The sequence below is a fragment of the Canis lupus genome, chromosome 31, assembly GCF_048164855.1.
Source record: "Canis lupus baileyi chromosome 31, mCanLup2.hap1, whole genome shotgun sequence".
NCBI classification, from domain to species: Eukaryota; Metazoa; Chordata; class Mammalia; order Carnivora; family Canidae; genus Canis; species Canis lupus.
The window spans coordinates 14609180-15185895 of record NC_132868.1 but is presented as its reverse complement, the minus strand read 5'-3'; the positions used below and the strand labels follow the sequence as shown (position 1 = coordinate 15185895).

The following is a 576716-nucleotide window of genomic DNA, read 5'->3' as shown; positions in this document are numbered from 1 at the left end:
ATTTCTTTTTACTTTGTTTCCCACATCAGTCAGTATTCACCTTTGGGATTCTTGCCTTTGGTCAGGATCTTTGGGAGAAAACATGCTATCACACAAAGTTATACAATACCGACTCTGTTTTACTTGGTCTTGCAGGGGAGGAAGACCTTCTACTGCCCTGTGGCCCTTCATGCTGGACTTAGAATTAACTTGATATGTGACAGATTGACAGGAGAAAATCCAATTTAATAGCATGTGTACAGGGAACCCGCAGAGACAAGAGATCCCAAAAACATGAGGCCGCAGGAAGCTTATGGGAGCTAAGGGGAGCGTGAAGGTCTGAGGACATAAAGGGGAGAAAGCTCATTAGGCAAAATGGTAGAAAGAGATGTTTGGAAAAACAAGGTTGTCCTGTTATGCAGATAGGTTCCTTAAGTAGAGAGTCTCCATTAATAGCTCTCTTCCTGTTGCAGGCTCTGCTTTCCAACATAAATTTAGGCAGTTATGGGGGAGGCAGACAGCTTTTCCTGCATCTGCTGGGTTTTTATTACTTTTAACTCAAAATAATCTTTATGCCAAGTGGCACGTTTTGGGGTGTCTCACCCTGCACCACTTCAGTCTCATAAAAATAAGCTTTATTCTGAATTGAGGGAAATTAATTATCTTAGCCTTTAGACACAGCCTTTCATAAAATACACAATTGTGTATTTTATGGCTATCTTAAATTTATACAGTGCTTTTCTCTTGAAAATATCTATTCAATACTCATTTAACAAACACTTAAGTGTATAGTGTTCTAGAATATACCAAGTCCTGGGACACAATGATAAACAAAACAGTCCCTGCCGTAAAAGCTCAATCCTTGTATAGGATTTATGAAGCAACCTCGGAAAGTTGAGATGATCTTGGCAATTGAAGAAGAAAATTACTTCTGAAAGTATAAATGTCTCTATAGTGTAAGAAATAGAGGTAAATAACTTGACTTCTTTATTGCCAGCCAAGAGCTCACTCTCTTGAGATATTTAAAATTAAATATTTAAACTAATCATGTACAGAAGTATCATCTGAGTACAATGAAATATATGACATGCATATATGACTCAGACACCTTGTACTCTCTATTCTGTTTATGAAAATCGATGGAGAAAAGACTTTTCATCATATGAAATGTATAGAATGTCCCCAAACTCTGTTTTCTCTTTATACATTCTCTCTAACTTAGTTTGTCAGAAGAGGAATTTTATCCTACTTCAGAAAACACAATTCAATACTGTTACATGGTCGTTTCTGCCTTTGAACTGCACTGTCAATGACACTTCAAAAGAAACTAGATATGGAACCTGACACATACATTAAAATGTCAACATTAAATTATATCTCCATGGTTAAAAGGAAAAGCCTCACAGAATTTTTACCCACCCCTGATATCCTATTGGCCTGCTTCTCAGTGAGTTTCTCTTTGTCTAAAAACTACTTATGTGACAGAAACATGCCTCCTCTTTTTTAGGCAGATCTAGAGTTATAGCTCTCTTAAAAAAAAAAAAAAAACAAAAAACTATTTAGAAGCTTAGAAGCTATCCTCTGGCCCTAAGAAGCGAAGATAAAATCACTTTTATTCTCTGATCCTCCTCACAATGCTGTAAGGACTTGGTTTCCCTTTTGAGAAGTGGCTTAGTGATTAGAATGGAGTCAGAGTATATTTGTAGAAAGACAGATTAGTAGGCCAGGTCAGCACAATAATGGGATAGTGTTATAAATATCAAGGAACATAACTCTCCTGTCCTGGTGCTACTGAGTAACAAGTTAAGGAATCATTATCTGAATGTCTCTGGTATCAAGAGGCCATGCCTTTCAACATGCTTCAATGAAACAACTCACAGATATATCCTTCTATTTTTTAAACCATTTCCCTATTCTTATGCTTCTTTTTGTGTAGTACTGAAAAAACAATAGTTTTATAAGTCAGATAGATGTAGGTTTCTATCCTGATGCCACTTAATAACTATGTCAATTTGGGGATCCCTGGGTGGCGCAGCAGTTTAGCGTCTGCCTTTGGCCCAGGGCGCGATCCTGGAGACCCGGGATCGAGTCCCACGTCGGGCTCCCAGTGCATGGAGCCTGCTTCTCCCTCTGCCTGTGTCTCTGCCTCTCTCTCCCTCTCTCTGTGTGTGACTATCATAAATAAATAAAAATTTAAAAAAAATAACTGTCAATTTGGTCTGAAGCTCTTTAAAGTTCAGATTCCTCACCTGTGAAGAGAGGGAAATACTCCAAAGGAGGTGGGAAATAACTCTGCAATCCTTAAGTGTAGGCTGTGCATAGTGGTGGTTTCCCTTGTGGTGATTTCTTTTTCCATCCAAAGAGCACAGTGTAGAAAAGAGGAAAAACAAGAGACTTTGCAGTGGAAAAATCTGACACGTCCTCTCCCAAGGTTAACATCAACAATGATGAGCATGTTGATAACATATACCCTTGATATCATGTGATAAGGATGACACTTTTCCTCTGTGATCTTCCTCCCCAAAAAACCCATAAACCCCAGTGTAATTATGAGAAAAACATCAAAAAAAAAAAAAAAAAAAAAAAAACTAAACTGCAGGACATTCTACACAATGCCCCAACCAATACTAGTCAAGAAGGGGGAAGTGGCATTTATCTTGTTATGAAGATCAAAACATTTTTAGCTATGACATAGTGTTAGATAATTACATATTGTTCAAAACATACATTCCCACCCTGTTGACATTAGGTTTGGCCACATGATTTGTTTTGACAAATGAAATGTGAGCAGAGATGAAGTGTGTCCTTTTGTGCTTCTGTCCTGTGATTTTGTCATGCTATTTCCCCTCTGAAACCTCAATGAATGCCTTGTTATCAGTCAGCCCAATCCTAGGTAAAGACAATGAACTGCCCATTGGCATTTAACCAGTGATAGACATGTAGCATAAGAGAAAGGAATGTTATTGTATGCTACGGAGATGTTTTTGTCATTTTATGACAGCAAAACTAAGCTTAGGACCTAGCTCTAATCAGAGCTGAGGACCTAGTCCTAATCAAGTAATTAAATTTATAACTTTCTCCCTTGTTTCTCTTCCCTTCTCCTCTCTCCATGATTCTCTCCCCTCTCCTCCTCTTCTTCTACCAACCTCTCTTTCTCAGATTAGATTTGCTGATTTCTAAATTTCTTCTTCCTCTAATAACTGTCTTTAGATTTGAGCATTCCAACACCTCTTCTTAAATTTGCTCTTAGCTATTTCCATCTTTTTCATTTTTCCGGTATTTGCAGCCAGAAGCACCAGTGAATTACTGAGGTTCAGATAAAATCCCTCTGCTACTCATCTGCTTTGCTCTTTATTTTCCCCACATTTGTGTCCTGATGAAATCAGATTAAAATTAACATCCAGAAATCCTTTGGATGGAAAAAGAAACCACCACAAGGGATGAAGGTGGTTTTTAAAAAGGTTAGAAGTTGGTTATAAGCATGTAAGTCTCATACTTTATTTTTTTTCTTTTAGCAGCAGCTATCTCCTGAACCACTGCCCAGTTGCCAGCTGCAAGTCCTAGCTCCAAAGTAAGTCCAGCCAATTCTAAAATTCTAGTTGACTCATCCAACCTTCCTGTTCACTCAGGGCTTACTTTAAACACCCAAAATGACTTAAAATATAGATTCCCTCATCCTGAGATATCAGCACCTGGTATGTGATGCAAAGGGCAAATGGGCAGAAAGCACTCTTCTTAATCACGTCCAATTTTAGTATCAAATGCATGCAACTTTTATGAGAACATAATATCATTATATTTTTCCAACCTTCACAAAATAAAACTATGTATTCAACCATTTTTACAGGAAGTAAATGTCCACAGCACAAAGCCAGAAGAATCTCTGAAGGGCAATTATAGCAGACAATAAAAGGAGCCAGTGTTCTGAAGCCAGGCACAGTTCACATCAGCTTTGAGATTAATTTCATTGGTCCAGAGAGAGCATTACTGACTGCCATCAGGTAAACATACACACAGGGTTTTTTTTTTCAGTCCTGTAAAAAAGATTGAGGGGTTTGATCCTCCTCAATTTCAATCTGAAAATTCATAGCCCTCTAAAGTGTTCATTTACCTCTCTCATCTGAATAGGATATGTCTGCTCACATGGGTGCTTTGGGCATCTGGGAGCAAAAATGGAGGAGAAAGTCAGTCTGCAAGAGTAAGTTATTCAAGGGCAGCCCATATACTTCCTCCATGAAAAATCCTATTGGCATAGCTGTGCTGGGGGATTAAAGGAGACAATCACATAACAGTAGGATGTTATGGTGGGAGGGGAAAGAACATTACTGGATTTCAGGAAAATGCAAAATGTTCTAGAAAAGAAACTGGTATAGCATACATTTTTGTGGTATAAAGCTTTAGATGTAAAGTTGTGAAGGACAAAAAATTGCCCAGTTTTGCCATAATTGGCAACTAGACAAAATTTGTATAAATCTGCTTCCAAATCCTATTGAGATCTGATGGTAACTGGGATTCTACAGCTTCAAAAGAGCTTATTTTGGCAATTTGTAAAAATCTCTGCAGAATTTCCACTACTATTCCTTTCTTGGCTAAGCAAGAGGGGGAAAAAGGAAAGGGATAGATGGGACAATCCAAGTGGAAAACATAATTGCCTTACAAGTTTTGTTAGCAAACTGGTCGCTAATTTTTTGAGATCACTATGGAAACTTTTGGAAAATTTTTATTTTTCCCTGTTGCTTGCTCAGTCGGTTTTGTTTGTGTGTGTGTTTTTTAGATTACTATCTGCTTTAAATCTTATTCTTAAAGCTTCTTTATGGGAGCAAGAACAAATTTACTTAAAAGAAAAGAACAAATTTACTAAAACTTTATACCTTTTTCATGTACAAAGTTCATTATACTGTCTTGGTAATGGTTTTTAAAATACATTTTTGAATATGACTTACACCATCTCCTTGAAGGCAAAGCAGGAAAGTCATATATTAAATATTCTGATCACCACAAAGAGTTGCTAGGAAGAATAAATCAATAGAAACAATTAAAAGTGTGTCAAACATAATAAAAAGAACAATTACCAATCAAACAGATGGTTATCATCTTGACAGTTTGAGACAGAGGTTAAGCCCAGAAAGTACAGCATTTGAATTCATGAGAGAAAGGAATGCACTCTTAAAATATTAAAAGGTAGAATCCAATACTTTTCAGAATATATTGTCTTGTGTCTTGTTAGGACTTGACATAAAGCACTCATGAAGTCTAAATGAAATATAGTAAGTTGCTAATATTCTGTGTACTTGTGGCTACATCATTGTAGAAAATTGTTATTTTGAAACTTCAATATTCAAACATTAGCATATTACATAAAAATAAGGGGGGATGGACAGAGCACTAAGGTGAATTGCTAGGAATAAAATTCCCTGGACTGCTTCTAGCTTCGAAGTCTGGCTAAACAAAATCTTTGAATTGAAGGAGTATGAAAAAGGAACCTGAAATTTTAGGAGTATGGTGAATGCATTCTTCGTGGAAATGGGCACTAACTACTCACAGGTATAATTTATTTCCATGTGTACTGAGTCTAAATGATACAGGTATTTGGAGTTACTTGATAAGTAACATAATATGCTTATAATAAATAATAAATGCTAATATAAATACATAGAGAAAAATGTGTTCTGGATGTTTTATTCAACCATAGTATTAGTCATATCACAGGACTGACCTATAAATTGTTCAGATTTGTTTGTACATATCTTTGTTAGTAGTTTGCCTCAATGTTGAATACTCTTCCCCAAATCTCTCTAACACCCTCAAAAGAAAAAATTCATAACTTTTTATCCACTCTATAAGGATTCCTAAGAAGTACTTATTTTAACCTAAGTCAATTGTTCAATCACTTGTTTCATTGGAGTAGTGACTCCTTGGCTTTTCATTATAGGAGCTACCTTCTACCCATGCATGTGATCTTGTGTTCTCCTGATGGAATAAAAATTGGTGCATTTGTGCCTTTCCTAGTGTGCTCCCTCCTCCTGAAATGCCCATGGCTCTAAACACAGTAAATGTAATCCATACTTTAAAGCCTAGGTCAATGGCACCTTCTTCTTGAAGATTTTGCTGTCCAGAGTAGGCAGTCAATAATTAATGTTTATTTATATTATTAAAGTGTGTGGTTAAATATGTAAATCAACCAGGTTTTTTGTTTTGTTTTTTGTTTTTTTTTACAAAATTTATATCATATAGTTGCTTATTTCTAGCTGGTGGTATAGGATTTAAAACTAGCAGTGAATTTCAAAGATTTGAATTAAAAACTTCATACTATCTCTGCTACTAGTTAAAAAAAGAATTCTAAGATCTTATGTTCCAATGGTGGTTGCTTTTTGTTTTTTCTTTTTTTCTACAATAATGTGTTAGTTTCCTTTTTTCTTTCCTATTACTTTGTGCAGCAGGCTTGTCTTATCTTCTTGTGCATCTTATTTTATCATGATTACTATTTTCTAAGATTCATCACACAATAAGCTAATATGTGGATGTATTATCATATCTGAAAACATGTCATATGCACGAACTCTTCTTATAGTTTTTTGTTATAGCTCAGTTTTTTTAAATGGAAGTTATACATTTTTACTAAAGGAACTTTGGCTTTTAAGAGAGTTTTTTTTTAATTTAAGACAAGCACTTTAAATGTTTTTATTATCATTTTGATCATTACTACTACTTCTCATACAATTTTATTTTATGAATAAATTTCCCAAAATGGTGATTTTGGCTTCCCAGGGACCGTTTATGCTTACTTTAGGGTTTGTGTTAAGGTTGCCAAACAAGTAACTTCAGAATTAGCAAGGTATTAGTACATTAAATATGAAATGGGATTTTTAAAAAGTGTATATTAGTGGATGGCATTTGAATTCCTCTTAGGGAGACAAATGTTTTTGAAAAGGAGACTGCCTGTGGTGTGGAAGATGAGGACTGAGGCTTATACTATGAAAGGAAATATATGGAAGTATTAGCTAACTGTTCAGCTTGGAAAGTTATCACAAATTTGGGAGTTTCAATGAGGATAAGAAAAGTAAAAGAAGGATTTGTCACACAAGGCAAGTGCTCAAATTATACAGCCAAAGACAGGAGCCTGAAGACAGCTAGTTGATGAATAATTTCTTTTAGCTATTTAAGGAGTTTTAAGGGAGGGATTATCTAATATTCAGTTTTAAAATGTTTTCTATGCAACTTTGTGCTGTACCTGCCCTCTTCCATTGCCTTAAAACTTGAGAAGTCATCTACACAAATAATTGACATGATTTTGAAGAAATCAAGGAAAAGTCTTTGCCCTATCCTGTTTTGTGTAAGACAGAGCAAAAAGAATCATCATTGAGGGTGAGATAACAGTAAGACTCAGAGTTCGGCAAGAATAGAAAATGGGAACTGCTGATGTACATGAAAACACCAGTTAATAAACATCTCTCTGAAGGTGAGGTGGTTGGGAAAGAGTGTGGGTTTCCTTCTTCCTGAAGGGATAGAAGGGTTGAGTCGATTTTATGTTGATCTTTCAAAAAAGGAATTAATTTGATTGACATTTGGGATGCACCTATAAGTGATAAATACCAGGCCTATAAAAATTATTTTGGAAACTTTTATAGAAAGTGGCACTATCAATGCAAATGTTTTCTTTGTCATCTAGTTATTTCATATTTTGTATGTCCTCTGTAGGTATGTGTGCTCACACTGGGATGAGGAATGGAAGAGAATCCAAAAGCCATGGCTTGGGTTCAAATCATGATTTGTAAATACTGTGGTGAAACTAGTTCATGCCTGATGCTTCACTAACTGTGAGATGCTGGGAATGTATCTCAGTAGTGTCATGCTTCAGGTTTTGTTTTTGTTGTTGTTTGTAAAAAGTAAATAATAATCTTGAATAGTTTTGAGGATTAAATAAAGTAGCATGCAAAACATTAAGCACAGTGCCTGGAACCAAGTAAGCTACCATTACTTGTTGAATGCTACCATTATTTGTTTATTTGGCTTTAAAATTATTATTTAAAGAAGATTAATTTTAGTAAAATTATTCACATTTCTTTTGGTTCTTATCATTCCAGAAAGCATTGTCTGTAAATATTTGAGAAAGAGTTTTGGAACAGAATTTTAAAGCATTTAGGTTTTTCAGCCCATATCAATGTCAATCTCATGAATACTATAAATGTATACTAATGTATGAAGCCTAAAGGGAAATCTAGAGTGACCTTAGGGCATCAGATTCCCTCAAATCCTCCTGCCAATTGATTTGTCATCCTGGGACTGAGTTGGCCTGGGTTGGGACATAATCCTTCACAGATGTCCCATAAACTGAAAAAATCACTAAGAATCCATAGCAGCTGATGGTACAAGAGCCTAAGTTATAGTGTCACAGTCTGCATGTTGAATATATAATGCTGCCACTCTAAATTTACTTTGGAAAATTTTCTTTTATCATCAAGATTTAAGTATCAGAGTTTAGGACTTCCTCCATCTTCTTGAGTCTGGCTTATAAATCATAAACTAGAGATGATGAAAAAGATTTTTTTGTCATGGTAGAAGGCAACTCTTTCTTAAAATTGAGAAAATTGAATCCCAGCAATGTTAGTAACTTGCTCAAGTTCCATAGCAAGTCATGGGCTTCTTTCTAATGAAATAAAAGTAGAAGACTAATATGGTTACCAAGAATGACAGGTAATTAATTAGTTATATTAATTACCTGTGATATTGGGGCTCAAGTATAGCCTTACCTATACTTAGCGTAAGGTACCATGCACACTCTGTACCCACAGAAATTCAGAACTCATAGACTTCTGCAGAGCTCCAGACATATATTCAACCACTCATGGGTTCTCTCCATCTCCACCTTTAATGCCCCATAGGTATCCCCAATTTGCCATATCCAAGATTAAACAAACAACTCTGCTCCCCTCTCAAACACATGTAGTTGAGGGCTGGACATCTGTATTTTCAAAAATCTCCCTAGACAGTACCAATGTGCAACTAGGATGATGAACCACTAGACTAGAGAATACCCATCTCCTTAACACAGCACATAGATTCTGAAAATTCCAGGCCCACATCTCCAATCTGATCCTCTGCTACTCTGTGCCTGGCACTTTGTACTTTAGGATTATAATAGCTGCAGTTTATTGAACTTGATACATGCTTTCACCCTTTTGCACACTGTGTTCCTTCTCTCTTCCCAGATACCTAGCAAACCTTTCAAAACTCTGCTCAAGCAGTGTCTCCTGTGTAAGAATTTAACTGACCTCTTCAAGCGGAGTTCATGGTAATTCTGGTTCCACTTTACTGTGTATATTATTCTATTATTACATTTATAATAACTCACTTAAACGATTGGCTTCTTATTGGACTGTTTATAGACTTATTTATAAATATATATATATATATATATATATATATATTTTGGCATGATGGAAATGAAGTTTTTCCTGTCTACCACCATTTCTCATTTCTCCCATTTGGACTTAGTACAGATTTTCCTGATTTCATAAGACCATGTTTTCTCCTGTACATGAAGGGACCATGAACATGCTCAAGGCCATATCCTGCTTGTTACCTGTAACAGAATTCTAGGGATTGGCAGCCAAAGGAAATAAAGTCAGCAGCCTAAAGATTGATGACCACAGCCTGAAGTACTACTAATTGATCAATTAAACAACACATATTTATTATGTATCTGTTCTATGTTTGGCACTATAATGGACATCCTAGCATTACAACATGTAGTCTTTGCTTGAGATTGCTAACTCTCTAGATTGCCACCTTGACCCATATGAAAGACTCAAGATATATCAATTATATTTGCAACTTAACTGATAGAGAGTACTAACATTTACCTCCCAAACCTTAAAATAATAATAATAAGCAATATATTATATGATTTGTTTATAAGGGTGTTTTCCAGCCTTATAGCAGATGCCTACAATTCCTCCAGTAGAGTCTCATCTTATTAATGTAAAGGTCTGATCCTTGTTAAAATGCAAATAACCTCTGGAAGGAAAACATTGTTACTATTAATTATATATGCCTTCCTGTTAATGAAATACATAGTAGATTTTTTAGAAGACAAAGGATGAGAGCAAGAGAGAGTATAGAAAAAAAGGCGGGCAACCCCGGTGGCCCAGCGGTTTGGCGCCGCCTTCAGCCCAGGGTGTGATCCTGGAGTCCCGGGATGGAGTCCCGGGATGGAGTCCCGCGTCGGGCTCCCTACATGGAGCCTGCTTCTCGCTCCTCCTGTGTCTCTGCCTCTCTCTCTCTCTGTCTCTGTGTCTCTCATGAATAAATAAATAAAATCTTAAAAATGAAAAAGAAAAGAAAAGAAAAAAAGGCATGGCAAGCAGGCAAAAAGTTAGGTTGAGGGGAATCCTGGGTGGCTCAGAGGTTTAGCATGGCCTTGCCCAGGGTGTGATCCTGGAGACTAAAATTTGACTATTTCTAATAATTTTCAAAAATTTCTGTACTAATATTGAAAGTAAATATGTGCTAGAGTAGGCAAATCAAAAGGTTATTAGTGATAAAGCCACTATTTTGGAGACAACCAAATTATTCAATGATGGGAATAGTTCAATTTAATTATGATATTTGTAAGCATTGTACTTATTTGCAACCATTATGATATTCTAGGACAGTATATAATTTCTTAAGTTGTTATAGGATAGGAAATACACTCAGGATAAATAGTGAAGTAGAAAAATTCATATTATAAAATAACATATATTGGGGCACCCAGATGGCTCAGTCTAATTGTCTGACTCTTGGTTTCAGCTCAGATCATGGTCTTGGGGTCATGAGACTGAGCCCCACATCAGGCTCCGCACTTAGCAGGTAGTCTGATGGAAATTCCATCTTCTCCCTCTGCCCCCCACCCCTCACTTGCACTCTCTCTCTTTCTTTAAAATAAATCTTTAAAAATAAAATAGCATATAATATGTGATGCTAGATTTGTGAAAAAAAAAAAAATGTATACATTGACAGAAAAAAGATGTAACCCTGATGTTAATAGTTCAAACCTTTGCAAGAGTTGGAAGAAGAGACAATGAACATTAATTTTAAGGAGATAAAATTTTTTGTTTATCTGTGTTCTTTAATTTTGTTTTGAATTACAATTTTAAAACTTTTATGAGCTTTTTAAAGGAAGTATTACAGTTAGAAGTTATAAAATTCTAAGGCATTGTGTAAGATCACATTGAATTATTAATTTTAAGGGGATATAGGTGTGAATGTGCCAGTAAGTACACAACCAAGAGCCCCAGTGAGTATTATGCAAAGAGCAGAACTGTCAAATTTGGTCAAATGATTATTATGCAAGGTCCTTTATATGACAGAAACAAACTCATCTACATAAATTTTAATTTATTTTTACTTTATGTTTTAAAATTTTAATTTCAGTGTAGTTAACATACAGTGTTATATTAGTTTCAGGTGTACAATATAGTGATTCAACAATTCTGTACCTTACTCAGTGCTCATTATGATAAGTGTACTCTTAATCCCCTTCACCTATTTCGCCTATCCCAACCACCTTCCCTTTGGTAACCATCAGTTTGTTCTTTATAGTTACGAGTCTGTTTTTTGTTTGTCTCTCTTTTTCTTTGTTTGTTTCTTAAATTCCACGTATGAGTGAAATCATATGGTTTGTCTTTCTCTGACTTATTTCACTTAGCTTTATGCCCTCTAGATCCATCCATTTTGTTGCAAAAAGCAAGATTTCATCCTTTTTTATAGCTGAATAATATTCCATTGTGTGTATATGTTTCATTTTCTTTATCCATTCATCTATCAATGGACAGTGGAGCTGCTTTTATAATTAGGCTATTGTAAATAATGCTGCAATAAACATAGGGATGCATTCATCTATTTAAATTAGTGTTTTGTATTCTTTGAGTAAATAGTAGTTGAATTACTGGATCATATGGTAAACCCAAAACTAATAAAAGTAAGGAAATAATAAAGATTAGAGCAGAAACAAGTGAAATAGAAGCTAAAAATATAATAGATCAGGTCAATGAAACCAGGAGCGACTCAAGTAAACAAAGTCAGAAATGCAAGAGGAGAAATAACAGCTGACACCACAGTAATAAAAAGGTTTACAAGAGAATATTGTGAAAAATTGTATGCCAAAATTTTAGACAACCTAGAAGAAATGTATAAATTCCTAAAAACATGTAACCTCCCAAAACTAAATCAAGAAATAGAAAATCTGAACAAACCAATTATCAGCAATGAGATTAAATTAGTAATCAAAAATACCCCAACAAACAAAAGTCCATGACCAGATGACTTCACAGGTGAATTCTATCAAACATTTAAAAGAAGTATTAATAACTATTCTCAAACTATTCCCCAAAATAGAAGAGGAAGAAAAGCTTCTAAATTAATTCTATGCGCCCAGCATTACCCTAATTATAAAATGAGATAAAGAAACTATAACAAAAAAACTCCAGGCCAGTATCTCTCTCTGATGAACATAGAAGCAATCCTCAACAAAATATTAGCAAACTGAATTCAACGATACATTAAAAGCCATTCACACAATCAAGTGGGCTTTATTCCTGGATGGTTCATTATTCACAAATGAATCATGATACATCATATCAACAAGAGAAAGGATAAAAAACATAGGATTATTTCAATAGATGCAGAAAAAGTATTAGACAAAGTACAACATCTATTCATGATAAAAACCCTCAACAAAGCTGACTTAGAGGGAACATACCTCAACATAATAAAGACCATATAGGAAAATGACAGCTATCATCATTCTCAATGGTAAAACACTAAGAGCTTTTCCCCCTAAGATCAGGAAAAAGATAAGGATAAGGATGTCCACTCATCATTTTTAGTTGACATAGTACTGGAATTTATAGCCACAGCAGTCAGACCAAAAAAAAAAAAAAAAAAAAAGGAATAATAGGCATCCAAATTGGTAAGAAAGAAATAAAATGTTCACTATTTGCCAATGACATGATACTAGATATAAAAAACCCTAAAGACTCCGTCAAAAAAACGACTAGAACTGATAAACGAATTCAATAAGGTCACACAATACAAAATCAATATACAGAAATCTGTTGTGTTTCTATAACTAAAAATAAAGTAGCAGGAGGGAAATTAAGAAAACAATTCCATTTATAATTGCACCAAAAATAATAAAATAGTTAGGAATACATTTAGCCAAGGAGGTGAAAGACCTATACTCTGAAAACTAAAATACTGATGAAAACGATTTAAGATGACACAAATCTAAATGTAAAGATATTTCATGCTCATGGATTGGAAGAACAAATATATTAAAATGCCTCTAGTACCCAAAGCAATCTACAGATTTAATGCAATACTTATCAAAATACCAACAACATTTTTCATAGAACTAGAAAAAATAATCTTAAAATATGTATAGAACCACAAAAGACTCCAAATAGCCAAAGCAATTTTGAAAAAGAAGAAAAAACCTACAGGTATCACAATCCCAGGTATCAAGATATGCTGCAAAGCTGCAGCCATCAAAACAGTATGGTATTGACACAAAAAAAGACATATAGACCAATAGAACAGAATAGAGAGCCCAGAAATAAAGCTACACTTATATAGCCAATTAATCTTCAACAAAGGAGTCAAGAATATGCAATGGAAAAAAGACAAATGATGTTGGGAAAACTGGACAGCTACATGCAAAAGAATGAAACTGGATTACTTTCTCATATCATACACAATAATAAACTCAAAATGGATTAAGGTCTTAAATATGAAACCTGAAACCATAAAAATCCTAGAAGAGAGCATAGGCGGTAATTTCTCTGACATTGACCTTAGTAACATTTTGCTGGATATGTCTCCAGAGGCAAGGGAAACAAATTCAAAAATAAACTATCAGAACTACATCAAAATAAAGAGCTTCTGTGTAGCAAAGGAAACAACCAATAAAACTAAAGGACAACAGAGTAAATGGGAGAAAAATATTTACAAATGACATATCCAAAAAAGGATTAGTATCCAAAATATATAAAAAAATTTATACAACTCAAGACCAAAAAAACAAATAATCCAGTTTAAAAATGGGCAGAAGACATGAAGAGACATTTCTTCAAAGACACCTAGTTGGCCAACAGACACATGAAAAGATGCTCAACATCACTCATCACTAGGAAAACGCAAATCAAAACCACAGTGAGATACCACCTCACATCTGTTAGAATGGCTATTACCAAAAAGACATAAAATAATAAGTGTTGGCAAGGATGTGGAGAAAAGGGAACTCTCCTGCACTTTGGGTGGGAATGCATACTGGTGCAGCCACTGTAGAAAACGGTATGGTGGTTCCTCAAAAAAATAAATAATAGAATTAAAAATATTTAAAGTCAGACGAGATTTGCAAGATGAACAACTCCATTCATGGAAATAAACACTTGACCATTAAAGATACTAGTAAGAAATGATGGCAAGTGCCAAAATAGATGATCTACAAATATAAGGAAGATTCCACATGTAAGTGACACTGCATGTACCCTACATGTTTCCACTTCTAAGTCTGGGGAAATTAGCCATTCCAATGACATCATTCATAGAAACCATAAAAATTAAATATGAAATTCAAAAGAGATGATGTATTTATATGTCTGCCTGTACTTGTATTTGTTGCCCTCCCTTGAACTCTGAGGATCAGATTTTGGGAGGCTGTTCTATTTTTTCAATAATTAACTCAAGGGAGCAGTAAATCAGAGATTAAAATCTCCTCATATAATTCTTGAATTCTCATTTCTTTATTAAGCTTACAGAGTATCAATGGTATTATAACACAAAAAAGTCTAACTTTTCCATTAATTTCTAAAATACCTGCTGCAAGCAGAATCAAAATTAACAAAAGAAACAACTTAGAAATAATACAAAGATCTCTATGATGCATTAACACCAGGAGGAATTTAAATACTACATGCAAATAGCAAATGACATTTACAAAGCACATACCCTGTCTAATTCTTCTGTGAGCTAATATGGTAATTACAGATGGCATATTTTCCAGCAAAATCACCACTGAGAATACGGCAGCCAGGAATATTTCAGTCATGGGGGAAAAAGCCACAAAGAATTACTGAAACTATCACCTATCACCTACTCAGACATAAAATTCAGACTGTTTATTTGGTTAATACTGACTGACTGATCCTTTTTCTTCTTAGAATGAATGTGAGAGGTTGGGAATCCATGTAGAATAAATATCATATCTATGTATCTGTATATATATCTGTACACATATTTGTACATATGCACATAAGTATAATTTGGGCTCAGTATAACATATTGAGTAATCTGATGCTATGGAAAATTAAGACTACCAATTCTGAAGAATATCCAGTTTATAACCAAGGGGTGCACCTTATCTAGCAAAGGCATGCTCTAAAACAGTTTGGCTTACTACAACATTCCGCAGTGATGGAATCATCCTATCTGCACTGTCCAACATACTAGCCACTAGCCCCATGTGGCTATTGAGCAATTGAAATATCTTAGAAAAGAAAAGAGAGACAGAGAGAGAGAGAGAGAAAAGAAAAGAAAGAAAAGAAATGTGGTTAGTGTGACTGAAGAACTAATTTAATATATTTTCTTTAATTTTATGTAATTAAAATAGCCAGGTTTATCTGTTTACCACCATATTGGGCAGTACAGCTTTAAAGTAAGGAAGCTCAGGAGATGATGACATGGGAGATGACAAGGGAGAAAAACTCCATTTGCTTATCAACTGCTTGCATATGAACAAACTGAGCTTCTCTTCCCTTCTACAGAAGCCATCCACATGGATTGGTGACTGGAAAGATAATGATGGAAGACACACAGGCTATTTGAGATGTTTAGGATTATTTCTTGAATTTGAGTATTGTATCTTATTCATCTCACATATGCAGTAAATAGTGCAATTCCTAGAATAGAATAGATGGTCAATATTTAATTTTGATATTTTGATTCAGGTATATCTGTTTGTGAAAATTAGGGACAAATCCAAGCATCTGAATTCTACAAATATTAAACAAACAAAAAGCAGTTGATTGTGTTCTCTTGTCTGTGATTTGTGTTCGACTAAACTGTGGCTACTTGTACATACCTGATAAATACTACCATGTTGGAAATCAGACATTTACATTCTATGTAAAATACATAGAATGTCTTCATAAATATATCTTCACATACATAGATTTAATTTTTTTCCCACACCTGTATAAACAATGGCTACATGAAAAAAATCTCCATATTGTGTAAAACTCTGAATATACTATTATATTGTTTCGTTTATATTCTAGGTAAGATTCTAAGTGCCTATTTCACCTTATAACTTAGAATAAAAGCTTATCTCAGTTAAGTACCATGTTCCATTTTTAAGGAGAGCTGTATATTCTTTTGAAGGAATATGAACCTCTTGGTCTTGGTAGCCAAGAAGCTCTGACAGACAAAATAAAAGATAAGGCTCACTGTTGGAAGACCATTCAATGGCTTTCTGCATGTCTTTCAAGTGAGGCACTATTCTTTGTTCTGTTTTTTTGTTTTTGTTTTTTGTTTTTTTTAAGGATGTTTATATACCAAACAACCTTAAAAGTTAGAGAGAACACTTCCCTCTGGAGCAAAGTATAGGCAGACCCATTATAAAAGATTTGGGTTCTCTGAGTCCAGAGTTCTTGTCCTGTCATGCAACCCCTTTGTGCAGATATCGCCTGGTTTTCTTTGCACCATCCTGTGACAGCAGAGGCTCAGGGAATAGTGCAGGAAAATGTAGATACTCTGGCTACTGCTAATGCCATGAATAAGAGTCCTTTTTCTCTGATTGAGGAGTCTCATGAATTCTTCCAGCATACATGAAACTGGCAGGCTGATTGTTAGCTTGCAAGTAGGTTAAAACCTCAGACTCTTGACAGTTCTCGATACTCTTTTATGTTGCAGAAATCCTACCCTAGGTTTCTGATGTGATTCTCTGCTTCCCTAGATTACAAGACTCTTGAAAGTCATTTTATTTGCTTTATTTTATATGTCTTTTTAAAAACTTGCAAAGTCAAATATCTTCATCATTTCAGAATGATGATAAATTATATGGCTGCAACTTTCTACAGATTTTTTTTTAAATGTAATATGGTTCTTTTGTATAATAGGAGTGTACATAGGTCGTCTTTCCATCTGTATGTTTTTATGATGGTAAAATACCCATAATATAAATTTACCAGTAGGAACATATTTTAATCTTTAAAATTAAATGCAATAACTAAAAGAATGGAGAATTTAAGAGCAAAACAAGCTCTTAAGTAAGTTTCAAGGTCTTCATTAAAAGATGAGAGAGGGGAAATCCAAGACTCAAATCAGATGGGAAAGTTGGAGCATTATTATAGAAACCTTAGCTCATTGTTTCAAAAACTGAAGTGAGAATTAGTAGAAAGCAAAAAAGAGCAATTTCAGGGTAAGGTCAGTCATGGTAGCAAAACAGCAGTCAGGGTGCATCAAAGGACACAGTGAACAGAGCAAAAAGGCAGCCCACAGAATGAGAGAAAATATTTTCAAACCATACATTTGAAAAAGAATTAATATACTTAATATTGGACATAGAGAAATTGGAGCCCAGTGCATTATTGGTGGGAATGTAAAATGGTGTAATCACTATGGAAAACAGTATGGAGGTTCCTCAAAAAATTAAAAGCAGAATTACCATATGATCCACCAATTCCACTTCTGGGTATATACCCCAAAGAATTGAAAGCAGGATCTCAAAGAGATTATTTGCACATACATGTTTATAATAGCATTATTCACAATAGCTAAAAGGTAGAAGCTACCCAAGTGTCCTTTAAAGGATGAATGGATAAATAAAATGTGGCATATACATACAGTGGCATATTAGCCTTCAAAAAGGAAAGGAACTCTGACATATGATGCAACATGAATGAACTCTGAGGACAGTATGCTAACTGCAATAAGCCAGTCACAAAAAGAAATACTGTGGGATTCTACTTATATGAGGTATCTAGAGTAGGGAAGATCAGAGACAGAAAGTAGAATGGTAGCTTCCAGGGGTTGGGGGAAGGAAGTAAGAAGGAGTTGTTAATGGGTACACAGTTTCAGTTTTGCAAGATGAAAAGAGTTCTAAAAATTGGGGCCGTACAACAATGCAAATGTACTTAATACTGTAGAATAGTATACTTTAAAAATGATTAAGATGATAACTTTTATGTGATTAAAGTTTGAAAACACACATACACACAAGACGAAGAAGAATAGAATGTGGTCAGGTTTTCAAAGTGGAGTACAACTCAGGAGTTCATAACCCTGAGCCCCAAAGCTAATCTCCATATAGTCTTCAAGGCTTCTCTCAACCTACCTAATCACAGTGGCCTTAAGAAGAATACTTGTTTTTCCTCTTGCACAAAGGGTAGTCTTGAAGTCAATTAGACACATTTTGGAGGGGTCATAAACATTTTCGTATTAATAGTGTCTCAAAATAATGGAATTACCCCCTCTTTTTAAACTGTAAAATGATTTTTAGTTATACAGGTAATGGTATCATTTATCCCCTTGTCAAACATTAAAACATTATAGATTAGGTCAAAGAACCTTGATGACTGAGGTGGAAAATCTCGGGTGCCTATCCCAACATTTATCCTCCTTTTTTGCCTTAGTAATGAAACCCCTCATTTGACCTGGAGACATGGCCAGGTAAAATAGCAACAACATTGTCCAGCCTCTCTTTTAGCTAGAATCCACTACTTGACAAAATTCAGCCTGATAAAATGTAGATGAAAATGTTATACAACATTATCTGTGAATTGCCTTAAAGAATAACTGCTACATGTCTTGTGTTCCTTTTCCCCCTTCATTCCCCCATCATATTCCCTGGAATTTAGAAGTAATGACTGGCACTTGAATAGTTATTGTGGGCATAAGAATGAGGTCACACCCTAAGGATGACAAAAGAATGCTAAAAGTAGCCACTCTCCTTAACTTCATGTAATCTTCATACTTGTACTGCGATCACTGAAATTCCCTATTGTGAGAGAATAATTCACTATTAAGTAGATTTTTTGTCACATAATGTTAAAACTAACCCTGAAAAACTATCACCACTATTTGGATCCCCTCTTTGAGCTATCTCACTCTCATCTCAAGGTAAGACTGTCATCAATTTGGTGTGGATCCTTCTACACTTGTCCTGTAGATTTATGTGCACTCACAGAAAATATATAGTATTGGTTTTTGAGATTTTATGTTTTCTTGTCAAAATGTCATCACAGATTATATACTGTCTATACTGTTCTGCTACTCACAATTGATGTAATTTTAAGTTTTGTATATTCTGAAGCATATGCTTTCAAACATGAAAAGATGATATGCAGCCTGACTTCAGCTCAGAATGTTCCTTCAATGGACAACTGCCTTCATATACTGCCCAAGATATATGACTGCTAAAATAATAATAATAATAATAACAAAAACAACAACAATAACCATATAGATAAATGTCTGGAGAGCACGAAATGGCTTCTACTGATAAAGTGACTTTAGAAAGTTGGCCCTGTTACTTCTCTATCCTAGATTTGCTAGGTAACTTAAGATGTAACTTAAGATGATAACTTAAGGAGGAGTGTCTGATTTACTCTATATAAATGGAAATCAGGTTGGAAATGTAAAAAGTCTCCCATAGATCTTTTATTCTAGAAGTTTAAGTCAGAGGACTTTTCTGCTTCGAAGCAGCTATTTAAACAACAGAATTTTATATCAGTGTGGTTTTTCATAAGAAACTACAGCAGCAAATCTGCTGTGACATATACATCCATTTCCTGTGCACACTGAGAGGTGTGCCCTCCTAGCATTGTTGTAGTGGAGGCATTTCACCCAACATACTAATGCATTGCATTTGATTGGTAATTTTCAGACCATGACTAGAAATGCCTAATGAAGTCTATTTGGAGACAGATTAAAACTTATATTTTGTTTCCTACAATGTTATTCACTGGTATTTCTGCAGAATTCAAGAATAATAAAAACTCAGCACTAGGTTACCACAGGGCCAGGCACATGTAAGATACTTAGTAAATGTTCTTTGAATGAATGAAAGAATGATTTTTTTCACTGAAAGATTCATAAATAAAACAAACTAGTCTCTTAAAAGTAATTTTTCATTTCTGTAAATGAAGGTGTTTTCTTCCTTTCCCTTGTTTCGGAAGTAGAATGGTCATGGTTTCATGAGGAAAGGTGAGGTTAAATGACATTTACTTTATTCCTTTGGAGACTTTCTGTCATATTCAAGGAACATCAATAACTCCAATTCTGAGAATTATTCAACCCAGTCATCAATTCAAAAGGATTCTTTTTGTGCTAACAGAACCTCATTGGCAATTTGTGTTTTGTGTTGTAAGGAAATATAGAACTTCTCTGCTAATGAATGAAACTTTTCAACAATTTGCACGACACCCTGAAGCTCAAGCATGGGTAGATTACATAAAGTTGGCTGTGACAAGCCCAAACCTACTTCTTCAAGGTCTAGATCAGTTTTCATGTTTTCACTGGCGGGCTTCCCATACTGACCTCTCCCTGACTGTCCACTCTGCTCTCTTGATCAGGGGACAGATGCAGAATGCAGCATGTGGTCTTAGCAAGAATCCTTCCTATGGCCTTAGCCGTTTATTGTTTACAAAATACTTTCCCATGTCCCATCCTCCTCCTCACAACTACCAAACAGGAAGTTGAAGCATTCACAATGGAAGCTCTAATTCTACACTAGATAAGGCACTAAGTGCCTTTAGCCATCATCTCATTTATGTGGCTTTACTGTTTGAGAGAACCTTAATTTCATCACTTTGTAGATGTAACTTTGAATAATTTTTAAACTTCTCTTAGCTTCAATTTCCCAACCTATAAAATGGGAGAGTTGTTATATTACAGAGCTCAGACATGCCAGAAGAATAAAAGGAGGAGAGAGGGGCAAGATGGTGGAAGAGTAGGGTCCTCAACTCACCTGGTCCCACAAATTACCTAGATAACTTTCAAAACATCCTGAACACCTACAAATTCAACCTGAGATGTAAAGAGAGAACAGTCGGAACACCACAGAGAGAAATGTTTTCACTTCTAAGAAGGGAGAAAGTCGGAAAATAAATAAAAATAAAGTTGGGGAGGGGCACCGCGAGGAGCCAGGCTAAAGCGGGGTGGCAGGAATGTTCAGCCTTGGAGAAGCGGGAACTTTAAAAATCCGCTCTGGAGTTTTCCCGTAATGAAAAGTGCTCAGCAGAAAAATTGGGCTGAATCACAGGAGGGGCAGTGAAGCCTCCAGATTCCTGGAGTCACTACAATAGGAAGGATGCCCAAGGGAAAGTTCACCACTAACCGCGGGCTGTCTTGGTAAAGGGCTGGAGCGCTGCAGCCCCCAGGGCATTTGGGAGAAGGCAGTAGGTCAGGTGGGCGGCTCCTGATGAAGATGTCTAAGCTCTTGTTCCCTTTGGGAGCCACAGCCCCTAGGGAGCGGGTTCCAGTGGCACAGGGTCCTGGATCCCAGGGCACCCAAGCAGACAAAGTTGAGGATCCTTCATTCCCCTCAGGACAAGCAGAAGTGGGGAGGGCACAGGACAGAGAGAAGTCTCCTGCTGCTGGATGCCCCTGAAGCTGTGCAGATCAGCACACTCACACCACCCATGGAGCATCTAGGCCCGTGTGGACTTGCAGCTGCGGTAGTTACTCACAGGGAACTGACTCCACAGCTAGACAGCTGGCCGCCACCATTGTTGTTCTTCCTCTGTGTTTCACCTCCTGCCTGGGAAAGACAGGCTGCCAGGGAACAAAGGCCTCATGGGGCAAACAGCTCACATGCAGCCCAGCACAGGGTGGGGGGCATCTCCCCCAGGTACACACACCTGGAATCAGGACAGCAGTCCTGTCCCCCAGAAGACCACCTGGGAGAACAAGGGAAGAGCAAGTTCTTGACTAAGCAGCACTGGAAAGCTCCAGGACTGAGGGAAAATAGTATGTAGAACTAGAGTCCCCCTTCTTTTTTCCTTTTTCCATTATGACTCATTTTTATATCAGACTAAAAATTTCCAATATTTTTTCTCTTTCCCCACCTTAATTACAATATTTTACCAGCTCCTTATTTTTAAGTTTTTTTCCTTTTTGACTTTCATATTTCTACAATTACATGTCTTAGATTTATTTTTCACTTCTGGATTCCCTTCAACGTATTCAATTTAATTTTGGGAGATATACAAGATATGGGTTTTTGTTTTCTGTTTTTTTTTGTTTTGTTTTGTTTTGTTTCTGCTTTGTTTTGTTTTACAAAAGTGGAAGTTAATACCTTCTAAAATACGAACCACATACATCCAGAACCAAGTGGAATACCATGTTGGTTCATTCTGTAAGATTATGTTCTCTTTTTCTTCCCATTCTGTCCCCTCTTTTATATTGTTTATGTTTTTGTGGTCAGTGTTGGAGCTTTCTATAAGTATTGCTAGATTATATAAATTTGGGATTGAGCACCTTCTAACATACAGAAAAACACTCAGAACAAAGAGGATCACCCTCTAGGACCCCTCAGATAGACTACACTCTCTCTCCACTATCACTTCTTCACCACCACCATCCCCCAACCTCCCTTTTCTTTTTTTTCCTTTTTTCTCTTCTTCCTCTTTTCTTTACTATTTTCTTTTTTCTTTTTTCATTTTTCTTTGTGGTTTTTGACCTTTTATTTTTACTACTTTGTTTTAAAACTTGTTTTTCACTTTAGTGGTCCTTTTATTTTATTGTGTTCTGTTCTTCTTTTCATTTTCTCGTCTCTGACCTTTTCAGAATCATCTAGGGTGTATTTTACTTAGGTCGTGGTTGATATTTTTGACTCTATCCACTCATACGATTGCACTGCACTGGACAAAATGACTAGAAGGAAGAATTCACCACAAAAGAAAGAACCAGAAAGAATACTCTTTGCCAGAGTTACAGAATGTAGATTTAAATACAATGACAGAAAGTCAATTCAGAAGCACAATTATAAAGCTACTGGTGGCTCTTAAAAAAAGCATAAAGAACTCTAGAGATTTTGTTACTGCAGAACTGAGATCTAATCAGGCTGAAATTAAAAGTAGATTAAATGAGATGCAATCCAAACTGGATGTCCTAACTGCTGGGGTTAATGAGATGGAAGAGTCAGTGACATACAAGACAAGTTGACAGTAGGAATGAAGCTGAGGAAAAGAGAGAAAAACAACTAAAAGACCATGAGGAAAGGTTAAGGGAAATAAATGATAGCCTCAGAAGGAAAAATCTACGTATAATTGGGGTTCCAGAGAGCACCGAGAGGGCCAGAAGGCCAGAAAGCATATTTGAACAAATTATAGATGAGAACTTCCCTAATTTGGGGAGGGAAACAGGCATTCAGATCCAAGAGATAGAGAGGCTCACCCCCCAAAATCAATAAAAACTGTTCCACACCTCAACATTTAATAGTGAAACTTGCAAATTCCAAAGATAAAGAGAAAATCCTGAAAGCAGTGAGAGACAAGAGATCCCTAACTTATATGGGGAGAAATATCATATTAATAGCAGACCTCTCCATAGAGATCTGGCAGGCCAGAAAGGGCTGGCAGGATATATTCAGGGTCCTAAATGAAAAGAACATGCAGCCAAGAATACTATATCCAGCAAGGCTCTCATTCAGAATAGAAGGAGAGATAAAGAGCTTCCAAGATGGCAGAAACTAAAATAATATGTGACCACCAAACCAACTCTGCAAGAAATATTAAGGGGGACTCTGTAAAAGAAAGAGGAAACCCTGAGAAACAAACCACAAAAACAGGGACTGAATAGGTATTACAATGACACTAAATTCATATCTTTCAATAGTTACTCTGAACGTGAATGGGCTAAATGATCCCATCAAAAGACGCAGGGTATCAGACTGGATAAAAAATCAAGATCCATCAATTTGCTGTCCACAAGACCTCACTTTAGACCTAAGGACACCTACAGCCTGAAAATGAAAGGTTGGAGAACGATTTACCATTCAAGTGGTCCTCAAAAGAAATTTGGGGTAGCAATACTCATATCAGACAAATTAGAGTTTATCCCAAAGTCTGTAGTAAGAGATAAAGAGGGACACTATATCACACTTAAAGGGTCTATCCAACAGGAAGACCTAACAATCATGAGTATTTATGCCTCTAATGTGGGAGCTGTCAAGTATATCAATCAATTAATAACCAAAGTAAAGATATACTTAGATAATAGACTAATAGTAGGAGACTTCAACACAGCACTTTGTGCAAATGACAGCTCTTCTAAACACAGCATCACCAAACAAACTTGAGCTTTAAATGATACACTGGACCAGATGGATTTCACAGATATATACACAACTTTGCATCTGAACACAACTGAATACACATCTTCTCAAGTGCACATGGAACTTTCTCCAGAATAGACCACATTCTGGGTCACAAATCAGGTATCAACTGATACCAAAAGATTGCGATTGGCCCCTGCATATTTTCAGACCACAATTGAGTTCAAACTAGAACTCAATCACAAGACTAAATTTGGAAGAAACTCAAACACATGGAGATTAAAGAGCATCCTACTAAAAGATGAATGGGTCAACCAGAAAATTAGAGAAGAAATAAAAGATTCATGGAAACTCATGAAAATGAAGACATAACCATTCAAAACCTTTTGGGATATAGCAAAAGTCCTAAGAGGGAAAAATATCGCAATACAAGACTCCCTCAAGAAATTAGAAAAACTCTATTATACAAGCTAACCTTGCACCTAAAGGAATTGGAGAAAGAACAGCAAGTAAAACCTACACCAGGTAGAAGAGGGAAATAATAAAGATTCAAGCAGAACTCAATGAAATACAGACCTGAAGAACTGTAGAACAGATCAACAAAACCAGGAGTTCGTTCTTTGAAAGAATTAATAAGATAGATAAACCACTGGCCAGGCTTATTAAAAAGAAAAAAGACTCAAATTAACAAAATCACTAATGAAAGAGGAGAGATCACAAACAATACCAAGGAAATACAAACTATTTTAAAAACATATGAGCAGCTATATGCCAATAAATTAGGCCATCTAGAAGAAATGAAAGCATTTCTGGAAACCCATAAATTGCCGAAACTGGAACAGGAAGAAATAGAAAACTGGAACAGGCGAATAACCAGTGAGGAAATTGAAGCAGTCATCCAACACCTCCCAAGACACAAAAGTCCAGGGCCAGATGGCTTCCCAGGAGAGTTCTATCAAACGTTTAAAGAAGAAACAATACCTATTCTACTAAAGCTATTTCAAAGGATAGAAAGAGAGGGAATACTTCCAAACTCATTTTATGAGGCCAGCATTACCTTGATTCCAAAACCAGACAAGGACCCCACCAAAAAGGAGAATTATAGACCAATATCCCTGATGAACATGGATGTAAAAATTCTCACTGAGATACAAGCCAATAGGACCCAACAGTACATTAAGAAGATTATTCACCATGACCAAGTGGGATTTATCCCTGGGATTCAAGGTAGGTTCAACACTTGTAAAACAATCAACATGATAGATCACATCAACAAGAGAAAAAACAAGAACATATGACCCTCTCAATAGATGTAGAGAAAGCATCTGACAAAATATAGCATCCATTCCTGATCAAAACTCTTCAGAGTGTAGGGATAGAGGGAACATTCCTCAGCATCTTAAAAGCCATCTATGAAAAACCCATAGCAATTATCATTCTCAATGCAGAAACACTGGGAGCCTTTCCCCTAAGATCAGGAACAGGACAAGGATGTCCACTCTCACCCCTGTTAGTCAGCATAGTACTAGAAGTCCTAGCCTCGGCAGATAACAAAAAGAAATAAAAGGCATTCAAATTGGCAAAGAAGTCAAACTCTCCCTCTTCACAGATGACATAAAACTATATAGAAAACCCAAAAGACTCCAACTCAAGATTGCTAGAACTCATACAAAATCAATGCACAGAGGAAGGAGGGGCAAGATGGCGTAAGAGTAGGGTCCCCAAATCACCTGTCCCCACCAAATTACCTAGGTAACCTTCAAATCATCCTGAAAATCTACGAATTCGGCCTGAGATTTAAAGAGAGAACAGCTGGAATGCTACAGTGAGAAGAGTTCGGCTTCCATCAAGGTAGGAAGATGGGGAAAAAAGAATTAAAGAAACAAAAGGCATCCAAGGGGGAGGGGCCCCGCGAGGAGCTGGGCTAAGGCCGGGGCGAGTGTCCCCAGGACAGGAAAGCTCCGTCCTGGAGAAGCAGGAGCTGCACCAACCTTCCCGGGCGGAAAGGCCTCGCAGGGAGTTAGAGCAGGACCCCAGGAGGGCGGGGATGCCCTCAGGCTACCTGGGACAGTAACAGAGCAACTGCGTACCGGGGAGAGTGTGCCGAGCTCCCTAAAGGACTGCAGCGCACACGGCTGGACCCGGAGCAGATCGGAGGGGCTCGGGCGGCGGCTCCGCGGAGGGGGCTGTGGGCGGGAGCGCGAATCCAACAGCGCAGGCCCAGGAGCACAGGGCGCTGGGGACACAGCCCAGGATCCGGCCTCCCCCCGGGAAGGCAGAGGCCAGGAGGGCCCAGGACAGCAAGGACGCTCCGACCCGGAGCTGAGCAGATCAGCGGCCCCACCCTGGAGCCTCCAGGCCCTGCAGACGGAGAGCTCTGGGGTTACTGCGGGGGCTGAATCCAGGGCTCCAGAGCTGGCCGCTGCCACTGTGGTTGTTCCTCCTGGGGCCTCACGAGGTAAACAACCCCCACTGAGCCCTGCACCAGGCAGGGGGCTGAGCAGCTCCCCCAAGTGCTAACAGCTGAAAATCAGCACAACAGGCCCCTCCCCCAAAAGACCAGCTAGACAGACAAGTTCCGGGGGAAGTCAAGGGACTTAAAAGTATACAAAATCAGAAGATACTCCGCCGTGTTTATTTTTGTTTGTTTGTTTGTTTTGCTTTTTGATTTCTGTTTGCTTCCTCCATCCTTTTTTTCTCTTTCTTTCTTTTTCTTCTCTTTTTTCTTCTTTTTTTCTTCCTTTTTTCTTTTTTCTTTTTCTCTTTTCTTTCCTTCTTTCTCTCCTCTCTTTTTCTCCTTTTCCCAATACAACTTGTTTTTGGCGACTCCGCACTGAGCAAAATGACTAGAAGGAAAACCTCACCTCAAAAGAAAGAATCAGAAACAGTCCTCTCTCCCACAGAGTTACAAAATCTGGATTACAATTCAATGTCAGAAAGCCAATTCAGAAGCACTATTATACAGCTACTGGTGGCTCTAGAAAAAAGCATAAAGGACTCAAGAGACTTCATGACTGCAGAATGTAGAGCTAATCAGGCAGAAATTAAAAATCAATTGAATGAGATGCAATCCAAACTAGAAGTCCTAACGACGAGGGTTAACGAGGTGGAAGAACAAGTGAGTGACATAGAAGACAAGTTGATGGCAAAGAGAGAAACGGAGGAAAAAGAGACAAACAAAAGACCATGAGGATAGATTAAGGGAAATAAACGACAGCCTGAGGAAGAAAAACCTACGTTTAATTGGGGTTCCCGAGGGCGCCGAAAGGGCCAGAGGGCCAGAATATATATTTGAACAATCATAGCTGAAAACTTTCCCAATCTGGGAAGGGAAACAGGCATTCAGATCCAGGAAATAGAGAGATCCGCCCCTAAAATCAATAAAAACCGACATTTAATAGTGAAGCTTGCAAATTCCAAAGATAAAGAGAAGATCCTTAAAGCAGCAAGAGACAAGAAATCCCTGACTTTTATGGGGAGGAGTATTAGGGTAACAGCAGACCTCTCCACAGAGACCTGGCAGGCCAGAAAGGGCTGGCAGGATATATTCAGGGTCCTAAATGAGAAGAACATGCAACCAAGAATACTTTATCCAGCAAGGCTCTCATTCAGAATGGAAGGAGAGATGAAGATCTTCCAAGACAGGCAGGAACTGAAAGAATATGTGACCTCCAAACCAGCTCTGCAAGAAATTTTAAGGGGGACTCTTACAATTCCCCTTTAAGAAGAAGTTCAGTGGAACAATCCACAAAAACAAGGACTGAATAGGTATCATGATGACACTAAACTCATATCTGTCAATAGTAACTCTGAATGTGAACGGGCTTAATGACCCCATCAAAGGGCACAGGGTTTCAGACTGGATAAAAAATCAGTACCCATCTATTTGCTGTCTACAAGAGATTCATTTTAGACAGAAGGACACCTGCAGACTGAAAATAAAAGGTTGGACCACCATTTACCATTCGAAGGGTCCTCAAAAGAAAGCAGGGGTATCCAAAATTATATCAGATAAACTAAAATTTACCCCGAAGACTGTAGTGAGAGATGAAGAGGGACACTATCTCATACTTAAAGGATCTATCCAACAAGAGGACTTAACAATCCTCAATATATATGCCCCTAATGTGGGAACTGCCAAATATATAAACCAATTAATAACCAAAGTTATGACATGCTTAGATAATAATACACTTATACTTGGTGACTTCAATCTAGCACTTTCTACACTCGATAGGTCTTCTAAACACAACATCTCCAAAGAAACGAGAGTTTTAAATGATACACTGGGCCAGATGGATTTCACAGATATATACAGAACTTTACATCCAAACTCAACTGAATACACATTCTTCTCAAGTGCACATGGAACTTTCTCCAGAATAGACCACATACTGGGTCACAAATCGGGTCTGAACCGATACCAAAAGATTGGGATCGTCCCCTGCATATTCTCAGACCATTATGCCTTGAAATTAGAACTAAATCACAACAAGAAGTTTGGAAGGACTCCAAACACGTGGAGGTTAAGGACCATCCTGCTAAAAGATGAAAGGGTCAACCAGGAAATTAAGGAAGAATTAAAAAGATTCATGGAAACTAATGAGATTGAAGATACAACTGTTCAAAATCTTTGGGATGCAGCAAAAGCAGTCCTAAGGGGGAAATACATCGCAATACAAGCATCCATTCAAAAACTGGAAAGAACTCAAATACAAAAGCAAACCTTAAACATAAAGGAGCTAGAGAAAAAACAGCAAATAGCTCCTACACCCAGCAGAAGAGAGTCAATAAAGATTGGAGCAGAACTCAATGAAATAGAAACCAGAACTGTGGAACAGATCAACAAAACCAGGAGTTGGTTCTTTGAAAGAATTAATAAGATAGACAAACCATTAGCCAGCCTTATTAAAAAGAAGAGAGAGAAGACTCAAATTAATAAAATCATGAATGAGAAAGGAGAGATTACCACCAACACCAAGGAAATACAAACGATTTCAAAAACATATTATGAGCAGCTATACACCAATAAATTAGGCAAACTAGAACAAATGGGCGCATTCATGGAAAACCACAAAGTACCAATTCTGGAACAGGAATAACTAGAAAACCTGAACAGGCCAATAACCAGGGAGAAAATTGAAGCAGTCATCAAAAACCTCCCAAGACACAAAAGTCCAGGGCCAGATGGCTTCCCAGGGGAATTCTATCAAACGTTTAAAGAAGAAACCATACCTATTCTCCTAAAGCTGTTTGGAAAGATAGAAAGAGATGGAGTACTTCCAAATTCGTTCTATGAGGCCAGCATCACCTTAATTCCAAAACCAGACAAAGACCCCACCAAAAAGGAGAATTACAGACCAATATCCCTGATGAACATGGATGCAAAAATTCTCAACAAGATACTAGTCAATAGGATCCAACAATACATTAAGAAGATTATTCACCATGACCAATTAGGATTTATCCCCGGGACACAAGGCTGGTTCAACACTTGTAAAACAATCAATGTGATTCATCATATCAGCAAGAGAAAAACTAAGAACCATATGATCCTCTCATTAGATGCAGAGAAAGCATTTGACAAAATACAGCATCCATTCCTGATCAAAACTCTTCAGACTGTCGGGATATAGGGAACATTCCTCAACATCTTAAAAGCCATCTATGAAAAGCCCACAGCAAATATCATTCTCAATGGGGAAGCACTGGGAGCCTTTCCCCTAAGATCAGGAACAAGACAGGGATGTCCACTCTCACCACTGCTATTCAACATAGTACTGCAAGTCCTAGCCTCAGCAATCAGACAACAAAAAGACATTAAAGGCATTCAAATTGGCAAAGAAGAAGTGAAACTCTCCCTCTTCGCCAATGACATGATACTCTACATAGAAAATCCAAAAGTCTCCACCCCAGGATTGCTAGAACTCATACAGCAATTTGGTAGCGTGTCAGGATACAAAATCAATGCCCACAAATCAGTGGCATTTCTATACACTAACACTGAGACTGAAGAAAGAGAAATTAAGGAGTCAATCCCATTTACAATTGCACCCAAAAGCATAAGATACCTAGGAATAAACTTACCCAAAGAGGTAAGACTAAAAACTATAGAACACTTCTGAAAGAAATTGAGGAAGACACAAAGAGATGGAAAAATATTCCATGCTCATGGATTGGCAGAATTAATATTGTGAAAATGTCAATGTTACCCAGGGCAATGTACATGTTTAATGCAATCCCTATCAAAATACCATGGACTTTCTTCAGAGAGTTAGAACAAATTATTTTAAGATTTGTGTGGAATCAGAAAAGACCCCGAATAGCCAGGGGAATTTTAAAAAAGAAAACCATATCTGGGGGCATCACAATGCCAGGTTTCAGGTTGTACTACAAAGCTGTGGTCATCAAGACAGTGTGGTACTTGCACAAAAACAGACACATAGATCAATGGAACAGAATAGAGAACCCAGAAGTGGACCCTGAACTTTATGGTCAACTAATATTCGATAAAGGAGGAAAGACTATCCATTGGAAGAAAGACAGTCTCTTCAATAAATGGTGCTGGGAAAATTGGACATCCACATGCAGAAGAATGAAACTAGACCACTCTCTTTCACCAGACACAAAGATAAACTCAAAATGGATGAAAGATCTAAATGTGAGACAAGATTCCATCAAAATCCTAGAGGACAACACAGGCAACACCCTTTTTGAACTCGGCCACAGTAACTTCTTGCAAGATACATCCACGAAGGCAAAAGAAACAAAAGCAAAAATGAACTATTGGGACTTCATCAAGATAAGAAGCTTTTGCACAGCAAAGGATACAGTCAACAAAACTAAAAGACAACCTACAGAATGGGAGAAGATATTTGCAAATGACATATCAGATAGAGGGCTAGTTTCCAAGATTTATAAAGAACTTATTAAACTCAACACCAATGAAACAAACAATCCAGTGATGAAATGGGAAAAAGACATGAAGAGGAATCTCACAGAGGAAGACATAGACATGGCCTACACGCACATGAGAAAACGCTCTGCATCACTTGCCATCAGGGAAATACAAATCAAAACCACAATGAGATACCACCTCACACCAGTGAGAATGGGGAAAATTAACAAGGCAGGAAACCACAAATGTTGGAGAGCATGTGGAGAAAAAGGAACCCTCTTACACTGTTGGTGGGAATGTGAACAGGTGCAGCCACTCTGGAAAACTGTGTGGAGGTTCCTCAAAGAGTTAAAAATAGACCTATCCTATGACCCAGCAATAGCACTGTTGGGGATTTACCCCAAAGATACAGATGCAGTGAAACGCCGGGACACCTGCACCCCGATGTTTCTAGCAGCAATGTCCACAATAGCCAAACTGTGGAAGGAGCCCCTGTGGAAGGAGCCTCGTTGTCCATCCAAAGATGAATGGATAAAGAAGATGTGGTTTATGTATACAATGGAATATTACTCAGCCATTAGAAATGACAAATACCCACCATGTGCTTCAAGGTGGATGGAACTGGAGGGTATTATGCTGAGTGAAGTAAGTCAATCAGAGAAGGACAAACATTATATGTTGTGATTCATTTGGGGAATATAAATAATAGTGAAAGGGAATATAAGGGAAGGGAGAAGAAATGTGTGGGAAATATCAGAAAGGGAGACAGAACATAAAGACTCCTAACTCTGGGAAACGAACTAGGGGTGGTGGAAGGGGAGGAGGGCAGGGGGTGGGGATGAATGGGTGATGGGCACTGAGGGGGGCACTTGACGGGATGAGCACTGGGTGTTATTCTGTATGTTGGCAAATTGAACACCAATAAAAAATAAATTTATTATAAAAAAAGAAACTTTAGAATATTCTAAAAAAAATCAGTGCACAGAAATCAGTGGCATTTTTATGCACTAACAATGAGATTGAATAAATAGAAATTAAGGAATTAATCCCATTTACAATTGTACCCAAAATCATAAGATACCTAGAAATAAGCCAAAGAGGTAAAGGACCTACACCCTGAAAACTACAGAACACTTCAGAAAGAAATTAAGGAAGACACGAAGAGATGGAAAAATATTCCATGCTCATGGTTTAAAAGAATTAATATTATGAAAATGTCTATGCTCCCCAGGGCAATTTACACATTCAATGCAATCCCTATCAAAATACCATGGACTTTCCTCACAGAGTTGGAACAAATAATCTTAATATTTGTATGGAATCAAAAAAGACCCTGAATGGCCAGGGGAATATTGAGAATGAAAACCAATGCCAGGGGCAATGCAAGGCCAGATTGAAGCTGTATTACAAAGCTGTGATCGTCAAGACAGTGTGGTACTGGCACAAAAACAGACACATAAATCAATGGAACAGAGTAGAGAACCCAGAAATGGGCCCTAAATTCTATGGTCAACTAATATTTGACAAAGCAAGAAAGCATATTCACTGGACAAAGCACAGTCTGTTCAATAAATGGTGTTGGGAAAATTGGACAGCTATGGGCAGAATGAAACTTCTCTTACACCATACACAAAGATAAACTCAAAATGGTTGAAAGATCTAAATGTGAGACAAGAATCCATCAAAATCCTAGAGGAGAACACAGGCAACACCCTTTTTAAACTTGGCCACAGCAACTTCTTGCAAGATACATCTATGAAGGCAATGGAAACCACAGTAAAAATGAACTATTGGGACTTAATCAGGGTAAAATGCTTCTGCACAGCAAAAGAAACAGTTAACAAAGCTAAAAGACAACCTATAGAATGGGAGAAGATATTTGCAAATGACATATCAGATAAAGGGCTAGTATCCAAGATCTATAAAGAATGAACTTATTAAACTCAACACCCAAGAAACAAAAATTGCATCTGGACTTGCGTTGCCCCTGGCTTTGATTTTCATTTTCAATATTCTGTTCCATCAAGACATGAACAGAAATTTCACAGAGGAAGACATAGACATGGCCAACAAGTACATGAGAAAATGCTCTGCATCACTTGCCATCAGGGAAATACAAATCAAAACCACAATGAGATACCACCTCCCACCACTGAGATTGACGAAAATTAACAAGATTGGAAACAACAAATGTTGATGAGGAAGTGGAGGGGGAGGAACACTCTCGCACTGTTGGTGGGAATGCAAACCACTCTTGAAAGCATCCTGGAAGTTCCTCAAAGAGTTAAAAATAGAGCTACCCTACTACCCACCAATTGCACTACTGAATATTTACCCCAAAGATACAAATGTAGTGAAACTCTGGGACACCTGTACCCCAATGTTCACAGCAGCAGTGTCCACAACAACCAAACTGTGGAAGGAGCCTGGATGTCCTTCAACAAATGAATGGATAAAGAAGATGTGGTCTATGTATACAATGGAATAGTACTCAGCCATCAGAAAGGATGAATACCCACCATTTGCTTTGACATGGATGGAACTGGAGGGTATTATGCTGAGTGAAATAAGTCAATCAGAGAAGGACAATCACTATATGGTCGCTCGAATGGGGAATATAAGAAATAGTGAAAGAGATTATAAGAAAAAGGAGGGGAAATGAGTGGGAAAAATTAGAGAGGGAGATAAACCATGAGAGACTCCTAACTCTGGGAAACAAACAGTTGTGGAAGGGGAGGTAGGCAGGGTGTTGGGGTAACTGGGTGATGGGCACTGAGGAGGGTACTTGATGGGACGAGCACTGAATATTAAACTATATGTTGGCAAATCAAACAAAAACAAAAACAAACAAACAAAAACAAAATAAAAGTAGATAATCCATGTAAAGCAAATAGCACTATATCTGGCACATAGGAAGCTACCCACATGAAGGTTAATTATTATTTTAATGATTTCCACTGTATAGAAGAAAAACTGATGTTCAAACAGTTAATTACTTTGCCAGGATCACAGTTAGTAAGTGGTGGGGTCACAAGTCAAAGAAGTATCTGATTAAAACCAGATTCTAGTGAAACCCACCAATGTTGTTTCTCTGAGAATTAAAGTGGCACACGCTCATTGTCAGCCCTGCCCATGTGAATGCAATGAGTACGCAGCAGATTAAAAGCTGCCCAACACAGTCAGAGCTAGTGAAAAACCACGGAGCAGGAGGATCTTCACTTTTGCTTTGTTTACTGAAGGAATTTGGAAATGGTCTTCTGAAACTCTGCTTCTAGAAGATTAGAGAACATGGGGAGTTGCTTGATGGCTTGAACATTTTAATGACCTTATAGACTTGCAATTTCTTGAATCTAAGCCCAACCCTCTATCTCCTCCCTTCCACCATGTCATTTCTCTCTGGCCTCCTCCTGTCCTAGCATCTGGACAACCTGGAAATGCTCTGTTCTCTCAGGAATGTGGTACTAGAAGTAACTAACTCTCTGGTCAGCTATAGCTAGGACCTGCCAGGTTCATTTATGACTCTGAAAAAAGTGCAGCTCATCCTTGGGTGCTGTGTGTTAAACATTTCCAAGCACTCAAGCCCACATCTGTTTGTTGCCAAATGGGCACTCTTATCTACTCCATTCTACAGTTTCTAAGAGGATATAGGTACAGGAACACAAAGTAGATTCTTAATCATGAATTGGCCACATAATAGTTGGATTGGTGATCACCAGGTAAAAGCAGGAGGCACCAAGACCATGAGAATGAGTGTCCAGCACCTTGCAAGTCAGAGGCCTAAATCCTGATCAGGGAGGGAGTACCTTTACATTCTGCTCTTTTTGGGAAATGATCCTGTGTGTTGAGTTAAAAAAAAAAAACAAAACAACACCCTGTTTATCTAGTTATATATTTCTATACATATTTAATATATAATAACTATAGTTTACATATATATATATATATATATATATATATATATAATATGTTATTTTAAGAAATTTATTGTAAGGAATTGCCTTGTGTAACTATGAAAGCTGGTAAGTTCCAAGATCTGGAGCTGAAGAGCCAGGAGAGCTGATAATGTAGTTCTGTTTTTAAAGCCAGCTGGCTTGAGACCCAAGACGAATGGATATTTCAGTTTGAGTCCAAAGTCAGAAAGAAATGAATATCCCAGTTCAAAGTCAGTTAGGCAGGAATAATTCTTTTTTATTAACAGGAGAGTCAGCTTTTTTGTTCTATTCAGGCCTTCAACAGATTGGATGGAGTCCATCCCCACTGGGGAGTGCAATCTGCTTAACTCAATCCATCTAGTTAAATGTTATGCTCATCATGGGGCATGTGGATGGCTCAGTTGGTTAAATGTCTGCCTTTTGCTTAGGTCATGATTCCAGGTCTTGGGATGGAGACCTGAGTCCAGATCCTTGCTCAGTGAGCCTCTCTCTCCGCCTGCCACTCCCCCTGCTTGTGTGTGCTTTCTCTCTGTCAAATAAATAAAATATTTAAAAATAAATAAATGTTATGTTCATTCAAAACACCTGCACAGAAATCCTCATAATAATATTTGACCAAATACCTGGGCACTTTATGGCCCATTCAAGTTGACACATAAAATTAAGCATCGTATTTAAGATGGTTTGGGAAAAAATAGGTTGTTCTCATTTAGAATTGTTTGCCTTTTCTGTCTCTTTTCTCATGAATGACCTCAAGCCAAAGTGAGTTTCTTGGAGTGACTTGAGGTTATTCAAACTTCTCCACGGTCCAAGGTAGCCTCTTACTAGCCATGATAAAAAATGGAGACTCTGAGAGCTTAAGTAACTTTCCAAGATTACAAAGAATAGAACCGGCATTTAAACTCAGTTCTACCTGTCTGCAAACTTTCACTTTTTCCATTCTTCCTAGGAGGCACCTGCTTCCACTTCTCACTAGTTTTCCATATCCTGTTTAGTCTCCCAGTCAATACCTGCCTTTCAGCACTGCTCACTACCACTCAGAATTTTGTAAAATGTGGACTGCCTTTAGATTGTGAACTTACCTATAACTGAACTAGGGTTGCCTTTCTCTTGTTGGGACTTGATTTATGAATAGAAGCCTCTTCCTGACCATTACTCCTCTTCCAGCTAGTTCCCCTTCTCTATCACTCACTTACTTGATATTCTAGACTAAGGGAAATAAAAGCAGAATGACCAAGTAATAAGTTTAATTTTGAGTTCTGGAACAAACATTTCAAGACCCCTTTCATCCTCCTTCCTTTGTCTCTAGAAGCTCTTGGGGAGTCTAGGAAGAGTACTTCTTTCTCATAGCATTACCCAAAGTCCACCTAACATTTTTAATATCAGCTTTTCTCTGAAGGTCATAGATCTACTCATTGACTGGTAGCAGATTTCTTCTGGCTAGTTTAGGGGCTGGAGGCATTGAACTTAAACACTTAGGCTGTAGTTGGAATAATTAGAGAGAAGCCACAAGGCATGTTCCAGCTGCTGCAGTGCCAAGTGGAGGAAGGCTGGATGGAGACAGGCACCCTGTATTGGGATCAAGGGTTAGTCTGGGCTATTAGTGCCTCAGCTCTGGGGGTCCCAGAGTTATTGCAGCATGTAGAAGAGAAGGGACAAGTGTCCTCCTGGAGCAGCAAGTAGCACCTTACAAGAGACTTTCTTACTGTCTTTTATTTTACTTTTTAATCTTCTTGATATTTTATTTTGTAATGTTGGAAAAAATGAGTTGTTTTTAAGTTATTGTTTCATTCTTGGGCAAGAAAGGAATTCACTTCAATGAACCAAAATGACATTCTTGTGAATGGTTCAGTTTAGTAGCTAGAGGTATTTTGAGAATCCAGAAATGGATGGTTTAGTGAACAATGACAATTTTCAAGGATGTTGTTTTTCCAAAGGTCCAGTTTACATGTAGTTTCTACTGATTATATGAAACATTAAGAATACAAAAAAATCTCTTTGGGAGTGATAAATTCAGAGCAGACAGATGGGAGTAATATTTTCACCAAATTTTAAGCCTTCTTTCCTCACCCTTTATTTAAAATTTTTGTATTGTCTTTATATTCATAAACTATATGAGTTGAATGAATAAACATTTTCAACAATTTTGAAATCATTTTTAGATCTTCTTCCTTACCAATTCTTGATTCACATTCTTTATGTTTTTAACTTGTACTTATATTAATATTTGGTCTAAAATATAATATATCTTATAAAATGGATTTATATGTTGTTCTGTATTTGACTTATAATATGTTATTGTAAGCACATATTATTTCAACTAACTAGTTTTTCATAAGCTTTTACTACTCCAGAGTTTTGGCAAGTTATTTTGGATACCTGTACCTACTATTTATTAAGCAATGTTCAAAAACTATCTCCTATGTTATGAGAATACAGAGATAAATGGACTCTCCCTATCCTCAAAAAGCCATGATTTGAAAGCCAAGCTTTGAAATTTTTTCATACAAGAATTTCTCTAATCATGGCTTATCCAGTTAACATGCTTTGTTTTACCTATTTTAGCAATTATTTCACTCTGTTAATTGATGGAAATTTTTATATGAATATGCGCAAACCCTTCTTTACAGTATATTTCTTAGAATTGGTTCCTTAGCTCCATATTGTGGTAAGCAGCTATGGCCCTAAGTCCATATTTAGGGATTTCTCCTTTGAGCTGATGATTTCATTTTAGGTCAAGGACTCAGAATGTACCTTTGATGAAGTCAAGGTTCTAAATTCAGTTCCTTTGTGAGCCAATTATCTTCACCTGACTTGTGAAGACCTCATACCCTGATCTTTTGTGAATCTTTGTGAGTGTCCCACTGGTTGCATGGGAAGCAAGTGAAAGAGGTGAGAGTGTTGTCAAATCTACCTTTACTGGTGGAAAAACAAACCAAAGATCAGGTCCTATAGTCAGAGGAACCATTTTTATTTAACCATGAGGCCCTCTGCACAGTTTTAATAGCACATGGTCAATGTTTTCTGGATGAATAAATGAATTTGGCCTACAATCTGTGCTATGTTAAGGTTTAAGGGAGGCAGGAAGCCTGTCTGCATTAGAGGGAGAGAGGCCACCATGGGTGGAAATTACACAAGCGGTTGCTTCCAGTGTGGAGGTCAGGAAGCAAAGTAGATTGCTAACATCAGGGAATATAAGCACATCTCACTGCTCCCAACTCTGGGACACAGCACAGGAAAATTATAATAACAACCCTACAAGGCTTTTTCATTCTTAGCCTTTAGGAACTGTAAACATGTTCTCCTGCATCTAAAGCCTTAGACATATGACTGTCTCTGTAATTGCAAAACTGGAATCCTGGAGGGGCAGGTCTATAGAGAAATTCTACATCATATCTGCTCTCTGCTTTTCTCTTTCTTAACATATCTCACACTGTATTGTTTTATAATTGGTTTGTCTATTTTCCCTTTTAAATTTTAAGCTCTTTGAGGGCAACAGCCCAGTGATTCCAGTGTCTGACCTGGTAGGTGTCTGACTTAGTAGCTCTCAGTACATGTTTGTAGACTATATGGATGCTGAACAGGGATTTTGAGAAGGAAGATGTCAGCTGGTTGGAGGAAGGCAAAACTGGAAGGTCTCCATAGAGGTGGTGTTGATAGCTGGAAGGAGCTTCAAGGAAAGCCTAAGGAAAGATGACATCTGTAGTGAGGTGTGTGAGTGGCAAGAGCAGTGCTGAGGAGAGCTCTGACCAGAGTGCAGGGAAGTATAGGGCTCCTGCAGTTGCCTCTGGGTTGAAGTCAGCACTGAGGGGACTGAAAGCCTCAGGAAGCCAGAGTGGTGAGAGCCCAGGAACCAGCAGCAAGAGCAGCAATGCAGGTTAGAAGAGGCTAGGACCCACTAGAATTATCCCTACAAGAATGGATGGAATTCACATTGCCTAAATACTGAGAGGATCAATGTGTCAGTATTATTATACTCATTATAGAAATGAGATTGAAGCTCATAAACATACCTAAGCACAAACTAGGAAGTGGCAGGACTGAGCTTTAAACCCAGATTGTATGACTTCATGTTTAATGCTGCTTTCTTTACAACACACATGCTTAGGACAACCTACCTAAGCATCATTTGGACAAGAAGGTGGATATCTCTGTCTCTGGGCATGGGGCTTTGCATCTCAGCTTTGAAGAACCCGAATTCTGGGTGATAGAGGCCACACACTCTCAGTGACCAATGAGTAGTGGTTTCAGGGTTCCACATGGAGATTCATGTGTCAAAGAACATAGTCTCTGTCACCCACTGGCCAGTAGGGTTTAAGAAAAGAGTTACATTCATATAGAGACAAGAGTAGTTTTATTATATTCTAAATTGTCTATTAGTTTACATTGCACTGTTTTGTTAGCTTAAATTTGTCATTTAGTTGATATTTCCTTCTTAGGGTTATCAATTAAGACAAACTATTCAGCTAGAGGAGTTGAGATGGCAGAGGAGTAGGGGACCCTAAGTTTGTCTGGTCCCTGGAATTCAGTTAGATAGTTATCAAATCATTCTAGACGCCGGCAAAATCAATTGGATATTGGAGAAAAGAAATGCTAGAATTCTACAAATAGAAAAGTGACCCCTTTTTGGAAGGTAGGAAGTGTGGAGACTTAAATCTGGAGCAATATATCAGAGGATATGGCAGCAGGAAGGAGTGAGTTTTAGAAGGCAATCACAAAAATTACCTTTATTTGCTTATAAACAATTTTCTAATTAATTATAAATTAAGAAATATTTAATATTTATTTAAAATTTAAATTTAATAAATTAAATATTTTATTTACAAAATAAATATAAGCAGCTGAGGCCAAAATCAGAACTTTTAGAAGATTGCTACAGTGGGGGACATCTCTAGTATAAAGGTGCTCAGATAGTGAAGCGGCATGTTATCCCAGGTGCAACAGCATGGTTTCAGGATAGCCGGGGTCACAAGAACAGGGGTGCCTGAGTGCAGCAGAGTTCCAAGACAGTGGAGTGGAGAAGCCAACTGAAAATAGTGAGTCTAGGTGAGACTTCTTGCTCAATGTTGCCATAAACTGAAAACCACTGCCTGGTGACAGGACTGCTCTCTGGTCAGGGACCCAGGAAAAGGCAGAAACATGGCAAGACCTTCCTCCCTTCCCTGGGAGGAACAGCCTTCAGGGAGCAAAAGAGCATCAGATAGTGGAATCTGGAGCTGCTTAAACTGAGTCTGGTCCCCTGGCAAGGGAGACACATTTCCACAAGTGCAGGGGTACCTGGGAATCAGTGCAACAGGCCCCTCCCCCAGAAGACCAGCAGGAACAACTGGCTAGCACCAACTTTACAGATCATAGAGAACTGCAAACTTCAGCTCTTGGGGAAAACAGTATATATAGTATCTGTAGTTTTTTGTTTTTTGTTTTTTGTTTTATTCTTTGGTGTTTCAGTTTTATTCTTTTTTAGCTATTTTATTTTTTTCAATTTTTCATTCTTTTTTAAATTTATTTTTATGTATAAGTTATATATATTATTTTTGGTTCCCTTTCATTGTATTGTATCATGTTTTATATATATGAAAAGAAAAATAGGAAAGAAAGAAAAACATATATATAAGTATATATATAATCTAGGTTCTTTTAACAAATGGACTGAAATACACCTACAGGACCTGGTTTATTGTTTTATTCTGTTATTTCTTGTTTGATTTTTCTTATATTGTTTTGTTTTTTCTTCTGATTTGTTTTCTTCCTTTGTTTCCTGTTATTGTTGTTATTGTTGTCTTTTCTCTCTATTTCTTCTATTGTTTTCTGGACATAATAATGAGACAGAGAAAATCACCCCAAAAGAAAGAACAGGAGGTACTACTAACTGCCAGGGATTTAATTAATACAAATATAAGTAAGACATCTGAACTAGAATTTAAAACAATTATAAAAACACTTGAAAAAAAGCATAAGAGACATTAGAGAATCCCTTACTATAGAAATAAAAGAACTACTATTAGAATAAAATCTAATCAGGCTAAAATGAAAAATGCTCTTACTGAGATGCCGTCACAATTGGAGGCTCTAACAATGAGGATAAACAAGCCAGAAGAGAGAATCAGCGATATAGAAGACAAAATGATGGAAAATAAAGAAGCTGAGAAGAAGAAAGACAACTACTGTATCACAAAGTGAGACTTTGAGATCTCAGCAATTCCATAAAGTAAAATAATATCTGGGTAATAAGGTTCCCAGAAGATAAAGAGGGTAGGAAGAAGGAGGCAGAAAGTTTTTTTGAGAATTTCCCTAACCTGGGGCCGGAAACAGGCATTGAATTCCAGGAAGCACAGAGAACCCCCTTCAAAATCAGTAAAAGTAGATCAACACCTTGACATATAATAGTGAAGCCCTCACTATTATATGATTTCAGAGATAAAGAGAAAATCCTAAAAGCATCTGAGAACAAGAGGCCCTTAACCTATGAGGGTAGAAACATAAAACTGGCAGCAGACCTATCCACAGATACCTGACAGGCCAGAAAGGACTGACATGATATATTTAATGTGTTAAATAGGGAAAATATGCAGCCAAAATTACTTTATCCAGCAAGGCTATCATTCAGAATTGAAGGAGAGATAGAGTTTCTAAGACAAACAAAAACTAAAGGAATTTGTGAACACTAAACCAGCCCTGAAAGAAATATTAAAAGGGTCCCTTGAGTGAGGGGAGAGGCCAAAAAGTAACAAAGAGCAGAAAGGAACACAGACATTCTACAAGAACAGTAACTTTACAGGTATAAAATGGCAATAAATTCATATCTTTTAATATAATGATATGAATATAAATGGATTAAATGCTCTAATCAAAAGACATAGGGTATCAGATTGGATTAAAACAAAACAAAACAAAAACCAAGACCCATCAATATGCTGTCTATAAAAGAATCATTGTACTCCCAAAGAAACCTCCGGATTGAAAGTGAGGGGCTGTCATGCTAATGGACATCAAAAAAGAAAGCTGGAATAGCAATCCTATATCAGAAAAACTAGATTTTAAGCCAAATACTGTAATAAAAGTTGAAGAAGGACACTATACAATAATGAAAGGCTCTATCCAATAAGACCCAACAGCTGTAAATATGTATGTCCCTAACAAGGGAGCAGCCAAATATATAAACCAATTAATAACAAAATTAAAGAAACAAATTGGTAATAATACAATAATAGTAGGGGACTTTAACACACCACTCACAGCAATGGACAGATTATCGAAGCAGAAAATCAACAAGGAAACAAGGGCTTTGAATGACACATTGGACTAGATGCACTTCACAGATATATTCAGAGTGTTCCATCCTAAAGCAACAGAATACTCATTCTTCTTGAGTGCACATGGAACATTCTCCAGAATAGATCACATACTGGGTCACAAATCAGATCTCAACTGGTACCAAAAAATTGAAATTATACCATGCATATTTTCAGAACACAATGCTTTAAAACTTGAACTGAATCACAAGAGAAAATTTGGAAGGAACACAAATACTTGGCAGGAAAGAACATCCTACTAAAGAATGAATGGGTCAACCAGGAAATTAAAGAAGAATTTAAAAAATACGTGGAAGCAAATGAAAATGAAAACATGATAGCTCAGAACCTTTCAGATACAGCAAAAGTGATCCTAAGAGAGAAATATATAACAATACAGGCCTTTCTCAAGAAACAAGAAGAGTCTCAAATATGCAACATAACCTCACACTTAAAGGATCTGGGAAAGAACAAAAAATAAAGAGTAAATCCAGCAGGAGAAGAGAAATAATAAAGATTAGAGCAGAAATCAATGATACAGAAATTAAAAAAAAAAAACAGTAGAATAGATCAACAAACTTAAGAGGTGGTTCTTTGAAAGAATTAATTAGATCAATAAACCCATAGCAGATTCATCATAAAGAAAAAAGAAAGGACCCAAATAAATAAAATATTGAATGAAAAAGGAGAGATCACAACCAACACCAAAGTAATACAATTATGAGAACATATTATGGGCAGCTATATGCCAATGATTTAAGCGATCTAGAAGAAATGGACACATTACTAGAAACATATAAACTACCAAAACTGAAACAGGAGGAAATAGAAAACCTGAACAGATCCATAACAGGCAAAGAAATTGAAACAGTAATCAAAAATCTTCCAATAAATAAGAGTCCAGGGCCAGATGGCCTCCCAGTGGAATTCTACCAAACATTTAAAGAAGAATTAATATCAGTTCTTCTGAGGCTGTTTCAAAAAAATAGAAATGGAAGGAAAACTTCCAAACTCTTTATATGAGACCAACATTGATACAGAATCCAGACAAACACCCCACCAGAGAGGAGAATTACAGACCAGTATCCCTGATGAACATGGATACAAAAATTCTCACCAAGATACTAGCTAATAGGATCCAACAATACATTAAAATGATTATTCATCACCACCTCATGGGATTTATTCCTGGACTGCAAGTGTGGTTCAACATCTGTAAATCAATCAATGTTACACATCACATTAATAAAAGAAAGGACAAGAACCGTATGATCCTCCCAATAGATACAGAAAAAACATTTGATAAAATACAGCATTCTCTCTTGATAAAAACTCTCCACAGTGTAGGGATAGAAAGAGCATATTTCAATATCATAAAAGTCATCTAGGAAAAGCCCACAGCAAATATTATCCTTAACAGGGAAAATCTGAGCTTTTCCCCTGAGGTCAGGAACAAGACAGGGATGTTCACTCTCACCACTATTGTTTAAACATAGTACTGGAAGTCCTAGCCTCAGTGAACAGACAACAAAAAGAAAAGGCATCCAAATCAGCAAAGAAGAAGTCAAACTTTCACTCTTTGCAGATAACATGATACTCTATGTAGAAAACAAAACAAAACAAACAACAACAACAACAACAACAACAAAAACCCTCTACCCAAAAATTGCTAGAACTGATACAGGAACTCAGCAAAGTCGCAGAACATAAAATCAATGCACAAAAGGCAGTTACAAGTCTATACACTAACAGTGAGGCAAAAGAAAGAAAAATCAAGGAATTGATCCCATTTACAGTTGTACCAAAAACTATAAGATACCTAGGAATAAAATTAACCAAAGAGGTAAAGGATCTATACTCTGAAAACTATGGAGCACTTATGAAAGAAATTGAGGAAGACACAAAGAAATGGAAAAACATTCTGTGCTCATGGATTGGAAGGACAAATATTGTTAAAATGTCTATGCTACCTGGAGCAATCTACATATTCAATGCAATCCCTATGAAAATGCCATCACCATTTTTCATAGAGCTGGAACAAACAATCCTAAAATTTGTATGGAACCAGAAAAAGCCCAAAGAGCCAGAGGAATGTTGAAAAAGAAAACCAAAGCTAAAGGCATCAATGCCAGACTTCAAACTGTCTTACAAAGCTGTGATCATCAAGACAGTATTTTACTACCACAAAAACAGACCATAGATCAATGGAACAGAATAGAGAACCCAGAGATGGACCCTCAACTCTATAGTCAACTAATATTCAACCAAGTAGGAAAGAATATCTAATGGAAAAAAGACAGTCTCTCCTGACCACTTTCTTACACCATACACAAAAACAAATTCAAAATGGATGAAACACCTAAATGTGAGACAGGAATCCATCAAAATCCTAGAGAACATAGGCAGCAACCTCTTTCACCTTGTGCACAGCAGCTAGACATGTCTTCAAAGGCAAGAGAAACAAAAGCAAAAATGAACTATTGGGATTTCATTACGATTAAAAGGTTTGGCACAGCCAATGAAACAGTCAACAAAACTGAAAGGCAACCTACAGGATGGGAGAAGTTATTGGCAAATGTCTTATCAGATACAGGGCTGGTATTCAAAATCTATAAATTTATCAAACTTAACACCCAAGAAACAAATAATCCAGTCAAGAAACAGGCAGAAGACATGAACAGACATTTCTCCAAAGAAGGCATATAAATAGCTAACAAACACATGAAAAAATACTCAAAAATCACTGCAGCAGGGAAATACTAATAAAAAATTGAGATACTGCCTTATACTAGTAAGAATGGCTAAAATTAACAAGTCAGGAAACAACAGACGTTGGCGAGGATACAGAGAAAGGGGAACCCTCTTACTTACACTGTTGGTGGGAATACAAACTGGTGCAGCCACTCTGGAAAACAGTATGGAGGTTCCCCCAAAAATTAAATACAGAGTTACCTTACAACCCAGCAATTGCACTACTAGGTTTTTATCCAAAGGATACAAACATAGTGATCCAAAGGGACACCTGCACCCCAATGTTTATAGCAGAAGTGTCCACATAACCAAACTATGGAAAGAGCCCAGATGTCTATGGACAGATGAATGAGTAAAGAAGAAGTGATATCACTATATATATATATATATATATATATAATGATATATATGGTGATATATATATAATATATAGTGATATATATATATAATGGAATATTACCCAGCCATCAAAAAGAATGAAATCTTGCCATTTACAATGACCTGGATGGAGCTAGAGGGCATTATACTAAGCAAAATAAGTCAGTCCGAGAAAGACAAATGCCATATGATTCCACTCATGTAGAATTTAAGAAACAAAACAGATGAACACAAGGGAAGGGAAAGAAAAATAAAATAAGGTGGAAATTGAGAGAGATGCAAGCCATAACAGACCCTGAACTTTAGGATACAAACTAAAGTTAGCTAAAGGGGAGATGGTGGGGAGATGGTGGGGAGAAGGAATAATTAGGTGATGCACGTTAAGGAGGACCCGATGTAATGAGCACTGGGTATTATGTGCAACTGACGAATCACTGAATTCTACCTCTGAAACTAATTTAAAAAGGCTTAAACTATTCAATCTTCTATACTGATTAACAGCAGTTACAGATTTTTTCATTCAAGTATTATTTGCCCCTTTAGCAAAAACAAAAAAGAAAACATTATTGCTTAAAAAAAGAAATAGGCAACTCCCTTGTTCATTTCAAAATTTCCTGAGCACCCACTACTATACAGTGATTAGTTGCTTAGAGATAATACATTAGTCTATGTCTTCAAAGACCTTACATGTTTACATGTATAGCTAAATCAGAATTAAATGCCTGCTAAATAGAACTACAAATGATATGGTCACGGCAGCTCAGGTAAACAGTTTATCCTAACTGCCTCAAGAGTCAGGGTGTAATAATGACTCTCATTTTAATGGAAACAAACCCTAAAGGATGAGAGAGATTTCAACCTTGAGGGACCTGAGAAAAAGTTTCCATCATTGCCTTACTATAAGGTCTTTTGCTATTTTTTAGGATATACAGCTCAGTGTAAAAGAGTCAGCCTCTAATCAAGTTATGCATTCCTGGCTTTTGCTACTTACCTTGAACACGTCATTGATCTCTGTGTGCTTCAGTTTTCTCAGCCACAAAATGGGGATAATAATGGTTCCTACCTTTTTTTTAAAAAGTATTTTATTTATTTATTCATGAGAGACAGAGAGAGAGGCAGAGACACAGGCAGAGGGAGAAGCAGGCTCCCTGTGGGGAGCGTGATGCAGGACTCAGTCCCAGGACCCTGGGATCATGACCTCAGCCAAAGGCAGATGCTTAACCATGGAGGCACCCAGGCATCCCTGGTTCCTACCTTTTTAAGATTGTTATGAAGAACTAAATCTATCAATACATGTGAAAAGTGTTTGAAACATTGCCTGACACATAGTGTTATGTAAGCCTTAGCTACTGTTATTCTCAGTACTTAGTTTTCTTAAATTTAAAACAGAGGTAAAGATACTGGCCTCACTGATCTGTTGTTAAGATTTAATGAGGTAGTTTATATTAAGTACCTGGCACATAGTAAACATTAAACATGAGTTCCCTTCCTGCTTTCTTAAGAGAAAATTAATTTCCTCAGTTTAAAATAAACAATGCTATACACCAAAAAATGTTAGCTTAAGGGTTGCCTTTTTGAAAATTGGCACAGTAAAGCTTTAGAAATTTGTAAGCATACCAGTAGAAGTATTGGCTCAAGTTTTGCTGGGCAATGTATTATTTATGCCCAGGTTCCAAAGTTTATCAAGTTCCTAAAATTGACATGGCAATTTCCACTCAGTGAATCCTTTAAAGAGGCTTATTTATGTCATCATTTCAGAATAAAGCAACCCTATCAATATCTATAAAGCTTTGCAACACTCATTTCTTCCACCCACTCTAACGGCTTTAAAGTCTGTAAGCTTGTCAAGAAACTGTTGTTTTTCATTTCACTTTGGAACTTTCCAAGCTAATGAATGAGAAGGCCTTCATTAAAGGGCATTTATAATAACAGTAATAAAACACTCATACATTTGGAGATAAACCAGCTTTAAAAATGAGCTTTGGCTGTAAACCTATTCTTTCACATTACCACATGTTTTGAACGAGGGGGCCCCACAAAGGCATGCAAATGTTTGAGTGTGGGCAGTAGCATTTTTTATTATTTTCTTAACAGACTTTATTTTTTAGAGCAGTTTTAGTTTCACAGCAAATTAAGCAAAAGACAGATATTTCCCATATAACTTCCACCCTGACATGCATAGCCTTTGTCATTATTGACCTCTCCCACCATAGTGGTACATTTATTTCAACTAATGAACCTCCATTGACACATCAAGGTTACTCAAAGCCCATGATCTACATGAGGGTTAATTTTGGTGGTGTAAATTCCATGCATTTGGACACATTTATAATGACAAGTATCCACCATTATAATGGTGGATCAGTTCCACTGCTCTGAACCTTCTGTGCGCTGCTGATTCATGCCTCACCCTGGCCAACCTCTGATAACCACTGATCTTTTTACTATTTTTATAGCTTTACCTTTCCCAGAATATCATATAGTTGGAATCATACTGTATGTAGCCTTTTCAGACTGGCCTCTTTCACTTAATAATATACATTTAGGGTCTTCTGTGTCTTTTTGTTTTTTTTAAGATTTTATTTATTTATTCATGAGACAGAGAGAGAGAGAGAGAGAGGGAGAGGCAGAGACACAGACAGAGGGAGAAGCAGGCTCCATGCAGGGAGCCTGACGTGGGACTTGATCCTAGGTCTCTAAGATCACACCTGGGGCTGAAGGCAGCGCTAAACCACTGAGCCACCCGGGCTGCCCTTCCATGTCTTTTTATGGCGTGATAGATAATTTATTTTTAGCATGGAATAATATTCCATTGTTTAATGTACCACAGTTTATTTATCCATTTGCCTAATGAAAGACATCTTGGTTGCTTCCGAGTTTTAGCAATTATGGAAAAAAACCTGCTGCCATCATCTGAGTACAGGTTTTTGTGTGGACTTGTTTTTACCTACTTTGGGTAAATACCTAGGAACACAGTTGCTGACTCATATGATGAGTATGTTTAGTTCTGTAAGAAGCTACCAAACTGCCATCCCAAGTGGCTATCCCATTCTGATTTCCCACTAGCCATGCATGACAGAGTTCCTATTGTTCCACATCCCTGTCAGCATTTAGTGTCAGTGTTCCGGATTGGGGCCATTCTAATAGGTGTATAGCCATATCTCATTGCTACAATTTATATTTTCTTGATGACATATCATGTGGAAGATCTTTTCATATTCTTATTTTCCATATATCTTTTTTGGTGAGATGTTTGTTTAGTTCTTTGGCCCATATTTAATTTATTTATTGTTTATTTTATTTTTCAAAAAGATTTTATTTATTTTTTCATGAGAGGCAGAGAAAGACAGAGACACAGGCAGAAGGTGAAGCAGGCTCAATGCTAGAAGCCCGATGTGGGACTTGATCCCAGAACTCCAGGATCATGTCCTGAGCCAAAGGCAAACGCTCAACCACTGAGCCACTCAGGTGTTCCTGGCCTAGTTTTTAAACCAATATTTTTGTTTTCATATTTTTGAGTTTCAAGAATTCTTCATATATTTTAGATCATTGCCCTGTATCAGATGTCCTTACAAATATTTTCTCCCAGTGTATGTCTTTACTTTTCATTCTCTTGACAGAAACTTTTAATTTTAATGAAGTCCAAATTGTCAATTATTTCTTTTATAAATTGTGCCCTTGGTGTGGTCTCTAAAAGTCATTGCCAAACCCTTGGTCATCTACATTTTTGTATGTTATTTTCTAGGATTTTTACAATTTTATGTCTTAAATTTATTTCTATGTTCCATTTTGAGTTAATTTTTTGAAGGGTCTAAGGTCTGTATCTTGAGTAATTTTTTTTTCTGCATGTGGATGTCCAATTGTCCCAGCACCATCAAAACTATCTTTGCTCCATTGTGTTGCCTTTGCTCTTTTGTGAAAAATCAGTTGGCTGTATTTTTGTGTTCTATTTCTGAGTTCTCTGGCCTATTCTATTGATCTATTTTTTTATTCTTTCACCAATACCACATGCTTGATTACTGTTGCTTTGTAGTAAGTCTTAGAGTCATGCCCTCCTTAGTGCCTATCACTGTTACCCCATCCCCCCACCCACCACCCCTCCAGCAACCTTCAGTTTTTTTTCCTAGAGTTAAGGATCTCTCATGGTTTGTGTCCCTCTCTGATTTCTTCCTATTCTGTTTTCCTTCCATTCTCCTATAATCCTCTGCACTGTTTCTTATATTTATTTCACATATGAATGAAACCATATAATTCTTTTCTCTGACTTATTTTGCTCAGTATAATACTCTCTAGTTCCATCCACATCAATATAAATGGTAAGATTTCATTCTTTCTGAGGGCTGAGTAATATTCCATTGTATATATGTACCACCTCTGCTTTGTCTATTCATCTGTCAGTGGACATCTGGGCTCTTTCCATAGTTTGGCTATTGTGAACATTTCTGCTATAAACACTGGGGTGCAGGTGTCCCTTAAAATCACTATGCTTTTATCTTTTGGATAAATACATAGTAGTGCAATTGCTGGGTCATAGGTACCTCTATTTTTAACTTCTTGAGGAAGTTTTCCTTTCCACAATTACTTTCCACAATTACTCTACCAGCTTGCATTCCCACCAACAGTGTAAGAGGGTACCCTTTCTCCACATCCTTGCTAATGTCTGTTGTTTCCTGGCTCATTAAATTTCACCATTCTGACTGGTGTGAAGTGATATCTCATTATGGTTTTGATTTGTATTTCCCTGATGCCAAGTGACATTCAGCATTTGGTCATGTGTCTGGTTGCCTTTTGTATGTCCTCTTTGGAGAAATGTTTGTTCATGTCTTCTGTCCATTTTTTGACTGGATTATTTGTTTTTTTTGGGTTGTTGAGTTTAATAAGTTCTTTATAAATCTTTTGTAGAGGGATGCCTGGGTGATTCAGTGATTGAGCATCTGCCTTTGGTTCAGGGTGTGATCCCAGAGTCTTGGGACTGAGTCTCACATAGGGCTCCTAGCATGGAGCCTGTTTCTCTGCCTCTTTCTCTGTGTCTCTCATGAATAAATAAATAAAAACTTTTGAAAATCTTTTGTAGTTATTTTATCAAGTTGAGGAAGTTCTCTATTTCCAGTTTACTGAAGGTGTTTATCATGAATGGATATCGGATTTTGTCAAATGTTTTTTCTGAATCTATTGATATGATTATGTGATTTTTCTTTTTTAGTCTGTTGATGTGATATATTACATAAATTTTATTTTGAATGTTGAACTAGCCTTGCATATTTGGTATAAAACTCATTTGATTGTGATGCATAACTTTTTTCAAACATTATTGGATTGGATTTGCTAATATTTTGCTAGAAATTTTTGCATCTATGATTATGAGAGATATTGCTGTGTATTTTCTTTTCTTCTAATGTCTTTGTCTACTTTTGGAATTATGATAATTCTGCCCTCATAGAATGAGTTAGGGAGTATTACCGCTGCTTCCAACTAAGCAAGAAACTTCTAAAAGTGACTTAGAGAAATGTTGTGATTTCATCCTCAAATATTTGGTAGAAGTCACCAATGAACCTACTTGGTGCTTTCTGATTTGAAAAGTCATTAATTATTGATTCAATTTCTTTAATAGATATTGGCCTATTCATATTGTCTATTTCTTCTTGTGTCAGTTTTGGCAGATAATGTCTTTCAAGAAAGTGGTCTATTTATTTGAAGGTGTCCTTTTAATGTCCATAGGATCTGTAGTGATGTTCTTTCCTTCATTTCTGATTTTAGTAGTTTGTTTCCTTTCTCATTTTTTCTTAGTCTTACTAGATGCTTATCAATTTTATCAGTCTTTTCAATGAAACAGCTCTTGGTTTTATTGATTTTCCCTATTGACTTTCTGTTTTCAGTTTCATTGATTTCTGCTCTAATTTTATTTCTTCTGTTTGTTTTGGATTTAAATTTTCTTGTTCTTGTAGTTACCTAAAGTAGAAACTTAGATTATTAATTTTAGATCTTTTTTCTTTTCTAACGTATGCAATGTGTAATTTTCTGTCTAAGCACTACTTCCACTTTATCCCAAAAATTTTGAGAAGTTGTGTTTTTATTTTTATTTGTTCAAAATATTTAAAATTGTTTTTTTATATTTATCCCTTTGTCAGGTGTTATTTAGAAGTGTATTGTTTAACCACCAATTATTTTAGAGGTTTCCAGCTATCTTTCTGTCATTGATTTCTAGTTTAATTGTATTATGGTCTGAGAGCGAACATTGTATGATTCCTACTCTTTTAAATTTGTTAAAGTGTGTTTTATGGCACAGAATGTAGTCTCTTGGTGAATGTTACATGTCAACTTGAGAAGAATGTGTATTCCTATGTTGTTGGATAGTTTATAGAAGTCAGTGATATCCGGTTGATTGATAATGTTGAGTTCAATTATGTCCTTACTAACTTTCTGCCTATCTGTTTATTTCTAATAGAGAGGTGTTAAAAAGTCTCCAACTATATTGGTAATTCACCTATTTATGCTTACAGTTCTATCAGTTTTTACCTCATGTATTTTGATACTCTGTTGTTAATTATATACACTTTAAGGACTATATCTTATTGAAGAATGAACACCTTTTTTATTTTGTAATGTCCTTTGATAACCCGGATAGCTCTTTTTGGTCTGAAATCTGCTTTGTCTGAAATTTTTATGGCTACTCTTTCTTTCTTTTGATTAGTGTTAGCATAGTATACCTTTATCCATCCATTACTTTTAATCTATATGTGTCTTTATATTTAAAGTGAATTTCCTGTAAACAACATGTACTTGAGTATTGTTTTTTGGATCTCTTCCAACAATCCCTGTCTTTTAACTTGGTTTATTTGGACTATTGGTGTTCAAAGTGACTATTGATGTAAATTAATATCTACTATATTTGTTACTATTTTCTATTTTTTGTCCTTGTTCTTTGATCTTATTTTTTATCTTCATGTCATTTTTCTTCTATTTGTAGTTTTAATTGAGTATTTTGGGGGATTCTATTTTCTATCTTTTCTAAGTACATCAGTTATACTTCTTAACTTTGTTTAGTCATTGCCCTGGAGTTTGCAATACTCATATACATCTGATCTAAGTCCACTTTCAAATAATATTATGCCTCTTTACTGGTAGTGCTGGTACTTATGATGACAAAGTAATCCTAATTCCTCCTTCCTGTCCCTTGTCATTGCAGTCATTCATTTCATTTATACATAAGCATATTATATATATATATATATATATATATATAAAATCAAATACATTATTGACATTATTATTTTGAACAAACTGTTATATATTAGATCAATTAAGAAAAAGAAACATAAAAGTTTTTATTTTATACTTCTCTCTAAACAACTTCTTTTAACATTTCTTGTAAGACAGTTCTATTGGCAACAGATTCCCTCAGTTTTTGTTTGTCCAATAACATCTATCTCTCTCTCTCTCTTTTTTTTTTTTTTTTTTTGGAAGGATAATTTCACAGAGTATAGAATTCTAGGTTGGTGATTTTTTTTTAACCTCAACATTTTAAATATTTCTCTCCACTTTCTTTTTCCTTGCATTGTTTCTAAGAAGTCAGATGTAATACTAATGTCTTTCTTCTATAACTAAGGTGTTTCTCCCCCTGCCTGGCTTCTTTCAGGATGTTTTCTTAATCTTTGATCTTCTGCATTTTAGATATGATATGCCTAAGTGAAGTTTTATTTTGTTTTGTTTGCTTTGCATTTATCCTGCTTGGTGTTCTATGAGCTTCCTGGATCTGTGATTTGGTGTATGATATTTATTTGTCATTATAGTTTCAAGTTTTACTTCTATTCCTTTTTCTCTTTTTCCTCCTTCTGATATTCCCATTACACATGCTATGCCTTTTGTAGTTGTCCTACAGTTGTTGGATATTATATTCTGGCTTTTTTAGTCTTTTTGTTTGTTTTCTTTTCAATTTTGATGACTTCTATTGATATATACTCAAACTCAGAATCCTTTCCTCACTGATATCCAGTCTACTGATAAGCCCATCAAAAGCATTCTTCATTTCTGTTGCAGTGTTTGCAATCTCTAGAGTTTCTTTTTGATTCTGGCTTCAAATATCTATCTCTCCATTTATGTTGCCCATTTATTCTTGCATGTCCACTTTACCCATTAGAGTTCTTTTTTAAAGATTTATATATTTGTTTGTTTGTTTGTCTATTTACTTGAGAGAGAGAGAGAGAGAGAGAGAGACCACAGAGTGAGAGGGAGAAGCAGACTCCCCACTGAGCAGGAATTCTAATGTGGGGCTCAATTCTAGGACCCTAAGATCATGACCTGAGCTGAAGGCAGACATTTAACCAATTAAGATACCCAGGTGCCCCTCCATTAGAGTTCTTATTATATTAAATGTGGTTGTTTTAAACTCTCAGTCTGATAATTCCAATATGCTTTCTATATTTGAATCTAGTTCTAATGCTTGCTCTGTTCTTTCCAACATGTTTTGCCTTTTAGTGTACCTTGTAATTATGTCTTGCTCTCTAGACATGATATGCTGAGTAAAAGGGACTGCTCCAAATAGGCCTTTAGTAATGTGGTGGTAAGTTGTAGGGGAGGAACAGTGCTATGGCTAGGTCTCATTCTTTAGTGGACTGTTTCTGAACCATGAACTTCACAAGTGCTTCTGAGGTCTCCCTCCCCCTTAGATGGGGTAGTATGGATAAATAGGGCTGAAGGTGACTATTTCTCTTCTCAAAGGTCTGTAGGCTCTAATAAAACCTTAGCAGTTTAAGCTCTGGTTAAATAGTTTCTCTTGAGGGCTGACATTGTTAAGAAGAACAGAAAGCTCTGATGTATTTTTAAATGACTTCTTTCCCTTCCACTGCTGGTTAAGACTCCAGAGACAAAACTCATGAAAGTATGAAGTCTTCTCATCCCTCTATCTCCCATGATTAGATTTCTCTTGAGCATTTGACTCTCGGAGCCTCCAGCAATTCATCAATTATATTTCAGATTTTTCAGATTTTTCTCCTGGTACACGGTCCCACTGAAGTTTTTGCTTTGATAAGTTGGGATTCTATCTCCTTTTCTGTCTCTCTAGTTTGGGGCAGTGGTTTGCTCTGTGACCTTACCTTTCTTAAGGATTTAAGAAGATCTGTTGATTTTTCAGTTTATTTAGGCTTTCACTTGTTAGAATGGAGTGGCAATTTCTAAGTCCGTATGTGCCAGACCAGAAACCAGAAGTCAACAGTAGTACTTTAAATTCCAAATCTTTTCCAGCCATTTTTCTTATTCTGCATTTCAGGTTTTTTAAAGCAAGTCAACATTTTGCCCTTTGGAAGGGCAAATTAGTGGTTGAGTAGCATAGAAGAACCATAAACCATCAGAACTAGGAGTGACCTTAAAGATCATTTAGTAGAACTACATTTGAGATACTTAAAACTCTTTTATAACATTCCTGACAAGCTGACACCAATTGCTTGCACATACTAGTGTATAGAACTCACCATCACCTATAACCAGTCTCTTGAACAAGCACAGTTCATGGAATATAGTCAAATAATTAAGACATGCAGGTGGCTACTAGAAGCTGGAAAAGTTCAAGTAATGATTTCTCCCTCCAGAGTTTCTAGAAGGAAACTATTCTGTCAATACTTTGATTTTAGCTTTAATGAGTCTGATTTCAGACTTCTCACCTCCAGAATTCTAAAAGAATACATTTATGCTATTTTAAGCCACTAAGTTTGTGATTATTTTTTACAGCAGCAATAAGAAACTAATAGACCCTTCAAATAGTTGAGGAGCATTACAGCTTCTGGAGACCCTTGTTGAAGAAGTCATGTTGCTTCTGTTGAGGCTCCTGTTTAAAGATATTTAAGCAAAGAGGAGTGGCCCTTCCTGGTTCCCCAATATCATCCAACATAAATAAACATTCTAAAAATTGTTCCTTATTTTTTGTTTTTGTTGTTTCTGTCTCTCTCTCTCTCTTTTTTTTTTTTTTTTTTTTTTGATGTGGGTTTTCCCAAGTAAGGCCTACCAATTATATTTTATCAATATTTACTCTACTGGATTTTGGGGGCCTTCTCAAGCTCTAGGAAAATAAAAATAAAGGCAAACAAAAATACGATGACATCAGTACATGTTGATCCACTTCTGTAGCCAGCTCCAAAGTTCTTTTTAACTGAAACTTACTTCTTTTGTTCTAAGAAGTTCTGCAGGCTGCATTACTGCCTTCTGCTGAAGAGCTTTAAATAATCCCTGGCCCACACTATTTTTGGTATCCAGGACAATAGATTATTATAGGCAAAAGAGAAAATTCAGGGCAGTGCTCCAAAAATAGGCCTTCTCATTTTTGAAATGAATTATCTCCTACTTGGTCCCAGGGTATCTTGCAGAGACAAAAAAAAAAAAAAAAAAAAATTACCCAAGGGAGCAAAGCAAGGACCTTGATGGTATTTTGCAGTAGCAAGTTCGGGTTGATTCTATTTTGTTCATTCTTTAAGTTTGATCAATTTCCTGTGTTCATTTGCATAACTACATTTTACCACATTCCTCCAATAACTAGATACTCTGGCAATTTCATCTTAGCACTCTTAATATAGCTTTATTTTCTTAGCAAAGCACAGAATGCTAAGAAAATCTCAAGCAGCAGCATCTGTGCTCTCTGCCTTGCTATAGAAATTGTATTATTTGTGTTTTTAATAGATGTATGAATTTATATACATATTATTATATCATTTGCAAACAAAGATAAAGCAGCGATATAACAACTCCACAGTAAACCAGTGTTATGCTAAACACTTTTGTTGGTGTCTCTAATTATTCTATATATAGACAAATTACATTTCTTTCACTAATTTACCATCTCTCAGAAGAACAAAATCAATTGAATTCACATCAGCCTGCATTTATGGAGCACATACAGTACTACCAGATGACATGCTGGACACTGTTTACAAAAGTGGTATGCATCTGCTCCCTTTAAGGATCCCACAGACAGGAACACATTCCAAATGTGAGGATACTATAAGTACATAGGCAAAGATGACACAGATGAGGAAGCAATCACTTCTCTTTGGGAGAGGTAAGGAGAAACTACAGTGAAGAAGTAATACTTGATCTGGGCCCAAGATTTTTGTTTTGAAGACTGTTTTGTTTTGTTTTACAAGGCCTGGAATGCCTTGTAATGGGGAAGTATATTTCAAAAGTAGCTAACAAAAGGAACAAAAGCAGTAGACTACGCAAATGCTCAGGGTATTCAGGGGAAAGCATGTGGCTCAACAGGGACATAAGACACTGTCTACACAGCCCCTCAGGAATAAGTGCAAAACTAAGCTAGTCAGAGGGTGCAAGGGAGCTTCTAGTTCACAATTATCCACTTCCTTGGCTCAACTGCATAGATAGCAAACAGGCAAAAACATCGGCTCTTCATCTTCATCTCTTCATCAGTATTTCATCTTCAGTCCAGTTCTCTGTTTCCATGTACAGTGAGGTGGAAAGGAGAGATGCAATAGATAGAAGAAACAAAATTGGGCTGGAAATAAGAAAACCTAAATGTAAATCTAAGTTACTGCCTACTAGTGATTGGACTTTCTGCTTTGACCTTCCCTGAGTTTTGTAGCAATATCTGTAGAATGAAAATAACTATCCTGCCTGCCTTATCAGGTGATTGTGCCCATCAGTCATAAGGATGAGCTATCCATTCTGTAATCTCATTACATATTAGTTTCTTTGCATGCATCACCTCTAATTCTTAAAACAATCCTGTGAAGTGAGACTTATTAATCTCATTTTTCAAATGATGAAAGAGAAGTAAATAAGATTCTTTTCCATCTTTATTGAGACATAATTGAATATAACACTGTGTAAGTTTAAGGTGCACAATATGTTGATTAGATACATTTAGATTTTGCAAAAACAATTACCACCATAGTGTCAACTAATACCTCTGTCATGTCACATAACTACCATTTGTGTGTGTGTGGTAAGAGTATTTAAGATCTATTCTCTTAAATGCTCTGCATCACTTGCCATCAGGGAAATACAAATCAAAACCACAATGAGATACCACCTCACACCAATGAGAATGGGGAAAATTTAACAAGGCAGGAAACCACAAATGTTGGAGAGGATGCAGAGAAAAGGGAACCCTCTTACACTGTTGGTGGGAATGTGAACTGGTGCAGCCACTCTGGAAAACTGTGTGGAGGTTCCTCAAAGAGTTAAAAATAGACCTGCCCTACGACCCAGCAATTGCACTGTTGGGGATTTCCAAAGATACAGAAGCAGTGAAATGCCGGGACACTTGCACTCTGATGTTTCTAGCAACAATGTCCACAATAGCCAAACCGGAAGGAGCCTCGGTGTCCATCGAAAGATGAATGGATAAAGAAGATGTGGTTTATGTATACAATGGAATATTACTCAGCCATTAGAAATGACAAATACCCACCATTTGCTTCAACGTGGATGGAACTGGAGGGTATTATGCTGAGTGAAGTAAGTCAATCAGAGAAGGACAAACATTATATGTTGTGATTCATTTGGGGAATATAAATAATAGTGAAAGGGAATAGAAGGGAAGGGGGAAGAAGTGTGTGGGAAATATCAGAAAGGGAGACAGAACATAAAGACTCCTAACTCTGGGAAACGAACTAGGGGTGGTGGAAGGGGAGGAGGGCGGGGGGTGGGGGTGACTGGGTGACGGGCACTGAGGGGGTCACTTGACGGGATGAGCACTGGGTTTTATTCTGTATGTTGGCAAATTGAACACCAATAAAAAATAAATTTAATATTTAAAAAAAAGCAATGCTATAACAATATTATTGACTGTATTCCCTATGCTGTACTTTCCATCCCCATGACTTATTTGTTTTATAACTGAAAGTTTGCACCTCTCAATCCCCTTTACCTATTTTGCCCATCTCTCCCATTATCCTCTCCTCTAGCAACCACCAGTTTGTTCTCTTTAATTTTGAATATGTCCTGTTTTTGTTTGTTTTGTTTTTTAGATTCCATATATATAAGTCAAATCATATGGTATTTGTCTGTCTTTGTCTGACTTATTTACTTAGCATAATACCTCTAGGTCCACCCATGTTGTTGTAAATGGCAGGATTTCCTTCTCTTTTGTGGCTGAATAACATTCCATTCTTTATATACAACACATCTTGTGTATCCGTTCATTGACAGACATGTAGGTTGTTTCTATATCTTGGTTATTGTGAATAATGCTTCAGTGAACATGGGAAAGCAGATTATCTCCTCAATATCCTTTGGATATCATTTCCTTTAGTTGAATACCTTTTTTTTTTTTTTTTTTTAAGAGAAGCTGAGCTGTGTAATCACCTCCTTGGCCAGACTCAAGGCTGTGGCTGCCCCTGAACAACTCACACCTGGAAGCCACTGAGCATCGCTAGAGATGGAATGGCCACTTGAGTCAGAGGATGAGTTAGCATGGGAATGGGGAACTTGAGCATCTCTGACTCGGTCATCTGGCAGTCCTGCCCCCGGGTCCTGCTTTAGCTCTGAGAGGTTCCTGGCTGGTCCCCAAGGGCAAGGAACCAAAGGACGTGCCCTAGCTGTGGGGGGAAATGACCTGAGGCAGGGCAGCCATTCCCACATGGCCTATGTCGAGCTGCAGTACTGTCTGCACCAGGGTGTGGAATTTATGGGTCACCTTGTAGTTCTAGTTTTAATTTTTTGAGGAAACTCCATACTGTTTTCCATAGTGGCTCCACCAATTTACATTCCTACTGATAGTGCATAAGTGTTCCACTTTCTCTACATCCTTGCCAATACCAGTTATTTCTTGTCTTTTTGATAATAGCCACTTAACAGGTGTGAGGTGATATCTCATTGTGGTATGGATTTGCATTTCCCTAATGACTAGTGATATTGATCATCTTTTCATGTACCTGTTGGTCATTTGTATGTCTGTTTAGTTCCTCCTCCCGTTTTAAATTGGATTGTTTGAGTTTTTTATTGAGTTATGTGTTCCGTAGATATTATGAATATTGACTTTTTATCAGATATGTGACTTGCCTTCAGCTTTGTTATTTTTTTTTACTTTACTGAGGAATAAATATAACTGAAAAATATAACTATATGTGTTTAAAGCATACAGCATGATAATTTGATATACATTGTAGAATGATTGCCAAGATCCAGATAATTCATAAATCCATCACCTCATGGTTAACATAATTAACTCTTTTTGTGTATGTGGTAAGAATGCTGAAGATCGCTTTCAAGTGTACAATACTGTATTATTAACTATAGTCACTATGCTGTACATTAGATCCTCAGAACATAGTCTTAAAACTGAAGATTTATACCCTGTGACCTATATAACCTCATTTCCCCTCCCTCCACCCCCTGGAAACCAACATTATATTCTGTTTCTATGAAATTGGATTTTTAAAAAAAGATTTAACATATGCCAATCAAAATTGCAATGGAATTTTTCACAGATAGAAAAAAACTATCATAAAATTTGTATAAAACCACAGAAGACTCCAAATAGCCAAAGTAGTCCTTAGAAAGAACGACAAAGCTAGAGGCATCACACTATCTAGTTTCAAGCTTGGCCAAGGGCACTCGAGAAGAATGTGCATTCTACTGGTGTTTGAAGACGGTGTTCTGTAAATGTCTTTGTGATGGTCCAGAACGCTTCTTTGTTCTTAGTGGCTTCCAGTAGTTGAGGGATGCCAAGACACATCAATGTCCCAGAGGCTGAGATTGGTTAAACACTTAGATGCAAGCTGCTTGGAAGTTGACCCTTAGGCAGCAGCTGGGAAACTACTAGTTAGGCCTCTTCCATGTAGAAAATGGAAAGTGGGCATTTTTGCTCTAGGTTCAGGTATATAGCCATGGGGGAGAGGGTGTTTCTGGGCCTTTAAGAATTTTGCTATAGTTCTGTAGGACTGCTGAATGTAAGCCACACTGGCTGTCAGAACCAGGCAATCTTGAGGCCCATCCCTCAGATGGCAGTGATAAAAGCTGCTGTGCCAGACCTTTGTATAAACTCTTTCCAGAGAGAGGCTAGTGACTTGGATTAGGCAAGAGGAAAAGGGCAGAAAGGAATCTCCAAACTCTCTTGGTCCCCGGAGAGATTTCAAATTTTCTGTTAGTCCTAGACATATTTAAGTTGGAAGCCTGACCCTCAGGCAGCAGGTTTTGAGTATGCAAATAGATCTCTTTTTCTGAGAGACAAACATTTTTGCCTGTTCTCTTTGCACTGAGCCCTGGAGGGATAGCCAAGTAAGAAAAGCTTCTTTGGTGGAAGGGGAGGTGGGCGGGGGGTGGGGGTGACTGGGTGGCGGGCACTGAGGTGGGCACTTGATGGGATGAGCACTGGGTGTTATTCTGTATGTTGACAAGTTGAACACCAATAAAAAATAAATTTATTAAAAAAAAAGAAAAGCTTCTTTGGTAGATGGAACAAGAGGGTATTATGCTAAATGAAAAAAAAAGTCAGTCAGAGAAAGACAAATACCATATGATTTCACTCATATGTGGAATTTAAGAAACAAAACAGATGAACATAGCGGAAGGAGAAGGAAAAATAACATAATATGAAAAGAGAGGGAGGCAAACCATAAAAGACATTTAACTCTAGGAAACAAGCTGAGGGTTGCTGGAGGGATGGTAGGAGGGAGGATGGGGTAACTAGATGATGGACATTAAGGAGGGCACTTGAAGTAATGAGCACTGGGTGTTGTATGCAACAAATGAATCACTAAATTGTACTTCTGAAACTAATAAGACAGCATATGTTAATTAAATTGAATTTAAACAAAATAAATTTTTATAAGCATTTCTTGAAAAAAAGAAATGTTTTTTACAATCCGGTGGGATTCTTGAATGGAAGTCCCATTGGCAGTGGGAGCAAGGCAGTCTAGGGACCTTTTCCTGGAGAGGAAGCTGCAAAAGCTAGGAGGCAAATGTGTGTACAAGCTCCTTCCAGGGAGAAACTAATGACTTGAAGTGGCCCATTTTGATGTGAATATTTTCTCATTCGCTTGAAGTGTAGGAGTCACTCAAGTTTCTGAATTTCTTACAAAAGGAATTGCTCCAGGTATAGTTGTACATTTGGAGGAGGAGGAGAGTTCAGGAACCTCCTATCTTACCATCTTTGAAGACCACCTTGACTCACAAGCTCTGTGAGGACTTGCAGGTGCAATCTGAAACTGGACCCCAGACACAGATGGCAGAGAGAGACTGAAGAAAGAGTCAGGCTGCTCCAGATTCACAGGTGACAGGTTTAATAAGCAAGAGAACTTACATATGAGGTTTGTCTTGGGAGGCCACAAGGTGAGTAGATATCAGCACCCACCAACCAGATCGTATGCAGAGGCCTTACTTGGGTTCAGTCACATATATCATCCAGAGAATTAGAGCACCATATCACTATCTCAAGGCTGTGTCCTCAGGGCAGCATGTGGGATGAGAGAAGGCAAGCAGAACCAATATTTCAAGGACAGGTGAAGGAGTGAAGAGCCTTCAGTTGCCAGGGTTTAGTTCATGGGGCAGCCAACACTCACATCCAATCAATGTCCTTCCCCAATACACCTCAAGAAGTAAATGAGATTAAATAATTTTTCTCAAGGCCACACATCCTAGAAAGTGATGAGGTTGAATCTGAATTTACTCAGATTCATTCCAAAGTTGATACCTATTTCTTCTTACTGATTATCAAGTGTTTTGTGTTTTGTGGAGGGAAGCAGGCTCCAAAGGTAGATTTCGTGATGATTGCCTAATTGATTACTGAAATTGTTCAGAGATCCTGCAAACACATTGAGAGTTTAAAATTGTCACATGAAATTATCAATAGAAAACAAAACTGTAATGTAGCCCAAAGTATTTTGTCATACTCTATCTACTCTGGGCTATAACCTTTCATATGAACTTTTCCTTTCTGCTTTATTCTCACCACATGTTAAGTGTGATTGAATGTGAGGAATGTAATCTAGATTACCTGGTGGGAATCCATAACATTGCTGAGAGTTCAAACGAGTTTGATAGTAAGTGCATGGCAACCTCTAACAGTGAGTGACCCAGTAAGGAAGTCATTTCCTTTTCAATTTTCTTTCAATGTATTTGGACTATATGAAAGAGGATAGCTTATTTTCATGCTGTTTTTCTTTAATATTTATATCACACTTGATAGTTTCTTTTTTTTAATCAAAATAAGGTTTGATTCAGGCTCAAATCTTTTACTAAGAAACTTTATCTAGCTAATGTATTTTTTCGTATAAGATAGCTCTGTTTTTGTTTATTTTCACAGCATTTTCTATTAAAGGCATCTAATTGTAGTTTTCTACTTATGGCAGCGGCATGTCATTCCTTTTATAATAACATTATTTGAACAAAATCAAAGTGAGTCACTTAAAGAAAATATTACATGAATAGTAGCTCACATGGTATTCAGATATGGTGAGAATTATCCAAGTGGTTCATAAATGACTGAAGTTTGTGAAATTGTGGTCTATTTCAACCCCCTCAATTTATAAATAACAATCTAAAGTGAAAGGCTAGCCATGAACAAAAAAATTGAACCAAACACTTATCTTCAGTCTTTGTTGTTTCCATTATACCAACCTTCCTCCCTAAGTTCTGAAGATTTTTTCCTGTTTCCCATTCTTTTCTAATATTTTCTTTAATATTGGCCAACTATTTCTTGTATTGATATTCAGATGACATGTTTCTATTGTATTCAATTCACAATGTTGGCAGGTACATCTTAAGTGGTTTATCAAGAAGCTTTTCCATCACTTAAACACATAAAGGTCTACATCCAACTGAAATCCACATGTTCATAGCTGAAGATATTTTTATTTTATTAGTAAATGATGTAAAAGCTTACAATATTAATTTTGTATATTGGCAGTTTAAAACAGACCTGATCCTTGATTTTAAGAAATTAAACTAAGTTGGGAAGATTGATTTTCAAGAGTGGTGAGGGATGCCTGGATGGCTCAGCAGTTGAGTGTCTGCCTTGGGCTCAGAGTGTAATCCCAGGTCTGGGGATGAGTCCCATATTGGGCTCTTGCAGGAAGCATGGTTCTCCCTCTGTCTATGTCTCTGCCTCTCTCTATGTGTCTCTCACGAATAAATAAATCTTCAAAAAAAGAAAAAAGTGATGATAGCCTGATATAAATGCTGTTAACATAAATGCGGCTCAGTTCAATTATTGTTTATTAAATACCAACTATTTGCTAGTCACTGTGCTGAACATTGAAGATACAGATATATTTTATATCCTAATAGCTATAATTTACTAGGCACATTTAATTTATTATGCCATATATATTTTACAACAGTCCTCTGAGATAAAAGACTGTTATCTCTATTTTATAGATGGAGAAACAGAGGTTCACAGAGTTTAGGTAACTCATCCAGTAGCATATAGCTACTAAGTACTGGGATCAGAGTTTTAATCTGATAGAGGCTAATTCTCACATTCTTATGTTACACTATTTTACCTTAGAGCCCCAAATTCTAGTAGCTTATAATTTAGCAAGTAGTTTCTGCAGTAAAGAAGCTAACAAACTACTTGGAAGAAAAAAAACTTGAAATATAAAAGTGAAGAATAAAAATTTAGAATATTCCAAATGTCAGAGAATGTAATATCCATATACATAGCCAGTCAGTGTTTAAACTGCATTGAGGGTGAACACATTGGAAGAGTTCTCTTGCCTTAACTGGAAAGGAAGTCTAGGATTCAAAGAGGCAAAGATGATTTGGAAAGGTAGATAAATGGTAGATAGATGGAAATACGCAAAGGAATAGAAGCTTAGAAGAGAGAAGCCAGAGAATGGTAAACTATCTGATATAGTTAGAGCAGAGAGTATGCGTTTGATAAGCAGACAGAAAAGTGTAGAAAGATTGGCTAGGGCCAGGTCATGAAAAGCTTGCATGCCAGGCATTAGGCTTTATTCTAAAGGCAAAGGTTCCATTGAAGGGTCTTGAGCAGGAGAAATAAATGTGTAAGAATTGTGCTTTAAGAAAGTCATCTTTCAATAATGTAAAGGTTAAGTCAGGAGAGAGAGGACCTAGGAGGCTGTAGCCATGGATCTACAATAGCTTGATGATGATGAAGGCTTAGACTGAGTGGTAGCCATGCAACCAAAAGGATAGCTTTAACAGCTTAGTAACCACACAGAGACTGTACATCCAAGGTACCCTCCAGTTTCTGGATTTCTAGGTCTCCTCTTTAGAAAAACGCCATGATAAGGAGATTGAAATGGAGATGAATAGAATACAGCCTCACTGAGGCAAGGACACCAGAGTAAAGAAACTAAAAATATCTTAAGATGTATTTCTGGGCTAAGTGAGACACCAATGCAGGTGACACTAAAAGCACTTTAGGAAATTAGCAGCAAAGGCTGGTGAAAATCCTTGCAATTAGACAAACCCATATATATATATATGAACTACACTAAAAGGAATAGATATAAGGCAAACAATGATTGTTCTGTCATTTTCTGAAGGCCCTACTGAAATTAAGACTAAGGAAAAGCATTATTTCAGATCTTTGGAATTCTGTCCCAACAAGGTATAACCTGCAGTGTGTTTACTGCATATTCACATGGAAGTATTATATGATTTGAAATGATTGACTATTCTGACATGTAACTGCTGTGTAGAATTTTTAGTCATTTATATTTTGTTTGTCTTATTCTACGACTGTCCATTTATGAAGCATAATTAGAACCTAGTAAGCTATAAATAGGGCAGAGTTTACTTTCTGGCAAATTCTTTAATGTGACTGATTACCCTTGGCACAAAAACTGCAGTTTTGCATGAGCTTCTTAAATAAAAACTGCATAACGATCTTTCCATCTGTCGAAGTTGCATAATTAAAGGCATCGGCAGCGCATAGAATTAGCACTTTAGGTTTTGTTCATAGGTTTGGACAGCATCCATCATCATTTTGACAGATGGAATTGTTTTTTCTTTATTTCTCCATTTTTCTCTCGTTTCTATAGCTACATAAGTCCCTGTTGAGGGCCCTTTGGAAGATTAAGAAACATGGACCTGGGATAATTGACTGCAGGCAGGATTTGTTAGCTTGCTTTATTATTTACCAGCAGACGTAAGCTGAGACCATTAGAGAGGGGATCAATCTGCACTGTTATCCCCTTGACACAAGAGAAAGCTATTATAAGGGTACACAAGGATACCTGACATTCTTTAAGATGGAAAGAGGAAAAGGTTACTTCTTTGTTTCTTAGTGGCATTTTCTGAGCACTTGCTATATACTCCACTATTGGAGTTACTATAAGAATTACAGATGAGTCATCACTTTCACCTGCATAGTCTAGACCTCGTTTTCATTGTACAAGCTGTACCTGGGCAAGTTACTAATCCTTTCTGTGTCTGTTTCTTCATCTGTGAAATGGAATAAAAAATACCAGTCCCTTGGAACATTACTCAGCACTAAAAAGAAATGAGCTATCAAGCCATGGAAAGACATGGGGGAAACTGCAATGCATATTACTAAGTGAAAGAAGTCAATCTGAGAAGGCTACATACATACTGTATGATTCCAAATAATTCTGGAAAAGGCAAAACTAGAGACAACAAAAAGATCAGTGGATTCCTGGGGTTAGAGGGAGGGAGAAAAAAATAATAGCCAATATTACTGTTATAATGAGTGCCATGTCATAGGCACATTCCTCAACTGTTTTCTTATTTTAGATGAAGAAACTGAGACAAAGACAGCTAAAATTTTGCCCAAAGTCATACACTTAGTAACAGAAACCAAGATTGACTCTCTACTCAGAATAGTCTACCTAAATAAAAATAATGTGGCTAAGTAGTTGGCAGAGTGATTTACTTCTTGTCCAGACATAGGAGGATGTCCATAAGGAAAAGAGACTAGAAAATTAATAAATTCATTATTCAACTCAAGGTGAAAACACAGGCAATCCTCAAATCAGTAGAGGATTGTGTTCTAAAAATGTATTTGTAAATTAGCTGTTTGGCATTTTTTCATGAAATGATATGATGTCTGGGATTTGTTTCAAAATAATCAGGGTGTGGAGGATAAAATAATAATGGTCATGAGGTGATAATTGTTGAAGCTGGGTGATGGGTACATAAGAGTTTATAATACTATTCTCTCTATATTTGCATATGTTTTAAATTTTTCATAATAAAAAAGTTAAAAAGGAACTGATAAAAACCTAACAGTTTCATTATGGAGAAATACACAAACACATACATGGAAATTGATAGAATGGAACATTCTGCATAAAACTCCCAAGAACCTTTGTTGCATTGGCAAAAACTGACTTATACAATCTGTTTCAAATTGCAAGAATTCACTCAGATGACTATCATATTGTAATTGATTTGAGGAGTAAAATATTTTCTATAATTTCCCTTTTCATCACTAAGAATCCATAAATTTCTGGTAGATGCCACTATTAGACTGGGTTCTTCAGAGAAACAAAATAAACATTTTACTTATAAAATATTTATATAATATATAATATATAATAATACACAGATATGTAGATAGATACATATATACAGATATATACAAAGAAATTAATTACAAGGAATTGGCTTACACAGTGATGGAGGTTGAGAAGTCCAAGAATCATAGTTGGCAAGCTGGATTCTAGAGAGAGACAGTGGTGTCAATTCTAGTCCAAGTCCAAGTCTGAAGGCAGAAAACTGATGTTCCAGCTTGAAAAGAGGTAGTCAAAGACAGCAAATTTTCTCTTACTCTGTCTTTTCTTCTATCCAGGCCCTCAATGGATTGGATCATAGCCATCCACATTCTGGAGGGCCATCTGCTTTACTCATTCTACTAATTTAAATAATAATCTCAGCCACAAACAGCCTTACAGGCACACTGAGAATAATGTTTCAACCAAATATCTGGGCACCCCATGGCCTAGTCAAGTTGACACATAAAATTAATCATCACAGTGCTTAATAAATTAGAATACTTTCAGAGGTGAAAACAATAGGAAGAACCAGACAAACCAGCTACCCAATGAAACTCCAGATCCCTCAGTTAATCCATGATCACAAGGGATTTAATAGACCTGCTGATACCATGTTCATAGGCTCCATGTTAAAAACTCCTAAAGAGAAAGTTGTCTACTCACTTCACATCAGCTATATCGGAGATATCTCTATTGGTAGGTAGTTTTTGTTTTGCTTTTGTTTTAAAGATTTTATTTATTTATTCATGAGAGATACAGAGAGAGAGAGAGAGAGAGAGAGAGAGAGAGAGTCAGAGACACAGGCTGAGGAAAAAACAGGCTCCATGCAGGGAGCTGGAAGTGGGACTCAATTCTGGGTCTCCAGGATCACACTCTGGGCTGAAGGTGGTGCTAAACTGCTGAGCCACCAGGGCTGCCCAGTTTTCTTTACAATCACAACTGCTTCCTCTTTTTCCTCCTATCCTTCCTTTTCTTCCTTCCTTTCACCCTTCTTTTGATCCTTCCTTTCTTCCAGAAAAATTTATTGATCAAGAGCTGTGTATCAGGTATAGTGCTAGGTACTAGGAATATAGCAGTGAATTATAGACATGAATCGGTTTTACAATTTCTATGTAAAAGAGGTTTAGAAGTAAAAACTGATTGTAGTGAGGGCAGAAAACATGTTTTTGTTTTTGTTTTTGTTTGTGTTTTTAGAAAACCTGTTTTGAGACTTTTTTCACACTTGACTTAGCACTGATAAAATTCCAATGTTCCATGTCAAATAAATACAGGGAAATAATAGAGGGAGAATAACCACTTCCCCATCCTTTGATGCTACCACTAGTTTTATCCTTTACCCAAGATCTTAAAATCTATTAAGGAAGATAGACAATAAATGAATCAAGATATCATTGTCAATTGTGATAAATGCTATGAAAAAAATATAGTATGTTCAAAAGCTTAATTTAGATTGGGATTATTTTCCTTGGAGAAAGGGACATTTAAGCTGGGTCTTGAATGAGGCTATATTAGTTTTCTAGAGCTGCCACAATAAAATATCATAGACTGAGTGATTTAACCAATAAAAATTAATTTTCTCACAGCTCTGGATTCTAGAAGCCTATGATCAAGGTATCAGTAGATTTGGTTTCTCCTAAGGCCTTGCTCCTTGGCTTGCAAATGGCTGCCTCCTCGCTGTGTTGTCACATGGTCACTCTGTGATCTGTATCTTAACTTTCTCTTCTTAAAAGGACCCTAGTCATTGGATGGGCTCCTACCCATATGATTTCATTTTACCTTAACTACCTCTTTAAAGGCTCTGTTTCCAAATATAGTCACATTCTAGGTACTAGGAGTTAGGACTTCAAAATATGAGTTTTGGGAGGACACAATTCAGCCCATACCAGGGGCCATCCAGGAAAAAGGGGATGGAAATGGAACAGGAAAATATATTGTAGACTTGGTGATAAAGCATAAGGAAGCTCCCAACTTCTAACTGCTGATAATTTCTATTTTCTTTAGGATTTCTTAGGCAATGTAATCAGTAGAAAATGGCCATGACGGAAGGAGAGGGGGAGAGGTCAGAGAAGAAGAGAGAAGTTATGACCTGCTAGTTATTATGGATGGGTAATCAAGCTTATTAGAAGAACAGATTTCTGGACAGTGTCAAGGACACAGTTGAGGGAAATGAACAATGTAAGTCTGCCTGGGAATGTAGTTTTTCCCTGCCATCTACTTAGCTGCTTTGGTGAAGGCTCAGCAAAAATGAATGATGGGTTCTGTTAGGGTGGGGTTTTGTCAGGGAGATGTGATTGAAGAGGGACTAGTAGTGGTATTGGGCAACGGAATTCAAGCTAGATAATCATGGAGGTGAAGGAAGGTAAGGAATAATGGGTGTAAAGGAAGTAGAGAAATCAATGAGTTAGAAGTAGAAAATTATTTTAGTGATATCATATTTGCTAGGCTATTGGATACCTAGAAACACCTACTTTATTCACAGGCAATAAACTCTAATGGACCCTGGTGCCATCTCCATTATAGACCTGGACATATCTCCCCAGAAAGATGATGCCACTTCAAACCCCTTACTCCAGAGGCTGAAACGCATCCCCATTATTTTCCCAAATAGTATTTATAGGAAAATTTGAATCACTTTGCTATGTTGGTGGACACACCAATCACTCGTAGACCCAATTTCCTACCTCCACCCTCCTCTTTGTGCCCCATTGCCAATCAGATAAAATAGCAGCCAAAATCGCTCTGAAAGATGACCTTCAGTTACCATAGATTTGAGAAAGCAGAGGTTGGTGCTGAGAAACCTTGTTCATGCTAAGTACAACTATAGATCTAAATGTCAAATGCTAACAGAAATTCACCAAGATCTACTTTTTAAAAATGACAGAATTCATTATTTTCAGAATTTCTGTTACTCATTATGTAAAGTTTCTGGCTTCTCTCTGCATTATAAAGTAAACAGATGTAAATTTTATTTTGCACGAGTATGTCAAGTAATGCTTTGTGACCAAACCAAACAGACTTGATTTAATGACTATAGGGATGGGTCTGGTCCCAGTTGCATTAATTGGCAAAATATTTATGATCCACAGTATCATAATATATGTGCAAATGTAAGTGGGACATTAGGTGACCCAGATACCATGACAGTGCCTTGTCTGAGATCAGATTAATTCCTCTAGATCCCATTTTTAAATATTATTTGCTGCTGAGGACAACTAGACAGAAATTCCAGGGAAAGGGCATTAAATAAAAAGCTGGGAAAACCCCCTCAAGGCTGTGTGCATAAAATCAGCACTTAGTAGCTCACCTTCAGACAAATATAGCAAAAGAATATCAATTTGTGGCTTTCCTACTATGTGTCAGGTCCTTTTACATCTATTATTCTCTTAATCTTAACAACACTGCAAGGTAAATGTTTGCTCATTAGAAAACTAAGCTCAGCCAGGATAACTGACTTGCCCAAAGTCATATGTCCAATAAATAGTAAGCCATCATTCCATCTTAGGTTTGTCTGATTCTTAATTATCCTCCCCCCCTACCTTTACCTGCTCCCACTGTATACTTTGAGAATACCCCTTTCATTGCTTTCTGTCTGCCCTATGATGAATTGCATCTCCTTGGAGGCTGCTAATATTCCTCATATCTGTTTTCACCTGGATAAAAATTTTGGAAAGGGCAAGAGATACATGTGTTATACATGTTCAAAACTACCCACTTGGCCCCCCATTGTCTCCCAGTAGGTAATACTCAATTCATTTATTTTGCTAATGATGCCTCCACCAGTTCCATTGCAAAAGAAAAAAAGAAAAAGGACTCAAGGAACTGACAGATTCACTAATAATTCTGAATATTAATTTATTTGAGTCCCATTTATTTTATTATAACAATAAATCCAAAATATTTGACTCATTGTGATCATTTTTAAATATCTAACAGTGAATAAGATAATATACATTAAACTGGAGTGTTTGTAGGAAAAGTAGTGAACAAAATTTAGTGATAGAGTAGCTAACATACAACCTCTGCTGGGTCTTATAAGGCCTTCCTACTAAAAGTATGGCAGCCTTGGAAGCTCATGTAAAATTCAGAAGCTCAGATCCCACCCAACATCTGAAAGAGAATATGCAATTTAACAAGATTCCTACCTTATTTGTACATACATGAAAATTTAAGAAGTATTGTCACAATATATTTACTTTTAATAGCTAACAAACACATGAGTGTATGTGGAATCACTCTTGCTGGAGTACTTTTTGAAATAGTAAAAAAAGTAAGAGTTTAGGTGTTAGATTGGTGTCAACACTAGTTTTGTGACTTTGGGGAAGTTATTTAAATGTATTTAAGTCTGGGAGTCTTTATAAAGATAAGAAAAGATCAAATGGGGCAGAGTGACAATCAAGAAGAACACCAACACAAAAAGGCAACAGGAAGGAGAAATGGATTTTGATACAGGATCTGCTAGAATGAAGAATTGGAGAGCAAATTTTGAAGAATATTGTTTCACCTATTAGTGGAAATATATACCTATATAATTTTATTGACAATTAGGAACTGGGTGTTATAAATTTTGACTTTAGTTTTACTATGCTTATTACCTTTAAGCGGTATATATTTTGAATACATAGTCATATACTACAGGAAAGCAACAGAAATGGCAAAACAGAGGTGACTTAAGGTTAGACAATCAGTTTAATGGAAAAGTTCTTACAAGCAAAACAAAAAAAACTTACAAAAATACATCTGCATAATATATTTTTCACTATCACTCTTGTGATCAAATGAATTGAGGTTTTTTTTCTGTATACAAAGTCTGTAAGTTTTTAAAATCCAGTTTGCTAAGTTCTATTTATTTTTTAAGTAGGCTCCATAGCCTGTGTGGAGCCCAATTCAGGACTTGAACTCATGGCCCTGAGATCAAGACCTGAGCTGAAATCAAGATTCAGACACTTGACTGGCTGAGTCATCCAGGCACTCCTGGTTTGCTAAGTTCTACTGATTTTTAAAGAATTTTATCAGGGACATTATCTTTTTCAGGCAGAAAAATGGTTTAGTCAAAACATCTCTAATTTCTTTGATTTATTGATATGATTCTAAAAACGAGGAAATGAAGCAGAGGTTCATTTATTTCAACATTGATTAGATAGAACAAAAGGTAAAAAATGATATTGGAGACAGTGTTCAAAAATTTCCCAGACAGATAATTTTTTCAAAATTCCCTTGCCAAAATATAGATGCTGCTAGTGTTTCTTTGAATGAGAGCACTGTGGCAAATATTATCAAGACTGTTTATTTTAAATGAGAAATCAAAACTCATATTAATAAATTATAAAATACTCTTCACACTATATCTGACATTGTCTTTGTTCACCTTTTAATAAGAATATTTTGCACAAATGCATTGCCTAGAGTTCCAGGCGTAGATATATAGAGGACTTGACAATAGCATGAAAAAAAAAGCCTTACTGCTATTTGATGTTTATTAGGACAAAATACAATAATATGCTATGTTTTGATGAAGTCTAATTGGGTCAGCCTAGATATTGGCATGGGAATTGTTGTTTTTCTGACCAATGAAATGAAATCTAATATATTTCAGCAGACCTGTGACAGTCTTGTGCGCAAAAATTTAAAAATAAAATTCCAGCACACAACACTGGTACCTACACACATAAAGAAAAACAACAAAACACCTTTATGTAACTTAAGGCATTTTGAGATTTTTTAAATGCTGCATTCTAATTTTAGCAAATCATCATACTTTCTGTACTCCACCCCTCCAAAAAAAATCTAGAACAGAAAAGTGATTTGAATAAAAATGTTATATCAAAAACTGGAGAAATAAGGGCACAATTTGTAGCACATATTTCAAAGAAAGTAAGATTATAGAAACCTAAAACAATGCATAATTCATGACAAATCTTGGCATATTTGAAATATCCTTGAATATTAATTGGATACCCAGATAGAAGAAGTTTCTATAAATTCTGTCTTATGATGAACCTATGGAAAGCTTTTTATATTTGTATAATGATTCCAAAGTGTCTTTGTGGGGGCACCTGGGTGGCTCAGTTGGTTAAGCACCTTTGGGGGATATTCTAATATAAAATATGTGCTTCTGTTTATGGATTGAATTGTAAAGTTGGGAGTACCTCATAAAAAAGACTTCTGAATCACAGGCACATTTTTTTATCATTGAGAAAAGGGGAAAGGTTGTATCTCGATGATTGCAAAATTGTTTATACAAGACTTAAAATTGCCTTAACAACAAATGCCATCATTTATGATTCAATCATATTCACAACATAGATGCACTAGTCATATTGCCACACAAAATCTGTGGACCAAAAGTAATCTTGCTTAGAAGGCTACTCCAGTTTTCAAATGTCTATGTGCTCACTAAGTATTTTGAGATGGAATTGCACCATAGCCTATTAATACATCAAGTTTAAGCTCTACAGTCAAGTAGTAGTTAATGATCCAAATTATGCAAATGATGCACTGTAGCCAGAAAGTGCATTTGGCAACGGAAAAAAATTTCAGAAGGGCAGGTATCTGGAAATATAACTTGTGCAGTGATTGACCATATATCTTTTGGTAATTATATTACAGGTCTGTTAACATCTAGGTAGCATATGTTGAGAAATGATTTAGATAAACGTGATTGGCAAACACAGAAGATTTAGACAGTTGTGTTGGCTTAAAATTGTATTGTCTAAGGCAGAAAAATTACTACTAATGCTTATTAGATATTGATTTATTTTTCCCTTACAATAATGAAGAAACCTCTGTTATAACAAATTGTTCCAGGTATTTATATAAACCGAAGTAAATCAAATTCTCCCCAAAATAAAATTTCTTAATATGAAGACTGAGATCAAACAGTCATCCTCTACATCATCACAGACATTGCCACATTTTTTTGTGATCCTGGCCATATCAGTTTTCCAGGGCTACTAAGTACCACAAACTGGTGGTACTTATTACAATAAGAGTAATGTTTTCTTTCTCAGGCTAAAAGTATGAAATGAAGGTGTCAGCAGGACCATGATCTCTCTGAAGGCACTAGGGGAGAATTCTTCTTTGATTCTTTTAGCTTCTGGTGATTATGAATGCATCATTCCAATCTCTTTCTCTATCCTCATATGATCTCCTGTGTTTCTGAATTATATATTTTATAATTCAAAATTTAAAAATTATACATAGTTTATAATTTAGCAAAATTTGTTAATCTACATTGCTGTGATCAATCTTCAGAATATCCTGCACTATATGCCAAGTAAGTATAGTAGCTACTTTTTCTTTTTTGCAAGAGGAGACTGAGGCTTATAGACCTTAACTTGTCCAAATCTGCCCAACTGGTAAAAGCAAAGTTGGAACCAGACTGAGGTCAAAATATAAAATGCTGGATGGTATCCACTTACCATTTATAAATAATAACAAGAGGCATTACTGTATATTAGAGAATTTTACAGCTCATCATATAGAAATATGATTTAAAAATAAAGGGCAAGGGATCCCTGGGTGGCGCAGCGGTTTAGCGCCTGCCTTTAGCCCAGGGCGCGATCCTGGAGCTCAGGGATCGAATCCCACATAGGGCTCCTGGTGCATGGAGCCTGCTTCTCCCTCTGCCTATGTCTCCGCCTCTCTCTCTCTCAATGTGTGACTGTCATAAATAAATAAAAAATTTTTAAAATAAAATAAAAAAATAAAGGGCAAAAAAAATAAAAATTAAAAAATAAAGGGCAATAGCTCACAAACCAAAACGTGTTCATTTATTTTTATAAATTTATTTTATTTTTAATTATTCATGACACTCTAGCAAACATTCTGTGGTATATTTCCAAAAAACAGTAACACCTTAGTTGTGGCAAGAGGGTGTTATAGATTTTTCACTAAGGAAGAAAGTGAAGCTAGTTTTAATAGGAATTCATAGAATCATAGTTACATTGAATTTCAGTGTAAAAAATGATGAAAGGAATCTTAAGGCTCATCCCCTCTACAAGTATCTAGGAAGAAAATATTGGCAGTGAAGAATTTTTAAATGTGGGCATGGTGTAGTCATTCCCCTATAATTAATTTAGGTAATGATTGATATTTTATATACCATAAACTATAAAGAGTACTGAAAATATGCCAACTCTTAATGAACCATCATCTTATCTGATGAGGTAATAGGGATGGCAGTGGGTATAGTGAAACAGTGGATAAGTCCAGATTCTATCCCATAATTGTGTGTGGTGTGTTTCAGTCTTTCAGACTTGTTTTTGGCACACTCACTTATGAAAAATGCTTTAGCAGATACATGATTTTTAGCCCCCTACAAAAAAGCTGTTGCCAATGCTGAAACCAACATTAGGAAACATTCAAAACTGAAACCAAGGTGATAAAGACATGAACTCAATATCCCCCATAAGGCAGGTGACAGATGAAAGCATACATTCATGGAACAAGCCTCTGCCTTACACAGTAAAAATAATGTCATGTTACTGACTCAATCATACGGGTGGAATGGAGAAGGGACTAGAAAGAAACAAAATTCTGGGAATATAAGTTGCTGCTCATAGACAAGCAGAGAACAATCTGATTAATTTAAAGAAAAAAAGTTACATGTTTAAACGACAGTGGGTCTTTCAGCCATCTGCACGCACAAGTGGGAATATTTCTTCTCCCGATAATGAAGGATCTCAGTATGAACAAGTTAGCTACCTGGGGAATATGCATTTGTATCTTGTAACATGGATTCTTTTTCATTCTCTGAAAAACAACCAGAGAGTTGTTCTGTTATGAATAATTCATCATCTACTATAGTCTCTGAGGTCATTTTTGTCACTCATACAGACAGCCAATCATTTCCTCACATTGTGGTTGAGTGTCATTACCTGAATCCTCTCATTTCTCACTCCTGCTAAGGGCTTAAAGAAGATTTTATGCCCTCATTCCTCACATCTGCAAATCCCTTAGCATGACTTTTCTGTTGCTGTTTTCCTGTCCATAATCTATTTCCCCTTCTCTTAATAGCCTTGAGCATATCCCCTCAACTTTTTGCACCTTTCCCTTTCTCAGAGGAAGTTGTTCTAGGAGTGGGAAAATGAAGCAGACCTGGGTTAGCCAATCACAGCCCTCAGAGCTCCAAGAAAAAGTGATTCTTCATAGAAGGGGACATGGCTGAAGTCAGGCCAAAGAGAGCTGGCTCAGGGACCTTTGCTAGAATTTGGGGGAATGAAAAGCTTTCTTTCTACTGGTCTTCCTAACCCAGTAGGGTATTGCTTTGGCTGCCAGTGCCATTCTCATGCCTGAAAATAAGCCCAGCTAGAGAAAAGTAGAGGCAAGAGATGAAGAGAGAAATATTTCTGAAGTTAATGTTTAAGCACCTGGATTCAGCTGTGCCTGGAAACGACATCTACCCTGGACTTTTCAGTTATTTTAAATAATAAATTCCCTTCATGCTTAATACTAATTAAGTCTGGTTTAATACTGTTTTCAGTTAAAAGATTTCAAGTACTCAAGCATTTAGGACCCAACATAATTAGCCTCAAGTTCCATAACTCTTTGTTCCAAAACTACATACTGTCTCTTTTCTCCAAAACTACATATTATCTGTCATTTCCTTTCCTCAGCTCCTGGTCGTACTATGCTCTCCCTATCAAAATCATACTGATCTGGGTGGAAAAGGGGAGGTATTATTTAGAAAGATAATTTATTATAAAGATAGTTCATGTTTGTCCTAAAAATATCAATTAGAATATAGTGTATGAAGCAAAAAGTACAAGATATCTGCTCATCTCCCTCCTCACTTTATCCTACTTCAACTTACCCTTATTAGACATTTTAAGTTCAAATACAAACGTGTGTATATCTGTGTATGTTTGGTGTTGAATAAAGGATACAAATTTAAAAGCACAAAAATGGCAATTAAATACAGGAGGTATATCCACACCTACTAGTGTCATAATACTACAAAATTTTAAAAATAGACACAAGTTTCATACTAATTGTCTGATTGTATGATCCTGCCTTAAGAATCACCACAAAGCAGCCTCTTCCATAAACCCTGTTTCACCTTTTAGTGAGAATTGGTAACATTTTGGTTCTCCTCACATGCAATTATTTACTTGTTTATTTACTTAAGTGTGTTTCACACTACAGATAGCTGCCTACTCCTATTTTACTCTTCTCTGGATAGTAAACACTTTGAAGGCAAAGAATGAGTTTGATTCATCTTTGTATTCCCAGGACTTAGTTCAGTGGTTAATTTATATTTTTGGGTGAATTAATGAGTGAGTGGATGATAAATAAGTGATAAGAGATCTCTTTGATAAGTATTCTCTTAAGTTGAATTTTAAAAATGGCTCTGCAGACATTCTCCTGTATTTTAATTTAAGCACATTCTTTCAGAGTTCCTCTTATACTAGCAGAAACCAGACAAGTGATGAGCAGGGCTTTTAGTTCCCATTATTTTGGGAGAGCAAGCACACATCGGAGTTTATCTCACTTTTCACTACAGAACAATGACAAGAAGGGCAGGGGGAGCAGTCAGCTAAGATGCAAATACAATATCCCCTGGAATTCTTGATTTGGACTTCAGTTAGTTAACTAGATCTTTTAACCTGTGCCCTGTGGTGCTCTAACACTGATCCTGTGTCCCAGCTAGTAAAGAGTTCTTGACTTGTCCTGGCACTAAATTTCTTCAACAAGTCTGGTCAAAGTACCTTCTAAGTATCCTTGGGTCAATCTGTTAAAAAGTTTCCTCATAAGATAGTGAAAAAAACATATGCTGCCCCATTTTTTCCTTCACTTCCAAATTTTTGGAAAATGCTCTTGAACAAAAATAAGAAAAAAGGAAAGATATGGTGCTCTTATTGTGCAAATGGAGCTTCAGGACAAAGCCATCCTCCCCCATCCACCTATAACCAGATTGTTAACCCAGAAAACTCTTCAAATAGATAATCTGGAGCCATTACTGTTTAAATGAAAGAGATATGGAATTCTAGAGTCTATTTATTTAGTAAGTGGTCAATAATAGCCAAAAGAAAGAATAGTTGCCACTGTTATTTTATTATATATGAATAATCAGAATTTAGAGCTGTTTCTTCCATCTCTGCTTTACTTTAATGGTTAATTCTATTTTTAGGACCTGGCCCCTCTTAGGCTATTCAGTTTATTCTAGTTAGTCATCCTATGTTCTGAAATATCACATGGATGAACACAAAAGTAACTAGTTACTTTTCTTAAGTAGTTAGATTAGCACAGAAAGAATCACTGTCCCATTCATTTTGTCATTTGGCTGAGTCTTTAGGAAATACAATGGTAAAATCAGCACCAAATGGCTAAAATTGTATTGTGTGTTTGCCCAGAGGCAATCGTCTTCTCAGTTGGCCAACAAGATACTGCCATGCTGCTTCATTTTCTAACCATGTTTGTATGGCATTGGAGCTAGCTCCATAATATCTAGCAAAGCATGGTACAGACAGTATAGCATCTGGAATATTTTCTTGTTTACCTAATAAGAAAGGGTCATTAACTTTGGATTGGAAAGATTGAAAAAACTTTTGAAAAATTCTTAACGCATGGTTCTATGTTTAATTCAGGAGGACTGACTCAATGTGGACATGAAGAAATGTATTACGTAATAAGAAACAACTAAACTCTCTGAATTTAATTAGAGAATGTTGGCCATTCTTCTCTAACAATTTGTTTCAGGGCATTTAAAGTCATCAGCCCTTTACTTTTAGTCTGACTCTAATAATTTTATAGACCCTTTGTCTCTTATCAGTTTAGCTGAGTATACTTAATCACCATCTGAGGCTCTGATGTTGGTGTGTATGACCTTCAGTCCCATTCCTAATCAGGCATATAATTCAATGACCCCAAGATCTCCAGTTGCGGAGCTGAGCACTCAATTTGCTTGATGTTGATTTCACTCCAATAATAACAGTGTTTCCAGCACACATAGCAAAACCAGCAATTAAACCTCAACTTTGGTTGCCTACTTGATTCCCAACTTCCATAAGGATAAGAGAATTCTCCCTTGCTTCTCCGAATTTGAGTTTTCCTTCTCAACCGAGTCCTATTGTTAGCTAGTTCCCTCTCTACAAACAAACTTCATGGAATTCAAGTATTTTCCTGGGTTGGGAGTAATGTCTGTGCTAGACAACGGTGGTCATTCCTCACCTTCCTATAGTCAAAAAATACAAAATAAATAAACCCCAGAAACCCTTATAAAATCTTCCCTGCTTGTTTTCTGGACCTATTCTTATTTGCTACTTACTAGTGACCATCCTTTGCCTGCCAATAGATTCCCATGCTTGTTATTTTAACCAATGCTGAAATATCTCTGTGGTGGTGACTCACTGTCTCTGACATCCTTTTGTTCTCTTGCATGAGCTTTACTTAGACATTGATGATTTCCATAGGGTGAAGAAGAGTAATAGTAATTCTTTATATATAGTTTATGGTGTATAGAATCCTTAAATATGGGTTACCTAGGTAACATAAATGAATGATTCAAGCTAGATAAGGAGTTGAAAACCAAAGTGCTGTGCAACTCTAGGGATCATCATTTACTGAGAATCCATTCTCCTTGATTCATGCAGAGTGGTGGTCCTGATAGGGACTCATATGCCACACATGATTGTTGCCAATTCACTTTTTCAAGAAACTCAGGAATATTTTTTTAACTCACAGTTTTTTAAATGTTGGCAATTTGTTCACAATGTTTCTAATACTGTGCTGGCAGAAAATGTGTCAATCAGCAGCATTTGGCCCATACTCTAGCAGTGTGTGAGTCAGTCCCTGAATGGTCTCTAGAACTGAAGATTGCTGGAGAGAAGGCAAATTATATTCTTCAAATCCACTCCTTTTGTCATGTTGGCAAATTGTAAACATTTTGTAATATTTTCTGATAATCTTCCTTGCATAAGATCTTTCTGTCTTGTATTTTTATAATCATCAACATTTTTGTTCAGAGGAAAATTTTACATTTCAATCAGTCACTCAATGTAGGTAGTTACCTTTAAAATTGCTCTATTAGGTTTATGCAGTATCATATCAACTGTCAGTATAGTTTAGTTGCCATATTTTGACAAAAACTGTGTATATGGATGTATTGTGATAGAATCACTAATGAATTTTGACTGGTTGAATTTGTTTCAATCTTGCTTCCTTAAGTCTGACAGTCTTATACATTTGTAAGAGTATGGATTACATGAACACTTGTAGAGAGAAGTAATACTGTACACTTTTATTAATACATATTATGTAGCATGAAAATTTAAACTTTGGATCTGATTGTGTTTCTTAAGGTCTAGTTTAAGACTCATAGTCTAACACTATCTTTATACTTGGGGCCCTAAAGTATTTTTTGATTTTTCTGCCAAAGTACTCCTAAATGCCATGGGTCTGGGGATTCAGCCCATAACTCTTCACCTCAAGCTTATAATACCTTTGCCATTTCATGTTTTATCTATAAAAATAATGTGAATTTTGCTTCTTAATCCATAAGATAATCATGTACAATCAGATAACCATAGACAAAATAGATTTACTGACAATTTAGGAATAACAGAGCTTAGGTATGAGATTTTTCCTGGGGAAAAAAGGATGTTCTCCTCTCTGTTATACTGAAAAGATTGCTAGAGCATGAAGTAGGGAGCCAGATAGTAAATGAAATAAAACACTGTCTCCTTTCAGCACTCAGAACTCAAAGCTGTCCTTAGATAGGGACACCTAACATGAATTAGGAGATTTCTCCTGGGAGTCAGTGGTGACAGATGCTTAATACAGTTTTCTGGTCACTAAATATATCTCAATATGCAGAACTTTATGAGGGGAGTCAAACTGAATAAGGATTAAAAAAATTTCCTAAAGAACCAATGAGCCCTTTTTGGTTTTGAAGTTCAAAATTATTTTTAAAAAATCTTTGTTGGATTAGTATAGTCCCAACACAGATCTGCTGGTTGGGAAACCTACCAAAGGCACTGTTATCCAAGGATAAGTTACCACGAGGAGAAAGGAAGGTAATTTGGGCCTAGACATTTTTGAGAAAGGGTTGGTTTCAGCACTACATTTGACTGAAGCTTGAAAGCTGGTCCAGATTTATCTGCCAGGCATGGAGTCATGTTTTGGGGAGCAATGGTGACCTTAGAAGCATAAACTAAGTAGCAGTAACCTTAGGAGCCAAGTGTGGGACACCATGGCACACCCTGTGCCAGCAAGGGTGTCACTGTGCCTGGTAAAGTATTGTGAGGGGATCCCTGGGTGGCTCAGTGGTTTAGCGCCTGCCTTCAGTCCAGGGTGTGATCCTGGGGTCCCAGGATCGAGTCCCACATTGGGCTCCTTGCATGAAGCCTGCTTCTCCCTCTGCCTGTGTTTCTACCTCTCTCTCTGTGTGTCTCTCCTGAATAAATAAATAAAATCTTAAAAAAAAAATATCTGTGAGATTAGGGTTCCATAGCAAGATGTATGGCAGTGTCCAAACCAATGGTTGCTAGCAGATTAATTGGACTTTCTATTTGTTTGTTTGTTTGTTTGGCATCTTTAGAAGGATCTAATTCCTATGGACAGAGTAGGCCCTGGAGTTCTTAAATGAGTCAGAGGAAGGATGTACAATATAAAAAATAAATTTGAAAAACAGAGGAAGGATGTACAATATAAACAATAAACTTGAAAAACAGAAAGTGCGCTTATTTGTAAGGTGGATATGTATTTATGCTGTAAGTCAGTAAAGCAGATCACACCAGTTACTTGTGGAAGGCCTGTATAAACTCCAATTATGGGACACAAGCTGCCCATAAGCACATGCCAGTCTGGGACTGAGATGGAGCAGGCATGGATAGAAATCAAAGGTTTCTTTTACATAAGGCTAAAGGCCTTGGACTCTGTCAGAGAAGAACCTTGGAATGCTTGGAAGAATCAGTGTAGAAGAGAAGAGTAGTACACCTCTCCTGAATCCAGAGCAAGGGAGGCCATCCAGAGGAAACAAAGCATCTAGAGTGCCAGGTTGCAGAAGCAGTTGGTTCAGAGAGACAGAGAGCCCCTGCACTGAGCATCTGTGCTAAGGCTTGGCAACAGCAGCTGGACAGAGGTGGACAGGTTCTTAGAGATCCAACGTCCAGGGACATATTTGTGTTGTCCTCCATCCTCATGAAAGAATATCTGAGAGATCTGCATCAACTAGAAGGGTTGGAGCAGACACGACTCACCCTGTGAGTGTCAGTGAGCCCCCTCAGAATCCTTGAACATATCAAATGAACCAGTGGAACATCTTGATATAGTGGGGAGATGGAGATCTCAGAGTTGTCATACTCTAAGCTAATGAATATAGACAATGCAGTGATACATGCTTATTTAGTGTGAAATGTCTTTATCTAAAGAGTTTACTATTAAGGAACAGGAATTCAACTGAGTGATTTAAAAGCTCAAGTTGGCTTTCTTAAACAGTTCTGAGCTGAACATGATCCCACCCAGCAAATAGAAAGGAATTCTAAGGAGCTCTACAAAATGAAAGGTTTTTAAAGGCAGAGAGGGAATGGAGAGAAGGAAATTATTAGCAATGAATGCATTGTCTCAGGCAAGGTCACTCTCTTAAGGGGTATAGAAAGGGCCTATTTGTGGATTACTCACCTCCTACAATTGATCAGGCAATTTCAGTTTGGCTGATTAAAGGTCACATTTCTGGGGACTGAGATAGAAACTACAGTTAAGTATTAAGTCTTAGTTTGCTAACATGGGGCCTTAACATAAGTGACTCCATTTGGGGCCTATGGTATTCTTTTTTTAACAATTCCCCTCTTTTAATCAGACTCTCAGCTTAACTGAGAAATGTGATCTAAAGGTTTTAGTGCAACTCTCAGTGACTGTTCGGTAGTTCTCACAGCTTCTGTGAAGTTTTGTTGCTCCTTTGTGTGATATTAACAGGCCATGACTACAGGTTCATACCCTCTTCATTTCTTTTTTGATGTTCCAGTCTTAGGATGACCATTTACTTGGTGGTTAGCAGCCGTAGACATGCATTTAAAACTTTTGAGACAACATAGCATTCCAGGGAGAGTATTATGATTATTATAAGAAGGATAATTCACAATGTTCTGAGTACACTTCAGAGTCATGGTTCCCAACTTTGCCTGATGATTGATGGTGATAGATATAATGAAACTTCAAGTGGTTAGTAAGACCTTCATTAATGCTTGTCTGGTTTGTTCAGTGAAGTGGGTACCTCAATACTGGGAATTATGGAAGTTATATACCCCAAGTGGGGAACCATTTTTTAAAAGTTTCTTTGCACTGTTTGGGCATCAGCTTTGTGGGAGGGGCAGGCTTCAACCCATCTGGAAAACATACATACATATTGCCATACCAGGTGGCATTTGAATGAAAGCCAGCGGTAGTTATTCAGAGAGTCCTCAGGGAGGAGGTTTAGGGCCTTTGGGAACAAGAGTAGTTTCTCCAGGATTAGAGACCTGAGACAGGGCAGACATTGATGGTAAACTGTTTATCCATTTTTATGTGTTTCCTTACCACTATTTATTTATAATTTGAGTCACCTTAAATGTACCATGATAGGTGAAGGAATGTGAAAATCAAAAAATGGGGCTTGCCAGGAACAGGAAGAACTAAGTGACTATCTTGGCCTCATTTTGCTTCTCTGATTTTGGAATAGACTGTTGCCATGTTGCAAGGACATTGAGATAGCAAAAGTCTGGCAACAAGAGGTCTTTTTTTGTAGAAACAGAATGGATTTCATCCACATGTGCCACAACTTTTACAGGTTCTGTTGCTGTTGTCTTTACATGACAGTAAGCCAGGGTATTTCCCTGATACTAGGTTCAGTCTTTATAGTGTAAGCCTCAGTTTTGATGACAGAAGTTTCAGAAAATAAGAGAGTAGTAGTAAGAAGGTCATTTACTTGTCTATTGTGGATTAGGGTCTCAGTGGATTTAAGAAAACCCCTTTGTTTCCATAACATTCCAAAATTATGGATGGCCCCAAAAACATACCAGCTATCAGTACAAAATAGTATAATTTGCCCTTTTGATAACTGGCATGTTCTAATAAGGGCAAGGAACTATGCTCATTGTGCTGATTTAGGTTGTAGGAGATTTTCCTGCTCAAGGAGCTCATATTGGATGAGCTTGGAATCAGCCTGGAAATTCCCTTTTTCATTTTTACAGTGTGACCCATTAACAAACAAAATTAGATTAGGATTAGGCAAAATTATAAATCAGAATGTGGTGTCATGAAATGGGATGTCATGGGGCTCACCTTCATCACACAGGGGTGGTAATATGACAGGAATAAGAACATTGCATCGTTTAAGATGTAGATTATGTGATGAGAGCAGAAGGATCTCATAAGAAGTTAGTCTGCTTACAGAGAAATGTTGAGTAAATTCAGAATTAAGAAAACTTTGGACAGTGTGTGGAGTTTTCAAATAAATGTGAGTTTTTAAGGTTAGACCTGCTGAGGCTTTACAGCTGTGGCTATAGCCTTAAGGCAGGTCAGATATGCACAAGCAGCCAGATCTAGTTGTACACCATAATAGGCAACATGCTCATGTTTATTGCCGTGTCCTTGCATGAACATTCTCAGGGTTTTATTATCCTTTTCATGTACAAATAAGGTGAAGTGTTTTGAATAATTAGGTAGCCCTAGGGCAGGTAGCTTTTGTAGCTCTTGTTTTAGTCTTATAAAGGCCTGCTCATATTTATCTTCCCAAGGAAGAAACTTGGGGACTAAAATTTTAGTAAATTCACAAAAGTGGGGAAACAAATAGAGAAAAATTAGGAACCCATCGTCTGCACTAGCCTGTTACGTTTAGAAATCCATGAAGCTTTTACTTCATTGTGGGCCTAGGAGATTCCTGGATTAGTTTAATCCCTTTTGGAGATAGCTGGACTCCGTCCTCACTTAGATTATGACCTAGGTAGTGAACAGTGTCCAAAGATAATTATAATTCTTCTTCAGGTCTCTGGCCTTGGAGATGTTGTGGTTATAAGGCCATTAGTCTAGCGGTCCTTTGTGTATGATCTTGGTCCAAAGCCCTTACAAAATATTTGGCTATGGTCCCAACTTAAGTCAGGCTGGTGGCCTTTCATCCCATTTTCTGAATTTTTAATAACCCATTAATCTCAGGAGAGAATGCATTTATAGTAGGGCATTTAGAGCAGGAAGAATGATTCCAGAATGCTGCAGGAAGAGGACTTCCAAGTGAGCTTTAAAGTCAGCCAAAGAGTTATCCTTCATTTGTTTGCATATAGAATAATAGACTGATCCGCAGGGGCAGAAAAGACTCAAGTGGTTTGTAAAAAGACAGTTGCTATTTTGCAAACCCTTTCTGGTTGAGGGTCTTACTTATTTGGGGTTTTACTTGTTTTGCTACCTACATCCATTTTGGGGCCTCCCCAGGCCATACCAACTTGTGCACACAAGCTGATGAAGAGCCAACAGCCTGGGGTCATAGGCATTGATAATGACTGTAAATTCTTCAAGAAACTTTTGGGGGTTTTCTCTAGGCTTGGGAAATTCTTTAACTATAGTTCTATACTTGATCTTAGCCAGAAGGCTAAAAAGTGATAACTGTGGTTCTTAGTTTAGTCTTTTACTGAGGGGTGGAAGATACCTGAAGGGATTCATTGCAACCTTGCATAGTTTTATTTTAAAAGATAACTGTTTAGTAGTCTTCAGAGTAGAAAGGTGCAGATAAAGAGTTAGTAAAACATGAGTACTTAGGTAAAGAAGGATAGAGAGGAGCAGTAGGAGTCACGTCAGTCCTATTGTCTTTTGTTTTAGCTACCTCTTGTGTCTTTAATTTTTCATTAGCCTTCTGTAATGAGCCTTTTAATGAAGCCTTTTGGAAGTTTCTGCATACCAATTAAAATAGGTATCCCATTCTATTTGTTTAATTTGGGAACACTTACTTTCAAGTGCTCTTCTCAAATGAACAATTTTGTCTAATTGGAATATTCCCCATAATGGCTATTGTAATACTAGACTGTTTTCAGCAAAATTTGCCAATTTTATAGATATTCACAGCTTCCAAGATGATAGTTTTTAGACATAAATATGCAAGTGTGCTGGCAGGTAGTGTGGTTAACTTTTGAATTTAAGGATCCCATTAGCTTATATTTGGGTTTCTCAGAGCCAAGCTAAAACCTAAAGGGGATTTGCCTCTTGGTTGGGGATTGTACAACCAGTGTACCTTGTTGCATAGACATTTTCTTGAGGTTGGCAGGTAACCTGGTGTCGATCTAACACGTTCCATGACCAACTCATCCTAACATGGCAAACTTTGAGTTAGGTATGAGTGCTCTAATAGCTCTTAAGTGCTCAACTTGTGCCTATCAATTTTTGCAGCTCTTTGGCTTCTGAGATCCCCATTAGCAATAGTCTTTATTCACACAAAACAAGACAAACATGTGTACCTCAACATATCAGCAGTAACCAAAAGAAGTCACTGTGTACTGAAAGGCTGTGCATATCATATACAATCCCAGTGTGAACTAAACCAGCAAACTCCAGTAAATGGGGACTGTGGACTGGATCTGGGGAAAGGGATTCCAAACAACTGAGGCATTGTGGGTGGAACCAAATAGTAGGGACTTGGGTTCTAGCTGGAACTGTGTCAGCTCTAGCTCACCTACTAAGCTGTGGACTGGAAAGCCAATTAGATCAGGAGCTCAACACAGAGAAAATAAAACTTAAACTTACCAATGAAATTTTTAACAGGAAATTCCAGTTTGGCTGGTTAAAGGACACGTTTCTGGAGTAGTTGAAATGACAGGTTAGGTTTTTAAGTCTTGGTTTGCTTATATGAGAACCTTAACATAAGTGACTCCATTTTGTGCCTGTGATTTTCTTTTTAACACTAGTGAAATTGGCACTCCAGGAAGATACAGCCTGTAGTTTTAAGGAACCACTGTCATTTTGCTGTGAAACCTTAGGACCCAGATTGAAAAACATGCTTCAGTTACAAAGTTAATAGCCTGGATTTTAATTCCTTCTCTGTTCCCTAGCAGCTGCAGGGAATCTCATTTCTCTAAACTTTAATTTTCATCTATAAAATGGGAACCAAGACTGTTATCCTTTACATGCAATATGGCATATAAAGTTATGAGTGTAGTGACTATCAATATCATAACAAATAATTTTAGAATGTGAACTGCAATGGGTTATTTTTATCAACAGGTATAGCACATGACATGTATCAGAAATTTGAATCATTGAAATCTTGTACAATCAAAAAGTTATTCCCAGGGAACCTTTCTATAAAATCAGTTTGTGATAAAACATAAACAGCCTCTTTCTGGAAGCAGTTTGTGTTAGAGACAATCTGTAAAAATCATTGGCTACTGATCATTGCACAAGGTGAAGACTTGCTTTGACAGCTAGTCTCGTCCTAATGAGTGGGTAAGTGTATGAGAAATGCCATAGTGAGAATCTTCGTTCGTCTCTAGTGCTCTATCTCTTTCAGGCCAGAAGATGTTGTATGTCCTTGACTCTGCTCCTTCCTGTACTCTTACTTCTGAACTGTTAGTAAGGCTTTTCTTTTTTCTCTTTCCAAATGCCTCTCAGACCATCTACTGTCATTATTTCCTGCCTGGATCCCTCTCTTACCCTCTGGAGACACCCCCATGGCCACTTTATCCTCACTGTAAGATACGAAGCCAATTTTGCCATTGGACTACAGAGATTTAAACAGGCATAAGCCAAACAGTTTAATGTTTTATTCTCAGGTGAGTCTGCACTGATTCTAAATCCTAGAGGAATTGGAGGAACAAGCAGAAATTAAGGAACAAGCATGCAATAAAGGAAATAATATTGGACAAGACTTCCTCTCTCAAGCTCTCCAGGGCATAGAACCCAAACTCCAATGCCAGTCTCCATGACTGGGTCTCTACCCACTTGATAAGTTTTATTAAACTTAATTAAAAATAGAATAAAATAAAATGAAATCATGTCACTGTTGAGCAGTACGTTTATGCAATGTGTGCTATGCAAAGCACTTTACATACATTACTTCATTTAATTCTAACAACTCTAATGGACTAATTGTATTCTTACCCCTCTTGTAAGTTGGAAAAAAACTAAGACTAAATAAAATAGATGTCACTGGCCCAAAGTCTCACAACTACAAAAAGGCCAAGTCAGGATTTCAACCCATTAATTCAACAACAGAGCCCAACTCCAGGTGTTGCATCTTCTTCACTTAATTCCATTTTGAGTTTGTCCTCTCCTCACTTCATGTCCAGAACCCTGCAGACAGCCTGATAATTGAGGTCTTGGCTTTAGTTCTCTCCCCATTCTTAAGCTATGTGCCAACTGTCCCCAGAAATGCTATAATCTCTTGGCCTTCTGTGTGAGCACAGATCTATAAGGAAAGGGTTAAAATCAATACGGACACTTGAAGTTAACCTGTGCTTCATTCCTTTACAATCTTCAATATCAGACTTGGTTCAAGAGGACAGAGCTGCTACAATACTCAGATACATTTTATAGAGAATGGACAAGGAACAAGTGACAATTTTAAAAAATAATAAATCATTTCCCCCCATAAAATATATTCTTTATTAGAAGATCATCTTTAACACTTTGATTCTTTCAGCTTTTTCTTGTGCAATTAATTTATACAATTTTACCAGCTGAAAGCACGGGTAGGCAAAGCATGCTGATGGCAGATTTTCCGTGGAGATGACACAACAGAATCTGAGATCCACCACAGCAGAAGGTTCAGAACCAACAATCGGTATTGCATTTTCAAGCTTATAAAAAAACATACAGCCTCAAACAGTGAGCAAACTGTTCTGACCTTTTCCCCATGGCCCATTAAGGGTATAGTCTTATTTTTAGTAGACAGTCCCAAAAGAAGCTTTTGAATAGAAGTAACTAAAGAATAGTCCTAGAGGAATTTGTAACTTTTCCTTTAATTAAAAAAATAAACTTTAATATAACCACATCAACATTTTCTAAATTACAGAAGATAAAAATATCACTTATAATTCTACTCCCTAATACAACTACTCTGAAATATCTTTATGTATTTCTTTTCATCATTTCATTATCTTTTTCCTGGTTGAAATAATAATGTCCATAAAGATGCAAGCAAGCAATTCATAGAAGAAGAAATATAAATGGGCATTAAGTATGCTTCACTGGTAATCAGGAAAATTGAAATTAAAACAATGAGGCATTATTCATTGGCAAAAATTCAAAAGATTAAAAATATTTGCTTCTGGATACAGGCACTGCTATATTCCATTTGTTGGAGTATATATTGGAAAAAGGTCATGGGGGAGAAATTTGGCAGTATTTATTAAAATTCTATTTTTGAGATATCATCCTACAGAAATATTTACATACATGCATGAAAATATATGTTTAACAATGCTCATTGAATCATTGTTTGTGGAGTTAAAAAAACAGATACCATCTAAATTTGTATCAGGAGAAGAATTGTTAAATAAATTATGTTGATACTGGCAAAAATAGATGTTTAAAAATATGACAATGCTAATAGTAGCAGTGTCAGTTATGGAAAAGATTTCCAACACATATTATTCACTAATAAAATCATGTTGTATAACAATAGATTTAATATATTCTCATTATTAAAAAATGACACATGGTAATGTATAGAAAGTAAAACGGGAAATGCATGAAAGTACTAACAATGATTACATTTAGAAACGAGTAAGATTAGAGAAGGTCATAAAGAGGTATTTTTTTGTAGTTTCTTAAAAATTTTTCATGATAATATATATGCATTTGAAGATTTATAATGCAATTATATACCTGTATTTGTTGTGTAATTTTTTAAATGTTGGAATGAAGAAATTATAATATTTGTATAATTTTAGATATCATCATGTTCACTCAACATTATACTCAAACATTTTCTCTGCTTTTAAAAACTGTTATTGTAGAGATGCTGAGTGGCTCAGCGGTTGAGCATCTGCCTTCAGCTCAGGATGTGATCCTGGAGACATGGAATCGAATCCCAATCGGGCTCCCTGAATGGAGCCTGCTTCCCTCTCTGCCTACGTCTCTGCCTCTCTCTCTGTGTGTGTTTCTCATGAATAAATAAATAAAATCTTTAAAAAAAACTGTTATTTTAATAATGTAAAATATTCCATCCAGCAAATATGCTGCTTTATATAGTAATTCCCCTATTGCTGTACATTTACATTGTTATCAACTTTTTACTATAGATAATGTTGCAATATATATTTTTTCAGGTATAGAGTTTTTAATTTTCTTCATTTTGAAATACATTTCTATAGGTTAGAGGCTCAGGATGGGATTACTTGGTGGAAGGTTAAGAGTCCTATCCAATTAAAAATCCTCTTGAAACCAAAAGCAAGACCCTATTGCTCTTGACCCTACTGCCAAGATCTATTGCCAAAGAGTCTCCTCTACAAATAGCATATGTGCTGCCGAAGTAAGCACATGAAGTCTCCTTTACTAATAGCAAGGCTCTGTTTTATTCAGCCCTTTGTGCCTTTATATAAGTTATTTAATCTTAAATTATAAGTAATATTTCTATCATCTCAAATTTTGTGACTAAACCCAACTCCAACACAGTAAGGTGAAGCAATGTGGCAGGAAGGTGGCTTGTTTTTTATCATAACTTGCCAACATGAAGACTCAGACATCAGTAACTACTTGCTATTCCAGAAAGCATTCTCTGGTTAGTGAGGACAGTATTATAGAAAATCTTTTCCCAGAAGGCAATGAAGCTGCTCAACAAGAGCAGCCTTTTGAGGAAGAAAAACGTGATGAAGATTGAGTAGTCCCAGGAAGGCTGTGCTTTGTTTTTGGAACAAGGTGTATCTTGAATCATATGAATTCAATCTCGGTGAAAACCAACTACATTCATGCAGCCAAAGACAAACATTTTCATCTGTTGTTGTTTTTATTTTCCCCTGAGTACCCGATTATGCAGTTTTCTACACAGAGATCCACTTAGGAATTCTTTTGCTGCTATCACCATCCATTCTCTCTTTCTGGGCCCTGAGCTGCCTTCTAAGAACAATATGTAGTTCTTCCTTGACTCTTCCAGAGAAGACCCCAGGGAAATTTAAAGAAATGTCTTAATTAAATCACTAGCAAAATAATGCTAGTAGAATTAGAAAGGGTATAAACCCACAAATATATAATAATTAATTATATAAAAGTCACTTATAGAGGCCCTCATCAAAAAGTGAAATTTATTTTCCCTCCCCTTGATATTGAGAATGACCTTTGTGACTGCCTAGATGAATAAATGTGACAGAAGTGAAATTGCATTATATCCAGAGCTATGTCCTAAAAAGCAGTATGGCCTTCTCTACTCCCCATTCCCACCTACACTTAGAACTCAGCCATCACATTGTAAGGAAGCATATCACTTTGGAGATACGGGAACACCCACCATTTGTGGGTGTTCCAACCTATACTAAGACCCCAGTCTCCACTTAGGTCTTAGTTAATAGCTAGCATCAACTACCACAGATGTGAGCAAGCAAGCCTCCCCCTTGGTTGTCATCTGTGGGTGATGTTGCCTCCTCCCTCTCCCCAGGTAGGGGGCATTTGACAATTTTTGGTTGTTACAACTAGAGAGAGAGTACTATTGGCATCTAGTGGGTAGAGGACCAGAATACCACTAAACATTCTACAAATGCCACTCTCCTTCAACAAAGATATCCAACCTACAGTATTAATAATGCTAAAATAGAGATATCCTGCTTTAGAAGACTCCAGTCTTTGAGCCATGCCAGCTGATTCTAAGTGAAGCAGAGACAAGTTGTCCTTGCCAAACTCTGCCCAAATTGCACTTTCATGAGGTGATTTGTTTTGCAACAATGACTAATTGGAATACCATCAAATAAGTGGAAGAACTGAGTCTTGTCCTCAGGTCTTTGTGACTCTGAAACTCAGGCACCTTCCTCAGCTATTTAGAAGGGACACAGCAACAAAAAAAGAATAACAGGCAGCTTTACTCAAAGTGTGGCTGAGACTTGAGCACAGAAGGAAAGGAAAGATGACTATTACCAAGAAGAGAGCAAAGAAGTATTTCTCATTGGGTAACTCTTCTTCATGTTCCTAATCTCAAGCTCAACACTAACTACTCTCTTCCATTGAAAAATTGGGAAAGGACTCCCAGTTCTGCTTCGTAAGTTCCTCATGAACATGTTTTTGAGGGTTTGTTTCTGTCTGTTGACACCAAATACTCCTCCAGTAACTTCTAAGAGACTCTAAAGAGGCCCAATTTTCTCCTAGTACACTGAAAAGATTAAGCTCTTCACAACTGCATTTTCCCTAGAAAGAAATGATTGGTCAGAATCTTTTATCAAACTACATCACACTCTACTTTGTCCATAAAAATCCTTTAAATAATCAGCTGGTTTCCTTAGTACCTCATCACTTCAAAATGGGACAGCATCCCAGTAATTCCACTTCTACTATCTGTCTTGAGAAAACAATCTGAAATTTAGACAAAGATTTAGGAGCAAAACTATTCACTGCAAGATTATTTGCAAGAGTTAAAAGCTGGAGAAAAACATCTGTGAGGTCTGACAGGTAATAGTAACAAATTTGTTGTGTAAATCTACAGCAAAATATCATATAACTATAAGTGAATCATTCTATTGTGAACCCTGTTTCTAATCTTTTTTTTTTTTTAAGACTTATTTATTCTAGAGAGACACACAGAGAAAGGCAAAAACTTAGAGGGAGAAGCGGGCTCCTCGTGGGGGGCCCCAATGTGGGACTCCATCCCAGGACCCCAGGATCACACCCTGAGCTGAAGGCAGACGCTCAACCACTGAGTCACCCAGGGATCCCCCCTGCTTCTAATCTTACTTAGTATACCTTCCCTATGCAATTGTTCTACTCCATGGCTACTATGACCATTCCTGTTTCTCAAAACTAGATCTCACTTCCAAGTTCAAGCCCACATATTTAAGTTCCTACTGGACATTCTTCATTGATGGTGTTCAAAGCACATTCTCTCTCTACGAAATTTCCTATCTTACATTCTCTGTTGGACAGACTGACAACACCTCTACTTTCCTGCATTTTCCATATGCAGTTCATTCTAGACTCTTTCATTCTATTAAGTCTCTCCTAAATTTCTGTTGAGTTAGTTTCAACTTTCTAACTCAATTGCCACTATTCTACTCTAGACTTCCATCATCTCTTAACTTGAATTCCTACAGTAGCTTCTGAATGGATCCAGCCTCATCGCTGGCCATTCTACTTCTCCAAATCTCTGAATTTTGTGGTCAAACCAGTTATACAATTTGCAGTTTTGTGATAGGCTATGTGCATACTTTTGGACTTTGCACATGTACTCTTTATCTCTAACTAAATCACTCTCTCATTCCTAATCCCAATTGTTACTAACTTGGCTATGCCTGCTTTTCTCTCCTTTCAATTTCTAGAAACTGCCAAGCTCTCTTACTTCTGGATAGTCTCTCATATGCTGTGCCTTGTTCATGGAATTCCTTCTCAACATGGATGGACACATTAACCTAGTGTGGTAGCTATGAAAATTGCCTCAGTGGCTCAGTCAGTTGGGCATCTAAATCTTGGTTTCAGCTTGGGTCATGATCTCGGGGTTGTGGGATTGAGCCCATGCTCAGTTTAGAGTCTGCTTGGGACTCTCTCTCCCTCACCCTCTGCCCTTCCCACCCCTGAAATAAATAAATATTTTCTTTAAAAAAAAAAGTGCCTCTCAGATCTCCTAGTAGGGAAAACAGATTGAACTGGTAGCCACAGTTTCTTGGCTCTCAATCCAGGACTGCCTTCATACCAAGGCCACACTTTCCACATCTGTTTCAAGTCACTGATGGGCCCATTTCCTGGGAGATATGACATTCCTTAAGGACTCCCCATCAGCCTTGCCAAACTATCTCAGAATTGTTATATTGTCTGTGACATTTCTTCTTTCCCTGTCTCCTTTAAATAAATCAGACCTACATTGTTATCTGATGACTCTCCTAATGTCCTCAAAATTCTTTCCTGTTAATCTACATAGGCATTCCCTTAGTAAGTATATGTATAATGAATGATCCCATCTTGGTATCTAATTCTTAGAGGACTAAGGCAAGTTGTACTGAGATTGGCCAGGAAAACAGATGGAGATTTGGGGACTAGTTCACTCACTACCTGATGGACATAGAGGTCAACATCCTTTTGGAAGGGGCATTCATTTTCATGGACAATCCCTGGCAAAAAATAACAGCTCAATTGATAAATATTTCAGTAGTGGTAGCCTGGTCAAATGACTTGGTGGCAAAGAATGCTATTGTAACAATTCCCTGGCTTTGAGGAATTTTCCTGGGACATGGACCATATCATTCTGGGAAAGATGACAGGAAATATGGCAGACTCACTGCTAGGAGGTCCTTAGACATCAGGAAAAAGTGACAGCCAGTGTCCAGTGACACAGAAATAACTGAGTTGTTCTGGCAGGTGACAGAGAAAGGAATAAACAGGCTGAAGGAAGTGAGCATGTTGCAGTAGATATGTTGTAAAAGACCAGAAGACTAATAACAAACTAAAGAAGGGTACTGAAGACACCAATCATCAAGGTCATTAGAAATTTGCCACTGACAGGGGCAGCAGCATCACAGTGTTAACTGTGTTCTGCAGGAAAATGCTAATGGTAGAAAAAATAGTCACAGTTTTGGGCACTTTAATAGCCATAATGGTAATGGTTCCCCAAGGTGATAGTGGCCAGGTGACCACAAGTTGCCAATTATTATTAATGACCAGAAGAATCATAGATTGCTGGTAATCAGTGGACACTTTTAATCTGGAAACTTAAATTTTCAGTACTGGGACATTTTCTTTCATATATTATTTGATAATGTATTCCTTTCTATATTATCTGTTCTCTTTTTCTGAAACATTAATTCAATGGTTTTTCTTCCTAGATTGATCCTTGAAAAATCTTTTTTCTGTACTTCCATATATGTTTTATTGTGTTGCACTTTTTAAAACTTTTCCTTAACTTTATCTTCCAATGCTTTTATCGATTTTTTGTTTTTCTGCTTCTTATTTTTTAGTTTCTAAGTGTTCTTTCTTGTTCTGGTTGTTCTTTTTATATATTATTTCATTATTTCATGAATGCAATATCTTCTTTTATCCTTCTAAGGATACAAATTATGGGTAGAGGTGAACCTTTTTTTTTTTTTTTTGGTTTTTGTTCCCTCTGAAGGTTTTGTTTTCTGTTTGGTTTGGTCTATTTCCAGTTAGATGTTTTACTTAATTTTCCTGTAATCCTTAGTGTACCACGCATATTTAAGAGAAAGATTCCACAATATGGTCAGAGCTTTTCTAAGGGGAAGGAAGAGGAAAAAATAAGCTTTTCAATTGGTAAGCTTCGTTTTAGAGTGATCAGGGAGGAAGATAGCTTTTTAGATAGAAAAAGCCTAAATGTAACTAACATTGGGGCCCTTCTCAATTTCCCCAGAAAAGAATCCTCTTTTCTTCAGCCTGGGGTAGGTAAATGCCTGGTTATTGTTATGAAAAGGGTGTTGGAGAGGACCCATGATTCAGGATCAGACCTCCCTCGATCCTTCTGTTTTCAACCTTATGTTCCATCCACTGTGCCTGGACTTCATTTTATTTCATTCCTGTGCCACTCTCTGCAGGCACTTCAATTACAGCTTCCTTCCCTTGCTGAATTACTTTTTCTTCCTTCATTTGCTCTCTCTTTTCCAAAAATTTATCATGACTCATCTGCTTTTGTCTTCTTTCCTGATCCATTTATTTGTACTTGTAGTTCTATGCTTTTAAAAGATCCTTTTACTGATATTTTAGAAGGGTTTCTATAGGGAGAGAAGATAAATGCATCTGTTCAATCACACTCCCATCTTTTTCTTCCTGGTTTAAATGCTACTTTTATCATACACTAAAATTGGCATGTAATTGGCAATATTTTAAGGCATTCTAATCTATTCTGCTGTGCTATCTAATTATATAACAGTACCAGATTTCTAATTATCATGACTTTAAAATGTATTTTCATATCTGGCAGTATAATTCCTAATCATAATTCTTCTTTTTTAAAATTTCAAAAATTTTCTTGGCTCTTCTCACACTTTTTAGATTAACTTTAAAATCAAGTTGTAACAAATTTATAATTCAATTTGAGAAAATTGATTTTTTTTCTATTAGTGTCTCTACATTTAAGAACTTTGTATGAGTCCATTTATACAGTAAACTTTTATGTTTCTTTCATAATCAATACTGATAATTCCTAAATCTATTCTTAGATATTCAATGTTTGCATTTTATTTTGAAAAGAAACTTTTAAATTATATTTTCTAATGTATTTTTGCTGATACAAAAGAAGCTACTGATTTTTTTAAAAAATTCATTTCATAATTTGAAATTTTACAGGTTGCTACAGTTTTCTAATAGGTTTCTCCTGAGTCACTTAGGTTTTCTAGGTACATAGTCATATCATCTGGAAATAACAATAGTAGTTGTCTGACTTTTGAGAAGTATTTTTATTCATTTACCTGCATTATTACACTAGCTTCCATGTGAACTATATATACATAAATAATAAAAAGATCAAATGCCACTTTTATGACTTGGTAGCTATACAGCCACTTACTTGTTTCATTGCATTAGTTAATAGTGTGTTATTACAGTAATGTTGGCAATCTAACAATGACAGGATATCTCTCTAGAATTAATATTAATGGAAATGTGCTTAGAATGCCATCACTGTTAGTTTCTGCTTTAATCCTCTGGGTCCAGATTGCTTGGATTTGAATCAGTGGTGTGCTAGAGCCTGCTCAAACAGACTCATAAAAACAAATTGTGTACATCTCCTTCCAATTCCACTCACGGTGTTGATTTATTGGTAGCTTGAAATTGATCATGGTGGGAGTACTGCAGACACTACAGGTCAGGGACTTTTGGAGGGAGGGGTGGGGGAGCCGAGAGGAGAGCTGTTCCGTAAGCACTGCCAAATTATCAGCACACCACTAATTTGAATCTTTATTCGGTTGCTTACTAGGGAACTCTTTGCAAATTATCTATCTATATACCTCAATTTCCTCATCTGAGAGTGAGGAAAATACTAGCAACTCTCTCATAATTTGCTATGAAGAGTAAAGGGATTAAAACACCGTAAAGCATTTAAATAGTGTGAGATACTTTACAATCATTGTAATTTTTTTTCTAATTTATGTATTTTTTTGTATCCTTATTATGCCCTTCTTTCAGGTGTCCTTAGTTATGTTTTTCTAACTTGCATTGAATACTTATTTCATTTACTTTAATTCTTTCTTATTTAATAATAGTTTTAAAGACTATTGGGGATCCCTGTGTGGCTCAGCAGTTTAGTGCCTGCCTTTGGGGCAGGGTATGGTCCTGGAGTCCCAGGATGGAGTCCCACATCGGGCTCCTGGCATGGAGCCTGCTTCTCCCAATGCCTGTGTCTCTGCCTCTCTCTCTCTCTCTCCCCCTCTCTCTGTCTACCATGAATATATAAATAAAAAATCTTTAAAAAAAGACTTAATTTATCTCTGAATTCACTTTTTTTTTTCTTTATCCATCTTGATGGTAGACTTTATTATAAGAAACAACAATGGTTCTTCAGCAGATAAAGTTAGCAATTGTACTAGATCTGAATTCACTTTTATCACATTCTATATGTTATGTTTTTTCATTGTCATTTTATTTTATACAAACTTTGAGTTACAAATATTTTTCAGAGTAATATATGCACAGGGTTAAATAACAGAGTTCTGAAGGATCTATAAAGAAAATTAATCAACTTATGCCCTATTATCACCACTCAAAGGTCACTAACTAGGGATAGCAGTTTTAACCAATTTTGTTTTAATTCCTCTACTGATTATTTATCTCTAAGACCAATAAACTTCTATTTCAGGATTCATATAATTTAGATATTATCTACTGACTTCCTGTCTTAGTGGAAAAGGAGTTAACAAACTTCTGTCACTCTCTTTTCTCACCAGAATTATACCTTTGTTTTCAATGTCCACTTATAGGAACATTCTTAAAACACTACTTCTTTTCCCAATAACAATATACACAACTTTTAACTAATCTCTTTGTATTATAAGAACATTATCATTATCCCCCTTCTATTGCCTTTCCAAATCCCAAATGGTGTCAGCTTTACCTTAGCTTTTCCATTGTCATCTTTTATAATATTTTTATTCTCTTCTCTAATCTTTAATTTTCCCATGATCTGATTATAAGCTATTTATAAGATTCTAAAAATTGAAACTAATACATGGTAATGACATTCTAATGACTTGGTAAATTTTTCACCTAATTTTTAAAAAGATTTTATTTATTTATTTATGAGAGACACAGGCAGAGAGAGAAGAGGGCTCCATGTAGCGAGCCCTGACATGGAACTTGATCCAGGGTCTTTAGGATCACACCCTGGGCTGAAGGCAGTGCTAAGCCGCTGAGCCACCCGGGCTGCCCTATTCTTTTGAACAGTTTTGTCAGGTCACCTTTGACATTAAAGAATATTCTTGGGCCAAGTTCATATTTATTATTTTTGTTTACACTCTACCGAGTGACACAAGTCATGCCACAATTTAGATGCCTGCCTGTTTAGATTATGCCTTTCTTATATAGTTTTCTTTTGTTCGTTTTGCATTAACTGAATCTCTGCTTGCGTTTATCTGTGTGCTTTTATCATACAAAGTGTTCACAAGCTCTCCATCACAGTTTATGTTCCAAGTTGTTTTGTTCCCTGCCTCACCCCCACCAGAGCCCTTAGCCCTAATATCTCTCCAATTTGGATTCAGAGGCCACAGATAGAACTGCAATTCACTGCATTGTTCCCTGACCTCACGTTTTAGTTCATTCCCTTATTTTTTTTTAATTTTTATTTATTTATGATAGTCACAGAATGAGAGAGAGAGAGAGAGAGAGAGAGGCAGAGACGCAGGCAGAGGGAGAAGCAGGCTCCATGCACCGGGAGCCCGATGTGGGATTCGATCCCGGGTCTCCAGGATGGTGCCCTGGGCCAAAGGCAGGCGCCAAGCCGCTGCGCCACCCAGGGATCCCCATTCCCTTATTTCAACAGGATACATCCTCTTAAAAAATAAATCCTAAGAAAGACAATATTTGAGTCCTTGCATGTCATAAACTATTTTTATCCTATCCTCACACTTGATTGATAATATGACTAAGGAGAGTTTAGTATGAAAATTGCTTTTCCTCAGATACGTGAAGGCATTTGGTCCATGCATCTAGCATTTCTGAGAAATAGGACTCAGTTGGATTTTCATTCTTTTTTTATATATATAAGATGTTTTGTATTTATTTGACAGAGAGAGAGAACACAAGTAGGGGGAACAGCAGACAGAAGGAGAGGGAGGAGCAGACTCCCCACCAAGCAGGGAACCTGACCTGGGGCTCAGTCCTGGGACTCTGAAACCATGACCTGAGCCAAAGGCAGATGCTTAACAGACTAAACCACCCAGGTGCCCCAGGATTCTCATGCTTTTGTAGATTATTTTTTGTTCTCTTTGGAATTTTTAGGCACTTCTCTTTAATGCTTGATTTTCTAATACTTTACATGGATATGTCAAATTTGAATCTTTTATTCATTCATCTTGTCAACATCTGAATATTTTTCCTTCAGTTCTAGGAAATTATAATTTTATATTTATAATTTATTTATAATTTAATAACATTCTTTCCCAGCTCTTCTCTGTCATCTCTTTTTGGATTATCTAGTAATTATATATTGGACTCCTAGAACTGACCCTCTGTGTCTCTTGTCCTTTTCTATATATTTTCATGCTTGTCTTTTTATTATACATTCTGTTTAAGTTCTTTAACTTTATTTTTCAAATCTTACATTATTTTTTGAATGTAGTAATCATTTATTTAATTTTTGAGAGTTATCTTATTATTTGAATTTGCCTTTCCCATAGAAGACAGTTTTCATTTTATGCATGCATTATAATTATAAATTTTTCTGAAATCAATAATTGAAGTTTTCTTTTTGAAGTTCTTTTCTTTTTCCCTAATTTATTTCTGTTTTCTTTAGAGACAGTTTTTCCATTTTATTCTCATGGTTTTTCTATCATTCTACTGGCTTTCCTCAAATGTCTGGTGATCTTTGTGTTTTCATTTATATTTAATAACCTATAAATGTAATTTGGATTTTCTCATTGATACAAAAGTATTTGAATACTTTTCAGTTGAAAGAGTCCTTTCTGTTGGTGTTCTTTTTGTTTTGTCATATATAAACTCTTCTAACGAGGGGCACCTGGGTGGCTCAGTTGGTTAAGCGTAGGCCTTTGGCTCAGGTCATGATCCCTGAGTCCTGGGATTGAGCCCTGCATGGGGCTCTCTGCTCAGTGGGGAGCCTGCTTCTCCCTCTCCTCCTCACTCTTGCTTTCTCTCACTATCTCTATCTTTCTCTCTCAAATAAATAACAAATAAAATCTTTAAAAAAACTCTTCTAACTAAATTACTATGTTATTCTATTGAAATCAGGAGCTGTGACCTATGCAATTTTCAGTCTTGAAGATAAATTAGATGCAATTTGTGGCTTATGTGATCAATTTTTATAAATATTTCATGAATATTACACATACACATATGTATGAATATAGTTTTAATAATACCATATTCAAAATATTTCAATTTTATTTAATTTTTGTCACTTTGATCTGTCAGTGACTGAAAGGTTTCCACTAAATTCTCCCTCAACAACACTACTAACAATGTTTTTATTATCTATATATTCCATTTTTAATTGGTAAAATAATCATAATGAAAAATCAAAAGTAATATTTCAAAATCCATATACATACTATCCAGAGTGAACATAAAATATTTGTTATATTTGCTATTTCTTTAAAAAACAAAAATAATGTTTTATTTTGTTAGTTAACAGTAAATTAAATTTCATTTAAATGAAATAACATAACTAATATAAAGTTGAATTCCGTTTGATCCTCAGCCAAGCCCATTCTTCTTTCTCTTCAAAGATAACAAGAATTTGTTATATGTTCCTTCAATCTACATATCTACTTATGTACTACATAAATATGCAATATGCATAAATATCTATATAACATTTCTTTGTATTTTAAAAATTTATCTCATATTATACTTATGTTTCTGCAACTTTTTAAAAATTCAACATTATGTTTTAGAGACTGAGTTTATTCATCCATTTTTATTATTTTCAGTGATATTTTTCTTAGAATTGTCTTGCCAATTCTTGGGTTTCTCCATTTCTAGGTAAATTTCTGAATCAAATTTTTATTGTTGGAACTTCATGAAACTTAAAGATAAATAAGATGAAAATTGACATATTTGCAGGATTTAAAAATCCTACCTAGGATATGATACATTTCATTATTGATTTACAGTATTATAATTTAGGTGCACCACTTAGAAATATTACATACCTAGATTTTGTTTCTCTCAATTTCAAGAGTCTATATTTTAATTTATGAGTTAATTCTTTATGCATTTATTTAGATTGCATATACATTTGTGCTTGTTTCTACTGCACTCTTTTGTTTTCAATTTACTATATTTTTTTCTTTCCTCTATTTACTAAATAAATTTTATTAGTTCTTTTGTTCCCAAATAGTAGGGTGCCGTAAAATTACATCTGTAAATAGTTCCTTCAATAAATGTGTATAAATGGCACTTTCTTAGTTTTTGAAGAAATTCTGTCTTCACTCCTGAATACTTCTTTATCAGATAGGCATCTTCTGCACTTTGAAACTATTATTCCTTTGTCTTCAGCCATCTGCTGTTGTCTCCAAGAAACCCGCTTGTTATTGGTCTACTTGTTGCTCTTTGGTAGACTTTTTTTTTTTTTTTCTGGTTGCTGTTAAGATTTTCTTTATAGCTTTGATATTCTGCAGTTTCACCACAATCAGCTGATGTGGAAATTTGGGGGTTTTTTGTTTGTTTTCTGGGTTTTTAAAAAAATTGTAAATTGAGGTAGTATTGGCATATAACATTGTATTAGTTTTAGGTATACAACCTAATAATTCAATATATGTATATATTACAAAATGATCATCACAAGAATTTTAGTTAACATTTACCATCATATATAATTACCTTTTTTCTTATGATGAGAACTTTTGAGATTTATTCCCAAAGCATCCTTCAAATATACAATATAGTATTGTTAACTATAGTTACCATGCTGTACAGTACCATGAGGACCACTGTCTTATAACTGGATATTTGGACCTTGATCAACTTCACCCATGTTGTTACTCTTCCTCCATGTACTGCTGGTACTAACCGTGTCTCTTCAATATTAAGGATCAAACCTTTCTTTGACATTATTTCTGAATATTGCTTCTTCCTCATTTTCTCCTTTTACAATTCTCATTAGTATATGTAAAACCATTTAGTCTTATCCACCATGGCTTTTAACTATACTTTGGTATTATCTGTTTCCCATATTCTCTTCTCAATAAGTCACCTTTGTCTAATTTTGTGCATGATCTCCACAAACAGAAATCTTTAATTTTAATATAACCAATTAATCACTCTTAATTAAGGGCTTAAAAAAAACAGTGGCTTGGTCTGGTGAATTTTTTTAAGAATTACTTTCCTGCTTGTCTCTCCTATCATCTTCTATCAATATTTTAGCTGTATATTTTACATTTAGATTTTTAATTGATCCAGCCTTATCCTCCATGTATGATATTGAGATATGTTTTCTAATTCTTCTTTGATTTACTGTCTACATATTAGACCTATTTTAATAATTTATAGTTTCTAGAATTTATTCATCCAGCAAAACTAAATCTTTATACCCATTTAACAACATTTTCCTTTTCTTCTAGCCCCCAGTAACCACCATGTTATTTTCTGCTTCTGAGAGTTTGACTATTTTAGATATATCATGTAAGGGAAATCATGTAGTGTTTGTCCTTCTGAGACTGGTTTATTTCACCTAGCATAATGTTCTCTAGGTTCATCTATGTTGTCACAAATGGAAAGATTTCCTTCTTTTTAAAGTATGAATAATATTCCTCTGTGTGTGTGTGTGTGTGTGTGTGTGTGTGTGTGTATACCACATTTTCTTTATTTACTCATCTGTCAATGAACATTTGAGTTGTTTAATGTCTTGGCTATTGTGAATAGTGCTACTTTGACCATGGCGGGTGCAGATATCTTTTTAAGATCCCTATTTGAATTCTTTTGGATATATAGTCGGAAGTGAAATTCCTAGATCATTTGGCAGTTATATTAATATTTTTTTAAGAATTTTTATTTATCTATTCAGGAGAGGCACAGAGAGAGAGAGGCAGAAACACAGGCAGAGGGAGAAGCAGGCTCCATGCAGGAGTCAGGTGTTGGACTTGACCCCAGGTCTCCAGGATCACACCCTGGGCTGAAGGCAACACTAAACCACTGGGCCACCGGAGCTGCCGTATATTAAAATTTTTTAAAGGAATTTCCACACTGTTTTCCATAATGGCTGCACCATTTTATATTCCCACTAACAGTGCATGAGAATTCTAATTTTCCTGCATCCTCACCAAGACTTGTTATCTTTTTGTTTTTTGGTAATAGCCATCCTAAAAGGTATGAGATGATTATCTCATTACGATTTTGATATGCATTTTTGTTGATTAGTGATGTTATTTTTCATTAAAATAAAGGAAATAACTAGTTTTTTTCTTTCCTACAAACCATCAGTTGAGATTTTCAACTTGAATAGTATAAAGTCATATGTAATTTCTAGAATTTGAATTACCTTCTTACCTATTTTATATACACTTTGACTTATAATTTTTCTGTTTTCTTTCTTTTATTTTTTTAAATTATTTATTTATTCATGAGAGACAGAGAGAGAGAGAAGCAGAGACATAGGCAGAGGGAGAAGCAGGCTCCATGCAGGGAGCTCAGTGTGGGACTCGATCTCAGAACTCTGGGATCCTGCCCTGAGCCAAAGGCAGATGCTCAACCACTGAGCAACCCAGGTGTCCCTGTTTTCTTTCTTTTAAACTAGATTTGTGAGAGAAATTGTTTTTATTCTTCTCTTTTGTTTTTGCTTTCCAAAGGTTTGAGTCTTAAGTTGACTTGTCAGTTTGAGTCTATTTCAATTTCAAACTTTTTTATAACTATGATTTATAGTTCTGTTTTATAATTCCTTTATTTCTTGTTATATCATTTTTATTTGTTTATTTTATGCTGGCTTGGTTTTGATTTTATGTAACATATTGAGTAGAATATTTGGCTGAAAATTTATTTCTTTCTCTAACTGTAAAAGTATTTAGAGGTAGGGATTCATCCCTGAATAAAGTTTAGCTCTAATATTTTTAAATATTACCTTCTCATTTCCATTACTTTTAAATAGTCTTTGGCCTTTGAATAAGATGAACATTTGAGCAAATGTGTCTAGATTTTCCACTCCTGAAAGTTTCTACTAACAGACCTATAGATCATAAAATTTATGAAAAACAAATATAACTGATAGAAATCTAGGATGAAAAAGAATTATTTACTGGAAATTTCAAGAAATACTTTAGATAGTGTATCAGCAAATTAAAGTAAAAAAAGCTGACTCTAACACATGACTGGTCTGATAAGGTTTGTGATTCAAAGGTAAATTGAAAATCCTATGAGAAAAAATGTAACAACCTGCTAGATGTTGCCTTTCAATTCTTCTGCTGGAGGTGAATGTTTGAATTCATTATTGGAAGCTAGAGCTTTCTGGCTTTGGAATCAACACTTTGGTGGACCCTCAGATTAATATGGACCTCTTTTGGAAAGGAGATGTTGAGAAAATGAAAAGCTAACTTCTACATTTATGGTGTACACTAAAGTGTTCAGTCAGCTCAGGTGGTGGCTCCAGTGTAGAGGTGGTTGGGGATATATATTCATTTTTTTCTTCTTTCTGACCTTGAGATAGACATGGAGGCATAGATTTAGAGTAGTAGGGACAGTAGTAATGATTTCACAATGTATACATACATTCAATCATCACATTGTACACATTATATAATATTTTTGTCAATTGTATCTCAATAAAGCTGGGGAAAAAATAAAGATGAAATAAAGAGGCAAGGACATAATTGGAAGGATTTCTAACCTTGGGAGGTAAGCTGGCCCATCCTAAATGAGACGTAACAGAGGCTAAGGAGTCACAAAGTAAATAATAACAACTACTGTTTTTTAAAATATGCTAACCGATGTTCTAATTATTATCTCCTAAGTGCTACTGTAGCCAGTGATTCATAGAAATACTCAGATTTGCTACCATTTTGAATTTTTTGTTTAACTTATTTAACAAACATCATAAAGCACTTACTAAGTGTGAGGCACTGGGCTAAGCACTTTATAAACAATTCATATGCTTTTCATGATGGGAGTATTATTTTTCCAGCTTTAAAATTGAGAAAACAGACACAGCAAAATTAAGTAACTTGCCTAAGATCACAAACCAGTAAATGATAGAGACAAAATTTTAACCCAGTCTGGCTACAGAGGCTACACTTTTAAGCACTGCACTATGCTATATGTTAATTTTTTCACACAGTAACCTTTTTTGTTAAATACAAGAGTATTCATTGTACTTTTAGGATTTAAAAGAATGGAATGGGCATACACCTTGAGAAAAATATCAAGAGAAAGCTACACTGGCATGAACAAAACAACAGAGATGCCTAAGGACAAAATGGCAAGATAAATGGATTAGGAAGGCCAGAGTAGTGACCTATAAAGCACAAAGTGGTAAGTGATCATTGATATCAAGCTGTGAGAAATTCAAACACCAATAAATAGTAGTAAAGAATGCAATGAGGCTTCTAAGAGGCTTCTTAGAGTTATGTGGGTTGGCCTTGAACATTTTAGTTGCTAATTAAAGAACGAAGAAACATTTTTATTATATTTAGAATCACCTAAAAATCTTTTTAAAGGAAAAATAGAGAGAGATAACATCTGCAGAATCCTAAGGGGTAAATGACATGAATTAAAATTTATTCACTCCACTAGGCTATCATTGACAAATGAATATAAATGTAGGATAGTCTCAAAAAAAAAAATGTAGGATAGTCTCAAATACTCAGGGACTCATAAAACGTGTTTGAAAAATCCAAGACAATCCAGACATAATCCAGCTATCTTAAAGATGAATCAACAAGTTAACTCACAAAAGGTGGAGACACAGTAAGAAAGAGAAAACTGATAGGAAGTTCTGAATACTTAAACATACTTAAACATAGCCTTAAGTATGGCTACAAAACAATCATTACAATTCTTGTGTTTAAATTCTATAATATAAAAGTCATAATGTTTTCCATGTAATAGTATAGAATGAAATAAATATTTACGGATTAAAGAAATATGAAGAAAATGTCAATAAAAATGGGTTAAGGGAGGACTTAAGATGGGAAAATGGTGAGAGAGAGCTAATGTAAATGTGGGAATGTCTTTGACAGAAGAGTCCAACAAAAGATAAAATTTCATTTCTGAAGTTCATATATTGAAAAAATATACCTTAATCATGAAAGATACAAAAGCCATTTTAAGTGGAGGTTTCAGAAATGTAGATTGTATTTCTATTAAGGCAAATGTGTGCCAACTTTTAAAAATTGAGCATTGAAAAATTGATTCTAGAAGTCTTTTTAAAAATGCATTTATTTAAAGTCGTTTAAAAAAAAATAAAGTCGTTTAAAAATTTTTTAGAAAGGTATATCAAATACCCAGGAGACAGACTTATTTGAAGTGGGAAATATAATTTTATAGGTTTTTAAAAAAATTTTTTTGTTCTTGCATTATAAACTGAATTATAAAAAGGTGTTTGTAAGATCATTGTACATGGTTTGTAATACAAATAGTTTGAAATAACCTTCAAACTATTTGTGGCTAGGGCCAGGAGGTAAAATTAGTAGTTAGAATTGGAGGCTGGGGAAGAACTAGTGTATAGAACTAGGACTTGGTGTTAGATCTCAGAGATTAAATTCAGCATAAAGTGGAAGGAGTATCAAAGTGTTTCTAAGGTTTTTTTGTTTATAAAGTTGACTTATTTTTATACTTATATGTATCCTTACTACTGTTGGAAGATTTTTTTTTCAAAAAGATGTATGTGCCCTTCCATTTATTGCAGCATTATTTACAATAGTTAAGATATAGAAGCAAACTTAGTGTTCATCAATAGTTGAATGGATGGGGAAGATGTAGTATATATGTACATGATGTACTATTACTTAAGCATAAAGAAAAATAAGATCTTGCAATTTGTGAAGACATGGATGGACCTAAAGGGTATTATGCTAAATGAAATAAATCAGAGAAAGACAAATACCATATGACTTCACTCTTATATGGAATCTAAAAAACAAAACAAATGAATAAACAAACACAACACAGAAACAGACCCATAAATACATAGAAAAAAGTAATGGTTGCTAGTGGTGAGGAGGGTAGGGTGATGGGCAAAATGAAGGGCTGTGAGAGGTACAGGTTTCCAATATAAAATGATTGTCACAAGATTAAAAGGTACGGCATAAGGAATATAGTCAATGATATTGTAGTAGAATTGTATGGTGACAGATGGTAGCTACCCTTGAACATAGCATAATGCATAAACTTGTGAAATCACTGCTATACCTGACACTAATATAACATTGTGTGCCAACCATATATAATTAAAGAAAGAAGACATTTCTGCTCCTTTCTCTCTTCTTCTGGAAGCCCTATGACATGAATGTTAGTCCATCTGATGTTCTCTTAAGCCGTGTTCATTTTAAATTCTTTTTACTACTCTGAGGGGTTGAATTTCACTGCCTTATCTTCTAGTTCATTTATTCTTTCTTCTGCTCCATACAGTCTTCTGTTGAATCCATCTAGCACATTTTTCAGTGCAATTATTGTATTCTTCTCTGACTTCTGTTTAGTACTTTCTTATATTTTCACTTTGTTAAAGCCTCACTGTGTTCATCTACCCTTCTCTCCAGTTTTGTGAGCATTTTTATGGCCATTACTTTAAACTATCAGTTAAATTGCTCATATCCATTTTATTAAAGTTTTTCCCCCGCATAAGGCTTTATCTCATTCTTGTATTAGAAACATATTCTGGGGACACCTGGGTAACTCAGCAGTTGAGCATCTGCCTTTGGCTTAGGGCATGATCCCGGAGTCCCAGGATCGAGTCCCACATCAGGCACTCTGAATGCAGCCTGCTTCTCCCTCTGCCTGTGTCTCTGCCTCCCTCTCTCTCTCTCTGTCTCTCATGAATAAATAAATAAAATCTTTTAAAAAAAGAAAAAGAAACATATTCTGTTTCTTCAATTTGTTTAACTCTCTGTGTTGGTTTCTATACAGTAGATGTAACAACCACCTTTAGTTTGTGGGCTTCTATTATTTGATTGTCTTTCCTTTTCCTTAATTGGATTCTTATTCTCCTAGAGTTCATTATAAGTGGGGTTTTATTTTGTTTTTATATTCAAACCTTAACTCTACTTGAAAGCTGTGTTTATATGTTGTTTAATATTGGCATACACTTTTTCTTTCATATTGATAGTCATACCACCACCCAGTAAATTATCTACTTTTCACTGTTAACCAATATTTAACAAATATTGAGTTTCCATGTATGTCTGGAGGTGTTATTTGGTTCCTTTATCAATACTAGATATTATTTTGGGTTGATGCACTTTATACCATATTCAGATATCTGATAATTCAGATCTCACCTCATCTTTATTTTTCATACTTCTTTGTTTTTAGGAATTGTATTCTTCCACGTGATATCTAAGACTACTTTTGATGTTTATTATCAGCTAGACTCTGCTTTATATTTTCTCTCTAGAACCCAGGTTGATGAAGCAGCCACTATCTTGAATGTTGGCTTCTCTGATGTGCAGCAGGAGGAGGAGGAGAGAGAAAAATGTTCCCCCAGCCATAGGCCCCAAGAAGGGTGAGAGGGACCTCCCACTGCCTTCTTGTCCAAAAGATATTACTGGTTATAAATTTGAGGTTGAATTTTTTTCTTTCAGCACTTTTTTTTTTTAAGATTTTATTTATTTGAGAAAGAGAGAGAGAAGAGAAAGAGAAAGCAGACGCAGGGTGAAGAGGCAAAGGGAGATGGCGAGGGAGCCACTGAGAAGGGAGCCTAATGGGAAGCTCAATTCCAGCACCCTGAGATCATGACCTGAGCTGATGGCAGACTTTTAAACAACTAAACCACCCAGACACCCCTCTTTCAGCACTTTACATATATCATACCATTGTGTTCTAGCTTGCAGGGTTTTTTAAGAAAAGTCTGCTATAATTCTTATTTTCATTCTGCTGTGTGTAATATATTGCTCTCACCCTCCCTTTGGCTACTTTCAAGATTTTTCTCTTTATCCTTGGATTTAGAAGTTTGATTATTATATGCCTAGATATAGGCAGGTATGTGAGTTTTGTTCATTTTGTATTTGTCCAGTTTATGGCTCTCTGAATTAATGGATCTCTGGGTCTTTCATTATTTTTGGAAAATTCTTGACTTTTATCTCCTTTGATATTTCTCCTATAATCCATTATCTCTCTTTTCCTCCTGAAATTAAAATTACACACATTTGAGACATTTTGATATTGTCCCATATCTTTTGATGCTATGTGTTGTTTTTAAGAAATTTTTACTTTATAATTTTTATTAGCCTATCTTCCAAGTACACTGATTATTTCTTTGGCTTAGTTGAGTCTTCCTGTTAAAGGCCTTCCTCATCTCTTGATTGCATTTTTATTTCTAGCATGACCACTTCACTCTTATACTTTCTGTTTCTCTGCTGAAATTCCCATCTGTTCCTAAATGCTGCTTACTTTTTACCCTAGATCCTTTAATATATTAACATATTTTAAATTTTCTATCTAGTAATTCCAACTTTGGGTCATGTCTAAGTCTGATTTCATTGATTCACTTACATCTTGACACTAGTTTCTTTTTTACCTTGCTTTTTTTGTGTAATATGATTTTTTTTATATTGTGTAGGAAAGTAGCATCTAAAATAAGTAATATTTATGCCTCTTCTGCTACTAGATGATTACTGTAAGTGGCTCAGTAAATCTTACCAAGTGTTGGCTTAGGATGGGGTTTTTGCTGCTAATAACTTTAATTCATCACCAATTTAAAATTTTCTAGCATTACCTTGTATTTAGGTTGCAGGCTAGATATTGTTAGTTTTTCTTAATAATTCTGTCTACCCTTATTCTGACTTTTGCTCTGTACCTGTACTTTGGAGGGGTCTCTCTGCATGCTCCAGCTTTGTTCCCAATAGGGACAGCTGTTACTTTGTACTTGGTTCTTGCCTATTGGTGGTTAGTGAAAAGAGTGTTATTTTCTTGTCTTAGGCCTGTCTTAAGCAGGCCTTGGATCCCGGGGTTTCTGAGATGTGACTTCTCCAGTGGTCTCACCCCACCTCCTCCACTGAAGTCAAATTCTTCTTTCTACATTCAGGAGGTCTTGTGTGGGAATGAGGTTCCTGCTCTCTCCCCAACAAAATAACTAATGATTTAGGACCAGGGAAGTTTCTTACCACTTCTATCCAAGATCATGGGCTTTCTTTTTTTTAGCTTTTACCATTTTCCCAGCTGCAGCAAATCTTTATCTATGCCCTAGTGGCAGCAAGATTTGCTTCCCTTCCCTGAAAAGCTCAAGGCTTTTGTTCTCTAGGTACATAGGACCTAAACAGTTTGTGTCTTTCCCACAAGGGAAAGGGAGGGCATTCTTTCTCTTAGGTCTTCACCGCCAACAGAGGTATTCTTTGGTTCCTTACTCAATATTTTTCATAAGTATCCCCACAGAGACATATTAGAAGATCCTGTGAGTTGGTACAAATATCCCCTTGTATCTGTGATCTCCAGGAGTTTTATATTCTCACACAAGCCCACACTGGGTCATTAGCAATACGCTAAAAATCTTAGCTACGTTCTTCTTGCCTGCTTGAATGGTTCCTGGCATATCTTCCTCCTGTGCCCTGCCAAAGGAGAACCAGTGCCTCATTTCATTAGAGGCACCAGTTGTTCCTTAGGTTTCAGGCTGCTGGCTTGACCTAAAATGGTTTTCTAACCAGTTCAGAAGTTAGAATTTTATGGTTTATTTGTCTTTTCTTTGTGGTGGTTAATGTTGTTGTTGTTATTATTATAGTGGAAACAGTACTCTAGTTTTCTACGCCCAGGCAGAAGCAGAATATTTTCCTACTCTTCACTGTGGTTCTTTTGTTTTAATATTTTCTTGCTGTTGCCCTTATAATATCTTCCTTGATATTTGTACTATTTCCTTTCTTTTTTTAGTTTTATGTTTTAATAGATATCTTGTTTGATTCTTTTAGTGTACTTGTTCTTAATAGAGGTGTACTACCTTTAGGGAGGGAATTTTGAAAATTTGTTAAGATAGTTTTGTTTGTCCCAATGATTCAAAGGGACTAATGCTCTTTAATAGGTAGATAATATATACTCAATGCTAGATATCCTGCATCATGAAGGAAAGTTCCACATATTGAAGAATTTTCTCATGCCACACAATTTTAAACATCCCATTGGACATGTAAGTAAAAATAATAGCAATTTTAGAACCTATATTTATTTCATACAGAAACACAATTTTTTTAAATGTTTATTTATTTATGATAGTCACAGAGAGAGAAAGAGAGAGAGGCAGAGACACAGGCAGAGGGAGAAGCAGGCTCCATGCACGGGAAGCCCGATGTGGGATTCGATCCCGGGTCTCCAGGATAGCGCCCTGGGCCAAAGGCAGGCACCAAACCCCTGCGCCACCCAGGGATCCCAGAAACACAATTTTAAAAATAACTTGTAGTAAAATAATTACTGAATTTCATAGAATACAACTACTTTTTTTCGTACTTGATCAAAATTCTGGTCACTATTTTGGAAATAACTTCTCTAGCGGCAGTGTTGCTTATAAAGTTTAAGCTACCAATGCAACATACCTGTCAGTCTACCTTTCTAGCTTTGACACTCAGTTATTCTATGGAAAGTTATGGACATCTAACTACTTTATTTATGTCTTCTAGTATTGTCATTCATGAGCATTTGTATATTGGAATAATTATTTGTTTTGTAAGCAACTGAGATTGTGGGATTGTTTTATACACAATATAACCCAGCAAAGCTAACACATACAACTTAATTCCCTAGTGTAATTTGTTTCTTAGAGGAAAGTTGTGAGTCAAGTCTCTATTAGTCCTGTTCCACTTATATTCTAATAGTACACTGTTGTTCATTCCTCATTTCCAGAACTGCTATAGGTATAACTTTGGTTTTTTAGTATTGACTGGATTGTTCCCACAGGAATGTATAGGGTGGGATATCTTATGCTACCTTTCCCACTTAATACAGAAAGTTTCCACATTCAATGGTAATAGTTACCTTGTTTCACAGTAATTCAATCCCAAATTCCTCTGTAAAAAATTCAAGACAAAGAGAAGGAAGGTAATAGAAAACTTAAATTTCCATTTCCCATTAACATAGGAAGGATAGAGATGGAAACAGGAGATAAAGAAAGACCCCTGTAAAGACAAAATTGGTACTTTATGAGGCTTCCCTAGTTTATTCATCATAAACCCATTTTTTAAATGTAGCTTGTTACTGAAAATAAAGCCCCATTCAGAGAAGCTGAAAGAAATTCACACGCTCTGGGGAGCCAGATGGTCTTTTATTCATAAAACTCTATCACTTCAGGATATTATAAAAGTTTTAAATAAATGAAGGCCATAAAATATACTGAATTTCAACCTGAAAGAAGATATTTTTTAAATGTCATTACATTAACTACTGTGCATAAGAGTCTATGAATATGGATAAGTTCTTTTGACTTTAAGCTGCTAGAAAGAGAATATTCGTTGTTTTTCTTGTTTAGAGTATTTTTTTTTCTCTTCTCTTTAGTGGCAAGGCAAAGGACAGGTAACTGTAATAGGTCAACTACAATTATGAAATAAAAGAATAAAAGTGATGGGTGAATTATTATTTTTAGGTATTTAACATCTTTTAGACATTTGTGTATGACATTTGACATGGTAATGGAATTCGCAGACTGTCTTAAAAGAAAAAAAGTGAAGTGAAAACTATAAGTAAGAAAGTAGAGAATGAGGGGTGGGGGAAAGGGAGGAAGGAAGGAGAGAAAAGAGAGGGTAAGAAAGAAAGGAGGGATACCTGGGTGACTCAGTGGCTGAGCATCTGCTTTTTTTTTTTTTTTTTTTTTATTCATCAGAGAGAGAGAAAGAGAGAGAGAGAGGCAGAGACACAGGCAGAGGGAGAAACAGGATCCAGGCAGGAAGCCCGACGTGGGACTCCATCCCAGGTCTCCAGGATCACACCCTGGGCTGAAGGCGGCGCTAAACCACTGAGCCACCCGGGCTGCCCTGAGCATCTGCTTTTGGCTTGGGTTGTGATTCCAGGTCCTGGGATTGAGTCCCACCCACACCAGGATCTCTGAAGGGAGCCTGTTTCTCCCTCTGCGTATATCTCTGCCTCTGTGTGTGTGTGTGTGTGTGTGTGTGTCTCATGAATAAATAAATAAAATCTTTAAAAAAAAAAAGAAGGAAAGAAAAGGGGAGGAAAAAGAGGAAAGGAGGTGGAAGGAGTAGTCAAGAAAAGTAAATAAGAAAGCAGGGCAGTTATTTGCCAAACAAGCTTATCCAAAGTCTCATGATAATTCCCATTATAAAGAGGTTGCTCCACAATGACCATAATAACCAAACTATGGAAAGAGCCCAGATGTCCATTGACAGATGAATGGATAAAGAAGATGTGGTCTATATTTACAATGGAATATTACTCAGCCATCAGAATACTTACCATTTAAATTGACGTGGATAGACCTGGAAGGAATTATGCTGAGGGAATAAGTCAATCAGAGAAACAATTATCATATGGTTTCACTCATATCAAGAATATAAGAAACAGCACAGAGGATCATAGGGGAAGGGAGGTAAAACTGAATGGGAAGTCATCAGAGAGAGAAAAAAAACCATGAAATGCTCTTAACTACAAATACAAACTAAGGGAGGAGAGGTGGATAGGAGGTTGACGTAATGGACATGAAGGAGGACATGTGATGTGATGAGCACTGGGTGTTATAGGCAACTGTTAAATTATTGAACTCTTCATCTGAAACTAATGATGTACTATATGTTGGCTAATTGAACTTAAATTTAAAAAAATGGGACACCTGGGTGGCTCAGTGATCGAGTGTCTGCATTTAGCTCAGGATGTGAACCCAGGGTCCTGGGATTGAGTCCCACATCAGGGTCTCCATAGGGAGCCTGCTTCTCCCTCTGCCTTTGTCTCTGCTTCTCTCTGTCTCTCATGAATAAATAAAATCTTTAAAAAAGTAAAAATAAATTAAAAAATAGGTTGCTCCAAAAGTATCTGAATGTTATTTTATTAAATGTTACTGTTACTTTTATAAATAATGCTAGTGTAAAAGAGAAGTCAGAACTCTTATGTAGTGATTAAAATGGCTTAAATAGAAACAGTATAAATTGAAAATGTATGCTACAATGCGTGACAATCATAACGTACAATCATCATGTGATGAAATCTTGGCTCTGAGTACCTTGAATTTTAAATTTTAATATGTATATTCATAGTTATACATAAAAGTTTATTTTGAATTTAATCATTGGTAAATCATGTCTTTTGTATTTTATTCTGTGCAAAGACTCAATTCTTAACTCAAGGAATACTGGAGTGTTTTCAATTAGATTCAAAATATAAAGGCATGATGTAAAGGCCTTTGGATGGAGATTGTTTGGAAAAAATGACAATGTACCTTCTTAGGCCATTTTCTCTGTTTAACTTCTGTCCCTCCAGCATCAGTCTCCCTAGCCTTCTTGCTTTTCTACACTTTGAGATCCAACTATTGGTCAGCACAATATGGGGGAAAGATCCAACTATTGGTCAGCACAATATGGGGGAAAGATAATTTGTCTTTTTAGATCATAGCTCTTCAGCATGAGTATAAATGCACTCAAGGAACTGAGATTAAAAAACCACACTTTTAGAAGCCTTATCTCCACATGAGTCTGATAGAGATTGTGAGATCCTAGATCTTGAGCCTGAGCCTAATGCCATAATAGAATGAGACTTTTTTTGGGTCATGGGAAGGAGTTAGTGTATTTTGCATGTGGAGGAAACAAATAATTTATGACAATAGTGCAGACTGTGATAAAGATAAAGGTAAATTATTTGATATTCCTAACCATTGAGAGGCAGAAGGTTGGAGAGTACAGGGGTATCTTTAGCTACTTCCTTTGAATCTGGGCTGAACTGTGACTGCTTTGACCAATAGAATGTAGTGGAACTGATGCTATGTCACTTCCAGGAATAGCCTTTATGACACCTAAAACTTTCTTCTTCCTTTTTTGGGGATTCCTGGGCTACTCTGCAAGAGATCTGAGAACTCTGAAGGGACTGTGGTGTGAGGAAGTCCACACTAGCCATATGGACAGGCTGTGTCAAGAGTGAAAGAGAGATGCCTGGCCAACCCTCAGTAATTGAGTTCTTTGCTCCACAGAATCATGGTATATAATATTTTTAATTTGTTGATTAAAGCCATTAAATTTAGGGGTAGTTTGTTTTATAATAATAGATATTTGGTGAACCCTAGGTGAAAGCACCTTTTTTGCTTCTATGTTCTTCTGCCTTCTCCCTGCCTGGAATTTTGACACAAGACTTACAGATCTAAGAAAGCTTTGGAGATTATGAGACAAAAAAACAAGCGAATACAAGCCTACCTATTAAAGATAGAAAGAGTTGGGTCCTTGTTTACACCCTTGGGCCACCCATACCAGTCAGCTCTAGACTGGCTCTCCTGGAGACAAATAAAGTCCTATCTGCGTAAGCCAATGTTATTTTGATGTTCTGTTACTTGCCACTGAATATATTCAAAGTTGATACAACTATCAACAAATATCTGTTGATTGGTTGACTGAATCCCTTGTTTCCCAGCCTTATCTTTTCTAAAAGTTTACCTACAACAAGATAGTCTCTTTGGGATTTATGGTTCATACCTAATGAGCACACTTGGTGCTTCTCTCAGAGATGCTCAACTGTGGTCAGTCTCCACCCATTATGTTTTTTTCAGCCTTTGTTAGAAAAGTGGAAGGGTTTTATTGTTGTTGCTGCTGTTGTTGCTAAGCAACCCTGAATCTTCAGTCTTAAGTGTGCGACTCTAAGTGTTGGGATCATTCTACATTAAAATGCCTTCTATTTTTGCCTTAATTTTAAGTTAAAATGAGATCCCTCTGAATGAGGCAGTCATTTAGCAAGTCAGAAATTCCTGTTGCCCCTAATCTCTGGCTTTTAAGCTCTTCTATTCAGTATGTTTTTTCTCTGCAAAGTATGAAAAAGAAATCATAGAGAACAAAATAAAGACCCATGATCATTTCTCCTAATTTTCAGACACTGATGTCTGTGATAAAGTATTTAGGGAAAAAAATGGCAATCACATCAGTCATACCAGAGAACACCTCAGGACTGACTTACTAAAATATGTCCCCTTTCCTACATTCAAATCCTAGGTGGGGGATGTTAGCCGAAAGAACTGTAAAAAATGTTGTGGTTTCTTTTGCCTAAAATTTAATCTCTTGTGGCATGAAGGAAGAAGGGGTTTTGAAGTGTGAGGGCAGGTAGAGCTGGCCAAGGATAGTATCAAACTTCTGGCTTTGTTTTTTAGTAGGTTTTTAGTAGATTGTATAATCCTGAGAAAGTCCTTTCAAATTCAGTTTCATCTTCTTCAGTGTCCATGATCAGGTGTCAGCATACTTGTTGAGTTGAATGAGGTAGTATGTATATAAATATATATATTTGTATTTGTATGTATACAAACATATATATATATATATATGTAATAACTAGATGAGAGAGAGAGAGAGAGAGACTCTAGAACCTGGCACATAGAGAAGAAATGATAATTGCTGACTCTGCTATAAAAGGAAGTGATGGAATTAAAACTTAGCCCTCATGGTTGCACTTTTTAAAAATGAGTTTGAGGAATTATCATAAATGAATTATTTGGTGCTTTAAAAACCAGTGTTCTGCCTTTAAAAATAGGATAAGACAATTACAAACCAAAGAGAAATAATGCTAAAACACTAAGGTGCCTATATTTGCTTCAGTTTACATCTCAAGTCTTCTAAAAGGAAGTATTGGAAGAAGTAAAACTATCTCTTTGGAAATATTGTAACAGGCAAAAGCTAAGAGTTGCCAAAAGTGGAGTTGAAAATAAATTAACTAAGTGGTAAAATGAAATAAAGCAGCAAACCAAAAATTATGTATGGTATTTCAACAAATAAAACATAAAGAATATCTAGTGAATCCTGATGGCTAAAGCGATTTAGAAACCATTGTGACTTCTTCAGTTTCTCTATTATATAGTCTCTGAATATGTGTACTATTTTATGAAAAGTAGCACATTGAGACACCTGGATGGCTCAGCAAGTGACTGTCTGCCTTCAGCTCAGGGCAAGATCTCAGGGCCCGGGGATGGAGTCTCCCATCAGGCTCCCTTTGAGGACCCTGTTTCTCCCTCTCATATTTGTGTCTCTACCTCTCTCTCTGTGTCTCTCATGAATAAATAAATAAATAAATAAAGTCTTTAAAAAAATAAAAAAGAAAAGTAGCACATCCTCTTGAACTGTACTTTTCCATGGAGTAAAGTCAACTGTAAATCATATATTTAGTAATATACTGCAGGAGACCCTCTAATAAGACTTTTTGTTCTACAACTTAATATTTATTTGGACCTGTTCATCCATATGATAAGCTAAAGATTTTCTATTTAGTTCAGAGAAAATTCTACTTAGTTCACAGAAATTACCTTAACAAAGATAGCCTACTTCTGTTAAATGATCTCGTAAGACCTAATGATTTGCTTTAGAACCCAAGTCTACATCACAGATTCACAGTTGGAACATTTGCCTCTCATAATGACAAGTTCTGGTTATGTATGCCTTTTAGGAAAAGGAGACTTGAGGGGTGGAGAGAAGAGGAAATTTAATTTCTCATGTTTTCCAAGAGTAGAAAAATGAGCAACAAATAAGACACTTTCAAGATAATTATCTTTTTTCATTAAAGTGACTTTTTGAGAGATTATCTTTACAAATAACTGTTGGCAAAAAGCACAATAATATGCACATTTAGACATGAAGTGTATAAAATTCCTTTTGAAAGAAAGTTTTTTATATGAAAAGCCAGGGGGAAATGTACTTAAAATATGAGCGTTTACTGATTGATTCCTCCTTATTTTGCTGGGTTGAAAGGCTTTATGTAGTTACATTATTCAAATAAGTGATTTTTTTGTAATGGTATATCAGTTTAAATAAACAGGCTTCAAGAGAAGTCTTTTAGTGGAACAAGAACATCTTTGTGCCAGCGCCATTTGAAATCATTACAGTACACAATTACAGGAACTCAAAAATAACAAAACACCCTATAGCAACTCAATGAAAAAAACACCATAAAAATTAAACCACTACTTTTGGATACCTCATTTACATAACAGTTAAGGGAAAGAGAGCTAGCTTTTGCTCCTTTATAGAGATCTTCAAGCCTTCGAATGTCACTTAGAGAATAAAAAAGAAAATTTTAAAACAGAAAAAAGTAAACCCTTGTATTGAACAAATGTTCAGTCTGTTGTAGGTGAAGCTGAAAAATGAAACCATCCTCGATCTACCATTTAATGGCAGGTACAGTTTGCTCTTGCTTCGCCTGGGTAAGAGCAAGGGTAGCAAACAATTATTTACAGTTTTCTGTTTCCTGATCCTATCAAATCTCTAATTAAGAACAACAACAACAAAACAAATAATAAAGACTTCCTGGAGTGAAATTTTTCAAACCTTCAAACTATAGCTTAGCCTCAGCCTTTCCCATCTGCCAGGAATCTTTAAGGGTCAGCTATGGTGGGAGAGTGGAGATTTGGCCCCTGTCTCCTGAGCCACCCTTCGGCAATTGTCTTTCCGGGCCTGTGCTCCTTTCCAACTAAGCGTCAGCAACTCTTGCACCATGGATAACGGGCTGTTATCATGGGATGAACTGCTGTTATTGTCGCTCTAACTCAGTTTTAAAAAGTGTTTCAGGGCAGCGCCGGTGGCTCATCGGTTTAGCGCCGCCTTCAGCCCAGGGCCTGATCCTGGAGACCCAGGATCGAGTCCCACGTCGGGCTCCCTGCGTGGAGCCTGCTTCTCCCTCTGCCTGTGTCTGTGCCGCTCACTTGCTCTGTCTCTCTCATAAATAAATAAATAAATAAATAAATAAATAAATAAATAAATAAATCTTTTTCTTAAAAAAAGTGTTTCAAATGAGACTATGCCTAAGACTCACTCCCAATCAACTAACTCAGGATCTCTAGGGAGGGCTGTCAGCATGGCTAGGTTCTTAAAACTGCTCAGGTGTTTCCAGTGTGTACCCCGCATTGTTGAAGGACCACCTACAAGAACTCCATAGAGGGTTCACCAGAGTGTGCATGTGACAGGTGAATTTTGAAATTACAGGCCTGGTACAAGAATCCCAGATGTGCTTGGCACTTAGGATTTGGATTTAGGATTTGGTCCTTTTTGAAATCTGTTCACCAGTGCTTTGTGCAATATGTCCCTCTGCCCCCTTTATTCCATTTAATAGTACTGTTTTTCAGGGTGTAATTTTTGTCCAGAATAATCACTCAACAATGAAGACATACACACATGATCCTCATGGACAATAATTTTTTAAAAATAATACAGCTTGCATTCATATTCGAGAAGAGAGATGGTTTTCCTGAATTTGACAAAATCTGTGGAAGTTGTTCTACAAAAGGAGAGATCAGTATACATTATTATGCAGAGTTGCACAAATACCTTAAAAAAAAAAAAAAAAAAAAAGGAATGAGGCACATTGTAGAGTCCTGCCAAACAACAGAATCATCCTGATGGCAACTCTGAGTCACACACAAATAGAAGCTTTAAAAGTGAAGGGTTTTGTTTCATTCGGATGAGCCATACCCCCTCCAATCTCTGTAGGTAGTAAAAGAATGTTAACTATTTTAATTTCTTCTGTCCATAACCCTTCAGGACTAGAGGTGAACTGGATACTGCAATGCAAATTACATTCTTTCTTTCTTTCTTTCTTTCTTTCTTTCTTTCTTTCTTTCTTTCTTTCTTTCTTTCTTTCTTCTTTTTCACATTATTACTTTCTAATACAGATTATGGAAATCAATCTCAAATATCCACAAAATAGTAGAATACAAAGGGTGAAAAGAGGCAGCTTCTCACTATGTTCAGATCATAATCTGTTAGAGGCACCCTTTGCATTCATCAGGCCTTTGAGGAGGAAGTCAGCTACAGTACCTTTTGTTTGTTTGTTTGTTTGTTTGTTTTTTAAAGATTTTATTTATTTATTCATGAGAGACACACAGAGAGGCAGATAGGCAGCGGGAGAAGCAGGCTCCATGTGGGGAGCCTGATATGGGACTGGACCCCAGGACCCCCAGGATCATGACTTGAGCCAAAGGCAGACACTCAACCATTGAGTCACCCAGGTTCCCCAGCTGTAGTACCTTTAACAAAAGAATCCACATGATATAATGAAGTGGGCTAATTTGCATAAGGCTTTTGAAGAGTTCATTTACAGTAACTGGCTAAAATTAACACAACTCTCGAAAGTTCACCTATTGCTTAAATGAACAAGTAAGATTGCTCATAGCAATAAATTGTACAAGATTTGTGGCTCTTCCAAACCTCACAACTAAATGTTTCTTCTCTAACAGATTTTTTTTAACTATGTAGTTAAATAGTTGAATACACAGAACTACTTCTTCCTTTGACTATGGAGAAAATAGAAACTGTGATCATGATAACAAAAAACAAGATGAATAGAAATTATATAAAACATTTACCACAATTATCTAGTCTCTATCTCTTCATTCATTGTACTTTCATGGTTCCTAGAATGTTCATATTTGTTATCTTTCCCTTCTTTATCTTACTACAAAGGACAATAAACAGCACAGTTCTGGAGTTTCAAAGAGTTCTTTTTTGTCAAGATTATTTGCTCTAAGGGTTTCTCATCAAATGCCATTATGATCTATAAGTCATTTAATTTTAACTGAGACTAATTTCAGTTTTGAGGCTTATGATTTTGACTCCAAAACAGATTATTGAATAGCAGCTAAGTAAAACAATGTATATAGAGTGACTGATGGCAAACATGAAATATTCCTCAGGAGGAAATTTAAAAATGTCTCCTGGGCAAGTATCTTTTGGACAATTTTGGTATTATTTTATAACAAAATAAGCAAAACAAAGTTAAACAAAAGAAATTCTCAGAGCTTTCCTTTTTTTTTTCTTTTATTTTTTTTAATTTATTTTTTATTGGTGTTCAATTTACTAGCATACAGAATAACCCCCAGTGCCCGTCACCCATTCACTCCCACCCCCCGCCCTTCTCCCCTTCTACCACCCCTAGTTCGTTTCCCAGAGTTAGCAGTCTTTACGTTCTGTCTCCCTTTCTGATATTTCCCACACATTTCTTCTCCCTTCCCTTATATTCCCTTTCACTATTATTTATATTCCCCAAATGAATGAGAACATATAATATTTGTCCTTCTCCGACTGACTTACTTCACTCAGCATAATACCCTCCAGTTCCATCCACGTTGAAACAAATGGTGGGTATTTGTCATTTCTAATAGCTGAGTAATATTCCATTGTATACATAGACCACATCTTCTTTATCCATTCATCTTTCGATGGACACCGAGGCTCCTTCCACAGTTTGGCTATTGTGGACATTGCTGCTATAAACATCGGGGTGCAGGTGTCCCGGCGTTTCATTGCATCTGTATCTTTGGGGTAAATCCCCAACAGTGCAATTGCTGGGTCGTAGGCAGGTCTATTTTTAACTCTTTGAGGAACCTCCACACAGTTTTCCAGAGTGGCTGCACCAGTTCACATTCCCACCAACAGTGTAAAAGGGTTCCCTTTTCTCCGCATCCTCTCCAACATTTGTTGTTTCCTGCCTTGTTAATTTGCCCCATTCTCGCTGGTGTGAGGTGGTATCTCATTGTGGTTTTGATTTGTATTTCCCTGATGGCAAGTGATACAGAGCATTTTCTCATGTGCGTGTTGGCCATGTCTATGTCTTCCTCTGTGAGATTTCTGTTCATGTCTTTTGCCCATTTCATGATTGGATTGTTTGTTTCTTTGGTGTTGAGTTTAATAAGTTCTTTATAGATCTTGGAAACTAGCCCTTTATCTGATATGTCATTTGCAAATATCTTCTCCCATTCTGTAGGTTGTCTTTGAGTTTTGTTGACTGTATCCTTTGCTGTGCAAAAGCTTCTTATCTTGATGAAGTCCCAATAGTTCATTTTTGCTTTTGTTTCTTTTGCCTTCGTGGATGTATCTTGCAAGAAGTTACTATGGCCGAGTTCAAAAAGGGTGTTGCCTGTGTTCTTCTCTAGGATTTTGATGGAATCTTGTCTCACATTTAGATCTTTCATCCATTTTGAGTTTATCTTTGTGTATGGTGAAAGAGAGTGGTCTAGTTTCATTCTTCTGCATGTGGATGTCCAATTTTCCCAGCACCATTTATTGAAGAGACTGTCTTTCTTCCAATGGATAGTCTTTCCTCCTTTATCGAATATTAGTTGACCATAAAGTTCAGGGTCCACTTCTGGGTTCTCTATTCTGTTCCATTGATCTATGTGTCTGTTTTTGTGCCAGTGCCACACTGTCTTGATGACCACAGCTTTGTAGTACAACCTGAAATCTGGCATTGTGATGCCCCAAGATATGGTTTTCTTTTTTAAAATTCCCCTGGCTATTCGGGGTCTTTTCTGATTCCACACAAATCTTAAAATAATTTGTTCTAACTCTCTGAAGAAAGTCCATGGTATTTTGATAGGGATTGCATTAAACGTGTATATTGCCCTGGGTAACATTGACATTTTCACAATATTAATTCTGCCAATCCATGAGCATGGAATATTTTTCCATCTCTTTGTGTCCTCCTCAATTTCTTTCAGAAGTGTTCTATAGTTTTGAGGGTATAGATCCTTTACATCTTTGGTTAGGTTTATTCCTAGGTATCTTATTCTTTTGGGTGCAATTGTAAATGGGATTGACTCCTTAATTTCTCTTTCTTCAGCCTCATTGTTAGTATATAGAAATGCCACTGATTTCTGGGCATTGATTTTGTATCCTGCCACGCTACCAAATTGCTGTATGAGTTCTAGCAATCTTGGGGTGGAGACTTTTGGGTTTTCTATGTAGAGTATCATATCATCGGCGAAGAGGGAGAGTTTGACTTCTTCTTTGCCAATTTGAATGCCTTTAATGTCTTTTTGTTGTCTGATTGCTGAGGCTAGGACTTCCAGTACTATGTTGAACAGCAGTGGTGAGAGTGGACATCCCTGTCTTGTTCCTGATCTTAGGGGAAAGGCTCCCAGTGCTTCCCCATTGAGAATGATATTTGCTGTGGGCTTTTCATAGATGGCTTTTAAGATGTCGAGGAATGTTCCCTCTATCCCTACACTCTGAAGAGTTTTGATCAGGAATGGATGCTGTATTTTGTCAAATGCTTTCTCTACATCTAATGAGAGGATCACATGGTTCTTGGTTTTTCTCTTGCTGATATGATGAATCACATTGATTGTTTTACGGGTGTTGAACCAGCCTTGTGTCCCGGGGAAAAATCCTACTTGGTCATGGTGAATAATTATCTTAATGTACTGTTGGATCCTATTGGCTAGTATCTTGTTGAGAATTTTTGCATCCATGTTCATCAGGGATATCGGTCTGTAATTCTCCTTTTTGGTGGGGTCTTTGTCTGGTTTTGGAATTAAGGTGATGCTGGCCTCATAGAACGAATTTGGAAGTACTCCATCTCTTTCTATCTTTCCAAACAGCTTTAGGAGAATAGGTATGGTTTCTTCTTTAAACGTTTGATAAAATTCCCCTGGGTCTCAGAGCTTTCCATGTGGTTATGTGCACTATGAATCTTTGAGAGAAAAGGATAGTACACAGCCCTCCTCAACCTTACCTGATTAAAAATACCTATTTTTTTTTCTTAGAGAATCTTCCTTGATTAGTTTACTGAATAGCAAACATAAAGAAATCATGGATTATATTGCTGTTCAAATGTGGTCCAATGACCAGCAGAATGGACATGACCTTCCATATTAGAAAGGCTGAACTCAGGTACCACCCAGACCTACTGAACTAGCTAGCATCTGCAAGATTCCCAGGATGATGATACTTTGCATACCCAAGTTTGAGAACCCTTGAGTTAGAGGATCATTCTGGGTCCAGGCTGAAAAATACTGATGTTTAGTTAAGCATACTGCATAGTCATCTTTCTGCAATGTAAATAAAGGGGATCAGAATATGCCACCCTAAAATATACCACTTTAACATAAGATTATTTTTAGCTGAAAGCTAAAGAGTAGGGCATAGGGGATCCCCGTGTGGCTCAGTGGTTTAGTGCCTGCCTTTGGCCCAGAGTCCTGGGATCAAGTCCCATATCAGGCTCCCTGAATAGAGCCTGCTTCTCCCTCTGCCTGTCTCTCTCTCTCTCTCTCTCTCTGTGTGTGTCTCTCATGAATAAATAAAATCTTAAAAAAAAAAGAGTAAGGCATAAATTTTCCTTTGAAGAAAGTGTCCATCTCCCATACTAGATAGAGAAGAGACACTCTTTTATCATCTAAAATGAGGAGTTGACAGCAAGATGAGTTTGCATAAACAGACCTTACTAAAATAGCCCTTATTTTTCATTAGTTCCCCCATATATTTCTTAGTCATTTCCCCATAATTTATTGTCCCTTGATGCCCCAAACCCTATTGTTTTTGTTAAAAGGGAATATAACTATTTTTTACTATTTTTACCAACTATTATTTTTACTATTTTTAACTATTTGAGTTTTACTTCTCTGTGAACTCCTGTGCACATGAATATTAGCAAAAATTGTATGCTTTCTCTCCTATTAATCTGCCTATTGTTAGTTTAATTTGCATGCCCCCAGTTACTGTTGAACGTAAGAGAGTAGAAGAATTTTTCCTACCCAACATAAATAGGAATTGTTTTGCACAAACATATCCCAAGCACCCAAAACAGTATCTGTGGAACATCACAGGTATTCAAGAAATGTCTGTAGATGTAATGGCTTATTATTCTATCCACTTGATTAATTATGCATTATATGCTCCTCATAGTATTAATATTAATTAATATTAATGGAACATTATCTAGATTTGATGCCTCAAGGAGTTGGACATAGATTTAAGAAGATATGGTAGTCTTTCCAGGAGGCATCACTACAGAATAACTTTCAGCCTCCCAGAAAGACAAATTTATTGCATAATTAAATATTTTTTTTAAACCAGCTATGGGAAAATAATAAACATATACCTTATAGGTCATGAAAGTGAGATTTCCTGCAGTGTTTTGTCATTCTAATACCTAGAATGACTATATTTCAGCATCTTTTCTCCAAGTTCTTCAAGATCAATTTTTTTTTTTTTTTTTTTTTTTTTTACTCTATGAGGTTGTCTTTCTGAAATAATTTCTTTGGTGTATGACCTTCACTCTGGACCTTTTTTTTCCTCCCTTCTTTGATCCTCAGGATCGCATTCCTATAGATTGAAAGCCTTAAACTGCCACATAATTTCTAACACTAATGTGATTTGCAGTTAAGCTCCCGATCTCTATAAATTGAGACAATGTATTTAACTCCTATTAAAAGTAATTATGGAACAGATTTGAAGTGGAATTATAAAATATAGACACGTTTTCTGATTTGATAATGTGGAGCTTTCATATCTAAAAATACTATAAAAACATAATTCAGGATGAATGTGTAGTTAATGAAATCAAGGGCATCTTCATCTAATGACAAACGTATTACTGCTTATATAGAGTTTGAGACATAATGAAAAATCTCATTTCCTCTACTAAAACCACAAAGTAGGTCCCCTTATAATATTAATACAGTCTTAAACTTCCATAACAAATCCAATCCTTCACCTCTGGCCTTGCATTTTCTTCTTTTTCTGCCTCTTCTGGCTAATCCCTCCATACCACTGGACTGCTTGACATTCCTCAGCATTTCAATCCTGTGGACCTATGCTCAAGCTATTTCCTGGAATATTCTCCCCAGTCTTCTCTCTGCTCATTTCTCTGCCTATATTCCTATAAGTGAATTCACACAAAGTACAGACCCTTCAGAGCATAGCCCAACTAGTAGCTCTGCAAAGACTTCCCTAACTTCTTAGGCTGAACTCCACTGTACTGGATATTGTTTTCCTCACAGATAATATTATTCTATTTGAGAATATCTTGGCTCCATATCTCTCTACATATGCCCAATTAGGACTTGCTAGGATTATAATCTGCTCAGGGATGGATGTCATACTTTTTATCTGCAAATTCCTGGTACCTAGCATCACAGACTCATTCGTTCATCCAACAAGCATTCTAAAGAACTTTAAAAGAATGACAGACCAGTGAATAAATGAATAATTTGACCCAAAAAGTATGTAAACAATGCAACTCTTTCAAGCAAGTCATATCCAGATCCAATTTAGTATATGGTTCCTTTCTTCATTCAGTCTTCAAACACTTTACATAATACTGTTATTTTATAAGAATAACCACAATTTATCAAGCATCCACCATTAAGCAAGTACTATGTGAGATTCTTTGATACAGAGAGACAAGTATCTTTTTTGGAAGTACTTATGACCTTCTCAAATTAAAAAAAATAATTTCCTTGGCAGTTTGTCTTTCAAGAAATTGGTCCATTTTATCTAAATTGTTGAATTTATAGGCTTAAGTATTCCTACTTGAGCAGATGTTTGTGCATGTTCATGTTCTTAGCAGATTCATTCACAATTGTCAAAAGTGAAATAAGTTAGACACAAAAGGTCAAATACTATATGATTCCATTTTTATGAGGTAGCTAGTGTAGTCTAATAAAGACAGAAAATAGAATGATGGGGCTTGGAGGGTAGGGGAAATGGGGAATTATTATTTATTGGATATAGCGCTTCAGTTTGGAAAGAAGAAAGTGTTCTGGAAATTGATGCTGATGATTGCACAACATAAATATATTTAATGCCACTGAAATATATATGTAAAGAAGATAAAAATGGTAAATTTTATGTATATTTTATCGTAATAAAAATTCCTCATGGATTAAAGTAAAAATATAACAAACTAAAACAAAAATACTGGAAAAAATATGGAATATTTTTAAGTTTGAACCACAAAAGACACAATAAATAAAGTTAAAAGATTGTAGAAAGGAATAAGATACATTCTATATAAAGAATTCCTTCCAAACAATAAGAGAAAGTAAATAAACCAAATAGAAAATGGACAAATGATCTGAACAGACAATTCAGAGCATACATCTCAAAACAGAAGAACAGATATAAAACTAATTCCACATTGGTTAAGTATTAAACGCAACAAACTATAAAATTTAGCAGAAAATAAAGCACATTTTGGAAAAGCTTGCTACACAAGACTCCAAATACAGAAACTATGAAGGAAAACAAATAGGTTTAAATATCCCAAAATTTTAAACCCATTTAGAAAAGTAATGTAAAAATATGACAGATCAGTATAGAAATCATATAAAGAACACCTACCAATTAATTATAAAAGAAAACAAATAGAAGAAAGGCAAGAATTTGAAAACTTCACAGAGCAATAAAAATAACAAACATGAAAAGATAACTTTATAAATAATAAGGGAAATGCATTTTAAAATAATGGATAATGGATAATTTTTATCCATTATATTTGTAAAAATTTAAAAGAAATAATATTCAGAGTTGGCAAGTTCCTCAACAAGGTGCTGGAAATATAAATTGGTACAAAATTTTTGAAGGGCAATCATAAGTTTATCAACATTTAAAATTGGCATATCCTATGATCTAACAATTATTTATAAGAATTCATTGATATATATAAAAGATGCTTACTACATTACTATAATACATATTATACAATATGATTGTATAATAAACTATTGAAAATCAAACAACCATCAATACAGAAGTTCTTAAATAATCAGTTGTTAATACTATGGAATACCATGCAACAGTTAAAAATAATGAATTAAATATATATGTACTATCACAGAAATCTCATAGATCAGTTGGTTAGTAAGTAAAAAAATTGCAGAAAAACAACTATAGTATGATCCTACTCCTGTAATAAAAAATTACAATAAAATTACAGAAAAGCTATATTTGATTTGTTTCTGAGCAGTAATAAAAAGAGGCTTTTTTTCCAGATGTGATTTTTTTTCCAAGAATGTATTCAAATATTGTACACATATTTTATTTTTAGAATATATGGAATGCAAATGCTTGTATATTTTTAGAAGTAAAATTTTAAAAAGGAAAACAGAAGACTCAGAGGCTTTGAAATTCAGAGGTTCTAAAAGCTCATGCATTTCAGAATCAAGAAAGGCCTGAGTAAAGACTCCAGTAAAACCCTGTAGTGGAGGGTCTGGCCATAGTCTTTTCTCACCTCAAAATAGGAGATGCTTCCAGGGGTTTTGTGGACTTCTACTTCCTGTTCTTTTCTCTTTCTTTCCCTGGTTGTCCCCAGTGCACTGGTCAAGAATGAGATAGTCCTGGGAAGAGATTAATCCATAGCAATGAAAATCTCCCACAATTCCTCCTGATCCAAATTTTTGCCCAGTCTTCACCGAGCTCTAGTTATTTTGTGTTGGAGCCCAGTGGTTCTTAACATGGCAACCCCACTATTAGTAGCCATACCATACCATGAAGGAGAGCCCAGCAGCCTGAGACAGACATCCCTGTTTCTCACCATATAGAAAAAGCAAGTGGTCGTTAGTGCCTTCAAGGAGCCACTGAGTTGTATGTATACTTTTTTAAGGCTAATCATCTGTTTAGTAAGTTTTCCTGCCAATGCCTCTTTATCAGGAACAATAAAGGTGAGGTATCATTTAGTTAAGAAGGGTAGTTCTGTTTATCAGGAACAAGGAACTGTGGCTCAGAAACTGTGCAAAAGCATGTATATGCATTGCTTAAGCTAGCTCCCTAAGTTAGATATGAGATAGACACATATCTTCATTTTACAGGTGAGTAAACAGTAACTTAAAGATATTGAGTAATTGTCCATGTTCACTTGGTTAGTGAGTTGTAGAGTTAAGAATTAACCCCAGATTCAAACCCAATCAGTTCAATCCCTGACCCTGTAGACTTAACTACCCCCTAAGGCTTAATATGGGCTTGATAAGAAAACACCATTACTCCCCAAAATGCAACATATGGCTTACAACCTTTTAATGCAAGCTGTTTGCTTACTTCTGAGGATATTTTCATGACTAGTTACATGAAATAGCAGAATCGTGCCCAACAGTATGAGTGGACTTGACTGATTTCATTCTTTTTTATGTATATATTGGTTTTATTTATTTGAGAGAGAAAGAGAGTGCACATGAGTTGGGGGGAAGGCCAGAGGAAGAGAGGGGGGGAATCCTTAAGCAGACTCCTCACAGAGCCCAACTCAGAGTTCCATTCCAGGACCCTGCGATCATGACCTGAATCAAAATCAAGAGTCAGTCGCTTGACCGACTTGAGTCACCCAGGCACCCATTGACTGATTCCATTCTTAAAAAATCTGACAGCAAGACCACGTCATCTTTACCATTTTACAGGTAACACCAGCCAGCAACAGGTTTAATTAAAATCAACTCAGTGAATATCTATTCAGGATTCGTTATGCTGGAAAACTTCCCTCTCATATCCTTCAAGAGAATAAATTCTTCCCTAAGGAGACCTAGGAAAGCCTGTGTCAAGAAATGGGCTTCAAGGTTTATTCAGATTTTATTTATTCATGAGAGACACAGAGAGGGAGAGAGAGGCAGAGACACAGGCAGAGAGAGAAGCGGGCTCCATGCAGGGAGCCCGATGTGGGACTTGATCCCAGATCTGCAGGATCAGGCCCTGGGCAGAAGGCCGCATTAAACCACTGAGCCACCCGGGCTGCCCAGCCTCCTTTGCAGCTGTTCCAGGCTGGAGATCTGAGAGAAGCAAAGAAGTGCTTTCACTGAGGCCCAGTGCAAGAGAATTTACATCTGGTGCCCAGATATTTTCTCCCTATACCCCCAACCACAAAAAAAACAAGAATTTAATGAGAAGAAGAAGCTGTAATAAGTGAGAGAAGCCTCCAAATTTTAGTGACTTAATACTTTTACTTCAGAACCCATAAACAACTCCTACCATCTGGCCTCACTTTATTTTTTTATCACACCGGAGGGAATCTCAGCCTACTACAGGATTTTAAAAAAAAATTAAAAAACAGAATCAAATTCCTCCTTTCTCCCTAACCCTCACTTCCAGCACTAAGCACAGAGTTTTGCAAAGCAAATTTTTGCTATTATTCTTACAGAGAAAGAATTCTGGCATGGATGAAAAAGAACTCAAGAGTAAGACAAGCACAAAAGGTGTTTTGTTTCTTTCAAATCAGTGTAATTTATACAGCTGTGTATAAGAGCAAAGCTGTTTGAGAGAAGCAGATGTGAGTAGGGACTTTTGGGTTTTGGCACCATGTCTCTCAAAGCTGCTCTCTCTCTATACTTTAGTGTCTCTATTCAAACAACTAGGAAAAAATAAACAGAATAAAGAGAACCCTGAATAAAAAGAACTGGATTAATTAAACAATAAGGACAGTTACTCTGTATTCTTTTCAGAAGCTACTCACTCAACTTCTGGGACCCTGGGTGGCTCAGCGGTTAAGCGTCTGCCTTCCGCTTAGGGTTTGATCCAGGGGCCCTGGGATCGAGTCCTGCATCTGGCTTCCTGCATGGAGCCTGCTTCTCCCTCTGCCTATGTCTTTGCCCCTCTCCCTCTGTGTCTCTCATGAATAAATAAATAAAATCTTTTTTTAAAAAAAAAAGAAGCTACTTAACTTTAACAATATCTTTTAACATAAATGAGTAGTATACAAGTTATATGTTTAAAGAAAGCAAGTTGCCTCAAGTTTTATAAAGTTCATCTCTTTGTTCATGACTCTGACACAGATTGGAATTTTCAGACAGGGTCAACTCTTACCCAGAGATGAATTTGACACGTACTTTCATACTCTAGAGAAGAAGAAAAGCAGATGAAAGAGTTGAATGAATGAATAAATTAAAAATGTCTTTCCATCTTTATTGCTTATGTTCAAATTAAATGACATTTGACAATACAGTTTTAATTTGTGAGCCAAAGCTCATTTTGCTTTCTTCTATATTATCAATGTATCTTTTTATTTACCCCAAACCAATTCAACCATGTATCAAGAAAGTAGCCCTATTGATTCGCCAGCTCTCTATGCCTTAATATCTGTAAAGAGGGCCTACCTGGTATGGGAGCTTAAAAAATAGCTAGCACCCATTGAGTACTGTGTATGGGCCAGGCAGACAGACAGTAAAAAGCATTCTGTATATATTACTTCATTTAATCCCCACAATAGCCCAACTAAAGTTTTTATTATAATTGTTGTTATTATTTATTATTTACAAATGAGGAATCTGAGCTTCAAAAATGTTGAGTTTCCACAGCCACTCAGTGGCAGTGTCAGAGTTTGAGAGCCCAAGTCTGCTTTTGGAAACTGCTCTTAATTATCATATATTGTAATATATATATATTCAATATATATATATTCAATATGTTATATATATTGAAAGAGCATTGGCTTTGGAGATATCCAGACCTAGGGCCAAATCCCAGCTTAATCATTTACTAGTTGTGTGACATTAGGAAAATGGCTTCCCCACTCTGAGGCTCAAATTACTCAGCTGTAAATATAACAACAAAACATTTCAAAGGATTATTGAGAGGTTTAGAAACAATTTAACATACTCTCTGATTCATAAAGGATTCTAAATATACTGAGCTATTGTTTTAGTTGTTATTAATAATATTAAAGAGCCCAATAATAGTAAAGACCCCGTTCCATTCCAGTAGCTTGCTGACAATTTGGAACATATGATCCCAGGCTTCTCTCTCACTTCTATTCTTTAAAAGTCTGTGAATTTTTAAAGAACATTCTGATAATAAATAGGTCAAATTACCTTTCTACCTTTTCAAAAGAAAAAAATTCCATTGAGGACATTCCCTCTTTCATTCCTAAGGGCTATTATAAAAGCTGCCATATCAGCAGAGATTGTGTTATTCTAGAATGTTTTCTCCTAGAACTTTGTGGAATGCACTATTCTCTTAGAATTTCATTTCCCTTCCCTTTTGAGAGCACAAAGGCAATAGCATAGTGTCAGCCACTGCAGAGCTGCAGAATGTTTTTTTTTTAAATTTCTATTTCATACGTGAAAATTAAATTTAATTATTCCTCAACATGTCAAAGGCACTCATCAAGTTAGGCTGGTTTATGCTGAGCAGAAACTGTGAATAAGATTTAATTTGGAAACACTTGTTTCCGAAAATCTTCATGAACTCTGAGAAAGAATTACTATTTGTGGCAATACATTGGGGAACCTACTGTGCTGACTAAGAAATGCCATTTGAGGTGGAGAAGCTGTGAAATGCACTGCCCCTATTAATTCTACCACATAGTACATCTTTCACTGAAAAGCTATGCACTATAAAGCTTTGTCCCTAGGAACCAGCCCCCAGAAGTCATGATTGCATTAAAGGAGGCAGTAGGGACTTATGAAACATATCAACCTTATCAAATTTGATAGAATCCTTTCAAAAGAAAGAAAGATTGCTGACAGGCAAAAATGTGGTCATTGTGCATGTTTGAGCTGTTTTGAAAATGTTGCATACAATACTGGAAGAAATAGTCCCGCTGGAGAGGACTATTCACAGAGGAGGTACTCTTGGAACATAAAGCCAAGTGGCCAGTCAAGGAGCTCAGAAGGCAATGTGGTATCCTGGCGGTTATTACAGACTGTCCTATCCAACCTATTGTGGGTGGACTGAATGAAACAAACCTGTCCTGAAAATCTCCCTATAGGCAGAGCAGGACTGAAGACAGCTGGAGTGACTTCTTATAAGATCAGGCCAAATGAGGCTTATTTTATTGCTCCCTTATGTGTTCATGCAAGGAAATAATCTGTCATCCAGTCTTAAATCTTTTTTAAGGAAGATGCTATTGTAGAACTGATAATATAAAAAAGAATTTCCTGTGTAAATTTAAAAAAATAATAGTAAGTTTTTTGAGCCTAAGTAATTTAAATGGACCAAAAAAATTGAAACTGAGAAAAGAAAGAAAAGGCATATGGGAACAGGAAATATGCCAGTAGTTGAACTTACACAGACTTTGCTGTTGGGTGGCTTTGAATCTAATTCTTAGGTCTACTATTTACTATCTATCTTTGAGTAAGTTGATTATCCACTATAAGCTATAGTTTCCTCATCTGTAAAATGAGGAAATGGTATTGTTGGATGGTCATGAGAATTAAATAAGATAAAATATGTTAATTTCTCATAGATAAGAGGTCAATAAATGGCAGCTCTCATGTTTCTTGGTTTGGTTATTGCTCTGTTCAGAATGAATGGAAGCGGTGAGGAAGCAGTATATAGAAATGATTTTAATGAAGACAAATGTGATTCTGATGGGACAGGCAGGGCATGTCAGGGAGAAGAGAATTTGACATCAGTTTCAAACACAAAAAATTCCAGGTGCACATAGGACCAAAGAGCTGGAACACATATGTCTTTAGTCTTTGAGATGAAAGTTATCATCAGGGTTAGCTAAAGCAGATCCTTAATCAGTCAAATACTTTTAACAAGCAGAAGAACTACAATGCATTTATGCCATTCCCTAATACATATTTGAAAAACATGGAGGAATTGTACAGTAATCAGGGTTCTTCAGAAAAAAAGTCATGGAACCTGAGAAGTCCCATGATCAGACATCTGCAGTATAGACCCAAGAGGGCTCATGGTATAGTTTGAGTCTGAGTCTAAGATTCTGAAAACCAGGTGAATCAATGGTTCAAGTTCTAGTCCAAGTCTGAGATCTGAGAACTGGAGTGCCAATGGTGTAAATTCCAGTGTAAGTATGAAGACCTGTGAACCAGGAGCATCAGTGATCTGAAGGCAGGAGGAGACTGATGCCCTTCCCAACTCAGTCAAGTAGAGAGAAAATTTTCCCTTTCCTCCACAGTTTGTTTAGTCCTCAGTGGATTAAATGATGGCTGTCCACACTGGGGAGGGCAATCTACTTTACTCAGTATACCGATTCAAATGCTATTCTCTTCCAGAAACACCCTCACAGATATATGCAGAAATAATGTTTAACCAAGTATCTGGGCACCTGTGACTCAGTCAAGATGACACAAAAAATTAACATTTTCAGATTGTGTATAGAATCCAGGGGAGTTGTGGGCACCTGGGTGGCTCATTCTGTTAAGTATCTGACTCTTGATATCGGCCCAGGTCATGATCTCAGGGCCATGAGATCAAGCTTTGCAATGGGCTCCACACTCAGCATGAAATCTGCTTCAGATTCTTTCCCTCTCCTTCTGCCCCTCCTCCCCACGCTCACTTGCTCTCACACACACTCTCTCTCTTTCAAATAAAAATAAAAATAAATAATAAATAAATAAATAAATAAATAAATAAATTTTAGAGAAGAATCCAGGGGAATTATGACTGGTGACAAGGTTAGAGCAGTCCACATTTCATGAAAAGATCCCAGGAAAAGGGAATTTGACTTTTATAATATGGTTGTAGTAATAGGTACTAACAATAACATTTTTTTTATAGTTATGGAGAATCCTTCGTATAAGTTCACTTCTTCCCACAGGCAAAATTTCGTTAACATCCAATATCTTAGATATGCAGCCCTGTGAGGCAAGTAAGACCAATCATATTATCCTTAACTTACACATGAAGAAAAAGCTAGGAGAGGTAAGACGGTATGCACAAGCTCATCCAGCTTTAGGAAACACAAAACACAAAACAGAATAAAAGTCCATCTGACTCAGCCCAGCATACTCAACACCACACCACACTGCCTATTATTATTCCTAGATTTTTAAAATTAATAAATTCTAAAACAAAAAGTTCTTTTCCAATGACCTCCATCTATCATAAAACAAATTCTCAAATAACAATTTAAAAATATCCTGTTTATTCCAAAGGTTGCCTTTGGGCCATCAGTTACTTTGGTGCAATCCCACCAACAGCCCTCGATGCCTGTCTAATGAGAATAGAATTTCCCATAAACAATGTGCAAAAGTCTTGATACCTAAAGTAATTACATGCCATGTCAATCACTATCTTTTACTTCTTGCCACTGCTTCTCCCACTTCAATGCACAACTTTGCAGGGACAGAAAATAGTCAGCCATATTATTAGACTTTGAAAATAAAATTATAAAGTGCCAAAAGGAAGTGACAGGTTATGAATAGGTATCATTTATTCATATCTCAGTACAATATCTACAGACTCTAGGAATTCTGATAGCAATTTCTTAAGACCATTTATTGACAACAGCATTTAGATTTGTGGGGTTTGTGTTCCTGACTGCTGAAATGTAGCAGGGAGATTAAGAACAAATGGACACACACACACGTACACACACACAATTATAATTAGTTTTGGCATCTACCATATCCTCCCTATAAAGAAACAATAGCAGTTGATTACAAATACAGATATAGGTAGTAGCAAGGTTATTTTTGTTCAGAAAAGTTCATGCTGGTGAAATGACATTTAGTTAAAAATCTGGCTACTTTGTACTTTATATTTAGAAGATAAATGTTTCATATACATTTAATATTTACTATTTTAATTCATTTTCTATCTTCTACAGCTTTTAAGTTGGACCATTTTATCAACTTCAGTGAAAATAAAAAGCAAAAACAGTATTTACTTTTTTCTTTGTCTCTCCTTCTTGCTGTATCATCTTAGACAATAATGGTGCCAAAATTTTTCAGTATTATTACTTATTGACTTCTCTGCCTATCTATGTGCCTTCTTAAATGTTTATATAATTTCATACATATGTTACAGAGTCTAAATTCACATGGCAGACCTGATAGGGACTTTAGAGACTATCTGATTGAGCTTTGGCCCATGCCCCCTCATTTTATAAAGTAAACTAAGGCTCAAAGAGTCAAGTGACTTTCCCAAGATTACGTAGCTAGCCAGTCAGAATTGGCACAAGAATTTAGCTTTTAATCCAAGGATTTTTCCACTTTATTCATATAAATAAATGTAGATGTTAGTACTTTTCATTAATTAACATTTATCAATAAATACAAAAGGCCATGATTCTTTCCTCAATGTAAATTGGAAATGTTCCTCTTAGGTGTAATAACTTTTCCTGCATATTACCCAGCAATTGACCACTGATGTGATGTGCAAAGGCTGAATTTTACCCATATTTACAACACTTAGGCAATCTGGCTCTTCATTTTGAGGTGGTTTGGTGGGAACTGTATTACTAGGCTATTTGTCCTCTGGCTAGACCATAATTTGACCTTTTGCTTTGAAAATTATATAGGAAGAGTGATCATGCTCTTTACCCTCTCCCACATATCATGCAAGCAATCTGTAGATATAATCACAGACTTCCAAAGCCCTCTTTGATAGCCTAAACAATCTTGACCCCTGGAAGTGATACAACTTGTGTGGTAAAAAGGATGAACACAGGTCTCCATAAGAAAAACTAGGACAGTGACAGAAAAAGTTGCTGGCGAGTAGGGAGGGGAGGTGGGCCTCTCATGCTTTTAATGGGGCAGAAATGATGTGTCCATGTGTTATTCAATAATAATTCTTTTTACTTTGTGAGATATAGGATGAGTTTCTGATTTATTTTCACATATACATGTATATGTGTGTACGAATACATGTATATGTGTGTACATATACATGTATATGTGTGTACGAGTATAACAACAGTAAGCAAGCAGGATTCCTAAACAAAGAGGTTTTGTAGAGGTCTGTGGGTACTACTCCAAACCCTCCCTCATTGCAGATAGGCAGTCTTCCTTTTTGGAAGGGTATATGGCCTGGCAGTACTTTGTTTCAGAGCAATCAATCATGGCCTCAATCTGTCTATTCATCTTCTTGTGACAAGAAAAAAACCATGTAGGAGCTCTTAAGCCCCATGGAGAAGTTCTTTTTCATCAGTCTTCTATAGTAAAAAAGTAATAACACATGTCCATTTAGTGCTTGTACAAATTCAAGCTTACATTTTTCTTCTGATCAAACATAGTTCTGGTGTTGTTTACCATTCTTTTTCTCAAGGTTTTTCCCCTGTTCATGTTTTACTCAATTATTGCCTAATGGGCTCTAGGCACTTTTCTAGGCATATTAAGATGAAGAAATATTTTACCTGTCTTCAAGTAGCTCATTGTCTTTTAAGAGTGAGAGGTTGGTAAACAAATATTTGTCTTTATATTCCTAGTGTAAATAGTCCAAACCCCAAAAGGCCTACAGCTTCAGCCCCTTTCATGTTATTCTGTGTTATGTTTCCTGTCCGGTCCACTGAGGTGTTTATCTTGCTTGAAAGCAATTATGTCTTCTAACTGTTCTCTGAAGGAATAATCTATTATGATGTGTGTTTGGAGCAGTGCAAGGTTTCTCAGCTTAAATTTAAAACTCAAAGTGATTGGAATAAGAAGTCCTCAAATTTGCTATGGTCATAAGTACTTTATAAAATGTGGGATTAGCTGTTAATTGAAAATTAAAAACAAAACAAGCCTCTTGGTTCTAAAAATATTTTATGAAGAAAATTATTTTAAACTCTTTATTAAAATAATTTCATAAAATAATAGTGTAAGGAGTCCCTGGTGCCCATCACTCACTATAATTACAACCAGTTTGCTATCCTTGTTTCATCTTTTTTTTTTTTCCTTTTTTCTTCTTGTTTTTGTTTCTTTAGTGGAAAATACTAGAGCATTTTAAGGCAATCCACAGCATTATATCATTTCTCCCATAAAAACTTGATACCTTAATAGAAAGGTTTTTCTTTCTTTTTTTTTTAAGATTTATTTATTTGAGCGAGAAAGAGAGAGAGAGAACATGGAAGGGGAGGGGTAGAGAGAAAGAGTCTTAGACTCTGCACTAAGCGCCCCAGACCTGGGGTTAAATCTCATCACTCTGAGGTCACTACTTGAGCCAAAACCAAGTCAGACACCTAATGAATTGAACCACCCAGGTGCCCCTAGAAAGATTTTTCTTAAAATACACACATACGAAATAACATCAACACACCCAATACAATTAACAATCATTTCCTGATATCCTTCAATACCTTGTCTGTTTAATTTTCCCCAACTGTGTCAAATATTGTCTTTTTACACTTGATAGGACCACACCTTACAACTGGTAGATTGTTCTAAGTCTCTTTTAATGTGTATCCATATACTCTGCACCCCCTCCTCTTAATATCATTTAATATGGAAAAAAAACTGTGGAATTTATTATTTTTAATGTATTTTATTTTACTTTTGAGAGAGAGAGCTTCTATGGGAGTGAGAGTGGGGGAAGGGGCAGAGAGAGAGAGAGAGAATCTTAAGCAGGCTCCACACTGGGTGGAGTCCAACATGGGGCTTGATCTCAGGACTCTGAGACCATGATCTGAGCTGAAATCAAGAGTCAGGTGCCCAACAGACTGAGCCACCCAGACACCCCAAAACTGTAGAATTTCTTACATTCTGAATTTGGCTTATTGTATCTTTGCAGTGTAAATTAGCATACGCTATTCCGTCTCCCTTTTTTTCCCCCCCTTAAGACTAGTACTTATATCTGCAGGCTTAATTAGATCAAGTCCTTTTCCCAGGGATAGCATATAGGGGATGCTGTGTAGTTTCAATTGCTTTACAACATGTGGCACATAATATCTATTTGGTTTACATTTGGTAACATTAAGATTAATTACAGGGCTCAGGTGGTGTCTATTCAGATCCATTCATCATAATTTTCCATTAATCATTCACCTAATGGTCTCGACACTGTTGATTGTAACCTAGATTTGTTATTTCATTAGATATTACAAAATGGTTATTTTCTAATTCTGACATTTGTCTTGCATTTATTAGCTGTGATTCTTTTATTAAAGAATAATTTTCCTTCACCAGCCATTTGGTGCCCTGAAATACAGGAAAGATAGAATAAATGCTTGATCCTCTACCTTTAGTTATATATTTTCAGAATAATGAGTTTGTGCCCTATTTTGCTTTTCTCTTGGGTCTCTATCCAGTTTAAAGTATCACAATATTATTTTTCATTTTCATTTAGCAATTCTTTATCTTACATGATTCCTTTTCTGTGACCTCTTAGTCTGATTTCAAAAAGGTAAATTCTGTTAAGTCTTAAATCTTCTTGAGCCCATAAGTCATGAATTTCCTAAAAATTCTTATGCTTTGTATAAGTCAGTAAGGAAGAGAAGCCAAGGGACACTTGTGTGGTTCAGTGGTTGAGTGTCTGCCTTCGGCACAGGGAGTGATCCCACGATACTAGAGTCAAGTCCTGCATCAGGCTTCCCCCAAGGAGCTGCTTCTCCCTCTGCCTGTGTCTCTGCCTCTCTCTCTGTGTCTCTCATGAATAAATAAATTTTTTAAATAATTTTTTTAATCTTTTAAAAAAAGGAAAAGAAGTCATGCTAGTGTTTCCAATCAGTGGAAATGTAATCTAGGACATTGGTTATAAAAGTGATGGGAGGTCTAAAGAAATACAAAGGGGAAGATATTCATAACAGCAAGAGCTCCTACCCATGTAAGCTGAAGGACAAAAGGAAAGTGATGGTATGCAGTGTCCAAAATAATGTTATCCGTAAGGCCACTGGAGCACCTGCATCTGACATCGGATCCACTGCTATTACCACCACTGCGGGAAGCCTAGAACCCACTTTGCCACTTACACTGCAGTAACTCAGAAGACTGTTGTCACTGTTGCTGTTGGAACCAGAGTACTTTAGCAATATGCTGATGGGGATGATACAGCAATCCCTTCTGCCACTGCTGCTGGACTGAATTGTCTCAGAGGAACCACAAGTCTGCATTTACTCTGTGCAGCTGTCATTGCCAGAGGAGCTACCAAAATACTTAAATAGGAAGAGGAAACTTCCTCCTGCCTCTTAGTCTAGTCTCCTACTGTGCTTTGCATTGATACAACCTAATCAGAAGATCCACCCTGGCAAGGGCGTCTGTGAAATGTAGTCTTTGGTCTTCTATCTTCCTGCAATGTACAGCAAAGCATGACAGTGCAGAAATTAGGCTGATAGCAGATGGACAAATGACCACACAGGCTTCTTTTAGTAAATCCATTATTGCCGAGGGAGCCAGCTCCTCCAACCATTCACTAATACATGGTGCTACAGATTTTAAAAAAAAAGAAAAAAAAGAAAGAAAGAAAGAAAAGGTCCTTTGATTTTCCTTGCTTAGTTTTCCATAAATAAGAAATTTTATGTCTGTCCATTGTGATCTTATAGTTAAATGAGAGTTAAACTTAATTCAGAAATTACAGAGAAGGCTTTAGTTTCAAGGAAGTGGCATAAAATTTAAAAATATATGAGTATTGACAATAGACCAATTTTGAGATCAAACTATCTGGGCAACCAAAAGAAACCAAAGCCATGGCCTTTAGTGGTATTTTCAGATCTATAAAACATCATAGATAAGATCTGTAAGGAAAGACTTCCATCATACTGTATCTCTGCTAGGTGATAGTTTGTATCTGGATCCAGGCTGAGGCCTTTCCAGGTCATGAGTATACTCTTACTACAGCCGATCTGTAAACATGAGGGGAAGCCAAAGAGATACCCTCAAGTTTCTCATACTGTCTTTGTATCTAGATGCAGGTCATAAAACCTTTGTATCTTATATAAATGTGTCATGTGAGTGGGCTTAGCCGTTTCTACTTAGTTACCTGAAACAACACCATGGATCTCCCATCTGTTTCCCTTCATCTAATCAATGTTTTACCTTATAAACATTTTTTACCAAATGTCTGGTAAATAGATGATACTTAGCTTTGGTTTCCAAGGCTGCTAAAAAGTGTCCCCACTTGTATACTTTCTTTATTAGCTTTTTAAACAGGAATTTAAAAGGAGATGCTTGGGATCTGTATTTATAAAATAACCCTGCTGAAAAATATACCTGTCCTATAATTATTAATTCAGCACTTGTCCTTACATGCTTCATTAGTTATAAACAACTATAAAATTTATTTTAAATATTTCTAACTATATGATATATTAGTTTTTGTTTTAGAAATTTTATGTAATAAATTAATACAATAAATTTATTTAATAAATTTCATTTATTTATTGAGAAGGCAATATTTTCATATGGTTAAAAATACAAAATATACATACGGTAAATAGTGAAAAGCCTCCTTCTCATCTTTGTCCTTCAGCCATTCAGTTCCTTTTCCCAGATTTAGCTTTTGTGTATTTTCCCAAATATATTTTATGCATAATAGTATACCATATATCCTGTTTTAACAATATATATTGGAAATCACTTCATATCAGTACATAAATAAATGTTAATTCTCCAATACATAGGATATATTCCTAGACGTGGAATTATTGGATTAAAGGTTATACCTTTTATAATTCTAATGGGTGTATTGCCAAATCATCCTCCAAAGGACAATTTACACTCACATCATCAATGTATAAGAGTGTCTGTTTTCTCACATTCTCACCATCACAACGTGTTAAGCTTTTGATCTTTGCCAGGTGAAAAAACTGTCATATCAGCACAATAAGAGAAATTCTCTTACTATAAATGAAGATAAGAATTTCTGGGCTTTGTATTATGTTCCATTGATCTCTATCTATTCCTATGCCTCGTGATGTAAGTATAATTACTTTAGAATATATGTACTATCTGGTAAAACTATCTCTCCCTTGTTAATCTTATCTTTAGTGCATTAAAGTTTTCAGGATCTCAAGAGGTTTTGAAACTGCAGATCTAGGCCATCTTTTATATGTTATTTAACAGGAAAGGCATTGGATGAGTCACAGTCCATGCAAGCATGGAGTCAGTATCCAATGTCCAGGCTTTTTTTTTTTTTTTTTTTTTTTTTCTGGATGCAGAGAGAATCCCAATAAACTGGTGATTTAAGATGGTGACTTTTGTGATCATCGTAATTTAAGAAACTTGGAGAATGTAAAATAAGGGTTGCTATATAAATTTGTTCTCCATTCTGCCTCGAACTAAAGCAAGAAATGAAGGAATTACTATTTTGGAGAGTCAGGTAGAAAAGACTCTCCTCTAAAGAAGATCTAAAGAAAAATAGATCTAGCATTGGATCTAGAACAAGGCACCAAGATCTTGAATCAACACTACACTTATGAAAATGGAGCCAGAGTCAAGTTACCTACCTACTACATTTTATACCTATTTGGGTAATCTTCAATCATCTTTCCTAGTTTGAATATGTTCATGATTCAGCTTCAACTCTGATTTATTAAGTTGTTACTGTCTGCTCTGGAAGAAAAGCAATATAGAGACACTCTTAAAATCCTTATAAAATCCTAGGGTAAATTGCCTCAGTGAAAATCCTGTTCTGTTTCTTGCTAGCTGTGGAACTTAAGTAGGGTGCATTAACTCTGTGCAGTCCTCTTCTCTTACCCCATTATCCCTATCTGTAAGGTGTAAATAATAGTCCTGCTTCATAAGGTTGTCTTGAAAACTAAATGAGTTTATATGCTGGCACTTAGCACAGTGTATGTCCCAAATTAGACACTAAATAAAGCTACCATTAACTATAATGATGATCATCATATAATTTATTTTAACAGCTATGTGATGAAATTTATTTTTGTTTTCACTTTACAGAAACCAAGGTTTTATGTCTTTCCCAATTTCCATAGCTAGGCTGTTAACTAGAAGGGTGAGATTCAAACTCTGTTTTGAGTACATTCCAAAAAAAAAACAACTGTTTGTGGCTTTAAATCCTAAAATTATGTTTTCTAAATCTAATACTGACCAATGTAGAGATCTTCCAACTCTTCTTGTGCCTCTTCTATTGATTACTTCTCCAGGCAAAATTGATTGACTTCACTGTCCCAAAATCCTTTGTCACATTTAAAACTGACCTGTATTTCCTTCCCTCAGTACTTTATTATATGTCCTAAGTCACTCTCTCTAAACAATGAAACATAATACCACTAGTTATAATTGTATCCTAAAATATCTGGTCAATTTTGAGGCAAAGCCCTGAGGCTTTTCACTAAGGTCTTCAATATTCTTTTCTTTGTTCACACTCCTTAATAAAGTAATGAAAATGAAATTGCCTCTAGATTTTGGAGTTTTAACACCAGAAAGACTGTCTTTGTCAACCTTGTATTCCTTGCTATACCCACAACAAATAAATCTTCCCCTTTTATAGATGAGGATATTCAGCATCAAAAATGGCTAATTTGGGATCCCTGGGTGGCGCAGCGGTTTGGCACCTGCCTTTGGCCCGGGGCGCGATCCTGGAGACCCGGGATGGAATCCCACGTCGGGCTCCCGGTGCATGGAGCCTGCTTCTCCCTCTGCCTGTGTCTCTGCCTCTCTCTCTCTCTCTGTGTGACTATCATAAATAAATAAAAATTAAAAAAAAATAAAAAATAAAAAAAAATGGCTAATTTTTCTAAGCTCTTGTCTAAAGTGGTGTTGAGATAAGCCCTGTAAAGTGTACCCAGTGGAATTCACAATTTGGATTGTAGACCTAGAAAATGCTGGGCCACATGTAATGATGCTTTCTGAAATAGTTCAAAAAGCTGACGTAGTAGCTCAGTGCCATATTAAGCATAAGTAGATGATCTGGCCTCTGAGTTCCATGTGAAATGATAGATATAGGAGCATATGGTTAAATGATCAGTTTTCTTAGGGTTTATGTTTTAGGGTGTTTTGCAGTTCTCTCTCTCTCTCTCTTTCATCTTTTTATCAGTCCATGCCATCAAACTTCTGGGGAAAATAGGCTAAGACTAATTAGTTCCCACTGACTATTTCAACATCACAGGACACCACTGGAAGATTTATAAAATCTTAGAGGAAATAGAACAAAAGAAGTAAGAGATACAAACTCAACTCAAACTTGTCAGATAACTGGGAACTTACTGGCTCACATAATTAGAAGTCTACAACAGAGCAGAATAAGTATCAATATCTGGACTAGGTACCACTTTTCCAGTAAACCCAGCAAAAGTCTCAAGATTCACTCTATTGAACCAAGTTTATTCACATATCTATCCTTGAATCACTGGTCCCAAAGAAGGGAATATATAGTTTTGCCAGGTCTTGGAGTTGAAGTCACGTTTCTACCCTACCCCACTCCATGCCCAAAACTAAGTGAACAGAGAATAAAGAAGGGGTATTTTCTCTGGGGTAATGAAAGTGGCATTACCAGAAGAGGAAAGGGATGCCAGGCAAGCAAAAACATATGTTTACCACACATGATCAAAAATGTGATGAAGCCTATTCCATTATTTCATTCATTCATTCAAACTTTAAAAGAATAAGAAATATGAAGTCTGCCCTCAAGGAAATCATAGCCTTTTAAAATAATCCTATCAATACATTATTGTGATAGATTCCATTAAATGTACACAAAATAAGCAATAAAAATACATACTAGGTGAATCAATTATATTCACAGATGCCTTGGCTATGATTTTGTTATTAAATTTCACATTTATGTCCACCAGTAAAATGTTAGTACACATAAGTATAGAGAAAACTGAAAAAGACCTCACTCATAATTTCACTAAAGAGACTAGCCTTACGTTAAATGTGTCTAAATCTAATATGGAAGTAACAACTGAGGTAGTGTTTTTTCATGATCTGCCATTGCTTGATGCTTCTAGAAAAGAGTAAGCTGACAGCATCCACACAGAGGATTTATTAACTTCATACACTGCAATTTACTTTTTGATGTACAATGCCACAACCACTATTAAATTTTATATTATGGCAGGTATTTATTAGATAAGGAACTGCTCTCTTTAAAAAAATGTCTTTCACTTTTCCACCACTTGGATAATGCTGCAGTTTAATTGAAAATTAGTCTAGTCAATCTGCTGTAGGCTCCTGAGAAATAATTTGTGTGAATAACTACCACCAGGAGCATCCCCAAGGAAAAGCTTTCATCAGGGCTCAGAACACTTTCTGATGATTCTAGTAATTACCTTTCTTTGAGTTACTGGCTCACCAGTATGATTGTCATAAAGTGCTTTGCTGATTTTCTTTCATGCCTCTTGCTTTTATAGATCCCACAACAGAAGGAGAAAACTGGTGAGGACGTGAGTGTTTATTAAGTACTGCTTTGCATGCAGTGTTTATTGAAATGTTTATAAAACAAACCCAAAAAATATTCTAGAATATATTCAGAGATGGTCCCAATTCATGCTTCTATGTCTCCAAAACAATTTTCTGTTTTCCTGTGATATGATTGTAACACGTAATGATTCCAGGAAATAAGGGACGTCTGGATGGCTCAGCAATTGAGATTCTGCCTTTGGCCAAGGTATGATCCCAGGGTCCTGGATGGAGTCCCACATCAGGATCCTCCCAGGGAGCCTGCTTCTCCCTCTGCCTATGACTCTGCCTCTCTCTCTGTGTCCTGAATAAATGAATGAAAGAATGAATGAATGAATAAAAATCTTTTTAAAAAAAAAAGATTGCAGGAAACGTAACTATTGCCATGTGTCCTAAACATATCTTAGTAAAACAAATGTTATTTAGTTTAATTGCCCCTGGAAACAGAGCCAGAAATAAGAACCAGAGTTCCAGTAGTTTATTTAGGATCTAATCCTAAGAATCAGGAATGAAGGAATAGTGAGAGTGAAGTAAAGAAGAGAAAAAGTCAATGTAAGTATATTCCATCACTATTGGGAGCATTAGGATCTCAATTTTACTGGGATTGTGATACATATATAAAATACTTTCCAGATTTCTCCATCCAAAGAACAGGAAGCTGGGAGACTTACCCACTAGCTTCTGTTCAATACTATACTGAATAAAAGTGGGGAGAATGGGCATCCTTGTCTTATTCCTGATCCTAGAAGGAAAACTTTCAGCCTTACATCATGGAGTATGATGTTAGCTGTGGGTTTGTCATATATAGCCTTTATTAGGTTGAGTGATATTCCCACTAAAACCACTTTTTTGAGTTTTTATCATAAACAGATGTTGAATTTTGTCAAATGCTTTTTCTGCATCTATTGAATTGATCATATGATTTTACCCTTCAATTTGTTAATATGGTATATATCACATTGATTGATTTGCATAAGTTGAACCAACCTTGCATGCTTGGAATAAATCCTACTTGATCGTTGTGTATGATCTTTTAAATTTATTATTCAATTTGGTTTGCTTTATTTTGCTGAGAAATTTTGCATCTATGCTCATCAGGGATATTGGCGTATGATTTTTTTTTCTTGTGGCATCCTTCTCTGGTATGGATGTCAGAGTAATGCTGGCTTCATAAAATGAGTTTGAAATTCAGAGTTCTCTGTTCTTCTATTTTTTCCTCTGTTTTGAGAATTATTGGTATTAATTGTTCTTTTAGTGTTTGATAGAATTCACCTGTGAAGTAATCTGGTCCTAAACTTTTGTTTGTTGAGATATTTTTGATTATTGATTCTATCTCCTTACTGTTAATCTGTTCGAATTTTCTATTTTTTCATGATTCAGTCTGGTAGGTTGTATGTTTCTAGGAATTTATCCATTTTTCTAGATTGCCCATTTTGTTGACATATAATTATTCATACTAATCTTTTATGATCCTTTGTATTTCTGTATCAGTTTTAATATCTCTTCTTTCATTTCTTATCTATTGGAGTCCTCATTTTTCTTGTGTTGTTGTTGTTTTTAATCCATTCAGCCATGCTTCCAAATTGTCATGTAATTGGGATCACAGAGATGTAATTTCTCCAGACTGACTTCTCTCATTCAGTAATAAGCAATTGAGCTTGCTCTGTGATTCTTTGTAGCTTGATAGCTCATTTATTTTTATCATTAAATAAGATTCCATTATATATATATATACCACAAAGTACGTTTATTCATTCATTATTGAAGGACATCTTGGTTGTTTCTGGTTTGGGGCAATTATAAATAAAACTGCTAAAATATTTATGTACAGAGTTTTGGGTGCACATGTGTTTAACTTATTTCAGCAAATACCTACAAGTGCAATTGTTGGATCATATAGTAAACTTATGCTTTACCTTTGTATGAAACTGCCAAACTGTCTTCCTAAGTGCTATACCACTTTCCATCACCTCCAACAATGAATGAGAGCTCCTGTTGTTTCATATCCTTCCCAATATTTGGTGTTGTCATTGTTTTGGATTTGGAGGTGATATCCCGTTATTGTTTCAATTTAAAATTTACTGATCACATGTGATGTTGAGTAGCTTTTTGTATGCTTATTTATGTCTCCTCTCTTTTTTACTCTTGATTTGATTAACTGAGATTTATTATTTTGTTCATCTTTTCAAAGAAGGAACTTTTGATTTCTTTGATTTCTGGTTTTGGAATTCATTGACTTCTCACTTTTTTTTCCTTATCTACTTCCTTTCACTTAAACTGCTCTAGTTTCCTTGGGTGGAAACTTATTCATTATAGACCTTTTTTTCTTTTTTAGTATAATTATTCAATGCCATAAATTTCCCCGTAAGCATTGCTTTTGCTGTATTCTACAAATTTTAATAATTAGTTTAAAATATTTTTAAGGGGATCCCTTAAAATATGAGGGTGGCTCAGTGGCTGAGCACCTGCCTTCGGCCCAGGATGTGATCCTGGAGACCAGGGATCGAGTCCAGCATCGGGCTCCCTGCATGGAGCCTGCTTCTCCCTCTGCCTGTGTCTCTGCCTCTCTCTCTCTCTCTGTCTTTCATGAATAAAAAACACAAACACAAAAACAAAAACAAAAAACCCTTTAAAAAAATAAATGAACTGAACTGCAATAGTTCTAGGCTGATATAAACTCTTTAAAAAAAAAAGAAAAATATTTTTAAAATTTCTTTTGTGACTTCTTTCATCAACTTGTTATTTAGAAATTTATTGTTTACTCTTCCACTATTATGGGATTTTTCCACTATTTTTCTGTGCACCGTGCTCTGAGAGCATACTTTGACTCCTATTTTAAATACGTTAAGATGTGTTTTATCATCCAGAATGTAGTTTATCTTAGTGAATGTTTCTGTGTGAGTTTGAGAAGAATGTGTAGTCTGCTGATGTTGTATGAAGTCTTCTATATATGTCAATTTGATCTAATTGATTGATACTGTTTAGTTTAACTGTATTCTTACTGCTTTTCTGACTGAAAGATCTGTCAATTACTGAGAGAGAGGTGTTAAAATCTTTACAATAGTGAATTTGTCTATTTCTCTTTGCAGTTCTATTGTTTTTTACCTCATGTATTTTGATACTGTGTTGTTTGGTGCATGCATATACATTAAAGGCTTTGATATCTTCTTATAGATTTGACCCCTTTATTCATTATGCAATTCCCCTCTTTATCAGATAATTTTTCTATTCTGAGGTCTGCTTTGTCTGAAAATAACTATTCCAGCTTTCATTTATTAGTGTTAAATGGTATATATTTCTCCATTCCTTTACTTATTAATCCATCTACATATTTATATCTACAGTGAGCTTCTTGTAGTAAACAAATGGTTGAGTATTTTTAATCTGTTTTTAACAATTTCTGTCTTTAAGTTTTTAACAATTTCTACCTTTTAATTGGTATATTCACATTTTAAGTAATTATTGTTATAGTTGGATTAATATCTGTCATATTTGTAACTCTTTTCTATTCTTTTCACTCTTGTTTGTTTCTTGTTTTCCCCTCTTTGCCCTCTTCACTTTTATTTGAACATTTTAATTCCATTTTCTCTCCTCTTTTTAGCATGTCAATTATATTGTATTAAAAATTTTTAGAGGTTACCCTAGAGTTTGCAATATACATTTACAAGTAACCTAATTCTATTTTCAAGTAACGCTATACTACTTCACAGATAGTGCAGGTACCTTATAATAAGGTATTTCAAACTCTTCCCTCCTATCCCTTGTAACATTACTATCATTTATTTCAACCATCTGTATGCTATAATCACCCAAAACAGTTGCTATCATTGCTTTGAATAAATAATAATCTATTAGACTAAGAATCATAAAGGTGTATGTCAATTATACAACAACAATAAAAAAGAATTAGAAAAATAAAACATTTTGCTTCACTTATTTCTTCTGATATTTTTCCTTTCTTTATGTAGTTCTGAGTTTCTGACCTATATCATTTTGTTTTTCTCTGAAGAACTCTTAATAAATCTTGTAGGATAGGAGTAATGGTGAATCTTTCAGCTTTTGTTTGTCAGAGAAAGTCTTTTATTTCTCCTTCACATTTGAATGATGATTTCACTGATACAATTTTTAAAAATTTTATATTGCTATTTTTTAAAAAAACTTTAATATATCACTTTACTCCCATTTTCTTTGCATGGTTCTTGACTAGAAGTCTGTCATTCTTATATTTGTTCCATAGGTAAAATGTTATTTTTTCCCCCTCTGGCTTCTTTCAAGATTTTCTCTTTGCTTTTGGTTTCTGAAGTTTGAATATGATATGTATGGATGTAGTTATTTTCTGGTATTAATCTTATTTGATATTCCATGAGCTTCCTGGAATCTATGGTTTGGTATCTATCATTAATTTTTAAAAATGTATAGCCATTGTTATTTTAAACTTTTCTTCTATTCCTTTCTTTCCTCTCTTTGCCATATTCCCAGTATATCTAAATTACCCCTTTTCCAATTGTCCCATAGTTCTTGGATATTATGTTTCTTTTTTAAAAATTATTCTTTTCTCTTTGTATTTCAGTTTGGAATATTTCTACTGACATATCTTCAAGGTCACATATTCTTTCCTTGGCAGTGTCCAGTCTCTTAATGAGCCCATTAAAGGGATTTTTAAATTTTTTAATAATTTTTCTAGCATTTACTTTTGATTAATTCTAGAGTTTCCATCTCTTTGCTTACATTATTAATCTGTTCTTATATGTTACCTACTTCTTTTTTCCCTTGGAGTCTTTGTATATTAACTATAGTTATTTGAAATTCCCTACTTAATAATTTCAAAATCTGTGCCTTATCTGAGTCTGTTTCTGATGTTTGCTCTTCATTTCAGAATGTACTTTTCCTCATTTTTTAACACACCTGATAAATTTTTGGCAGAAGCTAGACATGCTATATTGGGTTATGGGTGCAAATAATTTGGCTTTTGGTGAGATTTTATGATAATCTGCCTCCTAGGAGATAGGCTGTATTTATTTGATGTTTGCTATAACTGTAGCTGCCATAGGCTTCAGTTTCCTCTAGTTATCATATGTTTGTTTTGTTTTTATTCTCCCTTGCCTTTACGTTTAAGTAAGGTCTTCTTAAATTGAGTCTATGTCTTCTGGTTCTCTTAGTTATAATCTACTGATATAATACTGGAGTCCTGTTGATGTGATAGTAAGGTTTTATATAGGAAACATTTTCTATAATCTTATGATGAAATCTCATTTTTCTAGTAGGCCTAAGTCCCTAGGCTTTGGTCATGCTTCTTTTTTTTTTTTTTTTTCTCTCCTTTCTCCTTTACCAGTAATAGGAAGGCTAGAGGGAGCTGGATGTGGCCAAGTACCCCATCTTTAGGTCAGATAAGACTCTGGTAATATAGTTTCCCTTAAAGGGTAGGCTTTTGTTATAGAGAAGCTCTGGGAATATTTCAACATGGTTACTTTTTCTTTCCCCCTCCTCTAAACACAGAAGGGATTTTTTCTCTCCTCTTCAAGGCAAGAATCTGGTGAGATTGCTGGAGGTAAAACCGATGAACATGTGGCGGGTGGGGGGGGTCTCTCTAATACTAGGCCCCTAGGAGTTGTTAACTTTCAAGCTAATCCATACCCAGTCTCCAGAAATTTATCAAAATTATCATGTGAGTGTTCCTACCCATCTGCCTCAGATAAACTGATTTCAGCTGTGATTCTCTGTATTCATCAGCCTTTTTCAGATTTGAGTGTGGCAATTTACTCTGTAACTTCAGTTCTTTGATGGATCTAAGAAAAGTGATTGCTTTTCAGCTTCTTCAGTGTTTTTCTTGTTGTGAGCATGGGAGTGACAACTTCCAAGCTCTTTACATGTCAGAGCTCAAAAAACATACTTTAACACCTTTATTGAATTATATTTCATATATTATAAAATTCACCTATTTCAACTGTACATGATTTTTAGCAATTTGACTGAGTGGTGCAACCATCACTGTAAGTCAGTTTTAAAGTATATTCATTTCCCAAGTTGGGGAATATACTCTTGATAACTCTAACCCCCTCATAGAAATCTTCCCACATGTCCAGACCTATGCTGATATTCTCCAAAGTTTTATTCTATCTGATAAAATACTATTTGCTGGAACTCTCCTTTCTCTCAGTTTTGTTTACTCTGATATTAAATTTGGAGTTAGACGATTCTCTGTTACCACTTACTATCTTTATCATCTTGGCAATTTACTTAAACTTTGGAGAATTTCCTGAGGAAAGACAGCAGATATTATTTATCCTGGTATTTGCTGCAACTAGCAAAATAGTGGGCACATAGGTGATGATCAATAAATATTTGTGAAGGTTTGAATCTGGAATTGTTTTGTTCATGAAATAGTGAAATTGGACAAGATTAGGAGGTGTGTTCATGGATCCATGTATACAGTTTTTAAGGATATAGGAATGTCCTGATACTGTATAAAAAATTGGGGGGAATAGCCTTCATGAGATTTTCAAAGGATTTAAGGCCCAAAGGAGTGAAGAGCAATGGATTACATAATATTCAGCTGAAACATTCTGTTGGTCAATATATACTGTATTTTTTGTTCCTGAGGATTTTTGTAACCCAGATATTATATAACTGAGAGCCTTTTGGCATTAGGCTCTAGTTATTAATAAGATTTCCTATAATACCACACACCTGAATTTGTACAAGCACTGGTAAAAGGTAGATTCTACATTCTAAGATGATAACACTAGTTTGCTTGAATCTAAAACTTGGTATCCCACTGCCTCTAGCACACCATAAATAGTGAAGTTGAAGGACTTAAGGGAAAATAAATGACAAGTTCTGCAAATCAGACTCTGGTTTAACTTATCCAAATAGCTGCATGTATGGAAGAGGTAAAAATGAGAGTTTCAGTTTGCCTAGTCAGACCCAAGAGTCAGGCTCCAGTTAGACCTGTTTATCAGTTCAAAGCAGGAAACAGAAAATAGAACAAAGGTTCATCTCTTAAAACACCACCATGAGTTAGGTGACAACTTTTCATTTCTTACAAGGCAAGCAGGTAATTTAGCAAAGAAGAGGGTGGACAGAAGAGGCAGGTCTGCTGTGGAGAGAAGCTGCTGAAAATTTCCCTCCTTCCTATCCTGGACATTGGAACTTACTTTGATTGATAGACTGTCGTTCATCACTCAAGCATGATTTTGCCTTGAACATAACTTGAATTTGATGAATGCTTTGTTGTTCCAATAAATGCTTTATCATTCTTGCCGTACATAACCTTTCCTCAGGCCAACTTCTGTAGCATTTCCACATCTCCTCACTCAGCCATGAAGTCATTGCTAACAGACTCTTGACAGATTGGATTTATGCTTAATCAAAAACTTTTACTCACTCATGCCAAATACATACACACACATATGTATGTATACATATATACAAAATTATATGCATATACACACACACACACATATATATATTACTATTGGGTAGTCAATAAATATTTATCAAATTAATGAACAAATGAATAAATAAATCATTGCTGGCTTAAAGCATTTAGCTTAATGGAGTGACTAACACTTCATCGTGCATTATATCTATTTACATCATTTTTCCTCCTTGCCCCAAACCACACATAGTAAGATACAGAGCAGTAGGAGCATAGGATAGGGACAGATATTTAGGGTTATAAGACATCAAGATCATAAGAAGAAATTTTCATTGCCTGAACCCTGAGATACCAGGAACCATAATGAAGTATTATCTCCTAGCTTGTGATGATAGTCTGGTAAAACAGATAGAGCATGATTATATTTTTTTTCAGAGAAGTTAAAATCAAATGAAAGTAACAAACTTGTCCAAAGTCATAAAGCCAGTAAGTGATAAAGCCAAGACATGAATCCAGTGCAAATTCCAGTTTGGCACACAGCTAGCCTTCATTTTATGCAGGGCCTATTCAGACTGAATCTAGGGCTTCATCCACAGAATTGTCCAAGTTGGTCCACAGAAATAAAGCAAAGGAGAGATGTTTTCTAGTTTCTGGCTGCATTGGAGGCTACCTCTGAGGACTGAGCTGAGATACAGTAGATACCAAAGACTTCTGACTCATGAATTTTATGCTAAAGAGTCTTGCAAATCACCTGGGAGTTTAGTCACACTAAGAAAACCACTTGGCTGCTGAACCCACAACTGCTCCTCATTTTCATTTGACATTCTTAATTAAGACTGATTTGCTAGTAGTTTGTAGGGGGTACGTTCTGAAATGAACTTAATCATAAATGGATAAGTCATTAGTACTCTAGGAGAGCTTTCTACCAATCTGTATGGCTGGTAGAAGGACCAGGATACAGAACAGAGTTGGTGGGAACTTCTTCCCCAGAAAAATGTTATTTTCCTTGATAAATCAGGATCAAAAGCCTTGGCCAATATTTACCAAACCACAAAGTCACTCGTGACATGTGTTTAAGATGTAAATCCCAGATAGCCCTCCCTAAAGATTCTAACTGCATAATTCTTTGATGTAGATCAGAGAAAATCTGTTTTTAAAAAAGCACTGCAGTTGATACTGATGTAGGTACTTGAGCTTCACTTGACAATAACAGGCCAAATCTATAAGAAGAGAAGTCAGTGTTCATCTAAATAACAGAAATTTGTAAATAATATAGAATTACATTCAACAGAGATCATATAGATATAATCATATTAATATTTGTAAACCTCTAAGGTTTCATGGGCCCACAAGTCATGAAACATGAAACAAAAGCAGTCAACTTTTTGCCTGGAAAACTGGGGGAAGAAACTAAGCTTTCCCTTTTGACAATAGTTCTACAACTTGACTTCCACAGTTCTTTACAATTCAATTAATAAAATACTTTTTTTTAAAGGCCATGACCACAATTTTGTTTTATTCCAATGGATAACCAAACTTGTTCACCAAGTTCACTAAAAGCATACATACTATTCTTTCAGTGGCAGCTAAAGAAATCAATACAAGATGTGTATGTAGTCAGGACTCCTCCTTCCCGGATACCAGCAGAGGTTACTTTTAAAGCCAGGTCTTCCCAGAGTTGGGTAAGCAACGAACAGGCTTTTTCCATGCCGCCAGCACACTGCGACATGAAGGAGAGCTGCATGTTTTAAGTCAGAGATGGACAAACTCTTTCTGTAAAGGGACAAACAGTCCGTGTTGCAAGGATTCAAGTCCGCTATTGGAGAACAAAAGCAGCCACAGAAACGACATGAACGAATGCACATGTCTGGGTTCTAATAAAACTTACTGGACACTGACATGTGAACTTCATGAAACTTTCACATGTCACAAATATTTTTCTTTTGACTTTATTAAAAAAACATAAACACCATTCTTTGCTCGCGCACTGTACAAAAAGTGGGTTTTTCTGGCCTATGGTCCATAGTTTGTCAACTCCATGTTGTAAAGCTCCTTTGAAGTTTCTCTTGCAAGCTCTGGGCAAGTGAGGTCTACAAATCTTGTTGAACTTTATGAACCTGTTAAGTCAGCTTCAGGTTTAATATGCCCATCAGTTTTGAAGAATCCCATGTTTAAATGTGTATGTTCCTGGTGACAAATCCTGGGTTAAGTCCCAGGTGTCAAGAATCTGAGAAGACTGGTTCTAGGATCTACTTAGGGTTTTAAGATCGTTTGAAACAAGATCAGCTTCCAACAAACCAGCTTCCCTGGGCAAAGGCTTCAGGTGTTCTTCTGTGACGCTAGAATCAAAACTCTCATGGTCCTAAAATCCTTCAGGAAGATTCTGAAAGCATAGATTGAAACTGGACAAGGTAAAGGTTGTGGCTGGTTCTGTTCTTTGGTGCTTTTTTCTGCACATGACCTGAAATGCCAACAGACTTGAGACATCTTTGTTTTCATATTGCAACTGCTCTCTCCATCCCAGAACACTTCTCCACAGCATTCTTTCAAGTCTTCAGGACTGGAAAGGCTGGGGGTGGAGTGGGGGAAGGACTAGTAATTCCGTAAGAGTAAGGTACAAAGGATCTGGAGTGTTTTCGTCCTTTCTTTTCAGCTTGGAATCCTTAAAAAGGGCTATGTTTTCTATGGTTGGGTCGTAGGAGTCAACAAATTGGCCTTCAACAACCTGAATCGTCAATGAGCATTTCCCCACAGACCGGTAGCCCAGGATCGCGATCTTCCAGGACTTGAACTGCGGCATCTTGGTGGCCTCCTCAGCCCCGGGCCAACCACATCAACCACGGCAGCGGCCGCACCATGGCATAAAGTACTTTTTTAGCATCTACTACATGCTGGTACCCAGATCTCTGCAGGAGAGAGAGAGAGAGAGAGAGAGAGAGAGAGAGAGAGAGAGAGAGAGAGAGAGAGAACTGGCTAATTAACTAGATAATTCATCACAAATTACTTTTGTGATAATTGTGGCAATTGTTTTTCAATTTTTTATTTGCAATGTACTCTTTTTATAAACCATATATATTATGGGGCCACCTACCTACAGGTATTCATAAACCCTATACCACTGCCAGAAGTGGTCTCTGAGGACTTCTTATAGGGCTTTAGATAGTATGAAACATACTATCAAGAAGGGAGAGAACAGGAAAACAACAAAGAGAAGTAATGAAAGTACACAATAAGTCAATAGAAATAAATCCAAATATATTAATGACATTAAATATAAGTAGACTAGTTTCTGCTTCTATCCAAGATGAAGTAAGAGAAGGAAAAGGTTTACTTTATTCACTTTAAACACTAGAAAATCAGAAAAAATACATGAAACTGTGGTTTTCAGGCATTGGACACAAGACTATGATCCCAAGAAGAGGAAAACATTCACTATTGCACCAGATTACTGTCTAGAGACAATTTTCATGCTGCATGTTTCACAAAGAAAGGGAAACCCAAACAGAGCCCTTTGGTCCTGCTGAGCAGGGGAGGCAGACATTGAAGTTTGGAGAGGCCAGAGTGGCTAAAATTTGTAGTAAAGAGAATTATAAATAAGAGAGCTAGAGAGAAGAGAGAGAGAGAGAGAGCTCCAGAGATCTGCTGAGTCTTTGGTTGAGTCTTGAAATGCATATATGTGAGAGGGAAAGAGAGTGTTTTAAGAGGATCCCTAAGATGCAGCAATTTGGCAGGATGTTAGAAAGAGTTGCAAAATTGTCATGGAATCCTACTTCTGAAAGATGCTATATACATCCACATGTCCACAGCTACACTTTTTATAGTGGAAAAACACTGAAAAATATGTCTAGATATTAGGTAATAGTTGTATAAGCTGTGTTGTATAAAATAGATGACAATCTGGGGTCTTTGAACCCAAAGAATCCATGAACTCTGTTGCTGTAAATTTTGAGGACAAATGTATTTTGGGGATATTCAGTGGTTCTCAATCCTATACATATTAGAATCATCTGGGGGGATTATTTTTTTTTAGTAACGATGATATGGCCCCACTCCTGATTAAGCAAATCTGAATTTCTAAGGATGTGATCATCTTTCTCAAGCCCCTGTGTTACTCTGGAGCACACTGAGGGATGAGACTCACCAGAACAGAAGCACCATCACTTAAATCAAACTCTCAAGGGTTTTTCATTTAAAATAAAATAATTACTTTTATAGATAAAAATAGTATGAAATCATTTAAAAAGGCTTATTACAAAGATTATGAACAACATGGTCAAATACTTATAATGTTGAAAAAAGTGCAATGCTAAATTGTATGTATACTGTGATTATTATAACTACCTGAAGCACACATATAAAAGTAGAAGTACTGAAAGAGGGCACCTGGGTGGTCCAGTTGGTTAAGTATGTGCCTTCGGCTCAGTCATGATCCCAGGGTCCTGGAACCGAGTCCCACATCAGGTTCCTTGCTCAGCAGGGAGTCTGCTTCTTCCTCTGGCTATGCCCCTCCCCCTGCTTTTGCTCTCTCTTTTTCTGTCAAATAAATAAATAAAATCTTTTTTAAGAAAGTATGACAAAAGATTGCCAAGTGTAGTTTTAGTAACTCACGAATATTTTCTTTCTTTATTTTCCAAATTTTTGGGTTAATATTAAGGGGGGGTGTCTTTGAAGGACACCCAGCAAATGGTGAGTAAGGAGACCCTAATGGATTGCCCTCTTGTGGAGCCCTACAGTATCCTTGACTTCCTGACATTCCCTTTCAGACTCAATATGCCACTGAGTCATTGAATGGTACTGTCTTGTTAATAAAACTAAAAATGAGATGGCCTAACTTAAGGGTTTCCCTATAGGATGTCTACTTCTAACCTCTGCTCTTTGCCATGACTTTTAGTCTTTCAGATTTTCCAAGTCAGAAGTTCCAGATTCAACATTTTTTTGGAATCACTATTATAGAATAGCTATTTTTCTTCCCTGAAGAGACCTAAATTAAAAGATGAACATTTGGGATCCTAAACTCTTTTCCCACAGAATGTGGAAAATCTCCTTGCGTGGAAGCTAGAAAATAGCTGATGCTAACCATAGAAAGGCACAAAGCATGCAACTTTTAACTACTGCAAGACTAATAGACTGATTATAACCTCTTTCCTGCTGGGCCCTAAGAACCTGCAGGCATTCTTTTTCAGAAGTTAGATAATAGCCCCTGTTGTTCCTTCTTTTAATTTCATAAAATAGCAAATCCCTATAGTCCCTAGTGATTTAGCCAAGAAAGCAATTATAGGAGATTGCTGGATCCAACTGCTTTTCCCCAATAGATTTGAAGATGAGAATGTGTATGTTCATTATTTCATTCTTCCAAAAAGTCAATCAAACTGCTTTGTAAGTCATTGCATACTTCCTGCAGGCTCCTTCCAGAATTCTGGTTGGGAAGCTTCTTAAAACAGCTAGTCCTATTATATTAGGTCTCCTTTGGTTGCAAATGGCAGAAACCCCTCCAACTACCTTATGGATAAACAAAAAAATGATGGTAGGCACTACTTAATAGCTTACATAACAAAAAAGTCTAGAAGCAAGTTAGATGCAAGATGTCATGAAACATCTCTTTCATTATCTCAGCTATACTTTCCTCTATGTTAACTTTATTCACCACAGGCTCCCTCTAAGTGAAGGCAGAGATGGCTGTTCCTACCTAACTCCAGGCTCATGTTGTGCTTGCATGTGAACAAAAGGAAAGAGGTCCTCTCTCTCCCAGCATCTGCATGGGGACTCTGTAAAAAGTCTGGCCCTACTTAGAGCACACACAGTCTGTATGTAGGGCAGCTTCAACAGATACCCCAATAATTGGCCAACCTAGATTAGATGCCTATTAATACAAATCAAGGATGTGTAGTTGATGGTCTCACCAGTGGAGGGAACACTTTATCTCCACCATAATGTATATCTAAAACAAGACTTATACGTTTAAAATTATCAAGAGCAAAGGAGAAAGAGAATTTTGGTTGAAAAAAATAATTTTAATAACTTGTCACTAACTGACAGAGATAATACAATCAAGAAAAAGACTTAGAAAAATATAAAGGGCATTAAAAACTGAGACTAAATAATCACATTATTGGCTTTCAATTCTCTTTATACTTTACATTCCTCTTTGAGTACCTATTTTATGATGGTTTGCAAAATCACCATGCCTTTAGAATTTTTTGTTTCTTCTCAAAGCATATATATTTATGATATACATATATTTATTAAACCAGCAACACAAACATAACACTAAATAAAAATAAAGAAAATATCTGTCCATAATCTTAACCTCACAAGGAAAACCCTTAATTCAAACGGAAACTTGTGCTTTATTCTTATTTCTCTTCAGTCTTTGTCAAGGCATATTATTATAGTCTAATAAAAATTTACATAGAATTTCACATTCCTGTTTTAAACGCAATGTATCACAAAGATTTCCATGTTGTTACATAACCTTTATAATCATAATTATAATGCCTGCATAATATTTATTGATTAAATATTCACTACTTCACTTAACCAGTTACTAATGCTAAATATGAAGTTATTTTTCATTTTTAAGATAAGTACATTGCAATACACATATTTCATTCATGAAGCTTTGTATTCTTTTTAAACTTTTTCCTTAAATTCCAAGAAATTGAATTGTTGCGTTAAAGTATGAACAAATTTGATGATGTGATTCTTGCTCCATATTGCTGTGCTGATTTTCAAAATGATTCTGATTTACTTGAAATATAGATATACCATTTTATGATAACTACACCAACATTGGATATTATAAAACTTTACCATAATCCCTGGCTCCCTAAACCAAAGTAATACTTCCTGATCCCCTTTGTCACTTTCTATCCCCATATTCTGCTTGACTTGATTTTATCCACTACCCTTTTCACTAGCATAGACGATATTTGCACTTTGATTTTAGCTCTCCTGTCATGCTGTCAATATAAACATATGCTTGATTAAGTCAGAATTTTACCTGTTTCGTTCATGCTGTATCACTATTATCTACAAGAGTCCATGGAACATAGTAGTATATCAATAATGTTTTCCCTGAACTTGTTTTTTCTTTATAGAAGTATAATATACCCAAGTAGAATGTGCAGATCATAAACGTACAGTTCAATGAGTTTTGATAAATGTAATCACCATGTAACCAATAGCCTACTAAGATCTAGAATATTTCCATTACCTTAGTTCTTAGTGCTTACTTCCGGTCATTACCCATTCCACATTGAAAACCACTGTTTTTATTTCTATCCCCATAGATCAGTTTTAACTCTCTTAAACTTTATATAATTGGAATTACACTGTATGCACTTCTCTACATTCACTCAATATGTTTTTGAAATGTATCCATATTTTTGTGTGCATCAGAAGTCCATTCTTTATTTGTTAAAGAGTTTTATTCTCTTGTACGAATAATTACAAATTTCTTTTGATGGACATTTTGGTGATCTTCAGTTTTTTGCACTAATGAATAAAGCTATAAACATTCTTGTACATATCTTTTGGTGTTAGGTAAAAAACATGTGAATGAAGTTATTAGGTAGATGTTTATTAAAAAGAACTACCAATCATCTTCCAAAGTGATTGTGCCATTTTATACTTCTACAAGTAATGTCAAGTGTTCTATTTGTCATAGAATATGACAAGTTTGCAATGATGCTACTAAGCATTTTAATTTTAGTTATTTTGGTGGTTATGTAGTGGTATCTCATTGTGGTCTTAATTTGCATTTCACCAATGACAGTTACATTTACATTCTTATTGTCCATTCAATATGTTCTTTTGTGAAGTGTCTTTTACATAGTTGTCCATTATTTTTAAAGGGTTGCCATCTTTATTGATTTTTTTAATATTATGGAGATTTGTTCTTTGTTGTACACATGTATTGCAAATATTTTCCTGCAACCTGTGCCTTACTTCATCTTCTTACTAATATCTCTTGATGAACAGAACTTTTAAATTTTGATGAAGACTAATTGATCAATTTTCTTTTGCCCTGCCTAAGAAATCTGCCTGTTGTTTTTGCCTTTTTTTTTTTTTTTAAGATTTTACTCATTTATTCATGAGAGAGACAGAGAGAGAGAGTGAGGCAGAGACACAGGCAGAGGGAGAAGCAGGCTCCACACAGGAAGCCTGATGTGGGACACAATCTGGGACTCCAGGATCACGCCCTGGGCCAAAGGCAGGCGCTAAACTGCTGAGCCACCCAGGCGTCCCAAAAATCTGTCTGTTGTAATACGGAAATATTCTTTCATGTTTTATTCCATAAGCTTTATACTTTAGCTGTCACAGATCTATGAGTCATCTCAGATTATTTTTATACATAGTTTGAGATAAGAATGGAGGCTTATTTTTCTTTCCATACTTTATTCCAGGATGTCTTACATTTTGGATCAGAAAATACCTTTTTGGGGGAAGCTGTTCTATTCATTGTATGATATCTAGCAGCATTCCTGGCCTCTACCAATTAAATACCAGTAGTGCCCCTACTCAATTGTGGCAATCAAAAATGTTTCCAGATATTACCAAATGTCTCCTACCCCCCTCCATCCACCAGGAGTTGGTGGGGCATGGCCTCAGGTTGAGAACCACTGATTAATATAATTATTCCTGGCACCTTTTTCAAAATTCAATTATTGTATACACGTGTTTTTTTTTCCTGGACTATTTGCTATTCATATGACCTACTTGTCCTAATTATCCTAGTACTGCAGTTTTTATTATTTTAAAATCAGGTAGCGTAAAGTGCTTCAACTCAATTCTTCCTTTTCAAGATTTTTTTTACATTTAACAAGATTGAATTCTGAAATCTTCCCCAAAAGTATTGTTCTAGTAGTTGTTTTATAGATTTCTTAGGATTTCCTACAAATGCAGTGATGTCATTGGCAACTAAAGATACATTTACTTCTTCCTTTCCGATCTCCATGACATTTACTTTTTTAAAATTTTTATTTAAATTCCAGTTAGTTAACATACAGTGTAATATTAGTTTCTGGTGTACAGTTTAATGATTCAACACTTCCACACAACACCTGGTGTTCATCCAACAAGTGCCCTCCTTAATCCTCACCACCTATTTAACCCATGCCCCTACTTACTTCTCTTCTGGTAACCATCAGTTTGTCCTCTATAATTAAAACTCAGTTTCTTGGTTTGCCTCTCTGTCTCTTTTTTTTCTCTATTTTCATTTGTTTTGTTTCTCAAATTCCACATGCAAGTGAATACAATATTCATCTTTCTCTGACTGACCTATTTACTTAGTCTAATACTCTCTAGCTCCATCCATGTCAGTGTAAATGGCAAAATTTCATCCTTTTTTATGGCTAAGTAATATTCTATTGTACATATACCATATCCAATGGCAAAACGACAGTCTCTTCAACAAATGGGGTTGGGAAACTTGGATAGCTACATGCAAAAGAATGAAACTGGACCACTCTTTTACACCATACACAAAAATAAATTCAAAACAGATCAAAGACTTAAATGTGAGACATGGGCACCAGTGTATTTCATTCTTTTCTGTAAATTCCAGTTCCAATATTATGTTATTTTTTTCAATCTGAAAAAAAAAAACTGTTAACATTTTTTTGTAGCACAAAACTTCTAGCCAAATATTCTTTCACTTTTTATGGTAGATAGTTTTCTGGTTAGCATTCTGTTGTAGTTGTTTAGTTACTTTGAAGATATCATGCTCTTGTTTTTGGCCTCCATTGTTTCTGGTAAGAAACGAGTCACCATTCTCATCATTGTTCCCATACATGCTTGTGTTCTTTTACTTTTAGCTGCAGAATTTTTTATCTTTGATTTACAGCAGTTTGACAATTATTACCTAGTATGGCTTTCTTTGTATTTATCTTACTTAGATTCACTGAACTTCCTGGATCCATAGGTTGAATTTTTTGACAAATTTAGGAAATTAGGGGCCATTATTTCTTAAAATATATTTTGCTCATTCTCCATCTCTTCTCCCATTGAGTCTCCTATAACAATATGTTAGATCACTTGATATTGTCCCGTGAGTTACTGGGTCTCTGTACATTTTTTACAATCTTTTTATTTTTTAATCTGCTTTGGTTTTGATAATTTCTATTGATTTATGCTTTGTTAGGATGAGTCTATTTGGGTTTTATTTCCAATCCAAGTGCATGGCACTTACTTACTCCAAAGTGTGTTTTTCTCCTAAAGTGTGCTCTAATGGATTTCCGCTATATTTTTTAGGTAGGCAGTAATTTCTCTCCAATTTGGATGGTTTGACCTCCATCTTCCAGCACTCTGTGGCCTCTCTTACATCAGTTTGCATCTCAACCCTTTGCACAAATTGTAGTGTACTGCTCCCTTGAGTTTTACCTTGAGGAGTCAAGAGCAGCCCTAATTCAAACACATGAGCAAAACCCACATATACACCCTAAACCCACCTCTCTGCCACACAACTTCCAGCTATTTATGCAGCCCTAATCTATGATCACTGTCTCATAAGAGGAAGACCTCTAGTTTCTATTTGGGTTCATTCATAAAAATGCCTTAGGGCAAAAAGTTGGAATTAACATAGAGCTCATCACATGTGTTTCTCTTCTCTCAAGAATCACTGTTCTGTATTGCTTGTTTATCTGTTCCTGAAAACAGTTACCTCATTAATTTTGCCCAGTTTATAGTTGTTTATGTCAAGAGGGTAAGTCCAAAATGAATTATCTTAGTCATGGCTGATATGAAAGTCTATTGCATCTTAGCCTTTTGGCTGAGACTAAGTGTGGTATCTGTTCTTATCAGTGCAGTGAAGTTTAAAAAATAAATGAATGAATGAATCTTGGCAGAAACAGGAACTTTTCAAAAAAAAAGTATTCTTTACATATCTTTATCCTCCTGGCAACCTCTTACACAAATTCTCTACCTATCATGTGTCCCTTTTACTAGAAAAAATGTGTTAGATTCAAATCCCCATTAACATATTGGGATATTTGCATTTTCAAAACTTATCCTTTTTTTTTTTTTTTTGAAAGAGAGAGCTAGAGCACACACATGGTGGGGAGGGGCAGAGGGCGAGGGGTAGAGAGAATTTTAGGTAGGCTTCATGTCCCAGTGTGGAGCCTGGCACAGGGCTCCATCTCATGACCCTGAGATCATGACCTGAGCCAAAATCAAGAGTTCGATGCTTAACTGACTGAGCCACCCAGGTGCCCCCCAAAACTTATCCTTTAAAGTAAAGCCTGAATAGAAAAACAATGAAGTCAGTGGAGCCAAGGAGGTTCTTTGTTTTTCTTTTCAGAGTAGGTTCTTTGAAATGATAATTTAAAAAATTGCTACACTATAGCTACATTGACTAAGATAAAAAAAAATCTATGTGGCCTAGCCTAATAATGAACTATTCCATTAGTAATTAATGATCTTTGCTTTATTCATGTCATCTGCATTACAACCTGAATTCCTTCAAAGGAATACTACTCCTGTTTCTATAAAAAACGTGCTGCTAAAATATATTACATATCACTAATACCTGGAAGTCTCTTCATGGTTAACAATGTGAAATATCATTCTTGATGTTCACAAAAAGTAGAAAAGCCTTAGAAAAATTTAAAAACCCAAATATTTGAACTTTCATGCAATTCCATTAGCTGATAAAAAAAATTAATGGACAAAGAACATTTCTTTTGATCCTTAAAATTGCCCCCTTTCAATTTTGCCATATACTTTGCCTACAGTAAATTCATTCCTGCTCAAATAAATACATATCACCTTGGCACTGCACTTAGTCAAATACATACTTACTGCCTTGATACTACACTTATAGCACAAAATAACAAGTCTATGCAGCTAACAATCTTTCTAATCTCATCACTTTTTTCTTCAGATCATGGAATTTTCATTTTGTACATAATTGTCCATGTTCCTTTCTCCTTATTCTTGCTCATAACTAATGGAGAGGATGGGAAAAGTGGCTAGAAATTAAACAATGCTTATGTTTCATGAGAACCTTGTCACCATGGATACCATGTGTTATGATGCCTCCTCAGTTTGCATCCACATACTGTATTCAAACAATCAGGAGAGAGAATGAGGAATTTGAAAGATTTTCCTTCTAGTTCTCTACATTTTACTAACTAGCTATGAGACCATAGGTAGTTTCATTTAATATCTTTGATGCCTTGGTTTCATCATCTGGAAATTGATGAGGTTAGACTAAAGGATTTTAGTATCTAATATTTACTGAGCATTTTCTATGTCCTGGTTATTATGCCAGGAATTTTATATGTTTTATGTTATTTAATCTTTACTATAATAACTCTATGAGACTATTTTTCAAGGTTTTCCAAAGAAAAACAACCAATAGAATATATATAGATATCACAAGAGGAGATTTAGTATGAGAATTTGTTCTTGTGATTATGGAGGCCAAGAAGTCCCATAATATACCATCTACAAGCTAGAAAAACAGGAAAGCTGGTGGCATAATTCAGTATGAGGCAAAAGGCCTGGGAACTGGGGAGGGAGAGTGGCTGCTAGTGTAAGTCCCAGAATTCACAGGCCCAAGAACCAGGAGTTCCAATGTCTAAGGGCAGGAGAATATGGATATCCCAAATCAATAATAGAATGAATTAGGCTTTTCTCCCCCTTCTTGTTCTATTCAGGCCTTCAGTGGATTGGATGATGCCCACTTGTATCAGAGAGGATAATCTGCTTTACTCATTCAATTGTTAATCTTATCCAGAAATACTTTCACAGGTATACTCAGAAATAATGAACAGTTATCTGAACATTCCTTAGTCTAGTCAAGTGACATATAAAGTTAACCATCACTGAGGAAGATATTATTATTATCATCTCATGACATCCTCGATTATTAAGTTTCAGCATCATTAAAGTTCTCTTCTCACTGGTAAAGAGTCAATATTAGACTTAAATCTATCTGACTCTTGGGCTCAGGCTAGTGACCACCATAATCTCAAGCAAAACATATTCCTAAACATTTTTCTTTAAAATTTTAAATTTAACATCCAGTTAGGGCAAAGCTTCCATGAAAACTAGAAAGTCTTATTGCTCCTCCTTCTGCTGAGCATAATTCAGGCTTATACTATGTTTGCACATCGTCTGTTAAAATCATTTCCCAAGCAGAAACTTTGTCTAACACAACATTCCGTCTAGAGGTTCACACATTGCTGGCACTCAGTAACTGTTCATAACAATATGAATGGCATCTGTTTAGTAAAAGGAACTTTGCCATTAATATTTCTTTGCTATTAGTTCAAATACATATTTAGCAATCCTAACTGTTGAAGATATTCTAATCTTAATATATTAAAGGTGATTTATATTAATATTAGCCCATGATAGCCCCAGTTTTGCATAATCTAGTTTTATATAGGCTGCACTCCTAGTAAATATACCTGGCCAAGATCTATTCCAGTGTATTCGTTCATTCATTCATTCATTCAGTCAGTCAGTCAGTCAGTCATTCAGTCAGTCTGTGACTGTTTAGTATTTAGTGAATATTTAGGCATATTATTTGTCATTTTGCTAAGTGCTAGACAAATAAAGATAATTTCAGCTTTAAGAATGTGTCATCGAATGCACTGGAGTTTGATATATGCAATTACAATTTGACATAATAAGTACTACTAATAAGTGGGGTTACTACTACTCCAGAGGGGGCATCTTAACTAGGATTAGGGACCAGAGAAGTCATCCTACACAAGGTAATAATATCCCCAGTGAAACTTGGAATGTTCTCATAAATTAGCCAGGTGAAGAGCAGATGGAAGAGGATTCCAGAAGGAAGAATTTTTTCAAAGAGCCAAAGATTAGGGAAAGAGAAAGACATTATTCTCAAAACTGAATATAGGTCAAAATGGTCCAAAAGGAAAGTGGTAAGAAATGAGATTGGAAGGCAGGCAGGTATCAGCCTTATAAGCCTTATAAGCCTACATAACCTTATCAGCCTTATTAGCTCCATGTTAAGCCAGAGTCTTTACCTGAAGGCACCTGAAAATATTTAAGTAGTGAAGTGAGATGATTAGATTTACATCTTGGAAAGGTCACTTTGCCTTGAAGGGAGCAAATTACAAGAGGCAAGGACGGACTGAAGGAGATCAACTGGGGGCCTTCTTAAAATGATGGTATCCTTAATTATAGTAAAGGCACTGGATGAATGGAAGTCAATTGAGATAAAATTGACAGGGCATGGTAAATCGTTGGGAAGAAATAGGAATCAAAGACATGCTTGTGTTTGGGGCCTGAAAAATTAGATGAATCGTAGTTCTATTCATTGGGATAGGGAACATGGAAGGAAAAGCTGCTTTGGAGTTCAGAAAAACTGATTTATTTCATTTTACTTGAATCCACAGAGATAGTGTTGTGGTGATGGTGGTGGTGATGGTGGTGGTTGTCTGGAATATTTTATGGGGCTATTTAAATTCTGATGTAGCCCTAATCTGTACCATGAAGTAGTACCTGTGAACCAGAGTAAATTCAGTTTTATCTTTCTCTATCAATTCAGTAAATTACTGGAAAGATTATTTAAAAATGGAGATTATTAATCCTGTACAGTATTGATTCTTGAAGAAGGTGATGGTAGAGCATATCTCATTGGCTGGACCAGAACCTGTGGGGAAAGTACTTTCCTGAACTAAATTGTACAGTAAAATTATACAATCTTATATGGTAGCCTGAACACATACACTACAATACTAGTTCTATGTGAAATTACTGAGCAAGAGACGCTGAAAGATTGCAAGCCAATCTCAGCTGATGCAGAATTTCTGAAAAAGCTGATATAGTATTTCTGAAAAAGGTAGCTGCTTCCTTCAAAATGAATACGAGGCCAGGTGATGTAGAAAGTTAAACTGAATGTCCCAAACCTATAGCTTTCATTGTCCACTGCTGTACAATTTCTCCAAAGGCTGGACCCATTCACTGAGTGAAACAACTGGAAAAGCTGTCCACCAAATTGCCTAAGAAAAACTAAGATCGTCCCCAAATTTGTCCCCAAATATTCTACACTCCTCAGCTGACTACATTTCTTACCTACTCTATTCAATTACTTTACCTCTTTAGCACCTGCAGACATCGATGTGTTTATGTTGGTGACTCACCATAGAAGGGCTCAATAATTTTAGCCTGGGTGTTTTTCAGGGAAGGTGTTAAAACCATAACCATAACATTGAACTATCTGATGAAATCCTTCAAAATAAATTAACTGCAGGTATCTTAATGAGTTGATGTAATGGAGGATATCTGCCAAGAAGGAAGGCTTTGGCTTGGAACCAATGATCTTAGTTCCATCCTTCTGATGATAATAGGTAATATGTCTGTTTGCCTCTTGTTTATTAAGGCCACTACTAATTTATGGCAATAAAATCATGCTCCCAATTTAAAAGAGAAATCTTATGTCTTTGAATTCTATAGTGGAGCAGCAAAAATGGTTTAAATTCATTAAGCTGAAAATTAAAAGAGAACAATGCAATGTCCAAGGGCATTCCTGTTTATGCTTTTCTGCCTTGTCATCCTTAAATGACTACTTTATCCTATTGAATTCTCAAGGTTGTATTATAAACAATGTGAAGAACACCTTTGTAATTGTCTCCCTAGATTAAATTTCTAAAAGTGGGATTATACCCTGGGTCGAGTAATTTATTCAATTTACAGTTTGATGCATAAACCAAATCACTTAAAGAAAGAACTATTCATGTAACTCCTATCAATAAAACATGAGAGTGAGTCTTTCCTTACACCTTCATTAATAATGGATTTTATCTATATTTTTAATCTTTACTAATCCAAAATCCAAAATATGTTTCATCATTTATTATTTTCACTTACTGATTATTAATGCAATTAAATATAGATTCATGTTTCTTGGCCACTTATATTTCTTCTATTAATCAATTTTGAATGACCATTGTCTATTTTATACCAGGGCTTTTGATTTTCTTTTCTCATTGTAGATCTGTTTTTCTCCTAATTTGCAAATTTTTAATGTTTGTAACATAAATATTTGTCTCATATTAACGCATTGCCTACTATTTTTCTCTCTTTTTGTCTAATATACTTTTGGCATATATATAATATAAATTTCTGCAACAAACTCTAAAGTTATTCAAACTTTTTCCTCTCAAATAAGTCTTTAGTATATTTTTACCCTCATTATCCTAGTATTAATATAGTTAACTAGATTATTTTGTTCCCTTTTAAAATGCCCACATAAAATATATTTCTTACATTTTGTTGTTGCTATTCCAAGGTGTGTTGCCAATTTCTGACCTGACTATAAGTCCTTGCACCCTACTCCTCTTCAGGTTTAATTTTAGTAGGTTTTTATGCAAGAATCAATGAGTAGTAAGCTTCTAGAACTTCCTGTGTTTGAAAACAATTATTTATTTCACCCTTACTTTGGAAGGATATTTTAATTAGGTATAGAATTCTAGCTTAACAGTTATTTTCCTAGCTCTTTGAAGATATTCTTCCTTTGTCTTCTGCCAGTTGTTACTTCTGAGAAATTGTTTTTTAAAAAGATTTTAATTATTTATTCATGAGAGACACAGAGAGAGGCAGAGACACAGGCAGAGGGAAAAATAGGCTCCCAAGTTGTGGAACTTGAACCTAGAACCCCGGGATCTTGACCTGAGCCAAAGGCAGACTCTCAAGTACTGAGCCACCGCCCCTTTAATGAGAATTTTACTGCTAATCTGCTTCTTTCTGGTTCTCTTGATCTTTAATTTTCCGAAGTTTCACCTTAATTTCCATGTTAAGTGTTTGGACAGTGTTATGGGTTGAAATGTATCCCCTAAGAAAGATATACTGAAGTCCTAACCCTAGTACCTCAAAATGTGACTTTATTTGGAAACAGGGTCCTCACATGGTTAATTAAGTTAGATTGAGGTCATTGGGATGGACCTTAATTAAATATGACTGGTGTCTTTATAAATAAGGGAAAATTTGGACATAGAGACAGACATACATGGAAGAGAGAGATACAAAGAGAATGCCATGTGAAAATCAGTGCTGAGTTTGAGGTGATATGTCTACAAGTCAAGGAAGACAAAAATTGCCAGCAAATCACCAGAAAATAAGAGAGAGGCAAGGAAAAAAATTCTTCCTCAGAGCCTTCAGAAAGAATCATGCTACTAACATCCTGATTTTGGACCTCTAGCCTCTGGAACTAATTTTAAGCCACTTAGTCTTTACCACTATGTAACAGTAGCCCTAGGAAACTAATATAGTGGATATTCTCAAATGAGGTTCATGTATTTCTTTTATTTAAGAATATTCTTAATTATTGTATCTTTGAATGTTTCTTTTCTACTATTCTTTCTATACTCCTTTCTGGATTATTATGAAATTTATATTGGAATAACTCAATTGATACTCCATATTTTTAAATTTTTCTATGAGTTTTAGTTGAATTCCTATGCTGTATTCCAATTTGCTAATTCTCCCTTTAAGTTTTTCTAATTTACAGTTTACCCAAATATTAACTTTCCTTATTTTATTCCAATATTTTCATTTCTCATTTTCAGGAATACCTGCAAGTTAAATAACCTAAAGTTAACCAGAAGGTAATTCACTCTTCCATTTTTAATTTATTGATTTTCTTAGTGTGTATGAATTTTTACTTTGAACTTTTGCATCCTGTGGGAATTTGTTTTTTCCTCTGTGCCCATACCTCCTTGCCTACCTGTTTTATAGTTGTCTTAAACTCCACTTTATCTTAGTGTCCTGATGATATAGTCAATGAGCAAGTGAGTAAATTGGCCCAAGTCCTAGCTTTGAATCTGTGTCTACTTACTTTTGTCTCTCAGTATGCACAATCTGTAATCCAGGAAATTGTTGGTCACAGATTTTTACAACTTCCTTTCATGGGTGATGAAGCTTTATTTAACATGGTCAATTTTAAAAGCAGTAAGCCTGGCCCTAGTCTCCTACTTTACATGGGCCACATTTAATCTCTGTACTCTATCTTAGCCTTGCTTAATTTTGTTCCAAATTTCAGTAGAAAAAATGGAGTAAACTTATATTAGTTTTGGTTTTTTTCTTGCATTTTCATAGGCATAGGTAAGTTTTTAGTTCAGCCATGTCTTTTTAATTTTCACTTTAGAGTTTATCATTGCTATATATTTAGGGTGGCATGTGAGGACTCAAACGAAATCACAAACCTATCTTGAAGAGAACCCCTGATTACTTTCTAACTTTAAACCTTTATGAGTCATCCTATTTAACTACTGCTAACCCTGTTTCCAGAGCCAAACTCTGTTGGCCTGGAACTCTGTTGGCCTTGAACTATTCCTAGGCTATAAACAAGTTAGATTTAAATAAGTTTTGACAAAATCAGGCTAAGATAGGCCCTATTTCTTTTTTTTCCAGGTTGATAAATACACGTATACCAGCACTAGATGCAATGTAAACAAAAAGATAGATAATGATTTTTCCTCAATCCTGAGTGCTGAACTGGGATTGTTTTCCTTCCATGATGCTGAGTCAAGGTTCTTGGTCCTTACCACCTCAGCATTATGGAAAAGAAATACAAAAAGAGACACATCCACTTGCAATGATCTTTTAACTCATTACACAAGGACACTCCCCACAGCAAGTTGAGGCAACATGTTCCTGTAGAATCTGACCAACTAAGAGCAATTCTTTGAACTGGAGTAAAAGAAATGATAAAGAGAAGCCTTAAACTCCTTCCTTGAAAACTACAATGTTCATTTTCCTCAAAACCTTTTATTGATGTTCCATATCCTCTGACTCTAATGAAGTTAGAAGTCTGAGACTATACTGACTTTTTCCTTTTGGTGAATGTCCTACTTTTCTCAGTCTGGCTGAAGAACTCTTTATTTATCATTGAACTACACTAAGATTCTATTCCTTATTTACCTGGTTATGGTTTATATATTCCCTTAGACTTTGAACAGAAAACCTAGTGTACAAGTCCACACCTTTTAACTAGTCATTCAGTTACAAGGGGCTGTATGAAGAGTAAGCTGGAGAACTGGTAGCCAAAATTCAAGTGGGCTGTATCTGCCTACTTCTTTGAAAATTTGAGGATTTTGCTCTGAGAGTTTTCCATAGTTTCTAAGGAAAGAGTACCTAGTGTTTAGCTGTTCCCCGGCTTTGGTCTCCCTCATCAATCTTTTATAGATTTCAGTAAGTAGCACAAATCTCCCATCACTACCACTACTACCACCACCAAGTATTACTTACAGACTCTCTTTAGGCTTAATCTCACCTTCAGTCATGCACCAGACTACTGTTAAAAAACCAACTAGGGAGGTTAAATGATAGCATAATGTGATTTTTCTATCAGACCTGCTCCTATCCTATTTTGTAGAGGAAGGATGAGTCTCAAATGAACCACTTCCTTTTTTTCCTCCCACGGTTCCCTTTCTTCACTTGAACTTCTTCACTCACTTACTGATCTAAACCTTAGTATCCTCATTTGTTTTTATCCAAATGTATAACAAGCTTATCAAATCTGGTGAGCTTGTAACATAATTTTGTGGTCATGTCTCTAGTTTCCTAAAATTTTATCTCTATTTTTGTATTCATTTCTATAAACTTTAGGCAAATGTATAAATTATGCAAATATGGCCTGACTTTACACTGTTTCCCAAATACCTATCAATACATTGGGTTTTAATTTAGCAATTTATAACAAAAAGTAGGAACTAGTAAGTAACCAGCTAAAGAACAGGAAAAGTATAAAGAGTGGTCAAAGACATGAAGAAAAGCTGCTACAAGTTTGATTTGGCTAAAACATAGATTATATCTAAGGGAGCCATGTTTGCTTCTTAAATTCTTATCAGAAAGTATCAGATAAGAATTATAAACAATAATACTATAATAAATGTTATTCATCCTTATATTATCATTGGACTATGCATTTGACAAAGTAAAACCCATTTTGTGGAATAAAAAAGAGCAAAGGAGTAAGATTCATAGGATATTGTTTTTTTTTCTTTATTTTTTTTTTAAACTAGAAACAACTTGTTCTGTGTCTTAGGCCCTTAACATCTCTGGGATTCCTTTATTGTAGTTCAAATTGGAGAGTGAAATTCTTCTCTTTAGGATTACTCCATGCTGCATTTATATATGCACAAATTGTAGAAAGATGACTTCTCTTTAGGTGAAGTTGCCTGCCTATGAAGATATGTTCAATCTCTGCGTAGCCACTGTCTTCAGAGTTTCAGTGTCCATGATATCACATTCAACAATCACAAGAAAATAATTGGAAAAACTTAATTGAACATATTCAAAACTCTTCAAGCAGAACCTAGAAGAAAAGATTTCAGAATTATACCCAGATAAAATGTTTATCTTTTTATAAATTTCTGTTTGAATGGATTTTGAAGCAAAACTGTATTTTATTTAAAAAATAGTCAAGTTAGTCATGATTAATATTGTTTTGGGAATAATTCATTATAACATAGTTTACATTCAAAAGCGCTTTCTGAAAAATCTTAACGACCCTTTCAAATTGTTTTCACCTACTTCTGAAGTAAAGGACATTTTACATAAGCACAAAGTTGAAAAGATTAAAATATAAACAACTGTGGTTATTAATAGGAAGTCAGGTGGCATTGATTAAAAGAAAACAGTAAAAATTCTCATTTGGAAGTAGTTTCACAATTATATCCTATGGATTAATTTAGTCTGGAAACTACCATATAAGAGTAATGCAAATTTAGCTGAGCTTTATAATTATGGACTATTTAAGGTGAAAAATTATCAGCCTAATTACATTATTCTATGCACAGAGCCTATGGTTAGATATTCTTGCATTTGAATTTCTCTGCCATCACATACCATTGCTATATACTTACTATCTTTCAAGCAGTGGAGTTTTTTTTTAATCTTTTTTTAATTTTTTTTTTATTTATTTATGATAGTCACAGAGAGAGAGAGAGAGAGAGAGAGGCAGAGACATAGGCAGAGGGAGAAGCAGGCTCCATGCACCAGGAGCCCGATGTGGGATTCGATCCCAGGTCTCCAGGATTGTGCCCTGGGCCAAAGGCAGGCGCCAAACCGCTGCGCCACCCAGGGATCCCCAAGCAGTGGAGTTTAAAAGAGGGAAATAGCCATATTATTTTACACTTTGCTCTATTTTTCAATGCCCTGTGTATAATGAATACTCAATAAGTATTGATCAATAATGTCTTATTGAACATTCAGATTAAAATGAATGTTTCATTGTTAATAATGTTTCTCTGAGCACAATGCAGTAACTAGGATCATCCTGACATAACTTCAAATGAATTATAAACTGGACAAGTTTGGGCAATTGGTTTACATTACCACTTATCATTTTCACTTATCATTTTTATATTCTGAAGTCTCCTTAGATGAGAATAGATCAGGCCTTTGAAGAGTTGTTATTTTCTTGGCTATCTCATAAGTCACTTATGCAATACAGAAGTGAAAATATTTTCAGGTTTTTAGATAATAACACTAACCAGACAAATGATTTTGAATAGCAGAGAGAATAAACTTCTTCCTATTTTGCCCTTTTTCTGTAAGACATTACCCTTTGTAATAGTGTGCACTGGTTAGTTCTCAAAATCAGTTGTGAATAAGAATAATCTAGGAATGTTGAAAAATATTCAGTTCCTGAATCTAACTCAAAGAAATTCTAATTAAATAGGAAATAATGATGGCTGCTGTGACCATTTCATAGCACTATGGGGTAGCATATATGAAAGATTTCTTTTTATTTTGAAATATTCTTCATGGAGCTTCAAGTATTATTACAATTATTAATACCCAAGAAACAATATAGGAAAAGATTCTCTTAAAAACATTTTTTCTAGGGATGCCTGGGTGGCTTAGCAGTTGAGCAGCTGCCTTAGGCTCAGAGCATGACCCCAGGGTCCTAGGATCGAGTCCTGCAGCAGGCTCCCTGTGAGAAGCCTGCTTCTCCCTCTGCCTGTGTCTCTGCTTCTCTCTATCTGTCTTTCATTAATAAATAAATAAAATCTTGAAGAAAAAAACACTTTTTTGGTATATGTTCATTATAAAGAAAATTTGGAAAATAATGGAAAGTATAAATTGGGATCTAAAATTTGCCTATATCCTATGGGGAAGTAACAACCATTAACTTTCTTCCCTCTTTGGAGCTTTTAAATTGTAGCATATAAGCACACACAATATTGCAATAATTATATGTATTTAAATAAGAAAATTTTCTGTGTAACTAGATTTCAGCTCCCAGATCAAGAAAGTGTAAGAATCCTCCCCATCTCATGTCCCCTTTCTCACAACCTTCCACCAAAGATAAATATCATTATCTCTGCTAATGCCCAAAACAAATTTTGTCTGCTTCTGATTTATATGTAACCTCTTCTTTCACTTATATAGACATTTTTGAAATTTATTCATACTATTCTGTATATTCATTTATTTTCATAACTTTGAATACACAGTTTGGGACAATTACAAATAGTCCATTATGAATATTTTTGTACATGTTTTGTGGCGAATATATATCTACATTGATGTTAAATATTTACTTAGGAATGGAATTGCTGGGTGATAAGGTGTGTATAGAATATGTATATGTTCAGTTTAGTAGACACCGCCGATTAGTTTTTCAAAGTAGTTGTACCAATTTACATTCTTACTAGCAGAGTATGAACTTTTAGTTGCTTTGGTATTTTCTTTCTTTTCATTTCAGCCATTTTGGTTGATGAAGTACTGTCATATTGTGGTTTTCATTTATATTTTCCTGATGATTAATTAAGTTGAGCTTGTGACTATCATTGACATTTTGGTATATTTCTTTTTAGTCTTTTCTTCTATGTGTCCATATATGTGCATATGATATTTTAAAATTGGGATTATATTACATATTTAACTATTACATAGTTGAATATAAAATTACATCATGAGAATTCTCCATGTCCATAAGTATCCTTCAGAAATATTATTTTTAGAATATTGTTCTGACCCATCTCATTAAAAATAACTAAATGACATTTATTTTTCTGTCTGGCTTATTTCACTTACTATAGTACCCTCTAGGTCCACTCATGTTATTGCAAATGGCAGAATTTTCTTCTTTTTTATGGCTCAATGATTTTTTTATTTTTATATACTACATCTTCTTTATCTTTCATTTGTGATGAACACTAAGGTTGTTTCCATGCCTTGGCTGTTGTAAATAATGCTTCAGTGAACATAGGGGTGCACATATTTCTTCAAATTAGTGTTTTTGTTTTCTTCAGATAAATATGGCGAAAATAAATATTTTAACCCAGAAGTGAAAATTCTGGATCATATGGTAGTTCTATTTTTAATGTTTTGAAGAACTTCCATACTTTTTTCTATAGTGACTGTACCAACTTCTATTCTTGCCAACAGTATGAGGGTTCCCTTTTTTCCACAGCCAATATAAAAATTTTATATGTATAATATGAAAAATAAACAAAATAACATAGAAACAGACTCATAGACACAGGAAATTAACTATTGGTTACCAAAGAGGAAAGTGTTTGGGAGGCAGGAAAATAGGTGACAGGGATTAAGAGGCACAAACTTAGTTATAAAATAAGTCACGAGGATGTAGAGTGCAGCATAAGGAACATAATTTGTATGGTGACAGACAGTAACTGGATTTATCATGGGGATCATATAAAAATGTCTAATCACTATGACTTACACCTGAAGCTAATAGGATATAGTATGTCAATTATACTTCAGTTAAAAAAATTAACTGATCCTTTAATATCTGGATAAAAATAGAGAAAACAAATATTCGAGAAAACAATAACTGAAGTTTAAACTGAATAAGCAATTTCACTAGGTTAGTTTCTAGGTCTCTCTTATTTAAGTCATGGACATTAAGTTGATTAAATTGTGATTATTTTACCACATGATGAGAAGCAATGGAGTGGATCTGTAGGAACAGTAGTGGTAAAGTCAAATCAGGATGATGACATATTCCCTAGCTATGTAATCAATGGGAATTATTGAATATGAAAACAGTTTGTGCTACGTAAGACAAAGCATCATGATAATTTAGGAACTATTATTATAATTTTTGCACAGCATCTTGTAAATATGAGGCTGTCAATAAATATTTGCTCAAAGTCAAAACTACAGGTGGCCACTCCACAAGTAAATGCTATTTTATGATGTTCTATAGTTGCAATTTCAAAATTCCAGGTTACATACAGATGCTATAGAGAAATTTAGTATTGATCATAAATTGCCCCATTAGAAGAGACAAAAGATTCCAAGAATTTTTTAGATAATTAGCTAGAAGTTATGCTTAACTTGTAAATATCCATCCAACAAATGGTAGTCCATTACTGTATATGCCACCGTAGAACTGATTTAGTGAACTTGTTCACTCTTATGCTAATATTCATGATGTTAATAATGATGATGATTTTGTATTATATAATCATTATCTTAATTGATCTCCATGATAACTCTGTTAGGCTGGTAGGTCTTGTCTGTCATTTTACAGATGAGGACCCTGAGGATATAGAGTCTAAGAGCGCTGGTCATCATCACATGACTAATAAATGGCAGTGAAGATATAAATCTAGGTCATCTGACTCCAATCTGTTTATATCTGGTTCCCTGCTCCATTTTCCTCAATAGCAGGAAGTTTGTTCAAAATATCTAGATATTTATTCCAGATCTCCATTTTACTTTGACTGTCTAAACCTAGTTTAGGACTGGTAAAACAAATCTGTTTAGAATTTATTTTCATAAAAAATGTTTTTCATAATAATAGCAATCAGAAGTTTCTTAATCCTGTACTATATAATAGGGGTACATGGGTGGCTCAGTTGGTTAAGTGACTGACTCTTGGTTTTGGCTCAGGTCATGATCTCAGGGTTGTGTCATCAAGCCCTGCGTGGGATTCTGTGCTCAGCTTGGGGTTCTCCTCCTCTCTCTCTCTCCCTCCCCTTCTGTTCCTTCTCCTGCTCACCTGCACACACCCTCTCTCTCTAAAATTAAAAATAAATACATAAATAAAAGACTGGACCACAGTATGAAATAACTCTTACTTACCTGTCAACTCTCAGCTCTGATAGGACTTTATTTATAAGGCCTTGCCACAGGATATTGCTACATATGATAAAAGATAAAATGCAAAATATTGCTTCTGAGTATATGGTTAATTCCTCCTTCCTCTTATGCTCTGAGGCCTTTCTTCTATGAATTCAATCTTTAGCTGTTCACTACTGTACCTGACATATTTTAGATGCTCAATATATATTTAATACACAAATAATTAGACCGTAAGAGCTACTTTGAGCAGTGTAATCCATTCCAGGATTGGACAAGAGATAGGCAGGCATACTGGAGAAAGAAGGCAGGAAATAAATAAACTTTGTTTTTGCTGAAGTTCTACCTCAGGCTAATGTTTGGCAAAGACACTCCCACAGGCTTCATATAAATCTTCTTGAACTCTGGTTACCTGTTTGCCATTTCCCACCCAAAGTAGGTTTGAACTACAAACATTAGTTTAGATCCCTGAGTACCAAAGACAATAGATAGGAAACAATTTTTTGGAGTTGGCACTGATGATGTTTGCCAGATTTAGCACACAAAAATGTGGGATATCCAATTAATTTGAATTTCAGATGAACAATGAATACATTTTAGTATAAACATGTCCCCTACTTAGATCCTGTATTTTATCTGGCAACTCTAAAACAGAGCCATCAATTGAGTTTGGTAATGGTAAGTATTTTACTAAATGTATTAATGTACCATTTTTCTCTAAGAAAGATTCATACCAGCTTAATGTAAAAAGCACAAGATATATTAGTAAATTAGAAATAGAAAACTAGGAATGAGTAAAATCTATAATTAATAAAATTAAGCTTTAAATTTCCCCCTAAACCTTCTGAAACAATTCAATGATTCATGATAAATCACATGTCTTGCAATTAAAAAGGTCATTTCTTAGAATGAAAAAATCATTATTATCATAAAGAAGAACTGTGGTATAATGGAGTGTATTTCTAGAACTGTGTTATAATAGATTGTTTGGATTCAAGTCCTTAAGTAAGTCTCCGAACCTCAGTTCAGAATTTATAAAATGAGATTAGCCCATTCTAGTCATCTAGCTATAGCTATGTAACAAATTACTGTATAACTTAGTGGCTTTGACAACCATTTTGTTATAGTTTGTGGTCCCTGGATCAGGAAATTCCATAGATCTTAGCTGGATAATCTGTGTGCTCAATGCAGCCCTGACTGAGATCATTCAGTAGTAATCCGCTTGGGTATAGGCTGTTCTGAGTATTCAAAATGCCTTCACTCACATATTTGTGCCTTAGTAGGATTATGTGGAAGGCCAGGCTCACCTAGGTCTACGGCTCAAGGTACGTACATTTGGTCACTCCAGTAAGAACAGTCTCAAAGTAGTAGCAGCTCAGGGCTCTTAGAAGAATTGTTCAAAGACCAAAAAAAAAAAAAAAAAAGGATATTGCCAATCTTTTAGGTCTGGGCCCAGAAATGGACACAGTGCTACTCTTTCATATTCAACCGGTTACAACAGTTACAGGACCAATCCAGATTCAAGAAGAGGAGACACAGACCCACCTTTCCATAGGAGGAATGTTTAAAAATTGTGGCGATCTTTAATCTGCCACTCTGACTCTTTACCAGTTCATGGGAAGATAGAATAAGATGATATATCCACAAGTACAAATAATATAAATGGTCTATTAGGATCTCGGGTACCAATCCTTTAAAAATCTCTTTTAACTATGGCTTCAACCTAATCCCTGCTACAGATAATTCCTTAAGTCAGGGAAAAGATATAAATGTTCTATGTAAATCAAATGCTTGGAACCCTCACAGGTACTCCTTTGAAAAACACAAGAACACTGGATGTTAAAAGCAGCTGATAAATTAGATAGTATCAGCTGTGTCTGAATGGTAAACCCCGCCGTCTTAGACCATTGGCCCAATAACAATCATCTTGGTTTACTCAGCCAGTGATTCACATGCCTAATTTATATTAATAATAGTTCCCAAGATTGGAAAGACACTCAATACTTTAGGAAGAGACAATACTATAATTTTTTTAAGTAGCTGGTTCATAAAAGAAAAGAAATTATTTTCTTTTTTAAAATTTAATGATTTTGTGTTTATTCATTAATAGAAGAAAACTTCCATTAAAACTTCACTTCACATAATGAGTTGTTAGCTTAAAGAATATGAACTCAGAATTGATTCTGTAACATGTTTCTTCCAGAATGCTGGGGATACAATTCCCAGCTCCATTCAACAATTAACACCAGAATTTGAGAACAACCAAAAGCTCCACCCATTTTCTTATTCCCCAAAATAGTTCTGCTGTTATCTTCATGGGTTATTAATCACTTTCTTGAGCTAAAGAGTGCTTTTGAGATGCCTTTGTTAAAATATGCATTTAAGCATTTTAGTCGCTAACATAGGACTTTAATGCTGGAGAGGACTCCAGTGTCTTCTATCCTTATCTATAGCCAAGGGAACACAAGTCCAGGGAGGTTAAATGATCTGCATTAGTTCATAGAGCTTTGAGTTATAGGGGCAGAACATGATATAACAAATTTATATCTATAAAATATTTGAAAGGCCACAAATCTGTTATGTTTATTTTATGCCATTTAATCCTCTTTTTTATTAAAGATTTTAAAATTTATTTGAAAGAGTGAGAGACAGCGTTTACTCAAGTGGAGTGGGTGCCAAAGAAAGTCTTTAATCAGACTCCCTACTGAGTGTGTAGCCCAGATGGGGCTCAATTCCATGACCCATGAGATTATGACCTGAGCCAAAAAAAGAGTTGGACACTCAATTGACTAAACCACCCAAACACCCATAAGGAAACTCTAAAAGTCAAAGCACCTGAAAACAGGTCAGGGGATCTTTCCACTACACATGTGTCCAACATCTGGGCCCTAAGAAAATAGGACATGGGACAGGTATATTTCACTTTGCAGGATTGGAAGTGGTAGAGGGTCCATAATCCAGACAGGCTGGTCTAGGAAGGCAGGCTGGATGGGTCATCGGAGTGAGAAAGAGGTAAGGAGTACAAACTGAAGCAAGAGATCCCAAAGGAAAACAGCTGTTGCCCAAATATTTTTAGGGGTTAATCTGAATAGCTTCTTTTTCCCTGAGTTCCTTTAATGGCATTAAAGGGCACCTGGCCTCATATGATCATATCTGAAGAAAAAGGACTTGCTGAATACAAGCTGCTTAGCCTTTTCTCCTTTTCTTTAATTGCTTTTGCTGAATTGTCAATAAATTCCCAAGTGTTTGAGCTAAGCAACGATGGAATAATTTCCATTTCTGCTTCTCTCAGCATGAAAGAAGGCAATCTCTTTCCAATCCAAGGAACTTGGTTAGCAAACATTAAGAAGCACCAGTTTCTCCGGTCCTTTTTACTTGTTTAAAAAGAAAAATCATAAAATATGATTTTTGTTTGTTTCTTTTGCAGCAGGAAGGATTTGCCCCCAAGCTTCTGAGATGTTATTTTCAGGCTTGTTCTGCCTGTCAATATCTGAAGAACACTTTAGAGCCATAAGATAGCTTTTGGGTGCATGAGGAGAAAATGAACATCAAAAAGTTCCTCAAGGGAGACACTGCTGCCACTATGGAACCTGAGAATATGGCTTACATCTTTTATTGATGTCAAAAGACCCTCAATTGTGGGTCTTTCATCAACAATTCCAGTAGTTGCATTTCTAATTAAAGATCCTGGAGCTATTTTGCAGTATCTGAATTTAGATGATGATGATGATGATGATGATGATGATGATTGATGATGATGCTGAAGATAGATAGATAGATGATAGATAGATAGATGATAGATAGTGATAAAGAGACAGAAAGACAGAGATGGGAGAAATAGAGACAGAGACAGAGAGAATAATTTAGATAAATATTAAAGTAGATAAATTCTATCAAGTGTTTTATGAAAATCCAATTATAAGACAGAATATCTGAGGGTAAATACTGGTTCTACTGTGATGAGAAGATAAGGAAATAATGGTCCCATTGACCCCAAATGTTTCTTGGTAATGGAAGACATAAAGTGACAAGATTGACATGGACAGTAACATTAACCTCAAGAGATATTATTGTACTAGAAATTTCAGATACTCTCAGGAAGGCTTTTTTCAAAATTAAAATATTTAATTGTTTTTATTATAAATTATTTTATAATTTTGTCTTCAAATGTGAGATAATTTAAAAAGTAGACCAAAAGAGCTCCCATCCATCTCCACATCTTCTGCACACCATCCCTGCAATACACACCCTCCCCATAAACCCAAGTCTAGAGGTATCTACGGTTAACAGTTTTAACATAGCCTTCTGGACTTGTATTTGCAGATAAACATTTTAAATTAATGTATTAATACTTTAAATAATGTTCTATAATAACACTCTTAATCACTAGTATATCATGACCATCTTTCCACTATAATACATAATAAAATTATCTCATATTTTGTAATGATTACACAAAAATTCATTTTCTGAAGTCCATTTTCACCAAGACCCTGCTAAATTTAGATGTTTTCCAAATGTTTTCTATTTGAACGACTGCTATAACAGATATCCTTGAATGTATATAATGATACATTTTAATGAATTTATCCTTAAATTCTTGTAATGAAATTTTGGGCCAAAATGTTTGCACATTTTGTGAGGTAATACATTTTATTAGATGGCCTTCCAGAAGATTGTAACATTGCTTGCTCCCACTAAGACCTGTGAACATTCCTGCAAAGATTTTTGTGCTTCCAATGCTTCTTTGCAAGAGATTGTCTCTTCCATTCAGGGACTATTGAGAAAGTGATGATTTCTCCAGAAGCCAAAGAATCAATGGATAAGACATCATGAGACTCTAAGACAAGGCTAAAATTCCAATAGTGGCTGGATGGCTTTCTTCAAATCTGGTGCCAGATAAGACATTTGTTTAAAAAGTTCATATTCCCATGTTTTATTGAAGGCTGTACAAGTCCCCCAGCAACTACTTTATGGGATGTATTTGAGTTTTCTTTTTTTTTTCCCTCCATACAGAATGCACTTATAATAGGTGAAGTACTGGGCAGGAAGTTGTGGTACATGGAGCTTTGCCACCAGGAGCATATGAACTATATAGTAGGGGAATTGATTTGTCAAGGCAAATCACACAGATCAGGCTAGACATTGCTATTTAAAGTCAGGCAAACACAACTGTTGCAGCTATTGGTTTTGTTATGTGGGCTATGAGGGGCAGAAATACTGGTTTGTATCAGCAAAAATCAAACTTGGATGAGACAATGAGAAGAACACACTCCAAAGCAAGCAGAGCAAGAGGTCAGGTGGAGAAAGTGCTTCACAGAGTAGTTCAGGCTTTGAGTACTGCTCCAGATAAATATAACTTAGACTTAGTTGAAGGCCCTCTGAATTGTAATCTATTCAACAAAGATATCAATATACACACATAATGCAAATACACATTATAGGTATACATATGTGTGTGTGTGTGTCTGTGTGTGTGTATCCGTGTGTCTGGGTATATATCTGTGTGTGTCTATACATATGTATATTTAAGGTTATAGCAGTAATCAGACAAAATCTTTGCCCTTATGGAACTAGTAGTTCAGTTAAAGGGGACTAAAGATTCTGATCACCAATTTCAATATGTGCGTGTGTGTCTGTTATGGGGAGATTTTCCCCCATGCTACCAACAATTTTTTAACACTAGCAGGGTGTCCTACCATTCAGTTAAATTCTGACACTATCTCCCGAGAGATAGCACCAGATTCCAAAGGTTAACAACTCAGTCCCACAAAACTGCCCTTTGCTTCAAGTGCCAATCACAAGTCCAAATTGTCACCCATCCCTCTGATCAACAGGTTATATATGAGAGGTTCCAACAACCCGTTTCTTGGATTTGATTCATTTGCTAGAATGACTCACAGAATGCAGAGAAAGGTTTTACTTACTAGATTAATAGTTTATTAGAAAAAGATATAACTAAGGCACAGCCAGGTGTAAGAAATACATAGGACAAGGTGTGGGAAAGGGAGACAGAGCTTCCTGGCTCTTTCCTAGGGTACTTTCCTCAAACCTCCACATGTTCATCAACCTGGAAGCTCTCTTAACCCTGTCCTTTGTTTTACCATGGAGGCTTCACTACATAGACATGATTAATTAAATCATTGGCCTTTGAAGTTTGGGTGATTAAACTCCACCACCTCCAGCCCCTCTTCTTTACCCTGAGTGGGGGTTCGGGAACAGGAGGTGTCTGAAAGTTCCAACATTTGTTATGATTTTTATAATAAATTATAAAATATTAAAATCCAGGTAAACAAGGCACCTGTAAGTACACTTGGGAAGTCTCTGAAAGAGGAATATAAGTACAAACAGGACTTCCTGCTAATCAAGTGATACAAAGAACCTCCACTGCTTGGTAAAGATGGGAAGTCCTGAAGGCTGGAGAACTTGGGGACAGTTGAGAAATGGTCTGGATCTCCATACCACACAGTTTTAATAGTACCTGTAAATATTTATGTTCCTTCCTTATAGAAAATACAATTTCAAGATATCCTTCCTCATGTTAAATGCCTAGAATTTATGTTTGTCAGCTAGAGATTCTGGCTCCTACCTTCTCACTCACAATGCCACAATGCCATACTGAGACACAGTATGAACTCAGATCCAAAAGAAAGAGAGGATTCTAACAAGTGCTTATTTATGAACTCTTTCCTAAGAACCCATGTCATAAACATAAGTTCTAATCATGATAAATCCATGCAAAAAAACCCCACTCTTCTCATACCCCTTATACAAATGTTGTTTAACTTCTTCTTCCACCTGAAGTCACTGGAAGTGGAATTCTGAGACCTTACTTATTTCTCTTCCTTTTTTACTTTACTGGAAAAGCTTCATGGCAAAAACTCATTTTACAAAATTCAGAGAATATGGAAATACATTGTAAAACTCAACATAAATTCACAGTATCACAGAGAAGACACTAACATTTCAGGGGCATTTAATTACAGTACAGAAATCAAAACTACACACCCCCACATACACGCATTTCTCATTATCTTCATTTTTCTGAGTATAATCTGCTTCTCAAAAACTGTGGGGTAGCAAATTTTTAATTAACAGAAGCCATATATCATTACTTTAAATTTTAAAAAAAGTTCTCAGCCCATCAAAACCTTCCACATAATTTCTCTAAATATCATTAAAATACTCTTAAACACAAATGTAACAACCCACCAAGAATTTCTGCATAATATACTGCCTATAAGACAACAATGGCCTAATTATTAAACTCTTAATGAACTCATTAGTAGGTATTTACATGCAGTCCACATAGAATCTATAATTAGCAAATACAAATTACATTTTTCTTTTATACCTCAGGAAATATGTAATGTAACATAATAAAATAATTAATTAGATAATAAAAATAACATTTAAATTGGACCTGAGCTTTTAGTGCCTCACAGAAGCTATCATTGGCAGTACTGAATGCCTAGACTGCAGGCGGAGAGAAGGAAAATGATAGTGATAACACATAGCCTATTTACACTCCTGTAGGGAGCAGGTGCAATGAGCCTGCAGCGCTCTGATCATCCTCTTGCCCAGACTCAAGGGCAGCTGAAGAGTCTTCTCTAAACAGTGTTTGTAAATTCCTTACAGTTTTGTTTTTAATTTAGGTAATGAGTTTGGATAGTGAATTGGTAGTCAGCTTTTGTTTACAAGTGATTTTTTTATAAGTGATTACAACGAATGTTCATATAGTGAAAGTCAGATAGCAAGGAATTATATGCATATATACATTTATGTATACATATATATGCATATGTGTACACAAACACACTCCACATTTATATATACACTCTGCTATATATGTATTATGACACATAACCACTTTTTTCACTAGTATTTACTAAAACATTTTCTATGCCATTAGTTTCCAAATCACTTTTTTTAAAAGACTTATTTATTTATTCATGAGAGACACAAAAAGAGAGAGAGAGACAGAGATACAGGCAGAAGGAGAATTGTATTTTCTATAAGGAGGTCCCGCAGGAGCCTGATGCGGGACTCAATCCATGATCCCAGGATCACCCCCACAGCCAAAGGCAGACGCCCAACCACTGAGCCACCCAGGCGTCCCAAATCACATTTTTTAATGATGAATAGTGTTCCATCATATCCAAATTAATAAATTACCATCTTCCTACTGTTGGCCATTTAAATTTTTTCTAATTTTCCATTATTATAAACAATGCTTCATTTATAAATCACTGTGTAAATTTGTGATTAATTTTAAATTCTTAGAAGTGGAAATATTAAGTCTCCAGTTACAAACATTTTTGGAGCTCTTGATCCATATCACCAAACCATTCTCCAGGAAAGTTATGCTAATGACAGAACTGTAATGCAATGTAAGAATGTTTCCATTTCAAACACTTCTCCAATACTGAGCATTTTCTTAAAAAACAAAACAAAACAAAACAAAAACTGCTTTGCCAATATAAGTGATAATAATGCTCCTGTACTTAAGTAACCATTTTTTATTACTATTTTTCTAACTTTTTTATTTGTTGATCATTTATATTTATTGACCATTTATACTTTTTTATTTTATAAATTTTTTATTCATGTTTTGCCCAGGCTCTTATTGGATTATTTACTTTTAAAATTTATTCATAAAAGTATTTGTACATTAAGCATAATGTTATCTTTTCAAAGTCTGAGAAATTCCAAAGCTCAAGCTATATTCTTATTTACCAAATTAAATCAACACCTTTAGGAGTACTTACTGGCATAAAATGAGCCTCATCAATTCATTACAGCACAGAATCTATGGAGTTTCCCATCTACCCTATATCCACCGCAAAAGCTTTTCTGCTTTACATTGGGGAGGGAGCCATATCTTCAAAGCTGGTCTGGGTTTCCCTAGGCCTGTCCTGATTTTCAAGAAGGTTCAATAAGTTGGTCAAGTAGTTCTTACACTCCTTTTCCTGAAGCAGTCAAGCCCTTTGATTTCAATCATTTGAGCTGGTCAGAGAGGGTTGGCCAGGGCTGAGACCTGGATCAGGTTAGTCCCTTAATTTGTCTAGGCCTCATTTTCTCCATCTGTAAAATCAAGTGCATGATACAAGTGATTATTAGCATCCCTTTCAACTCTACCTTTCTGTGGGTCTTAATTTATCTAATACTGCATGTGTCTGAAAACGACATCTCATTAGAGGATTTATGACTCCATTTCTTTTGAATGCCCAATTCTTTATTTTGTTAAATGGATAAAACTTATATTTTCTTTTCTCGATTAACATTGACATGTTTTTTGCATATTTACTCACTGAGAATTCATTGCATCAGATGTGGCTCAGTCAACTGAGTGTCTGACTCTTGGTTGCAGTTCAGGTGATGATCTCAGAGTTGTGAGATCAGGCCAGTGTCAGGCCCCTTACTCAGCAAGGAGTCCACTTGAGGATTCTCTCTCTCTCTCTCTCTCTCTCTCTCTCTCTCTCTCTGACCCTATCCCCCCTTGCATGTGCACACTCTATCCTAAAAAAAAAAAAAAATGATTGTATCACTTTGGAAAATTCAAGGCATATTATTAATGAAAAGATGAACATCTATTTATTCAACAAACATTTATTAAGCACTCACAGATTACAAGGCACTGTACTCTGTGAGTACAGTGAGGAAACTGCCGTGAGAAAACAACAATGGGTAAGAACAATCTCTATCTACAAGGACCCTATCGCCTGGTGAAAGAGGCAAATTTGTTATCAAATAATTATACTCTTGTAAAATAACACTGATGACATTCACATAAAACTAGTATGCAGTCACAAACAAGGAATGCGGGAGTAAAGGAAAACTTTACAGTAGAGCTGATACTTGAACAAAGGCCTGAAACAATATATGGATTCCCTAGTACATCAAGGAGAAGAAAGAAGCAAGAGAGCTACAAATGGAGGGAACAGCATGCATAGAGGTGTGGAAGTATAATCCAGTATGGTATATTCTGTGGACAGCAAAGAGCTGGATAAATCTGAATTATACCTAGGGACTTGTGGAAAAAGAAACTTAGATGGAAAAAATAGTGAAGAGCTTTACTTGTGCTAAAAATAATGTGGATTTTGTCTTCTTGTTAATGAAGAAAGTTGAAGGATTGTTTTAAAATTTACATTCAGGGTGCCTGGGTGTTTCAGTGGGTTAGTCAGTCTACCCTTTTTTAAAAGATTTTATTTATTTATTCATGAGAGACACAGAGAAAAGAAAGAGGCAGAGACACAGGCAGAGGGAGAAGCAGGCTCCATGCAGGGAGCCTGACATGGGGCTTTATCCTGGGTCTCCAGGATCAGGCCCTGGGCTGAAGGCAGCACTAAACCGCTGAGCCCCCGGGCTGCCCCAGCAGTCTACTCTTGATTTCAGCTCAGGTCATGATCTCAGGGTCGGGCTTTGCACTACGTATGGAGCCTGCTTAAAATTCTCTCCTTCTCCCTCTGCCCCTGCCCACTCCTGTGCTCTCTCCCTCTAAAAACATAAAATAATTTACATTTATTTTTATTTTTTTTATTTTAATTCCAGGATGCATACAGTGTTATATTAGTTTTAGGTGTACAATATAGTGATTCAACAATTCTATACATAACTCAGTGCTCATCAAGAGAAGTATACTCTTAATGCTCTTCATGTATTTCACCCACCTCATCTCTGGTCATTGTTTTTTCCCTATAGTGAAGAGTCTGGGTTTTGTTTTGTTTTTTAAAGATTTATTTATGTCTCTTAGAGGGAGTTGGTGGGCAAAAGGAGAGTGAGAGAGAATCTCAAGCCGACTTCACACTGAGCAGAGTTGAGGCTTGATATCAGGAGCCTGAGATCATGATCTGAGCTTGGACACAACCGACTGAGCCACCCTGGTGCCCCAAGAGTCTGTTTTTTGATCTGTGTCTTTTTTTTCCTTTGTCCATTTTTTTTTTCTTAAAATACACATGTGAGTGAAATCATATGGTATTTGTTTTTCTCTGACTGACTTATTTTGTTAACATTATACCATCTAGGTCCATCCACGTTGTTGCAAATGGCAAGATTTCATTCCTTTTTATGGGTAAATAATATTCTATTGTATAAATATACCACATTTCTTTATCCATTCATCTATTGAGACCCTTGAGCTGCTTCCATATTTTGGATATTGTAAATAATGTTGGAATAAACATAAAAGTGCATAGATCCTCTGTATTCTTTAGGTGAATACCAAGTAATTCAATTCCTGGATCATAGGGGTAATTCTAATTTCAAACTTTTTAAGGAAGCTTCATAGAATTTTCCACAGTGGCTGCACCAGTTTGCATTCCTACAAACAGTGCACAAGTGTTCCTTTCTCTCCATATCCTCACCAATACTTATCGTTTCTTGGTTTTTTTATTTTAGCCGTTCTGACAGGTGTAAAGTGATATCTCATTATGTTTTTGATTTTCATTTCACTGATGACAAGTGATGTTGAACATCTTTTCATGTCTGTTGACCATTTGTATGTTTTCTTTAGAAATATGTCTATTCATAGCTTCTGCCCATTTTTAATTGAATTATTTCTTATTTTTCGATGTTGAGTTGCATAATTTCTCTGTATATTTTATGTACTAACCATCTATCAGATATGTCATGGGCAAATATCTTTTACCATTCAGTATGCTGTCTCTTTGCTTTCTTGATTATTTCTTTTGTTGTGCAGAACCTGCTTATTTTGATCAAGTCCCAGTAATTTATTTTTGCTTTTGTTTCCCTTGCCTCAGGAAACATATCTAGAAAAATGTTGCTATGGTTGATGTCAGAGAAATTACTGCCTGTGCTCTCCTCTAGGATTTTTATGGTTTGAGGTCTCACATTTAGGTCCTTAATCCATTTTGAGTTTATCTTTGTGTAGGGTATAAGATAATGGTCCAGTTTCAATCTTTTCATGTAGCTGTCCAGCTTTCCCAATACCATTTGTTGAAGACTATCTTTTTCCCATTGGATATTCTTACCTGCTTTGATGAAGATGAATTGACCATGTAATTGTGATTTATTTCTGGACTTTCTGTTCTGTTCCATTGATCCATGTTTCTATTTTTGTGCCAGTACCATACTATTTTTATTACTACAGCTTTGTAGTAAACTTTGATCTTTGGAATTACGATACCTCCAGCTTTGTTTTTCTTTTTCAAAATTGCTTTGGCTATTCAAGGTCTTTTGTGTTTCCATACAAATTTAAGGGTTGTTTTCTCTAGTTCTGTTAAAAATCCTGTTAATATTTTGATACGGATTACATTAAACCTGTAGATTGCTTTGGATAGTAGGGACATTTTAACAATGTCTGTTCTTCCATTCCATTTGTTTGTGTCATCCTCAGTTTTCTCATCAGTGTTTTGTAGTTTTCACAATACAAATCTTTCACCTCCTTGGTTAAATATATTCCTGGGTTTTAAGATTATTTCTGATATAATTGTAAATGGGATTGCCTTCTTAATTTCTCTTTCAGCTGCTTCATTATTAGTATATAGAATGCAATAGATTTCTGTATATTTATTTTGTATCCTATGACCTTACTGAATTGATTTATCAGTTCTAGCAATTTTTTTTGGTGGAGTCTTCAGGGTTTTCTATATGTAGTATCATGTCATCTGCAAATAGTGAACATTTTACTTCTTCCTTATCAATTTTCTTTCTTTTTGTTGTCTGATTGCTATGGCTAGGGCTTCCAGTAGTATGTTGAATAAAAGTGGTAAGAGTGGACATCCTTGCCTTGTTCCTGACCTTAGAGGAAAAGCTCTCAGTGTTTCACCATTGGGTATGATGTTAGCTGTGGGATTTTCACATATGGCTTTTATTATGTTGAGATATGTTTACTCTAAACCTACTTTGTTAAAGGTTTTTATCATGAATGGATGTTGTACTTTGTCAAATGCTTTTTCTTCATCTATTGAAATGATTATATGGTTTTTATTCTTTCTTTTATTAATGTGGTGTATTATGTTGATTGATTCATGAATAATGAATCACCCTTGCATCCCAGGAATAAATCCCACTTGATCATGTTGAATGCTTTTTTTTTAATGTATTGTTGGATTAAGTTTGCTAATATTTTGTTAAGGATTTTCACACTTATGTTTTTCAGAGATATTGGCCTAGAATTCTTTTTTTGTAGTCTCTTTATCTGGTTTTGAAGTCAGGGTGATACTGGTCTCATTGAATGAATTTGGAAGCTTTTCATCATTTATATTTTGGAAAAATTTGAAAATAATAAGTATTGACTCTTCTTTAAATGTTTGGTAGAAATCACATGTGAAGCTGTCTAGTCCTGGAATTTTGTTTGTTGGAAGATTTTTTTTTAAAGATCTTATTTATTTGGAGAGAGAATCCACTCAAGCAGGAGGAGGGGTGGAGGGAGAAGGAGACAGAGAATCTCAACTAGACTCCACACCAAGCACTGAACCTGATGCAGGGCTCACTTTCCAGACCCTGAGATCATGACCTGAACCAAAATCAAGCGTCAGATGCTTAACCAGCTAAGCCACCCAGGTGCTCCTGCTGGAGCTTTGCGTTGTTTTCTGTTTGTTTGGTTGGTTGGTTGGTTGTTTTTTTTAAAGATTTTATTTTATTTATTCATGAGAGACACAGAGAAAGAGAGGCAGAGACACAGGCAGAGGGAGAAGCAGGCTCCATGCAGGGAGCCTGACCCGGGACTGGATCCCAGATCTCCAGGATCACACCCTGGGCTGAAGGTGGCGCTAAACTGCTGAGCCACCAGGGCTGCTCAAGAGCTTTTTGATTACAGATTCAATTCCATTGCTGATAATTGGTCTGTTCAAATTTTCTATTTCTTTTTGATTCAGTTTTGAACAGTTATATATTTATAGGAATTTATTCATTTCTTTTAGGTTGTCCAATTTGTTGGCATATAATTTTTCATAATATTTTCTTACAAGCCTTTGTATTTCTGTGGTTTCAGTTGTTACTTCTCCTCTTTCATTCTTTCATTTCTGATTTTGTTTATGTGAGCTCTCTCTCTCTCTCTGATAAGTCTGGCTTATCAATTTTGTTGATTTTTTCAAAGAACCAGTTCCTGGTTTCATTAATGTGATATATATATATATATATATGTTTTTATTTCACTTATTTCTGCTCAAATTTTTATAATTTCCTTTCTTCTACTAGTTTTGGGTTTTATTCTTCTAACTCTTTTAGGTGTAAGATAGGTTGTTCATTTGAGATTCTTCTTGCTCCATGAGGCAGGCCTGTATTGCTATTAACTTCCTTTTGAGAATAGCTTTTGCTGCATCCCAAAGATTTTAGACATTGTGTTTTCATTTTTATTTGTCTCCATGTATTTTTTATTTCCTCTTTGATTTCTTTGTTGACTTATTCATTGTTTAGTAGCATATTCTTTAACCTCCATGCATTTGTGCTCTTTCTGGATTTTTTTTTTCTTGTGGTCAACTTCTAGTTTCATAGCATTGTAGTCAGAAAAGATGCATGGTATGACTTCAATCTTTTTTAATTTGTTGAAACTTATTTTGTGGCCTAATATGTGGTGTATTTTGGAGACTATTCTATTTGCAGTTGAAATGAATGTGCATTCTATTTTAAGATAGAATGTTCTGAATTTATCTATTAATCAATATGGTCCAGTGTGTCATTCAAAGCCACTCTTTCCTTTTCATTTTCTGTTTGAATGATCTGTCCATTGATGTAAGTGGGGTGATAAAGTTCCTTACTTTTAGTTTATTACTATTAATTACTTCTTTTATGTTTGTTATTAGCTGCTTTAAGTTTTTGAGTGTTCTTAAGTTGGGTGCATGAATTTTTACAATTGTCATATCTTCTTATTGAATTGTTCTCTTTATTATTATATAGTGTCTTTTTTTTTGTCTCTTGTTACAGTCTTTGTTTTAAAGTCTATTTTGTCTGATACAACTATTACCAGTTAGCTTTCTTTCAAGTTCCATTTGCATAGTAAATACTTTTCCATCCCTTCACTTTCAATCTGCATGTATTGAATAGTTCTTTAGGACTGAAAATGAGTGTCTTGTAGGCAGCATATAGATAGGTCTTGTTTTTTTATCCATTCCATCACCCTATGGCTTTTGACTGCAGCATTTAATCCATTTTACATTCAAATTAATTATTGATAGATATATATTTATTTCCATTTGTTACTTATTTTTCTTGCTTTGTAATCTTTCTTTGTTCTTTTCTGTTCTTGACCTCTTCTTTCACAATTAGTTGGCTTTCATTAGTGATATATTTTCGAAGTGATATATTTTCTCTTTATTTTTTACATATCTGCCTCTGGTTTCTGATATTTGGTTACCATTAGTTTGTATATGACATCTTCTGCATATAGCAGTCTATATTATATTATGTTAATGATCTCTTAAGTTTGAACCCATTCTTTACTCCTCTCCCTCCCACAGTGCATGTTTTAGGTATATGATGTCATACATTACATCTTTTTATTTTGTGAGTCTTTTGACTGATTTTTACAGATATACTTATTTTCACTGCTTTTGTGCTGCCTAGTTTTCTTACTCTTATGGCTATTCCTTTCCACTCAGATTCCCCTTTAACATATCTTGTAAGTCTGGTTCACTAGTTATGAATTCCTTTAACTTTTATTTGTCTGGGAAACCCTTTATCAGTCCTTCTATTCCGAATGATAGCCTTGCTGGATAGAGTATTCTTGGCTGCATATTTTTTTCCTTTCAGCACTTTGAATACATAGTGGCACTCCCTTTTGGCCTGCAAGGCTTCTGCTAAAAAATCAGCTGATAACTTTATGGCATTTCCCTTGTATGTAACAGTTTTCTTTTCTCTTGCTGCTTTTAAAATTCTCTCTTGGTCACTACTTTTTACCATTTTAACTACTATGTAGCTTGGTGTGGATCTCTTTGGATTGGTTCTGTTGGGAGCTTTATATGCTTTCTGGATCTGGATATCTGTTTCCCTCCCCAAATTAGTGTGTTTCAACTCCATGCTGTTTCCTAGAGGTGGCTGTGTATTTAGGATGGGAGGTGGAGGAGGGAAATAGCACCTACCAGCTTTTTTTCCTTGAGGTGTCTCCTGAGATCTCTGTCCCTCTGGCACGTGCTCTAAGATCAGTAAATAATTCTCCCTCCCATATACCCCAGGCTTTTTCAAACTGCTGCTTCTATGCTGCCTCCTGTTGGGTTGTTTGTTGTGCTGTTAAGAGTGAGAACTCAGTTTCCTTTCACCCTCCTGTTTCTCCCAAAGCCAACCAAGCCTGATTTTTTTAATTCCAGGTTTTAAGTCTTACTGGTTATAAGAACCTACCGTATTCAGCCCCTCTGATTTTCAAAGCCAAATGATATGGAGATTGGTCTTACCCATTTGGGCTTCCTGGCATGAAGGCTTGTTTCTCGTCTCTCACTGCACCCTCTGCATCTCTCTCTTCTGTGAATAGTTCTGCAGTTCCATTTAGCTACAGACTGCATCTCTGCCCTTCCTACCCCTTTTGATGTAGTGTCTTCTCCACATTTAGCTGTGGAGCTTGTTCTGCCAGTCTTTGGGTTGTTTTCTGTGTTATTTACACTGATATGAGTATTTATCTAGTTGTATCCATGGACAAGGTGAACTTAGGGTCCTCCTACACTGCCATCTGCAATTTACATTTATTTTTAAATGTTGACTTTCATTATTTTATAGAGAATTATAATGAGGGAGAGGATGTGTAAAAATTTAGGAGCTCTTAGTCCAGAAGGTATATAATAAGAGTCTAAACTAAGGCACTCTAAGTATATAATATCCTAGTGATCCTAGTGATTCATTCCTTATGGAATTAAAAAATAGTCTCTGCCATCCTGTCACAAAATACCATAGGCTTTAATAAATACCAAGACTATTTTATTTTTAAAAAATTATAATTTTACAAGCATTTATCTGCAGGTATTATGTATCACATCAAAGTCTTATTTCTTCTTTCAAAATAGCCTTAAGATTTCATTTTCCCCCATAGAACTGTCTGTTGTAATAGTAGGTAAATGGGAATTGGGTAATCTAAGAAAGGAGAATTATGTGAACCAGGATTAGAACCATGGATTTCCCTTAGAAGTTATTCTACATTTCTTATAGATTATATCACCCCTCTACTCATGCTCACTCACTTGCTCTCTCAAATAAGTAAATAAAATCGCTTTAAAAAAAAAAGAATTTTGTATTATAAGGAATTCCCAGCATAGGGATGTGTTCAAGTGGAGGATCAATAAAGGTTTTATGAGGGTAATGGAATTTGAAACCAAACTTGAAAGAAGAATGAGCTTTCATTCCAAAGGAGTAAAGGAAAGAGTATGAGTATAACTTGGACTGTTTGGATGTTAATATAATATTATAGTTATTACAAAGTTAGGACATATACAGAACTGAAAAATGATAGGGACCAGTTTGTGGAAGATGATTGTATTAATAAGTATTCTTTTGGTTGCAAGTGACAGAAAATTCAACTTAACCAGAAAAGAGAATCTATTAACTGAAATAACTAAAATTGAGAAGTAAGCTAGCTTTAAGTATAGTTTATTTAGTGGCTCAAATTTTGTCCCCGGGAGCCTGACTAGACTTTCTCCTTGATGTTGATTTTCTTTCCAGTTTTAGAGTGCTAGATGCTGGCAGCTTCAAGCCTACATCATTAGTGCACCTGGTCTAGAAGAAGAATGAGTCTGCTCCCAAATAGTCCTGGAACCGAATTCATTTGCCCTGGTTGGCTGCCTTGGGTCATATGCCCATCCCTAACTGTGACTATGGGGATTAAATGCACTGTTGGCTCAGCCGGGGTCATATGTATGACCCCCAAAGCCTGGTGGTAAAATGTTTCCCACCACACAAATGGGCAAAAATGGGGAAGAAATGCTCCCTCAAAGAAAGACAGTGCTCCCTGACACTAGAAAAACTGGCTCTGAGTGGCAAACTATGTTCCATGACTATGAATAAAAAGCTAATGTTTATATATATTGGTAGCCAATAAGAAAGCACTAAGATTTTTGAACTGGGCAATAATATGATCAATGCTTGTCTTTATGAAATTGATCTGGCTGCAATGATTATGATTGCCTGGCATGGAGATGAGTGAAAGTGATAAAACTAGCTTTGAGATTGGTAACAGATTAAAAGAGTTTGTGCTAGGATGGTGGAGATAAGAATAGTAAGGAGGAGTCAAAAGCAAGAGACATTTCTATTTGCAAACATATTTTCACCAAGACTAAGAAAGTCTAGAAGGTACATTTAATATTAAAAGCAATATTGGATTGCTGAAAGAACATTGTCATAAAGAAAAAATATATATAAATTATTTTAGTGTAATTTCTTAAACTGGTTTAATAGGAGGCCTAACTCTGAAGCCTTCAGCTTGTTTATTCATTTAGAAGAACATTGCTGCCATCTTCTAGTCACCGGAGTCCATGTACTTTTCTTCAGTCATAATTCCCCTGACAACTAGGGTCTGCTGTGTGGGCTTCCAAAATTCTTTCTAGATCTAATGCCCTGAACTCCAGTTAATCCCATTCAGTGTGCCAAAGACACAAAAAGGGCAAGTGGGCAAACTTTAACAAAATGTTCCTCCGTCTGATTGAGCAATAAAAACCAATTAGTCATTTTAATTTGGGTCTACAGTTTTTTTACTTTTGTTCTCTCCTACACCATCTTTGAGCAGCAGGGTTTAAATTGTATGGATTATAAAAGAATGGTTGAATCACCACCAAAAGACTATTATTAATGATTTTTTTAAATCTACAACGTACTGACATCATCATTATTACTCAGCTTTTTAAAGAGATTTAATAAATCCTGAATTTTCAATAACCATTTAAAATGCAGGAGGATTCATTTGTTAATAAAATTTAACTTGATCAATACAAAATATATTTTGCCTCTGCTCAACTCTTTAGTTTAATTATAATAATTAAAACTGAAAGCAGTATTAGCACATTTCTTGCTGTAAGAAAACTGTGTTGTGACTTTACATCACATCCTCTGGCCACTCAAAATACAGTAAGATTATCTTATAAATAGAAGGGAATATGCATTGCGCTTTTCTCTTGGTACAGATGTTGCTCATGTGCTATCATTGCAAAAGGCAAGAGCTAGCTTTGCCACATATTTACATGAATAAATAAACCATCTAGGCAACAGTTGTTGCTCAAATTTGATGGTAATACAAAGCTCTTCAAGATCTTGTTAAAATGTGGATTCTAAAAATAAAAAAATAAAATAAATAAAATAAAAATAAAATAAAATGTGGATTCTGATTCAGTAAGTCATGGATGGGACCTGAGAGTCAGCATTTCTAATAAGCTCCCAGGACACTGATGCTGCTGGTCAGTAGACCACACTTTGATTATGAAGGGTCTTTACACTTAAAATGAGAAATATTTTCTGAAACCAATATCTGGTATTAAATCATGCCCATTTTAGGTTGCAAAACAACAATGTGAAAGGAATGAGCTATGGATTATCTTACTTTTCCTCAGATGCAATGTATGCCTTAATAATATGAATTATTTTGAGTTTACCTGGGCAATCATAATCCAGCCACTTATAAGTCAGACTGTTGCTGATGGTCATATTACTGCCAATGAATTGTGTACCTGTGTGCAGGTCTGGTTAGAAAAGATTCATTAATAGCCAGTCCTTGCACAGTGTATACAGAGACTTTTCTTTTGCTTCCCCTATAATAGAAGTAATTGTTTGAGTTTGACACATATTACCAATTCATCTTCAAAGTTGTTTTTCCCATGATTCCAATCCGTAATATGAAAACTAGAAAATACTGTGAAGGGTCAAATAAAGCATTTAGATGTTTGGCAGAGTTTTCCATTTTTATTCTAGTATCAGAGAAGCAGACACATAGCTCTTGCCACTTGCCTTTGTTCCAAAAGAACCACGCCTTTTCCAAACTACTGCATCTCTGATTTGTTTGCCTTATGCCAGTTTACCTTAATGATTTCCTGGGGAGAACAGAAATCACACAAAGAGATGCTTTCTCACCATTACTGAAGTTAGATAATAGAGAAAGTTATGCACATTTTCTCCTTTTAAGCTCTTTTAAAAACAACCTATTTGCAATTTTCAAAAGAGATTTCTACAAATATATTATGGTTCAGCCTTTTGTTATGTGTATCATAAAATCCTTAGGGTTCACCAGAATACAGTTCATACCTGTTTTATCCTATGGATTTTTCTACTCGTCTATCTATTTGCACATGAAAAGTTTCTTTTCGCAACAAAACACCATATTACTTGAGCTAAAATGCTAGATTTGGATGGCAGTTTTTGGTCTAGCCAAATGAGAAGTATAAATTGCTAGATGGTTCTGTGAATCAAAAGTATCTTAAGATACTGACATTTGAATTAATAGTCAGCCAAATGTGTTTTGCTCACAAAGCTTTTATTTATAGGCTTTGAAGGAAGTATTTGTGCTATAGAAAGGATTAAAGTTCAAAACTGAAGGGGAAATGTTTGACTAGAAGAGGTTAGATATAAACTTTTAAATAGGGGAAATGGGAAATTGTGGAATCTCTGTAAAGGTTTGTTTGTTTGTTTGTTTGTTTATGAAAAGTCTAGATAAATTTATCTTTCTAGGGTGGTCACATGTACTCCTGTCCAGAAGCTGGACTATGGGTTCAATGAAGATAGAGACCACACTTGTATTATTCAACAACGTATTTCAGCACTTGGCACAGCACTCCCATGCACTAAGTTCTTAATAAATAAAGATGAAGACAGGGGTGTCTTCACAGATGCACTTTCATTCCTGGGATTTTCTGAATGTAGGGAGCAACTAAATGAGTTACTTAAGTTTTAAAAATGATAAATTGAATTTTATCTTCAGCTCTAGATAGTGGCCATGCTGGTCCAAATGCTTTTATGGTTGATGGCTCCTTGAATCTGCCATTAGATAATGGTAAGCTTATTATGGATTGGAAAAGTTCGGCCCCACTGTTGCTTCATAGAATTCTAGCACTTTCAAATCAAACAGTAGAATTTCCCCCAAGATTTTCATACCAATATTCTAGCATTTCACAATAAACATTCCCCCTCTTTTAAATTTGTACAGCTTGACATCTCAGGAAATGATCACTCATCTTTTCTGGACTGGAAAAAAGTCTGTGTATATACTCATATATGGTGATTTATAATTTATAACTCCCTTTGCATGCATTCAGTCCTCAGCAGACCTGTGCAGTAGGCTGAGCAGATATTTGCCTTACTTCAAAACTGAGAAAATAGAAAATTAGTAGACTTGTTCAAAAGATCAGTGAGGTAGTAAGATGGAATTACCTCTTCTGCCTGCTGACTCCTATTCCAGTTCTCTGCCTTATAAAGGACAATAAAACAAAAATGGGTGGTACCTTACAGTTTTTCTATGAACATATCTCAGTTTTCAGGATAAAACAATGAATTTATTATGCAAGGTTTGGATGTGGAGAAGCTGAAATCTAAAGAGGGCAAAGGAAAATTTCCAAGGTTAACTACTGGTGAAATCTAATAGGAATCCATATCTCCTGCCTTTATAAGTCTTACTCATTTTGTGGTTGGTTGGTTGGATGGTCAGTCCATTGTTTTAGGACCACGGATGTACTGAATTAGATTAATCATTTCTTTGAGTCATTTCACCCTTTCCTTACCAGTCCATGCATAGTTCTGTTTTATTTAGTCATATAGCAATTTTTATAGAGTAATAATACATATCCTCAGATCACCAGCCAACCTAATAGCTAAGCCATTGACAATTAACCTTCATGTAAAATGCTTCCCCATCTCTTTCCCCGCCTCTCTTCACCCAAAATTACCAACATTCTGGATACTATATTCATTCTCCTACTGCTTTCCTTATTATATTGTTATATATGATATATATTTATGTTCCTAGGGAGCTGATATACTTTTTTAACTTTTTGAAATGTATATCATGCTATACGCACTATTGGGGGGGGGGAATTGTATCATGCTGTATATACCTTGGAGGGCATGTTGTAGTGAAATGGAGATCTTATTACCAACAAAGCTATGTAATCATATACATTTATGCCAGCACATGGTGTGTGTATATGTATACCCATTTATAATGTGAAGACTATGGAACTATCCAGTCTCTATTTTTTTTTTAAGATTTTATTTATTTATTCATGAAAGACACGGAGAGAGAGAGAAGCAGAGACACAGGCAGAGGGAGAAGCAGGCTCCATGCAGGGAGCCGGATGTGGGACTCGATCCCGGGACTCCAGGATCGCGCCCTGGGCCAAAGGCAGGCGCTAAACCGCTGCGCCACCCAGGGATCCCCCTATCCAGTCTCTTTACCTTGGGACATATCTAAATGCACTCTACCTATATATTCTATAGTAACGACCTATTCATTGAACAAATATTTTTAGAGGACCCACCCTGGGGCAGGAGGTACAATATTATTCTGATACATCCGTGCGAAATCAGATACACTCCTCTCCCCAAATATCCCTGGGCTCATGGGAATAACGTTGCCTATATAGAGACAGACAATAAATAAAATATGTAAAACATACAGGATGTTAGGTGATGTTAAGTGCCAGGGAGAAAAATCATGGAAGGCCTGGGGTTTGGGGATTTTAAATGCAATGCTCAGCAATGAATGGAGGGTGGGGTGAGTGGGGCGTCTTTGTTCACGGAATGGCACGGAGGTAACTTGTGAGAACTGAATCCGAAGTCAACTCTTCGGAAGCCCCCACGCTCAGCCTATTACGCCTGCAGGATGCCAGGCTCAGGCGGTACCGACGGCCCCCGGAGAGACCGAGCGTCTTCCTCCCACTTTCCTCGCCTCCGACCGTCCGCCGCCGGCACCTCCGTGGCGGTGGCGGCCGCGGCCGCACCTGCACGCCCTGCGCGACCACCTCCGCGGGCCCTTGGCCGCCGCGGGCGCGCCCCGCCTCCGGGCCGCTCCCGGGTCCGCCGGGGACGCGCGCGCGCGCCCGGCCCGCGGCCTCTCGGCAGGGACGCGGCCGGGAGGGCGGCGCGCGCCCGGCTCGGCGGCTGCGGCGGCGGCTGGTGTGGGCGCTCACGTCAGGGTTGGGAGGAGGAGGGGGTTAGCGACGAAGATAGTGAGGGAGGCATGAGGCAGCCCGTCGGGAAGCGAGAAAGAGTTGGGTGGAGAAGCAGTGAGTTGTAGAGGCGCCCGGCGGAGCAGGACCTGCGCCTCGGGTGAGCGTGGCCGCCGGGGCTCCTCGGCTCCTCCGCGCGCTCCCCCGTGTCCGCTTTCAGCACCGCGAGCGGAGAACAGTTCCCGGCAGCCCGCAGAGCGGCGGGGCTGCCCCGAGCCTCCCCGCCCCGGCCCTGGGGCACGCCTGACCACAGCGTGCACGCCGCCTGCTCGCCTCCGTTGGTGTGCAAGGACACACGGGGAAAGCATCCGGCGGCCTCAGGGAGCCCTGAAGAAGCCCAAGCAGAATGTACCAGGGACACATGCAGGTAAGACACTGCCTTCGAACTGGCAAGAAGTCCTGGGGGCTAATTTAAGAGCAAGGTGGTTCACTAAGTTACTGTGGTCAAGCGCTTGCCTTCGCACAATTCAACAAGTGAAGTGGTGCAACATGACCATGACATTTCTGTCCGGTGCCATGGCTACAACTAGACAGGTTTGTGAGGGTGGGAGAAGGGGGGCGGGGAGACCTCGGAACTTCCACGGGGAAAGTTTGTTTTCTGTGCATTCCCCGAGCCTGTTTCTTTAAACAAGATCAAGGGATCCAAACAGAGGAAACCTGGAGATGACTCTGTTTCCGTTGTAATCCTATTGATGCATCTCGGCATGTATGTCAGCTGAAGGGCAAACAATAATTGGAAAGACAAAGCTTTGCTTCAATCATCTGCAAAGGTTTCTTGACAGTTAGAATACTTTACTTATTTTGTATTATTTTCTAAAGCGATTTTTTTTTTTTAAATGGTCTGTGCTGTATTTTCCCTCTTCAGATAGTGGGACATTGTCACCTATCCCTAAAGTCACAGGATGACTTGGGAGGTTGAATTTCAAACATATGTCCAAGAGGCTCTAATGTTTTTCAGGGGAGGTGCTGCCCCTGGTTATTAATGCTCCTCTGAGCTAAGCCTCTGCTTCTCTCAGATGCGCTCTACTCTCCTGGGAAAAATTATTTTAACCTTGACTCCAGTTCTCATTCACATGGTTGGTTCTTCCTTATAAAAGCAGGTGTACGCTTTGGGGGAAAAAAACAAAATACTAACTCAGCTTCCTAAAGTGTGAACTGAGCTTTTTTTTTTTTTTTTTTTTTGCTGTTCCTAAATGCTGTAGTCATCAGGTTTGATGTTGGAGCTTCCTTTCCATCCCAAAGATGATCAAATATAGTCATCATATGTGGTGTCTTCACACTAGTGTGTAACGTGTGAATATTGACAATTTTGCTTCTATGTCATTGGAGCAATTGAAAATAGATAAATATGTTATTGCATTTACGACTTAGTATTACCAAATATTTATTTTCTAAATCTGTGAGGAAATTCTTTTAGACTATAATTTACTTTTATATAAAATGGTATTAATCAATTTCATAAGTTTTGTAAGATTTCTGAATCAGAAATAAGTACTATCAGAATTCCAAAAGCATTTCCCATATTACTGACACCATCCTGTTTTGAAAATTATTAATGGACCTCTATAACAGTTGATGGATAATAATTAGTCACTAAGGTATATTTCTAGATATATATAATAGATGTGGTCTGCATGTTTCTTATTAAAACTACATTAATTGGAAAGTTTAGCAACAAAGAAGTATTCAAACAATGACTGTTGGAAAAATTAACAAAGGATTATAACTAGAATTTTATGTTTCCATTTGCACCGAAGAATGATGCTTATGATTTTATATATTCTCTATTTATTGTCCCTAAACAGTTTCTTTACAGGCTTAAAATAGGAAGGTTTTACTGAATAGAGTCAATCTTCAGAATATTGCTCATTCACACAAAATTCATAATCAATTTACAAAAACTTTCTACATTATTTTTTTGTTTAAAATATGTTTTTGTGAATGAAGAATTAAAGCAACAATCTAATAAATTCAGGCACCCCAAAACAATTTTAACCTAATTTTCTGAATGTTTCAAGGAAGGATATTATTAAAACTTGATCATCTAGAATAATGTCTGAGGGTTTCATTTTATCGTGAGAGAATAAACAAAACTAAGATTCTGCATATACTTCCAACTTTAATGTTTTTTGCTTGTGCACTTCTATAACGGCAAATATGATGGCTTGCAGTAAAACTCACAAATCTTTGCTGCCAAGCTTAACTTGAAAATGTTACTAAGTAAAGACTGTGATCAATATGCTTGTCAACATTTCAGAGCACAATACTTTTTTTTTTCCTATTTACTATTGACCATTAATGTCAAACATAAAACTTCTAAGGCTTTAATAGTTCAGTAACTATAAAATGATATGATCATCTCAGTGGGATTTCCTCTCCCCCAGAAATAATGCCTGTTATAGCCTGATTTATAATATAGTTATTTGCTTGCATTTGAAAAGCCCAGTCTCTTTCCCAAAGAATAGAATTTAGCCTATAGACAAAATCTCCATTATGCTGATATGTTTAGATTAAATAAAGAATCCTTCCTTATCAGAGATAACATCGTCCTCCTGTGTGCACCTAACTGCAATCATGAAGGAGAAGATATATAGCCCAAACATTCCACAATATTTGTTATTAAAAATCTGAATACATATTTGGTAAAGTGGACCAGGGCCGAGCAGATTTGTTAACACTTCTGCCAACTTGAGAGTTCATTTGATACACTGGTGTTACTTGGCTGATACCTTAAAATGAGAGAGAAACAAGATATTTGCAGTCATTTGCTATGCCTTTTAATTCTTCTCTTTTCTGTATCCAAGAGATTCTAAAATAAAATGTTTTGTAAATCGGCAGTCTGGAGTGGGGAAGATGTTCACAAGAAGCCTTAAAAAATAGGCTAATTTAAACTCCTGTAGTGCCTTTGTTTTTACAACATAATGATTTTGTAAATAAAGTCTATTAAGCTAGACTTTACATCTAGCTAATTCATCAGTTTACCATAGAACCTGAATTCACTGTAGAAGCCACAGACTTTCTAAAACACACTCTGCTAGTTCATTTGAAAATTTGACATCCATTACATATAGAGCAGAGCAGAGCAGCCTAGATTTCTTGGTTTTGTAGTAAATGCCACAGGTATATTTCTTAGGAGCAGGGCCCCAGAGCTGTGCTGTTTTTCAACTGCCTCACTACTTATTTCCGAGGGGAATTTATCACCCAAGCAACTTAAGCAAAGGTTGTTTCTTTAGTGACTGTTTTAGATTTACTTTTTTTCTTCCCTTTTGACCAAGGGGGCCAATGGCGATTAAATATAGTTTAGATTCAGTTCACACCAAACTCTCTATTCCTATCAGATAACCCGTAGTCTTAATCCCTTTAATACCTCTGTATGCTCTGCACTGCAATGCTTGTTTGTACATGTGCATGTGAATTAACAATGCTAATTAGAGCAAAATAATTACGTGTCTCTGAATATTTCCTTAGCCAAATTTTTTTTTCCTGGGATAGTATAAATATAGAGCAATGTGATTTCAATTTTGAACTAAGATTTGTTTATTTTTAATGAAGCATCCTCAGTAATGCTTTTTGTTATAAAAGAAAGTTATTTCAGAAAGCAATCAAACAAAATATCTACTTGTATTTTTAACTGATCTCCGTTATGGGCATTCAAAATGAGACTTAAAATTTATTTAAGCTGGCTGAGGAAACATTCTACACTCTCTGGCTTCAAAAGATATTAACTTAAGAAAATGTAAGTGACAAAAATTGTGAGATTATTAACAGCTCTAAAAGTAGACATTTTATTTGTCTTCCCCCAAAGGCATTTTGTGTTTGTCTTTATTTATGACTTTACTTAGCTTTAAAAAAAAATCATCATGAAGGGAAGCAGCTTGAGTAACATGAATTATGTTAAAACATTAGATCTGGCCACTGGGAATTCATTTAGGTTCACTGGAAACAACGAATATAAGAAGCCAATCCAAGATAAGATTATAAAATGTTGTTTCAACATCTATAACAGCAGTTTGTCATAACTGAAGCCCTTAAACAAAACTTTAAAATAAGTAATATTTGTCATGGGTATTTCCACTTCTCTAAGAGATCCATTTTCTTCTTGATGCCACCATTTTCTATCCTGTGTCATTTCCTTTATCAACCTTTTGCTAACAAAGATACAATTAATACTAGGACACTACATACATACATACACACACACACACACACACACACACACACCTTGCAGTGGTATTTGCATTTTCAGGGGAGTGTCTTCAAAGATTAGTTTTGGTAGAGGAGATGTTTTAAGGAGAATGTGGTAATGCTGGCCTGAGGCTGGAGTTTGTTGTTTTGGTCAGGTGTAGCTGCTGTGTTCTCCACTACTCCCATTTCAAATGGCACCTGCCCCTCCTCCTCAAAGTCTTACTATGAATGATAATCAGCATTAATGCTCATTTACTGAATGAATTTATTTTCCGAAATGGTACTAACTAGAACCCTCCTGAAGGAAATTCATGTACAGTGGAGCTGGTGCTCAAAATTATGACACAAGCTCGAGCAAGATTTTGAAATGCCTTCTGATATATTTACAAGCAAATCATGCTTGATATGAGAGTAATACTGAGCTCCTAACACTTAAAAATTATAATACTTATGGTATAATATTGCAGAATATTTAATTAACCTGAAAATATCATTCCCCAGACATACAGGCCAATAGTTTATATAATATACTTACTGCAAGAAACACAACATGTTCCTCCTAGAATTTGTTTATGATCTATAAACATTCTTCCTAAACACACGTGTTTTAAAGAAAAAATTCCAGCATATGAATGTTTTGAGTATAAGATATTTTTAAAGTAAGGATTAAGAAAAGGTTAGAACAGAACTTGTTAATTTTAAAGTCCTGAATCTCTAGTATTACAACTGCCAACCTAGGAAACATTAAGATGTGATGTATAATGTAGTCAAAACATCTGGCAGTCTGCTTTTTTACACTTTTCATTGAGATCACATGTTGCCAACACAAGCATAAGCTAGAGCTGTTTAAAGGTTTTCTTTTTTTTAAGATTTTACTTATTTATTCATGAGAGACACAGGGGTGAGGGGGGCAGAGACACAGGCAGAGGGAGAAGCAGGCTCCATGCAGGGAGCCTGATGTGGGACTCGATTCTGGGTCTCCAGGATCAGGCCCTGGGCTGAAGGCGGCTCTAAACCACTGAGCCACCCAGCCTACCCTGTTTAAAGGTTTTATATTCTAGAATTAACTTCTTGATACTTATAGAATAGCTAGTATGCATTTCCTGCAGTAAAAGTAAAGGTCAGCCCCAGCCTAATGTTTCATTATTAAGAGACTTAAATCTAATCTGAGTGTTTGGACACATCTAGGGGAATTGAGGTTGCCAAGTTTCCGAATATGTATCACCTTTTTATAATTCAGAATCTATTTACTATATAGCACATAACCCATGCATCAGGGACCAAGACCACTAGAGCCCTATGAATTAGGGGTTACATTTCTCTTAATGACCTTCATCTCCATCTCACCCACTTCTACCCCTCCTCACCTATGCCATCACTTTATTAGGGAAACCAAATGGAAAACTTCTTTCTTCATTCCATTAATAAATATTTTTATATCTTATATATTAGCATATTACACAGAGTATTTACAGGAAGATAGTTTATTCTATTGGTTAAATATCCATATCACTGCTGATTGTTCAGAGCTAAGAGTATAATACAACACACTGCCAATGTTGTCTTATTATGTCCTTTTTGACTGATATTTATTAGTACCAATGTACTACTTATCCTATTAAAATTCTATTAGATAAATGACCATTATTATTCTTCATGTGAGATTTTACTAAACTGATCATTCCTATGTATATTTTTTAGACAATCACTGTTAGAAATTGCACAGATGACAAATAATGAGCTCATTTATGTAGGAAGAGGCTACTTATCCACCATTTCATGCAACAGAAACACAGAGAACCCTGCCAGCAGCTCTGAAATGGGGCCTGAGCCAGGTGGGAAAGTTTGCATTGACGGTACATACAGAACTCCCCCAAACTCCTGCTTATGCATTGATACCTTTAAAAAAAAAATCCAAAAACAAAACAAAACAGAAAAACCCTACAAGTGGGACTTGGTATAGTGAAAACTTTTTTTTTTCCAAATAGACTGCCAGATGGTGACCTATAAGCCATGAAGATTCCAAGAGACGATTGGTGTTGTGATGCCAGAAATTTATCCAGCAAGCCCAAAATTCCCATTCCCACACACCCTCTTAAAAATTATATAGCTTTTAAAGCAACTGGGATGATAGAATAATTCATACGAGTGATGATTGAAGGAACTGGGGATGTTTAGCTTGGAAAGTAAAGACTCAAAGACACCACAATGACTTTCTGTAAATGTTTGAAGGGTTACTATGGAGGAAGAGGCTACAATTGTTCTGTATATCCTTAAGGGTTAAAACTGGTGTGGCATCCGGGTGAGATAAAAATTTCCTCAAGGCAATAATAATAAAAAGACCCTGGAGACATTCGCCAGTTCCCACTGAGTAAGATGCCTATTTGGAGTTAGATATAAACCTAGAGGGAAGGGGGAGCTGAAGGTGGGCACAGTGTCCCTTGCACACACAGGCCTCTAGAGTTCCTAGACCATCATGCCTGTGAACAAAATCCAATACAAAGCACCATGAGATGGTACATGTGTTTGTGTATGTATGTCTGTCTGTCCTACCAAAAATGGTTGCAGTCAACTGAATGAAGTAAGGACCTAAAATAAGCAAAATTCATCATGTCCTAGGGGAATATTTCCTGGTTACCTAGAAGTAGAAAGAGCCATGCCAGTACCATCATGCAGAGTGATCAAAAATAGTGAAAGGTCAGAAAATCTGGAATCTCTTTAAGGAAATGAGAAACAGGAAAACATTTAAACATCATGAGAAGGTGAAGCTGATAGAATTGCAAAACATATTTTTACCTCTTTTCACATGAGTGTTAATTGTAACACAAATGCTTATACTGAATGGTATCCTTTGGTCATGTCAGGATGTAACATCTGATTGGGCAGGTGATTATGTGCACACGAAACACCTGGGAGCTTGTTAGAAAGGTAGAATCTCGGGTCCCACCCCAGACCTACTAAATCAGCAACTGGATTTCTCAAGATACCCAGAGATTTATGTGTACATTAACATTTGAGAAATAATGGTGTGAAAGCATCTACATGGGGAATAAGGCCTGATCTATTGCACTGAAACCCTAGCAAAAAGTTTGATTCTTGGGTGTCTCTGAGGTCACAGAGACATGATGATGTCCCTGACAGAGGGGCTGGTAAGAGCAGCTATCACACGTATGTTTGAATAAAGTTTCTTCCTTCTATCTGTACCATAACCTCCACCCATCTGGATGTAGTTTTTCTGTCTGGAGAAAACACAAAAAACCTATTATATCCCTCTTAAATAAACAAGTATTTAGAGAATTATCATGTCTTCATCTCATTAAATCTTTTCTTCTTCAAGATAAACAGCCCAGTTCCCTCAATTATTTTTCATAATGACATTTTTGATGTTTTAATGCCTCCGTGAAAGTATGGCCCTCTGAGCAAGACACACTGCTCAAGATGGGATCTGACCAATGTCAAGCACTGTGAGACTATTTATCTTTTAAGAAAGACATCTATTCAGACAGCCTAAGACTGCTTTAGCCTCTCTAGACTATAAATTGTTCTCTAAATTGCTCTGATGTTTCTTTTCTCTGAATAACTTGGGAGTTATCTCACAGTTGCTAAACTTTATAACAGAATAATCTTGGATCCAAATGTGCTCATTAGAATATTCTAGATTAACAGTTCCCTATGTCTCCAACAATTACACTAATGTTCAGTTTTGAGGCCATAGAATCCTGAGTTCGAAAGACTCTTGAAAGTGCTTTGTTCAACCATCTAATTTAACAGATGAGGAAATTAAAGTTCAGAAAAATAAGAGATTTGCTCAAAAAGTCCCACATAGGTTAGTTAGCAGAGCTAGCACTGGAACAAAACCTGCCTTACCTCGGGGTGCTATTTCTACTATACTATTATTCTTTATTTTGATATTTATTGCAAACAAAAATCTAAGTGAAAAGTAAGCATTATAATAAACTGCTAGATATTCCTAAATATCTAGGTGTTTGGCGTTTAGTCACAAAAAATGATATTTTACTGCTTTTCAATTTTATTTATTTATTTTTTTAAAGATTTTATTTATTTATTCATGATAGAGAAAGAGAGAGAGAGAGAAAGGCAGAGACACAGGCAGAGGGAGCAGCAGACTCCATGCCGGGAGCCCGACACAGGACTCGATCCTGGGATCGCGCCCTGGGCCAAAGGCAGGCCCTAAACCACTGGGCCACCCAGGGATCCCCCTGCTTTTCAATTTTAGAATAACTATTTGATTTTATATATTCAGTTTGGAAATCATTTGGCTGGCAGTGCAAGAAGGTCTGGTCTGTACGTGTGTTTTAAAAGTGGAATGAGGCACCATGAAAAGTTGTTTCATTTCTTTTCCTAAGAGCGTTCCCCACTGTCTCTCCTTGGACTGGCTAGATTGAGCATCTGAGTGAACCGGTTTGATAGGTTTTTGGAACTAGCTCCCCAAATATACAAGTAAATCAACTCCCAGGTTTCTTTGCTGTAAGCAATGGGAACCAACTCTGGCTTACTTAAGTAGAAAGGGGACTTATTAAATGTATATTTGGACAATTAATGAACATAAGAGGAATGATGAAAATAGAAAAATCACCATTATGCCATCATCATAGTAAAAATTGATTCAAGCAAAAATGATAAATGGATGCCAAATCTGAGGAAAGAGGCAGTTTGAGGAGAAACAGGGTATTTATAAAACATCAAAATATCAACCATCTTGGGCTGCCTGGGTGGCTCAGTTAGTTGAGCATCTGACTCTTGATTTGGGCTCAGGTCGTGATCTTGGGGTGGTGAGACTGAACCCCACATTGGGCCCTGCACTGAGCATGGAGCCTGCTTAGGATTCTCTCTCCCTCTCCCTCCGCTCCTCTCCCCCACCATGTGCTCTCTCTCTCAAAATAAATAAATAAAATATTGTAAAAAACATATATTAACCATCTAAATTATAAGAGAAAAAAATAATAACTTTTCAATGGAGAAATTGGACAACACCCTAATTAAGTCATCAAGATCAACATCACCAATATAGTAACCATCTGCATGCCCATCTCTGGATGTGATGTCCTGAGAAGGACACAGCATCACTCATGTAATATTACTGCTGAGAATGTACAATTTAAATCTAATCAGAAGAAAATCTCAGATAAACCCAAATGAGGGATAAAGTAAACAGATTATGTTTTTGAAAGTGTCAATGTCTTGAAAAACAAAGGAAAACTGAGATTTTACACAATAAGAGAAGACTTAACAGATAGGACAATGAAATGCAACATATGATCCTGGATTGGATCTTGGACTGAGAAAGAAAATTGTTGTAGAGCACACTGTTGGCATAATTAAAACTTGAATGTAGACTGGGAAACTAGATTAACATTAATGTTATGTTTCCTGAATTTGATAACTAAACTATGGCTATGTAAGAGAATACCCTTGTTTATAGGACATATATGATGCAGTATGAAGGGGAAAAGGGGCATAGTGATTCTCAAGTGATTTGGAATAATGAAAATAATGCTATGTATAATATAATTACATATATAGAGAGAAAATGAGTGAGCGTGAGAGGGAAGACAGAGAGAAACAGAGACAGAAAGAGAGAGAGGAAGGAAAATACATCAAAATGTTAAAAATTGGTAAACTTGAAAGGGCATTATGGGAGTCCATTGTTCTATACATGGAATTTTTCTGTAGGCTAGATATTTTTTTCAAAATTAAAAGTTTTTAACAATGTTTCTTTTTAAAAAAAGTACATTGGGGCACTCACAGATTTCTAGAAGTAGGCTTGAGATGGAGAGACCAGGTAACAGGTAGGGCACAGGCTCAGTCAAACCTCAAGCTAGGCTAGTGCAGACCGCACTGCTATCTTCACAGAAAAGAAACATGAGAGCTTGCACCCTTATACCCCAGACTTGAGCACTGGTTCAGCTGCTCACCACTGCTGCTGCTGCCATGGAAACCTCATGTTGGAGCTTCAGCTGCTCCCTTACCCACTGCCAGGATGAATTCTCCACCATGACTGCTTCTGCATGCCCCCAAATCCCAATTCAAAGTGGGGACAGGTGTGGCTGGTTGGTGGCGCTGAATCCCTCTATTTGCAAGAGAGTTTGGGAAGGTGCATATCAGCTTACCACCAAGATTCAAAAAATGAGCAGTTTTCCAACTTCAGAGTATAGATTTGGGAAAGTTTAAAAAAAAAAAAAAGCGGGGATCCCTGGGTGGCGCAGCGGTTTGGCGCCTGCCTTTGGCCCAGGGCGCGATCCTGGAGACCCGGGATCGAGTCCCACGTCGGGCTCCCGGTGCGTGGAGCCTGCTTCTCCCTCTGCCTGTGTCTCTGCCTCTCTCTCTCTCTGTGTGTGACTATCATAAATAAATAAAAAAAAAAAATTAAAAAAAAAATTAAAAAAAAAAAAAGCCAATGCCCACTATAACATGTTATAGATATTGCTTGAAAGTAAAATAGACACCTCTCTAGACTTGACTAAAGTCCAGTCTGCCTTCAGGGCAAATAGGTAAAAGAAAATAATTTTCTTTAAGCCTTCATTTGGTACAGCCTGCTATTACATGCAGGACTATAGGAGAATATAGTAAAGCTAGAGTATATTGGTTTATTAAATCATGCAGCAAAGAAGAGCAGAATGATCCCTCCATCATTCATCAATGTCCATCTACTACTCACTCTCATTCTTTTTGAAAAATTGGAAAGAGCTCTGAAGAATTTAGTAATTAATCAGGGAATTTAAATATATATCATGTACTTTAGTGATAAGAACTTTTTTCCTCCATATGCAGGAATTTAATGTGGAAAACTGGGCACATTGGTGTTTCATATTCATCCAAAGGATGATTATAATAAAAATGCCCTGTGCATTTGAGTCTTTTTCTTAAAGACTCTATTTACTTATTCATGAGACAAAGAGAGAGAGGCAGAGATACAGGTAGAGGGACAAGCAGGCTTCTCACAGGAAGCCTGATGTGGGACTCAATCCCAGGACCCTGGGATCACACCCTGAGCCAAAGGCAGCCACTAAGCCCACATCAGCCCACTGAGACCCGCAGGCATCCCTAAGTCTTTAATACTGATATGCTGTCTATTATGTCTTTAGGAAGATATATGTAAGACAAAAAGAAAGTGTTCTTAAGCTTGAGGCAAGATTAAATTAAAATAGAAGCTTCAAGACATAAAGGTCTTTGGAGTTCACATAGCATAACTTTGTCATTTCACACTGAGGAAACTGAGGACTAGGTCTTGATGGAATTAATTGCCACTCCTCAAAAGGAAGAGGCTGCAAAAACATACTGGTTAAGAGCTTGCACTCCAGGATCAGACAGACATTTGAACTTTTCAAATCCAGGCTTCCCTACATATAATCTATGTGATCTCACTCTAATAATGTACCCTCTCTAAACTTCACTTTCCTCACCTGTGACATGAGGACAATAAATGTGCTCGTGCTTTGTAATGACTTTGTAAGGATTAGCTCTTTTGTTTTTATGGAGCTGGCAAAGTGTTTTATATGCCATAGGCCGTAGCAATGCCTATTATAATTGGTTGTCTAAAGTGGTGACAGATGCTTGATTTTCTTATTCTCTCATGGCTCTGCATTTTTTTCATTTCCCCATTCCAAATTCTTGCCTTCTGTATGCTGAATATTTACTGATCCTTTAATCAGTAAATATTACTATAATATTTAATATTTACTGATCCAGTGAGTGCTGCTCTATGCCCCCACCAGCATTCTCCCATTTATCCCACACAATGCAGAATTAGGGATTTCCTCCTAAAAGTTTTGTTAGGACCTTAAGTACATCACTAATATCAATAATTAACATTTAGCTTTAATTACTCATTTCTGTCAATCTCTTCAACTAGTAAGTCTATTTGTGGCTGACTATATCCAATATGTCTTTGTATCCTTGGAGACTACTAGTGCTAGGTGTATATTATTAATGTAATATTTCCTGAATGAATGAATGAATGAATTGGTGAATGAATGAATGAATGGATGAGAATGAATGAATAAAATACTGAGAAGAGTCCCTTTGTCCTGAATAAGGACTTCAAATGCAATTGGGAGGGTCTCCCCGATTCTAAGACACAGAATCTTGTCTATTCCCATGATTTTCAGGAACGAATGCATATCAAGTAAAGTTTCCACATACTTGAAAGGGAATCAATTACAGGGAAACCTTATAAACCTTATAATTAGATTGCCACTGTAATTAACCAACACTCTGCTGTCAAAGCAGTCTAGGCAGTTTAATGGGTTCAAACTCTTTAAAGCCTGAGGACATTCTGAAGTTGCAGATTTAGAAATAAAATAGATTCTCCTAATGGCTTCTAAGTGTATCTCTAAGTGGCCAAGGTCATTTGGAATTAGAATCCATATCTCTAAGTTCTAGACACCTCTTCACCACCTCAGCTAGTTGTCAACAGTGATTTTGATCATAGTGCTGACACAAACACCCATGAGACATGCTGAGATGCAAACCATCATAGTTAAAATTGCCCTAGGAGTCCATCATTTGCTTACACCCAGTTGTAAGGGTTGCTTATACATCCAGAACTGACCTCCCCAGTTAGACAGACACACACACACACACACACACACACACACACACATTATTTCAAGGATCTAAGGCAGTAGATACACTCACAATAGCCATCCAAGGGACATATCCACTTTGTAAGCCTGTCAGAATATGGAGATCTACTTATGTCTCCTGCAGTTATTCTGATATGGGAGCCTGATAGATAGAGGAGTACCTTCCTATCAGGTACAGGGTAAAAAGATTCAAATATCACATGTCAAAGCTTTCTCCAAAGAGAGGAAATAACTATACCAGTGATATGTGCCACTTCTGATCAAATTATAAAGAGATCTTCTCTGGGGGGCCAAATACATGGACTCTCCTTTTCCCTGGAGGACACAATCTGACACTCAGGTACACAATTTAGCAAGTGAAGTTAGAAGGTTGGATTTCAGACCGGACTTGTGCCCCCTCACCCAGACATCCTTGTATAACCAATATGTACAACCATATATATGACTCTGAAGGGAATTTCCTCTACTAACATTCTAGTCTATCAATGTGTGTCTATGTGTATGAAGGTGTATGATGAAAGGTGAAGAAATGAGCTTTATTTTATCAAAGATAACTCAAACACAGATTGGATGTGAGTTTGCTAAAGCCTTATGGAAGATGTTTGGCTTAAAGGATTACTGGCTTTCCTTCCAGCTCTAGGATTCTATTTTTATCAGGTCCTTAATTAGTGATACAATACATCTCTGACTATTTGGTCAGGGCAGATTTCCCCAGTTCACTAATAACCATATCTTGGAAAATAAATTAAAAAGCTTTGCTAGCATCAAGATACTTCTTATTTCTTTTGATGTTGAAGATCAACCTCCCCTAATTCTTCAAGGGTTATGCTGCTTGGGACAATCTTACTATAACTCTTCCCCTATCCCTATTCTGCAAATGACAAGAGAGATTTTTCTACAAAGCTATCCCCAATATGGCAAATCTTGCAGCTATGAAAGAATACTGATTATCTCTGCTACAATGGTCATGGTTTTGTGAGAGTCTCATAAAAGTTAATCTTCAGAATACTTTAGTGAAGTTGGCAAAGGTTAAATATTTTATCTTCATCATACTGACAGAGAGAATACAGCTGACAGGGTTTGACTGCCTCACCCAAACTCCCGCATCAAATCAGTTGGCGGGGGGGGGGAGGAAATCTGGGTTTTCTTGGTTTTTTACATTATTGCTTGAGCCCACATAGCAAATTCAGGCCACATCTCCACATTAGTACCTCACCTACGGCAAACTGACTCAACTAACAGGAGACAAAAAGGATTTTGCAAGTTTTCTGGAACATTTCATGGCCTTGGAGAGTAGAAATCTCTGATGCATTCTTTCTATCATTTACACAGGACAGGTGCTAACTCTATAAAGCTTTATCAGTTCTTTGAACTCAGCATCTGGGTATATTAATTTAGTACCTTGAGAGTACCTTTGTGTGTGATGGGGTACACACTGTTGGTGGAATAAGGGCAGCTGTGAAACATCCATATTTTGTGCAGACAGCCTTCTTAGAATCAGAAATACCCAGCAGGCAAGAAAAATAGTGAGGCTGTTGGATTAACCAGAGCTCAGAAGCCCAGTGTAGAGTCACTATGTGTTGCATATGTAGAAGTAGATTCTTGGGTTGTATGTATAAACTCAACCAAAATATTCTCCCCCAAATCTGTTACCTACCTAAATATTTTACTTTTATGTTTTATTTTATACTTTGCTATTATAAAAAATTCAAAAATAGTATGGTGGTGAACCAAATGTTTTTTGTTTTACTCTAATGCTTTAGCCCCTATTAAACCCATTTTTTAAATACCTGACTTTAGTATTGAAAAATTAGCCACTGTTTATTTGAAGGAGTTCTCTTAATTTCCTCTGCTCTTAGAGACCCTTTTTTTCAGGGAAAGAGCAAATACCTACCTTGTTGAAAGAGAATTTCTGAATAGCAAGATCAAGATAAATTTGGAGGAAATATGCATAGATCTTACTAATCTCAATTGATATTAAAATATCTACTTAAAATGGAGTCATTGGTCCCTGATTTCTTAAAATTGATTTTGAACTTTCCATTACTTTAAGAGCAGAAGGTCAAAAATTAACATCATAAAAATCAGAATGTGATAGTATTGACCAATTAACTCGATGTAAAATTAAATGTACCAAAATAAAAGTCATGTTTTCTTTCATAGTTGACTTCAGGAATCAACTCCCAACACATTCATGTGATTATGTCCTGGTTTCAGAATCAATGATAAGAGAATTTAAATGTTCTGTGTTTTATCAAGGAAGCATTAACTAATGTTCTATTTTAAGAGTTAAAGTACAGTCTTCTGTACTTCCTAAGTCACTCCTACTCTGCCCTATCTCTCTATCCTCACAGCTACCATCTTATTTTTTTTTTAATTTTTATTTATTTATGATAGTCACAGAGAGAGAGAGAGAGGCAGAGACACAGGCAGAGGGAGAAGCAGGCTCCATGCCGGGAGCCCGAAGTGGGATTCAATCCCAGGTCTCCAGGATCGCGCCCTGGGCCAAAGGCAGGCGCTAAACCGCTGCGCCACCCAGGGATCCCCTCACAGCTACCAACTTAGATCACTTTATCACTTTTACCTAAAGAGTCACCGTGCAACCCATCAACTAGTCCTTTTGCTAGGGTCATATGTATCCTCCCACTGTCTTTGCTACAGCACTGATTTGATTGGATCACTCTTCTATTTAAAGTCCTTTTAAAGTGCGCCACCATCTCAAACAGTGTTTTTCCAAATGCAATCTTCTCTAGAACCGTTATCTACAATACTTATTTCAAATCCAGATTCCTGGCCCTGCTGCAGCCCTCCACAAAGTAAAGCCTGGAATTTTCACTTTAACACTCTGCAAGTGAATTTAGTGCATATTGAAGTGCAAAAACGCCGGCCTCCAGAATAAGATACAAATTGTAGGGCCTACTTTACAACTTTCCCATAAGCACTCGGGACCCTAGCCTTGCTAAATTTCGGTGCTTCCCCAACTACACCTGTGCTTCCATGTCTCTGGCCTTTTCTAATGATATTCTCTCTCACCAAAACACTCACCATCTCACTGGCTTAGTTAATCCCCCTTCATACTTCAGATCATACTCATACCCCCCTTCATACTCAGATCAAGGGTTATTTCCTACAATGAGTCTTCCCTGAGTTACCAGGGCTGGCATAGATACACTCCTCAGTGTTCTCCTATACCACGTTCCTGTGCAGACCACATCCCTGTGCAGCTTCTGTCTCACTTCTCCTCATCTCGTTCTCTGCTGAGTTCCCTTGGCTGTGTCTTCTTCATCTTTCCAACCTTGGTGTCTAGCACAGAGCGTTTTTATGGTGAGCAAGCAATGCCTGAATAATATATTGAGTTTGATTTAAAGTTCTGGAGATTCTCATAAACCATCAAAGACCAGTATAGACTGAACAACTTATGTGAGAACTTTGAAGATGGACATAAATTAAATTATGAAAATGGACAATAGTCATACATTATATTATTGTACTTTGCTCTATTGCACTTCATAGGTACTGTGTTGTTTACAAATTAAAGGTTTGTGGCAACCCTGCATTGACCAAGTCCATCAGCACCATTTTTCCAAGAGAATTTGTTCACTTCATGTCTCTGTGTTACATTTTGACAATTCTAACAATCTTTATTAGTATATTTGTCATGGTGATTTGTGATCAGTGATCTTTGGTGTTACTATTGTAATTGTTTGGGGGCACCACAAACCATGCTTATGTAAGACGGTGAACTTAATCAATAAATGTTATTTGTGTTCTGACTACTCCACCAACTGGCCATTCCCCTGTCTCTCTCCCTTTCCTTGTTCCTTTGTATTCCCCGAAAAACAGCAATATTGAAATTAGGCCAATTAGTCACCCTATGATGACCTTAAAGTGTTCAAGTAAAAGGAAGAGTCGTATGTCTCTCACTTTAATTCAAAAGCTAGAAATGATTAAACTTAGTAAGGCAGGTACGTCAAAAGCTGAGGTAGCAGTTAGCCAAGTTGTGAATGCAAAGAAAAAGTCTTTGGAGGGAAATTAAAAGTGCTACTCCAAGTGAACACATGAACGATAAGAAAGCAAAACAGCCTTTTTGCTGATATAGATCAAGTTTGAGTGGTCTGGTCTGTTTTGAAGATCAAAACAGCTATAATAGGATGCCTGGGTGGCTCAGCAGTTTAGCACCTGCCTTTGGCCCAGGGTGTGATCCTGAAGTCCTGGGATCGAGTCCCACATTGGGCTCCCTGCATGGAGCCTGCTTCTCTCTCTGCCTGTGTCTCTGCCTCTCTCTGTGTGTGTCTCTCATGAATAAATAAATAAAATCTTAAAAAACAAAACATCTATAACATTCCCTTAAGTCAAGGCCTAATTGAGAGCAAGGTCCTAACTCTTCTCAATTCCATGAAGGCTGAGAGAGGCAAAGAAGAAAATGTCAAAGTTATCAGAGATTGGTTTCTGAGGTTTAAGGAAAGAAGCCAAGTCCGTAACATAGAAATGCAAGATAAAACAGCAAGTACTGATGGAGAAGCTGCAGCAAGTTATCCATAAGATCTAGCTAGGATAATTAATGAGAGAGGCTTCACTAAAGAGTTAATTTTCATTGTAGATAAAATAGCCTTCTACTGGAAGAAGATGCTATCTAGGACTTTCATAGCTAGAGAGAAGTCAATGCCTGACCTCAAAGCTTCAAAAGACAGGCTGACTCTCTTATTAGGGGCCAGTACAGCTGGTGACTTTAAGTTGAAGCCAATGTTCATTGACCATTCCAGAATCCTATGGCCCTTTTGAATTATGATAAATCTACTCTGCCTCTGCTCTATAAATGGAACAACAAAGCCTGGATGACAGCATATTTGTTTACATCATAGCTTACTGAATATTTTAAGTCCACTATTGAGATCTACTACTCAGAAAAAAAGATTCTTTTCAAAATATTACTGCTCATTGAAACTGCTCCTAGTCACCCAAGAGCTCTGATGAAGATTTACTATGAAATTAATGTTATTTTTGTTTCTGCAAACACAACATCCATTCTGCAGCCCATGGGTCAAGGAGTACTATTGAAGGAGTACATTTCATAAGGCTCTAGCTACCATAGATAGTGATTCCTCTGATGGATCTGGGCAAAGTAAACTGAAAACCTTCTGGAAAAGATTCACCACTCTAGATACCTTTAAGAACATTTGTGATTCATGGGAAGAGCTCAAAATATCAACATTAACAGAGTTTGGAAGAAGTGGATTCCAACCCTCATGGATGACTTTGAGGGGTTCAGTGGAGGAAGTAACTACAGATGAAGTGGAAACAGCAAGAGAACTAGAATTAGAAGTGAAAGCTGAAGATGTGACTGAATTGCTACCATCTCATGATAAAACTAACAGATGATGAGTTGCTTCTTATGGATGAACAAAGAAAGAGGTTTCTTGAAATAGAAACTACCCCTGGTAAAGATGTTGTATAGACTGTTACAATGATAACAAAGGGTTTACATATACTTGGTTAATAAAGCAGCAGCAGGGTTTCAGAGAATTGACTCCTAATTTTGAAAGAAGTTTTACTGTAAAAATGCTGTTAAATAGCATTGCTTGCTACAGAGGAATTGTTCGCAAAAAAGTCAATTAATCCTGAGTAATGCATTCAGATTCCTGTCTGATAAATGAAAAATGATGGGGCATTTGTGAGAAACCAAGGAAAGAATATGAACCAGCAGGCAAAAAAATTGGATCCCAGGCCTCTTTTAACCTAACTACTATCAGATATGGGGAATACCTCTGATTCTCTGGGAGTTCCAGTTTTCTGATCCACAAAATAACTAAACAGAATCTTAATCTTTCCCTCAGTACTATAATTTTATTATTCTAAACCAAAATTTATTAAATTAGCATTTTGAGATATGCTGTAAAACAATTTCAATAAATTATAGGTAAATTTATCAAATATTTATGATATATATATGATCTTAGGGAGAAAAAGTATTGATCTAACTTACCATAGCATTAAACCAATATTATATTTACTTTTTTTCTACTTAGTTGTAATATTTTGTCATGTGGGTTTAAATTTTTCAGTTATTTATCAATTATTTATTATTAATTTATCAGTTAATTGCAAGTTTCACTTATTATATGAAATGATAATCATCTGTTATTTATCTCCATGAATTATATTATTATAGTATTGTAGGTGAAATGAATGTCGTAGCATTATTTGAGAAGATGACCTTCACATTTTTCTATGGTTTTCATAGACATGGGAAAAATTTTTGAGTGAGCCATTCAAGGTATAATATTTCCTACCTGTGTGACCTTGGACAAATTTCTTAATGTCTCCAAGCATCTCAAAATAGAAAATTGAAGCATGCAATAAGTCATACAAAAGCCTGATTGATTTCTGACTCTTGACAATAAGAACACAGATTTGTTGTCAAATTTTAATACTGGATTCTCTGCTTAAGACATACCCTTATATTATGGAGGTTGAAAAAGGGTTGCTCACAGTATTTAATTAATACAGAGTGTCTCATTAAAACAATACTAGCACTTCCCCTTTTTAAAAATTCTTCAATAAGATTATCATAATGGAAATAAACCCTCAAACTAATTAATGGAATAAGTTGGCTGTAGTAAGAAGTATTTCTATGTCCTTTCATTCCTCTGATTTCCTCAGTGAACCCCAAAGAAATGTAGATATGGGTATGCTGCTCATCTGCTACAGTGCAGATCTTTTATAAACTGTCTTTGGTATACCCATTTAGAGAGAATTTGAGAAGCAAGTATGATTATAAATAGAAATGGGAAACGAGACCCTAAAGCTATGTTTCTACCTTAAATCACTGAAATTGCCTTTTTGAAAATTTAAAATAAGATGACCTTGTAAGTCAAAAGTAGAGACCAGAAACTAAAACTCTAGCCAGAGCCAGGAGCAACCTTTTATAGGAAGCTAGCAAATGTAATATCTCAGGGCAGTGAACGCTTTTGATTAACATTGATTTTATTAGAGAACTAAAAAAAAAAAAAAAAAAAAAAAAAAGCTGATCAAATGGGAAGAATACTTACAATCACACAGAGAGTTCAAATTCTTGATTTTATTCCCAGCTATGATTATATATGGCTTTAAATAGCCTGTTTGAACCATTCCATTGCCCTATCCTTAGCTTGTTTAATGCTACCCTGCTTAGTAATGGAAAAGATTATTTGTCACTTCTTCTCTCTCACTTCCCACCCCTATACACACAATTAAAACAGACATTAATATATAGAACTAAAAGAAATGTTTTCTACATATTGACCATCTTTACATGAATGTAAAATGTAATTGGTTGCACTGATCTCTGTGGCTCCAAAATGCCTTTAATAGACCAGTCCAGAAATCCCAGCCTTCTGTTCTGGATCACGATGCAGCACTCCCAATAACTTGAACTAAATCTGCAAGAATCTCTGTGAGCCATCCCAGAGGCAGGGGGAGCCCTTTGAGAAGCATAGCAACTGGATGTCACCAAACAGGACAGGCAGGCATGGATGACAGGCTTGTTGGGAACTGTCTAAATGTTGCACCTCAAGCCTTCTGTGAATTGGTGTCTGCTTTTCAAGGCAGCAGTGAATAAGGTCTCCAGGCCAACAGAAGTTCTGCTCCTCCTCCTCCCTAAAAACAGACCAGAGAAAAGACATATTTGGAAATAAAATAACTGCACAGTCACAAATATTTGCATTGCTTTTAACCAGAACTTTTCACTAAAAAAGAAAAAAAATCATGTTCTGATTTATATCATAGTTTACGTCTATGATAGCACAGTCAAGTCAGAAGGACAAGTCATATCACTAACAGGTACAGATTGTTAGTTACTTGGCATTTCTGGCAACAGTCCTCCCAATGCTATATTCAGCCTTATTTCTTTTTCAGTATGCTTAAATGAGCTTTGCACTGGCTAAACTGGTTCCAGCCCATTCAATATAATAAGCTTAACTGGGATGCTTGGGTGGCTCAGTGGTTGAGCATTTGCCTTCTGCTCAGGGTGTGATCCTGGGATCCTGGATCGAGTCCCGCATGGGGCTCCTTGCATGGAGCTGCTTCTCCCTCTGCCTGTGTCTCTGCCTCTCTCTTTCTCTTTCTCTCTCTCTCTCTGTTTTCTCTCATAAATAAATAAATAAATAAATAAATAAATAAATAAATAATCTTTTTAAAATAAAATAATAAGGTTAACAGACCTACCAAATGATGGAAAAATTGAAAGTATAAAACCAGTCATAACAACAATTAATATGTATTTTTTATTCAAACAAGGTCTGTGATATATAGGTGCAAAATCAGAACAGTACCTTTGGAGGGAAAAGACATTCTCATGTAATATATATGTTCCATACAGCACCTGACACACAATACAACCATAATAAATATAAATCACTGAAATCCAATTTATTTTCTGGCTACACTCCCAGGAAAGCTTATCTGATTTCCAAACTGTGGGTGCTAAAATAAAATCTGAGAAACACAGAGCAGAATAAGAAATAGATCTCTTGTGCATATCTGATATCCACCCAATCTGAGTCCTCATTCTTCATCTTACTTCTTCCTTATTTTGAATAGTGATCCCCTTCTCTGTACCTAACTCATCTCAAAAAGGTGAATACCCAAGTCATGGTAATAAAAGTAAATGCCCATTCATCATTCATTTATTAACAAATATTTTTAAGCATCTTCTCTTTTTATAAAAACAAAGCTTTAGGGGCACCTGGGTGGTTCAGTCAGTTAAGCTTCTGCCTTTGGCTCAGGTCATGATCCCAGGATTTGGGGATCAAGGACCTTCCCCTCTCCTTCTCCCCCTCATTAGGCTCCCTGCTCAGCAGGAGTCTGCTTCTTCCTCTACCTCTGCCCCTCCCCACCTCATGCGCGTGCTCTCTCTCTCTCTCTCAAATAAATAAATCTTTTAAAAAGAAAAGAAAGATTTATGGTAAGCTCTCTCATTAGGGAATATACAATTTATCTGAAAAGACATGGAAAACTGAGATACTAAGATCTGATTTAAATGAAATAAGAAAACCAAGAATTTTCACAAGACAATATAATTAAATGTGAAGTATGCGAAAAATAACCATTTAAAAATATGGCTCAGTTGCACAAGACTTATAAAAGTAGTACACTCAGTTTGAGAGTAAATTAATAAACAATATATATAGTATATCGAATTAAGTATCAACAAAGTTCCCCCCATCATATAGAATTGTTTTTTTTTTTTTTAATTCCTCTATTGAAAATGGCAGCTTTTCACATAGTTCAAACTAACCACAGGTTCAAAATATATTTTAGGAATGTATAAAGGGAGAGAAACCTGTGAAGGCATCCTGGGGCTTGAATAGGTAATCCATATATTCTTTTTTTCAGCATTATTTCATATCCTAGATGTTATGTGAGGAAAAATATCCCTTTCCCAAAAGAGCAGAAAGAAAATCATGAAAGATATTTCTGTCTGGTGATAGGTAAACATTTAAGTTTGGTAAATGCCATTTCAAGCTATTCATAAATCAAAAATACAGTGGTATAGCGGTTCTCCTGATTTCTTTCATAATAAAAACTTAGACTCAAATCTGTAAACAGACATTTTTTTCCTTTTATTATGACACAGCAATTTAGCCACTAGAGAGAACCTTTTAATAGATTAACCCAGTATAAAATTTCAGTGTGAAAATACAGCTTCATATACAAGTATAACATGTTAATGAACATATTCACTCTTTACGATAAAAAATTTTAGTAGTAGTCTTTTAAGTTAAATATTTGACTTAATGAATCAGCAATGCTCTATTCTTCAGGATTCCCATTGATTTAAGTGTATTGATTAGCAAAGCAAGCAACCCAGACAATAAATGCAAAATTATTTACATTATAAAAATGTTCAGCTATTGATGCAAATAAGTCAGCTAAAGTATAAATAGCAACATTAAGAAAAATGCCATAAGACTACAAATAGTATTTACATTCTAAAAGTGATAGAAATTTATCAGCAATCTTTTGAGTTCTTGGAAGCTTACCATCATTTACCTTGAAGGTGAAGGTCAAGGCCAGGTGCTTACTAACAATACATCACTTCCAGAACTAGCCTGGATCTGGCTGGGCTGGTAGTATACATCTACTTCTTTCAAGAGAAAAACCAGCAAGAATTTTTTCTATCTTGTTCATCCTAGGACTGATAACCCAAGCAGATATATTCAAGGGCAAATTAAACAATGAAATTAAAGGTCCCTTGAAAGGTTGGTACCTTCAAGTCTCATCTATTTTAAATTAGAAATTCCTTAAACATAGCAGCAGGACTCTTAAACATTCACATATAGAGAGAAGTAAATATAGTTTTAAAAAATATTTCATAGCACTGAGCTGACATTTAGTTAATAGGATGTTAACTTAAACATTAGAGATAGCAGCAAGGATTTATAGGAAACTTTGAATGCTATTATCTAATAATAATCCATCAAAGTCATTCTTCTCCATGGTATGACCTGTCACATTTTCCTGGGGATAAGATTGAGATATCAATAAAATGAAGGATAGAATTAAGGACAAAAATATGGGATATTTCATGTTCCATTATTGGTGGCGGTGTTAACAGCATTTACCTCTTGCTTTGTATGGAAAGAAATGTTTTTTCCTCAATGTACTCATGCCCATTTGTTGTTGTCTAAGTCACTATTAGCCATTATTTTTCTATCTTTATAAATTTAAGCCCAAATACTTCCATTATATTTTTCTATAATTTCATGATTGATTATTCATTCCACGTTTACTCTTTTATTTATACATTATGCATTGATTGAGTGCCTACCATGTGTCAAGACAAAAGTCCAGACAATTCATTTCAGAACTCTCTCATCATTACCTCCCATTTTTCTAACTTGGGTCCTCTCTACAATTTTGTTTCCTCAGCTGTACAGTGAGGAGATTAACATACAGAATGGTCTGAGGGCCCCTCAAACTCTGAAATTCTGGTTCAATACCATAAGGCATCAGAGATATTGCTTTGTTTTGGTTTATAACAATATGGATTATGATCACTTTAAGAACATCTCCCTATGTGAGACAATTATGGATGCTTGCTTATATGGTGAATGACACTCCTTCTTCTGTTAAACTGAGAACTGATAGTACATAACATTACATTAGAATTTTAATTTAAAAAAAAAACTCCTACATTGGAGATAAGTTTTTGTAAATTATAATTAAATTCCAATAGCTCATTCTCTAACTTGACAGAGGTGGAATTTGGGCCCAGAAAATCTGTCTCCAGGGCACCCTGAGTGGCTCAGCAGTTTAGCGCCACCTTCCGTCCAGGACGTGATCCTGGAGACCCGGTATCAAGTCCCACGTCGGGCTCCCTGCATGGAGCCTGCTTCTCCCTCTGCCTGTGTCTCTGCCTCTCTCTCTATCTCTAATAAATAAATAAATAAAATCTTTAAAAAAAAGAAAATAAAAAAAGAAAATCTGTCTCCAGGGCTTACCCAATTGTGTACACTATTATTAAACAAGCATGTTTGAAGCACTCACCAGAGTAGTAGCAATATAGGATACAAAGATAAATGAGGTATAGTCCTGTCCTCAAGGGGTTTACAAAGCCATCTCATCTTTCAGCAAAGCATTTCTCCAAAGCTCTGATAAGAAGGAATACAGAGCCCTTTCTGCCTGGAATCCCTACAGCACTTCATTCATTCCTTTCTCACAACACTTGTACAAGTGGGTTGTTGTTATTTGCATTCACCTCTCATATCCCTTGCTTAAAAGAAATGTATCTTATTTGCAATAATACTCCATGTTGGTGCTGAAAAAAACAATTTTAAAATAATGGAAATAATACGCTGATGTTTATATGTGGCAAGCATCTTATGGTAAGTATAATGTAAGGATGAAATAAGAGCCTTTGGTTGGAAAAGTGGCAATTGCAAGATCAAAATCACCATAATAATCCTAGTTCAGATTTCAGGGTGATGGAGTTTTTTTTCTACCAGAAGAAAAAGAATCTAATGGAAAGATATTTGGCTTATTTTTTCAGTAAGTACTTTTAAAATAGAGAACACTTTTTATTATGCATTTTTAAGACTCTCTGTATGTGATTTAAGAGTTTAGCCAGGCTACTCTCTGTGTTTTATTTTGTGTGTGTGTATGTGCGTGTGTGTGTGTGTGTGTGTGTGTGTTTAACAAGTTCCCAGATGTAAATTTCTGACTTGCTTTCTGGAAGCTGTAACCTCTTAGCTTGTTTAAAATTTTAATTTTTTTAAAAATGTATTTATTCATGAGAAACACATGATCGAGGCAGGGACACTCTATCCCAGGACTATGGGATCATGACCTGAGCCAAAGGCAGGGACACAGGCAGAGGGAGAAGCAGGCTCCTCACAGAAAGCCCGATGTGGGACCTGATCCCAGGACTCCAGGATCATGCCCTGGGCCGAAGGCAGACGCTCAACCACTGAGGCACCCAGGTGTCCCTAAAGTTCTAATGAAAGTACCAGCTCTGAGTGCCTGTAATTTGGGAATGTCATGTCTCCTTTCTTGGCCTTTCCTTGGCACTCAAGTCATGTACATTGCACATTGTCCCTTAATTGAAGCACAGATTTCAGAAGGATGGTTCCTTTTTCAACTACCAGTTTCCTAAGAGAGACCTGCTGACATGTCACAGAAAACATAATACACATTTTATTAATTTTCGTGCTGCTCTCAGACTCTTCAAGGACACAAGCTGGGGTGCATCATGATATTTCCAATTCAACGGTGCTAAGATTTCTAATGTCATCAGTCCACACCAGCAGTTCAGGCAGGTCACGATGGAATATGATACACAGATGTGCTAAAGAAGTTCAAACAAAACTTAAAAGGCAATTACAAAATTAAGATTTGATTTTTGTAATCATAAAAGTCTTACATACTCATTGTAGAAAATGTGGATAATAAGGATAGAAATAAATGCAAAATCATCCACAATACAATAGTTATTAACTTTTTAGTCATTTATTCATTAATTTTTTAGTCATTTTACTCATTTTTTAGCCATTTTACTCATTTAGTCATTTTCCTGGACTATTCTTTCTATAAGTAGAGGTGAATATACTCAAGAAACCCTGAAATACCAATTATATTTTATACCTGGTATATGAATAATATACCAATATACAGATAACTTTTTATCTGGTATATGAATAATAATCATAATAGCCATATTGTATAGGATATACCACACATTCTACTAAATATGTAACATACATTATTGAACTTAATTCTCTCTGGAAATGAAGTTCTTTGTGGTTCCAAACCATGGGTTAGGATGCCAGTTAAAGTCAAGACAAATGGTCTCAGTTACAAGTGATCCAAAATTATGGAAACTAAGTATTTTAAAAAAGATTTTATTTATTTATTCATGAGAGACACAGACATAGGCAGAGGGAGAAGCAGGCTCCCTATGGGGAGCTCAATGTGGGACTCGATCCCAGGACTCTGGGATCATGACCTGAGCCAAAGGCAGACGCTCAACCACTGAGCCACCCAGGTACCCCAGAAAATAAACATTAAGATGATAAAGAAGATAAGACATGGATCTAAGAATTTCGTTGTAATAAAAGTAAGAATTTTAAATATAGTAAAACTTAACCTTATCTATTGTGATCCAAAAAAAAATATTTGAGTTACTGAGACCTAATCAGAAGGTGAGAAAAATTAAATACTGAGAATGTTAAACACACACCTGCATGCACACACATAGAAATTTCCACTAATATGTGCTGTGTTAACCTTTAACATTAGCATTTTAGCATTAAATTAGCATTTAAATTACTAAATGTGTTATAAGCAGTACAATGTTGTACATTTTCCTAATTAGAAACCAATCATTTATAGTTTTTTATTTGTGTAAAGTAATTCATGCATGTTTAATTATATAACAATAAATCCTAACTTATTCAAGAGAACAAAACTGATCATTTTTCCCCAAACGAAAACAATCTACAAAAAAAGTACTGCTATGAAAACTACAGAAAGTTCAACTGAGAACTGTTTGCAATCTCTTACTGAAGATTGCTGAATAATTAAAAAAATTGTTATTGTAACATAATTGTGAATATAATTCTATTCCTCTTAGCTCATGGAATGAATTCTTGATTTTTCAGTATAATTCTGAGATATATTTTAAAATTAACTGCATCCCAAAGAATAGTTTAATCATATAAAGTCAGGAAATATTTACTAAAATAAAAACATTTTAAAAAGATTATCATAGGTAATTTAATTTATTCTTCATATGTATATTATATATTTAATATACAAGAATTTATCATTTTCTTGCATTATATTTCATAAAATAAGGACTATTAACTTTTTTATTTCCTCCTTATTGTTGAAATCTTTTGTCTATTATGTTATACCCTTGCCTTATTAAAGTATTTTAAACATAAAATTAAACACAATTTCACCCTTTTTTTGTAGAGCCTGTACCAGTGTCAACATTTTATACACCAATTCAGCTTGTTGAATGCTATGAGCTTATAACCTTTCTAAGGAAGATACAGGGCTTAAATCACACTGACTTCCAGACAAACCTACCAGTTTGGGTTGTCACTTTCCTTTTGTATATTGACTTATCTATTTTAAATTAAATCTCTGTTAGTTTGTTGTGATAGAGATGGTGGGAAAGGGGGATCATTTGCCTCTTTCTCATAAAAAGATTATACAGAAATGTTCAATTGAATATTGTTTTATGCCTCTGTTCGAGCAGTTGTAAGTGGATCATAGTTGATAGATGCTAGCATTAAAATATGAATAAAGCAAAATATTTATCTGTTATCATAACATTTACAAATAGATTAATTTAGGAATCCCTTTTCTTCCATGCTCATCTTGGAGTAGTTTTTAAAAGTCTAGTTACAGACTGTATCACTACTCTGTGAGGAGCTATTTACCAAACCTGGAGCAAATGGGATTACCATGAAGGTGATGAACATAAAACCATTAAGGATTAAGTTATTTTAGGCTCCATTATTCCCTTTCACTCCATGTGAGATGATAAGAAGAGAAAATAGAATTAAGAGGGCAGGTTTGTATTATTTCTATAAGTATTCCAGCTGCCAAGTTAGATACTGAATTTTATGACTTCTTCTTAGGCAGTACTAAGAAGCCATACCCATCATTCTTGCCATCCAAAGTTCAGCGCCTGGTTGCTTTGTGCCTTTGAAAAACTCTTACTCTTTTCAGTCTTCTAGAGCTTAAAAAATAGCCCTTTTTTTTTTTAATAGCCCTTTAAATGTGTTTTGGTGCTATCTCTTTGAAAAGGATGAAAAGAGAAGAACGAAGAAAAGAATGAAAGAAAGACTGAGGGATCCCTCACTAAATTCAACCTTATCATTCAGTCAGGAAGAGTAGAAGACCATATTAGCAAACTATATTTCATTTGCATTCAAAACCTAACATTCAAAAAAAAAACCTAACATTCTACTTCCTTTAAATTTGCTTAGGCAAATTATCACACAGACCTACTCAATAGTGCTGTTTATAATTTTCTATAATGGCAAAATATGGGAGAAGGTCACATTATCAAAATGCTTGGCAACTTCTGAATTATTAAGTATCTTAGTGACCATAGTCACATCCATTTCCCCAGTCATCTTTTCAGGAGAGGATGCTACTGTTTTCTTACAATATAGCTTACACTGCCCTTTTTGGTAATTAGTGTAATTTGACTCATTTTAAGATAATGAAGCCACCTGCTCTGAATAGCTAAATCACCATTAATGCTGAAAAGCTTTTCTCTCATCAACAAAAAGATCTAAAGCAAGTCCTAATCCAACTTTTCTTTTGAAGCTTCATTTCCCAGAGGACTTTTAGAATCATCATGATTTGGATGTCAGTAATACACTATAATTGACAACTAACATTTTTTTTTAGGTGAAGATCACCAAGGAAATTTTTCAAGGTGTATTCATTTCATTAGCTCACAGAGTATTGATGGGAGGGAAAAGAAGATGCAGTCTTTTACAGTATCAGGCCCTGTGTGAGGAATTGTCATTTTTGTATCTCATTTAAATGGCACATTTTGCCCAAGACGACAGAAGCTAATCAGTGGAGAATCTTGTATTGAACACAGGTCTCCTATTGACCAGCACCTTTTCCACTAACCCCTTACCAATTATCTTTTATTATTTATGCCATTTCATATGGGAGATTAAAAATGAGAAATTTTTTAAATACTTCAATGAACTACACCAAATTAATAGCAGTTAATGCCACAAAATGTACAAGAAAAGTCAGTTGGCGATGGTGAAAAGAGAAAAGATAAAAAGAGAGGACATTATTCAAGTTTTTAAATGAAATGACAGTTTTATACAGATAAAAGTATAAGTAAGACCGGTCCTAAGTGAGGAAGAAGTTAGCTGAAGAATGTCAGTTTTACCCATATTTTCATTTCATTTGCCTTAAATGTAAGTAAAGTAGGAGAAACATTAGTTGTTGAGTCATTTGATAAGCCACACCTATAATTTATTTTGCCTCTTTAGACTAATTCTTGTCTTTTCTCAGTGGAAAATTCATATAGAAAGTCACCTAAAGTTTCTCAACATCAGCACTACTAACATTTGCGGCTGGATAATTCTTTGTTGTCAGGGGCCGCCTTGTGTATTCCAAGATGTTTAGCAGCATCCCTCTTGTCCACCCACTAGATGCCAGTAGCACCCTCCCAGTTCTCACCATCAAACATATCTCTAGGCTTTACCAAATGTATCCGGGGCAGGGGGCAAAAATCACTCCCTGTGGAGTACCACTGGAGTAAACAAATATTTATTGAGCACTTACTATGTAAGCCCAAGGCATACAGGAATGACCTAAACAAAGACTCTTACTACATTCTAGTGAGGGATACAGGACAAAAAGACTAAACTATATAATGCAGTGACAAGTGCTAAAAAGAAAAATAAGGCATAAAAAGTGATGTGGATGGCATTTAGATCAGCCTTCTTCAAGGAGGTGTCTTGAGCAGAGACCTGAAGTGAGATGTCAATATCTGGGGGGACATTGTTTCGGTTGGATAGAACAACAAATGTAGGGGCCCTGAGATAGGACCTATTTATAATGTCTAAGAATAGCAAAGGGCCAGTTGTTGCTACAGTCGAGTGAGTAATGTAAAAAGAGGTAAAGGGTAAAGTCAGAGAGGCAGTCAAGGGTCAGATCATACAAATTTCTAGATCAGCACTGCCCAGTAAAACTGGCCCCCACAATAGGAATATTCCATATATGGTATTACCCCAAACAGTAGCCACTGACCACATGTGGCCACCGAGCACTTAAAATAACTGAGGATGATAATAATTAATAATAATAATGATAAATTTTATTTAATTTTAATAGATCAAAGTGTACATGGACACATACGGTGAGCTACTGTATTGAACAGTGCAAGTCTACACCCTGAGGACTTCGGATTTTATTTTAAATATGACAGAAAACTACCAAAAGATTTTAAGCAGAGGAAAGACATGATCTCCTTAACTTTAAGAAGACAGTAAAAGTAATAGAATTCAATATATTTCTCTCCATTTTAGAAGATCAGATCTAAATCTAGTGAGAATTTCAACTAAATAACTGGTGCAGGGTCCTTGAGATCTTCTACTTCCCTGGTCCTCTTAATTGGCTTTCCTTGTTTGTTTTTTTGTTTTTTGTTTTGTTTTGTTTTAATTAGTGTTTGCTTGCTTGATTTTGTGAAACTGTTTCAAATCCTTTTTGGAGTAAGGATGAATACAATCTAAGTAAGTAAATGGAAAATAAATAGTAGAAGGTGGGCATAATTCCATTAATTAATGATTGCTTTAAAAATAAGCTATTGTGCTTTATGAGGATATATAACAAGCTACTACCAAGTATTGAAAGATACAAAAATAGTTACAGAATGTGATCTGGAAACAACCTCCTATATGTACACATTGTAGCTGCTCGTTATTTTTTTAGTAAATGAATCCATAGGGAAATGCTGTCTATCCACAGACTGTTTCATTTCTTATGACCAAAATATGGAGAAGGGACCCTAGTATCTAAAGGTCAAATTCTGATTAATGGAAAAAAATAATTTTTAAAACTGGGAATTTTCTTAGCCAATTAGAAATAGCAATGATAAGTAAAATTATCATTTACCCATCAACGCTGTGTTTATACACAATGAAATGAAGTTACATTCCTGCAATTATTTGATTAATCTGAAGTATGCAAACAAACTAATCAAAACATTCCATTCTAAAAATCAGCTTTTGAGCTAAGTAAAAAGCCAGAGAATGGAACCAAAAGTCTGGTCGTTAGTAAATGTGATTTGAGTGTTCATTCTCACTTTCTGTATTTTTCCCAGTGGTCCTCACTCCATCTTGCCCTAACTTTGGTACTTAAAAAAAAAAAAAAAAAAAAGGTATGTTTATCTTTCACAGGTTTAGGACACCCTTTTGACCTTGTATGTTTCTTTTTTTTTAAGATTTTATTTATTTATTCATAAGAGACAGAGAGAGGCAGAGACATAGGCAGAGGGAGAAGTAGGCTCCACGCAGGGAGCCCGATGTGGGACCCAATCCCAGGACCCTGGGATCGATGCACTGAGCCAAAGGTAGATGCTCAACCACTGAGCCACCCAGGCATCCCGACCTTGTATGTTTCTTTCCTACTGCAGGGGTTGGATTAATGTACCCTTGAAACAAAAATAATTAATAAATAAGGAAGGAAGTGGTGAAGAGAATATAAGACCTTGATATGAGTGGAAATTAGGTTACTGAAGTAATTAAAAATGTCATAGACTGCCATTAATGGAAGGATTAACAATTAAAGCAGAGAGGTTTTGTTAATTACTCAAGGTTGAAGCACAGAACAACCTGAGAGCAATGAATCCATTAATGAGTATCACTTCAAGAGAAAACTGGGTAGATTTGTGTGTCACTTGATTGAAGTTGTATTGAGTAAGTTTGAATTAATAACAATAGCAGGAAACTTCTCAAAGATAAACATGATTAAGATGGATGCCTGTATGCCTAGATATTGCATGTCTAATACATCACATTTGTAAAAATCTCAATTTTGAATAGATAAGAAAGGAAAGCATACCTGTGCTAAGAGCAAATTAAGACTCATCAATTCATTTACACTTATTTATTTTCAATTTTATTTTTCTGTTCTAAGAAGTAGTAGTTCAATGTATAATAATTTGTTAGAATTTCACCATTCTCAATGTATATTTTTAATATATAATTTCTCTTCCAATAAGAAAGATTATACCTCCTATTTTATATTGTGAAAAAAAGTTACTGTCTTATGCTTAAACATTAACATAATAAGAAAAATATGTTCAAGAGCTAAGTTTTATTTTATTTTAATGAAATTTTGCCATTTTCTTTTTTCTTTTTTTTAAAGATTTTATTTATTCATGAGAGACACACAGAAAGAAAGGCAGAGGGCAGGCTCCATGCAGGAAGCCCAACGTGGGACTTGATCCCAGGTCTCCAGGATCACGCCCTGGGCTGAAGGCGGTGCTAAACCGCTGAGCCACCCGGCCTGCCCTAAATTTTATTTTAAAAATATTTTTTAAAAGCTTTTGGCAGAGGCGCCTGGGTGGCTCCACTCGTTAAGCATCAGACTCTTCATTTTGGATCAGGTCATGATTTCAGTGCTAGGCATAGAGCCTGTTTAAGATTCTTGCTTTTTCTCCCCCTCTCTGCCCTTCTCTTCCTCTCTCCCTCTATTCCTCTCCAGAAAAAAAAAAAAAAAAAAAAAAAGCTTTTGGCAGATTTCATAGAGTTACTTTAATGTATTCTAGATCCTGCATTTACAAAAATGTTAAGCAAATTTTCACTAGTCAGATTTATATAAAATTCCTAAGTTTTAAGTAATTTTAGTCTGTATTTAACATTTCTTTTATTCAAATTCTCATAGAGTGATTCATATCAAGGTCAACTAGATATTCTGCTTTGTCAAAGTCAGTGATGTTCAAACTTGAGTTCATCTGGAGTGCTTTTGAAATCACAACTCCTGGGGCCCCATCCTAGGGATTTGTCTTCAGCAAATCTATCTATCTTGGGTAGAGCCTAGGAATGTCCTTTTTAACAAAAATCTGGGTGGTTCTAATGTAGCAAGATTTTGAACCTCTGCAAAAAATCAAATACATAGCTCAGTATCAAGTTTCCATTTTGTTTTGCTTGGTATGCATTTGGGGGCCATTATAGAACTGATAGCATTTTTATTCATATTGATATACCCAATATGAATGGGTTTTGAATGTTATTTCAATATTTTGCAAACCAAATAAAGTTCCCTTTAGCTTGACAAAAAAGTTTTATGTGCAGTTTGAGTCTCCTTTCTATCTTATTTCCAAATTTTACCAAAAGGTAACTATACAGCAAATATTCTTAATAACTAAAAAATGAATTTGGCTTGCCTATTATGAATATAAAACTGTGAAGATATAATCTAAAATACTTTTGCTAAATTTGGCCATCTATATTGCTAGCTATATCATCAAATTTGAGAACCGTAGAAATCTACTGGTAACATGTTCAGGATTTAATTTTCCAGCCAAGCTTTTTTATTCAGTTTAAAAGCAAAAAATAAATTATAGGATGACTTTTCTAAACTCTTAACTATTCAAATAACATGCTTTCAAATTGGAAAGACTATTTCAAATAGTACTCTCTCTTCATAACTTAAATTGCCAAAGAAGGGAAAAATATATAAGATTCTCTGTATAGATTAGTCAAGGGAGATATTTATGGGGATAAAAGCAGTGGTCAATAGTACTTACTAGAGCTTACCACACATGCCTCATTTTTAAATTCAAATCATATTTGCCTTTTGTTCTTAGAAACCTTTACGTTAAATTCACATTTCCTTATAAAATATGTAAGATTATCTTCCAAATAGAAAAACAGTTGTATCATAACTAAACTTAAATCAAAGATCTGAGGCCCCTGGAGCTTTTAGATATGAAAAGTTTTTCTTTTTATTAAAGTTTGTATTTTTATTAAACCTTTCAAATAATAAAGATGTGAAAAAATATTTTTCCAGTTTACATAAGTTTGGGCACTTTATTTAAATGATTAAAATATCAATATGTAAATTTGATCAAATAATTATACCTTGGTTCACTGCAGGTTGGTATTAAAATGTATGGGAGTTTAGGTTTGTTTTTTTAATTTGTTTTTATTTTTTGTTTTTACTGCACAGTCTGAGCCCACAGAAAGAAGTCCTTTAAGAAAGCCAGTATACTCCTTAATCAGTAACACATAAGCATGGGGTATAGTACAGATTGTTCTAATAATGGGTTAAGACACAGATGTTTTCTGTGTTTTGCATGGTAGAATAGAGTGAGCTCCTTTGGAGACAGTTTTCTGAATCAACTTGTTTACAGAGCTGCTAAGATTTCTGGCTTTATTTAGAAAAGTCTCAATAGGGTATTTGAAGCCAAGCCCCACAGTCTCACCTGAATTGTGTCAGTTTACATCGCTGTTAATAACTCAGAATAGATTAGATTTATATCACTCTTTTCTGTGTTTGAAAAGGGAAACTCTTTGGTCTCATCTATCATAGTTTCCTAGCTTGTGAAATGAATGAGAATTTATCTAAAAATAATATTTAGGATCCCCTCCAGATTTATAAGATAACTTCGATCTCTCTCGGACTTTCTGTATCACTATTGCAATTGTTACCTGATTTAGCAAGATTATAGACTAGTAAAATTTTTCTGGAAGGAAGAGTTTCATTATGTTTGCTGTTATTTGACTCTTCTCTTATAAAATACTTTGTTAGGTGGTCTCCCCACAATTCTAGGAGATCTGACTTTTCAGCAGTTGAAACTGAAGTAAATATATTTTCTGATGAAAAAATTAAGAATATGCACCAAAGAAGGATTATATTGATAGACAGATATAGTTTTGGAAAATTATTTGCAACACAGTTGACAAAGGGTTAGTAGCTACTCTGTGCAAAATGTTCTCACAAATTGCCAATAAACAGACCAACAACCCAATTAAAAAACTGGGGAAAGAATGTAAGTGGGACTTCTCTAGGGGAGAAATTCCAAATGGGCAACAAACCTGAAAAGATGTCCAAATGAACTGATAGAGAAATGCAATGAAAGATACCACTTTACATCCACCAATTCCAGGGGGGAAAATGTTAAAGCAATACCTATTTTAAAATTAAAAGCATGTATACTTCTTTATTCAGCAATCCCACTCCTAGGATTCTGTCCCACAAAACAAAAACAACCAGACTTAAGAAAAAATGCACAAGGATGCTAATTACAGCATTGCTCAGAATTGGGGGAGAAAGGAAACCAAGTGAATGCCCAATAAAAAAAAAGATTGAAAAAATCATGGGGCATCCATGCCTAGAATAACATGCAAACATTAAAAAGAATGAAATAGAGCTATGAAGGTTGATCTGGATAATTGTTTATGTAAGAGGAAAACAAGATACAAAAAAAAGGAGTATTTTATACTATTCATAAAACAATGACAATCCTGACTAATTGTATGTGTGTAATATATATATATATACACACACACATGATAGATGTATTTAGCTACAAATATGTATTTGACTATGACTGTGGTTAAAATAGAGAAAATACATATTACATTAATGGTTCATGAAACAAATAGAGTGATATGAATATATTGGGAAGCAGGAGTAGACAAGGTAAAAAACCAAAACAAAGACCAGACTGTAAAAATAATACATATGATTTGAACCCATTAAAGCATTTATGCCTGATTTTTAGCATTTATATATATAATATATAATATAAGCTTAAAATATTTAATTTAAAATGATTAAAACATTGTTTTGAAATAAAATTCACACATTATTGCTTGAAAGCATAATAAAAAATAAATGTAACTAATGTTATTTATCAATCATCATCCAAGGGTTGTACACATAGGTTTAGCTACAAGGACATGGTTTAAAGCCTTATTTTATGAACAAATGACAACAACAAAATTTAGTAAAAACCTGAAGGGTCCACCACTAGTGCTAAACTATGTAACACTGCCCAGCCATTGAAAATGATATTGTGGGGCACCCGGGTGGCTCAGTGGTTTAGCGTCACCTTTAGCCCAGGACCTGATTCTGGAGACCCCCGGATAGAGTCCCACATAGGGCTCCATGCATGGAGCCTGCTTCTCCCTCTGCCTGTGTCTCTGCCTCTCTCTCTCTCTCTCTCTCTCTCTCTCTCTGTGTCTCATAAATAAATAAATAAAATCTTAAAAAAAAAAAAGAAAATGAAATTGTGAAAATACACATATTTACAGGAAGGAAGCTCATTAATATATTAAATTAAAAAGCAAGTTACAAAATTATATATATATACTATGATTCTTTTTTATCACTTAAGTATCTATCAAAAACTAAATGGAAAAATGGACAAAATCAGAAATAATTGATAAGTTGGATTTCATTAAAATTAAGAACTTCTACTCCACAAAAGATAGTCAAGAGACTTAGAAGAAACAACAGATTAGGAGAAAATGTTTGCAAAACACATCTGATAAAGGTCTGTTATCCAAAGATACAAAGAACTCTGAAAAGTCAACAATAAGAAAACAATTTGACTGAAAAATGGACCCTAATATAGAAATTAAACAAATGAGTTTACATTTCAGCTTTAAAACTGACTAGCCGAGTGAGGTCATGGAAATGGACCTAGTACTTTTATATTTCAGTTTTCTCATTAATAAAGGATGTATAATAAAAGTCCAACGAGTTTGTTAAAATTCAATGAAATAATGTAACTAAAATACTGAGCAGAGTTTCTGGGACAAGGTAGGCACTCGGTAAATTATTGGTACTAACAATCAACAGTTTAGATATGATCATAATGTCACTATGACAGAACATGATGAGAAATAGAAACTAATGGAATAAAAAATAGTTTAATGTTATTTTAAAATGTAGGGAATCTACTGAAGTAAGATAGGGCCCAAGATCTTTTCTCTATTGAAAATGATCCATAATAGTATCTACATGATATTTCTAAATGCTGTTGCCAAAAAAACATTCTTTTATAAGCATAGACACATGGACTGCTGGAACTGGAAGACATTAGAAATAATCTCACCTCATCTGGTCATTTTATATAGAAGAAAGCTGAGGTTCAAGTGCATTAAGTACCTCGCACAAGGTCAAATGGTATGACTGGCAGTGACAACACTATGGGTGATGGGTTTTAAGGAGTGCACTTTTATGTAAGTGTTGAATCACTAAATTATATACCTGAAACTAATATCACACTGTATGTTAACTCACTGGACTTTAAATAAAAAGTTTTAAAAAACAACAAAGATATCTCTTAATGATATGCTGGACATATTTGTATCAGGTGTTAGTGACCATATAAGCAATTTTTGTTTCTCATTAACTTTGCTTTGTACATTTAGATCATAAAAGAAAAATCAAGATATCTTGATTTTTAGCAACAAAGCACTATCCAATGCACCTACGTATAATTTTTAACTTAATGAAGCCATACTTAATACTATAATTTAATAAATGTTCTCCATGTGAATGTTGGGAAATACATGGTAAGAAGTTGGTCAGAAAGTGGCAAAACAAAATGTAATATTTTGGATATTATAAAGTATTATAATATCCAAAAACAAAAACATACTCTTAACTTCAAGGGACCTCTATAATGATACATGAGTCATATTTTTATCATTTGAGTTGAAATGTACCTGTGAAAAACAGCTAAGTTTGGTTATTTTATGGCGATCTGTTAGGTGACCACTTTTATTTTTTACAAATAACATCATGGAATGATTCTATCTGGTTTACTGGAAAAGTCACTATTCCCCATAAATCATTTATATGATCTAAATTTTTTTAATTTTATACATTTAGCTCTATTCTACAAATGGCTAACAGATAGATGAAAAAAATGTGCAATATCACTCGACATTGGGGAAATACAAATCAAAACCACAGTGAGATACCATCTCACACCAGTCAGAATGGCTAAAGTTAACAAGCCAGGAAACAACAGATGTTGGCGAGGATGCAGAGAAAAGGAAACCCTTGTACACTGTTGGTAGGAATGCAAGCTGGTGTGGCCATTCTGGAAAAATGTGTGGAGGTTCCTCAAAAAGTTAAAAATAGAGCGACCCTACATCCAGCAATTGCAATACTGGGTATTTACCCGAAAGATACATATGTAATGAAACAATGGGACACCTGCACCCCAATGTTTATAGCAGCAATGTCCACAAGAGCCACACTGTGGAAAGAGCCCAGCCCAGATGTCCACTGACGGATGGATAAAGAAGAGGTGAGATACACACACACACACACACACACACACTAGGCTATTACTCAACCATCAAAAAAAAATGAGATCTTGCCATTTGCAATGACATGGATAAAACTAGAGAGTATTATGCTAAGTGAAATAAGTCAGAAAAAGACAATTATCATATGATCTCACTAATATGTGGAATTTACAAAACAAAACAGAGGATCATGGGGAAAAGAAGAAAAAATAAGACAAAATCAGAGAGGGAAACAAACCATAAGAGACTCTTAAGCATAGGAAACAAACTGAGGGTTGCTGGAGGGGAGGGGAGTGGGGGGATAGGGTAACTGGGTGATGGACGTTAAGGAGAACACATGATGTAATGAGCACTGGGTATTATATAAGACTGATGAATCATTCACCTCTATGTATGAAATTAATAATATATTATATGTTAATTAATTGAATTTAAATAAAAATTAAAAATAAAAAGTTTAATAAAAAAAGAAGAAATTCTATTCAAAGCAGCAAATTATTAGTATAGAATGTCCCATTTAAGGAGTTATCATGCCCTCCTATTAGATTGTGGTGATTATTTATGTACCTCTATAAAGTATCTACTTTTTCCATGATTTGCTAAGGAATACGTTCATGACGCCAGACCCAATATACTGAGTTTTTGTGCTAAGATAACTACCTAAAAATTGTGTTTATATGAAGATCCTTGAGTAATTATTCATAGCAAGATGCCATCTTGTTAGAATAGTGGCATAGTGGGAATTAAAAGTTCAAAGTATTTTAAATTTTTGTGATATGAGGGACACCTCGTTTGTAGACTGTATGATGGCTTGAGGAAAAATGGTAGCTGTGGTACCACTCTGCTTCCATTTAATATTTAAATTGGAAACAATATCTAGATAATCATGGCTACTTCAAATTCAGTTTGCCAGAGCCCAGTTGCTCAGATGTCTAGTAAGTGGTTCATTCACATAGTTTAAAATGAAGAAATCTGAAAATACTGCTTATCCCTCTGTGGACTAAGCTGGTCTAGGGTATATTGGTCTGTCCAAATATTCTGTGGTGTGTAATTAAGGCCAACTCTTTCACTCTATCATAATGTTTGGGGTTTTTTTAGGAAAGGAAAAAAGTCGAGGAAAACCCATTGGCCCTCAATGAAAACCACTAAGTTTTAAAATTAGCAAAGGCAAGTCTTTGAAAACTGGCCACAGTTCTTCAAATAGGAAAACATCTAAGAATCATTTTAGTCCCAAGAAATCTTGGCTGCCCCATACCTGAATCTTGAATCCATAAACTTGCCTATTCATTGTCCCAATGGTTTTTCCTGATGATATCTACCTCCCTGTGTGCTCTCTGGAATGTTTTCCTGACACACAATCAGGTTTTGTTTGGCAGTCTACCTAAGTTTCACCCCAATATTCTGTTCTGCCAATCTGATTTTGCTTTACCCCAATCATGCCTACAACGATGATTATACTTGACCACACCTTATGGAGCAACAGATGAGGGAAATCTTTAACTGCATAGCCCCAGATTTAGAAATTTATGTCAAAAAGGATTTCAGTGTTATCAGTTTGTACTTTGTTCGACTGCTGTAATACTGAGAGCATCTGTCTACAGACTCAGGCTAATGGGCCATGATCTCCCTTTTTCCCAGGGCTTCACCTCTCCACTGCACACATTAATAAATCTGCCCTATGTAATTCCAATTTTTTAATACAATAGACTCTTGGATTTCGTGGAGTCTACAGGCTGATCTAGATTGCCCTAAATTCAATCATTTATTACATTAGTCAGAAATGCAATTATTCTGAGTGTAAATCACTGCTTAGTTAGGGACACTGGCCTTACCTATGTAGTTTTCAACCTTTAACTGCACATTGGAATCACCTGAGGAGTTCACTTAAGTGATTACCTTTTTTAAGAAATACTGATACCCAAGCCAACTCTAGACCAAGTGTATCAGAATCTTTGGTAGTGGGATCTAGGCATTTGTGGTAGATTGAAACCCTGGCTCTTCCTTGGGGAAGCCACTTAATTTCTCTTTCTCTCAATTTTTTCATCTGTGCTATGGAGGTAATAAAGTTCTCATATGGTTATAGGGAGAACTAGATGTATATATGTATACATTCAACTCTTGTATATATATATATATATGTGTGTATATATATATATATTCAACACTTAGTATGGCTTGGCCCATCATAAATAATAAAAGTTATTATTATTATTTCAAAGGGTTATTATGAGAACAAAATTATTAAAAGAGTCCAATAAGTATTAAATAGATGAATAAAAAATTGTTAAAACTAATGTGCAAATGCAAAAGATTTGCAATATTTTATATTGCATGTGGTGTATAGGTCTGAATCGTACAGAAATTTAACATGTATTTTTAATTTTACATTGCTGCAATGTCAAGCACAACATATGTGCTTAATTTGAATTTTAAAATTTATTTGGTTGCACTTTAAAAGATTATAACCACCAGAAATAATTCTATAATGGTACTGAAAAATCTCTGGACAATACAGTGGAATGGGAAATTTTGGGAAATAGTTTTATCTAGACAGTAATATTGTGGAGGTTAGGGTACTGGCCTAATTCATTTCTGTGTCTCCTGAGTGTTGTACAGTGACTGGGACATACTAGGAACTTGATAAAAGAAAAAATTGGGAGGCGAGAGCAAAAGAGATAAACCTCTCTTAGTTGAATTTATGAACTCAGAGAAAATACAAAGGGGTATGTTCTTAAAGACATATATTATCTATTTTTTATTAATTTTGATTTTGAACACTTAACCTTTCTGTGTGATTCAATTGTTTCATCTTTAATATTAATATGAGCATAGAAATTAGTATAATTGTTCAACATTATTTTAAAAATTCAGATACTTTTAAAAAGTTTAAATTTTATAATAGTGGAGAAGAGAACAGAGAACTGGAAGGTGGGCTAGTTTAGATTAATTCCTTTGGTTTCATCTATACAACAGTACTACTTAAGCTGGGGTGGGGGGAATGCCAATCCTTATCAATCAAATAGTTAACTTTTAATATTCACTGAGTGCCTGCTCTGGGTCAGAAACTGTAGTCAGTGCTGGTTGGACAAATTTAGGTAAGTATGAGCTATGGCCCCTGGTCCATATAGTGGATAGAGCCAGGCAACAGTTCTGTTCCATGGCCTCAAATTTATCCGTACCACTGAGTTCTGCTGGTTTCCTTGGAGCCCTGTGCAAAAATAATGTCAGTGAATTCAGCCAATTCCAAGACCAATGCCAGAAAAAGCATTCCAAGTCCAACTTCCATTCTTCATGACATGACATGTCTTTTAAAGTTTTATTTTGAAAATGGTATTTATATGGATTTTTCAGTAAAGAATCTTCCAAAATAGCACAAAGAATATACATCCAAGTTTGTTACTATATAAACACCAACTTGACAAACCATGGCAGTTTTATTCCTCTTGCTGATATCTTCATTCAGGCTTGTTACCTGTGATTAGGCTCCTAAACACAATAATGTCTCCACTTTTCACTTCCTTCAGTGAATTCTATACGTTGTGGCCTGATTAGTTTTTCTGAGCAGGTATTTACACATACACATAAAGACAATTGAGCACCAACGTATTCCTTCTTGAAACACATATTTTCACATCCAGTTTCAACTACTTCTATTTATTTCTTTAGAATGGATACTTAAGCTTGTCACAGCCCTTTCCGTTGGTTGGGAAATATTGATTTTGACAGAAATGAAGGAACTGTGCATAGCAGCTTGTAGAAGGCATTAAATCCTCTTCCATATTTGAATTAATGTTATATTTTATAGGCTTAGCTTCTTTCTTTAATTAACAATTGTCCTTTCTTAATCACTATTACTAACTGACTTCCCAATAGTTTGTAAAGAAATCTTAGAATTAATATTAAAGATCATCTGGTACAAACCCCTACTTTGAAAATGGAAACACAGCTCAAGTTGAGATAGCCAGCCCTCTAGTTGAGAGCTGAGATAACCAGCCCTCTAGGGGAAAAAAAAGTGGTAAAAACAAGTCTAAGACCCAAATGTTGACATTTCTTCTCAAAGTACTTTTCAAATCCATCATCTGTAGTTGTTCTTTCTCTGTATCCTTAATATTTTGCACCATCCCTGAAACATACTATAAAAAATCCAGTTTGTGTTAAAAGTAGATTTAACAAAGAGATGAATTTGAAAAGAGTTAGCAATGAAGCCTCACTGCTGGGGTTCTGCTCCAGTTACTTGACAGCAGCACCTGAGTATGGTTTAGTCAGGTTTTTGTAAGGGAGGGGGGTTGGTCAAGCCAGAACTCTTCATGTTGCTTGGTTTTAGGTTCACAGGAAAGCTCACCGTCAAGGGGATGTTTTGATGTATCCATGAACTGCAGCTAAGCCATTCAGGGTCTTCTTAAAATAAAGCTCTGCTGGGTTTTCTCAGTACAGCCTTCTAAAAGTTGACACAGCAAGAATTGCTTCTCACCAGGTTCTATTTTTAAATCCCGGTCAAAAAAATATTTTTTTAACTTCAAGATTGAGTTTCTGAGACATCTTTGGTGAGTCTTACCATCTTGCTAGAAAGATTGCTTAGTGTTAATACACTGTCAACTCAACCTGTTAGAAGAGGGAAGGAAGGAAAGAAGGGAGGGAGAAAGGAAGAGGGCAAGAGGAAGAGGGGAGGGGAAGAGGAGGCAGAGGAAGAGGGGAAGAAGAAAGGAAGGAGGGAGAGAAAGATAACAGCTAGTAATAGCCAATATTTATTGAGTGTATTAAATGTGTCAAGCACTATTCTCAGCACTTTATATCTATTAATTAATTTTTTTCCCTCGATAACTCAAGGAGATAGGTTCTGTTATTATTCTCAAATGAGAAAACTTGGGCATAGAAAAGTTACATAACTTGCTCAAAGCTATTCAGCTAGTACATGGTAGAGCTGGCTTTAACCCAAGCAGTCTGACCTGAGAGACTGACCTCTTACCTCTTCACTATATGTCTTTGAGTTGGATGTTTGTCTAAAAAAAGCACTAAAGGGCTGTCGGCTTTCCTTAAATTTTTGCTTTTTCTACTTAATCAAACATGCATTTTTGCATTATTGTCATCCCAACTGTCAGTCACATGGAAATATGCTGGAGGCAAGGGGCTGAGCTGAAAAGAATCCAACCTTTTGGATTGGTCAGAAAAATCTTATGTTCTTATTGTGCTCTGCTACTTATAAGTTGTATGACTTTGGATATGACCCTGAAAAAAAAGAGTTCTGAGGCTTTAGGATTTTCCATTTCCTTATTTGAAAAGCAAGAAAAATATAAACAAACGCATGGTATTATGAGAATTAAATGAGATAACATATGTAAAATCTTCATTCTGATGAATAACAAACCATTCTCCCCGAGTAAATTTACTATAACAAATTGAAATTCTTAATGAGTCATTATCATTTTATTATTGTTGCATGAAGTCGTACTTATACAGAAAAAAAGATATGAGATAGTTCCTAGGAATGCCAGCTGTTATGATCATTGTTCTTATTTGGTATCAATATGGGCATGTACTATGCTGGATTCAATGTGCAAAGACAGATAAATTAATACATTAATATTTCTCTGCTAATGAACTGCTTTTTCCAGAATTTCTTACCTCCCTTAACTGCCAGAATCTGGCTCATCTTGTATGTCCATACCCAGCCAAATCTTACCAGCATTGACCCTGAACATCAGCTAGTTGAAGAGCTCTGCAGGAGCCACCAGGAAGTCTGACTCATGCTTTCATATTGTGGGACTTCTTTTTAACCCTTTAGTGCTGAATCTTCCAGCATCTGCAAGTAGGGCTCAGAAGTAGGTTGCCTTGTATACGATCAAAATGGGACTGAAGTGGGACAGAAAGGCCCCAGAGAGACACTAATCAAGATCTAGGTGGATCATCCAAATGGTACATCTTTCTGAAGGAGGTAGGTGGAGAGGGCCTCCAGGTCTGAAACCAATAGGACCAAAACTAGGAAAATAGAGAAAATGGGATTTAAAGCTGAGGTTGGATGATCTTGCCTGAATTCTCAAGGCTTATTATGTGGCTCCAGCAGCCTGAGATGGGGATAGGGAAGCAGCCATTGAAGGGGATGATGTTCAGCCACCACTCAATGCTGGTTTGGACCAGGCCTGGTAAACAGAAAAGGGATATACTGACCTCTGTGGTCACCTCTAAATTTGAATGCCAGGTTGAGGTATAGGTCAACAGCATATATAGAATAACTCCTGGTTTCTGATTTGGAAACTGTTCTGTTGTTGTTCAGGTGTTGCAATTGTTCTAGAGCTTTTTTGTATGTCGTTCATCTATTTCTGTCTTATTGACTGAGCCCCTTCATATCTGACTTAAGAGTTGGGTGAGACCCAAGCTATTCTGGCCTTGTGCAGAGTTATGCTGCTATGCTAAGTAGAAAAATAATAATAACAGGATCTAATATATACAAAGCACTATTCCACATGCTTTGGTTGGGAGAAATCAAGATCTTTGACCAAATTCAAAATATCCAGCCCTTGTTTCTATTTTACAAGAGATGAAATGCATAGCCCATGCTGATGATAACCAAAAGACTTTTTTCCATCCAAAGATGGAACATAGAAACATAGGTCAACAGACCTGAATTTGATTTTGTGTTCTAGCATTTTCTAGATAGATAAAGCACTTTTTGTCTCTTATTTTCCATTTCCTCAACTTTAAAAAGGAGAATAATACCTACCTTCATGGAATGACCAAAGAAAATTAAAGGCTACAAGCCATGTATAAGTATTTGTGATCCTAAAACCATAATCATTAAATATAATTCAGACATATACTAAGCAACACACATTGAAATTTGTCCTAAGACTAATTGGATAATTCCTGTTATGGAATTTTCCATCAGAATCGAAAAGAGATAAATTGGCTTTGTTTATCATTCAGAGAGAGAAATAAGATAAAAACTAATTTTCCAAGGGCAAAGTGCTCTACCACCTGAGAACAAATTTATAGTCTTTCTAATATAACACTGGTTTTCAAACTTTTGTCTCAGAGACCCTCTATAGTCTCAAAAAATAGTAAGGACCTCAAAGTTTTCACCTTGATTCATGCTAAGGTGCTAATGGTTTAGCCACTGCTGCTGTTGCACAATCAATACAAATATCCACCCAGCAAAAAGATAAATCATGGCTTAGTACTATTAGAAAATAGTTTTGACTTCACAGATGGCCTGAAGGAATCTTGGAAGCCACTGGGGTTCTATGGACAATACTTAATGTGCTATTTTCTCTTGTGTGAAATGCATTCTTTGTTATAATGGTTTCCAGGATTTCTTAAACTTTCTTAACAAAAACTGTTAATATGAGGTGGATTTGGATGTGTAAGGTAGATATGGGTTTGTATTAACATTCACAATAAACATATTGTTGCGTAAAAAGAGTAGTTTAGTATTTGTATGATAAAATGATAAAATGATAAAAATACATATGTATGTATATATGAACATATAGTTATACATACAATTATATATGTATATGTGTATAAACTTTTTGGGGGGAATGGCATCAACTAGAGAGATTAAGAGGAGTTAGCAGTAATGGCAGTAATTAATCTTTTTTTTTTTTTTTGCCAGAGAGCAAAAGTATTTCATTAAATACTGAGCACCAATGATGTGATAGGAATACTTCTGTACTTTAAAAATATTTTAAAGCATTTCTTATAAGAAGAAATTGCTTTTATAATTTTAAAAAGCTTTTTCCATTTGGGGCACCATACTATCCATTGAAATATAGCTGCTCCTTACTAACCTTTGCTGCTTCTTTCTTTAAAACTCCCGCATTCACCTACCTGGAATAGTCTTACAAGAGTGCAAGAGCTGTGGGGCTTTTTTTAAGAGTGCAGGAGTTTTTATTAAAGACTCTTTATTAAAGTCTGTATCTGCTTCCAAAGATGTATTTAAAGTAACTGAGCATCAGTCATTCTTCCATCTCTCAGTAATGTATTATCAACCTATTATTCACTTTGAGGCACTAATCCAAGATTGCAAGAGTCTTCAAAGGCACCTTACTTAGAGTGCTCTCAATCAAGTTGATATGAGTGAGCTTCGTGTTCTTCATCACTGAAATTTCTCTGCTTTGTGTTGTTTAAGAAGCCTTTCTTACTGTTTCTTTAAAATTTTGCAATGATCTCCATAATAGAAGCACCTAAGATTTGAGATTTGATTCCTGAAAGGAAAGAAAAGAAAAAATGCAAAGATTAAAATTGGAAGAAGACTCTCACTAGTCCTCTATACTCACTGGAATGCCATAGTCTTGTAGAGAGAAGTTCATTCTGTAGTTCTGAGGTTTGCTTGCAGGTTACTGAATATCTTCCATATTGTTCACATAACATGTAATTATTTTTCAGTAGTAAAACAAAAGAATGTTTCATTAAGGAGCAAGAATCCTCAAACTTAGAGCAAGAAAATAAATGTTGTGGTTGATTCTGCTTTACCTTACCTTACTCTAGCTTTCCCCTATAATAAAGTTTTATCCTCTGACAAGTTAAAAACAAGTGAAATGCAATGGAAGCAACTGTTTGGTTTTTTAAAACCAAGCTCTAAATATGTCATTTCAAAAATAAATAAATAAATAAATAAATAAATAAATAAATAAATAAATAAATAAGTCATTTCAATCCTTTCACAATTATATTAAGTTTGATGATATCCCAAACACACTTGATTAAGTATACATCTTTTCAATATTTTATTATTCCCTGGGCAGTTCAGTTCTTAGGTTTGCATCAAGATGTCAAAAATCACAATAGGTCCTTTTAGATGTTCTGCAGCACTGAACAATTTCACATTGTATTTTTTTTAACAGACTCTCTTTGTTTTTGTCCAATAACAAGAAACAAGAAGAAAAGTTTACATCTTGCTCTAGGACTTTGCAGAGTGCAAAAATACATATCCTTTGCTAAGTGTAAAATGTTTTTCTATCTCAAAGTATATTATATCTGTCTCTAGCTATCAGTTCATCTCTATGTCTCTCAAAAACTTTTTTTGTTTCGCTGAATTTTTCCTAAAATAACCTTTCAATATGACCAAGTTACAGGAGTGCCTAGAGTATAGGCCCATTTGCTGCTCATTTAATTCCTGACTACAGTAAATATGGACGCTTTTATTACCTACAGTAGCTAGTATTGAGGAAGTAATCTCATGACATAAAGTGTAACCAGGATGGACTTCCTAAAGTACAGATTTGATAATGTTACTCTCCTGCTTAAAACCCTGCAATGGCTGCACATTGCCCTTAACATAATGATGTGATTTTTAAGATTCTTCCTTCCTCTCCAGCCTCATCTGGCATCACTCCCTCAAGCCTCAAATCTCCGCTAGCCTCTTCTCAGATGTTAAAAGGCCCTGCCACCTCTTTGGTCTTGCCTCTTCTGTACTTCCCTCCTCATCACTCTTTTGCGTGCCTATTTCCCAAGCCCACCCATATAAACCAGCCCTCTGTTCCACTGGGATGGCTTCTACTCATCATTTGGATAACAGTGTTTTGTAAACTACAAAATACACAAAATGTTTAAGGCACGAGAATAAAATTAACAGACTTCATACTCATGCTACGGAAAAATAGAACCATAATCAAGAAGCTTCCTATATCCCTTATCTGATCACCAAATAAGAGAGTTTTTTTTTTAATAAGAGAGTTTTTATAATTATTCTTTTTTGAAGACCATTTCTTTCCTATCAGCTAATAAAGGCATATAGAATTTCCTATAAGAATCACCAGACTGCCAAGATATCATGTGTATTCAAATGCATTTGTGCTTATTTTTTCCAGTAATGGAAATAAAGTAATATAAAATTTGGTGAAAATGCCAGAAGTAATCAACTACCCATTACTTGTTTTGTAATAGTAACACAACTGTATTGACCAAATCTGGCATCCCTCATGCTAAAAGGATGACCATGCATCAATGTGAAGCAGCCATTGTTCTGAACTAATATAATTTTGCCTAAACAAACTCAAGTACCTGAAGGTCCAACATTGCCACATAATCTACTTTGCATCTTCCCAAATTAATTTTGCCTTCATGATCCAAATATATAATTTCTAGGCACTAAACCTCTTTTTACTTGAGCCAAAGATTCACAGAATATTTGAGTTCAGGTTTTTGGTCAAAATGCTTTATATAAATGAAATTTTTTAAACTTTGCCTTTAGTTATAAGCCATTGAATTTCCCCCCAATAAGTAGTAACACTTTCTGTATCAACCAAGGTGCTAGTTGTTGTTTGTCATAAAGTAGTGTATGCAATTGGCTATGTCCTCTAGACTCTGCTGTTTTAGTCTTTTCACTTTTCATGTCCAGTGGATAAACGAGCTGTGGCCCCAGATCTTTCTTGTCCCTATGACTTAGGAGAGCTCCCTCAACAAGTAGTTACCCAGAATCTTTTATTCATGAAGAAGATGGATAGGAGCCCCAGACATGCCCACCCTCTAGGGATTGCCATGTATTATTTGTAATGTTGTCATCAGTGAATTTGTAAGCCACTGGAGAAAAGAAATGACTTAAAGAAGCTATAGGGAGATTGATTGAGAAGTGATGAGAACTGCGGTGTGGATTTAAGTTTCCTAAGGTTATTAAGGCCATGTGGGGAAGCCCAGAGGTGAGAGTAATGGCTGTGCCTCCAGGAAATGTTGTCATTTTTAGGAACAGAAGGGATTTATTCTAAACTGTCATGTCTGTCATGTCTGTGTGTAGCTCCAGATGGGGAAAAAAAATCCTCAAAATTCATGTGAGCCATAACAGCTGGTTATAAGTCAATCAGTCACATAGATGTAGCTTAATGGTAAACAGTTTTAACTTTTTGCATTGATTATTATAGCCAAAGCACAAATATTGAGCTGACTCTTCATAGAAACAAAATTCCTCAAAAAAAAAAAAAAAAGAAACAAAATTCCATAAACAAATTTTTCTTGAGCATGTGTCAAAGTATCAAAACAATGTGCAAGTTTAGGGAATGTATGACAGTAGAGGCATAATATGGTTGGGGGGACAGAATGCTTATAGAAGCATCCAGGGTTTTTTATTTCCTTATTTTTATTAAAATTAAAAGTTTGCTATTTTCTTTAAGGCCATAAAATCATCATGCTCAGATCAGTTGTTATAAAAAGAAGTCAGTGGCAGGTGTATGCCAGGTGTGCTGACTACCAGTGAGAGAAAAGAAGCCACTGGAGGGTCCAGTGATGAGTACAGCTGTGTTTGAGATTGGCTAACCCGGTTCCATCCCCCTCTGCTAGGACCAACACACATAAAAATTGGAAATCATGTCAATGGAGATCAGAAGTGGAACATCGAGTAATAGTTTTAGTTTTAAATAATTTCCTTTTTTCTTGGCAAAGATATAGAATACATAGTTTACCCTTTTATTACTTTTTTGGGGGGGTGGAGAGAGGTGAAGGAGGTAAACTTTTTAAATGATGGTAGTGTTCACTTGCCATTCCAGGACCCAAATTAATCCAGTTCTCTCGAGTTCCTTACCTATTTTATACCGGCAACCACTCCAGTCCTGCTGTTTAAGTGATGACAAGTAAAAATGTCTACTGGGATTGCTTGTTAGTTTCACCTTGATTTGGAAATAGCACCAAGACTACATAATGCCAAGAAATCTTAAAACATGTCATTTTTCAATCATTGTCTTCAGTGGACAGAAAACAATTTTTATATGTCAGTCATTGCATACTACATACCACTACATATAACACCTTTAAAAGCCAAATCTAGAGAAAATGAAAAATTTTTTGTAGAGACAAGAATCTTCCAAATGAAAGAAACTGACTCAGAATTTTCCTGGGAAGGACATCATGTTTTGTTTGTTTTTTTCTTTGAATGTGGTTTTGTCTGGCTTGGGGACTGAGGGAGGGTTTAAGAAGAGTTTACTTATTGTCCTCAAAGTAATGTGGAACATTGCTGATTCTGCCATAACTGAAATTTCACGTTTAATTTTTGTTTTCTGCACAAGAGCAGAAATCTCAATAAGCCACCCAAGAACAGATGTACTCTTTCTGAGAATGCATTAGCCTTCCTAGCCCTGTTGAGGCTTGCTACTTTTGTTGCATGTTCCAGAGGTGAATACTCAGTATGTAGCCCAGAGTAAGAACTTGTTTGCAGGAAACACTGATGATCAAAGGATATGAAATTGAGGATGTGATGATTAATATCAACTGGAACTGCCTATCACACCATGGATTTGTTCCTTCAAAAAGCTGAGTTGTTTGATCACTTGCTTTTGACAGACTATAAAAACCCCAGCCCTTTGATCAGAAATCCTCCTCCTTAAACCTGGTGATAGGACCTATCACTAGAACTTCATGCCAGAAACACAGTTCACTGATTTGCTTTTCAAATGACACCAAAACTTTGCTGCAGGGGAACAACAAATCCTGAACTTTTAGTGTTCTTATTTTGGAAGCTTACTGAACCAGTGGTTTTGCTTTTCTGAGTTTTAAAAGTAAACTAAATTAAAGAAACCTTGGTGGAAAGACGGTATAGAAATGTGATAGCATGTACTATACTTTTAAAATGTATCACAGCAGATAGATGCCAAAAAGCAAGTGTAATAAAATGTTAGTGGTAGAATGTAGGTAGGAAGCATGCAGGTACTCTGTGAAATTCCTTTAGCCTTGCTCTATATTTGGAACTTTTCACAATAATATATTGCAAAGATATATAAAAGAAGGTACATATCTGATTTTGTATACTTAAGAATATGTGGTTGCACAATGATATAAAATAGACTAGCTCCAATGATTATTTATGTTGAATTCTCATCCTTGGAAAACTTTGAGAATAGAAAACAATTTTAAGAAGCTTTATAAACTCTTCGGGTTATTTTCTACAGACAATAAACCACACTAAAGGCAGGAAAGCCGGTAAGAAGGCACTTTGAGGCTATAGTGAAAGTATATTGTGTGTCACTGCCATCTTATTATCAACTAGTAAGTGACTAAAATGTCTAGTTTGCCAAGTAGATTTCACTTAAAATTTTAAAAATCACTAAATATTTGGACATACATATATAACTTAAAATATGGCCTAAAATGCATCAACATATTTGTTGTCCTTGTATTTCTTTTTTCGCCCAGCAATATACCTTTAGAACTGAGTTTGATTGTCATAGGCAATGTTTGCCCAAACCTGACCCAAAGCTAAAAATTGTATCCTATGGCTCTTTTATTTTACTATATGTATGTTTTACCCTACTGCAACACTGTTTTACCTTATGTGTTTCACCATACCAGGCTAGGGGTGGAGCAGGGGGACACAACTGTAAACCTCTTTTAAAAAGACAAAAATAGGGGTACCTGGGTGGCATAGTTGGTTAAGCTTCTGCCTTCAGCTTGGGTCATGATCCCAGGGTCCTGGGATGGAGCTCCATGTGGGGCTCCCTGCTGAGCGGGGAGCCTGCTTTCCCCTTTGCTGCTCCCCCTGCTTGTGCTCTCTCTGTCTCTCTCTCTCTCTCAAATAGATAAATAAAATATTTTAAAAAGGAAAAAAATAGTTCTTGAAAAATGCCAGACTTAACAAGCCCCTCTGCAAATGATTCTCTGTGATGATGACATTTTTCCTTCAGAAAGTTGATTTCATATATATATATATATAATGAAAGATCTAAAAATTATCCTTTTGATTGTGAAAGTCTGTCCTGGTTTATGTCCTAAGCAGAAGTAAACTCTTTTGACAGGCCTTTGGGAAGAAACATCTTCCTTCTCCCTCATTTCCTGTTTTCTCTTTTCATTGTTTCTTTGGCTCCCACAACAGTGGTGTTTGTGGCTATGCTGACACTGTGGATCTTTAAAGAACAGACGGGATATGGGACCCAAATGATGTCAAAGAATTGAAAAGCTTAATATTATAAAAGAGAGTCAAGAGGAAAGAGGCATATTAAATGCAATAAACAAAACATTCACTTCACCATAGTACCACACTAACCCCAAGGGACATAAGCAATAACTGTAGCATGAATCTCCATATTTTTTTTAAAAAAAACAAGCTTTTATCCCTCTAGAAACATAATAAAGGAAGGGTAAAGCCCTGACCCAGTCGTTTTACTGCAAAGTAGACTTTCAAAGTCTTTGGCAATTTTATGAATCTCTCAATCACACTTTGTTTACTTACTTTCTTATTATGAAAGAAATTCATTCTTATTTCAAAGAGTACTCCCAAGTATAAAGAGAACAGATAGATTATGCATAACTCCATTTCTCAGAGAAAAGGACTTTCAATATTTGGTATGTATCCTCACAGATTTTTCTTCTATAAATGTATATCATATCATTGTAAATTTCCAAAGAGAAGCATGCAGTTTTTCCCCAAAAGGCCTTTGTTCTCACTTTCTTGCCTCATGATTTCTAGCCCCTCATTTTCTGGCATCTACAGTTTTACTTTCTTCACTAGTCGCCTCTTGAACTATAAGTGTACTCAGTACCTTTATACAAGGGAGAGGGAAACTACAATTTTCCCAGTATTTCCCTCCTCTCATTTGTGTCATTCCATTCCCTCTTCCCTCCCACTATTTTTTTAAACTGTGGGAGAATCTTTAGCACACGATTTACTGTCTTGATATGTTTTTCCCTTTTTGTCTTTTCATTCAAGCTTGTGTAAGCAAAAATAAGTCCTTTCTCATCTCTTTGCTCCCTTACTACCAGTGTCGCCACTAAGTCATTCTGATTTTGGTTCCAGGAAGTCAGGTCCTTGATGGCTGCCAGGATGCCCAACACAAGGGAAGTGTGCAGGGTACACCCTTACTTGAACTTTCATCAGCATTTGACAATGTCTAGAGTTCTTTTGCCTTTGACTGCATCCTTCTGGTTCTCCTCTTACATGTCCAACCATTCCTATTTGGCCTCCTTCACTGGGTTCTTTTCTTTGGCCCATTCTTTAAACATAATTTTTCTCCAGGACTCTGGCCTTAGTCCTTATCTCTTCTGTTTTCTTTTTTAATGAGCTCATCCACTCTTGTGATTTTAGTTATCCCCAGAAATCCATACGACCTGCCCTTATCTCTCTTCTGAGCTATAGACCCATATACCCGAATGACCGACTGAATCTTTCCAATGATATCACAAACTCAGCACATACCTTTTCAGCACATCATCTCTTTTCCCAATCCTCCTCCCTCTCACTGAGCCCCTATTCAGTTTGTCGCAACACCATTTAATAGCTGTAATAGTGTAAATAACAGCTGAGACATTTTTTTAAATAATGCAAACTTGACCACTGAAAGAAGTAATATTTGCATTCATCTTGACATCTGTAGTCAATCACAAATTGCTCTGAGGGCTAATTCATACTATTACCTCTAAAGACAGATGGCTAGAGAATCTGGTAATTCAAAGTCCATTGGTGACTGTGAATACAATTACGGTAAATTGCAACCTGGTTGTAATTGTCTTAAAAGTGAAGAGAAAGGAAGGAGCTGTTGCTAGTGAATGTGGACCACTCTTTCAAGTTTGACAGTGAAGAGATAAGAGATTAAATGAATGCCTTTAGGGAAAAGGAGATGTGAGGAAGTAATCTTTTAGAAGAATGGAAACTGAGCAATTGGCAGGCTGTGGGAAGAAGGTGGTGGAGAAGGGATGGAAGACAGGGAAGATAGGAAGATAGGAATTGAACACTGACAACCACAAAAAAGAGAGTAGGGAGATCTTTGTTTCTTTTGTCTCTGTTATATATTTTTCATGTAACATTTGCTTTCCTAAATTCAGGTGTACTATTTATCATTAAATAAATAATAGTAAAAAAATATTTTAAAAATATTTGTATTGAATTTTTAAAGTTTTTATTTAAATTCCAGTTAATTAACATACAGTGTAATAATGTTAGTTTCAGGTGTACAATTTAGTGATTCAGCACGTCTGTACAACACCTGGTACTTATCACAGGTGCGCTCCTTAATCCTCATCATCTATTTAACCCATCCCCCTGCTATCCTTCCCCTCTGGTAACTGTCAGTTTGTTTTCTCTAGTTTTGTTTGCCTCTCTCTCTCTTTTTTCCCCCCATGCTCATTTGTTTTGTTTCTTAAATCCCACATATGAGTGAAATAATATGGTATTTGTCTTTCTCTGACTGACTTATTTTGCTTAGCAAATTTCTGTCTAGCTCCATCCACATGGTTGCAAATGGCAAGATTTCCTTCGTTTTATGGATGGATAATGTTCCACTACATATATATATATGTCCATATGTGTATATCTATATGTCTATATGTGTATATATATATACATACATAAATGTATATACATATATCACATCTGTTATCCATTCATCAGTTGATAGAAATTTGGTTTCTTTCCATAATTTAGCTATTCTTGATAATGCTACTATAAACATCAGGGTGCATGTATCCCTTTGAATCAGTATTTTTGTATCTTTTGGGTAAATACCCAGTAGTGTTATTGCTGGATCATAGGGTAGCTCTAATTTTAACTTTTTGAGGAACTCAATACTGTTTTCCACAGTGGTTATACCAGTTTGAATTTTTATATGTAATCTTTAACCTTTATATTTATTTGCATTATTATTCTGTTGTCAGGCAAAAATTGCAGTTGAAACTAATTCATGCAATTAACTAAATAATGTGTTTCTTAACCTTTTTAAAATCTCCTTCATCTATTCCACTCCTAAATATGAAGAATCCTTTTAATTTGACCCATATACAACTAGTGTCTTTCAGTTAAAACTCTTTTTAAGCTCCTATTCTAAAATGAACATAGGGAGCTTCATTTTTCAGGTCCCTATCCCATCAGATTTTGTTGTTCTGTCTTGTTTTGTTGTTACTTATTTGCAAAATTTTCTTACATAGTGCATTCTCAATCTGTGGTCATGTATTGTTTTTCCTATACAGCTTCTAAGTTTTATGGTTTACTTAATTCAAGTGAGTAAGCCCATCTCTCTGTTCTATTTTTGTGGAGGAGAGAATGAAGGGGTGGGAGGCAGGAAGGAAATAAGGTTAAGGAGAGATGGTGGAATGTCTGCAGAGAGGAAAGGTTACCGGTTAGACTCAATATTCTAAAGAAAACTATAGATCTGAATCAATGGTATTTTAAAAGCACTAAGAAATAACTAAATAGTTTTCTTTGCAGTTACTCAGAAAGGATTCAGAATGGTGTGGGGAAGATGGGAGATGCTGCATTTGGGGGTTGACATTGGACACTTCTGAGCTGAAAGCTTCTTGTAAAGAGTGAGGCATTTTTGGCAAATGACTGTTTTCTTTCTTTCTTTCCTCACATCTCCCACCTTCAAGTCCTCACCATTTTAACTCCGCTACACTGATGCTCTCTTCTCAGCTGCACATAGGTGAGCAGTGCCCAGAATCGACCCGCAGCAGACAGCTTGCTAAGGCTGAGGTGGAGAGGGCCCGACCTTACTGCCTCAGTTGAAATCCTCAGCTCCAGTGTGTGCCAGGGGAGGTGGGAGGGGCACAGGAAGTGACTACCCTCTGGCTTCTCCTCCCACAGAAGCCCTGCCTCCTTAACGCTTGGACAGTGAAGAGGTTAGCTTTCTTTCTCCTTCTGGTTCAGTCCTTTGCCTAAAGTGAAAGACCACGCAGAAGCTATGGAGTTGCTTTTTGTGCTTGACAAAAGTGCATAGATAGAAGACAGGGATTCCTGGCTGGGAGGAGGGAGGAGAGCTGAAGATCCCTGCCTGGGCTGGCTGATCTAAGCAGTCAAAGTGGGAAGCTGAGTGCTTGAAAGAGGATTATGCTCGCACTAGAAATAAGCAGTAAGTGAGCGAATAACCATTATGGTTTAGAAAAGGATTAATCCCCCTGGGGCTATGGGGTGAGCTAGAAAATATCGCTTAATTCTAGAGTAAAATTGTAAGGCTTCTGACTCTGTGTACAGTTGGGTGCTGCTTGGAGACTGGGGCTTAAATACAAAATCAGAGCTCTAAATGCCTCCTCCCACTCTTGGAAAATGCCAACTTCTACTTAGAGTTGTGGATATAATCTTCTTCCCTGACCTAGCCTCTTCCCATTAAAATATACTCCTAACTCAGATAAGGAGTTGGGATTAAATTGGAGAGGTGGGATTTGGTGGTGGTCGAATTGCAGTCTTGAATTATGTTTGGTGAATGCCGACATCGTTATATCATTTAGCAGTGATTTGCTCATCACAAGAAATTCTGGGGTGAGGCATTAAAAGGGAAAAATTGAGAGCTTTTATGATAAAGAGGCTGAATAGTCTATATGCGTAGGATGAAATATAAAAATGTATATAATTAATAATAGATGGAGTGTTTTAAAAAGCATTAACTAGAACAGTAGTTGGGGAACCTAGAAGTGCTAGGATAAAAATTAGTTAGAAAGGAAGAAATTTTAGTTTCAATGATTTTTTTGTGCTAGCCAAAAATTTCACAATGTTTACAAAGTCAAGACAATGATTCAGGGATACTTTGATTATTGTCATACATTATAAATACTCTTGCTGGGCAAGATCTGTGGTTCTTTGGTCAGCAAGTTCTGGCAATGAAACCACTGCCACTGGTGCAAAGAATTCTGGGATGTCTGACAGTGAAATGGATGGAAGGACCCACATTCCATCTCTACTTAATGTCCTTTTGTCCAGAAATCGGGTCATGCAAATGAGCTACTTGGTACGTATACAGATCAATATTCGGAAAGACATTTTTAAATGTTTTGTGTTAGGGGGTCTCTGGACAATATCTCATGGCAACCAGTAGACTAAGAGGATACAAAAACAAAGTAATAGGGAGGAAGTCAGCTTGATTGAAACCAACCCCATTCTTTTTGTTTTCCATCAATTGCGAAATGGAACCTCAAATGAGGAGAAGAAGAATAATGGATAGAAATACTGTGGCCATCTGTTCTATTCTAAGTGGCTAAATTCATTAATATATGAATGAGAATTCAGATTTTATTTGTGCATCCTAATACTTGAAGATTCAGAAATCTCTTTATTACAGGAAAAAAAACCCACAAAAATAGGAGGTATATTTCTTAGGAAGGAAGGGAAAGAAAACATAAGAATTGTGTCCCATAGGTTAAAGAAGATTTACATCATCTTTGCTGAAGGATATAGTTCTTCCCTTAATGAGATGGGGATCCTAATATGGCACAATAGATGCAAATAAATATTTTTAGTTCCCTTAATTCTGATTGATGGAATTAAAGCAAGCATTGTTTCTTGTTTTTTCTTTTTAAAATAATAACCTTGGATCATAGCTAACTATGTAGTGAATTTTATTTTCCCTTTCTTACTGGTCCTCTACAGAGGTACTATGATTTCTGAAATCATGAAGAAGGAATCTATCATTTCTGGTATTGCTATCAGCCAGTGTATTGGGAGAAAGAAAAAAAAAGACTCAGACGTATTATCTTTCTCCTATAGCACAACACTGAAATGGTTAAAATGATCTATGACCTTTTCTAACTTTACAACTTTTGCTGTGGGGAAGGTAGATGGAGATTGGTCATGGGGGAAAAAGACAAAATGCCAATAAAGTGCATTTTTAAAAAATGGTCTGTATTCTTTCAACTTTTCAAACTACCCAAGTTTGAAAATTATTTTACTCATCTTTTAAAAATTATTTGAGTTGGTTTTTCCAGTGTTAGTTTTCATCAGATTTATAAGCAAATGCTGAAAATCTGAAGACTCGTTATCTGAGTTGTATAATGCTTGTCTTATTCTTTAAGATATAAAAGATATTAAAATAAACATTTAATAGTTGATATCTTAAAGCAGACCATAATTACTAAATGCAATTTCAGTCCTTAAGAAAAATGGGCTCGGACTCTTAAGGGAATTGTATATCTATCTCAACATTTTAAAGAATGTGTTTTGAAATTACAAAATTGAAAAAGGCATAGCAATATTCAGAAAAGGATTAAAGGTATAATTTGAATGAGAGAGGCTAAGGAGAAATACTTGATGAGTTAATTATAAGCCTGCAGTTTAACAACAAAACATTTGCTGTTGTCCATGAGAGACTGACGTAAAGAATGATGTATTATGACTAGTGAACAAGGCTAAAACTTTTATCTTTAAAAATTATTAAGTGGGAGTTAACCTTATTAATGGAAAGAAACTAAATGATCATTTAAAATTATTCTTTCACAAGAAAAGTAAAGAAAAAGGATATGGAAAACTAAGCAGTGATGAAGACCTCGAAATAATTGTTGATCAAAAGCAGGTAAGTGAATGCTTACATACATTTTCTACTGTTGTACTGTAGATCTTTGACAACTGAAGCCCTTTGACTGTTCAGCCTGCCTTGGTGGCTGTATTAGCCTGTCAGGCAGAGGTCTGCATAACAAGATAGATTTTGAGAGCTGCTAAGCCTCTCTATATGATCCCTCTGATCCACCGACTTCTGCATGATGTCAACATGCATGTTCTGTGTGTAGGAACAATGAAAATAAAACAGAACAAGATAAGAGAACTTTTGGGAAATCACATGCCCTGGTAAAAACTGAATCAATACAACAATGATAATTTGGTTGGGGAAAAAAATGTAAACAAGAATCAGTATGTTATTTGGAAAGTGAGAAAGCTAACATTAGTGTAAAACAATGAGTATACTTTAAGGGGAAGGGAGTAAAAGACTAAAAAAACTGAGAAACTGAAAACATATATGCCCAATTTACTTTATCAGAATATCTGCAGTAAATGTAGACATTATTTTAAAAATATAAAAAGAAGAAGCTACTTAATGTTCTTCAATACTGCCTGTAATTTGAGAAGCATCTAGCTTGGATTTTATATGGGCCCATAAGGTGAAATGAAAACTGCTTAATAGACCATAAACAATGATATCAGGTAATGGAAAGTATCCAGCTAATGCCACTGAATTGGCATTGGCCCTTAACGTCTTTGTTAATTATCAAGGAGACAGGATAACTGCACATCTATTTAATGTGTAAGTGGCACTGATTCTGAAGATGATGTAAGCTCAGATGGAGACTGAGAAATAATTCAAAGGAGTCTGCGTAGATAAAGAGGTTAGAAAGAAAACAGTCAGCAAGTTACAGAAAGACAAGTTGAATTTAGACAATGTCCTAATCGTGCAGTTTGTTTTGCATCATGACAATTGCATTAAAGGAGCCATTGTGTATATTTCTGAAAAAACAAAAAATGACCATCAGAAGAGAGCAATCAGAAGTAGCTGAGTTGGAGACTTGCTTCCTAAGTCTGAATAACTGAGGTAACTGAAGTAGTCTTCTGGGGGGGAAAAACTCATCAAACAAAGCATCTCCCCAGAGGTGCAGAATGGGATGATCTTATAGTATTCTCTCAAACTGCCTTTGAATTCTTTTTTTCTTGCCTTATCTTCACTCTCCTGCTCCTGAGTAAATTGGTAAGTGAGGAATTTGGACCTGTATGCCAGATTAATTACTTGGGGCACATGATCTCCATCTCTCACAGAGCCTATACCTAGATCTACTGGCATTCTCAGTGAAGGACAGGACCCATCCGGTGAATGAACCTGTAAAATACAATTGAGTATATTATGGGAATACACATACCTATCCATTTATCTATTAAAATGAAAAGTAAAGATTTTTAAAATTTCTTCCTTAATCATGTAGACGTTAAATGTTTACTCTTTGTAGTACTTTCTTAGTATCATCCTACCCACAAGGGCTGCTTTTTTTCCCCCTAAAGCTTTTTGTTTGTTTGTTTGTTTGTTTTAACTAACTTTGGGGATTCAGAAAACCATAAAAGTATACATTGAGCTCTTTGGAATGAAAAGCCCAAAGGAGTCATTGTTTTTTTTTTTTTTTTCTTTCTCATGGTAGCTTTCACAGCATTTATGTTGTTGTCTTTAAATGCATCTTATTAACTGTTAAGAGAACCAACTTTCCTTCTGTTTCAGAAAATAATGCTTTTCTTACCTGGCTCAAAGGAGGGAGGATTTGACTTGCCCAGTCATCGTTTGCCTCTATAGTTAATTACGTTTCCCCAGTGCCACTGTACCAGTTGGCACCAGTTGGCAGTGACCCAGCTTTGCTGAGTCATTCATGTCAAAACACGTTTTAAAAGACAAGTCATTATGAATATGAGTTGGCTTTCATGTTTGCTGTTGGCAGTAAGACTAGTCCTTCCTTTGGGGGAAGGTTTACTTGGTGGTGATGTGAGCAAATCCTGGGTTGAAACAATGACAATGCTGATACCTCGAAGTAAGATGTTTAGAAAAACACACTAATTAGTCCTGATTATACTACAAAAAATTCTTTCTACACTTAAGAGATCATCATTCAAAGTGTATATGTTTTTGTTTAATATGGCTTCCTTTCATAGATATTACGTATTTGGGGAGGAATCTTTATGTTCAGTTTATTCTTTCTATATCTTTTTAGAAACATGGTAGATATGTTAGTCAATCTTCATATAATTGTAAATAGCTTTTTCAGTAAGTGCTGCCGAAAGAAAATCTAGAGAAGATAAATAAAATAGTTGGAGTGCTGTGCTGGTCAGAAGTCTACTAATCTCATTAAATCTGTCATTCAGAAGCTGTCACTCTACAAATGCTGTGCAAGCTATATGCTGTTTTATCAAGTCGTGTGATTTGTGAGACTTGTACTTCCACAGAAAATTCACAATTTTGCCTAGATAAGCAAATTAATAACAGAAGCTGCACAGAGTATGTGTATTTTGTTCTCCTTGGCCAGCTCCATTCAAGGGGGTAAAAAGTGATTTCCATGTTATTTCTACATGAGAAAAAGTGATTTTGGAAGTGTATAAGGTTTTATTCTTAAAAGGCAACATGCATTTCTATGCCAAATGTTATTGGCAAAATTTACTTGAAATTCATATGAAAATGTTCTAGAAAATTCATAGATTAATGCTAATGTCTTAAAGTAACAGGTGCCATGTATAATCACACATATACACACATATATATAGTCAGTTAAATATAGATGTATAACATTGACTTTTGAGTCCATATTTTCAACCAGAAATCCCTAGAGTTTTTAAACTTCAAGCATAGGAAAGCTACCAAAGGAAACATATTACATTAAAATCTTAATGCCTCTAAACTTCAGCCATTTGACATAAAACATATTTCATTGTTTATGTAATATGTTATATAATTATACAGTTATATATAATTATAATAAATATGTAATGAATAAATTATGTATTTGGCTTTATAGAATAAATATTAGAAATTTTAAAAATATATTTCAGATCATTTTTATTATTCACTAAAATTTTCTTTCCTGATTGGAGGAGGGTGGATATTGTTTAGGAATAGATTTCATGTACAAATTAACTTCCTTTTTTTAAAAAAGATTTATCTATCTATTCATGAGAGACACAGAGAGAGAGACAGAGACATAGGCAGAGGGAGAAGCAGGCTCCCCACAGGGACCCGATGTGGAACTCGATCCCAGATCCCGGGATCACGCCCCTGGTGGAAGGCAGACGCCCAATCGCTGAGCCACCCAGGCGTCCCTCAAATTAACTTCCTTTTGAAGTTACTAATATTTTAGGGATGAGAATGGGGCATTAGATGGTCAAATACCTTGAGTAAGGAATTAAAAACATAACCCACTTTAAATAATAAATTCATTCTATTCTGAATTATTATTTTTAATTAGAATAGAGTCAACTTAATTCAAGGTTTATGATATGCGGGACCAAGATGACTTTTCTTCTAAAATGTTTTCAAATTCCAAGTTAACTTAAGGTCTGTAACAAAGGGTTACATAAAATTATGAAATATTATAATTAAATGAAGTATGCAATCACAGGTTAACAGTATGTCATAGATCCAGTTGGTTATAGGACTCAGAGTTGCAGCTGTATATCTTTCAGTGCAGTAAGGTGGGCCAGTTGTCAAATGTCAAATGTCAGCCAGTTACAAAGGGAACAAGTGTACAGAGATTAGAGCAGTGATATTCAAATCCTAGCAGCCTCAGAATCCCCTGGAGGGCTTGTTAGAACATAGGTTTAGGGGCACAAAGGGGGGCTACTCCCAGAGTTTCCGACTTTGTAGGTCAGGGGTAGGGCCCAAGAATTTGCACTTCTAAGTCCTCAGTTCCCACTGCTGATCCCAGACTATACTTTGAGAACCACTGGGTCAACGGAAACAGTAGTTCTAAAGGGAAGTAGTTCTAAAGGGAAAAAAATATACATGACTTGTGATAAATTCGACATTCTTCAACTGAGCATTAGCTGGAAATCTAAAAACTAGAATACTAGAATTCATAGACATCCAACAAAATGATGCTGAAAACAAGAAAATCACAGCCATTTATACCCAGAGATGCCTTTTAAGACTCAAATTTGCAGTCGGACTAAATTCTATTCAATAGCCTTGTGATCTTAAATTGGTATGAGTTATTTCTTTTTGTAAAGTAATATTCTGCTCTTAACCATCTCCTAGAGTTTCTTGGAGAAGATAAAATCTGTAAAAGTGCTTTTTTTAAAAAAAAGATTTTATTTATTTATTCATGAGAGACAGAGAGAGAGAGAAGCAGAGGGAGAAGCAGGCTCCATGCAAGGAGTCCAATATGGGACTCGATCCCATGACTCCAGGATTATACTCTGGGCCGAAGGAGTGTGATCCTTCGCTAAACCACTGAGCCACCCAGGGATCCCCTAAAAGTGCTTTATAAACTATAAGTCATTATAGCATTTTAATTAGCTAGTCATAACCACTGTTTTAGTCTGCTTCACTCACCATATGTACTATCATAGGCTGGATGGCTTAAACAACAGACATTTCTTTTTTTTTTTTTTTTTTAACAACAGACATTTCTCACAATTCTGAAGATTGGGAAGTCCAAGATCAAAGCGCTGGTATGGCCAGTTTCTGGTGAAAACTTTCTTCTGGGCTTGTAGAGAGCCATCTCTCACTGTGTTCTCACATAGCAAGGAGAAAGCGCTTCAGAGTCTCTTCCTCTTATTAGGGCCCTACCCTTACTGGCTCATGTAACCTCTACCACCTTCTCTAGGCCCTGTCTCCAAATACAGTCACATTGGGGGTTAGGGCTTCAATATATGAATTTGTGGGGAACAGACACAAACATTCAGTTTATAATACCCCCACAGGTCCAATTTAGCACAGAGGAATATTGAGATCTAGAAAGGTGAATCAAGTTGCCCTGAGTCCTGGTTAGGTACAAAAAGAGCACTTGAAGCCAGCCTTCCCTCCTGAAGTTCAGTTCAAAACTCTTTTTATCACTCCGCATAGCTCCCTACAGTTTCCCATTACTGGTATTCTCATACATGGGTCTTAAGAAGCTGTTTTGCTCCAGTGTTAACCATATACTGGAAGTATCATAATTGGACAATATTTTTTTATCAAATCCCTACAGAGATAACACTTCTTAACTGTTTATTTCCCTCTTGGCCCCTATAGTTCTGTTAGGAGAGGAATGCTCTTCGAAGTAAATATATACAGAATTAGAGTTAAAAGGTTATTAACATCCAGTCACTCTTCCTTTCCCTACAAATCTTCCCCAGGGAGGAGGCATGAAAAGCACCATGGAGAGAAACAGCATATACCTTTCTTAGCCCAAAACCTTTCTGAGAGTGTCCTTTTAAATTTATAGAAGCCTGAGCAGAAATCAACAGAAACTAGAATTTCTGTGATTTTTTTCCCTAAGGAAAAAGAGGAAACAAAGTACAGCCACCTCCTTGTGTTTTTTTTTCTTTTCTTTTTTTAAAGATATTATTTATTTATTCATGAGAGACACAGAGAGAGAAACAGAGACATGAGCAGAGGGAGAAGCAGGCTCCCTGCAGAAAGCCTGATGCAAGGACTGGATCCCAGGACCCCGGGATTAAGCCCTGAGCCAAAGGTAGACACTCAATCACTGAGCCCTCCCCCCCACCCCCACCCCCAAGGCATCCCTTCTTGTGTTTTCAATAACACGGAAGCATTTCACTAGGATTGCTGTTCTATCCTACTGGTCATTGTGGGAATGAATCCTAAAGAGGAAAATACAGGTCATCATAAAATAAAAATGAAAGAATGAGAAAAATGAGTGGGAAAGGATACCCAATTTCCCTCTGTTATTAACAGATAGTGTGGTTATATCACTATCTAAGCAGCTGATATGAGTCTTGGACCCATAAATGGTAAAGGGATGGGAATGATATGTGTCACTGCCTTGTACTCAGCACCATCTGGCCAGTGCTTTCTTTGCCATATCAATATGGTGACTTAAATTTAAATATAATTCCGATCCTATTTACTTCTGAGGAGATTTATAAGTCATGAGACCCTGTCTCTTGGTGTCATGTGTAACTCCCTCCTGGCGTACCTTCTTGGGAATCAGTAGTGGTCACTAAGAACAGAAAGCCCTCTAGCATTGCAACAAAGAGACCATCTGGTCAACCTGTAGATTCTGAAGCAGGATCCTCCGAGACACTGAAAGGACAAAGCACATTTGCACTTGTGGTTGCCCTACTCCTCTCAGAGCAGACATAGGCTCATTAGCGTTTTCCTTTGGAGAGACTGATAGATGAGAAATGGCTCAGTGAAAATAAGACATATTTCTTTGTGATGAGAGGAACTGAAGCTATTCACATTTGCTATTTGACATCTGCAGTGTGTAGTAAACAAAGATTCACGACTGTAGTACAATCAGTGCCATCTTGTCTTCAAGACTATTTATCTTCATAAACCTCGTACGAGGAAGGGGAAGAGTGTTTCACTAGGTCAAATAGAAAAGTTACTGGAATAAAGGCATGATCACCCTGTGTTTCATTGCTAAATACTTCCCATTTTTGTCAAGAAATATAAAAATAGTTCTGAGTTACTGGTCATTTGGCAGAGATGGGGGAAGCAAAATAACCCAAAATATCTTTATCTTTTCCTTGCAAATTCACAACAGTGAGTTTACTTTTGTTTATTTATCTGCATGCATTTCAATCCAGTGTACCAGTTCCTCTCAACATCACCCCTGACTCTATGAAAAAAAGGGTAGACCAATTCTCTTAATTTCAGAGTCTTCTGACATGTTACTGAGATCTGAAAGTAGAAGGCCAGAAGATGTAGACAATCACTGTTTACAGCAAGATACAGAGACAAGCAAGAGAGGCCATCAGCCTAGTTTCTGGTCTCAGCTTTGCCACTTACAATGCGGAAGGCATTAGTGAGCAATTTACATTCTTCGAGTTGCCATTTCTTCATCTCAAAGGAAATAACACCATCTGGCTCAGATGTCTGTTGTGAAGTTCAAATGGGGATGCCCCTCTGGAGAACCCTGTGTCCAGCTCAGTCTCCTTTGGTCAGGACTGAGCCTAGCATGCAGGGCCACCACTGCCTTGTCTCATGTTCTTTCCACCAGCAGCTCATGCTTCCTGGATGCCCAGCTGTTGTTGCATCACAACGTTTTCACTTCGTTTATTCCTGCTGCTTTACTAGTATTCTGCATGCCTTCTGTAAGATGCTGTCAGGTACTCTAGTGCATTTTCAGTGGTGCTGGCTTCTCTGTCACTGCAAGGGTTGGACATGGGATATAACAAAGTCCTTACACAGTGGTAAGAGCAAGGTTTTCACAGTCAAGAATCTGAATTAAATCTGAATAAAAACAGGTATAGTCACATTATAGTTTTAGTATCTTGGGAAAATGAGCCAGTTCTCTGAACCTGATATTTCCTTCTTATTCTGAACTTTTGCCACCTTCTCTTGCCCCCTTTTCTTGCATCTCAGTGAGTAAACCAGTAAACAGCATTGGTGAAAAGCCAGCACCAGCTTCCTTCTTCTGGTCCATCTTCTCCAGGTTTCTAAACAGTTGTGAAACTCACAGGGGTTGGTTAAAAACCATAATCAAGAGAGAGACCATGAATTACCCCCTCAAATTAAACAAATATGTATGCATCACATATCGTTATTTTAAAGTATTAATGTCCATTTACGTGTGACATGAGATTAAAAAATGGACTTTCAGGTTGAAAAAATATAGATGTTAAGTTATTTCCAAATAACCCATTTCTTTTCTTTTGAATCTAATGGGGAAAACTGCTGGCAGCATGTTTAGTCAGTGAGAAAATAAATGCAAAATTGAAATGACATGAGCTGACATGCTGACTATAAAAATGATGTGATATATGAATATGGTAATATTTAAAAGCAGACTCAGACGTTTGGAATACAACTTGAAAAGAAAGCATTCAGCCTTTCACTGTGGGTGATTTGTTGTGCTTTTACTGGCTTGTTTCTGGTTTTGTTTTGGTTTTTTTGATGGTGTTCTTGTTGTTGTTTTGAGTATATTCATCTGACCAATATGAGAACTGTAGATATCAGTGCCGTTAGGAACTTTAGATAATTGAATCCTGTGGCTTTCAAACTGTGCTCTGTGGGACCTGTTCCAGACATTGTGAATTAGGGGGTGGGGGAGAGCTATCTATGATGAGGTGCCGCCCCTTAAAGAACAAGTCAGCCACTAGGTGTACAGACAGACTTTGTTCAATGAAAGGATGTTGCTGCTAAGAAATCTAATTTCACTGGTCTAGTGCCATCATAATAAGTTAAATGAGTTTCAGAGAAGGGAGGTAGCTTGACTCCTCCAGGTTAAACTATGTATATTAACCAGGTTAATTTATACATAAGAAATACTAGAAGTCAGGTCTGCAGCCTCTGGTCTTGGGTTCATTCCTCTATTCCTATAACTGCATTCCTAAATTAAGCTGCTTATCCTTTCTTCTATATTCCCTCCTGCTGATCAGCTAAATATATCAAGCAATCCAGAAAAATCACTTGAGGGAGGTGTGTATTTCAAGTACACAACTTAATCTATTAAATTTGTCTGATAGATTTTTGTGAAAGGATATTTATATGAGAAACTTCCTACTTCATGAAGAGGTTCTCACAACTCTGTAATAAGTTCCTACTAGTATATATCAGCATGCTGGTATTAAAGATTTTAAAAGTAGAATTCGTATCTCCTAAGACACTCCTAACAAGATTAGCAAAATGTCGGGGCATCTGGATGGCTCAGTGGTTGAGCATCTGCCTTTAGCTCAGGTGGTGATCCTGGGGCCCTGGGATCGAGTCCTATATCAGGTTCCCCGCATGGAGCCTGCTTCCCCCTCTGCCTATGTCTCTGCCTCTCTCTCTGTGTCTCTCATGAATAAATAAATAATTTTTTTTAAAAAATTAGCAAAATGAATCCTTCATGCTGAAGCAGTCAGTTTCTACAGCTCTTGTCAGGTCTTCTCCACTTGGATGAGTTTATCATCTCTCTCTCAGCAGGCTGTGAGACTGCTGACCATGTCCACGGTTCTACACTCAGCTCTGCAGTCCATCCGTTCTGAGATGTGCTGCCAGTGGTTTTGGCCTAACGAACCCTGCAGGTGAACTCACTGATTACAGGTTGGGTCAGCGGCTGTCTGTCACAAGGGCTTTGAAAACCCATTGTGGGTGGAAACACTTGTACTGAAAAGATTTATGTTACATATTCAAAATCTGATAAATAAAGGTAACCAAGGAACAGATAGACCATACAAAAACCTTTTTTTCTTATTTCAATAACTTAAAACAGCAGAAAGAGTGAAGAGCTAAACTTCTTCTCTTCCTCCTTCTGACTTTGGACCCAAATGCCTGTGCTTTGCCAAGGCTCCGACCTTGTCGTTGCTGTGGTTGTGCTTTCATTTCTCTCCATCCAGGCCTGGCTGTACCCTGTTGTTTCCTTTCTGCTTAACCCCCCTCTCTGATCCCCGCCTCTGGAATGTGTCTTTTATTCTGACACTGCATAGATAAGCTTTGACAGAAATGCAGTTCTTGCAAACCTGCTTTTTTTTTTTTTAATGCTCCACTGCTTCTTCTCTTTCTCCAAAACAACTCTGCAGTTCTGTCATTTCCATTTAAAGTCATTAATTTTTCACATGGTCCCCCCCCCAATCATAGTGAGTGCCACTTCCTTCCTATCTCGTGATCCAGAAAAAACACATGCATACACAAATGACCATTCAATACAATTGTTATTTATTCCTCACCATAGTAAATTTTTTTGGCCAAATGATCTCATTCTTGAATTATATGAATAAGTGACTTATAAAAGAAATGGTGAGAGAATGTACCATCTCGGCTTTGTGCTGGATGTTCTGAATAGAAAAAAACATTCATTCATCACTTTTTTCTAACGAAATTATCTCATTTGTATAATTTGTGAATAATTAATGAATTCTTATTGTAGAAAAACACTAAGCATGGAAATCGTTTTCTTCCACTCAAAGGTTGTCCAAGTATCACTTCCCTAGACTCTCAGCTTCTATATTTAAATTTTAAATGTGCCCCCAAAATTGATGCATTAGTTTTTGTGAACTATGGGGGTTGCTTTTGAAAAAAAATTACTGAGTGATGGTGCATCAGTAGATGGATTTTTTTAAATCAAGTTGTTTAGTATGGAATAATACAAATTGAAGCCCATGAACAGGCTTACTCTTCAGTTTTATGCTAACGATGGAAAACCTTGGAAACTCTGCCTTTATAAAAAAGGAAACAATGTATTTTTCACTAAATGAATGAGCAGTCTTATCCTTCCATCCAAACTCAACAGCATTTGATTTAAAATCATCTCCTTGTGGGTCTATGAACCACAGTAGCCATACAAGACCTGTCCCATAGACTCCAATGCTATTTGGCTTAGTCCAACCCACTGGTGGTCGGCACCCAAGACTGGGAAAAATAGATGCTTCTCACTGTCTCCCAAATAATTAATGCAAACCCTTCAGTTGAACTTCCAGGCCATGTGTGGCCCAGCCTCTCACTCCCCTGATATCCTCATTCAGTGCCACCCCCACTCCATGCTCCCTTCCTACTGAACACCCTGAAGTAATGTTCTTCCTCCTTTTTTGCCTTTGCCCTGTATATGTGTATATGTATCTATTCTGTATCACAAATCTTCTGATATATGCCACAGGAGTGAAAAGGTGTAGATTGGAGGCAAGGAGGTCTCCTCATAGTTCCAATTGAGGCTTTCCCCTTTTCAAATCCAAATGCTAAGAGAGGTGAGAGAGAAAGCACAAGTGTCTCTTGGCTCTGTAGACGACTTCTTAAGCCCTATAAATGTGGGGGGGAAATGAAAAGGGAAAAAAAGAAACGAAAAACAAAAGTAAAGCTTATTCCTGTAGAGAAGAGGGAGCAAATGGAGAAATGGAAAACCTCAATCTTTTGTTTATAGAAATTTGATATCCAAACAATTTTGCTATGTATTTTCTGGGGCTTTGTTATAGGGAGAAATGTTTAATCGTATTTACGACACTTATACCTTTTGTGGTTCTAAAAAATTGGGAGCTTGATTCCACCCCTCTTCCCCAAGTCTTTACCCCATGTGATATGCAGGGGAACTGAGCAGAATCAGCTCAGGGGATGTTGGCGACATTTCACTTTCAGTATTCGTGGGAGACAACTAAACAGGGAATCTTATGTTTAAAAATTGGTTCTAAGTTCAACTATATGAACAAAATTAAATTGCCTTTTATTTTTCTCTATTATGAGGTAATTTAATAAAACAACTTCTCGAAGAAGATACATGGGATGTTGCTTTACAATATATCTAAACTTTGGTGGAAATGATCTAACCTTTAAGTTCACTCATTTATTTTCCAGAAACCTTCTGGCAGCATATTTCTAGCTAGATGTTTGCCAGATGCTGGGACATGGAGGTGACATAAACATACCCCTGGCCCTTGAGAAGCCAGCAGTATAGTGCAGACCTTCTGTCAGTAGGCATTTATGGTGTCAGTGCTGTAGCAGAGCTGGGACCGAGTACTTCCAGGGAGTACTTGGGACTCTCAGGACTCTAAGATGTGCATTATTTCCACAGTCATGGTCCTGAAAGAGTTACAGAGTCTTCCTAGCATTCAGTATATTCCCAGGAGAGGAATTGGGATTTAGGAACAATGGCCAAAGATGTTTTCTGGAGCCCAGCGACTCAAAGAGAGGTTCACGGATGAGCAGCATCAGCATCACCTGGAGCTTGTTAAAAATGTATACTCTGAGTCCCAGACTGAATCAGCGTCTCTGCGAGTGGGACCCAGAAATCTGTTTTAACAAGCTTTCCAGGAGATTTCCATGCACACAATAGTTTGAGAAGCACTGTTTTGGATTATTCAGATTGTGGGGTCATGCAAGGATCAATTGCAATTTTAGTAAAGACATTAAATTTTCATTCCCTAGCCCTACAAAAGAAAGGGAGCTAAGATGAGTATCTTAAGTCCTTTAGTGAATGTCCCTAACATGTTAAATATTCCCTTCTAGCCTCATTTATTAAAGTGAACCTACACAGTAATTAATCCCAGGTTGACCCGTGTTGTCATGAAAAGGAAATATAAATGATGGAGACCAAGAGGTAGATCATAATAACCTAATCTTTGTCTTAAGTATTTCTAATCTTAGACCACTTTTGTTAAAAGATTAATAATAACAAACACTTATGTAGCATTAACTATGTACTACATACACCCTGTTGTAAATGCTTTGTATACATTAACTCATTTAATCCTTGCAACAACTCCATGATGTAGGTAACTGTTATCCTCACTTCAAAATGCACACTAAGGCATAGGGCGTTTTACACCGGTCCACTGCATTGCGCAACCTCAAGGAGATATGCTGTGTGTGGCATATGCAGCCCTAGGTCCAAGGAGTCCACAGTTAGGAGGTTATCTTTCCATTATGCTTCCTTGACTTAATAGGGAGACAATGGATAGATAGATGATAGATGATAGATAGATAGATGATAGATAGATAGATAGATAGATAGATAGATAGATAGATAGTTGATAGATTAGTAACAACACTATCTTGTCTGTGCTGGGAGAAGTAATGTAACATGGTAGAATGTGAAAAGACTTTCTGTTTGTAAAGGAAAGATGTATATGATAAAGAAAAGCATAAATAAATTAAGATGGGTAAATTGGAAAAGAAATATTCTCCCTTCAAAAAAAGCATTCTTGTGAATATATGTGTGTGTGCAAGTGAGAGAGACAAAGAGAAAGAGCATCTGCGAGTATATAGCCATAAACACACATACCCAAAAGCAAACTTATGAAAAGGGCCAGTGCCTAGTCCTAGAAGAACCCACCTCTGAGGCCACTGGGACACCGCCTTGTGCTGAGCACTAGGGCCCAGTGGCCACACGGTCTTGGAAAAGAACCAGTGAAAGGCACATATTGCATTCAGGTCGCTACATGTGTTTCAAGTCCTGCCATCTGAAGTGCTTCTCATGATAAGTTAAATCCTTGTTTTGTGTCTAGAAATACCTCTGTGCTCACCACATTTGAAAAATTCCATCCCTGGAACAAAACCAGAAAGTTCGTTACTTTAGCATTTGTCGAATGACTGTGTTTCGGGAGTAGATTGCTGTGCTCTGAAAATGTCACTCCGACACTGCCCTACGGGGGCTGCCCTTTCTCAGGCCGAAGGCCCTGCCGAACTGCTCGGTGGAGCTAGTGTATCCCAGGTTGCTGGCGGATCTCCATTTCTGTGCACGCCCATTTGGAAAAGTGGTCTGAGGATCAATACCCCACCACCTCTTTGGACTTTCACCGGAAACACCTCTGCCCCTCTGAGCTCCTTGTGACCCCTGCATCCTCCCAAAAGCAGGGTTCCAGCCTTCCTCCAGGAACCTATCTGAGTGCTGGAGGGCTGAGTCACCCATGGGACCTCTTCTCCTGCTTACTGTGCTTATCACGAGAATGCAAAACCCTCCTCGGAAACTTTGGACAAAATAGAAAGTATCACTCATGCTCCCAAGGACTCTCTCATTTTTGCATGGTCACAAGCATAATTTTCATTTTTTGCAGAGTTGCAGTCAGTATGCATTCTCTTTTATATTTGTTTCTTTATGTAACATTAAGCCACACTCACTTTTCCACGTTGATATTCAGCTTTTATAAGTGTCATTTTAGTGGCTGCCTTATATTGACTCAAGGTGATCCTTAGGCATTTTTTTTCCATGACTTTCCCTGCCTTGTGCAGTAATCATCCAGAGCATTCCTTTCTTCTTTCAGAATGCAGGTTATCAAAGAGGAAAGGCAGAGATTGCAAGAAAATCGTGTACATTACTATGATTAGACATTTACTGATTTACCATGAATTATGTATGATGTTTGTGGGAATTTGCAGTGTCAAATTACTGCACCTTTAAATCACTGGAGATGCCACCATGCATGTTGCACTGCTCTCATAAAACCACAGGTTTAAATCACGACTTACATGGCAGTTATATGGGATTCGGCTTCCTGAGGCTGACCACAGCCGAATCACAAACATGGATTTGCATAAATTTGGTTTGCATGAATTTTTAAGTTTGCTGAGAAGGGAAATTGACTAAATATTATTAGAGCCACAAATAACTTGGGATATAATTTACTTTGGTACCATATGGATTGAGGACACAGATGTAGGGGCCCACTAGGATATTTCTATGCCAAAAAAATATGTAGACTTAAAGACCCATGGTGAAGTCTAAGCAACTTATATGAAAGGGGTACCACTAACTGGGTTATAGAATTAAGCCTTATGACTTCTTATTGAAAGGCAATGATAAAAATAAATAATTATGAATGCACTTTAAAATATAGGTCTTTTTGTAAGCATTCTAAATTTAAAAATCTTCGCTAGGGTCCTAAGATGCAAAACTCTACAGATGCAAGGGGTGCAGGAAGTTATTGAGTCCATTAGCAGAGCTAAAATACAAGTGAGGATTCTAAGATTCAAGATCCTGGCTCTGCTGATGACTTTCTATTTGACCTTGAACAAATCTCTAAGTCTTTACTTCCCTATCAGCAAAGTGATAACATTCTCCTATCTCTCAAGAATTCTGGAAGAATTTCTTAAAGAAAACTTAAAAAATAATCATCTGAGCCACTCAAGAGGATTACTTCCTGTGAATAAATCCAAGGCGGTATCATCTATAAGGAAGCCACTCAGAAATGCCCTGGGGTTATGAATCGACCTGTGTTAAAGAGCAATTTAAAAATGAAATTCCCTGTAGAAAAATGAACACATCCATGATTATTACTTTTAGATCAGTAATGCTTGGCGAGAGAGGCAATGTGGCTGAATTTTATGAATTTACAAATGATAGAATTATATTGCATTTCCTTTTGAGTGATCTTTTGGTAATTTTCTCGCTAATCACAATGAGAGAAAAGGGGGTAAATTTTCATATTTATGTCTTTCAACTGTCTTGAAAAGATTTATGTTATAAATAGATAGTTCCAAGGAAATAACACTAATACTGATTTTTTTTTTTAATAAACAAATTTTTTTTTCCTGGAAAAGCAAAATTTATGCTAAGGCTTCTAAACTTTATTTAGTAGTCCAGAAATAATATAGTCAAAGTAAAAACAGCATATACTATCTGTCCCCTAGGACTAGGAAAGGATGATTTTTAAACCCTCAGCCTTCTTTAAAAAAAAAAAAATGAAAAGCATGTAGAATTCATTATAAATCTTTAGCAGAAAAGTCACTTTATGTCTCTCAAAACACAGAGAAACCAAATTAGCTTCAGCAAGGTGCCAGAGAAAGAGCTTCCTCTCACAAAGTAAGTTGGCATTAAGAACTGCCCTGTATAGCTTTGAAGGGAATTAGGCCATTTATCAATAAATCTGTCTTCAGAACAATCAGAATGATTATTTTAGGGTGCACTAGTACAATAGATCAGTAACCATGAGTGAGTTCTTAATTCTTTTCCTCATTCAGAAATCTACTTCTGACATCACAAATGAGGCCTGCAATCAGCTTCCACAGAACATCCAGCCTATCAGAATGAAGGGGAAAAATCCTAAGGAACATATATAAGTTTAAAATTCATAGTGGGGCCAGACCTAAGGACAGGGGAAAGAAGGGTACAGAGAAATTTAGGTAAATCAGTTTGTGCAGAGGTCATTTTAAACACATGTATAAGCATAGTAGATGACATTGTTGGAATTGATTGGATTACACTTTAGACCCCAACAGTCTAATTTAGTTACGTTATGCCAAGGGTGATGGAAAGGGTGAGAATAAAGGGAATTAACGTTGTCCAGCACCTACTATGTGCTAGACAACAACCTGACAGATATTTTTATTATTATGCCAGTTTTTCAGAATGGGAAAAGAAAATCCAAAGCTCAGAAGGATTGAGAAACCTGAAGAGTGACATAACTAGGAAAGCAGCAAAAATGGAATTGAAATAAACTCTGCCTCCAAAGCCCATGTTCTTCCTGCCAACTACCTTTTTATAAGCCATCAAAAAAATTAAGCAGTACCACACTTTGTTAAAGACACATTCCTCAATTATTATATATTACCTAGTACCGTTGGGAGTTTAAATAAAAGAGCCTTCAAAAAAAAAAAAAAAAAGTCCCAGAGAGCAAAGAGAAAGATGGGGCTGGGTCAGGGTCAAAGCAAAGCCCCCACCGGTCACCTGCTGGGGAATTGCCAGTCCCTTTCTAGAGATTCTTTGGAAGAAGTTGAGTGCTGGCTGAATAATGGAAGTAGGTAGGCAAAGGCTTCTCCTGAAACATAAGAAACAAATAAAAATGAAAAATGTAGAGTCCTGTTTCCTAGTTTGCACATAACTATGTCTATATTTCATTCATAATTGGCCCAAAGACAAATTGTACTAGAAAAAAAGGCTCATTTCACTAGGCTTTTCTTCATTCTGAGCATAAAATTTCTTTATTCATGGCAGATTTTTTCTTCACTAAATTTTAATTCCTGAGATTAGTTCTTAAAGATCTTAAATTAGTAAATCTATCCAAGGCAGATACAAAAGAACAAAAAGAAATCGCTTTGAAACTTAAAAGCAGCAAAAGTTTCCCAGTAGCAGGTGAAGTCACCCTTACATCCCTTCTGGGATATAGATAGAACTAAAGTTGGGAAACACAAGAGTTAAAATTTTTTGTGATTTTTACAGAAGACTAAAAGTAGACAAAAAGGCTTACCTAAACAAAATATTTCACCCTTGGAGATACTTTGAGTCTCTTGCCCACCTTTGGTTTCACTATTCATTAGTTGCCAAACATTTGCTTTCCCACTGTATTCATGTTGGTTGACCATGACTCCCCTTCCAGCTCTTCTACTTGCCTCATGATTTGCTGCATGTTGAACTTTTGAATTCTTCACAGGGAGCCCATCTTCCTTCCCTTTTGGTAGAATGGATTTCCTAACATCATTCCACCATTTCCATCCTGAGTCATGGTGAGAACCTCGTAGCTCACAGACTCTCCAACACCATGGATGGGTCATTTTTTTTCAAGGTCAATTCTTTTTATTTTTTACTTTTTTTTTTAATTCAAATTCAATTTGCCAACATAGTATAACACCCAGTGCTCATCCCATCAAGTGAAGATGGTTCATTTTGAGACATTCCTGACAGCACTATAGAAGTCAACTTAAAGACATTTATAAATGAGATAGCCTTTTGCATCTCAAAACAAAGCAAAATGGAATTTTTAAATGTTAACTAAGTCAAGAATTTTTATTAACAATGCAACCCTCCTTGATCACCCCAGCATACAAATACATTGGATAGCATCAACAGCAGAATCTTTAAGTAAAAATAACTGTGCACAGTTTAAGCCACTTTATTTCATTGCTTTTAATTTCACCACCACCACCATCAGCATCATCAGCATCACAAATTATTGAACACCCACTTGTGGCATAAACATCGTCCCTGCTCTTGGGAATTATATATTCTATGTATATTTACGAAATTCATGCCTAAACAAGGTGGATTTTAAAAGACATGTTTATTTCTCTCCATGTTAATAGAACTCTGGAGTAATGCTATTCAGGGCTGATATGGAAGTACCTCAAAGTCATAGGGATGCAGGCTTCTTCTAGCTCTCTTCTCCAATATAACTCATGTTCCAAAACGGCTGCTAAATCCCCAATCTATCATCTCTGAGTTCCAGAAAACAGGAATAAAAGAAAGGCAATGGAATATCTCCTTTTTCTACCCTCTTCCTTTTCTTTTATCCGCCTCTCTTTTAAGGAGACTTCCCAGAATTTCATAGAGTCCTTTTGCTTATATTTCTTTGCCCAGAACTTAGTCATATGGTCACATACCCTCTGGAGAGGGTAGCTCCTGGGGGATATAGAGTCACTTATCCCACATGGTAATATGTCTACCTAAAAAGCATGTTACTAAGGAAGAAAGATATCAGGGTAGAAAACTAGCAGTCTCCACCATTATTGCCATTCCAAAACTATCAAAAAATTCACCTCTCAAGTCAACGATAAGAAAAAACAAGCACAGCATCACACATTTTTCAGATTTGTGTCAGCAATTTTATCTTACAGAATCACAAAACTTGATATTGTGTAGTTAAGCGCGTGGGAGGAGCAGGAAGAAATTTTCAGGGAATATGCAAAGTATGTGTCGTAAGGGTCGTCAGCATTTAGCTGCACAAATGTGCAGAGACTCACTTATGCATATTCTAAACTAAGGAAAGGCCACCAGTAGTCGGATCCCGTGGATAATAATGTGGCACTAATAATGCTAGTGCCGTCTGATACTCTTGGCCGTTGGGCATCACACATGTGCCTCCAGCACACGTTTTGCTCTGAGCCACTTCTCATGTGTCTCCATTTGGGAAGCTCACCAATCCCATGTCGGCCTTTCCTCACTTATCACTCACCTCACTGGGAGTTCTTCTGTCTCCCCTGCACTAATATTTCATTTACTTTACCCCCTTGGGACATACGATGTCAGTGAGGAGCAGTTGCCATGATTTTTACTTTTGTTTCCTACATATTTTCATGCATATTTTTTCTTTTTATCTTTTTTAAGATTTTATTTTTTTATTCATGAGATACACAGAGAGAGGCAGAGACATAGGCAGAGGGAGAAACAGGCTCCCCGCAGGGAGCCCAGTGCAGAACTCAATCCCAGGACCCTGGGATCACACCCAGAGCTGAAGGCAGACACTCAACCACTGAGCCACCCAGGTGACCTTCATACATATTTTCAACGAGATTCTTGGTGACCCAACAGCCAAGTCCATTCTTTGCTCCTCAATTAGCCCATGGTGCTCACTGCCATTTGTATGTAACTTGGTCTTGGGGTGATGCTACTAGAACAAGTGACATCTGTGCGAAGATAAGAAGGAGGCCACCCTCATTGCCCAGCAGGTTTGACTGGGAGGTGTGCAGAGACCCCAGCAGCACAGGGCAGCAGAAAGGGAGTAAAAGCTGACCTGAGCATAGAGAAGCTGCCAGTGCGATGCCAAGTGTCACTAACGGAGAAAGTTTAAGTGGCAGTGGGATCTCAGGCCTTGCACTGTGCCTCAGTCACAGGTTCGCCATCTGGTGGGCTTGGTCCATTTACAGCCGACCTTCAGCAAAGGCTGATGGTGTGGGGAAGGAAGCTGTCCAGTGGGAGGTGGGGGGTCAGGGTCTCGGGCCAGATGAAGACAGAACCCCAGAGCAAGTGAAGGTGAACCCCAGTGGTACAAATTAGGCCAGCACTGCCAGGCCTCATGAGTCACTGTACCTCATTCAGCTTTGTGTTTCCAGCACCCAACACTCTCCTGCTCACAGGAGGTTTTTTTGTTTTGTTTTGTTTTTTTTCCCACAGGAGGTTTTTAATAAACGCTCATTGTTCCTCTAGACCCCTTGTCCCTGACCACAACCTGCTGGTGGCTCTACCTCCCAGTGGAATAAGGCCACCCATTCCTTCCACCTTGGAGAACTCAGTCGGTCTTGCCTTGCACAAGGAAGGTAGCATGCGATGGTGGGGTGAGTGCACAGATACAGCACTCACGTACTGTATCTGTGCTTAAGAGCAGGACATGATACTTCTTCCTATTGTAGACAGCAGTCCAACATTAATACAAGCCAATTTTATGTGCAGCTCTACCAGATGTGTTCTATAAAAGTAAACACTTCCCGGGCTCTAAATGCAAAAGATAGCAGTTGGTTGGCCTTTCATGTTTTAAAGAAGAGAAATAAGTTCTGGGAGTTCCATATTAGACAATACTGCATACTTCACTTAAAATCATGTTGACAGTATCAACATCAGTTAATACTGATGTGGGAAAAAATGCAACATGTTAAGCAAAACACAAAAGCAAGACAGCAATTTGGAGAGATGCAACTGTTAAAACATAATTAGCAAAAAAGACTCTAATGAAATATTCTAAAATATTAACTTTGATTATCTCTAGATGCTGGAATAAGTGATTTTTTAAACTCCTTATCTGTTCTTTTCAGTTCTGTATCTTGCAACTCATTCATTCTTCCAAGAGTAATTTTTAAAAATGAAATACTACAAAACTGACTAAAGGTAAAAAATATATATATTAAGAATAATGGGAAACACCTATACAATTAAACAGACCAGAAATAATTCCGTTCCAAACACCAGCTGCAGAGAGAGCCATGTGTCTCGTGTAAATAGATGCGACACAATGGAATTACAACTGGGATCTGCTTGCTATTGGTGTGGCCTTTACTTAAATATTATTAAAGTCTCTCCCATGAATGTAGATATACTGATTGCTGGTGTTTAAAACCAGCATCAGCAAAAATGGTCTGAAAAACTTCTTAGTTGACAGTTTATATAATCATGTTAAAAGCACATTTAACAATGAGCGTTAATAGCTTTAGCGGCTTCAGATTAATAAGTGAGTCCTGTGCTTCTGTCTCAGAGAGAACATCTGAGGTAGGCATTCCTTGTGTCTATCTGGTACATTGGCTTTTCCGCGGGGATGGGAGATTAAGGAGAAGCGAAGAAACACAGCCTGCATTTACCCAGTTTTCAAAGTGATAGTATCATCTATAATTTGCCAGGACTGAATGGGTCCTCCTGCGGAGAGGACGGTTCCCTGAGCCCTAATTCTCTCCCCGGCCCCACAGACCGAACTGTGTTTCTCCCGTGCTGCGTTCCTGTTTGTCTCCTCATTCATCTTCTCTGGTGAGATGACAACTCTGTCAGTACCCGTTTCCAAATTCTAATTTTCCCCTTTGTAATTTCTCACCTTGCTGACCACAGGCAAACAGGAGAGAGAAGCTGAGCTGTTTTTGGCAGATGCTTTAGATAAAGACCAAATACAAGCTAAAATCCTGCAGGAAGGAAGACAATTTGCTAAGGAAGGATTGCATCAGGAGTCTGGCTGCCACTTCTTTTGTGAGGTTTGATCACATAATAGCTTTAGGAGGTGTCTGTGCCTCAAATCCAATGACCGTGATGTGAAAATGTGGACTGCACCTCCAGCTCTCCTGTTTTGAAATAGAAGTCCATAAAATTTATAGTTACAAAAAGTCAAACACATTTTTATTTCTTCCCAGATGTTCATGCTTTCTAATTAAGAAGAAACATCCCATTAGTAACAATGTTCTAAATAATAGTCCTGAGTCCTCTTTTTACCATTCACTTTTCTCCTTTTCAAAATAACTTTTAATTATAATATGTAAAATATGGTTATTATTAACAATTTGGAAACTACAAAGAATACTATTTCCTTCATATCAGTGCTATCCTTATAGTGTTTCTGCTTTGCTTGGAGAATCAAGCTATTATAAACAGAGTAAGCCTTTCAAACATACCTGGGTTTTAACCAGAACTCTGCCACATTCTAGCTGTGGTTACAGACAATTTCTTAACCTCCTTAACACTCTTTTCTTTGGCTATAAATAAGGATAGTTATAGCTGACTCTTGTGGTTGGCCTGAGAATTCGAAATAAAGATACTTGGCACGTAGTAAATGGTCAATTAATGGCAACTATCATAATTATTACTACCTTTTAAGTTTAAGAGTTTAAATTTAAACTTTTTTATAGTATTTTTTAATGCTTCATAATTGCAATCCTGCTTCTGATAGAGGAATATGCCTAGTGTGTGGAACTGAGAAAGACCACAACCAATTTCTCAGATGAGTACACTTTCCCAATGCTTCCATAAGGGATTTGTCACATCCGCCCTGCTCATTAGTTTGTGAGAATCACTGTTCAAAAGAAAATTACCCAGGGAAGGGAGACCATGTCTGATATATTGTGAAATTCTGCACAGCCAGTAACTGTTCCATGCATGCCCACTGCTACTGACATTGGCCCTTGGAGTTATTAATCATACACGTCAGGTATTGCTCATTGATCCCCTCTTTCTGTCAGTGCAAAAATCCCTGCATATCGTACCTTTCTTTTATAGCATTTGGAGGTAGGATCAAGCAGGAAAGCTTGAACCCGCAAAACTGCCTCCACTCACTGAAGGCTTTCTGGTGCTGTAGCTGGGTGCTACAGCTGGGTGCTGTAACTGGGTGCTGTAGCTGGGTGCTATAGCCAGGTGCTGTAACCAGGTGCTGTAGCTGGGTGCTGGAACCGGGTGCTGGAACCAGGTGCTGTGGCTAGGTGCTGGAACCAGGTGCTGTAGCTGGGGGCTATTGTTGGGTGCTGTAACTGGGTGCAGTGTAACAGTGTAACCACTGAGGAAACTGATTCACAGAAGCTGGTCCCTTAACGTGTATCGTCCAGCCAGGAGGAGCCTGGATTCAAGTTCAGATCATTCACATTTCAAAGCCTTTCCTCTTTGCACTCACCAGAGGTCACCAGAATCAGAGAGTGAGGGTGGGAGAAGACCACAGGAAAGACTGAGACTGAATGTAAGCAAGTGGGGAGAGGGAAGGTCTGTGGCCAACCAGCGAATGAGCACCCCAATGAGAATGTTCAGATACAACGTTTTCAACATTGTAGGTTCACAAGACACATCTAAGTATACACTGAATTTGGCAACCTGTACGCCACAAGCTTTCAAGCTTTTTTTTTTTCTTTTCCAATTTTGGAAACTACCAAAGTCCTGCATTTCCACTCTGCAACCCCATAGGAGAGACAGGGAACATACTGGGTAGATCTTGAGTGGAATAGCTGGGATGAATGAGTGCACACAGAGGGAGGAGTGTTCTGCTCTGAACTGTTTAACAGCCTTCCCATCAGAGCTGCCCAGCAGAAGAACTGGCTGCTCTGGAGAACAGGGCATTGAGCTAAAGAAGTACCACAGCACTCCCAAGGATAGGTTTCTTCCCATGGATGGAAGGGACACTTCCCTTAAACATTTACTGAGCCTCCCAGTATGTGCTGTACACTGTGCTGGGAGCTGTCGAGATGCAGAACCCTCATGGAGGCTGCAATCCTAGCTAACCCACCAGCCTGCTAAGTGTATATACCCTATTTCTTTCACATGTATTGTAACCTTAAGAAGCAGGTGCTATTAAACCCCAATTAGAAGATTAGAATACTGAGACAGAGAGGTTGAGAAAGTTGTTCAAGGACACAAGATGGTAAGTGACAGAGAGAGGACTTTCACTGGGATTAAAAGTCTGTGTTCTCAATGACCGTGCCAAAAACCCTCTCCCTCAGTGGGGATACCAGCTTGGAATTCTGAGTCATCACTCAGGAAATCTGCCCCCACCCTGGTGTCCTGGTGCTCAAACTGCAGCTCATTTCACACTGTCTAAACCATATCAAGAAAAGCAACCTAAGAATCCCCATCCACCAGCCCCTTCCTAGTAACTGGAGATGTGATGCCAGGACTGCAGTTAACTTGGCTCCATCTAGTCAGATCACGAGTTGCAGATTATCTGAAATTTCTTGTTCTGCTATGTCTAAAGCAGACAGTAAGACAGGAGATCTTCTGAGTGCAAGCACAGCACAGTTTCTTTCATTTCAAATGTGACTTTGAGGTCAACATTACAACAAAATAGCAAAAAAATGAACATATCAAAAGATGATCTTGCTTGAAAAGGATACAGGAAACTTCAGAGATCTGAGTTTAAGTCTTGATGCTGCCATTTACTACTCTTGTAATCTTGCATTTCGCTTCATTTCACTGAGTCTCTGTTTCTTCATGGAAATGAGGCTGCAGATTGTTGTGGGGAAACACTTGGTATGTCATAGGTGCTCAATTAAATGTATGTGTTCCTTCCTTGGACAATGCTAGCAAAACTGCTTAAAGTACCTTAAAAGTGGGCATAAATTAAAATCTTATAGACTTACAAAAATTGGTTTACAAATTCAATATGGTAGAAAGGGTGATATGGTCATTTTAAGGAACATAATTAGTTTTGTAAAAAATGTTTATGGAAGGGCACCTGGGAGGCTCAGTTGGTTAAGTGTCTACCTTGGGCTCAAGTCATGATCCCGGGGGTCCTGGGATTGAGCCTGTGTCAGGCTGCCCGCTCAGCAGGGAGTCTGCTTCTCCTTCTCTCTCTGTTCCTCCCCCACCCCACCTTCACCCTCATCCCCACCCCCGCTTACTCTCTCTCTTTCAAATAAATAAATAAGATATCTTTATTAAAATGTTTATTGAGCTGGATGAAGAAAGGGAAAGGGAAACTGATATTTATTAAGCTCCTGGTTATACATGCCAGGCCATGCTAGACCTTTCCAGACAGTTCCTTATTTAATCCTCACAACAGCAATGTGTGAGAGGCAGTTTTAGCTTGATTTTCACAAATGATGAACCATAAGACTGAGAGGTTAAGAAAACTGCCTGAGTATCCAAGACTGGATTTGAACAGAAGTTCCGAGACGACTGCCTGAGCTCTTCTAGCAGGGACCAGAGTCTTGACTCCTGTTGAACAAAAGTTTCTTTTTAGGAGGCTGACTGAGTATAAACCTTTCATATTCCATGCATCTCTGAAGCCAGCAATCTCTGATTTAATAGCTGCTCTTCCAACAGAAACTCCTGTGGGCACATGTTTCAATAATTCCTTATGTGTTCTCTCTACTCTATAAGATTTAGAATAACTTCTGATGAAAGACATTGACACAATGGTCTGGTTTTTTGTTTGGAACAGTAGCCTGTGCATTCATAAATGGTTCTGATTATAACTTCAGTGGCTATAAGTTTACAAACTGTTTCCATCATTATAATGTCTTTGGAAAGATATATTCTTCTGGCAAGTTTTTGAAAGAGCCCCATGAAAATTAAGCATCTCTTGCTCCAAATATTTGAATTACCCAGCTCTACCAGGAAACTTTATTTGGTCCTGTTTCCTTCTGCTCTGCCCAGGGATTTTGAAGAGTTGACATAGAAAGGAAAAAGGAGATAGAGTGGAATTAGTAGAGTCAAGCATTGTGTTGAGAATTGTGACTGAGCCCTTCAAGAGACCTTTGTCTGACTTAGGCATCTAAGAATTCAAGTCTTGTTTTCCTTTCTCATATATAATGACAGCAGTGAGGCACAGATGTCACATGCTTTGCATGCACCACCTCATCTGTCTTTTTGTGATTCTTTATGTGGCAAAAGAAACTTTCCTCACAGAATTCAGATTGCATTCTTCCCAGAGAATTAGTTTCCAGTGAGCAGGAACTGAGTTTCCATATCTAAATGCTATAGCAAAGAATTTGACTAATTAAACATGAGTTTCTGTTCTCCTCACAATAATTTACTGCAGGCTAATTGTTACACATTTAAATACTTTGAATAAATGAATTAAAAGCCAGCTTTCATCTTTGTTCATCCAATATATTAGATGATTTCATTTTAGGAAATGAGGAAGTAGATGTAATTCATTTTGCATCAGATGAGCAATTCATTTACGCAAGGAAGAAGTATTGGTTTAAAGGTTGCTAAAAGATGGGATGATTTGTTTCCTCCCTGCCAAGGTGACCACTGGGCATATAGTGAGTGCTCATGCTGATAGTGAAGATAACCTAATATGAAGATATTGCTTTAAATCCAGGGCAACCTTTATGTACCATTAATAGAAAACTAAGCATGGTTCTAAAAGAAAATATAGTAAAAAAAAAAAAAAATCAACCCTTGTATAGTGCTTCAATTTTGCAAATGTGTTGGTATATATCATTTGATTATTGCACAACAACCCTGGATATCAGTATTATTAGTATCCCTACTTGCCCAATGAGAAAACCGAAGTTCAAATGACATTTGTGCATTGCTCAAAGAAGGACATACAACTTGTAAGTGGTAGAGTTAGAACTGGAACCCAGGCCGCCTGAGGCCAAAATATTATGCTCTTTCCACTGTATCTTCTATAATTAACATTAAGGGACAGAATGGGGAGAGAAGAAGAGGTCAGCCTGAAAGCTATGCCCCTTGGTTGTTTTAGGTCCATCACCAGAGGCAGCCTGGCTCTAGGGGCTAAGTGAGGTGTGGTATCTGGAAGGCTGAGAGGTGAGCCTTGTCCCTGCATATCATCTTCCATGTGTGCACTCTGAAGAAGGTAGGAACTTGGGAAAAGACCACCCATCTCATGGGTCTGGGTCTGGGCAGGGAGGGAGAACCTGGAGGTAGCTGAGGACCAGTAGATTCAAAAAGGAGGAGATTGCATTGCTCTCAAAGGGGCTTTGGGCACGCTAAGAGGGAGTGGTCAGAAACTCCAGCCTAAAAAAAAAAATAAAAAATAAAAAAATAAAAAATAAAAAAAAGAAACTCCAGCCTAGCCAGATGATCGCTCATGATCCTCAGAGTGCTGCTCTTGTTCTGGCCACTATAGCCACACCTCTCTCCCAAACAGCCCCAAGAAGTGTGCTGCATAGGGAGTGGCCTTCCTCAGATTCCACATACAAAGTGCTCTTAAACAGTCAAAAGATCAGAAGTATTGGCCACAGAAAGGAATGCTCAAAGGAAATATGTGGCCCTTGCTTGCTTGGAGTGATACAGAAAAGGCTGTCACAGTTATTTTCAGTCTGGCAGCCACTTCCTGGAAGGATTCCATGGAGTATTAGAAGTATTTATGGCAACAGTTTGTTGTAAAAAGGCAGAGCAAACCTTAGATGTGCATCCTCTTCTACCTATCAACCTTCTTTTTGAAATAACTGATTAATGATCTTGTTACTTTCATAGGGAGAGATGTCCCATTCCTACAGCTAGTGTAAATGATATCAAAAAAAATTGGGGTTTTGTTTCCTTTTTTTAGTTTTGTAGCTACCCTGCTTTCCCTCTTTCTTACTAGATTAATTAGTGTTGTGGCAAGCGCTTAAGTTTTGGCACTCGCAGACCAGGGTTCAAATCTCAGCTATGCTACTTACTATTGAGCCGATAACTTCTCTGATCATCAGTTACTTCATCTGTAATATGGGGGATATGCTACCAACCTGAGAGGATTGTTGCGAGAATTATGTGAGGATGGCATGTTAAGTGTTTGCCATGATGTTATATTCAGAGAAACAAGCCAGACACAAAAGGACAAATAGTATATGTTTCCATATATATGAAGAACCTAGAGTGGTCCAATTCATAGAGACAGAAAAACGGATGGTCGGTCACCAGAGGCTAAGGGAGTGAGCAATGGGGAGTTCGTATTTCATGGGAACAAACATTCAGTTTGGGAAGATGGAAAAGTTGCAGATGTGGATAATGCTGATGGTTGCAAAACAATGTGAATGTAATTAATGCCACTGAACTGTCACTTAAAAATGGCTACACAGAAAAAAAATGGCTACACGGGTATGTTTTGTGTTATGTATATTTTACCTTAATGAAATAAGTAATTTTTTTAATGTTTGCAACAGTACTTGCAAACAATGAGGTAATAAATGATACTTCTCATCTTCTATCCTACCATTTGCATACATCTATCATAGGCCAGGTTTCACACTGTATTTTAACCACTATGTCTGTTGCTACTGTTATACTTCAATTTCCCTGCATATAAAGGACCATTGACTATATCTTATTCATCTTTCCTGCCTCCACAGTGTCTGGCACATAGTAAACTCTCATTAAAGGATTTGGGGAAAGAGAGAAAGTTGCTAAATGCCCTTCCCTCCTATCTTTTACATCTTAAAACCACTAAACACAGTAGTGGGTCACTTATTTCTCCCTGGTGCTAGAAGATCATTATTTGGACTAAAATGATGAGCTCACACTACTGTACAAATGTATTAGATTCTTTAATCTTTAATAAATGAGGGAGAAATTTCTCTAAATTGGGTCTCTGTGGATTGAGTCCATGTTGTTCTTTAGGAGTTATATCTTGCTCTAAAAAATACAGGCAGAACAAAAATGGATCTTAAGTTTGCTGTTCCTTTAAAGGAAAATGAATACTAAATAGAGTTCATCTTACCTGCATGTAACTGGAGCCCCACATGGTCCAATCTATGTGCAGGGTCATTTCAAAGAAACAATGGTGGCTTCAGAGAATACGGTATGCAGATCATTACTGAAGTTTCCTGACAAGCACCAATGATTGAGGGGTCCCACAGCACTTCACAGAAGCCCCCCAAAAGGCTTCTGTGCATCTCTTTCCCTCCCATTAAACTTTCCCACTAGCAGGAGCTGCTAACATCAATCCCCCTCTTCTGTCTCTCTCTCTCCCTCCTGCCTTCTCTCCCTGCCTATCTCCTCCATACTTTGTTCTCATTTGTCTCTGCTCATCCGTGCCTAAAGTCTAGGCTCCTCAGACTTGACCATCCCCTCTATGGCAGTCCCTTGGAAACATTGTCAGGTCCCCTGCTCTCACTAGAACCCAGCATGGGCTCCATCCCCCTCCCTGGAATTTGGTGAATAATTTTAAAATTCTGCCCTTTGTGAAAAGCTGAAGAGTCCCAGTGCCAAGCATTTCTGGGCTGCACTGCTGGAGAACTAATTGGGCTATGATCATACCATTCTCATTTTCTTTTTTTATCCACCCTCATTTTATAGGATGATAAATTGATAATAAATTATATAAATTCATTTTTTCTCTGAGTAAGTGCTTTCCAGCTTTTTCAGCTGTGCGCCATCAGACCCCGCTATTCTCAGCTGCTCTCCAAGGAGACTCAGCTGGCCACAGACCTTCCTGTGCCCCAAAGCTATCTGGTCACTCAGCAGAGATCAGGGCAGCCCTGGCCTAGCTGTAATCTCTTCATGGCTCATGAGCATGTTAGTTGGGTTGCTGGACTCTGGGTGATGAAAAAGAGTTTAAGAACATGATGTGTCAACTCATTGGACCTCTCTGTGCTTGTATAAATGAAGGGCTTGAGTTGTATGTCCCAAGGTCTACTCCAGGCTTAAAAGTCTATGTGTCCATAGTTAACTCAGAAAGTTGTGTGCATTAGAACCTAATCCCCAGCCTTCACCTTCTTCAAATTTCCTTTGAAGTTGTCATTTCCCCAAACCTAAAAATTTTATTTACTTTCATCTGAATCCATGAGAATATCTTGCTTTAGTTTAAAGCTTCAAGGATGACCATCAATACAGATTACTGGGCCCTGCCCTCAGAGTTTTTGATTCTTTAGAGATTTTGCATTGCTAACAAATTCTCCAGTGATGTGAGTGCTTCTGGTCTAGGAACCACACTTTGAGAAACACTGCACTGAGAATTTCAGGAAGCCTTTACTGACAATTTTCACTAAGAGGTATTAATCCTGTTTTTCAGGCATGATCACTTCTGGTTTTGCTTTGTTCTTTTAAGAATATTTACCTCAAAGGATGCCTACTCAATCAAAAATTATTTTCCTAGAGCCTCCACCCTCATAAAAAGGAGGCCACATAGGGAACTTCATTTTAGGACAAAGAAACTGAGGTGTAATTCTTAGGTGCAGTGAATTTCTCAGAGGAACTCAAATGGTATCATGTCATGGAGCAGAATTCAAATAGCACAAAGCAACAATTTCCCTAGTTCATGAGCCATTCACTAGACCAGGCCATCCATTTAGGGCTCATGTCTTAGGATCTCCATGAATAAAACACTTCTGACAATTGCTGCGTCAGAACTTACTTGCTAATGCAATACATGACTGTACATTGAACTACAGAGGAGATTTAAGACCAGGGTCTAATGGCTTAGGATAGCCCAGCATTGGTCTCACAATCTGCAGGAAATAGCAGTTGCAGGTCCCAAAGCATTTACAAGATGCAGTGTGTGCTGCAAATGAGTTTCAGAAATGGAACAATGTCTCCTATAAATCTGAAATTCTAAGAAAGGAATTTGAGCTTTTAGCCTGCCCCTGTATGACTTCCTTGAGGCTTGTCTACACACTTTAAGTGGAGAAAGCTCCTTTCTGCACTTAAAGTATTTGCCTTTTCATTTTATTTTCCCCCTAAATCCTTATTTTCTGTAGATATGTTAATGAACCTTAAAATGCCAATCTCAATGGATGCAGTTTTATTAAACACACTGTTTCCTTTACCCACCAAAGTGTTAAATGATGGTTTAGAGGTTTGAATTTATCATGCTGATCTAATTATGCTAGACAGCTCTTGTTGAATCTCCAGAGTAACCGATTTGAAGGCCTTTTGTGCAGAGGCACAATTTTGAAGGGATTGACAGAGTAAGTATCTTCTAACTTCTCATCCATCCAAGTTAGGGATAAGCAGGGTACCTTCTCTAGCATCTATGCTCCCTGGCATCTAATGGGAAATAGGGTGCTCAGCTAGCCCACATTTTAATAGGTGAAAGGAGAGATTTCTTCCCTGAATGTCATGTGCAATTTCATCTCCATGAAGCTTTACTTAAGAGGGTTTATTGCCATTTTTTAAAAGATTTCATTTATTTATTCATGAGAGACACAGACATAGGCAGAGAGAGAAGCAGGCTTCCTGCAGGGAGCCCGATGTGAGACTCAATGCTGGGACCCTGGGATCATGACCTGAGCCAAAGGCAGACACTCAACCACTCACCCACTGAGCCACCCAAGCATCCTGGTTCATTGCCATTTTTATACTCACCTCTGCAGACTTTATCCAAAGACTTTTGCCTCTTCAGAATCAATCTTCGTGATGTTAAGTCTTCTGATACCATAATTATGTGGTAGTGGTGACAATAATAATGTTGAAGCTGGTAGAGGGATGGGAGGCAGTGATGGCAATGGTAGTGGTAGAGGTAGTGGGAGCAGTGGAAGTGTAGATGCAGGTGGAAGCGATACAAGTGGTAGAGGTAGTAGAGGTGGGGGTGGAGGAGATAGAGGAGGAGGAGGCAGTCAGGTGGAGGTGCTGGCAGAGACGGTGATGGAGGTGGTAGAGGTGTTGGTGCTGGTGCTATTGCTCTGTTTGGATATGGTCAAGGGGAACCAAGCAATCCTAGAACTGGTGGATCTCACTCTGGTTTTCAGATGAAGAAACTGAAGCCCAGAGAGGAGACAGCACTATCATTTCACACAAGAGAAGTCTTACCTTCTTCCCTCCTTCCTAGTTCAAATGCATGAAATCTGGCGGCTGTTGGATGGCCCTGAGAAATGATACTAACACCCTTGAACTGAGATTCCAAAATAAGCAGATCCTTAGACCCAGGAAGCAGAAACACTAAGGACTCCCTGCTTCTCCCAAGACAAAGAGCTAGCCTGATTTCCACCTCATCTGGTTATATCTGTCTATATTCACTGCAAAGACAACCCCAAAGCCTAGGCTCTGTGCAGCTGAGACTTGCAGCTAAAACTGGTGAACATATTGGGCTTTCCTGGAGAAAATAAAATTGAGGCGATTGTTAAAAGATGGTTACATAAAAGGAAGCCGGAGTTGAAAGATTCTAAGTGTGCTTGCAGGCAAAACTGAGGACTTAACAAATGCTATTTGACTTTTTTTTAAATAAGCATTCTCTTTTAGAATAGTTTTAGATTTACAAAAAACTACTAAGATACAAAAAGAGTCCCCATATACCCTGCATTCACTTTCCTCTATTTTTAACATCTTCGTTTCTATGGTACATTTGTCACAACTAATGAAACATTGGTTCTTTGGTACATTGCTATTAACTAGACTCCATATTTTATTTGGATTTTACTAGTGTTTCCCTAAAAATAAAACAACATGGGTTTTTTACTCTTGCAACATGGTAAACACCATCACACCAGTAGCTGGAAGATCCTGAGGGTAGCATCTACTTGTATGCATTTGCTTGTATTTCTTTTAGCACCTAGTATTTACTAGGGGCACAATAAGCATGTGTTGGCTGAACAATTACAATGACTATAATATCCCACTGCTTCCATTTTAATACACAATAATGCACACAGTCCGGTGATCGTTCCATATACCTGGAGTTTGAGTAACTAAGGAAATTCATGCTGTCATGCAAGCTGTCCAGTGTACTCAAAACTTTTATTTTCAGAAAGCCCAGCCCAAGGCATATCTCAGTGCTGAAGACAGTGCCTGTAGCCATGGGGTAAGGCTTTCGAGGCAATCTCAGAGACAGCACAAGAGAGAAAGGTTAATAGGTCAAGGATCCCATAAATCACTGCTCATCCTGATCCTGATCCTGGGTGACTAGACTCCAGAAAGGTACATGACACTCTGTCCCTTCTCCTGTCAAGGCACCTATACATAAATCTGCCCAGCCCTCTAGCAAAGGCCTCATTTTTTAGTAGTCAAACTTCCTTTGCAAATTGAAGGTTTTCCTCAAAGTTAACAGAGCAAAATGAGGTTACCTAGAAGGGACAAAAAGGGGAAATCATTAGATCCAAAGCCTAAATTAGAAACTAAAAGTAATTCCTTTTGACTCAATAATAGCTCACATTTCCTAAATGTTAAACACTGTACCAAGAGGTTTACTAACTCACTTTATCCTCAAGAACCCAAGATGTAGGTTCTCTTAACACAGACAAAAACATCCTCTCCTTCTTACTCCACGTGTTCAAATGGATAGATGAGTCCCATCTGAAGTGTATTAGCATCTTTCGTAACGAAAGATGAAATACCTTGCCAATGTGTACACCTTATTCCAAAACCCAGAAAATAATAGCAGTAGAAAAATATGAGCATTCACATACTATTTGGCCCAGCCTTACCACCCTCACCACCCAATTCCCATCCCTCCATCCCTCTCATTCTCTCATTCTCTCCCCCTCTCTCTCTCGTACATATACATGCACAGATGCACACACAGGTGCACATATGGTAGAAGATGAGCTACCACTATAGCTTTCAAAACAATTTGTTCTGTCTGTTTTAAACTTTAATAGGGGAAGATTCCATAGGTTAACTTTTTTAAAAAAAGATGATGTATTTCCTTTTATGAAAGTAATATATGGTCATGGTAGAAATACAAACAGGTTTAAAGAAAATAAAAATGACTGTAAGCATATCTCAAAGATAACCATTACTACTATTTTGTTGCAGTTCCTCCAAATCATTTTTCTGTGTATATATGGTTTACCTTAATTTGAAATCACACTGCATATATACCTTGATTCTGCTTTTTCTCACACATTATACATTATCATCTTCCTGTGTTATAAATTCTTCAAAATATCATTTTTTGAGGGACAGTAGTACATTTACTATTGTAATTTAGGGCTCATGTAAGTCTTTTTACTTCAATAGCACCCCCCCTCCCCAGGTCTCCTGCTTCCACACATACTACCCACACACACAATGCTTCTTAAAAAATAATTTTTGTATAATAAAATCAGAAAGGACTTTTAAGAAGCTTGATGTCTCTTCTGGGTTTGATTCACAGCCAGATTACTTCTGCCAAAATCTGGTACTTTGCTAATCGGAATGCTTTAAAATTGACATCTGACAATTTGTAATGTGGGGAACATACAAACATAATGACTCTTTAACTTAGAAGGTTGTACAATAAAATAATGTTTTTAAAAGTACATTAATTCAGTCAATACTAGTTTCTGAACCAAGTATCAGTTTTGCTCCCTTTTGTGTACTCAGCAAAAACCCACATAAGCACCGAAGTAAATGATTGATGGGATACAGATCAATATTAGATACGTAATACTATTTTTTAGTTAAATAATTTGTTATTTGTTCCATGTGTGTCAATGAGAATAGAGTGGAGACAATACAGACTTTGAAATCAGATGTAACTGAATCAAATTCCAGATCTACTATTCAGTAATTTCATTTTTACTAGGCAAGTTGTTTACCTCTGACATTGAGAGAACTCATCCACCAAATGAGCCCATCTCATTGTGTCATTGGTGCTAATGACAAATGAGACACTTTGTGTGAAGGTTCTCAACAGTGCATGATAGATAATGGAGGCTTCATAATTGCTCATTCTCACTGCCCTTCCTTCCCCCTAAATAGCCTGGCTTATCTAACAGACATTTAGCTTAATTGCGGTTCAGTACACACAACTTTTCTAATCTTCCTCATATATGTGTGTGTGCGTGTGTGTATGTCTATGTATATATAGATAGATAGATAGATAGATAGATGTGTATATATAGAGAGAGATCCTGCCATATACACTTGCACAGAAATGTGCTATATGTAAATGCAAATTTTACTCAATGCAAATACATATAGGATAACTTCCAGAGTAGCAGCTATTCATGTGCACACATCGTATGCCACCCGGCTCAATCTGGAGAGGGTTGGTGCAGACTGGATGTGAAAGCAAGCTGGCCAGGGCATCTGCTATGCTCATCAATTGCCAGGCTGGATTTGGCAGATCTATCTAGCTGGTCAGGGAGGATATTCCCTTCTTTTATGTCTCATTAGGTCCTTCTGAATACTGGAACAAACTTCCCAGATAGAGAAGTGCTCTTCCTCCATCAGGCATGTCCAAATAGGCCACAATTCAAACGCTCCAGTGTCAGAAAATATAGGGAACAGACTGCAATCTACAGCAATGCTACTCAAGGTTATCCATCAGCACCACCTGGAAGTTTGTTAGAAATGCAAATCCATGGGTTCCCTGCAGATTTACTGAATCAGAGTCTCTGGGGATAGGGCTCTTCAGGGACTCTGGTGCTCACAAAAGTTTAATATGAAGTAGAACTACATTCATTCAACGAATGTTTATTTCTAAGCATCTGCCACTCTCCTGCTCGCTCACTTGACACCAGAACACAGGCCTCCTTTCTGTACCTTGAAGTAGGAAGAAGAAAAGTAAAGACTTGAACATAATGAATTAGAAATGTTAAAACTCTACCAGTGTTTTATCAACATTTCTTATTCCAAATTTCAGGCTATTCTCCAATTTCAGTTAAAAACTCATTTGAAGTGCTTGCTTTTCAGTATAGACATTTCACTGGTGTTCAAATTAGTCTTCTAAAAAGAAGGGATTGTGCATTGCTCTACTGCCTCCAGTCACTTAATCGCGGACCAGCTCCCTAAAATGCCAGTGTTAGCAGCATTGGCTGGTGTGGTGGGTGACAGCTCCCACATGGAAGGCACATGTGCACATAGCAGTTATGCAGCAGATGGCCACAAGCATTTGCATGACCCGCTGTAGATTTCCTGGTAACAAGAGTCACTGGTTACATGAGCAGAGAGAGCACACATGGTCCAGAAAAACCATCACTGCTGGAAACAATGCAAGATATATGCGGATAAAAGTCTGGGGTCATGAATTGTGTCATCAAAAGTGTCAATATAAAACAAGGACATAAATGGAGCTTAAGTTAACTTTTATTTTTCCAATTTGGAATAAGAATTAAATCAAATTATATTTGAAACCCTATCACTCATGACTTTTGAAATGTCTTAAATGTCTTTACCTATCATAAAGCAGAATTTGGCAAAACCAGAACATATTCAACTCCATTTCATTGAGAATACAAAGATAGATCTTTTGTTTCTGGGTTTTTTTTTTCCTTCTGATTATAAAATTTATACTTGTTCATGTATAAAATTCATGGAAACATAAAGAGCAAATAAAAATAGCTGCTCAACTTCACCATCCTGAGGTAACCCCTTTCAAAGTATTGAAAATTATCCTTACACATGCCTCCCTGTAAACACACACACACAATTTTACATAAATATGGTCATAATTTACTTGAGATTTTGAACATAATTTTCCTCTCTTCCTTATTATGCCCTTGAGTTCTTTAGATCTTGGTAAATATAAGTATGATTTATATTTTTAACAACTACATAGAATCTTGTTTTATGGGTTAGCATAATGTATGTAACTAATCCCAATTCATAGACTTTGGCAATTTTCAGTTTTCTATAATTCTAAATGATATTGGGATAAACATTCTTGTATATGGACATCTTTGTACTTTTCAGATTATATCATTAGCATAAATAACTCAAAGAAAAATTACTGATAGAAGAGTCTTGGCTTAAAAATTTGATTCCATCAACAAACTGCCCTCCAAAAAGACTATGTTAATTTCCATCCCGTTGACAATGTATGAATTTTATTTCCCTATACTCCAGCCAAAAGAGTGTCAGTCTTTTTAATCTTTGCCAAACTGATAGACAAAAATTGACATCTCATTTTTATTTCTATTTCTTTCATTACAAGTGAAGTTAAAGAAAATCGAGTTTAAGATACATGTGAACTTAACTGAATATTTCAGAACCCCTCTGATTAGCTTTTGAGTTCATTGGACATGCTGTATCTAAGGAATTTTTCATTTATAAGCTTGGAAACAATACTTCTTTGAACTTCTTTGGGGGAAAAACACATAGCAAGTTTCTCTTAGAAGAAACAGATAAGATTGATTTAAATACATCAGAGCATACGGCTTCAGGCGTCTCGTCATTTTCTAAGATATTTTTAATCTTGAAAAAAGTATTTGGGGAAAAGTCATCCTTTTCAATGTGATTCTATCATTATAAATCATTGTCAGTCATGATTTCAAACCCAGACTGAAAAAAAAATTGAGAAGAAGTCTAGGTTCTCTTCTATGTTTACCATCAACCAGCTCAGTGACCTCAATAAAATTGACTTCACCTCTATAGGCCTCAGTTTCCTCCTCCAAAGAATGAAGGGGGTCAAACAGATGTCCCTTAATGTCTTTACAGCCTAAGATGTGGTAATGACCTACATTCTAAGGCAAGTAGCTTTGTCAGGCCCTTTATTGACAATTGCCCAATCCTAGCACTAATTTACTTCTACCCCTCTATAAGGAACATGACGGAAGATATTGAGGTTAAATCTTGATAAAATGCAAATGATCTATTTTTATTGTGGTAACATTAACCTAGATAATTCAGAGAAATACACCTTTTATTTTTGCATGGGAATGTGTGTGCATTTGTGTCGTGTGTGTGTGTGTGTGTGTGTGTGGTCAGTCATTCACTTCTCAAACATTCCTTGAACTTACACTGTAAGCTAATTCTAGACCACTAGAATGAACAAAACAAAAGAATTTCCTTCCTCAAGAAGCTGAGCATCTAGTGAGGAAGTGGACAGATAAGCAAGCAGGTATTGTCTGAAAGAAATTGTGAAGTTATGTTTAAATAATACCATTTCTTTCTCAAACATCACATTTTTATGAGATGGTAGATTTCCACAAGAACTCATCACTCTCTCTTGAAACCAAGGGCTGTTGCTAGATGCAAACATGTGCCTGTCCTTCATGTATACTTACAGAGTCTATATCAAAATTCTACTCTGAAATATTAGATTTAGCCCTTAGAAATTACCAATACTTATGGCTGCCTGGGTGGCACAGTCAGCTAAGCGTCTGCCTTCAGCTCAGGGTCCTTGGATGGAGCCCTTCTGGGGCTCTCTGCTCAGCAGGGAGCCTGCTTCTCCCTCTGCCCACTCCCACTCATGCTCTCTCTCTCTATCTCTCTATCTCGCTTTCTCTCAAACAAATAAATAAATTTGTTTAAAGATTTTATTTATTTATTCATGAGAGACACAGAGAGAGAGAGAAAGAAAGAGAAAGAAGCAGACTTCATGCAGGAAGCCCCATGTGGGATTCAATCCCAGGACTCCAGGATCATGCCCTGGGCCAAAGGCAGGTGCTAAATCGCTGAGCCACCTGAGGATCCCATAAATATATATTTTTAAATAGAAATTACCAATACTTAATAGCTTTCACCTCACACACAAACACACAAAAAAGGGCAATTTTATGAGGTTCAACTTAATATAAACTAGAATGTGAACTGAAAATAAATGCAAAATTCCTTATATTTAACTTGACCTTTAAAAAATAAATAAATAAATTTAGAATGAAGAATCAACCCTTGGATTGTCCCACATTTAGATTTAAGCATTTTGAGGATTTTTCCACCACAAAATTTTCATCCTTGATCCTTTCACAGAGCCAGAGCTGACTGATCTGCTGCCCCCTGCTGTCAAGTGGGGAAGCAACCTGATTTTAACTGTTTAGGAGACAAGAGCTATTAAAAAAAAAAAAAAAATTCAAAATTTCTTAACACGTCACTCAGGATTATCCCTCGTTTCAAATAATCCTTGCCACTGCTTTTCTCCATTATAAGATTATTAAGACTTGATGGGTTAAGTCATTATCATGTGATCCCTACTAGCATGACATAGTTCCCTTTGGGATATGACCTAGAGTCAGAAAAAAAGGTAGAATTACAGTTGGACTCAATAAGTCACCCTAATGACAGGGACAACTGCTTACAGATTTCAGTCATCAGGCTAAAGAGGCTGTAGTGAAAGGTAATAGAATAAAGGGGCTTCAAGCCTGGATCTTGGTGATTTTGCTGGAGTGAGTTTGCATTTAATTACCTTCCACAAAAACTGGGGTTTGTGCTCTGCTGGTTTTGTTCTCTGTGTGATGAACCTGAATGAGTGTATAAGCCAATTCCAGTCCTTTGCCCTCAAATCTTCTCTGTAACAGCGAAAGGGACTGCTGGGTTTTTATAAGAATCACTGAGCTTTAGATTTAACACAGAAAAAACTGTGTGTTCCTGGTGGTAACTGATGGTTGCTTGTGGGAAATGACGGAAGCGCTTAAATTCAATCCAGAATCAGCTGGAAAATTGAGCTTGTAACTCAGATACATAAGTGTGTAAATGCCATCCCTTCCCCACCCACCATTTGTTCTTGGTTGGTTTTGAGGGCAGCTCTGCACACTGTTTCTGAAGCCCGGGTCCAGAGGCTGTGTGTCCCTGTGAGGTCCTCACCCTGCCTCATTCTCCCATTTGCTGGAGACCCTTCCCTCTCCAGGGGACAGTGAGCCTTGGACAAACCAAGGGCCCAGAGGGAGGGGTTCGGGTGTTCCCAATTGGGCCACGGGCTGAAAGCTTTGAGAATGACTGTTCTGAATTATAGTTGTAGTTCAATTTGGCAAGTATTGGTGAACTTCTCCCCATAATTCAGTAGGCCTTGGTGATACAAGATCAAATAAGTCACATCTAAAGGCTCACAATCTAGTTCTCTGTAAATGCATGGAGGTTGGTTTTCCTCAGCTATTAGTAAAGTGAAGGAAATTGTTAGCTGACACTTTTCCCTTCCATCCAAACTGTCCACTGTTGTGCCAGCTGCATGAGCATTTGCTGCACTCTACATCGATTTCTCACAAGATGAAGACCAAAATCTTTAACTTAGCTCATAAAGTTTGGCCCAGAGCCACACAGACATTTTTTGCTGAAGGGCCAGTTTCATTTTGTTCTGTTTTCTAATGTCCATTCTGTTGTGGATCAACACTTTTATAAATGGGAGAAAGGCTAGTTACTCAGATAAATGAAACAAAAACAAAAAGTCATGCAAAATGCAAGCCCAGCTGTTTTATTAGTAGATTTAACACACATAAAAGTACTTCGTGAAATTTCTATGAAAATGTCTAATAGGGTGCTGTCAATTTCCATACTGGTCAGAAGGTTCATGGGTCTGCCCAGCCCTCTCTGACTAACACAGTGTGGCCCTTCCTCTCCCTGTCATTCTACGGGCAGCCACAATGACCTGCTTCCCCTTCTAAGAGGTCCCACTCTCCGAGCACTGGCAGGGCTGTCCCCTCTCCCCAGCCCCTCTGTGCCTAATTCACTAGAACCACCCTTCAGATCTCAAGTCACATGTCTCTGCCTATCCTAATATCCTCAACCTGGTAAAGGCCCATGTTCTGTGGGGACTCATTGTACCACACACCTCCCTTATCCCACTCTGCACCATTGGGAAAAATATGACTCCCCCACTAAGCTGTAGCTATCATCCGTCTTGTTCACCAGTGATCCTAATGCCTTGCACAATGGCTGGGACATGCTACATGTTCAATAAGTTCAATTAATAGATAATTAAAATATAACTTAAATTAATATCATTCAAATCCTCATTTTACAATAAGAAAACTGAACTACAGAGTTTGCCCCAAATTTCCAAAGATATGTACATTTATTTAATTGTATTATACAGATATAACTTAAAAACTAAATAGATCTGCCAACTTCTACACCACTGCTTTTTTATGACACTTACTAAAATGAGACATTACACAGACATTATGAAAGCTGTTTTGGATGATGGCATTTCTAGGAATTGAAGCTCAGCTTTCAATATTAACCCATTTCCAAAACTATCCAACTATGCACATAAAACCCACCTATTCATTCCACAGATACTTGCTGAACACCTGCCATGTGCACTACTCTAAGTGCTATCGATGTAGCAGCAAATGAGAAAGCACAGGCTCTGCTGAACAGAGTCTCAGTCTAGTGGGAGAGACAGCAGCAAACACTTAGAAAAATACCTATGATTGGTAATAAGTCCTATGAAGAGAACAAGTGTGAGATAAAAGATAAGGAATGATGGAGGCATTACTTTTTATGATGTGATTAGGGGGCCATGCTGAGGAGATGACACTTGAGTTGAGATCCAAACATGAAAGGGAGCCACAAAGGTGGAAGGCAAAAGGGACAGCAACCACAAAGCCACGGGGGCGGCGGGGGGGGGGGGGGGCGGGACCCAATCTAGTTCTGTTCCAGGACCAGAACCGGGCACAACCGGGCACAACCGGGCACAGTGAATGAGCAGGAAAAGGTCTACCTCGAGGTTTTAACAGTAAATGGGGTTCAGTTGTGGTTGACAGGGGCTCAAGGTGGTGTCGTGATCGGATTTGCCTTTTCAAAATATCACTCTGATTTTTAAGGAGAATGCTATGGAGAGTGGAGGGGAGGTGGTATCAGTGAGGAGCAGTCCAGATGAAAGATGAGAACAGGGTGCCATTGATGATGCTTTTGGGAAGAGGTCATAGTCAAGATTTATTCTTAAGATAGAGTTGAGACAACCTGCTGACGAATTGGATGTTGGTGATGAAAAAAAAGAGAAGATTCAGAATTATGGCTAGGTTTTTGACTTGAGCAATTGAGTGAGGACTAGTGCCCCAAACACACGTTAGAACACTTGAGAGGGGTCTTTGGAAGGCAGGGATTGGCTTGAAGTCAAGAGTAAAGTTGTGTGCTCAGTAAGTAATACACACACACAATACACCATAGAGAGAAAACAGGTTTCAGTATGAACCATCAGAAACCTCATGATGCTGACATTTTCTTCAGTAACTGCATCTGTGCTTATACTTCATGCTGTAATTTAATTATTCTGTAAGAAGATTGAGACAGAATTAGAATAATAAAAACAAGTAACTGAAAATATTAACACTCATAAATATTGGTATAGTTTTTTGTTTGTACTAATATCAAGATAATTTTTCTAAATTTACAGTGAGTTAGAATATTGCTCCTGGGAAATATGTGGCACTATGTTCAAGGATATTTATTATAGCAATGATCTGAACAGCAAAAAAAAAAACAAAGAAAAAGGAAATAATCTAAATAGTCATTAATAAGATACTGGATAAATAAACTAAGGTATACCCTAACAACTGAATATTATATAGATATAATAAAAATGAAGCAATTCTCTGTGTATTGGTATAGAAAAACCTTCAAGATGTAATAGGTGGTAAAAGCAAAGTACAGAATAATTGGTATAGCACATTACCTCTTGTCATTAAAAGGGTGGGAAAATGCAAATATGTGTAATATCTGTGTTTGCTCGTATAAGCATAAAGAAACTTTGCAAAAATACATAAGCGACTCCTCACAGTGGTTATGTACAGATGGAGCACTATGGATGGATGAAGTAGAGAAAGAAGGCATGGGGGTGGGAGGAAGATTATCCACTGGATACCTTTTTAATTCTTTTTCTTTTTGAGACATGTAACCTCTATCAAAAAAATTAAATCAACAAAAAAAAATATAATATCAGGCCGAGTTGGAATGGCCAGTATTATTATTGAAAACACACTGTTGACAATGAAAATTTTGTAAAGCCAGGCACTTCCTCTGGCCCCTGAGCGTCTTCCCCCAGGAAGGGAAAGATGAATTTTTAATGTGAACTCTTCCACCTACTGGACTTTCCAAGCCTACTCTCTCAGATTTGCACATAGCTTTCCACCCTGAGTTTTAAAAGAACCGGAATGTCTGGCCTCTGAGATGAAAGTGATAAGTAAGTCATTTTATTGTGCTTGCTTGAATGCTTTCTTCTTACTCTGCCAAGTTCAGTGCTTTACAGCCCTTCTTCTTTCATTCATTTATTCAACAAATATTGAGTGAGCACCTTTTGTGTGCTGTGTACTGCACTGAATCCTAAAATACAATGATTAATCTAATTTTTTATTGATTTTCTTAATATATTTAAACTATAAAGTTGCAAGGAAATACCATCCTCTATGAAGCTGCAGATATTTCCATGGTCCTAAGAGATTAAGTCACTGACCTGAAATCACACAGTACTTAACAAAAGCAGGATATGCATCTGCCAGTTGGGTCTCAGAAGCAAAATCCATTCGATTCCATTTCTTTTCTAGGTGATAATATGGATCAAATTTGATTGGGGGAAGGTAGGATAGTGTGTCTCTTTTCTTACAGTGCTTGTCTACTGTGGTAAGAGTATGAAATGCATTATTTATTTCAACTTGTGCTTATGTTTGAAAACATTCATTCATGCATTCATTCATTCCAAACATGTGGAGCCCATCCCAGGGGCTAGGCAGGATGGTAGGAGCTGAGGGAGGTATGAGGGTGACTCAGATTTAAGTCCTCTCTCAAGAAGGTATTCTAGTTGGTGAGTAACGGTATGCTCATACAAAACCCTAATACACAGCAGAAGCAATCAGTGCCTTAGGAGAATTTCAAAGAAAGGGTTCTTAAGAGATATCAGCTGAGTAGGCAAGGCAACAAGAAAGACCTCATCCCAGAGCTCCAGGCAGAAGTCACCCTGATATGGTCTGGGTCAAACTGACCCCAGATGAAACTGAAGCCTGTGAAAACCTCCTACTCTACTCCTACTCTTTACCAATGCTTCCAGTGGAGGATACCTCTTGATTATGCATCTGAGCTTGGAGTTTTTTCTGTGTCTTTGAAATACATTGAAAGCTCTGATGATAGTTTTGACATTCACTGCCTACTTGTCACCGGATTAGAAATAAATATAGCACACGTTGTCCTGTAGGTAAGCGAAATCAATAACCCATTAGTCCAATACCATAGATGAAAAACAGCTAAAACTCCATAAAAATAACTGCCAATGCTTCTTCAACGCTACACTTACCTTACTTTACAAGCATTGCTTCTTTTAATCCTCATATCAAACCTAAAAGTTTAGACACTAGTATTACTGTGTCTAACATTCCTACCAATATTTCTACTATGAAGAGATGAAGGCTTAAAGAGGTTGCTATCTATAGTCACACAGCAAAGATAGAGAGCTAGGAGTTGCATCCAGATCTGTCTGATTCCAAACCCATTATCTTAACCATTATGCTAGTGGTTTTCAAACTTCAGCATGCATCAGAATCACTCAGAGGGCTTGTTAAAACACAGTGTGATGCCTTCATCCTTAGAGTTTCTGATTCAGTGGGTTGAAAATAGGGCCCCAAAATTTCCATTTCTACCAAATTCCCAGGTGATGCTACTGATGCTCATGTATGTGGCACATGTTGAGAACACTGCAATCTGCTACACTTGTCCCAATGATAGTTTTCCTAGTGTTCTTTGGAGGAACTTGAACCCAATTGCATTGGATAAATGCTTATGCCAGTTGTCCCTTCATTGGGATAATCAAGAATTCACTTGAAGTCTTTGAATAGACTGACTCACAGAGAATGTAAAGCAAATAATCAATATATTAAATTTCCTAATTAAGTAATTCATTACCTATGAAATGAATATGAAATCCTTTTTCATTAAGGAAAAGGTTGGTGTTTCTGCATGAATTATGAAGATTTTTAAATTAGTCAAATAGCATTCTAATAACCAGCTTATAATAGTTTCAGTGAGTATTCTGTCCTTCAAACAGGGCTATGAGGGATCCCTGGGTGGCGCAGCGGTTTGGCGCCTGCCTTTGGCCCAGGGCGGGATCCTGGAGATCCAGGATCGAATCCCACGTCGGGCTCCCGGTGCATGGAGCCTGCTCCTCCCTCTGCCTGTGTCTCTGCCTCTCTCTCTCTCACTGTGTGCCTATCATGAATAAATAAAAATTAAAAAAAACAAAACAAAACAAAACAAACAGGGCTATGATAGGAGAAGTCAAAGCAGGGAAGCTCTCAACAAACACCACATGATTTTATTTATATGTGAAATTTAAGAAATAAAGCAAAAGAATATAGAAAAAAGAGACCAAAAACAGATTCTTAACTAGAGAGAACAAACTGGTGGGTACCAGAGGGGAACTAGATGGGAGGCCAGGGGAAATCAGTGAAGAAGATTAAGAGTGCACTTAGTGTGTTGAGCACTAAAGTAATGTATAGAATTGTCCAAGGTTATATTATACACTTGAAACTAATATAAGACTCTATGACAATTATACTGGAATTTAAAAATAAATTTAAGGGGTGCATCGGTGTCTCAGTCGGTTGAGCATCTGACTCTTGATTTCAGCTCAGGTCATGATCTCAGCACAGAATATTGAGTCCAGCATTGGGCTCAGACTCAGCGCGAGTCTGAGATTCTCTCTCTCTCTCTGTGTGTGTGTGTGTGTGTGTGTCCCTTCCCCTGCTCATTTTCCCCTTCTCTCTCAAATAAATAAATATATAAAATTCTTTTTAGAATAAAATAATTTTTTTAAAAAGGCAGGGAAGCTCTCCAATTCTAAAGGTGGTCCTGGGTAATCAAGAGAAGGAGATATTTTCCTGGCACATCTAAATAAAGAAAAATGTATTTGTCTTACATCTTGCCATTGCCTCTTCCCATGATACCCCGTGCTTCTCCTCGATAGCACTTATCACACTTGAAAATGTTTGTGTAATGTCACTCAGCACTTCCAAATTGTAAGAATCACATCTGTCTTGTTTACCAGTCTCTCCCCAGCTTGTCACAGTTCCTGGCAATATTTGTTGACTGGCTGACTTACTGCTTTCTAATCCATAATCTTACAGGCAACAAATAATAACCACAGCAGTTACAACCCTACCTAGCCATCTCCAGAGAGAACTTTATACAGAATATACTATAAATATTTGTATATTGTAGGGAGTAGAGGAAGAAGAATTATGTGAATGCTCCATAAAACAGAAACGATGTGCTTTTGTTTGCCCATTCCTGAGCCTTTTCCTGAAGCACTTCTCTGAGATGATTTCTTCCTGTTAAATGATTTCTGGGCTGGAATATAAAGAAAACACATTGCTTGTGGAAAGCTACAGTTTAATGAGGCAAAAATTAAAAACATCCTGTGAACTCAATCCAGCTGTGTGGATATCTCCTGCCAAAAGGTGTGGGAGTTAGAGCAATACAGGATGTGCATGAATGTGAATGAGAATGGATGTCTAGAGTCCCAGATGGATTGCAAGCTATATCAGGAGAAACCAGTGACTGTGTTCTCATTGTCATGCTCCAGATGACACAGTAGCAGTCCCTGCCCTTGTATACCAAGGGAGAGGATGTTGACGGAGTTATTTCTCTCAGATTCTTGGATCACATACGTCTCTCTTCACTCTCATTGTGATTGTGATGTTACATAGTGGGTTGCAAAGTACTAGAAGAATCAATCATAAAGACTGAGAAGATGGATATGAAAAACTTTGGAGGGACTCCAAGCAAATGATTAAACAGAATACATTTGTAGTTTAGTTCAAATATGAGTTGCCAGCACCAGAGAGATAAGCACCATCTGTGCAAACTGAGACCTTCAGTAAAAGTCTTCATCCTGCTAGTCTTTTAAGCTCATGTTCGAGTGACTTGATGATTTTTATTGGGTTATGCTCCAGTGTGATGCTATTGGCCAGTGTAGAATGACACAGTAAGAAACAGCTTAATAGAATTCATTCATTGGGGACACCTGGGTGGCTCAGTGGTTGAGCATCTGCCTTTGGCTCAGGTCATGATCCTGGGGAGTCCTGGGATCTAGTCCTGCATTGGGCTCCCTGCACGGAGCCTGCTTCTCCCTCTGCCTGTGTCTCTGCCTTTCTCTGTGTGTCTATCATGAATAAATAAATAAAACATTTGAAAATAAAAGAATGCATTCATTGTCATGTTTCCCTTAAAGATATTTTTTAGGACAGTATCATAATATTATCCAGTAACCTCTCTTAAGACAGAATTCCCCAGGAAGGAAGAAATTTCTTTTTAGAAGAGCTATGCATGTCTAGAGCAATTGATTTGTTTCCTGTCTTAAAGAAACTAGGAATAGTATAACTGATTAGGATTCAATGTTCCTAGTTAGCAATAAATATCTTAGGAAAATGGAACTCATGGTATCCATTTTAATACTAGACCTACTTTTGGCTTTATATTATGCTACTATTGTTTCTCCTTGAGTCTATACACGTCTATTATGTGTTTTCTTTCTCTATTTTATTATTTTTGAAAGCTAATAATCCATATATGTAACCAAGTGCAAATAAGTTCTTTCAAAAATACTTCTTGAGCATCTATTAAATATAAAGAATTCTCCTAGGTAATGAGGATTCTACAGAAAACAAAACTGATGTAGTTCCTATCTATACAGATGGAACTAACGTTTGTGAAAACATGAAAAGTTTATTGAGGCATGTCTAAAAAATAGATATACATTCTCTCAGTGATCTTGGGCAAATTAACCTCTTTGAGGCTATCTTCTTTTTATTAAGCTTGGGCGGAATAGAACTTTCATTTTTGTAGGGATTAAATTAGATCAAACATGTATTGTGTGCCTGTCATATAATAGGTTCTCCATTAATGCCTTTCCCTTTTCCATATTAAAACTATGATAGGTTTTATTTAAATGCTTCTGGTTTAACTAACTCTGCTTCAGAAAAATGAATGTTTCAGATTCTTTCTCAAAGCCAAGGGGAATGAATGGATGCTGAAACACAAGTTTCATTTTATTCAAGACCCAACCTAAGTCAAAATAAAGTTAAGAAGGTAAAGGGAGGCTTGAGTTTCCCTCTAAAAAAGAAAAGGATTAAGAAAGAAGACACCATCTGAAGGAGAAAGAGCTGGTTCTGATTAGGAGAGACGCCAGATAGACACTATAGAGCTTCCACCCAGATCAGAAGTTGAGGGCTCTCTCTTTCCTATCCATTATATTTTGCCTCCATGGAGTAAATTTGGAGAGCAGGGAACCCAGAGGCAGTTCCTTTTTTGTTTTTTCCCCCTTAAGGGCATTTTGTCAGGTCCTTCTCTAGGCAGCTAAGAAAGGTAAGTGTTTCTAACACTTTGCTATATTAAGGAAGTTACACTTAACTATTGTAAGGAAGTTATTTGTTGTTTGATTCTTTTTTCTTTTTTCATTTCAAAGATAGTTGGGTGAAAGCCCTGCTGAGCTTACCTTATCATTCATCATAGAAATGTGCACGGACGTCCCGTGAACCCATGCTCAAGGCACAGCCACTACTCAGCTACTCAGCCTATTCTGTTTCCAGACAAATTACTCAAAGGAAATAAGCGTTCTCCTAAATGCTGACCCTGTAACTTCCCACATATAAAAAGCATGGAGCCTAAGTTCCATCAAGAGTGACTTAAGGGTGCCTGTGAAAGATCCCCATAATCACTCACCAAAGCAGGACACCTATCTCCTAACAAGGAGCAGTTCTGTCTGGGACAGCTTTTCCCAAGCCTAAAAATTATTTCCATTTAGCTCGTCCTTTTGAAGTACCTAGAGGAAGGCAGCTTGCTCTAATCTCGAGATCTTCAGTTTCACAGTTAAACAAACCCAGATTATATCACACAACTTCTACTTTAACCCTCAGCATTATTAAAGGAAGTATTAGGACCTACTTTGCTGGAGTGTTTTAGGGATTCCATTTGATCTCTGACATAAAGAATTCGGCAGAGTGTCTTGTTACTTCCCTGACCTTGCCTTTCCTTTTGTGCTGGTAACTGGGGTGTACACAAAAGACAATCCAGGATTTATAGATGTGAAGCCACAAGCACACAGAATGAGATGGTACTTGATCTGTGGAATGTGCTTCCAAACCCACACTGGTCTTGAGCTGGCCTGAAATATAAAGTACATTACAGAATTCAAAAGGGCTTGAAGTCTCTGAAAAAAATTCTCGAATGTTTTCATTCCGTAGGATCCCTTTTCTTCTCTACTCTCTATAGATAAGTCTCATCAGTACATACAAATATACACCAATTGTCACAGTGCTTATATCATTTAAAAATGGTGGTATCTTTTGCTTTGTGCAAGAGAAGAGAGAGATAAGAGAGTAAGGAACAAGGAAGGAAGAAAAAGGAAACTAATGTCTATCAATTGCCCACAGTGTTCACTCCCTTTACTGAGACCTTTCACACAGTTCTGTAAAGTGGGTATAATTATTCCTATTTTCACAGATGAGAACAGAAAAATTCAGAAAGGCAACTTTACTGAAAGTTGCACCCTTATAAGTGGGAATGCTGGCATTTAAATGTAGACTTTATACCTCTCTGTCCAGAGGGAGGTAAAAAGGGAGTTCACTAATGATCCACTTCTATGGCGTTGAAAAAGCTGGTGCACTGTGGTGTCTTTGGGGCTTTTCACATGAAGGTATCCAGTGCAATACAGAAGAAAGAGTGTGCACTTGGGTGTTGACTATGCCTGTGCCCAAACCCTGGATCTCATCATACTCCAGCTGTGTAACATGTATATCCACACATAGCTACTTGCAATTGACTCCTTTTGTTCAAGAAGGACATAAAGTGCAATGGAAATTATGGAGTATCACTGAGCAGAATCCAGTGGTAGTTGGTAGGCATGGCTAAGAAAATGGGCAGACCCCTGTGGCAGACAGGCTTGACTTCTGATTGCAGCTCTAGTAGACAATGAAACATAGTCAAAACACAGATTCTGGGCTCTTGTCCCAGCTCTGATACTTATTAGCTCTTCCCACTGTCTCTCTGTCTCAGTTTCTTCACTTGCAAGAACTTATAATGAAAGTATGCACCCCAACGAGTTGTTGTGACGGTTAAAATACATACACAGTATTCAGCACCATACCTGGTACATTTTAGATGCTCAATAAGTGATTACTGCTCCTTACTACCACTGCTCTTACCAGGTACCTGTCTTTGGGCAAGTCATTCTCTCTGTTCTTCAAGTACTTCTATAAAATGAGGCAATAATCATATCCACTTCAAAGAAGTGTTTATGACAATTCACTTGGAAACTTTGTAGCTTGCTTAATACCATTTTGGTAGTTATTTTTATTAACTAGATGCTCCGATGTTCATTTCTTCTTTGGACCATGACACTCTTCAGTTAAGTTTATAGTTCTGAGTAATTTCCTCAGAGGTAGAAATTGCTGTGTTCATTGTTATATGTCAAGTAAAGAACTGTTTTATTCTTGGTGGATTCAAAATGAAGAGCACGTCTAATGCACACAGCCATCTTCTTTGGGGGTGACTCTATGGCACTCACCCTGTGCCCCCTTCATTCTCTTTTGTTCAGGAAATTGTTTAACTCCCAAAGTCAGAAAACGCTCCCTGCCTTCCACCAAACAGAACACATAGCCACTGTATCTCCACATAAAACATCACTGCAATTTTCAACTTTTTCCTGTAATCTTCCAAAATTGAGTGACTTCTCCACATGTCTCTCAGCATTAAGTTAATTTGTGTTAGTTTCAAAATCACTGAACATGAATGTACTGGTTCTTCCTTAAGACATCTTTGATTAAAGTAAAAATTTCTTCTCCTTTGTTTTATTTAACCTCTCTGCCAGCTAACTCTCCCTAAATCTTAGGGTTGAGATAAGATTGACTCAAAGTACTCTTACACTGTGAAATTCAGCAACTCTCCATCCCAGCACCATTTCACAAGATTTCTTCAAATTTGGAGGATACTGAATTCTCTGGCTCTGAGCTCCTGCTTCCATTTTATCAGAGTTGGATTTGTGGATTTTAAAAAACTCATTCAGCAAATATTTAAGCAATCACTCTGTATCAGTCACTATTCTGGGGTCTTCATAAATGGCACTGAGCAAAACATACAAAGTCACTCCTCTGTTTTCTCTCCTTCCACACCTTGTCATATGAATGTGGAATTTGGCTCTTCCTCAATTATAAGCCAAAAGGCTGTATCTCACAGAAGATGTTTGATTTCCAGCAGACATCACTGAGGTTTGGTGATGTAAGTGGAAGGGGAGGGAGGTTGAGTAAAGGGAAAATTTATTTTAATTATGCAGGGATTTTTTATAAGTTTATTTATTTTTTCTTTTAGCATTCTCTACACTCACAACCCCAAGATCAAGAGTCACATGCCCTTCCAACTAAGCCAGCCAGGCACTGCTAATTATGCAGTTTTTTAAGCCTTTTTTGGCTTAAAAAACTCTCCTTTCTCCCTCTTCCAAATTGCTACTAAATTTTAATCCAAAGTAAATGCGGTTTCCACCACCCCCACAAATGGCTTTGCAGAAAATATGAAAAGTTCATGGGTGAGCCATAAACTCATAGTAACCTTTACCTTGGCGACTAAAATAAGATCAAAAGGCTTTAAACTATCCCTCCTAAGAATTCCATTAAATTCCTAGCCAGGAGCCATTCCTAGTCCGCCTGGGATATTGATGGAATAGTTTGGGAAGGAGGGGCTTGAAAGAAACCTCAAGAAATCTTAGATAGGACTATATATCATCTATCCATCCATTCATGCCTTTATTCATTCAAGCTTTCACTCAACACACCTGTACTAACTAGACACTGCAACACAAAACAGAATATGAGACTCAGTGTCCAACTTCAAGGACATCACAGTCTAGACTTCAGCAAAGAAGAATGGTGATTGAGCTGGATATAGAAGAATACATGGAATTCAACAGGTAGAGATGAGGAGATGGGAATTCCAAATGAAGGAAACAGTTTCACCAGAAACTTATATCCATACATCCTTCACTAACACAGTGAGTGATGCAAAAGAGCTAGTGAATGAGGAACTGTAGGAGAAGGAGTGATGGAAGAGGACCCTGTAGACCTAATCAGAAATACAAGCAAAGAGCCCCTTCCCTCAAGAACGCCAGGCGGTTCTTAGTGTTGGATTGTCTTCTGTGGAAGTTTATGCCCAGAGGAAGACTGACATTCTAAAAGCCATGTTTGCACTTAATGAGACATCAACTTTCTGAAACTCAGGTTAATCAAAGGAAAGATCTAGTCTGTGTATTTTTCTGTAAACCCTTGCTCTTGCCTGTGTGTATAATATGGAGAGAAACCTTATATAAAAGATCCTAGAGTCCTGGGGCACGTGGGTGGTTCAGTTGGTTAAGCGTCTGCCTTTGGCTCAGGTCATGATCTCAGGGTACTAGGACTGAGCCCTGCATCAGGCTCCCTGCTCAGTGGGGAGCTTGCTTCTCCCTCTCCCTCCACCTGCTGCTCCCCTTGCTTGTCAGATAAATAAATAAAATCTTACAAAAAAAAAATCCCAGAGTCCTGAAGTACATAATAATTCCATTGTTCATTTGGAGAAGAGGGAAGAGATAAAAATATTAGTAAGGTGCCATATGATTTTGCAATAAAACTAAAAAGGTTCACAGAATTTAAACCGAAAACAGATGAGTAAAATTCTACGGCACTAATTAAGAAAGACCTAAATGGACAATAAGTTCCATAATGGATAAATTCAAGATAAATTATTATGAAAACTGGCACCACTTTCTTTTATTGTGACATAGTTTGTGACATAGTCTGTGTCATTATTGTAACTGAAATTGCTACAATATTAAAATACCCAAAGACAAGAAATACATTTCTATTTCCAATTAATTCTTCTCTAAGACAATGAGCATTTTTTTTAATGAGGGGGAAAATGCAAACAACTTCATTTTCACTTTGCAAAGAAAAGGTCAGAGTACCTCTAAAGCCTACTGAAATAATTGTTTTTTAAGTTGTTGGAAAGGTCAGGCAGAAAAAAATATTTCTGGAATTTATAAATCTTGCTGACATTAACAGAAAGTTCTACAACAGAGTACATTGTATTTTTCCTGAAATTTAAAGTGTCTTAAGACACATTTGCAATGAGGTCTTTACAAACATTTACTGTAGATGGAAATAACACTAGAAAATGAATCTCACTTTTTTATACTGTTGAATTAAATTGTCCATGATACAGGTATGGATATAGAAGCAAATATGAATAGATATACAATATAGATATTTAAGTGTGATAGAATATATATATATCTAAGAGCAACTAAGATCTGTGGTGAACTAAGGGGAAAAACAGGAAGTCAGGTTTTAAAATAAGTGATCTTCTTGATAGTAACATTTGAGGAAAGCGTGTTTAAGTACAAGAAACTAAAAAGAAGTCTCTGTTTTTAGTCTAGTGAAATGCCACAATGTTTCAATTAACCAGGACACTCAAGGCCGTTTGAGTGTCCTTCAATTAATTGAAATTTTTCAAGTCAAGATTGACTAAATGAAAAAAAAAAAAAAACTTTTTTAAAGTGGCAGTGTTTTTAAAATGTATTACAGCTTCTTTCTAGATCACTAAGTACAAAGCACTATAGTTAACTCTTTCTTTGAAGCATAGGGATAATACAGGCCTCAGGGCTATTACTTGGTGCATCTTTCCTGATTGAATAGTCAGTCCCCAGATTATCAGAGATGGGCTGACTAGAGAGTGACTGTGAGACATAACATGGATCTTCAGAATACTTCAAATGAGTTTATTTGCTTATACATTAATTTTTATTCTAAAAATGAAATTTCTTGGAAAAAATTGAGAAAGCTGGTTAATTAGATTTTTGTTTTACTGTACCTGAACAGATTAATTGGCTAGAAGGAAATAATGTGGTATTGTTAATGTGTGAAGGGAGAGTAATTATAAATTTTCAGACAAGTTGATTTTGATAGGTGTTAAAGACATTGGGACTGTTCTTCAAGTCAGTGTTTATAGGAATAGCTAAAGTAGAGAATCTAAGACTCTTATACTTTCTGGGAACCTTTTAAAAGCTTAATAAAATTTGTCATATGTTGAAATGGGAACAACTAGGATCTTCAAGTTAAAGAAATTAACTTTTTTCTGTATAAATAACACCAACCTACAGTTGGTATTAATTTCAGTCTGTCTAATGAACTATCTGTATCATGTAGTTGCTTTTATCTTTGAACCTAAAAGATCATAATGCATTATTTAGCAGGATGAAATGAGTTTAGGCCAAAGCTCTTTTAAATGTTAATTTAATCTATTTTGATATATATCTGAGAGTTTGAAGGAAGAAAATGTAGAGGATAGCAGAGAATCTATTTTTAGGAGATTTGGGAAACTTCATAGGCAATTTAAAATTAGCATTTTCAAATTTCTCTTCTGCCTATTTATAGTGATTTGGGACACAAATTATGGACATATTTCCAGTATAGGAGACACACACAATCTGCCTGAAGCCGAGTGTAAAAATGACCTAACACCTCCGTGAGCTAAATGGTCCACCAAACTATTCTAGTTCTACAGAATGAGAAACAAGATATGAAGATGATTTATAATTCATCAGACAAACCAGTGAATTAACTAGTAGAAATATATGCTTTTTTGGAACTGCTGGAAATGTTTCCATAATCTCAAGGTCCTCCATGTTGAACCCTCTTTAGACATTAAAACTTGACAGTCATCTTTGTTATTGATTATATAACTTTGGTTGAATACATTTCCTAATATGGCTCTCTATTCAACTCTAGAGCACATAAAACACTCAGTGAGTTAATTAGCAATATAATGGGACCTTGGAGTTTTGCAATTGCTGTTTGAATGGACCCGATCTAGACTTGCCTTGGATTTCTATTGTTAGGGGGAGTTCATTAACTTTTTCATTTCATTACAGTGTGGCATTATCCAATTACTCTCAAAATAACAAATGGTTCTTCAGGTACTATAGACACCCAGATACATATGGAAAATAATTTCCTTAACTAATGAGAATTGTGAGAGTCTACTGAATGCTCACTTATACATATAACCCCGTTTGATCATCCAAAAGAATCTGCAAAGTTAGTGAAGCAGTTATTAGTACCATTCTCACTTTCAAACTAGGGCAAATGAACTTCTGTGCTTTAGGTCACACAAAAATGGAAGGTGTTGTTTCTGGATCTCAATTCCTGGGTTCCCAACTTCAGGTCCCATGTCTGTCAACACAGATCCCAACTAACTAGTCTCAGTAACCATGTGTATAGAAAGCCATGTTGCTACACACTGTAGGGTTAGAGTATCCTTTGGCAACTTGGAGTTGATAAATAGGCAAATGGAGTAATACCTGGGAAAAGGTAGGAACTTGAACCATTTCCTTCCCTTTCTGGTTTATAAGTTGAAGGAGAACCTCCAATAAAGGTTATATTTACTATAGAGAGTGGGACATCAGTCTAGACACAATGCAGACATTGGCTTCAAAACCACTAGAATACTGACTAGCTGAATGGCCCACCTGGTTGTTCTCCTGGCCTAGACCCTCATGTTCATGGTTGTCAATACACGGTGGAGGAGAGAATTAAAAGGTGGTTTTTTTCTTTTTTTTAATAAGCTCTTAAATGGTAGTTTCAAGAGCAAATTTCATACATCTATTGACATTTATAACCATGTCCCACATTTGGAATTAATCAGGACTGTGATTTTAGCCAGAAAATTTGACAGAAGAGTAAAATGAACTGGTACATCACCTGCATAATAACAGAAATGTGAGTTACAGGTTTCTGGTGATTAGAAAGATGAAAACTGGCTTTATTTAAAATATTCAGGCACTCCAGGAATCCTCAGTCCTTTAAAGTCCGCTATGGATATCATCCCAAGCTGACATCTTCATCCAGAATAGTCTAGGCTATCTCTGACAGCCAGAGACAAGCTGTAAGTTCTTTTTTTTTTTTAATATTTTATTTATTTATTCATGAGAGACACAGAGAGGCAGAGACACAGGCAGAGGGAGAAGCAGGCTCCATGCAGGGAGCCTGATGTGGGACTCGATCCTGGAACTCCAGGATCACACCCTCGGCCAAAGGCAGGCGCTAAACCGCTGAACCACCCAGGGATCCTAAGCTGTAAATTCTGCCCCAAAATAGACTACAGATATATTATTAGCAAAAGCTTTTAAAAAACAAAAAACTACCTGTGATCCATGATTACTTCTTTTCAATTGTTCTATATTTATGTACATATCAATTATTTTAATTGGCATGCATATTAACTAATTGGAGTTTCTAAAATGTATATAATTTAATAAGTTTTTGGTTGGGAATAAATAAGTTCCTTGGAGCATTTAGAGTTTGAAATTAAAAAAAAAAAAATGGTTTCATCAGGAAATTCTTTTCAAGAAGCTCCAAACTATAATCTGAGCTCATGTGGCTAAAACCTCAATTCAGTTTGAGAAGGCACAGCTCCTGCTGGCACAGGCTGACCACTCCAGGCACATTCTTCATTTGAATTTCTTTTAAGCAATTTTCCCTGACAAATAGGTCATGGTCCCTGACAGGACACTGCCATAGTGGCCAATCGTGGCCACCTGGGTTCAGAATTTCGAGTTTTCAATATCTAGAAGTCCTTTTGATCAGATTAGAAGTAACAAAAGGAATTGGCTGAGAAGGGTTTATAATAACCTTGTTACGTACTGAATTGTCTTTGGGTATATCTATATAGTTTACTGAGGTATCAAAATAACACCACTTTGTGATCTTTCATAAGTACTTGTTTTAGTTACCCTCGTAGTTTACTAGGCCTTCCATAACAAGTACCACAGGCTGGGCGGTTTAAACAACACAAATTTATTTTCTCACAGTTCTAGGGACTAGAGGTCTGAGATGACAGTGTTGGCAGAGCTGGCTTCATCTGAAGCCTCTCTCCTTGTTTCTAGATGGCTATCTTCTGTCTATGTCTTCACATGGTCTTCCCTCTGTGTCCTAATCTCCTCTTTTTAAGAGAATACCATTCATATTAGATTAGAGTCCACCCTAATGCCTCATTTTAGCTTAATACCTCTAATAAAAACCTAAATAGAGAGATATTGAGATGGGCCTTCAGCATATGAATGGGGGGGAGGGGTGGCAGGATACAACTCAGTCCATAGCAGTCATTCATCCCAACTCTTTAGAAACTGGTTTCTTATTATCCACTGGTTGCTAGTTTCAGCTTCCCTGTTTTGCTTTCTGATCCTTGATTTCTGTGCCTTCTTAGCCATTTTTGGTTTAGGTCATCCCAACCCAGGTCTTGGCTTGGTGACTGCAGAGATTCAGACTTAATTTGCTTGTGGATAAGAACTTTTATCCCTACTGTGACTGTTCTCTGCCTCTGTTGCTATTATTAAAGTCTGTTTACTCTTTACCCATCATTTTTCAGCTGTTTGCCCCTATTATGTTCTCTGTGGCTTCTAAACTCAAATTCATTACAGTGTTTTTTATATTTGCTGAGAAACAACCCAAATGTCCATCAATAATAGAATAGGTAAATTGTGGTATATTCAGATGATGGAATGTGGCACAGTGGTGAGCATGTCATAACTACTTACTCCATGGATGAGTCACACAAACATAGTATTGCATCTTTTGCCACCTACCTCATAAGGACAATTAGGCCATGGAGTTCATGAGCTCAGTAATAATAGTCCATAGTTAATTGATATTTATTGAATACTAACCATGTAATGGACATCATGCAAGTGCTTTTATGAATACTTTTTTTTTAAGATTTTATTTATTTACTTGAGAGAAAGCAAGAGCAAGAAAGGGAGAGAAAGAGAGCACAGAGGAAGAGAGAGAAGCAGACTCCCTGCTGAGCAGAGAGCCCAATGTGGGGCTCCATCCCAGGACCCTGAGATCATGACCCGAGACAAGGGCAGACACTTAGCCGACTGAGCACCCAGATGCTCTTCTTTAATTCTCACAAATTTGTGAAGTAGGTAGTTTTTCTATCCTATTTTCAGAAAGTAAAAATGAAGGCTTAGAGAGAATAATTTATAAAAGAGAGCTGTAGGATTAAAACTCCTATCTTCTGACTCCAGTCCTGGTATCGGTCCCCACAAGCCTACTGGTTATCCCTCCTTCTCTTCCACTGACCCTGGAGGCTGCACTGGGTCCATTAGCTGTTAATTGCCTTGACCACAGCTGGCCACACACTCACCGGAGTTCACAACTCTGGGTTCTCTCCACATTTTTCCTAATTCTTGTCCACACAGTGAGAGAGACTCTTCATTCCCTTTCAGGAAAGGGGAATCCTTTGGGAGGAGCCAACCCACACATTGCCTATGACTCCCAGAGGGCTGTCTAGATAAGCAGAGCTGCCACAGTCAGATCCAGAATTATAGAGTAGGAACTCCCAAAGCCTCAGCTGCCCTCTTAGAGCTGTTTCAGGGAAGTCAGGCAGATGGAGTACCTCATCTGAGACTTTCTTGGCTAGAATTGACCTAGTTTCTATAATTTACTTTTCTTAAGTTACATCAACAAAACTGGGGCATTTGGTGACTGAGGCACAAGCTGGTAAAAACACTGCACCTGCCAGAAAACGAGGAAAGCCGCAAAGACAGCTGCTAATCCTCAAGCTCCAAGGCCACCATTCCTGTTCCTAAATTAGTAATAGAATATTCTGGAAACATTAATAAAGGGGATGAATTCCAGTTCACTAGCTAATAATCTTCCCCTAGAATGAGAACAGATGCAGTATAATAGTACCTTGGGACATCTGGATAAATTTGCTGTCTCAAATTCGATAATTTGGGAACGATATACTTATTATGTGGTCTTTCCATTTATTTTAAGAAGTTGGTGGGAAGTTGGGGGTACATCTAATCCCTGATAAGTAAGTTTCACAGAAACCATTTCATGGTCTTAACCACATAGTTACCTATAGGAATTCTTATCCATTGTCTTTAGTTTGGAAAATTTTCCAATCTTAGAAAATGTGGGAAAGACAGGAATGATAAAGAAACCAAATTGTTGTGCATGGTTCCTCCAAAGTTTCATTACTACCACCTTCAACATTCAACATTCTAAGATCTTGTATACTACACCGACTTGCCTACTTATATACACTTAGAAACCAGACCTCAAGACCTCACCTAATTCCTCCCAGAAAGAGGCCTGGTTTCAACTTCCCTACCCCTAAAGCACCACTGATTCAGACTAGTCTAAGCAACTCCCCATACTGGGGATGAACGCTTATCATAACACTTCACTTTCTTTTGAGTGTTGGGACATCCATTTGGGCAAGTAAGATTCAAGCCGCCGGAGTACTTGTATTTGGGGAGACATTTTCCGAAAAGAAAATAATAACAAAGTAATCTTTAGAACTTTGTGTTTCTAGTTGTTTTCCTTCTTTTTAAAAATAACCCCAGAAAAGTACCTCGTTTTGGCAAAACATCTGACATATTTAAAAGGAACTGAAAATAGCCATTGTAACGTTTAATTAAGATTACATTTTCGGAGAAGGACAAACATTATATGTTCTCATTCATTTGGGGAATATAAATAATAGTGAAAGGGAATATAAGGGAAGGGGGAAGAAATGTGTGGGAAATATCAGAAAGGGAGACAGAACGTAAAGACTGCTAACTCTGGGAAACGAACTAGGGGTGGTAGAAGGGGAGGAGGGCGGGGGGTGGGAGTGAATGGGTGACGGGCACTGGGGGTTATTCTGTATGTTAGTAAATTGAACACCAATAAAAAAAAAAAGATTACATTTTCATTTATGTATTCCACACAATCATTAAAAGCCTCTCAAATATAAATATATTACTTTAACAAATTTGGGATTTATCAGACAAAAAACCCACTTCATTCTACATTTACTTCATAATTATCAAATTTGTATTATTTATGTCTTCCTCAATATAAGGCTAAGCAAGTTCAAAAGAAAACATTTTTTTTAAAGCCAGACCACTGTAAGAAGCAAAAAGTTGCTTGTAGGTGCATAATAGAGAAGCTCAATATTGACATAAAATAGGTTCTAAGTAATTTAGAGCCACATCGATCAGAATAAATCTGACAGTAAACTTCACTAATTCATAACTACTTATAGATGAATGAGAACTGGGTGCGTTACCTTGACCATTTGTCAAGAAAGCTTGCTAAGCTCACAAGGTAAATAAGCCTCAGGGGCGCAGTGAGAGTGAGACGAGAGAATGTTTAACCTTCTCAACAGAGCAAACAAATGGCAAATTGTGGACAAATGGGTCTCATTAATTAAAAAGAAGTCTTATCTGTCCTTCAAAGCAAATTTTAAGCATCTTTACTTGGCAATACTTTATTAATGTTAATGAATTTTTATTTAGATGCTTGAAACTATGTATTTAAATATGTTTAAGATTTTTTATCTTATTTAGAATTCACTTCCTGCCAACATCAACCATATTATGTGATTTCAGTATCTTAAACAATTTGAAAAAGGTATCAAATACTTGTTTTTATTAAGCAAACTTGAGTGTCCACTGCTATACCTAATCATGCAAAATGGTTCAAAAGAAATAAGCATAATCTCTGCCACTCAAGGCAGTTTCATTGATGAGACACAATCAAAAAACATTCTGTTAAATAAGGATTCTAACCAGGTCCCTGGGAGGAGCTTAATTTTCATACACAACACAGGAATTTGGAGTACCAGGCAGTTCTGTTCCTTGCTTGAGGAACCGAAATTGGGGGAAAAATGGCCAGGAATACTTTGGAACCAGCTGGTGTGTCTGGTCATTGAAGGCTGGGTTTTTGTTTTTGTTTTTGTTTTTTAATAAAAGTAGACACGCAAGTTGACTCAGCTTCCTCAGAAGTACTCCTAGATGGTCAGGAACACACCCTGAGGTAGGAGAGAATGAAGTGTTTATTTAGCCTTGTTGTCTGGTGGAGAGATTACATTTTCAGTCACATCAATTTTACATGCCAATGTTTTCTGCCTCAGGCCTAAATGTTTCAGGTTTTCTAAGTGTGTTTCAAGAACTACTGAGATAAAAGCTACTGATTGGGCATCCAGTAAGATTCATAAGTACTGTTAGGGGAGACTCCCTGAATCCTAACAAAAATAGCGAGAACAGTAGCAGTAGCAAAGGGTGGGAACAATCAGGATGGAAGTGCTGTTGGGAGTGGCACAAGCAGCCACTGCCAAAAACCCAGAGATGAGAGAGAGCAGCTGCAGGAACAGGACTGCAGCCCTGGGGACGCCACACTGAATGTTGAGAACCACAACCCAGGATCAATGTAGATATTAGGTGCTGTGCGCACGGTACATAGGGCCCAAGATACTTTTAAGGACCCGTTTTAATCTCTCTTAAAAACAGAACCCCCGAAATGATTGTTATAATAACGAAACTATAATAATAAATCCAGTCTGCATTCTCTTTACCCTTATACCAGCACAGTCACAAGATACAATTTTTAACTTTTTTATGGAGAAAGGAGACCATGAAGCAAAAGTGCTAGGGCCTGTGAAAGTCATCGTATCTCCCTGCACCAACCACTCAGGCCAAAGGAAATGAATGTGCATGTGGTAAGCTGGGAATCCTGGTGGCTTTTGTGGGTAGAGGTTTAGAGTTAAAGACTGTGGAGATTGTTATCCATGACTTTCTCCCACCCATCCCACCCATCCCCCCCCCACCCACCCCAACCCCCCTGTCTCCCATCCCTCCCTCATGCAGAGTCTGGAAGTTGCCAGCTAACCCGTCACACACACCAGGGGTACAACAGTAGACGGTAGAATGAAAACTTCCTAGAGTTCCTAGGATAGATGAGTGGAGAAGAGTTCACCTGTCATCAAGGAAAAACAAGGCTGGGGAAGAAAAACAGAATAGTGAGGAAGAAGGATATGGAGGTTCAATTGGAAGCCCTCTTTTTAAATGCGCTGCGTCATTATTTTTAAAAAGAGAGGCAGTTTCTTCACCGCAACTTGACTTTCCTTGGTAAGGAATCAGAAATCACATTATTTCTACCTACAAACAGATCCCTGAACCAGTAGTGAATTCATCATGATTTGTGAAATTCCACATATGAATCTCTAGTTAAGAAGAGAGAATTCTGTGCATGCTTCCTAAATTGTATCTAAATCAGTACTTCCTTCTGTATGATTAGAATCAAGGACGAGGCCAGTATGCCCAGATTTAGTTCTATTAGTACCACTTTTAACATTTACAGAACATTCTGTTGGAGGAGGGGAATAGGGATGAGATGACTGTAACTGTGATCGAATCAGCATGATCTGGACCTTCCTCTATGCTGGAAGAAAGCTATAGGAACGCACAAAATGAGAAAGGACACAACATGGTAGGCAGGCATCCCCAGAGTTCAGAGGACACTGGGAAGCATTTCTCTCTGACATTCTCCCATGTTGGGAGTTTGAAGACAGCATGACACTTACCATGACATTTACCTTTCCAAGTAAAAGAAGGTTGTCCTGGCTCTGCACATGCGAGACGAGACAGCCATCAGAAATTAGCCTTTTTGTGGCCAGTTTCCTGCAGGTGCATATAAGTCCAGAGTCCAGAATTTATGGGATTTTTCAGCTACATGCAAAACTGAATATATTTCAATTTCAAACAATATTGCTAAAATAATATCAGTGGCAGGTATTTGCTCGCATATATGTATAGAAAGGAAATATATATAGTACATTCATACTTATAAAGTTGATGGTAGTTTGCCTATTCTTAAGACATTCATCCTTAAAAACTGTTTAATCTCCAATATTATAAATATGAAACATTGGGGAAATGCATGAAAATGTCAGGGTTGTTATTTTTATTTTTTATGCCTGTTTTTTCTCAATTTTTGGCAACAGCATGTTTTAATTTTTATAATTAGTGCTAGGGCCTGTGAAAGTCAAAAGGAAGTCTATTTTTTAAATTCATATGTTAAATAATTTGGGGTTAGCAGAGATGTGTAGTATTGCAGACTTTTACTTTTCCCCTAATTTGCTATTTTTCCATTTCTTCTTTTGAACATCTCTAATGAAAATACTCTGGATTATTGTCAATAGATTAAGAATAATAAAAATGATTTTTAAATTGCAATCTCCATAGTAGTAGTAGTAATAAAATTTGTAACTAGAAAATTACTTATGAATGGGCCATGTAACTGTGGAATTTCATGCACCCAAAATTAATCTCAGGAAAAATCCTAGTAAAGATGTCATTTTTTTTTAAGTTTTATTTATTTATTCATGAGAGACACAGAGAGAGGCAGAGATACAGGCAGGGGAAGAAGCAGGCTCCATGCAGGGAGCCCAATGTGGGACTTGATCCCAGGACCCCAAGGATCACGACCTGAGCCAAAGGCAGACCCTCAACCACTGACCCACCCAGGCGTCCCATAAAGATGTCATTTAATAGCAGAGTTAACATTTAATAAGGATTAGAGTGATGCTATGGCTTACAAACCTAATAAGACCTACAGAATAAAAAGACATATATATACACAAAATCTATAGGTTAGTGTTCCATGAGGATAAAAGAAACAAAAACATTTTGGTTGCAATATGCTCATGAGTGAAATTATGGTTGGTCAATTCTTCTTGACCATTGCACACTGAAGAAAATACCTGTCAAAAATGTTTACTTAGATCCAAACTCTGTGATTATACTGAGAAGTGGCTGCTTCTCAAAACTCAAGTGATGTAAACAACCTGCATTTATGGCCAGCAGTGAGAGGGCTATGGGAGAAGAGAAGCAGACTGGCTGGCAGGCTGCTCGGCCACATACTAGCTTCGAAGCCTTGGCTAAATCACACCATCTCTGAGCCTCACTATCTATCTAGCAAAGATCTTTTGTATCCCACAGAGCTTTCATGCGATCATATAAATAAAAATAGATAACACACCTAGCTGAGGGCCTAGCACATGCAGTGTCTCCAAGTAACTTAGTCTCCCTCCCTATGAGACCGGCCTGCAGCCAATACCTCCTCATCCAAAGACAGCTGGTAGCTTCACAGCCTGTGTATCCAGCCTGAGAAGATCCTGTGACTTTAGTTCTTTGTCCTCTGTTGTTTATATACTATATTAACAGAAAGAAGTGAGCCAACACTGGGCTTCCTTAATAAATGTTAATGTCACTAGCTATGCTATCTGCATTTCATTCATTTATGCCTGGTCTTATAATAGAAGTTTATAAAAAAGATTATTCTCAAGAACTATTATTTGTTAGAACGACTATCATTTTATGTATTTCACTGGTGGGGAAGCAAAATGATAAAAGAAACAAAGAAATATTGAAGAATTTCCTACAGCAAATCACCACGAAAAAGAGAAATTTCTCCATATGGTGATGTTTTCGAAACAAGTCAAAACCCTCTGAAGAAATTCAGTAAGGAAGTGGGAAAAGGTGATTTTGAAGTATTATTTGAAAAGAAATAGGCTGAAATAAATGACTGGAGGGTGTCCCAATGTGATAATCAACTTGCAAGATTTCTCTGTTCTTTTCTGTCGTTGCTAAGAATTACATAGAAGCATACAGGCTTAATGTAATCTAAATCCACTTATATGCTTGAGTGTGTATTTCATTATTGCTGTCTCCATGTTATTTTAGATAATAGATTAATACTGAGTTTTCAGCATGGTTATATTTAGAAAATTGAGTTTGAAGTCTGGATAATTATGCATATAGAGTTGTTACAATGCTTTAAGCCACTGACTTAAAAAAAAAAAAAACTTGTATAGGTGTGTTACTGTCATCCCTGCAGAGCTGCTGATAAGCAAAGTTGTACAGTTCCGTGAATTGCCAAATCAATTATCAGCCAGATTCTGAATTCTAGAAGTGTTACCCCCCAAGATAAATGGACAAGTCAGAAATAACACAGCTTGATTTTTAAAATACCAGGTGGAGGTGGCAATATGGCCGAAGGGAAATCTTGCTTTGATATATGAATGTATTCACTTGATTTGGCAGTGGTATTAGACACTCTATCTGGAACCATGGAGATGTCATTGTGGCAGACTTTCCCATTCTGTTCTCGGACTGTAGCACACTTGTAAAAACAGTGAGGCTCGTGGGGTAATAACTCAAAAGCCAAAAGGCTATAAGGAAAAAAAGTTGCTAGCAGGCACTAACATGGGTGTCATGACTCTTTTCAGGTAGTAGGTGTAACCTTGAAGAAAAAGTGGCACTGTCTTCAAAAAAGTGACCTGACCCTGGCTTTGGTGGGTTTTTCTGCAAGAAATAAAAAGCACCGCATGTGTTTATTATACACCCTTTCTAGCTGACCACTGCTTTGTTCTAGAGTTCAGCATGAAAGGACTAATTTTTTGTTTTGTTTTGTTTTTTGTTTTAGTGAAATGGCATGTCCGTTGCTAATTCTAGCTATAATAGTTGCACATGTGAAAAATATCTATATGTAGTTTATGATTGGTAGCATTTCAAATAAATGGTATATTGAAATATTGACCTGAAATTTTTTGAGATGCTTATCAATTGACATTTTTTTCTTAGCCCAAGAACAGATTCTGAATTATTATTATTATTATTTTAAAATTATACCTTGTAACATTAGATTTGTTCTTTTAAATATATTAGGAATTTAAATATAAGCATGCCACTTTATTTATTGCTATATTAGTAGAACTTCTTGGAGCATGGAAAGAATTCTTCACAAATGATTTTGCTCTTTTAAAAAAATAAGCTGCAAAGATATTTGTTAAACTATATTTAGTCTGTAAATGAGTGTAGCTTTTAAGGCTATATCACTTTATAGTATGTAATGTTTCATCCAAATAATCTTTATATTTTGAAAAAATGTTAAATAGCTTAATAGTGCCACAATACATATTTTCCCAGAATTCAGAATTGTACACATCTCTGTTTTAGGAAGTTCAAATTGCTTCATAAAGAAAAAACCTGGTATTGTTATGCACCCCAATTTGTTATGCAGTAAATCATTGTTTCTTATTTATTTTTCCAGAAGTCAGTTATTTTAAGAATTGTGGCCATATGTACTTTTCAGAATACATATGGAAATTACTGTGTTATATGGACTAAATAATATCTCAGTAGTTGATATTCCATCGTGAGATGACACATTATCGTTCAGTAATGCTAGTTCTGTTAAGTCAAAACAAACCAAAGAAACCTTCAGATTGTAAAGAGCTTCACACATTTTAAAATTTAGTTAACTACAGAGAAAGTGTTTCTTTGTTTTCATTAATAAAAGCTGCCACTCATTACATTTTAGAAAGGTAATGCCTGAGAAAATAGTTTTGCTTCCTAGAGGAAACCTACCTTCTAAATACTTAAAGCCCTGTGCAAGCGCAAGATCATAATGTAACTCCATCCTTTTTTGCTGCATGGAAACCATCAAGATTTATCAACCTCTGGAGTTAATATTGTCCCTAGCACTTAATTCCCTTCTAAATAACAAACCCCTATATGTCCATTTTTGTATCTTTGCCTATGACATCACTATATGCTTCATTTGTATCTTAAGTAGATTTACAATACAGATACTCATGTGTGATCTTAGTATAAATTATTTTTTCTAGGGAGGCTTTGCCCAGAGACCTGAGAAAATGGACGTTTTTGTTTTTAAAATGTTTAAAGATTATTTAATTTTTACATAGTATAAGATATTTCTAATTGGGTTGGGAAGATGATATTTTGTTTTGTTTTTTCCATTATGCCATATCTACTCACAAAAACTTAATAATCTGGTAAACTAAAAAGACAGAAAGCCAGCATACCCCTTCACAGTACAAAATTATGCTTGTCTGAGACAAAAAATGTGGAGATATATATTCAGTGCTTCAATTATTAATCATCCTTTATTTACATCTAAATTTATGGAATTTTCCAATTAAAAGACATTTCTAAAATTATATTAAAATTCTTTGGTCTCAAAAACATTGAGAGTTGAAATTTTTTTTCACCAAGGTCATACCATCTCCACAAAATACACAAGCTGGGTGAATTTCTGTGATGTTAGGCCACTGAAGAATTTTTAGAGATTTTATGACACTTTTACTGTTTTTATGCCCATTCCACTCAAAAATGACAGGCTCCAGGGACTACCCAGCAAAATCCCTCAGCGCAAGTCAGACACTGATCCTGATCCCTATCTCAGACTCCTCACTATCATTCAAAATACTTAAGGATGTTATAGGAACAATTAGTAAATGAATAGGCAATCCCTAGTGTTTTCAAATCGATACTATAAAAATTATGTTCATGTCATGTAAATTGCCTTAAAATATATGATACATATAAAATACTATGTTAAAATTAAATATAGCATGTCAGCTGTAAAGGTGAAAAAGTAGCTAACTAAAACTTCACAAATAATCTTTTTTCAGATTTTGTGTGTTTTCTCCTCAGCCAAAAGCCTCAAGATTCACTTGCAGCAGCCTACCTCTTCATTTATGTTGGATTGCTCTTTAAACATTAGAATATCTTGTAATAATAAATTAAAGATTTCTCCTGACACAAGTCATTGTTGATTTCACTGTTATAGGGAAAAGGCTCTAGGGCGGCAGATAAGGCTGTTGCCATGGTGATGAAGGAGATACCGAGGGAGGAGTCTGCTGAAGAAAAGCCCCTCCTTACTATGACATCACAGGTGGGCAGACCCATAGGGTTCCTGTAGGAAGCTGACATATGTTAATATATCAGACATTGTGATTTTTAACTAGAAAAAAAAACATTAACTTGAACCAATTTTTAAAAACACAGTTTCAATGAAACAATTATACAATATAAAATGAAAACCAAAATTGCTAAAAAAGTTAATTACATCATTTAGTTATTTGTGGATATTACTTTTCATTACTGAACTTTAGTTTTTTTTAAAAAATGTATATGCAAGTAAACCATGTTACTTCTTTTTAAAGGAAACTTGTTAACAACTTTGGGAAAGAATTAACAATTAAGCTAATGGTACATTTGAACAATAACAACCAAAAAAAAAAAAATCAAATTCCTGTGAATAAATACAAGTTCTATTGAATACATATGTCAGTTTACCAGTAGAATATCTAAATTTTCTTAAATGTTAAATATATTTATGTTGTGACTATATGCATACTACATATATGTCTATACATATTTATGTGGATAACTAATTTACAGGAATGAGCCAGAAGTCCCTGTCCCCATGCAGAAAATGGCATCTGTGACCCTTCTTATACTTAGTGACCTTGACAACAAAAATATCATCTCTATTATAAGCGCATGAGAGCCATTTTCAGCATTTATTATAACAAGTATAGAAAAAAGTTTGCATTTGTATGCAAAGACACGCTGAGACTGTGAATCCTGTATGTCCTCAGGGACTTTTGAAACACCCTGTAAAATCCACATAAATATGTATAATATCCTCATCACCACTCTGTGGAACTATCAGTTTTAAATTCTTAAATGAAAAATTTTTTACTTGCATTTATCTTACAATTTAGATTAAATTGTTATCTTAAACATTTCTTTTTCTCTGTAATGCAATAGTAAATGCAGTGATTCAGTTCCAATTATATGAACATGCCTAGAATTAGAAACATGTCCATTTACAGTCCTCATGAAAGACATTTATATCAAAAGCTAAATTATGGCAACTTATTTTTAGAACATCATCAGATCACATCCCCAGCTGCTGCCAACATGTGTGGTTTTATTTTACTCTAAACACTGTTGTAAGTAATGAAAATCATAACAACATACAACAATCAAAATTGAATAATAAAAAAGTTATCAAAGATTCCTAGGACTTTGGGATAAATTTTATATTGTGAGTTTTTTATCCATGAAAAAGAGATGCTTCTTCCCAATTACACATAGTACTAGTTAGAAAGAAATTTGCTTTATATTTATCAAGGTCTCTATTCTTTGCAGAGTAAAATTTACAGAGTAAAACATATGCAGTTTTACACTGATCTCCTGCCCTTTGTAGAATCCATGTCCAAAATAGCTCACAGTTCCTCAGGTAAATACTATGGAAAGTGAGAACTAGTTGGGAGTTCTTGGCTAATGACAGCCATATTCATCAGGAGATAACACCTATCCAGATTTGCAATTGGCACAGTGGTGCTATAACATATCATTCAGAACATCAAAGTCAGAACAGCCTCCAGTACCCAAAATTCTTTTCCATAAACCATGCAGTGCTATATGCTTTCCAGTAATCCCTTTCAAAGGTCCAAAATTTCCATCATTCTAAGCTTGAATTTAAAATTTAATGCAAAATAATATTATTTTTAATTTAGAAAAGAAATTGTGATTATTACCATTTTTTCATATTCAGAACATTTGTGTGTAGCAAGCTCCTTTAACCCCTGTCTAATGTTGCATTAACTGTTTTTGAGATACTAGTTACAATTTTACTGCATGAAGATTATGTAATGCTTTCTTTGATGCATCATATTCTTGTTGCATACTGGCTAGTTTATGAATCAGCAAACGGAATTCTGATTCATAAAATGTAATGCACCTGTTGTGTTGATAACTTTATGGAATTAATTCAGTGACAGCTGTGATACAATTATTTCTCAGTCAAATGCAGCTTTATTAGTTGACATACTTTTTCCACTATATACAAGTGGCTTCTTCCCTGCTATGCACCAGTGGCGTGCACAAGCCAAAAAGCAGCAGAATGATCTGAAAAAGTGAGTACTTTTCATAGCAACCATAGCATCCAATCTGTGTACCATACCACATTCCTACTTGTTATCCTGTGTGAGTGTACTAGTGTCTTGAAATATGTTTGTCCCAGCATCTCCTGTAAAGCCCCTTATGACATACTGCTCCTACTGAATACATTGACTCATCTTCATCACTGGTATGTCCATGCCAGCTGCACTCATTCATAGATTCCAGATATGTCCAAAGCTCATTGCTGTTCCCTCAATAATGTCCTTAAGACAATCATAACTGATTAAACACAAAATAAGTTCTTGAAACACTAACTTGCCCCCAACTTATTTAATAAATGTTCAGTCAGCAGGTTGTAAGTGTAGACTAGTTTATATTGAAGCATTGTTTGTATTATGTGATCATTACAATCACTTTTAAAGGGATTTAGCCAAGCATACTCCAGTGAAGTCATTTATAGTACAGTGAACAAAACAAACTACAACAGAAGAGTTGGCCAAGTGACCTGAACTTAGAAATTGCTGGGCCTCTGAAAGTTGCTTTCTGTTTAAATTAATTATTAATTCTGTATTAGCAAACAATATGTCAGACACTTCATAAAAGCTCAGGTTCATGCTGCCCTACACTAACACTTTTAAATCAAGTGGTATGTAAACAAGTGTGCATTGATGAAAGGTCTGAAGGAAAACTAGGATGTCCTCAAGTCTTTGAGGGAAAATGTTTCTCTAGGCCTGTGCTGTCCAATACAGGAGCCACTTGCCACACATGGCTATCGAGGGTTTTGTGGATCCCCACAATTGAGATATACTCAAAGTATAAAATACACACCCAATTTTGAAGATTTAGCCCCAAGGAAAGTAATAAACTATTGCATTAATAATGTTTATATTGATTACATGTTGAAATGATAGTTTTGGGATACATTACACAAAATAAAATACATTCTTAAAGTTATTTTTCAACTGTTTCTTTTCAATTTTTTATAAGTGGCTACTAAAATATTTTCAATTAACAGGTTCTCATGGTGTTTCTATCGCATGGCACTCCTCTAGACTGTAATAGTATAAGTTAATCCAATTTGAGGATAGAAGGAACAACTATGTGCCAAAAGATTACTTATATCATACAAAAAATTATTATTCTTTGTGAGAATGAAATTATGTTAGCAAATATTTTTTCTCATAAGGAACTATTAAAAGTTTCCATTTTAACTACATCCCCTGGTACTTTTTTTTAGAAAGATATATCCCACTCATTTTGAGCTATAGAGTACAATATCTCAAAACTATGTATTTTAGTCTTCTTGCTAGGGGAATTCTTTTTTTTTTTCCCACAAACTCAGCCTTTGTGTATCTATCCATACCCACTCCTTATTACCTGGATATTGATATTTTTTGTGTGTCTGATAAACATGAAAAGAATAATGCCCTTGATTGGAAAAACATTGTCAAGGCTACTAAATATACCAGCTTGAAACAATTGCTTTATGTTTCCCTGCCTGCATCAATGACAGTACTGCCCAGGCTGCAAACAGTAATATCAGTTCATTTTCCCATGAATAGATTCACATTTTTTAAGTCTAACTATTCTGTCAAGAAAATATTTATAGCCGGTTGACATTTAGATCAAGTCAAAGAGTTGAAAGTGATTATGTGGCTGTCTTTTACAAGAAGACTCCCTGGGACCCGTATGTAGGACGTGGGGTGGAGGGAGGGGGCAGAACAGAACTATTAGTACTATTACTAGCTCACAAGAAATTAATTCTGTCAGGTGTCAGAGTTACTACGACAAAACTCTCAAAGTTTGAATACTTAAAGGAGGCATGCTAGTTAGTTAGTTAATTAGTTAGTTGTCTCGTCTTTTCAATGGATTGAGTCAGTTAACTTCGTTTTGACAGCATCACTATTTTGATGGGCATCACACAATTTTCTAAACTTACATAAGATTAATAAAGCCATAAATAAGTAGTTCAATTACAAAATTATGAATGAAAACCTACTTAAAATGGCACATACTTTGAATCAACAATGTTATAAATAATAAAGGAATTTTCAAATGCATAAAATACATCTATTAAAATTATATTTATGTTTTTATATAGAAAAAGCAATCTTAATTTTTTCTATTATTTAAGTGAGGTAAGAGACCTGGTATATTATTACAAATTTTTTAAGCCAAAGTTCATCTCTGAAATACTGTCAACTGTTTTTAAGCTTACTAGCTTCAGTGTTTTAACTTTTAAAATTACTCTTTAAGTACTAAAATGTTTAAAAATAAACACAGAAAAAAAAAAGAAAAAAAAAAGAAAAGAAAATAAACACAGAATATTTTACTTTAAACTAAAATAACAGTTTGAGATCTTCAACTTTAAGTGCAAAAGAATGGGACAATGGATTATTAATTATCATTTACCGACCTTGTTTTCATCCTGGAAAATGCATTTTGGTTTGGAGTTAATTCTTAGTGATGGAAGTTATCACAAATCTTTAGCTCTGTATTTTTTCATGAAACACCTAAGCAATACATTGTTTCAAGTTAAATAAACTTAGATTTAAGTCACAAAACAAACTATATAAACATACACTGGAGTTAAGTAACAGGCAGTCTTTTTTTTTTTCAGGCAGTCTTCAAAAGCAAAATACTTTCATCTTAGTTAAATAGTCCCCTGTAGCTTAAATTATGTAATAATTTATTTTTTTAACACTACAATTAGAGAAATTCAAGTTGAACTAAGGCAAATGTATTTTTAGAGAATGTTTTAAAACAGATAAAAATTTCTTCAAATTGAATGTTATTATCTGGATTCTGCTCAATACTTAAGCACAGTATTAACATAAAATAAGAACCAATTTGGTCCTGTGGTGGCTAATATTAGCCACATTAACTGGCGGGTCTAAGTCATGTACATAAATTGAAGGCATTTGCCTGAATATTTTATTCACAACCTATGTTTACAAGGAAAGTGTAAAGGTTCAATAATCTGTTGAATTCTGGGTGACCAGGAAACTCCTTTATGCAAGTGCTCAACTGTCTCCTACTCCTGTGATTTTCTTTGATTTCCATGCCTACTGACCATGTAAGGGTTTTCCCTCAAAGTCTTCAAATTTGGATATCTGATTTAAAATCCCTGAGTGAGGTGGTAATGTTGTCCTGAAGTGTCACTGGCCTCCCATTTGCTTTGGCCCATTTCCTTCTTCCAAGAATGGTGTGGGGCAGGCCTATGCCCTTATTTTTCTCATGAGGCATTAGCCCTTTGCATTTTTGACCGTTTGGAAGAAGCCTTGCATTTGGAAATGAACCTTTAGGTAACTCTAGGTTTCCAAACTTTTAAATGTGAAGCTTAGGGAAAATGGACTTAGATGTGGTTTAAAGCCTGCCAGGAAATCGGTTAACATTTCTGAGAACCACCGCTTCCCTGTGAGTTGATCAAACTCAATACGAAATTGAGGATACTCATATAATCATTATTTTGTACATTCCACCATTCAGTTTGACTATAAATCAGTTAATATTTATTAAACTGTTGCTATGAGATCCAAAAGTTAATTGAATAAGATCCCTACCCTCAAAGAAGTCATAGTCTAGTAGGGGAAAAACAGGTGAAACTAAAGTATAAAACTGGGTAAACATGGGAACATGGAGATACTGTAAGAAGGCACTCACTGCCTACCCAGTGTTGAAGAAGGTTCCCAGACAATGTGCCAATAGAATGAGGTCCTGAAAGAGGAGTAAGAATCTGTCACCATTAGAAAGGTTTTGAAATGATTTAAATATTGAGAAGAGGAACAAAGGAGGATAAGAAATGAAAATTTGAAATGTAAACAAAGTGAGGAGACAAAGGCCCTAAAAACTAATGAAATGGGTCATGTTAACTCAGTTATGATAAACTAATTGATCCAAATTGCAATCACTCTAACTTAATTATTTTAAAAAGTTGAAATATTTGGACTCAACTTTTATTATTTTTATAACATCAATATACTCTGTACCCAAAGGATGAAATGAGGTAAGTTCATAATAAAGCATTTTCAAACTGAAGGAAGTAATTCTAAGAGAAAGTCAATATGTCATCCTACCACTGAATGAGAATAAATTGCATACAATTTGGAAGCAAAGCTGAGGGGAACTCTTTGGGGGATTCAGTTCAGTTTGCAACTTTCTTTTATTGACCTAAAAGATTTACTTATTCTCAAGTCACCATAGGACTTTTGTTTGAAAGTGAGGAAGGGGCCATGTGAAAAGCTATTCTTATCTATACAAATCCAAATAAAATGGGACTTAGTATGGCTAAAATAATGATTCCCCGATTCATCCAACTGAAGACACAGTTCAAAATTGGGCTGTTTGAGATAGATATTTTTATATCCTCTGCAAAGTCAATGTTTCTACAAAGTTTCTACAAAGTCACCGTTCCATTTGGTAGGCATTTATTGATCCCCTCTTATATGAAAACATTCTATTCGAAGTTGTGAAGGATATAAGTATGAGTAAGACATAGCCTCTGACCTCAGAGCTTCTAAGAAAAGATTTCATGATATTTTTTGTTTCATCTTACATATCTCCATCAAAACCAAAGAACTTTCAGTTCCCAAATTACCTTTCCATGGTATCTGAAGTCTGGCCCTTCATCTCCTTCACCTCAGAGACCTGCTACCATCCCTACTCCAACTCCAGCATTTCCCAACTGTCAAACCGTGCTCCACACTTTGAAAAACACGGATTCAGAAAGTATTTTGTTATTTCCTCTTTGATTTGTATCTATGTAAGAGAGCCACTGGAACGGCTCAGTTATGGGAATTGGGCAGACCTAACAACTCCATCAGTCTGGGTGTGACGTGTGCTCAGAAACTAGACAGTAGGTGTGGAAGAGACTCAAGCTTTACGAGGCAGAGGAAAAGCCATGCCTCAGTCCTGGGCTCCCGCGAATCTCTGAATAACCTTCTCTTTGGTATTTTTTTTCTTCCTGTGCTGAGAAAACCTGAGAATGCTACAGATGTTTTCTCCAGAAAATAAGTCTAAAATTTCATGAAGAGAGAGAGAGGCTCCCAAAAAATCCTTTTACCTTTGATAAACAGACCTGCCTAAAAGGACAAGGCCTTTTCCTTTGTTTTTCCATTTAGATGTCTATGTCGACAAAGGCCTTTCTAGAAATCTTTTATCAAATTCAGACTACATATTTTTAGCGTTTACAGCTGTATCTATAGAGATCTAACACCTTACTCTTCTAAAACTAGAGTTCATTTAGGCCCATTCCACACATCTACTCACAGAGCTGTGATATAGGAATAAATTACTAGTCCCTGTTTTTACAAGGTAATTTAATTATATCCAAAATGAAGAACCAAATAAAGAAGATAAACTTCATTTTTATTTTATGTGTCTCACAAAATACAACCTTACAAATATGTATTTAAAAATCTAGAGATTTTTAGGCACATCTTTTTCTTAGAACAAGTAGAAAATTAGATGGCTATGCCCATTTTAAGAAAGGCCAATATAAAAACTCCTTAAAAACTGACAGCGTTAATTTTGGGATTAACCACTTGCATGGTATATTTCTTCCCTTAACCATGGAAACAGAGCTTAAGAAAGTCTGTATTCTAAGAGATGCAAAATAACTGAAAGTAAATAATTGGCTGCTATTGATAATTAGAGACCAACTAAAAATCAAACTGAAAGACTTATGAAATTAGAGAACAATACAACTGAATTGATAGAAGTCTGTGTTTTTACATATAGATTTTCAGGAATATATCTACCGGATACCTATATAATTAACATAACTATTTTCCCCTCTCCCAAAATAATGCTTGTCGTGCACCACAAAAGCATCCCAATGAAATGTCAGGAAGGATATGTGCCCATTGATGACTTGAGCTTTTTAAGAAAAACAGAGGAGAACAATTATCCATACACATACAGCTCTGTGTGTGTACACTTTTCACATAATGCGGACCGCCCACCCTAACCAGAATGTGTCACCTCAAAGTCTGAGGCCACTATTCCAAGTCTCAGTAATGTTTGATCCACGCGAAGAGCAGGTGATTCGAGAGGTGTCATTTTCTACATGTTGAAATTTGGAGAATAGTTCTAAAATCGTTCTAGGAGAAAAAAAAAAGGCTTAAGCTTTCAAAACTGAAGTTGGCTGCAGCGAAAATATGTTGACAGTGCTAAAAGGCTCATTCCCCATCCCTTGGTATTTTTTTTCTTTCTTGCCCTTACCCATTTATTTATTTATTTATTTATTTGTTTGTTTGTTTATTGGTAGGCTTGCTATTCTCATTTTGTTGCAAGGCTGCATTGTAATTCATCCAATTCTGCAGTTTAACAAAGCCCTTTGATACCTGTGTTCGTTTTTCCTCAGCTGGTGAATGAGCAGCAAGAAAGCAGACCTCTCTTGAGTCCCTCCATCGATGACTTTCTCTGTGAAACCAAATCGGAGGCGATAGCAAGGCCAGTAACGTCCAACACAGCCGGTAATGCTTTCATTTTAACGGATCCTCAAGTAGAGCTAATGGTCACTACAGGGAAATGCGTATTTTCTTTCTGTAACACATCTTAAGTAGAGAGTAATGTTTGCAACCAAATGAAAGTTTAGGACATATACTATTCCACATAAACTAATAAATCACTTTGTATTCTAAAAGAAACTGCAATGTATTTGACCCAGCCAACTTTGCTGAACCTTAGCATACCACTATTAGCAATGCATCCTTCCTCTTTGCATCTTAAGTCACGACACAAGGAAATCTTTCTAACAAAAGCCTCTATTTCAGAGCGAGGTTTTTTTTTAAAGTTCTGGCTGGTAATATTTTGTATGACAAAAGTACAGTAAAATAAAATTGTAGCTAAGCCCTTCAAGTGGATTGAAATGACAAAATTAAAAGCCCTAGAGATTTGAAATGTTATAGAGCCAGTTTCATTTTTCTGCCATGGAAATCTGGTACTTGTTTCCTCTTACGACAACTTATGTGAACGTTCTTCTGGAATTGAATCTACCCAACCAGTGAACTGTCATCCGTATAGGCACATACATATAGGCACTACTAAATATTCATCCAATGAGTGGATGCAGGATGCTGCTGCTATGATTCACACCTCCCCTAGTCTCCTCTGCATTTTCCAGTTCTCACTGCTAAAACGAAGTCATTTAATCAGGGCTTACCCTGAGGGAGCTACGTAAGATCTGACACAAATGCTACTTTTCACCTTTTGTATCAGAGGCGGCCTTTCTGCATTGATTTTATTCAATCTGTGTTCACATTCAAAGGCATGTTGTTCAAATAAGGATGAAAAAAATGATGTTCAGAGTCAAAGAACAAAGACTATGTTGGATTGCAGGAGAAAGCTTATGGAGAAAGGAGCGAACAATTATGTACTGTCTTGTTCAGTTCATTCCATTTCCCCATCATCAGCTTGCTGTTGCCTGCTATATTTCATTATGCTTTTAAGTAAGGGAAGAAAATTGCAGGGGAAGGAAATTGTGATTTTTCTTAAATGCTAAAAATTACAACAGCAAAAGTAAGTAACACAAGATAGAGGCACTTAATGTAGGAGTGTAGTCTACAGTCTCTGGGGTCAAACTTGGCAATGTCAGACCCCAGCTGTGCCACTTAGAGGCTCTTGTCCTTGGGCAAGTTGCTTAACTAAGTCTGTTTCCTCATCTACAATAGTAACATCTATATCTCATAGGTTGCTTGGGAAGGTGAAAGAAGCAATCTATGTAAACCCTTACTTAGCATCATGTAAGCTCCAACAGATGTTACCATTACTGTTAGATATCAGGTTAGAAAAATAGTATACCCAATACTTTCTTTTTCAGATGCATTGACTTTCTATCACACCAAAGCAATCATTTTCTATATTCAGCTATCACTTTGAGGAATCAAGAAAATAAAATTGTATTTGGTACATTTAAGCAGGAAATTAAACTAGTTCAGATCCTACCAGATCAGATCTATCCTCCTTATCTTTGAAACTGGAGCCTACCCCTCGGAAACTGGAGAGCTACCCTCAGAAAAATACAAAGGAGACTTGTGTCTCTAATTTCAGGAAAATCCATGAGAATTCAAAGCACTGAGAAGTTCCCACTCTTCAAAAGAAAAAAAAAAAAGCTGCAAAGCATAGAATTCTCAAGTCTTGATTCCAGTACCTTCTCCCCTTTCCATCTTCCACTGAGGCTAAAACTGAGTCACTTGGGAAGGGCCCACCAGATACAGCAACATAACATTTGGTTTTCAAAAGCCACTTTTCATCTTGACTTTTCTAACATATGAAAAGAGACTTACAAAATATTGGAGGAAAAAAACTCAAAAGAATATGTAATTTCATATTATTGCAATCCTACAGTATTGCCTTTCTGTAGGCTTTCATGACAAATGCCACAAACTGAGTGGATTAAACAACAGAATTTTATTGTCTAACAATTCTGGGAGATGGAAGGCCAAAAATAAGGTGTCGGCTGGGCCCTCTTCTCTCTGAAGGTGCTCAGGAAGAAACTGTCCTAGGCCTCTCGCCTAGTTTCTGGTAGTTCCTTGGCTTGTGACAGCATGACTGCAATCTTCACATGACATTCTCCCTGTGTGCATGTCTTCCTGTGTTTGTGTCTGTCTCTGCATTTAAAGTTCTCATTTTTATAAGGACACATACCATATTGGATTAGGTGCCTCCTCCAATGTGACTCATCTTAACAAATTCTATTTCCAAATAAGTCACATTCCGTAGTACTGGGGGTAAAGACTCCAATATATAGCTTTTGGGGGGAAACACAGTTCATTCCGCAACACCCTCCAAAGCAGGTGTTCAAGAAAAATGGTATTTTGAGACTGTGAAGTTTTCTTTCCTTGTCCTCAGCACTCAGTGCGTCTGGTTCACACAGATTTTTATCCTGAAAGAAGACTATTGTTTGGTAGTGTTTTTTAATCTTAAAAGTGTATCTCAGGGCAGAGACTGTATATTTTTTAATACCTAAGAAATACACTTTTTTAAAGATTTTATATATTTATTCATGAGAGACACAGAGAGAGAATGAGGCAGAGACATAGGCAGAGGGAGAAGCAGGCTCCATGCAAGGAGCCCAATGTGAGACTTGATCCTGGGACTCGGGATCATGCCGTGAGCAGAAGGCAGACGCTCAACCACTGTGCCACCCAGGCATCCCAAGAAATACACTTTTCAAAAAATATTAAAGAACCCACTATTTAGCATCTCAATATGCAACATTTTTATATGTTTTTAAGCAAGAAAGATTTTAGCATACAAACACCTTAGAAGGAATTCTAAATCTGGTCTTGGAATTTTATAACTAAGATTTCGGGGCAAAAGATACAGTTATCATTTTCTGTCCAAATTTTTAATTAAAAAATAGTAATTTTAAATATAACATTGTCATTTTATAAAATAGTATGAAATTACAATTGAGAGAAATCAAGACAGTCATTGAAGTTTAAGTGTCTGTTACATCCCAGGTATTATGAATATCTTTACATTCACAGAATGTATATTAAACAATCTTGGAGTAAAATACAGAATAAAACCTGCTTCAAGTTTGTACCAAATCAATGAAGAAGAAATTTGAAGAATCTTGTGTTAAGAGAGGCATTTATACTTGGCATTTTCTTCTAATGAAAAAATAAAGCTAGTGTATCACCACCATCATAACATTCACTTAAATGTTTAAGGAGTATCCTTATTATATAAACTGCAAGGAATACAACATAGGTAATATTTATCTCTTCCAAATGGCATTCAGGTGATAGGGTTTTTTCCTCTACTAACCTTAAAAGAACATATCAATCCCCTGCCTTATAGAAGTTCTAAATTATAATCTTTTTCTTAAGTACTTAATATCTTTTTTATTTTCTACTTGTTTCTACTTTAGGATTAACTTTTTGTCATCCAATAGTGACAATATCAAGCTGATCAAATACAGATGTTTTTAGTTTCTTTGCCATTGACACCTTAATTATTTTTTAATTTATCTGCAATCTAGATGATAGCTAATTGCTTGGCCCTCTCAAACTGTATCCCTAGATGGTAGGTAGGCTAAGATCATTGCTAATATCCTTGATTTTAAAATGGCAAATAAATATATATTATCACAGGTGCCTGTATCAAACGCTTGGAATGTAACTAGACAAGGATGTTTTAAGATCATGATTACATTATAGGACAACTGAAATTTCCAATAATGACTTCTTAGTCTATAATCTCCCCCCAAAAATCTAACATATGTCAAAGTACAATAAAGATTCTTTCCTAAAGACCAAGAAAAAAAAAAAAAAACAAGAAAAACAGGAGGTCTTTGGTTTGCCTTGATAAATCTGCATGATCTAAAAGAATTTTATCCCTCAACTGAGCCATTAGGTGGAGAGTTATTATAGAAGAAACATTTTTCATGGTTTAAAAAATTTTTTTCACTCCTTAATATAGGACCTTTACACCTCTATAAGAGACCCATATATGGAAGGGAAAAGCTATCCTTAACAAAGTTCACACTCCTGTCACAGCCACTAATTAAGTATTTTAATTGCAAAATCAGTGTAATATTTGCAAAATACGTCTTTTTGAAGCCCAAGTAGTACTGGGGGTAAAGTACTGCGTCTTGAGAGAACTTAGAAATTTGGGAAGTAGCTTTAATTACATATTCCAATAAAATAACAAAAAATTCATTGAATTATGTAAATCCAATGTATCTATCTGGCATCACTGACAAAATCCTTCCTAAGGGACTTTGCTTTGTAGCCTTTATTATATTAAAGAATACCATGGTTCTAGAATGCCAGGGTAGCTTATGAAACAGAACAGAGATCCTATCAGCTCCTTGTGGCACATTCTGTGACTGCACAGTCAGGACTGTCCCCTGATCTGCCTCTCTGACCACATCATATAGATGTATTCCTTAAAAAAAAATTCACTAAAAATCTGAGGTTCATTATACTGTGGTGGTGTAAATAGCATTGTGCTTACCATCAAAGCATCAAATCAGAGCTTCATGATAGGTGCAATTTTTTTCTGTTTTAAGCAGCCTCACCTCCCACAGTCCAAGTAATCTAGCATTCATAAACATCTTCAGCGCCCCGTAGGAGCCTTCTAGTTCAATAGGTTATGATCCTCAATCAGGTGTCCTTGAGATAAATGGAAACAAATACTTAAAAGCATCTTACAGCCTCCATTTCAGGAAATTCTACCCAATGAACTTAGGTGATCAAAAAAAAAAAAAAATTCCGAGATTATCAGTTAATTTAAATTATGCCTTGGACTGCCAGATAACTGGGAGCTAAGCAAAAACTAACCAAACCCATATCAATGAAGTCAGCACATTGCCTCCAGGTTCAGATAAAGTCTGAGGAGGAGTGGTGACAAACACATGCTTAGGAGTGACAGAGCCTGTATTTGCATCCTTGCATGGACACTGACCTATGAACTGTGTTAGTTTCCTATTGCTGCTATAACAAATTACCACAAGTTAAGTGGCTTAAAATAACACAAATTTATTATCCTACAATTCTGGAAGTCAACAGTCATAAAAATCAAGGTGTCAGCAAACCCAATTCCTTCTGGAGGCTCTAAAGGAGAATTTGTCTCCCTGCCTTGTCCAGCTTCTGGAAGCACCTAGAATTCCTTGGCTTGTGGCCTCTTCCTCCATTTCCAAAGCCAGCAACATATTATCTTCAAGTCTGTCACTCTGTCTCTCTCTATCTTTCTCTGTCTCTCACAAACACACACACACATACACACACATTTTCACATCCATTATAAGAGGTGATTATCTTGATTTAAATACACAGATTCTGGAACCCAAGCTTTCATGTGTCTAAGAGAATCTTTAAAATTGGGTTAAGAAAATCAGCAGAGCAAATATCCCCTTCCATGCTAAGATATGCTCTCCTTGAAGTCCATATGGAACACTGAGGCCCTTTATTTCTAAGTCTTAACTGAAGTGCATATGTGTGCAACACACGCGTGCATGTGCGCGTGCATGCACACGTGCACACACACACACAAACACACACTTGCTAAAATGCAATTTGTCTTCCTCCAGAAAGTAAAAGGCTGCACCCATCCTTCTATGCTTTTGAAATTGTAATCCCCAGGGACTCTCTCAGCTTCAAAGCTTACCATTCACCCCAAGCCACCCTCTTCATCAACTGGGTAACAAATAGGGCTTTTTGTGTGTGCCAAGCATTTATTTCACAATTGCTGGGCAAAGAACAAAGGAACAGAGAGCTCAGAACCAACACAGGAAGTGCCCAGGCTAGTTTGGAGAGGGAAAGACTTGCAGAGCCAAGTTGGATATTGCAATTCACTCTTTTAGTAATTCATTTGTTCTGAATGGTGAGAAGCAGATATAGAATTAAATTAATATTCACCAGTTATTTTTCCATAACAAATGTACTTCGTATATATGAATAGACAAGTCCTGTATAATTTGCTTCTAAAAGAAGTATAGGAACAAGTAACTAATTCCTAATTGTTTGTACAATTAGTAAAAAGACATATATGGTGTTCCAGAGACTTACCATTTCCTTCCTTCTCTTACAAGGGAATTTTGGTGGGCCTAGAATCTCTGCCAACTTAACAGTGGCCTGGAAATTTCTGCTTAAACATTCAAAGAATATGAAATGTGTTGTTACATCTTAGCCTATTTTGGCTGCTTGCCATGCTTAAATGCAAGCCAGGCAGCTCAGCTCTCAAAGCCACTTCTTTCCCTCCCATTTGAGGTGCTTGCTGGCCTATCTCAGAGCATCTTAGCATAGGGAATTGGCTCCCATCTCCTCAGGAAGGCTCAGATGAGATAAGCTGATGCTTGCAGGCCATTTTCTGATAAATGTACCTCATAGCATCCTCTGTAGACCGATATCTTTGTCTCGGTCTGTTTTATTCCCAGCAGTGTTTCTCTTTTCTGTCAATGTACGGATGTGCTTCCTGCCCAAAATAGAAAAAAAGCAGGGAGACTAGGAGGGGTTCAACAAAAAAGAAAGAAAAGCATCACAAAGTGGCCACCAGAGAAGGGAAATCACAGTTACTGAATACCTATTGTATGCCTGGCACTTTACACATTCAGTATACAAATTAGATAAATTCATCTTGAGGCTTAATCTGCATTTTTCAGAGGACGAAACAAACTCAGCAAAGTCAAGAAACTTACTCGGAGCCACACAGCTAAGCAGCTAGAGCCTGGTCTTTCCACTTCACCATTAACATCCACCCCTGTGATTGAAATCAGGCAAAGGAGACTATTTAGAATACAGCTTGACACATAATCTTAAAGATCCTTTAGGGGTGGTTAGCTCATGAGGACAGTATGGTACTAGAGAAATCCAGGATGTGAAGTCCACTGAGCCGTGACTGTGCCTTGAGTGCAAGGGGGAAGCACGTCGAAGAGTGTTAAGATACCAGCAAAAATCCATTCCTTACCAAGAGGGTGATCCGAGAGGTCAAAGAGGAGAAGTGGCACATGCAGCCTCTGTTGTAGACGGTGCAAGAGAGGATTAACAGGATTTCTCTGTCACTTTGTTGGCGTTCCTACACTATCTGGGTGAAGAGATCCCAGGCCAGGAAGCCACCAGGCCAGTCCAGAAGCCTGCATTTCAGGTGTGTGAACCAGGGGAGTGGCAGGGCTGGAGGGGACCTCCCTTAACTGGAACTTTCCATTTCTCAAGATGAACTAGTCAAACCCTGGTGACTTGCATGGTAAGAGAAAGAAGGAGGAAGAATTACAAAACTTGCCTTTTTCATTCTTATTTGCCTACTTTGCATCTGAACAAATTATTATTTCTGCCTTCATTAGTGTATTTAATGCAATGTAATCAACCTGCTAGGAAGTGAAAGTGTAGCCATTTTATGGTTCGTTACATGGAAATTTAAATTTGCATATTAAGCAGCAAAGGCATTAACATGTGTATCTACTCATCAGCTATGGATTGTGAGATACTTCTCTAGTGTGAGCCCAAACAGCAAGCTGTTTTCTGATTGAACTGCTTAATTAAATAAGCAATGATTAACAACATTCCTTTATATCCTGTATACTTTAGTATACACAACGTTTGAAATTTAAAATACAAAGACATTAGAAACTTTTGCAAATCTTCCTCATAACTGTTTTGCAAACATGTCTCTGAATATGATACACTCTTCTCTGGGAAAACTGCACTGTAAAATACACTTCTCTATAAATAAGGCAAAGCAATAAAGTAAGTGGTACCTGAATTTAGATTGAATTTTATTATTTTAATTTTATTTAAACTTTCATCACTGGTGAGGCTGCTCTAAGTTCCATCTTGTGGGTTTGTACTGTGTCAAATAAAGGAGAACATGTAGCAAACTTCTCAGTCTAAATACAGGCCATCTTTATAAATCAATAGGGAGCTAGCTTGATTTGATACTTCTAACCTACACTACAACCACAAAATCCTTCTGCAGCCAACTAAAACCTATTTTTAAAAAATAATTTCAGAGCAGTGAGTGAGCTTATCTTAACCTTTTCTGTCTCTGATAGTACTGACCACAGGTTTGGATCTCCTTGACCTGAGTGAACCTGTCTCTCAAACCCAAACCAAAGCCAAGAAGTTGGAGGCCTCATCGAAAACTTCGTCCCTCAAGAAAAAGGCTGATGGATCTGATCTCATCAGTGCAGATGCTGAACAGAGAGGCCAGCCTGTCCGAGGCCCAGAGACATCATCCTTAGATTTAGGTAAGGTAATAGCATGTGTCTGCTGCTGCTGGCCCTTGCCTTAACACAAGGAAGTTCCACAAATGATATTAAGACCATGTGGCAAAGGAGTAGAAAAGATTGATTCCATGAAGGAATATGGGCAGCACACACTTCTTTTGTGCTTGAATTAAACAGTATTGGGGGGTGGGGGGAATCCCTGGATGGCTTAGCAGTTTAGCACCTGCTCTCGGCCCAGAGTGTGATCCTGGAGTCCCGGGATGGAGTCCCGCATCAGGCTCCCCTCATGGAGCCTGCTTCTCCCTCTGCCTGTGTCTCTGCCTCTCTCTCTCTCTTTGTGTCTCTCATGAATGAATAAATAAAATCTAAAAAAAAAAAAAAAGTATTTGGGGAGTTCAATTTTGCATAACTGATGTGGATTCATTCATTTATTTATTCAACCTGCATGTATTGAGTTCTTGATAGATGGCAGGTACCATATGAGACATTGGAATTACAAGTAAGAATGAGACATGAATCTTGCACTCTAGGAGCATTTAGTCTAGAGTGAGAGATAGCCAGTAGAGTGAGAGAGAACAGCTTTAACACAAGGTTTATGAATAGCCAGCCAGAACATGTAACATGCATGGGGATGTATCTGATATAATAACAACAGCTACCAATTATTGATGGCTTATCATGTCCAGGACTATGCTACATGATTTACATGCATTAGTCCATTAATTCACTGTAACTCAGAAATAAGAAAGGACCCATGTTTTCAAATTTAAATAACTTGAATCTTAAGTAACTAACATCTCAGTTAGTATGAGAAAAACCTGGAATTTGAACCTAGTTCTGATTAACTTCAAAACCCATACTTTTATCTACTATATATCTTCCTGAGAAAGGAGAGCTTAATTCCATCTCATGGAACTAGTCAAATTATAGTCTCCTTTCTCAGGAGAAAGAAAGTGACAGTTACTTCAGACAGCCAGGAATAACATGTCTCCTTTCCCCTGCCATGTCCCTCTCTGAGGCCTGTCTCTTTGGAGGAAAGCTTTAGGATTTTTCAGTTGTACTGATGGATAATGAAATTTACACACTTATATAAGGATATATTATTCAATGTACTACAACGTAACACAATAAACTATAAAATGAAGCTTTCATTTCTCTGCTTTTGAGAAAATGTCATATGAAGAAGTCATAAAAATAGTTTAAAAATTTTGGAGGACACTGACTACAAACCTATCTTTTTATAAATTAAAAACCTGGAGCTCAGAGCTGTTTAAGTGATTTACTTACAGTCACACACCTGTTAATGAGAACAAACCTAGCCAAGTTCTTAAGAATTAAAACACAGGGAGAAAATGGTTCTAGCACTCTCTTGACTTTCTCCATTGCTTCCCTTCTTTCTATTCCCATTATTCATTCCCTCAATTGATGAAAAATTAAGCCATTTTACAAAAGCTGTGAAAAGTGTTCCAGTTCCTTCCTATCTTCTTTTAACAGTGAGGTTCATCTCTTTTCATAGAATTTCTTTCTAGAAACATGCCAGACTGCCTCAAAGCCACCTCTTCAGCTGGAGGCAGACGGGATAGTACTCTACACATTCATTCTCATGGGATTCCATGGATTTATACACAGAACTCAGAATGCACATAGCTCTTGAAGTAAATTCAGATATAACAAACTCGATTGTTTAACTAAAACCAAATCAATTTCTCTTAATAGGTCTCATTTTTATTTAGCCGAACATGTTTTAACTAATTTTCATGCAATCTTAAAAAGTTGGTCTTGGGCTTAGGAGCATCAGTTGAGTGAAGTTCACTTGTATAAGACTTCTTAATCTTAAATTCTCTACTTCTCTCTGTACTTTGTGAAATCCACTGTCCCTCTTACCCCATTCCTATCTCCTTCATAGACATTCAAACACAACTGGAAAAATGGGATGATGTTAAGTTTCATGGAGATCGAAATAGCAAGGGGCATCCAATGGCAGAGAGAAAATCATGCTCATCTAGAACTGGATCAAAAGAACTCTTATGGTAAGATATTTTAACATCACAAAATAGCTAAAGGTGTATCAGCTGTATGGGTATTTCTCCTGTGTACTGAAATAGCTAATGAGTTCAGTCAATCCAAATATCTGGTGCCATGTTCAACCCTCGGTATCAGTGTTAATTGTTGTGGCTTCTAAAACTAAGTATCTCACCTAAATTATCAAAAATTCAGCCAAAAATGATTTTGGTAGGTTCATAATTCAGGATCCAATATTTGTTGATAATTTTTTGATTGTATAATTGAGTTGATCCATAAAAATAGGTTTATACATATATGTACATATGTGTGCATATTCAATATGTTACATAAAAGGTAGTTAAAGTAAATGTTTCTCAAACTGAGTGTTGTTGGAAGGGAAGATGGTAGAGGGATGGGGTAACTGGGTGATGGACATTAAGGAGGGCACGTGATATAATGAGTACTGGGGGTTATATAAGACTGATGAATCACTGACCTCTACCTCTGAAACCAATAATATATATTAATTAATTGAATTTAAATAAAATTAAATATATGTATAAACAATAAAAAAAGAAAAAAGTACCTGGTAACAGGTACCTTTCCTGACTATCTTAATCATCACTGTCAGATAATGTACTAATTAACAATAATCTGTGGGTGCCCATGAGAAAAATTGGCTACCTGAATTTTACCATGCTTTTAAAGCTTCCTAAAGGGCAGCATGCCTCAGTCTCCTGTTGCCCCTATTTATTATGACATTTCAAGTTCTATATAAAGATCAAATCACACTTGGGACACTTTGTGAGGTACTCCCCTCCCCAAAACACAATACTTTTAATAAAGCAAATCTGTTTGTAACAAAACTAGATGCATTTATTTACTGTTTGTACATAATTGAACAGAATTCTAAATCAATCGGAGACAATTACACCTAGCACACTGCAGCCACTTAAATTTCAAAAGTGGTCGTTATAATAAAATTATATAGAAAATATCTTTTTCATCGAAATTCTGATGAGAGCTTTGTTATCATGGCTCTCAGTGATCCAGATTAACTAGGTTTCTTCACTGGTTTTCTAGCTGAATTTGTTTCTTGATGTACATTGATCTCCTTTATTCAACCCCTATAGGTCCTCAGAGCACAGATCTCAACCAGAACTAAGTGGTGGGAAAAGCGCCCTGAACTCTGAGTCAGCTTCTGAGTTGGAATTAGTGCCTCCAGCACAGGTAACAACAACAACAACAACAACAAAAAAAAAAAAAAAGAAAGAAAGAAAAAAAGATTCTTTTATAAACCCACCTCTTTTTTTTTTCTTTTTCTTTTTAACTTAGAGAAAGATTGAGAGAAAGTGTGTAGGATGGGGGAGGTGTAGAGGGAGAGAGAGAATCCCAAGCAGGCTCCACACCCAATGTGGAGCCTAAATGGGGGCTCAGCCTCACAACCTCAAGATCATGACCTGAGCCAAAATTGAGTTGGATGCCCAACCAACTGAGCCACACAGGTTCCCCAAACCCACTTTTTTAAAAAGATTTTATTTATTTATTTATTTATTTATTTATGAGAGACAGAGAGAGAGAGAGAGAGAGAGAGAGAAAGGCAGAGACACAGGCAGAGGGAGAAGCAGGCTCCATACAGGGAGCCCGACGTGGGACTCGATCCTGGGTCTCCAGGATCAGGCCCTAGGCTGAAGGCGGCGCTAAACGGCTGAGCCACCCAGGCTGCCCCAAACCCACTTTTTCTACTAGATAATTTATATCATAAATATTTTATTTAAATTTTCACAAAAAGTTCAAAGTATTTTTTTCTATATTCTGTATTTCATATGTTTTCTCATTCAGTAATCTATCTCAATGCTTGAGATAACTGATGATAATATACATATATCATATGTATATATTGAATTATATGTATATTTGGCTGAACATGTCTTAATGAATTCACTATATATTTAGCACTTTTTCTTTTTTCTACCATTACCTTTCCATCATTTTGTTTGTTGGTTTTTTTTAAAGATTTTATTTATTTATTGATGAAAAACACACATAGAGAGAGAGAGAGAGAGAGAGAGGCAGAGACACAGGCAGAGGGAGAAGCAGGCTCTGTGCAGTGAACCTGATGTGGGAATCGATCCCGCGACTCCAGGATCACGCCCTGGACGGAAGGCAGGCACTAAACCACTGAGCCACCCAGGGATCCCTCCATCATTCTGCAATACAAAATCTCTTCTACTCCAGTATTAACAATATTTCTACAATAGAACACCAAGAAGAGGAACTTACATATTGAGCATTCATTCACATGTATGCCCCATGGACCCAAGTACTTACATATCAGGATCCTGACTGTCACATTAAAATAAATTTTATGTTGAGGAATAAATAATTATAGTATTAGAGTAATGATAATACTAAGAGCTACCATTTGTGAGAATTAGAGACTTTGTACTTTTCATATATGATGTCTAATACTCAAATAATCCTGTGAATTACTATTAGCCTCATTTTTTAAAAAGATTTCATTTATTTGAGAGGAAGAGAGAGAGCACAAGCAGGGAAAAGGGCAGAGGTAAAGCAGACTCCTGGCTGAGCAAGGAGCCTGATGCCAGGCTGGACCCCAGGATCCTGGGATCATGACCTGAGCCAAATGCAGATGCTTAACTGACTGAGCCATCCAGGCGCCCCTTATAGCCTCATTTTAAGAATCCTTTAAAGAGTCTCAGTATAGTCAAATTTTTCTTCTGGGGCACCCAGCTAATCACTGGTGGAACTATGGTATGTACCAGACCTGTCCATCCCATGATCCTCAACTCCAGTGTAATTTGTTTGTCTATAACTAATTATCTCCTTTGGGTAAGACTGCCAAGAAGGCCAAAGTCAGTCTCAATCTTTTTATTTGCTCAAACACTTTGTAAGGGTGTAGCCTTGATCTAAAATGACAAAGATCTCTTAAGAAATGTGTCCACATTTATGCAGTCTACAATCAAGTTGAAAATAAGTGAGATGAAGTGAGCAAGAGAAATTTTCTTTTTTTTTTTTTTTTGAGAAATTTTCTTGAGTATACTAGATCAGAAATTAAAACTAAGAGGAAATATTTTATCTGAGGTGAAGAGACAATTATGATAATAGCAAATATCACTGAATGCTATGATAGCCTTCTAATATATGTAAGCTCGTTTGATCCTGACAAATGGCTATGTGAGATAAGTTTATTTATTACCCTTATTTTATAGACAGGAAAGTAAGGCACAGTGAGATTAAGAAAATGGTCTATGCACCCAGAGCTAGTAAGTGGCATAAAGAAAGAGGACACAGCCAGATGGGAAATGCTGAGGAAACAGAAGACCTCTGGAAACCTTTCCAGGCCACTAAAAGAACTGCCCCCTCTCCCCATTTCTGACATTCGCTGGAGAGGGGTGGACATTACTGCTCCCAAGAATCTGCTGGAAAACAAGTCAGCTCACTTGCAGAACAAATAACCCTGGGAGGCTTAATGAATTGTAAATGTAGCATGAAAATGTATTTTCATCCTCTGTGTTCATTCTAAATGTATCTTTTTTAAAATTGATAATATTTATTAGAGAAACATTTCTTGTTAAGTGCATTAGAGATTTAGATTCAGCTAAAGTAATTGGTACTGTTTCATAACCTGGATCCTTGGAACAATTTAATATAGCAATAGAACATTTGTTTCTGCAGCAAGGGGAGATTTGGCGCAGGTGGGCTGTTCTACACAACGCTGGAGGGGCAGAGGATCAGCTGGGGTCCCTGGTTGCCATGGAGACCCACAATGCATTTATCTTATTATTCCAATGACTGCTACTCTCCTGCTGGTTGTCTGATTTCATCCCACCACATTGTCCTTCCACTTGCCCACTGGTGTGCCTTTAAGCAAGCACAATGTGCTTTGGAAAATTTGTGTGAGCTTCCCAATTTTGTCCTCCAAAACATAGTTTGAAATGCACTGTGACAGTTCTCGGTCTAGATAAAATGTGAATCCCTTAGAAAGTTACCAATTATTTGTAAAGAATTTATCTCTGAATTTGCTTTTTTAAAAATACTACATGTTGGGGCCCCTGAGTGTTTGGTTGGTTAAGCCTCTGACTCTTGGTTTTGGCTCAGGTTGTTATCTCAGGGTCATGGGATTGAGCCCCCTGTCCCACTCCACACTCAATGCAGAGTCTGCTTGAGATTCTTTAACCACCCCCCTCTGCTCCTCCCCATGCTCACACACTCTCTCTCTAAAATAAATAAATAAATATTTTTAAATGCATGTTTATCAATATTTGTCTAAACTAAGAAAATTCATAATCTCCTAATTGTAAATCCAGTTTACGGTTAAATTAAGACAATCTAATGAATTGGGGATTTAATCATCTAAAATACTAAATCATTCAAATGAAACAGGAAGAGAATAGACTAATTGTAATAAAATAAAGGTTTTTACTGCTAGAAGCATACTACCTTTAAATGTATGATTTCTCTAGGTGGATAAGATGATGAAGGTGGTTAAAATTTTTAACTTAAAACTGGCTTGCAAACTATTCAAGTAAACAATTTCAGCTTACCAAAACTTGTTACTGCTCCACTGTCACACAGATGGCTCATGGAAAAATCAAGGAAATGTCTTCTCTCTCTCGAGCCAACATAAACCATCTTAGGTTCAACAGACAAGGAGCTATATGCAAGCCTTTTTCAAATTCACATTTTTAAAAAAAATTTATATTTCAGGATCACAAAGAAAATGGAGAATTCCTATGTTAGCTTATATTCTTTTCAAGATCGAGAAAAGGAAAAATGTAGTCTAGTCCCTTTCAAATAGTGTTTTGAATACACTAATCAGACTGGCAAGAGATTATAATAAATTATATAATCTCTCTGTATTTAAGAATAAAGTTTCTTGACCCATACACAACTGAGTAATTAGTATTTCCTGGAGTTAATTGTTTAAAGTATTCATACAATCTGAAAAGTTAGAAAACATTTGAAGAGTTGAAGAACAACACAAGTGATGTAAAATTGGCATTTTCTAATTAATGGGTTGAGACAGTGGCTAGGCAAAAGAAAATTAATCCGACTTTTGCTGGAAAGTGATGGTTAAGTAGTTCTTTGCCAACTCTGGACACTGGAAAGATAGCTCCAAGACAGGTTCTTGCCAACCTAAGATGGACCTAATAAGAAGGTGCAAGAACCAGGCTCTCCAGTACTTAATCATAATCATGCTACTCTTTGATTTTGCTGACTTTGGCAAAGCAAGTGCTTAGTTCCATATTGTCATAATTCCATCAAGTTGGCAGTATCCCAAATCAGAACAATTGAAACTTTAAGATACAAGTGCAGATATGTATATTCAAATAATTCATATATTAGAAATTCTTACAATAATCTTGGGAATTAATATCCCCATCTTACATGAGAAATTCATCTTAGAGAGAAGTAGCAAAAGGGCAGAAGAGCCATTACTCAAATCACACCCATCAGCTTCTAAAGCCTTTGTTCTAACCACATACCACTTCGTATCAGCTTCATCAAGCTTATTCACCCGAGAGAACTCACAAACCATCTATTTCCCTTCTCATTGCAAACCCTGATTATTACTTACATTTCTAGGATTAGTATGAGCTAAGTGATTTTAAAGAATATTCATCACTTTCTTCCAGAAACTTTGTAATATAAATTAGGATTGTCGTCAGATCTGAGACCATACAGAATTTTGTGCCTCCCCTCCCCAATGCCTTCTGAACCTTCTTACTGTTCAAAATACTGACAGTTTGCATTCCATTCCATTTCAGTTCTGCAAATGTGATTGAGTGTCTACAATCCACAAGCCATAAGTGAGGCTCGGGAAAGGTTAGAAAGAAGAATTCAATTATAAGGAGTATCAAGACCTTTATGTCTATTAGAAACAATTAGACAGTACACTTTATAAACACAGTTTTGCTTGTTGGAAGACAGTACAGGAGCCACATCAACATCCCTTGTCCCCTCCTGACCTTACACAGTGAGCTACCAATGAGGAAAGAAGCAAGCAAAGATGGAAGGAAGGAGCAAAGAAAAGGCAGAAGGGCAAGAACAGTAGGAAGGCAAGAAGGAAAGAAATCTGAACGATCACTTTCAGCATAGTAGGAAATCTGCACATAGTAGGTACTCAACAAACACTTGCTGAAGTGGAAAAATAAGAGAATACTAACAAAAAGGAGAAAAAACAACACTTGTGAAATTTAACAATTTGAAAGTAGTGGCTATTTAATGGATAACTGAAAGGCAGATAATAATAAAAAATATAAAAATATGAAAATGACAAAATTTTATTCTTTTATCATTTTTAAAGGCAATTTCAAAAATAATTTTTGGTTATACATGATAATAGACTGTCCATCTTTTATCAAAATAAGCACTGATTTGCTTTGACATTCTACAACATAGAATTTTATAGTAGGATGGAGACGGGAACCATATGTTCCCACCTTGCACAAAGCTCTAGGAATTTGCTCTTTGACACATATGGTACAACTTTTTTTGTGTACCTTCAACAATAAGAAAAAAATCATGACCGTTCAATGAGGAATGAATTTATCTGTTCTATGTAAGAATCCAATCAATCTTCATTAACCACTAAACAAAAGTGCTCTAAATTTTCTAAAGATAATTTTTAAATGAATTTCTAAAGTCACACCTGATAAGCGCTAACTGGAAAGATGATGACAAAAGTCGACTTTTCTAGCACTTGCTGTGTACTGAGCATTTTGTGTGTATGTTTACATGCGTTATTGTAGCCGATTCTTATACAGTCTCTGTAAATTAATATACACTTTGCAGATAAGAATACTGGGGATTAAAGAGATTAAGCAATTTGTCCAAGGTCACCAGTTACTATGAAATCCAAACAGGATTTGGCCCCAGCAGTCTGACTCCAAAGATTATGCTTTTAATTATTATGTTACACTGTTACCCAAGGTCTGCTAGTTGTTATATTTTTCATTTCTACTGCTAAGCAGCTCCCTTTTCCCCATCAATCTCTTTTGAAAAGATACTGAGCTTTTTAAACAGGTGTTTGGGTGGGAAATCTCTAGCAGTAACATAAAGGCAGTTGTATAGGGGTTATGAATGGCTGACATAGAGGTTAGCCAACAGATTTATTGTGCTAGGACAACCACAGCCACAAACACAGTAATTTTCAAATCATAACTTGGATCACAATCATAATTTTGAACAAAGAGAATAAAACAATATTCTTAAAGAGTTATTTAATTCTTATCTTTTGCCTGGTGCTTACCATTCAGAACAATCAACAGCTGAGGGAACAAAATGCTTTCTTCTTTAGAGAATGTTAATACCTGAAAATCCAATTAGCTTAAACCAATTAAAATGGCTGTTTTTAAAGCCCAGGCACTTCCAGGAGGTGGCTGTACTGTGGAGCATTTTTCAAAATCATGTGATGTAACAAAGAGATGCCTACATCGGGGACATTTGTGAACTCCAGAGTTCCACTTGCATACACATAATGTCAGCATGTGAAGTTCTGATAGTGAGGTCCTTCCGTCAGCAGTATCAGCATCACCTGGGAACTTGTTAGAAATGCAGATTCTGGGCCCCCCACTCCCACACTTACAGCTGCTAAAGCAGAAACCCCGGTGGTAGTGGGGCCCAACAATCTGTTTGGATAAGACTTCCAAATGATTCTGATGCCGGCTCAAGCCCGAGAACTACTAATACAGCCACGGTGATAGCAAAACAGCCTCAACTCAAATTTATGGCTGTAATTGTCTTGTTTACCATTCCTCTAGTTACATATTAAGCAGTATTTGCAGTTTGCCAGTATTGCGTATAGATGTTCTCCTTTATTCCAGTCTTTGCTTATAATGAAATTAGATGCTGGAAAAAATAAATAAATAAACAAGTCATGGTTGAAAGGAAGGCTGCTCTTCACTATGTGTTACAGTCTGTACTTCATCCTCAATCCTAAACCAGCACATCTGATGCGCTACTAAATTGCTGAAAAGTTTCCAAGTCTTTTCAGTTGCATAATACTCTGGCCTTGGAAACTGCCTTTGTTTACATTCAGCGTTTTCCTATATTTTATAACATTTCTCTTAGTTTCCTTGGACAAAATAAATGGCTGTAAAGTGTGAGGTAGGCAACACTTGTCTTAGTAATAACTTCAGGCCTTTCTAGCAACGTGGGAAATAGCACTTACCTAAATAGTAATTTTACTACCAAAGTAAAAGTTCATTTGCATAGTAAGATTCTATTTGCACTTGCTATTTTAAGTGACAATGAGAGCATGAACTGTAAGTCTAGAACCCTGAGAGTGATTTTGCCTCTTTTTCCTGATATATGATGCCCTTTGCATCCTGTGATTCATAATCCATTTGGGTCATGAAACATTGATGAAGGGAAGCCGGTGACAGTAATGGAGTTCTGTTAGGTCAGGCTTCACAGGAGAGACAGATCATATTTCACTGGTGAAAAGTGCCTCTAATAAAAGGAGGTGACTTGGGACAAAAATATTAGTGCTTTCTCTCTCTTCTCATGCCATTCATGGGTCATTTATGACATTATTATACAAAAGCTCAGTTTATTTCTTACCATGTGTCCACATTTTAAAAATTTGTTTATTTTATTAATGAAGGAACCAGCAGGAAGACAAAAGAGCTAGTTCCAAAGTAAAGGAACAGAGGGCGCCTGGGTGGCTCAGTTGGTTAAATGTCTGCCTTTGGCTCAAGTCATGATCCCAAGGTCCTCAGATAGAGCCCACATCCAGCTTCCTGCTCGTCGGGGGGCCTGCTTCTCCCTCTCCCTCTGCCTGCCACTCCCCATGCTTGTGTTCTCTTTCCCAATCTGTGTCAAAAAAATAATTAAAATCTTTAAAAATAAAAAAATAAAGGAGCAGATTTATGGACGTGGTTGGGAAAGAAATGCCAAAATAAGTTTGCCAAATTTGATACAAGGTTGGTTAATTTCCACAAGACAATAAGATCATAACCCCTTTGGGGTAACCTCTCCACCAGGCTATAACATCCTAAAAACATCAGTTTTGTGAAAGGTTATAAATCATCTGCACCTTTTCTTTTTTAAAGATTTTATTATTTATTTATTTGTTTGTTTGTTTGTTTATGAGAGAGAGAGAAAGCGTGAGCAGGGAGGAGGGGCACAGGGAGAAGGAGACACAGACTTTCTGGTGAGCAGGATGGATAGTGGCCCCCAAGAAAGCTATGTCCATACCCTAATATCAGGAACCTGTCATAATCAATCTCGCTTATATTTTTAGAGCTCTCTTTCCCCAGCCCCATCCTATTTATCTGGGTTGAGAGAAAGTAGTAGCTTTCATGGGGCCCAGAGAATAAGAGAAGGTGCTTGTTCATGGTGGCCATTGAGCCTGGCCCACCTCAGAGTGAGGCAGTGATGCCTATGCAGGCCCGGACGGGTCCTTATTACCCTCTTCCTCTTCTCCTCTTCTGACCACAGACACGACTCCAGAGGCCTTACCCTTGTGCTGCTAACAAGCCTAGCTCTTTACTAGGCAGCCCACAAAGTCCCCCGGCAGCCATTCCTCATCCCCAGAACTAGGACAGTAGGGCTTTGCTAACACGGACCTCTGCTACTCCAAGCACAGGATAAAAAACAAGTCCCATCTCAATTCCCTAGAAACTCTCCTTAGCCTCTTGGATTGACTAGGAAACCTTGACTGAGAACACAGAGCTACCTTCTGGGAGTAGGGAAGTGAAATAGCTCTAATTAATCAATTCATATATTCCCCAATAGCATTTTTTCAACAAGTATTTATTGACTATGGAGCAGCTACTGTTTCGAGGAGATACTGGGGATACAGCAGTGAATACATCAAGGAAGAGAAAATATAAATTAATGTTTCAATAAATTAACCTTCCTTGTTCATTAATGCAAAATATAGTCTAAGATTATTATTTATGTTCAGAAGTGTTCATAGCAACTATTTCATTATTACTTTCAGCCCACAGTATTCTTGAGGGCTTCTTAGTTGACTCCTTCAACCATGCATGAAACTCTGAAAGAGAGCTTTTCTAGATTTTGCATCTTCCCAAAATGGTCAGTGAACCACAGCCTCTGATAAGAGGCAGTATAGTGCAGTGGTTATGACCATGGCCCAGAAGCATCAGCCCTACCACTTCATAGCTGTGTGATGTTCGGCGAGTTAATTAGCTCTCTGTGCCTCAATGTCACGGATTCAATAATAATACCTACTTCACAGGTTGTTGAAAAGACAAAGTGAATTATAGTATCTAAAGGACTTGAAGCAGCATCTGACATGTAATGAGCCCTGGTATTACTACTGTGTAATAATAAGGGGGGGGGAGGGTGGTTCCTCTTGAGGACCAGTGATGGTAGAGAAAAAATGAAAAGCAACTGTACTGTATAAGATGGTAAGTGCTTAGTGAAGGCCAAAGTTTTGCTCTAGAACAGTGGTTTTCAAACATGGATGCTTTTCAAAATCACCAAAAGAACCTTTCAAACATTTAATGGCCAGGTCCTACCCCCAGATTCTTTGGTCTAGGGTGGGACCCAGGCCTGTTCACATAATTCCCATAGAAGTAGAGGTTGAGCATCCCTGGAGGAGAGGAACCAGATACATGGATAAAAGTTGATAAAAGGGAGGAGGGAGGCTTGACTCCACGAACCTCCCTCCTCCTGATCCTCAAGCATCTACCTGCCTTATCAGTGCAATCCCTTATTCTGCAGTCTGTAGACATTCTTAGAGCACATACTACTTCTCAGGCCCTTGGCTAAGTACAAGCAGAACAAAAGTTAGAGACAAAATCCTACCTTCACGGATCACGTAGTGTAGCAGAAAGATAGACAAGAAAATAAGCAATCACATGGAGAAAAATCACAAATACCATGACTGCTCATGGAGAGAGGTCTGAACCAATTATAGTACATACTTACTGGGAAATCCCTGGGCAAGAATGAGGTGGATCCATAAATACTAAATGTGGAACTCTCCAAGATATATTGTTGAATGGAGAAAAGTAAGCTACAGAATAGCATACCATTTATGTTTCGAAAATTCTCGAAACACATTACTATCTCAGGTACATGAATATATATGCAACTGAAAAGGAGAAATTCTACAGGTATACCTCTTATTTTCCATGATTATTTTTTTCAAGAAGAATGTATTTCATTTTTGTGAGCTTAAAAATGAATAACAATTTTAAAATTCCAGCAGACTCTTTGTGGGGCCAGTCTTCTGGAATATATGCATTTAGCTAAGTTAAGATGTATATCATGTTGCCTGTTAATTGTGACAAACCAGTCGGCATTATCAAACATGATTTTATCTAAGTAACTAATATTTAGCTGTGCAATGTCCCAAGGAAACAGGACATGAGGGAAGGCAAAGGAAAGAGAACTCAAGCATGAGGATCTGCTGTGTATGTAAGGAGAGGGTCTAGCAGCCACCTTCCGTCTCTGCAGCTTGCAGTTTTAACTGAGGTGAACTGGAAGCTTGAATATCAGTTCCTAGGTCTAGGCTTCTAATGGAGAGTCTCCATCTTAGCTGCATATTAGAATCCCCTGGGAGACTTACTAAAATAGCAATGCCTGGAATCATGACTAATTAAAGTAAGATCCTTGGAAGGCTGGGCCTGGGCTTTGCTTTTAACATGATCAGAGCTGAGACTCACTCTTAAAAGAATCATGCGTACATGTTCACACAATTTTGGCACCATCCCAGTTTGGGCAACATCATGCTTGCGAAGTACTCCAAAAATAACATCCTTTGCAGATGCTTCTTAAACTCGAGGGAAATATGAGAAAAGGAAAAATATTTGTATTTTTTGTATTCAGTGATTCCAAAACTATAACACCATGTGTTTGGTTTATTTCAGGCTCGACTGACCAAAGAACAGCGCTGGGGAAGTGCATTACTTTCTAGAAACCATTCCTTGGAAGAAGAATTTGAAAGGGCAAAAGCAGCAGTGGAGGTAACTTTTTTTTTTTTTTATTGTTTTTCTGTTTCATGTTTCTGGAAGTGGAATTCAAAAACTGAAACTTCGGCAGGATACATATGAAATGAGTCTCACTTTATAGACATGAAATAACCATGATAATGATTGTTAGAATGAGATTTGTTACCAGAGAAATTTTGACTTGCCACCAGAGGTGATTAATAGATGTCAATTCCTAAACCAATTCTGTGATAGATTAGCAATCTATCTGGAGCCCTGGTCAGAAAGATCTGAGTCTCATCTGGGTTCTATGATGAACCCATGCTACACATTTGCTATGCCTCTGTGAGGTCAAGGTTCACATGCCTGAAACACAGAAGATCGTGCTGTTTCTGAAATACACATTTTCTTGAGTGGGATAAAAAGCATGGCTGAGATAGTCTAGCCAATGGATAGTTGAGCCATAAATTTTTACTGTTAAGGGGGTTCAAAACAATGACAATGTTGAGGGCAGCCTGGGTGGCTTAGTGGTTTAGCATGGCCTTCAGCCCAGGGCCTGATCCTGGAGACTCGGGACGGAGTCCTGCGTCAGGCTCCTTGCATGGAGCCTGCTTCCCTTCTGCCTGTGTCTCTGCCTCTCTCTCTGTGTCTCTCATGAATAAATAAGTAAAATCTTTTTAAAAAATGACAATGTTGATAGAGCAAATGAAGTACCTAATTTGCACATTAATTACCTTATTTAGCCTTCTAATAAGATTCCTTTCTGGTTGGAATCACAAAGAGTGCATCACAGACACCATCTATGATACTCCTCAAAGCTTTGTTAGATTGCTATTTAAGAGTGGAGTTTTTCACCAAACCCAAGTATGAACTTGTTAGGACCTCCATTTCTATTACTGGAAATTGAAAGTATTCCTGTGATATGGTTCATTTATGCGATTGTCTTGCCACTAGGATTTGGATAAAATTATTATACTATGAGCAGTCTTTCAGTAGCCCCATACTTAAAATGCAATTAAATCACACTTGCAGTTTCATATTAAAACGGTTCTTTATATTCTAGGAAATAATTCTGTCTTAATGTTATATCATCATTCAGCAATCCAGTAGGAGAACGACTTTATCTCATCACAGTACAATCCACCCAAATTTCTTCTTTTAATTTTATCCTTTTTTAGTTTAAAAAAAATTAATGCATTAGTGTTCTTGAATGTGATAAACTGATATATTTGATTGAGACCAGCTGAGTTCAACTTATTCAACTACATGGAGCCTGTAACTGAATTTATCTCAAATGTAGATTTTTCCAGACTTAAGAGCTAATTTAAATTCATCTTTCGAACTCCTACTATGCGTAGCACACTAAATTATCACTAAATAGAAAGTGATTTACTTGAGTAAGTAAAGACACTAGATTTCATCTGGTCCCAGAAACACAATGGGTTCAGTCTCAGAGGACGTAATTACTAAGTTAATGTATCAACAAGGAAGAAAATATTCACTTATCTATCTGTGTGTGTTTGTGTGTCTATACATATATTCACAAAACCATTTAATCTTAGTTTTGGTGGAAGCCTTAGAAGTCATCTATCCCAACCAGGCATATAAAATAAAATTTGTTTTCTTTTCAAACATACTTGGTAAATTATTTATTCAAACATATCCTGTTTCTACTTGAATATTTCAAATTAGTGGCAACTTCTTTTCAAGAAAACCTGCTTCCAATTTGGACAGTCCTAACTATTAAAAAGCTCTTCCCTGTGTTATGCTGAAATTGGCCTATGAGCAACTTCCAGTTTTCCTTAGTCTTGGCTTTGCTCTCTCTAGAACAAGGCAGAATTAGTTTAATCCCTTCTTTCCATGATTCCCACATGATCCCATGAAGCCTTGTCTTCTGCTGGCGTCTCGTTGTCTCTCCTGGGAATTGAGAGACTGATTTGTTATTCCAACTCATCACTAATAGCTAACTGACAACATACATTTCATTAACCAACATAGGCTTCAGTTTCCACACTTTTATGGTCCTTTCCCGCTTAGAATCCTTGGAGGCTGTAAGTTACTTCAAGTAGTCATTCATTCAACAAACAGCACTGGCTGGCTACGTGCACTGACTGCTGAACCAGGTACTTAGAGACAAAGAAATGAGCCAACCCCGACCAGCTGTCTCATAGCCTAGGCCAGAGAACCAGCTTGGAAAAATCACTTGCTCCATCTACTTTAGTTTCTTCACCTGTAAGATGAGGGCTTGGATTTCTAATATACTAAAATCCTATACATCTATGGCTTCAAGTGAAATGAATATTTAGTACAGAATTCTCAGCAAACCAGAAATCTGTAAACAAAATGGCTCCTCTGGAAGCCTGGAACTGAGAAGCTTCCTTAGGGAATGGAGGATGTTGCTGACCAGAAGGTATGAACAGATGTGGAGGAAAAAGAGGATAGAGGGGAGTATTTCACTAAGCTGATGGGAAATCAGACCTACAAAACTGAACATGTATGCAGACTCTTTACTTCCCAACATTGTTCTTATCCAAGGGTAAAGTCTAATTCACAGTAGAAGGTATGATGAAATGCATCCAAGAATACATGATATTGACCCAGCCACTTCTTACAATTTATAATCATAAAAGTTTACAATATTTTTTTTTAAATAGGGAGAATTTGGAAACAGCCTAATTGTCCCATAACAGAGAATTAGCTAAATTGTATCTCTTAGTAAAATGCTGTGTAACCATTAAAAACTACATTATGAAAAATATTTAAGAACATGTAAAAATGCCTGGTGATGACTGGAATAATAATGTATTTACTGATAGTTTTACAATATGTTCCCGACTTTGTAAAAATGATAATGGCATAGTACCTAACATGTTAAAAGTACATACAGTATGCAAGTCAGGAGCTTTATATGGATGATCTTATTTAATCCTCATAGTAGTCCTATGAAGAAGATAACACTACTATTCTCATTTTGCAGATGAGGAAACTGAGGGTTAGTTATGTGCCATTTTATAAACAATTAAGATCAATTGAAAAATGAGTAACACTCAGTTAGCAAGTTTCAAAGCCATGATTTTCACCCAGACTCCAAAGCCCGTGTTCTGAATCATTGCACTATGTAAGCATAAAGAAAATCTGTGCCCAAATGTTGATGGTGGTTCTATCAGGTACTGGCTTTGGAGTAGTCTTATTTCTTCCACCAGCTTATCTGTATTTTCCAAATGTTCCATCATAAACATGTATTATGTTGGTAATCAACCAAAAAGTGATGTTATAGACACTGTAGTGGGATATAGGATTCTTAAAAGAACTCAAAGTTCCTCATTCTTCATTTCAAAACAAGTAAAGAGTGGTGCTGCAGATTGGCCTCATTAGAGACGGTTCTCAACACTAGTGAGACCCAGATGAAAATCAGGCCTGGAGCATGGTGAGGTTTTCCAAAGTCTCTCTCTTATAGTTTTATATCATCTGATTCCAGTATCCCTTCTATTTCACATTTTATTCCATTTTTAAGTCCTATTTTTTGGTCATCGTCCTGCCTCTTGACCTGACACCTGGTCCCCCTTCCAGCTCCTTCTGTTCCTCAGACCCCCGTGAGCCCCAGGGGCCCTGAGATTCTCTCTCTTCTTCTCACACGACAACCTCGTTGCTCACCATCCCTGCTCTGTCTTCTGCAGGGACACACTTCCCCCAGATCTTCATGCAGCAGGTTCTTCTTGTCATCTAAATTTTAGCTTGAGTACCAATGCCTCAGGAAGCTGAACCTGACCACACAGCACCTAGGGTTTTTTCATCCTTATATTTATCACTAGGTCTTTTCTTGTTTGTTTTTGTCTGTTTGTTGCTTGTCTTTTTACTTTAAAGTGTAACCTCCATAAGAAAAGAGGCCTTGTCTCTTATTAACCACTGTACCTCAATACCTAGAACAATATCTGGTACCTAGTAAGTATTCAGTAAATATTTGTTGAATTAATGGATGCCTGGCTGATTATTAATCACCTAATGTGGACACACTTCCATCTGTTGCATAATATAAAGCACTATATCACCTCCTAATATAGTTTAGTATTTACATTTTCATGGTTGATGGAAACAGTTCTGTCTGTACCATCCAGATTTCTGCCCAGGACTCTGCTGAAATGTCCTCTGTGGTTGTCTTGGTCTCATCAATCAGTGAGATGTGTTTATAACAATGCAAGTAGCACCAACCAGTCCTTGCCACAGTAATATTGGGCATGTTTTGTATTTTACACGGTATGAACTAATTTTTACTTATACTACACAATACCTGACAATATACAATTCAACTAAGGTTTGAGCTAAAATACAGTCTCTTCTACTCTCTAGTAGACAGCTAATGCCACATGCACATTTATTGTATATCTTAAGTGACCTGGGAACCTGTTTATGTGCAAAAGCTTAAGTTGAACTGTTCGATCTACTGAGGCTTTGTAAGGGGGAGGCTTTACCTCTATATCTTATATTTTATTGAAAAATAACCAAAAATTTCATCCCTGCTCAAAGTATTGTAATTTTAGGACTAAAGAACCAAATATTCCCATTCTAGGCTTAAAAAGAAAATCTTCCCTGAACAAGAAGAGAGAGGAGCTTACTCTATGCTTCCTTTTGGATTTTCTTTCTAGCCAGCGTCCTAAACACTGTCAGCTACAGCGGTCCCTAGGAAGGATGCACAAGGAATCTCAGAAGTGAGAAGCAGGGAAGAAACCCTGGGAGTTCAATGAGGCCTGAAGCTGCCTCCCAGGAACAGAGGTCCCTAGAGAGAACTGTGTTGCATCTGTGGAGGAGAGACAAGGTCACATGGGCAGTCAGTACACCTGCAACCACACATGAAAAATACATCCTTATTACTGTTAGCAAGGAAAGACGGGCTAGCATCTGGTAATGTTGCATTTAGCTAGTTTGTCTGTCTACGTGCCTCAGCCTTCAAATTAACTGGATGTAGCAACAAATTCATCAGATATGGTTAAGCTCCTTTTATGGGGTGGGTGCTAGGAATAGAAAATTGAATCTAACAACCTCTGCCCTTAAAGAGCTAGAAGAATCACAGGTATATGCACACCACTCAGGGCATCATACAGGTATAGCTTATCATGTGATATAGTTACCATGGGTTTACACAGCCATCTCCGCACTAGACTTTGACCTCTTCACGTGCAGGACCCGGAACCATGCTGCATCCTTCTTTATGCTCTCAGCAACCTTTCAGAGAGTCTGAAAGGCCATGCAGAGCAAGGCCTCACAAATGTTTGCTGGATAAATAAATAAAGTAGTAATTAATTCCTTAAATGCATCTATTCCTCGAAGCATCTCGTCTTTAATGGTTGCTTAAGAAATATCACAAACTTACTGACTAACAGAAAATGAACTTGTGTCCCTGGAATCAAAGTCACATTTCCCTTGGCTTCAATACTATTATAATGCTTGTTGTGTGCATTTTAATCAATGTTTTCACAGCTCTACTTTTACCCTGAGGGAGTTCTTCTTCTGAACAAATTTTGAAAAAGAATAATGAAATATGTGAATGAGGAAAAATGAAGATGCATGAACAAAGGGAAGTACAGTGGTCAAAAGCAAGAAAAAGAATAGGAAGTATAACTTCAAATCCTTTTGGCTAATTGAGTCTATTAAATTGTACTAAAACTGTTAAACTCTAGAGCTCTGATTTCTCCCCACACCCCTATTCTCTTCCCATTGAGCCTCACTCGTGATATTGCTTATGGTAACTAAAATGTCCACAAATTCTTTGATATTCTCTTCAAAATATGGAGCTTAGTTCTCTTGAGTGTGGGCTGGGCTTAGTGATTCTCTTTCAATAAATAGAATAAAGTGGAGGGCACCTGGGGGGTACAGTCAGCTGAGCATCCAACTCTCGGTTTCAGCTCAGGTCATGATCTCAGAGTCGTGAAATCAAACCTTGATCTGGCTCCACACTCCAATCTGCTTAGGTTTCTCTCTCTCTCTCCCTCTGCCCCTTCTTCCTGTATACTCTCTCTCTTTCTCTCTCTCTCTCTAAAATAAATAAATAAATCTTTTTAAAAAATAAATAAATAGAATAAAGGGGATCCATGGTGTGTGACTTTAAAGATTAGTTCATAAAAGGTACTGTGGCCTCCTCCTTGCTCTCTCTCTTGCCTCACTTGCTCTGGAGGAAATCTGGCTGCCATGTCATGAGAACCTTTAGCATGTGAGAAACCAAGCATTCTACCAACAGCCAGAGAGACCCCAAGGCATCCTGTCAACAGCCACGTGTGTGAGCCGTCTTGTAAGTGAATCCCCCCAAGCCCCATTAAGCCCTAAAATGACTGAAGCCCCAGCCAGCAGCTTAATTCCAACATCAGGAGACACCCCAAGTAAGAATCACCCAGCTAAGCTACTCCCAAATTCCTGACCCTCAGAAACTGTATGACATAGTAAATGTTTGTTTTCTTTTTAAGTTGCTATGTGTTGGGGTAATTAGCTAAGCAGATAGATGATTATGGCATTGTTCTACTCCTCCAAGCCCCATAGCATAGAGAAAGGGTATTCATTCATTCCTCCTAGAATGTAGTCTTTCAAGCTACTCCCTCGCATTTCTACCAGTCCTCAATTTATCTTCTCAGATCCCCAAAGGAGTATAAACAAAGACCTTTTAATGACAATCCATGTTCCTTAGGGCATATTCATCCTTCTCCAAGGATCTGGCCAGGGTCTCGCCCTTTCTTCTTCATAGTGTATTAGACCTTCCTTTATGAGAGGCCCCATTTTTCCATTTCTATGTCCTATCACAAAGGACACAGCCCTCAAGGTAACTTCTCTTTAGGCTTCAGGCTAACTTTCCTTCCAGCAGTGCCTTCTCTGGGAAATCACAGGCAAATTAGTAATTACTTTTGAGAACGTGGATAGTTAAAGACTTTAATGCCAAATAGTATTCCTTATTCTAGAAGCATGTGTGACCTTCTTTATCTCTCTGCTGAGTTTAACTAGGAGATGCCACATTCAAAACAACTCTAGAGCTAAATCCAGTCCTAGTGATGTAAGCTAAAAAGTTCTTTCCGTAGAAATTTTGTTTTTACCTGAAATTATTCTGTGCGCATGTACCATAGATCTGATAGGCACCTCAGAAATAGTAAATGATTAAAGGAAATTGGAGACCATTCTTGAACTGTTTTTATTAATATAAGATTATGTAAAACACTCTGACTTGGGTGCTCTCATACCATGAGGGGTATCAGCCTCTAACACCCCCTCATATCTCCTTCTGCTTTGTATGACAATGTCACCTCTTTGAAATACATAGAGGAAGGCAGTCTGGGTGGCTCAGTGGTTTAGCGCCACCTTCAGCCCAGGGCCTGATCCTGGAGACCTGGGATGGAGTCCCACGTCAGGCTCCCTGCATGGAGCCTGCTTCTCCCTCTGCCTGTGTCTCTGCCTCTCTCTGTGTGTGTCTTTCATTAATAAATAAATAAAATATTTTTAAAAATGAAGTATATAGAGGAGATTAATGGATTCAACACTACTTAAATCATTCTGTCTTAAGCGAAAATCTTTTGAAAGTATCTGAAAGCATTGTTTGGGCAATACTGTTTGGGCAAAAATTGCCCAAAAATACTATTTGGGCAGTATTGAAGGAATCTTGAGAGTAACTGCCAGGATACAGATTTCCTAAAGCTTACAATGTCATGTTCACTAACAGGCTTCCCATGTCAAAATGTAGATAGGTTACATAAAGATTAGATGTGTTCTGCAAACTTGGGATACTGTGCATTGGGAAACTGGCAAAAGTTCCTTTTTTCTTATACTGATTCAATTTCCTTTCAATTTAAACAAATAAAAGTTGATTTCCAAAACAATTTGAAGCATAGATAAGAATTATTGTAGAGTGACTTGGTGATAAGAGAGTGAAACCCTCATGGGTGATATGGATAAAAGTATAAAGAGGTGCAAGACGGTCTTAAATTTATGGGTAAATGAGCTATTTAAAGGAAAAGGGTTATTTAGAGTCTGCCTCTAACTTTTTAAAGTCAGTGCTATGGATACTTACCATATTCTTTCAATGTCCCTTATATCCACTGTGTAAATACAAAACTAATAAAATCTTTGACTTGATGTATTCTAATAAAACCTCAGTTATCCACTGATTGATCTTCTAGACCATATTTGTAGACAAGCTGCAGGCCAGAAAGTAGCTTAAACAAATTCCCTGAACTTCAAATCAGAGAAATATAGGATCTGCATTCTGGACATGATCTCATCCACATTTGCTGAGCAAATCAGTTCAGAAGAAAGTGAACATGAAAAGATATAAACTCCATCTGAACCAGCCTTCAGCAGCCTTCTGTGCTCTGTGCACTAACAAGACCTGAACAATAATTTTATCCCTTCCTCTTCAAAGAAATTCTCTAAAGATTAATGGGACTGTAGTGAGAGTAATTTATTTTTATTTTATTATTTTTTTTTTTTTTTTAGTGAGAGTAATTTAAACTATTTGTTGGAAGGCTCTGTACCCAAGAATCATATGTTAAACTTACATGAAAAAGGTGGGGTAGCATAATAGTGTATGTGGGAAAAGTCTCAAATTGGACATGGGTCCTGGTTCTAACCATGCCAACATCTTACCATTAAGGCCTCAGCTTTCTCATCAGCAAATGAGAGGATTGAATTGATATTGAGTTTTATGTATTTGATCTATGAGATTAAGTGGAAAATGGATGAGCATTTTAATAATTGTGCATATATCTTAAAATATATTAGAAAAATATAACTAGAACTTCAAAGTGACGATTTCATGAACATACTTTAGGCAAGGCTAGAGTAGATTTTGCCTATTTAAGTACAAGAGCTGTATCAGTTACAAAATATATTAAGTAAACAATGGTAAAAGACAGAAATGACAAATTTCAGTTATGATCAAATGACTCAAGTTTAAGAAATACTAGGATTGGAATGCCTGAGTGGCCCAGCAGTTGAGCGTCTGCCTTCAGCTCAAGGTGTGATCCCAGGATCCGGGATCGAGTCCCACATCGGGCTCCCTGCATGGAGCCTGCTTCTCTGCCTGTGTTTCTGCCTTTCTCTCTCTCTGTATCTCTCATGAATAAATAAAAAAATCTTTAAAAAAAAAAACTAGGATTGATAATTGTGAGGTCCAGTACTAGGTAGGGTAACGCTAACAGCTGTAAAATATTCCCCAAAATACAATTGTTCAAACAAAATAATTTATTTCTTCTGTTAAAAATTGAAGTGCCATCCTAACAGGAAGATTTGTTGCATGCCATCATTCAGAGACCCAGGTTCCTTGCAACTTGTTTCTCCCCAGTTCCATAGAGTGTTATCCTCACCTGCATGGTCAAAGCCAAGTTGCAAGTGTGTTCTTGCTCCACCCTCCACCAGGGGAATGAGATTTGGAGGAGGCTCCAAAAAGCTCCAGCCCATATCTCATCCACTCACATCCCATTCGCAGGAGCTTAGTCAGACACATTACTTCACTACCACTACCCCTTCCTCAAACTGCAAGGGAGGCTAGGAAATGGCCACAGTGCTATCAGCACAGAAGACAGTTAGCAGTCTCTGCCACAGGTACATTCCAGTTCTGATATTTGTAGGAAAATTAGACTCTCCTTCTTCTCTCTCACTGTCTCTCTGCTTTTGTCTCTCTCTATTTATCTCCCTCCCGTCCTCCCTCCCTTTTTCTTCTGGATTTCTTTTACTTTTAGGAGCAGTCGTTAAATAACTTTCTAAGAACTTTATTACTATAAGAAGAATAATTCTATTTCTCTGGTTTATTCAAAACCCCATCTCTTGAATAAAAATGCTGCCCCATATAAGCCAATCATCGGTATTCTATAAAATGTCCTGTAATGTTGAATATTATTATTCCCAGTTGATTGAAAAGGAATGAAAATAATATCTGTAAGTTAAAGTCTTATTTTTGTCAAATAATGGAAATCAAAGATTAAAATAGTTCTAGTCTTTAGTTCTATATTTAAATCAGGAGAGCTATCTGCCCATTTTGGTTTTGAAAGACTTTTTATAAAATCAAATCAAAATACTGATTGATGAGATACATCTCTTTTCTGATGACACTTAAGCTGCGCATTGGTTTAATAAGTAGAACATCACACACAACCATACAGAATTCAGGGGAGAATCAGTGAACTCACTGTAAGCAAAGTGGTATCTTGAATTTCCTTTATTCATAAAGCATATGATATATCATATAATGCGGGATGCATAGTTGATGTTCAGTAAACAAATACTTCCTATTGATTAAGAAAGCAGTCCTTTGCCATGAAGATAGCCAGTTCTATCTCTTCTCTCTAAATGATCAATCATCAGTCTCTTAGATCTTGTCTTAGTCATGGTTCTCCAAAGAAACAGAATCAGCAGGGTATGTAAGGATAAAGAGAGAGAGTGATTTGTTATAAAGAATTGGCTTACATGGTTATTGAGGCTGAGAAGTCCCACAGTCTGCTACCTGTAAGCTGGAGACCCAGGAAATCTGGTGATGTAGTTCCAGTCCAAATCCAAAGACCTAGGGACCAGAAAAGCTAATGGTGTAAGTCCTGTCTGAGAACAGGAGAAGACCAATGTCCCAGCTCATTCAGACAAGCAAAGGGGAGAAATTTCCCCTTCCTCTGCCTTTTTGTTCTATTCAGCTCCTCGATGGATTAGATAATCCACATAAAAGACAGCCATCTGCCTTACTTAGTCTTCTAATTCAAAATGCTAATCTCATCTAGAACCACCCTCATAGACACACCCAGAAATAATGTTTAACCAAGTATTTTGGCACCCCAAGACCAAGTCAAGTTGACACATAAGACAGAGCATCACAGATCTTAATGATGGTCCCAGAGGTCTCCAGTCTTCTCTGGAACCTCCGTTACTGTCCTACGAGACATGTCACAGGCCATGTTAGAGTTTGTACCTCTAGCTGGATTTCAAAGGGCCCACTTCATCCCTCTGGAGAAGGATGCTAAGGAACTTGCCCAAGTACACAATGCTGGTTACTGGCAGGCAGAACTAGAACCCACGTTTACATATTCCCTTGGACCTATTGTTTTCCCTCCCCTTGAAGCTATTGAGAGAAGGAGGAAATTCTTAATTCAGATAGTAAACAATATTAAAAAATAATTGAACTTGAAATTTGTTTGGGGGATGTATTTTTTTCCTTACATCAGATTTCTTTTATTAATATGTTGACTTTAATTTATATGAAAACTACTTTTTATTCTTTGAAATCCATACCAGGCCCTGACAAGAGCAGCCACCCTTAACAGACGAAGGGGGCTGGAGGCATGGACACAGTGAGTAAAAGGCAAAGAGGTGTTAAAACATAGCTGGTATTAGAGGTGTTTACACATACATGAGCCACATCCAAATAATTAGAGATGAATTTGATTTCCTGTGAAATGCTGAAGTATATGATGAAATCTGTGAGTAAGAGGCTTACAGGGAACTCTTACTTACTTGGTATCCAAAGAGTAAAAAATGGATAAATAAATAATCCTAAGTCAAGCCCTGAATCAGAATTTTATGACTCTTAAACACTAGTTGCTTCCTATATCAAAAGCTTGGTTAGGGTGCCTGGATGGCTCAGTCAGTTAAGCGTCTGCCTTTGGTTCAGGTCATGATCCCAGGGTCCTGGGATGGAGCCCCACATTAGGCTCATTGCTCAGCATGGAGTCTACTTCTCCCTCTACCCCTCCCTCTGCTCATGCTTGTGCTCACTCTTTCTCAAATAAATAAATAAAATCTTTAAAAAAAAAATGCTTGGATAGTCATAGAAAAGGGATGAGTGGTCAAATATTCTGTTTCTGTGTTCTCCACAGTTCCAAAGTGGAAATGCAGACATAAACAATATAGACTGACTACTGGTTCTTTTTTTTTTTTTTTTTTTTTTTAAGATTTACTTATTCATTCAGAGAGAGCGAGAGAGAGGCAGAGACACAGGCAGAGAGAGAAGCAGGCTCCATGCAGGAAGCCCGATGTGAGACTCGATCCCGGGTCTCCAGGATCACACCCCAGGCTGCAGGCAGCGCTAAACCGCTGCACCACCGGGGCTGCCCCTGACTACTGGTTCTGACGATAGAAGGGAAATAGATAGCTCATTCAATCCTTAAACCTAAATGTGACAAAGGATTTCATTTTCACCAAGTAAGTAAAACCAATCTGAATATGTTTCCCCCAGTTAAACCTAGGTGTGTTTCTGTGATAGGAACAGGTTGCTTATTGAAGCCATTTATGCAGCCCCAAAAGTAAAGAACACACTTGAGAAGATAGGAAGTTAGCCACTTCCTTTTCAAAATCATTTCTTAAAACTCATTTGGTCTTCAAAGGGCAGTCTTCCTTTTTAAATCAACCATTTTTTAATACTAAAGCATTTATTCACTACCGATAGTGAACAGACATTAGATTGTGAGCATCAGATTTCAAAAATACTTCATACATTGGGTTTTAGATTTAACTGGCCAGATGACAATAATACAGTATGGTCTTCAAAATTAGAATTATACTTTTTATTTAAGAAGTTTGATCCACTAAATCACAGTGATTCTTTTGGTCAATAATAAGGATACACCCCATTCAAAATAATGTTTTTGCATCCTTCATGTTGTCTGGAATATACACAAACACATGCAAATGCACACACGCCACTATAAACTTAGGTGGAGTTCTGACTTATTCAGGCAAGGACCCCACACATAATGGAATTGAAGTGGCCACATAAGCAGAAACAGATGCAGCTTCTAAGCCTGGCTTCCTCTAGCCCCAGAGCCCCTTACATGGGGTGCAGCTGGCGGTGACACTAACTCCGCAAAGGCAGTCTTCTTACACTTGGGCTTTGCATCATTACTCAAGAAGTTCAGGTCTGTCCTGAACCCATTCGGTTCTCGCCCTAGATGCAGTGTCAGGAAAGATGGGGACCCATGCTGTGTGTCCATGAGGGAGGGGCAAAGATATGGCTCAGTATCCCCAAACACAATCTGTACCTCTAATCCTGGGCTTTCCAGTAAGCCTACTGTAATTCTCATAAACATAATCCTTTTACCAAAATTTAAAAGCATATATGAATTTTGAGAAAATAACAGAAGGAAATGCAAAGGTATCAATGGTGATCAATAATTTATCTCTGGATGGTAAGATTGAGAGATTCATTGGCAATTTAAATGTTTCTTCAAGTTATCTATCATGATAATGTGTTGATCTTATAAACAAAATAAGATTGTTCGTTTTTGTACCAGATCAGAGTCAAGAACATTTGGCTGTAATTCTCCTCTGCCACTGGCTGTCCTGGCAGGCTTGGAAAAGTCCCTTCTCCTCTCTGGGCCTCAATTGTTACTTTTTTAACATGAGACCATTACATTAGATCCACGGTACCCCAATTTGGCTGCCCTTTGGAACTACCTGGGAAGCTTCCAAAATTCCTGATGCCTGTGTTCCACCCCTAGAGACAGTGATTTCCTTGGCTCCAGCCCTGGCCTTCGCTTTTTGAAAAGATCCCCAGATGACTCCATGAAGACAAGTTTGGGAATCTCTGGATCCCAAGATTTCTAAGGCTTTCTCCTCCTAAGATGATCTCCAAGTCTCTGACTGTCCACTTTTGCCTAGGGCTATCCCTGAGTATTCGTTCCATTTTTAGCAATTGCTAAGGAAGAAAATTCCAAAACTTCCCTAGGTAACCCATTTTGACGTCTTGCAATAGTGTCAATCAGAATATATTTCCCTTGTGTCTAATCTAAATTCCTGCTATAGCAATTTAAGCCATGATGGGAAGAGAGAACATCTAGTTATGGTTGGATTTGTTGAACTTACATCACCAGCTTCGATCACTTGCACTGCTAACTAAATTCTCTCATTATCAAATCTTTATCTAATGAGCTCCTTGTCAAGGTTCTAATAGCAAGAGGAAAAGCAAGTTTATTTACTGCTATTTTCCCAGACCATATTTTCCAGTTTCTGCCAAAATCATTTCTAGATCTGTTTTGCTGTGACATTCTCATGACACTCTTGGTATATTTTCAATCTTTTAATGTTTTTTTTTAACCTGGGAATAGTAATTTCAAAGAGAATATACCAATAAGATTGAAGCATTTTTTTTTAAAAGATAGGCTGTCATCTTCCTCCATACCTACTGAATCTATATCTGTCTTTTCAGTTTTTTCTGACCTCTATCTCTCTTTTATCATCTTAATTGGCCACTGAATCATATAACTTATTATATCTTTACATTTTATTTTAGTATATTTTATTATTGGTTGAATATTCCTTTAATGTTATTTAGCCTTCTTTCCAGATTTTCTCTATCACTCCTCAGTGGTTTTCTCCCCCTTATTAGTGCTCATTGAAGTTAACACATTTCAACAAAACTAATTACAAGGGCTATGTCACTAGGCACATTCTGGGCAAATGCTCAAGGTTCAACGAAAATGGCTAAAAATACTGTGCCATTTACAAAATAATTCTGCCCCATGCTGAAAAAATATGGTTTAACACTCAGTTGTACCAGGATTCAAGAAGGATGAATGACACGAGCATGAGCCTTCTTTGTAAATTTTTTAAAAGTAGGTTCCTGTTTTAGCTCTTAACACTAGCTCCAAAGCTAACTTTGTTCTTTATATATTTATGACCATTCAATGTGAACCTCCCTTGCCTCTTGCTCTGCCCATTCATTTGCAAATGAAACTAGAAATAGTTCCCTGTCCTGGTTACAGAGTCCTGATGAAATCTGTACTGCGTGGAGGGGCTTGATTCCACATCAAGCTGTGTCACATCTGTGTTTTAGCAGCAGCAGGCAAGATGCAGCAGCTCTGAAAAGTTGACAGTGTGTAATATTGCCCCGTCGTTAAACATGAGATTGAGCAGCATTGCCATCCAGTGAATTTTTCTAATTCATTGGACTACTTCATGATTTTTACAGGATCTTTAAAGTATCTTCAAAAGAACAGGAGCATTTTACATAAATCCACTTAATAATGCTGAGTACTAAAGAACCTTTACGATAGGACTTTAACCACGCTATATGCTTTTTATCTCCTCTACACCAGTGATATCTAAATTGTTTTTGTGGTGAAATGGTGATGTTTCTAAAGCCTTGTCAAAGGAGGTTTCTCTCATATAAAATATAGCTGTGATATGTACAGAACAGAAGACGTCTGTTTCAGTAAAATAATCACAAGCTCTGAGCAGGCTGTGCCACCTTGTTCTGTGGATTTGATAAGCTAACCATAAACCTGCCTGTGGATACTGAGGGGAATACATAAGCAAGGGAGAGCAACTTAAAGTTACTTAGGAGGTTGAATTGATCCTAGCAAATCGAATCACACATTCATTTATTTGTTTAAAATACATGACTTTATTTATTTCTTTAAAAAGTGACTATTATTGTCAGACCCTATGTTAGGCACAGAGATATCAAAATGTGAGATACTATCCCTGCCCTCAATTTGCTCAAATATCTGGTAGAAGATAAAAATAGCTAAGAATCCTAAAGAACGTAATAAGTACTATAATACAAGTAAGCCACTGTCCTCTGAGGGTATACAGAAGGGAGACTTACCTTGCATGGCAGGAACAGAGGAGGTTTGCCAAAAGCAGGCAAACCACTCACAGTTGGAATAGGGAGTGGGAGCAGAGGGAAGAAAACATGCAATGCACAAAGACATGGATGAGTGTCTGGTGTACTGAAATCCTGCAGGTGTCTCTGGGTTTGCTTAGAACGTAAGTGGGATGGAGGAGTGACGGGAGATGAAATGAAGAGGCATGCAGAGGAGAGCCAGAGCCAGATCAATCATTCATGCTTTTCTTTAGCAGAGTTGTATGGAATGTGTTCTGTGTGTATAAAGCGATGCATTATACTAGCTAGATCCACTTTTCTCCTGGCTGACAAGGCCCTAAGTTCCCAGTCTCCTTTGCTGGCTTATCTACTTGTATCTTCCTTCTGAGAAGTACAGAGCCCAGGACACAGCCCTTGATCCTTCTCTCTTCTCCATCTACATTTTCTCGTTTGCCGTCTCTTTCTGTCCATGGATTGAAATACCACCTATAACCTGATGGCTCTCATCAGATTTTTTAGCCTTGACCTCTCGCCAGAGATACAAAATGGAATATCTAATTACCTACTGATACTACACTTGGGTTCCAGTATCTACTGTATACTTAACATGTCTTCATTTCCCATCCCAAACCAGTCCCTATCCCAGTGCAGAAATCGCACCACAATCTGTCCAGACAGAAATCCTGGAAACTGTTCTTCCTTTCCCTATCACCTCACAGCCAAGTCAGCAGGAGGTCTTGTTGAAGCAACCTCCAGACTAAAGGAATCACTTCTATTATCTCTCCTATTCAAATCTTCCTTTACAACAACAGCATCTCTGGCCCAAACTATGGTCACAGACTCCTCCTACCTTGTCTCCCAGCTTCTAGTCTTGCTCTCCTAGAGAACTCCATAGTCTCTACCCAGGGGGGTACATCTGACCCTCTTACTTCCCAGCATATTGGCGGTTAGAACCTGCCAAAATAAAATGAGATGCAAAGGCCCATGGACATGAATCAGCCCCTTCTATCATTCCCTCTCATCCCTCCTCCCCACACCATCGGACATTCCAGCCACAGTGACTTTTCTGTCCCTTCATCCCTCCAAACTCATTTCCATCCCCATATTCTCTGCCTACAATGCTTGTACCCAGACTGTTTACATCTTAGCTCATATGTTACCCCCTTTGAGAAGTCTAACTTCAGCATCTTTTCTAAGTCTTCCATATTGTCCTATGTAACCATTTCTCTAAATGCTAATAACTACCATAAATTATATTATTTATTTATTTATTTATGCTTTTTCTATTAGTATATCCCTTCACCAGACTGGAAGCTGCATGAGTAAAGACTTTGTCTTGTTTACTGTTGTATCTCCACTCCCTAGAATGGTGCACAGATACATAATCACAAACTATGATTGCATATGAAGGGAAAGTATAGCAATAATATGAGTTTATTATAGAATTCAACCTTCTATTTAATGCACCCAGAAAGTACTATTTATTGTCTTCAGTATAAGACATTAGCACAATAGCATAATTTGATAGTCTAGCATTCATTTGTTTATTTCTGCCCTATTTTCTTTAGGAAAACTTGATCAGTGGCAATGTTTATGACCTTGCAAAAGCTTGACTGAGGGCATATCTCACTTTTTAATGTAATTTTTAGATGATGAACACGGCCAGTATTGTTTGTCACCATTTGAAAAATAGGATGCTGAATTACAGTATATTCTAAGAAAAAAATTACTAAAGCCTAGGAACAATTAAGTCTTTATGATTAATTTATGTTGATTGCTTTTTAATTTATACCTGACTTTCTAAATGAATTTGAATAATCTTCTTGAAACTGGAATTTTTCCTGAGTCAAATATTTATGTTTCCTTACCTCAAGGCAAAAGGGAAAGGAAAATCAGTAGCATTACATCATAATATATCATCTACCAGAATGAATTCCCAACTCTTCTACCAGAAACAGTAGGTTTTCTCTTCTCAAAGGAGAAAGCCTCTTCTTCAACAAGATTATCAGATTTTAGATTTGCTGAATAGTTTAGAGGCTATGGTCTCCATAACAACCAATATTAACAGCCTGTGTTAGAAACTTTTTTTCTCCTTAAAAGCCTGTCATTAGCTACATCAGAACACTGAGGGAGGAAACTAACATTTTTAAAATATATATAAAGTATTTTCTTCTTAGTGAAAAGAATCGATGCATTAAATTATTTATTTTCCAAATCCTTTATTCTGAAATACCTTTATTTGCTGTTATCCTACCATGCTATTAAGCATCTATTATTTGTCAAACTTGTATTAAGTTTTGCACATATGCTATCTCACTTAATCTTCAAAATGATCCTGAGTTAAATAGTAACAATCAGTTGCAGATGAATAAATTACCCAAAAGCACACAATAATACATTAGCAAGTAGCAACAGTCAAGCTTCAAACTCAAGCCTTGAAGCACCAAGGACAGTGATTTTCTGTATAAAATGTTGCCTTCTTCAGAAATTTTAAGCAAAATTTCCCAAGTTTATTTTTTTTTTAATTTTCTTTAATTTTTATTTATGATAGTCACACACAGAGAGAGAGAGAGAGGCAGAGACATAGGCAGAGGGAGAAGCAGACTCCATGCACCAGGAGCCCGATGTGGGATTCAATCCCGGGTCTCCAGGATCGCGCCCCGGGCCAAAGGCAGGCGCTAAACCGCTGCGCCACCCAGGGATCCCAATTTCCCAAGTTTAATAACAGAACTGTAACTAGAATGTAAATACTTAATTTCCAGGGGAATTTACACACCTTATCAGAAGCAAATGAATTTATGGTTTCAAGAAAAGGGATTGTTAACACTTTTTCAAGAAAAGCTATAGCAAAGATCTCCATTATTCTTTAATACAGTTGAAGTTGGATTCATGTGTCTTAAAAAATATATCAATATGTAGAGGCAGCCCTGGTGCCAGCTTCCAAATTAAATTAAATTTAAGGGAAATTTAATTTTCTGAATTCTGAATTTTATTTCTCTGTTGTTAACCTGCCCTTAATTCTCCTGACTATTGTGGAAATAATCAAAGAAGCAAAACACAGGTAGAAAAAAAGTCATGGTCAGTACTAGACTGTAGAAATGAGTGCCACGAAAATGCCAGGAACTTTGAAGAATTTTTAAAAATATTTTAAATGTATTCTTGAAAGAAAACACATATTGTGTTTATTAACAATCTGAGTCTAAAAACTCGACTTTTCAGCAAACATTGGGCAAAGTAGAAGTGGAAAGGAGTAAAATCAGCAATACATCTCTCACCTTGAATAAAGAAATTAAATTAATATTTATTGTTGAATCAGTAGAGAAAAGATCAAAATTGTTTTTAATTGAATGATGACTACTAATATGGTAAAAATTAATGTAATACTTTTGAGGTGATAAAGGACAAAATGAGAAAAAAGCTTACCAATATGGCAGATGATGAGGGGAAAGAAGAAAAGTAGTCCTCTTATGTCAATTTGCACAATAAATGTAAATGAGCTAAATTCTTCTATTAGAAAATAAACTCTCACAGTCTCAAAAATAAAATATAATTGTTTTCAAAAGAAATACAAATAAAATTATACAAAAAAATTCATAATATGGAGATGGGCAAAGCTGTAGTAGACACATTACCAGATAAAGTAGAATACAAACCAAAAAAGATTAAAGGGAATATAAATGACAGATAATATTGATTAAAGGTAAATTTTATGTTGACAATATAATAGAAAATACAAAGTGTTAGAAGTACAGTGTAAGTTCTGCAATATGATAGAATAGATACCTTCTGGCACTTCTATAAATATTTACTGTCAACATACAAATACAAATATTAAATATTAAAATCATCTTTTTAGGAGGATCTCTGGGTGGCTCAGCAGTTTAGCGCCTGCCTTTGGCTCAGGGCATGATCCTGGGGTCCTGGGATCAAGTCCCACATAAGGATCCCCATATGGAGTATGCTTCTCCCTCTGCCTGTGTCTCTTCCTTTCTCTCTGTCTGTCTCTCTCATGAATGAATGAATGAATGAATAAATTAATTAATTAATTAATAAAATTGTCTTTTTAAATGTGAGTTAGCTTGAAAGAGAGCAAATCTTTAGAATTCAAAACTATGAGGTAAGAACACAAATTCAAAGTATAAACAAACACTAACACTAGCAGCTATCTTAAATTATCTGCTAATCCCTTTTACCTGAAGTTGTGGATTTTAAATCACATGGTTATAATAGACAAAATATTGAGCCCGAAAAAAGTGGAGAGTAATGTCTTTAAAAGAGGGCCACATTTCAATGAAGAGGGGGGAATGTGTACAAGTTATTAATAATAGATAAAGATGCATTAATAGACCAGAAACTTTGAACAATTCTACAAAAATATAGAGTAGTCAGGATAGTCTAAGAGAATTTGGAACAATGAGAATTCTTCATACAAGTCAGGCTATAATTCATACAACCTGCTTGTACTAAAAATATCAAGCCGAGAATTCAATTTAAAGCATACCCCCATGATAGTACCTACACTGCCTGCCAAACACACACACACACAATCACACACATGCATTCATAAACACACACATACATAAATACATACACACATATTCTCCCTAAAGGAACACTTCTTAAACCAAGCCTCAATATATCTTCACAGATGTATTCCAAAAATTTAGAAGTTCGAAATCAAATACCTCAAAACACTTAAGAAAGGAAATCATGAGTGAAAGTCAGCAGAAACAACAAACAGAAAGACCAGACCTCAAAGACTTGAGAAGTATCAGGCATAGAATATAAAAAAATGTTTAATATATTTAAATAAATAAAAGAGAGAATTGGAAGCAAGAGTAAAAGATAGGCAACCCAAAAAGTCCTATGTCCATTAAATAAATTGAATCATTAAAGGTCTTCCTATCAGCCTCTCTCTACCAGGACCACATATGTTGGGGGAAAAATGTTAGTTTCATTAGTTGTCTCTGTGGCAAAGAATTGTTTTAAAATGATAATACTCACTGCCAGGGCAGAATGCTTGTACAATATTTCTGAAAGGCAATTTCACAGTACGTATCAAAAGCTTCAAAATGTTTGTGCCTTTTGACTCAGCAATCCTTAATAATCCTAAATAATTGCTCATGTGCAATAAAGATGTATGCCCAAGGGTATTTGGTGCAAATTTTTACAATAGCAATAATAAGAGAAGGTAAAATGTATTAAGAGAAATCTACATTAATGGGATACTGCAGGACCATTAAAATGATGTGCTATGAATTTAATGACATATAAATATGTTCATAATAAAAGGCTACACAACCACATGTACAGTAACGTTTCTTTCACAAGTAAATAATAAAATAATTATAATTGCTAACACTTACTGAGCATGGTATTATGTTCCAGCTACTCTGTTAAGTATTTTATAAGTATTATGAAATCAACTCCTCACAAATATCCTTTGAGGGGTGCCTGGGTGGCTTAGTTGGTTAAGCATCCAACTCTTGATCTCCACTCAGGTCTTGTGAGTTCAGGGTTGTGAGTTCAAGCCCCACATTGGGCTCCATGTTGAGCATGGAGCCTACTTTAAAAAAACAAAACAAAACAAAACAAAAAATACTATCCTTTGAAGTAAATGCTTTAACTTCTTTTTGTAGATGAGTAAACCGGAACTCTGAGAAGGAAGTAACTGACCTGACACTCAGTTCATGAGCAATTGTTTTTATATGTAAATATATACAAGGAAAGCCCAAGACAAGTATACCAAAGTACTGCCAGTTTTTATATCTAAATAGTAAATTTAATACAATTATTTTTCTTTTAATTCATCCATTTTTTAATTGTCTATAAGGAAGATATTTTTTAATTTTTAAAGTATTTTATTAAAAAATATCAATTCAAATGTAAATATCTAAATGAAACAAAGGCCTTGTCCCCTCAAATTTTGAATGAGTTTAGGACATCTCTAAAAATATGTTCCTAACATTCACTTAAGTCTACTTTAAAAGATTTAGGTGAGCTCTAATTTAAATCTGTTTTAATCTTTCTATTCCTTGCCATCTGGACAGCTATCGGGCTCTGGAGAGTTCACCATATGAAAACAGAGCATGTTTATAGTTTATTGTCATTAAATACTTAGTTAAGGGATCCCTGGGTGGCACAGTGGTTTGGCGTCTGCCTTTGGCCCAGGGCACGATCCTGGAGACCCGGGATCGAATCCCACGTCGGGCTCCCAGTGCATTGAGCCTGCTTCTCCCTCTGCCTGTGTCTCTGCCTCTCTCTCTCTCTCTCTCTCTCTCTCTCTGTGACTATCATAAATAAATAAAAATTAAATAAATAAATAAATAAATAAATAAATACTTAGTTAAAATGTGAGACTACAATTGTCTCTGAAAACAACCTTTTAATTATTCAGATGTCATGACAGCATAGCTTAGATGTAACAATTGACCTTTACATTGCTCTTGAGTCAGCAGTGTCCTCAGATTCTAAATATCCTTTTAAAAAATAAATCACAAGCTCTGGCTCCAAGGGGTAATAAAAAAAGTTTCTAATGCAGTTTTGTCCTCATAGAACTTAAACAGAATTGTTTGTGCTTGGCTAGTTAAGAGCACCTATTATACTAACTGATAGATCGTGTCACATCTCTTTGGACATTTAAGTCATAGAAGACAAGTGTTTTTATAAAAAAAAATAATAACATCCCCTGATTCTAATGTAACTCCTCACAGTTTACAGAAAAATTTACCAAACATTTGGAAATTTAAAAAAAGGTTATTTGATACAGCTGAGTTAACATTCTTAGGGAGTGATGGTACCAGGACCAGAATTCACGTAGTCTTCTGGTCCAGTATAGTACCTTAAAAATTTCCTTCCAAGAGACTTGAACTACTTGAGGTCAAGAACTGTCTTTCTCAGATTCATAGTCTAGGAACATAATGCAAACATAGAGTCTAGGTTTTAATCTACGTTGAATTGATTTGAGCTACAGAACCTATTCTCTGCCTGTTTTCCTATAGATAGATTTTTCAGTCTTTTTAAGAACCAAAATTGCCCCCCAAAAAAGTATATTCTTGCATTCAACTTCTAAGAAATCTTTTCAAATGAGGCATAGTTCTCTGAACATGAACAATAAAAGGACACAGTCCATTGGACACCTACCCAGTTCTTTTTGGACTAACCTCATAGTAGCGTGAAAAAGCAGTTACTGGAATCAAGACTTATGTTTCAAATATCAGTTCTGTGTATGAGCCATTTTCCTTGGATGAGTTATTTAATTGCTGTGACACCAGCTTCATCATCATAAAAATGGAAATAATGCACACAAGCTCATTTGAGAAATTAGATGACATAGAATGCAAGAAACAGTACATCCTAGCAAGCTCAGAAATCATTCACCCACAAGTATTTGTTATGCACATATCACATATCAGGCATTAGGTCTCTTGGTTCTTGTTTCATTTAATGGCAGAACTTGACAGAGTTAAAGTAAAAGAAAATTTCATATTATCTTCTGCCCATTGAAAACCCATTTGTGGGCTAGTTTTATCCTAGCTTATGACTGAAATCATGGGTTGGTCCTTTGTATTCATTTCCTGTGGCTGTTGTAACAAAGTACCAAAAACTGGGTGGCTTAAAACAACAGAAATTTATCATCTCAGTTCTGGAGGCTAGAAGTCTGAAGTCAATCTGTTGCCAGGGCCATGGTCCTTCCAAAGCTTCTGGGGGGAAGGAATGGGGGGACCATTCCTTGCATCCTCCAGTTTCTGGTAGCCCTAGGCATTCCTTGGTTTGTGGTTGGCATAACTCTAGTCTCCGCCAGAGTCCTCACATGGCTGTCTTCCCTTCGTGTCTGGGTCTTCCTAGGGCCTTCTCCACCCTCTGTGCCCCCTGTGTCCAAGTTTCCTTCTTAAAAGGACACCAGTCACATTGAAATGCGACCCACCATAAGAACTTCATCTGAACTTGATTCCATCTGCAAAGACACTATCTTCAAATAAGAGCACAATCAAATAAGATACCAGAGGTTATGGTGTCACCATATCTTTGGGGAAAATAAAATTTAACCTGTACCTTTTCCAGTCACTCTAAGATAATAAGTCCTCCAGACACTTTCAGCCCTCAAAGCAGTATTATTTCCATAACAAAGATATGTATGAGATATGCAGTATAAGATATACAGTTCTCTAAAATAATTACACAATTCCTTCCATCTTCACAATTTAGAGCTTCTCACCTCCCCAAGCTAGGAGGCCTGATCCAGTAGGCCTGATCCTGTGAGGTTGGGAGGATATCAAGTAGACCTTCTGCCTTGTGGCTCCACTTCTACTCAGTCTGCTCACTAGTCACACCTTCGGAGCCCTCCAGGGTAGGACCAGAGCAGTGAGGCATAGGGGAAGGAACCCAGCCCTAGGTGACAGGTACAATCATAGCCTGGCATAAGCACTCCCTGTGCTCAAGGGGGTGTGCAAATGAGTATATTCTTTCATGCTGTGCTTTTTGTGGGTCTCTTGGAGATTCCTTCTGGAAATATCCAATTTCAGTTCCAGTGAGAAGGTCACTAATCTTCACCATTCTACAAAGTCCTCTTGAGTAGAGTTCAAGGTAACTCTAGGTTGGTTCACCCCTTGGTGGCTCAAACCTGGTCATGAGAAACACATCCTTGACCATTCACTGCCTAGAAATGCTCTCCTCTGCCCCCTTCAATGTTAACTCTTTAATAAGGGGTATGGGCAAAATGTTGGAAATATATATACATGTACACTATTATTTTTTTCTCATTTGTTTTTATTGAAGTTTGATTTGCCAACATATAGTATAACACCCAACGCTCATCCCATCAAGTGCCCTCCTCAGTGCGCATCACCCAGTCACCCATCCCCCTACCCACCTCCCCTTCTACTATCCTTTGTTTGTTTCCCAGAATTAAGAGTCTCATGGTTTGTCATCCTCTCTAATTTTTCCCACTCACTTCCCCTCCTTTTCCCTATAATCCCTTTCACTATTTCCTTTTTTTTTTTTTTAATTTTTTTTTTATTTATTTATGATAGTCACACACAGAGAGAGAGAGAGAGGCAGAGACACAGGCAGAGGGAGAAGCAGGCTCCATGCACCGGGAGCCCGATGTGGGATTCGATCCCAGGTCTCCAGGATCGCGCCCTGGGCCAAAGGCAGGCGCCAAACCGCTGCGCCACCCAGGGATCCCCCCTTTCACTATTTCCTATATTCCTCATATGAGTGAAACCATATGATGATTATCCTTCTCTGATTGACTTACTTCACTCAGCATAATACCCTCTAGTTCCAATCATGTTGAAGCAAATTCGTCCTATCTGATGGCTGAGTACTATTCCATTGTTTACATAGTCCACATCTTCCTTATCCATTCATCTGCCGAAGGACACCGAGGCTCCTTCCACAGTTTGGCTATAGTGGACATTGCTGCTGTGAACATTGGGGTGCAGGTGTCCCGGCGTTTCACTGCACTGTAACTTTGGGGTAAATCCCCAGCAGTGCAATTGCTGGGTCATAGGGGAGCTCTATTTTTAGCTATGTGAAGAACATCCACACAGTTTTCCAGAGTGGCTGCACCAGTTCACATTCCCACCAACAGTGCAAGAGGGTTCCCCTTTCTCCACATCCTCTCCAACATTTGTAGTTTCCTGTCTTGTTAATTTTCGCCATTCTCATGGTGTGAGGTGGCATCTCATTGTGGTTTTGATTTGTATCTCCCTGATGGCAAGAGACGTGGAGCATTTCCCCATGTGCTTGTTGCCCATGTGTATGTCTTCCTTGGAGAAATTTCTGATTTCTGTTCGTGTCTTCTGCCCATTTCATGATGGGATTTTTGTTTCTTGGCTGTTGCATTTAATAAGTTCTTTATAGATCTTGGATACTAGCCCTTTATCTGATATGTCATTTGCAAATATCTTCTCCCATTCTGTAGGTTGTCTTTTAGTTTTGCTGACTATTTCTTTTGCTGTGCAGAAACTTTTATCCTGATTAAGTGCCAATAGTTCATTTTTGCTGTTGTTTCCCTTGCCTTCATAGATATATCTTGCAAGAAGTTGCTGTGGCCAAGTTCAAAAAGGGTGTTGTCTGTGCTCTCCTCTAGGATTTTGATGGATTCTTGTCTCACATTTAGATCTTTCATCCATTTTGAGTGTATCTGTGTGTCTGCTGTAAGAGAATGGTCCAGTTTCATTTTTCTGCCCATAGCTGTCCAATTTTCCCAATACCATTTATTGAATAGACTGTGCTTTGTCCAGTGGATATTCTTTCCTGCTTTGTCAAAGATGAGTTCACCATAGATTTGAGGGCCCATTTCTGGATTCTCTATTCTGTTCCTTGATCTATGTCTGTTTTTGTGCCAGTACCACACTGTCTTGATAATCACAGCTTTCAATACAGCATTGTGATGCCCTAGGCTCTGGTTTTCTTTTTCAATATTCCCCTGGCTATTTGGGGTCTTTTCTGATTCCCACACAAACCTTAAGATGATTTGTTCCAACTCTCCAAAGAAAGTCCATGGTATTTTGATAGGGATTGCATTAAACATGTAAATTGCCATGGGTAGCATAGACATTTTTGTAATATTTATTCTTCCAATCCATGAGCATGGAATGTTTTTCCATCTCTATGTCTTCTTCAGTTTCTTTCAGAAGTATTCTGTAGCTTTTAGGGTATAGATCCTTTACCTTTTTGGTTAGGTTTATTCCTAGGTATCTTATGGTTTTGGGTGCAGTTGTAAATAGGATTGACTCCTTAATTTCTCTTTCTTCAGTCTCATTTTCAGGGTAGAGAAATGCCACAGATTTATGTGCATTCATTTTGTATCCTGCCACACAGCTGAATTGCTGTATGAGTTCTAGCATCTTGGGGTAGAGTCTTTTGGGTTTTCTATGAAGAGTATCATGTCATCTGCGAAGAAGGAGAGTTTGAATTCTTCTTTGCTAATTTGAATGCCTTTTATTTCTTTTTGTTGTCTAATTGCTGAGGCTAGGACTTCTAGCACTGTTCTGACTAACAGTGGTGAGAGTGGCCATCCCTGACGTGTTTCTGATCTTAGGGGAAAGGCTGTCAGTTTTTCTCAATTGAGAATGATATTCGCTGTGGGCTTTTCAAAAATGGCTTTCGCGATATTGAGGAATGCTCCCTCTATCCTGCACTTTGAGGAGTTTTGATCAGGAATGGATGCTGTATTTTGTCAGATACTTTCTCTGCATCTATTGAGAGGATCATACCGTTCTTGTTTTTCCTCTTGTTGATGTGATCTAACACGTTGTTTTATGAGTGCTGAACCAGCCTTGCATCCCTGGAATGAATCCCACTTGGTCATGGTGAATAATCTTCTTAATGCACTGTTGGATCCTATTGGCTAGTATCTTCGTGAGAATTTTTGCATTTGTGTTCATCAGGGATATTGGTCTATAATTCTCCTTTTTTGTGGGGTCCTTGTCTGGTTTTGGAATCAAGGTAATGCTGGCCTCATAGAACAAGTTTGGAAGTATTCTGTCCCTTTCTGTCCTTTGGAACAGCTTTAGTAGAATAGGTATTATTTCTTCTTAAAACGTCTGATAGAATTCCCCTGGGAAGCCCTCTGGCCCTCTGTCTTGGGAGGTGTTGGATGACTGCCTCAATTTCCTTGCTGGTTATTGGCCTGTTCAGGTTTCCTATTTCTTCCTGTTCCAGTTTTGTTAATTTGTGATTTTCCAGAAATGCATCCATTTCTTCTAGATTGCCTAATTTGTTGACATATAGATGCTGATAATACGTTTTTCAAATGGTTTGTACTTCCTTGGTATTGATTGTGATCTCTCCTCTTTCATTCATGATTTTAATAATTTGAGTCTTTTCTCTTTTCTTTTTAATAAGGCTGGCTAATGGTTTATGTATCTTATTAATTCTTTCAAAGAACCAACTCCTAGTTTTGTTGATCTGTTCTACAGTTCTTCTGGTCTCTATTTCATTAGTTCTGATTGAATCTTTATTATTTCTCTTCTTGTGCTTGGTGTAGATTTTACTTGCTGTTCTTTCTCCAATTCCTTTAGGTGTGAGGTTAGCTTTAGGTGATTTGAGTTTTTTCCTTTTTTTTTTTTTTTTTTGAGAGAGGCTTGTATTGCAATGTATTTCCCTCTCAGGACCATTTTTGCTGTATCTCAAAGATTTTGAATAGTTGTATCTTCATTTTCATTAGTTTCCATGAATCTTTTTAATTCTTCTCTAATTTCCTGGTTGACCCATTCATCTTTTAGCAGGATACACTTTAACCTCCACGTGTTTGAGATTCTTCCAAATTTCTTCTTGTGACTGAGTTCTAGTTTCAAAGCATTATGGTTTGAAAATATGCAAGGGACAATCCCAATCTTTTGGTATCAGTTGATACCTGATTTGTGACCCAGAATGTGGTCTATTCTGGAGAAAGTTCCATGTGCACTTGAGAAGAGAGAAGAGTGTGTATTCAGTTGCATTCAGATAGAGAGTTCTGTATATATATATGAAATCTATTTGGCCCAGTGTATCATTTAAGGCCCTTGTTTCTTTGGTGATGTTCTGCTTAGAAGATCTGTCATTTGCAGAAAATGCTGTGTTGAAGTCTCCTACTATTAGTGTATTATTATCTAAGCATGTCTTTATTTTAGTTATTAATTCATTGATATACTTGACAGCTCCCACATTAAGGGCATAAATATTCATGATTGTTAGGTCTTCTTGTTGGATAGACCCTTTAAGTATGACATACTGCCCCTCTTCATCTCTTACTACAGTCTTTGGGATAAACTGATTTATCTGATATGAGGATTGCAATCCCAGCTTTCTTTTGAGGACCATTTGAATGATAAATGGTTCTCCATCCCTTCATTTTCAGGCTGGAGGTGTTCTTGGGTCTAAAATGAGTCTCTTGTAGACAGCAAATCAATGAGTCTTGCTTTTTTATCCAATCTGCTGATACCCTGCATATTTTGATGGGATCATTTAGCCCATTCATGTTCAGAGTAACTGTTGAAAGATATGAATTCAGTGTCACATATTACCTATTTAGTCCCTGTTTCTGTGGCTTATTTCTTTGGGCTTCCTCTTTCTTTTACGGGGTCCCCCTTAATATTTCTTGCAGAACCAGTTCGATGGTCACATATTCTTTCAATTTCTGCCTATCCTGAAAGCTCTTTATTTCTTCTTCTATTCTGAATGACAGCCTTGCAGGATAAAGTATTCTTGGCTGCATGTTCTTCTCATATACAACCCTGTATATATCATGCCAGCCCTTTCTGGCCTGCCAGGTCTCTGTGGAGAGGTCTGCTGTTAATCTGATATTTTCCCCACATAAGTTAAGAATCTCTTGTCTCACGCTGCTTTAAGAATTTTCTCTTTATCTTTGAAATGTGCAAGTTTCATTATTGAGTATCGAGATGTTGAATGGATTTTATTGATTGAGGGTGGGGGGGGGGGGCTTCTATATCTCTTGGTTCTGAATGCCTGTTTCCTTCCCCAGATTTGGGAAGTTCTCAGCTATGATTTGTTCAAATATATTTATGGGTCTCTCCCTGTCTCAGCCTCTTCTGGAACCCCAATCACACATAAATTCTTCCTTCTCAGGCTATTATTTATTTCCCTAATCCTTTCCTCGTGGGCTCTTAATTGTTTTTCTCTTTTTTCCTCAGCTTCCTTCCTTACCATCAACTTGTCTTCTATGTCATTCACTCTCTCCTCCACCTCATTAATCTTAGCAGTTAGGACGTCCAGTTTGGATTGCATCTCATTTAATCTGTTTTTAATTTCAGCCTGATTAGATCTCAATTCTTCAGTAATGAAGTCTCTAGAGTCCCTTATGCTTTTTTCCAGAGCTACCAGTAGCTTTATAATTGTACTTCTGAATTGAATTTCTGACATCGTGTCAATCCAAATTCTGTAACTCTGTGGCAGACAGTATTGTTTCTGGTTCTTTTATGGTGAGTTCTTCCTTCTAGTCATTTTGTCCAGTGCAGAGTGGCTGTATGAGTGGTCTGAGTCAAAAATATCAACCATGACCTAAGTAAAATACACCTTAGATGATTCTGAAGAGGTCAGAGACCAGAAAATAAAAGAAAAAGAAGAACAGAACAAAATAAAAGGACCACTAAAGTGAAGGACAAATTTTAAAACAAAGTAGTAAAAATAAAAACCCAAATACCAAAAACAAAGAAGAAAAAGGAAAAAAAAAAAAAAGTAAATAAAAGAGAAAAAGAGAAAAGGGGGGGATGGTGGTGGTGAGGAAGTGGTAGTGGAGAGAGAATGTAGTCTACCTGAGGGGTCCTAAAGAGTGATCCTCTTGGTCCTGAGTATATTTTGTTCTGTATGTTAGAATGCTGAATCCCAAATTTGTATAATCCAGCAATACTCATAGAAAGCCCCAAAAATGACCACCAAAACATAAACAAGATAAAAGATGGGGGCAGAATGGGAACAAAGAGAGAATATAATCTCACAGAATGAGCCAGCCCGGTATTCCACTTGACTCTGGGTGTATGCTGCTCATGTTTTAAAAGGTATTAACTTCCATCATTGTAAAACAAAGTGAGGCAGAAAAAAACAAAAACCCATATCTTGTATATCTACCAAAATTAAATTGAATACATTGAAGGGAATCCAGAAGTGAAAAATAAATCTAAGACATGAAATTGTAGAAATATGAAAGTCAAAAAAGGAAAAAACTTAAAAATGAAGAGCTGGTAAAATATTGTATGTAGTTTAAGATGGGGAAAGAGAAAAAATATTGGGAATTTTTAGTGTGATATAAAAACGAATCGTAATGGAGAAAGGAAAAAAAAAGACCCTCTATATACTATTTTCCCTCAGTCCTGGAGCTTTCCAGAACTGCTTGGTCAAGAACTTGCTCTTCCCCTGCTCTTCCAGCTGTTCTTCTGGAGGAAGGGCCTGCTGCGCTGATTCTCAGGTGTGTGTGCCTGGGGGAGATTCTCCCCCCCCCCAGGTGCTGGGCTCAGTATGAGCTGTTTACCCCCTGAGGCCTTTGTTCCCTGGCGGCCCCGCCCCTCCCAGGCGTGAGGTGAAACAAGGAGGAAAAGCAACAATGGCAGCGCCAGCTCTCCAGCTCTGGAGTCAGCTCCCTGCAGTAACTAACCAGGCTCCCAGTCCACACTAGCCTAGATGCTCCTGGGGAAGCGCGGATGCACTGCTCTGCGCAGCTTGGGGGTATCCAGAGGCAGGAGAGTTCTCTCTGTCCTGTGCGTTCCCCACTTCTGCCTGTCCCAGGGAGAATGCAGGATCACTGGCTGTGTCCACTTGGGCGCCCTAGGATCTGGAGCCCTGTGCCACTGGACCCAAGCTCCCGGGGGCCGCTTCTTTTGAAGGGAACAGGGCACAGCCACCTCCGTCCAGAGCTGGCCCACCTAACCAACTGGCTTCTCCCAAATGCCCCAGAGGGCTGCGGCACTCCAGCCCTTTACCAAAATTGGCCCGGGGTTTGCAGTGAACTTCCCCTGGGTGTACCTCCTCTTATAAGTGACTCTGGGAATCTGGAGGCTTCACTGCCGCTCCTGTGATTCTGCCCGATTTCCTTCCTGAGCACTTTTCGGTCCAGGAAAACTCTGGCGCAAATTTTTAAAGTTCCCACTTCTCCAGGGCTGGGTTTTCCTGTCCCGGAGGCTCTCGCTGCTCAGCTTTAGCCCAGCTCCTTTCAGTGCCCCTCCCCCACTTTATTCTTTTTTATTTTTTTCCTCACCTTCCTACCTTGTTAGAAGTGAAAGCTTTTCTCTCCAGCTGCTCTCTCTTTACATCTCAGGTTGAATTCATAGGTGTTCAGGATATTCTGAAGGTTATCTAGGTAAGTTGGTGGGGCCAGGTGAGTTGAAGACCCTACTCTTACACCTTCTTGCCCCCTCCCCCCATGTATACCATTCTTTTAACAAATGCTATATATGTAGTCAGGCACCTATTGTTCATTCATTTTTTCTTTCATTTTTTCCTTTTTTTTTTTTTTTTTTGAAACTGCAGCTAACACTTAAACTGAAAGACTCCCATTATAACATTCCACTGTAGTTGTCTTCATTCTTGATAGAAGAGAAGCTGAGAGCAGGATCAATGACCTTGTATTTCTAAACAAAATGAACTTGGTTTGTCTCAGAAAATTAAGTGACAGGAGACAAGCAGAAGGGCTCTGTTCTGCTCTTTCCTCCTACCAAGATAATATTTGCCAAGCAACAACATTCATTGATCCTTAAAGCTAGGGATAGGTTAGAGCTGCAGAGTGAAGCAAGGGAAACAAGGCTGCATTAATGAAAAGGGTATAAGAGCAGGAATTAGGAGGTGTGGACCTGGGTCTGCTTTAGTTATTAACTATCTAGTGACCTTGGAAAATTCGCTTAGAAGGTCAAATAAGTTAATGCACTTGAAAGCTCTTAAAAAGTTATGCATATTCAAGAGATCCCTTGGTGGCTCAGCGATTTAACACCTGCCTTCAGCACAGGGTGTGATCCTGGAGTCCCGGGATCCAGTCCCACATCAGGCTCCCTACATGGAGCCTGCTTCTCCCTCTGCCTGTGTCTCTGCCTCTCTCTGCCTCTGTATCTCTCATTAATAAATAAAATATTTAAAATAAATAAAAGTTATGCATATTCAAGGTGACAATATTTTTGCTCTTGTAAGAAGCAGTGCAGTTTTGTCACTAAATCCTCTTACTTCTTCACTTGAAAAATCTCTGATTCATTCTTTTCCCTCTATTTTTGTTGCAATCACCCTGGTCTCAATGCAGATTATTGCAATAGCCTCCTAATTTATCTCTTTTCTGCCCCACTCTCACAATTCAGCCCCACAGGGAGGTGTTGGACTAGATGTTCCTAAGGCCTCTTCCTGACACAGTGCTCAAATTCTGAGACAATGAACAGGAAAAGAAAACATGGCTGTTCCATTCTCTACCCCACTCCCATCCTTAGCCTTGGCTAAAATTCAAATAAGACATTTGGCTTATCAGTTAAAGATAGATAAGTAGATTGGAAAGTGAGTGAGTAGGTATAAAAATATGAAATTGGAGGGGGAAGAGTCAGTTAAATGAATCAGGATTTTTCAGATACTTTATAGTTTCAGTAACTCCACAAACACTTCAAAGGTGGATGTATTCACTGTTACAGTGTGTGGCAGTGTATTTTATTCTCACTTGGCCTCAATCCATGGCAATGTGGCTTATTCCATGGATGTTTCTGTAGATAAAATAATCCATTATTGTTTATGTTCATGGGTTTGCTGCTGCCACACGCTCCACATTGGTCAACACTTCTTCCACTTAGTGATGCTCTTCCATTGGATTTTCTCTCCAGTGAGTTCTTCCTCCCCTGCCTGTTCATTTTTAATGTCTCCCAGAGTGCAATGCCTGATGGCTGCTCTCCCTCCTGACACACTCCAACCGGCTCAGCACATCTCTTCGTGCAATTCCAGGCACCACTGCGATCAGAGGATCCACAGCTCTGGCTATGATTTTCTTCTTGACACCAATGTGTGTAGCCAAGAGCCTACTCAACATCTGTGTTTGCACACCAAGAGCACTTCAGGCTGAACATATCCAGACCTAAGGCTTCCATCATGACCCTACTTCACCTTTTCTGTTATAGCTCTCGAATCCACTCATTTGTTACCACTTCTGCTGCCAGCACTCTATTCTGGGCACCATCATCTCTTATATAGACGATTCTAACAGCTTTGTAACTTGTCTTGCTGCCTCCAGCATGGATAGAAGGCCCTACTTATTCCATTTTTTTTTTTTCATTTCAGTCAGAGTAATCTTTTTAAATACAGATCTGAGTGATGAGTTTACCACTTATTCTTAGAATAAAGTCCAAACTCATTGACCTAGCCTGACAATGTCCTTCATGGTCTGGACCATTCTTGCCTCTATATCCTCAACTCCAACTCCCACCTTGATGTCTACACTGACATCATATTAAATCATTAGCTCCCAGAATAGGCCATGTAATCTTCCTCCTAGCCTCTGCACATGCTATTCCTCCTATCAGAAATGTTTTTTTCTTACCCCATTACCTAGCTAATTTCTGTTCACCCTTAGTCTCTAGTTGGCTTTCTCTGCTTCTAGGAAGATCCCTGAACTCCCAAGTCTAGGTTGGATTCCTCTCTTCTTTGCTCCAGAACACCTTTTCTTCCAAGACTGGATTGCATTAATCTGTGCCCCACCACACTGCACACTCTAGTGGCAGGATCAGCATCTGTCTTGTTTACTGCTATATCTGGTGACTGGAACACTGCCTGCTACATAGTAGGCTTGTTGATAATTTTGCTAAATGAATGTACTACATGTGTAAGTATATGGAGTAAATTATTTTGAGGAGATACTACCCTTCAAATTTTATGAAATACTTTAAGAGGTTCTGTATGAAAAAGAATCCATTTTATAAAGACATTATAAAAGCACTACTATCTTGTACATCTAAGTATTTCTTTTTAAAAGTATTGCATCCAGCCTTTCAAAATGTGTTTCCAATCATAACATAGCTACAAATACCAATACAGGTCTATGTCATTTGTTAGTCAGCACATTTTGCCAGTACAGCCTAATAATTGAAAATAGGGGAATCTCAATCCATCCATAGCCTCATTTCCATTTTTTGTTAGCTTCTCTAGAAAAGCATTCCAATGGGGGATTTTTTCCTAGGCCAGCAGAGTCTCTGGCCTGCCGTTATATTGGACTTCTCTTCTGTGTTTTGATACTGGGAATGAGGCAGCCACTGCCAAGAAGTTAGATTCAATGCTGAGTATTCTTGGCAGAGAAAATATTTCCCTAGTTCCATCCAAATTAATCCTCACAGGCCAATAAATCAATACACAAGGAGAATGTGTGAGGAGTTTGGCCATCTGGAATTTTTCTGAGGAATTGGCGGGCATAGCAGAAACTACCTAGATCCACAATAGCTGTGAACATCTGGATATTAGTTCAAGGTAGCATGAGCACATTCTCTTTCCCGTGTGATACCAGCACCGGATCCAGGGCAGGGGAGCTCCTGGTGGCTCTTCAGAATATTTGCCTGACCACTGAGTCAGCTAGTTTGATGCCAGTGTCAAAGAAAATAACTTCAACCATTTTCTTTCCCAATACTCTCAGATAACAAGCTGAATCTAGACCCTTCACACCTGGTCAATCATTGTAACAATCAGGTAGTCACAAGGAAAAAGGGAAAAAGTCAAAATATCAGTATAGTATGGTTAATATGATAATAGGGATTTTTTCAAATCTGACTTTACCAAAACAATTGATCCATTTTTTTCCCTTAAATATCCCAAAAAGGTGGGAAGAGGAAGATTTTCACCATGGAAGGCAGTGTCTTTATGGTTATTCAACAAAGCCAAAGCGAGTTAAATTCCTTATCATCAGGAAAAAACATTACAAAGGAACTGCTTCTAAACCAAAGCCCTAGTGGCCTTGCCCTGTAGCTAAGGAAAGGAGAGGAGGAAAGAACCTGTTTCCTTGCTCAAACATTCTACGGTTGCTTTAGTTGCCGCTATAAATGCTATAAATGCTATCCCCGGTAGAGCTCTATGTCCTGAGGCCATTCATCATTTCACTCAGTGCTCACAGCAGCCCTATCAGGTGACCATTATTCCCATTTGTTGGTTTGCAAACTGACCTCTGCACATGGAGGGCAAGGAGAGCCTGAAGAAAGAGGCAGAGCACTCCAGATTGGTAGGTGGCAGGTTTCATAAGAAAGGTAACTTAGTTACAGGGCTTGTCTTGGGCAGCAGATGAGTAGATCTCCACATTCACCTGCCAAATGTTAAATGTTTATCTAGAGACCTTAACTGGGTTCAGTGGCATAGTCAGTGCAGAAAGTTGCAATAAAACTTTCCTACCTAAAGGCTACATCCTTGAAAATGGTTCCCACTGTGGGAGCTGTAGGCAGAATGTACATGCCAAGGATAAGGGAAGGGATAAGGAGCCTTTAATTGCCTGGGGTCCAATTCAAGGGTTAAACAGTAGTCCCTTCCTCTTAATGACCTCTTCTAATGTTTTATCTCTCCTGATGGGCTTTCACAATCTCATGTGTCCCCCTCTTCTGCAATGTGCCTGAGTGCACAGCAAGGGATGTTACTAAACAAGGAGGTGGCTTGTTTGATGGTTGTCTGGCTGCATTGGAGGCACATACTCTAGCAACAATATAGGACATGTAAAAGAAAATAGATGAAGATGATTCCCAAAATAAGTAATTTTCTCCATCCAGAACCTAGTGATCTGAGCCCCTGATTTGCTAAGTCCCTAGAGTGGGGTTTGGATCACTCAGGGCATTCATTTGTGTTTTTATGTGATTTAATAAAGATGATACATACTAAACTCCTCAGGCATGAACACATTAACATTTTCTTTGGATAATAGCACAGGTGCCTCCCTGCAAAGCAGTGATATGCCCAAAGGTATCCTATTTTGGAGGACAGCTTTTCTCATTAGAGACATTTCAGTATTTATTAAAGATTGACTTTGCTGGCTATCATTTAAGTCTTCTTGGTTGAATTTAGTAAGAGCTTCTCTGTGTGGCATAACATCCTCTGGGCCAATGAAGGAAACAAAGAAAGCAACCAAGTGATTTTATCAGTGAAAAACAGAACCTACCCACCTAGCCTTGAAAAGAGGGAGGTTGGCAGCTTTAGGAATTTGATCCAGTTGTATATACCATACATGTTAGCCAAGGAAGCCAGCACTGTCAGGCATGAGGAGGTAGAATAAGGGTAGGATATCCTAGACCAGAAATCCCCAGTTTTTCCCCTCTTTCAATGATGCATGTTCCATTCTAGGTATAGTGCATTTCAACGGGTTCAGTTTATAGCAGGACTGTGGAATCCCAGTAGAGATTAAGTAGTTCCCCCTCAGTCGGGAGTGCAAAGTCACTTACCCATTCCAGTGGGATGTTCCAAATTCCAATAGATGATACCCTTCCCAGGCATGATGGGGCTTGGTGTTCTTGGCGCTACTGCACGTCGATTGATGGTGAAAGTCAGGAGAATGGTTGTTTCCCATGACTTTAATATCTTTAAAGCATTGATGTCTCAGCAAGGGGTCCCAGTTTGGCATACAGGGCAACAAGCCCTACTGGTTGATCATTCAAATCAATTCAAATTAAAGCCTGGAACAGTACTTTAGTCTATCCAGCCAAGATAGTTTTACCTGTAAGTAATTTAACCTATTGCTTTAATATTTTATTTTTCCTTTCCATTAACTCTACTGCTTGTGGGTTATAGGGGAAATAGAACCTCTGTTCAATGTCACATTCTTTTACCCAATCTTGCATATTATCACCTTTGAAATGTCACCCCTGTTCACTTTCTTTTCGACAAAGGTATCTCTACATGGTATTCAGCTTTCTAATTCCCTAATAGTGGCAGCCTGGTTTACACAGCGGTAGGAAAATGGGTTAGGCCATAGCAGTGTCCCCATAAACCAAGGCATATTTAGAATCTTCACTCTGAGGGAGGGAGTCAATATAATCAATTTGCCAATCTTTTGCAGGTTGGGAACTCCTATGGATGGCCCCAGATTTCTCTGGCAATTGTCTTGGGCATTATTTAGAACACACAAGATATGCTGTTACTGCATCAACCAAGTCAGGGTGTTTCAAGGGCAATATGTCATTCTCGGCAATATGTCATCCCACCTGGGCACTGTAATGGCCATTTTTTCTATGCATCCAATTTTTTCTATCTATTAAAGTGTCAGTCATGGGGCGCCTGAGTAATCCAGTCGGTTGAGCATCTGACTCTTGGTTTTGGCTCAGGTCATGATCTCAGGGTAGTGAGATCAAGCCCCGCATCTGGCTCATCACTCAGCACAGAGTCTGCTTAAAGATTCTCTCTTGGGATCCCTGGGTGGCACAGCGGTTTAGCGCCTGCCTTTGGCCCAGGGCGCGATCCTTGACACCCGGGATCGAATCCCAAGTCGGGCTCCCGGTGCATGGAGCCTGCTTCTCCCTCTGCCTGTGTCTCTGCCTCTCTCTCTCTCTCTCTCTCTCTCTGTGTGTGTGTGTGTGTGTGTGTGTGTGTGTGACTATCATAAATAAATAAAAATTAAAAAAAATATATTCTCTCTTTCTTCCCCTCTGCCCCATCCTACCCCCCTCAAATAAATAAATAAATCTTAAAATAAAAGAGAGAGAGAGAGAGAGAGAGAGAGTCAGTTGCCAGCACTTGTACCCAAGCTAGGGCATCAGCAACGTGATTGTCAGCGGGGATCAGTGCCCTGTGAGTTAAGACATTGATGACAGCGAGGACCGCCTCCGGCTCTTGCAGATGAACCCCAATGTCTTTCCATGTATCTTGACCATACAAGAGATTATTCGTGGTCTTCCAGGCTTTGGCTTCACATCATCTTAGGCTTGGGGTTAATCCCTTTAGAACAGTCCAACTGTCAGTGTAACAGGTTAACAGCCAGGGCACCTGTGTGAGCACCAGCCAGAATGCTTTGAGTTCAGCCCACTGGATACTGTGACTCATTCTTGCTTCTAGGCATTTGTATATTAGGTGTCAATGAAAATTTCCCCCATTCTCTCTCTACAGGCCACAGGGACCCTGTAGGAATAGGGGTGGAGTGTCTATAGGATCTACATACTCTACAAGGCCTAATAGCACCTGCATTTCTAGAGATAGTGGCTGGCAGACAAGGTGCTCCTCTGCTGCAACTAGGTATACCATTTAGTCAAAGTGGGAATTTGAGCCATGGCATTAAACATATTTAATTCACTGCTTAGTTAGAAGGGAAGCTCTTACCATGATATGCTGTTCCTTTGTGAGAGGATCTACCTGAAGGAGCACTGTGTACAGTGCTCAAGCTGTTGCTCTATGGAATACATCACATTTCGGTCTCTTCCAGAGCTGGGAAAAATTTTAGGAGTATTCTCTCTCCTTCTATTGTGTCCACCATAGTGCCCAACCCATACCTTCTGGAATCACAGACACATCTAATTTAAATGGGAGCCCTTGTGGGAAATGTCAAGAGCTTTAATCTGCTTTGCTAGTATTTCTGCCTTCTCAAAGGTGACTTGTTTTGATCCCAGGTGGTATAAAAGGCAGAGGTACTGTGCCAGATGGGAATAAAAGTTCTTCAAAACCCCAAAATCCCTACAAAGGTTTTCATCTCTCTCATGTTTTGGGGGGTTGGATAGGCTTGCATCTTGTCAATCACAGCTTTTGGGATAATATGTATCTTATCCAACCAAATAATTTCCAAATACTTTACAGCAGCACTGGGCTTTGAATTTTCTGGGTGTTTACTGCCTATCTTTCCCTCACAGATGTTCAAACAATGACTATAGTGTGTCCAGCAGCAGAGGCAAGTCTTCATATGTTAACATTATATCATCAGTGTAATGGGCCCATTGTATTGATGTGGGGAAGAACAGTAACAGGTCTTGGTGTACTATCTCATGACATATTGTGAAGTTTTGCACATAGCCTTAAGGAAGCACTTAAAAGGTTCATTATTATCTCTCTCAAATGAAGGCAAATTGATCTTAGTTACTAGAAACCTGTACTTGTCAGAGTCTTTTCCATGAATCTCTTTGAAGATGAAGCACTTTCGCAGGAACATTTTGCAAAAGCATCAGAGTAAAATAATAACTGTCTATAAATGACAAAAGACTTTTAAAATGGCCACAGTTGGGATCCCTGGGTGGCTCAGCGGTTTAGGGCCTGCCTTTGGCCCAGGGCGTGATCCTGGAGTCCCAGGATTGAGTCCCACGTCGGGCTCCTGGCATGGAGCTTGCTTCTCCCTCCTCCTGTGTCTGCCTCTCTCTCTCTCTCTCTCTCTCTCTCTCTTAAATAAATAAATAAATAAATAAATAAATCTTTAAAAAAATAAAATAAAATGGCCATAGTTAAAGATTTGAGGAGAGTTCATTATAATGCAATTGACGTGGAAATTTTTTTTTTAATTTTTATTTATTTATGATAGTCACACAGGGAGAGAGAGAGGCAGAGACATAGGCAGAGGGAGAAGCAGGCTCCATGCACCGGGAGCCTGACGTGGGATTCGATCCTGGGTCTCCAGGATCGCGCCCTGGGCCAAAGGCAGGCGCCAAACCGCTGTGCCACCCAGGGATCCCTGACGTGGAAATTTAGTTATTTCTGCGACATGCCTTTTATTATTTTTTTAAAGATTTTATTTATTTATTTGAGAGAATGAGAGCATAAGTGGGGTGAAGGGCAGAGGGAGAAGCAGACTCTCCACTGAGCAGGGAGCCAATGACATGGGGCTCAGTCCCGGGATCATGGCCCAAGCCAAAGGCAGACACTTAAGCAACTGAGCCACCTAGGTGCCCCTTTGACATATGTTTTAAAATTGTGACTGATAACATTATACCAGGACATATCAGATTTTTAGGAATTGCATGTAAATATACCCCAAGGAAAGTTTATCTGATAGTACATCCTTTTTAATTTAATTTAAGCCTAATTATTTTAATCTCCCTCTTTTATAAGAAGAGAGAACACGTCTTTTGAGATATTCTAGGGATCTGAAAAATCCCAGTTAGGACAAGGTCAAGCCCTCATTTAAAATTTGATTTTGGGGCAGCCCTGGTGGCACAGCGGTTTAGCGCCACCTGCAGCCCAGGGCGTGATCCGGGAGACCCTGGATCGAGTCCCACGTCAGGCTCTCTGCATGGAGCCTGCTTCTCCCTCTGCCTGTGTCTCTGCTACTCTCTCTCTCTCTCTCTCTGCATCTCTATGAATGAATAAATAAATAAAATCTTTAAAAAAAATAAAATAAAATTTGATTTTGGATAAGTAAATAAAAATAAAATATGATTTCGGTGAAGTTTGTCAAAAACATCAAGAGGTTTAAAATACTTGATTGAAAAGGTCACTGTGAAACAATACTTAATTATAAATTTAACCAAGGTTACAAAGACTTCAAAGACAAGTACAGAAAGTCATATAGTTGCAAAAGAACTAGCTCTTTTAATGGAGAAGTCTCCGTTTTTTGTGAGTAATCAAAGACCTGATAAAGACAATGCAAAGCACAGGAAACAGAATCCTTGCTTTCTAGGCAGATTACTTAAAAGGTAAAGAAAATTCAACGTGGATGGAACTGGAGGGTATTATGCTGAGTGAAGTAAGTCAGTCGGTGAAGGACAAACATTATATGTTCTCTTTCATTTGGGGAATATAAATAATAGTGAAAGGGAATATAAGGGAAGGGAGAAGAAATGTGTGGGAAATATCCGAAAGGGAGACAGAACGTAAAGACTGCTAACTCTGGGAAACGAACTAGGGGTGGTGGAAGGGGAGGAGGGCGGGGGGTGGGAGTGAATGGGTGACGGGCACTGGGGGCTATTCTGTATGTTAGTAAATTGAACACCAATAAAAAATAAATTTAAAAAAAAAAGATGTACACACCTTAAAAAAAAAAAAAGGTAAAGAAAACCCTTTCATAATCTCATCAAGAACAAACCAATAGTCCAAGAAAACTTTATCCTTTTAGCAGATGAAAGAAAATTAAGCTTCAGTTTTAGATAAGTACACTATTGATATTAAATATTACTTTCCTTTAAGCTAATTAAATAGAGCTCTTTTGCAAGTTAATTTTGGTTAATACCCTCCAGAGGAAGAAAAACATCGCATATGTAATATGTATCTATGGGCGTACATAACATACACAGAGATCCCATGGTTTTCATTCCAAAACTTTGCCATTAATCTAGTACAATGTTATATAATTCACTAGTTTATAAAACAGTTAAATCCAAATGTGTCTCTGGCAGACGGAACAAGTGAAGGTTACCCACTAACGTGGCTTTTTGTTAATATTTTTAGCAAAGACTTTTAAGATTTGTATGTGCCCTTTATTAGTAATCTTATGGAGGTTGTGGACAGGAGTTGGGGCAAGGAAGCCTCTACGGGCATCTGTCTCTCCTCCTCTTCCTTGCGTCTCAGGCAATTGTGGGCAGGGCTTTTGTGGCCTCCTGGGGTACTTATATTTCAAGGACAGAAAAGATTTGCAACTTTAGGGCACAGAGAAAGAATGCAAGTTTCTCCTAAGAGTTTTGGGGTATAGTTTTTTTATTATCAGAAATCTAAAGTAGTTAATATTTAAATTTTCCCTTTTTGTTAGGAATCAGACTGCTTGAGTCCTGTCAGTTGTCATTGTCAATCACAACATCCCCCTCTTTGCTCTTGGCTCTCTCCATGTTCCCAGGTACTCTACCTCTTAGCGTCCCAATAAGTCTTTGTCACAAGCTGTTAGATCTTAACCCAAGGCATCTTGCACCCTCCTAGCTTTGCAAAATTGACCATTACGTTCTCCAACTTATTACCCTGCTCTCCCACCTTCTCTGCCAGCCCCAGAGGTAGCAGAATAGTTGACAACTGCGGTCCTTCTGTGGCCTCAGTTCTTCCAATTTTCTAACTCGATCTTCAGCCTCTAGCTGGGCGTCAATGGCCAGCCGAGCTGCCCACATTAGAGACCAGCCCACTTTGGCAGCCACTAGTTTCCCTTCTTTGCCACAGTGTGCTGTGTGTAGTTTCTCAAATGCCTGGACCAAACCTGCTGGCATTTTCAGGGTGTCCTGAGATTCACATGGTGGTCCACAAGCATGTAACAGGTGGGCCACCTCTCCCCACACAGAGGTCAGTGGCTAACTCAGGATTTCTCCTATGAATACCTCATTCACAAGGCCCATTATTTTGGTCTCCTGGCTGTTCTCCAGTTGTTGATTCATAAACTGGGCCAATACACAGGGGAAAAGGAGAGACTTAACAAGGTGGCAGACCACTCCAGATTGGTGAGTGGCAGGTTTAGTAAGCAAGGAAACTTACATATGATGCTTATCTTATGTGGCTGTAAGATGAGAGCTCTACACCTGCCCACCAGAATCTTAAAAAGTTTATACAGAGGCCTTAACTTGGTGCAGTCACATATACCACCCAGATGGTCTTAACAACGCCTTCTTTTCTCAAGGCTGCTTCTTTAGAACAGCTTTCACTGTGGGAACAGTAGGCAGACCATACATTCAAAGGATGGGGGAGTAGGTGAGGAGCTTCTGATTACCCAGGTTTAGCTTGAGACCAACTGGCAGTCATTTCCTCTCAATTACCTCCTCCAACAACATCATTTTTATGTGGAGAAACCAGGACACAGAGAGATTTTTTAACTCATTCAAGGTCACACCAGAGTCAAGTGATAGGACTAGGATTCCTACCAAGACTAACTCCAAAACTTCTATTCTTAATCATTATTTCTTTTTTTTAAGACTGTCTGAGAGAGAGAACACAGGCAGGGAGGAGGGGCAAAGGAAGAGGGAGAAGCAGACCCCCTGCTGAACAGGGAGCCTGATGTGGGGCTCGATCCTGGGATCCTGGGATCATGTCCTGAACCAAAGGCAGATGCTTAACTGAGCCATCCAGGTGCCCCTCTTAATCACTATTTCTCATACTAAGGATGTTTACATTTTTTGCAGGCCCTGAACCAATCATAGAACTTAAAAGTTATTGGTCACCAGAAAAATAATTCCTTTATCAAAAGTTATCTGTTATTTGTTATGTTAAAAGCAACAACAATAAAGGAAATTAGAAAATTGGGGGAGAAAAGGCTCAGAGCTACCCAGAATTCCCATGACATTAATAAATGAACTGTTTTCATTTTTTAATGTTTCTTCCCATCTTTGTCCAATCTGCATACCTAATTATATGTAGTTTCAAAGCCATTTTAAATGACTAGTTAGCATCGACAAGATAAATTCATCAAATGAGTTGTCTTCTTAAAAGCCTACAAAAATTATTTTAATTCTTCCCTCCACATTCTGGGTTTCATTTCCTTTTCTTGAACAATAACAACAACAGATTCTTGAAGAATTCTGATTCACACAGCAGATGTGAGGATTAGAGAACCTGCTGGCTAATTGGAGATGAGTTTCACTGGAAACAATCACATGAAAACAAACCCAAGTGGTAGATTCTTGTCCCTGATAGCTTCTCAGGATACACAGAATTTATCCCACCATAGAGTTTTTGTGGAATTTCAGATGCCCTGAGTTCCTATATCAGCATTTTCCAGGCTGTGTTCTAGAGAACCTAAGGACAGATGCACAGTCAGAGTTTCAAGGTAGATCTATTTAAGGACTATTGTTTACACCTGCACTTAGAGACTTAAAATACACATTAGCATATGAAGATCTTGGGAAGTCTTGCAGTAAGGAACATGTTCATTTTTGTCCAGAAGTTGCAAACTAGTTACTTCCAAGAGCCAGGCAGGTAAAGATGACGATCTGGCAGTGGCTGTGATGAAGTGGAGACCACACGTATCCCCTGAGGGTTGCTGCTTCTAGTCACGTGGGCCTAATATTAACAGATTTTCCTGAGATACTGAAAATCTGGGTTTTGATGTAAAATTTTACATCCAGTTTGAGGGGACAAAAACGTGTCTCTTGTCTAGATCAGGCCCATGGACCACCAATCTGCTGCCTCTGCTTTAACCTAAAGTTTCTCAAGCTCATTTGAGCACAGAATTCTTTGTTTCTAAAATACTCTTTGGGAAAATGCTACCATATTTCATTATCCTAGTCTTCTTTTTGTGCTCCAATCTTCAAACCTAAAGTATGTTCCAGTTACTAGGATTATATAATAAATTACTCCAACACTTGTGGCTTAAAGAAATAATATTTATTTTGCTCAAAAAATATGTAATTTGAGTAGGGCTCAAAGAGGATGGGTCATCCGGGTCCCACCATGGGTCAGCATGGTTCTATGGCTCACATTAATGATAAGGGGTGGGCATCATCTGCAGGCATTCTCAGGGCACCTGGCTGGCTTAGTTGGCAGAGCATGCAACTCCTGATCTTAGGGTTATGTGTTCTAGCCTCACATTGGGTGTAGACATTGCCCAAAAATAAAATCTTTAGCAAACAAACAAAAGCAAAGGTATTCTCACTTTCATGTCCAATGGCCTATGCCAGTAGTCACCTGACACCTTAGCTGCAACATACAGCTAGAACACCTACATGTGGCCTCTTTGAGGCTGGACTTCCTTGCTAGATAGATAGCCATCTAGATAGCTGGAGTCCAGGAGTGAGTGTCCTGAGAGGAAGAGGGAGAGACAGGCAGAAAGTGTATCACTTTGTAGGATCTAGTCCCAAAAGTCAGAGCAGGTCATTTCCATTGCATTCTATTTGTCAAGGCAAGTGTTCAAAGACAGGCACGTGACTCCACCACTTAACAGAGTGTGGCAAGGTTCTGAAGAGGATGAGGGGCCAGAAATACTGCTTAAGCCATTTTGGAAGATGCAATCTGCCATAAAAGGAAAGAATGAAAAAGAAAAAAGGAAAGAATGAAATGTCTTGAATTCTGGCTCTTTTATTTACCAAAATTAGTATGACCTTAGCAAGTGATTTCATCTCTTTTTGCATCATTTGTTCACTCTATCCTGAATTACAGTTGTCTCAATTCTTATTTTATCATGGGACAGAGAGCTTCTTAAGAGTAATACCCACATCTAGGTGTTTGTTTTCCTGGCTGTTCTGTTTTTTGTTCTGTTCTTTAATATTGCTGTAATGGGAAGCACAAACACATAGTCTGGGTTTAGTAAATATTTCTAATTCCTTATTTTATTAAAGGTAGGAGGGAGTTTCTCAGTAACTTTTCACCACTCGTGGACATCGCTAAAGAAGAAATCCCCTCTGGAACTGAATCTCACTGCCTGTTTTTCATCATTGTTCTGTGTTTATCTCAGCCTATCAATAACCAATGTTGTGGCTGGACTGACCCTTGTGGTTCTTATTATGATTTCAAGATGCTCTCAGCAGTAACCACCAGGAAACTTTGAAAAAGAAAAAGTAAAAAAAAAAAAAATTAAAAAAAAAAAAAAAAAAAAAAAGAAAAAGTATATTACTTACAAGTCCTGGAAATTACATGGCACTCCTGAGGCCACACAGTGAGGTCATGGGTCGAGAGAAAAAGAGCAGGCCCGAGATTCTGCTTTTATTGGGGTTAAGGATGGGGGCCTAGGGTTTGAGGGCTCACTCTTTATTGGTGATTTTAAAACATAAATGTAGGGATCCCTGGGTGGCGCAATGGTTTAGCGCCTGCCTCTGGCCCAGGGCACGATCCTGGAGACCCGGGATCGAATCCCACATCGGGCTCCCAGTGCATGGAGCCTGCTTCTCCCTCTGCCTATGTCTCTGCCTCTCTCTCTCTCTCTCTCTCTCTGTGTGACTATCATAAATAAATAAAAATTTAAAAAAAACATAAATGTAGGAATTTAAAGCACAGGGAGAGAAAAAAAAAAAAAAAAAAACAAGCAGCCCACATGGTCACTTATTGAAATCAACCAAGATCTTTAAAACAAAGGAGCCTGGGGGAGGGGGTAGAGGTGGGGGGTGGGGTTGGAGGTGGGGGAACAGGCATGCATGCCCTGGTTTTTTATCTAGAGTGAATGGCCCAATGTGTTTATTCAAGATAGCCATCTTGGAAGTGGATCAATCAAAACTGAAGTCAGATACTTGCCTCACAAAAAGAAAGCCAACTGCGGGGCTCTCACTACAACTCTCCACAGGCCAGTCCCTTTATCACATGACTTGTTACCACGTGGATGTGAAGCAAAGCCCAAACTCCAGGGTCCTCCCATCTCCTTATGCCCACGGTAAAATAGTCCTACAGCCCTTGGTCACTAGCTGCCTAAGGAACAGTCAGGAGGCCTGCAAAACAGCTGCAAAACAAAGCCTCATTCCCAAAGCAGCAGCAAACCCAGATCTGGTCACCGAGCCCCCAGGTCCAGTGCACCTGGAAAGCAGCTCTTTGTTGTAAATACAGGGGTACTACTGGAGCTATAGCAGATAGAATCATGTGACCCTTTGGCTCCACAGAAGCATTCGTTTGCTAATGAATATGCTAAAAGTTCTTTTAAAAAATTACCCCTGCCCATTTGGACAAGATTTGCTCACTATGCATTCACACTCCATTCCTCTTTGCTGCTTGCCCTGGAAGGAAGAAAAGAACAGGAAAACATCTTAGATTCTGTTAAAAATGTCTCTTGGTTGTCTTCTGACATCCTGTTCAAGCCTTGTATTGTATTATTTCTAGCCTCCTGTGCTCTTTCCTCTCCTTCCCATCATTTCCAATTTTTTCTCCCCATGTTTTGCAGCCAACCTGCTACCACATTGTTTGGTGAAAGCCTCAGGCTATTGGCCCAGGTGCCTGCCAACTTGGGCAGTGATGGCCGATTTCATTAAACAAGGGAGCATGTCTAACCCAGAGGCAACCAGAAAATTTGTGTTGAGCACTAGTACCAATATCATTGTTTTTCTTCCAAACCACACAGTTTACAGGTCATATTATGGCATCCTCTCTCTAATCTGAAAAGACATTTTTTCATATATTTACAAATATAAAATTATGTTAACTGCCTATTCCTTCCTTCTTTTTTTTTTTGTATATTTTTTATTGGAGTTCGATTTGCCAACATATAGTGTAACACCCAATGCTCATCCCGTCAAGTGCCCCCCTCAGTGCCCATCACCCAGTCACCCCAGCCCCCCACCCACCTACCTTTCCACCACTCCTTATTCCTTTCCCAGAGTTAAGAGTCTCTCATGTTCTGTCTCCCTCTCTGATATTTTCCACTCATTTTCTCTCCTATCCCCTATAATCCCTTTCACCATTTTTTATATTCCCCATATGAAGGAAACCATATAATGTCCTTCTCCAATTGACTTACTTCACTCAACATAATACCCTCCAGTTCTATCCATGTTGAAGCAAATGGTGGATATTCATAGTTTCTAACAGCTAGGGAATATTCCATTGTATATATAGACCACATCTTCTTTATCCATTTATCTTTTGATGGACACTGAGGCTCCTTCCACAGTTTGGCTATTGTGGACATGGCTGCTATAAACATCGGGGTGCAGGTGTCCCAGCATTTCACTGCATCTGTATCTTTGGGGTAAATCCCCAGCAGTGCAATTGCTGGGTCGTAGGGCAGATATATTTTTAACTCTTTGAGGAACCTCCACACAGTTTTCCAGAGTGACTGCACCAGTTCACATTCCCATCAACAGTGCAAGAGGGTTCCCCTTTCTCCACATCCTCGCCAACATTTGTTGTATCCTAATTTGTTAATTTTCACCATTCTCACTGGTGGAGGTTGATTTGTATTTCCCTGATGGCAAGAGATGTGGAGCATTTTCTCATGTGCTTCTTGACCATGTGTACATCTTCCTCTGTGAAATTTCTGTTCATGTCTTTTGCCCATTTCATGACTGGATTGTTTGTTTCTTGGGTGTTGCATTTAATAAGTTCTTTATAGATCGTGGATACTAGCCCTTTATCTGATACATCATTTGCAAATATCTTCTCCCATTCTGTAGGTTGTCTTTTAGTTTTGATGACTGTTTCTTTTGCTGTGCAGAAGCTTTTTATACTGATTAAGTCCCAATAGTTCATTTTTGCTTTTGTTTCCCTTGCCTTCATAGATGTATCTTGCAAGAAGTTGCTGTGATTGAGTTCAAAAAGGGTGTTGCCTGTATTCTTCTCTAGGATTTTGATGGATTCTTGTCTCATATTTAGATATTTCATCCATTTTGAGTTTATCTTTCTGTATGGTGTAAGAGAATGGTCTAGTTTCAGTCTTTTGCACGTGGCTGTCCAATTCTCCCTGCACCATTTATTGAAGAGACTGTCCTTTTCCCAGTGGATATCTTTCCAGCTTTGTTGAGTATTAGTTGACCATAGACTTGAGGGCCCATTTCTGGATTATCTATTCTGTTCCATTGATCTATGTGTCTGTTTTTCTGCCAGTACCACCCTGTCTTGATGTCCACAGCTTTGTAGTACAACTTGAAATCTGGCATTGTGATGCCCCCGGCTATGGTTTTCTTTTTCGATATTCCCCTGGCTATTTGGGGTCTTTTCTGATTCCACACAAATATTAAGATGATTTGTTCCAACTCTCTGAAGAAAGTCCATGGTATTTTGATAGGGATTGCATTGAATGCATAAATTGCCCTCAGTAGCATAGACATTTTCATAATATTTATTCTTCTAATCCATGAGCATGGAATGTTTTTCCATCTCTGTCTTCTTCAGTTTCTTTCAGAAGTGTTCTATAGTTTTTAGGGTATAGACTCTTTATCTCTTTGGTTAGGTTTATTCCTAGGTATCTTATGCTTTTGGGTACAATTGTAAATGGGATTGACTCCTTAATTTCTTTTTCTTCAGTCTCATTTTCAGAGTAGAGAAATGCCACAGATTTCTGTGCATTCATTTTGTATCCTGCCACACAGCTGAATTGCTGTATGTGTTCTAGCATCTTGGGGTGGAGTCTTTTGGGTTTTCAATGTACAGTACCACATCATCTGCGAAGAGGGAGAGTTTTAATAATTCTTTGCCAATTTGAATGCCTTTTATTTCGTTTTGTTGTCTGATTGCTGAGGCTAGGACTTCTAGTACTATGTTGAATAACAGTGGTGAGAGTGGACATCCCTGTGCTGTTCCTCATCTTAGGGGAAAGGCTCTCAGTTTTTCCCCATTGAGAATGATATTTGCTGTGGGCTATTCATAGATGGCTTATAAGATGCTGAGGAATGTTCCCTCTATCCCTACACTCTGAAGAGTTTCGATATAGAATGGATGCTGTATTTTGTCAGATACTTTCTCTGCATCTATTGAGAGGATCATACGGTTCTTGTTTTTTCTCTTGTTGATGTGATCTATCACGTTGATTGTTTTATGAGTGCTGAACCAACCTGCACCCTGGGGATAAATCCCACTTGGTCATGGTGAATAATCTTCTTAATGTATTGTTGGATCCTATTGGCTGGTATCTTCATGAGAATTTTTCATTTGTGTTCATCAGGGATATTGGTCTATAATTCTTTTTTGTGGGGTCCTTGTCTGGTTTTGGAATCAAGGTAATTCTGGCCTCATAGAATGAGTTTGGAAGTATTCTGTCCCTTTCTATCTTTCGGAAGAGCTTTAGTAGAATAGATATTGTTTCTTCTTTAAAAATTTGATAGAATTCCCCTGGGAAGCCATCTGGCCCTGGACTTTTGTGTCTTAGGAGGTTATTGATGACTGCTTCAAATTTCTTGCTGGTTATTGGTCTGTTCAGGTTTCCTATTTCTTCCTGTTCCAGTTTTGGTAATTTGTGCTTTTCCAGAAATGCATCCATTTCTTCTAGATTGCCTAATTTGTTGACATATCGATGCTGATAATATGTTTTTCAAATGGTTTGTATTTCCTTGGTATTGGTTGTGATCTCTCCTCTTGCATTCATGATTTTATTAATTTGAATCCTTTCTCTTTTCTTTTTAATAAGGCTGGCTAATGGTTTATGTATCTTATTAATTCTTTCAAAGAACCAATTCCTGGTTTTGTTGATCTGTTCTACAGTTCTTCTGGTCTCTATTTCATTAGTTCTGATTGAATCTTTATTATTTCTCTTCTTCTGCTTGGTGTAGGTTTTACTTGCTGTTCTTTCTCCAATTCCCTTAGGTCCGAGGATAGCTTGTGATTTGAGTTTTTTCCATTTTTTTGAGGGAGGCTTATATTGCGATGTATTTCCCTCTTAGGACTGCTTTTGCTGTATCCCAAAGATTTTGAACGGTTCTCTCTTCATTTTTATTAGTTTCTATCAATTTTTTTAATTCTTCTCTAATTTCCTGGTTGACCCATTCATCTTTTAACAGGAGGCACTTTAACATCCACGTGTTTGAGTTTCTTCCAAATTTCTTCTTGTGATTGAGTTCTAGTTTCAAAGCAATGTGGTCTGAAAATATGCAGGGGACAATCCCAATCTTTTGGTATCAGTTGATACCTGATTTGTGACCCAGAATGTGGTCTATTCTGGAGAAAGTTACATGTGCACTTGAGAAGAATGTGTATTCAGTTGCATTCAGATGCAATGTTCTGTAAATATCTGTGAAATCCACCTGGTCCAGTGTGTCATTTAAAGCTCTTTAAGTGAGATGCCTAGGTGGCTCAGCAGTTGACTGCCTGCCTTCGGCCCAGGGCATGATCCTGGAGCCCTGGGATCAAGTCTCACATCAGGCTCCTTGTATGGAGCCTGCTTCTCCCCCTGCTTGTGTCTCTGCCTCTCTCTGTGTGTGTCCCTCATGAACAAATAAATAAAATCTTTAAAAATAAATAAATAAATAAATAAATAAATAAATAAATCTCTTTCCGTTTAACAGCTTTAAGTTTAAGTTTCTTTAGTGATGTTGTGCTTAGAATATCTGTCATTTGCAGAAAGTACTGTGTTGAAGTCTCCTACTATTAGTGTATTATTATCTAAGTATATCTTTACTTTGGTTATTAATTGATTGATATACTTGACAGCTCCCACATTAAGGGCATAAATATTCATGATTGTTAGGTCTTCTTGTTGGATAGACCCTTTAAGTAATACTGTCCCTCTTCATCTCTTACTACAGTCTTTGGGATAAACTTTGATTTATCTGATATGAGGATTGCAATCCCAGCTTTCTTTTGAGGACCATTTGAATGGTAAATGGTTCTCTACCCCTTCATTTTCAGGCTGGAGGTGTCCTTGGATGTAAAATGAGTCTCTTGTAGACAGCAAATGGATGGGTCTTGCTTTTTTATCCAGTCTGAAATCCTGCATCTTTTGATGGGATCATTTAGCCCATTCATGTTCAGAGTAACTATTGAAAGATATGAATTTAGTGTCATCATAATACCTATTCAGTCTGGATTTTTGTGGATTGTTTCTCTGGGCTTCCTCTTTCTTTTACAGGGTCCCCCTTAATATTTCTTGCAAAGCTGGATTGGTTGTCACATATTCTTTCAGTTTCTGCCTATCCTGGAAGCTCTTTATCTCTCCTTCTATTCTGAATGACAGCCTTACTGGATATAGTATTCTTGGCTGCATGTTCTTCTCATTTAGCACTCTGTATATATCATGCCAGCCCTTTCTGGCCTGCCAGGTCTTTGTGGAAAAGTCTTCTGTTAATCTAATATTTCTTCCCATATAAATTAGAGATCTCTTGTCTCTCACTGCTTTCAGGATTTTCTCTTTATCTTTGGAATTTGCAAGTTTCACTATTAAATGTTGAGGTGTGGAATGGTTTTAATTGATGGGGGGGGAGCCTCTCTATCTCTTGAATCTGAATGCCTGTTTCCCTCCCCAAATTAAGGAAGTTCTCAGCTATGATTTGTTCAAATAGATTCTGGCCCCCTGGCCCTGTCAGCATACTCTGGAACCCCAATTATATGTAGATTTTTCCTTCTGAGGCTATTATTTATTTCCCTTAACCTTTCCTTATGGTCTTTTAATTGTTTTACTCTTCTTTCCTCAGCTTCCTTCCTTGCCTTTGACTTATCTTCTATGTTGCTCACTCTTTCTCCCACCTCATTAGGTTAGGACCTCCAGTTTGGATTGCATCTCATTTAATTGATCTTTAATTTTGGCCTGATTAGATCTAAATTCTGCAGTCATGAAGTCTCTTCAATCTTTATGCTTTTTTCGAGAGCCACCAGGGGCTTTATAATTGTGCTTCTGAATTGGCTTTCTGACATTCAATTGTAATCCAAATTGTGTAACTCTGTGGGAGAGTGTACTGTTTCTGATTCTTTCTTTTGTGGTAACTTCTTCCTTCTAATCATTTTGCTCAGTGCAGAGTAGCTGTATGAGTGGGCTGAGTCCAGAATATCAACCACTACCTAAGTAAATTTCACCCTAGGTGATTCTGACAAGGTCAGAGTCCAGAAACTGAAAAGAAAGATCAGAACTAAGTAAAACAAAAGGACCACTAAAGTGAAAAATAAATTTTAAAACAAAGTAATAAAAAATAAAAGGCCAAGAATATTAAAGAAGAAGAAGAAAAGAGAAAAAAGAAAAAGTAAAGAGGAAAGAAAAAGAAAAAAAGGAGAAGAAAAAAGGGGGGGGCTGGGAAATGGTGGTGGTGACAAAGTTGTAATAAAGGGAGAATGTAGTCTACCTAAAAGGTCCTAGAGGGCGATCCTCTGGGTCCTGAGTGTATTAAGTTCTCTATGTTAGAAGATGCTCAGTCCCAAATTTATATAAACCAGAAACATTGTGGAGAGCCCCACCACTGACCACCAAAACATAAATGAGATAAAAGAGGGGGGCAGAATGGGAAGGAAGAGAGAATATAATCTCACAGAATGAACCAGCACGGTATACCACTTGGTTCTGGGTGCATGCTGGTCACGTTTTAGAAGGTATTAACTTCCACCATTGTAGAACAAAATGAGGCAGAGAAAACAAAAAACACAGAACAAAACAAAACAAACAAAAAAAAATCTTGTATATCTCCCAAAAATAAATTGAGTATGTTGAAGGGACTCTAGAAGTGGAAAATATATCTAAGACCTGTAATTGTAGAAGTATGAAAGTCAAAAAAGAAGAAACTTAAAAATGAAGAGGTGGTAAAATATTGTAGTTAAGGTGGGAAAAGAGAAAAAATATTGGAAATTTATAGTCTTATGTAAAAACAAGTTGTACTGGAAAAAGGAAAAAGAAAAAAAAACAAGGCAGGGTATCCTCTGGTAAGTCCCTCCACTTCCCCTGGAGCTCTCCAGCGCGGCTTGGTCAAGAATTTGCTCTTCCCCTGTCTTCCAGCTGGTCTTCTGAGGGAGGGGCTGTTGTGCTGACTCTCGGGTGTGTGCACCTGGGGGAGCTGCCCCGCCCTTGCCAGGTGCACGGCTCAGTGGGAGCTGTTGATCCTGTGAGGCCCCTGCTCCCTTGGCGCCCCGCTCCATCCCAGGCACGGGGTGACACAGGAACAACCCCACTGGCGGCGGCCAGCTCTCCAGCCCTGGAGTCAGCTCCCCGCGGAACTCCCGGCTCCCAGTCCGCAGGGGCCTGGATGCTCGGGGGGCGGGGGCGCCGATCTGCACAGCTCGGGGCCGCCCGGGCCTCCGCCTGTCCAGGGGGAGCGCAGGATCCCGGCTGTGTCCCCCGCGCCCTGGGCTCCGGGGCCTGCGCCACTGGGATCGCTCCCGGGCCGCAGCCCCCTCCCGCGGAGCCGCCGCCTGAGCCGCCCCCGAGCTGCTCCCGGGCCCCACCAGGCGCGCTCCAGCCCTTTACCCGCTCAGCCCCGGGTGTGGGCGCTCTCCCCCGGGCGCCCCTCCTCTGTTAGTGACCCCGGGACCCTGGGGGCTCCACCGCCCCCCCTGGGATCCTGCCCGAGTTCCCTGCCAGCGCCTTTCCCTCGGGGAAGAACCTGGTGCGGATTTTTCAAGTTCCCGCTTCTCCGGGGGGCGGGGGGGCTCTCCTGTCCCGAGGCTCCCGCCGCCCCCTTAGCCCGGCTCCTCGCGGGCCCCTCCCCCACTGGATGCTTTTTTATTTTATCTTTCCCGCCTTCCTATCTTGTTAGAGGTGAAAACCCTTCTCTGTAGCGATCCGGCTGTTCTCTCTTGACATCTCAGATCGGATCGAGGTCGCAGGTGTTCAGGATGGTTTGAACGTTACCTAGGTAGGTTGCGGGGGCCGGGTGAGCTGAGGACCCTGCTCCTCCGCCACCTTGCCCCGCCTCTCCAATTCCTTCATTCTTAATAGGACAAGTTTTAAGCACTTCACATACATTGTTTTCCTTCATCTGCACAACCACCCTACAAGACTTTTTACATTTTACAAATGAGGAAACCAAGTTCAAGAGGTGAGCTAAATGGCCAAAGGTCTTGTGACAGGGTATGTGGCCAGTATTGCAGCCCATTCTATCTGATGCCAAAGCCCATGCGTTTTCTTGTCTATACTGTTTAGACTGACAGAGGGGCATGTGTGACAAGCCCATTTCTTATCTCAGAGACTTTATAAATTTTGAGCTTTCCTGTTGACACAATAAATCAATTAATTAATAATGTTGCATTCTGATACTCAAAGTCATAAGAGACTATAGAATTCATCCAGTCAAACAATATGTGAATCATCTTTACAAGTGCTCCTCACATTGGTCATTCCACTTCTGTGGAAAGATCTCTAATGTTAGGGCACCTGGGTGGTTTAGTTGATTAGGCATCTGACTCTAGATTTCAGCTCAGGTTATGACCTCAGGGTTGTGAGATGGAGCCCCGCATCAGGCTCCATGTTGGGAAAACCATCCCTCTGAGGAAGAAACAGCCCATTACATTTTTAGCATTTGATAAAAATCTGTCCCCCAGGAGCTTCCAGTCACTCACCCTAGTTCTTCTGTCTGTAAGACAAGGCTAAGCCTGCTTACTCAGCTCCACCATCCTTCTGAGCCTTGCTTTACCAATGAATTGCTTCATAAACTGGGTTACTCTTGCCCATTCACTCTTGCCGGAATAAACTCCAGTTTGCCAATGACCATCACTATGTGGGACACCCAAGGATGTACCCAGAACTCAAACTAATTCTGACCAATTGAAATTCTATCCCATCCTCAAACAGGGTGGTAAGCATCTATTCTTACAGCCCCAGGTTGAATATGTTCTTTGGGCAGCCGCATGGAATCTTTGACTAATAGTAGCCTTTAGTCAATAAGAGATGTGAGTGAGGATGTTTCAGCCACACTTTGCTAGCCTAGGCTATTGGATCCCAGGGCAATAAGATCCCTCTTACTGATCTACACATAGTTTTACCTCAACAGAAATTGTTTGTCATGCCAAATATCTTATCCAAACTTGCACAGTGATTTTCATTCCTTGCCATGCAAGGGCTGCTCTCATTTCTTTTGCATGTAGAGAATGGATTGTTTATATTTTGATCCAGTGGCAGTCAATGGATATCTAAAGAAGCAAAAAGAAAGACTCCTCACAGGCACAATGGGCATATCATCTCACATCAAACAGTTCTTTCACAGCACAACCCTAGGATCCTTCTACTCAACAGTTATGCCTGACCACAAAATTGAAAGTATCTCTATTTTAACTCGAGGATAACCAAAATAGACTGGTGAATGGGAAGTAGCAATATGCTAGTCTTTCTTAAAATGCCCTGGTTCTAAATTAAATTGCTTATTTTTTTATTCTTTATATTTTAATTTAATTAGTAGTAATTGTGTCATGGTTCTTATAGAAATTTTTATTTTCTAGTTTTACAATCAAAAGTAAAGGGAAAATGCTTTAAAGTATAATTTTTAGAGATCAGCAAATAGGCTAGAAGCCCTCTTCCTGTCCCACTTATTCCGACCTTCTGAGTCAATCTGCATAGACAAAGAAACCTGAGCTATTGTGTAATCAATTCAGTCTTCTTACTTTACAAATGACAAAAAACAATGTACAAATGGGTTTAAATGACTTGTCCAAGTTTATAAGGAAAATAGAAGCTTCTAGCACACATCTTTCTTCTAACCACTGGTTCACAATATTAGTTCAAAGGAACTCAGAGAAATAAGAGATTCCTCTAGTGTAGGGTCTTTGGAGAAATTGAAATTGAGAAGAATTTGTGTTTTTTTAAGATTTTATTCATTTATTTAGAGAGAGTAAGAGAGAAAGCATGTGAAAGGAGCAGGGGGCAGAGGGAGAGGGAGTGAGAGAATTTCAAGCAGACTCTGCTGTGAGCACCAAGCCTGCCACAGGGCTCCATCTCACCACCCTGAGATCATAACCTGAGCTGAAATCAAGAGTCAGGCACTTAACGGACTGAGCCACTCAGGCACCTCAGAAGTACTTTTTAACCAAATCTTACTTTTTCACAAAAATAATATGTTAGCAATAGAAAACTTAGGAAATGCTGTAAAACACAAAGAAAGGTGATAGGACAATTACTCATAATCCCATCCTGTGAAGGTAATGCTACTGATACATTATTCTACAACATGTTTTTTTCCCAACATGTTTTTTGTTGTTTTCTATCACTATGATCACACTACCTATGAAGGAACAGTATAACTCAAGGCCTGCTCCATGTTGTAACAACTCTTCATAAATATCATTTTATGCTACATGATAGTCTTTTTTTTCCATAATCGTCTTAACTTTGCTCCAATTTTTGAATAATTAGGTAGCTGGGAAAGATTTAAATAAAGAGAGGAAAGGTATCTAGAAGAGGATATGTATTTACAGCAAATTACAACAGCAAGATACTCATTGACGTGTATTTGTGCTTTGAGGTTGTAAATGATCTTTCATTCTTTCTTTCGTGATACAGAAACACTAATAAGCACACTTATTGCTTATTGAACATCTTCCATGTGTTTCATGTAAATATATTTTCTTATTTAATCCTCATAATGACTAACCAAGATCATCATTGTATGTTCATTTTAAAGACAAGGAAAATGAGATCTAGAGGAGTCAAGGGTCTAGCAGAAGGTCAGTGATGGAGTCATATTTGTTCCCAGGCCCATCTGAGGAGAGAGCTGCTTTTCTTAACCACTCTAATACATACCCCAAGTTTCTCATGAAACTTACCATCAGGAAGCTATTTTAAAAATGAAAATGGATTGCCAATAGCTCATTTCTGGTGTAAGCAGAAAACTTATTCCCTGTAGAGTGTCCATAAACAATCCATAAAATCCCAGAACAGCTGAGAAAATCATCAATACATAAAATTCCCTCAGTCTTATCTACAGTGGTGAAAATTCAACTATGTTACAGGTTTCCTGAAAAATGATTAGAAATAGAAAAAAGAAGCAGTGTTAATTGCAGTTATGTGAATGAAGCCTGGATTCTGAGGCTGGATAAAAATTGATTGTGCTAAAAGTAGTCATCTGTAATTAAATGAATCTGTGCTGTGCACTTTAATTAGCAGAACTTATTCTAAGTGGTAACAGTAAGTCCTGGTGTATCTCATTAAATGAAAGCCTGGCAGCCTCACCTTCACGGAGGTCCTGTTGTCTACCACAGTCTTATTTCTGCATCCATGGCTCTAATCTGAAGCTGCAGGAAAAGTGATGCATCCTTTTGTAATCAAGATGTACACGTTATGAAATCATTCTTTCATTCAGAAGACTTGGGAAAATCAGTAAATGTTATAAAATTCACTTGTAGATTTATCTTAGTTTCTATGCAGACAAGTTGCACCTATGCCTTTGAAAAGCTATTCAAGAAGATGAGTCTCCAAAAATATTTTCCAAATTTTTTTCCAAATTCCTTAGTATCTAAATATTCAGGTTTCTGGTATTTAAAAAAGGATAGATATTTGTTCTTTTTTATTGTCATTTTGAACTTTAAAAAAAATTAGAACAGCAATGCATAGTCATAGAAAATTCGGAAAGTGCAGAGAAGTATAAAGAAGCAGAAAAAAAAATCGCCCATCATCCATTCAAAGACAGATTACTCTTAACACGGCAGCATATTTCCTTCTAGTTTTTCATTAAGCCATTGCTTTAGTATACCTGAGATCATTCTGTTTGCATAATGCGGTATTCTACTAAAAATTGCTAAAGAAGAAATTTGGAGTTTTACTCCTAACCTTAACCTGGATAAGTGGTAGCCATTCCATGTGCTTCTAGCATCTTAGACACAGTCAAGGTGCCTGCTGCTCTGACCCTTCGTCAAGGGGAGGCCTCTGCTGAAGGGACAGGACCCATCCCTGTGGGAGGAAGGAGTATTGTGGACATAATAAAGGAGAATTACAGGGCCAGACTGGGATTAATCACACTGGGCTGGCCCTTATTCTTTGAACATTTATATCCAGAAGAAATAAGCTTATAATTATCATTCAGAGTAACTTTGAAGAGTTCCCACCATAGAGTAATGACACGAGGGTCACGTAGAGGGTAAAGTAGAAGGTAAGGCTAGAAGGACTGAAAGGTCAAGGGAAGCCTTGATGGTATGTCAGCAAGTCACAGGACTTAGAATCATAGAAATTGAGATTTGCAGGTAAGAGTATGCATCTCAGTCCCAGATTCAGGTGTTTAAGCAACAATATCCCTTGTTTTCTTTAAAGAAAATTAAGTGGTTTGCAAGCACCTCTCTTACACTTAGTCTTGGACACCAATTATGTGGTGCCAGAAATCAAGGACAGAGTCTCCATTTTCTTGTCTGTCATGCTGATGGCTAACAGCCAACAAGCCCCAAATGGGTCCTTGAAATCCAGGTTCTGCCAATGTCCCTGCCATGTTGAAATCAGAGTTGAAGTCAGCCCCCAGTCATACCCTCTGTCACCCTCTTGGAAGTCAGGCCAATTCACAAGGAAAAACTTAAAAGCTCAGCCCCAGTCTCCCACTCATCTCAGAATCCACGACCCTTCTTCTCTTTCCCACCCCGGGGAAGTTCCCCTTCATCTCTTAGTTCTTTAAAATATTTCCCATTTTTCCTCACACCAGGACACCCAAAGTCCTCTCTTCGGGCTCAACAAAATAGAAGCCAACCAGGGACAGTTCTGGCAGAAAATTGCTGCCTCTGTCCTCCCCTGAAGTAAAGCAGAGCAAATGACCTGGTTTTGCTTTTGGAAAACATAAAGGAAAATTATAAGGAGAAAAACACAAAGTAATATTTTTCCAAAAAAAATCAGCCTGCCATAGACAAGACTTTGACTAAGAGGACTCAAGTTCACATCAAAAGCCAAGGTCCTTCATTCTTTAGCCCCAGGAGGCCCTTTTTGCCATAGGTGATAAGCATGGGCTTGGAAGCCACACTGGGGTTCTGATCCTATGCAATCCCAGCTTTGTGACCATAATCAATTTTCCCCCAGCACAGTGCCTGGCACAGAGTAGGGTCAACTAATGTTATTCTCCTTTGTCCATAGTCGGCTGCTTACCCAAGTCACTTGGCCATCCAGTCCCAAAGCCATTGCTCTAATTCCTCATATCCTGAGAGCAACTCTAAGACCATCCCTCCTAAAATGTGTGCCCAGTACCCACACTTGAAATGTTCAAGTAATGGATTTTTAGCTGAATTTGGTATACATGATCCTCGTCCTTCAGATGGTAACTATTTTCCCGCTGGAGAAAGTCCCAAATAATCCAATTCAACACTCTGACCACTAAGTACCCTCCAGGAGCTCTTCAACCATGAGTATCATTGGAGGTGGCCAGTTTGAACATTTTATTCCTCCTCAGAATTCATTTTGACCTCTGAGGAAAATTGTCTTTCTAGAAATAAAGCAGGTGACATAGCATGTTCTTAAATTCATCTCTCTTTATTTCTCCTGTCTACTAGTCAGATACAGAGTTTTGGGATAAGATGCAAGCAGAATGGGAAGAAATGGCCCGGAGGAACTGGATATCAGAGAATCAAGAAGCTCAGAACCAAGTTACAATCTCGGCTAGTGAGAAGGTGACTGATTCTGTTCTTATACATGCTGACCAGTTTTCTCAACCTCTTTGCATGGTATTTTTATAAAGTAGTCATTAACTATTTTGCAAAAAAATCAAGAATCAAACAGACAAACCGATCCCAGTCTGACCTAGAAGATATTCTGGTGGATGAAAACAATACAATTAGCCAATGTGCAAAGACAGCAAAGCTGGAATGAAATACTCTTAGTTTTATTAATTCTAATACAGTTTGGCAGCCAACAAGAACTTGCATCTTGACTGCTGGCAAATACTGACATTGAGAGTGTGTTGGAACAAGAACTGGCTAATCTCATAATACTTTTTGTCAGCCATTCACATGAGCCGTGTGAATGAGCTAACAGAAATGGTATCGGTCGATAGTGGAGTGAAGTAGGGGCTTAGATCTCTATTTCACAGGTGGTCCTTACACAGCTAACAAAGAAACTCAGTGGAAAAGATACCCTTCACACCCTTCACACCCTTCACACAGCAGGTCAAGTCCCAAGGGGATTCCTCAAAGATACTCCCCTGAAAGGAGCCCCAGCAAATGTGTGAGTTCAGTGAAGAACCAGCCAAATTACCCACAAAGTCCCAGTTGCCTTTGGGTTTAAGCTTTTAAAAACATTTGGCGGGAAAAAATTAATATAAATACATACATACATACATACATACATACATACACTTGGTGAAGAGGTGAGGAGCATTTAAAAAAATAAATTTAAATGACTTGAAAGAAAAAGATATGGAATTTCCTTACTCAAGGAAAAACCATATATACACAAATAAGTGTGTCTTATGGATTTTTTTTGTGGTAGAGGAAATCTCAATTAATAGCTCTGGATAGCTTCCATTTGTTCAATCCAAAATATTTACCCACCTAGCAATAGATACGATGATGAATAGTTTCCAATCTTAGGGAATTTTTAATCTACAGTCATTAAACTGTCTTCTCCTAGTATTCTCTGCCCCTCAGTAGGTTAGGTAATCTCATAAAATCGGAGCAACTATCTTATTAAAAATAACTCTTTTCCACAAAGAAATAAAAAATGAGCAAGAAAAAGAAAACATTGCTACAGATTGTCAGACTCTAGGCTATAAATCATGCCCCCGAGGCATGGGTGGACCCCTGAGCTCCTCACCCCTGGGACCCCATATATGTAACACCACTACATAAACTAGTTATACCCTGTGGCTTTGATAAGGGGGTTTGTCTTTCTCAGCAACAATAGAGAACGGAAGTCTCCATTTAATCTATTTTAAAACCTTAGTAGCACTCTTAACAGACTAGCTTATTTGTATCTATGAAATCAGAAGGGTATTGTGATCATCTATGCTAGTAAGGCTGCAACAAATAATTTCTCTCAGATATTTCCAATGAGGGTTTAACTTGGGACAAACTTCTCAAAAGCAATTCAGTTATACATATCAAGGGCCTCAAAATAGTTCATAGTCTTCAGTCTAATAAAGCTGTCTGGAAGCCTATCCCAAGGTAATCATATGCAGACAAAAATTTGCAATGAGGGTTTCACTGTAACTTTATTTATGATAACAAAAAAAATAAAAGTAACTTGAATGCCCAAAAGTAGGAGCTTGATTAAATATGTTTTGGCACGGGATCCCTGGGTGGCGCAGTGGTTTAGCGCCTGCCTTTGGCCCAGGGCGCGATCCTGGAGACCCGGGATCGAATCCCACGTCAGGCTCCCGGTGCATGGAGTCTGCTTCTCCCTCTGCCTGTGTCTCTGCCTCTCTCTCTTTCTCTGTGACTATCATAAATAAATAAAAATTAAAAAAAGAAAAATATGTTTTGGCACAATGTAAATAGTTTTAAAAACTAAAACTAAGTGGGGCTTAAGCTACAAAGCTGCATATATGCTATGAGCTTATTTGTTTAATTTATATATTCATAGAAAAATATTATTTGTACATTCTGTATAATTTCAGTTTTTTAAATAAAAGATCTATAACTTTAAGACATGCATTCTCAATGGGGCAAATATAGGCCCCTGGGGGCAAAAACTGGTCCAAGGAGCAAGAAGATAAAAAAATATCTTAGATAATAGAATGGTTTGTAGCTCTCCAAAGGGTCGCAGTATATATACATACAGATTATAGTATGTGGCATTTAACATTTCAAGGCAATTGGATGGTTGCACTTAGCAAAAATACATCCAAAACTTGGTATTTTTTAAATCTTGGGGGAAATGACTAAAACAAAAAAAGCAAAACAGTAATAGAAAACAACTCAAAAATATTAGCAGTGATATTTAAATTGTGGCATTATGGGTGACTATTTGCTTCTTTTTTATATTATTCAATAACAAAATACTATCCTCTAAAATTTATATAATGAAAATGTACTACATTCAAAGGAAGGACTAAAAACCAGTCATTTAAGTTAAATTATAAATAATTTAAATTAAAATTCAAAAAGAGCTCTGAATATAAGAATGAAGAGATTAACCAATGGATCTCATATTGCCCTTTTCCGTGTTGTAGGGATATTACTTTCACACTGAAAATCCCTTCAAGGACTGGCCTGGAGCATTTGAAGAAGGCTTGAAAAGACTGAAGGAAGGGGACCTGCCGGTCACCATCCTGTTCATGGAAGCAGCGATTCTTCAGGACCCAGGAGATGCAGAGGTATTATTTTCCCTTCATCCTGCTAAGCTCACCAAGTGGTGGCATGTGAATGAGGGACAGAGGACACCACAGAGCTCTACCAAATAAAGGCTCCCAAAGGAGTTAACCTGGCTTACTCTGCTGTGTGTTTATAAGTTACAAATAGGTATCTGTCCTCTAACCAAATGGCAGTATTTATAGTGTCCAAAAATAAGAGAGTGGGGTCAACCAAAATTGCCAACTGGGAGGCTCAGCAGTAGTTTTCAGGGGGCACGGCACAGTTTTGTCATGAGCCACAACATCTCTCACCCTTGGTTAACTCACTCAGCATTAACTGAGTACATACTGTGTCCCAAAAATTGTGCCAGGCACTGGCTTTGTATATGGAAGAGCTGGAAAAAGGAAACTTGGAAAGATACATTTGTGGTCTATCTGAAGAGACAAGCAAATAAATCAATGCCATGTAATAAATGCAATGTCAGAGTATGCACAGGATGCTAGGGGAGCAGAGAGCAAGGCTTCTGAACGGGCCTCCCTCTACAATTAAATCTGAAGCTGAGTTTTGAAGGAGGAGGGGGCTTAATTAAAGATAGCAGAAGGGTATTAAGAGGAAGTGGTTTGTGTGTGGGCAGTGGAGCATGAAACATCATTCCAGGGAAGAGAGGGGAGGAGATGATGACAGGAGAGGAAGAGGCAGGTAAGAGCCTAAACCTCAGGAAAGCCAAGGGAACCACTAGGGACTCTACTCAGCAGAGGGATACAATCAGATCTTCATGTTCTCTGAGGTGTGGAAGGTGATGGAGACAGAGGCCAGGAGACCACCCAAAGAGGCTTCCGCCATCTGACCTCAGTCCACTATATTTTCAAACCTGCGAAGGACTGTAATAAGATAGTGGCATGTGTGACGTCTTTTTTTAGTTTGGAGGTAATTTTCAGGAATTATGTTATAAAGAATATTCCTCATCAGGAATTTGCAGAAATTTTAGGGAAGGCTATATATGGTGCCAAGATAGCAATATAGAATAATGGTTAAGATTCCAGGCTGTGCTGTCCTAACCATGTGGGTTCAAATCTCTGCTCTACCACTCATGAGCCATGAGCCCTGTGACCTGGGACAGGTCATTTAAACCATCTCAGTTCCATTTCTTCATATGTAAAATGGAAATCACAATTATAATGACTAGCTCATTGGGTGTTATGAGGATTAAATTAGTTCATACAAATAATGTGCTTAGTTCAGTGCCTTGGTGCATCAATAATCCCTTCATTATTATTGTTGGGTGTACTTAAAGTTTGTATAGGAAGGATGTGTAAACTGATCACTAGGCTAAAGTTCTGATATCTTGTTAGTCAAAAGATTGACAGTGAAATGAGATTGAACTGAGAATTGGAACTGTGAACCAAAATATTGGAATTTTTAAGAAGATATACAAATTACTGTGGAAGAGAAAGTCATTTGTTATGTCAGATTCATAAATGAGAAGATTAGAGCACTGAGTAACTAATGGTTCCCAATCAAGGATCCAGGGTTTCTGAATCTTGGAGACCCCAAAATTCAGATAACAAACAATCTATGAACAGTGAAAATGACATCATGCTCAAAGGCTAGTGAGAAACTCTCAGACAGTGACTGTTTCATCAAGCTTAAGAAGCATTCTAAGATGGGGCACCTGGGTGGCTCAGTGGTTGAGCGTCTGCCTTGGACTCGGGTCATGATTTCAGGGTTCCGGGACCAAGTTCTGTATCAGGCTCCCCATTGGGAGCCTGCTTTTCCCTCTGCCTATGTCTCTGCCACTCTCTCTGTGTCTCTCATGAATTAAAAGAAGAAGAAGAAGAAGAAGAAGAAGAAGAAGAAGAAGAAGAAGAAGAAGAAGAAGAAGAAGAAGAAGAAGAAGAAGAAGAAGAAGAAGGAGAAGAAGCATTCTAAGATGTATGGAAAGTGAAACCAAAATAGGGGCTGCTGTGTGTACATTTAAAAGATTAAGAAGAATCACAGACTTGGGGGGGATAATCAGTATTTTTTATGGGTTTATGTGGCATCAGTAACAATAACTAAGGATGGGAAAAGTCAATATAATTTTTACATCTTCTGGATGACTCTATGTATCTTCATATAGTTTTGCTTTAAAATGTCTGTAGGCAGGAGAGTTATGTACTCCCCAAATTCTTTCAAATCCATAAGGATAAGTGTAGGCTATAAAATTATGTATGCATTATATTGCATTTTCTATGTGCTTTATACTTTTCATCAGTGATATTAGAGCAGTGAACACATTAGAGTGGAGGATTTTGTTTTATCTTCCCTATTTCCTAAATTATCTGTTAGCTCCTATAATAATAGTTAGACTTGCATTTATAAAAACTTATTTTATTTTGTACATCTTGAGATTCCTTACTTTATAAAGTCTAGACTCTTGAGCTACATTTTTGGGTTATTTTACATCCCTTTTCCCCATAAATGCCTAATTTTATATATTTATCTCTTGGTTTTATGACACCCAATATCATGAAATCTCAGATACTCAAATGTTTCCATGGGTCACAGGAGACTAAATGCTGAGAATCTGTCAATAATGGCAAAGGATCTTGACCCAGATGTCTGAAGAGCCTTTGATTAAAGAAATGCTTGTGATATTTTTCCCTTTTTCAAGACTCTCACATCTGAGACAGGTTATTCTGCATAGAGGGGTCTAAAGCACATGAGTGAATCTGCTTCCTCTTGCAATGTTGACCTCAGTTGTTTTTTGTAGGCATGGCAGTTCCTCGGGATAACCCAGGCAGAGAATGAAAATGAACAAGCTGCTATTGTCGCCCTCCAGAGGTAGATGAAGCTAAATGTAAAATCATGGGTGGGGTAGACACTTGTTAATGGCCTTCCTGTTTATCTTGTCTTTTGACCCTTAAGTACAAAGAATTTGGCCAGGAGAAGTGCTAAGATGCTACATATTACACTAAGCTGTAGGAAACAAGAATTTATGAACAAATAATATTCCTAAATCGCAGTGTTTTGTCAACCACAAATCAGTTGACCTTCATTGGCACAAAAGTGTTTATGTCAAAAGCGATCATAAAATAGACTTATTACATATATAGTCCCTCTTAACTTTCTAGCCTTCTGCACACTTGAAAGTTGTTTTCAGGAAAAACATACTCAAAATAATCTCTGTAATTTTAGGTCCATGTGTCTATAGAGAATCTCCTAAAATAGCTTCAGTGACCTGCAAGTGTAACTACTAAGCCCCTGACTAAAAGTCTAGACTACTTTGGGTGGATGTAGCATCACACTTTACTTGATTAGAACCCCCGTGTAAACCCTGGAAAAATCACCTCTACTGATTCGACTTCTCCTTTCCCTTTACAACATGTAATCCCTATATAATCTCTCCCTACAGCACCTATGTAGGTACAGTGTAGGGTTTGCTACACCAAATCTACTCCAGGGACTACCAGTTTCATTATCATCTGGGAGCTTGTCAGACCTGCCCAGCCTCAGGCCCACCACAGGCCAACTGTACTACATAATCTGCATTTTACCGGATCCCCAGATGATTCTCATGCCAGAGGCCAGTGGAATAGCATGAGGAGGAGGAGCTGTAACCTGTGCCTTCTATAAACCCACATCGGTAGTCTAGAAACACAGGAATTTATCTCTTCTTTATAAAACATTGTACAGCCTTTCATCTCTGAATATCCAAATTTACCTCAAGTCAGTTTGCTTTGTGGATCTGATATGTTTAATACATCAATAGCAGAGCTTCGCTAAAACAATGCTATCCTCTCCTCATGAAATAAACTTCTAGTAAATTTTGTGCAAGGATTAGCCACCTTTTTTATAGTTTTAAAGCCATATATTAAATTATCAGAACTAGCGCTCATCGAGATACGTTTTAACTTTCTTACCAACATACTTAGGTCCCAATTTTCACATAGATAAATATGGTATCGCCCAAAGATTTAACATAACTTAGCCATGCTTTTGCACCATTTAGTTAATAAAGACCTTTAATTTCCTAAAAAACTGTTAGACCCTGGCTCAGGAATAATCTGAAATTGGCTATTTATTTATTTACCTATTTATTTATGCCTTCTTGCAGGTGCTTAGAATTACAGCCCAACAACCTGAAAGCTTTGATGGCTTTGGCTGTGAGTTACACTAACACAGGCCATCAGCAGGATGCCTGTGAAGCTCTAAAGAATTGGATTAAGCAAAACCCAAAGTACAAATATCTTGTGAAGAGCAAGAAGGGATCTCCTGGCCTTACCCGGAGGATGTCCAAGTCTCCAGTTGATAGGTATCTTTCTAATTAAATTACAGTCGGCAGTAAACACCTATTTACACAGTCACCATAAGGGTAATGAACAAGCCTCACCAGTACCAATTCCAGTGTGGTTGTAGGACTGCTAGAAGAGCAATCTGATGGAAAAGATTGATGCTGGGACCAGAACCAACGAACAGACATGTGATCAAGATTGTGGGCACTCACAGATATCCAAGTACCATAATTTAAAGCAAAATGCCATGGACACATAATTAACCTAAAATAAATTATAAAATTTGCCAACCTCTAGAAAGCCTGAGAATTGGGTATGAGGAAAAACGGAAGTCCTTTCTTCTAGGGATTTTGTTTCTATCAGCAATAAATCATGACGTTAAATTCATCCTCACGGAGCCCTGAGGTTCTCCACATTGGCACTCACAGGGTCAATAGAACTCTCCTTGTGAAGACCTTCCTTAGCACAGTCTGTTTCTGTGTACAATGAAATAATTCATGAAAATCAGCAGGTATTTTTTTTTAATATGCAGTATGAATAGTCCTTCTCATTAAGCGAAGATCTCTTAAGCAAGATTTTTCCAGCCTGTAATGTTCTCTTGGAACAGAGGACATAATAACAAATAATATATGTTCAGACTATTTGGAATACACATCTCAATTTTTTTCCCTTGTAGCTCTGTTTTGGAAGGAGTTAAGGAATTATATCTGGAAGCTGCCCACCAAAATGGAGATATGATTGATCCAGACCTACAGACAGGTCTGGGGGTTCTGTTCCACCTGAGTGGAGAGTTTAATAGAGCAATAGACGCATTTAACGCTGCCTTAACGGTTCGGCCAGAGGTAAGTACACAACAAGAAACCCTAAGGTTCTTTGTTAAAAATAAGTTCTCACAGGCTACACTCTGCACATTTCTGCTGCATCTTATTTCCCTGCATCCAATGGTTTAAAGTGATCGGGACTAACAATATGCTACTGTGGCTGTTAATACTCAGGTACTTCAAATAGAAACATGAATTGCCTGACAGCATCCAACGTAGCTGCTCTTTGTTGAACTAATGTCATTTCACAAAGTCATTCATACCATTTTTTGAGTAATTCACCACCATCATGGTCCCTATCCGTGAGCCCTGGATAAATTTTAGCCAGCATCCTTCTTCTTGCAAGAAAGATGGGAGTACCCTGCCACTGTGGCTCGTGCCAGTTTTTAGCTCTGATTTTGTCATCAGGACTATTCCTTATGGAACCGTCTCGGGGCAACGTTGGCGAACGGAGACCGCAGTGAGGAAGCTGTGGAGGCCTACACACGAGCCCTGGAGATCCAGCCAGGCTTCATCCGATCCAGATACAACCTGGGAATCAGTTGCATCAATCTGGGTGCCTACAGGTATAGTAGGGTGGTAGGCTGAGGACCAGGAGCCACACTCTCAGGGCTCAGGTGGGATAAACAACCTGAAAGATTGTTTCCCCAGTGAAAATACCTCCTTTTATAGGAGTAGCCCTCCTCCTCTTATTAAGGGTACATTTGAACCTTTGCATCCGGAGGCCTGTTGAAGCAGGAACAATTTGCTTCAGTGTTTCTCAGTCTTTGCAGAGCAGCAAACACAAAGGCATCTTGTGAAATGCAGATTCCCAGGCCCCTCCCCCAGAGACTTCCATTCAGGCAGCCTGGGTTGGTGCAAGTATTAATGCCTCCAAGGGCAACTCTTTGAGAAACTTGAACAGTTCATTTCCCAGGTAAAGAAAAAGGGAACCTTGAGGGGTGGGGGCAGGAAGACTCAGCAAAATGACTTAAGAAGGTCTAGGGCCAGTTTTGGGCAAAGCACAACCAAAAATCCAGGTTGTTTCAAACTACTTTGCCAATAAGGTTAGTTAAAATATTTTAAAGAAAAAATTTTTTTCTTTAAAAAAATTTTAAATGGTGGGTTTATGGCTTAAAATGTCTTTCTTGTTCTCTTATCCCTCATCATCCAGTCTATAACCTATATCCTTTTTCCTCACCAACTGAATCCCTAAATGACCTTTATTTCTTTTGGGTAATGAACATATAAGTAAGGAGCACCTGGGTGGCTCAATTCATTCAGCATTTGTCTTCAGCTCAGGTAGTGATCTCAGGGTCCTGGGATCAAGCCCCCACATCAATCTCCCTGTTCAGGGAGGAGTCTACTTCTCCCCCACTGTGTGCACTCTCTATCTCACATAAATAAATAAAATCTTTTTTAAAAAAAGTAAGTATAGGTCATTTTTCTTTCTTTTTCTACTTTTCATGCTTTCTAAATAAATAGGTATTACTTTCACAATTGGAAGAAAGAAAACTGTTGGTTTTAAATCCCATAAAAAAACATAAACCCTTTCTCATTCTCAAAAAGAGCCAGGTTTTTAGAATCAGAAAAGCTTCAAATCACAGCTCTGCCATTTACTGGTTTTGTGACACTGGGCTCATAACTTTGAGCCTCAATTTCTTCAACATGCTTTAAAAAAAAGTAGTAAAATAATATTTAACCTACAGGATCCTTGTGCAGATTAAATGTAAATTGCCTAAGCATGGAGCCATAGTTGGTATTTGTTATTATGATTATGATCATTGCTGTCATCTTCAGTATCCTTATTATTATTATTCAGATAAGTCATCAGAGAGCTACATACCCGGGGTGCATCCTTTTGACATCCGAAGAACTACTGTTTTTGAATTGCATTTGGGGATTGTGCCATTGGCAAATATTGAGGTTTCAGAAGCTGATTGCTTCATTTATACTTAGAGAGTCTTAGAAAGAGCATTGTTCACTAGATTACTCCAGTCCTCTAAGAGGACCTTGCTCAGGTTAAAACCAGGAATAGCTGAGTGACTCCAGAGCAACTGGTTTGCTTTATTTTATGGACATTGTGAAGGGAGCCGCTGCAGAGACTCACTTTGCACCAGCCACCCAAAGGGCCACAGGGGAGCCTGTGCAGCCTCCTCACACATCAGCTGGCCAAGGCCTGACAATGTCTGCTTTGTATACTAAGTTCATTCCTGGTCTGGTCTGATTTTCCTAACCTGAATTTATCTTCATTAGTCATTTATTTTCTCTATTGTGTATGTATATTTTATGAGATACTGTAATTCCTATGTTTGGAAGAGGAGAGATGGAAATAAATATGTATATACATGGAAACATATTAAACACAATTAAAGGAGGCTTTTAGAAAGCTTCTAGATGAGTTTTTCTTACCTGTGACTTCTCATTACAGTGTATAAAGCAATACTTGAGAGGCCAATAAAATACTTTCTTGACATTCACAGGTGTAAGACTCACTAGGGCAACCATTTGCAAGAGGCCGTGAAGGTCTCTGTAGGTGGAAATGGGAAAATCTACTGAGGGAGAATGTTTAATCCTTAAACAGAAAGTCACCTGAACAGGAGCAAGTCAATTTTAGAGTTGCCAAATAAAATGTCCGGTTAAATTTTAATTTCAGATAAAGAGCAAATACATTTTTAGAATAAGTATTTCCCAAATATTGCATGGGACATGCTCATACTAAAAATAATTAACTGTTTATCTGATATTCAAATTCAACTGTGTATCTGTATTCTTACTTGGTAAATCTGGCAACCTTGAACAAATGACTACTTCAAAGTTTCAAAACATCTTGGCTAAGATTTTTTTTTAAGATTTTATTTCTTTATTCATGAAAGACAGAGAGAGAGAGAGAGAAAGAATGAGAGGCAGAGACACAGGCAAAGGGAGAAGCAGGCTCCATGCAGGGAGCCAGACATGGGACTCGATCCCAGGACTCCAGGATCACTCGGCTAAGATTTGTGGCTCTTTTATTTTCATCCAGATGTGGAAAATCTTGTTAAGTACTAAATATTTTGTATTTTTTTCCCCTGAGGAAAAAAGACTCTTGAATGAGATGTAATTCTGAAAATAAGTTTAACTCAAGGTTTAAGTGGATAGTTAGGAAATAATAACCCTCAACAGAGATGTGACTTGGAAAAAAGCCATGAGCTGGTCCATATACTCCCATAACCACCAGTCTTGGGACATCTCCCTTAAGAACTATAGATTGTCTGTGTACAGAGCTATAACCCTTTTGTCATTGCACATTTTCTATATAGAGTCAAAGGCAAGCCCTTTCCCAGTCCTGTATAATTGAAATAAGGAGAGTAAATTGTTAGTATGAAACCTGGGTGTGGCATAAGATGCTACTCCTCTGTCAGTAGGAGCTCCAGAGTAGGATTTAGGTAAAGAATCTTAACCTTTTGAAAAATGAGGGCCTCATGGGGCACCTGAGTGGTGCAGTCAGTTAAGCATCTGACTCTTGGTTTTGGCTAGGTGATGCTCTCAGGGTCCTAAGATGGAGCCTCGTGTAGGGCTCCATGCTCAGTATGGAGTCTGCTTAAGACTCTCTTTCCCTCTCTCTGCCCCTGCACACCTCTCACCTTGCTCTCTCAAATTAAGAAGTCTTTAAAAAATAAAAAATAAATTTTAAAAAAAGTGAGGACCTCTTTTTAATGAAAACACAGATCAAATCTCCTGTGATGGTAATTTTTTAGTATTAATATAAGGAGGGAAAGATACCATAAAATGAGGAATGATTTTACATGAATGCACTTTATTAATCAAGTCATACACGAAAAGCTTATTCATACACATATGTGTGAAACATTTGAAAACTATTCACACATATACATGTACAATCTTCTGAGCACCCAGAAAGGACTCTGTGTTCCCAAGTTGAAGAACAAGTTTAGACTATCTTCATGGGAAAACCTCATGCTAGCATGTTAGACTATTCTGTTTCTCTCCGTGTCCCTCAGAGACCATTGCCACGTGCTTGGGAGCTAGGAGCAGCCTGTGCACGTGCAGATTCCAAGATCTTCCTCCCCCAGAGTTCTCACAGGCCTAGGATGATGAGAGGAAATGGAGTCATTGTCATTTGAGCTGCCACCCTGTGACAAAGAAGCCACAAAGGGCCTCCAAAGTAAACTCCACATGTGCATCTGCTTATAAACCCTCTTCTCTTGCTCAATTACTAAACATCCAGAAGAGAGGACAATTAGAACCCTACTCCCTTCCATTAACCAGGTCATCATGCACAGTGCAACCATTTCCCAATTGCCCTTTATTTCCAGGCGGATCTAACAATACAGATGAACAAATACCTGGACGATGGGCATTGGACTCAGAAGTTCAGCTTCACTTTAAAGCTTCTTACCAGATACTTGATAATGACTACCTTGCAGGATTAAGTGGGATCAAATGTGGGAAAAGCTTTTAAGAAGAACGAAGCAGATGCAAATTAAAGCAGTATTATAACTCTTAGCAAAGAAAGACCAATTTGTCAGATATAGAACCCATACTTCCAGTGACAGGGGTCCTGAGAGGGCAGAGCCAGCGGGCACACATGACACACAAGCAAGAGAGCAGGTGTGGCCAGGAAGAGCCGGAAGACCTGTGGACAGCATCTGATTCAGCAAGTCACAGACTTTGTGTTCTCAGGACCCCTTTATGCTTTCAACAATTATTGAGGACCTCCACGGGCTTTTATGTGGGTTATGGCCATCAATATTTACCATACTAGATGTTAAATTGAGAAAAATTTAAAAGATTCATTTAAACATAATAATTAACTACATGTTAGCATTATCTATTCTATGAAAAATATTTATTTCCCCCCAAACAAAAATGTGCTTGGTGAAAAGAGTGGCATCGTTTTACAATTTTGCCGATTTTTTAAATATCTTGCTTAATAGAGACAGATTTTCATATCTGCCTCTGCATTCAATATATTGGGATTTCACACATCGTGCAATCACTGGAAAATTTCATTGTACATTAATGATAAAATCAAAGTAAGGTAAAAATAACATCTCAGGATTATTGGAGAAATAATTTTCACTTCACTGACCTCCAGAGTTCCCCAGACTATACTTGGAGAATTATTGATCTAACTTAGTAAGAGTTTTCACATAAATTGATCCAATTGCATCTCACACAACAAGGTTTTAAAATGACTTCTATTCTCCCTATTACACAGCTGGGGAAACTGAGTCTTGGAAGGATAAGATATTTGCCTCAGGCTAAATGATCAGGATTCAAGCCCAGATGCTCTGATAACAAATCAACTCAGTCCCACCCACCCCACTACCTCCCATATTTCTATCACTAATAGGAAAAGTTAAACCACTTTCTTTCTGAGTAGGGCCAGATGCTTCTTCTTCAACCCTAGTGATATAAATCACATTTGCAAATGGATTAAGTCTTTAAATTATCCCTAAAAGTGGAGAAAAGCAAATGCATTAATAGTTAGCAATGGCTTCACTATTACTCTTTCTGTCCCACATGACAGTCCTAAAATAAAATTTGCTTTCCTTTTTCTCTCTGGTTTCACTATACTGAACAATGATTTTTCACAAAAGAATAAGGAGAGAATAATCTGATGAACAACGTTCTGATTCTCTAAAACACCACAGAGAGGTGATTTAGGGTTTGGGACTAAGAGAAGTTAATCCATTTTTGTTTTAAGTTGCTAACTCTGAAATTTGTTTTAAGTTGCTAACTCTGGAAGTTGCATTTTAAATGTCTGTTTTTCTACCCTCTTAGAGAAGCGGTCAGCAATTTTCTCACTGCCCTCAGTTTGCAAAGGAAGAGCAGGAATCAACAGCAAGTCCCTCATCCTGCAATCTCTGGGAATATCTGGGCTGCCCTCAGAATCGCACTTTCTCTGATGGACCAACCGGAACTCTTCCAGGCGGCTAATCTCGGTGACCTGGATGTCCTCCTACGAGCCTTCAACTTGGATCCTTGAAGGAAAAGGAAAAAAAAATTAAAAATATAAATCCTTGTCTATGTAATTGTACTGAGAAAGGCAAAACTATTTTATTACGAATTCCAAAAAGGATAAACCAGATGTCCAAAAGGCCATGGTGATAGAACACAAGGGAATTCCTATGGACAATGCCCAGGCTCCGTTCAGATTCAAAAGCACAAAATGTTGTATATAGAGTCAAGGTTGGGCTCGAAAGAAGACCTGAGAGACACAAAGACAAACCAAGATAAAGTAACTGTGAGCTGCAAGCATATTCAAAACATGTCCTCTGGGGGTCTTGTCCCCACTTGCAGCTGATACACATCTAAGGAACTTGCTCATGGGACACCTGGAGAAAGCACTGCCTCTGATCAGGGAATTTGACTGTTTCTGAACTATCCCTGCAATTCCCCTTTTATGACATAGTCTGGGCCAAGGTGCATGCACATACATTAACTCCTGACTAAAGAGGCATTGCTTAAACCTGTTCCAATTTTAACTTTTACTGTAGCCCTTCGATTCCAGAGAGGGAGCTTTGCTGGCAAAAGCAGTTTTTTGCACTAGAAATTTTTGCTGTTCCCAATCAAAACTTTTCTGGGACTGTATATATGCACTTTAATATCTTATTTATGCCTTGCTGGAGTTTTGTTTTGTTGCTCCAATTTTTAACTTAGGGGTGAAAGATTTGAGAACTCAGCCTTGTTAGATCCGTGGACCAAATAAAAATTCATGAAAATAGTTTTTCATAGTGTAAAGTTTTGAAGGAGTTTTTCTCAAAGCAGGTATGACATAGAGTGTAGTAAATATGTCAAACACAGATCTTGCTCACATGCTTTCTGGGACTGTATAAACTTAAGCAAGAGAAAACGTACCGTCCCGTCATGCATTCTCTGCAGGGAAGAATTTTGATGATAACGTGATTTCTATAGATTTAACATTAACTTGCTTAAGTGTTATATTTTACTTGCTTTCTAACTGCCCTGCACACCAATATTCCCTTTAAACCATTAATATTTTAAATAGTATTTCGTAGAGTGATAAAGACATTTTTTCCTAAAAATTGTTTTCTTAGTTCCATAATAATCTGCTCTGCTCACTCTTTTGCATTCTAAGTGATAGAAGATCAATATTTTCTAGCTGAAACTCACTGAATGTTAGAGGTTTAATATGAAAGATGCATGCCCATTTGGCTCTCATTTTGAATATTTATCAAGTATCAGGAATTTTCTGTTGGTAGTGGTGTTTAATTGATTGCATTCTGCTCACTTCTTCAGGATGTGTCGTGCCTCTTGGGGATTAATTGGAATGACATCCTTTTTTAAGGAATTAGAAAAATTGTTTGCAAAATACTAATCAAAATATAATATCACCAATATCCAATTCTAGCAATTTGCCCTAGTAAGTCGTCCCATTCTTCTCTTTTCTCTTTCCTTCCTCCAGAATCTTCCCCAGAGCAATCTGATCCCAACTTTTTCTTCACATTCTCCGGTTAGTCATAGCTGGTAACTCTCATGATTATAGTTACCAAGCAAACAGCATTTGAGTCAAGACAGTTTAATTGACTGGGGAGTTAGCTTCTCCTGAGGGGGAAATGTGTGGTAGAAATCCTCTCCTCGGTTACCTTGGGAGTCCCATGGGTGGGAAGGGGCTCGAGGAAACACGAAACCACAGCCCTTGAGGTTTATGTACGTTACAAAGAGAGAGTTTATAAGGTTTATAAGGACAAAGAGTTGAGGGCCCAATAGTGTGCCAGGCTTTCAGCTTCATTGTCACAGCTCACTTGGGCAAAGGTGGGGCCCCCAACTGGACCACAGGAGGCAGAGGCATTAAGGCATTCACTGTTGGGCAGTAGTGACAACCCAGGCTTTGCTTACTTCCTTCCAGTCTTAGAAGCAAATAAAGCTCAATAATAGTTTCAAAACTATTCTTTAGAATTTCAGAATCCTAGAATTCAATCTAGGAAGGACTCTTGGGGCCAGCCTTCAAGTTAATGGCAGCTGCCTGCCCCAATAGCTTCCATTCTCTGCATGTTCCTCCTCCCAACTTCTGTGCATTTACTAGCTGGCCAGCTGATCTGCATCCATCATAGTCCAGTAGGAGCCTCTGAACACAGGATTCAAAGCAAACCTCACAGGTTTCTGTTTATGATGCTGTTCTAGACTTTCAACACTAACTGAATTTGCAATAATAACAAGCTGTTTTCTTAGCTTTGCTGGCATGAGTTAACAGTCTAAAGCCTGACAGCAGGGTAAATGCAGGAAACGTTGATTTAATTCGATTGTTGCTAAGTAGTGACAAGTTTTGCAGCCCCAGTTTTATATTGCTGTCAGAATACAATACTTTCAGAGGAGAGTAGACAATTTTCCATTCCCATCATAATTTGATAATTTCCAGAACATTCAGTAGGGCTTTCCCCAGTATGTCCAGTGTCCATCAGGACCAAGATTTTCATAGTCGGTTGCCTATCAGGAAGTGCAGAATTATTGTCCACGATGTTTTTCAACAATATTTTTAAATAAAATTAAGTAAAAACAGTTACTAAAAAACAAGGGAAAGTTTATAGAAATCAGAGCACCACCAAAGCTTAGTAAGATTACAGAACAGTCTTTATTATATACATTTTTAAAGTATATACACATTCTTTTAAGGCAGAACTGTTTTTTGGTGTTCTAACTCCAGTGGTATAAAATTGTCATTTAAATTACTTTTTCCATTTCAAAGAACAGGGTGTCCTTGGTTCCTTTCTGAGGCACCCTGGGAAGGCTTGGAGTTTTTCTTTCTTTCTTTTTCTTTTTCTTTTTCTTTTTCTTTTTCTCTTTCTCTTTCTCTTTCTCTTTCTTTCTTTCTTTCTTTCTTTCTTTCTTTCTTTTTTTTTGGGGGGGGATTACTGAGTAAGTAAGCAAGCCTAAGCTCTCTTAGAGGATGCTGTTTTACTAGAATGACCATCCAGTTGCTCAGATGGATCTTTCAAGAACTGATTTTACTAGCAGATTGGTTGAAAATGCAGAGAAAGCCCGGGATCATTGCTGAATTTCAAAATAAGTTATAGCTATGTCTCCTGGGCTATTTATTCTTGCTGCTGTACCTTAACAGTGGGAAGGAGGTGGAGGGCCAAAGAAAAGAAGAAGGAGTAAAGCACCCCCTTACTGGGCCAATCATATGGAGTCATCATTCCCTTTGCATTCTCTTAAGATCATTCCCCATGACTCCCTGCAAGGAAGGCAGATCTTGTCCACCAGGAAACTTTACCAGAAAACTAAGAGCTGTGCTTTCTCAGCCAATCTGCATTTCAACTAGAATGGCAAACTAGGGTTACTTAACTGGGCTGGAATGTTCAGGACACACTCACCTTCAGAGTTTTATGCCACTCTTCTTCTTTACTTTAGAGAAAACTATTACATTGAATCTTGGGTCCATGTCAAGATGCCCAAACTAGGCGTATCTTTCTAGAATATTCTTGCTATACAAGCGAGACTTGAACCCAACGATAGCTAGTCCCACATATAACAGGAGCTCCTAAACTCTGTCCCATAAACTTTATCCATGAGCCCTTTGGGAACAGAGAAAAATCAAAGATAGTCATTTTGTGCCCCTTCCTCATCTGCCCTTGAATTAGTTCCACAGGATGGGCCTGCACTTTCAGTTAGTTGTTGCTATTGTTTTATACCTTGAAATAATTCTAAAATCATTTTAGAATCAGGGTATTCTGAAGGCTTGATCCGTGTGCCATCTCTTTGAGGCCTCATATTTTAGAAATTACTGAACATGCATACATGATTTCAACCTTGTAAAATAATTTCACATACCTTCCCTCTCCAGGTTTTGCTGCACAGTTTCCCTGTCATCTCAGTATTTATAGAACTGGTTGAAATTAAACTGTTTTGAACTAAGAAGTAGACATATATATATATTTTTTTAAAGAGTGTTCATAGATGAACTCTGGCATAAGGTTTGTAAAAAGGCAATTTTTAAAAAATAAAACATATAACCTCAGGTACAAAATAATGCATGCATTAGTACTTGCAAATCTGCCTACTCAAATATTAACCAAAGCATGCAAGATAAACTTTACTGAATGTAAATTTACCCAGTGCATGATTAAGTCTCATAGGTTAGCTTGTTTTTTCCTTGTTTCTGAGCAAGGAAACATTTTCATGAACTTTGTGTTAAAGTTGACTATTTGCTTTCAATATCTTAACCCTCGAGATTGTTTTCATGCTATCACACTTAACTTTACAGATATTCCCACGTCTGGCTTATGCAGAGTTGCAGCCAGTGCCAAATGGATCTACCGAGAAATCCTGGTACTTAGACATCTAAACGATTTATAAAAACCAGTTGAGGCACAACAGATCCAAAACTCAAAGTCTATATGTCTGAATGCTACTAAACAAACTTGTGTTGATTGCCTCTGCACAGTTTTGGGTTCTAATTCTGAATAGTGCATTTCAAACATTTTCTAAAATTCAGGAATAAGTTAGAAATACTGACATTCTAAATAAGGTAGGGAGGTTGGGGTAATGCCAGGCACATGAAAACCATCATAAGGCAAAGGACAAGCGGACTTAATTTCCACAAATGTTACATCGTGAGTGTGTGGGGTGTCACACCATCGTCCTCCACATGGTATGATATAAGTAAGCTACTTGGGCCCACCTCCCTTAAGAAACTGGACTTGGTTGATCTGTCTAAAAACATGGAAATTCAGGGGTGATGAGGTGATTACATGGTCACTCAGAAGCAACTTGGAAGTCCTCTCACTCCTTTTTTCTGTAACCCTTGCTTTATGACAATATATGGCAAGAAGACCAGAATCGGATGGAGCAAAACTCAGTAAGACGAAGTGGGAGGAGGGGTGTCTTCTGTTAGTAACAGCTTTGTCACCATCTCATATACCCTCAAACACATACATATAAGCTCAAAGACAGAAATCTTCAAACACACAGCAAAGATTCTCGTGTGGAGTCATTAAGCAGTTAAGAGGAGAAAACCCAGAAAATTAAAGTGTGAGATTTAATAAACTCTCATGTAGTATTTTGCTTTGAATAAGGTTTCTGCTACCAGCAACCTCTGCAGAAATACCAAAATAATGCACTCTAGAGACAGGACCCCAATCCCAGAACTGTTTTCTCAGGACCTTCTCTACAGGAAAAAACCAACTTGCAATGGGAATGAGCAGAGTGTGGTAGCAAAACCCTTGCCAGGCTCATTGGGACACTTTTAGAAACCTGCACTCAAAAAACACTAAGATGAAAAAAAGAACAGCAAAAAGTTTGTTGCTCAACAATAAAATGTGTGTCTTTTTTATTATCTTTCAATTTCTTGGAGAGGGCAAATTGTATGACCAGAAAAAAAAAAAAATGGTAAGAGATTACAAACACACTCAACTGGGTAGTTTGGCATTTTCACTGAGACATAAAAATTTTGCATAGATACCATAAAAGAATTGTGCAATGTAAGAAATGTTCATGATTAAATATGTTGCCAGTAGCTAAAGGAAATAAAGCAAAGCTAAATTTTTACCGACATCCTTTCAATTTCTCCCATATCACCTCACTCAAACCCTCTTCAACTTTCATTGCCCAGGTTTGTTTACATTGGTTGAAAAGAAAAAAAACCTGATTAATTTAATAGACTTTTTACAAACTATAACAAGCATTTACTATTTAGAAAAGACGTTTCTATATATTTTGTATATCTATGAATATTACATATCTAGTCTAATCTAAAGATATTGAGATAAATTCTTCTGTGTTGCTTCTTTATGCTCAATAATGTTTAACATCTTGGGATTTCATTTTTAAGCTGAAATAGATTAACAAACAAAAAATTTAACCTTAAATGTTTACATTGAGTTTTTAAATTAAAACCAACCCAAATTAAGTGACCTATATATAGAAAATTAATGGCAATGGGGTGGGGGTATAAAAGTTATGGGCATCCTATGTGATAATGTAACTGTGTACTTAGTAAAATATTATGTATCATAGCACAACTCTGTTGGATATTAACACTTCATCTTAGTATTTCCCTGCATTGCTCTTTGAAATAAAACTCCTACCATAAAAATAACTTCTTATCATATTAATGTGTTTAATTTATTCCTTTGGCTTATATTTGCAAAGTACCAAGATTAAGGTAGTATTTTTATACTATTATTGGAAGCATGCCTTCCCTTTTTCACATTACTAAATTGTATTTATATTTGTGCAATTTTAAACTATGTTTTGAAATAAACTTTGTCTGTGGCTTCAAGGTCTTTTGAGAAATCTTTCAAAATGGGACTTGGGGATCGGAACTGCTTCAAGTCAAATATAATCCAATTTGTACTACTGGTTAAAAAAAAAAGCAAAAAACAAGTCTTTTATTGGATATCACCACATATGATTTTGCATGAGTTATCTGGAAATTAAGAATGCATTTTTAGATATAAAACTAAACTTTAAAACCTCCTTTGTTAATTTTTTAAGAGTAAAATATTATTTAACCTGAAATTGGATTTTGTGATTTTTTTTGGGAATAAAAGTATCAAAATATATTCCAGTTTTAGGATCTGGGGTTTTTTTCTTCTTCTTCTTTTTTTTTTTTTTTTCTTTTTTAATCGGTCAAATATTTGAGGTTCTACTAGGTGCAGGTACTGTTCTAATGCAGGACAGTGGTGAGTTAATCAAATTGGACTTGCCCTTGAAGAGCTTAGATTTCTGTGAGGGGTCAACAAATATTTTAACAAATAAGAATGTCGGGATCCCTGGGTGGCGCAGCGGTTTGGCGCCTGCCTTTGGCCCAGGGCGCGATCCTGGAGACCCGGGATCGAATCCCACGTCAGGCTCCCGGTGCATGGAGCCTGCTTCTCCCTCTGCCTATGTCTCTGCCTCTCTCTCTCTCTCTCTCTATCATAAATAAAAAAATAATAACAAATAAGAATGTCATGTGCCAAAAAGTGCTAAAAGAACAAGGCAAATAAAGTATTATGAGAGAGACTGGTGGCTCCTTTACCTATAGATGGTCAAGAAAAGATGGTTTCTTTAAGGTAACATTTGGGTTGAGCTCTGAACAAAAAGAAACCAATCAAGTGGAGTTGGGAACAAGCATTCTTAGCAGAGCTAACAGCTTAGCACAAGACACCAAGGTAGGAATGAGCTTGGTGTGTCTTCAAGGAGAAAGGAGTCCAGGGTGGCACAGGCCGTGAGCGAGGGAGATCTTAGGAGATGCCCTGGCAAAGCAGGAGATTGTTGGTGGCCTTCCTAGAGCACATGAAGGGTGGATTTGCCCACAGGCAGAGGAGGGATGCCACTGAGACAGAAGTTTCTGTTTCCAAAATGTTTATGAATGAAGGTCGTGGGCAGTTAGATGGGTGATGCAGGAAACAACAGGCTTGGATGAACACAGCTACACAGGGACAATGGGCACGCCTTCTCCCTCTCGGTGTAAGCCAGCACTGAACCTTGCTGGAAGTTCATTTTCTCCTCTGTAAAATCAAGCTGTACCTCTTTCTTTCTCATCTCACCAGTGTTCTACTCAGTGGTGAATTGTGGCTCCTCTCTCCACCCACTGCATAACTCAAACTTTTGTATGTCTCTTACCCCTTTTTAAATGAGTTCTATTAATTTCCTCAAATAGCTGCTTCATTCCATGTGTATATATAAAAGCAGCCCAAGGTTTGAAGTGTTCTTTACCTTTCTTTACAAGGCTCCTTTTTTTTTTTTTTTTTTTTTTTTTTTTTCTTTACAAGGCTCCTTACAGTAATGCCTTACCTATCCAGTTCTTTAGGGTTCACAAGGACTGATGCATTTTTTTTTTGGACTGATACATTTTTTTCCCTTACTTTTACCTCATAATAAATAACGCTGCCTGGTAATCATCTTAATAAAATCAGCACTTTGAGAAGTGATGGTTAATTTTAGTATTTTGCTCTATAGAACTAAACCATTTGATTCTCAGTAGGCCCCCTGTTTGGGCTTAGAAGGTGGCGACCAAGCAGTACAGCCTTCCAGCCCAAGTTTTTTGAGAGGGAAAAAGAAAGGAAGCTAACATCTACCGAAACCTACCATGTGCCAGATTCCTAGGCCATTGTAGAAACAATGCTATGCCACCTTAGCCCTAAGCAACACTCAGGTCCTCTGCTCTTCCCGTACTAATAATGTATCCAGTCCATATTAATGTCACTGCAAATGATAAACATGATAGCAAAAACTGTGCCAAATAAATAAATGTCTTACAGATTAAAAACTGACTAAAGATCACATCTACTACTAAAAACAGGAAAAAGTAGGCTTGAAAGAAATTACCAAAAAGAAAAAAAAAAAAAAGAAATTACCAGGATGATGGCTAAGAGTGCTCATAGCAAAATTTGCTATTGATTTAAAAAATGACAAAAGGACAAAATCTTGACAAAATTCAGATTTGCAAAATTTGACCTGGTAAAGGGGGACCCGGTGGAAATAACGGCTGTCAACAGGAATTTGCAATAGCAAAAGTTTCTGATGAGGACCAAAAGCTGATGACTCAGACTGTCCTCATAAAATCTACATAATTGATCCCAATTAAACTAATGTCATTAAAATAGAAAGGAAAATGTAAAAGCCTAGAGAGAGTTCAACTAGATAACTATTTCACACTGTCTCCTCTCTCCTCAAACCTCCAATCTCCCCAACCCCATGCTCCCTCCAAGCTGAGGATCTCACTTACTTCCCTGAGCAAATTCGAGCAGAGAGGAGAAAAGCCAGACTCTCAGCACTCCACCTCCTCATAGCCACGTCTCTCCCTGCCTCCTGGCCCCACAGACAGGCTCCCCAGCCCCTGTCTAAAGTCAGCTCCCACTGGGCACCAGATCCCATCACCTCTTCCTGCTCAAGGGCAGCGACAGTGATCCTTCCTGTCCTACATCCTCAGTCTTGTGCCTCCTATTTGACATGTTCTCATATTTGAAAACCTCTCTTGGGGTGTCTGGGTGGCTCCGTCGGTGATGCGTCGTCCTTCAGCTCAGGTCATAATCCCAGGGTCCGGGGATCGAGCCCCATGTACGGCTCCCAGCTCAGCAGGAGTCCGCTTCTCCCTCTCTCTTTCTCAATTGTGCTTTCTCTTTCTCTCAAATAAATAAATAAAATCTTTAAAAAAACAAACACACCTCTCTTGATCCCATCCCACTTTCCGTCAGCCACCACCACTTCTTCGGTTCGCTTTGTGGCAAAATTTTCCCAAAGATTTGTTTGCATTCATCTGCTATTCCTGTCCTCCCAAACTGTCCCCATGGAGATCACCCGTGGACTCCAAGCTGATCAATCTTGCGGTCAACTCATCTGACTTAACCTATCACAGTTGTCTGACAGTTAATAACTTGCCTCTTTATGACACTTTCTTCACTTGGCATCCACTTTCAAGCACTATTCTCTTTGCTTTCCCCACCTTGGTGTTCACTCCTCTGTCTCCTTTGCTGGTTCGTCTTGTCCTTGACTTCTTCTATTGAAAGACTCAGTCCCTGGACCAATTCTATTTCCTGTCCCCCTCCATTGGTGATTGCACTCAGTCCCTGGTTTTAATGCCATTTAGCTACTAACAACTCCCAATTTTATATCTTCAGTCCAGACTTCTCTCTCAAAATCCAGAGCTGTATATCCAGCTTCTCACTCAATATCAACCATGGAGGCCTAATAGGCATTTTAATCTCAACATATCACATGGATTTGTGATCGCCTTTTCCCATCACCAATCCCCAATCCCACCAAGCCTTCCCTATCTTTGTTGATTGCAACTACATTCTTCAGTTACTCAGACAAAAAACTCTGGGGTCTTCCTTAGCTACTCTCACTTCCTCACATGCCACATCCTGCCCATCAGGAAATCCTATTAGCTTCACTTTCACATGTATCCAGAATCTGACCATCCTTGCTGCCTCCACTGCTACCACCCTGTCCATGTGAGCCATCAACCTAGCCTACCTTGCTTACCACAGTAGCTCCTCTTCTTGCCCTCCTATCATCTCATCTAGGCAAAGTACAATCTTTGTAGAACTTTGGTCAGTTCAGATTATCACTCTGCTCAAGACCCTATAATGACTCCTGATAGCACTCTAGAATCAAGCCCTTCCAATGGCCTTCTGGCTCAGGCTAACTAGTCCCTCCCCAAATTCCTCTCCCACTACTCTCCCCTTCGATCCCTTCTTTAACCACACTGATCCCCTTGCTGCTTCTCTGACATAATGGATATGCTCCCCCAGCTTGGAGCCTCTGCCCCAGTGAGCCCCTCTGCCAAGCATATCTTTCCCCCAAATATCCATTTAGATGACTCCTCCACCTCCTTCAAGTCTTGGTTCAAATCTCACCTCCAAATGATGCCGTCAAAAAGTACCCCATTTAGTACCATAATCCGCACCTCCCACCCCTCTTCTGCTGTCCCTTTTTTCCATACCACGTAATATCTTTTAACATATTATATAAGCTACTTATTTCTTGTTTAGTGTCTGGCTATCCCTGCTAGAAAATAAACTCAACAAAGGCAATGAGTTATGTCTACTGATACATTCTAAAGTATCTATTGAATGGTGAACCATGCTACATAAACTAATAAGTTGGCTTAGTGAAATTATCTCTAGAAATGCTTTGGGGAAAAAAGTCATCGATGTTGGTATAATTGATTCTTTAACAAAAAAGAATTTTCTAGATTGAAACAAAGGGTCAAAACCTCCAAAGGTCAAAATGCTGTGGGTTAAAATAATGCTGTAAAATAACGTAGTAAAAATATCCTGTGCTACCAGACTGTCAGATGTTTTACATAACTCATCTTATGTTTTATCATGCCCACTGCACAGATGCCAAGACTATGTTTCAGTATATTAAGTGCTTACCAAAGTCACATAGGTAGTCTGGGCTGGAAAGTCAAGTCTCTATGTCTCTACTCTTGCCATGTTATCATTCTGCCTCCCACCCTCATCTCACCGAAAGACCTTTCCTGGTAAATTTTTAAATAATTGGTTGCATGAGGATAAAAGTAAGTCATTGTCTCCTATTAAATTTTTCCACTACAAATGGTTTGTCACTGACCACATTAGAAAAGCAGGACCTTAGGTTCAAACAGTGCATACACACATTGGTAAACTCTCCCAGGGGGCACAATGGGACATGGCAAGTGAATGTAAGAACTTTATAATTCTTTTTTTTAATATTTATTTATTTATTTATGATAGAGAGAGAGAGAGAGAGAGGCAGAGACACAGGCAGAGGGAGAAGCAGGCTCCATGCCAGGAGCCTGACGCGGGACTCGATCCCAGGACTCCAGGATCGCGCCCTGAGCCAAAGGCAGGTGCCAAACCACTGAGCCACCCAGGGATCCCCAGAACTTTATAATTCTTGAGTCATAAAAAATCTCCCAGCCCAATCATTTCCTTCTCCTCTTCTTACCAAAACATCATGGCACAATGCTGATGCTGGTTATTTTACTTGTATTTTTAAAAATATATAGGTTGATTCTTTTAAAATTTTTAAGTATCGAATAGAAATGTTTTAAGTAGTAATAAGCACACCCTAAGTGGTAGACAAAATAATGCCTCCTCCAGGATGTCCACACCCTAATCCCAGAACCTATGAATATGTAGCCTTACACGACAAAAAGGAACATCACAGATGTGACTAAAGATTATTCTGAAATGGGAAGATGATTCTGGACTTTCTGGAAGGGCCCAATGTAATCATAAGGGTTCTTATAAGAGGGAGCAGGAGAGCCAGTCAGAGAGTCAAGACAATGGAAGCAGACACTAAGTAATGCCCTTAGGAGCACAGGTTAGGAGGCCACAGGTCAAAGAATGAGAATAGCTTCTAGAAGCTGGAAAAAGCAAGGAATGGATTCCTTGCTGACACCTAGACTTGAACTCTGTAAGACCCATTTTCAGACTTCTCACCTAATAAATGAGCTCTTTTGAGCCACTACATTTATGGTCACTTGTTACAGCAGTAATAGGAAACTCATACACCCTACAAACATGCTGCCACAGACATGCTGAGATCCCTTGGTGCAACCAGCTCATTGAGTATGCTTGCACCTGCATTAGGGAAGCTACCAGCAAGTTGGGAGCCGCGGAACCACAGAAGGGTCCAAACTGACTCCACTATTAGACCCAACATCCAGTAGAGAAAGTCTACAAGACATCAGACTCTTCCCTGCTGCAGCCCCTTCCTTCTCCACAGAAGTAAACTCTTGCACCATTGCTGACATTCCACCATCGATGGGAACGAGGCAGCCTGAGTGCCCATGCAAAGAAATCCTAAAAAGAAATAAAATTAGTCACTGTCTCCAGTTACCTGTTCCACTGATGGATGAGAACCTGCAAAGGGCAGAATCAATTTACTTGGCATTTTGCAAAAGAAAAAAGAGCCATAAAGGGACCTCAGATTGTGAGAATAGCTTTTAATTTTAAAACAACTGAAGCAATAAATAAATCATCCATCTCTCTTTCCATCACAGGCAATCTCTCCCAAAACAGTTGAGATATTTTCACAACAACTGTGACTAGTGCAAAATAAAATAAATACAAACTCTTTCAGGAGCCAACATCAAAACCTGCTGGGTAGGTGGGCGCAGGCGACAGGCTCTGCCAAGGCCAGGAGGAGCGGCAAGATCTACACCGTATGTCAACACACCCAGCTCCAAACAGACCAAACAATACCTGGGGAGGGGAGACCACAAGAGAATGTTGCCTAAAGGGAAGCAAATATGCCCAGCACCCTCACGTAGCCAACATCCTTGGCACGTGGAAGATGCTTGAAAAATAAGTGCAAAGTTAGCAGCTTCTAAGCAAAGCCGAAGGAACAAGGTTTGGGGCTCGTTTGCTTTTGTTTTTTTACTTGGAGTCTTATACATATTGGTTTTTACACAGAAAAATCTTCTGCCTTCTGGGCATTCTGTGCCTCATAGTGCTCCTAACTCCAGTGAAAATATGTGTGCTGCTTCTGTCTACCTGGATGTTTGGAAGAATCACCTTCCACATGTGGCACCTCACTGCCTATGCCAAGCCATCTAGAATCCAGAGCAGCACTGTCCAATATGAGTTCAATGCAAGCCATAGGTCTACTGTTAAATTTTTTGGTGGAAAAAATAAATTAAAAAAATAAAAATAATTTTTTGGTGGACATATTAAAAAAGATAAAAAGAAGTGAAATTTTAATAATACCTTATTCATCTAAAACATCATTTCAGCATGGTAATCACTATAAAATAAAATATTGATCAAATATTTTACATTCCCCTTTTTTTGGTACCAAGTCTTCAAAAGCTGGTGTGTATTTTATGTGAACAGCACAATCTCGATTTGGACAAGCCAAATTTCAAGAGGTCACTAGCCACATGTGGCTATTGACAGCTGCACTAAATAGCACAAAGCTAGAGAATTTTAATACAAACTCTTTCAAGATGATTTACAGAGAAGGGAATCTTCATAGCACCAGGTAGGTGACCTTATACACCAACTTAAGAATAGAGAATCTTGTTCTGTAACCTAGGATTTCTGACCTAGGTAAACGGTGGAATCACACTTCATTCAATCCTATTCCCTCATCCTCCTAGTCACCTGCTACCTCCCCAAGACTATGTAGATGATGTGATTTAGCAACAGTGATGCCTACAAGAGGAAAAGACATCCTTTCTATGATAGACAACTTTCGCAGCACTGATTTAGATTACGAATTAACTGAATTAGAGCACGAAAATACTCTGCACATGTTACAGATTTAGTGGAAAGTGGTTCTGAGGTTTTTCATCTCAGGTGTTTCAGATAGATTTTTCATTTTTAAAGATGGAAACAAGGTATCTCCATGGACTGAGAAGTAGAGAGTTTCAAGAATGGAGGGGGAGAAAAGGGAGTAGTAAAATTACCAAAGAAAGTGGGCAGAGAGGTTGAGGTGGGGACACTAAAAATGATGCAGCTTATAAACTGGGGTGTATGAGCTGCAACAAACCAACACATTACAACTAACCTCTCTGGGATCCCTCACATCCCATATGTCTGGCCCCAGTAGTAAACACAGGAAAATAAAATAGAATCAAATGTCAGGGCAGGAAGGGACTTCTGAGCTTATCCAGCCTAACACACTCATTGTAAGGAAAAAGGCCCAGAGAGGTTAAGGGCCCGTGGCCTGGGGGTGGAGTCAGACCACAAACCGGGATGCACTCTGTCGGCACTGTGAGTGAGGCTCCAGCCAATTCAGGTCATGGGAATAAATGATGTTGGGAGTCACAGGCTCAAGCTACTTGTGGTAGGCTTCTTGTAGCCCAAAGAGAGCATGGGGAATGGCAGGCACATTCTCTTATAGTTGAAAGAAAACAGCCAAGTCAATTCAAATATTGAAGCAACACTGATGTAAAATGGCATTAAAATATGATTCTTCCCACAGTCCTCCTTGCATGCTTTTTTCCCTTAAAAAAAATTCCCAATCTGAACCAAACTGGATTTCTGATTAGTAATATGGGCATTTAGATCCATTGACAAAATAAAAACTTTGATACATTTTCCAAAGACATTTCATTGGGATTTTACACAAATGGATATCAAAAGATATTTACAGGAAAAAAAAAGTGCACTCTTTCACACGTACACCCACACACAATGAGAATTTCACAATTATACCACCACGCCTCACACAGAGGACTCCTAACAGGCTGATTTTGTTGACAAAATCCATACATTATTCCAGTTTTCAGTCACAAGTAATCTCGTCAATATATGTGTGTAAAATGAAGCAGTATGTTCCAGACTTTTATTCCAGGGAAACCTGCCTTGTATATATTAAGGTATACATATAAATACACTTTTAAGCAAGAAAGAAACCCATTATTTGCTCCAGTTTTTCCCCAACTCTCAATCTGAAATAAAGAGTAGCACATATATAAAACTTTGCCTTGTAGAAATAGCCCTTTGTTTTGTGAGGCAGGAAAAAAAGGCAGCCATAGTGTACTTTCTAACAATATGTTTAGGCATCGAAAGGGCTAGGTTTATTTTTCTACTTAACGAAAGTAAGTACTGTATAGCCTATAATCTTACACTGATTTTACACCATTTTGCAAAGTTTTATTACAAAATTTTTATTTTGTTCAAAATACACACGCTATCTTTGTCCACATTTCCATCCAAAGCCCCAGTAACCCCCCCACCCCCACCCTGGAAGAAGGCCTTTGCTTTGTAATAGCGTGGAAAACAAGTCATTTTTGATGTGTATTTGGAGTCATGATTCCATGACACTCAGCCCTAAGGAGACTGGATTTCGTAAGGCTGCTTAGCGTGGGGATTTCTATAGGAGTCAGGGTGCATGTGATGGTGTGGGGCTGCTTGAGGATATTGGAATCACCAATAAAAGATGACACTGGTGGGCACAACCAAGTCGAGAGGGAATTACTGCATCATGAGCTCCCCCCATACCAACTGCATTTGTTCCCAAACTGAAGAAAAACATCAGACGAGAAGAGGGAGCACACTCTCTACTAGGACCCACATGGCACCCCACCTGCTACTCTTTTCAAGGGTCATTGTATGAAATCTCACCATATCCTCAAAGCACAGCTGGCAGGAGAGAGTAGGTGTCATTGTGCAGATAAGGAAAGTGAGGCACAGGGAGGATGAGGGACCTGGCCAGCGAAGGACAGCACCCAAGTCTCTGGGCGCTGGGCCTCGGGGCTCAGTGTCCCTCACACACACGGTGTAGCTGAACTCCCATGAGAGAAGCCCTGACCATAACCAGAATCCTGACTATTCACAACTCACCATGTCGTAATCCACCGTCCATGTGGCATTTTACCCAGCTGGTTCTACTTTATTTTCCTACAGTTTCTAGAAAGATCCTTCCTACCAATCAAAGGCATGTTAAGCAAATTGCAATAGATTCTTCTTCATTTGATTGGACAATCTGAAATAGAAACGCCAGAGACCTTGGCATTCAGTACAGAGCTGCATGAAGATTATAAACCACTCTTGTTGCACTGTTTCACCTCGTTCGAAACTCTGATCTGATCCCAGGTTGCAAAAAGACAGAAATACCAAAATGGAAATGATGGTTCTTTCATAACGTCATAAAAAGTTTCTTTGCACCCGAAGCCCTTCGGGTGCCCAAGATCACACCGCTCGTCACAGCAAATAAGCAGCGAAGGCAAGTCAGGATGTGATTAGCCAAGAAAGGCCAGAGAGGAGACTTCAGCCCCAGGAAAATGTAGAAATGGAGTCAGGCAAAGACTGCAGGGACAAGAAACTTACAGACAAATTTGGGGCACTTAGTGTGACTCCAGGGAGTTGTTATATGTTATGGTAAAATTAGCTATTTGAACTAAAAATACACACTATGCCTTGGCGGGAAAGGCTGCTGAGAAACAGAATTCGTCTACCTTTGTTTGGCCAAGAACAATATTGTGCTGCCGTGGATATCTGGCGTTACACCGCAAAATGTCATAAACCCGGGTGAATTCTTGATAGCACTTATGGGGACGACTCAGCCCTTTTCATGCCTGAAAATCTAAGTGGGGAACCAATTTTTAAAACTGTTCCTGAGTTATAGTTTCTTTAAAATAGTTACTTGCTTTTCCCAGCTATGTTTAATACCAACTACTTTAACCTTTAAAAACCAGCCCGTTGCAGATTTCCTGGTTGACGATAACGGTCTCACCCTCACACATTCACACAATCACATTATGAATTTCAATATGATTAAATTAAAAATACCTTTCATTGCAGATGCTCTAATCTTCTATACATGGATAGGTCAGAAATTGTGTGTAATGAAAAAATTATGTCACAAAGCCCATCCCATTACTGATTTTCGATATGAAACAAAACTGGGCTGTTGGTTTATTGGGTGTGGGGTGAGGCCACACCACTGGCCCCTCAAAGCATAATAGAGGGCTGGTGGCACATTCTCATTTTTGGTGTGACAGTGGCAGATCCCCCACCAGCAATATAAATATTTTTTTAATCATCCTCTCCTTGAACATTTATAAAAAGAAAAACTATCTACAGTAGTGTATCATCACTAATAGAAATTTCTTCCCAGTTCTATTTCAGAAGGCGTCAAATGATGTTCTTTAAATAAACTATAAATACCCCATGTATTCCTTCATGTCTGGCTGTCCCAACTTCTGCTTTTTTTTTTTTTTTTTTTTTTTTTTTTGGCAAATTAAAAAGGCGTGTGGCTTCCTCTCGCCGACTGGCACATCTGAGGCTCAGCGTGGCACCCTGTGGTAAAAGTACATGTAGCCCAGGTCCTTGGGGGGCCTTTCTGAGGCACACACTCTATGGTCATTGTAGATCACCCACCTGAAAACAAAAGATGGAAAAATTCAATGGATTTCAGTCAGTCCCAGGAAACTTTGCAGAAGACAACTTACTGTACCATATTTAATCAAGATGTTGTAAGATAACCAAACTCAAGCCTACTGTATGAAAAGAGAGAATGCTGGTGAGAAATTGCAACGGCTTTTTTTTTCTCGAGGTCAATCAAAAGGCAGTTATGAAAGGAGTCTCCAAATATTTTAATCCCTTTCATCTCAAAATCCCTTGTGTAGAAATCCATAGATAGCCTCAAAAACTCAGTCAAAGAATCATGTACGATGGGTGTTTATTTCAGCTTGAGGTATAAAAAACTAGGTAAAAATAAGAAGTGAAGAGCCATGCAGAGAACTATCACACAACTATGAGAATGTCTTCAAAGAAGATTCGGCAAAGTGAGAAAATAATCACAATATAGTATGAAGTGGGGAAAAGGTTACAAAATTGTATGTGCTGTGTGCATACTTTCAGCTTTTAGAAAAGTTATAAATACATACGTACATTTATATGGATCACGTATGTGTATACAGACTTATGCCTTCTTCCAATGAAAATAATAAAAGAGAAATGTATCAAAATATAAACAATGATTATCTTTAGGCTTCCAAATGACATATTCTTTGTTATGTTGCTATATTTTACAAATTCCCTACCATAAACTGTATTGTCTTTGAAGTTATAATGAAGCTATTCTTAAGACAAGTATTTTGAAAAGAACATCATGCTTGGTAATAACAAGAATTCACTATAAATCAAGTGCCTGTGCTCAACTCTTTCATTCATCAAGTTAAGAAGACAATACTTAAAAGACATTTCAAAAAGGAGCACAACCGAGCCCCTGGTGGGACCTGGTGTCTCCTGCAGTGTGTGGCATGGTGTGAGAGGTCAATGTCCCACCAAGGGCAAGGTTCTAGGTTTCTTCAGCATCCTCTGGAGCACTGCCGAGCACTGCCCTCAAGCAAGAGACTGAGCCTCAGGCTGCTCAGAGGGGAGCTCACAGAAAAAAAACAAACCAGTGGGCTCTCTGGGGATCCAGCCCAAGGAGAAGGTCCAGAAGAGAGTGGCAGCCTTACATTCATAAATGTCTCATTCCCGGCTCAACACACACCTGGCCATTCTATTTACAAAGCTCAGAAGCCTACAGCAAGGCCATAATAAGGCAAAACACAGGATGTTTAGGGATGTCAGATAAAATACAGGCTACCCAATCAAATTTACATAGCAGGGAAGTAACAAATCATTTTTTAGTATAAATACATCGCACATAATATTTAAGGTAGGTTTATACTAAAAAGTTATTGTTTATGTGAAATTCAAATTTAACAGGGCACCTGGTTTCCTTGTTTTGTTGGTTAAGACTGGCAATACTATGGAGGTCCCAAACATACACACTCTGCTGCAGGATGTATCTTTATTTTGGGAAGCCGTTTTGGTACGATGGTTGAAAGTGGCTTTCAAGACCAGCTCTGACCCAGCTATGTCCAGGCTAATAAACGCATGCTAGTCAGCTTCTCTTCATCAGTGGCTTGATATGTAAAATGGCTTTAAAAGTATATCCCTACAAAACCACTGTGAGAACCAGTTGAGATAATATGTGCAACACCTCGCAGAGAGCCCAGCATACTGTAGGTGCTCAATAAAACACAGATATCATTGATCTTCTAAAAAAGACTCACCTTCCTTCCTTTTTAATATGACAAACGTAATGGCCACTCATTGTAGATGTTCCCATGTGACTGATGAACGCAAATAATTCATACACTATGAAAGAGGAAACAACTCTGTTACAAGGCAGCATTTCTAGAAACCAACAAGCCTTCTGATCAGAGGGTTGTTGTTTTTTTTTTTTTCCAAAGATTTTATTTATTTATTCATGAGAGACACAGAGAAAGAGGCAGAGACACAGGCAGAGGGAGAAGCAGGCTCTCTACAGGGAGCCCGATGTGGGACTCAATCCCAGGACCCGGGGATCATGCCCTGAGCCAAAGGCAGACGCTCAACCCCTGAGCAACTCAGGCATCCCCTGATCAGTTTAAAGGCAACAACAGTGCAACTCAGCAATTGTTTACATTGAAAGACAAAGTCTATTTTCCTTGCTAGGCTGAGAACACACACAACCACACACCCACCCATGGTGACACCAACTTCAACCTGCAAATTCATAGTAACGCAGGGCATAAACTATCAAAGTACAGCTGACAAGAAATTCATATCTGGAAGGGGATTAAAAATTGCACAGTTGAGTCTGGTGGTGAGTTCACGGGTCTAAAGGGCAGTCCTGGCCCTATCGCTTCTAAGCAGCATGAGGGAGGAGAAGCCATTGCCTCTCTCAGAGCCTGTTCCTTCACACAGATGAAAAATCCACCCACTTCACAGGGTTGTATAAAGCTTAAATGAGCAACTCAGACTAAAATACCATACAAATGTCCGGATTATGAGGAAGACCACAGATCACTGTTGTCTTTTATAGAAAGGGATAATGCTTCTGAATAGGCTTCTTGTGGTTTCTGACTTGTTCACAATAAACTCTATGGAACCAAAATTCAGACTTTGTTCTTTCTGAACATGGAAATACAGAGCCTTGGAGTGTAAGACCAATGTTGATGCTCTAACAAGTACCTCCTGCCATCTAGCAGAGTATTCCGTACCTACCCATCCTGAATGAATTCCAGCTCATGTTCCCCCAGCCAGGCTTAGATCTACAACAGAGTGAGTTCCACGGACGAGTACCAGTCCACTCTGCAAACCGTCACAGCCCACGTGAAAGAGATACAGAAATTGAGTGTTTACAAACTGTCATAATAATATGTCTGTGGAATCTAACAAGGAAAAATGGGGTTGCATATTCATTTTTCTAGTGCTCTATTTTTATTCTATTTTCCAAAGTAACTGTCTCTGGACAGAGCCTTTTCCCTCAACTCTCCCTTTCTTTCCTTCTCTCCTTTGCTGTTCACCCAGACTCCTCCACTTACTTGGCCACGAGTCCCCACCCTACTGCCCCTTCGCCATATCACACACTACTGATCACCTCCTCCTTCCTCAAATATGTGCCCCCAGCACATAACCATCTCTCGGTTGTCTGGCTGTCTCATTGGCTCCTCCTCATCTCCCTCACCTTGACACACTGGTGACCTGGAGCTCAGACCACAGACGTTCTTTTCTCCATCCTGACCTTTTTTCTCTCTTTGGATGATCTCATCCAGTCTCATGGTGTTAAGCTGAATTATTTTCTTAATTTCCTGAATGTTTATTGCTAATGCACATGAATACAACTGAGTTTTGTATACTGATCTTGTTTCTTACCATCTTTCTAAACCTATTTATTAGTTCTAATAGTTTCTAGTGGATTCCTTAGGATTTTCTATATACAAAATTATATCATCTGCAAAGAGACAAGTTCTACTTCCTCCTTGATAACCTGGTTGCTTTTTATTTCTTTTTCTTGCCTAATTGCCTTGGCTAGGATGTCCCATTACAATGCTAAATACAAACGACAAGAGTGGGGGGACCTGGATGGCTCAGTCATCTAAGCATCCAACTCTTGATTTTGGCTCAGGTCATGATCTCAGGGTCCTGGGATAGAGGTCCTCATGGGGCTCCATGCTCTGCAGGGAGTCTCCTTGAGATTCTCTCTCTCCCTCTGCCCCTCCCCCTCTGACCCCCCCCTCTTTTTTTTTAAGATTTTATTTATTTACTCATGAGAGACACAGAGAGAGAGAGGCAGAGACACAGGCAGAGGGAGAAGCAGGCTCCATGCAGGAAGCCTGATCCGGGACTCGATCCCAGGTCTCCAGGATCACACCCTGGGCTGAAGGCGCCGCTAAACTGCTGAGCCACCTGGGCTGCCCACCTATCTCTCTCAAAAAAAAAAAAAAAAAAAAAGTAATGGCAAGAGTGGACATCCCTGTCTTGTTCCTGATCTTTGGGGAAAAGCATTCAGTCTTTCACCATTCCACATGATATGAGCTGTGGGCTTTTCGCAGATGCTCCTCATCAGGTTAAGGAAGTTCCTTTTCTTTTCCAGTTTGTTTAGCATTCTTTCCCCAACCTTATCTATCTTGGTTAACAGTAATTCCATTCTTCCATTCAGGACAAAATCTTGACTTCTCACATATATCTTTCTTTTTATCTTTCTCGTAAATTTTTTTGAGTATAGTTGACACACAATGTTACATCAGTTTCAAGTTTGCTCATGCTCTTTACACACATCCAATCTATCTGCAAATCATGTCAACATTTCCTTCAAAATATATCCAGAATCAAACCACTTATTGCCAGCTCCACTAGTAATGCCTGATCCTAGTTACCATCATCACTTGTCTGAAATTCTACAACAGCCCCCTATCTGGGCTTCCTGCTTGCTTCCTTGCCCTCTACTATTCTCAGTATGGCTTTCACAGCGGCCTTTAAATGGAAGTCAGATTGTGGTTATTACTGTTCAAAACCCTCCCAGTATTATCTTGCATCTCAGAGTAAACTCTTCCTCTCACAAAGGCCTCTGAAGCCCAACTCCTCCCACATTCCCCCTCATTTCACCCCATCTACTCCTGCTCTCCCTCACTCCACCCCAGCTACTCCCTCTCCCCCTCACTCCACCCCAGCTACTCCCCCTCCCCCTCACTCCAACCCAGCTACTCCCTCCTTTCTCTCACTTCACCCAACTACTCCCCCGCCTCACTTCAACCGGCTACTCCCTCTCCCCTTCACTCCACCCCCAGCTATTCCCATGTTCCCCTAATCCTACCCCAGCAACTCCCCCCCATTCCACCCCAGCTACTCCTGCCTTCTGGCTGCTCCTCAAACACACCCAGCAGACTCTGGCCTTCAAGCCTCTACATTTAGTGTTCTCTCTCTGAAACTCTTCTTCGGGTATCACATGACTTACGCCTCACTTCATTGAAGTCATGGATGAAATATTATCCCTGAACCACTTTATAAAATAGCAACTCTCCCACTCCCACCCTCACTCCTAACCTCCTCCCCAACCTTGCTTTATTATTGTCTAAATAGCATGAAGTAACTCCTGCCATGTCCTTACTTACTTGTGCATTTATTGTCTATCTCCTTTTATCTCAGACTAAAATATATCTCCATAAGGACAGGAAATTGGTCTGTTATATTACTGAAATATTCCTAGCACAGAGAATGGTGGCTTATCATGCAACAGGCGCTTCCTAAGTATTTGTTAAGTATATAAATAAATGTGTGAATTAGAGAATAACTCTGTTCACTCCATTTCTTCACTTGTTTTCATATCATCTTATACTGTATATAATCTATAAACCACCTATGGTCAATTATGAATGACACAACCATTTTGCCTGACACTTAGTTTCTGAAATAGTGACCCAGGAATCCTACCCTGGTCTACCCTCCCTGTTGCCCTTCCCAGTAAACAAGGAAGAGAGTGGAGACCTTTTCATGTTTCTTGACCTTGGTTGGGTTTTAAAACTCTTTTGGAATACTTCTGTATCAAAGTCCAACTTTTCAGTTTGAGGTAGAGTATTGGTCTCCCCAAATGAAGCTGCTTTCTTAGAGTTTCCATGAAATAGAGGATATGATACCCAAACCAAAGCTTCCCCTTTCCCATGGAACTGTTCCCCAAAACAATGACTTAAATAATCAAACAGACTATTTAATGAACATTGTCCACTTTAAGCCCAGGTCATACAATGGAACACTGCTTGGATACCAACACAGCCAATGGGTGGACAAAACAAATAGAGAAAAGGACAGAACCATACATTCCATATACCCAAACATGTCATTAAGCCTCCAAAGACATTTCTCATCTCTTTGGTTAGAAAAAATTCAATGTATACTCAAAAATCATAAAAATGAATTAAAGAAAAAAGTTGGTATAAATCTTAGTTCTATAATTAAAATTAACCATGTTTATCAATATCAAGCAACCACCCCATGCATTATTCAAGACCTCCTGCTGGAACCAACAGCAAAAGAGAGCATCTCTCTCAACACATTTGCAAAAATTCAACAGGTAATAAACCTCAGTTAATATTTGCTTCCAAAGAGAAAGTGAAAGTGAATAAATCCAACAGGGAAGCTACTGCTGATTCTTCTCCAGAAACATCAGTGTGCACACTCCCTCAAAATATGCAGACCCCTCTTCATGTGGATAGAATAGGCAGTTTGAGGCAAGGCAAATCATTTTTTTCAAAGATTTTATTTATTTACTTTGAGAAAGAGAGAGCGTGTGAGGGGAGGGGCAAAGGGAAAGGGAGAGAAATCATTTTTTTCAAAGATTTTATTTACTTTGAGAGAGAGAGAGAGCATGTGAGGGAAGGGGCAGAGGGAAAAGGAGAGAAATCATTTTTTCAAAGATTTTATTGATTTACTTTGAGAGAGAGAAAGAGAGAGAGAGAGAGAAAGAGAGAGAGAGCATGAGGGGAAGGGCAAAGGGAAAGGGACAGAAAGGAGCCTGACGCAGGGTGGTGATTGCACAACCTCGCGATCATGACCTGAGCCAAAACCTAGAGTTGAATACTTAACCAAATGCACCACCAAGGGCCCCCCCTCCAAAATCATTTCTAAAATGCTGACTTGCAATAGAGAAACTTTTATAACACGTAGAAAAGCTTAACATTGCCTAAACCACCATGTCCATCCCTCTAGAAAGCCAGAATTAAATGATGTCTGAAACTAGCCCCTTTGCCCCTCACTTCCCCCTCCTAACAAAACTGGTCCTTTTTTGAACATAAGAAAATGTTTCCAACCTTTCTAATATGAAGAATCTTTTAATGTCAAAATTTTACCACCAGCACCCTTACCCCACAAAACAGTGATTGTGCTCTGATTTTATTCTTTGAGAAAGCATTGTCAGAAAACGAATGTGACACTTGGAAAACAGAAGAGGCAGGCAGCCTGCCCTTTCATGTCCTATGGAGAAATGGCCACCCAAGGACTGTCTCGGGTAGAGGCTGGCATACTGCAATGACTCATAAGCCAAATCCAGCCCGTAGCCTACTTTTGTACCACCCAGGAGAAAGGGGAGGAGGAGAGGTACAAAAATATGAGATGACATGACTATGGCCCACAAAGCCTGAAACATTTACAATCTGACCCTTTAGAGAAAAGGTTTGTTGGCCCCTGGTCTAGAGAGATGAAAGTTCATCTCAAGGCTGACTATTGATTAAAGGTCCCAGACTTAATCAAGTTACTAATTAACTTGTAGGTTTTTATTTGGTAAAGATACAAAAAATTTCTGTCCAGTGGAACATATAACCTTATGATCCTGAGACACTGATTTTATATTTAATTCAGCAATCAAGTTACCTTTAAATATCCTAGCTTCTCAGATGCTTTGAAGGTAATAACAACTAACTGGTTCCCTCGTGAATTAGCCAATCAAAGAAAATCTGTGATCTGTGCTCCATTTAAATGTACCCTGAGAATCATGATCTTACCTTTTTGAAAATTAGAGTTCAACAACACATAATGACCTAAAGCAACTCTAGATTCAGAAGTGCAGTTCAATTCATTTACATTTTATAAACCGTTGTAGCATCTATCTATATTTGCAAAGCAGCAATATCTCGTAAGGGTGGGATACAGTATTTAGTCGGTCTGCAGTGAGTGCAGAGAATACATAAACACCAAAAGACTCCTTGAAATGGCCACAAAGCCACCTCCTGGACCACCACAGCCTTCTGGTGAGAAGCCCAAACTGAGTTTTCCAACTGAATCTTCCTAATTCAATAATTTGTTCCATTACTCATCTCTACCCCCCTCTGAACAACAGAGAAAAAATGTCATTCCCAATTTACTGATATTTGATTCATGAACACCTTTTACCTGCAAACAATATCTACCGAACAATCTGATTTCCCTTGTCCCTGCTCTGAGAAAAGACCATGGGTGGGGGGGAGGGGGGGAGAACTGGGTAGATTTGGATTTGGAGCTGTTAGAAAACTTAAGAATTCCCCAAAAAGAGCAATAGGAGCATTGGGGTAAATCAGCAACAGCTTAAGGCAACTGACAAGAACAGAGTCTTCAAGGATCTACAAATGACCTCCTCAACCCTACACAGTTCAAAATTACCAAGCCCCCCTGACTTCTCTTTATGACACTGCCTAAAACTCCAAATACTAAACAATTCCCTACAAGCTTCATCGTTCTCAGTCATTCATACTTTAGTATAAATTAATGTATTTCAGAGTGGCTTCCTCTTAACTTCCAGTAACACCACAGGAATTACAAACAGATGCTGAAGTGGAATGAGCACTGGAGCCCAGCTGCATTAAGTGTGTTGTGCTTTCAAGTAGACCATTGGTGCTTAGCTGTCCTGTGTGGCTGCACCTCCTGCTCTGTGGATCCTATTCCCACTGCATTCCTCAGGGAGCCTGGCACTTTAGGAGCCTCACCATTATGTAAATGAAATGTCTCTCTGCTCCCCTTGCTGGAAAATCTCAGCTGCCATAGAAGCTGTCTAAGCCATTACGGTGATGCGGCTGAAGGAGCCACAGAAGATTTTGAGTAATCACAGCCTAATCACACTTTAATTGCATTGGCAATCAGTGAGTTTAAAAAGAGAGAGAGAAGGAAAGAAAGAGAAAGAAAGAAAGAAAGAAAGAAAGAAAGAAAGAAAGAAAGAAAGAAAGAAAGAAAGAAAGAAAGAAAGAAAGAAAGAAAGAAAAATTAAACGCTCATTAAGTGCCACATAGAAACAGAAATAATTTTGCAAACAGCAGAAGCCCAGATAGGTCAAACTGAAGGCCTGATTTTCCACTTTTTATAGTTTCTAAAAACTCAACAGAAAGTTAGGTGATAGCCCTAAAATGTGCAGAACACGATGATAAATAGAGCCTTCTGAAAAATAGACGCCCGCCTCCTTTCCAATTTAGAAATGAAGGAGGACATGAACAGGCTTCAAAATCAGACAGACCTGAATTTCCAGCTGCTTCTCCCACCACCCAGTCTCCTCACTTGTTGGGCCCTCATCTCCTCATATGAACACTTAACTGTAGGAGTGAAGGAAAGCTGTCCAGGAAGTGCCTAGTGCATAGCAGGCCTTCAATAAAGGACAGCCACTATTTCACCGAGGGTTATTAGCACTAGCTCTTCCCAGCAAACTAGATGACATTAAAATAAAAGAGTTTCACTCAATGACATTATTTCCTTATTCAAAAAAAAAAAAAATGCAGTACTGATATTTAGTCAACATATTCCCTAAAGGAAGAATTTGATACAAATGCTTCTTCAATCTTTGTCCTTATATAGTCACATTTTTTCCAATTCAAACTCCCACCTTGTCATTATTTTCAGCATTAACATGGTGTAGTGATGTCCCAGCAGCCACCATTTTCCTTCTAAAGGCCGGAGTAACCTAATCTGGCTCTTAGGGTGGTGGTTCTTTACGCTGAATTAGAACCAGTTGGAAGGGTTCGGTGGCTGGATGCCTGGGCGGCTCAGTGGGTTAAGTGTCTGCCTTCAACTCAGGTCATGATCTCAGGGTCCTGGGGTCAAGCCCCACTCGGGCTCCCTGCACAGTGGGGAGTCTGCTTCTCCCTCTGCAATTCTCCCTACTCGTATGTATGCTCATTCTTGCACACTCTCTCTCTCTCAAATAAATAAGCAAAGTCTTTAAAAATTTAAAAGAACCTCTTGGAGGGCCTGCTGACCTGCTGACCTCCAGATCACTGGGCCCACCCCCAGAGGCCTAGAGGGGGACCCAGCATTTCTAACCAGTTCATAGGTGATGCTGATTCTCCTGGTCCAGGACTACATTTGAACTAGTGTTTGAAGGGACCATGCTTCCCTTCTCAGCTTACAAGCTCCACCCTCAGGCTCCATGAGTGAGGCTAGGGACCAGGAGAGGGCTGGGCAGCCTAAGACTCTGATTCCCAGGACCTTCGCTAAGAACTCCAGGACAATACTCTGCTGGATTTTAACTTTGAGAGATATGTCGTAGGAGGCACTGGCAGCCACCTTGAGGCCATTAGGGAGAGCCTATCTGAGGCTGGAACCAACCCATGGAAGCAGAGCCAAGGGGAGTAACAAGATAAAAGGGTTTCCATCCCAGAATCAAGGGCACGCCTAGAGTCAGGTCTCCCTGGTGCTGTCCAGCTTTTATGATACCATACTTCCCTCTTGACTCAGAGAGGTTTGGCTCGGCTCTCCTGCCACTTACAGCAGAGCCCTGAAAATCCCAGAACCCTGGGATTGCTGGCTTTACTTAGCTTGTCTGTGTCTGTTCTGGCTCTCCATTTCGCTTCTAAAAAACTATTACCTAAACTTAAATTGTCTTCATACCCTCAAGTCAAATGTCTCCATCCAACTCACCAACCCAAAAAGAGGTCAAAAAGCAATGTTTTGGGAATGTAAACAATCTACCTACACAGAATACACATCTCCTGGAGTGAACTTATGAATTCAATGTAATTCTAATCAAACCCCTACAGAATGGCCAATTACAAAATCAGGAACTTTCTAAAATTCAGCAGTAATGATTTAGAAAATATAATGGGAAAAAATTGTATTCATTAGTAACACAGAAAATGTAATCCTGAGAAGAAACTAAACCAAAAATACACAGGAAGTTTATGAGGAAAACCATATGGCTTTGCAGGGGCGGGAGAAGGGAGAGATGGAGCAAAAAAAAGATAGCATGTTTCTGGCCAGAAAAACTCAATACTGTAGACTTACCAGTATTCCCAAGCTAATATGCAATATATGAAACTCTCACACGACTCAATAAAAAACAGATGAAAACCTCAATAAAAATGAGAAAATGGATCAAAGGAGATGAGGAAGTGATTAACACAAGAAAAAAACCAACCAGCCAATAAATTTATGAAAAATAAGAAGAGTGCTTAAGCCTGACAGCACTAGTGGAAGGACACAGGAGCAGGAGAGCCACCAAAGCTGTCTTTCTGGGGGCAATGTGATACTCTGCATTAAAACCTCAAAAACAGGAGCCTCTGGGTGGCTCAGTTGGTTAAGCATCTGCCTTCGGCTCAGGTCATGATCCCAGGTTTCTGGGATCCAGACCCATGTCAGGTTCCCTGCTCAACAGGGATTGTTTTTCCTTCTCCTCCCACTTTGTGCTCTCTCTCTCTCTCAAATAAATAAATAAAATATTTAAGAAAAAATTTCAAAAATAGGCAATTTTAACTTAAAAACTTCACTTCTAGAAATTTGCACTAAGGAAATAAGCAAATGAGAGCCCAAGAATATTCATTTCAGTGTATTTTTTTTATAAGATTTTATTTATTTATGAGAGACACAGAAAGAGAGAGAGGCAGAGACACACGCAAAGAGAGAAGCAGGCTCCGTGCAAGGAGTCTGACGTGGGACTCGATCCTGGGTCCTCAGGATCACCCACTGGGCTAAAGGCAGTGCTAAACCACTGAGCCACCCGGGCTGCCCCCATGCAGTGTCATTTTTATTTTTTTATTTTTATTAATTCAGTGTCATTTTTAATTGAGAAAAGAAACTTCAATGTTTAACAAACATTTATTACCTCAATAGGGATTGAAGGAGGCATTTGCTATACTTCTATAAAGGGAATTCATCCTTTAAGAAATTTATTATTTAAAAATAATTACTTGCTGCCAGGGCACCTGGGTGGCTCAGTAGGTTAAGTCTGACTTCAGCTCAGGTCATGATCTCAGGGTCCTGGGATCGAGCCTTCTCCCTCTACCCCACTCAGCAGAGAGCCTGCTTCTCCCTCTCCCTCTGTTCTTCCCCCCATTCATGCTCTCTCTCATCTAAATAAATAAAATCTTTAAAAATAATAATTGCTGTCATCTTCTGAATGTAAAAATAGCCCCATATCTGAAAGTCTTTCTGTAATCATCTTTTATTTAAATAACAATCACTTGGTCTAAATCAGGCATATAAATTATGGTAGCACTATACAATGAGGTATTATTAATATACATTCAGTGATCTAGGCATACACATATGTACATCCACAGTTAGGGGGAAGCAGGTCATAAAATAGCATTATAAAATAGCATGTATAGGGGCGCCTGAGTGGGCAGTTAGTTAAATGGCTGACTCTTGGTTTCAGCTCAGGTCATGATCTCAAGGTCGTGAGATCAAGCCCAGTCTCTGGCTCCACATTTAAAATGGAGTCTGAAAAAAAATAAAAATAAAAATAAAAATAAAAAAATAAATTAAAAAAATAAATAAATAAAATGGAGTCTGGTTAAGATTCTTTTTCCCTCTCCCTCTGCCCCTTCTGCTCATGCTCTCTCTCTCTCTCTCTCTCCTCTCTTTCTCTTTCTCTCTCTCTAAAATAAATAAACAAAATCTGGGGTACCTGGGTGCCTAAGTGGTAGAGGGTCTGCCTTTGACTCAGAGTGTGATCCCAGGATCCTGGGATCGAGTCCCACATCAGGCTCCCTGCAGAGAGCCTGCTTTTCCCTCTGCCTGTGTCTCTGCCTCTCTCTCTGTGTATCTCATGGATAAATAAGTAAAATCTCAAATAAATAAATAAATAAATAAATAAATAAATAAATAAATAAATAAAATCTTTTGAAAAATAGCATGTATGGAATAGAATGCTTCATTTTTTTAGAATGTTTCATTTTTAAAAAGAATGTTTCATTTTATAAATATTCATATTTATAGTCATTTTATATTTGTAGAGAAAGGCCTAAAGAATATACAGAAAACATTAACAGTGTTTATGACTGGGTTTTAGGGTTGGAAGTAATTTTTATTTTCTTCTTTTCATATATCTGAATTTTCTTAAGTGGCTGAAATTATTAAATACCCTTTTAATTATAAGAAAAACAAACAATATAAACAATATAAAAAAAGGTGACTGACATATGAGTTTAGGTGCTAATGCAACAAAGTACAAGAAATCACATTTTTCCTTTCCTGTGACTTATGCAATGTAACACCAAACAGTGCACTCCCAATTCCTCCATCTGGCACTTCATGGAGGCAGCAAAAAAATTATCCACGTGACCACTATGTCCTGATCCTCATCCATTCTTCATTCAATCATTCATTTTCTGATCACCTCCTATGGGCAAGGCACAGTGCTGGAAAGGCTACTTTAAAAACATCCATTCCTCTTAAAAATCAGATACAATGCATTTGGTGAGTTAGGGTGCATTTTGGGGTTTTTCATAATTAAAATTTTCACCTACCACTGCTTTTATTTTTTATTTTATTTTTTGTTTAATATTTTATTAATTTATTCATGAGAGAGAGAGAGAGAGAGAGGCAGAGACACAGGCAGAGGGAGAAGCAGGCTCCATGCAAGGAGCCCAACATGGGATTCGATCCCAGGACTCCAGGATCACACCCTGGGCCAAAGGCAGGCGCCAAGCCGCTGTGCCACCCAGGATCCCCCTACCACGGCTTTTAGATTCACTATATCCTATACTTGATGGCTCATAATGCCTTATTGTCTCCTCTTCACCTTCACTCTAAATTTGGGGGCAGTGAAGAGTAGGATCACAGAGTTTGGCCCATTGTGCCTTTAAATTAAAAGGTGCTTGAGGGATGCTTGAGTGGCTCAGCAGTTGAGCGCCTCCCTTCGGCTCAGGGCATGATTCTGGGGTCCCAGGATCGAGTCCCAGATCGGGCTCCCTGCAGGAAGCCAGCTTCTCCCTCTGCCTATGTCTCTGCCTCTCTCTCTCTGTCTCTCATGAATAAATAAAATCTTTTTAAAAATTTTTTAAATTTTTTTAAAAGATTTTTTAAATTTTTAATTGAAAATAAGAAAGCATCATCATGACATCCCATTCAAAGCATCATCATGACATCTTGAAAGCATCATCATGACATCCCATTCAAAGATGCAACTCAAAAACCAGCAGGGCCAGGAGTACTGGAAGATTACTCTGAGTTCAGTAAGCCCCAGGGGATGATGTGGCTGTTCCATATCATTAATGACCATTTTCAAGAGAGTGGCTGATCCTTCCAAGGTCCAACAGAAACCTAATGATCGGACTCTCCCTCTTTCTACAGCCAAATATCTTGGCAGCTTTACAATGGCTCCATCGTGTGGATTGTTTCTTCTGCGAGGAAGACTCACCATCCCCAAAGAAAAGCCCATTACAGAAAATCAAGGAAGCAGTGAACAGATAGACAATGTAGCACATAACATATCCTGCTCATGAATTACTGAATAACATCCACAACAGCTTTTAATATTTTAGGCAAGCCACCGATTACCAAAAAGTAATAACAAGACTGAATATGGAGTCCAACATGAGGATTGATCTCAAAACCCTGAGATCATAACCTAAGCCAAAATTAAGAGTTGGATGCTTAACTGACAACTGACTGAACCACCCAGGTGCCTCTGAATTTGATACTTCTAGTAACAGAAGAATAAACACTTTGTTATAGGGGCTTCAGGCACAGCCTCTGGAAGCAGACTACCTGGGTTAGAATTCTGATTCTATCCATCACTAGACAGGTCTGTGACCTTGACAAACTTAACTTTCTCTTCTACCTCAGTTTCTTCATCTATAAAATAGAGATAATAATGATATCAAAAATCCTAATGATAGGATTATTGTGAGGATTAAATGTGGCATAAATGGAAGTATTGTTAATGTTGGTATAATTATTACTAGCACGAGATAAGGAAGCACTATCTTTGAAGGTCCTGTGGAATGGAATCTGTGGTCATGTTCTGAATACTGGTAAGGATTTTAGTGTACAGTGATGAGAGAGAAGGGTATTTCACAATTAAGGATTAACCTGAGAAAGACCCCAGAAGTAGAAAGAAGGGGGTTAGTGCCCTGACAAGGCTGGTGGTGGCTACAGTCCCAGGCATTTGAGCTAAAAGTGGGGGGTACAGAAAAATAACACTGAGACAAGGCATGCTGGCATCTGCCTGGAGGAGGTGACGAATGCCAGGCTAACAAACGTAAACACTTACAGAAGGCAATGACAAGCCAAGAATCAAGGCATCGCAATGGTGAAGAACATGGGATTCTGGATTTGAATTTTGGCTGCAACTCTTAAGAGCTGTGTGACCTTGGGCAAAGTGCCTAATCTTTCTGTGCCTCTGTTTTCTCACATGTAGAATAGAAGTGTTAAAGATGCAATGAGAGTTCATATGCAAAGTTCTTAGAACCAGTGCCTGGTACACAGTGACACATACATGTTTGCTATTAAAAGATTGAGTACTGTGTGACTCTTGATCTTGGGTCATAAGTTCAAGTGTCACATTGGGTGTAGAGATTTCTAAAAAAGATAAATAAATAAACTAAAACAAAACAAAACAAAAGGTAGAATACTGGCTGATGGTGCTTCTTCCCGCCATCTTGATTGGCCCTTCAGAAAATTATCAGCAGTTGGTATGGGTAATGACAGGGTCAAGGATATAAGACTGCATTTCAATTGTTTAAAAAAAAAAAAAAACACCATAAAAGTAATGATTCTCTTTTGGACAAAAACTACATGGGCCATGAAAAAAAATTTATCTCAAAGGAATGACAAAGTGACAGCAAGCACTAAACATAAGCACACACACTTCTAGGCAACATGACTGAATTTATCCAAGACTTAATCAGATCACCATGGCCATGCAGAGTGGCAAATGTACCATTTATGAGAAGATGGGATCTGTGCTAACTTCTAGATGATGGCAAAGGTTTCAATATGACTGGTGGGAGGGAAGGGCACAAGCCAAATGTATGGTGACGACTGCTCAGACAATCCCTAAGGCAAGAACTTACTTCCAGATCCATCCTTGACTCTAGGTCCTTCAGGCTTGGCCTCAGAAATAATGTTTGCATTGGCGTTATTCTCCATCTCGATCACAAAGTCACTGTCCTCCTCAAACTCAGGGTGACTAAAGATCCAATCCAGTGCTCTTTCCAGGTTATTATTCTAATAAAATAAAACATTTTTATAATGTATGCAGTCCCAGGGCCTCATTATATCCTGACCATTTAAACCAAGATGTCAAGTAGAGAAGACAGGAGGCCTGAATTCATTAGTCCTAAGTGCCTCTGAGAAGCTCTGACCCTGCATATGAAATGTACATTCAGCTGGCATTCTCCAAGTCTCCCAACTGAGGTCTGTAATTGGATTCACTGGAAAACAGTTCTGAGCAGCAGACCAGCATTCCAAAGTCCGTATCAGCTTTAGCTCAGCATTTCTGGAGGTTGATGCTAATGATGGGGTACAGAGTCTGGCATTTGTTTAAGTACCTTTCTCAGCCACACTAACTGCACAAACTACATTCCCTATCAACTGTGTTTCCCACAGAGAACTATGCTGGGCATAAGGGGACCAATGTGAGTGCCATGTTAGTGCCTCCTCTCCCTAAACATTAGCAGAACTGTTGGATTGCCGCAGAGACCATATTAATGCCTTGGTTAATGATGACAATACTGGTTAGTTAGGGACATTATTTTAAACTCAAGAAATTAGGTTTAAAGAATTTATTTAGATATCATCAGAATCTCCAATAAACCAGTCAGTTGAGAAAAATAAGTAGGGCAAAGCAAGTACCCTGAATGAAACTAACTCTGGCTGAGATATTTCAAGCATTTTAAAGGGAAACAGATTGTTCTAGCCACACTCCATGAGTCAGCTGAGAGCTGCTATGACTTCAACAATGGACCCTAGCAGACAACTGGTAGGCCAAGATAGGTAAGCAGGAATTAGTAGCAGACACCTACTTAAAAATACATACGGTGTGGCAAGGAAGGGTGGGTTTAAAAAAAAAAAAAAAAAAAAAAAACAAGAAATTTCTTTCAATATTAAACAGATATCTGCACTGCAAGAGGAAGACTTCTATCAATGCTCTAGTTTTATGGTTCCTTCTCTCCTGATAATGTCAGGAAGTTCATGAATACCAGAAGAATCCTCTCTCCACAGACAGAAACAGAAGTGGAAAATTCAGTCTTCTCTATGAGGACTTTTGAGAGAGATTTCTCCAAGGTCTTAGTATCAGAAAAGCAAAATTTCTCCTAAAGAACTGTCTTATTGAACATGGAATCTCATACATCCCTCTCTGCTCCAAGGCACCAGGAAGCTTCAAGTCAAATCTCAGATCCCTGCTGATAGTAAACACTCAGATGATAGGGAGTTTCTTTCGATTTGGTCATCTTGCCCTAGCTGCATTATCTCCCTATTTTTTTTACTCCCATTTTTATACTGTATAACTTCCCCCAATCATTTATTTTAGCTCCTCATATAATATATGCAAATAAATCTCTGTGGGGCCATGGTGGGATACAGAGCGAGACAAACATGATTGGAAATGATCAAAGGACACTGGAAAGTCTCCACTGCTACTGACAGAAATACACACCACCTCCAGTAAAAGGAAGGTATTTTCACACAGTCTTTCATGCTTACCGTGGCTCGTAGCGCCTGAATAGCCTGATTTCGATGGAATCCCATGGAGGTAATAATAGCTACAATTTCCTCCGGAGGTTGATTATCCAATCCAGTAGCACCAAAAACAGAGGCTCCAGCAGAAGCTGCTCCTCCATAACCAGGCATGGTCAGTGGTTCAGCAAAATCTGGGAAAATAATTACACTCAGGCCTTTTTCTCTTTTTTAGTCTTGAAATAACACTGTGGAGCTAAGAAGCAAAAATACCTACAAAGTTATAATAATCAAGACAGTTGGTACTGGCATAGGATAAACTTATAGATCAACTGAATAGGATTCTGAGAGTCCAAAAATAAACCCATAGATTTATGGTCAATTGAGTTTTGACAAGGGCACCAAGACCATTCCAGTGGGAACAGGGCAGTCTTCTCAACAGATGGTGCTTGAACAACTGCATGTTCACATGCAAAAGAATTAAGCTGGACCCACACCTTACAGCATATTCAAAAATTAACACAAAACAGCTCCCTGACCTCAATGTGAGAGATCTTTGTTAGGCAATTTTTCTTGGATATGACACCCAGAGTACAAGTGACAAGAGAGAAAAACACAGATAAATTAGACTTCATCATAGTTAAAAACTTTTGTGCTTCAGAAAATGCACATCAAGAGTAAAAACACTCACAGAATGAGAGAACATATTTGCACATCATGTATCTGGTAAGGTACTTGTATCAGAATATAAAAAGAACCACTCAACAATAAAAAGACAAATTACCTTAAGATTTTATTTATTTATTCATGAGAGAGAGAAAGGGGGGTGCAGAGACACAGGCAGAGGGGGAAGCAGGCTCCATAAGGGAGCCTGATGCGGAACTCGATCCCAGGTCTCCAGGATCAGGCCCTCGGCTGAATGCGGTGCCAAACCGCTGAGCCACCCAGGCTGCCCAACAAAATGGGTTTTTAAGAGGGCGCCTGGGTGGCTCAGTTGGTTAAATGTCCAACTCTTGGTTTCCATTCGGGTCATAATCAGGGTTGCGAGAATGAGTCCTGTGTCGGGCTCCATGTTCAGCATGAAGTCTGCTTGGGATTCTCTCCCTTTCCCCCTCCCTCCCCTTCTGCCTTTCGACCCAATTCACATCGCTCTCTCTCAAATAAATAAGTAAAATCTTTAATTTAAAAAAATAGGCAAAAGATTTGAATAGATATTTCTCTAGAGATATATAAATTACCCCCAAACACATGGAAAGATGCTCTACATCATTAGTTATCAGGAAAATGCAAATGAAAACCACAATGAGAGAAGCCCGGGTAGCTCAGCAGTTTAGCGCCGCCTTCAGCCCAGGGTGTGATCCTGGAGACCCGGGATCGAGTCCCACGTCAGGCTCCCTGCATGGTGCCTGCTGCTTCTCCCTCTGCCTGTCTCTCTCTCTCTCTCTCTCTCTCTCTGTCGTTCTCTCTCATGAATAAATAAAATCTTAAAAAAAAAAAAACACAATGAGCTACCACTTTCACATCCACTGCAATGGCTATAATTAAAAACAGTAATAACAAGGCTTGGTGAGGATGTGGAGAAACTGGAACCCTCACACACTGTGGCAGAATGTAAAACGACATTGTCACTGTGGAAAACAATTTGGCAGTTCCTCAAAAAGGTAAATATGGAGTTACCATATGACACAGCAACTCCTCCACTCAAGAGAAATTAAAACACGTTCACACAAAAATTTGTACTCAAAATGTTTAGAACCGCATTATTTACAATTGCCAAAAAACAGAAACAACCCAAATGTCCACCAACAGATGAAAAGATAAATAGCTTATGTGTCCATACAGCAAAATATTCTTTTAGTGGTGACAGTTGTGCAATTCTCTGAATTTACTAAAAAGCACTGAAGTATACACTTCACATGGATGAATTATATGGTATGTGAATTATACCCAAATAAAGAATATGGACGCAAAAGCTAACTAAACCACCCACATTTTTTGTATTTCAAGTCCTTATTTCTTAGCTAGAAGTATAGGTGTCCCTCGATTTATTGTACTTTGTCTGATTACACTTTGCAGACACCATACTTTTTACAAATAGAAGGTTAGTGGCAACTCTGTGTCATGCAAGTCTATTGGTGCCATTTTTCCAAGAACATTTGCTAACTGCCTATGTGTCACATTTTGGTGAGTCTCACAATATTTCAAACTTTTTCATTATTATTATGTAATCTGTGATCAGTGATCTTTGATGTTACTATTGTAATTGTTTTGAGACACCACAAACTCACCCATATAAGACAGCAAACCTAACACACACATGTCGTGTGGGTTCTCACTGCTCCACGAACCAGCCATTTCCCTACTCTCTCCCTCTCCTTGGGTCTCACTAGTCCCTGAGACATAATATTGAAATTAGGCCGCTTAATAACCCTAAAATGGCCTCAAAGAGTTCAAGTGAAAGGAAGAGCCCCACATATCTCACTTTAATTCAAATGTTAGAAATAATTACTCTTAGAGAGGAAGGCATATTAAAAACTGAGATAAGCCAAAAGCTAGGCCACTTACACCAAACAGCCAAGTTGTAAAGGCAAAGGAAAAATTCTTGAAGGAAATTAAAAGTGTTCCTCCAATGAACACACCAATGATAAGAAAGCACAGCAGCTTTACTGCTGATTTGGAGAAAGACAGAAGACCAAATGAGCCACAACATTCCCTTGAACCAAAACTTAGTCTAGAGCAAAGCCCTCACTCTCTTCAATCTATGAGGGCTGGGACAGGTACGGAGGCTACAGCAGAAAAGTGTGAAGCTAGCAGAGGTTGTTTCATGAGGTTGAAGGAAAGAAGCCATCTACATAACATAAATGTACGAGGTGGAGCAGCAAGTTATCCATAAAACCTAGCTAATATAATTAAAGACAGTGGCTATGCTAAACAACAAACGGTCAGTATAGACAAAATAGCCTTCTTTTGGAAGATGTCGTCTAGCGCTTTCACAGCTAGAGAGGAGAAGTCAGTGCCTGGCCTCAAAGGATAAAAAGACAGGCTGACTGACTCTCTTATTAGGGGCCAATGCATCTGGTGACTTTAAGTTGAAGCCAATGCTTACTGACCATTCCAAAAATCCTAGGACCCTTAAGAATTATGCTAAATCTATTCTGCCTCTGCTCTATAAATGGAACAACAAGCCTAGATGACAGCACATCTGTTTATAACACAGTTTACTGAATGTCTGAAGCCACTGTTGAGACCTACCACTCAGAAAAAAAATTTCTTTCAAAATATTACTGCTCATTGACAGTGCACCTGGTGACCCAAGAGCTCTGACGGAGATGAACGAGATAGATGTTATTTTCATGCCTGCTACCACAACATCCATTGTGCAGCCCATCATTGGTCAAGGAGCCATTTCAACTTTCATGTCTTGCTATTTAAGAAATGCATCTGTAAGGCAATAGTGCCACATATAGTGATTCCTCCAATGGGTCTGTGTGTGTATGCACATGTGTGTTCTTCCATGTGTGAAGAGTCTATTTAACATGTAAAAATGCTTCCCTGCTGTCCCCAAGACATGTTGTACATTTCACCCACAGCCCCCCATCATAGCAATAACATTCCTGCTGTCAGGGGTGCTCAAGCCAGCCAGGCCCTGCCAGTGGGAAAGGAGGCCAAGCGGTGCCTGCCTATGAAATTTCAACTTTTCCTTTCATACATGTTTATTACACAAGTCTGCTGTCCGTCCCAGTCAGATCTGGGCTCGCTTACCTCGGCGTGCTCTCAAGTCCCCCTTCCAGCTGCCCGGGGCCCTTTGTATAAGGTGTCCTAATACTATTTTGTTTTGTTTTGTTTTGTTTTTTTAAATAAACAATGTTTTGTAGATTTCAGATGACTAGGCAGAGGCCTAGGGGACCCTAAGCTCTGGGCAGGGGTCTGGGGGTCCCGGATTTCACGGCCCAGGCTTGGGAGCGGAGGGGGGGGGGGGATCCAGAATTGGTTGTAAATACTTTGCATATTGTCTGATTAAACACAATCAGACCTCAAAAAAAAAAAAAAAAAAACTGGCAAAGTAAACTCAAAACCTTCCAGAAAGAACCCACCATTCTAGATGCCATTAAGAATTCCAGAAAGAACTTGCCATTCTAGATGCCATTAAGAACATTTGTGATGTATAGGAAGAGCTCAAGATATCAACATTAACAGCAGTTTGGAAGAAGTGGATTCCAACCCTCATGGGTGACTTGGAGGGGTTCAAAACACCAGTGGAGGAAGTCACTGCAGATGTGGTGGAAATAGCAAGAGAACTAGAAAGTGGAGCATGAAGGTGGGACTGAATTGCTGCCATCTCACGATAAAACTTTATCAGATGAGCAGTTGCTTCTGATGAATGAGCAAAGAAAGTGGTTCCTTGAAACAGAATCACTCCTGGTGAAGAAGCTATGAAGCTTATGGAAATGACAATAAAAGATTTAAAATACTACATAAATTTAGTTGATAAAATAGCAGCAGGGTTTGAGAGGATGGACTCCAATTTTGAAAGAAGTTCTACTGTGAGAGAAATGTCATCAAATAGCATCACATGCTACAGAGCAACCATTTGTGAAAGGAAGAGCCAACTGATGCAGCAAAAATAAAGTATTTTTCAATTAAGGTATCCATATCTTTAGGCATAATGCTATTTGTACACTTAATGAACTACAGTATAGTGTAAACATCACTTTTATATGCACCAGAAACCAAAAAATTCATTTGACTCAGTTTATCCTGATACTCACTTAACTGTGGTGGTCTGAAACTGAACCAGCAATATCTCTGACATATGCCTATATATCCCACATCTTTCCAGTGATCTTTGTGGCACTGAATTATATACTTTAAAAGAGCAAATTATATCTCAAGAAAGTGATTATTTAAAAAAAAAAAAAAGAGACTAAAGATGAACATTGTGACTTTGCTCCATAGGCAAAAAGTGAGCTAAGAAGCTAAATTATAAGCTAAAAGGTCATTTTCTGAGACCCATTCAGAGGACATGGAAGGACCAAGGCTTAGCATCACTGAAGATCCCATCAGACTCCAAAGCTATTCCCTCTAATGACCACTCACCTGGCTCTTCCATGTGAACAATGATCCAGTTGAAGGCCACTTCAGCTCCCATGTTTCCAGTAAAGTACACAGCCTTCCGACATGCTTCTAGAGGGAAACCCATCTCAGCCAGCTGCATCACTGATGACTCATCAATATCTGAGGCTACAGAGCACAACAGAATATTCTGGTGTCAAAACAAAAAGTCCCTTAAAACATAAACTCTCTTTCTCTTTGTCTTAGCTTCTCCTTACCCACTATTCACATGCTATCCAAAGAAAGTGCTATTTTGTTTGGTGTGTAAATGGTGGTTAAACTTCGTTTTCTTTTAATTCTTCCAAATATTAAGCTATTTGAATCTAAATATCTTTGACCTAAACAGGAACCATGGTAATTATCTGGACAATCCAAGCATTGAAAAACAATTCCTTAAGATTGTATGGAGAGGGCAGCCTGGGTGGCTCAGGGGTTTAGCATAGCGCCGCCTTCAGCCCAGGGCGTGATCCTGGAGACCCAGGATCAAGTCCCACGTCGGGCTCCCTGCATGAAGCCTGCTTCTCCCTCTGCCTGTGTCTCTGCCTCTCTCTCTCATGAGTAAATAAATAAAATCTTTCAAAAAAAAAAAAAAAGATCATATGGGGAGATTAGTGTATTCCCAGAACCATTTCAGCCTCACATATCATTCTCAAGACTTATCCTAAAGCAGCCTCTCCTATCACTGAAATCTGAAGAGAAAAGCATTATCTATACAGGCCTAAAAGCCGAGTCCTTAAATCTTACAGGAAGTTATACCAGGCCTTTCAGTATATCAGCAATCGAAGGAAGTAATCAGCTCTAGGAAATGGAGAACCCAAATGTTAAGTATAGGACAGAACATTCTGTAATGGTATACACTTAAGATATTAGAAAGGTAGCTTTATAAACCTAATGTAGGCTTTTGTTTTCATCTTTTCATAACGATATATAGATACTGGTAGAGATGTGTGTGTATGTGTGAGTGTATATTGTGTACGTATATGTGCATACATATAAGCACATACATATATATGTGTATACATAAACATAAAAACCTATAGGCATGTGTATATATATACATGTACATACGTGTGTGCTTACACACACACACACACACACACATACATGTGTGCCTACATAATGCTCTCAAATTACCCAACAACTGGAGGGGAACAGGAGCACAAAATATACCCCTTCTGTTTTCCATGTCCTGAGGTCTCTAATCTACTAAAACTTCTGCCAAAGATGGCAGTTAGTAGAACTGAGGAGTAGCAGGAGAACTGAGGATTAGAGATCTATTCTATAAAAATTATATTAAAAATGTATTTATCAGGGTACCTAGATAACTCAGTTAAGCAACTGACTCTTGAATTTCAGCTCAGGTCATGATCTCAGGGTTGTGAGACTGAGTCCCACACTGGGCTCTGCACTGGGCATGGAGCCTGCTTAAGATTCTCTCTCTCTCTCTCTCTCTCCCTTTGCCCCTCCCTCTCTCCCCTCCTGTCTGCGTGCTCTCTCTAAAAAATAAAAAATAAATATGTTCATAAAAGTTCTCTCTTACAAGGAAGATACACAGAACATCCTTTCGAGATTAAGTTTTAAGAAAGCAATGATTTAGTACAGCAGTGATTGAAAATGTAAATTCCATTTTTGTGAAAAATAAAGTGAGCTTTCTATTGAGAAGGATACATGCCAAGTGTTAACAATGGTTATAGATGACTGATGAAACCCTAAATGAACCTTAACGCTAACCCATAGTTTGTAAATATCTTTTTACTCTTCTAATAAAGAAAATCATTATTCTTTAAAAATCTGAGAAAGTGGGACGCCTAGGTGGCTCAGTGGTTGAGCATCTACCTTTGGTTCAGGTCATGATCCCGGGGTCCTGGGATTTAGTCCCACATCAGGCTCCCCACAGGAAGCCTGCTTCTCCCTCTACCTATGTCTCTACCTCTCTCCATGTGTCTCTCATGAATAAATAAATAAAATCTTTTTTTAAAAATCTGAGAAAGATAGGATGCAAATGTTAAACAATCTCAGATAATTTTATTTTCTCTTGTTGAGTACAGATAGTTGCTGATAAGACAGTAGCTTAGATCTAGGAGGAAATCAATGGCCAAACCATGAACACTGGAAACTGGTTGAATGCTCCCAGTCAGAGACGGACTCCTCTGGCACAGTCAGTTCCAACCACCCATCACCTCTCCTGGGGCAAAAGCCTTGCAGGCCAGCTCTCTACAGGATCGGGGCAGCTAGTAAACCTCTCACATTCCAGAAAATGTCAAGCAGCATGAAAAGCACAGTTGACTCCTAGTCCTGGTTCTGCTCCCAGCTCTTGGGTCTCTGAAGTTTCCTGAGTCTCAGCTTTATACTCTGTAAAAGGTTACCTGCCCTGCCCTTCTTACTGTGATAACCAAATGAGAATCTGATTTTGTATGAATAGTAAAGTTATATACTATTGACAGAATTTATGACATAATAAATGCAATATGACTTCTGGTAACCATTCCAAAGTATTAACAACCATTGTTATTATTATAATTAGATTATTCACAAGGCAATGGTTTTTCCAAGACCTTTCCTGACCCTGGGGGCTTCTTCTAGCAATGAACAAATCATAATCAACCAAGGAAAGGAAATGTGGAGGTCTAAAGCCACATGATCAATCATTTGCAATGTAAAACACATGCACTTCTAAATTAACAATAGTTTGTCTCTGGAAGGGTTTTGTAGAAAAAAAGATTCAGAGTATTTAATGTTAAATACTCCCCCTTCCTCCCAATTAATATCTAAATATTCACTATAAATAGTGTTCTAGAGTATCAACTCCTACAGGATTAAAGAACTAAAAGTCTATAAAATTAACACACAATCCAATGAAATTACTAACCTTGAGAGTATTAATTAATGCTACCATGTCCTGTCAGTCATGAGTCTTCACTACATATCCAGCAATAAGAAAGGAAAAAATGCCTGGCCACTGTGCCATCACTGCATAAAGAGCTCTACTCATGACCAGAGTGGAAAGAAATGGCATCATTAGTCCACCCTCATACATGAGGAGACTAAGACTCTGAGAAGTAAATTTTTCTAGCTTGCAGTCACAAATGGCAGGACCAAGTTTCCAATCTAGGGCTGGTTGGCTTTCATGCTGATGATCACTCTCCTGAACTCCAGAGCCACTTAATGATCATTTCACTGGCTTCCATTTGCTGCTAACTCAACTTGCAGACAAAGAATCATCCCACCCAAGAAAAGCTGCACACATACACATGCAGAGAACAACACCCCTTTACTGATCCCACAGACAAATAAATGTCAGACCAGTGATAATTATAGGATACTGAGAAAAACTTCAAAATATACATACGGTCTATCAGTTGGTTCATCAGACGATCTGGAAATTAATGGAGAGGGCAGAAAATAAGACCAAAGCATGGCAAAGAGTTTTAGAGAAAGAAAAAGAGTCCATGCAGGGCAATCCCTAATCCCTCGCCCTTAGGAATCCCACACTGTTGTCAACCCCTCTGCATCCCACCACACACACTGCCCAGCCTATACAACATGAAATCATTACAGCAGGGAGTGAAAATAAACAAGTTTCAGGCATTTCAACCAGATAAAACATTATGCTCTGGTTATCATCTTCGCGAAATAAATTTATCTCCCTGTATTTCTAAGAACTCTGTATAATTACAAACCAAAGATTCTGTTAAGAACATCAGAGAAAGCAGGAGCAGTGCTAATAAACTATCCTGTTCTTCTCTGATGCTCATACTGATCTCTGCTCTCTGACACCTTTAATGGACCACCCATACCGCATAACCCAGAGTGTCCCACTGATAGGTCCCTTCTTTACTCTCCATACTCTATAATTTAACATTTTACTTAGCATCAGAGAATAATGGAACATAGATGCCTATACTGAATCCTATCTTGCTATTCCTGGATTCACCTTAGCCTTCTTTTGAACCTGAACATGGTAATCAATAATATTCAATGCTCAACTGATAAAAAAAAAAAAAAAAAACCTTTGGAAGAGGGGCCCAGAGTGCTCTCTCACTATCAATTCATCTGATGAACTGATTAAAAAGGTGAACAATAAGTGACTCAGTGAGCAAACAAAGCCAGAATAAAACTGATTTCATTAATAACTGAGCTAAAAATGAAACCAAGATTTTTTGACACTGGCCTTGGATCCACAAAAGTGAAGCAATTATTTTCTGCACATCCTTTTCCCTTAAAAAGTTAAATGTTCTGAACAAAAAATTTAGCCTTCACAGGGCAAACTGCTCCCTTGCTATGAAGCAGTGACAAAGCTGGGGAGGTGAAATGTGGTCAAGATTTTTAAAACCAACACACACTATTGAATTTCCCCTTTTGGTTGTCCAGAGGTACTCCCAAGATGGTACAGCTCCTCAAGATTAAGAGCCTAATGAAAACACACTCCTCTTCCCTACAGGCCCATTTATCTGCAGGTGAAGGAGGGACAGGGAGGGGAAGCCAGAGGCAACATAATCTAAAACTTTTTGGAGATTTGCTGCCCTCTATTGGCAGTGATTTTTGCAAGTCTGTTTCAACTACTCATGATGGGTCTGTGCCTGGTCCCAGGTCTACTGTGAGATTACAGCTGCAGCCAGGACTCACTACTGGGTTACAACACAGGAAGATGGCCAAGGGACGACAGGGTGGTGGAAGAGAAGAGACTCTTCCATTGTGGGGTGGGGCAGGCAGAAGGGTAAGAGAACATCATCGGGCAGAAGATGGTACCTTTCGAGTCATCAGGAATGACTATAGGGGGGCTGATGTCCGGAAGTTCCTCCTCTCCTGGCTGTAACCCCCTGGCTCGGAGATGATTGATATCAAGTAGGTCTGGCATATCAATAGAAACATCTACAAAGTGAGAGAGATTACATTCACCGGACTCTCCAAAAATCCACAATAACCCCCTAAAATCAGCACCTCTAATTCTTATGTGCATGTCTCTAAGCAGAGTTAAGGGATCATTTTCAGTTCCCTGGAGTAGGCCCCTAGACCAGCAGTCTCACTGAAACGTTAGATTTAATGGAGAAGCAGGGGGAAAATACAGAGCCTTTCAAGCTGAATAAGCCAGAGGTAAGCCAAAGGTTGCAAGTTGGGAGCCCAAAGACCAATTGTAGCCCAGACATTTTCTGATGTTTTTAAAATGTTGGCAACAAATTCCATTTTTTAAATCAGAAGATTTAAAAATCCATATTCCAGACACCTGGGTGGCTCAGTGGTTGAGTATCTACCTTTGGTTCAGGTTGTGATCCCAGGGTCCTGGGATCAAGTGTTGCATCAGGCTCCCCACCGGGAGCCTGCTTCTCCCTCTGCCTATGTCTCTGACTCTGTGTGTCTCTCATGAATAAATAAATAATTTTTTTAATCCATATTCCCAGCTTGTTTTTAAATACAAATATTCTCATATGGTAACAACTGCCCTGGGGCTGATCTTCAGCTTCCACTCTAGACAATACATGCCCTCCAAGATTGTAGGGCACAGACCCCAATGCTCCAATTACCCCCATGACCCTGAACATCATATTTCCAATTCTGATTCTTCTACTAAAGAAATGTTTTTCTAAGCCATGTCTTTATCCAAAGTGGAAATACCCAATATAGATCATGATAGCAAGGCTACACATTTCTTATATCCAATGTACTCCTTTCATTTACATTATCTCCCTATCCGTATCAGGCAGCTGAGTTTTCAGCCCCTAGATTACACCTTTTTTCGGATCATGATGAGCACTATGATCATTCTAACCAAGGTAATAAAGAATGAAGTTTTAAAGAAATAAATTGAATCTCAAGTGTGTTAGTCTTGGGAAAACTTTTTTTAACTTCTCAGGTCAGCTATTATTATACTGACTTATTCAAATACAAAATTTATCAGTCTAGAGGCTGTTCAGGTTTAGTGTTATATTCAGATATGATAATAATGAAAAATGGGTCCAAATGTTAGTATGAGATAGGTCTCTCAGGCTAGCAAATAGAACTTGAAAACACTATCCCCAAAACCAGTTATGATGTTAGGTACATAAATCCTATCTTAAAACAACAACCCAAAGAAAAAGCTCAGTTAAAAAAAAATTCAATCTCAAAGGATAGCAAAAAACAAACATAATGTCTAACCAACAAAATCAACACAACTGTTACTCAACAGAAAAATTCAGGTTCATTAAAGCCAGCTTTGAGTCTCCTTTAAATTCAGCAAGTCTATGGAATCTGAATTTTTTTATCCTTTATGGAAATTCCAAGGACAGAAATATAAGAAAGCTGTTTCCAAAGCAGTTGAAAGCATTTAAAAGAAAGCAGTTTTCTCTCTCAGGTACTTCTCAGGTCCACAGAGGAAAGGTTGAGTGATGAGCATCTTGCCCAAAAATCATTCCACCAGGAAAATCACACATCTGCCTCACAATCGGTCATGGCCCTGCATCACATCACGGGGCAAACAAGTGCCCGGTCCACCGAGGGCTGGAATTTCCTGGGAAACCAGTCCTGCCGATTTCACATTCTTTTTACCTACCCTCTCCAGATGAGCTGATGAGTGCTCAATTAACTACTGTGAGGCCCGGGTTGTTGTTTTTTAAGTGCTCAGACACATAAAATCTTTAAAAGACTGGCAAACAGTCTGAGGAACTTGCTCAAGAAACAACAAAGGGTAAAACTGTACATCCTTCTGTGGCATGGAGGACAGCCTAATGACACCTTGTTGGATCCTGATGATGGAGAACTCTAATCTCTAAAAATGGTCAAGGGCCTTTAAAATTAGCAAGAAAAAAAAAAGCCCAATTAAGCCAAAATCAAATCTCTTTTTTGACAATGTAATGCCACTGACTGTATTTTATTAATAAAATTTGTATGATTTAAGTGACTGTCATTAGCCACACCTGCCTGCTTCGGAGGCCAAGGAGAGATAATAAAAAGAGCGTGTATCTGCAATTACCTGCACCCCCAAGTGTGGGCTTTGGCCAGCAGCACCAGCAGCATCAGTATCACCAGAGAGCTTGTTAGAAATAAAGAATCCCAGGCCCCATCCCAGACCTGCTGAATTAGCACCTTCATTCTGCCAAGATTCCAGGGAATTTGTATGCATGTTACAGTTTGGAAAGCACTGTTGGTTTGATAACGTGGGGATCTCATTTTCACTATTAGAATCTAGTCATTCCAGAATGCATTAGTAGAGGGGCAGGCAGCATGTGGTGATTTTTATTGCCAGTGCTTATCATGTACTCTGACTCAAAAGAGAAAGGTGGGGATGATGGGAAAAGAAGAAAATGGAACTATTTTTGACAGCCAACCACCTGGGCCCTTTCACATGCCATTTTTTCCCCAATGGCCAATTTGATGTTTTAAGCAAAAGCATGCAAAAGATACATACCAAATTTCTTGGGAACCCAGTCAAGACCAAAAGTGAACTTCTTTATCTGCACTACCAAGTATTCAGGGAATGAGGCAAAGCGGGACGTTCTGGGAAACACAAGGGGATTAAATCAATGAAACAAGGCAATACGAGTCTCGAATGTAGCTCATGAAGCATCAGAAGCTTTGTCTGAGGCATACCTGGCAGTTCCAGAGACTGCACTAAAGATAAAGGAACACACAAACAGACACAAGCCGACACATGCGCACCTGCTCCCAGTCATTCGTCCTGGCCTTTCCACAAGGAGAAAATGTTTAACAGAGGAGCCTAGTGTCTCTTGAGAATGAGAATTTGGAACATGCTGCAAAATCACACTTTCAGTCTGCTCTAGCATTTTGTATTTCTGAAAAGTACTTTTCAACCACAGTCACTTGTTTTTTCTAAAACCCTTGCAAGAATTTAAAACAGTTGACCCTTGGACAAAGCAGAGGTTAGGGATACTGACCCTCCCCCCACCCCAGGCAGTCGAAAATCCACATGTAACTTTCAACTCCCCAAGAACTTAACTACTCATAGTCCACCTCTTATCATAAATCCTTCCAATAATATAGTCAATTAACATATTTTAGCTCATATGTATTATATACTATGTTCTTACAATAAAATAAGCTAGCAGAAATACAGCACTGTACTGTAAAAAGCCCAATGGACTCACACAGTTCAAACCTGTGTTGTTCAAGGATCACCTGTGTGTGTGTCTATGTGTATATATATACATATTATATTTGCAGGAGTGTGCAAGCATGTGTGTGCTCTGTGGTTTATACATGTGGTTTTGAAAGCTCCCCAAGTAATCCTGATATACCCCTAAGCTCCCCTCCCACTGAGAATCACTATCTTATAGTACAAAGTTGGCATGAGGGGAGTCTGTTAGAACTTTGATAGAGGTTGACTTTCGGAAATGCCAAAGCCTCATTAAAATATTACTATATCAAAATCCACGGATCTACCATTTACTTCAACGTGGATGGAACTGGAGGGTATTATCCTGACTGAAATGAGTCAATCGGAGAAGGGCAATAATCACATGGTTTCACTCATATGGGGAATATAAGAAATAGTAAAAGGGATTATAAGGGAAAGGACAGGAACTGAGTGGGAAAAGTTAGAGACGGAGACAAACCATGAGAGACACCTAACTCTGGGAAACAAAGGATTGTGGAAGAGGAGGTGGGCGGAGGGATGGGGTGACTGAGTGACGGGCACTTGAGGAGGGAACGTGATGGGATGAGCACTGGGTGTTATATGTTGGCAAATTGAATTTAAATAAAATATTTTTAAAATAATTTAAAATAATTAATATAAAATATTTTAAAATAATAATAAATAAAATCCATGGCTATATAGATTATTATATATATATCATTTAAGATTCAAATTTATATAAATCTGAACCTTAAATTTTTAAATTAATACATACGGTCAATATCTTGAGTTTCCCTTCAAACTTTCAGGAATTGCCTGGATTTGGTACCTAGTACACCAAATTCATGCCCCACTTCCAGCTGATCCTGTCCACATTTATCATCTTGTTTATGACAAGCATTTGTATGTGAATGTCAATGTGGATAGTGCAGGTACATGTAAGAAAGAAAATAAGCTGTAGACAGATACTGTATGTATCTTTTAAAATAAAAGGTTCTAGAATCCCGTCCCCACAACCTTGATTTTTCAAATCTAAGTCATTGCCTTCTACTTAAAATGTATCAGCCCAGAATTCAGAAAGCAAAGCAAATACAAGTGCACTGCTGCCCCCTCGTGTAGAAGAGAAACCATAGTACAGGGACAGAGCACTATCCCAAAAAGGGGTCAAAAGATGTGGATGTGGGTCCAGGATGTGCTCCTTAATTCACTCCAAATGTGGACGAATCACTGAGCCTCCCTGAGGCTCTATTTTCACATCTACAAAACAGATTTATTAAAAATATCTACCTGCCAGGTCATGAAATGATGTGAAACCATTTGGCACACTAGAATATATACCATGTATATGGAGGGAATTAGCATGATTATTTTGTCATAAAAGAGCTAGAATCAAAAAAAAAAAAAAAAAAGAGCTAGAATCACCAGGTGCTACACGCTGACTTGGACTGTTGCCGACATGTTTTTTGCCCCAGGCAAGTCACTTAATCTCTCTCTATCTCAATTATCCATCACAAGGATGATAGAACCGTATAGGCAATAATGTGAGTTCTTTCAAAAATAGAAGTTTAACCATCCTAAAGAATTTATTTATTATTATCCTGGTTCATTCTCCAGAAATTATAATATTATCTCTAATTAGGTTTTCCTTCTGAGAATCAATAGTAAACATCATTCCTACTTAAATATAGCCAAGTCCCAATTTCACCAAAACCCAACAAACTCCTAGTATATTCAACTAATTTAAAAATGTCATCTCTCTGACCTCTTCCTCTTAACACATCAACTTAAAAGCTGGAAAATATATAACAGATCAGCCAAAAGTCATCAGTAAATCAGTGATTTCCAAAATGTGGTTCAGAAGCCCCAAGACTCTCACTCACAGTTGGTTTGTGGTCAGTATCTATGTGAGTAAATCAGTTGGTGATACCATTGATAAGAGGCAATGCAGGGAACTGGAGGCTAGGGTAGGGTCGGGGAAGAGTGGATAATCAACACATCCCTTTGTTATGGGTAACTACCAACATAAGAGTACCAGAAATCGGATTAGATGACACCCACATTATATTTGCCCTAGCTGGTAAACATGCTTTATTCATATTTGTAGCTGCTTTGGGTCTCAAATTGAATCACACAGGTAGTAACTGCTCAATATATATTTGTTCAAAATAATGTCAGAATTAATAATTTGCATTCATTAATTGCAAGTTTGGGACATCAAGTTTAGTGAAATCCCACAAAGTTGTAAATTATACAGCACTTACTCTTTCATTCCTAGAAATTAAAATTTTTCTTGGAGGAATGCCTGGGTGGCTCAGCAGCTGAGCGTTTGCCTTTGGCTCAGGTCATGATCCCAGAGTCCTGGGATCGAGTCCCACTTCGGGCTCCCCGTGGAGAGCCTGCTTCTCCCTCTGCCTGTGTCTCTGCCACTCTTTCTGTGTCTCTCATGAATATATAAAATCTTTTTTTTTAAGATTTATTTATTTATTTATTCATGAAAGACAGGGAAGGAGAGACAGGCAGAGACACAGGTGTCTCCCGGGTCTCCAGGATCACACCCCAGGCTGAAGGCGGCGCTAAACCGCTGAGCCACCAGGGCTCCCCAGAATATATAAAATCTTTAAAAAAAATTTTTTCTTGTAAAGTTATGTATTTAATAAAGACAATTAGAATGTAAGTCATTCAAAAACCAGGGAGACACACAGCAAATTTACCTCCAAAAACTGCTATGGTAACTAAATGAGCCAGGATACAAAGTGCTTAGAAGAGTGCCTAACAACACTATTGTGTTGTCTATTGACAGCCTATCATCATTATTTAAACCATATCAATTATTCACTAATTACAATTGACGCAAAAACACTACAAAAGCCTTAATAAGGAAAAAATGTAAGCTGTCCCTCTTCGTGAAATTAAGATTGCCCACTGTATTGAAAATCTGGCAACTAAAAAAATATAGTTCTATCCTTTCCCTTAAATATGTTGAAAATATGATAATCAACCACACGTCAAACTGTACAACCCAAGGCCAAAAAAAGGAAAGGAAAGATAAAAACAATGGTTGTGACAATTTCAGCATACACTTTGCTCGAGTCACTATACAAAGCACTTTGCATAGTTTAGCTCTCCTTACTCTTCATTCCCACCCTGTGAAGAAAGTACTACAATCATCCCAGTTTACAAATAAGGAAACAGTAGGGTCACTTGGCCAAGGTCACATATCAGTAAGTCCTACACTGGGGATTCAAACACTGCCTGTCTACCTAAAGCTTGTGCTCTGGAACCCCACACTGTGCTCTCCTCTTCATAAATGAAGGATTAGAGAAAGCAGAAACCTCTCCCCCACACAGTTAGGTTAGCACTGCCTACAACTAAATATTAATAGCATTTGAAGAGAAAACAATGTAAGCAAGCATCATTCCTCCATTACAGATGGAAGAAAGACATTGAGTGGTGACTCTGCCCTTGGGTAGAACATAAACTGGGGAGTGGAGACAGGAGAAGAATCCAGATCTCCTGACCAGTCATCCTCGAGTGAGAGTCTTCATTTCTGGAAAGTTAATGCCTCCCAACTCCATTTTAATGATGAGCCCTTTCCAAGTGATGAGAAGGCTCCTTCCTGCAGACCCAGAGTCACACCTTGCACTTGTAAGACATAAGGCTACTTTTCTGAAAAGGAGAAAAGGATGGCCAAGCAGATAGGTAAATGAAAAATACTCCGCAGCTTACACCTGATGCTGAGGACTTTCTAGGAGGCCCAGGTCTCCTAATCACTTCTATGTTCCAAGCAGAATTAGAATTAAAGTACAAAGAGAAAAGGATCAATGTTTGAAAACTCTTCCACCAATTAGCAATAATTAAAGTAGAAAAAAAAAATCATGCTGCATACCTTAAATGGACAGAATATTCTTTTTCTCAATATATATCAGCATATGTCAATATCTCAATGATGTCAATTCTATCTCAGTAAAGAAATGGAGTCTACCACTAAGATAGTGCATCGATGTCTAACTACCCAATGAGGTCTCCAGGTTGCAGTGAAGTGAATTTCACACAGTGAACGCACCAATTCACCAACACTTCTTTGCAAGGACACATACACACACACACACCACAGACCCTATAACTGAGCAATCCTAGGATGGAAACTTACTCCACAATGGATAATTGATAACTGAATGGACTATTACTACTCTCATTCAGATATGAACATTTTTAAAAATTATTTTAGGAAAATATGGCTTTTTTAAGCTTTTAAAATAAATTCTTTGTGTTTCCCATTTTTAACATATGAAGTAAATCATCTGAAACAAAGAGGAATCCCAAGCAATGGGTGCTGCAGAGAATAAGCAATTTAAGTTTCACTGCTACCTGAGGTGATAAAAAACATCTAGCAGTAGCTCTTCAGTCTTCACGCCCCTTTACATCAATTAGAACTCAATTTAGCTAGGACAGACGGCCAAAGAATATCGAAAAGGAGTAAAATTCTCAAAGCCAAACTTGCAAACCTCCCTTCATTTTATGGCACTGTGAGTACTCTTTTTCCAATTGTATGATGTGCATTGGCAAGGACTCAACTGTATAAAATCAATTAAGGTGTCAAGTGGAAAAAGAAAAAATTTTATGTACCTGACAATGAGGTGCACAGTGTGGAAACAACATCTTTCAAGTCCTGAGCAGCTCATCCAAACAAGCTCAGGAGCCCTATGTCCACTTTGAGATGCTCTGAGAGCCCTGGTCACCATGTTCAAAGCCAAATCTTTAATAATGGAATTAAAATCTATCATAGTCAGAGTTTAAATATTGACAACTGTCATAAGTATTTCTGTAATTTCTTCATTAATATCATTCTTGCCATGTAATGGTGGGAGTGGAAGGTTTTGGGGAGTTCTTGGCTACACTCCTTTGGCAAAAAAAAAAAAAAAAAAGGCAGATTCCTAATACAGGATAAATCCCAACCTTGCAGGAATCCCTGGGTGGCTCAGCAGTTTAGCACCTGCCTTTGGTCCAGGGCATGATCCTGGAGTCCCGGGATCAAGTCCCACATCAGGCTCCCTGCATGGAGCCTGCTTCTCCCTCTGCCTGTCTCTCTCTCTCTCTCTCTCTGTCTCTGTCTCTCACGAATAAATAAATAAATATTTTTTTAAAAAATCCCAACCTTGCTTGAAGAAAAAAAAAAAAAAAAGACATTCCCTCCCTGACTCACAATATAATATAGATTCTAAGCCTATTTTATTGGACAGGCCTCACAAGTAAGCTCTCTGACCATGAGGGTCGCATGAATCATAATCCAATCTCACTACACATGAGCAAGCGTGCACAGACTCATACAATACCCTGCCACCTCTCCCCTCCTCATCCCCACTTCTCAAGGGCCCCTCCTCATGCCACTATCACCACACAAGCACAAACACACAAGTGCATACACATGCGCACTTACTTCACACCCGCAGATTTTGCTTGTAGGGCGCTACTCCAGAAGTCATCTACATTTTCTGGTTCAGAAAAGGCCTGAAGGCAGGCACTAAACGGTATCTTGGCACGAACCAACTCGGGAAGGGGTCTTCTGTTTGCTTCTGCTTCCCTTCTCGTCAATTCATAGGCAATCAGTTCATCTGAGTAAAAGAGCAAATTGTATTCACTTGTACTCACTCTAGCTTCTTGAAGTGAAAAATACTCCCTTTGGCCAATCTTCCTGAAGGTATCTGGGCCAGGGCAGGATTACTTATTTGTTGCCCTTTATGGATCCAGAAAAGCCTACTGAAGGGCTGTTCTTGAGCCATTTTTAAAGTGGCACTGACAGGCTGCATAAGCCATTCATATTTTTTTGCCTGTTCCCCTTTGAGACTGATGGGAGGGATCTGTGAACTCCAGCCCAGATCAGAGGTCCTCCTGACCTCACATGTGATATAAGTGATGCAGAAACCTGGTCCTTCATTTGTCCAGAGGTCAAGGCTGGGATTACCCAAATGCCACCTTCCAATCACAAAGTCTTCACATCACAGAATCTCACACTGAATGGAGACCCAAGGGTCATCTCATTCTGATTAGAGGTCATGGAGAGTGTGGACCAAGGAGCTAAACTGTAGGGACCACAGTCCTCCACTCCACTCAGCACATGATTCTAACCAGCACTGCCCTGACAATGAGGTGACCCACAAGGTCAGGTAGCAGAGCTACCAGCCTAGAAGGCCTTTCTACACTATTCCTACTCAAACAATTAAATACCAAGGGAAAAAGGAAACAGCACATCATCAACTTCCCAGGAGTCAGTAGATCTGCTCTTGGAAATTGCCTATAAGTCAAAATTTTACATAGTTTTGAGTGGGTCTTTCTGGGAATTCCTTTTGTTTACCCCCCAAAAAAATCACTCCTGATTATCAGTTTTTAGGCACCCTTATGCCCTTCTGTGTCTTCTTAAGCACATCTGAAAATGGGTTTAAAATTCATTGTCCAGGGCAGCCCGATTGGCTCAGCAGTTTAGCGCCACCTTCAGCCCAGGGCATGGTCCTGGAGACCCAAGATCAAGCCCCACGTTGGGCTCCCTGAATGGAGCCTGCTTTTCCCTCTGTCTGTGTCTCTGCCTCTGTCTCTCTCTCTCTCTCTCTCTCTCTCTCTCTCATGAATAAATAAAATATTTTTTTTTTAAATTCATTGTCCAGTCCACAATCAGTTTATGATGTACTTAGATCTAGAATACCAGCATTAGGTGTTCCCAGCAATCAATTTCCAGAGACTAAATTATAAATATTTCTGAAAAAGAATAGTTGTCACTCACAAATTATAAACAGTGAGTTAGAGAGGATCACAGAACTGAGTGGAACCTCCTCAAGGCTGGGAAGAGAGAACAATTAAGCCTAATTCTAAACTGGAAACAAACTACAGACCCCTACCCTCATTTCTACCTTATAAAATGGGTAAGAATTTAGAAACTGATCAAAAGCTGCATGAGCTTATAGAAAATGGAAATCATTTCATCCCAAAAATGTCATAATCATCACTTTTCAATTAGCACAGCAAACTGACTCTCCCCCACAAAAAAAGAGGAAAGAAGGCCACCCAGTGAATTACTGACTTTTACAGAAATGACCAGTTCACAGGACACAAGAAATAGAGCAAACATTTTGCCTTTTTCTGCTTCATTTCTAAGAAATACCATTCTCCCATTCTCCCAGACAAACGGACTAAAGGAGTCTTTCCCAGAGACCCCAGCCTTACCGCAGCTCCTCTACATTCTTCCTGTTTCCAAAGTCCGAAGACCCTTCTAAGGGGCCTTTCCCTACAAGAGCCCTGCCCCACTGCATCTCCCACAGGAGGCGTCTTCAATTCTCAGATTACTTCAAGCAAGCTCTCCTAGATCGTCTCACCTCAAAAAATGCGATTCTGATCATTTCCCCCAGAATTTATGGCATAAATCGTTGAGCGCTAACATTAAAGAATTTTCCACATCTATAATTACAAATAATATTCCCCCAAACTAAGCTGACTCCAAATCAACCAGTTGGTCAAATTTATAGGCACTAAAATAGGTTCTATCCATAATCCCTCCAACAAAAACCCATGATGCCTCTGACTCTTCTCACATGGGGGCTGAGGTAAAGAGACGTGCCAACCAGACACCATCTGGGCTGGGTCTCCTCCTGACGTGACTTAGCAGTGACTAAACCACATTATCTCTGATTGCAGGGTTTGCACGGATGAGGAAGCACACGGCCAATTTCCCACTCTGGGACCATTACCCTTGTTGGTTGCTGCCTCCATGGCCACAGGTAACTGCATCAGGTAATCCACTCTCTCCGTGTAGCGGACTTTTCGAGTCTGACAGCACTGGATACGTTCTTCCACCAAAAACCGAAAAACATCACTTGGGTTTTCAGAGCCAATGCGGTTCCTCTGAAGGTTAGATTATATAAGGTTAGTAAAAGTATGAAATATTAAGCCGTGAATAAAAACCAGCATAGAAGAGAATATAAATCTGGTGTAAGGATTGGGCATTACTAAGCCTTCCCTGTGGGCATGGCGGTTCACCAGAGTCCTTTAATAACCAAACACTGCCATATATCCCAAAATGGGGGGACTGGTTAAACTATAGTTCATCATGTGAATGAACATTACACAGCTACTAACAGTCATCAAAGAGGAACTGACCTAGATGGAATCAGAAGAAAGGGGGTGGGAGAACCAACCTAAAGGACTGCCCTGGAAAAATGAAGGCGCATATGCTATGGTCATGTAAATGCATTAGTGTAAATTATATACAAATTTTAAAAAGAAATCACACTACATTCAAATATGTAATGATGTGGCAAAATGTTCACAACAGGATAAGTGGAAAACAATGCTTGGGACACCTGGGTGGCTCAGCGGTTTAGTGCCGCCTTCAGCCCAGGGCCTGATCCTGGAGACCCGGGATTGAGTCCTGCATCAGGCTCCCTGCATGGAGCCTGCTTCTCCCTCTGCCTGTGTCTCTCTGCCTCTCTCTGTTGTCTCTCATGAATAAATAAAATCTTAAAAAAAAAAAAAAGAAAAGAAAAGAAAACAATGCTTATAAAACAGCATGAAGAGAATAAATGCTCCCAGAAAGTGACTGGTGGGTCAGACACCAAAATGTCAGCACCGGTTGTCTGTAGGGGCTGTTACCACGAGTGATTCTCATTTTTTCCTTTGTGCCTTTTTATATTTTCCGCAAAGAACAGGTTTGTAATCAGAAAAAAAAAAAAAAAAAAGTAGTTGTTTTTTTAAGGGGGTAGGGGTGAGAGCCTTTCATCATGAATTCTCAGTACTTTTAAAAACCACACACTGGGACGCAGGGGTGGCTCAGCAGTTTAGCGCCTTCCTTTAAAGCTCAGGGTGTGATCCTGGAGACCCGGATCGAATCCCACGTCGGGCTCCCTGCATGGAGCCTGCTTCTCCCTCTGCCTGTGTCTCTGCCTCTCTCTCTCTCTCTCTCTCTCTCTCTCTGTGTCTCTCATTAATAAATAAATAATATCTTTAAAAAAATAAATAAAATAAAAATAAAAACCACACACTTAATGTGATTTGACTCTGCTGTGAGCAAAGCGTGACCATCTCTGCGTGGTGGCACAAGGACACCAAATACCACAGTGGACTCTTAAGGAGCTCTGTCACGGAGATCAAAAAAAAAAAAAAAAATTGAATGAAAGAACGGACAAACATTCCTTTAAGTACAAATTAAAAGGAGAACAGGGAGCTCCAGAAGCACCAGAAAACAGGGCATGAGGAGCAATTACGGCCAAACAGGCTGAGTGGAGAAAGCCCCAGTCGGCTGCTGCGGGAGCCGGGAGCCGGGAGCCGGGAGCCGGGAGCGTGAGCGACTCCGGAGAGGGGCTGGGGGGGGCATCCCGGCCCTGCCAAGGGGGCTGCGCGCCCTCCCTCCGACCCTTTGAGCAGTTCCGAACACTGGCGGACTCACCTCTACTAGATTCACCAGGTGCAAGAAAAATTCCTGGGCGTCCTGCTGTCTATTAGAGGAGAATTCGGGGTGGCTCTTGCTTACAAAGGCCTTGAACATGCGTGGAGAGATCCCATTTTGCTGAGGCTGAAATATAAAAAATAAAACCAACTCACAGCCCTTTCATACATACCAAGGGCATGAGGCGGCCAGCAGAGGAGGGGCTACCGGAAGGCCCGGTTCTCAGAGGAGACAGCTGAAGCTGAACAGTAAGAGCCAACACTCACTGAATGTGGCTACACTCGCACCCCACTAATGAGACTTGACAAACACCCTCACTTTCCAAGGAAAGGCATTCCTGGGGCCCATCCTCACAGGTGTGGCTCCATGGTGGCCAAACCGGTCGGTCAGAGCCCAGGTCAAGCAGGCTGGTGAGGTGGGAGAAGGAGTCCTTGGAGAGAAGTCAACGGCGAGGAGAGTCCTGTTGCACCCCCCTTCCCTCCCCATGAGAGATGGGGCAGGGGCGGGGGGGCGCACGCACACCTCATTTGGTTGTGCTTTGCTTCACTGTGGTTTGACCATGTGGTGTTTTTTCACCAACTGAAGTTTTGCGGCAGGCCTGCATCAAGCAAGTCTTTTGGTGCCATTTTCCCAATAGCACTTGTTCATTTTGTGTCTATGTGTCAAATTTTGGACATTCTTGAAATATTTCGAACTTCTTCATTATTATTGTATTTGTTATGGTGATCCGTGGTCAGTAATTAAAACTCCATGAAAGCTCAGATGATGGTTAGCATTTTTTAGCAAAAAGGTGTTTTTAATAAGGTACGTACACTGTTTTTTTTAGACATGATGCTATTACACACTTAATAGACCACAGTATACATCAGCAGCCACACATTTTGCAGAGTACATGAACTACTTTTACTTGCACTGGGAAACCAAAAAAATTCATCTGGCTCACTTGATTGCAACAGTCCCCTTACTGCGGTGGTCTAGAACCAAACCCCCTTACTGCGGTCTAGTTTTCTCCGAGGTATGCCTGTACTTGCAAGAACAGGAAATGACACCGCACGCCCCAGTAACCGCTGCAGAGGTGCTCAGGCGTGTGTGTCTGCCCTGGGCTGTTTCTGGATTAGAACACAGGTTGTTACCAGGAGCCTGCCCACCCCTCACCTGGAGACGCTGGAGGAGACTGGCAGCAGCTGCCAGGATGACAGAGTGGGAAGAACGGGTGGCAGGGACAACTCTGGAGGGCAAGGATATGTGAACTTCCCCGGGGACTGGAAGACCAGGTCAGGAAGAAACCAGGCTCCCTTCAGAAAGGACAGTGCATATGACGATCGAAGGTCAGCTGGCGGAAAAGACCTGAGGCAGGAGCCGAGGTAGGGGTTACAGATTAGCTGGACAGAGCATCAGGGAGAGATCCTAGTGGAGGTCCCTAAGGGGACAAGCAGGGAAGAGGGACATCTCTAAAGAACTGCTAATGTGCCCCTACATAAAGGCTAGTCATGGCAGCCAGGAGGGAGCCAAACACACTAGTTCAGTGAAAGGCTCTGCTTCTTGTCCAATGTCTCCATCCCACGGTCCTTGATTGACTCAGTGAGGCCAGAACCAGAGGGAGCAAGAGCAAAAACCTACCAGAGGATGCTGATGCTAACCCTTGTGTACCACTAGTTTCTGAGATTCTCAAGCCTGCTAGAAGAGAGAAGCTTTAAACTGTCTTTGATGTGAAGTGGACTTTCTTTTTTTTTTTATAAATTTATTTTTTATTGGTGTTCAATTTGCCAACATAGAGAATAACATCCAGTGCTCCTGTCAAGTGCCGAAGTGGACTTTTTCAATGCTGGTAATCTGTTGGAAATCTAGGCGATCTGCCTGAGATGCTCTGAAGAAGCAGAATGGGATGTGTCCATGTTGCCACTGAGGACAGAGATGGGCTCAAGGCAAAGCTGATTCCTGAGTCCCCTCCAAGTTCACTCATCTAATAATGGCCTACCTGTCACTTCATTTAAGACTCAACCATAACCCTGCAGAGAAGGTACTGCTGTTATCCTCGCTTTATAGCCAAGGGAACTGAGACGGGCAAAGACACGCCAGACAGGTCTTTCAACTCAAAGTGGTCATTAGCCAGGTGATCCTGCAGCTAATGCAAGAGCAGAACCAGAATGAACTCCAGGTTCTGATTCCAATTCCAGGCTCTCTGACACAAAGACAGAAGCGGCAGCTGTCGCACATAGTAGGTCTCAGTGAGACAAACCTCACCTTGCCAATCAAGTAGAACAAAGCAGTTCACATACTCTGCAAAATGTATGGCTGCTACCCACCCACTTCTTCTCAAAACCTCCACTTGCGGGCAGCCTGGGTGGCTCAGTGTTTTTGTGCTGCCTTCAGCCCAGGGTGTGATCCTGAAGCCCTGAGATCGAGTCCCACATCAGGCTCCCTGCATGGAGCCTGCTTCTCCCTCTACCTGTGTCTCTGCCTCTCTCTGCGTGTCTCTCATGAATAAATAAATAAAATCTTAAAAAAAAAAAAACCTCCACTTGCTTTGCAGGTGGAGGCCACAATTCCCCTCTGGAGTCCAGAGAACATGCTCCCTAGGCCACCACTGGGCACACGGCACAAAGTGCCTCCCACTTCCTTCAACTTTCGATCTGCTCTGACCTGTCTCTTCTGCAGGACTTGGCAGGTGAAGGCCATGTCTCACACTTTGAGATCTCCTGGACACCCAGGCCAATGCCGAGGGTCTAAAGACCACAGGAGATGTGCATGATCACATAGATCCAAAACCCTCATCCGTCTCCCTGCAGCCCAGGGGGCTCTACATCGGAAATCTCCCCAACACATATGTTTTAAGCCATGCTTCTTATAAAACTCAGGTGAATTTTCCTGTCTTGCTGAATATATATCTGGCTTTGTCATCCAGTTCTGACTAATCACCAACATCACCCAGAGCACTCCTGGGGATTCCACCCTCCAAGAGCTGATATACCATGGGCAAATGGCAGACAACACACGGATCTATCTCTAACAAATGCTGAGGGACCCTGCACCAGACCTAGAACAGTGCTAGCAGCTTTTAGAAGACAATTCCCCAAAGTGGCAGCATTTGGGCATCTGAGGACTTAGAAACCAAATGTAAATGATCAGCTTGCACACACGCATGGCTTCCGATGTGCTTCCAGTGCTAAGTAAAGACTGACTTATATCCAATAATTACTTTTCCTACCTGTACAGACACCTCCTGAAAACAATGTAACAACTGTAACTCTCTTTACTCACCCTGCTGATCCTATCTGCACTGTATCAGCCAACACAAACACTGAAAAATAATGCCTTATCTTTGCATAACAGCTAACATTTATTCATCCACTTAACAGAAATTTACTGATGTCAGTCACTGTTCTAGGAACTCAGGTGAATACTTACTAGGTTGCCAGGCATAGTTCTGAGTACCTTATACATGTATCCTGTTTAACTCACTTAACCTGATGATGATAACGATGATAATAATGATTTTCTCTACCTGATGGATAAGGAAACTGAGGCAAATCAGCTGTGTGATCCAGGGCCACAGCTACAAAAGTCAGTCATCTGCTGTCCCTGTCTTGCTGTCCGTCTCTGTGTCTGTCCCTCTCTTTATCCCATGTCTTATAACTGTTTTCACATACTAATTTTCATCTCTGATGGCCCTGAGTCCATCTTCCCAGTTGCTGAGAAAAGAAGACAGTAGTACCTCTTGGACTCTGAATAAGCCCACTTCAAAGCCACGCGCCTCTGGAGCCGACACTACAGGTCACTCCAGCAACTATTCTTCCACCCGTTGCAGTGCAGAGGCACTGCTTGGAATAAATCTTTTCACATTGTGCACTCCCTCCCTGCTGCTGATGGCATTTCTTCCTGCAAGAAAGAAAGGGCTTCAACTTGACGTGGCTGCCAGTCTGCATCAAAGCAGCTGCCTTGGGAAGTTCAACAAGTCAGTAAATTCAGAAAAGCTAGCTGCTGCTCTTTGCCACTGTGTGATCATATAACTGGGAGAAGTCTCCCTAAGGACTGTGGTGAAAACCCCAGAACCTCAGCCCTGCACCCAGACTGTGGTCCAGCCTCCTTCGCTATCCACCCCCATACTTCTTTCCTTTCTCGATCCATTTCATTTCCTTGTTTTCTCTCAACTGACCTTTCTTAATGCATTGTTCAATCCTCTGCAACTACAGCTTGAGGATTGTTGATCACTGGAAAGTTATTTGAAAAGGCTTCCTAAACAGAGAGATGCTAGCTCTCCCTCTCCACGTCACACTACAGACCAGCTCCTGAATTTCACAGCTGGGTGTGAGCGTTTTAGTTCAAACGAGACCACTCCACCGTTAATGCCTTGATCATCAGCTGGGCTGGCTGCCTGCACCCCTGCCCTAAGCCAGAGGGCAAGTCCCCCTAATTCCCACACTCGCCTAACAGTATGTTCCCTTCATATCAGGATAGTAAAAAGTCTTCCAGATCTAACTTCCAGCTTATTAGAAACACAAGCTGAACAAAGCAATAACCTGTAAAGCAATCCTAGGGCAAATGATTCAGCTCCTTCCACAAATCAATACCTTGCAGAAAGAAAAGTCAAAGTCATCTTTGACACCGCAGGGGAAAACTCAGACATGGGCTGGGTATTAGGTGATACTGAAGAACAGTTATTAATTTCATTGATGTGCTTCTAACACTTTAAACAACTTTTAACATGATATTTATGTTGAGGAAAAAAAGAAGGTATTCTAGTCACAGATGTATACTAACATTTACAGAAGGAGGATGCTTGGACTTTGTGTTAACATACTGCAGGGAAGAGAAGGGACAGGCAGAGAAGAGGATGGGAATGGGAAGGAAAAGTTGGGCTTAGGGAGGATTACTGAAACCAGACTGGCAATTGCTGAAGCTATGCAATGCTACTTGCATGCATACTTGCAAGTTTAAAAAAAAAAAAAAATTTATAAAGACCAGGCTCTGCATAAGGCAGTTACTTAAAAGAAACCAAAGGCCAAAATAAGAGCCAAAGAACTAAGTCAAAGAAACTATGTTTCCTAGTTGGCAATGGGTCGGTGACGTCATCCCAATGTCCCCTATGGGTTTGTCACCGCAGGACATGAGAGGGAGTAACCAGACTTGACCAAGAGTCGGACCTGCCTTCAGGAAGCACGCACTCTCACTGTGAGCTGGCTCTCACACTCCTGAAGCAATGGCTAGTCGCGACAACTAACTTTATTAAGAGGGAGCCCTGGGACTCTCCAAAATAGCAACCACCTAAGGAACCTGTCGTATTTATAGGATACTGTACTTACTTTCTCCATCAGCAACTGCAAAACAGATCAGCTAAAATTAGCAAGAGGACTACGGTGTTCAGAATCTTTCCCAAATGCTTACACAAGACTTTCTGTTGAACTCGGAACTAAGAAGGCAGCCAGACACTCTTCACTCACATTCCTCTGAGTGTAATCCTCTAATTAATACACACATAGAAAGAATGGGGCTTTGTATCACATTAGTGCAACACTAGCGCAGATATTTACATTGTAAAAACCCAGGAATAAAAAAAGATAAATGCATCTCAGCCTGTCCCTAATACACAGGTGTATGGCATCTGTTTTTTTAAACTTTTAACCTTAAACCATAAACTTCGGACCCGTAATTCCTAACCCAGATCCAAACCCCAAATCTCCAAAGCTAAGGGAACAGAGAGCATCCCCTAGCTATCTTTCATCTTTCAAAAGGTGGGTTAGAAATATTATATTTGACCCACCTAGGAAAACAGAGATTGTGAAAACAGTTCTCATGTTTGGGGGTTAAATTACACCACCTCAAAAGAGAACGCTGGTTATCTCGTGTTGATCAAAAACTGTGACCAGGGCAGCCCAAGTGGCTCAGTGGTTTAGCGCCGCCTTCAGCCCAGGATGTGATCCTGGAGACCTGGGATCGAGTCCTGCCTGGGGCTCCCTGCATGGAGCCTGCTTCTCCCTCTGCCTGTGTCTCTGCCTCTCTCTCTCTCTCTCTCTGTGTCTCTCATGAATAAATAAATAAAATCTTTAAAAAAAAAAAAAAAAACTGAAACCAGCATTTTTGTGTCAAGGATTTTTCAGAGGGGAAATCAAATGAATTGTCATTTAAGAAATGCAGTTTGGTTTAAATACAGAATTGTTTAAAACATGTTATCTTTGGAAGGAGAAATAAATTATTCAGCATTAAAATGTGTGAAAGCATGGTCTCAAATTGCATAAGATCAGGATTATATTTTTGAAGAAAGAAAAGTGTCCTTTTATAGTGAGAGGTTTTACCCACTACAGATGCAATTTAATTTTAAAAATCAATTCAACAAATTTATGTAGAAATGGCACTGCCCAAAACAAATACCACAAATCTTTTTATAGATGAAAATGTGCCTTACGCATGCATATTTAAAAATCAGATTTCACCTTGGTCGGTAGAAGACCAATTTAATACCAGGAAGCATGTCATCTAGAAATGACCCAAGATGCAAGACAGAGGCATGGAGCCACCTGGTGATTCTGCAAACGTTACAGGCCCCCTTTTGTCATCTGCCTACACTGTCCACACGCTCATGCACTGGGAAACATGAAGCAAATGCTAGAACCGTTAGGTAAGTAGGATGGTGTAGGGATCAAAAGCAGACTCATGGGACACCCTACCTGGTGTTCAATCCCAGCCCTGCCACTCTCTGGCTGTGCAACTTCAGGCAAGGTTTCTGTGCATTTGTGAGCACAGAGAAAGACCCTGGCCTTGCGTTAGCAATCCTAGTTATTAGCATTGCTGCTGGTGATAGCCCTGTAAAAAGTCACTCCTACCATAGGGCTGCTACTCCTCTCTTGCTCTCTCCCTTCCACCACACATTCCTCTTGTGATCTCTCCCCTTCTCTGGTTTAGCACACCTTCTTTCTTCTCTTAGGGCATTTCAGGCACATTACAAGTCCCAAATGCCAAAGGCCTGGAATAAGGCCATCTGGCCAAAGGGCTCCTGACCCCTGAGAGAAGAAAGAGTCTCACAAACTGGTTTCTCTGAAACCAATTGCCAAGTGAAAATCCTGATGCCTCAGAAAGTAATTCCCTCCACTGTCAAGGGGAATGAAGATTTGACCGTGAATTACTTGTCTATTAAAGAAACAGCTTAAAACTGACTCCTCCAGGGCCACGGAGAAAATCATATGGTCAATTCAAGCTCATTTTGAACATTAAAGGGATCCTATTGATGCCCAAACCAAAGACTCACTCACATCCCACTCAGCTAAATGGGTCTTCCCCACCACTCCCAAAGATGCACATTATACTACTCATCACATCCAGGATTCTTTCTCTAAGACCACTAGATCATGACACCACAGAGCAAGAAAGGATTTTACAAATCATCTAGATCAAAGGTCACACGCCCAAATACAACAGTGTAGCTGCCAAGTCATGAATCACAAAGGGACTAGAGCCAGATGGGAACTGTGTGTCCTGTTTGAAAGGAGGGCTGCCACTCAGCTCCAGCCATCTGCTATTACGGGCCTGGAATTGTCACAGGGTCTGACTGATTAAGAGAAGCTGGAAACTCTGAGATGCCTGGGTGGCTCAGTCGGTTAAGCGTCCAACTCTTAGTTTCAGCTCAGGTCATGATCCCAGGGCCATGAGTTCAAGCCCTGTGTCAGGCTCCACGCTGGGCATGGAGCCTGCATAAGATTCTTTCTGGCCCTCTCCCCCTGCTTATGCTTGTGCTCACTCTCTCTGTCGCTCTCTTAAAAAAAAAAAAAAAGGCAGCTAAAAATTCAGATGTTTATGTGTAGGCCAAGCAAAACACACCTACAGGCCAAATATGCCCCAAATGCTGCCAAATTACCCAGATTGAGCCAGACAAAGCAGGGGTTCCCACAGGCAGGCTTCAGCCCCCTGGAGATCACAGAGCTACTGCGTTAACAGTCACTAAACTCAATGGTGGGGAGGAGATGAGGGCTCCGAGCAGTCATTGTTCATAGAATGAATAAATAATGTACTTTGCTCATATAAGAACTACTTTTTTTAATGTAAAAGGACATTTTAATACTAACAAAACCAAACTTGATTTGCAAACATCACTAAATTGGTAATTTTTTATTCCATGTTTTCTCCAATGAGGAGATTCTAAAAACACAACAGGCATGTCATAGACACAGATTTTATTTACATCAGAGAGAGAACCTCTTCACACTTGGAACATTCACAACCACCACCTCGATGAATTCTGGCTTTGGACTACTGGGATTGGATGTTTATGTGACTTGCACAGAGTTTCACAGCTCCTCGCAGAGCAGGAAAGAAGCCAGAGTCCCTGAGTCCCAGTCCGCCTCCTTCTCCACCAAGGAAGATGGTCTCTGACTCGAAAGTGGTCCACAAAGTGCCATAGCATGGATGAAAACCCAGGATAAATGTGATGAAAACAAAATGTTGGACCACGTTGTTTTCATCAACACGTCTTCAAGGCTCCACAGGAGCTCAAGGTAGAAGAAGCCTGGACAACCCCTGTAGCCCAGCTCCACATCCAAACCATCCCTTCGACTACATCCCAGATGAGGGTGTTCCAGTCTCGATGGATAAGGAACTCGTTATCTTGCCACGTTGGGTAGCAATGCACCTTCCTGCCTCCACACCACTGTGATCTCCCAGCCTGGCCATTAGGAATCCACCCTCTTTAACCCCTACCTTCCCCCCATCTCCAAACATCACCTCTAAATGCTCCCTTCATACTCTCCCATCTCCCAGTTGCTCCACTTCCCCAATGAGCTGGCTTCCCTATGAATAAGAGTTTATTCACTTTCGCTTCTTGCTGTCAATCTAGTTAAGGTAGACTGACTTACAGTGGGAGCACAGAGGCCAACATATGAGAAACAGATCTGCCTACTAAGTCAAGACAGAGCACTGAGGTCAGAGCAGGTGGTGAGGAAAAGGGGTATGCACTCCATTCAGGCTGCCTAGTGCAGCTATGCAAGCTATGCACTGCAGAATTTCAAGGAGACCACTCAAAAAGACTAGGTTGTGAGCAGTGCCCCCTGGAGTTGTCCAACGGAGCTACCCAGGGAGGGGTGTGTAGCCCATTCTGCAGACACAAAGAAATGTAAGTCTGGCTTTTAGGAGACGGAATGCATCTTTCAGTTATTCTATCAAGGAATAGTGATTGAATAGCCAACTGAGTTTCTCATACCTGAGTGTATTTAAATTTTTTTTTTTTTTTTTTTTATGATAGTCACAGAGAGAGAGAGAGAGGCAGAGACACAGGCAGAGGGAGAAGCAGGCTCCATGCCCCGGGAGCCCGACGTGGGATTCGATCCCGGGTCTCCAGGATCGCGCCCTGGGCCAAAGGCAGGCGCCAAACCGCTGCGCCACCCAGGGATCCCTCATACCTGAGTGTATTGACAATCCTCCTAGCAGCTTACCAAACACAAGGACTGCCCACACCTCCGCAGAACTTCAGAATCCTCAGTTCTGGAGGTGGGAACGGGATGCAGAAGGGAATGGAATAGGAATGTGTGTGTGTGTGTTGTTTCTTAACAATCAGCTTCTTGAGAAATCGTAGCAAACAAAGTTGAGGTTTAGGAGAAGACAGATATTATAAGGGCCAAGATCATGTTACCAAGGAGAAAACGTTTAAATTTGTGTAAGGTTTATTGCTTCCATCTCAGCTGTATTTTACAAAGAACAGTGTTCTGAAAACTGTTAATGATGACTCTCACATATAATCCATAAAGCAACTGTCACTAGAAACACCAACCCTAGCTATTTCCTACCACAATTTCTCAAAAGCACAGATACCCTACACTCCAAAGTGAAATAGCTATTCTGACAACTGGCTATATCCATAGCCACCATTTGCCAAATCATAGGAAATACACATTCTAGCTGGTAAAGGTCCCTCCTACCTACATATCAGTGTGGCAAACACTGGGACACATACCTTATGTTCCTCCTTCATCACCTGTTCAATGAGTTCAGATTTCACTGGAGGTTTTGAATACTGGCCTGAAAGAAGGCCATGTCCTAACTTAGTCCTGGACAGGAGGGAGAAAGACAAACAAAAAGGTCATTGTTGTTTCCCCATAGAGACATTAACATCATCTATGAATGCTTTTAGGTGGAACATTTTATCTTGATTACTCAAAAATAACTTATTTGATTCTTCCTGATAACTGATGCCATTTCAAACTACCCTCAGTACTTTATAAAGAACTATTAATATATTTCTTCTTCTAAAAGTAACACCTGCTCTTTTTAGAACACTTCTAATACAGAAAACAAAAAAGAAAAGAGATGTACCTTTAATTCTGCAACCCAGCAATAACCATTATGAACATTTACTGGACATTTTCCTTAAAAATTTTTTACCTTTCAATCAGCACTTACATCTGTGTGTTGAAGTCCTGTGTTGGATCTAAAGGAGAGTAGTCAAATATTCTTGGAAGATTCCCTACGTACCTAGAAAATGAGAAAGGAGAGTCAAAACATAGGGACTGAAAGAACAGAAACAAAATAACCTGTCATCCTAGCGAAGACCTTGCCTTTCTGTCAAAGTGAAATCATCCACCTAAAGAAAACTTTTCCTGGGACACCTGGGTGGCTCAGTGGTTGAGCCTTCGTCTGCCTTTGGCTCAGGTCATGATCCCGCAGTCCCAGGATGGAGTCCCACATTGAGCTCCCCGAAGGGAGCCTGCCTCTCCCTCTGCCTATATCTCTGCCTCTCTCTCAGTCTCATGAATAAATTAATAAAATCTTTTTTAAAAAAAGAAAGAAAGAAAACTTTTCCTGAGATCCCACCTCTGCAGCCATATTCATGGGCTTCCCTAAAATGTTTGTGCTTCTATCTGTGGGTCTCAACTCTGGGTGCAGGTTAGAATCACCTCGAGTTTCTTGAAAAAAAAAAAACACCAAAGCTAGAGCCACCCCCAGATGCTCTGATGTCACTGCCTGAGACTAAAACCTGAAATCTGCAATCTTTTCAAAGTCCCCCAAGTGATTATAACATGTAGCCAGAATCAAGAACTTCCAGCTTATGCCATCACATCTGCCATCTCAAAACCAAACAGTAAGAGTAGGAATTATGCCAATGGTATCAAGATATATAATAATAGCAGTGACAACTACTGCTTCTTGAGGGCTCTCTGTATAATCTGCTTGGGTCTTCATTACAACCATATGAAGAAGGGATGGTTATGGTTACCCATTGGAGAGATAGAAATCAGGATGCTTCCAAAGCTACGCAAGGAAGAAGTGATGAAGCTCAGAGTACACCCAGGCAGCTTAGCTCCAAACCATGCTCTGAACCACTCTGTCCTGTCCCTGCTCCCATAAGCAAGCCCAAACCCCCTCCTTCTGACCAGTTTACCTGGACAAGCAGTGCCAACTTCCACCACCCTCTCTAATCTCAATGTACAATGGTGGAAGGAATGACAAAGGAATATTCCTTTCACTTCTTAAGTTCATTTCCTATTCCATACCCTCTGCTTTGTGCTGTCCACCTTTCCATCTTCAGGCTTTGACTCGCTGTGTGAAAAAGCTCTAGAAAAAAGAATCCAGAAGCATATCCCTTTCCTTGGCACTTCATGCACTCTGCTCTGCCCACTTCTTTGACCTCATTCCCATCCCTCTCCCCTAGTCCACAATACTCCGGCCAAATGCCCTTCTTTGCCAGGATATGCCCAGTTCACACCTGCTTCAAGGTCACGCCACCTGCTGTCTCTTTCCCAGAACATTCTCTCCACAGACCTTTGCCCCATCATCTCAGGTCTGTTTAAAAAGCACCTCCTCACCGCTCCTAATTCCCCATCACCTGACCCTGGCTGACTTTCTTCTTGGCATGTATTAACATTTGCAATTTCTTGATTATCTCCTTGTTTATTATCTCTCTAGAGATTATATACTAGAGTATAATCTCCATGAAGACAGATACACTATCTAAATCACTGCACCTCCAGCACTACAATTGCACTAGACACGCAAAAGACACTCAAAAAATATCTGTTGAATGAATACATTTATATCATGTAGTCCATCTAACCAATTTTCCATAACTGACTACCCATAAGCCAACAGAAAAGGCATAACTGCAATAAAGCCCTAGCAGAGAACCATGATACATTAGTAGTTAGCAATGACCTCTAATCAGACCCCTCAACTACTGGACACTTGTAGGCACCTGCTGTCTACAAACTCAGAATCTGTACCCCAGATTATGTACCTCTGTCAAAATTAAAAGAACCCACTTCTGGTACAGTCCCTTTCAAATGGCTTTTGGATGTGTCACTAGGGCAACAATTTCATCTAGAAATTTTCAATGGACCAAGAGCCAAAAAGACCAACCAAACTTTGTAACCAAAGCATCCACAGCCAGAGGTTGCACTGAGGAATTGTTTTGGGTTTTTTTTTAAAGAATCTATTTATTTATTTGACAGAGAGAGTGAGAGCTAGAGAGAGTGAGAGCTAGAGAGAGAGAGCAGAAACACACAGAGGAGGAGAGAGGAGACTCCCCACTGAGCAGGGAGCCTGATGCTAGCTAGATCCCAGAACCCTGAGATCATGATCTGAACTGAAGACAGACACTTAGACGCTTAACAGACTGAGCCACCCAGGCGCCCCTGGTCCCTGATTTTAAAAAAATATATTGAAGGAAAGTCCTTGCGGAGGTGTTGTATAATTATTATTTCTTTTCAAGTAGAATGGAGGGAACTTGTGCTCTTTGGTTACAAAATCCAACAACAGTTTCAGGGGGGGCAGGGACTGGGTGACGGGCACCAAGGTGGGCACTTGACGGGATGAGCACTGGGTGTTATTCTATATGCTGGCAAATTGAACACCACTAAAAAATAAATTTGTAAGTAAAAAAAAAAAAAACAGTTTCAGTTCCTTATAGTCGCTAAGTTTTGAAAATGCTTTCTGCCCTCCAAAGTTTGATGAACAGTCACCTTTCTGAATTTTTCTTCTCTCGTGAAAAACTATACCTCACATCTGTGTTTTGGATTTAAGATTCAAATCTCTCACCTCAATGTTGTTTCAAGAGTCTCAGAATCGCGTGTTACCGAATATTTAATATTCTAGTTTCTAAACATTTACTGTGTCTATTAGAACATGAGCAACCTACTCATCATACTTATCCTCAGTCTGTTTGTTCTTTTACTAAACATCACTTGATTGAGCGGGACTAACTCAGTGGAGTTGGGTCCAGGAGCAGTGTTTTCCATTTTGTAAGTAGAAAGAGTGACTCACGGAGAGATTAAATGACTTATGCACAACCAGAGTGTAATTCGGAAATGTCAGCCTGACTCCGTGATACTCTGTCTGCCACTAGAGCCTCGTTTACATTTCAGAATAATTCTGATGAGGATCAAATCTAAATAAACTAGTGTATAAATGAATGAGAGCTAAGATCGATGGTCAGATAGCAAAACTATACTTTTTTCTTTGAGAACCCTAGACTGCAAACTGAAGTTATAATACGTATTTTTAGAAGTATCTAGCATTACTTCTGCATTTTAATATAATTTTGTTGTAACAGAGGCTATTCCTCATAATTAGAAAAATAGAAACTACTAGTAAAATGGACTTTTCTGACATCAAAGATTTACCACCTTTAATTTTTCATTCTTCTCCATCAATCTTGCCTGAAACCATAATCCTTTTTGCTAATGTTTATCTTCCTCGTGAGGTTTTCTTATCTTGTCAGCTTTTGAAATACAATAAAGACTGGCTTGTAAGAGAGCTAATGAGTTCATCATGTTGGATATTAACAATTCCTCAGTGCAGGGGCGCCTGAGACGCTCAGTCCATTAAGCGTCTCAGCACCCACCTTCGGCTCAGGTCACTATCTCGGGGTCCTGGGATTGAGTCCTGCGTCAGGCTCCCTGCTTGGTAGGGGTCTGCTTCTCCCTCTCCCTCTCTCTCTGCCCCTCCTCCTGCTCTCTCCCCCACTCTCTTTATCTCAAATAAATACATAAAATCTTAAAAAAAAAAATCAGGGACCATGAGATCCATAATATGAAGTCACACTCTTCCCTAATCAAAAAATAATACAAGTATGAGACATGGACAAAAATTTTAAAAATAATGCAATGTGTGATGCATACCTTTGAAAAAGTTTTCCACCTCAAAGCTTCAAACCTGCTCTTCCTCTGTCCACACTCCCCTAGCATACCAGTCAAAGCATGTGTCGCTTCATGTACCCTTTCTTCAGAGAGACCCTCCCTGACCACCTCTTCCCTCCTTTCATTCATGGAGCTCACCATGTTTATAACCATGCCATTATTCTTCCGATTATTTATTCAGTCTGTTTCCTCAAATGGGGCCAGGCACCACGTCCTTTTGCTTACTGCTGAACCCCCCGCCCCAACCCAGCACATTGCTGAGCACAAAAGAACCCCATATTCCTCGGCTGGATGAGAAATGAAAACTAGACCAGAAAACAGCAAGAAGAGTAAGTCTTCAAATACCAAGAGAAAAGAAAAGGAGATCTGATATCTGATATACTTTTGCTTAACTACCATTAAAGCCATTAGCATTTCCACTCATCCTGGGTTTAAAAAAAAAATAAAATTGCCCTGTGCTGTTCCTAGCGTGCTATTGGCGCTTCCGTCTCAGTACATGTGTGTCCTCTCCCATATTTGAACCATGGTGGAAACTAGCGTGCCCTGGAATATGCTAGAGATAATTTCCTAAACTTTAGGCAGCAGTTGCCCATGAGTGCACCAGCCTTGGTCCCAGTGTGCACAGCTCCCCATTTTGGGCCCAGCCGAGGGAAGAGAGGGGTCACAGACACAGTGGCTCTGCCCTCCGTTGGGGAGAAAGAAGACAGCCTCCAACATGCACCGGTGCCTCCACGGCATCTGTAGTGAAGGGCCAGCTTTTTTGTTTATTTCAACTCTTATAGATGAACTCCTTTAAAATTTATAATGAAAGTAAATTATTAGAAAAATGAAACAGCACTGATAACGCATGACAATGTTGACTTGCTACAAAAATTTCTAAACGCTCACTCTCAGTTTCCATGCCCAGGAGTCCAAGGACCAGCACCAGTTCTGTGAGCCACATTTTGAGTAGCAAATAACGAAAAGCTTAAATCCTCGGAGAAACTCCACTCGCCAGGAGGGCAACACTGACCAAAGCGATCACTGAGTCTCTCCTAGCACATCTACAGGAAGGAATGTGGCAGGCTGGCTGCAGAGATTGATAATTAATATTTTCTTGGCATAGAGGGCAACTGATGGGCTAAAACCAGAAGCCATCACTAATATGACCAAGCCCCTGTGAGGCTCTCGGTTACAAAGCTCTCCTAATCTCACCTGATTCCCATCACACTTGACAAGTGTTCTCACCCAGCCTCAGTGCAAGAAGTCACACCATGAGGGTGCGGTGAAATGTCCTGCAGCTGATGAGGACGGGCTTCCCCAGCATGTGCTGGAGCAGATGAAGGGCAGCACTTCGCGCCCAGGCCACAGGAGGCCACTTACGCTCTCTGGAACTCTGGGATGCTGAAGATGGCCTGCATGACAGAACTCAGGTAGCAGCTGTTGCCCAGATTTTTGAGACCCGTGTATCCGGGGCCATACATGGGCTTCAGCTTCGTCCCCGTCTCCTGGATCACTTCCCACTCGCTGACCCGCGGCTTCATGTCATTGTCCCGAAGCCCGTTCTCTGTCTGGGACAAAGAGAAGGAAGCCAACTTTAATGGTCATTCTCACCCAAAGATCAAGTTCCAAGAATTATTTCTGACAGCCATAGATGTTTCTGCCCCTTTTTCTCCCGAAACAAAGCAAAAACAAAAAAAATACAAAAAAAAAAAAAAAAAAATCACCTAAAGAGACTGAGATGGTGATGCTGAACAAAATCCTAATGCCACACAGAACCTCACACTTAAAAATAGTTAACAATCATAGGGACGCCTGCGTGGCTCAGTGGTTGAGCATCTGCCTTTGGCTCAGGGCATGACCCCAGGGTCCAGGGATCCCCAGAGGGAGCCTGCTTCTCCCTCTGCCTGTGTCTCTGCCTCTCTCTGTGTGTCTCTCATGAATAAATAATAGAATCTTTAAAAATAAATAAAATAAAAAGTTACAACGGTAAATTTTATGTTTTGTATGTCCTTCCACAGGAAAACACACATACACACATTTAAAAGATTTAAAAATGAAAGGAGAATGAGGCTGAGAGGTAAGAGGATGGCAGCAAGAAAGACAAATAGGAATGGAAACAAAGAAGCTAGTAGAATAATTTCAAGGGAAAATACAATGCAGGGGCACCTGGGTGGCTCAGTGGTTAAGCATCTGCCTTCAGCCCAGGGCGTGATCCCGGGATCCTGGGATCAAGTCCCCACATTGGGCTCCCTGCAGGGGAGGGAGCTTATGTCTCTGCCTCTCTCTCTATGACTCTCATAAATTAATAAATAAAATCTTTAAAAAAGAAAAAATACAATCCAACACAGCAAACAGAACGGGAAGGCAGTTGCAGAGGGAAGTGAAGGAAAAATCACAGGCCCTGGAAGTGCCTTGAAATAGGAGGGAGGTTTACAGAAGCGCAAAGGACATACATTAAAGGGTGCCATGAGTGAGGTGAGGACGAGGAGACAGAAGGGAGGAGAGGCTGAGGAGAAGGAGATAGGCTGGGAGGGAAGGGCCCAAGCAGAGCATGCACACTGAAGCAGCTCCTCACAGGGACGGATGTTACATAGTCATGACACCGGCTTGAAAACACAATATTAAATCAAGCACAGCCTTTTCCCATCAACAATATGTTGGCTTATTCTTTCCACCCCCGAGCCCTGCTTCCCTTCCTGAAATTAATTAAAGTGATGTTGGTCACAGACCATTTTAAAGGTCATCTTCCCGTACCTTCTCGCTTCAGTGAACAAGGAGTGATTCATGCAACTCTCCATCAAAGGAGACAGAAATTTTACCAGTAAACTCAAACCGAAACAAATGGTACTCGACGAGGTGCCATTTTTATTATAGCATGAAAAAAAATTAAGCTGATAACCAAAAGAAAATGCTAATTAATTAAATTCAAGAAGTAAATGCAAACATGAAAACCTAAAACCATTAAAGTAGGATTCCTGTCACAGTAATTACATATTAAAGAGACCAAAGGGTTCCCTCCCCACCAGGTGGGAATAGAGACAAAGTGGACCTTCTTACCCCATGCATATGAAGCATATCAATTCCAAAATGCGCTAAGTGCTTGGCCAAATGAGGATCCAAAACGGGTTCCTCTTCTTGAAAAGAATAAACATCTACAGGGTGAAGAGAAAACAAAGAGTGAGATATTTAACCAAGTCACTCAATATTCAACATATATCTATTGAGCTCCCGCTACGCACTTGGGATACATCGATGAATAAAGCCAGTGGAAACCTCCTGTGAGTACACTCAAGGGGAGAAAAGACAGATGATAAATAACAAACATAGTAAATAGGTATGTTTTGTAATTATACCCATATATCAATTTCTTTTGACATTTCAGAAATTAATTTTTAAGATGGTTTTCTGAGGGGTGCCTGGGTGGCCAAGTTGGTTAAGTGTCTGCCTTCAGCCCAGGTCACGATCTTGGAGTCCTAGGATAGAGCCCCACTCAGGCTCCCTGCTCAGTGGGGAGTCCACCTCTCCCCCTACTCCTGCTCTTGCTTGTTCCTTCTCTCAAATAAATAAAATCTTTAAAAATAAATAGGTTTTCTGAGACAAAAAAAAAAAAGCAGTGTCTAAAGTTAAAATACTTGAAATTAGACAAGGGTAAATGCCTAACAATTGATTTTGCACCCAAAACCACACTGGCATAATAGTGCAGGAGGAGGGAAAGGTGAGGGAGGAGAGTGTGGTACCACCTGCTGTGGGGAGGCAGGGGGAGCCTGGGAGGGAACAGAGGTAACACAGGCCCTCAGGAGCAGCTCAATGGCTGCCCTGAGATGTTGGGTCCAAGACAAAACAAAAGTCTGCCTGCAGAATCCTCAACAGTCTCAGACCCACCAGCTCACCAGCTTCCACCTCCCACCTGCCGCTTCATCCCTTCTTCCCAACTTTGGTGTCCACACCCCACGGAGCTGGTGAGGGACTCAGTGAGGACTGTTCAGCACTTCCCAAGTGTGTCCACCTTGTAGCACACAGAGCAAATGAGGATGCATGTGGCACAGCACGGTAACTTGGGAAATTCCAGCCATCCCAGGCCCGGCCCACTCCTCCGAGGGCATCTTGGCCTTCAAGGCAAATCCCAAAAAAAACTACCCAAACCACCATCTTATGTGTCCTCACACAGAAGTGCAATGTGGGAGGGGGGCCAATATCTTTAGGCCCAGTCCTTTTTCCTCTACACCAGACTATTTCCTTAGCTCTTTCAGGAGACTCAGTGATTTGGTGAAGCACCATCCCATGCCCTTAACAAAAAGAGAGAGTTAAAAACCACAATTTAAAAAAAAATAATAATAAATAAAAAAATAAAAACCACAATTTCTTCACTCCTAAACTGGAAAAACAAAACCTATTAAAAGGAAAATAGATTCAAGATACCCTCCGAGGGGGGCTCAGTCAGTCGAGCATCCATTTCCACTCAGGTCATGATCTCGGGGTTATGAGACCAGGCCTCATGTCAGGCTCCACACTCGTCAGGCTCCACGCTCAATGTGGAAGCTACTTGAGATTCTCTCTCTGCCTCTCCTACACATGTCCTCTCTCTCTCTCTCTCTAAAATAAGTAAATAAATTTTTAAAAAGAAAAAAAAGATACTATTCTTTAGGACAGTAAAAGATAGACCATCCAAGGATGTTCCTCCCCTTGGGAACATCACCAGGAGAAAAAAAATACACACACACAAACTATAGTGACATTCTGACCCAAATACAGGTATGTGGAGACTCACTGCCATGAAAGAAAGTCACCCTTTCTATTATTAATTGACTAAATGTTTGGCTTTCTCTGCTATCCCTTGTCCTCTAGGGGCCCATTTTAACTTATAGACAGGCAGCCTTCATTTATATTCTTTCTTTAGTATATAATTCAGTGCTCTCAAAACAAAAGGCAAAATCCCCAGCCCAATCAAGAACCCCCCCAAAAAAATAAAAAGAAAAACTTCCCCAAAAGTTTAAAAGCTAGAAACACCAACAAAAATGAAACTTGAAACAAATACATAAACAGTATTTTTTAATCTATGGCAAGTGACAAGAAAACTGCCACTCAGATACTGGCTGAAGGTGAAAATGACATCCCCTCAGCACTTTAACTTTGGTTATTATTAACTAGTGAAATAATTTTGAAGACTTAAAAAACTTTAAGCCTGTAGTTATTCGAGCTTTATTAGAAAACAATAAAATTGCCAGAAATGGAACAGTTGTCATTGGCCTAGGATTTTGAAATAAGTGAAAAATCACACAGCACTCTAAAATTTTTCATTTGTTAGGCTCATGCCATACTGAGAAATTAATGTTTCCTACCTCCAGTCATTAACTGCTCCAAAGATGTGACATGATTTGGTTGGACACAAAGTTTTTTTACCCCAATGACAAAAATAGTTTAGTAAGTAACATACAAGACATCTAAAAATGAACTGTGATCCTCAAATTTGGCAATCATGAAGAATTTATAAATGACATGTAGTCATAGAAAAAATTATGAAGTGGATTCAGGAAAGATCACCCTAAGATGCTGCTGAGCACCATGGTGCAAGGGCCAGTGGGACAGGCAATTTCACAGTAGCTGTGGGCATCTCCAGAAGCTTCTCCTGAAACCACCAAGGTACTGAGACTTCTTTTTTTTTAAGATTTTATTTATTTATTTGAAAGAAAGGGAGCATGAGTGAGGGGAGGGGTAGAGGAAAGAGAAGCAGACTCCTCACTGAGCAGGGAGCCTGACTTGGGGCTTGATCCCAGGGTTCTGGGATCATGACCTGAGCTGAAGGCAGATACTGAACCAACCGAGCCACCCAGGAGCCCTAGTGTGATAACCTAGCTTCGCAACAGAAGAACAAAACACCCTCTCCTATCTCTGTCCCTCCTCACTCCCTTCCCACCCAGAATCTCATCCTTGCTTTGCCAAATCAACATCTCCTCCCACAGAGGAAAGCTCTTTTTATTTGTTTGTTTGTATGGTGATCTGTTTCCTGGTTTGTTTGTTGCTGTACTCATGGAGACCCAGAATGGAATTTGATATGGGACCCATTTTACTACCCATGACACCACAATGGCTTCGCCTAGGCAGTCCAGGCTTCTTGGAAGAACCAATTCTAAATTGTCACCTCAAGGTGAGTAGGACTTTCTCACCAAACAGGTATATCCTTATTGGGGAGAAGGAAGCCAGGAGGACCAGATCACATTACCATTAAATAGTTGAATTCACAACCTGCTTGGATTCCATGTTCACTAAGCAATATTCTAAATATAAGTTAGCTCCCCACAGGAAAGGAATGTACTGGTCAAGCCAACATAAACATCTCACATACAAGCAGTTGTGGTTCTCACAATAAACTAAAAAATAAACACTTTCTCTCTTGCAAATTGAATTAGCCTCAGTGAGCCTAACAAATATGGAAATGGGAAAATTGGCAGTGGTACCTTCACCAGAAGGTGGCCATCCAACCCTAGACAGAGGGTACCCAGCCCTCTGAGGCCTCCATATCCACGAGGTTCATCATCGGACATTAAGGAAAACTTCAGGCATGTTTTCATTAACGTATTTGGCTTTAAAATAAATGAGTCGCAGCTAGCAATCAATTAAACAGACTTAATAGAAATTAACATAAAATTGATGCATCCCATAAACTAAATGATAATTCACTGGAAATAATCATTTTGTTAAAACCAACTCTGCACAAGACAAGCAGTAATCAAACCCTGATCTTTCTTCAAAAAGTGAACATTATTTCAGGTGAATGAATTCAAGAACCCTCATCACAGGCTATCTGATCTACATTGCTGTTTGTTTTATGCCTTCTATGATAGAAACATGAGTATGGATTCAAATACTCTCAATTACATCAGGAAAACCCTGAAAAAAAAAACCAAGCACTTAACTATGGCAGATAATGAATTAATATTCTTACTAGCCACAGAGTTTTTTAAAACCAGTAAGGAACAACCTACACACGCCTACTAGAAAATCCATCTAAGAAATTCACAAAGAGAATTACAAATGACCAAAAATACTATGAAAAATGTTCAGCCTCACTAGTAAAGCAAATAAAAACAAGATATTAGATTAGCAAAGGTTTTTAAAAATGGCAAATACCCAAAGTTGTCAAAGATTTGCTGAAATGAGTATTGTCATATACTGCTAATGAGAATGTAAATTACTATGACTGTTTAAGAGAAATTCAGCAACAGAAAATTTAAAAGGTTCAATCCTTTGTTCATAAGAATTTATCCTAAATATATCATTAGACAAACGTCCAAAGATTTCCATATATACAAGGATACTCATCAGAATAGCAAAAAAAAAAAAAAATTGTGACAACTAACTAGAGAACACTGAAAGGACTTATGGAACTATCGAAGGATACTAAAGAATATTTAATGACATGGAATATACACATATTTAAATGTTAAATAGAGGAAAATAAGGAATAGAATTTTATATAGTGTGATTCCATTTTTGTAAAAATGTGGGGCAGGGGCAACATGGAGGCATTGTATAAGAACTAATCAAGGCCTGGGATGCCTGGGTGGCTCAGTGGTTGAGCATCTGCCTTCAGCTCAGGGCATGATCCCAGGTCCAGCGATCAAGTCCCACATTGGGCTCCCTGCATGGAGCCTGCTCCTCCCTCTGCCTGGGTCTCTCCTGAATAAATGAATAAAATCTTTAAGAAAAAAAAAGAATTGATCAAGGCTTAAAACAGAAAACAAAACTGAAAGGAAATACCCAAATTGTTAAAAGTGTCTGTCAAATGACAGTACTAGTGATTTTTATTTACTTCTTTAAATTTTTCTGTTTTCTAAATATGTTACACTGAATACCTGCTTTTTGTATAATCAAGGAACAAACATAAAATGTTTCTTCTTCAAGTTGAAAGGAAGAAACCTTAGATAAAAAAAACTCTAAATCATAGTTTAAAAATAAGTTTCATGCTAGAAAAAAGGCTTCTAGAAAATTAAAGATGTGTGGAGAACAGATTTAACCCTTGCCTTTATTATTAGCATACATTTAAATAGGATCTAATTATTTAAATGCTTACATATAGTTGGTTTATTTAACAAAAGTATTTGCACCTACCATATATAAGATTTTGTATGGAACCCAACAATAGGAAGACATAGCTCTGCCTTCAAACAACTGAAATTTTAGAACCTGGCCATGTATACAAATAATTGTAGTTTTAGGTTGTTCTGAGAACTGGACTTCTAATAACTGGTCTTATCAAAGCACTACAAAAAACAACATAGAAAGGAGACACATTGGAAGTGCCTGGATGGTGCAGTCAGTTAAGTGTCTGACTCTTGGTTTCAGCTCAGGTCGTGATCTCAGGGTCATGGGATCAAGCCCTGGGTGGGGCTCCACACTCAGCTTGGAATCTGGAATCTGCTTGGGATTCTCTCTCCTTCTCCCTCTGCCCTCCCCTCGACCCCTGTGTGCATGCTCTCTCTCTTCCTCAAGTACATAAATCTTAAAAAAGAAAGAAAAGAGACACATTCAAATTATTCTCCCCTCCCAATTTTACCCACTAGAATTCCTATATTACAAACCCTTCCTTTTGTAGCCTTATGATGGTTGCCCTATACAGCAGTGATTCAACGATAGCTAAGACCTGAAAGCAACTTGCTGCAACCCTCAATCCAGCTTCATGTCCTGAATTTCCTCTTCAGAATCTGGAACTCATAGGATTTACCCTGGCTTATGTAGAGGTATATCTACTAGGGGAGGGGAATGTTTGGCACCAGGATGCGGGATTTTTGCAGCTACTTGTCTCTAATGAGTTAAACATCAGTCCACTAACTTTGGAAGCAGGAAATTTATCCAAAATATAAATGAAGAGAATCTTTACATGACCCAACTGTCAACCCTCAATTATAAAACAAATGAAAAACAAAACCAGTTCAATGGAAAAAGTATAGTAGACAAGAAGTGTACCATATATAGTGAAAACATCCTAGGCAATTAATTCTGAAGCAGGCTAATTCAGTCATGGAAGAAGACACAAATGTCTTTGCATTTCTCCTAAAAAATCATCTGACCTTAAAGTAAAGAAGAAATCAAGGCTAAGACTTGGAAAAATGAAGAAGACTGTTCTAGGTGTTGGTCGAGATCTACATTTAGTACATGTTTTCAATGACGCTTAGATGATGGATTCTTGTGGCCATTGCTCAGCATTTATGTTTCTTATTATGGATCCTGATATTATTTCCCTTTTCCATCACAAAATGATAGATAGAATTCACTGTACAAACATGGCCAAAAACCAACACCTGAAAGCATACAGTGTGAGAACATAAAGAAAGAGAACCACTTCTGAAGCTGATAGTACAAGTAGGAAACAAGAGGTTGACACAGGGACTCTGACACACAGCATCCTTCAAGATCCCTCTCCTTAATGAATCCCTGCATTTCTGAAATGATACCCCTGTAATGAATTCTACAGCTTCACTCTACTCTTCTAATAGTGGATTTGATTATCCCTGTTCACTCCCCAAGTCCTGGTTCCTACTCCTGTCCTCTTAGCTAAGAGATACACAGAAAGACAGTAACAGTCAACACTAGCAACTAACTTTTACTCAGGCCTTACTGCATGCACTGGGCTAAATGCTTTATGCACATCAACAAACCTATGAGGGAGCTACTGCGATCATCCTCAAGAGGAAGAACCTGAGAAGGATTTGAAGACTTGCCAGTGAGAGATAGAGTCAGGATTCTATGCTGCACTGTGTCCAGAGCCCACATCCTCCAACCCAGGAATGAAGGCACTGGTTCAACCAATTAAGGGGAGCCACTGCAAGTTCCCAAAGTTGGTAAAGGCATACTCACCTGCCCCATCAGGAGTGATGGTTCCCAGTTTCACAGCTAGAGGGTAGCCCATGTCTCTGTAATGCTCCAGTGCGTGGCCGTTGCCTCCAGAGCTGTCAAAGAACCATTTCCCGCACAGCACAGAGCCATCGGTCAGATTCAACCAGAGGTTTTCCCGCAGGTCACACCTGGCACACTTCCAACCACTGAAAAGTTATAGAAGAGCAGTTAGGATCGCTGGAACGTGAGGCACAGCTAGAAAATTAACATTCAAGAAAACAGAGTGTCTCCAGCTGCTGGGGGGCAGGGAGGGATCGAGGAGGGGGGCTGAGGGCGCGAGGAGGGGGTGTCACAGATAATGGTCAGCGGAACAACAGAAACCAGTGCTTCCTCCCCCCTCTTCCCCTTCAGAAGATTAATGTCACCCCTCCCAGAGCAGCAGGACCAGTCAGTACCCTGCCTGCCTCTGCTATGGTTCTTTTACTTTAGAAAACAGACACAGAACCTGAGGTTACGAGGGGAGGTCGTTTCCTTAAAATTCCTACGCGAAGGACAGTGGAGTTCATATAAGTCTAAAACATTAAGGATCCCATGTGCATAAACATGCAAAGTTCTAAAGATTTTATTTATTTGAGAGGGAGAGACAGAAATTAAACAAAATCCTACTATGCAGCAAATCTGAATTAAGCAGAATGTCAACTTTACTGAAGGTTAAATGTCAGGTTTGTGCCAAGTATCTTACAGAAGTTTGATCATCTAATTCTGTTAAACACCATTCAAAATCAGTATCCCCATCCCCACTGTCAAAGGGAGAAATTGAGAAATAGCCTGCCTTCCCCTAGAATAGGAATGCAGTATAGGCAGGTTTCAACAAGACCAGACACCTGCCTAATCCATCTGCTCTTTCCCTCAAGCACCTGCCTCTGTCAACACAACAGACTTAACAGGAGATGCTAATGTAGCCCAAAGAGCATTCCAGCCAAAAAGTTGACAACCAAAGACTGTTGGGTTCTCCTGGAAGCAGACTCTGAAACAAAGATCTGAATGTAAATGGCTTGTCTGGGAGGTGATCCTAGGAAGCACTGCAGAGAAATAAAACTGGAAAGGGCAAGAAGCCAGTCCAGGTATGTCAACAAACAGATGACCACCATGGGCAAGTGGGGCTCAGTCCAGGTGGGGAACTCCAGGAAACAGCCCTCTCAAAGGGTAAGGGTCCAGGGTGTGTATCCATCCACTCCACAGTCACTGGTTGAGGGCTGTTCCAGGAGGACAGAAGGGAGCATGAACTCTGTGGCATTTCTAACTGTCCCATGCACAGTCCTACCTGGCCTCATCAGGCAGAAAAAGCCCTCAAGCAAAGAGCTGCAGGTGCTAGCCACTGAGAGCTAGGGGTAGGGATGAGCTCAGGGGTCTGCACTGGCCAACTTCAGCCTCTACAAAGGTACAGATAATTTTAGAAAGAATTTTGAGCTTAGTTTTGATCAGAGGCATCCAGTAAAAATATATATAACTGCTAATTCAGAGAAGAGATAGAAAGGTAAATATTCCTTTGGCCAGTTTTTTTTAAAGATTTTATTTATTTATTCATAAAGACACACACAGAGAGAGAGAGAGAGAGGCAGAGACACAGGCAGAGGGAGAAGCAGGCTCCACGCAGAGCCCAACGTGGGACTCCATCCCGGGTCTCCAGGATCACACCCCGGGCTGCAGGCGGCGCCAAACCGCTGCGCCACCAGGGCTGCCCTCCTTTGGCCAGTTTGAAGGGGTAAAGTTCCATTTCACTATCTAACACTCACCTTGGAGGAATCCTGACTCCGTTGTCCAATTGGGTAAGGTTATTGGCGTATTTGGATACTGGCAATTCATTTTCCCATGTGTCTGGGTCCTGCTTTCTATATGGAGATTTTGAACTGAGAACCGCATCACAAGCAATTGTTACCTGTAAGACAAGCCCCAATGTCATACGTAAATCTGTTTGAGAGAATAGCAAGTTCTAGAAAACAAATGTAAACTTTATTAATAAATACAACCTAATCCAAGAAAATTCAGACAGCAGTTACCATAAGAGCAAGATCCTAGTTAGCTGATTCCAGCAATTTCTCCATGAATCTAGCTAGGTTTTGTCCCTAACCTAGAGTGTGCAGTATTGACAATGATACAAGATAGCAAGGAACACAATCTAGTTTGTAAATCCAAGCACAGAAGTCAGATTTAACAATTTCTTAGCAAGCAGAGTTAAAAGTATACGGCAAACAATTTATAAGAGTGAAATTAGCTACAGGAATGCCTAGGATTAACCCAAGTGGTGTGTTTTCCTCCTAACAAATAAATACCCAGATATCCAATATCCTCAACTCATCACACAATGGCATGTGGTCAAAGGCATTTGAATGGAATGCAAACAGCATGGCTCCATTTCTTAATCTGGTGCAAATGTGACCCTGGATGGGGACATGTCTAGGTGTCTCTGTGCCAGATCAGTCTACATCATGAACAAATCTGTGATGTCCAGCTTGCGGCCAACTGACCACAGAGGAAGGGGGTGCAAATTCTCTGTTTTCTCCCAAACCTGATTAATCCGGGACATATGCCTACCACCACATTTGCTATTTGCTTAATGCTATAATAACTATTTCTGTCTTTAAAAACAGAGCCTGGTGTGAATGTAAAATGGCGCAGCCACTTTGGCAAACAGCTTGGCAGTTCCACATATGGTTAAACAGAGTCACCATATAGCCTAGCAATTAGACTCGTAGGTATATATCCCAGAAAAATAAAAATATGTGCCCCTGCAAAAACTTATACACATATGTTCACAGAAGCATATTTATAATAGCCAAAAAGCAGAAACAACCCAATTGGCCATTAATGACAAGTAGATAAATAAAATGTCATATGTCCACACAATGGAATGTTATTCAGTAGTAAAAAGAATGAAGTCCTGATACATGCTACAACATGAGTGAATCTTGAAAAGACATACTAATTTTTAAAAGCAGTCACCAAAAAAACTATGTATAATGTATTACTCCATTTGTATGAAATGTTCAGAATAGGCAAATCCATGGAGACAGAGTAAATTAGTGATTGCCAGGGGCTGGGAGGGATGACGGGTGGGGGGCTGATGAAAACATTCCACATGGAGACAGTAGCAATGGATGCCCAACTCCAAATATAACAAAAGCCACAGAATGGTTTTTAAAAGTTTTTACACCAACATGTCCCCACATTAGTAACATCTTGCACAATTAGCTGAACACTGTGCAGAGTATTTTCCCCTGGGTCGCCCTAAAACTCATCAAGAGACCATGAAGGAAGCTCCCTCAGCTGCTATTTCACTCCCACTCAACCCATGAGCAATTCCTCTAACTCCTACATCCAAAATCTATTTGGAATCTTCCTCTTCTCAACTTCACTCACACTCATCTTGGTCCCGGCCACTAAAACACCTCACCCAGACGGCCACACAGCAGCCTCCTCACCGGTTCCTCTCTCCCACTCCTGCCCCCTCCTCCACACAGCAGCCACACTGGTCTGCTGCGAATATCAGATTGTCTCCTGCAGCAGCCTGAAACTCTCCCAGGTACTCCCGACTGATGACACTGAGCAAGGCACAGTCAAGAAGAAAGAAGAGGTCTCTGCCCCCTGAAAGCTTATACTCCATTACATGTCAGGCATCCATAAGTATACTTAAACCTTTTAAAAGAGATATTCCCATTCATCTCTCACCACAAGCACTTGTACAGAATTACCCATTTCTTTCAATTATCAAAGTCAGGGGCACCTGGGTGGCTCAGTTAATCATCTGCCTTCGGTTCAGGTCATGATCCCAGTGTCCTGGGATCTGAGCTCTGCGCAGCAGAGAACCTGCTTCTCCCTCTTCCTCTGCCCCTCTCCCCTACTCCTGTTCTCACTCACTCTGCGGTCTCTCTCAAATAAATAAATCTTTTAAAAAAATTATCAAAACTCATCTCCCACTTCCTTCCAGGAATGCCCTAGAAACTAGTGTTGAGGTCACCACAAACCCCTTCCTGATCCTACAGGTTTGGGCTGCCTTAACACTTCCATGCTGCCTTAGCTCTTTTGGCTACACATCCTAATCTTTTTAATCTGGCCTGTTATTACAAGCTCCTTGTTGCTTCAATGACTATCTCAATCCATTCCCTGTCCTCCTCTGGATCCTTCTCCACAATGCACAATAATGCTGACCAAGCTTTGAACATAATATTCTCTCTTTAATTTGAATATACTTGTTGGTGACACTCAACAAAACTTCCTCAAACTTCTGGGCCACTATAAAACACTAATCTAGTGTTTTCAGCGTATCACCTGAAATCATTTAGCAGCCCTTCATATGGACCATAGCTGAAGAGCAGGATCTATTACCCTATAATTATGCCATGAATTCTCTTTCCCCAGATTTGTTATCTAGAATGAAGGAAAAAACTTGGTAATAGTCCTGGCTCCATCGCAGGTCTCCTAGGCCTCAAATTCAGTAGTGTTCTGGAACTGACTCAAACTGGCTCACAGAACTGATTCTTAAATTTTAAGAAATTCTGCAAGATGGTTGTTAAATACACCCATTACTGAAAATTAAATTATAAAAACTTACAATCAAGTAAAATATATTTTTTAAAAGTAACAAATATTCAAAACTCTTCACTTTTCATTCTACACTCATACACTTTCTGTATGCTCTTAAGGTTATTTATATTTACATCATGTGACATGGAAACTCTATATAATGGTGTGCTACTGCACATTCTCTTTTCAACACTGCTTTCGGAGACATCACACTAATCTGAAATCAGCCAGGGTGCAAATATTACGCCATGGAAATCATCAAACACTACAGAGCAGGTTTTTTCCCCCAGGGAGCTCATTGCTAAATATTTACAAGCACACCACTGCTTGAGTTCCTGATGTCTAAAAAGAGGCACTGGATTTCAGGTTATCAGATCCCTACTGAGTTCCAAATGCTATTATCTCTGTGAATTCCATATCACTGAGAGGTGGTTTAGCTTCCTGGTACAATCCACGGACTTCCTATCTGAAACAGAATTTTATCTGTGCTGAGAAGCTCAAAAGATGAAGGAAGAGTCATCTGGTTGGATAATTTTCAGCTCAATAATTCTTGCTACTTAAAAGCTTAAAGAGAGTCTGCCTTCAGCTCAGCTCATGACCCCAGGGTCCTGGGATTGAGCCCCACATGGGGCTCCCTGCTCAGTGGGGAGTCTGCTTCTCCCTCTACCCCTGCTCATGCTCTCTCTCTCTCACTTGCCCATGCTCTGTCAAATAAATAAATAAATAAATATCTTTAAAAGCTTAAAAACAGAATATCAAACACAAAAATGTACCAGAAGAATGAAAAGAAAAGACAGGAACTAGCACCTATTATATAAATAAGTCCTATTATATAAATCAATCCTATTAGATACCATCAGATAAGACCAGGCTTTTCTTTCAATCTCTCCACCCCAACTTCCAAATAATTCTCCCTCTCCTGGGGATCCCTGGGTGGCGCAGCAGTTTGGCGCCTGCTTTTGGCCCGGGGCGCAATCCTGGAGACCCGGGATCGAATCCCACATCGGGCTCCCGGTGCATGGAGCCTGCTTCTCCCTCTGCCTGTGTCTCTGCCTCTCTCTCTCTCTCTCTCTCTGTCTATCATAAATAAATAAAAAAATTTTTTTTAAAAAGTTTAAAAAAAATTCTCCCTCTCCTTTTTAAAAAATTTTCATATATTTCTTAATTCTAAAAGACTCTATTAAAAATTATAACATATATTGAGGGATTCAGATTTCTACGACACTTCACTTTAAGTAAAAGTATTCACACTTTGAATTATATTCTGAGTATGGGAATAATTAAAAAACACTTAAGGCCTCTTTCATGAACTCTTTCACATAAAGACTTTTTCCTTCCTAAGTGAGAGAAAAATCATTTCTCATGACATTTATTCACAATGTGCTTCTTTATTTCTGTTCTGACAGCAGATGAAAGAGCTATGTTAAACAGGGCAGGCAGTAAGAACTCTCAGGATCCTGGAGATACAAGCTTTAGTATATAATTTCAGGTAATGGGACAAGGTGAGACCATTTTGCCACTCATATATTTTATCCTTGGTAACAGCCACATGAGTCAACACAGGGAACTGGAGAAACGAGAGGTAATTTAATTCTCTATGCACTGCTAAACACTGTGCACTTAGCGCTAAAAAGGATATGTCACATATAATAATTAGAGGAAAGAGCTACAGTAGCTAAATACACAACATTTTCATTTCTATGGTCTTATATTTAGGTATAAAGTAGGTCAGGGGCAAAAGAGGTTGAATGGTAGAAACCTGGCCTCTAATGACATGGGAACCCCAAGCACAAACACGGCCCCCCCTCCTGGCAGAAGCAAGTGAGCAGGTGGCTGTAGATACAAAGTCACACAATGTCCTGAAGATTCCCAGCCCGAACACCTGGCTTTTGTGCTGGTGAAGTGCGAGAAGGGAAGGAAAGAACTAGCATGCCTGAACTCCACTGACCCTGACCCCCAGCCTCCAGTGGCCAGGCTCTGAGAAGTCTGAGTGTGCAGAGAGTGGAAAAGAGGAAAAAGAAGGGAAGAGAACAAAAGAGAGAAGGATGGGGTGGGGAGATAATACGAGAAAGGAAGAATGAACACGAGGAATGGTTGGGTCCTCATCGGAGCTCCGCACCCCTTTACAGGATCAAAGTAAAACAGAAGCTGGCCTACTCACATGGCCACTGCCGCCCCCAGCTTTCTGTTGTTCAGAAAGGTGAAAGTTGCTCCATAAAAAAACAAGGGAAGAGAAGAGGAAAAAAGAAAAATTCACCACTAAATCTAAATGTTAAAACCTAGAAAGTAGTCTTAGTCTTCCTGAGGAACAAAACTTTCAAGGAGTCTCACGTTACCACGGAGCTCCCGTAGACTTGTGATTTGTAAACATTTGGTTATTTTTATAATCATGTTGCTGTTGTTTTGGCAGAGAAATCCTTATTTTTCCCAAATGAAATCTCACATGGAAGTCTAACATACAGAAGAGATAAAAATATAGCCACTCCTCTGATTAGAAGACACCCCTTTCAGGGCGCCTTGCTGGCTCAGTCAGTTAAGTGTCTGCCTTTGTTCGGGTCATGATCCAGGGTCCTGGGATTGAGGCCCATGTCGGGTTCCCTGCTCACCAGGGAGTCTGCTTCTCCCTCTCCCTCTACCACTCCTCCTGCTTGTGCTCTCTCTCTGTCAAATAAATAAAATAAAATCTTAAAAAAAAAAAAAAAAAAAAAGGAAAAGGAAGACACCCCACCCCGTCCAACAGCCCCTGTACATCTCAGGGGCACAGTGTTAAAATCTAAGCAACAGATTGTGAATTACAAGTGGCAAGAAGCCAGCCCACCATGAGAGAGGCCAACCCACCATGGGGGAGGCCAGTCCACCACAGGGATGTGGGGAAGGCCAGCCCAATAGGGAGCGACCAGCCCAATGTTTATATGCTTACAGGCCCACACAGCAATGGAAATCACAGGCAGCAGAGAGTATCGGGCCCAACACTACTAACACCTCACCCTGAAAGACTCTTTCACAGAGAAGAAGCAATCTGCTCATGTTCATGCTCATTCTTCTCCTCTTCTCTCATTCAACCTGCTTTCCCCACCCCCGAGTACACACACACACCGCACACGCACACACACCTGACACAGAGAGTCACGCGCATCTAGCTAGCAGCCGTGCACACTCACTGACCAGGGCTGGTAACTCCTCAATATTTGGTAGTGCTATTTCATAGTGGTCTGGGAATATAACAAGTTTGGCTTCGTCTTCATATTCATAATCGTCGCTATTTAAATCGTCATCAGTATCTAGATCTGAGGAAAAAACAAAAACAAAGAACAAGAAGTGAAGACAGAACATTCTCCACTGAGGCAGCACTCACTGGGAAAGCCAGAAATCCACAGGACTGACAAACCAAGAGCATGACATTTACGATTCCCTCCTCTGATGACCATCCGTCTGCCCCAAAACAGGAGTAAAGGGCCTACCATCTTTCCTAAGTTACAAACACTTATTAATAAGTGACGGATGAATAAAGACAGTCCTACCATACAGCTTTATGATTAAAATAGATACGGGTGGGACACCTGGATGGCTCAGCGATTAAGCGTCTGCCTTCAGCCCAGGACGTGATCCTGGAGACCCGGGATCGAGTCCCACATCAGGCTCCCTGCATGGAGCCTGCTTCTCCCTCTGCTTCTGCCTGTGTCTCTGCCTCTCTGTGTGTGTCTCTCCTGAATAAATAAATAAATAAAATCTAAAAAATAAAAAAATAAAAGGATGAGAAATATTTTAAAAAATAAATAAAATAGATACAGGTGCTAGATATTCAATTCTTAAATATTTTTAAAGGAGTAAAATCGTTAATTATGACTTGTTGGGTACCTGGCTCCTGATTGCGTAAGAATGGATTGGAATGTTCTTCACAACACTGTCATATGGAAGAAAGTAAAGGGTTTTCCAAATAGATAAACCAAGGTTCAAATTCCAGTTCCAAAATTTAACGTAACTTTGAGCAAGTTACAAAGTCTCTAATTCTTAGTTTCCTCATTTGTGAAATGGAGAAAACAGATCTTATCTCACAAAGCTTATACGAAAAATAAAATAAGAAATTATAGACAAGAGACCTGGCACATAATAGGTAGTCAATAAATGATAGCTATTATTTAAAAATAAAATTACAATTTCCCTCTCTCTGTCTCTCCCTCTCTCCTCTACCCCTTCTAGGAATTATTAAGATATTGCATCACAAACCAGAGGGGAAAACCCCATAATATAAGCAGTCCCGTTGTCCACAGGATGTACAGAATTTTTAGTAAGAAACTTGGGCTCCTCTAGCCTATTATGTATCAAGTCATCACCTGTTTGCTTGGCTAACCTCTGGTGAAGGTTTAGTGAAGGCTCAAGGAAATGTCTTGTCACAATATTCACATGGACACTTCAGCCCTACATTTGCATGGATGCCAGGATCCCAGATCAGGTTTGTCTATTTAGATGTTTGAAACTATGGTGACAGGAGCTATTGAGCCATATTCCACTCACATCACACATAAACAGGTACACAAACATGAGCCTGTAGACAGAAAAAAAGTGACTTTCGTAAATGAAGCAAACACCTGAGAACCAAAGGATCTAGGTTCTCTTAATCACCTGGTTGTTTGCCTCTAATCAAAAAGCATATCTTTTTGTGTACAGCTCTGCTCCTTAATTCTCAAAAGGAGGCAGTCTTAAGTGGAAAATGAGATACAGGGAAAACACGATCTTGACAATTTAATAAAAGATTCCAAACAGTAAGGGTCAGAAATGCCAAAATGAAGAAATTGCCAACGTTATTAGGTAGCCATAGAGGTCAGTTTGACAAAAAGCAATGTTAAAAATGCTTCTAAGAGTTTAGGGAGTTGTTAAAGGTGTTATTTGCTAGATGGGATGCTGCCCAATTCATGAATCATGTAATAAAAGCAACTAGATCTTCAAATTTTTTAAAAAGTAACAAAAGGCATTTATTTGAAGGAAATGATTCAAATAAATACATTCTATATGTTCAAAATGTGAATGCCCCAATATCTATAATAATAAAAATTAGGACCTAACTGTTCAATGAGAATGGTGTTCAACCCAATAATATTATTTAAATGATATTTATTTAGGCTATGTAGAAACAGGGAAATATTTATGCTATGTCAATGCTGAAAATACATAATCCATCTCCACTGTAAAAACGACTTTGTAAAAGTTTTATGCTCATAGACAAGAAACAGAAGGAAATCTGAACAAATGAAAACAGTGAGTGGGTGAGCTTTTTCTATTCTTAAATCTTTATTACATCTTTTGTAACAATTTTAAGGAACCAAAGTACAACTCTTTTGTTTTTATATATAGATTTGGCTCATATAACGTTATTACCTAAGCGTCTCTTGTCCACAGAAAACACATTCACTTAATACTAAGTCAGATCTTACCTGGCCAAACACAATGATAAACTAAGTCTAAAAAAATCCTGCTCTGTCATTTACTAACTATGTAATCCTGGGCAAGTTCTTTCCAAGTTCACTTTCCTCAGGAGTAAACCATGAATAATGTTATTTACCCCCACAAGATTATTGAGAGGATTAAACAAGGTAAGGTTTTAAGGCATCTAGGATAGGACCTGGCAGGTCTTAGGGGCTGCACAGATAGCAACCCCCATCATCACCATCACCACTTTCTCTACACATCTGACAACCGAATCGAAAGTGCTTTCCCCTCCCTGTGGCTCATCCCAAAGACGAAGACCATGATATCACGTGGAGATCCTCCTCTGTGAACATATGAATTTCAGAGGCTTCTAGAGAGGAAACTGTCAGAGCAGGGAATGGGTCTTATTCACCTTGGATATGTCCAGCCCCTGCACAGTACCCAGCACACACCACGCACTCAGTAAATGTCTGTGAAAGATTTCAGGAAGTTAAAAACCCCAATATGCTAAGGACAACAGCAAAGCAGGAGCACCACAAGGATACCTGTGGGTTTGCGGTTTTTTAAATTGGTTAACAGATATGTGCTTAAAAATAAGCAAAGTACTGTCATGCAAAAAAAGCTGAACTTTATTGGGCTTCTTTACACTTCGTCTATTGTCATTTTTATTTTTATTTTTAATTCGATGGGATATAAGGGGACCATGATCTTTCCCAAACATCTTTATCCAAATTAAGGAAAAATCAGCAGAAGTAACCTACACCCTAGTTTTAAAGGACAAATTTAGGGTTTCTCCTATATGACCTCACAATCTTAGGTAAAAATCTACAAGTTCCAAATTTCCCTAGAGTCTTACCACCCCAAAAATATCTAGTTGAGGAACCTGCAGAGAAATTATGCCCTACGGACCAGTAGGTCTAGGATCTCCAACCAATCCAGCAGCTACTTTCCACTATGGCTATTAACTGGCAATACCTGAATGGACTCTTTTTCTAAATTAAAAAAAAGGTTTTAAAATATCTCTTCCCAATTCTACTTCAATGGTCCTCTCAGATCCCTGGGAGAAGTGGCTGGGACCACAGCCATTTCCGAGAAGTGACTTACCTAAGCAGCACTATGGAAGAAAAAGACCCCTAAATCAAACCAGGACTCTGACACCCAGCTCAGAGGTGTCCCGGCCTGACCAGACTGACTAATCTGTGGGCTAGAGGTGAGAGGTCTCACTGATCCAGTGCTGCAAAATCTGACCAACCATTCACCATCACAAGAAGGTATGGGGGAAACCTTGAACGCAGACCCTGTTCTGGGGCCTACTTCAGAAGGAAGTGGCAAAATGGAGTTTACTAGAACCTTTTGGCCATTATAGATAACAGCTGGATTATCTGAGGGAGTTCCCTAATAGGCCCATTCCTAGAAATTTCTACAAATGTTCTGTTTTAAACCCGTTTCTCATCAAGTATGAATATGAGGTCTAAAACCAAAAAAGTGGAAAGTTAAGCTCTCTGAGGTTTGGTGGTGGTTTTTTGACGTCTCAGACTTCAGACACAAAGAACTTGACTCCTTTACTCCTATTCTGAAAGCTGATGGGAAGGAGGAGAAATCAATAAAAATGTAAATATTTAAAATTGTTTGAATGACATACCAAAGATACGTACTAAATACATTAGCAGTTATTTACACATCTATATGCATTTGTAGCTTGACTATAAAAAATATGTAAGATTAGGCCGGAACTACATCATGAGTCCTGGGGTATTTTTTGAAGATCCTGGACTCCCTTATATCCCCCCTTCTCTCCTTCTATCTCATAAAATGGTAAGTTTGTATCAGCTGAGTCCAAAAATTCACAGTCTCCCCTATTGTTATAAGTTATCTTTTAAAAGACAATCTAACAGTGTCCCTCTCTAGCTTAAAAACATTGACACAGAGCTACCTACTTTCTCCGTACACAGCGGCCCTAAGCCAAAAGAAATCCCCTATAGCTCCATTTATTTAGTAGTTGGGTCCAAACAACTTAAAAAGTATTTATGTTCTAAAGACTTAGTAACTGGGCAGCCCCAGTGTCACAGCGGTTTAGCGCCGCCTGCAGCCTAGGGCGTGATCCTGGAGACCCTGGATCAAGTCCCACGTCGGGCTCTCTGCATGGTGCCTGCTTCTCCCTCTGCCTATGTCTCTGCCTCTCTCTCTCTCTCTCTCTCTCTCTGTGTCTCTATGAATAAATAAATAAATAATCTTTAAAAAAAATAAAGATTTAGTAACCATCCGAGAAAATAATATACATAAATGGAAAGACAGAAATGTTCTATTTCACTCTGAAATAACCACAGTCCCTTGTTAATGGGATATGTACCCTTGTTGGACACTGCGCAACTTCTCTTTGAATCACATGGAACACTTCCACCCTCATTTCCTGTCCCACATTTACTTTCACATGGTACTTGCCTTTTATCATAGAAACCACAAAAAAAAAAAAAAAAGTTGCACAAAGAGGTGAAGTCACTGAAAGGAATACAGGATACTTCGATAGTAAAACTATACCAGTTAAATAGTTCATGCAATGTTCAAGCATCACTGCTGTTCCCTTGAAGTGTTAAAATATCTGTGGTGCACCTGTGAGTTCACTGTGGCACTCCACTGTGCCTCAGAGCACAGTTTGGAATCTAAGTGTTAATGGTCCCCAACTGCCTACAGGAAAAAAGTCTAAAAGCATGATATATATCTATACTAAGAATATATAAGATATATAAGAATGTGCAAATAGAAGATACTATTTGTCCCTAGGGAGAATAACCAAGTAAGCTAGGAGGCAGAGAAGCAAGAAAGACTTACTGTTCATTATCGAGCCCTTTATAACTTTTCAATTTCAAGCTTTATCCAAAAAAACATTGTTCTAAAAATGTTTTTAAATCCTAAATATAAAAAGTCTAAAACTTAAGTGGTTCAAAAATTAATAATTGTTATTGTTGATTTAAACACACACACACACACACACACACCAGCAAAAACTAGAGCTGAGTGAAGGATCCTTAACTGTGACTTCCCCTGAATGGACAACAAGGTAATTGGGACGAGTGACTTCAATGCTAAGGGGCAAGATGGTGCTCAGGAGACTTGGATAAGCCATTTTGCACCAGCTAATGGTCCCAGTTTCTCTTATAAAATCAACACTGGAGGCCATAATGGAATGATTCAATGAGTTCAATGTCACTGTTGAGCCAGTGAAAAAGGAACTGGTCACAAAGTCATGAAGCAACTGGGGAAAAAGAAGATTCTGTCCAGGAGAAATCATTAATCAGCTGCATCTACTTTGTGAGGAGAACTGGGGCATCATGAGGACATTTCAATAGCGTGAAGAAGTGCTTTCTAGTCAAAGAAACAAAAAGACTGCAAGAGAGTTCCGAGTTGTCTTCCTCTCCCAGAAGAGACAACCCCAATGTCCCTCTTGGGAAGGAGTGTGTGCAGAGGCGACTAGCTCCCATTCTCCCCTTCTTCCTCAAACAGACTCTATGAAACCAGTTAATAAACTTTATGTACTTTATGTACAGCACATGGTATGGCCACATGATCAAGTTCTGACAGGGGAGATGTAACCTAAATTGCTGCTTAGAGATCTCTGAGAAGGCCGCTAAATAAGGAAGCTGATGACTCACAGGGAGACTACATTTTTTTTCCCTTCCCCCTTCATCTTTCCTGCTTTCTGGAATGAGGATGTAATGGCAGGATTTCCAGAAGCCATTATGGACCATGAAATGACCATGGGATTAGAATCATAAGGCAGGATGGAGGGTGAAGCAGAAATACAGGAAGAGTCTAGATCCTGATGAACATGAGGCCATCACATAAGCCTGAATTTGCTGCTTCCCAATATCCTCTACATGAGAGAGAAATAATACCTTATTTAAGGTCACCAATATTTTAAATTTTCTGTTATATAAACCAGATTGAAGCCTATATGGTCTTTTACTTGAAATTAATGCACAGGCCACGTCAGCTTGAAGACCGCTATGATCAGTATGACAAGAGAAAAGTGACTGCTGTCAGGGACATGACACATCATATCAAGGGAGCTGTAAATCTGGGCTTGCAAAACCAAATTCTTACAGGGAGGAGGTAGGCAACATAAATTTGTGAAGCATCTGGGTAACAAACAATAGAGAGAAACAGGGCCTGGGGCAAGCACCAAAGTGCCAATGGAGTTTAAACTTAAATTTTTTAAAAGACTGGTGGAGACCAGATAGAATATATTTGCTGGACTGTGAGTTTTAGGTATATTCTGTGGTTTTCTAAGATATGGAACTTTGAATGAGCACATTCTACAGCAGCCTGTAGAAATGGACCTGCTGAAATGAAACAGTAGGTTAACATTCCCAAGAAAAAATGGACGAGGTATGAATCACAAAACTTCAGTGCTTACTTTTGGATTAATTCTTAAAATAATTACCTTATCATATCCTCTACCACTGAAATGATTACTAGAGAAGTCAAACTGCAAAGTCTCTCAAGCACAAGACACAAAGGTAAGGGATATAGGAGGTCAGCTGACTTCTCTATTCAACCAAAGAAAATAATGAAAAATAATACCAGTAATTCAAAATGTTTAATTATTCCCACCTTCAAAAATGCCATGTTGATGTCATTTAGTTCAGAAGTCATATCATCTCTTAGCAGAAAGTAGCCCAAGGCTAAGAACCAAAGCAGCAGGGGCACCTAGGTGGCTCAGCGGTTGAGCACCTGCCTTCCACTCAGGGCGTGATCCCAGGATTCCAGGATCGAGTCCCACATTGGGCTCCCTGTGGGAGCCTGCTTCTCCCTCTACCTATGTCTCTGCCTCTCTCTCTGTGTCTCTCATAATAAGTAAAATCTTTAAAAAAAAAAAAAAAAAACAGCAGAATATACCGAATCATTTTAGCTTTGGGGCCCTTTCTGAGATGGTTTGGGTTTAGTTGGTTGATTTGAGTTGTGATTCAAAGACCTCAGAGAGGTGGCAAAAACTGGCCAAGGTGGAAAAACCAACTATGGATAAGCCTCATAAAGAAAACCACAATTGTGAGCAGCCCGGGTAGCTCAGCGGTTTAGCACCGCCTTCAGTCCAGGGCGTGATCCTGGAGACCCAGGATCGAGTCCTGGGTCAGGCTCTTTGCATGGAGTCTGCTTCTCTCTCTGTCTCTCATAAATAAATAAATAAATAAATAAATAAATAAATAAATAAATAAATATCTAAAAAGAAAAAGAAAACCACAATTGAAAAGCAGGACAAAGGACAGCAAGCACGAGGCCTGTGTAGAATAATGGAGAATCAGAACAGGAAGGACACTCAGCTTCATGACTGTTTCCAATGCCTTTACTTTTCAAATAATTAATGTCTTTTCATTACAACAGTAACAACGTTTGTTATAGAAAACATGGAAACACATAAAGCAAAAAGAAGAAAATAAAAATCACCTCAATCCCACCACTAGGAAAGAGCTACTATTAACAATCTGGAATATATTTTGCCAGTGTCTTTGGAAGTCTCAGTTATATATGTATACGTGTGTGTATATACCCACCCATGTATATACACACATACATACGTATACGTACATACACACATGTGTATTATGTGTACAGATTTTTTTACCAAAATGAAAACATAACATGTAAATGATTTTGAAATTTCTTTCAAACAATAATCCTAGGCATTTAGGGATATAATCTTGCTTGGTCAAAAATTATCAAGCCACTTTATCTCCTAGCAAAAGCCTATCAGAAGCTTAATATGAAAAATGAGCATGATTACATGATACAGAAACTGGTACTCATTTGCATGAACAAAACTGGCTCTTCTGAATGAGGGAGAAGAAAATTACTGCTAGGCACACACCAAAGTAATCATTGCTACAGTCAAGATCCACTGACAGATGATACAATTAGTGTATAAAACTTCGAGAAGAAATAAGATATTAGCATAGTCTCAAAGTATTACTCGCAAAGTATTTATTATACCATATCTTCACCAGCAGACACCAGTAGACACCACCTTAACAAGAGATCAAGATTATAGCACCAATATGAAGACATCTCAGTGTCACATGCCCTCCAGTATCATGCACTGAGGAGAGCACATCACCTCTATGGTGTTCTTGCCAAAAATGCATTATCTCAGACTTAGAAGGAAACATCAGACAAATCTGAATTGAGGAACATTCTACAGAATAACCAGCCAGTACTCTTCAAAAGTGTCACAATTAAAGATCAAAAAAAAAAAAAAAAAAGCCTGAGGAACCATCAAAGATTAGACAGGATTAAGAAAACGTGACAACTAAATACAACATGGGATCCTAAAAAAAGGACATTAGTGGGAAAAAAATGGCAAACTCTGAACGAAGTCTGTAGTTGGGCTAATATTTAAGAAAGAAAAAATGTCTCTACTTTCAAGTCAGTGAAAAAAGAACCAAAACAATCATAATTACTCTCCAGTCACTGTAAGTATAATTGCTGCAAAACACTAAACCCAACTCTAAGGTGCCAGAAGCATCCTTCTCCACTAGGTAAACACAAAATGGAGGAAGATCATCACAAGCTAAATGGGTTCCTCTTAAAATTATATTGTACAATAAATATAACTGATTATCCCAAATCAAGCATGCACATGCACACACACACAGACTATCTGGGCACACCATTAATAACTATTTACATTACCTAAAAAAATCTTGGAATTCCTCCTTTTTGGCAAAGCTCCACCAGATGCCCCTCTTACCTTCTGAAAAGAAAACAAGAGATTGTTAAAATGCAGCTTACAGAATGGACGATGGGGGAGGGGGGAGACTACATATTGGTTCTTACAAAAGGCCAAGAGAAAATTCTCAACCTTGATGAGAGATTCTAGGATAAACCAGAACTTGACCAGGTCACTGGAGGTAGGCGAAGAGCAATGCTATTGTCCTACCTGACTATTCTCACCAAATTATCAAGACAGCCCTTCTAGAAAGGGAAGTGGAACCAGGAATTAAGATGAACTTGCCATTTCATCTTCAAATTGGTACATGTTGCCAAGAGGCTGGAGCCCATGCCCAATGCTGGGACTACTCTGGAGAGATGATGGTAGCTCCCACTCCCAGAGTGAAGGCTCTTAACTCTCTTATTCCCCTGCCCCCACCCCCACCTCCACCACATGGGTCCCTGTGCTTGGTCCTGGGTATGCACAATTACTGTTGAAAGAGCTAATAAATACTGATAAGCAGCACCTGATATTCTGGTTATATTAACCTCCCTGAACATTCTTGGAGCACTAACTAATCCGAGGTTTCATGCATTTTCTCCCTCTGGTGGAAGTCCCCAGCAGCAACAAAATAAATGCCCACCAAGTGGTTAAGCAAAAGAAGTCCTTTGTTAATTACCCTCTGACACACAAAAAACTTTACTCTCAAATAGGATTATAAAAATTTGGGGGGGCAGCTCGGTAGCTCAGTGTTTGAGCATTTGCCTTTGGCTAGGGGCATCATTCTGGGGTCCTGGGATCGAGTCCCGTATTAGGATCCCCGCAGGCAGGCTGCTTCTCCCTCTGTCTGTGTCTCTGTCTCTCTCTGTGTGTCTCTCAGAGACACTCTCATTTATTTTATGAATAAATAAATCAAATCTTAAAAAAAATTTCTTTTTAGGGCAGCCCAGGTGGCTCAGCAGTTTAGCACCGCCTCCAGCCCAGGGCGTGATCCTGGAGACCTGGGATCGAGTCCCACATCGGGCTCCCTACATGGAGCCTGCTCCTCCCTCTACCTGTGTCTCTGCCTCTCCCCTCCTCCTCCTCTCTGTGTCTCTCATGAATAAATAAATAAATTTTTTTTTTAATTTTTTTGTTCTGGGTGCCTGGGTGGCTCAGTTAGTTGGGCATTTGCCTTTGACTCAGGTCATGAGCCCAAGGTCCTGGGATGGAGCTCCACATTGAACTCCTTGGTAGTCTGCTTCTCCCTCTCCCTCTGGCCCTCCCCCCCCCCCTGCTAATGCTTTCTCTCTCAAATAAATAAATAAAATCTTTTTTAAAAAATTTTTGTTTCAAATGGCCAAAATCTTATTTCCACAGTTTGTTCTCTCAGTTATCAAGAAAGAGCACATTTCCAGTACATGACGGTGTGAGGGTCAAAGCCCAGCATCTTTTCAAGTGGTCACATGTTATGGCAGCATCAAGGCCTTGTTGCTGCTTTAGTTTGTTTCCTTATCAGTCTTGAGTCGTCTTTGCCACATTTTACTATTTGGCATTGAATGCTGACTCATCTTTGTGATTCTCACATTAAGTTTTTACAGCTTCTACTATAAGTTTATAGTTCACATTTTAGGGATGTGAAAATGATTGAACACTCTAGCTCAGAAACCTGCCTCTCCAAATACTCATGCCAAATTCATGTCACCTCTCTTGGAATCCCCCTCCTCCAAGGTCTCTGGGCTGCTATTCCTCTCCCCAACACATGCCTGCCTTAAAAACGGGATGAAATAAAACCTGTACCAAAGGCACATTTAGCAGTCCTGAAGGCCACCTGCAATCTCTCTACTGAAGTTGATGGCATGCTTCTAATTGTTCCATGCTTCTAATTGTTCCACTGTCTCCTCCATTCCTGCAGGATGGTGGAGGGAGCAAGAAGGAGAGGGGCTGCATGAAGACATGCTAGAACACGAGGCTCTCCCGGACTTTGCCATTCACACCTTAGACTTGGATTAGATCCACTACCTTTCAGGAAAAACAAAAACAAATAAACCCACTAGGTCTTCCTTCCAAAGACCATTGCCTCTGAGCCTGCTCAGTTTCCATTAGAAATCAACAGGGTTTGAGAAACAGGAACCCCTTAGTTAGCAAACATGACTGTGCCCATGGGTCAGGCCCTGGGCTGGCAAAGAGGCTGCAAAATGAATGAAGACATGCTTCATCCCTTGAGGAGCCCACCTGCAAAGTAGAAGAGCATATGCAGACAAAGAGTACAACAGATTCTGATGAGTATTAAGAAATAATGTGGGATCCCTAGGTGGCGCAGCGGTTTGGCGCCTGCCTTTGGCCTAGGGCGCGATCCTGGAGACCCAGGATCGAATCCCACATCGGGCTCCTGGTGCATGGAGCCTGCTTCTCCCTCTGCCTGTGTCTCTGCATCTCTCTCTCTCTCTTTCTCTGTGACTATCATAAGTAAATAAAAATTAAAAAAAAAAAAAGAAATAATGTGGAAAAGGTTGAATCAGAAGGAGGAGGAAATGACAGTTCTGGGGAGGTTGTGGGAAGCACTGGTCAGGTAAGAAGAGCAGCAGGTCTGGCATTTAACAACTGTTCAGCAAATATTTGTTCAATGGATGGATGAAGGAAGATGGGTGGATGGATGGGGATGGATGATGGATAGATGGATATACAGATGATGGACAGACAGATGGATATGCTGACTACATGGAATACAATAGGTATGAGAGGAATGAGGCATCCCAGAGAGAGAAAACAAACAGCATGGACAACGGTATGAAATCATAATGTATTTCAGGAAGAAGTGGTTTGATATGTCTAGAGCACAAAGCTGGTGGAGTAAAAGTAGAGTCAAAAAGGCTAGAGGGGGGGCAGCCCCGGTGGCTCAGCGGTTTAGTGCCGCCTTCAGCCCAGGGCGTGATCCTGGAGACGGGGGATCGAGTCCCACGTCAGGCTCCCTGCATGGAGCCTGCTTCTCCCTCTGCCTGTGTCTCTGCCTCTCTCTCTCTCTCTCTGTCTCTCATGAATAAATAAAATCTTAAAAAAAAAAAAAAAAAAAAAGGCTGGGTGTGGGGAAGGCTAGAGGGGCCAGATTACGAAAGGCCTTGTAATCACATGCAAAAAAATCTTGGACTTGCTCCTGCAACAAAGGAAGATACCAGAGATTTAAGACTCAGAGTCCCAGAGATCCACAGATACATGCGTTTGAAAATGTCACTCTGGGTGCAGCATGCACACTGGGGGATGGAAGGCAGCAAGTTCGGAAGAGAGGAGATTAGTCCAGAAGCTAAAGCATTAGTTCTTTTAAGGGATAATGAGCCCTCAGACAAAAACAGCAGAATAGAGAGGACAGGATGGACTTCAGAGCCATCTGAGAGGTCCAGATAACTAGCCATGGAATGAAAGCAGAATCCAAAAGCTTTCCAGGTCTCTAGAATTCAAGACAAAGGATAACTCTAAGAAAGAGGATTATTCACTGAGTCTGGGCACAATGAGCTTGAGGGACTGTGAGGTATTCAAGTAGAAAAAGCCAGGTTAGAGTCAGATGGTCAGATCTTTGGCTCTGGAGAGACACTGATTAGGAAGTCAGTTCAGAGACAATGGTTAAACAAGGAAGCAGACAACACCTATGATGAAAAGCAGCTTCTGGAGAAAGATGATCAAAGGGCACCCGAAGAAGTACGGATATTTAAGGAGTAAGTGAATGAAGAGATGCTAGTGAGACAAAGTCACAAAAGGCAACCTGAAAAACAGGAGGAAGGCAGGAGAATGGTGCCAAAGAAAGCAGGAGAGGAACAGAGTCAAGAGGAAAATAAGTTCAAATATTCAAAAAGCCAAATAAAATCAGGGCTGAAACATATCCACCAAGTGTGACAATTCAGCAGTCACTGCATCCCTGGCAGTTTTAGTGGATTAACGGGAAGACTGACCCAATGGCAATGCTGAACTTCCAGAGAGGTATATTAGAGACAATGAGAACAGGAAAACACGTTTATTAAGGGATGGGATGACCAAAGGAGGACACAAATCACAGGGACAGTCTTGTGGTATGTTTTCTTTTAAGGTGGGAGGAAACAGCCAAAAGAGGGAGATGTTGAAGAAAAGGGAGTTAAGGAAAAAGCAAGTTTCCAAGGAGGAAACGGAGCTGTGAGGACAGAAAGAATATAGCTTTCTGCTGGGATGTGGAAACCAGATGCAATGCCTCCCAGGAGGCAAGACAGGAGGTCAGGAAGATGCTGTCCAAGGTTCCTGTTTTCTCAAGTAAAAGTACAGTCAAATCATTTTCTGAGGATGATGAGGGAGGCCTTGGTAGCACTCTGAGGGCTGCATCCAGAGTCTGGAGTGGGAGAAGCTTCAGTCTCCAGTGAGTGGGCCTAGCAGAAGGGGGAAGGCCAGGAGTTTGACATGGTTCCAGACCACAGTGGTGTGAAGTTGCTCGCCAAGAGCACTCGGAAGCCAGGATGACGCTGAAGGAATAACTAGCTGGAGCTCTGGGAACAGTTAAGGAGGCAAGACGAGGGGATAAGGGTCCCATGAGGGCACTGGTGGCAAGACAATGTTTCAAGTCCTGAGAAGCAGTCTCAACAAACAGGGGAAGTGGCCACCCACAAATTGCAAGGAGGGAGAACAGCAGAATAAAATCAGAATAAATGAGAGCTAAACTGAGAGAAAGTTGTGGTCAGAGAGTGAAATATTTAACTGAAAAGCTCAGATCAGAGCTAACCACACAAGAGTATCAGCATTCTGCGATTTTACCACAATCTTTGTGAGCAAGTTATCTCAAGCCGCTTAGCCTTGGTTTCATTTCCTACTCCCAACACTATCCTAAAACTTCATCATTTTACACTAAGACATATGTCTTGACAGAGTGGACCTCACAAGAATTGCTAGGTCCCACATAACAGTAGCAGTGAATGTAAATCATGTACTATCAAGCTAACATTAGATTATTTTAAAGCTAATCGTTGAGTTGATGGTTTATCTGACCTCCTGGCCTTTCTTCCTCCTCTTCCTCCTACTCTGCCCACTGTGCAATTGGGAATCTCTCCTTTGTCTGGAACTTAAACAGAGAACATATTAGGTAGGCTAGGCAAACGATCAGATGAACTCCAAATCAGCATTGACTATTTAGAAGTTCCAACACAGTCTAAAAACTTTTAGGAGTGAAGTGTAAGCTGAATAGTATTGCTAAGTAAAAAAATCAATATTTTAAAATTAATAACATCCCCAAACATCAATAACCAATTAGAATACATGAAGAAGTAAAAGCAGTAACAATAGTTACAAAAATTACAAAGTACCTAAAAAAATTTTACAAAATACAAGCTCTTTTATTGACAATTATAAAATAGTATTGAAGGAGACAAAAGAGAACTGAATAAATAGAGAGGTATATTATTTTGAATACTCATTCAATAAATATTTATGAAGCACATACTATGTGCTTGGACTATCAAGTGCTGAGGACACAGAACTAAAAGAAGACAGGGACAGATAAAAGTCCCTGCCTTCATGAAGCTTACTCGATGCTGTGGATTATAGACTAATCTCCAAATTCAATGTGATTGTGATCAAAATCTCAACAGGATTTTTTAAACTAGGTGAACCAACTCTAAAATCTACATAGAAAAAGGAATATCTAAATCCAGGGAAGTTCTGGAAAAAGTGCTTGCACTACCAGATATCAAGGCTTGCTGCACCAATGCAGACACAGAAAAATAAGATCAACAGAAAAGAATTGAGAGCCCCAAAATACACACGAGTATGAATGACAGGTTAAACTATGACAAAAAGATAGTACTATAAATCATTGAGAAAGACTGCACTACTCTAGGAATAGCAGAACAACTGGTTACCAGTAAGGGAAATTTTAAAAAATAGATTTCCATTCTTCATACAAATACAAGAATAAATTATAAATGGATTAAAGTCCAAAAATGTTAAAACACACATATACTCATGCAAACACACATGCACTTCAAAAACAAAAGTATTAAAAGAAATATCATTATGACCTTGAATTGGTAAACAATTTCTTAGATGAGATACAAAAGGCATAATTCATAAAAGTTTAATTAATCTAACATCAGATTCAAAACTTCTGTACACAATAATTCATAAATGAAGCAAAAAGTCAAGCCACAGACTTTAAGAAAATAGGAAAATCAGAGAAGAGAAAACTAGGATGGCCAATAGACATATATGAAGATGTTTAACCCTTGCAGAAGGAAATGCCAATTATTTTAGATGCCGCTCCACAACCATTTGATTAGGAAAAATAAAAAATCTGACCAAATGTTGGTGAGGATGTGGGAAAACAGGAATCTGTAATCAATGCAGATAGGAGTATAAATTGATGCCACCACACTGGGGGAGAATTTGGCAATACCTAGCCAAAATGAAGATAAGTATTCCCACAAGCAAGCAAAAAAAAAAAAAAAAAAATCAGAATGTTCATCAATAGGACAAGAGAATTAACAAATGACAAGGTACTCATTAGAAGGAATGACAAATAATAAAATGAATTAAGTACATTGAAATGCATTGCAACATGAACAGATTTCAAGAACAATATGAAAAGGGGAAGCTCTACACAGAATTACACGTAACAGTAAGATAGTATTTATCTATATCTTTAAAACACATAAAGTCCTTCTACATATCATGACTATCCACAAATATTTTTACATAAATAAAATATAATGACTACATAGGAATAAGAATAAATTCGCAGCCATGGTTACTACTGAGGAGGGAAACAAAAGGGACTTGAGCTCTCAGGAGAGGTCTTTCTCTTGCTCAAAAAAAAAAAATCTGAAGCAAAAATATCCAAATATTTTTTATTTCTGATTTTAGAATTCCTGACATGACTTTGTGTACTTGTCTGTATTTTTTACTTAATTTTTCTTCATTCAGTCGACTCATGTATTGTTAATACTAACTAGAAATTCGGAGGAAAGGAAAAATTAAACTGGGTAAGGTAGGGTGTGGGCAAACATGAACTTCTGCAAACGGTCATGTTTTTGTTTCCTATCATCAAAGGGAATCAGTAGTCACGTGGGCAAAGTAAAACTTCCATGTGCTAAGCCACACCACAGCAACCGTAAGGGAAAGGTATCAAGGCTGGTTCTCCCAACGTGTATCTCACCTCTCGCACATGTCTCTTCAGGTGCATGTATACACTCTGTCCAGTTTTTCGAAAATGTCTTTCAACATGTTCCCTTCCAAAGGCCAAAAATGTATTCATGCATACATAGAGTCCACCTTCAGAATTCTAGGAGAAAGAGACAGGTTACAAAATTAGCCAAGAATACCTTGCAAAGTCATTTAGATACTGAAAAAGGGAAGGGAAGGAGGGTGAATGATGAAGACAAGGCCTAGCAAAAGGCCATCTGGCTGTCAAAGGCCCTTACGATGACCCTCCAGGGCTCCATTCCACCTACAGTAGCGGCTCCGGCCCCCATCCTGGGTTCCAGGTGCTCCCGGACACGTGCACACAATCTCCCAGTTGGGGGGAGAGCCTCAAAGGCCCTAGGAAATAAACATGCTTGTCTTGACTCTCCAAAACTGGGGTAAAGGATAATAAAGCAAAGAAATTTGGCAAGTGATCCAACTACCACCACTGCAATGGTTTATCAATCATTTTTCCTCATGGATCAGTGTAAGTCTCTAGGAAGATAAAGTTCTATATTCTTTTAGCAGGACAGGGTTCTTCGATTCAAACAGTTTCTTCCTTGGGTGATACATGCTATTTGATGGTACCCATTACTAAACTATGACAATTTAACAAATCAGTAATAACTTAATGAATAAATAATAAAGGACAGAGTCCTATAATAAGCCTCACTACATATTTTTGCATGCCCAATATGGGCCAGGCACTTCTCGTATGTTTTTTCTAATCCCGACAATACAGCAAGCTTACTATTATTGCCATTTTACAGATTAAAAAAAGAACTAAGGATGAGTCACTTGCCCAAGTTCACACAGCTTGGAAGAGTTAAATTAAATCTATTTCTCATTTTATCCTCCTATGCCACATTTCAAATATTATTTAATTACAGACATACTGGCACAATGAACAGTCAAGGATATTTTTCACATTTTATTTAAGATTTATTTATTTATTCATTCATTCATTCATTCATGAGAGACCCAGAGAGAGAAGCAGAGACATAGGCAGAGAGAGAAGCAGCCTCCCTACAGGGAGTCTGATGCGGACCTCGATCTCAGGATGCCAGGATCACAACCTGGGCCAAAGGGAGATGCTCAACCAAATGAGCCACCCAGGTGCTCCTTGTTCACATTTTAGATGCTTGATTTTCTATCCCAATTTTTTCTCTCATTTTGTTTAATATGCTTCTCTGTAAATTTTACCTATAAAATTAGTCATCCTTGGGGCACCTGGGTGGCTCAGTCAGTTAAGCATCTGACTCTTGATTTTGGCTCAGGTCACGTTCTCTTTAAGATCTTGCCCCGCGGGCAGCCCCACTGGCGCAGCGGTTTAGCACCGCCTGCAGCCCAGGGTGTGATCCTAGAGACCCTGGATCGAGTCCCACGTCAGGCTCTCTGCATGGAGCCTGCTTTTCCCTCTGCCTGTGTCTCTGCTACTTCTCTCTCTCTCTCTGCATCTCTATGAATAAATAAATAAAAAATAAAAGAAAAAAAAAAAGATCTTGCCCTGCATTGGGCTCCATACTCAGTGCAGTCTACTTGAGATTCTCTCCCTCTCCTCCTCCCCATCCCCCTTCAAATAAGTAACTAAAATCTTTAAAATTAGCCATCGTTTCCTCAATGAAAGTGGATTTTAATTAAGCTTTTATCATTCTCACCCCAACAAACAATTTATAAACAGAATTTTTTTTTTTAAATCTGTCAGAATTGGGACGCTGGGGTGGCCCAGTGGGTGAGCGTCTGCCTTTGGCTCAGGTCATGATCCACGGTCCTGGAATTGAGTCCCCACAGGGAGCCTGGTTCTCCCTCTGCCTGTGTCTCTGCCTCTCTCTCTGTGTCTCTCATAAGTAAATAAAGTCTTTAAAAAAAGATCTGTCTGAACTGCCAATAAGCACTTATCAAAATTCCTTACGTTTTAGTAAAGCACACATTCAACATCAAAACAGGCACTGATGCTCACTACAAATATATGAAAAACAATTTTTAAGTTCCAATAACTCAAGATTGTATATTTTTTTAATTTCTAATAAAATCCTCCAACATGGTATCTATGGTTTTATAAACCAGACATAAAGAAGCCTTACCACAATGAGGTTATTACAACAGCGTTAGTTCAGATATGTGCCTATTATTGTAGCAAATACATTGCATAAATCAAGAAAAAGAAAAAACCATAAAGATTACAAAGAAATAGGTAAAATTGTCTCAATTTGCTGATAATATTATATAGTCTATAGGGAAAATCCTTAAAAAACTACTAACTAGTAACACTAACAAATCTAGCAAGGTCACGGAATACAGATTCATTGGGAAAAAATCAATTTCAATTTTCTACTCTAGCAGCAAGCATCTTGCAAATGAAATTTTTAAAACTTGACTATAAAATAGCATCCAGAAAACTCAGTTATTCAGCTTATGCTTCTGGATAACTTTTTCTCTTTGAATGAGATCATTTGAATAAAATTAGAAAAGTTTTTCAACTAGAGGCAACATACTATATTCATTTGATCAACAGATTAAATCCTTCTTTCAAAAAAATGTTTTAGGGCAGCCCCGGTGGTGCAGCGGTTTAGCACCGCCTGCAGCCCAGGGCGTGATTCTGGAGATTCTGGATCGAGTCCCACGTCAGGCTCCCAGCGTGGAGCCTGCTTCTCCCTCTGCCTGTGTCTCTGCGCCTCTCTATGAATTAAAAAAAAAAAAAAAAAAAAAAGATGTTTTTAAATACACATGTTTTTTTGCATAGTTATAACCCTTAAAAAACTTGCATCATTAGGTCAGTTATTCATTAGGCCCAGTAAATTGAGCACCATATGTTGTGATTTTAAAAAATAACATTCCCGTTCTCTTCCAATAAAATGTAATTCAATCAGAAAGACTTTAAACCAGAAGACATGCCAGGGAAAATATAAGATTTGTAGCCAGGGTCCTGAACTGCCATTAATTAGCTCTGTAGCCTAAGGCAGGTAGTCATTCAGTCTCTGAGCTTCAGTATTTTCCTTCATAAGCATTGCTGCACAATAATTCCCACCTCACGGGGTTGTGTTAAGTTCAAAGAGGGTGAGATACATTCTGTGCTGTAAAGCATTATGCAAACAATAGCAATTATTTATTATGAGCTACAGTTCTATGTACTACATGTATGTTCTGTTATCTCAATTATTTTATAATTGAGGGAAATAAGCAGAAGGAGGAAAACAATCAGTCTGACAGCCACACAGGCTGGGGGCAACAAATATTAATCTATCAGAAAAATATATTAAGCAACTAGTGAGAGAACCAAGAAATTACCAAGTGGAAGAAGAAAACTGTTCAAGTATAGCATTTTTCTGGAGAAAAATACAATATAATGCAAGAGTTTATAAAGTAATCCCTAAAATAATTGTAAAGTCTTTGCTAATTTCCTTGCCAAGAGTTTCTGACTTATTAGGGAATTTGATAAAAATTTAATATACCCCAAACATTCATTCTCAATTTCTGGAGTCACCTGACATTGTCACAAAGTCCATAATCTGAGAGGAAAATGCTTTATTTTATTTTATTTAAATCCTTTTGGCATCAAAGATCATCATTTTGTCTTCAGATACAAGCCTGACCTGTGACTGACCTATGTGTATCACCCCCACACTGCCTCCCTTGGCTCTCAGGTCTTTTTTTTTTTTTTTAAGATTTTATTTATTTATTCATGAGACATAGAGAGAGAGAGAGAGAGGCAGAGACACAGGCAGAGGGAGAAGCAGGTTCCATGCAGGGAGCCTGACGTGGGACTAGATTCCGGGCCTCCAGGATCACGCCCTAGGCTGAAGGCGGCGCTAAACCGCTGGGCCACTGGGGCTGCCCGGAAAATGCTTTAGCACTCAAAGGCAACTGGCCTCACTAGGGAAGGATTCTATTACAAACATCCTCGGGTCTCTTCCATCCTACACACGGCCGGCCTCTGAAGCAGCGGCTCTGAGATGGGGGCACTGCCCACAGGACTTGCCAGTCGTACCAAAACTTCAGGACACTGAGACACAAATCCCTTTAAAAGCTACCCCATATAGAACAAGCACACAATTCAGTCTAACGACCCATGCCTTCTTCCCTCTTGCCTTAGTAATGTCTAAATATTGGTCCTATAAAACTTTCTTTCAAAGGCAGTACTCCATGCATGTGCTCTGAACAGCTTCTTTCACTCATGAGGACAAGTCTATGCTGACAAGTCTATCTCTCCTGATTCTTTTGTTTGACAGCCTGGGATCAGAGCCAAGCTCTTAGTTTAGAACCCTCAACCTCATGCTCTTGTTAACCAGCCACATTCCCACTAAGACTACTGTTCTGGAAAATCTGTAAAACCTTTGCCTTCCTGTGGCCAAAAGGGCAGCCACAAAATGGGGCAGGACCTTCTTTTGTATAAGCATTGCGCTAAAATCGCAGAAACCAGGATCATACCTTGGTTTCTGTAATGATGTTAGCAGACTAACATAAGAAGAAAAGTAACTGCATTAGAGTCTAAAGACTGGAGTGAACCTCTCTCTCTTAGTGTCCAGTGTCCTTTGTCTTAAGGCATGATGCACTATGTCTTTAGAAAAATATTAAAATAGGGATTATCTGAGTGGCTCAGTTGGTTGAGAATCAGACACTTGACTTCAGCTCCGGTCATGATGGCACACATGGTCATGAGATCAAGCCCCACATCAAGCTCCAAATTCAGCTCAGAGTCTGCCTGAGATTCTCTCTCCCTCTCCCTCTGCCCCTCCCCCACTCCCATCTCACTCATTCGCTCTCCCTTTCTAAAAATAATTTTTAAAATTTCAAGAGAGAAATAATGCAGGTTAGAAAACTACCAATTGACAGTGAAATACAATTCAAAGAATAAGAGGGAAGAATATAAAATAATGTTTTTCTCAGGTGATAGAGTCCACCTTCAGAATTCTAGGAGAAAGAGACAGGTTACAAAATTAGCTGAGAATAATTTCGGCTAATTATTTGAAAAAGCACTCTTTTTCAAATTACGACAGGTCACAAATGAAATCCAGATATATCGCAGTTATTTTTTTAAATAAATAGTAGCCTACACATGAAGATTCCAAAAATATATTCATTGTATGGTAACTGCTTGATATATGGCAAACCACAAGAAACACAAAAATGGGGAGAAATCACTAATAAAAGTTATTGGGACAGTTAGGCATCAGTATATAATAAAATTAATCTGATCTACATCTTATACCAAACCCCGGAATAAGGTGTTTAGAGAGCTCTAAGAGATAAGCATCTAAAAAACTAGAAAAGAGCAGAATAGCATATTTATCTCACTTAGGAAGGGGAAAATAATTTCTGGCCAAGAAAAGATAAAATGGAGAGATGGTGTGGTTAGGTATAAAAATGTAAACACTGATGAACAAGTTTTACACCACAAAACATAATAAAACAAATAGAAAACCAGTCACAACAGAATGAGGAATGATATAAAGTACAATGAAGAAAAGTTTATATCCAAACTATGTGAAAACTGATAAAATTACAGGATGTCAACATTCAGGTTCAACTTGGTAAGTTCTTCTTTTAAGATCATTTAGTTTTAATTGTGAGAAAATATTAAAATCAAACATCACCTTCTCCCTAAAACTATCTCAAGGCAAGTATATGTCTACTAAACTGCCAAAAGTATTAAAATTACCAAGCCTGAAGCCACAGAGAAAACCTATATGTGTACTCTCACAATATAAATTGGTTCCATCTTTCTAGAGATCAATAGAACTATGACCCTTTGACACAATATTTCTCCTTTGGGTAAAGACTGCGGGAATCCAAAAGAAAGAGGGGGGAAAAAGCCTAATTTGCACAAAAATATTCAAAAATGCACTATTTATAATAGGAAAAAGAGCTCCCAAAACAGAAGAGCTAAGGACCTGTGGCATACAAACACAACAAAATACAGTAACATTCTTTTTCTTTTTTTTCTCTTTTTTCAAGACTATTTTTAAAATTCAGTTAGTACACATATGGCGTAGTATTAGTTTCAGGAGTAGAATTTAGTGAATTATTAGTTGCATATAACAGTGCTTATTACATCACATGCCTCTTTAAATGCCCATCACCCAGGTTACCCCATCCCCTCACCCTCCTTCCCTCCAGCAACCCTCAGTTTGTTTCTTATATTTAAGGGTCTCTTAAATGGTTTGCCTCTCCCTGTCTTTATCTTATTTTTTCTTCCCTTCTCCTATGTTCATCTGTTTTATTTCTTAAATTCCACATACGAGTGAAATCATGTAATATTTGTCTTTCTCTGACTTATTTTGCTTAGTATAATAAGTTCCTTCCATGTCATTGCAAATGGCAAGATTTCATTCTTTTTGATGGCTGAGTAAATATTACGAATTATGTATTATATATGTATATAGAATGTAAGTATAGAATTGTATATAGTATGCACTAAAAATAATGTTCATAAAAAAACATGCTGATGACAAAGAGGAAAGAGAAGAGAAGAAAGTCTGATCATGACCAAGACCTGAAATGAAGCTGGAATGTGATCAATGGTTTTATATTTAAGTTCTTGACCTTGGGTCTCACAGCCTTACCTCCCATTATCTTCATGCTTGGTCCAAAGAAGTGTTTGTCAAACTACTATCATGAAGGATTAGATTGTTCTGTGTTGTGTTCCGTTTTGTTTTTGTTCATTAAGGAAACACACGTGACTCCACTGCGACTAGTCACTGGCTCCAGTTAAATGTGAACTTACTCCCACATGTTAAGTCCCTCAAAACCCAAACAGGTCTACATGCTGTTCAAACAAACTAATCTACTGCTTACACACTTGGATGTGGCTACAATGTCAAGTTGCTATGGAAATTTCTAAACGCTTACTCTCAATGTTTGTACTTCTCTCTTGGCACCAGTCAGCTGACCACACTTGAGTAGCACTAGCCTAGAGCTGGTGGTTGCCATGTCTATACCCCATTCTTAGAACTACTCAGGACCAGGCAGTTCTAAGAAAGTCTCATGGCCAAGAAAGTGTCACTTCAAGGATCTTCAGAGACATCAGGTCAGGCCTCAAGCCTTCTGAGTAGCCCACATCAAAACCAGCTACATACATCAATGCCTTCACAACTGAGCAAGCTCCCCAGATTCCAACCCTGTCCACTTGTCCACCTGCCAGCCTGCGCCCATGACCAATTCCCGTATCTCCTGACTCATCATCTTGGGCTGCTGGTCCTTAATCCCAAATCCACTTTTATACCATGACTGTTAGCATCTCATTCGCTGAAATCTGTAGCTGTGATAACTCATGCTTCCTTCATTTGAGGCCACCACATTCACACACTGAATCACACATTTGCTCCCTGAGGGCAGGGAAATCATGTCATGAGCATTACTAAATTCCAGCAACACTACCTGGTACAGAGCCAAACTGAAGAGACTTTCACAGACCGAGTGGCAGAGTTTGTGTAGTTACTTGCCATTCAGTAACACAGGACCTGATCCTCGGTGCCCTTCTGACCTGGATTTAAAACACTCCACAGGGAAGCCCCAGTGGCCCAGCGGTCTAGCACCACCTTCAGCCTGGGGTGTGATCCTGGAGACCCAGGATTGAGTCCCTACATCAGGCCCCCTACACGGAGCCTACTTCTCCCTCTGCCTGTGTCTCTAACTCTCTCTCTCTTTGTGTCTCTCATGAATACATAAGAAAATATTTTTAAAAATAAAAAAAAAACAAAACACTCCATAGCACAGACTCCATTTCAAGGCTCTGACATAACTAAACAATGAGTATCATCAAGAGAAAACTGATGGCCATGCATAGAAAAACAGCCTCCAGCATGTGCAGGAACACCAGCTTTTCAGGTTTGTTCAGCTAAAGTCAGGGTCTCAGCAGCTTGGACACTTGAACCTTGTGACCCCAGTTCCCCTACTTTCTGTAACCAAGCCAGGCTCACTGGTTCTTCTGGACAGTGGTTGCCACATCCACACCCCATCCCACCTTAGACCCTATCTGGCTCCTACTTCCAGAGGCCACCCAGCCCAGAATGGCCAGCATGCACTTCTCGGCATGTTCTTAGCTAAATAAGATTCTAATTACCATTTTCGTGATGCCCTAAACAGAAACTTGACAAACTTGGAAACCTGAAATCACAAGGAAGCCAAGAAATACTACTCTGGGCTTCTCTAACGCTCTATAATGGTCCGCAAGACAATTTCTCCCACCTCACAATCAAGCCACGAGAGAGGAGCAGCATTAGAAGCCCACGCATTGCTTAACCCCACTCTTCAAAGCATTTCTATATAAATATGATATACACATAGCTGTGCATTTATTACTTTACATTGTATTTCCTACATAGTATTGAGAAGTAACATCAAAGACAAAGCTACCTTTTTTTTTATACTGCTGCCTTTTAAAATAATATTGAAACTGAGGCAAATATAAAGGTCAAGGTTACATGTTTTCAGAATAGCAAGTGAACAGTCATTTTAAATAAAAATACACCACATTGTCAATCAGTAGGTGTTCAGAGAACTTTGTTTACGATGGTGTGTTCTTGGAGACTGGCCTCCGCTGGAAGACAGGAAGGCAGAGCGAGCATGTGTGAGCAGTGCACTCAGGAAACAGAGTCGCTGCGTAACACTTGTTTTTATAACCACAGAACAGTGTGGAAAACAAGTGGTCATTGCCGCAAAGAGAAACATGATGTAGGTAGATGGAGTCACAACAAATCCACGTCCAGAACAAATTACATACTAACACCCAGGAAGACTGTGACTCACACACTCATGCAAAAGTGAGAGGAAAGGGACAAGAACACAGTATTTTCTAAAACACTGAGTTTTAAAAAAAGGAAAAAAAAAAAAAAGAAATTAACTGAATTAGCTACTTGTAACAGCGAAAGGAAATCACCTGAATGCACAAGAACAGATTTCTTTACTAATTTATGGTACATCCATGAACTATAATACTCTCCAGGGGAATCCCTGGGTGGCGCAGCGGTTTAGCGCCTGCCTTTGGCCCAGGGCGCGATCCTGGAGACCCGGGATCGAGTCCCACGTCGGGCTCCCAGTGCATGGAGCCTGTTTCTCCCTCTGCCTATGTCTCTGCCTCTCTATCTCTGTGACTATCATAAATAAAAAAAATTTTAAAAAAATACTCTCCAGCCATTTAAAATGTATTTGTAATGAGTATTTACTGATAGGAAAAGCTCTACATGGTATTTTTGAGTAAAAAAAGCAGGTAACAAAACAGCGCATACGACATTACAATATACACAATATGCATGCCCTGCACAACCTGTGATGTCATCTCAGCAGAGACATAATGTGGGACTGTTTTCTTCACGTTGTCTTTTATATTTTCTAATTTTCCTTCAGGAATATTGATTCATTTTTGAACAGTAAAAACCAGTAAAATTTTTCTTAACTAAATGCGTTTAGAACCAATTGTATGTATACATAACAGAACAAGCAATTGTTCAAAAGTTCCTTTCTCTTAACCCAAGCTTTCCTTAGGCTTTCGCAACCAACTTCATAGCTCTAAGGGGCTGGATATGCTTGATACCCACAGTAAAAGTGTGATCTGAAATAACTAAGATTATATCAAAATGTGTCGCTCAGGAAATTTGGGAACACACAAGTCAAAGAGGGGATAAAGAGTGTCATCTCGGGGAGACAGAGGAGAACGTGATGACAAGAGAGAATGTAACAAAGCAAAGTCACTGTACCCCAGCCCGGGTAGATGCCATCCGTGGAGCAAGGGGATTGAGAGATCATCCATGTGGAGTAGGAAAAAGCTACGAAAGAGAAAGAGGCTGTGATGTCTTCTCTGGCGTTAGAGAAGTTGGTGGGGTGTGGGGCAGGAGGAGTTTAGTCAGCAGAGAGAGAGAAAGACAAGCACCATTGGTGCTGTCATGACATCCACATCCTGCTACAAGATCACTCGGGACTACCAGGGGGAACTATAGGGCAGGGGTCAAGAGAACATAGATAGATATGGTCACAAATCTATTATGCAGTCGAGACCCACGCTACCACTGGCCACATATGAATACTTAGCTCTAAATTAATTTAATTAGGTTAAAAGTTTGGTTTCTCAAACACAATGGCCACATTGCAAGTACTTAATAGCCGCACATGTGGCTACAGGTTACCATATTGGACAGTGCAGATGCAGAACAATTCCATCACCATTGAAAGTTCTTTTAGATACCCCTTGTCTAGGGATGCCTGGGTGGCTCAGTGGTTAAGTGTCTGCCTTCGGCTCTGCTCATGATCCCAGGGTCCTGTGATCCAGTCCTGCTTCGGGCTCTCTGCATGGAGCCTGCTTCTCTTCCCTTTGCCTATGTCTCTGCCTCTCTATGTCTCTTATGAATAAATAAATAAAATCTTAAAAAAAAAAAAGAAGACACCCCTTGTCTAAACAGGGCAGGATGGTGGCTCAGCCTAGGGGATGTGGCAGGAAGTCAGGGAAGGGAACTCATAGCAGGGATGGAGAAACTTTAGCAGATGCAGGTTATAATTTTAGGATAGAGCCCCTGAGCAAAGAAAATGGATTAGATGTAGGAGTGTGTGGAAAAAGGGCAGAATCAAGGACAACTCCTGTTTTAACTCATTAGACTCGTAAGATTACCCACCTCTCTCTGCTCAACTCTTGCATTCATCAAGCAACCACCTGCCATTAACTCTACCTCTCAGGTACTTCCACAACTGAATGGCAGGTATAAATATTCCAATGACCAGACCACAGATCCCAAGTACATTCTGGCTTCTAGAGCAAAACAGACAAGAGTTTTTAAATGCAAAAATTAAGTAGAGGCAGATGGGAAGCAAGGGTGCAATAAGAAAGTAAAACAAGGCTCCAGATCAAGGGCAGCAAGCATGCAATCCTCAGAAAGGGGAAATATGATGAGGGGAAAGCAAAAAACAGGCTGGACAGCAAGGAAACACTCAAACAGCTCGCCAGTGGAACAAAACTTCCGGAATACAATATTCACAAAATCCCAAAACCTTGCTTCCAACAGCAAATCCACTGAAATAAAATTGTCCATCTAAACTAAGTAGAAAAACCAAATGCACATAATCCCAAGAGAGAGTGCAGGCTTCCCCACTAAGCATCCATAAATCATGCTCGTGGCCATGAAGTGTTAAGAAAAAATAGAAATGTTGAGGCAGTAATGATTCTCCCAGTTTGCTCCAACTTTGCCATTCCCTGTCTGCAGAGGGCTCCCAGGTATGCCTCAGAGCTGCTGCACAGCCAGCTCAGACAGCTAACGGCGGCACTGTCCAAACGGCCACATTTTGACACGCTATAAATTTACTGTTCCACCCATCCGTCATTTATGACCTTTTTTCCTAAGGATAAAACCACATCCTTGCTCTGGGTATTTGGAGCAATGAGGATGCTGTTCACCCAAACAGCTAGGGAAGGGTTTGGGTGAGGCAGGAAGAGCAGCTACTATACTGTTCAGAGGACAAATGAGCACAAAGAAAACCGTCGAGGGAGCACTGGGGCGAGCTCCTTCTGCAGTGCCAAACTGCAGCTACAATCCACGGAAGGAGCTCCCCACTTACATAGAAAAAGAGAAAAATGTGAAACCACCTTAGTCAAAGGTAAAAACTTTTTATAGTCATTTCTTCTCATTTTGAAAAAGAGCTGGCTGGGCAGCCCGGGTGGCTCAGTGGTTTAGTGCCACCTTCGGCCCAGGGTGTGATCCTGGAGACCCAGGATCGAGTCTCACGTCGGGCTCCCTGCATGGAGCCTGCTTCTCCCTCTGCCTGTGTCTCTGCCTCTCTCTTTCTCTCTGTCTCTCTGTGTCCCTCATAAATGAAAGCTTAAAAAAAAATTAAATAAAGCAGAAAAAGAGCTGGTTTTCTTCAGGTTGCATTTCCCCTGGAAAACTATATTAAACATGAGGATTAGGTTTCCAGGCTAACCCATAAAAGCCCATAAGTACGAGTTGGATTTGACTCTGAATAATAGCCCTGAACAGAGATCCCCCCAAGGGGGCCAGCAAACACTCACACCCAAGGCTTCTGCTGCAGGGCGGAGCCTCATGCAGAATTACCAAGTACAGGAAGTCTCCCCTTGGCAGCCCCAAGACACTATAAACCCCATTTCACCTACCCCTCAAAAGGATCCTTCCCATTAAATCCCACTACAAAAAAATATAAAAATAAAAATAAATAAATCCCACTACAGAGGTGGATGGCATTAAGTGGGTTTAATGGGAAGCCATGATTTTAACAACCCCACAAGGAAGGTACTATGGAGGGAAAAACCAGGGCTCAGAGACATTCAGTGGAATTCCAACACCTGCTTAAGTCATACTGCTACTAAGCAGTGATGCGGGGGTGTGCACGGGGGTGCTCCTGGGGGTGTTCCCTCCCAGAAGCCAGGCCAGTCTGGCCCTCCGCATGCTGCCCCATGCAACTGAGAAGCAGATGTTGTTTTGGTGGCAGGAGCTAGGTGGGCAGCTGTTGGCAAGCACACGCCATCCCGGGGCTTGGGCCAAAGCGCAGTTTCCTCCTTTTTTACTAAGGCTGTTTCATTCCAGGAAAGCAGGAGGACAGGAAAAGGAGCCTCGCCACACAGGTAAGGAGCTGGCGCCAGGTGCTCTGCCAAGGTTTCCCGAAGGGGAGGAGAGAGGCTTTGGCAGGACCCACCAGCTCCACTTCCCAAGTCGGAAGGGCAGCTGGAGCCCCCAGAGGTGGCTGCTCCATGCTGACAGCTCCCCAACCAAATGCTGGCAGGCCCCCAAGGTGCTGGGCCCCCAAAGTGCTGGGCCTCCAAGGTGCTGGGCCCCCAGACGCTGGCGAAGCAGCCGCAGGGTTTGGCGGCCCCCTCACCGACGTGTGGGCCCCAGGACACGGGGCCTACCTGCCGGGGCTGCTTCCACACCTTCAGGCTGGACATGGGCAGAATCTCTCCAAACGGCACCTCCAGAGGGGCAATTCAGCAGCTGTACCTACAGGATTTTTTTTTTTTTTAAAGATTTTATTTATTTATTCATGAGAGACATAGAAAGAGAGGCAGAGACACAGGTAGAGGGAAAAGCAGGCTCCATGCAGGGAGCCCGATATGGGATTCGATCCTGGGACGCCAGGATCATGCCCTGGGCCAAAGGCAGGCACTAAACCACTGAGCCACCCAGGGATCCCTACCTACAGGATTCAATGTGTGAGCCACTCTCACCCTCGCCCCTTGCCGACACCTCTCTCCTCCTGGCTGCTCCCTCCACCGATCCCACTAACACACCACCAAGCCTATTTCTAAGAAGTGATGGGGACAGAGACCTCATGTCCAACTCACAGCTTTCAGCAACACCCAAAGAATTAACCAGGACCCAAAAAGCAATACTTGGTTTGATTAGGAGAAAGTTTTCATAATTGTGACTCATAAGAGCCACCAGCTTCTGGGCCGATCTCGCCCATGTGGTCAGTATGGGGCAGGATTTACTCTAGGAATGATTGTATTTCATAAAACAGTAAAGGCTGCATGTAATCCATCTATGACTATTTGTGCAACACGATTATCTTTTCAAATTTCTAATTCCGGGATGCCTGGGTGGCTCAGTGGTTGAGCATCTGCCTTTGGCTCAGGGCGTGATCCAGGGTCCCGGGATCGAGTCCCACATCGGGCTCCCTGAATGGAACCTGCTTCTCCCTCTGCCTATGTCTCTGCCTCTCTGTGTGTCTCTCATGAACAAATAAATAAAATCTTAAAAAAAAAAAATTCTAATTCCTGGAGGAAATGCCGCCCAGACCCCTGTCTGGGTTTCCCTACGATGCACTCACCCACCTGATTTGACCACCCCACCCTCCTTTATGCCCCTGATACACTGCATCTGCCACATTGCACACTGAGCTCCTCCCACTCCTCCATCCGCTGCACACTCTGCAGACTCAGCTGCACGGCATCTTTCATCAAAATGTCTACTGGGTTTATTCCCACCACTTCCCCAGCTCTAGGCCCACTGTCATCACCCTCATGAAAGCACCCCTCCCACAATACCACAAGAGCCCCAGCCCAATTCCTACTGGAGTTCTCTCCACCTCCCAACCGTAGTCCTCTTTCTGCTTCCAGGACAGCCACCCAAATAACCGCTGTCCTCACGCTGTTCTCTTGCTCCTGACCAGCCAGCCCATCGGCCTAACCTTACCAAGGCCGACACCTATAGCCCACAGAGGAGTTAGCCTTGCTTCCCAGTTGCCCAAGTAAATTCTCTCTTCCTCACATACATCCTAAGCTTGGTCTCACCTCCACGCCTCTGTCCCTTCCTCCCCTAAAACGCCACTTTTCTGATCCCATCCAGGGACCCAGACCAGTAACTTTTCTAGATTTTATTGATTATTCCTATCTGAAATCTCCATTCATACCCTGTAAGTGCCACACTGATTAAAACGTAATACTCTAAAAAAAATTAAATAAATAAATAAATAGATAAATAGATAAATAAATAAATAAAATGTAATACTCTACAAGTGCTTCAAGGTCTCACCTCATGACACATCAGGGCTTAAGTCCCATACCAGTCTTTGAACTAGTCCCTGAATAAGCTACGTAACCTCTCTGACTCTGTTTCCTCTTCTGTAAAATAAGGCAACAAGAGTAATTATAATTTACAAGCCAATTACTATTGTAATTAAATGAGATGGTGTATATAAAGGTACCCGGTATCATGTTTGACTCCTAACAGACACTCAAAATTGGCGTTCATATTATTTTTTTTAATATTTTATTTATTTATTCATGAGAGAGACAGAGAGAGAGGCAGAGACACAGGCAGAGGGAGAAGCAGGCTCCATGCAGGGAGCCCGATGTAGGACTCGATCCTGGGTCTCCAGGATCAGGCCCCAGGCTGAAGGTGGCGCTAAACCGCTAAGCCACCCCAGCTGCCTGGCGTTCATATTCTGTACTATGCTAGAAACATCTGTGTCATACTCTTCATTACTGTGGTCCTCTGTTTCCCTCTGAAATTCTCAAACCCTCCCGGGGCAGTGCTGGCTATATAGTAGGTTCTAAGTAAGCATTAATACTTGCTAATTAACACAAAACAAATGGTTTTCTTCTGAGTCTCATCACCGGAAACACATATCGTTGTGTACCTCAAGCACCCTCTTTAGTCTGGAGGCGTATTCAGAGTCATTAAATTCTTGTCATTATTGCACTGACCCGCTGCTCCAGCCCTAAAAATAGGTGCTCCTGTTCCCATCTTCCCTGTGCTTGGGGGCAAGAGGAGTCCTGGGCTGACTGCCCATAGTACTGAACATAAACAGCCACACAGAGGCCCAGCCCACATCCACAGACAACAGCCCTCTAGTCAGTCGTCTCCCCAAGGGGCACCATGTGTGATCACGTTCACCAAGATCCCTGTGGCACCCAGAATCATAACACACAAAAGACCCCGCAAGGACCCAAGATGCCTCTCCCAAGCTTGTCAAGGGTCAAGTGTATGACTTTTCAGATTATAGTATGACAATATAAAACTACGGTATTGGTTACTTTTAATCACATTTTTTTAATTCCAAAATACACGTTCAGAATTTTTTTTAAGGAACAGGGGTGCCTGGGTGCCTCCATCGTTTAAATGCCTGACTGTTGATCTCAGCTCAGGTCAAGATCTCACAGTGAGTTCAAGCCCCCTGTCAGGCCCCATTCTGGGTGTGGAGCCCACTTAAAAAGTGGGGGGCAGCCCCGATGGCCCAGCGGTTTAGCACGTGCCTTTGGCCCAGGGCATGATCCTGGAGACCCGGGATCGAGTCCCACGTCGGGCTCCCTGCATGGAGCCCCCTTCTCCCTCTGCCTGTGTCTCTGCCTCTCTCTCTCTCTTTCTCTGTGCCTCTCATGAATAAATAAATAAAATATTTTTTTAAAAAAAGGATACACAGAAAATCGGAAAAGATGCAGCCTTACTAACACAGGTGCATAAGACCCCAACTGTCCTGTATTCTCAACAATCAGTATCTTAACCATGACAGAGATTAACAAAGTGCTCTGAAAGCACAGGAAAATAAGTAACTCAGTTTGGGGAGGGGAGAGTGATGAGGGCTTTACAGAGAACATGTGAGGTGGTTTTTGAGATCAGTGGGGTTTCCCTGGGAAACACAGGGAGAAGGCAGTCCAGGCCAATGGGAAGAGCATGAGCCAATGCAAGGAGGGCTGAAAACACGGAGCATGTGAAGAACATGAAGTCCTGTGGGCTAAAGAGAATGTAAGTAGAGGTTAAGTGCTAAGTGACAAACACTGGCAAGGAAAGTTGGATCAACTTGGTAAACTGATTTGAGGTGCTATGTTAGGAAAGTCTGAATGGTGCTTTGAAAATATCTAGACAGTGAAATGACATGATAAGACCCATGTTTTAGAAAATCTGAGAGCACAGTGACGAATGAAAGGGAGGCAACGTAAGGTCAATTAAGAAGCTTCTTAGGCAAGAGTCTGGGCAAGAGGTGATGAAGGCGTGAGCCTGGGCAGAGGGGGGCTACCCCATTGGAACCTGGTCTCTAATGGGATGTGATACACAAGAGAGGGACACAGACACACACCCATGTTCACAGCAGCATCATTCACAACAGGCAAAAAATGGAAGCCACCCAAGTATCCACCAGCAGATGAACAGACAAACAAGATGTGGTATACACACACAGTGGAACGTCACTCAGCTTTGGGAAGGAAATTCTGACACATGCTACAACATGGATAAACCTTGAAAACATTACGGTAAGTGAAATAAGCCTGTCACAGAAGGGTAACTACTGTACGGTCTCACTTATATAAGGTACCTAGAGCAAATTCATAGAGACAGAAAATAGAATGGTGGTTGCCAGAGGCTGGGAGGCTGAAGGGGCTGGGGAGTGAGGAGTTATTGTTCAAGGAGAATAGAGTTTCTGCTTTGCAAGATGAAGAGCTCCAGGGATGCATGGTGCTGATGGTTGTGCCACAATGTGAATGCCCTTAATGCCACCAAACAGTGCGCTTAAACATGGTTAAGACGGTTGATTTTATGTTATGTGCACTTTACACAATCTTTTAAAAAAAAAAGCAAGAGGGGGAGGGGGGCAGGGTTGACAATATTGTACATCTTCCAGCCTGAGGCCCTAAATGAAGGGCAGTACCTTTGACTGCACTCCAGGCCACAGGAAGGACAGTGCAGGGGAGTGAAGAGAGAATTCGGAGCTGCACAGATGTCCAGGCTCAATACAACTGAGGACACACACTTTCCCAAAAGGCTCCCTGACAGGATCAGCATTGCCTCTTACATTCCTGAAGTCTAAAAATGACACAACTTGAAAGATAATTAACAGCAGCCGAAAAGAGACAGGAAGTGACTTCCTGATTTTTCATTTGGAAAAGCGGCATGCTAGCGTACGTGGGGCAGATTACACACTTACATCAATCTCACTCCTTTCTGAAACCCAAAGAAAAGAACAATGAAAACATTATGTGCCCCACCCAGGTGCCCCAAAACATTGTGTTTTTAAAAACATAAACCATAGCCAGAAGATCTGGAAACTGGACCATTGATGGAGAAGTACTACAAGACTAAGGTGAGCTGACCGAGCTGAATCCCAGCTAGGTCTGCAGCACAGAGAACCGAGATCCCATCTGATGTACACCCCAGAATTTCCAAGAGGCTCCAGAACTAACAGCTCCAGGTAACTCTGGAAGCTGGAGCGAAACAAGGGCTGAAATAAGAAGGAAGGCCTGGACACCTGTCAGAGCCCACAAGGCCCTCCTCCACTCCCAGGGGCCCTCCCACACGGACAATTCACTGCCGGTTTATTCTTTAGAGCAGGGAGCCCTGTGTTTTTAGACAGGACTTGGGTCTGTGGGACAAGGAACACAGGTAAGAATAGGAGCTCCACTCGGAATACACGGAGACTTAGAGGCGTGTGTGTGTGTGTGTGTGTGTGTAATGTATGTGTATCAGCCCAGATGGGGAGCACGACTAGTCCAGGTGCTTCAGGCAGGAAGGGACCTGATACAGGGAATTGGAGAGGATGTAATCTTGGTGAGAGCCGTGAGAGCCAGGGTCAGAGGAACCACCACTCACGCTCCGGAGTCCAGAGGCACCAGCACTGTAAGAAACCGAATACATGATCCCAGCTCCCCCGTGGCTGAGGTGGCCCTGAGTGCCAGAAGGATACTCGGAGCGGACAGGAAAACCCCACGTCTGGCATGGGCCACTGCTGCAGTAACAATGGTGGCTTCTCCTTCTGACACTCTCACTGGCAGAATCGAAATCAGAAGCCTCCTGTCAGGGGCCCCTGGGTGGCTCAGTGGCTGAGCATCTGCCTTTGGGTCACGGTGTGATCCCGGGGTCCTGGGATGGAGTCCCCCATCGGGCTCCCCGCAGGGAGCCTGCTTCTCTTTCTGCCTATGTCTCTGCCTCTCTTCCTCTGTGTCTCTCATGAATAAATAAAATCTAATCTAAAAAAAAAAAAAAAAAAAAAAGGAACAGAATCCTTCTGGCAACTGTAGGGTCCAGGTACCAAGCCCCTACAACATGAGAGAAGACTTAACAAAACAGGGATAGGACTGAGAACCAGGGAACCATATCCGGCCATATCCAATATCCACATGCCAAGGCCACCCTCGTCCTCTGCTCCCACTCAGTTCCCTGCTCCCCCAGTACTGGCAAATAAATCTTCACTTTCCGGGCAGGAGATGACAAAAGTCTCCTAGCCAGTGGCCAAAGGAAAAAAGTCAGGATGCTAAAATTTAAGTTTCTGAAAGAAACAGCCCAGCCAGATCACCCTCCGGTGAGGCTCCCAGTCAACAGAATAATGAATTCTTACCTTCAAAAAGGCCAATGATTTCCAGCAAAGTAGTTGCAATTTTTTTCAAAATGACTCATATTCTCTAAATTTTAATTTGCTTCAAAAACAATATACAGGGGACATATGACATCTATAGATGAGCTACGATTAATGACCAATTATTCAAACACCACAAATGTGAAAATATGAACCCACACAAGCCACAATGCAGGTGAGATGTGCCACTGAAATAACCAGTTGTACTTTTCTTGCCTAAACTCTAGAACTCTGGTTTTCAAAGTATGACCTGGAAACCCTGAATGTCCCCCAAAGCCCTTCAAGTGAGCTGCGAAGTCAAAACTACTTTCATAACATGAACTTATCTGCCTTTTTCACTCCTGTTCTCTTCTGAGCACACAGAGACATTTTTAAGAGTCTCCATGACATCTGATGACACCATCACTCTAACAGCTAAGAGATGGGATCCCTGGGTGGCGCAGCGGTTTGGCGCCTGCCTTTGGCCCAGGGCGCGATCCTGGAGACCCGGGATCGAATCCCACGTCGGGCTCCCGGTGCATGGAGCCTGCTTCTCCCTCTGCCTGTGTTTCTGCCTCTCTCTCTCTCTCTGTGTGACTATCATAAATAAATAAAAATTAAAAAAATAATAATAATAATAACAGCTAAGAGAATGGAAGATGTTTTAAATTTTTCTCAGTCTTAATTTCTAATATGGTAAAAATCAATAGACAGAAACCACACAAAAGCTCTCTGGCATCCTTGAAAATATTTAAGAGAATACAAGGGCCAAAAATATTGAGAATCATTGCTATAAAACAACATTTTAGTTAGTTGCCTTTGGAAAGGAACTTTTAATATGTGAAACTAATTAGAATTAGTTTAAGTTTATATCTTCGAAGGTAAAAGAAACAGTAAATGTTTTACTATCTTGTATCTGTTGATCCCGTAGGAGGAGGATTTTTCCCAAATTAAATTATTCTTCCCCTACAAGTAAGCACCATGATGCAAGTCTCACTGCCTGGAAGGTAGCAAGCACACCACTAGAGTAAGGAGCCCCTCACATGAGCTGTTCCTACAAGTAAATGATCTCAAAGCCTTTCCCAGTGGCTATGTAAACCAGCCACTACCAGAGGCCCCTGTTCCCCAGAGTTTTACAAAGATTCTCAGGAATGTGGAGAACCAACATGACATCTCAACATCACCAAGGGATCCCAGAGCTTCAGAGAACAGGAAATAAGCTCTGTTTTACAAAATGATGCTAATGCTGGAAGGTAAGGGGAGGTGTGAAGGAATGCTTATGCTGGTCTCACATCATGTCGGGCCACCTTTTCAGTGCCTCACTGCACTGGGATCTCTCTCTTCTCAGCAGCTGCTGGTCACGGGAAGGCTTCTCAGGAAGCCCCTCTGACACAAATACCAACCCGCAAGAGTGAGGGCAGTTCATCCCTGGAGCACGCTTGACCAACAGGCCACAGGAGCCAGTGCATAAATACTCCCCTCTCCATGTCCCAGGTAGAGGTTACTGGGGCACATTCAACAGTTCTCCAGGGGTCCCTGGCCGGACGGAGCGCCAGTGCTCCATCATGGCAGCTGGCTCAATGACTCACTCTTGGGTTGGCTTTCTGTCCTTCCCTTTGTTATTATTCCCTTGAGTGTTCTTCCTCTTATGTTTCCTGGGATACCTTTCCAAAATAAACTGCCCATGCTAAGCCCTTGTCTTAATCTTTCAGGTGGCCCCAGCTAAAGACAAGGCATGAGATAAGCTCTCCACTTCCAGAGAGGTGGGGAAGGGGCATGGTTAGCACAAGAGTCGCCCAGCTCCTTCCCATTCTGAAAGCTTGGTAGAAGGCTTCACATCTAGTAGATGTTTTAAAACGACCAGTTAAGTGAAAAGAGAGTGAAATGATGGCCAATGATGGAAGAGAGACTATCACTAACTGCTGTGTCTTATGACATAGACCCTAAGAAATGGGGGCTTTGGAAGAAACAATGAAGTCTCCAGCAGAAACGGAAGGCTAAAAAAGAACCCTGAAATGATCAAGACAGGGGGGTGGTTCTGGAAAAGGAAATGAGTCTTAGCCACTGGAGACCCAGAGACTGACCTCCCAGGAGCTGGCAGCCCAGAAGCTGAGGGGAGGTGGGACAGAGGACATTCAGACGAATGAGGGGTTCAACAACCAAAGAGAGGAGTAGATTTTACATGGTAGTCCATGAAGGCTTGCAAGAAAAAGAGTGGACTAACGTCTCCACTTAACCACACCAAACCCTGACAATCAAACCCTGGGGCCTGCAACCCTTGACTGACTCTCTGTATCTCTTTCTTTTCTTCCTCTAGTGATTACTGATTGGCTGGGCATACTTTACATATTAATTTATTTAATCCACAAAACAACCCATGAAGTAGGTTCTATTATTGTCCCCATTTCACAGATAGAGAAACTGGAACCCAGAAAAGTTACACAGCTGAAAGACAGAACTGGGGTTCAAACCCTGCCAGCCTGGCTCTTTCTCACACTTCTGCCCCCACCGGACAATAAAGCCACCACATTCTACATGATAATCGCACATGATTCCTTTTGCAGTATTTCCCATGTGTTGCATCCTTAGCATTTTCAGAACCTGTCACTACATGTAATTTATACTTTTCCTAGGCATCAGTTGAGTTCCTAGCCTGTATATACCAGATGCTGGGCCAACTGCTGGGGATAAAGATGCAAAGTCCCCATTCTCCAGGACGGTCCCATTATACACCTTGCAAGATGAGCCAAGTCATGGAGAGGTGAACCTACAAGTCAAGGTGAGAAGGTAGGCCTGGGATGAAATTGGGACAAACTGGCAGGTGAAAAACACAAATTCTCTCTCATCCCAGAAGAAGTGTCACTGAGCATCTGCCATGTGCTAAGCCCTAAAAGGTAGCAAGGAAGGAGAAGGACACTGAAATGAGTTATCATGCAGTCCCACTCAATCCTCATACCCACAGGTAAGGTACAGCAAAGCTTTCACACCAGGCCTTGGATCTATAATGAATCTATAATTAAAAATGATCCGTTCAGTCTCCCTGTAACACCACTTTAAATCGCAATACTTACAGTAGTTTTCTGGAACTGACCATATACAACCAAGCTCCTATTGTAAGTATTTGAAGCTCTCTCCTTGGTTCTGACCTCACTACTCATTAAATCAATCTTTTTCTTCCCAGTACATTAAAAGCAAATAAGAAGAAAATATTCACCCTTTATATGTTTGCCCATGTTATTTACCTTGCCAGAAGTTGGTCTTCTTTACTTCTATCCACCTTTATCTCTGGCCATTTTCAAAAGTATCTGATGATTACCTTCTCCACTCACATGGCTTTGGTCTTTCCCCTAACACAGTCCTGTGGCACTTGTAGATTAAAGTCTCTGGTGTGCTTGGTACCAAAGTATTTTACTCTGTATGATTCTTACAGCCATGCATATATGAGCTGGCACATAGTAGGTGCTCAAGAAGCCTTATTTAAGTCCTGAGTGTTAAGTCAGTACCATAGGGAAAAATCCCACATGATCATACACTGTGCTTTAATACAATTTGTTATAAAACCTTCTTTCTCTTCCTCCTCATAGTTAATAAAATATACTGATTCATCGGCCCTGTAAATAAGCCCAGTCTCCCCAAGGAACTACTGTGACATGAATGAAATCATCACTTTATACTAGACATGATGCTTCTGGAACAGTGTTTGGTACACCATTAACTCCCAATAACTATCTGTGGAAGTCAATTTAAATAATCAGCTTTTTTCACACCTGCCACATACTATACCATGTGGTTAAGATTTCCAATAACAAAGTTTGTAAGAAGGATTTGAAGAGCAACCCTGATCAAACACAGAAAAAGTTGTTTTACCCACGTTACACGCTGTACTATCCTAAAAGACTAGGCCACTCTCTTCTTCCTGGACTTCACAATCTGTCAATTGCTTACACTGGTTAAGAACATCATCCCTCCCCATTCTCAGGAGCCTACTAGCCAGAACCTGCCCATCACTGGACACAAAATCTGAAAATGGCATTTTCAAGTACTTTGTGGAGAATATGATTTAATGACACTGCTGACAACAGTCACTTTGAGTTGTGTGATCACAATATGCAAAGTATTTAAATACAACCAGCTCATTCCACTTAGACCTTTTCGAAAGAAAATCGGGAAGTAATGAACAAGAAGTGAAACGTTTATCCCCCAAATGATCCGGAATTCACATAAAAGAAAAACTGGATATCGTAGAGAGGATAGTAATTCTGGGACTCCCAATGGATAACAACAAGCCGAAATGATTTGAAACCAGCCGTTATGAATCCAGGAGATGATAAAGGATACTTTGGGAAATCTGCCTCCCATTGAAGGTGGGTTTTTTGTTTTTTTCCTCCAACAATACTCTACATAACGTGAATAAAATGTGTTAGACTATTGTTTGAAACCTGCCTCGGTGCGTCCAATCCATGCACCTCCCGATTGCATCGAGACCTGCCGGGTGACACATGAGATCTAAAGTGGGTGGATAAAAATAACCTGGTCCTCAAAAAGACATGATAAACGCCAGACAGCTGAGTCACTTCGAAGCCCATCTGACTCTTGAAAGGGACATTCACTCTCCTCTTCCTTGTCGCACATATACATGCCACCTGGGGAAAAACCACCAACCGCCCTGGGTGGACGGCAGTGCCCTGAGCTGTCGTAACCCCCCCGCCCCACCCCCACCCCACCCCGCGCCACCTCGCGTCTCAGGTCACGACCCGCGACTAAACTTTTAATAATTTATACTGATGCATTTCGGCCCCGGCGACTCCTCTAGAGGAGTACGGGAATGACTTAAAGAAGCCATAATAACCCAGCAGTCCCCCTGTCTGCTGCCCCACCGGAGGGGCCCGAAGGTTCCTTCCCACATTCTAACGGGAAGCAGAGGAGCGGGGAGCCCTGGAAAGCGGGGGAGGCCAGCTCGGCGAGGAGATCACAGGGCCCGGGAGTGGGCAGCCGGGCCGAGGCCACGGTCCCAGAAGGGAAGGAAGGGCCGCGTGTGCGCCGCGGGCGGGGGCGGGGGCGGGGGCGAGGGGGGGTCGGGGCCCGGGCCGGGGCCGGGGCCGGGGCGAGGGCGGAGGGCGGAGGGCGGCAGCCGCCCCCCCCCGGCCCCCGCCTGCAGCGCGCGGTCGAGATCGGGGAACTCTCGGACCGGGCTCGCTCTCCCTCCGTGGCAGGCGGCCGGGGGCCGGGCAGGCCGGCGGAGCAGAGCCCGCGGCCACCCGGTCTTCGGCGGCAGGAGCCTCGGGGGAAGCGGCGCCCCGCATGCAGGAGGCGCTCACTAAGCGCCGCCCGACTGCGGGGCGCCCGAGCCAACTCCGCCGCCGGGGGAGGAGGTCCCCGGCCGCCCCTGCGCATCCCCCCGCCCCCGCCTTCACGTGCCGCCGCAGGCCGCCGGCACCGCACCCTCCCCCGGGCGCCGCGGGCGCGGCCGAGCCTCACTTACCGGGGAGTCGTAGGAGAAGGCGCACTCGTTCTTGTACACCCTGTCCCCCGAGCGGGGCACGCGGATCGTGGGCATGTGCGGCACCAGCAGCTCGCCGACGTCCCCTGCAGCCATCTTCCTGCCGCCGCTGCCGCCCGGCACGCCGAACAGGGCGCCCCGGCGCTGCATGGCCGCGGCGCGCCCCCGAGCCCACCGGGTCGGGCCGCAGCGCTGGGTCCGCGGGCGGAGCGGGCGGAGCGGGCGGAGCGGGCGGCGGGAGCCGGGGCGGGCGGGCCGCGGGGCGGGAACGGGCTCCGGGGGCCTGGGGCCGCGGGCGGGGAGCGGGGGACGCTGCTATTTTTAATCCAATGGCGAATCGCCGGCCCAGCTGCAGCGTCAGGCGGGGCGCCGGGGAGCGCCAGCCGCAGCGCGCCGGGGAGGGGGCGCTGGAGAGGGGCCCTGCGCCCGGACCGCGCTCGGCGGCGGGGGGGAGCAGGGGGGGGGGCGGGCGGGCTGCGCTGCGGCTCCCCCCAACGGTGTTTTCTACCCTAGATCGGTAGGTTGCCAAGGGGCAACTCCGAGGCAGCTGACACAAAGAGCAGAACTGGGGGGGCGGGGGGGGTGGAAACCGCCTGCTTTTAAAACAACTGAAGATAAAAGCGAGGACTTCCCCCGCCTGAGGAGGGGCGGAACTCGATGTGCGAAATCTGGGATTGATTGCACAGCGTCGGGCCCAAACCTAAATCTGCGCTGTGCACTTAGGTGTGAACCTCACTCGACCTTGTTCCTCACTTTTTTTTTTTTTTTTAGACATATAAAGCTTTTAAAAGAAAATAGAATAGGATCCAGTGAGGATGGACATGTATTTTTTGCAATAATACAGATTTTTTTTTCTTACGTATGGTGAGGAGGATCGAGATTGTTTGGGGGCGGGGAGAAGCTTTTCTAGTTTTATATTTATAGTCTTTGGAACGTATTTCGCCTGATTTGTTCGAGGTCTCCGCGTCGAACGTTGAACAGCCTGATTGGAGCATCTTATTCAGACACACACATATTCCTGTCTTGCTGGTCCGGTTCCTCAGAATAAATAATGAACGGGGTAAGGGGAAGGTGAATAATTTGCGAACAGAGCTTACCTCACAGCATACTCTCATTTTTTCAAAATAATTCTTAAAACACAGGTTCGATTCCGCTGAGGTCCCATAACTACACCCAATGTACCCAGGGATTGCTGCCAATTAATGGAATGCAGAAACAGCAAGAAATAGTAAACAAAAATGTTGATTTCTGTAAGCCTCTCCCAAACAAATCAAATTATCTTTATTTTTTTTAAGATTTTATTTATTTATTCACGATAGGGATCCCTGGGTGGCGCAGCGGTTTGGCGCCTGCCTTTGGCCCGGGGCGCGGTCCTGGAGACCCAGGATCGAATCCCATATCAGGCTCCCAGTGCATGGAGCCTGCTTCTCCCTCTGCCTGTGTCTCTGCCTCTCTCTCTCTCCGTGACTATCATAAGTAAATAAATAAAAATTAAAAAAAAAAGTATATTTATTCACGATAGACATAGAGAGAGAGAGTGGCAGAGACACAGGCAGAGGGAGAAGCAGGCTCCATGCCAGGAGCCCCACGCAGGACTCGATCCCAGGACTCTAGGATCATGCCCTGGGCCAAAGGCAGGCGCCAAACCGCTGAGCCACCCAGGGATCCCCTCAAATTATCTTTAAAACCTTTTTCCCCCTCCCATTACATCTGTTACTCTGCCTGATTCTGCAGATCTGCCAGGTTCCACTGGGAGACTGCAAAGGTACCTGGATTTTGATGTGAAGTAGACAGATGAGCCCCTCTCTCTCTTGCCCTGCTCTCCTAAATTTTCATATAGTTAAGCAAGACTCAATCACACCTCACATTCAGGTTCATCAATGATGCTCACTTGTCCAATTAAGAGAAAAAGTTTATTCAAAAGCATCAATAATCTACAGTTTAAAATATTTCTAGATTAAATGCAGTTAAAATTGAGACACCATTTTCCACCCTTCAAACTGATTAAGACACATGGAGTTGGCCTAGGTTTGGGAAATAGGCCCTCATTCACATTGTTGGTGGGAATAAAAAAGAGTAAACAATATCGACCTTGATTTTATATGCATAAACTATTTCCCCAGCAATTCCTCACCTACACATTTATGCTACAGATAACTTATGCTACAGATTTATGTAAGGATATTTGTTACAGCACTTGTTTATAGTAACAAAAGACTGGGAACAGCCTAAAGATCTCTGTGTAAGAAGTGGTTAAAATACAACACTTGAGAAGAACCAAGCGCTCCATGTTCTGTGTGTGCTGATGTGGAGCAATCTCGAAATCATATTACTAGATGAAAAAAGCAAAGTGCAAATCAGTGTGCAAAAGCAAGGAATGCATGCAAGGCACTCTGGTACACCCAAAATGCCACAGGCCTTCCATCCAGTTGGTTGTACCTATGCTATTTTGTATATATAGAGAGGCTACAGCATATATATGTATATGTGTATATACATATATATAGTATATATACTGTGTGCATATATAGTATATATACTGTGTTTATATGTACATATATATATATATACTGTGTATATATATGTGTGTGTGTATATATATATATAGAGAGAGAGAGACAGTAGAGAGGGACCTACTGCCAGTCTTTACCTTTCTGTGCTATTTACATTTTTATTATGTGCAATTATTGCTTTAAAAAAGTAATTAAAATTCAGTTATACACACACTCTAAGTTCAGTAACCAGTTAACATGTTTGTAGTGTATTAGCCTCACATCCTTAACAATGTTTATACAATATTATTGCAACTGGGTAAAAATCAACACACATTTTGACAAGACTGGAAAGACAGGTAAAAATTAAATAGTTATGTTTAGAATTTATAAGATTTTGTTTGTATTTTCAGAATGTCTTTGTTTCAAGGGATAAAACTGTATTGACACAAAAAGTCAGAGAAACTTCAATGAATTAAGACAACGTCTTGGACATCCCCGGTGGCTTAGCGGTTTAGCGCCACCTTCTGCACGGGGAATGACCCTGGAGACCCGGGATTGAGTCCTGCGTCGGGCTCCCTGCATGGAGCCTGTTTCTCCCACTGCCTGTGTCTCTGCCTCTCTCTCTGTTATGAACAAATAAATAAAATCTTTTAAAAAAAGGAAAAAAATCTGGTTCAATTATTAGAACTTTCTAACTTAATTTTTCAAATTCTACATATGAATTTATAACCAGACTATTTTTTTTAAATCTTACTTGTTTATTCATGAGAGACACAGAGAGAGGCAGACGGGAGCCTGATACGGGACTCAATCCCAGGACCCCAGGATCACCACCTGACTCAAAGGCAGACAGACGTTCAACCACTGATCCACCCAGGGGCCCTTATAGCCGGACTATTTTCCTGGGAAAAGTTTTCAATTAGTAATAATCATGCCTCAAATAAAACCTCATGGCTGCAACATTGCCACTGCACAAAGTTCAACCAGACTATTACTAATGGGCCGGTTTCTGCCTGTAGATCTTTTTTTTTTTTTAATTTTTATTTATTTATGATAGTCACAGAGAGAGAGAGAGAGGCAGAGACACAGGCAGAGGGAGAAGCAGGCTCCATGCACCGGGACCCTGACGTGGGATTCGATCCCAGGTCTCCAGGATCGCGCCCTGGGCCAAAGGCAGGCGCTAAACTGCTGCGCCACCCAGGGATCCCTGCCTGTAGATCTTGATCAAAAAGCGGGATGAAAGTGACTATGGGCAAATAATTTTCCCTTCCAACATAAATTCCCAGTCTTGCTGAAGAGATTTCAGACTAAGAATTAACTTTTGCCACATCAAGTGTCCAGGTCACCCCATCACTCTACTGCTCCAAAGCCTTCTCTCATGACATTGCCATGAGTCTGCCTCTCCTGGCCTGGCATTCAAGGACCTTGCCCTTTGGCACTCTTTCAGATGTCAATCCCACACCTACTCCTGGTAAACTAGATTATATTGTCCCCAAGGATAACTATACTTGTCTCCTAGCCTTGGTTGAAAGCTCTCCACTCTCATTTCAATCTTCTCAATCCTTTCAAGGCTTTTCTGACTGCTCCAACCCTTAGGAGCCGATCTTAAATACAGACAGCCTCTATTGCCTGTACCCATCACTGCATTGTGCCCTATGACATCTTTTGTACTGTTCTTTAATGAGTCAGGGTTCCATATATTTTCCCTCTGTATAGGTAGCACAAATAACTCTTTGAAAGAGTTATTTCTCTTAACATCCTTGTACATTATGGCAGCTCAGTATTTGTGGAATATTGCCTGCCCAGAAAGGTATTGCTTTGTTTATTTTAGGCACTTGGTAAGTACCTACCAAGTGAATGACTCACATCTGTGACATTGTAATAGATATGTTTTGCAGTCAGCTTTGTGTCTTTTAGGTAAAATTCATCATTTCACAAATGTTGTTCCCAGAACCGACATAGGTTACATTAAAGCATGACATGAACTGTGGCTAATGCCAAGTTAGGGAATTGGGGAAATCTACAGAGAAAAAAGATATCTTAATTATTTCAATTAATGGACTGGCTCTTGACCTCGGATGTCCTCCAATAATGTGCAGTGATCTAGTAAAGTCCTATTTGGTGATAGCTTGTTGTGGAGGCATAGCCACAAAACTTTCTATCCTGGCAGATAGCCTCTGCAAAAAGCATTGGTTATTAAGTGTAAACCAATACATCACACTGCTTAAGAAATGTGGTATGTTTTCCATTTAAGAAAATTCTATATAACCATCAAAAGTCATGTGATATAAGAATGTTCATTGACATGTAAAAATGTTCACTAAAATGCAAACTTCAAGGACAGGTTGTAAATGAGCATACACACTATTCTGTTTAAATACATACACGCATATATGCATAGTGATAGAGAAAGAGATTAGATTGAAATAGGTCATATGTTAATGGGGGTTATCTCTAGGTGAAAAAAAACTTTTTGTTGTTTTGTGTGTGTGTGTGCTTTTCTGTGTTATTTAAATGTTTTGCATTAACTACCCATTTATTTATTTTTTTTTAATAAGGGGAGATGTTAACTTTTTACACTACCACCGATTACGTCAATTTCTTTTCCATCTGCCCTCTTTCTTACCTGCTTGTCCCCTTCACCACCCATATAAAACTCAGTAAGTTTCTGCTGTTGGGTTTATGGGCAATCTCAGTAACTAGAAAGTAGGTTCACACTGGAATGAGCAAACTCCTTGAACAACTCTTAACATCAAGATGAGGTAAGCTGTTACTCAGTTTAAGAGGAAATCTGAGATCCCTGTTCAGCTTTTGGGGTTCTGTGATCTGTAATACTCACCACAGTTCTTTCAGAAGCCTGACTCATAAGTTACTCATAGAGATAGGTGAGCATACTCCTTTTCAGGCCAATCTGACACCATCCCTACTCATGCCCACTTGTCATTTCCATGTGCACACAAGAAGACATGTCCTCCATTCAGGTATAGAAAAGCCTGTTGTAGGGACTCCTGGGTGTCTCAGTGGTTGAGCATCTGTCTTTAGCTCAGAGTGTGATCCTGGGGTCCTGGGATCAAGTCCCCTAGCCCGCTTCTACCTCTGCCAGTGTCTCTGCCTCTCTCTCTCTCTCTCTCTCTCTCTCTCTCTGTCTCTCGAGTAAATAAAAAAAAATTAAAAAATTAAAAAACTTTAGAAAAGCCTGTTGTAAAACACAGTAAACACACAGACACACACACACACACACACACACACAATACACACATACCACAGGGCCACAGGCTACTTTTTCAGGTTTCCTAGTAAATGAGCAAAGCAAGTTACCTAAATGTGATACATACTCTCTCCAGATTCCAAAGAAACTCATCAAACATTGTGTGTCATTCTTTTTTTTTTTTTAAGATTTTATTTATTTATTTATTTATTTATTTATTTGAGAGAAAGAGCATGTGCAAGTGGTGGGATGCAGAGGGAGAGGAAAAAGCAGACTCCCCTCTGAGCAGGGAAGAAGTAGGAGGGCTCCATCCCAGGACCCTGAGATCATGACCTGAGCCCAAGGCAGATGCTTAACCAACTGAGCCACCCAGGTGCCCCATGCCTCATTCTTAGAGATAGGAAGCTCACGATGAAGAGCTTGTCCTTCATTCTTCTATATTATTAAACTCCCTTCTGGAACTTCACTCAGATGGCAAGCCCCTATATTTCTCAGAATGTGTCTCCTATTCTCTGTCAGAGGACACCTGCTACTTCCTGCTTTCTGGGTCCCGTCTGCACATTGTCATCACTGTAGGGACTAACATGATGTCCTACTGATGTTGACAGCCAAGATCAAGAGTCAGCACACCACAGCCCATGGACCAAATCCAGCCTGCAGTATGCTTTTGTAAATAAAGTTTTGTTGGAACCCAACTGTACTTATCCATCTACATATTGTCTATGACCGCTTTTGTGCTACAACAGCAAAGTGCAACAAAAACCATATGGACCCAGGATATTTATATCTGATCCTCTACATAAAATGTTTCCCAAACCCTGGCCAAGATCCCTACAGGTTATATGTTATGATCCAGAATCAGAGAACTGGCATGACCTTAGATTTGTACTACTTATCCTCCGGGTGATGGCAAACCTGTTTATCTGAATGGAGCAAATACTTTCACCAGTTCAGTAGCTGCAAACCGAATGACAAGAAAAGTATTAATTTGCTTCAGTAAGGAGATCATCTCTGGAACATCAGCCAAGCTGAAATCACCACCTTGTTAACTTTACCACACTTCACCACCATTCTCCATCCTAATGCGAAAAATAATAAGAAATGATGGGGGAAAGAACAGGAATATGATAGCAATCACCAACTCTGTGTCTTCCTGGTCTTTGATACTGGCACGATTTCTTGCAGTTCCACTTGAAGAGCAGCTTTGTTTCATGTTTATACTTTTGTTAGAGAAAAAGAATACCAGTGGCATCCTCTTGGTCTTCCTTACTATAGTAATGATTACTCCACAGGTAAGGGAGCCATTGTGGAGATTCTACAGTTCACTAAGGTTACGTATTCCAACAATACTTTCGAGAACTGGAGTACTATCCACAGGATGAGCTTGGGTCTCTCTGTGCCTACCATGAGGTGAGTGGGATCAGAAGTTCATACATCATCTATTCCCAATAAGCCTCCCCACTGGCAGATAGGAGAGGCATTCCACCAGTCTAGAGTTTCCATCAGAGCCAGTTTATAAAAGTCTCCAAAAAGTTTGGATATTTCTCATTCTCCTGGGTGCAGTTACTAGGGGAGTGGTTGCAGAGAAGGCCAGAAAGTAGGTTCATAGTCTCCATATGTGATATTACTATAGCATCGTTCCTAAGGAACCCTGCCTCCTCTTCAACTAAGAAGCTCTATGGTGTCAACTAACTGTTGACATTTCTGTAACCGTGACTATCTAGCCTGGTGGCTTGATTCAGGTCTTTGCTTGCTAAACTTGGAGATGGGGAGGGTAGGATATATTTTAGTGGGATGTCCACTGCTTGCACTCCTGGGAGCCCCACGAGAAACCATAGCCATAGTTATCTGTGAATTAGCCATTCCCTGAATTCTGTTAATTATGTTTGGACTGCTGCTTAATACCATAACCAGGCCAACTTTGCTCCTGGCAGTGAATTACTACCACCTGAGGCATCCATGTAGGACTCCTCCCAGCCCCACAGAAATCAGAAAGCCCACTTTAGGGTCACCTCTTGTCAGCAGCACTGAGACCCCTTAGCATCATTAGTAAATTGCCTTTGAAAGATTCTGAGCCCCAATGGAGACATATGTGATAGATCAAATTCAGTATTTCTGTGTCTTCAGTCCCTTCCTCTATGCTATGCCAAAGGACTTCTAACCCTTTGTCATCATTTAGCCTGAGCCAGCATTTGGGCAACCCAAGTTTGCATTAGGATCATGCCCATGCTCATACATTTTATTTTTTTATTTTTTTGCTCATACATTTTATACAGAATGTCTTCTGAGTGACTCCATATTGAACAAATTGACCTGATACAAATTCACATTTTGCCCTCCTTGATAAAATATCATCAAAACTCATTCCCACAACCATCGCCCCATTTCATAGAATTTGCTGATTTCTATGATTCCTTTGAGTATAGCTTCTGAACTCCTTCCACTCTGATTCTGCAGTTTACTCTTAGGGACCATGTTGAGTCATCAATGAAAATGGTTATCAGTAGAAAACACTGCAGGTTGGACAATGGGGAAAATGCTAATGAGCCTGAAAGGGAGTATAGCTTCCTTAGAAAAGGAAAATGTTGGGGGAGAAGGTCAGAAGGCTTTCAGAATTGGGGATTCTCCAAGTTTCCTACATACTCCTAGACTTCTCTGTTTCACTTATGGGGATCTACTCTTTTCTCATCTGTGCCATAACTTGAACATAAAATAAGTGGAAAAAATATGAGACAGCATTTTCAAAAGTTCGACTTGATTTTCAGGGATCTCATTCTACATCTGCAAGCAGGAAGCAATCAATTTATCATGGTACATAAATACTTTGAGATTCATCCTATTTCTTAAAGACTGTAAATATTTGAGCAGGCCCATCCCTTGCATCAGATTATTCAAATGTCTTTTAAAATAGAGCCCTGACATTTTCCTCTCTTGCGTCTAGGGCAGCCACCTTTCCCCAGAGCTGCATGGTTCTGGACATACAGGCACAGACAACACAAGTGCTAACTTGATTGGTCTATTTCACCACTGAGTATTATGGGTTGCTATTTTCTATCTTGAAATTTGAATGGAAATCTAACTGCCTCCTATCCAATTTGCAACTGAACAGCAATTCTTTTACCCCCTCGTACCCTTCAGGATCTGCTACTTGCAACACATTCTCTGCGACTGACAAAGTTAGAGTTCTGTTGTAAGCTGTAGAAACTAGCTCTGACCTACTTGAACACTAAGAAGGAATGTCTTGGAAGACTAAGGGATGACGCCCCATACTGAAAGATAGGCTGAGTTACCAGAAGTCCAAGGTCCAAAGTCACAGCAGCAGCCACTTCTAGATCTTCTTTCCAGATGTGGCCACCTGTTGATGTGACAATAATTTCATTCCATCCATATGTCTCTCTCTACTCAGGAGCCAGATTTCTGTGGTGGGAAAGGGGACATTCTACAAGGAAGGTATGTTGATCAGCAATACATACAGACATACATACATGTATAAATATCATGATATTCATCTTGCAAAATTTGCTACAATGATATGAAATATTCATAAATCACGTAGCAAACTTCTTGGAATATGCTAACCATCCTTATTTCTATCATTATCCACAAATCTGACTCCTTCCTTCTTTGTGGGAATGACTGCCGCCTACTTTGGGGACCTGCTTTCCTCCATACCTATCTCTAAATCAGTCTACTCAATATTCATTGATCACTTTGTGAACATTTGTACTTTTTGTTGTTCACGATGAATCTCAGTCGGATATTCCCCTTCATTCATTAAATTTAATCTAAAGCCCACTTGCCCCACATTTTTCAGGAAGCCTATCACATACACTTACTGCCTGTATCATTCATTAGCTACTAATATATACACACACACACACACACACACATATATGTATATGTATATATACTTTAATCTTTGTTTATGTATTCTGTCACCCTAACTAGACTGAAAGTTGCATGAGGCCAGAGATCATTGTAATACATATTAGTAACCCCTGGCCTAAACCTTGCTTCTACATAGAGAAGTTGCTCAAAAAAGTTTGTTTTTAAGAATGTTTGTTACTGTGAGAAGATTGCTAATTGATTTCCAAAGTCCATCTCTCCTTCTCCTTTAGAAAAATATATTGTTTTTTGTGCTCGGGGGGAAACTAAATGTTCCAAATTTGCACCTCTGTGCATCTTCTAATGTTCTAGGCATTAAGATGTAAGCAGAAGGTTATGGCCTTCTGATGCCTGGCATCTAGATGTAATGCCTGGAGCTCCAGCAGCTACCTTGGAACTTGAAGTGACCCTAAGAATGGAATCCAGGTGTGACAGAGCATAAAGATGGAAAGGTACTGTGCCCTTGGTAATTTCTTAGAGCCATACACTAGTTAGTCCTAGGGTGCCTACTTCTGAATGGTCTTCCGTAAACAAAGATAAAATGTTACCTTGTTTAAGTCACCTATTTTGAAAGGGGTAGTCAGTGGGGGATGCTCTGTTACAAGTAGCTAAATATAATTTCTAAATGATACAGCTACTATTAGAAAATATAGACCAATTTTTAAAAATTCTTATTATTTATTATTTAGTACTAAGTATTTATACTTAATTAAAATCACTAACGATCTCCTGGCTTGTACAATAGGATGCATAACAGCCCCTTAAAAATATTCACACCCTAATGCCTAGAATCGGTGAATATTATCTTACATGGGGAAAAAAAAATTTGTGTTTGGCATGTGCGATTAAATTAAAGATCCTGAGATGGAAAGATTATACTAAATTATCTAGGTGGGTCCTAAATGTGATCACAAATGTCCTTATAAGAGATGGGCAGAATGAGCCTTGACACACACGGAAGAAGAAATGGCAATATGATGACACCGGCAAAGATCACAGTGATATGGCTACAAGCCAACGAATGCTGGCAGCCACCAGAAGCTGGAAGAGGCAAGGACAAACTCTCTCTTGGAGCTTCCATAGGAGCATGGTCCTGGCAACACCTTAACTTCAGCTCAGTAATACTGACTTTAGGCTTGGCCTCTAGAACTGTGAAAAAAATAAATTCTGTCATTTTTAAGCCATCACATTTGTGGTAATTGGTTACAGCAGCCATAAGAAATTAGTGCAATTTGAATTACCTTTCTACTTCTTTTCTAAAAAGGGACTATACTTTCTTCTACACGTTACCTGTAACTCTTTCAACTCCTACCTCCCAGCATCTCATGCCGGATGCATCATAGATGCCCAAATTATAGTTGATAGATGTGTAAGTCCGTGCATTTTCCCATTGCTACCTAAGATGCAATATTCCATGAATGATATACACATGGTTAGTTGTCAACTGCATGACACAGATAATAACCAGCATACTGGGAAAATGCACCAAATAAATTTAAAGGACGGACTGGTTTGGCAAGGATCAAGGATGTGGGAAGTTTATCATTGAAAAGAAAATGACATTGCAGGCAGACTAGAGCAGGGCAAGGACACTGGGTTTCTTCCTTACAGGCAATGGAGGGCCACTGAAAAGGGTGAGTAGGGAAGTAGCACACATAAATCTGAACTTTGAGGAAGATGAGGCTGGTGGCACTGGTGACACTGCTGGTAGGATCATGTGGTGGGTGAGAGGGCATGAAGCAAGAAATGACTAAACCAGGGGGAAGCCAATATAAATCACATTTTGTGAGAGAATTTGCAAACTAAAAATCAACAGGACACTGATGTGGGAGAGTGAAGGCCAGCACTCTACTCCTAGCTATAGCTATCCAGCTGTACTTCCTCCCTATGTCACCTGAGAGAATCAATTCACAACTATGTCTCTTCATCTGTAAAGTGTTCAGAAGATAAAAAAAAAAATTATACAAAAATTGCACCTTTTCTTTCCTTCCTCTCACCTTCATTGCTATAGCATTTAACTTAGATATCTCCTAAACCCTTCAGAAAGGATGCCATGGCAAAAGACCACACTGGGAGAGAGCTCCAAAGTACCAGGGGGGTCAAGATGTAATAATGACACTTCTGATAGGTAAGCAGGGTGTCACTTGTTATAAACCATACTGTAACATTTTCAATGTCACATGGACAGCCCCATAAAATTAAGTAGTTTGCAAGAACAGCTTAAATATATAAACATTTCTCAAGAAAACTTTGTCCTATGAGACCATCAAGAGAAGAAGAAGGTAAAGGACAATAAAAGGATGAGGAAGAGGAGGAAAGGGAGAAGGAAAAGAGGAAGAGAATCAGAAAGAGAGTGATAACATATTGAGCTTCTACTACACCAGGGGCTATATATGTGATATAATCATTTAATCTTCACAAACCCCTATATTGAAAGATTCTTACATTTTTTCCACCATCTTAGTCCTAACAGAAACAATGTGAAAACACTGAGACAAAACAAAGTTACAAGAAGTAAAGCACACAAATAATCCAAAATTCTTACACTCAGAACTACCATTCTTAATAAGAGGTAGCTATCTGTGTATGTCTATAGATTAAAAGGTGGATGGATGGCTAGGCAGAAATAATTTTTTAAAAATGGAACATGTGATACCTGAAGCAAGCTTGGTTTTCCTACCTTATAAATGATCTGATTTTTCTACCTGGAAATTTTCCCTACTTCTATTATATATATATTTTTCTATTGTATTTTTTTAAAAAAATTTAAGTACTATACAGTGTTATCAACTATGGTCACCATGTTACACATTAGAGCCTCAGTCTTTATACACCTTATTGCTGAAAGTTTGTATCCTTTTGACAACCTTTCCCTATTTCACTCATTTTTAAGCCCTAAACCCTATCCCTGAATCAGGATATGTTTTAGCATCTATTATTCCATTATTTCCTAGAACACAGTATGTTCTTTTTATCATTGGCTTAGGTTCTTAATAAAAATAAATAAATAAATAAATAAATAAATATCTACTTCCTATCCCTAGGCATTCCTGTGAGCATGATATCATCTTTGTTTTTTTTTTTTTTTTTTTTATGATATCATCTTTGAATTTCATATGTCAGTGCTGGTTGCTGACAGGAAGTCCAGAGAAGTCTGAAAACCTCCCATTTCCTTAAAAATCCAACTTTAAAAAAAATTTTATTTATTCATGAGAGACACAGAAAGAGAGGCAGAGAGACATAGGCAGAGAGAGAAGCAGGCTCCCAGTGGAAATCCTGATGTGGGACTCAATCCCAGGATCCCAGGATCATGACCTAAGCCAAAGACAGACACTGAGCCATCCAGGTGCCCCAAAAATCCAACTTTTGCAAAACTATCTAAAGTATTTAGCTATTGGAGCAAAAAAATGTGATCTTCAAGTAAATGCAACAGAACCATGTTTCCCTCAAGGCATAAGGGAAGGCTCTGGTTCTGATGAGCGAGAACATCACGATACACAAAACAATAGAACAATATCTGGAAAAAAACCCTGCTAGGGAGAAACTATGGCCTCATCTCCAGGGTAAGGTGGACTTCATATTTTCCAAAGACTCCTTGAGATGAGAGACATGCAGCTTGCCAGCCACTGCCTGTGTTCATGCCATAGCTCCATGCAAAGTCACACAGTCCAAAACACGGTCTGGGGACGGTGTGTGTGTGTGTGGGGGTGGGGGACAAAAAAACACACGGTCTGGGGCTGGGAAGACTTCCTTCTTTCAGTCTTGAAAATCACAACCAAGGTCTCAGGGGCATCATGGAAAGCCTGAGGGATGTGCCTCTGATCAAAACAAATCAAAATGGAATACAGCAAAGCCATATTACTGAGCATGTTGAATGTCTCCTTAGGTCAGTCACCCAGCAGGTGTTTGACAAAGGCAGCACCTACAACCCCAAATGTCAAATGCCTGACACTCTTCTTTGCCGTAGGGATTCTACAACAGTGCCATCATTTGTGAATTGGTTACCTCAGATGCTGTATTGGTGCCCCATTCTAACATTGGTGGGTACAAATGGGGCCCAACCGTGTCCGTGACCAATTTCATCTATAACATGATTTGGACTGGCAATGAGTGGCAGAAGCAAACGCAAGGAAAATCAAAAGTGCACAGTAAAAAAAACATCGGGCACACAAGGAAAAGCGTGATTAGTGACGACAGCTAAAACCAATACAAAAAGACATACCTGCGAGACTTTAAGTACTTGAATTCTCAAACACAAACTATAAAATAACTCTGATTATTACGTTCAAAGAAATGGAAGACACATATTTAATCACCAGCAGGGAACCGAAGACTTCTTCCTGAAGAAGTGTGTTTTGTGGGCCTTAATCATCTTTTATTACAATTCAATGAAGACATCAAGCAGTTTAGTAAACAGTGTCAAATGCCAAGATCTGGAATGCTGAGCAAAGGTACAAGGTCTGTGCTGAGTGGGAAATAGTATGGTGAGAACTATAGTGTCAAAAGAAACTATTTGCCACAAAACTGTACCATCAGGGTGACAAAATTGTACTTGAGAACTTTATACCTTGGGGCCTTGAGAAAATTGATGTCCTCTTATGAGGCCTATGGAAGTGTGAATTGGTTCAACATGAACAGGAGGACAACTTTGAAATATGTACCGAAAGCCTGAAAATACACTCTAACTAAAACCTCCCTTCTGGGAGGTTATTCTAAAGAACCAATTAAGGATGCATGGAAAGAGGGGCACCTGGGTGGTTCAGTCAGTTAAACATCCGACTCTTGGTTTCAGAATATATACGTATTATATATATATATAATGTTATAATTAAGAGTTTAGTGTATACAACTTTCACATTTTTGTGGATTATTTCCTTAAGACAAATTCCTAGCTATGTGATTATTAGGTTAAAAACAGAAAAGAGGTTGTGACTCTAGGTAGGTTCTGTTCAAATGTTTCCAAAAGAAATTCTGTGGTTGGACCCTGATGTGGAGTGCTGAATAACTTATGCTTTTTTTTTTTAAGTTTTTATTTATGTATTCATGAGAGACACACAGAGAGACAGAGAGGGACAGAGACACAGGCAGAGGGAGAAGCAGGCTCCATGCAGGGAGCCCCACGTGGGACTCAATCCTGGGACTCCAGGACCACGCCCTGGGCCAAAGGCAGGCAGGCGCTAACCCGCTGAGCCACCCAGGGATCCCTATGCTTTTGGATAATTAACTGAATGTAATGTTAAGTGATATGCCTTAGCAATTAATATATAATTAGAAACAAATCAAAATGTGAATTAAGCTTCTTTATAAGTGATACATGAGAGGATATTTCTTTACATATTTCCCAATGTCAATAGTACTACCATCTTAATGAGATATATAAAAATTGCAAAATGTGGGCATATATAGAAGTACCATATAATTCAGCAATTCCACTTCCAGGTATTTATCCAAAGAAAATGAACACTCTAATTCAAAAAGACATATACATTACTATATTCATTGCAGCATTATTTACAATAGCCAAGATATGGAAGCAACCAAAATATCCATTCATGGATGAATAGATAAAGCAGATGTGACATTTATATAAAATGAAATATTAGCCATAAAAAAGAATGAATTCTTGCCATTTGTGACAGTATGGATGTGCCTAGAGGGTATTATACTAAATGAAATAAATCAGAGAGAGAAATACTGTGACTTCACTTATATGTGAATCTAAAAAACAAAATAAACAAAACAGAAATGACTCATAGATACAGAAAACAAACTGCTGGTTGCCAGAGGAAAGGGTATTGAGGGAATGGACAAAATAGATGAAGGGGATTAAGAAGTACAAACCTACAGTTGTAATAAGACACAGGGTTATAATGTGCAGCATAGGGAATATAATCAATATTTAACCACTTTTTTCTTTTTTCTTTTTTTTAGATTTTATATACTCATGAGAGACACAGAGAGTCTGAGACACAGGCAGAGGGAGAAGCAGGCTCCATGCAGGGAGCCCAATGTGGAATTCGATTCCGGGTCTCCAGAATCACATCCTGGGCCGAAGGCAGGCGCTAAACCACTGAGCCACCCAGGGATTCCCATATTTAACCACTTTAAATGGTCACAAATAACTAGATTTAATGCGGTGACCATTTCATAATGTATATAAATGTTGGACTACTGTTATACATCTGAAATGAATACAATATTAAATGTCAATTATTCTTTGATAAAAAATAAAATGTAAAAACAAAAAAAGTGGGCATGTACCTACCTGGAGGATATAATTCTCACATCATAAACTAAATTATTGTTTTTTCAATTCTCCATTTGATTATATCAAGGAAAGCCTCCATTTGGTACTGGTATGTTTTTAACACGATTTTCTTTTAAAATTCTCCATTTTCAACAAACGGAGAGCCAGGCCTTAGGTTCAGAGCCTTGGGTGGGCAACAAAATCTAGGTGGAATAGTTATATCTATGATTACTTTTTAATTATGACAAGGGACCGATTCATAGTCATAACATTTCTTTTTTCAAACTTAAAGTTTAAAAAGATCAATTTAAAGAGAATACAGGGCAGCCCAGGTGGCTCAGCAGTTTGGCGCCTGCCTTCAGCCCGGGGTGTGATCCTGGAGACCCGGGATGGAGTCCCATGTCGGGCTCCCTGCATGGAGCCTGCTTCTCCCTCTGTGTCTCTGCCTCTCTGTCTCTCATGAATAAATAAATAAAATCTTAAAAAAATAAATAAAGAGAATACAAAGTATATATCATATATGGAGACAAAATAGGAATGTTTAAAATCAAGGACTGAAATTTGAGAAATAGTGACATAAGAGATTGAACCCAGGAATTTACTGGTAACACTTTTTTGATCTCCAACAGTGTATTTGTTTCTAAACAGAATAATATGGTTAATTTACATCCTAGAATTTGGACTTTTCCCATGTTTTTTAAAAATGTTATTCATAAGAGATACACAGAGAGAGGCAGAGACACAGACAGAAGGAGAAGCAGGATCCTCCCAGGGAGCCCAATGTGGGACTCGATCCCTGGACTAGGGATCACACCCTGAGGCCAAGGCAAATGCTCAACTGCTGAGCCACCCAGGCATCCCTCCATGTTTTAGAAGTACATTGCCCATTGGCTCTATTCTACCTGTAAGTCCATTACTCTTTGAAGTCAATAGGCTTTAAGCAGAGACAATATGGGATGTTTAGTAATTTTCTTGAAAAAGGAGTGGACCATTTTATTGTATTTTAAGATTTTATTTATATATTCATGATAGTCACACACACACAGAGAGAGAGGCAGAGACATAGGCAGAGGGAGAAGCAGGCTCCATGCAGGGAGCCCGACGTGGGATTCGTTCCCGGGTCTCCAGGATCGCACCCTGGGCCAAAGGCAGGCCCTAAACCGCTGCGCCACCCAGGGATCCCTGGACCATTTTAATCTTTAGTTGGCAGAGAGATCTTTATCACCTCTTTACATTTACTAGTGTAGTAGGCACTTGACATACATTGTCCCAGTGATCTTTACAACACTACCAGGGATGAAGATCATCTTTTAGAAAGAGGGCTCAAAGCATGAAGGAAATTTCCCAACATTAGAAGGGAAGATTAAACATAAAGTCCCTAGTTTAGTGTCTGGCACATGGAGCAGATACCAAGAAGACTGAAGCCATCATTACTGTCCCTGTAATTAGCAAGCTCAGGATTTAGTCTGACGTCTGCTCAATTCAAGCAAGCCCATGCCTTTTTACACAGGCTGGGCTCTGTAGAATTGCAGAAGAAAAAAGATAAAGATAACCCCAAACAATGTTAAATCCACATATCATTCACTCAGCTGATCTTGACTCAGTGTCTACCATGTTCCAGATGCTATGAAACAAGCTTACAATCATTCCATGTTGCCTTAGGCTAGCTTGAGATCCCACAGGTTGCTACAGTATTGTTCTTCCTACCAAACTCAATGCATATAATTTCTGCTTTGGGACACCTGGGTGGCTCAGCGGTTGAGCATCTGCTTTCAACTCAGGGCGTGATCCTGGGATCTGGGATCGGGTCCCACTCCCTGCGAGGAGCCTGCTTCTCCCTCTGCCTATGTCTCTGCCTCTCTCTCTGTGCCTCTCTCACATGAATGAATAAACAAATTAAAAAAAAAATCTGCTTTAATGTCTACCATCTGTACTAAAGAGTAAACTCTTGGGAGGAAATGTGTCTACTGTGATGACCACTTTATCCCTTGCCTATATCATAGTGACTAATACAGAATAAGCTTTAAGTATTTGAATTAGAAAAAAAATACATAAAAATCAACATAAACATATATATACTAGCTTTACTAACATTTTCCTTCAAGAAACACTTTCAAACCTTAAAAAAAATTCATATGATCCCAGCTATGTTAATATAATAAAAGGATGACTGAAGGAACTTTCTCAAATTTTTTTATGGGTAGTGGCATTCATAATTCATAGTATTTCTTATGCTTTCAATATTTCTGTTATGTTTCTTACATCTATATTAGTAGAAAGGAGAAAATAAAACCTAGTAATGCCAGAAAATAACCTGTAAACTCTAAAAAAAGGTTAACATAAATGTACATTAAATGTAGCATTATTTACAATTACCATTCTCAAGACCTATCTGCTTCCACTCTCCTTACCCCTCTCCTACAGAGGCTTAGGGACAGCATGCCCTTCTTTCATATCCTTTGTTAGAATTAAG

General features: G+C 38.2%; 2 protein-coding genes, 1 non-coding gene and 2 pseudogenes across 28 annotated transcripts; 3 read left to right on the top strand and 2 right to left on the bottom strand.

Annotated features, from left to right (window-relative positions):
- Positions 1-115311: 115311 nt before the first annotated feature.
- Positions 115312-435401, top strand: PEX5L (peroxisomal biogenesis factor 5 like). Of its 24 annotated transcripts, none has more exons than XM_072807511.1 (17): positions 115312-115486; positions 170110-170148; positions 258895-258966; positions 322685-322750; positions 325051-325155; positions 333541-333652; positions 341677-341871; positions 343757-343880; positions 344988-345084; positions 355725-355820; positions 415345-415461; positions 417960-418103; positions 420833-420903; positions 422177-422374; positions 423031-423196; positions 423584-423741; positions 428942-435401. In XM_072807511.1, exons 5-17 carry the CDS (start codon positions 325087-325089, stop codon positions 429144-429146), a joined length of 1752 nt encoding a protein of 583 aa, XP_072663612.1. In that variant the 5' UTR covers positions 115312-115486; positions 170110-170148; positions 258895-258966; positions 322685-322750; positions 325051-325086; the 3' UTR covers positions 429147-435401. The 24 variants fall into 24 exon arrangements, with proteins under 24 accessions (XP_072663612.1, XP_072663611.1, XP_072663610.1 ...); XM_072807510.1 differs by lacking the exon at positions 322685-322750 and adding an exon at positions 145143-145167; XM_072807509.1 differs by lacking the exon at positions 322685-322750 and adding an exon at positions 145143-145175.
- On the top strand, positions 163318-163475 carry LOC140622481 (U2 spliceosomal RNA; annotated as a pseudogene).
- Positions 435402-441530: 6129 nt separating the features above from the next.
- USP13 (ubiquitin specific peptidase 13) lies at positions 441531-558693 on the bottom strand. Of its 3 annotated transcripts, none has more exons than XM_072807490.1 (21): positions 558391-558693; positions 534121-534246; positions 526961-527021; positions 518015-518136; positions 512062-512204; positions 510287-510471; positions 503489-503583; positions 501812-501999; positions 496719-496790; positions 496273-496366; positions 486336-486461; positions 484642-484795; positions 482343-482517; positions 476219-476307; positions 473584-473706; positions 472184-472210; positions 468820-468963; positions 463750-463916; positions 462117-462270; positions 448119-448203; positions 441531-446430 (listed from the first exon to the last, which is right to left on the bottom strand). In XM_072807490.1, the coding sequence occupies exons 1-21, from the start codon at positions 558556-558558 to the stop codon at positions 446337-446339; spliced, it is 2592 nt and encodes an 863-aa protein (XP_072663591.1). In that variant the 5' UTR covers positions 558559-558693; the 3' UTR covers positions 441531-446336. The 3 variants fall into 3 exon arrangements, with proteins under 3 accessions (XP_072663591.1, XP_072663592.1, XP_072663593.1); XM_072807491.1 differs by lacking the exon at positions 558391-558693 and adding an exon at positions 540710-540812; XM_072807492.1 differs by lacking the exons at positions 518015-518136; positions 526961-527021; positions 534121-534246; positions 558391-558693 and adding an exon at positions 512326-512460.
- On the top strand, positions 538524-538704 carry LOC140622520 (small nucleolar RNA SNORA81). Its single transcript, XR_012022277.1, has one exon. It is a non-coding gene; the product is annotated as a small nucleolar RNA SNORA81 (small nucleolar RNA).
- A 3110-nt stretch (positions 558694-561803) lies between the features above and the next one.
- On the bottom strand, positions 561804-561883 carry LOC140622486 (U4 spliceosomal RNA; annotated as a pseudogene).
- Positions 561884-576716: the final 14833 nt, after the last annotated feature.

Bases quoted from the DNA above. Each gene is read 5' to 3' on its own strand.
- PEX5L (XM_072807493.1), top strand. From the start codon at position 256,515: ATGCTCGCACTAGAAATAAGCA. The intron at 418,104-420,832 runs GTATTATTTTCC...TGTTTTTTGTAG, and splicing joins AGGACCCAGGAGATGCAGAG to GCATGGCAGTTCCTCGGGAT. The intron at 420,904-422,176 runs GTAGATGAAGCT...GCCTTCTTGCAG, and splicing joins GCTATTGTCGCCCTCCAGAG to GTGCTTAGAATTACAGCCCA.
- USP13 (XM_072807490.1), bottom strand. From the start codon at position 558,558: ATGCAGCGCCGGGGCGCCCTGTTCGGCGTGCCGGGCGGCAGCGGCGGC. The intron at 484,796-486,335 runs GTGAGTCCGCCA...TCTAACCTTCAG, and splicing joins ACCTGGTGAATCTAGTAGAG to AGGAACCGCATTGGCTCTGA. The intron at 472,211-473,583 runs GTACCATCTTCT...ATTAATTTCCAG, and splicing joins CATTCCTGATGACTCGAAAG to ATCGTCTGATGAACCAACTG.